The following is a 576,716-nucleotide window of genomic DNA, read 5'->3' as shown; positions in this document are numbered from 1 at the left end:
GGAGAAGGACCCTGCAACAAAATTGCTCCGACTCCCACTTATGACGTGTCAACCTCCACAATCAAAGGCTGAGACACATCAGGTCACACCAGAATGGGACCAGAAGTGAAACATTTTATTGCAGAAAAAGCATGTAATGCCTCTTCAGACCAGACTTAGAAATCCACACCTTTCTTGGTCATATTGGTCAAAGGCTTGACAACAGTAGAATAATTTAGGATACATTTTCTGTAGTAATTAGTAAACCCCAAAAACTGCATCAGCGCGTTCTGATTCTCAGGTCGATCCCAGTCCAATACTGCACGGACCTTTTTGCGATCCATACGAAAACATGAGGAAGTAAGCAGGTAACTCAGGAACTGCAGCTCCTGAACAGCAAACACACATTTTTCTAACTTAGCATATAACTTATTCTTCTGGAGGATCAGTAATACTTGTCTTAAATTATCCTGATGAGTTTCCATATCGGGCGAGTAAATTAGTATTTCATCGAGGTAAATGACAACAAACCTCCCCACTAAATGATGAAAAATGTCATTGATAAAGTGCTGAAAGATCTCCGGGGCATTAGTCAACCCAAGGGGCATGACCAAGTTCTCGAAGTGGCCCTCAGGGGTATTAAAGGCTGTCTTCCATTCTTCCCTTTCCCTGATTCTTACTAGATCATAAGACCCTCTTAAATCCAACTTGGAAAACACCTTGGCTCCGACAATCTGATTGAATAAATCCGGGATCACGGACAGTGATGCGATTCAGTTCCTGGAAGTCTAAACACGGTCTAAGGGTCCCATCCTTTTTTTTTTAACAAAAAGGAAGCCGGCAGCCACTGGTGACTTAGATGGTCTAATATTTCTGTTTGCCAAACTGTCAGTAATGTATTCTCGCATAGCTACTCTTTCGGGTTGGGAAAGATTATACAACCGAGACTTTGGCAATTTATCTCTGGGAACAAGGTTGACCGGACAATCATACCCTCGTAAGGGGGTAACTCCTGATCTCCACCCTCAGAGAATATGTCAGAAAAATCTGAAACAGGTGTAACACCTTAGGGGATATCACAAAAAGTGACGTGCCGAGACAGTTCTCTATACAGAAATCACTCCAATTACTGATCTGTCTTGCTTGCCAATCTATGGTAGGATTATGTCTAGCGGAGGAGCAGGCAAACCCTTCAGTACAAAATAAGAAATGGACTCAACATGGGAATCACCCACCCTCAAATGGATATCATGCACCATATGAGTCAGACACTTTTGCGAGAGAGGCGGAATAAATAGCAAACACAGATATTTCCTTGTTAAATGCGCTTGTTTTAAAACCATGACTTGAACGAACTGATAGTCCACAAGGTTAACCCCTGCCTCACTGTCAACAAATACTTCAACTTCAATATTTTCGGAGTCTAGCGCCACCATGGCAGGCAGGAGAAATTGGGTACTACCGGTAAAAGACAAAAATACCTTCTACGACCCCCCACCCACACTTCAAAGAGTAAGAGAACTAGAACCATTAGTTACAACCTCTTTTTATTTATTTTTCACCTTGAGATTTAATATAAGGACATACGTTAATAAAATGTCCTTCTTTACCACAGAAGAAACAAAGTCTTCTCTCAACCCTGAAGGTCCTATTACCAGGGCATGAAGAGACCTGTCCCAATTGCATAGACTCATCACCAGACACAAGCTCGAGTGTCTCTGTACCCCGCAGGGCAGAAGAGGCAGTTTTCCCATATGGTAGTGCATCCCGAGTGAGGGGAACCTTGCACCTCTATCTCAGGCGTCTATCAATCTGTACGGCCAGGGACATAGCCGCCTCCAAAGAATCAGGGCTTTCGTGGAATGCCAGGGCATCTTTTAGTCTCTCAGACAGCCCTTGACAGAATTGACTACAGAGTGCTGGGTCATTCCACTACGAATCAGTCGCCCATCTCCTAAATTCAGACCAATATGACTGCAGAACGTTCTCCCTGACTCAAACTTCGCAGCTTAGATTCGGCCAGAGAAACCCGACCTGAGTCATAAATAAGGCCTAGGGCTCTGAAAAATTCATCCACCGATCGGAGGGATTGGGAACCGATCAGTAGAGAAAAGGCCCAGGACTGAGCATCACCTTTCAGCAGAGAAATAATAATCCCCACTCTTTGATTTTCATCCCCAGAGAAGAGCGGACGCAGTTTAAAATAAAGTTTACAAGATTCTCTGAACTGAACAAAATTATAACTCCCCCCAGAAATCTGGGAGGGCGACTTTAGGTTCAAGGCTGACCTGGTTCCCACTGACAGAACCAGACGCCTGAGAATTCTGAAACTGTGCAACAGAATTACGGAAGTCAGCTACCTCCAAAGATAATCCCTGCATGCGATCCACCAGTACTTTAACAGTATACATATCTGCACAGAGCAAGGAAAATAATGACGGTAGGGGCGGTTGATAATGTCACGGCAAGTGGGGATAAGAGGAAAACCAAGTAATCAAACAACAACAGGTAAACAGACTAGGCCCCAAAGCTAGGGAGGAGGGAATGGTAACCTCCTAACGATACATGGACCTCTCCATAACTGACAGTATGAGCAAGTCCTGATGGTGAACGAACTCATACGCTAGAACCTAAGTCCTGCTGACACTGTAGCAAACCCTTAGAAAAAACTTAGGTAAAGGGGGATGAGACAGCCGGTACCTTCCACCATGAAGCGTCTCCCTGAGACCTAGCAGCAACACACGCACAAAGGAGAAGACAGGAGGACTTAGCTTGAGACGAGCCGGAAGTAGAGGATCAACAAACAACGCACTTGCTTGCAGATGCTTGCGATTTTCACGCAGCCCCATTCGTTTCTATGGGGCCTGCGTTCCGTGAAAAACGCAGAATATAGAACATGCTGCAATTTTCATGCAACGCACAAGTGATGCATGAAAATCACCACTCATCTGCACAGCCCCATTGAAGTGAATGGGTCCGAATTCAGTGCGGGTGCAATGTGTTCACATCACGCATTGAACCCGCACAGAAAACTCACCTGTGTGAAAGGGGCCTAAGGGGCAGATTGCTGTAAAGGTCACTGTTAAGGGGAGGGGCCCCTGTGGAGGTCACTGTCAAGGGGGTGGTGTGCTGTGAAACTCACTGTTAAGGGAAAATAATAAAATCTGCAGAACACCTAACCAAACCCGAACTTCAGTGAAGACGTTCAGGTCTGGATACCACATTCAGTTTTTTTATCACGCGCGTGCAAAATGCGCGATAAAAACTGAACAACGCAATCGCAGTCAAAACTGACTGAAATTGCGTGCACACTCGTGCGGGTTTCCCGCAATGCACACGCGACGCATCCGGAGCAAATCTGGGACGCCCATGTGAAAGAGGCCTTAACACTGACCTCCATAGCGGACCATCCCCTTAACTGTGACCTCCACAGCAGCCTTCCCCTAGGGTGGCCAGAGGTCCAGTTTTAAGCCGGATACCCTGTCCTCTGCCTGGCGCAGGGCCTGGACAAACACAAGGATGTTCTTTTGAACAGCTCACTCTCAGACCTCAGCAATGTGTTGTCTGAGTGTGAGCTGCAGGAAGAAAGTCACAGTCCCTCCCACCCCTACAGCTGACAGACTTCAATTTTTCAATCCCTGTCAGCTCAGGAGTGAGAGGGGGCCTTGCCTAACCAGATCGGTGCGTGGCTTAGCAGGACCTAGAAGTTGATTTTTAACTTCATTTTTTCAATCCCTGTTGGCTGAGGAGTGGGAGGGGGCGTGGCCTTTTGAATAGCTCACTCTAAGGCTACATGCAGACGACCGTATGTGTTTTGCGGTCCGCAAATTGCGGATCCGCAAAAAAAATCGGATGACATCTGTATGCCATCCGTTTCTTTTGGCGGATCCATTGTAACAATGCCTAAAACGGACAAGAATAGGACATATTTTTGCGGGGCTACGGAACTGACATATTGATGCGGACAGCACACGGTGTCCTGTACGCCATTTTTGAGGACCCATTGAAATGAATGGGTCTGCATCCTATCCACAAAAAAAAACCTGAACGGACATGTGTGCATGTAGCCTAAGACAGCAGCACTGTGCTGTCTGAGTGTGACCTTCCACACCTGCAGCTGACAGAAGTTCATTTGTACCTTTATTTTTTCAATCTCTGTCGGCAGAGGAGTGGGAGGGGGCATGGCCTAACCGGATCAGGAGCGTGGGTTAGTGGGACCTGGCGGCGGGGGTTTTAAGTTCGTCTTTTGTAGGTGGACACATTGTGGCAGGGGCGTGTCTGGGCTCCTTCCTGCAATAGTGACATCCCTCTGGGCACCTTACTGGCTCATTCGCTATTGGCCGTGGCTTTACTTCAATAGTGATTATCCTGGTGACAGATATCCTTTCTTTTCTTAGCTGTTTTTTTCTTGCCATAATACAAATTTTAACAGTCTATTCAGTAGGACTATCAGCTGTGTATCCACCTGACTTCTCCACAACGCAACTGATGGTCCCAACCCCATTTATAAGGCAAGAAATCCCACTTATTAAACCTGACAGGGCACACCTGTGAAGTGAAAACCATTTCAGGTGACTACCTCTTGAAGCTCATGAAGAGAATGCCAAGAGTGTGCAAAGCAGTAATCAATGCAAAAGGTGGCTACTTTGAAGAACCTAGAATATGACATATTTTCAGTTGTTTCATACTTTTTTGATAAGTATATAATTCCACATGTGTTAATTCATAGTTTTGATGCCTTCAGTGTGAATCTACAATTTTCATAGTCATGGAAATAAAGAAAACTCTTTGAATGAGAAGTTGTGTCCAAACTTTTGGTCTGTACTGTACATACACACATACACTCAGCTTTATTTATTAGATTATTGAGTGGACCTGTACCATCTTCAGATGCTATAGCCATTTCACTTGTCTGGTACTAGTGTGCACCATGTAGCCACATTACTCCATTATTGGGTACAGTACTTGTACAATCTCCAGAGGCTGTAGCCATTACACCTGTCTGGCCTTAGTCTGCACTACACAGCTGTATTCAGATGCTGTAGACATTGCATCTGTCTGGTTCTATTGTGCACAATGCAGAGGTGGAGTACTTGTACCATCTCCAGATGCTGTAGCCATTACACCTGTCTGGCTTTAGTCTGCACTACACAGCCGTATTACTTCCTTATTAGGTAGAGTCGGGTTCTAGTGTGCATCACGCAGTTATCGAGCGGAGAACCTATACCAGTTTCAGATGCCATGTCTCCACTCTCATTATAGTGCAGCCAGATTACTCCTATTCTCAGGTGGAGTATTTCTAGTATCTCCAAGTGCTGTGCCCTATTGGTATAATCTGTGGCCCATATGTCAATCATGTGGCCCCTTTTCATGCAGAGTGATGGTACCATCCCCAGAGGCTGTATTCATCACTCTGTTCTGGTTCTAGTATTCATCTGGCACCCATTACCGTTGTCCTCGGTGGTGTACTTGTACTATCTCAAGGTGATGTATCTGACAAACCATCCTGGTGGTAGTATGTAACTGGTAACCATATGTTCCCCCCTTCTTGGGCGGAGTACTGTTGCAATTGTTAGATCCAGTATATGGCTGGCCTTTTCAGATCTGACACCCGGTTCAGTACCTCCTGAACTAGGCCCTCAGAGTGCACAAAGTATTTTCATTGCCCCTGTACTAGGCACGATTTTTACTTATTGCTTGATGCACTATTTAACTAAACTTCTCAGTCCTGTTATGCACCAGACAACCACACTCCCTCCACCATGGGCAAGTTGCTGGTTATCATGCTAGGTTTGTTCTTTGTCAACCCTATAAAGTACTTCTGCATTCTACATAGGGTTGTTGCGGGTATCGAAATTCCGATACCCAAGCGATACTTTTGTCCCGGTATCGATGCGATACCGGGATTTCAATTTTTTTTTTTTAGATATTGGGCTGCGCTGCTGCACAGTCTAGTATCACAGAACATGAGCACGCTGCTGTCAGCACGCTCATGTTCACTCAGCAGCACAGGGAAGAAGGAAGCAGTCTCTCCCTCCCCCTTGTGCCGTGCTGCCAATAAATAGAGAGGGGCGGAGGAGTAGCAGGCGCACTGCGCCACCAATGATAGGAAGACCTTTCATGGGTCCGGACTTTGTTAAAGGGGTTGTCCAAGTTATATCAGGATAGGTCATCAATATCAGATCGGCTGGGGTCTGACACTATACCATTGTATACAAGTGTATAGAAGCGATCCGTACCATTGAAATGATTGAGATGGCTTGGGTGTCATTACACCTGCTTACCGCTGCAGATGCAATGACGAGCAGGTAAACAATGAAGAGGAGGCAGCCCTGGCACCGTGCGCACCTTCTCTTCAAACAGCTGATCGGCGGGGGTGCCGGGTGTCGGCTCGGACCCCAGCCGATCTGATATTGATGACCTATCCTGAGTATAGGTGATCAATAAATATAACTTAGACAACCAAAAAAAAAATCCACAGAATAAACTAAGATAAAAACATCCTGCACAATATGACATAAAAATGTGCGGATGTCCCTGGCCATATTATTAAAGAAAACCACAGAAATAAGATAATAATGCACTTAATAAAGTAGATGCAAGCACTATATATGGACAAAGTCCTCACTCTGATATGATAAGATCTGAGACACTTAGTCAATATATTTTGATCAAAACACATCTAAGCCCGCCTACCTAAGCCCGCCTACCTAAATTAGACAACCCCTTTAAGTAGCAGGCTACATAGAGCAGCGCCCAGGGATCTCCCTGCACTTACTATTATATCTGGGCGTCGCTCCGTTCGCCCGCTGTGCCCCTGTTACCGTCTCCTGCTCCGTATGCTAATTACTACTATCAGAGCAATGGGGAGGAGACATCAGCTTCTCTCCTGGGCGTTCCTTCTCCTTGGCTGTAGCGCTGTCCGAACAGTGGACGAACAGAGCGGCACCCAGAAATAATAGTAAGTGCAGGGAGATCACTGGGTGCCGCTCTATGTAGCCTGCTAACTTAACAAAGTCCGGACCCATGAAAGGTCGCCTTTAACTTTTAATACAGGAGGCAGGTGTCGGCAGCAGAATCACATAGCCATCACCCTGCCTCTGACAGGGAGCTGCGATCAGCGGCAGTTAACCCCTCAGGTGCTGCACCTGAGGGGTTAACTGCAGCTCATCTGCTGCCAGCACTCGACTCCTGTATTAAAGGTTAATTATCATTGTCGCCCTACTCAACCCCCCCAGTATTAAAATCATTGGTGGCAGTGGCCACAGAATCCCCTCCCTTTCTCATTGGTGGCAGTGGCCACAGGGTACCCTCCCCTTTTCATTGGTGGCAGTGGCAGCTTCTGATCGGAGACCCAGCATTGTAATCTTGGGGCTCCAATTGGTTACCATGGCAGCCAGAAGGCTACTGAAGCCCTGGCTGCCATGGTCAGCTCCCTGCTGCTGTGTGTACTATCACAGAGTTACATGGCCCAGTCCTGGCAGAGTACCTGGATCACCACTGGATGTTCTATCCTGCAGGGATACGAAGCATTGTGAACACCAGCCGCTATTGCAGTTTTTGGGTCATCGCTATTGCAGTTTTTCCGCTGCTCACTCTGGTATTGGACTTGGTCCTGTAGTTCTTCCATGGTCCCGGGCGTTCTTGGTACTCTTTTATGTTCTCTGATTAGTGTGCTACATGACAGAAGTGCCGTTCGTTAGGGCCTTGCCATTGTCTGCACCTGTCAGTTTCTCCCCCCTTTCTTGGGGGTTTCATTGTGCTCTGCTGGTAGCTGGTTTCTTCATGTCAGTGTAGTCTCTCCTGGCTTCCCCTGGCGAATTCTGCATCCTTTTCTGACATATGGATGTCTGGCGATTCTTTTACAGAATCCAGGGTGCTGTACTTGCCCCTTCTCTGGCAGTGTTATACAGTATGCTAGTTACTACACTTGGGATTGTTGGTTAACCATGACTGATGTTTTTTTCCCCTATGGTTGTCCTCATGTGGTGCAGTTCTGTGGACAATACTTGAGCCTCTGACTGGGTAATCCTGCTTGGAGTCCCTGCCCCAATGGTTCTTAGACTATTTAGCTACCCTGACGTTCACTGGCCGGTTCCCTCTGGGGAAGCTACTTATGGCATCTCTGACCGCACATGCTCTGTATGACAGCTGCTTCTTGAGGCCCGGTTTGGTTATTTTACCTCCTGGGTCCCCATAGGCTTGTTTCCCTCTTGAGATTCTAACCTCTCTTCCTGTCTCCCCAGGTTCAGGTTCTAGTACCTTCGGAGTTGTTGCTCCGGTTTGCAATTTGCATTCGTTTTGGCCACTTCTGGGATGGAGCTTTCCCTTGATTTGAGAACTGTTCCTCCTTAGGCATTTCCTCCTTTAGCTTGTCTCCAGGAAGTTTTTTTCTTGGTTCAGGACTGCTCCTGTCCTTTTCCCAGGAATTTTCTCTCCCGCCTGGTTCCCTCATAGTCTAATTTTACTTGTTGGGTCTGCCCTCTTATAGATCCTAGCCCTCCTGGAGCATCCTTCTATATGCAGAGCGCTGGGTCTTTACCAACAGACGCCTTCCGGTTGTGCTGCTCTCCTGTTTCTCCAGGGGGAGCCCTGGCTCTTCCAGATCCTTCCTCGAGTTCTTTAGTGTGCACTTTTTCAACTCTTGGTTCTTATGCAGGACATCTAGCACTGCTCCCTATTCTCTAGCTTCTTCTTTTTCCCTACCTTGGGTGGAGCTCGGTGTTTCCCCTTGTTCCTTTCTTGCATATGGCCTTTTTTCCCAGGCACTTGTCCTTGGGATCCTGGCAGTTTGCCATAATTTTTATTTTTGGGACTCTTCCTGGTCCTGGAGCCTCTCGGCTCACTTCCTTCGTTTTCTATCTACCATTTAATGCTATGGCCTCTCCTGGTCCTATTGGGTCACATGGTTCTCCTGCACCTGTGCGCCCAACTTTTTGCATGAGATTTCCTTCCCACCCTCGGAAACTGCTTTGGGACATCCCATGATGGACACAGCGTCCCCCAATGACATTAACAAGAAAATTAGATTTTTGTACTTACCGGAAAATCTGCTTCTTGTTCAATTCATTGGGGGACACAGATCCCCACCCTTTGTTTTCATTTCTCTTTCTGTTACCTGGCTGCTGCTCTTCTTTTTTCCTTCCCCGGTCCAGGAAATGTTGGTTTTTTGCTTTTGTTTCTCTCTCCCACTGCTATTGGTACAAACTGATTATCCTAGTGTCTGTGGAGAGGGTATAGCCCACCTGGGCGGAGCCAACCTTTTGAATATCTAGTGTCGCCTCCTAGTGGTAGCTCGGTGTATACCCATGGTGCTGTGTCCCCCAATGAATTGAACGAGAAATAAATTTTAACGGTAAGTACAAAAATCCAAATTTTTTTGCGGACCGTATACAGAACCATTCATTTCAATGGGTCCGCCAAAAAAACGGAAGTTAATCCGTGTGCATTCCATTTCCTTATTTCCGTTCCGCAAAAAATAGAACATGTCCTATTATTGTCAGCATTACGGACAAGTATAGGACTGTTCTATTAGGGGTCATCATCCGTATTTTTTGCGGTTCCGTTTTTTGCGGACCGCAAAATATATACGGTCGTGTGCATGAGGCCTAATGTAAGTAAATGTTTTTTTAAATGTTGTGCTTGAGGAACTGTAAAAGGAGAGGAGGAGGGGAATTATTAATGATGCAGGGCGCTCTGACTTATAAAAGGACACTGACATATTAGGCAGCACAAAGATTGCAATTTTATTGTGTGGGGCTACAGAGGGGCTGTTCCTGTTTTGGAGCATAAATGGGGTATTATTAATTGATTCTGCCCAAAACAGCAATAGCAGCAGTCTTTCTGATGCTACATGTTGCACTATGCAACATATCAGGATGAAGAGTTTGTGTAGGTTGGAAAAAGGTGGGTGTATGTTGGAAAAACTAAGGGGAAGATTTATCAAACTTAGTTGCCCATAACAACCAATCAGATTTCACCTTTCATTTTCCAAAGGAGCCGTCAAAATGAAAGGTAGAATTTAATTGGTAGTGATGGACGAACATCTGCCGGGGCGATCAAATGTTCGCCGCGGGTCCCATTCATTTTAATGGCAGACGAACCTGAAAAACCTTCAGCTCATATTTGCAGCCAATAAATAATTACTAGAAGTGCACAAATAGTCCCACAACATGGACAGTGACATACCAGATTTATTATTCGAATTTGCAATCTCCATTTATAATTTTTTTCAATGCGAAAAATCGGCAATATAATTTTCGCGTACGTGCATGCGCCAATGCACTATACAGTACCGAAATGCACTATAAAGAAAGTATATTGGTATATAACACCCCGCTTCAATCAATTTTTGGGGGGGACGACTGGTTTCCCCTTTCGTCCTCCGGCAGCACATCATGGGTTAATAGGTTGACATCTTCTTTCTAGTACCGCCCACCTAGCAAAAATACAAGTAATCAATTAATTAATTAAACTAATAGCCTGCCCTATAAGGGTCACCTCCCACAATGCCTCGGCGTGTTTTTTTATTGTCCTCTTCCTATAGGATGTAGCCCACCTAAGAAGACTATCGCTTGGCCGCATACCTTGACACGGTTTTAAGGCCTAGGAGTGGGAATAGCCATGTGTATTCCCTGGCTCCACTCCAGTCTGCTCCAGCGCCATCCCCGAAGTCCCTGGGTTCTTCGGTAGCGGGGCTTGGATCTCCGGTCACAGCGCGATCCTCTTACCGGAAGTTAAGTGCCGAACTTCCGGTTTCGCGCGTGGAACGCATCGTGACACGCAGGCGCGCCTCCTGCCCCATTTGAGCGCCAAATTCAGATTTTTAAGGTAATTAAGAGCGGATCTAGCTGGAGCTCGGTGCCCTTTGTACTAGGCAGCAGAGCTCCAGCATTTAGAGGTATTATTAAGGATCTCTTCTCTCTGTTAGGAGAGTCTCTTTTTCCCATGACTTTTTTCTCATTCTTCCTCGTGATTTATTGTACCTCCCTTAAATTTCAGATGTCCAGCACATCAAGCAGGGGGGAAAAGAGATCCCGGAAGAGCAGACATAGGATGTGTCAGGCCTGTGAGCAACCTCTCCCTGATGATTTCCTGCAGGATCTATGTGTCAGGTGTCACCGTGATACGCAAGATTCCTCGCCATCCAAAAAGAAACAGAAATCTTAGTCATCCGCTGTATTTCGTGTTTTCACCAGTTACCTGCGGATCATCCCTCCAATATTTGTGAGGATTGTACCCATCCGGATAATCCTTCAGATGTTGAGACAGAAAAAATTCAAATCTTTCCTCAAACAATATAAGAAGAAGGGGTCAAAGAAGCCGTGTTTATCCCCATCATCTTCTGAGGAGTCTCTTCGTTCGGAAGGCAAGGTTTCTTCAAGGAGTCAGATTCGCACTTCATAGAAGATAATTTATTGTTTAATAAAAAAGATGCAAATCGATTAATAAAAGAGGCCAGTAAGGAGAAATCTGGCACTCGTGAGGAAGATGATCTCTTTTACTTCCCTAAAAAGAAGGCTCCTGTGTTTCCCAGCCACCCGTTCCTAGACGCAATAATGCATAAAGAATGGGAGCAGCTGGTGTGAAGGATTAATCTAGGATCTAGATTCAAAAATATCTACAAGACTGATCCTGCAGAATCCACAAGTTGGGAGTCTCCCGCTAGAGTAGATTCAGCAGTAACCAGATTAACAAGAAAATCTTTCTTCCCTTCGGATGATTCAGCATTATTAAAGGACCCTATGGAGAAGAAGGCGGATGGTCTACTTAAGAGACTACACACGTACCTCGCTTCTATGAACAAAGCAGCTATGGCCACGGTACCTGTAGCCCGTGCTCTGAGGGTTTGGCTTAGCCAATTAGGCAGAGATATTGAAGATGGAGTTTCCAGGGAGGATTTACTCTGGCAACTACCGACTTTGAAGCTGGCGGCAAAATTTCTTTGCGACTTTCCAGTTGATTCCTTAAGGCTTATTGCTAAGAATATGGCACTCACTAGTTCCGTTAGAAGAGCTATATGGCTAAAACTCTGGTCTGGAGACCCTTCTTCAAAGAGTAACCTATGTTCCCTTCCTTTTGAGCCAGGCAAATTATTCGGCTCTCATCTCGATAAACTTCTTCAGGCCAATATGGAAGATAAGGCGTTAGATTTTCCACAGCCTAAACGCAGAGATAAAAGATTTTTTCGTCCCTACAAGGGTCAAGATTCCAGGAGATCTACCTTTAGAGGCCATCCCAATCGTGGAAGATCTGACCGTAGAACCTGGGTTCCTGTGGAGAAGTCTAGAAAGAAGACCGACGATAACAGATCTACCAAACCTGAATTCTGACGCCAGAGGTCAGAAAGTGGGAGGACGCCTGGCACTCTTCTACCCCAGATGGCAGCAGATTACTTCAGATTGCTGGGCACTAAATGTTGTTCACAAAGGCTATACTCTAGAATTCAACCATCTACCAAGAGACAGGTTTATTCTCAACGATGGAAGAGACCTAAAGATCATCCAGCTTTTAGAAGAATTCTTGAAAAAATGAGCTCTAGAACCAGTTCCGGTTCATCAAGAATATTCAGGCTTCTACTCCAGAGTTTTTCGTGTTCCCAAACCCGACGGAAAAAGCCGCTTAATTATGGATCTCCGCTATGTAAACCGCTGCATGAAAAAGATCCATTTTCAAGATGGAAACAATAAGGTCCATTACTGCAGTCCTCAGAAAGAATCAGTTTATGTCCTCCCTGGACTTAAAAGACGCATACCTCCACATTCCGATCCAGTTACAATCAAGAAAATACTTGAGAGTCGGCATCAGGATGGGGAAAAGAACGATGCATTTCCAATTCAAGGCCCTCCCGTTTGGCTTGTGTTCTGCCCCAAGGATCTTCACAAAGATTGCTGTTATTGTTGTTGTGGAGCTTCGTCTTCAGGGGATTCAAATCTTCCCCTATTTGGATGACTGGCGGTGCCTTGGGCGAATATCCACACCCGAGATCTTCAGCAGAATTTACTCCAATCCTGGCGGCGCAGCCGTTATCAATTGGGGGCGAAGGTGAAGTTATCTTCCTCCACGGTACAGAACCTCAAGTGGTGGCTTCACTCCAGCAATCTGGTCAAAGGGAAGAATTTCCAGTTTCTCTCCTCAGTAACCATCATGACGGATGCATCCGGCCAGGGCTAGGGAGCGCACCTCCAGAACAAGTGGGTGCAAGGCCGCTGGTCCCCCAGAGAAAGGAGGCAGTCTTCAAATTACAAAGAATTGAAAGCTGTTAGCACTTTACAAGTTCAAAACCGAGGGAAGTCAGTACTGATCTGTTCAGACAATCTTGTCACGTTATTCTATTTGAACAAACAAGGGGGCACGAGGAGCAGCCTCCTGCTGCAACTATGCAAGAAGATTTTCGAATGGGCAGAATCACATCTTTCGGAGTTAAAAGTTCTGCATATCAGAGGGTGCTCGAATACTCAAGCGGATCTTCTGAGCAGGAAGATAGTCAACCAAGCGGAATGGGAACTAAATCCTATCGTCTTCCAAAGCATTGTAGCCAAATAAGGATGTCCGTCCTGGGACCTGCGACAAACAAGAAGTTAAGCAAGTTCTGTTCTCTGAAGATCTCCGACAATCCTGCAGTGGTAGATGCCTTCTTAATGAGTTGGAAGAACCTCTCCGCCTACGTTTTTCCCCCAGTTCCTCTCATTCCAAAGACATTACGAAAAATAGTAGAGGAGAAGCCTCTATTTATAATAGTAATAACCCCCTTTTGGCCAAGGAGGTCATGGTTCCCGCTCCTCCTTCATCTGTCCAGAGGAGAATTCTTGAAGCTCTCTCCACGTCCGGATCGTCTTCTCCAGAACGGCCTATATCATCAGAGTCTAGACCGTCTACATCTTACGGCCTGGAAGTTGAAAGATCTGAATTAGAAGGAAAAGGTCTCTCACAGTCCGTCATTAATACCCTTCTTGCCTCTCGCAAAGACTCGACTAAGAGGAAATATGCTAAAATATGGAGAAAATTAGTTTCCTGGAGTTCTGATTCTGGCCATGAAGATCTTGATGTCTCTTCAGTTCTGCAATTTCTTCAAGATGGGTTTCAGAAAGGCCTCAAACCCAATACCTTGATAACCCATATGACTGCCATTAATTCCATGACAGAAAATAGATTCCTTCATCACCCTCTAATCCTCAGGTTCTTCAAGGCGGTAAGAAGATTACAACCAGTGCATAGGGATCCTACACCTATTTGGGATCTTTCCTAAGTTCTAAAGAGACTTACTTCAGCACCTTTCGAGCCTTTACAAGATGTAGACCTCAAATGGCTTTCTTATAAGGCTTTATTTCTCACGGCTCTCACTTCCGCAAAAAGGCTGAGAGAACTACAAGCCTTGTCATCCAGATTTCCCTATGTACGCTTTCTACCAGATGGAGTACTATTGTGTACAATTCCGAATTTTCTGCCTAAAGTGCCTTCTTCAGCTAATAAGAATAGAGAATCATTTCTTTCGGTATTTTTTCCTGATCCAGTTAACGAGCAACAGACCAGTCTGAATACTCTAGATGTTAAAAGAACATTACAAATCTACCTCCAAAGAACTAAAGACATCAGGAAAACCAAAAATCTTTTTGTTCTCTTCGCTGGTCCAAGAAAGGGACAACTGCCTTCTAAGGACTCTCTTGCGAGGTGGATAAAGTCAACAATTATGGAAGCCTATTCTCTTGAATCCGTTCCTCCACCCTTTCCAATCAAGGCCCATTCCACCAGAGCTGCAGCAACCTCCTGGGCAGAGATGGTGCAAGTTCCTATTGAAGATATTTGCAATGCCGCATCATGGTCCTCGTCTCTGATGTTTGCGAAGCATTATCGTCTGGACGACAATGCTAGGAGCTCAGCTTTTGGTACTGGGGTTTTGTCAGCAGCCTTGGATAAAAGTCCCTCCCTATGAGATCTATAAAAATCGTATGATGTGCTGCTGGAGGACGAAAGGGGAAAGGAAAAATTTGTACCTGGGATTTTACTTTCCTTGAGTCCGGAGGCAGCACAAGTATACCCTCCCTAATAAATTACTTCTTTGCATATATTTGTCTGAGTCTATTTCTTAAACACGCCGAGGCATTGTGGGAGGTGACCCTTATAGAGCAGGCTATTAGTTTAATTAATTAATTGATTACTTGTTTTTTGCTATGTGGGCGGTCCTAGAAAGAAGATGTCAACCTATTAACCCATGATGTGCTGCCTCCGGACTCAAGGAAATAAAAATCCCAGGTACGAATTTTTCCTATATCACACCAGTAGAAATTATTTGTTCCAATAATGCTTGTCCCTCTATATACCTGCAGTATCGCAGCAGAACCGCACACAACTGCCGCACAATACAAATGCACTATAATATACTTTCTAACATAGAAAGTATATTATAACATTGTACACGGAAGGCAATCCATTAGAACATACTGTACATAAAGATAAAACGTAACCTTTAATAATGTTACTATGAGGGTCCATTCACACGTCCGTAAGTGTTTTGCGGATCCGCAAAACACGGACACCGGCAATGTTCTGCAATTTGCGGACCGCACATCGCCGGCACTATAATAGAAAATGCCTAATCTTGTCTGCAATTGCATGTTCTAACATGTTCTATTTTTTTGCGGAAACGGAGGCATGGATGCGGAAGTGCGGATCCGCAAATGTGGATGCGGACAGAACATTCCGGCCCCATTCAAAATGAAAGGGTCTGCACCCGTTCCGCAAAATTGAAAATAAATTAAATTATTAAAGTTACGCAAAAAGCATAGATGTGGTAGTCAATAACAAGTGCTCAGAGGCACTAAATCAGGTGCTCGGCGGCACCAAATGAGAAACCATATGTCCTACCACAATCCGGGGGGTTCCAGTGCACATCCATGAATCCCGGAGAGAAAGCAAAAACCATCTATACCTGGGCTAGATGATGATGTGGTATTGAAGGACAGGGTGGGCAAAGAACTGTCCCTGATATTGCCCTACATGGGGGTGCTATTTTGGCCCTGATAGCCTAACCACAGACCACGCGCCCTGATAAGAGCGACCCCGTCCAGAACCTTACCCTATATAAAAATGGCCCTAGTAAGCCCCTAGCCCCTAGGCCCCTGACTTCCAGGTGATCACTATATAGATCTATGTGTTTTTGACTCATTATAAAAGTATATTATAAGTATATCGCACCCAGTGTCGGACTGAGGTACATAGGGCCCACCAGTAAAATTTATTTTGGGGGCCCACCATACGGATACATTCAAATATAATAAATAATTTAACAAGTTTTTTATATGAACATAGGCTGGTTGAGGTGCTGTACATTGAATATATGTATGTACTGCAGTAAATCTAATGTATTATGTTCAACTTGTGCAGGGGGTGGGAGACTAGGGGCCCACCTTGCCCAGGGGCCCACCGGGGGATTCACCTGTACCCCTGTGGACCAGTCCGAGCCTGATCGCACCCCTCTGTGTATCACACCTATCAATAGCACACCTATACCAGTCCTTAAAAGGACTTTTGGGACCCTATTAGCTAGCTTTGGTGTCCCTAACAGCCTGTCCCTGCTCCACACAGCAACCTCTCCCTACACTGGCAAAACACTGAATGTAAAATGGCGGCCAGATCAGGTTTATTTATAAGGCAGGGGGTATGTCTATGTGCTGAAACGTCTCAATTGGCTGTCCTGTACCACCTGATCAATGTGTCATGAGTCAAAGTTCTTCACAATGTAAAAGAATATGGCGGGCGCGAATATCTCCATATGTTCGCATGTTTGGTCGAATCGCAAACACGCAAATTCGCCGCGAAACAACCTTTGGGCGAACTGCAAGGCAATCTCTACTATTTGGTTTCTATGGGCAACTAAGCCAGTTCTACTTTACACCAGTTTGATAAATCTCCCCCTTAGTCAACCTATACGAACTCTGCATCTCCCCCTAAGAGCCTAATATGTGTTGCAAACTTAGCAGAGAAAAATTGTAGCTGGAAGAAGTCATCATGGCGGTCCAGGCTGCATGGAATAGACATGAAAAGTTAACTGTAAGTAATTGGATTCCATTATATTGTAATAACTTGCGCAGTTTGCAGCACACCACTGTATGGTCATTGTACAGTGAGAATAATGATCTTTGTGTTTTGGTTTTATTTAGTAATAGTATGGCGGCATACAACAGTCACTATGTAGTGGTAATAGTATTAGTCATAGAGTATTATTTTTACTTTGTATAGTGGCATCATTGGTAGTATTGCCCTTTGCATGGTGGGTTTCATTCAATAACAGCATGGAGGTATATAAAAATGATTTAAAATATTGGTCTTCCTTTTTATTCAGTAACCGTATGGTAACATTATTCAGTCACTATACAGGTCCTTCTAAAAAAATTAGCATATTGTGATAAAGTTCATTATTTTCTGTAATGTACTGATAAACATTAGACTTTCATATATTTTAGATTCATTACACACAACTGAAGTAGTTCAAGCCTTTTATTGTTTTAATATTGATGATTTTGGCATACAGCTCATGAAAACCCAAAATTCCTATTTAAAAAAATTAGCATATTTCATCTGACCAATACAAGAAAAGCGTTTTTAATACAAAAAAAGTCAACCTTCAAATAATTATGTTCAGTTATGCACTCAATACTTGGTCGGGAATCCTTATGCAGAAATGACTGCTTCAATGCGGCGTGGCATGGAGGCAATCAGCCTGTGGCACTGCTGAGGTGTTATGGAGGCCCAGGATGCTTCGATAGCGGCCTTAAGCTTATCCAGAGTGTTGGGTCTTGCGTCTCTCAACTTTCTCTTCCCAATATCCCACAGATTCTCTATGGGGTTCAGGTCAGGAGAGTTGGCAGGCCAATTGAGCACAGTAATACCATGGTCAGTAAACCATTTACCAGTGGTTTTGGCACTGTGAGCAGGTGCCAGGTCGTGCTGAAAAATGAAATCTTCATCTCCATAAAGCTTTTCAGCAGATGGAAGCATGAAGTGCTCCAAAATCTCCTGATAGCTAGCTGCATTGACCCTGCCCTTGATAAAACACAGTGGACCAACACCAGCAGCTGACATGGCACCCCAGACCATCACTGACTGTGGGTACTTGACACTGGACTTCAGGCATTTTGGCATTTCCCTCTCCCCAGTCTTCCTCCAGACTCTGGCACCTTGATTTCCGAATGACATGCAAAATTTGTTTTCACCCGAAAAAAGTGCTTTGGACCACTGAGCAACAGAAGCCCGGGTCAGGTGCTTCTGCCGCTGTTTCTGGTTCAAAAGTGGCTTGACCTGGGGAATGCGGCACCTGTAGCCCATTTCCTGCACACGCCTGTACACGGTGGCTCTGGATGTTTCTACTCCAGACTCAGCTGTTTGAAAAGTCCTTTGCTCTGCGCTGCATCCTTCTCACAGCTTACCAACGACAGAACCATACATTGTATAGCGACTGTGCTTGGTATTGCAGACCAGGCCTATTCCTTTTTATGGGACTGAGCTGCACCTAGGCCATGTGACTGATGAACATGACGTTAGTAGCCTAGGAAGAGATCACATCACTCCCCGAAGTGCCATCGCTTTTTTAAACAGAAGGTCAATAGGTGTTTCTGGGAGTCAGACTCCTAATGATGGCCTAATGTAAAAATCTGAGCAAACCCTTTATTCACTGTATGGTAATAACTGGTTGTGCTAATTTGATAATAATATATGTATATAAATTTTTTTTTTGGTGAGTGGGGGACATATACGTTGAGGCTTGTGTCCCCTTTTGAGACTCTAGCAATACCATTGAAAAAAGTTCTGCAGCTCTTTTGAATCAACTGAATGTGTTGCTAGTGTTAATACAATATTTCAGCTCTTGGGGCCCTACTTTCATTTTGCCAAGGGCCACAATTAGAATAAAACATCCCTGCAGGAGGCGCAATAATACAGTGGCTGTGCTTGGTATCACAGCTCAGCCCCATTCACTTCAATGGGACTGAGCTGTGCCTAGACTATGAGACTGATGAACGTGACATCATATGGCCTAGGCAAAGCTGGAGAAGGCCACGGTGCTACTCAGTGTTGCTGCTCTCTCAAACAGCTGATCGACTGGGCTCCTGGATGTAGGACCAGAGGATAGGTCATCAGTAAAAAATTCTCGGAATACCCCGTTAAAGGTATATAGATATTTATTTTGCTAGCTGTGGATTGGACCCATTCTGTGTCAATGCTGGGTCCTTATTTTACTAGTGGCTCCAGGCAGCCTGAATGCTTGGTGCACCATTGCTCCCTGTAACCTTCAGACAAAGTGAGATCATGGAAGTAGTAAGTTAAAAAGTCAGCACTAGACTGGCACAACTTGTTTTACATAGCTATGCCAATCCTCATGCACCCAAAACAGCTCACTGAGGCATGAACTCCTCAAGACCTCCAAAGACCACATCCTTTAATCCTTTCAGCCCCGGGCAATTTTCCATTTTTGGGTTTTTGTGTTCCACATCCTGCCTTCCCGGAGCCATAACTATTTAATTTTTCTGTTCACGTAGCCGTCCGACATAGGGCTTGTGCTTTCTAATGGCACCATTTACTATGGCATACAATGTAGTGGGAAGCTGAAAAAAAAAAGTTCTGCCACAGTTTTATGGGTTTTGTTTTTACGGCTTCCCTATGCTAGATCAGTACAATTACTGCAATACTACTTTATATAGTTTTTCTTGTGTGTTAATACTGAAAAAATACTAAAACTTTGAAAAAATATATTTATACTTTGCATTGACATGTTCTGACTTTTTTTTATAGCTACAGAGATGTGTGAGTGCAAATTTTTTGTGGGGGTTATCTTTACTTTTTATTGATACCATTTTGGTGAGGGTTTGAATTTTTTATAACTTTTTATGAAATTTTTTGGGGGAGGTGAAGTGATGAAAAACTGGAGATTTTTTTTATCCATTACAGTGTTCACCGTACAAGATAAATACATTTATATTTTAATACTTCAGGCGTTTTGTGATGCCTATGATGATTATTCTTTTATTTTTTATTATGGGGGTGATTGAATTTTTTTTTTAAACTTATATTAAGTGCCCTTATGAAACTTTAATATGCAATCTTTAAATCACTTTTGCCTTAGGCCTCATGCACACGACCGTTGTGTGCATCCGTGGCCGTTTTCCGTTTTTTTTCACGGACCCATTGACTTTCAATGGGTCCGTGAAAAAATCGGAAAATGCACCGTTTGGCAGCCGCATCCGTGATCCGTGTTTCCTGGCCGTGAAAAAAATAAGACCTGTCCTATTTTTTTCACGCCCAACGGTTCACGGACCCATTCAAGTCAATGGGTCCGTGAAAAATCACGGCTGCACACAAGATTGTCATCCGTGTCCGTGATCCGTGTCCGTGATCCGTGTCCGTTTTTTCCTATCATTTCAATGGCAAACTTGACTTAGATTTTTTTTTCATTTGTCATGTCCGTGGCTCCTCCAAAAAACAAGGAAGACCCACGGACGAAAAAACGGTCACGGATCACGGACCTACGGACCCCGTTTTTGCGGACCTTAAAAAAAACGGTCGTGTGCATGAGGCCTTACACTGCTGTGATTTAGTACAGTAGTGTGTGGGAAATTCTGTATATTTCTATGAGCGCTGCCATCTGCAGGGCTTAATAGGAACTACTGCCAGGGTGGATTTGATTTAAATCAAAATGATTTAAATCACGATTTAAATCACTAGTCAGTAAGGCTTGATTTAAATCATAGGTTTTTACATAAAGATTCATATTTGGACAATTTTTCTATTGTACTTAGGAAGGAGAAAAATAATCATTACCTTAATAATAACAATTTAAATAGGATTTATTCAACTGAAACAATAACATTACAGCATGTTATTTGCTTAAACATCCATGTTTGTTGCAGTGTTTGCATTTTGCATGCATGCCTGCCTTACCGATAGGTAAAGGAACTTCATTAAAATATTGCCAAACTGGGTCTCTTTTACGGCCTGCTGCCATTATAGTTTTTTTCCTCCAAGGAAAGAATGTAATAAAGCTCAGGTCATACACACAAAAAGATCCAAAGTCTGTCTGTGGCTGTGCAGTACTGTGCTCAGAAAGTTTCACTTTCATTTTGTAGTACTCCTTGTCTGCTTGCCTTTTCCTCCTTACACTTAGTTTCACTTTCTTCTTGTGCAGATCTATTCCACTCCAAACAATCAGAAAAATATTGTTTATATTCTATTCACTGAACTTTAAACTTAACACTGAAGGGGTTGATTCTGTATTTATAGGTTTGTAGAAGTTAGGATTAAGATCTTTTTCTCAACTCTTTTCACGTTATAAATTCAGTTTTGAGAACTCCAAAATTAAACCAAGCATCTGTGATAATATCTTGTAGGCAGAGAAACTGCCCAATAATCTTACAAAAACCTCTGGAACAGCATGACATTGTGAATGGATTAATGGAATTTAACAAAAAATTAAACATATACAGCCTTATTCTACATAATTAAAAAAGTAATCTTTATTTCATAATGAAATAACCTTTGGATGGTAATATATTTTCCTCAAAAAGCATTTTATATAAAAAAATCAGATAAAAAAAAAAAATAATTGATTTTTGATCGATTGATTTTTGATCATTGATTTTTATCCACCCTGACTACTGCTCTATTAGCCTGGAACTCTTCAGAGAGATCCAGGCTATTAGAGAGAATAAACAGCTTCTCTGATCTCCACGCAGGGGAGGCATTTGGGTCGCAGGAGCACAATGCTTCTGGGGAAAGCCGCTTCAGATGCCATGTCACAATTGACCACAGCATCTTAGAGGTTTGATGTCTGTGATCAGCTTTATCGCCAATCACAGACATTAGCCCTGGGTGTCTGCTGTTTAAAACCGGTGAAGACACAACAGTCATGGTCCACGTTGGCACCAATTAGAAAGAAAGAGGTAGGTGGAGAGTCCTTAAAAATGATTTCAGGGACTTAGGTCACAAGCTTAGGGCAAGGACCTCAGAGGTAGTATTTTCTGAAATACTACCTGTACCTCGAGCCCCTCTAGAAAAGCAGCAAGATATTAAGGAGGTAATCAAGTGGCTCAAGAACTGGTGTAGGAAGGAGGGGTTGGAGTTCCTGGAGAACTGGGCCGATTTCTCTGTTGGCTACAGACTGCATCATAGGGATGGGCTGCATGTCAGTGGGGAAGGGGCAGCTGTTTTGGAAAAAAGATGGCTAGAAGGTTGGAAGCATGTTTAAACTAGGGACCGGGGAAAACTATTACATGATAGGAAGAGAAGATAGTGTAGATGTCTGTCTGCCTAAGCCCGTGGGCATATTTAACATGTGTGTCAGGAGTTTTCCCAGCATACACGCTAAATGTACAGCTCAAACTTGTGATCTTACACTACACTGTACATATTACAAACACACTTTGTTATACTACACTGTACACAGTAAACGCTATGAAATCCAGTTTACTATTATATTACACAGCAAAATACCCTTGCTACATTGTTGGTCACCTATAAAAGATATGGCAGCATTTTGCGTTTAGTTTTAAGATATATGTAACCATTGGATATATAAATCATGTTGAATTGCTGGAATATTTATATCCACCATGCCTCCCTTTGCCACTTTGCTGGCACTCTGCAAAAGGACTATAGTATGCCAATGGTAGCTGGAGGGTCATTCAGAAGTTTGCTATGGGGCTTAGCCTTTTCTAGATACCCCCCTGAATGGGCAGTGTATTAAACCCTTCCTGACAAACAATGTAAATGTACAGCGCATTGAGAAGCAAGTTCCTGATGCTCGTTGTAATAGTATGGCAAGCAGATCGGGTGGAACAGAGACTAAAAACTCCCATGCTGGTGGATTTACAGTGGGAGGGTGCCCTTTCTCTCAACCCATTGGCTCCCGGCAATGCAAGTGTAGTGTGCTGATCACTGTAAAGCAGTCTGAGGCCTTACAAAGGCCTCCAGACATGCCATGTACTGACACCTATGAGGTCCTATGCGGTGTAGTTTCCAAAATGGGGTAACTTTTTGAGGGTTTCTACTGTAAGGGTACGTTAGTCTCATCAAATATGACATGGAAGCCAAAAACTGTTCCTGCAAAATCTGTCCGTGATCCAAAGCTTGCCCTGCTGCTCATAGAATTCTGGAGAGATAGTTGATCCAGGGAGTTATTCTGATTGCCTGATTGGAGTCGGGAAGGAATTTGTTTCCCCTAAATTGAGGAAATTTGGTTTCTACCTCATAGGTTTTTTTTTTTTTTGCCTTCCCTGTGGATCACCTTGCAAGATAACTGGCTGAAATGGATGGGCAGATGTCTTTTTTTCAGCCTTGCAAACTGTGTTACTATGTTAATAATGAAAAGAACTTCAGCGGTTATGATGCAAAAAGGTGGGTCTTTTATTGAAGTGCTGCCTTAATATACAGTGACATTTCGGCGGTATATGGCCTTTATCAAACTGTGCTAAAAAGTAGTAAGAAACAGTGTGTCAATATACAAGCAACTCATGATTAAACCAGTTTATCAGGAATACAAGAAAATGCACTACACACAGGTCCCGTGCAGATTGTAGGATCCATTAAGGGACAACAAGATCCATACTGGGTATCTAGTATGGTCATATAAGGAAGATATTGTAGTCCAAAATCAATAATCATAAAGATTCTATACATGTCAGATATATACAATATATACAGTCCGGTGCATATGCTCACATGTATTGTGCTATCATTGGAATAAGGTACTCTATATAAGAAAATAAATTAAAATAAATCCAGGAGTAGCCATATCTGAATAAGGGGAAGTATCCATATCTGAAAAGGGAGACTGATAATTCTACATGCAAATAGAGAACAGGACTATAATAAGAGAATGCCAGCCAATCCACATAGATTAAGCTATTTGTAGTAATTACCTACTGCCACTTTGGGAGGATGAGAAAATATAGAAGATAGCTGTGCTCAATAGACAGGGATAGCGTGCAGTTGCACAGGTGAGTGGATGTGCCATGTGCAGAAAGAAAATGCGCCTATTGGAGATATTCAGGAGACTAACTTAGACTAACTTAGAGATTTTCCACTGTAGAAAAACTTCAGCTGTATTTCTGGTGGATACTCAGACACTGTGTTTCAAAACGGCAGAACTTCAGCTGTATTTCTGGTGGATACTCAGACACTGTGTTTCAAAACAGGTAAGGAATTTGTTAGACAGGTTATCACTATTGTCTGATTGCAAATGAGCATAGTAAGGTTTTAAATTTGTTGTTGGGGGAGGAGCTTTTGTGGGAGTATGTGTATATATAGCCACATAGTATTAGCTTGACTAATTATAGCTTGCTGCATTTTCAAGTGCTGCTTTTTATAAGTGCATTGGAGATATTCAGGAGGTAATCTGGAGGTGGATACAATCTAAAAAAGTAAGATTTGTTTGTTTAAAATCTTTCCCCTCTTTAAAATGACAGACCTGGTTCTGTGCAGGAATTGTTGTGCTTTTATTTCAGGTTCCACTCTTCAGAGGTTTGGATGCTGTCTAATCTGTAGACAGCTCTCCATAATGCAGCAGGAAAATGCATTTTTGAAATCTGTGATTTGTAAATTAACTGTTAAACAATCTCAGGCTGAGAATGTTGCAATGCCACTGCCACAGAGGCCCCCTAGAAATGGAAGATGGGTTACTGCAGGTTCTGGTAGACTGAGAGTTGTTGATAGAAGACATGTCCCACAGTCTGTGGATCTCCATAATTCATTTGCAGCACTTTCAGAGTGCAAGAGCAACATGGAGGATGGCTCAAGCACAGTGGGTGAGAAACAATCATCTCCCATGCCTAAAGTATGCAAGACTGCAGCCAAAGACAAAAAGGAGATGGTGAGGACTGATAGTAAGCAGCTGTTGGTGGGCGATTCCATCATAAGAGGTGTGAAGTTAGAGGAAAATGGTGTTGTGAGATGTTTCTCTGGTGCTACCGCTAGCAGGGATAGATGACGTATCCTTAATATTGTTAAGCAAGCAAAGCAGGAAAGGGAGGTGTATGTTATTGTCCATCTTGGTTTCATGAGGTTTCAAAGGTGAAGGAAGCTTTTCACACACTTGGAAATGATATACGAGAGGTTGCATCAACTGTTTCATTCTCTGCAGTTTTGCCTGTGCATAACCTTCAGCATGACAGGAAGATGCGCATTAAGGAATTCAATGTGTATAGCTTGGTGAATGGTGTCGTTGGAATGGAAAAGAACTGTACAAGAAAGATGGTTTGCATCTTTCTCTCAAGGGAACAAATGTCCTCAGTGAACAGTTCAAAGTATTTGCTAAGGAGAATTTAAACTAGGAAAGGGTGATAATCCAGCAGTCAGACTGCCCCCCGGAACAATGCCAGAAGATGCTAGTAGCACACAGGTTAAGAAATGACAAGCTCAGAGTCTTGTCTACAAATGCTCGCAGTTTAGGGAATAAGATCAATGAACTTGAGGCTATAATGGCATCTGAGAATATAGATTTAGTGGCTGTTACTGAGACGTGGTTCAATGGGAGTAATGACTGGGATATAACAATACCAGAGTTCTCTCTATATAAGAAAGACAGAGAAAGCAAGAAGGGGGAGGGGTGGCCTTGTATGTGAAAGATAGCATAAAATCTAATTTAATACAAGTTAGCGAGACCAATTTAGAGTCTGTTTGGCTTACCTTGCAGCTTGATAATCATAAGGTAACTCGTGTAGGTGTGATATATAGACCATCTAGCCAAGTCAAAGAATTAGATGATCTACTAGTTGAGGAAATAGCTAAAATGACATTGAAGGGGGAAGTTAACATTATGGGAGACTTTAATCTTCCTGATGTAAACTGGAAAACCAAAATAGCTAGTTTTGCCAGGAGTACAGATATTCTAAATTCCCTACTGGAATTATCTCTACAGCAAGTAGTGGAGGAGCCAACCCGGAAGGAGGCCATTTTAGATTTAGTATTCCTAAATGGGAATTTGGTATCTGATATTACTGTGGGGGAAAGCTTGGGATCTAGTGATCACCAGTCAGTGTGGTTTACTATAAGTACAGTGACTGATTCACACCACACAAAAACAAAAGTTTTAGATTTTAGAAAAACTGACTTTTCTAAAATTAGATTAGTGGTATACGAGTGCCTATCAGATTGGAACAGTTTCAATGGAGTCCAGGAGAAATGGGACTACTTAAAAGTGGCACTATTGAAGGCAACAGAAAATTGCATTGGACTTGTCAGTAAAAGCAAAAAAGGAAGAGACAACTGTGGTACTCAGCAGAAGTGGCCAAAATAATTTAACAAAAAGATAGCATTTAGTAATTATAAAAAAATAAATAAATGAGGATGACAGGCAAATTTAAAAGATTATGCAGAGAGAGGCCAAACAAGTTATAAGAGTTTATAAAGCGCAGGCAGAAGAGAAATTAGCTCAGTCAGTGAAAAAAGGAGATAAGACATTCTTCAGATATAATGAAAAAAGGAAACTAAAACAAGGAATTACTAAATTAAAAACAAAAGAAGGAAGGTATATGGAAGAAGATAAAGAACTAGCTGACTGCCTCAATAAATACTTCTGTTCAGTTTTTACAAAGGAAAATGAAGGAAAAGGACCTCAGTTAGGAAGGAAGATTAATGAATCTTTTGATGCATGTGTCTTTACAGAGGAAGAGGTTCTAAGTCAGCGGTCTAAAATTAATGCAAATAAGTCACAGGGGCCTGATGGGATATACACAAAGCTATTAAAAGAGCTCAGCGGTGAACTAGCAAAACCATTAACAGATTTATTTAACCAATCACTGGTAACAGGCGTCATCCCAGTAGATTGGAAATTAGAAAATGTTGTGCCCATTCACAAGAAAGGTAGTAGGGAGGAATTGGGCAACTATAGGCCAGTAAGCCTGACATCAATAGTGGGGAAATTAATGGAAACCATACTCAAGGAGAGGATTGTGGAACATCTAAAATCCCATGGATTGAAAGATGAAAAACAGCATGGGTTTACTTCAGGGAGATCATGTCAATCTTATTGATTTTTTGGATTGGGTGATTAAAATAATAGATGGCGGAGGTGCAGTAGACATCGCTTATCTAGACTTTAGTAAGGCTTTTGATACTGTCCCACATAGAAGGCTTATCAATAAATTGCAGTCTATAGGCTTGGACTCCCATATTGTTGAATGGATTAGGCAGTGGCTGAGGGACAGACAACAGAGGGTTGTAGTCAATAGGGTATATTCAGACCATGGTCTTGTTACCAGTGAAGTACCTCAGGGATCTGTTCTGGGACCCATATTGTTTAATATCTTTGTCAGTGAAATTGCAGAAGGCCTCGATAGTAAAGTGTGTCTTTTTGCTAATGACACAAAGATTTGTAACAGGGTTGATGTTCCTGGAGGGATACACCAAATGGAAAAGGATTTAGGAAAACTAGAGGAATGGTAAAAAATCTGGCAACTAAAATTTTATGTTGATAAGTGCAAGATAATGCCCCTGTGGCGTAAAAACCCAAGAGCAGAATAGAAAATCAGCGATACAGTCCTAACCTCAGTATCTGAGGAAAGGGATTTAGGGGTCATGATTTCAGAAGACTTAAAGGTAGGCAGACAATGTAATAGAGCAGCAGGAAATGCTAGCAGAATGCTTGGGTGTATAGGGAGAGGCATTACCAGTAGAAAGAGGGAGGTGCTCATGCCGCTCTACAGAGCACTAGTGAGACCTCATTTGGAGTATTGTGCGCAGTACTGGAGACTACTAGAAGAGCTACTAAACTAGTACATGGATTGCAGGATAAAACTTACCAGGAAAGATTAAAGGACCTTAACATGTATAGTTTGGAAGAAAGACAAGACGGAGGGGATATGATAGAAACTTTTAAATACATAAAGGGAATCAACAAGGTAAAAGAGGAGAGAATATTTAAAAGAAGAAAAACTGCCACAAGAGGACATAGTTTTAAATTAGAGGGGCAAAGGTTTAAAAGTAATTTCAGGAAGAATTACTTTACGGAGAGAGTAGTGGATGCATGGAATAGCCTTCCTGCAGAAGTGGTAGCTGCAAATACAGTGAAGGAGTTTAAGCATGCATGGGATAGGCATAAGGCCATCCTTCATATGAGATAGAGCCAAGGGCTATTCATAGTATTCAGTATATTGGGCAGACTAGGTGGGCTAAATGGTTCTTATCTGCCAACACATTCTATGTTTCTATGTTTCTATTTAAAAGAGCCGGGTGCGTCTAATAGGAGCGGATGCGCGTGCGCACTGCGATCCAGACCAGGAAGCATGCGTGTCAGCAGTGACGCTGTCACGGTCATATTGGTGTTTGACCGTGACATGGTTGCCATGCAGACTGGTTGTCGGTGGCAACGTGTTGTTGGCAGTTTGCATGTGCACTTCCCCTTTAAGGTTTGCCTTCCTGCTGTTTTGTGAGCAAGGGGTTAATCTTCTTGCTTGTAGGGATTAAGGGGTTTCCTGGGTGTGGCCGCATGCTTGATATATACCTGTGGCTTGCTGGCTGGGTGCAGTTGTAGTACAGCCTTGCTTGGTGTTGGAGCTTTGCTCCTTAGCTGGGTGTTTCTGCCCAGTCCTTGAGGGCCACCTTATCGGACATAAATTGTCCTCCCTTATGTACCCTCCATGTACCTTTACCCTCACTTGTTGTATGTGTGGTGTGGGTTTATGTTCTGGGTGTGTGAAGCATTTTGTTGGTTGTTACATGTCTGGGCTGTTGTTGGTGTTGGTCCCTGCATGTATGCTATACGTCACCCGGTATGTTGATACCTCCAGAAGGGGGCTGGTATCCCAGAGGGGTGAACTATAAGTCTGGATGCAGTGCTGCCTGGGGCTGCCGTGCACCTTTCTGTATGGGGCCAAGGCAGTATCAGGTGTGCTGGTTACCTGTGTGTGGTGTTGTTTCTACTATGTCCTATTTGGTGTGTAGGCACCTGTACTTTTGCACGGGTTCCAGTCGTGGTGGCTGTGGCAGGTAAATGTGTTTCTGGTGTTCTTACCTGCCGACTCTGTTCCTGTATTCAGTCGTCCACTTTTCCCTGCAGCTAGGCCAGTGGAGACTCTGGTTTTCTCTTGTCCCTGTCTCCTAACCTCAGGGATATTAAGGGTTCTGAGGTTTCCAGTGTATGGGCCCTCCTACCTTAAGAGTCAGCTCATACAATTAGGCAAACATGGTCAGATTTAGGGATGCTATAGGAGGTGACCAGCTCCCTTTTCTTGGTAGCCTGATCTAGCTGCTACCCCTATCCCTTTTACATTGTACAGTGGGGGGGGGGGGGGGGGGGTTCCCCCCACTCCCCACCGTGACAGACGCATGCATGATAGAGAGTGGAGCGCTCCAAGTCTCGTTTTCTTATCGGTGACTGCGCTCATGTCAGATCTCGCTGGTTGCGCATGCATGAGAGTCCTGGGAGCACGCCAAGCTTTATTATATAGTGGGTACACGTACAAATAGCTGTATTAGTGAGAGTGAAATAGAAATTAATTGTAATGGGCAGCTATATTAGTCAAGGGAGATATATACAAGAGGAGATATAAAAGCAAGAGCAGGTATAAAAGCAGAGATGAGATTAAAGAATAAATGAAGAGGAGATATAGTAGCAAAAATGAGCTTAACTAAGATTAAAGAATAAATAAGCAAAGAGGCAAGTGGGTGGATTGGAGAGGAACAAACAGATTAGGTCGCTAATTGGTCTATAGCAGGCATGTCCAAACTGCGGCCCTCCAGCTGTTGCAAAACTACAACTCCCAGCATGCCCTAATAGCTGTAATCTATCCAGGCATGCTGGGAGTTGTAGTTTTGGAACAGCTGGAGGGCCGCAGTTTGGACAAGCCTGATCTATAGTAAAAGGAAAACAAATATAACAGTCATTGACGGATGCAACTATACTAATGATCAAATCAAATCTAAAATTAAGAGGTACATAATGATATATGAATACGCTTAAGGATAATAGTGACATCAAGTGGACAGTGGCATGTTAAAACAAAAAGTAGAAAATGACATCCTATATGAGTGTCATGGTCTTACCTCCTTGCTGTTCCCTTCGTTTGACATTGTGCTGGCGGCCATCTTGGTTTCTGGGTTTTCTTGTAGCCTCCCACCCTGCGGCTCCTCCTTCCCACTGGGAGGAGCTGGATGCCTAGCTCATATATAGGAGGTCTGTGGCTTCAGTTCCTTGCTTGGTCCTCCTGTGTTCACATGCTTCCAAGACTGCTGCTGCTTCTGGTTCCTGATCCTGGCCTCGTCTGACTACCCCGTTGGTTCCTGATTCCGGCTTCGTCTGACTACCCCGTTGGTTCCTGTTCCTGGCTTCGTCTGACTACCCTTCTGGTTCCTGACCTCTGTCTCCGCAAGACCCTGCTTCGGTTTAGCCATCCGTTCGGACTTTGCTTACGGCTTGCTCTTCAATAAAACCTTCTTATTTTCCACTTATCTCTTGTTGTACGTCTGGTTCATGGTTCCATGACATTAGGACCAAGCCATGAATTCTGACGGTACAGGGCCACCCTCGCTACCTACGCTGGTTGCCAGACTTGATCAGCAGGATCACCTGTTGGGTCGGTTCGCTGTGGCGTTGCAAACCCTGCTTGAACGCACGGCTCATTTAGCTTCCGTTGCCGATGGGTCGGTTGTCGCTCCTGGGCCCGCTCCTACTGCCGCTCCGGTTGTTGCGCCAGAGTCTACCCTGACACCTGTTGCTGCGCCTGTGGTGTTTCAGGGTATGACCGGTTCTGCCCCCCTTCCACAGCGCTTTGGGGGAGAGCCAACTCAGTGCCGAGGTTTCCTTAACCAGGTGGGCATTTACTTCGAGTTGCTGCCACATGCCTTTCCTACTGAGAGATCAAGGGTGGGCTTCTTGATCTCGCTGCTCTCGGACAAGGCCTTGGCCTGGGCCAGCCCTTTATGGGAGAACAACAATCCGGTGGTTGCCGAGTTTTCCGGTTTTGTTGCTTCTCTTCGGAAGGTATTCGATGTGCCGGCTCGTGCTGCCTCTGCTGCGAAGCTCCTTATGTCCATCAGACAGGGTTCACGATCCGTAGCTGAATACGCCATTGAGTTTCGTACCCTGGCAGCAGAGGTGGGCTGGAATAATGAGGCTCTGGTCGCTGCTTTCTCTCATGGTCTCTCGGATGCCTTGAAGGATGAGGTTGCAGCTAAGGACCTACCAGTGGAGCTCGAGTCTCTTATTTCTTTCCTGATTTTGATTGACACCAGACTCAGGGAGAGACCTTCCTTTAAGGAGAGCCTGCGGAGGTCTCCTAACAGATTGGCGCCTACGTTTGCTGTCCCACCCGTGCCTCCCTCTCCTCCCACGCCTCCTGGGGATGACTTGTCTGGGGGTGAACCCATGCAGCGGGGGTTTGCTCGCCTGTCTGAGAGGGAGAGGGTACTCCGGAGACGCGAGGGCCGATGCATGTACTGTGGTCTCGGGGGGCATTTTCGGTTGGCATGTCCGAACCGTCCGGGAGAACGCTCGCACCTGAGGTCCTGTCGGGGGCAGATCTTGGGTGGAGTCTCCTCGTCCCCGGTTTCCCGTGTTGACAAACCACTGATCACGGTTGTCCTCTCCTGGGTCGGGGGCTCGGTGACGACCCAGGCGTTGGTGGACTCTGGTGCTGGTGGTTTGTTCATTGATAGAGTGTTCGTTGCCGCCAATTCCATTCCTCTGCAGCCTCGAGGTTCCCCACTGGCTCTTGAGGCGATAGACGGCAGACCCCTTCTGCCGCCACACGTGACTCATGAGACCCTTCCAGTGGGGATAGCCATTGGTGCCGTTCACAGAGAGTCGGTCTGTCTCCAGGTTATTTAGTCTCCACACTACTCGGTGGTCTTGGGGTACCCCTGGCTCCAGAAGCATAATCCGACTTTCGATTGGAGATCGGTCGAGATCCTCTCGTGGTCACCGCAGTGTGGGGCTAGTTGCATCCATGGGCCTGTCAAGTTGCTGTGTACTTCCTCGGACTCTCTGTTGCCTCCTGAATACGAAGAGTACCGGGATGTATTCGATAAGGTGCGCGCGGTTGCCCTACCTCCGCACCGCCCATACGATTGTGCCATAGAGTTACAATCCGGTGCCGTTCCTCCTCGTGGCAAAGTCTATCCACTGTCGGTAGCGGAGAATGAGGCCATGGAGGAGTACGTGAGGGAGGCGCTTTCACGCGGACACATTCGCAAATCCTCGTCCCCGGCAGGGGCTGGATTTTTCTTTGTGAAAAAGAAGGGCGGCGAGTTGAGGCCTTGCATCGATTACAGGGGTCTCAATCGCATCACGATTAAGAACGCTTACCCGATACCCTTGATTTCCGAGCTGTTCGATCGCCTCAAAGGGGCCACGGTCTTTACCAAACTCGACCTGAGGGCGGCATATAACCTGGTAAGGATCAAGGCGGGCGATGAGTGGAAGACCGCGTTTAACACCAGGACCAGTCATTATGAATCCTTGGTTATGCCCTTTGGGTTGTGCAATGCGCCCGCAGTCTTCCAGGAATTCATCAACGATGTTTTCCGTGACCTGTTGCAGCAGTGTGTGGTGGTCTATTTGGATGACATCTTGGTATATTCTGCATCCATGGAGGCCCACATTCTGGATGTCAGACGAGTGTTGCAACGCTTACGAGAGAACAAGCTGTTCGGTAAGCTTGAGAAATGCGAATTTCACCGATCCCAGGTAACCTTCTTAGGTTACATCATTTCCGCTGAGGGGTTCTCCATGGATCCTGAGAAGGTTTCGGCTGTCTTACAGTGGCCCCAGCCCAGTGGGCTTCGTGCCCTGCAGCGCTTTTTGGGCTTCGCCAATTATTATCGGAAGTTCATCAGGGACTTTTCCATGCTAGCCAAGCCTCTCACGGATCTGACCAGGAAGGGCAGTAATCCTCAGGTCTGGCCGCTCGAGGCCATCCGAGCTTTTGAGGCTCTAAAGTCCGCCTTTGTGTCGGCTCCGATTCTGTCGCATCCCAACCCTGGGTTGCCTTTTGTCCTCGAGGTGGACGCGTCTGAGACGGGAGTAGGCGCCCTCCTGTCTCAGCGTAGAACACCAGAGGGTCCTCTGCTTCCTTGTGGGTTTTACTCCCGGAAACTGTCTTCCGCGGAGTGCAACTATCAGATTGGTGACAGGGAGTTATTGGCCATCGTGCAGGCCCTTAAAGAATGGAGGCACTTGCTCGAGGGCTCGGTGGTTCCGGTTCTCATCCTGACGGACCACAAGAATCTGACCTACCTCTCTGAGGCCAAGAGATTGACACCACGTCAGGCCAGATGGGCTCTGTTCTTGTCACGTTTTAATTACGTTGTCTCCTACCTACCCGGCTCCAAGAACATCAGAGCGGATGCCTTATCACGGCAGTACTCCGAGCTGTCCGGGGAGGAGTCGATTCCGACTACGGTCATACCCCCGAATCAGATCCTGGCCGCTATTCGTACCAGCCTGACTTCTCCTCTGGGTGAGCAGATTTTGGCGGCTCAATCTGGTGCTCCCTCTGGGAGACCCAACGGCAGATGTTTTGTGCCTGAGGAGTTGCGCACTCGGTTGTTGCGAACCTACCATAACTCCAAGGCCGCGGGGCACCCTGGAAAGAATCAGCTGTCCTGGGCGGTTTCACGTCTGTTCTGGTGGCCTTCTCTACGTTCCGACATCGCCGCATATGTAGCGGCATGCTCCGTTTGTGCCCAGAGTAAGTCCCCTCGGCACCTTCCGTTGGGCCTTTTGCAACCCATAGCCACCGGGGAGCGTCCATGGTCACACCTGGGGATGGATTTCATTGTGGACCTCCCTGCATCCCGAGGCCATACGGTCATTCTCATGATTGTGGATCGGTTTTCCAAAATGTGCCACTGTGTTCCTCTCAAGAAGTTACCCTCTGCACAAGAGTTGGCCTCGATTTTTGCCAGGGAGGTCTTCCGGTTGCACGGTTTGCCCAAGGAGATTGTGTCGGATCGGGGGAGTCAGTTTGTGTCCAGGTTCTGGCGCGCCTTTTGCTCCCAGTTGGGGATTCATCTCTCTTTCTCCTCGGCCTACCACCCTCAGTCCAATGGGGCCGCAGAACGATCCAATCAGGCCTTGGAGCAATTCCTTCGTTGCTATGTCTCCGATCACCAAGACAATTGGGTTGACCTCCTGCCTTGGGCTGAGTTTGCCAGGAACACGGCGGTGAACTCTTCCTCTGGGACGTCTCCCTTCATGGCCAATTATGGGTTCCAACCTGCCGTGTTACCGGAGGTATTCTCTCCCCAGGATATTCCGGCTGTGGAGGATCACCTTTCCGTCCTACGTGCTTCTTGGGTACAGATCCAGAGGTCCCTTGAGGTCTCTGCGCAGCGCCAGAAACTCCAGGCTGATCGCAGACGAGCGCCCGCTCCTTCCTACCAGGTCGGAGACCGCGTATGGTTGTCCACCCGCAACCTCAACCTTCGAGTGCCCACTCCCAAGCTGGCGCCTCGCTTTGTTGGTCCCTTCCGAGTGCTTCGCAGGGTAAACCCGGTAGCCTATGCCCTTGCGCTTCCTCCTGGCATGCGGATCTCCAACGTGTTTCATGTCTCCCTGTTGAAGCCACTGGTGTGTAATCGTTTCACTTCCTCGATTCCTCGGCCTCGTCCGGTCCAAGTGGGCAATCGTGAGGAGTATGAGGTGAGCAATATCCTGGACTCACGCCTGGTCCGCGGCCGGGTGCAGTTTTTGGTCCATTGGCGTGGTTATGGTCCAGAGGAGCGTTCCTGGGTTCCCTCCGCAGATGTCCATGCTCCTGTCTTGCTCCGAGCCTTCCACGCACGCTTCCCTCAGAAACCGTTCGTTACTCCGCGGAGGAGGGGCCCTTGAGGGGGAGGTACTGTCATGGTCTTACCTCCTTGCTGTTCCCTTCGTTTGACATGTGCTGGCGGCCATCTTGGTTTCTGGGTTTTCTTGTAGCCTCCCACCCTGCGGCTCCTCCTTCCCACTGGGAGGAGCTGGATGCCTAGCTCATATATAGGAGGTCTGTGGCTTCAGTTCCTTGCTTGGTCCTCCTGTGTTCACATGCTTCCAAGACTGCTGCTGCTTCTGGTTCCTGATCCTGGCCTCGTCTGACTACCCCGTTGGTTCCTGATTCCGGCTTCGTCTGACTACCCCGTTGGTTCCTGTTCCTGGCTTCGTCTGACTACCCTTCTGGTTCCTGACCTCTGTCTCCGCAAGACCCTGCTTCGGTTTAGCCATCCGTTCGGACTTTGCTTACGGCTTGCTCTTCAATAAAACCTTCTTATTTTCCACTTATCTCTTGTTGTACGTCTGGTTCATGGTTCCATGACAATGAGACCTTGTATTTCATATTCCCTGTTTAATCCCTTAGGTTCCTAGCTATCCAGCTTGTGAATCCAAAATGCCTCTCTCCTTTTCAGTTGTGTGATGCGATTTCCTCCTCTTCTGTTTGGCATTACTTGTTCGATGGCCTGGTATTTCAGTTGCGCAAGATTGTGCCCTGCCGTGTTGAAGTGGTACGGGACCGGTAATAGCAGATTCTTTAATCTGATACTCGATTTATGCTGGCATACACGATCATGGATTTTTTGTGTGGTTTCACCAACATAAATTTTACCACAAGGGCACTTAAGTAGATAGACCACGAACGAAGAGTCACATGTGAAGTAACCTATATTAGGGAAGCTCTTCCCTGATTGTGGGTGATGAAAAAATGCAAACCCTTTTGGACATTAGAGCACTGTAAACAGTGTACACATGGGAAAGTACTGGTTTTCTGTGTAGCCAAGAATAACTGTTTGGGAATCTTGTGGGTTGATCCTATATCAGCTTTGACTAGGAGATCACATAAATTCTTAGGTTGTCGTGTGCAGGCCAATATGGGATTTTTGAATTAAATTATATCGGGATATGCTTTCTGTAGGGATAGAATGACTTCTGATATTATTCAGGATTTTTTTAACACTAGGATGGTCAGTGTGTACAAACGGAATGCGTGTAGATTGAGTAGTGGTTTGAGGAATTTTATATCTCTTTTGTTTTTTGAGAAGTTCAGGATACCCTCTATCAAGAAATCTTTGTTTCATTTCAGTTATCCTCAATTGTAGTGTTTGTTCTGATGTGACTATAAGTGTAAGGGTCCATTCACGTGTCCGTGTGTGTTTTGCGGATTCACAAAACACGGACATTGTCAGCACTTAATAGAAAATGCCTATTCTTGTCCGCAATTGCAGACAAGAATAGGACATGTTCTATTTTTTTCATAAAACGGAATTGTACGAAAAAGTGCGGGTCCACAATTTCGTATCCGGGCAGATGTGCTGCACCATAGAAATGAATGGGTCCGCAATTCCGTTCCACAAAATGTGGAACGAAATTGCGGACGTGTGAATGGACCCTAAGGCATGTGTATTGAGAATGTGGAAGGGATTTTTTGTATTTTGTGAGTGAAAGCTCGAATAATGGAGTAAGTTATTGCGATCAGTAGGTTTTCTGTAAAGGTCTGTGGAGAGGGTTCCTGTTGATTCTTTGGTGACCGTTGTATCCAGGAAATGGATTGCAGAAGTGGATTGTAAATTGTAGTTCAGAGTAGATAGTATTGAGAAAGGTATGGAATTCAAGCAAAGTATCTAATGGGCCACTCCATATGCAAAAGATGTCAATATAGCATTTCCACACCAGAGAGTGTTGAATTGTGTGTCAGGATAGATATAGGTTTCCTCAAAGTCAACCATATAACAATTTGCATATGGAGGCGCCACATTCGATCCCATCGCGGTCCCTTGTTGCTGTAAATAGAAGTAATCTTCGAATAGAAAGAAATTGTTGGTCAATACTAGCTCTAGTAAATCCATATAAAAGGCTACCACGATTGGTTTCATGTTAATGGAGAGAAGGCACTTGTGGACTGCAATAAGGCCTTTTTTGGTGCTGTATTGAAGTGTAGAGACTCGTTACGTCCCATGTGACCAGTAACGCATCGGGTTGAGGTGGGGGTAGGTTATGGATAATGTCCAGGAATGCAGAAGTGTCCAGTATAAAGGATCTTGTCTGTTTAGTGATTGGGGTCAAGATTTTCTCGAGGAGAATGGAAAGTGGGGATAGAATGGAGTTGGTGGATGCCACTATGGGGCGGCCTGGTGGGTTCTGTAAGTTTTTATGTATCTTGGGTAGTGTGTCAATACCCATGTTATGGGATTACTGTTAGAGAGAAAAGTTAATGTAGCATAGTCAATCACATTCTATGTATGGTAATGTTGAAGTGTCTTCGGTATTTTGTCTCTGATCTGTTTGTTTGGATCATACGTGAGTTTGCTGTATACTGTGTCATCATTGAGTTGATTATGTATTTCTGCCCTATACAAAAAATCTGTGATCGTGTATGCCAGCATAAATCGAGTATCAGATTGAAGAATGTCCTATTACCGGTCCCGTACCACTTCGACACAGCAGGGCACAATCAGGGCGCAACTGAAATACCAGGTCATCGAACAAGTAATGCCACACAGAAGAGGAGGAAATCACATCACACAACTGAAAAGGAGAGAGTCATTTTGGATTCACAAGCTGGATAGCTTGAAACCTAAGGGATTAAACAGGGAATATGAAATACAAGGTCTCATATAGGATGTCATTTTCTTCTTTTTATTTTAACATGCCACTGTGTCCACTTGATGTCACTATTATCCTTAAGTGTATTCATATATCATTATGTACCTCTTAATTTCAGATTTGATTTGATCAATGGTATAGTTGCATCCGTCAATGACAGATATATTTTCTCCCCTTTTACTATAGATCAATTAGCGGGATTTCCTGATGCCATCCACAGTATTCTTTTTATTATACATCTACTCATAATGTATTAGATGCGAACTAATCTGTTCGTTGCTCTCCTATCCACCCACTTGCCTATTTGGTTATTTATTCTTTAATCTCAGTTCTGCAAATTTTTGCTCCTACATCTCCTCTTCATCTATTCTTTAATCTCATCTCTGCATTTATACCTGCTGTTGCTTTTATATCTTCTCTTGTATATATCTCCCTTGACTATTATAGCTGCCCATTACAATTAATTTCTATTTCACTCTCACTAATACAGCTATTTGTACGTGTACCCACTATATAATAAAGCTTGGAGTGCTCCTGGGACTCTCACGCATGCGCACCAAGCGAGATCTGACATGAGCGCAGTCACCGATCTTAAAACAAGACTTGGAGCGCCCCCTTCTTTATCACACATGCGTCACTGCTGACACTCATGCTTCCTGGCCTGGATCGCAGTGCGCTTGCGCACCTGCTTCTTTTAGACGCGCCTGGCTCTTTTAACCCCTTAAGGACACAGCCTTTTTACACCTTAGGACCAGGCCATTTTTTGCAAATCTGACCAGAGTCACTTTAAGTGCTGATAACTTTAAAACGCTTTGACTTATCCAGGCCATTCTGAGATTGTTTTTTCGTCACATATTGTACTTCATGACACTGGTAAAATGAAGTCAAAAAAAGTATTTTTTTTGCACCAAAAAATACCTAATTTAACAAAATTTGGAAAAATTAGCAAATTTCAAAGTTCCAGTTTCTCTACTTCTGTAATACATAGTAATACCCCCAAAAATTGTGATGACTTTACATTCCCCATATGTCTACTTCATGTTTGAATTATTTTGGGAATGATATTTTATTTTTTGGGGATGTTATAAGGCTTAGAAGTTTAGAAGCAAATCTTGAAATTTTTCAGAAATTTACAAAAACTCAATTTTTAGGGACCAGTTCAGGTCTCAAGTCACTTTGCGAGGCTTACATAATAGAAACCACCCAAAAATGACCCCATCTAAGAAACTACACCCCTCAAGGTATTCAAAACTGATTTTGAATACGTTGTTAAACCTTTAGGTGTTGCACAAGAGTTATTGGCAAATGGGGAGGAAATTTGAGAATTTTATTTTTTTGTCTAATTTTTCATTTTAACCCATTTTTTCCACTAACAAAGCAAGGGTTAACAGCTAAACAAGACTGTATCTTTATTGCCCTGACTCTGCCGTTTACAGAAACACCCAATATGTGGCCGTAAACTACTGTACGGCCACACAGCGGGGCGTAGAGTGAAAGGTGCGCCGTTTGGTTTTTGGAGGGCTGATTTTTATGGACTGGTTTATTTACACCATGTCCCATTTGAAGCCCCCTGATGCACCCCTAGAGGAGAAACTCCCTAAAAGTGACCCCATCTAAGAAACTACACCCCTCAAGGTATTCAAAACTGATTTTACATACGTCGTTAACCCTTTAGGTGTTGCACAAGAGTTATTGGCAAATGGCGATGAAATTTGAGAATTTCATTTTTTTGCCTAATTTTCCATTTTAACCCATTTTTTCCACTAACAAAGCAAGGGTTAACAGCCAAACAAGACTGTATCTTTATTGCCCTGACTCTGCTGTTTACAGAAACACCCCATATGTGGTCGTAAACTACTGTACGGCCACACAGCGGGGCGTAGAGGGAAAGGTGCGCCGTTTGTTTTTTGGAGGGCTGATTTTTATGGACCGGTTTTTTGACACCAAGTCCCATTTGAAGCCCCCCTGATGCACCCCCAGATTATAAACTCCATAAAAGTGACCCCATCTAAGAAACTACACCCCTCAAGGTATTCAAAACTGATTTTACAAACTTTGTTAACCCTTTAGGTGTTGCACAAGATTTAATGGAAAATAGAGATACAATTTCAAAATTTCACTTTTTGGGCAGATTTTCCATATTTTTTTTTCCAGTTACAAAGCAAGGGTTAACAGCCAAACAAAACTCATTATTTATGGCCCTGATTCTGTAGTTTACAGAAACACCCCATATGTGGTCGTAAACCGCTGTACGGGCACACGGCAGGGCGCAGAAGGAAAGGAATGCCATACGGTTTTTGGAAGGCAGGTTTTGCTGGACCGTTTTTTTTTACACCATGTCCCATTTGAAGCCCCCCTGATGCACCCCTAGAGTAGAAACTCCAAAAAAGTGACCCCATTTTAGAAACTACGGGATAGGGTGGCAGTTTTGTTGGTACTAGTTTAGGGTACATATGATTTTTGGTTGCTCTATATTACACTTTTTGTGCGGCAAGGTAACAAGAAATAGCTTTTTTGGCAGCGTTTTTTTTTGTTATTTACAACATTCATCTGACAGGTTAGATCATGTGGTAATTTTATAGAGCAGGTTGTCACGGACGCGGCGATACCTAATATGTATACAATTTTTTTTATTTATGTACGTTTTACACAATGATTTCATTTTTAAAACAAAAAATTTTTTTTAGTGTCTCCATAGTCTAAGAGCCATCGTTTTTTCAGTTTTTGGGCGATTATCTTAAGTAGGGTCTCATTTTTAGCGGGATGAGATGACGGTTTGATTTGCACTATTTTGGGGTGCATATGACTTTTTGATCGGTTGCTATTACACTTTTTGTGACGTAAGATGACAAAAAATGGCTTTTTTACACCGTTTTTATTTTTATTTTTTTACGGTGGTCACCTGAGGGGTTAGGTCATGTGATATTTTTATAGAGCCGGTCGATACGGACGCGGCGATACCTAATATGTATACTTTTTTTTTTATTTATGTAAGTTTTACACAATGTTTTCATTTTTGAAACAAAAAAAATGATGTTTTAGTGTTTCCATAGTCTAAGAGCCATAGTTTTTTCAGTTTTTGGGCGATTATCTTAAGTAGGGTCTCATTTTTTGCGGGATGAGATGACGGTTTGATTGTTACAATTTTGGCGTACATGCGACTTTTTTTATCACTTTTATTACCTTTTTGGGGGAAGTAAGGTGGACAAAATTTCAATTTCATCATAGTTTTTTATTTTTTATTTTTATGGCGTTCACCGTTCGGGTAAAGTAACATGACCGTTTTATAGATCAGGTCGTTACGGACGCGGCGATACCAAACATGTGTAGGGAATTTTATTTTTTTAATTTTTAATCAGTGATAAATGTGTTTTTTGATTTTTACATTTTTTTCACTTTTTTTTTGACCCAGACCCACTTGGTTCTTGAAGATCCAGTGGGTCTGATGTCTGTAAAATACAGTACTGTACTCTATATAGGGCTCTGTACTGTATTTTACTTACACTGAACAGATCTATGCTTTCAGCACAGATCTGTTCAGCACCATGGACAGCAGGACGCCTGAGCAGGTGTCCTGTTGCCATGGGAACCTTCCCCGTCTGCTCAGAACTTCGCAGACGGGGAAGGGTGAGCACGGGGCTGCGGGGGGCTGTCTGGGGGCTCTCTCCCTCTCCATCGGGGGGCTGCAAAGGCACTGCAGCCCCCCGATCGGAGAGGGAGGGAGCTCCCTCTTACTGTTAACTTTTTCCATACAGCGGTCCGTACGGACCGCTGTATGGAAAGGGTTAAACGGCTGACATCACATCACCAATGTCAGCCGTTTATACCAGGGTGCCAGCAATGTGCTGGCACCCTGGTATACCCACTCTACACCAACGATTATTCAATGGGAGGCGGGCGGGGGATCGCGATCCCGCCTGCCGCACCGCCCACCTCCCGCACCGCCCCCACCGCCCGCAACACCCCCCCTGCACCTCCCACCGGGCTAAAATCATTCAGAGGTGCAGGGGGGGGTGATAAATATATATTTTCGCCACACTAAAGTTTCTGATCGCCGCGGTCAGGGACCGCAGCGATCAGAAACTGCAGAAAGCGCAACAAACCGCAGGTCTGAATTGACCTGCGGTTTGTTGCGATCGCGGACATGGGGGGGTCACGGGACCCCCCCGCGCATTTAGCCGAGGTGCCTGCTCAATGATTTGAGCAGGCACCTTGTTCCGATCACAGCTGGCCGCACGGCAGTGATCGGAACAACACATGACGTACCGGTACGTCATGTGTCCTTAAGGACTCGGGAAACATGCCGTACCGATACGTCATGTGTCCTTAAGGGGTTAAATAGGCGTCTTTTCTTTCTACATGTGGCGCATCCACCGACCCGTGGCGCATCCACCAACTGCATGCTACCCTGTCTATTGAGCGCAGCTATCTTCTATATTTTCTCATCCTCCCAAAGCAGCAGCAGGTACTACAAATAGCTTCATCTATGTGGATTGGCTGGCATTCTCTTATTATCGTCCTATTCTCTATTTGCATGTAGAATTATCAGTCTTCCCTTTCCGATATGGCTACTTCCCCTTTTTCAGATATGGATACTCCTGGATTATTATTTTTTTCTTTGTTATATATAGTACCTTATTCCTATAATAGTACAATACATTTGAGCATATGTACCGGACTGTATATATTGTATATATCTGACATGTTGTATAGAATCTTTATGATTATTGATTTTGGACTACAATATCTTCCTTATATGACCATATTAGATACCCCGTATGGATCTTGTTGTCCCTTAATGGATCCCAGAGTCTGGATGGGACCTGTGTGTACTGTATTTCCTTGTATTCCTGATAGACTGGTTTAATCATGAGTTGCTTGTATATTGGGAGGGAAGGGAAGGGATGCAAATGAGCTATTAACAAGCTCCGCCTCTAATGCCACTAGATGTAAGGTAGCTATCCTATAAGTCAATGTTCAGCTCCTAAAATAAGCCTTGAGACATGACTTGGATATTAAATAAGCCAGCACCTCATCTGCAGACAGCTGGTTTGGGGTGATTGCCGCTCATCAGTGCAGGGCAGAGAGTACTGGCTTAACTGGGTGAGAGGCCTGTGTCTGGGTAAGGGGGTAACTAACTCTCCTCACAGAGAGAGCACCTTAATCAGTGTGAGGAGAATTATAGGCCATACATGCTCCTCTAGAATTCTGAGAGGGAAGGGATGCAAATGAGCTCTTAACAAGTTCTGCCTCTAATGCCACCAGATGTAAGGCTGTAAGGCAGGACGCATTCATTTCTATGGGGCCACACAATGTGCTGTCCGGATCCGGAAATGCAGATCCGCACTTCCGGGTCCGCTATTCCGTTCCCGAAAAAAATAGAACATGTCCTATTCTTGTCCGCAATTGCGGACAAGATTATGCATTTTCTATTATAGTGCCAGCGATGTGCGGTCCTTAAAATGCGGAACGTGCATTGCCGGTGTCCGTGTTTTGTGGATCCGCAAAACACATACAGATGTGTGAATAGACCCTTAAGGCCGCACTTCAATAAAAGACTCACCTTTTTGCATCATAACCGCTGGAATTCTTTTCATTATTATATGTGGGGTGGGAACCCAACTCCAAGCATACACTGGCAGAGTGCCACAAAGTTTTATATCACAATATGTTACTATGTTATTAGTAATTAAGCATAATTAACTACCCCTATAAAAGAGTGCACATCCACTAGGCAGATATCTTTCTAGGACAGTGAAGAGGCTCACACATACAGAGGCTCCTGCTGCTGTGAAGGCCAGTATGTTTATTAAGTCTAGGAGTGTAACTGACATTATAGAGTTAGAAAAGTTTTCCACTGTTAAATGCATGCTATAGAGCTGGAAGTGTTTTCCAGTAGTAAAGGCATGAATGTGATTTGCTGGAAATGTTTTACAGTAGTAAATACACATGACATCGTTTACCCATGGTAAATACATGACATGATGTGCTGAAAGTGTTTTCCAGGGGTGAATACATGACATGGTGTGCTGGAAGTGTTTTTCTGAGTTTATTTTCCCCCCATCGGGTGTTTCAGGAGATGATTGAGCTGAGGTTTATCCTAGAGTGTTCCTGGAGAGTTTTCTTATATGCAGGCAGTGTTCCCTACAGAGTATCAATGTGTCTAGCAGGGCTAGGGTTGCCACTAAAAAATAACAGCCAAATTAAACCACACCCCAAAGTGGGTGTGGGGGCGTGGCTTTAGATGAGGTGTGGAATCGCTATGTCATAATGTGACTCCCAGTATTAATAGTGCCTCCATTAGTGCCCCCCAGAATGGATAATGCCCCCATTAGTGCCTCCCAGAATTGATAATGCCCTGTTAAAGGGGACTATTAATCACCAATATTTATGCAAATATTGATAATTAATATTCATAAATAGGCGCGAATCGTCTAGTGATGACTCCGCCTATTTATGCCTTTATCATAATATACAAATATAGATACCTCTGTTACCTATACACTACACTGAACTACACTACGTGCGACTTACTATCACTATACTAGGGCAGCGACTAGTAAAAACAACATACACTGTATTGTGAACAATAAGGAATATTTATTACACAATACAATTATACCAGTCTAGCAATACGCTATATCTATATATATTCATAGATCAATGGATATGAATATATATACATATAGACGTACACACCGCAGAACAGAAACAGTACTACAATAAACACAATACAAGCCTAACTACACTACACAGCACAATCCCAAATTCCACCCCACATACTATCTATACATTGCAATAATACATTCATACACACAAATATCAGTAACCCACCCGCCTGACTAATCACTGTCCCTACGGGGTACAAGGGGTTAAACACAATGGTGGCTCTGCAGGGGTTAATACCTGCAGGCCAAGGAACACAGGGTTCTGGGAAAGGCAGGGCAAGGGGTCACTCAGTTCAGGGCTTTGCAGGGAAAGGGTTAACTCCTGGTATGGCAGGGGTTATTAGAGGTTAATGCTCTGCAGAGACTTGCAGAGCAGGGGCATTGAAGGGGTTAATGCAGATGCTCTGCAGGACCAGGACAGGGTTGAAGGGGTTAACACATGGAATGCAGAGGTTAATGCTCTGCAGGGACAGGACAGGGTTACTCAGGCAGTGAAGGGGTTACAGGACAGGGTTGATGCCAAGCATGGGATCAGGGAAGGAGTTACTTGCAGGGGTGTTTGGGCAGGGCAGGGGGACAGGGCACTAAAGGGGTTAACGGACTTGCAGGGCAGACTGCAGGGGTGTCAGGGTAGAGCAGGGCATTGAAGGGGTTAACACAGGGTAGCAGGGGAACAGGGAATGATGGCATGGTAGAGGGGTTTATGCTGGGGACCGCAGCAGGGGAAGGAGACATGGATACTTAGCCAATCCATGACTCGGTCAGCGATGAGCACTGGCTGCTCCCTCTCTCTCTGTCTTCTCTGGGGCTGCCGAGGATCTGAGCTCGGGTGAGTGAGCTCCTTCCTTTTCAGTGTCTGCACTCCCTCTCTGTGGGGAAGGGGGTCTTCAGAGCGCAACACATCGCTGCCTGCGCTCTGCTTCTTGCAGGGGATGTCGGGCTGGATCCTGCTCCAGAGCACAGCGCTCTCCTTCGGGGGGGGGGGGGGGGGGTGCCGCCGAACTGTCCGAGCGCAGTGCTGCTGGGTATTTAAACCCTGCAGCGCTCGCACCCGTTTTACCGCCCTGCGCCAGCCCGCGCAGCTTCTGGGGACAGTTAACTGTATATATATACACTTATAGATGCTTGGGGCACATCTATAAGTATATATACATACATATATATATATATATATATATAACACAGGGGGTCTCAATGGGCAGCAATAAGCCCACCTATACATATATTATATACATAGAGATGTATGCTGACAAAGGGGCATACATACATCTCTATGTATACACCTACTACCTGGACGGGCCCATGCAAAAGGGCCAATATATATATGCATATATGTAAGGGCATATATACATATATATTTAAATCCAACACTCCCCTCAACATGCCCCCATTAGTGCCCCCCGATAATAATGCCTCTATTAGTGCCCCCCAGAATTAATTATGCCCCTATTAGTGCCCTCATTAATAATAATAATGACTCCTTAATGCCACCTAGAATGAATAATGCCGCTATTAGTGCCCCCTAGAATTAATAATGCCCCAAGAATTAATAATGCCCCTATTAGTGCTTCCCAGTAATAGTAATTCCCCTAGTAGTGCCCCTCCCTAATAATAATGCCCCGTCTATTCTATGTGCAAAAAAAACCTCACCTCTTCCATTTGCTTGCGGTGAACGCTCACTGCTGACTGGAAGCTCAGGACAGGACCTGCACTCCAGTGTGATGATGTCTCGTAGGTCCTGTCCTGCACATCCAGTCAGCAGTGAGTGCTCACAGTGGTGCGAGAAAATGGATGAGGGGGGGTGATGGAGGGGGAGTAAAAGGCTGTGCTAATGAGTGCTCCACAATGGAAGCACTCATTAGTAACATTCCTTATAGAAAAATACTGGCAATTATTATTGCCGGTAGAAAAGAATTACCGGCACCAGCAGGGGAACTTGGGGATGCTTGAAAAAGGCTTGTATTCGAGCCGAAACACGTGTCGCTTCAGCGCTGTGTCTCCTCTATGCTTGAATAAAGCAACATTATTCTGAACAAGGAGTGAAGTGCCGGTCTTTTCTTTGGATATAACAGGGGCACTGAGATGCCAGTGAGATACCGGATGGCAACCCTATACCAGTGAGACATGCTGGTTTGGTTGTTACAGACACAGAGTTATTACCTTCAGGCCTGCAGTCAGTGTCTCCATCTCAGGAGGCAACCATTTTGATATACAGCTCAATTTTGGTCTTGTGTGAAAGCCTGGAATGCCAGCTTTCAAACAAGACCAGTTCCATGCTTCTGCTACCATTCAGGAGATATCAGCAGCTAAAGCAGCCCACCCACCTTCCAATTCTGCCGAAGCTCAGCTCGGGCAGAACAGTTAAGTACCTTCCCACTGCCCAAGCTGAACTAGGGCAGGACAGTTAAGTGATTAAAGAAATTACCGCCAAGGCAAATAGGAATCAACCCTTTACAACGCCTCTTATGGTGGTTTTCTTTCAGACATTCTGTCTTCAGTCTTTACCACTTTCCCAGAAATTTTCAAGGGTCTACTCAAGAGTGTATGCAGTGCTGAAGCCTCAGGTGAGATGGAGGCTGATAGATGTGAGGTCTAAGGTCCCATCACCAAGTGCCAGTCAGGACCACTATGAGAGTTCCAGGGAGTCTGACCTCATCTATAGAGTTTGTACCATGGACATTAGCGTACATTTGCACATTGCAAATCATCATCTTTACAGGATAAAACCGGCATCTATTAACTCTGGTTCGTCTAACTCTGGAAGACCTGTCTTGTTATAGCTATGTCCAAAAGATATCACACGGAGCAGATTATTTCTGGCCAATCTGGTAACTCTGACAATGGATGCCTCAGCCACAGGTTGGGGAGCACACTTGCGCATTATTGGGATTCAGGGGATGTGGGCGCCACAAGAGAAGTATCTGTGGTCTAATATCAGAGAGCTGGGAGCGATATATCTACCTTTTCATTAGAGCATACTCAGGAACCAGTCAGTGGTAATGTGAACAGATAACATCTCCACCGTGTGCTACAGCAACAAACAGGATGGGACTCTCTCTGCCCCACAGAACAGTCAAACAAAGTATGACTTCAGAAGCAGAATGTTAAACAGTAGACAGCAATCACCATTTAAGGTGCTCTGAATGTTCAGGCAGCTCTGTTAAGCAGGTCACAATTGAAGCAGGGAGAGCAGGCTCTCAACAACTGCAATTTCAAACAGATTGTAAGCAGATGGAGTACCACCACTTAGATGTATGGCCGTATCTTCTGGTTCAAGCGTGCCTACAAAATCCAAGCCGGAGATGTTTCATTTTACAGCCTGGAATCTGATGGTTCAAGACTTCAGAAGGGCTTGTCAGATGTGGTGGAAACATTGCTGAAAGCATGCCGGCTACTAATAAAGCATATAGTAGAATTTGGGAGATTGTCAAGGTCGGTGTAATAAGAAACAGATGCTGAATCCTGATCTTTGTGAAGTCTTAGGCTGGGTTCACACGGGCGTGTCCGGATTAGGTCCGGATGCGTCCCTGTGTATTGCGGCAAAACCGCGCGATTAGGTACGCAATTGCAGTCAGTTTTGACTGCGATTGCGTTCCGATGTTCAGTTTTTATCGCGCAGGTGCAATGTGTTTTGCACGCGCGTGATAAAAAACCGACTGTGGTACCCAGACCCGAACTTCTTCACAGAAGTTCAGGTTTGGGTTCGGTGTTGTGTAGATGTTATTATTTTCCCTTATAACCTGGTTATATGGGAAAATAATAGTATTCTGAATACAGAATGCTTAGTAGGTGGTCAATTGAGGGTTAAAAAAAATAAAAAAATTCTTCTCCTCTTGATCGCGTAGTTCCCGGTCTCTTCTTTACTTTAATGATGAACTATTGGCTAAATGACCTCTGGTGATGTCAGATCACATGCTCCAATCACATGATCTCATAACCGTGGAGGCAGAGCTTGTTAAGAGCTCATTTGTATCCCTTCCCTCCCAGTATTCCAGAGGAGCATGTATGGCCTATAAGTCTCCTCACACTAAGTAAGGTGCTCTCTCCCTAAAGAGAGTTAGTTCCCCCCGGACACAGGCCTCTCACCCAGTTAAGCCAGTACTCTCTGCTCTGCACTGATGAGGGGCAATCACCCTGAAACAGCTGTCTGCAAATGAGGTGCTGGTTTATTTAATATCCAAGTCATGTTTTAAGGCTTATTTTAAGAGCTGAACATTAATTTATAAGATAGCTGCCTTACATCTGGTGGAATTAGAGGCCAAGCTTATTAAGAGCTCATTTGCATCCCTTCTCTTCCAGGGTTTGTATCTTGGAAAGTTTTATTTCTGGTGGTAATTACATCAGCCAAGAAGGTGTCCGAATTGCAAATGCTATCTGAAGGTGCATCAAGAAGACTTGATTTTAAGATTAATGCCTTATTTCCTACTAAAGGTCTCATCTAATGGCATTGGATCAAATCTGCAGCGCCGCTACATAGTTGTCTTCATGTGCCTTTACAAAACACTAAAAACTGGATGTATCTGCTGAATGCGATTCAGCCTTTGATAGATAAACCCTTATTAAGGCTGCATCTTCTACCCCCCTCTTTGTTTAAAATTGATTTTTATATCCCTTTGTGTGTGCTGCCTGAATGACCATAAAAAGAGTAAATTTGCTTACCGAAATATATCTTTCCTTGAGTCCAAAGGCAGCACACATATCCCTTCCTAAAAAATACATCTGCCTAGTGGGCATTGTGCATTGCTTTATAGAGGTAGTTAATTATGCTGATTTCCTAATGATTTGTGTTTTGTCCTGGATGGGAGGAGCAAGACATTAACCCTCTGTGTGTGCTGCCTTTGGACTCAAGGAAACATCCATTTCTGTAAGCAAATTTACTCTTTCTTCAATAATAACATAGTACATAAGGCCGAAAAAAGACATTTGTCTATCCAGTTCGGCCTGTCATCCTGCAAGTTGATCCAGAGGAAGGCAAAAATAAAAACTGGTAGGTAGAAGCCAATTTTCCCCACTTAAGGGGAATAAGAAATTCCTTCCCGACTCCAATCAGGCAATCAGAATAACTCCCTGGATCAACGACCCCTCTCTAGTAGCTATAGCCTGTAATATTATTACACTCCAGAAATACATCCAGGCCCCTCTTGAATTCCTTTATTGTACTCACCATCACCACCTCCTCAAGCAGCGAGTTCCATAGTCTCACTGCTGTTACTGTAATGAATCCTCTTTTATGTTTGTGTACAAACCTTCTTTCCTCCAGACGCAGAGGGTGTCCCCTCGTCACAGTCACAGTCCTGGGGATAAATAGATGATGGGAGAGATCTCTGTACTGCCCCCTGATATATTTATACATAGTAATTAGATCTCCCCTCAGTCGTCTTTTTTTTTAATGAATAACCCTAATGTTGATAATCTTTCAGGGTACTGTAGTTGCCCCATTCCAGGTATTACTTTAGTTGCCCCCCTCTGGACCCTCTCCAGCTCTGCTATGTCTGCCTTGTTCACAGGAGCCCAGAACTGTACACAGTACTCCATGTGTGGTCTGACTAATGATTTGTAAAGTGGTAGGACTATGTTCTCATCGCATCTATGCCCCTTTTGATGCATGTAGTCTTGAGCGATTCAAGCTTTGGATAATAGATTAGAAGTCAATTCATTCAAAACTTCTATTTAAATGCTGTCTCTGCACAGTATTAAATTGTGTGGGCTGTGGGTAGGCCGAACTGGATGGACAAATGTCTTTTTTCGGCCTTATGTACTATGTTACTAGCCACATTATTGAGGACAAAGAGGATGATATTATAAAATGGATGGCACACTTCTCTCAATCACAACAGGATGATATGGACGTCACTTCTGAGTCTGGAGCCATGGGTTACATCATTCCTCCTTCTCTTTCTATCCCCAGAGAAGCTTTCAGTTTCAGTTGCACCCTCTCTGTCTTTACTGCCCCCTCCTTGTGAGGTGGTTTCTTTTTTTTCCTAAGAAGAGGCCAAAAAAACTCCATGTGCTATGGAAGATACTCAAGATAGTCCCTGTTGATGAATTGTGTGAGAACCATCAGGGTTTGGACTGCTGTGAGGGGGGGTGGGGTACTCCATGCATAGCTGTGGTAGTGGTAGCGGTAGTGGTAGTGACAGTGGAAATCGGGCAGATACAAAGCAGGGGAATGGTAGGAGGGCCAACGGGCCCACGTTGACATATCGCAGTCTGATAAACTCGGGTGAAGGGTGAGCATGACAAAGATTGTTTGTTGGACAGGATCTCGGAGTTGGATAGAGGTGCTGAGGAGGAAGTAACATCAGTGGACGAGGGTGTGGCCACGGCAGCAGCAGCAATAAAGAGCATAGGCAATGAATGGCCAGAACCTCACAAAAACTGGGCCAGATTTGTTTCTACTATGGCCAGCAAAATCTGCAGGACTAAAATAAGCCATCGGCATTTAAACACAAACATAGGCACCACAACTTGCACATGATGTGGCATTACCAGTTCCTGAGGGAAAATAGAAATGGTGGCCAGCTAGCACACCAAGAGTGTCTTCCTTCTTCCCGTCCCATTTGTGGCAGCGAGATCGCATTCATGTGCAGTACAGTGTCCTTGTCATAGTCATCAGTTATTGCTTCTCCTGCTCAGATGAATATTACTTTGCTCCATCAACAGCCATTGATAATGAAATGTGTAATGAAGAAACAACTAATCTGCGAACCAATCTGCTAGTGCACAAGCTTAACTCCATCTGGCCAACCTGGCAATGCAGTCACTGCTGTACCACTTATTGGATTCTTCTGCCTTTAGGGAACTGATGGTGTTTTTTCAGCTTTGCTGGAAGATACCAAGCCTCCATTATTTCTCCAAATAAAGCCTTGTACTCTCTTTTCATTTCATGCTGTGCGGCAGGGTGCATTTCATGGTGGACACCTGGAGCAGCTGTTAGGGGCAGGGACAGTACATGTATTTTATGGCCCATTGGGTCAATGCCTTTCATAGCAGTGGTGAGGCAGCACCAAAGAAACAAGGCCAAGTACTTGACACCTCCATGTTTGTGTTGGTCTCATTCCCACACCAGGTGCTTATCCGCCTCTTTTAAGTCCTCCTCCATGGGCATCCTCCTGTCTCCAACAGAAGTAGGATGGACCATGACTCCCACTCCTCTTCCCCCCTATCATATGTGTAAAGTGAAATGTGGCCATGCCACGTTAGAGCTGATGGGCCTGAGTAGCAAGAGTAGCCACACAGCCGATCATTTACTAAAGTGCATCAAGCAGCCAAAATTCTGCTGGCCATTTACCTGCCAACTACAACTGGGCAAGGTGGCAGGAATAAAGTGGCAGAACTGCATTTGTGAGAAATAACACATGTTCCCTGTATGACGCACATGATAAATTTAGTCATGCAATGCTTTTTGAAAAATTACAGCAGCTTGCAGATGGTGCAGGCCATGTCCAGGAGACTATCTTTGCATTTTAGCCATTCTTATGTGACAAGGAACACCCTTATGCAACATTGGAAGTGTCTGCCAATGCACCACTTGATCCGCGAAGTTCCAACTCTCGCACACTGGAGACAATGGTAAGTCTCTGCTAATACAAGCAATAGAAGCCGCAGCAGCCAGTTCAGTATTATCAACATGATGGAGTAATTTTTTCATGTGCCACGCCAGGCTGATGAAAATCACCAAATGGAGATGTACCGCTTGAACACCTGGGTTCAGTCTTACTTGGAAAATGGACTTCTGAGCAGCCATATTCGAACAGCACCGCAACAGACCCAGTATGCTCTCTCTGTACTTACTTTTCCAGCCTCCAATGTCATCTCAGAGAGAGTTTTTTTTTAAATCAGTTCTGTTTTATTAACAAGAGATATAATTCCAGATACAGAAAAAAAGAAAGATCATTGTAGATAATGGGTTGTATTAAAAGGGGCATAGATGCCCGTGATGAGAACATAGTCCTACCACTTTACAAATCACTAGTCAGATCACACATGGAGTACTGTGTACAGTTCTGGGCTCCTGTGAACAAGGCAGATATAGCAGAGCTGGAGAGGGTTCAGAGGAGGGCAACTAAAGTAATAACTGGAATGAATGGACTATAGTACACTGAAAGATTATGAAAATTAGAGTTATTCACTTTAGAAAAAGACGACTGAGGGGATATCTAATAACTATGTATAAATATATTAGGGGTCAGTACAGAGATCTCTCCCATCATCTATTTATCCCCAGAACTGTGACTGTGACGAGGGGATATCCTCTGCGTCTGGAGGAAAGAAGGTTTCTACACAAACATAGAAGAGTATTCTTTACAGTAAGAGCAGTGAGACTATGGAACTTTCTGCCTGAGGTGGTAATGGTGAGTTCACTAAAAGAGCTCAAGAGGGGCCTGGATGTATTTCTGGAGTGTAATAATATTACAGGCTATAGCTACTAGAGATGGGTTGTTGATCCAGGGAGTTATTCTGATTGATTGGAGTCGGGAAGAATTTTTTTTCCCCTTAAGGGGGGAAAATTGGCTTCTAGCTCACAGGGTTTTTTGCCTTCCTCTGGATCAACTTGCAGGATAACAGACTGAACTGGATGGACAGATATCTTTTTTCAGCCTTATAAACTATGTTACTATGTTACCTGCTTTCCAGCGCTCGCTTCCTGATCCTTCTCCTTCAGGCCTGCAATGCTCCACTGGGCTCCCTCGCTGTAAATTGAGCTTTGCAGACCTTGAGTAGGGGAAATGGGGAGCCAGCGCCAGGAAGCAGGTGAGAAATTTTCTCTTTACAGGTCCAGCCAAATGAGGGAAAGTTGCTAACCCTCCCTCCCCTCCATTCTTGCACAATCTCTGTTCCATGTTGACTATTGCTGGCGTTACTATTCTGCTGCTATTACCCCTACACAACTTACCCTTTTTATATCCACACTGTACAGTCGCTGCTCTAAAATAAAAGGGAGAATTTTTGCAGGCTTGTTCAACTTCAGAACAAGCCACTGTTAGTTCTGGCAATTAACAGTTGCGTGTTTGCAAATATGGGCAGTCATTCTGCCCCTGTTAATTTGTAATTTTTGGACACTTTGCAGAACAAGAAACTATTTCTTATGACATTAATGTGTGTTGTTGGGGATATAAAGCAAATGCTTTGGATATAAAAATCAAATAATGGATCAAAACTAAATTTATTCAAATGATATTGATCCACGAGGTGGACATATAGACACCTCAAAAAATTGTTTGATCGAGAAACTACTTATTTCAATTATGGGAGATATATCAAACATTTGATTATGCACAGAAATTCAATCAAGAAAATGAAAGATACGAGCCCTTGCTCTGCGAACTATGATTAATCTCGGATTGTATTAGGAGTATTGCAATAAAGCTTATAAATTTATCAGCTTGATATCAAGCTAGGGAATATAAAGATTCCCAACAGAGAAATTTTCTCCAAATTCAATATTAGATCCTATATTCAGTTATATGCATTGTAACTGAACAGCGCCAATATTGATGTAGCACCTTAACACTATATCCACACAAAATGGGGATTTTTGGCTAGATATAAAGCAAATGAATTTATCAATATACTACACACGCATAAAAATCATACATTACGCGTGAATGTAGGTGATAGGCAGAGTCTAGTGGAAGTTAGCTCTCAAAAGTTTCTCTGATAAACAAGATGCTTCTCCAGGCTCTCTTTCTTCGTTCCTCTTCTTCTTTCTTTTTTTTTCTCTCCTTTTTTTTCCTTTTTGGTATGTGGTTTCTTAACCAAAAACTTATCAGATGAACACACCTTCCTAGTTTGTAACTCTCCAATCATTGTCGGATAGGCGTATAAATTGATAAGGAATGTGCTGTCATAACACTACCCAGAATTCACTCCTGATACTGGTGTAGTATTACCTACTCATACCTAGGTGGCACTGTTGTATAAGCTATAGGCATCATACCATTAAGGGTCAACACTACACATACCTGACATCTGGAAGCCTTATCTCAGAGCTGAGGGACAAACTTTGATACATGAACCAACTATAACATATACTGGGGGGAACATCTTGACACTTCTCACACTGTGGAATTTATGTTCAGATAAGAAATACAATGAAGCCTCTGCTACCACAGGTGGCGTATATCTTCTAACTGTCTAAATACATGATTGACTATTGGTTACAAAAACACAACTTCCTCTGAACAAAGTCTCATTCCCAGAAGTCTATACAAAAATTGTGATTATAAACTAACATTGCGCTTAAAGGCAATGAATATTCATTATAACTAGAATAAGTAGATATAACTGTTTACACTTCTGAAAAGGCATAACAGTGTATAAACAAGGGCAGGGATCTGCTCCAGTTAAAGGGGTATTCCAGTTAGTAGAAGTTATCCCCTTTGCACAGGATAGAAGATAACAGATCGTGGGTGTCCTACCTCTAGAACCCCCACCTATCACAAGAACAGGGGTAAGCCTCCCTGAAATTAACAGAGCGGCCAGTCGCACATGCAAATGCCGGAGATAGCCGAGTACAGCAATAGGACCCCCACTGATCTAATAGTTATTCCCTATCCTGTGTATAGGAGATAACTTCTACAAACCGGAATACCCCTTTAAGGCCTAATTTTTGGATGCTTGGTCCCAAAAAATCGCAGTATTTTCTCATAACCCTGTGTGTGTTTAAACACCTTCTGCCCCAATAAAGAATAATTTTTGGAAGGTTTCCAATATTAAAATGCATTACACTTGCAACGGCTCAGTGTGTTTTTGAACATGCTGTTTGTTAACGCAATCAACTATGTTTGTACCCATAATTATATATGTCAGTGTCACTATTTGCTATTGCTGTCAATGAATTAAAGAGCTTAAAGAGGGGAAGAGTGGCAGCGAAAATTCCTTTAAAAAAAATAAGATTTAAAAAAATCCAAGGAGACCCCACAGTGTCATATACCAATTTTTCAGGCTAACTGGAGCATATTTAATTTTGGCATATCTGACACAAAAGACATTTCCAGAAGTTTGCCCATCTCTGATCCAGACTCCAAAGTACCCCACTCCAGGGCACTACCCTACACAAGGAGTGGGTAGGTCAGAGGCTTAGCAACAAAAGCAAAGTAGTAGTGTCTCTTCTTAGCTCCATTTCTATTCCCTCATGAAAGTTCTAATTGGTGGCAGTGGTTCATGCAGAAGTGTTTCTTTAGCTCAGCAGCAGCAGGTAACTGTCCTTCGGACTCCAAAGCACCGTTATGTACTGCTTCAGCAGAGAGCTCACTGGAGATAATTTCCCTGCACTGACCACTCTACAGGTGAGTGGACTGTCATTCTGACTAAGCGGGGGGAGTTCAGAAACAGAGCGGGCACAAACCCACTCAGCTAATGGGACACTGTGACATTGTCACCCTGATGAGTAGCTACATTGAGACATGTGCATTATTCTGTCTACGCAGAGGCCCAAATAAACTTTCCAGTGTCAAATTCCTTTTTGATTTGGAACAGGCCACGTGCCCTCATCTACAACGACCTTTTGAAGTCTACAAGCAGAAGACAACAGCTGACAAGATGGAAGTTAAACAACCATGAGTTGTGGTTATCATCCATGGTATGCTATGTGCCCTACTGTGAATGCAGCATTTTAACAATTTATTTGCAGTTAAAGGTTTTTTTAAGGCTTTTAATTGTGTGGAAGGTTTGGATAGAGTTTAAATCCATTGTCTCAGGGCAACAACTACTACTTGCTCAGGGCTGCTCAAGTGAAGTTTGTTATCTACACCAAGAAGGTGGTGTGGAGGAAGAAGAGCAGTTCAGGATCTGGACACCGGATGCAGGAATAACACACATGCAAAAAGTCATATTGCAAAGAATAAATCATTAAATAATTATTCTGATGATTATATGATGTTCTTATCTCCACCCCAATATGCCATGCATTTAAATCCATTTCCATGTTATGGATGATGCACACCCTTGGCTGATCATGCATGCATAACTCCCCCCCCCTTCCCCTTCCCCTTCCCCTTCCCCTTCCCTTTCCCTTATAAATGGGATGACAATCTCCATTTTGATTTGGACCAGGCCACTTGTCCTTATCTGCAGCTGCCTTTGGATGCCCCATAAGAGGGGGCAAGATGGAAATTAAGTTACCACAAGCAATGCTGACATATTCCACTGTATACTATGTGTCCTGGGGTGCATGCAGCATTCACACAGTTACTTTTATGGTCAAGGCTTTTGCATTGTGGCTATATGGCTTCAAAATGTGGATAGGGTTGATGGATCTTGCCCACAACTCTTAGGCCAGCAACTACTACTTGCTCCTGCTGTGGTTGCTGTTCATTTCTAACATTACCTTTCCCCTCAGGTGCATCAATTATTGGGCTACTCGGGTGATGCCTGTTACCAAACAGGAGAGGGGAATGATGCACATCCAAAAAGTATTTATTTTATTTTTTTCATAACTTTTAGTTTCTTATCACCTCACCAATATGTCCTGCATTGAGATCCATTTCCATGCCACTTTCATATACCCTCTCTTTTCCTCTAAAGTGCATGATTATCTGACATGCACGACTGTATACTTGACCAACCAATTTTACTGTGTAATAACTGACAACCAGACTGGGTTCTTTATGATGTAATTTCCCTTGGCTTCATTGTGACCTGTGCAGTCTTCTATCTATGCAAACGCTAAGATGATCCTTGGAGTGACAGACAGTCTCCATTTTGATTTGGACCAGGCCACTTGCCCTCATGTACAGTTGCCTTTTTAAGCCTACAACAGGGAGACCACAGCTGACAAGATGAAAGTTAAGCAACCACAACTATGCAGACATCTTCCATCTTCTTAAAAAGATAACTATAGTACTGTACTTATCAACTCCCCAAAATTTCATGCATTAATATCCTTTTCCTTGATATGGATGATGCGTATCTTGGCTCACCGTGTGTACATACACCTCCCCTTCCCTCTAAATCAGGGAAGGGGAGGTGTATGTATGGTTGTATACTTGACTGAACAATTTTACTGTGGGATGGCTGTCCAGTAGACAAGACCCTTTACATTGACCTTGGTTGCTGTGTAGCACACTGTGTTCTGTCAAAGGCCTAAATGAACCTTACAGTGTCTGTCTCACTCACCTTTCTTCACAGGAGGTGAGAATTAAATCAGTTGTCATGATATAAATGATGCACAACCTTGGTTGATGGAATGTGCATAAATGGATGGGTTTTCTGCCTTGTATGGTTGTGTGTTTGACTGACTGACTGACTAAATTAATCGTTTATAGGCTGTCCAGCAAACAGCACCCTTTTTGACATCATCGCCCTTGCCTGCCAAGGAGTTTCATTGTGACACGTTCCATCTACGCAAACGCCCAATGAGCCTTACAGTGTCATTCTGTAATTCAAGGGAGAGAAAAGAATACAGCGATAAGAGCCGCACATCTAAAAAGTATCAAATTTATTTAGAACAACAGACACAACAAAGAATAGGTTAAAAACATTGTATACAATGGATCTGGGCCATGTGAACTAATCATATGCACATGCCCCCCTGACTCACCACAAAAGCATTAACATTCCCCCACAAGTACAAGTGAACAGAAGATTAAAGTGCATGTAATCCATCAACAATAAAAATAATGGCAAGCTATAATACTTATCATTTAGAATGACATAGTGGGGGTATACGTTCCATCTATGCAAACGCCCAATGAGCCTTACAGTGTCATTCTCCATTGTGATTTGGACCAGGCCACTTGCTTTTTTCTACAGCTGCCTTTTGAAGCCCACAAGGGGGAGACAACAGTTGACAAAATGGATATTAAGCACCCTCAAGCGATGCTGACATCTTTCACTGTATGCTATTGGTTCAGGTGTGGATACAGCTTCTACACTGTTTCTTTACAGTTAAAGGTTTTGCAAGTTGTGTACATGTTGCTACAAAATCCACGGAGGGTTCTAAAGTCCATAAATCTAGTCCGAAGGGCGCCACCTAACATTCACTGCCGCTGCTGTTCACTTGTCACATGACCACTGCATTAAAATTATTAGGCTGCTTAGGCAGTTTGATACCTAGAACAGGGAGGTAGTGTGTAGGAAGAGGGAAACCAGGTAAGGAACTCGAAAGTGGAAATGACACACTGAAAAAGAATATCAGTTACAGAGGATCAGTTTCAGAAAATCATCCAAGATAATGATAAGTTACAAACGGAGAATAGGGACATCAAAAATAAACTACTGGACATGGAAAATAGATCCAAGAAGAACTAATTTGAGATGTGTAGGTTTTCCGGGGGGAGTGGAGGGAGGGGATGTGTCTATATTCGTCCAGAAATGGTTTATAGTCCAATTCGGACAGGAGGTTTCAACATTAAAGGATTTTGTGGAGAGAGCGCACATAGTCCCCTTCAAACCGCCCCCTCCGGGTACAAGACCCAGAGCAATATTAGTCAGGTTGTTGTCAGCTAAGGATAGAGATGAAATTTTTCGTAGAGCCAGGAAGAAGGGAAAGTTAGATTTGCAATGGGACTACAGTTATGTTATTTCCAGACTATGCTAAGGAAACTATGCAAGAGAGAACTCGCTTTTTAGAGATTAAAAAAGAATTGCGTAGGAAGAATGTTAAATTACTCAATGATGTTCCCGGCCAGGTTACGTGTTCAATGGCTGGATATAGTCTGTTTTTTTTTATTTCCCGGAAGATAGCAAAGCATGGATTGAGGATAATTTGTCTAAATACATGGATGGTATTGGGGATGAGGGGGGCTAACACCATGGAAGAGAGTCAGGGGCTATTGCCCACTGGGTCAAAGTTTTTTTTTCTCTCTCTCCCTCCTTCTCTCCCCTTCCCTCTCCTCTCTCATATTCATGCTCTCTTGATTATTCTGCCCTATTTGACTATACATTAGATTGATATAATATGCAAATCGTTTCATGGAATGTTAGAGGATTAGGTACGGGGGTGAGACGAATTGCAATATTTAACATTATTAATAAAAATTCTCCTTGCTATTATTTGTCTTCAAGAGACCCACTTGACTAAAGATACTGTAACAGCCATGGATACAGCACGCATTCTACGCTTTATACTCATCCTATTCTAGGGGTGTAAGTATCTTGATACATAAGGCTATTAAAATCAAAATTAATGATGTAGTATTAGATAATGAAGGTAGATATTTGTTGCTTGATTGTCTATTAGAAAATAAACCCTGGATAATCGCTAACATTTATATTCCTCCCCCCTTCAAGACAGAAGTATTAATTAAGGTTTATGACTTTGCTATAAATAGAGGTAACAGAGCACTATTAGTAATATGGGACTATAATATGGTGATGGATGAAACTTTTGATAGATGTAGGATTGGCAATAAGAAATCGGGCACTATAAAATCTCCACAATATTACGGATGATTTCGAGTGCCTGGACATTTGGCGATCACAGAATCCCAGAAAAAGGATATTTTCTTGTTATTCTAAATCACATAAAGTTATGTCTAGAATTGATATGGCCCTCAGTAATAACTTAGGAGCACATTTCATTGATAAGATTAACTATACACATAAAGGGGTATCAGATCATTGCCCACTTTTGGTCTGTACTAAGGGAGACAGATTGGTAAGAGAAGGTCGGGTTAGAATTCAATTAGATAGCCTAATTACACAGGATAGGTATGAAAGGATTTGCACTGAAATATTGGAATATTTTGACAAAAACATGGGTACAGTGGATACGAGGATTGTATGGGATGCAGGGAAAGCGTATATGCGGGGAATTTTCTTGAAATACAACACAATGGTGAAGAAAATATCAGAAATGAGAATAGCTAATTTAGGACGGGTGGTCGGAGATAGTGAAAAGGAATATGTGGAGTATCCCACCGAAATAAATTTACAACGGTGTGTAGGGGATCGCCTCTTATTCGGGGGTCATTCTCACAATGATCTTCATCGACCACAGGGTTAGGGGCCAAACATTGCTTTTATTTTGCACCTCAGCAAAACCAAAACAAACAATACAAATAAAACCCCTGCCCGGCTGGGCTCTAACTACACATGAGGACTCCCTACCTCACTGAAAGCCCCGTTCACACACGGGAAGAACATGCAGCTTTTCCCAGCCTAACAATCCAGCACTTCCAGGCTGTAATAAAGTCCAGTACCTTTTGGGGGATTGTAGCCCAGAAGTCCTCCTGACTCTGGCCTAGTGACCGTCGATTCCAAGACCTCATGGAGTCCCCCAAAGTTCAGGCTAACACCTAGCCCCGTGGCCCCTCAGCCAGCCCACCTGTACAGAGCCTTCCCAGGCCTCTTCTGCACGCAGACTCTTCCTCCTCCTAACAGTCTGGACTGGGCTCTTATCCCAGGCTGATTGTTCCACCTGGTACGGCCTCTGACCTGCTGATTGACAGCGAAGAAATGTAAACTTCTGCCATATCTCTCCCCTAGCAGCCGTGAGGCCTGTCACTGCCTCACAGGTGGGAGGAAAACTTGACTAACTATAATAATGAATTATATCTGTTAGCAGAACATCAAAAACTAAACTATGTTAAAAAATACTATACTCAGGGACATATACCAGGGAAACTGTTGGCATCACTGATAAAAACACAGAGAAGTAACAATTATATTTTCCAACTGGAGAATGACAATGGACAGGTAGTCTCAGAACAAGAAGGAACTCGAAAGTGGAAATGACCAATATATACCAATTATGTTGCAAATATAATTCTGTTTTTGTTCGTATCACCTCCCCAGCATGTCATGCATTGAAATCAATTTCAATTATATGTGTGATACAAGCATATGGCTGACTGTTCGTGCATACACCTTCCCTCTGAATGGGATGTCATTTTTGAGATGTACCACTGTATTCTTGACTGACCAATTTTACTGTGTAATGGCTGTCCAGCAGACAGGACCCTTTATGAAATAATCGCACTTGGCTGATGAGTAGCCTCATTGTGACATGTGCAGTGTTCTCACTATGTAAAAGCCTATAAGGGGAATACAAGAAAGCCTTTTATTTTAGTCCAGTTTTTTGGAAATTGAGTACACGTTTATTCAAAATGTGGGGAGGGTCTAAGAATCCAGTCCACTGTTTCAGGGCACAACTACTGGTTGCTCCTGCTGCAGCTGCTGTTCATTTCTATCATTATCTATCATTATTATGGGCTGCTCAAGTGCAGCTTGTTACCTAGAGAGGTGGTGTGGAGGAAGAGAAAGAGCAGGTCAGAAACTGGACACAGTATCAGTAAGCCTCTATTTTGATTTGGACTAGGCTATTTGCTCTTGTCTACAGCTTCCTTTTCAAGCCTACAGGTGGGAAAATGGAAATCAAGCACCCACAAGTGATGTTGACGCCAAGAATATCAAACGGTGAATTATAATATGGTTAGTCTGGGTGGCAACTTGGGGATTACAGCTAATGAGAGCCCAAATATGCCCAAACTACCCAAAAATTATAATCTGTAAATTTAGATTTTTGCTTTGAATTGTGGCAAAAAATTGCTACAAAACAGCTTTTTGGAATGATCCCTGGCCCAAGGACTTGAAGCAACAGCGGCTACCAGACTGGTGTCTACAATGAGCTGCTCGACCTTCAGAAGGACATTAACATGTTCACATGACCTCTGCAGGTCCTTAAGCCACAGGGGAGAGCAGCAAAAAGTAGAATGTGAGCTGCAAACAATAAGCATAGAGGTTGGTATTAGTTTAAGGGGTCTGTATTAAGGGGATGTGAGGGTCTGAATTTATTTACAGATGTAGTCATTCTCATCTTGTGTCACGGAAGGTGTACAGAAAACTAGAAGACACAAAATGAAGATCCGACTGACTGGATCCAAAACTAAGGAACCAAAAGGTAAGCCCTGTAACAGCCCTAGCTTTCTCCCTTACTGCTCAGCCTATGCAAAAATCTCTATGGTAGATGATTGCATACCCTCGTTCCTCGACTGTATGACACCTGAGCACCCTATAATAGTGAGGGGACACGACCACCGGCTCCCTACACTTAATACGGAGGGAGTCAGGGTCACCTAGGATCCAGCAAACAGGAAAACACAAATGAATGAATAAACTTATCTGTAGAAGAATCAGTAGTAGCATCCAGCATGCACACACTCCAGGAAGTTGTATAAACCGCAAAGTGATGCAGTATGGGAGGGTATTTAAAGGGATGCAATCAGTGCAATTAGATGACAGCTGAGAGAGGGAAACGAGATGAGAAAACGAAAGCAAAACAAATGAACCTCAAGCAGGAGGTTCTGAAGAACATCTGTCAGAGCTTCTCAGATGTCTGGTTGTGACATCTTGGTTCGTAACATGTTAAGTAAAACAATGGCAAGGAACTGTTAACTGATTGTTTTCAAAGGTTTTTGTGATGTGTTATCACTCTGTGATGTGAAATTACACCCAAGTTTAGAACTGCTACATCTGTAGGTCTGCCATGGATCTGTATTTAGGGGTATTTTAAGGTGAATTCAAAAGGGTAATGAGAAACGAGGAATGCAATACCAAATGCAGTGAAAACAAAAGTGACTTTATTCAGGATAATATGCAAATTAAGCAAAAGAGTAAATAATATGCTCAAGTGATGACTAAATATTGATTATAATAATATAGCATGCATACAGAAGTAAGGAAATCACTTAAATGTGATCCTTAGATCAATGTGATCCTTAGATCAATTGTCCTGGCCCTAATTAAGAGCACATTACTGCAGGAGGTATAACAGGAGAGGACTATAACTTCCAGCATGTCTAAGCCATTATTATTTAATATCAGCGCACATTACAGGAGGATGTATAAGAGAATGGGACTACAACTCCCAGCATTTCCAAGCCGTTATTATGTAATATCAGAGTACATTATAAGAGGAGGTATTGCACCCGTGTGAAAGGGGCCTTATGGTTATATTATTACTACTAGGGTACTGTAGGGACACCTGGCACCCCTGTTGATCAGCTGTTTGAGGAGACTGCGTGCGCTGTACGCACGTGTCGTTTCCCTACTCTCTTCCTGCTCACCGCTCTATGTCTATGGAACAGCAGCAGTAAACAACACGTGCCATCTGCTCAAACAGCTGATTGGCGGGGTTGTCAGGTGTCGGACTGTGTTTTTAGCACATTATTACAAGATTTGGGGCCCCACTTTTGATTTTGCCAAGGGCCACATTTTGTCTAAAACCGGCCCTGTGTGTGTGTGTGTGGGAGTGAGCTTGCATATTGTCACTGTGCGGTTCACAGGCTGGCTGCACGCCTTTTGCGTACTGTCTGGTTGCTTATGGCTGAGTGCTGGCTGTGGTATGTAGTGTGAACCTGCCCATGTGTGTGTGTACCTCATTTGGCTGTATCATCTCTCTGTGGGTATGTCAGGTCGGTTGCTCTCTTGCGTACTGCCTGCGGTGTTCTGGGAATGCTGGTTGCTAGGGGCAACGTCCTGTATCACAGCTTGGTATGCTGTGGTTTCTGGTTACCCCTGACCTGATTTGGTACCTCCCTGTTTGGTTCTGATGGGGTTAACCTCCCCTGGTCGGTTTCTGGGTGGGTCCTTTCAAGTGCGCTCATTAGGCTGCTGTTTCTGCCTTTGAGAGTGGAGTGTTGAGGTCAGTCTGTTCTGTCTTGTCTGGTGGGTGTTTCACCCTTCTGCTCTGTGTAGTCTGTCTGTCTGCATTTGTCTTGTCCATCTACACCTCTGTGTGTTCCGCCTGGTTCTGTATTGTTGTCTTCTGGCCCTGTACCTTGCCTTGTACTGTCCTGTATCTGTATAGCCTAGCAGAGCTTATCTGCTTCTGATCTATGTTCCTTTTATTGTCTATCTGGCAGTCCTTACTGCTTCTGGTGTTCCGTTCATGTCATGTTCCGTTCGTGTTCCGTTCATGTCTGTCCATGTCCACCTTTGGAGGAGGGCTCATGTGTTATCCGGAGGGGGAATGCCCAATGCTCAATGCCCAATATGTCCAATGCCAATTCTCTGTCTCTGAGCAGCTCTTCCTGGGGTCGCCTTGCTTCTATTGCTTGGGGCGCAGGTACCTACTTCTGCCTCTGTTCCGTTCTTCCTGCCTGTCTGTGGACTCAATGTACTGTTGGTACCTTGTTTGGTATCTTCTTACCGCCTGATCCTGCTGCCACTGACTCAGGTTACGCTCGGGAATAGCCTCTGGCAATTACCTACGGCCCAAGCCTATCCTCACCATCTGAGGCTCTAGTGAAGAACAGGTAGCTGCTTAGTTACGCCCTTCCAGAGTATTGCTAGTCAGTGGCGCAGTGGGTTCACACCCTCTGATCCGTTTCAATACATTGAGGTCTTCTGTTATAGTCACTGTCACGTGTCTTGGTTCCTTTGTAATAAATTATGGGTTTGGTGGTCCTTGGCCTGTTTGCCTTGTCCTGCTCTTATGATGTCCCGGAGGTCCGCCTGGGGACATCCGGCACGTGACACATATTTGTTCTTTCAAAAAACCATTCATCCTCTCAATGAAGCCTGTTGGTGATAGGGAATGTGGTAGATCCAGTGCAGATCATGTTCTTTTTCCTATTTCCCATTCTCGGACTTTGTGTCCTGTGAAATAAGTGCCGCTGTCATATTGGATTTCCTGTGGTAGTCCATAACATATTTTTTGTTTTTTCAGTAGTTTCAGAGTGGTTTTCTGATTTGCCTGTTTGGTATGACAGGTGAGCAGTATGCCGGACTATGTGTCCACAGCCATGGCACAATAGCGGACATGACCTGCTCCAGCCAGAAGTGATTTAATAAAGTCAATTTGACACACCTGTCTACCATATTGTCCTCTATGTAAGGCCATCTGTAGCGCCATCATCTTTGTCGTTGCTCTTCAGTTAACTGATCCCAGGGAGGAGCTTCCAGATAAGGCTTCCCTTCCACCTGTAGTGGTGACTCTTCAGACTGTTGTGACTCAAAGTCCACTAACCCTAGTTGTTGGCTGACAGCTAAGGGTGTTTGTCCTGTGAGCCCTCCTCTCTCTGACAAATACCACTTCCACTGCTGCAGTGTCTGCTTCTGTGCCACAAGTACAAGCCGCACGGCAGATCTGAGCTAGCAGTGACTGGTTGAACCTACACCCCCTGAACTTCATGGTCGCTGTCATGGCACTTAACAGGTTGAACTTAGTGTTAGGTTCCCGTCTTACAGAGATCGCCTTGACGTGCAGCAGACGGGCTCAAATAATTTTGTACAAAATGATTTGCCAAGCATCTCTCATTTATAAGCATAGCATAAGCAATTTAATTCATTTTTGTACTTTGGTTTGCAGAGTGCTGTTGCATTGTATGTTATGTTCTGGTTGAAGTCCTGTAATAGCCTCTGTGTTTTGCAGGGCAGTGCAGGCTGCCAACAGCCAGAAAGCTATATTTCCTTTGTGCCAAAGAAAACTGCTTAAACCACAAACAAATCTGAACTTTCCTAGCTCCAGGTGTAGAAGCAAAGTCCCCATGACAAAGTCCCCATGAGATGGCATAATCCATCATGGACACATCTAAGATGAAAGGCTGGTTTTATTAGCCCCAGTCTGTTGTTGGCCTGGATGGCCTGTTTGGCACACTTTAATGCATCAACCTAGGCCTTCCTCCAGGAAAAGCGTGCCTTCTTTCTGGTGACATCATAGATTCGTCTCATGATCTCCAAAATCTGCAGTCCCATTATAATCTGAACCTCTTTTACATTGGTAGGCTCCTTCATGGTAGCAATGGTATTCAAAACTGGTTGTTTTTGTTTACGACCCACCCCCAGTTTTCCATCCAGTCCAACAGTACCTTCAAATTATTTTGCACAGTCTCTTGTGAGTCACCTGACAGCATGATGTCATCAATGTAGTGATACACCTTACAGGTTAAGGGTATTGGCATGTTTTTCATGTCTCTGGCTACCAGTCCATGGAAGATAGTTGGTGAATGCAAATATCCTTGTGGAAAAACTGTTGGTGCATACTATTGTCCTTTCCAGGTAAAGGCAAATTGATCCTAAGAGCGCTCATCGATTGGGTTTGAGAAAATGCATTTGCCAAGTTATCATGACATGCCATTTACCAGCAGTCTGAGCAAACGTCTCCATCAAAGAAACCATATCAGGAACTGCAGCATGCAGAGGTGGGGCTACTTTGTTTAACTCCCAATCTGTTTTTTGAACTGGAAAGACCAGCGAATTCCAGGGACTGATAGCGCATCTCAATACCCCAGCCTGTAAGAGAGCTTGTATTGTCTTAGTGATCTCCTGTTGTCCTCTTGGGATCCGATACTGCTATGTGTTCAGTGGGGTGGCTGGTGCTGGGATGTCCACTGGAGAATACTTGTCATCCTCCTCACAATGGGCTTGATGGGTGCAATACAAAGAGTACAGATGACAATACCAAATGTATAACGTCCACTGCCTGTGTCCAATGTGCCCCCTCAGGATGTCCATACCAAGAGTGTTCACAGGTAACTCTGAAATGAGCATGGCGGCCTGGAACACAGGACCTCTGCCGATACCCATCCAGCAGTTATCCTCATGTGCAGGGTTTCGAGTTCCCTCCAACCCTTCAATCATCACATAGCCGTGTGATTGATGTCCTGTACCTGTACCCCAAAACAATGATACCTCAGTCCTAGTGTCTAAGCAGTCACATGTTGTCGTCTTGTCAGATGTCTGCAGGACAAAGTCACTTTCACATATGGGCGTGGGTCCCTAGCTTTGGTAGCTTGAATGTGTACCACCTGTGATACACCCGGGGATGGGGACCCGCCTTCGCATCTTAAGGGTTGAGATAGACGCCATTTTTCCAGCATTTCTTGTGCTTCTGCATATGGGGAAGTCTGTGTGGCATGACAAGGGATGACGTGTGAAGGAGGAGGAGGAGTGGAAGGAGCTGCCCTAGTCAGGGCTTCACGTGGTGTACCTCCCTTTTGTGTTTGCTTCCCCTCTTTCTTCTCCCATCCCTCTACATCACTGGTTGCCACCTTCTTGGGTCTGGCTGTTTGTAATTGACCATTTTCCTTCATTTGCTTTCATTTAGACAACATTTCACTATAGCTGTTCCCATCTATCTCCTGTATAGGAATCCCACTGGCCAACAAATCACGGAACATCTGCTTCCATGCTATCTTTGTATGTTTATAAAGTATTCGCTCCAGTCTTAACTCCTGCCTTCTCTCTCTCTGTGCCACACTTCTGTGTTTTAGGCCTCTTTCACACTTGCGTTGTCCGGATCCGGCGTGTACTCCACTTGCCGGAGGTACACGCCGGTTCTGATTCAACAAGATCTGTAGGTGTGTCATATACTTGGGCAACTGAGTCCCTCACCAAATGTAACAGAGAGAAACTGGCTGTGGTGTCCCTATCCCTTCTCATTTTCAAACGTACCATAAGGTCTGCACAAAAGCTACCTTTACCTATCGTCATGCAGCTTGTCAAAACAATCGTATCCGCCCCATGATACCAGAAATGTAAAATCCACATAAGAATATTTTTGCATGGCTGTACCCTGTACCAAATTCTGTTTATTTCGCTGTCATGGAAGCTTCGGCATTAGATGTGCCCCCATCAGATGCAGATTGTGTCACTTCTGTCTTTGCTTTGGTGGTGACTATTGGTCTAGCAAGTAATTATGATGTTTCTCGCTAAGTGGCTTCTAATGTACCATCATCAGAACCCTCCCAGTCTTGTAAATTATCCCATTTTTCAGATGTAATCAATGTTCTGACATGGCAACATTTGTAGCAGGACCCTGTTTTCTCCTACATCTATTCTTATCCACATGTTATAAAACATATGCTTCAAAGTTCTGTAGACCAGTGGCATGCCTAGGGTGTTTGACACCCGGGGTGGGTCCTTTCTCTGCCCCCCCCCAATACTTAAAAAAAATTGTACCCCCTCACAGTAGTATTGCCCTCATTGTACAACCTTCAGAGTAGTTTTGTACAGATGTATGCCCCCTCACAGTAGTTATGCCCACATTGTGCCCTCTTACAGTAGTTATGCCCTCTCTGTGCCCCTTTCACAATTGTAATGCCCTTCACAGTAATAATCCCCATTGTACCCCCTTCACAGTAAAAATCCCCATTGTGCCCCCTTCACAGTAATAATGCCCATCGTGCCCCCTTCACAGTAATAATGCCCACTGTGCCCCCTCCACAGTAATAATGCCCACTGTGCCCCTTCACAGTATTAATGCCCATTGTGCCCCCTTCACATTAGTAATGCCCTCTGTGCCCCCAACTGTTCGAAGAGAGGGCAGCGCTCATGAGAGCTGCTTTGTCTGTTCTGTTCACCTGCTCACCATAGCATTTGTAGTGATGACAGGTAAACAGAGCAGAGAAAGCAGTGCTCATACAAAAAAAAGTGGACAACCCCTTTAAAGACATACTTGGAAAACATTACATACAGCGCTACAGAACATACAGGGTTATACAGTGCCACATACCTCTTACATCCAGTGACTTCTCTCCTCTGATGTAGATATTCTCTTTCCTCTTCTTCTCCTGTTAGACCAGACCACCATGGTGACTTCTTTCAGCCACACCTTGTCTCTGCAGAGTTTAACAAACAGACATCTTTTCAACACCCTATCCTGCCACCCCCAATACTGTGTCCACTGTGCTCCCCAATACTTTCCTGCAGAAGCAGTCCCCCTGAAAATACTGTTACCACGCAGATATTGCATCAGTACAAAAACACCCCTTTATAATGTGCGCTAGTAATAAAAAAAAACACCTTACTTTCAGATGAGACCCCCATATAAAACCCTAAATGAGATCCCCCAATCTCAGACCAAACCCCCTTTAGACCTCTATGTCAGACCTCATATAAGACCCCAGTTTTAAACCTCAGATCAGACCCCAATTAGACCTCCATGTAAGACCCAGACCCAATATCAGATAAGACCCCCATATGACCCCATTAGACCTCCAGACCCACATATCAGAACTCAGACCAGACCCCCATATCAGACCTCCAGACTCCCACTTGACCTCCAGACCCCCATTACACCTCCAGACCCCCATATCTGACTCCCATTAGACCTCTAGATCCTCCAGTCAGACCTCCAGACCCACATTAGACCTCCAGACTACCAGTAAGACCCCCATTAGACCTCTAGACCCCCAATCAGACCCCTCTGTCAGACCTCCAGATGCCCAGTCAGATCTCTCTGTCAGACCTCCAGACCCCCCAGTCAGACCTTCAGACCCCCATTAGACCTTTAGACCCCCCATTCAGACCTCAAGACCCCCCCAGTCAGACCTCCAGACCCCCAATCAGACCCCCATGAGATCTCTAGACCCTCATTAGACCTCCAGACCCCCAATCAGACTCCCAGTCAAACCTCCAGACCCCATTAGACCACTCCTGACCCCCCCAGTCAGGCCCCCGCCCCCTTGGCACACAACTGCTGTAGACTATCCTAAATCCTAATTTGATCTCAAACCATACATTATCACACTCAATCTGAATGCTTTGCAGTACTTGTAAGCAAACCCATCCAACACTGGCAGCAGCATGTTTCTGTCTGGCATCATACTTCGAAAGATCAAAGTGAGAAACAATGTCTTGGGGGATAGACAATTGCTGTTCCTCCACATATTTGTTGCATACCCTGGCTATGGGAGCCCATTTTCTGGAACTGAACACCCATGAAGGCAATGAACGGGAACTGCAACCAATGTTGCTACTGTCTCCCCTTTTTCTATTCTTTCCAAAGATTCTCTCTCTGGCAAGCATCATTGTATCATCGCGTTACCCTACTTCTGGTACCAAAATGTCTGAAAGTGAGTTCAAAAGGGTAATGAGAAACAAGGAATGCAATACCAAATGCATTGAAAACAAAAGTAACTAATATGCAAATTAAGCAAAAGAGTAAATAATGTGCTGAAGTGATTATTAAATATTAATTATAATAATTAAGAAAGCATAAAGAAGTAAGGAAGTCACTTAGCTTTGATCCTTAAAAGATTCCAATCTTGGGAGCTGTTTACTTGTGTGCCAAGCCCAAGAATTGTATCTGAAGTTCCTTGACGGTAGTGAACCCAGCAGACTTCTGAATCTAAATGCTTCTTGATGACGCACCTCAGAAAGCTTTATAACCCCCTTGTCTCCCTACACTTCTGTATTTGCAGAACTCACCCCTGCAAAACCTGGGACTCCTAAGGGTCCTGGTAAATAGGTGCAGAAGAACTGCGAATACTCTAAGTTTCAGCAGATGGTATGCGGCCTATCCCTACAAGGCTCATCTGATAACAAGTTTGAGTATTCAGTATCTGTTAGGTGCATTAGTTGGTCTCAAAGGGAGAGAAACACTCTTAAAGGGGTTCTCCGGGATTAACCTTTTTTTGCATTAAAAAAAATCAAAACTGTGGAGGAAAGATTAGTTACCAGATACTTACTTTCCAAAGTGCAGCCATTCCTGAGATCTGCCTCCCGGTTACGTCTTTTCTTTTCTTTGCTTCCGGAATAGTCCGTCTTCTTGTGTTCCGCTCCTCTCTTCCTGGCTTGAGCAGGAGACGTATCGTCACTAATGATGTCACCGCCTCCTGCAAGTGGAAGCGCCGTCCTCCGTCTTCTTCCCTAGCTTGTAAGCCCCGCCGTGTAAGCCCCGCCCTCGGGGCATGGCTATAGAGATTTCTGGAGAAGCTCTGGTAGTAGTGCTGCAGTGAGGTCTGATGCCTACAGTCCTGTGTGTGTATAAGCAGAAAGTGCCCATACACAAGCTTCCCCCCTCCCCCCCCCCCCCCAATCCAGATTGGGCATAGGGGAGTGCAAGGATGTAATTTGCCATAATAGCCCTTCTCTGTTGTCCCAGAAGTCCTGTCTGGGCCTATATTTATAGGGTCTGGTTTGGGCATCTGTATTTGGAGGCTCTGGGGTCGATTCTTCGGTCTGTATTTGTATAGAGGAAGTCTAGTCTGTGAATTGCTACAGTATGTCCACATGAGACATCAATTTTTTTCTGCAGATTTTCCACGTAATTCACTATTTACATTGCAAAAGGCTTAATCGTGGAAGTTTACAGCATAAATTGATATGATACATATTTAAAATCTACAGCACATGTCAATCAGATTTATTAAAATATCACCCACTTTAATACTTCTTTAAATGCTGAAGATTTCTTTGCCTAGAAAGTCCAGGAATCTATGTAAAATCTGAGATGTATTCACCCCTTGTGGACATACCCTAACAGTTTAGACGACTAGTGTCTGTATTTGTTTGGAGGGGTTGTATTTATTTCTAGGTATGTATTTATTTGGGTGTCTGAATTTATTTGTGTTGCTATAGTGGTTGGTGGCAGCTGCAGAAGAAAATTGCCGAAGATGTCTCAGCATAAAACTCTGCAGTTGTCAGGAGAAGTTATTATGATGGTCTGGGCCAGGTGGAGAAAGTAAGAGAAGGGGATAACTTACTGCATTTTTCGCCCCCTAAGATGCACCCCCCCCCCCCAAAAGTGGGGGAAAATGCCCCTGAGTCTTATGGGGCAAATGCTGCCATTTTACATCGCAGTCTGCGATGCTGCAGCATTGCAGACTGCGATGTATCAGGGGGAGGGAGGAGGGGCTGGTGTCATGCAAATGCAACGGGGCCGGTGCGGTCACTGTAGTCCGGCCCCGCTGCTCACTCACTGCTTTATTGACTAAACCTTTTATATTAATAACCTTAATTTAAGTTCCGATCCCCAGCCCCATCTGTACTACTTACTAAATGTCCTGTAGCAGGCAGAGCAGGGCGGGCAGCTGGCCATAACTCACTGATCTCACGTGCCTGCGCCGCCTACGCCCCGCCCTGCTCTACCTGCTACAGGACATTTAGTAAGTAGTACAGATAGGGCTGTGGATCGGAACTTAAATTAAGGTTATTATTATAAAAGATTTAGTCAATAAAGCAGTGAGTTAGCGGCAGGGCAGGAGTACAGTGACCGCATCGGCCCAACGCATTTGCATGACACTGGCCCATCCTCCCTTCCCCTCCCACAGGTTTAGCTCTGGTATATTAGGGCATCTGTGGATGCCACCATTATGGGGTGGGGGATATGTGGATGGCACTGTTATTGGGGGGGGGGGGGATCTGTGGGTGACACATATATAGCAGTGCCATCCACAGATCCACCCCATAACAGTGCCATCCACAGATCCCCCTCCATATCAGTGCCATCCACAGATCACCCCCCATAACTGTGCCATCCACAGATCCCCCATAACAGTGCCCCCCTCAGATACTCCATAACAGTGCCATCCACAGATCCCCCCATAACAGTGCCATCCACAGATCCCCCCATAACAGTGCCATCCACAGATCCCCCATAACAGTGCCATCCACAGATCCTCCATAACAGTGCCATCCACAGATCCCCCCATAACAGCGCCACCCACAGATCCCCCCCATAACAGTGTCATGCACAGACCACCATTAGTTCAAAACCCACCAAAAGCACACCTTTTGGTTAAATTTTTTTTTTCTTATTTTCCTCCTCAAAAACCTAGGTACATCTTATGGGCCGGTGTGTCTTATAGGGCGAAAAATGCGGTATAAAAAGGGATGCCCAGCCTGTGTAACTGCTTCACCCTTTGAGGAGCTGTTTTCTGAGATGTAACAATGTTTCCCGTGATGTTAGATTACAGTAAAGTATGAACAAGCATAATTGGATACCCACTTCTTTAGACATATTGTAAATTGTACTTTTGTGTTAACAAACTTGCAGTATATATTTGGTCAGTGATGAATATTATTTATGTAGTCCTTCCTAAACATTCCTATGTGCAATCACATAGACTGTCTGCAAAAATGTTCTATAAGGAAAGTAATACACTGCAATAACACCAGTCTATTTTTCCATTGTAAGTTGATTATATGCTTCATTATTTGAAGTCCAAGATACAAAATAACATAGTGCATTGTACCATACTATTAAGATCTTCATCTGTTCTGACTCTACTTAGGTGATGGAAATCCTGCCAACACATGGTAGCTTTATTTTTTTCCTGGCTGAAAGAGTAGCTTTCATTAAGAGACTATGTTGGCAGTGATCCATAGCAAGTTGGCATTTTAATTGAGGATAAATTTGTACAAAATGTTGTTTTACTATATTTGGGCTTATTATCCCTCAGTTTGCTGTAGCAGTATGCCAGTTCAAGAAGCACAACACTTAAGTAATTAGTTGTCTCCTGTGCTAAACATGATATACTGTCACAACAAATAAAAATATTGAATTACCGGTCACATTACTACTACTTCACATGTTGATTTTTAGAGGCCCTTTACAAGCAGTGTAGTTCTAAAGTCATGTTAGCATTTTGTAATATAGTGCAGCGTAAAACTGTACGTCAACTGCATAAAACATAGAAGTACTGCAGGGCAATATTGGATTTTTTGCTGCGATTGGCAGTCACAATGTCAGTCACAAAGAAGAACATATGTACAAACCGGATTCCAAAAAAGTTGGGACACTAAACAAATTGTGAATAAAAACTGAATGCAATGATGTGGAGATGGCAAATGTCAATATTTTATTTGTAATAGAACGTAGATGACAGATCAAACGTTTAATCCGAGTAAATGTATCATTTTAAAGGAAAAATACGTTGATTCAAATTTTTCCGGTGTCAACAAATCCCCAAAAAGTTGGGACAAGTAGCAATAAGAGGCTGGAAAAAGTAAATTTGAGAAGAGCTTCTCCGAGTGGCAGTGTCTCTTAGAAGCCAAGATGTGTAGAGGATCACCAATTCCCACAATGTTGCGCAGAAAGATAGTGGAGCAATATCAGAAAGGTGTTACCAAGCGAAAAATTGCAAAGACTTTGCATCTATCATCATCAACTGTGCATAACATCATCCGAAGATTCAGATTATCTGGAACACTCTCTGTGCGTAAGGGTCAAGGCCGTAAAACCATACTAGATGCCCGTGATCTCCGGGCCCTTAAACAACACTGCACCACAAACAGGAATGCTACTGTAAAGGAAATCACAGAATAGGCTCAGGAATACTTCCAGAAACCATTGTCAGTGAACACAATCCACCGTGCCATCCGCCGTTGCCAGCTGAAACTCTACAGTGCAAAGAAGAAGCCATTTCTAAGCAAGATCCACAAGCTCAGGCGTTTTCACTGGGCCAGGGATCATTTAAAATGGAGTGTGGCAAAATGGAAGACTGTTCTGTAGTCAGACGAGTCACGATTCAAAGTTCTTTTTGGAAATCTGGGACGCCATGTCATCCGGACCAAAGAGGACAAGGACAACCCAAGTTGTTATCAACGCTCAGTTCAGAAGCCTGCATCTCTGATGGTATGGGGTTGCATGAGTGCGTGTGGCATGGGCAGCTTGCATGTCTGGAAAGGCACCATCAATGCAGAAAAATATATTCAGGTTCTAGAACAACATATGCTCCCATCCAGACATCATCTCTTTCAGGGAAGACCCTGCATTTTTCAATAAGATAATGCCAGACCACATTCTGCATCAATCACATCATCATGGCTGCGTAGGAGAAGGATCCGGGTACTGAAATGGCCAGTCTGCAGTCCAGATCTTTCACCTATAGAGAACATTTGGCGCATCATAAAGAGGAAGGTGCAGCAAAGAAGGCCCAAGACGATTGAACAGTTAGAGGCCTGTATTAGACAAGAATGGGAGAGCATTCCTATTTTGAAACTTGAGAAACTGGTCTCCTCGGTCCCCAGACATCTGTTGAGTGTTGTAAGAAGAAGGGGAGATGCCACACAGTGGTGAAAATGGCCTTGTCCCAACTTTTTGGGGATTTGTTGACACCATGAAATTCTGATTCAACATATTTTTCCTTTAAAATGGTACATTTTCTCAGTTTAAACTTTTGTTCCGTGATTTATGTTCTATTCTGAATAAAATATTAGAAGTTGGCACCTCCACATCATTGCATTCAGTTTTTATTCGCAATTTGTATAGTGTCCCAACTTTTTTGGAATCCAGTTTGTAAAATCAAATACAGTGAGGAACAGAAGTATTTGAACACCCTGGAATTTTGCAAGTTTTCCCACTTAGAAATCATGGAGGGGTCTGAAATTCACATTGTAGGTGCATTCCCACTCTGAGAGACAGAATAAAAAAATAAAAAAATAAAAATCACGAAATCACATTGTATGATTTTTAAAGAATTTATCTTGCACTGCTGAACATAAGTATTTGAACACCTGAGAAACAGCAAGAATTCTGTCTCTTAAAGACCTGTCACTGTCCACCTCTAATCAACTCATTAATGTAACTTAGTAGCACCTGTCTGAGCTCTTTAAAGATACCTGTCCACCCCACAGTCAGTCAGATGCCAACTACTACTATGGGCGAGACCAAAGAGCTGTCAAAAGACACCAGAGACTAAATTGTGGACGTCCACAAGGCTGGAAAGGGGCTACGGGGCAATTGCCAAGCAGCTTGGTGAAAATAGATCAACTGTTGGAGCAATTGTTAGAAAATAGACTGTCAGTCTCCCTTGGACTGCGGCTCCATGCAAGATCTCACCTCGTGGGGTATCACTGATGATAAGAAAGGTAAGGAATCAGCCCAGAACTACAAGGGAGGAGCTGGTCAATAACATGAAGAGAGCTGGGACCACAGTTTCAAAGGTCACTGTCGGTAGAACACTACTCCATCATTGTTTCAAATCATGCATTGCACAGAAGGTTCATCTGCTCATGTCATCACATGTCCAGGCCTGTCTGAAGTTTGCCAGTGATCATCTGGATGATCCAGAGGAGTCATGGGAGAAAGTCATGTGGTCAGATGAGTCCAAAGTAGAACTTTTTGGTCTAAACTTCACTCATCGTGTTTGGAGGAAAAAGAAGGATGAGTTGCATCCCAAGAACACCATCCCTACTGTGAAGCATGGGGGTGGTAACATCATGCTTTTCTGCGAAGGGGACAGGACGACTGCACTGTATTAAGGAGAGAATGAATGGGGCCATTTATTGTGAGATTTTGAGCAACAACCTCGTTCCCTCAGTCAGAGCATTGAAGATGGGTCATGGCTGGGTCTTCCAACTTGACAACGACCCGAAGCACACAGCCAGGATAACCAAGGAGTGGCTCCGTTAGAAGCATATCAAGGTTCTGGAGTGGCCTAGCCAGTCTTCAGACCTAAATCCAATAGAACATCTTTGGAGGGAGCTGAAACTCTGTGTTGCTCAGCGACAGCACCAAAACCTGACAGATCTAAAGGAGATCTGTGTAGAGGAGTGGGCCAAAATCCCTGTGTGAAAACCTGGTCAAGAACTACAGGAAATGTTTGACCTCTGTAATTGCAAACAATGGCTTCTGTACCAAATACTTATGTTCAGCAGTGGGAATACACCTACAATGTGAATTTCAGACCCCTCCATGATTTCTAAGTGGGAGAACAAAATTGCAGCATGTTCAAATACTTCTGCTCCTGACTGCATCTTCTTTGACTTTTCAACCTGCTGCATGGCCACCTCATGGTTAAAAACTAGTTAAGTTTATGTAGAGCCCCATATAGACATCAAAATTTACATTCATTAAAAAGGCCTATCAAGTGGGTTGATCAACCCTCCAGGAAGTGCAGTCAGCCAGTAGCGCAGGGGCAACACGTGAGGTGCACGGTGGACCGATGAGCGGCCAAATTATAACACACAGTTCATCAGTTTACTCACGGTTAGCAGAAAGCCTCCCTGGACTGGCAGCACAGTGTTGAAGTGGACAGCACGAAATCCTCCGGGGCACGCTCTGTGTAGGGAAGCATCAGCCAAGATGGTGGTTGAGGTGCCCTTGATGTTAGGGGAGCTTAGGGTGCTTATTGCGGCTGAGTCCCTTGATGGTTTTTGTCGTGATGTCAGCACCATTAATGGTGGTACAACCATTAGTAGTAATAAGGAGGTAGACAATGGTGAAATGCAGCTCACAACTTTTACTTTTGATGTCTTTGGTTGCAGCAGTACAAAAATGCAGTCTCTTGATGATACAGAGTTGGTTCTGCAAATCCACTGTTTCTAGGCTTTTCACGGTCCGTCGCCATGTTGCGAATAAATCCAAATCCCTGCTGCTTGCAAAAATCCAGCACTCGGCCCAGTTTGCGTACTGGTACCGGGAAATCCTTTTCCGGTGCCTCCAGTAGTTTGCGGGTTAGTCCCTCATTATAGTGTTTGCAGGCATGATTGCGCGGAAGTCGAGCAGACTTTATCTCGGCAGACAATCTAGCCCAAAGCACGTTATGTTCCATAGTGGCCCATGCTATGGTAGGAACATCTTCAGTCTGACCGGACCTTTCGGTTACTTTTGGTGGCTGGGATCGCGGGTGCATGCTGACCTGCACTATCCTTTGCAGACTCAGGGCCGCGGTCTCCACTATGCTCCCTCCAGTGACGGTCCCACAACTCCTGCACACGAACCTGTAGTTCCGGAGTCATATCCGTGGGGGTCCAAGTCGGAGCGGTGACCGGGTTCTGTCCGGATTCTGTTTCAGGTGCAGAGCGCTCTTGTCTTTCTGCCATGCTGCTCCGGCACTTTGCTTATCTCTCTCTGCAGCAATCAGCGTCACTGCTTCTAATGTGCGCATGCACGCCACGCTCTTCCTGAGTACTAGGCCCGCCTCCCAGGTCTGTTTGAATGACAGGAGCGGCGCAACCATTATCCACCACACGAGGGGCGGTCTCAGCGAGTCAGACTTTTGGCACAATACCGGTCATTGGGTTTGGTGACACACAATACTGAAGCAGTCTTTTGAGTATCAAGATATTCATAGGGGACTGTATCCTCGTCATCCCGTCCTATAGACGGACACATTGATATTCCACACATAATTCCACCCATTTTGTCACTATGGTAGAACTCTTCATAGGGAACAGGAGGCGGTGCTGCTTTTGCATACAAGGCTGGCCTCTTTGAAACCACACAGTCAAGGTAGGATGGGCTTTGAACAGACAATTTTGCATAAATGGGCGGCACAATATTTTTCCACAGGGGGTGTCGCTAACTTGTCCACAGTGATGGCGCAGTATTTCTTTTTAAACAAGAGCTCCGGCGGCCATCTTAAGTGCATATGAACAGTCTATTCACTGACAGCAAGCAGTTATAGTGACACACAAATGTTGGATTTTCTCACTTTTAACACTGCGATTTTTATGCTGGGGACTAGTATAGCACCTCCATATACTTTTCAAGCAGTTTAAACAGTTCTGTAGCCCAAAACAGCGCACAATAAACAAAAGTCTCTCAATCAAATAAAGGGGCTTATTCACATGCGACAGTCTCTCAAATATGGCGCAGGGGTTAATATCAATTTCGTGACACCAAGAAAACGATATGCAGCCAGCCAGTAGCGCAGGGGCAACACGTGAGGTGCACGGTGGACCGATGAGGGGCCAAATTATAACACACAGTTCATCAGTTTACTCACGGTTAGCAGAAAGCCTCCCTGGGCTGGCAGCACAGTGTTGAAGTGGACAGCACGAAATCCTCCGGGGCACGCTCTGTGTAGGGAAGCATCAGCCAAGATGGTGGTTGAGGTGCCCTTGGTGTTAGGGGTGCTTATTGAGGCTGAGTCCCTTGATGGTTTTTGCAGTGACGCTAGTACCGTTAATGGTGGTACAACCATTAATAGTAATAATGAGGTAGACAGTGGTGAAATGCAGCTCACAACTTTTACTTTTGATGTCTTTGGTTGCAGCAGTACAAAAATGCAGTCTCTTGATGATACAGAGTTGGTTCTGCAAATCCACTGTTACTAGGCTTTTCGGGTTTTAGTTTGGAGCAGTGGGTTAGGTGTACCTTGTTCCTATTGATGTGCTGGATCCTATTCCTTGTCCTTTCCCTACAAGCTGAACATTTAGACAGGAAAACTCAACTGTCTCTCAGAAGTATGGTGTAGCTGCCAGAAGCTATAAATCCTCCACCCTGCAAAGGTGTCTGTGGCCCTCAATAATGGCTCTTATCACCGATGATTCCTAAGGAAAGCTTGTTTCTTTTGCAGGGAGGCAAACTTTTCTCCTACTGGTCAGGGATGCAAGTCTATAGTCCGGCCACAGAAGGAAAACGCTCTTCTGCGCCTCACATCTGAGTATCACCTCCTAGTGAAGTTGGCTCCGCTCACTAATCTGAGTCATGAAGTCTTCACTCTACATTTTCTCCCACTAATCTGATCTTACCTCCTCAGATCTGCTCTCTTCTGAACTACATTTTCTCATCTAAGAACCCCTTTTTACTAGGCCTGACCTAGGTATATATATAGGACCTAAGCTATATCCCCATCTAGTGGTGGGATGTATAAATTACACCTAATCTGCCTGGTAACAGGGATTTTACAGATACATACGTACAAAGTACCACAATACAACACAGTGCAATTGTCAAGGTAAAAAGTGCTTTTAAGCAGTGCCCACACACACGTAGTGGGACGCTGCAGAAGGCTGAGGCTTGAATGGACAGGCCTAACACAGACTGACCCTAAAGACCCTCCTTTCATACAGACTGCTGTCATTACCCTCATCTCACTTACATAAACTGCGCCCCCCATTGCCTTCTATCTTATACAGACTGATCCTTATATTCTTGTAAGCTTCGTTCTGTAGTAAGAAGCTGTTTCCTCCTTGAACTGAACATTGGATGCAGAGAGGGGATAGCAACTGACACACAGTTCTCTCTGATCGGACAGAAAGCTTCATCAGTACTCTACCCAATTATAAAAGTGTGAGCTCAGGGTGGTCTACATAGGAACCGATTTTCCCTTACTGGGAAAAGTTTTTGAGCTGTGTAGCTCAAGGTAACAGTGGTTAAGAGGAGCGCTGCCATGGGACACAGAGGAAATTACAGTTATAATGGAAGGATATCTCATATTCTTTTCTGCCTTGCTAAATTCATTAAGCTGTTTCACATGTTCCACACTTCTTGCCAAGTCTTTTTCCATCCTCTCAAAAACGTAATTCTTTGAAAAAGAAAGGAAAAAAATATAAATTTCTAATTTAAGCTTATATGATTTTATATGATTGTCTATTGACCTGTAGTAACAAGGTGCTGCGGTGGCATCCATGCTGTGTTTCTGTATTATAAAGGATATTGGTTACCATTATTGCTAGAACACATCACAAACTATGTGTGTACGGCGGAAGGATGGCGGAAGGAGAGGATTTAAATATGGCGCCCGGTCGTGAGCACAGTGAACATCATAGCCGCAGAGTCTCTGCTGTTTCAAATAGCAGAGGCCCAGGGATAATCCAGTAACACCGATCTCAGACATTAACCCAAATGTGACCATTACATCTAAATGCTGAGAAACCCGGAAGCACACACTTCCAGGCCAGGAACGGCTCCCACATGTGGCAATCAGGAGAGCTTTTCCTTTGCTTTGATGTGTTGGGTCTCTTCAAAGGCCTGTAGGTGTTAGGGCTCCATAGGATAACAGCAAATGGAGCTTACAATGGAGCTTAAATTGGGGGTGCTAAAAAAAAAAAGTTAAGTAAAAAAATAAATAAATACATATATAAAATAAAAATTTTAATCATCCCCTCTTCCCCAGAATTAAAATAAATAACCAATAAAAACTTAAACATCTCAAAATGACAGAACTATTAAAATATACAAATATTTATCCCATATGGCGAATGGCGTAACCGTAAAAAAATCTAAATGGCCAATTCGCCTTTTTTTATTGCTTTACTTACCCCCCAAAAATTGAATAAAATGGTATCAATACAGATTGTCCCACAAAACATGAGCCCCCACACAGCTCCATAGACGTAAGTATAAAAAATTCTAGGGTCAGAATACGGCGATGAAAAAAAAATTATTTCTTTTCAAAGTTTTTATTTTTTTCAGAATTAAATCGCAAGAAAAACTATATAAATGTTGTATCGTTCCAATCATTCTGACCCAGAGAATAAAGGCAACAGCTCAGTTTTACCATATGCCTTGGAGACAAAACTGTAATTTTTTCCCAATTCCACCCATTTGGAATTTTTTCCTAGCTTCCCACTACTTTGTAGGCAATATTAAGTGGTGACATTAGAAAGTGCAACTGGTCCTGCATAAGACAAGCCCTCATATGGCATTGTGAATGGAAAAATAATAAAGTTATAGCTCTGGAAAGGCAGGTAGGAAAAACAAAAATAAAAAATCCTCCGGGACTCAAGGAATTAAACATTGTGGGTTCTTTATGTTATTCTTTTCAAAGCATTTAATTTAATATGACAGTCTCTGGTGGAAATCACTAGATTACATGTTATGCAATAGGATAGAAATCATATTTGTAAATTGTTAGAAACATGCAACCATTTAAAGATCCTACGCAAATTATTATTTATTTTTTCAGTCATCATCTCTATTTACACTTTACATATGCCACCTGTTTGTTATGTCATCAGTCCTCTAGATTTTTGGCAACATTGTATTCACTGCATGGATCAGAGTCAAAAAAAGGCTGTGATATTTAGGCAGAGACCAGATTGATTTATCAACAATCTGTGTCTTGGTTTTCAAGCAATCACATTCTTACGTCTCTCACATAATCCTCATTTGATACTGGGGATTTCAGAGCCATTAAATGATCACTTTCGGAGAGTAACAAATCAAATGGAAAGAGATGCAAGGGAGAGAAGGATCATTCTGTGAGCAGCTAACCACAGAACTAGGTAAGACGAGTTGAGCGAGAGAATGAGTTTGCTATACAATGATGAGTGTTAATTTAAAATCTTATAGTACAGATGCAATATAGATGTTTTAGCATTGATTTTATGGATGATATTCCTGCTAAAGACTTGATAATTTAATGTATAGTAACTTATTAAGTACATGGCATAACATTTGTTTTCGACATTATGATACATTATTGTCTAGGTTTTGACAACCTTGACTAATATAAAATTAGTACATACTTTCCCCAATACAGTATATTCAGTCTTTTTGCCAGCTATGGGATATATATTATGTATATATATATATATATATATATATATATATATATACAGAGAGAGAGAGAGAATTCAAAAAGCCAGCAGCACTCCAGTAAAGTCAAAAAAATCTACGTGTTTTTTTTCCACCCAGTGTCAAATAGCAGCGATGTTTCAACTGCTTGTTGCGGTCTTTCTCAAGCTTCTTTTTCCATATATATATATATATATATATATATCACATTTATTTGCATAAATGTTATGTTTATTTCCTGGGGACTGGAGCTTCAGTTGAAAGAAAAACTAAGTGAACCCTTTGGAATTGCCCAAATTTATAAGTGAATTACTAATAAAATGTGATCAAATTATTAATTTAATGCCAGGACTGTAATCCAAAGCACAATTTTTTTTTTTTTTTACAATTATATACTTGATTTACTTGTGTGCTGTGGGTTATTGACTCTCTTAGCAGCTCTTTAATTTGATGTCATGTTTTTGATCCTGCCACCATGCTTCACAGTTGAATGAGGTTCTGGTGTTGGTGTGTAGTGTTCTCTTTCCTCCAAACAATGTTGTGCATCTGTCCATATAACATCTTCACATAAGTATTGTGGAGCATTCCAGTGATCTCAGGCAAACATGATATAAGCCACAATATATTTTGAACAGTATTTTTCTAATAATAAATAAATGAACAGGGGTTTTTGCAAGTTGTAAAGTCTTCTGAATGTGTTTTGCTATCACCCTTTGGTTCTTTCTCTTCCCTGAATTTTTTAATTTGTAGATAATTTGTTTACCCGGAATTGATGTACACCCAGATTTTTATCAATGCTTTTGTAGCCTTTTCCATTTTCATGCATCCCTAGAACACACCTTCTGAGGTGTGAGGTCTTCTGAAAAGTGCTTGCATCGAGGTATGCATAACACTAACCAATATTTCTTGAGAAGAACAGATTTGTCAGTAACCAGGCTTTGTGTGCCTTTAATGGGAAAATTACCTGTAAAAAAACACACTTTGAATCTTACCTTTTAAATTGAAAAACGTTATACCAATTAGCACTTGGAGAAGTCACAAACACAGAGGTTCACCCTCTTTTTCTCCCTGCACTTTAGATGTATATTTAATATGCTCAATAAAAGACATGAATTGCGATTTTGCTTGTGTGTTTTTTAGTTACATTGTATTTGTTTATAATGTGATTTAAATAGCAATGAACAGTAAAGCCAACTAAAAAGATCACTAAAATAAAATAAAAGCAGTATTTATTGAGGTGTTGATTAAAAGTCCATGTATAAAATACATTTCATGGTACTGACATTTATTCGTTTTAAACTACAATCAGTACATACAAATTAGAGGTACAGTGGTCATATAAATACCCACAAAATGCCTGTAATCCAGCCAATGAGGGGGAGGGGAATCAGTGTTTGAAAATTTTAGAGTCCTCTAGTATCCCTTCATTGATTTTTATTGATCGCCACCTATTTGCTGATGCTTTTTTCCCCACATATGGGCTGAATTTGAGACATTTTGTGATAATTTATATGACTGCACCTCTGATTTACAGAAGGGGCAGGGCCCTAAAACACATTTTCTATATGGACTTTTAATCATGACTTCAATGAAGACCATTTTTATTGAATCAAGCATAGGTTCTAGTGATCTTTTTAGCTGGTTTTACTGTTCATCTGTTTACTGGCTGGCCTCATCCAGTGACATGGATCATCTGGACCCTGCTACTGACCCCTGTCTTACATTTGGCAAGCCCTTGAGACTCTATTACTTCCCCAACAATAGTAGGTGAGAACCTAATTGTGGTTATTTTCACCTGATACTGTGCTTTGCATTATTTGCCATATAGTTAGATCACATTTTTATCACTAATCAATGCAGAAATCACTTACTTTTTCTTGCAACTGTAGTTTTTAAAGTGGTTTTCATATTGATCACTGTGAGAAATGGACAATCTTTCTCATAACTTTTATTACCTGTGTATGTTTTTATATCTATGTTGTGTGACTCTCTCTCTCTATGAATATATATATATATATATATATCTATATAATTTTTTTTTTTTTTTATTGTCATGCCATTCTGTAAGATTGTCTGGATGATGAAATTCAGTCTGGACCAGGAGCAGCTAATACACACTTACGTTTGATAGAATTCAAATTAGCATCCTCCTGGTAACAAAAGTAGAGGTGACAAGGTTTCCTGGATAGGACTCTAGAGCCTCATGGTAATTCCTGACATATGAGATGTATTGGCACCGGCGCACAGCAGACATCTAGGTGCCTTTCAGAAGATGAAGAAAATATATCATAAGCTATAACTTATCTCTGGTACAGCTTACCTACTAATTATTGTAACAATTGCATTCCATATAGTGTGGGCATTGTAGGTAGTCAGCCAGCATTCCTGTATAATGTGAAACTCTCATTCTGGGACCCCTACACCAGTCATATTTGGTATCAGAATGATCACCCTGATGAAATATGCATTATTAAAACATGTTAGGGCCCAAATACCCATTAGTGTGGACAGGAAGACATGTTTTATTAATATGTTATGCTTGCCAGCCGAAGGATAGGGGTGGAGTACGCACCCATATTGAAGGCCTTCCCAGAAGGCTGGGCCAAGGATGGGAGGGAGACTCCTCTCAGCTCCACCCTCTATTGAAGGGGAATAAAAATGTAGGATTTAGAGCCTCTGATCAACATTGGGTTGTGTTCCACATACTCCTGTCCCCAGAACCAGAACAGACTCTAATCACACAATTTGTTGAGTAGTAAGAACCTTTCTGTTTTTATCCTTTTATTTTTATAACTATTTTGTGCACATTTATGTATGTCTCTTATTTCTTTTAATTTTTATAACTAAGTACTGTACTGTGTAATGGTTTTGCCTTGCGCCATGAATGAGCCCAGTAACCTCCATTTTTAAGTGTATGAGTGCAGTTTGATTTACTGTCCAATTTGCTATAAGTGTGGCTAGTGCTACTTTGAGCCTGTTTGCGAGTGGGGTGCTATAGGGTTTTCTATGAGACCCTAATTAATTAGTGTATTAATTTAAATGTTATAGATGGTGATACCGTGTTAGGGTGTATAAAAGGCTGTGTCGGGGTGTGATCTAGATTCAATATGAGGCCTATGTGTAGGGACGTGAGAGATTGAGTGAAATATATTGACCCTTGGCAGGCGCACCCAGGTCACATAACTGGACCGTTCCCGTACTTGAGATAAATTGGTGGCAGCAATAAGATAGTCATTGGTTTTCTCTGACAGGTGTGTTAGTGTCTGGTTTAAGTAATTATTCTGGCCGCTAACAGTTGTTAGGGACCTTTTGAGGTAGACCAGCACACAAGGCAAAACACATTACTTAATTTTAGTTTTGTAGGCATATATGCAAAACAGTCCTCGCACAGCCTTGTTTTTCTTTCTCTATATTTGTATATATAGTTCTCAATGTGGAAACTAAAATTACACTGCAGCATGTTGTCTCCCAAAGTAAGATATTTGAAATTCCAAGCAAGGAACTGCTCTCTGATATGAGGATGTCGACCTGTCTGGGAAGGCTTGTTCCCCAGATGTCTCATAAGGAGATAAAATCCAAGATAGATTAAATTCAGGGAATCGCTACTGGAAACCCTTCAGTTATAAAGATGGTGGTGAGCTTTAACCGTTGGACTTGTAGTCCAAGTGCTTGGAGGCAGATCCCATTATTGGTAGTGAATAGGACTATGGATGATAATTTCCCCATTAAAACTGTGCGGTGATCTGCTGCCAGGGTTTCCTTTTAGCCACAGCATTCTTGCTGCTTGTTTCACGCAGCATTTCCTTAAGGGCCAGCACGCGTCACTTCCTTTGTTTTATGGGTTGGATCATATGACCTCGCCAACCAATCCTAGCCCTCCTGCACATATATAGGTGGCTCAGCACCCCTCCAAGATGCCTCAGTGTCAAGGTCCTTGTGTCCTGCTAAGGTTCCTGATATCCATTTGTGTTCCTGTGTTCCTAACTCATACTTTTATTCCTGGACTCTGCTACCACTTTGATCCCTGCCTGCTTGACTTGACTCTCCTGTTGCCGACCTGGATTGCCTGACCTGTACCTGTGCCGCCTACCCTGACCTATTGCCTGTCTGAATTCGCCTCTGCCTCATCCTTCGGTCCTGCACTGTTGCTCCTTGTAATGACTCAGCTTGCTGATGAGGCCTGTACCTCTGGTGCCTTTCTCAGGTACCTTCTGGTTCGCCTGGACCAGCTGCCTCGTGTGCCTATCTCACTCAAGAGGTAGTGACCTGGTGTTCCCTTCGGAAGAGTCTATCCCCACCATCAGGGGTACTGTAAATATTTAGGGGTTCACTTAGAAAACGCCCTTAGAGGAGGTAGGACAAGTGGCACAGTGGGACAGTGGGTTCACACCCGCTGGCTCGTGACAATGGCTCTGAGTAGTCTATATATGATCGACTTTTGCATGAGAAGTCAGCTGATCTCCACACATAATCCCTTGAGTAGGTCAAGGGGAGTACTGAGCTTGACATGCAGTTGGGTGGTCAAGCCACAGAGACCCGGTCATGGAGATGTGCTCCAGAACGGACTTGTAGTCAGTTCCCATGGCACATCGTAAAAGGAGTAGGTGTGAGAAATGGACAACCTTTCCCATAACTTTTTTTTATTTGTGTATGTTTTTATATCCTGTATATATCGTGTGACTATATATTTTCATGCCATTCTGTAAGATTATCTGGATGATACCGTTCAGCCTGGACTAGTAGCAGCTAATACACACTCACCTTTGATAGGATTCAAATTAGCATCCTCCTGCTAACAAAAGTAGCGGTAACAAGGTTTCTTGGACAGGACACTAGAGCCTCATGATTATGCCTGAAACATCAGATTTATTGGCACCACTGTATAGCAGACATCTAAGTGCCTTTCAGATGGACTACCAGAAGATGAAGAAAATATATCATAAACTATAACTCATCTTTGGTAAAGCTCACCTACTAATTATTGTAATAATTGCATTCCGTATAATGTGGGCATCGTGGGGAGTCGAAACATTCCCCCCTGGCAGCCAGCATTCCACTGTAATATGAAACTCTTATTCCTGGACCCCTACACCGGTCATATTTGTTATCAGAATGATCAATCTGATGAAATATGTGTTATTAAAACATGTCGGGCCCGAATATCAATTGGTGTGGACGGGAAAACACATTTTGTTAATATTTTATGCTTCCCAGCCGAGGGACAGGGGTGGAGCATGCACCCTTCCCAAGGTTGGGAGGGAGACTCCTCTCAGCTCCACCCTCTGCTAAAGAGGGATTAAAATGTGCAATTTGGAACCTATCATTGACACAATTTGCGGATCAGAAAAACATTGGGTTGTGGTCCACATACACCTGTCCCCGGAACCAGAATGGACACTGATCACACAATTTGTTGAGTAGTAAGAACCTTTCAGTTTTTATCCTTTTATTTTTATAACTACACTGCCTGTCCCCCAAAAAGTCACCACCTGGATTTAACTAAGCAAATAGTTATGGGCCTCCTATTGGATAATTACTGCATGGCTGATTATCTTTCAGCTGGCAACAAGTTATTTAACCTCAACTGGTGCAATGAGTTGCTTCTCATTTCTTAAACAACCATGTCGAACACATCTAGTGGTCGTGGAAAAGATGTTAGTCTGTTTGAGAAGTTAGTGTTAGTGAAAGTAAGACCATTTCCACACGCACAATGCGAAGGGAACTCAAGGGATTGGGACTGAACAGCTGTGTAGCCGTAAGAAAACCACTAATCAGTGAGGCAAACTAGAAAAAATGGCTTCAATTTGCCAGAGAGCATAATGATTGGACTCTGGAGCAATGGAAGAAGGTCTAGTAGTCTGATGAGTCAAGATATACCCTGTTCCAGAATGATGGGCGCATCAGGGTAAGAAGAGAGGCAGATGAAGTGATGCACCCATAATGCCTAGTGCCTACTGTACAAGCCTGTGGGGGCAGTGCTATTATCTGGGGTTGCTGCAGTTGGTCAGGTCTAGGTTCAGCAACAGTATGTGCTCCAAGTATGAGGTCAGCTAACTACCTGAACATACTGAATGACCAGGTTAGTACATTAGTACATTTAGTACATTAAAGCACATCTTTAATAGTTTTGCCTTGTGCCCTGAATGAGCCCAGTAACCTCCATTTTTAAGTGTATGAGTGTTGTTTGAATTACTGTGTATTTGTTATAAGTGTGGCCTGTGTTACTGTGAGCCGTTTCGCGAGCTGGGTGCTGTGGGGTTTTCTAAGAGCCACTAATTGGTGTATTAATTTAAATGTCATAGATAGTGGCATCGTGTTGGGGTGCACAAAAGACTGTGTCGGGGTGTGATCTAGGTTCAATTTGAGGCCTGTGTGTAGGGACATGAGAGATTGAGTGCATTAACTCCTTAAGGACACAGCCTTATTTCACCTTAAGGACCAGGCAATTTTTTGCAAATCTGAACAGTGTCACTTTAAGTGGTCATAACTTTAAAACGCTTTGACTTATCCAGGCCAAAATGTCCTCATCTCTGCTGCACTGACTGGGGTCCAGCCACCGGGCCTAGCCAAAAAGGAGCCTGGGTGTTGAGCAACAAACTGTTGGGCATACAGGTTTGTTTGCTCCACCATTAGATTTACAAAGTGGTCACTGAAAAAAAGACTAAAAAAGTAATATTCAGTTAAGCCCACTGTGGAAATCTGGATTCCTGGTTGGCCTACAAAATCAGGAATCACGGGCTCATAACGCTCTGGGGTACACCAGACAAGTTCACCGGCAGGGTGCTCCGGTGGATTTAACTGGTGGTCCGGAAAACTAGTACGAGCCCCAGAGCTGCTCGTACTAGGGTGGGCCACGGGGTCCCTAGCATGGCGGTCCCCTTGCTCTGCTGACTTGGGGGCTCATCGTCATCGCTAGATGATGAGGAGGACACGGATGACAACAGGAAAATGGGGTCATCCTCGTCCTCACTAGGACTCTCGGACTTGGAGGCAAGCTGGGTGTATGCCTCCTCGGCCGAGAACATCCAGCAGGCCATAGGGGAGTGTGTGTCTGCGTGTGTGTAAATCTTTATTCAGTGTGCGTGTGTGTGGGGGCACGGGTGTTCGCGAACTCACCCTAAACCTAACAGACAAAAAAAAAAGACTAACAAAAAAATAGGGCAAAAAATTTGAAAAATAAAAAAATTTAAAACGCTGATCAACCATCCGAAGTTGATAAGCGGTGGGGTGTTCAATGCGCTAACAGTGGCCGGACGCTAAGAGTCAGCGTACGCACACAAAAAAAACTGCCTGCTCCCCAAAAAAGTTGGGGGGGAGGGGGGTGCAAGCTGCAGCACCCCCGGGGGGAGGGTCTAGGGTCACACAGCTGTGCTGTGGACCCCAGACACCCAATTTAGGGTGATGCAATCACAATTTTTTATTTATTTTTTTAATTCCACTAACTTTCCCTTTATTTTCCCTGTGTAACGGATCACCTGGCACCCCGACTGAGTACCTCCGTTTACGGATGCGCCTAGCGTTTCCTGAGGCTTCCAAGCACTCTGGCAGACACCACAATCACCAAACCGAAGAAGCAGATAAATCCTCTTGATGCATATGAATGCTGTAGGCAGTTGAATAGGAAACCATACGAATAGGTTTTCACTCCTAGCCGTCAAACTGGGACAGCATACAATAAATCCTCCCCCCAAGAATGAGACGACACTTCACCTTGAGGTTTAAAACAGGAACTCCCTTTATTTTAACACAAGCATTGATTTATACATATCTTCCAACAAGGTACCACCCACAGGCTCTGCAAAACAGCCAATCATATGTATCTACAGTATTTAAACCTTCCCAGCAATTGTACACAAAATCCCCTTCCCTCTGTCTGTAACACAATAAACAAAACACAATGAGCATTGTCTGAGATGTAATTAACCAACACAATAAGCATTGTCTCAGACGCAATCCACAAAATACAATTACCAAACGTAATGGACTAACTTGAACCCTGGCATACACATATACAATTCAACCGAACACATATTAACATACATAGTATTTAAGACAGCCTGAATGCAATCGGCTACACAGTCTTAAAGGGGCATTGTTCCTAAAAGTCAGACATGTCCACGGATGGCCATTAAAGGGCCAGTAGCAGCAATATAAAATACCACATGCCCAAATATTGCATTCAAACGTACCAAATCACCAGGGGCCATAGTCAGCAGGTAGGAGGCGGCCAGCCAGGCCTCTCCAATGCCCAGTGGCGAGGCGGGTTCCGCCACATTTCTCCCCTTTCCCATTGAGACTATCCAGACTCCAGACCTCCAGGCGGTCTGGGGCTCTGATAGTCAGCCGGCCTTTCTCCAAGGGTGTAGTTGTCCCTATGGCCCCCTGCCACTTGTGCCCAGTTGTAGATCCATGACTTGGGGGGAAGGTAACCAGGGTGCCCTTTCCCCTGGTTGAACAAAGCTGTTGCTGGGGGGAAGGGGTAACAGGCTCCTCTCTCTGCGACACCCTCCCTTGTTGTAGGGGAAAACAGACAGCCTCTCCTTCCAATACATTGTCCTGTTGTTGTGGACCAGGACAGACTGTCCATATCTCCAGTGGTGCAGGTACAGAGACTACGGTCCCATCTGCACTGTTGTGGGGCTTACTGTCTCCCCTTGGTGTGCTAGGCAAACCGCTGGGGCTACTTGGGGAACAGCGGCCAGCGGTGTTCTGCACTGATGCCAGCAATTCTGCTGGGGCGAGGGGGGTACAAGCCAGCCCTGTAACAAGGGGGTCGGTGGAGCAGAGGCTAGCGGCTCTCTGCCCTGATGCCAGCTCTTCTGCTGGAGGGACTGGAGTACAGTCCTGCTGGGTAGTAAGGGGACAAGTAGGGCAGAGGCCAGCGGCGCTCTGCCCAGATGCCAGCTCTTCTGCTGGGAGGGGGCCAGAGGGGGCTAACGACTCCTCTACTGACCCCAGTACCTGGTTTGGAGTTGGCTGTGGAGGGGAGGGGTTGCTTACCTCCTCCTCCTGGTACTGCTGCTGGAGTTGGAGATCTGGGCCGGCTGCCCAGCATCTCTGTAGGGCCGGTAGAGAGATCTCGGTCCCATCTCCACCTGCCATCTGTGGGTCTTCCCAGGACCAGTCGATAAGGTCCCTCCTTTCTGGGGCTGGTTGGGGAGTAGGAGGTACCGAATGCAGGTCTCCTGATGACGGGCTTAGTTGTTGGGGAGGGGGAACGAAACTCAACGCTCCCAATGGTGTACAGTCCATAAGCCCCATCAGGTTAGAGACAGGCGGTGTCACTTGATCATATAAGTCCGCATAATTCTGTTTGATCTCCCACTGCTCTGGTGGTACTTGCAGGGTATAGGGTGACTGACTGGAGCTGACCAGGTGCTGGTAATCCTGCTCCAGTTCCCATTCCTGGACAGCCAGTTCAATCAGGTCTGGCCTTAGGTCTTCGGCCATAGGGTGATCCAGCACGGCCTCTCTATAGTCAAAAATGTCCCAAAGCCGTGACTCTGCCGCACTCCCAAATTCCGGTTCTGCAAAGGCCCCCCATAATAAGCCAGGGCCATTATAATCCATGCCCTCGGGTTTGTCAAATTTGGCCATTCCGGGAACCCGCTGAACCGCGTACCAACGTAGCGCTTGGTATGCATCATCGAGACCCAGTTCCCTCCATGCCAGTGAATTAAGTTGCCTCACCAATTCCTCCTGGGCCTGTTCTCCCAGCATAGGTATCCGTAGGGCCACTCTGGCTTGTAACCGCTGCTCCTTGCTGGGAAGACGCTCACCTCGCCAACGCTGGACACCTTCTAGGGTTTCTTCCCACATCTCTTGTCGGGCGCTCTCTCTGCAGTCCAACCTGGTTGCCTCTCCTATTGGCTTGACCAGTGGTGCCAAGAGGTTCTGTAACCTCCGGTTCCATTCCTTTTCTACCTCGAGCGTCGTCCAGGGACTCGCTGGTTCTATGCCGCTCCATAATAATTCCTGTGTCTCCAGGGTGTTGTTCCTCTCACACCAGGATGCCATCCCACTGCTTGCCACCAATGTAATGGATCACCTGGCACCCCGACTGAGTACCTCCGTTTACGGATGCGCCTAGCGTTTCCTGAGGCTTCCAAGCACTCTGGCAGACACCACAATCACCAAACCGAAGAAGCAGATAAATCCTCTTGATGCATATGAATGCTGTAGGCAGTTGAATAGGAAACCATACAAATAGGTTTTCACTCCTAGCAGTCAAACTGGGACAGCATACAATAAATCCTCCCCCCAAGAATGAGACGACACTTCACCTTGAGGTTTAAAACAGGAACTCCCTTTATTTTAACACAAGCATTGATTTATACATATCTTCCAACAAGGTACCACCCACAGGCTCTGCAAAACAGCCAATCATATGTATCTACAGTATTTAAACCTTCCCAGCAATTGTACACCAAATCCCCTTCCCTCTGTCTGTAACGCAATAAACAAAACACAATGAGCATTGTCTGAGATGTAATTAACCAACACAATAAGCATTGTCTCAGACGCAATCCACAAAATACAATTATCAAACGTAATGGACTAACTTGAACCCTGGCATACACATATACAATTCAACCGAACACATATAACATGCATAGTATTTAAGACAGCCTGAATGCAATCTGCTACACAGTCTTAAAGGGGCATTGCTCCTAAAAGTCAGACATGTCCACGGATGGCCATTAAAGGGCCAGTAGCAGCAATATAAAATACCACATGCCCAAATATTGCATTCAAACGTACCAAATCACCAGGGGCCATAGTCAGCAGGTAGGAGGCGGCCAGCCAGGCCTCTCCAATGCCCAGTGGCGAGGCGGGTTCCGCCACACCCTGCCTAACCCAACCTTTCCCTATGTACCTGATTGAACAGATGGGGGTGCTGGGGCACAGATCGGGTGCTGGGCACAGATGGGGTGATGCCTGGACAGATGGGCGTGCTGGCTGAGATCTGACACGTGCAGCGGCAGCGCTCCTCTCTCCTCTGCTCCCCGGACACAAAAGGAGGAGGAGAGGAGCGCTGCTATGATTTGAACCTCCCGCCGCACACCCACCTACTAATCAGAGCCGATCCTGAGAGGTGTTGTCACATCACCTCTCAGGCTCACAGGATGGTGATTGGTGGTGTAATATCACACCACCGATCACCATCCTGTTCCAGGTTATCGGGTCCTCGGAGACCCAAATAACCCAGAAACGCAGCAGGTTTGCTGTGATCGCCTACACGGGGGGGGGGGGGGGGGGTCACAGGACCCCCCTGGTGCATTGCATTACCAGGACGTCAGGGTGTATCTATACGTCCTGTGTCCTAAAGAGGTTAAATATATTGGCCCTTGGTAGTCACACCCAGGTCACGTGACTATTACCTATTCACCTTTCCTCAGGATAGATCGTCAATATGAAATCCGAAGCGGTTGTGGTGCTCCCTGAGCGCTTAGGCCTTTTCCTAGGCTATGGGACATCACTCTCAACCGTCATGTGGCCTAGGTGCAGATTAGTTCCATCCAAGCACAGCCTCTATCAAATGGATGGTGCTGTGCTTGGTAACCTGGGAGGAAGCCACCGAACTCATACTGATGACCTATGATAAACCTGGAAACCCCTTTAAGGAAATATTTGCACCCGCTATAACACATTTACATAGCTTCTTCAGTCATATTTTATGAGTCGCTTTTTCATTACAAGACATGATAGCATAAACCACTACTATCTAATTAAAATATACAGTATAGACATAAGCACAGTAATTTCTCTGACTGTTTCTATCCACTATATTACAGATAAAGGTCCCTCTTCTAATTATTTCTGAAATGCACTGGCCTAATGAAAGAAGTAATGTTTGCCAGCATTTTGAGTGGTAAGTCTTTCATTGTTATTTGTGTTGGAGGATATATGTGCTAAATATGAACAGTCTGTCTTCTATTAAGGTTTTGTGTGTATGTAGTGGCAACTATGTCAATATTCCTATGAAAAATTCACAAACTGTAATTCCAAAGCAATAAAATCATATACTATTATTCAAAAATGTAATAATTTGTAACAATATATGGAAAAGGAAATTACTAACTACGCAGATAGATGTCAGCTAGCATTCCTCAACTGCTTTAATGTGGTACTTGTATTTTTTCAGTAGAAAATTGAGGCTTAATTTTTCTTCAGAATATCTATATACCCATTAACATTTCTAACAAAGAACATACATTTGTTTATAGTCTTTAAAAAAAAATGTGTTTAGGAAAAACTAAACATAGTGGTTCAAATTTACTAATTCTGTCTAAAATGTAGACAGTGTGAACTTAGTCTAAAGATTCACTAAATCTATCACTGTGGCTTATGTTGGATGATACATTTAGTGCACATTTTCCTTTTTGGTTGGCTTCATTTGCACAAAAGTTTTGGTGACATTTTGCCTCTTGTTGTTGCATCTTATGCTTTCCCCCTTATTGTGAGGTGCATTAGATTATTAGATTATTTTTTGCTTCATAAATAGGTCTAAAACTTTACATTATGCGACAGAAATTCACTAAATTTTGGCACATTTTACACCAAATTCTAGGCACAATCACATTAATTGAATGGGAGGGTAAGCTGTAATTACCCTGCATCGCCACTACAATCTAGACAGCATGCAGGTAGCCACAGGGGAGGAAGCAGCGCTCACACAGAATCAGCTGTCTTTTCAAAACAGCTGATCAGCAAGGGTGTCGGGGTCAGACTGACCAATATGATATTGATGACCTATCCTGAGAATAGGTCATCAAACCCTCGAACTGCACAAACCCTTTAAACTGTAATACCTTCCATTCTAGGGTGGAATGCTATTTGGAGAAAAAGGGTTATCATGGCCTATCTGTTGTTTAAAGGGGTTCTCCGGGAATTAAGAAAATGAAACTGCTTAACCCCTTCCCGACTGCCATATGTCTATATACGTGCTATTTGCACATGCCCCATGCAGCTAGCACGTGTATAGATGTCAGGCAGCTCTTAAATCCAAGCGCTGTCACGGATAGCATACGGTGCAGTAATGCCAGAAAGGGACCAATCAGAGTGGTCCCTTGCCGGCAATCGATCCGATTGATTAGTCTGTGCAGATGAGAGCCTGAAATCAGGTAGTGTGTGTGCTCTGTGCCCCATCTGTGCCCCATCTGTGCCCCCCTGTGCGCCCTGCCTCCAACCCCCCCTGTGCGCCCTGCCTCCAACTCCCGCTCTCCCTGCTGGCATCTCCCCCCCCCCATCCATGTATCCTGCCCCTGATGCGGTCCCCCCATCCATGTATCCTGCCCCCCGAAGCGAAGAAAATCGCTAAAAAAAACAAAAACTATAGTTCTCAGAACATTGAGACACAAAAACATCATTCAAATAAGCTATTATTGTGTTAAAGTGAAAAAAAAAAAAGTATACATATTAGGTATCTCCGCATCCGTAACAACATGCTCGATAAAAGTATCACATGACCTAACCCCTCAGATGAACACCGCAAAAAAATAAAAATAAAAACAGTGCCAAAAAAGCCATTTTTGTCACCTTAAATCACAAAAAGTGCAGCACCAAGCGATCAAAAAGGCATATACCCTCCAAAATAGTACCAATCAAACCGTCAACTCATCCCACAAAAAAATTATACCCTACTTAAGACAATCATCCAAAAAATAAAAAAGCTATGGCTCTCAGACTATGGAGGCACTAAAAATCTTTTTTTTTTTGTTTCAAAAAGGCTATTATTGTGTAAAATTCAAATAAATAAGAAAAAGTATACATATTAGGTATTGCCAGGTCCATAATGATCTTCTCTATAAAACTGTTACATGACCTAACCCCTCAGATGAACGCTGTAAAAATAAATAAATAAAAACTGTTCCAAAACAACCAATTTTTGGGTCACCTTGACACATGATTGTAATAATGAATGATCAAAAAATCCTTGATCAAAATGATCAGAAAACTTTCTGCAAAAAAGGAGCCCTTGCACAAGAAAACATTCAGAAAACGGACAGACAAAAAGACAATTAATTTTTCAAAAATGCTTTATTATGTAAAACTGAAACAAACAAACAACCAAACAAAGTAGACATATTTTATATCATTGCATCCGTAACAACCTGCTCTATACAAATAGCGCATGATCTACCCTGTCAGAGGAATCTCTTTTTAAAAAAAACTGTGTACAGAGCTGAGGACATGGGTTGCTAGATGGCCGCTAGCACATCCGCAATACCCAGACCCCATAGCTCTGTGTGCTTTTATTGTGTAAAAAAAAAACGATTTTATACATATGTAAATTAACCTGAGAGGAGTCCTGTCCCTGACTCATATCACGTACAGGTCTTATCTCAGGTTAATTTGCATATGTATCAAATCGTTTTTTTTTTTAAACAAAAAAAGCACACAGAGTTATGGGGACTGGGTATTGCGGATGTGCTAGCGGCCATCTAGCAACCCATATCCTCAGCTCTCCACAAATTCCGGTGACAGGTTCCCTTTAAGTAGGGCATCCTTATCTGTGGTACCAGACGCAACCTGCGGAGGACCCCCAACAAATATCCAGGTCATGATTCATATTTTTTTTTAAAGTACATGCAACTAAAATTACATGTAACTAATTATGAAGTTTTACTGTTGAATTTCTAAACTTACTTCTGATATATAGTGGCCTACTTTCCATATCGTCAGGGAATGGGGTCAACGATGGAAGGATGGTGGCACTGCACTGCTTCCCCTGCTTGCTCTGACACTGTCATAGGGGCTACCTGCAACTGCCACTAGGGGACACTCACTACATACACATTTAAACAGCTCCCATTGAGTTTACTGCTACCTGTGTAAAAACAGTTAGCAGTTAGCTTCCTCAATTATCTAATTTATCAAGTTAGAATAACAGAACTCCCCTACACACATATACTATGAAATCTGCACACTAAGGCTTCATTCACACAGTCAGTGTTTGGTCAGTGATTTCCATCAGTGATTGTGAGCCAAAACCAGGAGTGGATCCTACACAGACATAAGGTAGAAGGGAAAGATCTGCACCGGTTCTGTGTTTTGGACCCGCACTTGGTTTTGGCTCAAAATCACTGATGGAAATCACTGACCAAACACTGACTGTGCGAATAAGGCCTAACAGTTTAATAAATGTGCAATACAATTGCCGAACTGAGTATTTTCTCATAACAGTGTAATTGGTCCCTATGTCGCCTAGTGTTTATAGGACATTCAAAACCATTTCACAGAGAAACAGAATTTTTCTTTAGGTGATGGAAGCCTGTTCTCTTTTCTCTATGCCATCAGTATAAGAATAATTCTCATATTGTAGGTATATTGTGGATTTTACAAAACAAAACCTTCTAGATGAGTATTTCTAGCTGTGGCGTATACACAAGAGCTCTGGCCATGAACCATTCATAAAGCCTCTCTCTTGAAATTTCAGTTCCGATGCTTTCAGAAAGCCTTTACCTCAGTGAAATGAAATGTATACTTTTTATTTTTTTCTATCCAATTTGTTCCCTTTGCATTTCTTCTTACGCTTTTGTATTTCAGTACATACACATTGTAAATGACCCCATTTGCTACAGCTGTTTCCATGGAGATGACAGTTCTAGAGGCCTCTGTCTTTCATATTACCTTTCATATATCAAAGTTTAAAACTTTTTTTCTATTCACTGTTCCAATGTCAACCACTCAAATTAATAGAACATGATATAGTTTTTAATACTCTACAGATAATGTTCTACAGTTTAGAAACGTAAATTTAATTACAGTATAAAGCAAGTACATTAAAGCTAAATAAATAGGCCATGGTGTTTGCAACGTTTTATGCTTGGAATGGCCTGTACTGGACTATGAGAAAACAAAACCATATTTAAGGCCTCTTTAACACGAATGTGTCCCCCCCCCCCCGTTGCCGTATTGCAGCCCATATACGGCGGGTCCGCAATACACAGGGCAATGGCCGTGTGCATTCCGCATCACAGATGCGGACCCTTTTCACTTGAAAGGGTCCACAAATCCAGAGACGGGGCGCGAAATGGAACGGAACTACGGAGTGCTTCTGTGGGGTTCCATTCTTCAGTTCCGCAAAAAGATAGAACTTGTTCTATATTTTTGCGGAATGGAGGGATCGCGGGACCAATTCAAGTGAATGTGGTCGCGATCCACATGCAGCTGGCCCATGGTCGGTGCCCATGCATTGCAGACCGCAATTTGCGATTGGCATCACGGCCACGGGGGACACACGTTCGTGTAAAAGAGGCCTAACTGAAGCCTCATGCACACAGTAGAGCTGTCTGTATGGAGGCACATAGTAGAGCTGTCTGTATGGAGGCACACAGTAGAGCTGGCTGTATGGAAGCACACAGTAGAGCTGCCTGTATGGAAGCACACAGTAGAGCTGGGTGTATGGAGGCACACAGTAGAGCTGCCTGTATGGAAGCACACAGTAGAGCTGGGTGTATGGAGGCACATAGTAGAGCTGTCTGTATGGAGGCACACAGTAGAGCTGTCTGTATGGAGGCACATAGTAGAGCTGTCTGTATGGAGGCACACAGTAGAGCTGGCTGTATGGAAGCACACAGTAGAGCTGCCTGTATGGAAGCACACAGTAGAGCTGGGTGTATGGAGGCACACAGTAGAGCTGGCTGTGTGGAGGCACACAGTAGTGCTGGCTGTGTGGAGGCACACAGTAGAGCTGGCTGTATGGAGGCCCACAGAGCCCCATGGCCTTGCACAATACTGTGTTATGTTGATATTCTTTGGAATGTGCCTGGGAAGAGTAGATCTTTAAGAGGATCTCTAAACATGGCACTTGCTTGCATGTGCAGCGGGGGTAGCCACAGGGTTTCTGCTATTTTAAATAGCAGATACCAGTGGCACATGATCAGTCCAGAAGCTGCGCACTTCCGCACCGGTAACAGAGTTCCCCGACTGAGATTGGGGAACCGGTTACATTGATCTAATAGCAGGCTTCAGAGCATATTGGACGAATATACCAATACAGGCCAATACAGGAACACAAATTAAGTGTTCGATAATGGCTATTAGGGATGAGCGAATCGACTTCCGATGAAATATCCGAAGTCGATTTGCATAAAACGTCTAATGTACAGTATTAGAATGTATTGTCTCCAGTCAGCCTAAGTTATTGCTTTGCGAAGTCTCGCGAGAGAGTTAAAGAGTTAAAAAAGTTTTTATAAATATAAAAAAATATAAAAAATATAAAAGTTCAAATGACACCCCTTTTCTTAAAATAAAAATACTTAACCAATAAAAAAATAAACATCATGGTCATCGCTGCGTCCGAAAATGCCCATACAATTAAAATATAATAATATTAATAGTATACAGCAAATGGCGTGACGGAAAAAAATAATTAAAACATACAATTTGCCATCTTTTTGTCATTTCGACTCCCCAATAATTTTTTTTATAAAAAGTGATCAAAAGTCACACACTTCAAATTGGTATCACTGAAATGTACAGATCGCACCGCAAAAAATTAGCCCTCACACAGCCCCATACACATAACTACAAAAAAAACTTAAAGGGGTCAGAATATGGTGATAAAATAAAATAAAAATTCTCAAAGGTAAAAATTTTTTGGGGGAGTATTAAAACGCAACATAGTGTACCGTGTAAAAAAAAAAAATTAATAAATAAAAATAAAAACCTTTGTCAGAATTGCATTTTTTCCACTTCTCATTACATGGTATGCAACCATAAATGGCACCATTAGAAAGTACAACTTGTCCCGCAAAAAATAAGCCCTCATAAGGCTATGTGAATGGAAAAATAAAAAAGTTAGGACTATGGGAAGGCGAGGAGTGAAAAACTAAAATGCAAAAATTGAAAATCTCAGGGTCCTCCAAAGCCTCATTCACAAATCAGTGTTCGGTCAGTGATTTACATCAGTGATTTTGAGCCAAAACTAGGTGCGGCTCTAAACACAGAACAGGTGCAGATCTTTCCCTTATACTTTATGTCTGTGGAGGCTCCAGTCCTGGTTTTGGCTCACAATCACTGATGGAAATCACTGACCAAACACTGACGTGTGAATGACACTTAAGAGTTAATACAGCATCCAATGGAACATTGTACAAACCATCTGTATTCCCCCATGTTTAATTGGAGGCATGCAGAGGTACAATTACATACATAGAGTGCTGCATTACAGTTTTAGGCCTCCTGAACACAAACTTGTCTTCAGTTTCCGTTCCGTTTTTTGCTTTCGGAATGGTTCCGTATACGGACCGTATGCGGAACCATTTATTTCAATGGATCTTCAAAATAATGGAAGGTACTCCATATGCCTTCCGTTTCCGTATTTCTGTTCCGTTCAAAACATGGAACATGTCCTATTATTGCCTAGAAATCCCGTTCCGTGGCTCTATTCAAGTAAATGGTTCCTAAAAAAAAAATGAATGCACCCGTATGTCTTTCATATTCGTTCTGTTTTTGCGGAACCATCTATTGAAAATGTTTTTCCCAGCCCAAATTTGTACTTACTGTTTAAACATTATTGTATGCTTCCGTTTCCGCTTGCGATACGCAAAAAACTGATCACAAACAGAAACCAAACGAAACGGAAGCGGAAACAAAAATTTTTTTAAAACAGGATGCATATGAACTGTTAGCCTCCTTATGCCAATTAAGGCGCTCTTCATAAGAAAAAATAGTACACTCCATCCCAAAAACAGTAAAAATACCACATGCCTGCATGAATCCTAGCGTCTGCAGGGTGCTGCTGTATTCTTGATTGCTTTTGCATTGAGGTCATGCAGATCTGCTCCTGTTTCCATAAGCTGCATACAACTAGACAGTGCCTGGGTGCTGTAGCTCCACAGCTAAAATCAGTTAGTTGCATCACAAAAAATCTCCACGTAGGGTGGACCTTATTCGTAAAACTCCAGGAGCAATAACATCACAAAATCCAGATCCAGAATTCTCACTCAATGTACTGATGGGAACCAGTAATTAATGCGAAGTCTGATACTTCAATCCATGGATGACAGTTCATAGGCTCAGTGTCAGACTGGGTTTCCTTGGAACCACCAGAGTAAATTATTCTCAAGGCCAACACCTTACATCATAAATAAAGCTTAATAGGTTTTGAATCAAAGAAATAGACTAAAGTGATTGGCTCTAAAGGTAGCCAAATGGGTTTTCTCTCTGGGACACATTATGGTACCAGAACCTGGGCCCACCAGTGGATTCTCTGGTACTCTGGTGGGCCAGTCTGACCCTGCATAGGCTTATAAATAGAATAGAGGATGCTGAAATACACAATTCATAAGTATTTATTATGAACTATTTATTGCTTCTGTGCAGCAGATTCTGCTGTCTAAAGGCTGTATTACACCAGTCGATTCTGCAGGTGGTTGTCAGGAAGGAAGTGTTCCTTCCCGGTAATAGTTTGCTCTCTAGCGGAGGAGACTGCTGTTATTACAATGCAGCAATCTCCTCCACAGCATGGGGAGGAGGGATCGTTATGCCATCACTCGTCTCCATGCTTTCTAGTTGCTTGCTGGCAGCAGATTGTGATTAGACAGCACGATCTGCCGCCAGCAAATCATCGTCTTTCAGCATGCCGAAAGATCATGATTGCCCGATGAACGAGCCATTGGGTAATCGGCGGCAGTATTGGACTGCCAGATGATCACTAACGAGTGTTACTACCAACACTTGTTAGCAATCTTCTGGCAGATAATCTTCCAATGTAATACAAGCTTAAGAAACAATCTGCTGCCCAGAAACAATGATCTCGATTACCTAATGTCACTCTGCTGAGGGTCTCACTGTGCCTGGATGGAGGATCCAGCTGCTGCCATGATCAGGCGAAAGATGAACTCTTCTTCAGCAGGGCAAGAGAAGAGAGGGGTGGAGCCAGCACTCCTGGGGCAGTCAGACAGCACTCAGGTCCTGCAGCGTTAGGGTGCACACAGCATCGCTAGATTTTACAGGGACAGCCTGCACGGCCCACTACGTGAGCAGTCCACTGGGTGATAGCAGCACTAATTTACCTTGAAAACAATAGGAATTTAGTGATGGGAATGTGGTAGTGCCCATTTAATGTGCCTGTGTTTATATCTTTTTCCTACATGTGCTGCAGGCCATAATTGGCACTAATTTGTGCTTCTGATTTCCAACACTGACACATCCAATGTTAGGTTATAACACTATTGTGGTTTGTTATACGGCATGCAGTGCTTCACTTTAGCCATGTTCTGCATCGCTACTGTGACAGCACTATATGGGATATCTACCCAGATCAACAATGCAATTCTTGATCTTCTATGTTTTATGGCTTGGTTTTCTTTATTTTCATGACTATGAAAATTGTAGATTCACACTGAAGGCATCAAAACTATGAATTAACACATGTGGAATTATATACATAACAAAAAAGTGTGAAACAACAGAAAATATGTCATTTTCTAGGTTCTTCAAAGTAGCCACCTTTTGCTTTGATTACTGCTTTGCACACTCTTGGCATTCTCTTGATGAGCTTCAAGAGGTAGTCACCTGAAATGGTTTTCACTTCACAGGTCTGCCCTGTCAGGTTTAATAAGTGGGATTTCTTGCCTTATAAATGGGGTTGGGACCATCAGTTGCGTTGTGGAGAAGTCAGGTGGATACACAGCTGATAGTCCTACTGAATAGACTGTTAGAATTTGTATTATGACAAGAAAAAAGCAGCTAAGTAAAGAAAAACGAGTGGCCTTCATTACTTTAAGAAATCAAGGTCAGTCAGTCCAAAAAATTGGGAAAACTTTGAAAGTGTCCCCAAGTGCAGTCACCAAAACCATCAAGCGCTACAAAAAGAAAATGGCTCACATGCGGTCCACCCCAGGAAAGGAAGACCAAGAGTCATCTCTGCTGTGGAGGATAAGTTCATCCGAGTCACCAGCCTCAGAAATCGCAGGTTAACAGCAGCTCAGATTAGAGACCAGGTCAATGCCACACAGAGTTCTAGCAGCACACAATCTCTAGAATAACTGTTAAGAGGAGACTGTGTGAATCAGGGCTAAATAACACAAGGAATGGACATTAGACCAGTGGAAATCTGTGCTTTGGTCTGATGAGTCCAAATTTGAGATCTTTGGTTCCAACCACCGTGTCTTTGTGCGATGCAGAAAAGGTGAACGGATGGACTCTGCATGCCTGATCCCCACCGTGAAGCATGGAGGAGGAGGTGTGATGGTGTGGGGGTGCTTTGCTGGTGACACTGTTGGGGATTTATTCAAAATGAAAGGCATACTGAACCAGCATGGCTACCACAGCATCTTGCCGCGGCATGCTATTCCATCCGGTTTGCATTTAGTTGGACTATCATTTATTTTTTCAATGGGACAATGACCCCAAACACAACCTCCAGGCTGTGTAAGGGCTATTTGACCATGAAGGAGAGTGATGGGTGCTGCGCCAGATGACCTGGCCTCCACAGTCACCGGACCTGAACCCAATCGAGATGGTTTGGGGTGAGCTGGACCGCAGAGTGAAGGCAAAAGGGCCAACAAGTGCTAAGCATCTCTGGGAACTCCTTCAAGACTGTTGGAAGACCATTTCAGGTGACTACCTCTTGAAGCTCATCAAGAGACATATTTTCAGTTGTTTCGCACTTATTCGTTATGTATATAATTCCACATGTGTTGATAATAGTTTTGATGCCTTCAGTGAGAATCTACAATTTTCATAGTCATGAAAATAAAGAAAACTCTTTAAATGAGAAGGTGTGTCCAAACTTTTGGTCTGTACTGTATATAATATATATATGTATATATGTATAAAAGATGCAGCACAGAGTGGAACATAATGCTCTTACAATTAGGGCTTCTAGCTTGGGTTAATTCTTTTCTGTAATAACGATTATTAAACCTTGCACATAATAATTTAGGTGTGTTCATAATGTATCGTACATTGACATATGTAGAAGAGAACAGCTGCTTCACTGTGAAATGTATAATAAATCTTCTCTCTGGGATTTGGCCTTTATACTACTAAAGCTCTTTTATATTATAATCCTCCTCACCATTCAGTTAATTCTATAAATACTAGTCCTAATGTAATCAAACCGTGCATACAATACATAAGATCAATATCCATTAAACACTGAAGAATTTTATGAAATAATTTGTAGAGATTGCACTTTAAAGTGTAACTGTTGTTTCAGTTTATTATTATTGTGTAGGAACCGGGAAGATAAACGTTTTTGTAATATACTTTATTGTAAAAAGTCTCCTTAGCAACACTCTAACTGAACATTGCTAAGGATAGCTTGTCTTCAACATCTACTGAGCACTGAAAAGAAGACTGGCTTCTCAGCATGCCTCTTATCTCACTATCCCAGCCCCTGGCTCCCTATAGGTGCCCTCGCTCCCTGTGACTTGTTACCAGAAGAGGGAGAATTGAACTGCCAGGATTTAGGGCTGACAGTAAGTGTTCTATATTCCTTTATACCCACTGTTAGAGCTTAGTACTGCCAGTCCCACTCTTCTCTCTCTTCCCTGTGCTCAGTAACTAACGGGGAAGAGAAGGGAGAACTACTGCCAGTACTTAGCTCTGACAGTAGGTACGTATACAGGTTCATAGTACACTTACAGTCAGTGGTAGAGTGGTAGATGCCTTACACCTACATGTCACTGTGCACATCATACATGTTTAATTATCTTGGTCAATTAATTATCTTCTAATGATCAATACTTTTTTTTCCTTTTCAGTATCACATTCCAAGGGCCATAGCTTTTCTTTATTTATTATTTTTTTGTTAAAATATCCATATAAAGGTTTCTTAGTTATAAAATGAGTTTTATTTTTTAATTGTACCATTTTCGGTTATGTATAATGTATTGTATAACTTTTTACACCAATTCTGCAATTTTTGGGGACTGTTTGTTGTAAAGGAGTTTAACATGTGGTATAAATAATATATATTGGGGGTCATTTATTAACCTGAAATAAGCCTATATTAGGCGTATATCAGGCGCAGATTGCTGCACAACAGTTAGTTGCACCGCAATCTGCAACTTTTCCCCGCTCAAACCAAGTCTAAAAAAGTGGGTGTGGCATGGGAGGGGAAGGGGACAGGCCGGCAGGCCCATCTCATTAATCATTTTCTACCCCTGGTTTAGACATATAAAATGGCCTAAATTTAAGCCAGCAAGGAAGCTGTTTTACATTTAGAAGTGGCGCTGGATGTGCTGAAGTTATGTAAAGGCCAGCACCTCTACATAACTTCAATGATCCACCGCCAGAGCAGGGGCTTTAATTAGACCGGCGTCTAAAATGCTGGTCTTAAATGACCACCATAGTTTTTATGGTTTACTATTTTTGCTCAACAAAATCTCTCTAAAAATAATGTGTTTGTCCTTCGCTACAGTGATTTTTATCCTTCCGACAACAGATCTGTATTTGCTTTATTTTTGGGATGTGTGGGAGTTTCCATCTACACAAGTTTTTGATCAATTTCTATTCCTCATTTTTAATGCAGGATGAACTAAAAACAGCAATTGTGGTATAGGTGGCTATGTTTTTTTTATGGTTTTCACTATAGTCATATTCTAGTTCAGGACATTATGGGTGCAGCAATACCAATTATGTAATTTTTTTATTCCTAATTTTCTTCTATAATAAAGCAATTTATAAGGGGAAACACATAGAAAGATAGCAGATCTAGGGGCCTTGGAAATTCATTGGCAACTAAACGGCATATGGAGCCACTGAGCAACATTCTGATTGGTGGTGGTCTCGCCTGTGGGATTCCACCGATCATAAAAACAAAAGGAGCAGGATCTCTTCAGAATTCCTCTTGCACAACATTAGCCCCAGTGCAAGAAACTGCAATACAGCTCCAGTCAAGTGAACTTGGGTATAGTTACCTAAACATCAGGCAAACTATGTGAGGAAACTGTGAAGGGCCTGCAGCACTTATTTATTTTATGCACTTATATAGCACTACTATATTCCGCAGAGCTTTACAGACATTAGCATCCAACTGTCCCCAATGGGGCTCACAATCTAAGGTCCCTATCAGTATGTCTTTGGAGTGTGGGATGATACCAGAGTACCCAGAGGAAACCCACGCAAACACGGGGAGGACATACAAACTCCATGCAGGTGTTGTCCTTGGTCGGATTCAAACCTAGGACCCCAGTGCTTCAAGGCACAAGTGCTAACCACTGAGCCACCGTGCTGCCCATAACATGAAAGGGTTGTGCCAAGTTTTATCATATAGTATCATAAAGTTATATCAAATCCACAGAATAGTGGATTGCTAACTGATCATTGGGGCAGCAGGTCGTGTATGCACCAAGCTACTCCATTTATCCGCTATACACCTCTTTTTTTTTTTTAGCAGCCCATTAATTTTGAAACTCAGTTGGGTTCTAGCTATCAGACCCCCACTAATGAGGAAGGGATGGTATATCTTAGCCATTAACACAGTAACAGCTTCATTGTGACCCATTTGATTCCACATACTGCGATAATGAGGCTTTCTACCTTTATGTCTGACCAATCCTTTTTCCTCAAACAGAGGCCTCTCTTGTAGGAAATACCACAATAGCTGCCTATCACAGTCAGAACTACTGAGCAATTCCCCTGCAATTATATATTACACAATGGCCACTGAAAACAGTGAGTTGTGGAATGCTTAATTTTATGTTATTTTCTGTTTCATAGATAAGTGTGTGTAGAGGAGAAATAAATGTGATATACAGCATCAGTTGGAGTCACAGAGGTTGCAGTTGTAACTGGGCCCCCTGCCACATCAGGCCTTTTGTTTGATGTGACCCATTACTTTCCTAACTTCATTCAACTGCCTATAGTCCTCTTGGGATGGGCCCCAATGATAACAGCACATTAATTTACTGCCTGGTGGCCCAGACTTGTGAGAATCTCACCCCTGTGTCACTGCATTGTCTAGCACCAACACAGAAGTCACCACCACTGTCCTGTTGGAGTTGACTTACTCCTGGTCTGTAGGCGACAACACCAGCTTGAAACAGGCTGACTGGACTTACACTCCATACCCACTAGGTGTTTTGCTCCAAATGGTCATCCTACATCAGGGCAACAGATATCATCCACATGTCATCCATGATCATTTCTGTTGTGGATTTTCACAGTGGATTTGACCCTTTTCAATGTAGCAGGGGTAACATCTATGGTTAATCTATCAATATCCACATGATACATGTAAGGATTTTCACAGTGGATTTGACCCTTTTCAGTGTAGCAGGGGTAAAATTAGAATCTGTAACAATATCCACATGATACGCCTAAGGATGTAGCTGCAACATGTGAGCCTGCCTTTAGGGACATTGCTGCAACCTCCGCCTTTACCAATTCGAGTGAGAGGGGACTGAATAAAAAATTTTGGCAAGGAGTCCAGCATGTTCTAGTTATGGCCCTCTGTGGACCATTGCATTGACATGTTGTTATTTATTTATTTTTATGCTATATGTTATTAGAGATGTCGCGAACATAACATTTTCCGTTTGCGAACGTGAATTTCCGCATATTTTCACGAACGGGCGAACCGGGCGAATCGCCATAGACTTCAATAGGCAGGTGAATTTTAAAACCCACAGGGACTCTTTCTGGCCAAAATAGTGAATGAAAAGTTGTTTCAAGGGGACTATCACCTGGACTGTGGCATGCCGGAGGGGGATCCATGGCAAAACTCCCATGGAAAATTACGTAGTTGACGCAGAGTCGGGTTTTAATCCATAAAGGGTATAAATCACCTAACATTCCTAAAATGTTTGGAATAACGTGCTTTAAAACATCAGGTATGATGGTGTATCGATCAGGTAGTGTAAGGGTTATGCCCGCTTCACAGTGACAGACCAAACTATGACAGACCAAAGTCCCCGTTTAAGGCACCGCAAACAGTCTATTTGCGCAACCACAAACTCCCCATTTGCACAAGGTTGGATAACAAGCTAGCCATGTCCCGTTTCTTGTCCTCACTGACGTCATTAAGGGTCTCTTCCTCCACCCATCCACATACAACACCAAGGGTCCCCGAAAGGTGACAACAAGCCCCCTGGGACGCCTGCTGTGGTTGGTCTTCCACCTCCTCAAAGCCACCTTCCTCCTCGTACTTTTCTTCTTCAGACTCCTCTCTCTGCGTTGCCGCAGGTCCAGCAATCGACGACAACAAGGCTGTTTCTGGTGGTGATGGTGACCACAACTCTTCCTCTTCATGCTCATCTACGACCTGATCCAGTACTCTTTGCAGGGCGCGCTCCAGAAAAAACGCATATTGGATGAGGTCGATGATGTTGCCTTGGGTTTGACTGACCAGGTTTGTCACCTCCGAAAAAAGCGCATGAGCCTACAGCCATTGTGCATGATCGTTCAGTAACGCGGCCAAAAAATACGCAGCTCCGCAGAGGCTGTCCTAGCACCCCGGTCATACAAATACTCGTTGGCGGCTTTTTCTTGTTGGAGCAGGCGGTCGAACATTAGGAGTGTTGAATTCCAACGTGTCGGGCTGTCGCAAATCAAGCGCCTCACTGGCATGTTGTTTCGCCTCTGAATATGTGAAAAGTGCGCCATGGCCGTGTAGGAACGCCTGAAATGGCCACACACCTTCCTGGCCTGCTTGAGGACGTCCTGTAAGCCTGGGTACTTATGCACAAAGCGTTGTACGATCAGATTCAACACATATGCCATGCACGGCACATGTGTCAACTTGCCCAAATTCAATGCCACCAACAAATTGCTTCTGTTGTCAAACACCACTTTGCCGATCTCCAGTTGGTGCGGAGTCATCCACTGATCCACCTGTGCGTTCAGGGCGGACAGGAGTTCTGGTCTGGTGTGACTCTCTGGTTTCAGGCAAGTCAACCCCAAGACGGTGTGACACTGTCGTATCCGGGATGTGGAATAGCGCCTGGGGAGCTGGGGGTGCAGTTTATGTGGAGCAAGACGCAGCAGCAGAAGAGGACTCAGCTGAGGAGGTTAGTGAAGAGGATGGAGTAGGAGGAGTAGAGGAGGTGGCAGCAGGCCTGCCTGCAAGTCATGGCGGTGTCACCAACTCCTCTGCAGAGCCACACATTCCGTGCTTGGCAGCCATCAGCAGGTTTACCCAATGCGCAGTGTACGTGATATACCTGCCCTGACCGTGCTTTGCAGACCAGGTATCAGTGGTCAGATGGACCCTTGCCCCAACACTGTGTGCCAGACATGCCACGACTTCCTTTTCCACAATAGAGTAAAGGTTGGGGATTGCCTTTTGTGAAAGAAAAATTCGGCCGGGTACCTTCCATTGCGGTGCCCCAATAGCTAAACAGTTTTTGAAGGCTCAGACTCCACCAGCTTGTATGGTAAAAGCTGGCGGGCTAAGAGTTCCGACAAGCCAGCTGTCAGACGCCGGGCAAGGGGGTGACTCTGTGACATTGGCTTCTTACGCTAAAACATTTCCTTGACAGACACCTGACTGTGGGCAGATGAGCAGGAACTGCTGAAGGTGAGAGGTGGAGTAGCAGATGGTTGAGAGAGATAGGACAGCAGTGGTTGACGTGGCTGAAGATGCTGGACCAGGAGGAGGATGGTGGCTTTGAGTTTGTGTGCTGCTTGTACTCGTCATCATGTGTTGATCCCATGGGCGTTTGTGATGTGAGATCATGTGCCTTCGCAAAGCAGTTGTACCTAGGTGGGTGTTGGACTTCCCACGACTCAGTTTCTTTTGGCACAGGTTGCAAATGGCATCGCTGTTATCAGAGGCAGACACACCAAAAAAATGCCACACTGCTGAGCTTTGCAATGACGGCATTCTGGTGGTGTCAACAGCATGCGTTGATTGGCGTGCTGTCTGGCTGACCCAGTGTGTCCGTCTGTGTGTGTGATGCTGCCTGACAGACATATCCCTGTTATCTACATCATCTGGCAATAATGGTTGCACATCACTCATTTCTTCCAACTGATGTGTAAATAACTCCTGTGACAGATCAAGTGAAGCAGCTGTGGTGCTAGTGTTGGTGGTGGCGGCAGGTGGGCAAATGGTAACTTAAGAGGTGCCCGAAGCTGAGCTGGAGGAGGATGGTGCGTCAAGGTTCCGAGCGGAAGCTGTAGAAGATTGGGTGTCCTGTGTTAGCCAGTCAACTATGTCCTCAGAACTTTTCGAGTTCAGGGTACGTGGCCTCTGAACACTGGGCATTATTCTAGGGCCAAAGGAAATCACAGCACCACGACCACGATGGCCCCTGCGGGGTGGCCTGCCTCTGCCTGTCATTATTTTTCCAATTAGTTGTACTATGCGTGCAAGCTACTGTGACACCAGATATGAGTGGTGCCACTGGGCACTGGCAGTAGCGGGCACATGCTGTGGGCCTGACACAGACGCTTGCAGGCAACTGCAATTATATTACAGTGAATATTTTTTTTATTTTTTTAATGCAAGCTACTGTGACACCAGATATGAGTGGTGCAACTGGGCACTGGCAGTAGTGGGCACAGTACACGCTGTGGGCCTGACACAGACGCTTGCAGGCAACTGCAATTATATTACAGTAAAAAAATTGTTTTATTTTTTTAAATGCAAGCTACTGTGACACCAGATATGAGTGGTGGCACTGGGCACTGGCAGTAGTGGGCACAGTACATGCTGTGGGCCTGACACACACGCTGGTAAGCAGCTGCAATTAGATTACAGAGAGAAAAAAAAAAAGCAGACTGATGTACTAGCCCTAAAAAGGGCTTTTTGGAGTGCTTGTCAGGACGCTGTCCTTACAGCAGATCAGATGAGTCTTTGAGGACTGGAGTGGACACAGAACACTGGCCTAGCTAATGATTTCCCTATTAAATCAGCAGCAGCTGCACTGTCCCTGCTCTCACTAACACTGCAGCTTCCGAATGAATCTAAGATGGATGCTGTCCTTGCTTTTTGATAGGAAGTGGGAGGGTCTGGGAGGGAGGGTATGCTGCTGATTGGCTGGAATGTGTCTGCTGACTGTGAGGTACAGGGTCAAAGTTTGCTTAATGATGGCATATAGGGGGCGGACCGAACATCGCATATGTTCGCCCGCTGCATCGAACGCAAACAATGTTTGCCGGGAACTGTTCGCCGGCGAATAGTTTGGGACATCTCTATATGTTATCATATCTGTACTACAATCCCACATTCCTTTCTTCGAACATCACATTTTTTATGCCTTCTTTTTCAGATATAGATGTCAATTCATATTAGTAATAATTCTAACTATTCATATTTATGATGTACTTTTCTTGTAGGTGCCACATAGAATTATGATAGGACATTATTTACAACAGCTGTATATGTTTTTCAAAAAGAACGTAAGACACATATTCCCATATTGTGAATGACAACCAGTAGAAATAAAATATGGTGTCTCCAAGCACACAACAGTAAATCTCTATACATCAAAAGGTAATTTAAATGAAACATAACTGCTTCAAGTCTTTTTGCTGTCTTTGGGAAAATGGCTCCTTTATATTGGATTTGGGAAAGCACAGGAGTTACCCATCTGTCTATCCAATGCTGTCCCTGCAGTCAGAAAATGACCTGGACTGAAAAAATTGGAATATCAGTTTTTCCTGCCGTCTCCACAAACTAAAAGTGTCAAAGCCTAGCAAGACTATATTAAACTTAGATGCTTTTTTATCTTGCACTTTATTGTACCATCAAAAATTATACTAGATAGAAAGATAATGATATGGTTAGCTTAGAATATAGAACATTATATAGGATTTCATGAATATAATAATATCCAATGAATTCAAACTACAAAGAGTTAGATGATCCCAGCACTGCCATTCTCGGGAACCACAAGATTCAATTTTGTTGCTGCTGGGTACTCAAATAACTGGGTAGACTGCCAGTACCCCCTATAATACACATATATAAATACCGTATTTTCATCCCCATAAGACGCACTTTTTCCCCTGATGAAGGAATCTGAGTATTCCGAAATGCATTGGTGAAAGTGTGGACTTAGGAGGCACCTGTAGAATGTGTGACGTCACACTGAATACCCATCTTCCTGGTTACAGTGTAACTTCTCCCTGCACGTGCATGCTACAGGCCGGAGCCGCACGTTGAGGTTAGAAGAAGCCAAAACTTTTGAATCGGTTCCTATATATCTTTTTGGAGGAGATCAATGAAAAAATGACTCAGCTACAAAGTGACCCTACAGCTTGAAAGGCAAGTGTATTTTAGTGTGCCTTATAATAATATTGTATTGCTTGATACTTAATTAGTCAGCTGGGTTCACGTTTTTGAAATATCCAATCATTCAGTTATCAGACTTGTAGAAGGTCTGCAGTGATGAACATACATCTAAACTTGTGCCCAATTCTCTATGCTGGTGTTTACATCTAAATATGCATCATGCATTAAATATTGTACAGCACCTTGTCACCCTTGAATCACCATGAAACTGCTGATATTCTACTACGTCACCAAAGGTTAGGTTAGGTCAGCTTTGCCAATTTTCTTTTTATTCAAATAACAGCAAAGTATTTCAAGAAGGTACAGATATCGCTTAACAAGAACAAATAATGTTAGAATCATCACATCTTCAGACAGGATGCAGGTTCACATAAACAATTGTTTGAAACTACTGATGATATGCAGTCATAATCAGGGGCGGACTGAGAACCCTCAGGGCCCCCAGGTAAAATAAATCAAGGGCCCCCTTACAGGCCCCACCCATGTTCTGCTGCAAGCCCCACCCTTGTACCGCCTCCATGCCACGCCTCCAGCCACACCCTACATAATCTTTAATAAGATTTCAAAGTTAAAGTGACACAAAAGGCACCCAGACCACTTCAGCTCATTGAAGTTGTCTGGGTACAGTGTCCCTTTTGCAAATCGAGCTGCAATGTTATAGAGAAACTGCATTGCTTACGTCCCAGCAATAAGTCAGCCTCTAGTGGCTGGCAGCCACCTGAGGGCTTCCTGGATTAAATAAATCACAGAAAAAATGCACCAAACGGATATGCCACGGACTATACTGGCTAGTCATAAATGCAGATATTAAAAGCTCAGACTTTTGCCAATATATTCCTGTCAGGAAAATATCAGAGCCCAACATGCACCACATCACGGTCACTCAGCATGGCAAGGGGTCCTACCACTAAGCTACCTATGGTGTGAACAAGGTCTGAAGGTGATGTAATCCAGCTCACAGCCAAGCTTCCACACAACTGCATAGCAGGACAACTAATGCAATGTGAACAAAGCAAGACTGTAAGCCACACCCATATCAGACCATGTGATGGAGGCTACCAGGTGCAAAAGAGAGTGTTTGAATGCCAGGTAAAGGCACATACACTACATATAAAACAAGACACAAACACAGAAATATAGTGGCAAATCTATAGTTGTCCTGCTATGCAGTTGTGTGGAAGCTTGGCTGTGAGCTGGATTACATCACCTTCAGACCTTGTTCACACCATAGGTAGCTTAGTGGTAGGACCCCTTGCCATGCTGAGTGACCGTGACGTGGTGCATGTTGGGCTCCGATATTTTCCTGACAGGAATATATTGGCAAAAGTCAGCTTTTAATATCTGCATTTATGACTAGCCAGCATAGTCAATGGCATATCCGTTTGGTGCATTTTTTCTGTGATTTATATGATTATATTTTCATCCGCACAATGCTCCGTTTTGTGTAGGATGCCCTTGTGGTGCATGTGGACCGCGCCGACATCCTCCACCGTATGCATTTTTTTGCTGGGGATAGTCGTTTGCTGTGGTCCACATGCGGTGGAGCTGCTCCCCCAATGAAAAACAAGCTACAGTGTTAGGGGTTGAGCAGCTCCCCCAGATTTGCCACTATATTTCTGTGTTTGCTTCCTGGATTAAAACAGACCTTTGGTCTGGTATCTGACGCTGGACGTCCTCACACCCTGCATGATGACCTCCAGGACGGCTATGAGCTGAGCGCTGCGATTGGCCAGCGCTACAGCATAGGAGAAAGAGACGCCGGCAGGTTCCCCTGGGTGGAGTCTAACTATGAACATACCGGAGGCTATAACCGGAGAACGGAGCGGCGCCCGGGGATAACAGTAAGTGCAGGGGGATCCCTGGGTGCCGCTCTACACGTCTGTATAGTCAGTTTAGATACTTTTTTCTGGTGAAAGGTCCTCTTTAAACTAATAACACATAAAGAATTAAATGTTATCATGTTTTTATTGAACACACCATGTAAACATTCACAGTGCAGGTGGAAAAAGTATGTGAACCCCTAGACTAATGACATCTCCAAGAGCTAATTGGAGCGAAGTGTCAGCCAACTGGAGTCCAATCAATGAGATGAGATTGGAGGTGTTGGTTATAGCTGCCCTGCTCTATAAAAAAAACACACAAACCAGTTCTGGGTTTGCTTTTTACAAGCAGCATTGCCCGATGCAAATTATTCCTCGCACAAAAGAGCTCTCAGAAGACCTACGAATAATTGTTTACTTGCATAAAGCTGGAAAGGGTTATAAAAGTATCTCCAAAAGCCTTGCTGTTCATCAGTCCACGATAAGACAAATTGTCTATAAATAGAGAAAGTTCAGCACTGCTGCTACTCTCTCTAGGAGTGGCCGTCCTGTAAAAATGACTGCAAGAGCACAGTGCAGACTGCTCAATGAGGTGAAAAGAATCCTAGAGTGTCAGCTAAAGACTTACAAAAGTCTCTGGCATATGTTAAGATCCCTGTTAGCGAATCTACAATACGTAAAACACTAAACAAGAATGGATTTCATGGGAGGATACCACAGAGGAATCCACTGCGGTCCAAAAAAAACATTCCTGCACGTTTACAGTTTGCACAAGAGCACCTGGATGTTCCACAGCAGTACTGGCAAAATATTCTGTGGACAGATGAAACCAAAGTTGAGTTGTTTGGAAGAAACACACGACACTATGTGTGGAGAAAAAGAGGCACAGCACACCAACATCAAAGCCTCATCCCAACTGTGAAGTATGGTGGTGGGGGCATCATGGTATGGGGCTGCTTTGCTGTGTCACGGACTGGACGGATTGCTATCATCTAAGGAAAAATGAATTCCCAAGTTTATCAAGACATTTTGCAGGAGCACTAAAGGCCATCTGTCTACCAGCGGAAGCTCAACAGAAGATGGGTGTTGCAACAGGACAATGACCCAAAGCATAGAAGTAAATCAACAACAGAATGGCTTAAACAGAAGAAAATACGCCTTCTGGAGTGGCCCAGTCAGAGTCCTGACCTCAACCTGATTGAGATGCTGTGGCATGACGTCAAGAAAGCGATTCACACCAGACATCCCAAGAATATTGCTGAACTGAAACAGTTCTGTAAAGAGGAATGGTCAAGAATTACTCCTGACCATTGTGCACGACTGATCTGCAACTACAGGAATCGTTTGGTTTAAGTTATTGCTGCCAAAGGAGGTTCAACCAGTTATTAAATCCAAGGGTTCACATACTTTTTGCATCTGCACTGTGAATGTTTACATGGTGTGTTCAATAAAAACATGGTAACATTTAATTCTGTGTGTGTTATTAGTTTAAGCAGACTGTGATTGTCTATTGTTGTGACTTAGTTGAAGATTAGATCACATTTTTATGACCAATTTGTGTAGAAATCCATATAATTCCAAAGGGTTCACATACTTTTTCTTGCAACTGTATATAGATCAGACATAAAAGATTAGTGTCCAAAGAGGCAGACCTTAGTCATGTAATTATGAAGGTTTCATCTTGATCATAAATTAGACATATTCATCTCTGGGAGGGACAAAAAGGGGTTGCATTGTCTACATAGTCTAGATTTTTTTATGTAATCTGTATTATCACATGAAATGTATTAATTTGGCCATAAATTTCACAAGTCATATAATTATTTTAGTTTTCCTCTACATTATGTCTAACAATAATGATGATTTTTTTTCTTGTAGTTGTTGTTTTCATCCAGCCACTTTATGCCATATGGGCCTGTTTCCGCTCCTGTCCATCAAGCTGTGTTTGTACTCAGGAACGAAACTGCTCGGTGTTATGTGATCGAATAGGACTCCTGGAGATCCCTAATGAATTTCCATGTGAAGCTTCCTTTATTAACCTTGATAAAAATAATATCAAATTTCTCTCCGAACGCGCTTTTGGGACTTTGCCTTCGTTAAAATGTCTCTCACTGAGCCACAATAACATATCTTTCATTACTCCTGGGGCATTCAAAGGTTTGCCCAATCTGATTGAGCTCAAAATGGCCCATAATGATTACATTCGATATCTGCACACTCAAACCTTTTCAGCTTTGAAGAAACTAATAAAATTGGATTTAGCGGATTGCAATTTGTTCAACATCCCTGACAGGCTATTTGTTGATCTTCCATTACTTCGTGAACTTATATTCTTTCAAAACAACTTTCGGAGGATTCCAGGAGCTATCCGAGGAATGCAGAGCTTAACTCACGTCTATCTGGAAAGCAACAGGATTGAGGCTGTGGCTTATAATTCCCTACAAGATATACCAAATCTAACCTATCTGAACCTTCAAGACAATAAAATAAATGTCATCCATGATAAGTCTTTTCAAGACTGCCAGAAAATGGAATATCTTTTTCTTAATGACAACTTACTAAATGAGCTACCAGATAACTGCTTTAAAGGGCTAAAGAAACTAAAGATGTTAAACTTGGGTGGGAACTATATACGAAATGTCTCACGTGTTTGGTTTCAAGATTTGATTGAGCTAGAAGTCCTTTATCTAGAACGCAATAAGATAGTCTACATTGAAGAAGAAGCATTTGAAAACCTCACCAGCTTAGTATCTTTGCATCTAAACAGCAACAACTTGACCACTTTACCATTTGAGGTCTTTAGACCAGTGTATTTTATAGGACGGCTATATCTTTTTAAGAATCCATGGGAGTGTGATTGTAGGATTGAATGGTTAAGAGAGTGGATGGAGAATTACAAGCTTGTTCGAGATATACTTTGTGCATCACCTTCCTCATTGGCAGGCATTGACCTCAGCAGTATTTTCTTTCAAAAGTCGCCTGAAGGATTCTGCCTGGACCCATCAGAACAAAATTTTACTTACTATATTCCCCTACCTACAGAACGGCTCCAGTCTACCATGGAATCAAAACTAAGCAGCCTCATCTCCAAACTACTTTTGCCTGGAAGTAGTCTTGAAGATCTTGGAAATGTGACAGAGAGTTTTGATAACAGCACATACAACACTGGCAAGGCCTTTACTGCTCCATTAGCACATAATGTAGTTCCCATGTTGTTTCTTGTCTCTTTGACAATGATTATATTTTAAGGTACCTTTACACGGGTCGATTATCTGGTCAATTACCAGAAAAAATGTTCATGCAACCTCTCAGTTCCAATAATTGGCCGTGTAAAAGTGCTACCAATCGCTTGATGAACATAGTCAGTCTTCATGTAAAAGCACTGCTAATATGGACACCTAAATAATAGTTTATGATCAGCAGATCGTCATGTGTAGAGTTCGAGCAAAGTTTACAAAAATTCAAATTCAGCTGCTTTGCCAAATTTCACAAAGAGAAATGTATTTGTAAGTAGTGGGTGCAATGATGAGGAATGGTGATTGCGCCACCCCCGTCATTGAACCCCTCAGATGCTGCGTTTCTCACTGATCGGAGAATCTGAGATAAAAAATTAGGGCTTTCAGGCGTTAATCAGTTAAATCAGGGGTTAATCAGTTATCCATTCAAGCTTGAAGAGGCCACTACGGCCATCTTATTTGAAGATCCCATGAGAAATCTCACGTGCGTGCATGCACGAGATTTTACACGGGATCTTCAATCAAGATGGCTGCGGCGGCATCTTCACACTCCAATGGATGAAGTCAGAATGAATTTTTTTCTTACCACTATTTCAGTAAAAATTGGCTTTGCCGCAAATTGAATTTTCCCTGAAATTTGGATGTAAGTTCACTTTGGATACTTCGATTCGCTCAACACTAGTTATGTGTGACAATCTGCTGCCCAGAAAATATTAATTTGTATGAGGATGAGTGATTACAGTGGAAGTGATTGCAGCATGTAAATGCAGCTCTCACCTTCTCATAAACAGGGAATTTTATTTTTATAGTTGTAACTTGTAAGATGAGTTCTAGCTTACTAAACGGATTGTGTTGCAAATTACAAAAACCTCAAATGCTGTGTGATTTAAATTATTATAAACTATTTTGTAAATAAACATAATTATTATATTTTCATTCCAAAAAACATACTGAATATCTGTAACACCAGAGCTACAAATATGAATTTGCAAAACTCATGGAGGAATGCTTTTTTCCTGATAAATGCCCTGTCTAAAGGTCCCGTGACCTTAAAAATCATTTATGGGCAGCAAAAACTATGATGTAACAACCAGGTAATTATTGTGTATGAACAGTTTCTTCCTGATAATTGCTTGCTATGTTTGTTTCTGCATTCATTATTTATAAAATGTATTCTGATTCTTATCTAAGTCACAAACCGTTGTATCATTCATGCCTTTTATTGAGCACATTAAGTAAACATCCACTGCGCAAGGAGAAAAGTCATCCCTTGACTTTAACTGGTTAAATATACAGTGGGTGGTTCAGGTCCCTAAAGCCTGTGCCGTAGTATGTTTGCTTTGTGGACTTTAGCCAGGGATCCTGGAGGGAAATTCACAGTTACCCAGCACTGAAATGTCACAGTAAAGGGATAGTTAACATAGTGTAGTTACAGCATAGGAAGCATACATACATTGATGTGATAGTATCGGCCTAATACACAGGGTAATGTAGGGATGCAGAGTTACAGTAGGGATGGATTGGCCATAGACCTCACAGGGAAGTTTCCAGTTGGAAATATGCCCAGGGGGCTGCCCAAGCCCTCTTCTCTGCTTTTGGCTAGATATATAATGAGCTCTCAGAGATAACTAAATCTGTAAGAATCAGGTACTCATGCAAGTGACTGCAAGGCTGCTGTGACCCTCATCTGACTTCCCAAGCCCCTTGCTTTTTATTTTAATCAGAGACAACTTGAGGAGGACATAAAATGGCATCTATTGATGGCCACCACATAGGGACAACTTTTGGGGCAATATATGGTACTGCACTGTCATATGTGAGATGGTATTTTGATAAAATAGTATTTTGCGCTATGGTATTACAGACCCCGCGTACTTATGTTGCCATTCCTTCTGTCAATTTGGATCCGCCAACAACATGGAGATACTTTTATTTATTTTTCCAGGGCCACTTTAGGTTCCCAGTTACAGCAAACAACTGCAGTGATGTAGTACACTAGAGGCAAAATGACGACAGTAAGGACAAAGTTTGTAATCATGGAGCTCCAAACTGAATCCACCCCATGGATCACAAGCCCTCTATTGTACCTCTACATGACATTCATATAATGTTTTTTGTGTCAGATTCCATAGAAATAAAAAATCTGATGGGGGTCAGCCAGTATCCTCTTCTCCCAGGGACTTCTTTATATTACTGCAGGCGCCTGTCACTATGTGAGAATGTGCTTACATATCTCGGAAGGCCCTAGTCCAAGGCAGGAGCCATTCAGCATGATGTTGACAAAGTATCTAGGGTAGAACAGTCTCAGGCACAGGTTACAACAGAACAAATGTGTTTGGTGTAGTTTTAGAGATTTGCGAAGACTTGCATATGGCTGTACAATGGAATCGAGTACCTTAAACCTGCATTGTATGTACAAAGGTAGTCTATCATAGAATCATTGCATTTCGGGGTATACAGCAGCACACAGAGGCTGTATGGCTCTCAGCCTTGAGGCTCAAGTACACAGTAGAGTCCTATGCAAAGGTCACACAAACAGCCTGAAAATCCATTACTAAGTTTAGAAATGTGCAGCATGTCTATAATGTGATGTAAATTTGGGGAATTCTATGCTGCATCAATCTGGATAATTTGAACACTTACCTTAATTTTCCTGTTTCAAATAATTTCAGAAAGTATTTCTTACCAGTAATTAACAGGTGTCCAATGGTCATTTACCTTGTTGAATCCATTTCACAGGCACTTTAGTTTACCACTTGTGATATGGACTATAGAGACCAACATGTCATATTGACATACAGGTTGAGCCACAAAAAACAGAACCCTGTTTCCCATGTGGTTTGTACTGGATAATGCTTATTGGGCATTATGCATCAAACCTGTTTTGTTGCCCCAAACAACCAGTCATAGCTAGGTTTTCACTTTAACAAAACAGGTAAAGAAATGACTGAAGCCCATCATATTATATTTTGTTACAACATAGCAGATTTCTTAAAGAACTCCTTTAAAAATGTGTATTCTCTGACCTGCTAGAAAGGTACCTGATATAATCTGTGATGAGTGTAATCTTCTTACTAGTGTCTGTAATTGTGAGCTATCCCCTCCTTCTGCTTCTTGGCTATGTCATGTCACCAACAATCAGACTTTCTAAATAACACAGCATCTTATGTGTGGACAGGACGTCAGTTTCTCTATGTATCCCTGCCAGTCTGGTGGCACTCTTTGGGTAGGGCAGTAGTGTTGTGTGTGTATCCAAGATGCCATATTTGATTCGACAAAGAATTGTAAATATGAAGGCCTATTTATGACAAGCTCATTGAAAGAAACATAGGACTGTTTTACTGACCAATTTACGATACAAGCAAAGCAGAATACATGGTTTGATGTAGAAATGGCATAACAGGATCTGTATCTAATGCCATACATATAGACTATCACATGTTCGGACACCCATCGTCATTGGAGACATCCAGTAAGGATCATGAGAAACCTTAGGAAACTCTCGAGAATGATCCCAGCAGGCGTATGTCAACAGAATAACATGTGCATCGGTCACTTTACCTGAAGCCGTACATTTATCAGTTGGGCAAAAGGTTGGAGATGAACAGAATTGTGTGGCATATTGTTATTAGTTTTGTGTCCAATGAAGCTGTCAGGACGGCACTCCACTCCTACTGCTGTCCTGCTATACGAAATGGGCACTGCATCACTCACCTGGGCCCAACTCTGTTTCCCAGACTCCCTGCTGGAGGCCACAGCCTGCACCTGTGTTCCATACTGTGTATACGCTTTATGGCTCTAAATGGGCCAGCACACTGTTTCACAAATTTTCTCCAGCCAATGGCTGGACACTTGGGATACTTAAGGCACCTGTCCCACAGTGAGAGGGGCCTGACCAGCAGGTAGTCTAGTTTGCTAGTTTCCAGTGAAGGTGTTCTGTTCTGTTTTTCTGTCCATGTGTCGACCTCTGCCTGTTTCTCATTTCAGACTTTCTGCTGCCTGACCTGTCCTGTGCCTGATTACTGTATTGACCCTCTGCTGCCTGCCCTGAAATCATACTTCTTTCACATGACATATCCATCTGAAGGGTTAGACTATGGACTCTGTTATCTAGCAGAAGTCATGCCTTATGATTAATTAGAGTCCTTTGGTGGCACCTCCGTTGATTATTGGTTCCAGGTTTTCTAGGGGTGTACAAGGTTAGTCCATAAAGTACAAAGGGACAACTACAGGTATATCTCAATAAATTAGAATATCATCAAAAAGTCATATATGCTATAGATTTATTACATACATAGTGATATATTATAACTGTTTATTTCATTTAAAAACCAATTAAAATGTATTTTTAATACTGAAATGTTGACCTACTGAAAAGTATGTACATATGCAATTTGCATTGTTGGGTCTAGTGTCTCTAATCTTCCTCTTGACAGTACCAGTTGATGAGTATGGCTTACAGCTAATGAAAACCCAGAAGTTAGTATCTTACAAAATTAGAATACTATGAAAAATGTCAATATTGTAGACTCATGGTGTTATACTGTAATAAACTAATCAACACAATAAGCCTGCAAAGGTTTCTTAAGACTTTAGATGGTCCCTCAGTCTGGTTCAGAAGGCTACACAATCATGGGGAAGACTGTTGACTTGACAATTGTCCAGAAGACAGTTCTGGCTCTTCACAGAATGCTAGATCCAACCCTATTGTGGTAGAGAAAGGTGCACAAGCAACAGGGATAACTGCAGCCTTTAAAGAATTGTCAAGAAAAGGCCAATCAAGAATTGGGGCGCCCGCACATTCCAGCACATGGGCTACAACTGTCACATTCCTTGTGCAAAGCCACTAATGACCCAGAGACAACATTAGAAGCATCTGAGCTAAGGAATAAAAAGGACTGGGCTGTTGCTCAGTGGTCAAAGTAAGTAAAGTTTTACATTTAATTTGGAAATCAAGGTCCCAAAGTTTGGAGGAAGAGTGGAGAGGCACACAATCCAAGTTTGAGTTTTTTAAATTGGTTTTATATAAAATTCTAATTTTCTGAGATACTGACTTTTGGGTTTTTATTACTGTATTATAAACATAAAAATAAAATGCTTGATAAGATCTGTATGTAATGAATGTATAGAATATAGGAATTTAACTTTTTCAATAGAATTACTGAAAAAAAACAACTTTTTGATGATATTGTCACCTGTGATTGAGATGCACCTGTGTATGTTGTACTAAAAAAGCTAAATGCAGCTAAGGGAGCTGCATGGGTACCATGCCCTAGTTTCTGAACATGATGAAAAGGGTCATTCTAGATGGATGTACGCATAATCAAAACCAGATTGTGCTTTAACCTCTTATAAGTAAAAAGTGCATCCATTTTACATTTTAGGGGCAAAATAACCAAGTGAACTAGCTCTGTTTCCTCAAGAATTCTGGACTGATTAAAAGCCAAACTGCTTTCTGTCAGCTCAGACAGCACAAAAAAAATCAACTGCTAAATGTGCAAGAGGCTTAGCTCTCTCTGCAACTGCTATGCCCTCCTCACTTTGGATGATAGGGCCAGGCAGGCGTTATCATGTTTATATTGCCTGGCCCGATCAATCATAGTGCTGAGGGTGGGGCAGTTGCAGAAAGAGCTAATCCTCTAGGAGTAATGGCAACGCCCCTGTTTATTAAGTGATGGCCTATCCACTGCAGCGATGCTTCCATTAACTTAAATGGTCAGCTCAGTGCTTTACAAAGTGGATAGAGCAGTCTGCTTCCGGCACAGATGCAATTGTAAACAGTTGATCGGCAGGGCTCAGGGTGCCTGAGAATAGGCCATCACTTAATAAAAGGTGTACAACCAATTTAGTTTGCTTTAGAATGATGCATTAAAATGAAAATGCAAAGCAAAGATCAGATTAATTAGATATTTTTTTTAGACTGGGCCATCATTTTAAGCCATTGATTACAATTAGTGTTGATCGAGCACCAAAGTGCTCGGGTGCTCTACAGAGCACCTAAGCACAATGGAAGTCAATGGGAGAAACCGAGCATTAAACCAGGCACCCCCTGCTCTGAAGAGGGGAGGGTGTCGGGTCACACTGAGGTCTATGCAGAAGATCACCATACAGTGAGGGAATACCCCAGTGTGAGTCCGGAGCTTAGGAGTCCCTGCTCTGACTCCATATATAGCTATGTCCATATATGGAGTCAGTGCTTGGGGACACCCAGTGTATTTAAATCTAATTTAGCCTCTATTTATGAAAAGTTTAAGCTGGGATTTGAACTCATAACCTTCCACATTAGAGGCTAGGACTTTAACCACTCAGCTATAAAGTTGAATGATAAACTATATCAGAAAAAACTCATAGTAGTTTATCAAGTAGTAAGTTTTCATATACAGCAGAAGTATCATTTCAGCAGAGGCTAACATGTAGCTGTATAGTGTAGTGGTTAAAGTTCTTGGCTCTAATGTAGAAGGTTGTGAGTTTGAATCCTGACTAAATGAAATGTATATATTCTATATTTATTTTAGTAATTGTATAAAATGTATGTACATAATGATTGTGTAATTAAAAAAAAAAAAAAATTGATAAAATCATACTTTTGAGCTATATGAATGCATAATATGTGGGAAACTACAACTGATGTTTTTAGCCATAGTATATTTACATATATTATAATATATAATATATTCTAAATATATAATAATATATGTAAATATATTATGGCTAAAAACATATATATATGTTTAAATTAAATTTAGCTTCTATTTCAGAAAAGTTTCTGCCGGGATTTGAACTCACAACCGTCTACATTAGAAGCCTAGAATCTTAAACACTACATGTTAATCTGCAGTGAAATATGAAATGATACTTCTGCTGTAGGAATAGTTTAACCACTCAGCTATAAAGCTGAATGATAAAGTCCTTGCCTCTTATGTAGAAGGTTGTGAGTTCAAACCCCGGCAGAAACTTTTCAGAAATAGAGACTAAATTAGATTCAAATACACTGACTCGAGCGTCGTGCTTGAGCACATGAGGTATTCGGCCAAACACTGCGATGTGCCGAGCTGGTGTTTAGCCAAGCATGCTCGCTCAACACAAATTACAATATGTTACAATGTATAATAAGACAAATCTGACCAATTTTGTCAACATTTGCTCATGATAGAAAAGAAGCAAGAGAAAAAAAATATGGACACACATGACTATTGTTATGCAACAGAAGGGCACATAGCCTAATCAAAGAGAGTTCTGTAATTTAATTTCAATGTGAGAACTTGCCATGCTCCATTTATTAAATGATATGGGCTCTGACATGATGTGCATTGCAGATCCTTCAACTTATTTTTACTGAACTACCTACAACTGCTTGCAACTAAAGAGCCTCATTGTCTGACAAAAAAAAAGAGGAATGTGTTAACGAGGTCTTTATAGTGTCAGGTCAGAATACAGCAGGCTATTAAATTGCTCTTATAAAGCCAGGTAATCTTTCAAATGTACATGATATCATATCAAAGATCACCTTATTTAATCGCCTCCAAGGTTCTTGTGCATCTATGACCTATTCTCTACTCAAATGACAGCAGCAAATGCCAGATGTTTAAAAAGTGCTTGGATGACCTGTTTAGTGCATTATGTTCAATGACTTTTGCTTTCCAGGCTATTTATGATGGTGGTAATCCTCTTAAATACTAAATTCATACTTGTATTATGGAGGGATGCTTTTCTAAAGCTCTTACTCTACAAATGGAATGAAGTAACCCTTGTGGTACTGGCAACAAATGAGCCTCACTGCATTGCAGTAAATTCTTGTAGTAGGAGGTTGACATTTTAGGATTGTTAAATAGCTATTCTAGACTAACATTGGCTCTTATGCCTTCTGCTTGGCTGCATGATTGGAAATTCTCTGTCACTGCTTCATTGACTAATGCACTTTTGTTTCTCGATATCTTATGGCAAAATGAGAAGAGAAAAATTGTAAAACATAGAAAATGTGAATTAGCATTATGAACAGCATTGTCTGAAATAAGAGATATTCTATTCATTGTTTCATTCAAAGCTTAAATCATGAGGCTAGGAGTCTTTCAAACCATACATTTAACACTGATGCTTGGCATTTCTTCCGCTCATAAAACCTCTTTGTACAGAAAATGAGGTCAGACACTTAATGGAACTCACTCCTCCACATCCTGTTAATGTAAATTTGAGGAAAAATCTATATGAATTTAAGCTAGCTTTTCCCACTATATCAATATATGGCATATCACTACTAGCCCAGTCCATCTCTCAGTGGTTGGTAGGATCCAACTGCTGGAACCCCCAACGATCCTAAGAAAGATGGGATAGAGCTGTGGCTCCTTCAGTGTTTCCCTGTAGAGTAATGCTCCTGGCTACCCTTTGGTCCCACTGTTCTCTTGATCAGAAGATGGTAGGCAGTCTTACAATCATGACCAATGGGGAGACAGGTGAATGGTTGGTAGGCGGTCTTACAATCATAACCAATGGGGAGACAGGTGATTGGTTGGAAGGTGGTCTTACAATCATGACCAATGGGGAGACAGGTGATTGGTTGGAAGGTGATCTTACAATCATGACCAATGGGGAGACAGGTGATTGGTTGGAAGGTGGTCTTACAATCATGACCAATGGGGAGACAGGTTATGGTATGAAGTGATTGGCTGGCGAAGATGTGAATGATTGCGCAAACTTATGTTCGCGCATTCGCACACTTATTTGCACCCTTTTCGTTGCCGCGCTTATCCTTGCAGATGAAGAAACCTTTGTTCGACGGTCCCCCATCCCTCCCGCTTCAGCCTGTGCCATGACACTGGTATCCTGCAGTAATACCAGGCCAGGGAACAAATCAGCTACAGGTCAGGACGACCAGACCATCATGCAAAAGTTTCTGCGCAAACTAATCTGCGCATCTCCATAGGATAGATGGCGACCATACGGTGAACAATAATTTTTCCACAACAGTTCCCCCCTTTTTCGCCATATGTTGTCATTTCAGCGGCTCCCTAACACTACAATCACTCAAACCAGACCTCTAAAGGGAATAAACATGTAAAGGGGAACATGCTACACTACAGATGAACTAACAAGAAGAACCTTGCCTAGCATTCTTGGGCCTCTTCGGTTGCTTGACCGCGGCGTCCGGCAAGAGTGGTGACAGTGAAAAGTCTCTAAAGTGTCTCTAATAAAGAAATGCCTTCAAAAGGAAGGATGATTCTCCAGGACGGTCCCTTAAAATGCGGTGGTTCTTCTTGGGTTGGTCCTCCTGGAGTAAGAATCCGGTTGCTCCGGGTGATGGTTCTCTGCGATCATAACTTGGTCCACTGAATGGCTCCTCGTGACTCGATTGATCAAGCAGCATGTCATTCTCACCACCACATAGAAAAGGAATAGAAAGCACAGCAGTAACAGGAAATACACTCCTATTTCCTTAAGCCACGATCCTATAGAAAACAACATATCACCGAAGCCCCCCACACCTTTAAAGAGGTTCCAACCTTCATCTGCAATCACACGTGCTTGCCCCTGTAACGCCTTAACTCTATCTAGATGGGCCTGAACCTTGTCACCACTATCTTCTACCCAGGTGCAGCAATCCTCCCCGATGAATTCACAGAAACGCCCCCCTTTTCAGCTATAAGATAGTTGAGACCCATCTTCTCCTGGAGGAGAGTTTTTAACTGTTTGGAGAAGACTTCTCTCATGGCTTTGACTGTCTTGTTAAACATCTCATCCACTATGGTAGAAAATTTGTTCAGCCGCTTCATAAGTTCTATACCCCATCTGGTCCATGCTGGAAACCATGCCCAAGTACGGTCCCCTACAGAGAACAGCTCCCTTCTAGTCCTCCTTCCCATACTCACCCTCCTCTGCACCATCAGATCCTTGTGACCATCAGCATTGTAGGAGGTGGGGACTAACCTGGATAAGGAGCATGACCCTCTAGCATTCGTGGGAATGACTCTGTAAGCAGTCTGCCCACACAAGAAGTAATAGAGCCCAGTTAGAGAGACACAAAGGTCATTAGGGTTCTGGTTATGGGAGTTAAGCAACAGCTGGATGGATAAAGGGATTATGGCACCGTCCTGAATGTCACACCCTCCCCCCTTATCAGATATAGTTGTGTCTGGTGGTTAGGTTGTTACAGTCAGGGATTCTATGGTCGATCTGGACAGTGATCCCAGATGGGCATTCGGTCCGACCCATGGACTTAGCTCCAAATCCAGAGCTGATATTAAAACAAATCTGGGGTCGCCCTAATTGACAGGATACTCACACGGGTCTACTAAGCCTACTACAAGTCTCAGGGCTGAAATCAAGACCATAAGTGACATTACCATCTAAGAATGTATGATTGAGCTCCATGGATAGGTGACGCTCCACAGATTTATCTAAAGGGTTGATTTTCCTCATGCCCAACCTGATGTCATAAAGGGTATGAACTGCCGCCATGGCCGGGAGGCTCTGACCCTGAGGTGGTTTGGAGCACACCCAGCAGTTGGATCTATTTGCCGTCTTTGCTAACTGCAAATGCATTCTGAATAACACATTTGGATGTGACTCCTCATATCATTTTCCAAAGTGCATTAGACAGAAAGAATAAAGAAATACGAGGTACCTGATCATTGCGCTTTGTGGTCCAGTACCTTTTTGCAATGGCTGGCGTGGATCCATCCGTCACGTTCCTTGACCTTGAGGGAGGTTGGTGTTGTAAGTAGAACCTGCTATGGCCCGGTATATCTCGCCTCCAGTCCCTGGCGCTGATGTTTTTTAACAACCACCCAATTGCCCCGTCAGCTGAGAATGTAAACTAAACAAATAAACAAAAGTGATACTCTTCATTCATTGACTTAGTTGAGCAGCTTCTTGCAATGACTGGTGTGGATCCAGTTGTCTCGTCCCTCGAACTTCAGAGAGGTTGGCGTCATCAGCAGCACCTGGAATGGCCCAAGATATCTTGGCTCTAGTCCTGTCCTCGCATGTTTCTTTAGCACGACCCAATCACTTGGTTGACTAGTATGAATACTGATTAATGAGTCTGGGAGAGACTACCGAACCCGGTGGTGGACATTGGGTGATAACCCATGGGGCTGCCTGGGGGCATCCCTGATGGAATAAATGGTTACAGCTGAACATTCAGGCCATGGATCGGCTGTGATTTTTACCTTCTTTGCAAAAATCTGACCCAAGTACCGTCAAAGAAAAGGCAGTCGTGATGGTTCTTAACGTAATTCCCTACTAGTTTAGAAAATTGATTGAAATTTGAGAGGTTAGAATGGTTAGTAAAAAGTTTGAAGATTGTTGTTTTCTGCACCACTTTCCCCCCTTCTCATCGTCCTTAAAACCAGGATGAAGAGAGGCTGCATTCAACATGGTGCATCATCTCAAGGTTAGATGGAGAGATGAGGGAGGGATGAGAGAGAAAGAGAGAGAGCGAGAGAGAGAGAGAGAGAGATAGAGAAAAGCGACCCTGTCAGTAGTGGAGGTGAAAATGACAGTTGGGGACTCACCTCGGGAACTGGTTGTGTTTCAGTAGGCCTGGGTTTAGTGCATCTGGTCTGTTTCAACAAAGTCATCCCAGATAGAGCCTCCTCTGCTTCCTGCATCGAATCCCTAACCTCAGTTTACCCCTCAGGATGACAAAAGGAAAAACTGAAAAAAAAACTTGATTACAACAATAAAAACCTAAAAATAAAAATGGGTTAGTAAATGAAAACCTGTAAAAAGTAGAGCAAAAAAAAAAATATAGAAAACTTCGGTTACAGGAAGTCTTGCTATATACATTGAGATTCAGTAAATAGTAAATTTTAACTTAGAAACCGAAACTCAAATAAAAAAATTAAAAAAAACTTTGGAACACATACAATTGTATATGACTGAATTAACACATCAATGTCTTGGAGGGTTCACCTGAAACCGTAAACACTGGTAGGAGAATTTCTAACCACCCAGTCATTGAAATGCTAATTTGCCCAGCCCCAAACCAGATAAATTTTACCAAAGAAACAGGATTTAACATTACAAGGTCCCAAAACTGGTTTCCAGGGAGTTGGATCCCTGAGTTGGTGGTGGAGATGGAGACAGAGCGGCTGAGGATGCTGGTAAGGCCTGAGTAGCCAGTAGGTTTAAGCCTGCCTGCAGCTCTGTCTCATCCCTGGTTTTATTGGACTCCGAAGTTTTTGTTGGACGGGAGTACATGACAGTGTTAGTTCGCACTGTCCGGGACTTTTTAATGCCCTGTTGCTGGAGCTCAATGGATTTGTGCAGCCACAGTTCTGCCTTCTGGAGGGAAGTATGGCTTTGGAGTCTAGTGTGGAATTCACGGACGAACTTTTCCCAAATCCAGACCTCAAAGGTCCCTTCTTTGGGGATGGTCCACTTTGAACCTACAGTCCATTGGTGCCAATCTTTGATGGGCTTAACAACTCCTCCACCATAGATGGATTTCATGTGCTGCTTGGCTGTCCTATACTCAGAAGTGGTACCGTTCTGTTCCCTAGATTTCCCTACACCCATGCTCGAGCCTTCTAAAAGTAGGTGCATCCACCTACAGTGTCCTGCGATACACGCCTGGACGGCTGCTACCCCCCTTCGTTCGCCTCTGAGTTGCACTAGGATTTCTGGCACCGACACACAGACACCGTTCACCCTAGTTAGACCTCAGGAAAAGGAGTAGCAGTGTGAGGAAAAGGGCTTTCGCCGACACACAGCGGCCCTCAGAGTCTCCTAATGAGATATACCAGCCTCGATTTGGCTCTGAATAGTGACCTGACCACAGGATAGGGATTCCAATTGACCTGGAGTGGAATTTGTGAACAGGAAACAAACAGTACTCCTGTGGAAAAAGGGGCGCACAGAGAACACACAGTACCTTCTGTGGGGACGAGGGGCGCACAGAAAACACACAGTACTCCCGTGGGGGAAGGATCAACAGAGAACACACAGTACCAGCTGTTGGAAAAGGGGGACATCACAGAGAACACACAGTACCTCTGTGGGGACGAGGGGCGCACAGGAAACAAAAGGGTTACTCACACAGCTATTGGTATGCCCGGGTGATATATACCACCTTGTCTCCTTAAAAAAAACTAATCAACTCACTTTCCTTTGCCAATATGATTCTATATAGTCAAGCTGAACAGCACACAAAGCCCTTTTTGCAGTGACTGATCAAAAACCTCTCGGTCAGCAGAAACCCTTGAATTCAGACAGTAGTTCCCACACAATATCACGAGACCCCCAGTAACTAAAGAAAGGTCTAACAACCAAATCTACAGAGAAGAGAAAGAGAAAAAGAGCGGGGAAAAAGAGAGGGGGAAAAAGAGAGAGAGAGAAAGAGAAAGGAAAAAAGAGAGAGAGAGAAAGAGAAAGGGAAAAAGAGAGAGAGGGAAATAGAGAGGGAAAGAGAGAGAGAGAGAATAGAGAGGGAAAAAGAGAGGTTAAAGAGTGAGAGAGAGAGAGAGAGATATGTTCTGGAACAGTTTTTAACAATACAACAGTTAGGGCACAACCAAACTAATCACAGACATAACAAACCCCCTGTTTTAAATACTAATGGCAATATCTGCCTGCTGTGGTGTTAAACTATAACCACTCAACCTTATACACAAAGCCCTTTGTTGGATCTCTCACCATAGATCCTTTGTCCCAGCAGGGCACTGAACAGCCCTTTACGGTTGAGAAACCCCCACAGAAGTTACGCTAATAAGCAACAAGTATCTGGGCAGCTATTATTGGAAAAACATCAATCACATACACCAAAAGGTTCTTTCAGTAGATTTGTTTCCTGATATCAGCAGATTGTGAATTGAAATCTGTGTACTCCAAAGAGCAAAACTTTCTCAAAAATGAGAGCAAGGAAAAGGATTTTCTTACCTTATGCCGGCCTTTCTTGCTTTTGGAAAATGAAGCTGTGTCTCCTTTAAGTTCTGCTGATAATGGGGGAAAAAATTATCTCCCTAACTGTGCTCGCCAACTGATATTGCTGTTTGCTCCTTTGTCTTGTTCTCACAACAGAAAACAACCGCAAGAAGTACAATCGGGAAATCCTTGGTGTAGTGTGCGTCGATGTGTGTGCAATTCCCCCAAGATAACGTCACAGAGAAGTTCTCAAGTAGGATCCAATAATGTTCCTGCTTCCAACAGCTAGGCGAGGTTTATTTATACCAGAAGATGAAAGGCAGTCTTACAATCATGACCAATGGGGAGACAGGTTATGGTATAAAGTGATTGGCTGGCGAAGATGTGAATTATCGCGCAAACTTATGTTCGCACACTTATTCGCGCCCTTTTCGTTGCCACGCTTATCCTCGCAGATGAAGAAAAATGGTATTACTTACCGGTAATTTGATTTACAGAGCCCATGACAGCACCACTGGAGAGAGGAGGATCTGCCCCACAGAGACAGAAAACCTGCAGAATAAAATGGGCAGACATTCTCCTCCCCTTCAGTGAGTTTTCCAAGTATTGGAGGAAGGCCGCCAACATATGTTAGACATGTAATTTAAACTTTTTATATATATAATATATATAATTATTATTATAATTTTTTTTGCAACACCCGTGCAGTATAGAAAGACCACCAGGGAGGGAAAACCAGGGTGCTGTCATGGGCTCTGTAAAATCAAATTACCGGTAAGTAATACAATTTTTTTTCCTATCGCCCATAACAGCACCACCGGAGACTTACTAGAGTAATCCATAAGGGTGGGAAGTAGAGATAAGAACCCCTTTACCAAAGGAAGAATCACCAGAAAAGCTCAAGTCCAGCCTGTAGTGCTTAAAAAAGGTGGAAGGTGGCTGCCCTACAAATTTTCTCGATTGGGACCAAGGACCTCTCTGCCCAGGAAGCAGCTACCGCCCTGGTCGAGTGGGCCCTCAGACCAACAGGAGGACATAACCCAGAGGAAAGGTAGGATAAGGAAATGGCAGAAACGACCCACCGTGAGATAGAACTTTTTGAGGCAGAAGAACCCTTGTTCCTCCCCTGAAACTGCAGGAAGAGTGAAGAAGATTTCCTCCAAGAAGAAGTAAAGGACAAATAGGCCAAAAGGGCTCTCTTGACAACTAGACAATGGAGATATTTTTCTTCCTCTGAGGAAGGATTTTGGAAAAGGGTAGGAAGAATAATCTCCTGAGAACTGTGAAATTTGGTGGCGACTTTTGGAAGAAAAGCTGGGTCAGGACGGATAATGACTTTGTCCTCTAAGATTAAAGTGTATGGAGGCTTGGATCTCACCAATCCTGCGGGTGGAAGTCAAAGCTATCAAAATGGCCAGCTTCAAAGTTAGATGCTCAATTGAGATGGAATTAATGGGTTCAAAGGTGGGCCCAGATAAAGCTTTCAACACCACTTCTAGACTCTAGGGGGGGGGGGGCTCTTGAAGCCGAAACTAGAGAAGAACTCTCAATAGAATTACTGTGGCCCGCTCTTCACTGATTTTCCATAAAACCCGGGGAATCAGAGGAAGAGGGGGAAATGCATAAGCCAGGTGGAATTTCCACTCCTGCGTCAGGGCATCTATCCCACAGGAGGATCCTGCTTTGCTCAGGGAATAGAAACTTGGCACCTTCTTGTTTGAATGGGTAGCAAATAAGTCGATCTCTGGGATGCCCCAAAGATCCACTATTTTCTGAAAAATGACAGGGTCTAGAGACCATTCCTCCGGAGACAGGGTATGGCGGCTCCGGAAATCCGCCTGTTTGTTTTCCACACCTCTGATGTGTACCGCCGAGATCGAGGTGCACACTCTCTCTGCCAGACTTCTTCCATGAGGGCTCTGCATCTTGCCCCTCCCTGTCTGTTCAAATAGGAGACTACAGTTCTGTTGTCTGAAAGAATCCTTAGGTCCCTTCCTTTTATCTCTGGGAGGGAGGCCCTCATTGCAAGGTCAACCGCCATCAACTCTTTTAGATTTGATGACTTTGCTCTCTGTAAGGGGTCCCAACGACCCTGGAAGGAAGTTCCCTGAATGTGGGCACCCCACCCCCAAGGACTTGCATCCGTGGTCAGGCAAACTAACCTGTCTGTCTTCCACGGGGCACCCTGGATAAGATTCTCCGTATCTAGCCACCAGACTAGACTAGACTGACATTGCTGCTCTTATTGAGGTAACTGGTCTTCTTGTCAGGTTTCTGATTTTGTTTTGAATGATATCCACCTTCTCCGTAGGTAAAAAACTTCTTTGGAGAGATGAGTCCAGTATCTGCCTTCTTGATGGATGGGGTCTTGACTTCTCTTTATTTACTATCCACCCTAATCTTTTAAAAATGGACCGGATTTCTGAAACTGCTGAATTGCAGGCTTTTTCTGTCTGACCCACAACCAAGAAGTCGTCTAGGTAAGGAATAAAGAGAATATCCTTTTCCCTTGTGTGGACCGCCATTTCCGCCACCAGCTTTGTGAACACCCTCGGGGCCATGGAAAGGCCAAAAGGGAGAGCCTGAAATTGAAAATGTTCCAGTTGACCTTTTAGATAGATTGCTACCCTTAGGAACTTCTGGTGTTCAAATGCAACGGGGACGTGGTAGTACGCGCCTTTTAGGTCGAGGACGGCCATGAAGCACTGAGGATATAGGAGGTTGATCGCTGATCGTATAGTTTCCATCTTGAATCTTTTGGGTTGAAGAAAGCGGTTTAACTTTTTTAGATTTATAATGGTTCTGAAAGAACTGTCCGGTTTTCTGACCAGAAAAAGTGGTGAGTAGAACCCCTTGCCTTCTTCTTCTTTTGTTACCGGGGTTAAAACCGATTTTTCTATTAATTTTAACACCTCTTACTCTATGACTAATTTTCCTAGAGCTGAAGATGGATCGACAGTTGGTAAGAATCTGGCAGGAGGGGACTGAAGGAATTCTAATTTTAAACCCTCGCCTATGGTATCTAAAATTCAATGGCTTAGGGAAATTTTTCTCCACTCTACTAAGAAGTCCTTCAGTCTGCCCCCTACCGGAGTTCTGGCGTCATTGCTGGTCTGGCTTTCTCTTATCCGAGGAGGACTGGTTAAAGAAAAAAATTCTGATTTTTCTCTGACCTTTGAAACGGTCTTCCCTGGCCTTCATATCCTGTTCCTGGTTGCCCCTAAACGGACGAAAGGGCCGACTGAATCTATTTTTATAAGAAAAAGATCCCTGGAAACCATGAAACTTCTTATTTTTGTCTTCCGCCTTGTCCAGAAGATCATCTAAGCTTGGACCAAAAAGGTATTCCCCCTCACTTGGGACTCCACAGAATTTTGATTTGGAAGCAATATCCCCACTCCAATTTTTTAACCATAGCGTTCTGTGCGCTGAGTTAGACAAAGCTGACGATCTGGCTGCCAACCTAACAGAGTCAACCGAGGCATCCGCCAGAAAGTCAGCTGCCTTCCTAATCGTAGGAAGGGAGGCCAAGATATGTTCCCGGGGGCACCTATTTTTTAACTGGGACTCTAGCTAGGCTAACCAGATAATAAGAGACTGGGCCGTGCAAGTGGAGGCTATGCTGGGCCTAAAGGAGGAGGTCGATGCCTCCTAAGCACCTTTAAGAAAGGCATCCGCCTTTTTATCCAGAGGGTCCTTTAATATCCCTGTATCCTCAAATGGTAGGGCCGTCTTTCTGGAGACCTTGGATATAGCCACATCAATTCTAGGCGCCTTATCCCAAGAGGCAGAATCTTCATCTTTAAAAGGATATTTGCGTTTAAGATTCTTTGATATAAATACCCTCTTATTGGGTTTTTTCCACTCTCCTTTTATTAAAGCTGACACATTCTTATGTACTGGAAAGGTACCATGTTGTCTGGATTCCAATCCCCCAAACATTATATCTTGAAATGAGCGGGGTTCCCGAGTTTCCTCTATGCCCATGGTCGAGAGGATGGCTTTAAGGAGCTTTTCAGTGTCTTCTACAGGAAAACAGGGTCCCCCCCATTTCTTCTTCCCCAGAAGTGGTCTGAGATGAAACATCAGAGGGCCCAAATACCGAAGAAGGGGCCTCCCCCTCGTCTGACGAAGGGGGTTCCCTGGAGTACTCTCTATGCTTAGGTCTGTTTTTTGGCAGCCTGGGATGCATTGACTTTTGAGCGAACTAATGCTTGTAGGCACTTGTAAAAAGAGGGAGATTCCTCAGCCACCGTCTTATCTATACAGGGCTGGCACATTTTCTTATCCCAGTCAGAAGATAACCCCACTCTGCATAGGGCACACTCCTTATTCTTCTTTTTGGAAACTACTTTTTTGGGCCTAACTGGAGCAGGAAGGACAGTAGGCTCCTCAGAAAGCTTGTCATCTTCCATACTTGCAGGATAGATGTTCAGCTCAGGTCAGAAGGGAGACGCCGGCCGATAAAACTTGCGCTCTACTCATAGGGCGCCTGGAGATGACGTCACCGCTGACATGAAGCCAGTCACGTGACCTCAGGAGCGCTCCACGGCCTGCTCATAGCCGGAGCCGCTCCTCTTCCTCCTCCTGGTGGCCGGCTTTTCTTCTTCCGGCGCAAACCACGATGCCACCCGCGTCTCCAGAGCTCCTGCACACTGACCTCCCCCTCTGGAGCTGAGCTGTGCCTCTGCCTGCCCTTAGCACACCACCGGATGCCGCCAAACTTACCAGGGCTCGCAGGTTAGTAGGGGAGAGCGACCAGAGGGAAGGATCCATGCAGGAAATCATCTCTGCTAATCCATTGTGTAAAAATAATGCAGAGCTCTTTAGCTACTTGCTGTGCAGCAGCAAATAAGTGTGATTATGGCTCCTTCCTATTGACCTTAAAGATGAATTAAGTGCTTCTATCCTGAAAAAACTGGGTTCAGATGTGAGGCTGGTTTAGCTATTTTTATGGCTGTGCTACATAACCCTGTTTAAAAGGCAGTAAAGCATCTCTGCTAATCCACTGTGTGAAAATAGTGTGAATGCAGTGCTTATTGCTCTTTAGCTACTTGCTGAGATGCAGCAAATAAGTATAATTATGGCTCCTGCTGTTTCATAGAAAAAGATGCAAAACATCCTGCACTGTATGATAACTGAATATGCGGATGTACATGTTAACATTTATAAAGAACAGATGTGTTTTGATCAAAATATATTGGCTGAGAGTCCCAGATTTTATCATATCAGCTTAGTCCTCATATAATGTTTGCATTTATTGTGCATTATTTTCCGTGATTTTTTTTCTCCTGCTGTTCCACTTCAATAGGACAGCTCCTTCCTGTTCACCTTAAAGGGCTTCTGTCACCCCACTAAACTCATTTTTTTTTTTGTGTACTTATAATCCCTATCCTGCGATATTGCCATACATTATGTTATAAATAATTTTCGTTCAGTAGATTTAGCAAAAAAATGTACTTTTAAGATATGCTAATTACCTGTCTACCAGCAAGTAGGGCGTCTACTTGCTGGTAGCAGCCACAGAAAACCGCTCCCTCCTTCTGTTGATTGACAGGGCCAAACGCGATCTTCTCCTCCAGCAGGCCCTGTCAGCATTTCAAAAATCGTGCACCTGTGTTGATTCGGCGCAGGCGCTCTGAGATAAGGAGGCTCGCCTCCTCAGCACTCTCTCAGTGCGCCTGCGCCGATGACGTCTTCTCTTTCGGTGATGTCATCGACGCAGGCGCACTGAGGGAGTGCTGAGGAGGCGAGCCTCCTTATCTCAGAGCACCTGCGCCGAATTAACACAGGCGCGTGATTTTTGAAATGCTGACAGGGCCGGCAGGAGGAGGAGATCGCAGCTGGCCCTGTCAATCAACAGAAGGAGGGGGCGGTTTTCTGCGGCTGCTACCAGCAAGTAGACGCCCTACTTGCTGGTAGACAGGTAATTAGCATATCTTAAAAGTACGTTTTTTGCTAAATCTACTGAACGAAAATTATTAATAACATAATGTATGGCAATATCGCAGGATAGGGATTATAAGTACACAAAAAAAAAATGAGTTTAGTGTGGTGACAGAAGCCCTTTAAAGATACATCATCAGTATAGCAGAGACAAACAACACCCTCAGCAACTTTATATCACAATTTTGGCTCACCTTCAGCTGAAAGCGAGACATAAAACTTACACTTTCAATGAAACATGCAAGCTAGTTCTCTTTTTTTGATTGAAAACACCTTTATTACAATCAATTGTCATACATACATACTGTGGTACTGTGACGCAGCACAGCACTCAATAAATTACAAACATTCGTCTTGGCATTGTTATATAAAGACACAGGCTAACCTACACTATACATCGCAATGCATGCTACACTATCATACCTATTCAATCACAATAAACCTTACAACAAAGCATACAGACAGTGATGTGGGAGGGTGTAGGGAGGGGGAAATCAAATGCCCGAAGCTTTATTGATAAGACAAAAACTCACGGGTCGAGAAGGGGGGGAAGGAGAGGGGTTCAGTCCTCTTCTTCGTCGACGTCCTCTGAGATTTTGCAATCCCGCAGCAGGCTGTGGATAAGTCTGCGGCAGTCGAGTACGGACATGTTCTCCCTCCTGAGCACGAGATGGTTCCTGGAGACCCAAATAGCGTCCTTAAAACAGTTCATGATGCCCCAGGCCTCCTGGATGGCCCCAACAGTATGAATCCCAGGAAATAGTCCATACAGCACTGAAGTGCATTGCAGGCTGTTCTTGGGCACAGAGTCTTTGAGTTCATGTTCCAGGGCGTCCAACAGGCACTGTGCAAAGGGGCACTCCCAAAACAGGTGATAAGATATTTCCTCCACGAAAGGGCACCTGGGGCAGTACCGGGTTTTGCACAGATTGCTGGCATGCATGAATGACCGGATTAAAAATCTGCCCTGGATGGCCATCCAAGATAAGTCCTTGTGCCCGTTGGTCAACCTGTTTGACGACACATTAGTCCAAACTGTTTCTGCGGTGTCGTCATGGACCCCTGGAATTGACTCCACCACATCCTTTGCTCGGATGAGTTTGTGGATAGTTTTTGGCTTCCACAAGTCGGGCTTGAGGCCCTCCAGCTGATGTTCCCTCACAAACCTGACGACTTACCCGTAGAACCAGGCAGCGTGCCAGTTGTAAGGGATGGATCTGTCCCACTTGTCTCAGCCCAGACCCCTCCAGAGGGGCAGGAGGAAAAAGCGAGACACAGCCTCGCCCGCAGAGCCGTTGGCAGTTCTCAGAGTCCGGCGAACACTGTCACAAACAAAGGGCAGGTCCGGTATGCCCTTTCTGCCCTTGCTGGGCTCTTTGTACATGATGGCTCGCTTCACTCTGTCCATCTTAGATCCCCAGATGAAGCGAAACACTGTCCTGGTGATGGCCCAGGAAACGGTGGCAAGAGGGGGCCATGCCTGTGCGGTGTATTGGAGCACAGGCAAAACTTCATTACACAGGACGAGTGCTTTCCCTTCAATCGTGAGGAGTCTGAGGCTCCACAGTCCGATTCTTTGATTCACCTTGGTCGCGCCTTCCTTCCAGAACCAGACTCCGAGGATTTTGATGAAGTCCGATTTGATGTTGAATGGAAAGGGGGCAGAAGAGGTCAGTTGCCAGTCCCTGAAGAGCATGGCTTCTGACTTGTCACAGTTGACTTTGGCCCCTGAAGCTTGTCCGAACTCCTCACAGGTCTGGACGAGTGCAGTCACCGAACGCCAGTCAGCACAGAAGATATTCACGTCGTCCATGTATAGCAAGCACTTGACCTGGTAATGTCCTGACCCTGGTGCGGTGATCCCTCTGATCTCCCCATTCTGCCGGATAGCCTCCGCGAAGAATTCTATAGCACAAACAAAAAGGAGAGGTGAGAGAGGGCAGCCTTGCCTGACCCCAGAGAGGACAGGGAAGGGGTCAGCCCCCCAACCGTTCACCAACACCGTGCTGCAAATGTCAAGGTACATTAGGTCAACAAAAGAACAGAACCTCCTGCCTAGACCTAGCCTGCGCAGTGCCTTGCCCATGAACTCATGAGAGACCCGGTCGAATGCCTTCTCCTGGTCCAGGCTGACCAGGGTGGCATGAACATGACGGTACTGGATGTAGTGCACCGTGTCTCTCATGAGAGCGACGCTGTCTGCGATCCTGCGGCCTGGAATTCCACAGGTCTTGTCCGGGTGGACGATTCTGCCGATGACGACCTTCAGCCTGTTGGCCAGTACCTTGGCGAGGATCTTGTAGTCCACATTCAGGAGAGAGATGGGACGCCAGTTTTTCAGGTCACATCTCTCCCCCTTCCGCTTATACAGGATCGTGATCATTCCTACCCTCCACCACCACCTCCTCATAGAGTTCCAGCAGGTCCGGACAGATCAGATCCCCCAGTGCTACATAGAGCTCCGCTGGGAGGACTTTAACATACCCCCACCAGTCACTAATACATTTAAACAAGCAATTGTCGTTCTGCCAGGCTATATAGGTGTCCCTAAGCTCCGCCAGGACATCTCCCCGACTCAACAGAGTGCAGTTCAGCTTCCAGGACCCACGGCCTAGGGGGCACTGGACCTAAATGGCCCTGCAAGCTAGTTCTCTTTCTAAAAGAACAAGAGACCCAAAATATCTTGAGAAACTTGTCATATTTGGTTGACTTGCCTTGTGTAGTACTCTTTGGGATGCTCTTTATCATTAAGGAGACTACAAAATAAGCATGATGCCAAGGGGCACTACTCTTAGTTTCTAGAAAGAGTTTATGCAAATCACATATATTAATTTGGCTGGCATGAGAAAAGATTAACATTCTTTTTTGTTTTGGAAGAAAAGCTAATTTAAATATCTTTCCCAGAAAGCCAAAGGTATGCAAATTAGCTTGTCTGACAAAAAAGAAAAGAGGAGATATCCAATTTAATCGCAGAAAAATTAAGAAATGGGATTTGTGATATACGATTTCTAGAAACCAAGCGTAAAGTCACCAGGTATACAATAATCATGCATTTTTTTTGTCTCCCTAATAAAAAAGAGCATCCCAAAGAGAACTCCACAAGTCACGTCTACCAAGCAAAACAAGTTTTCAGGTATTCTGGTTCTTTTGGAAAGAGAAATATCTTGTATGTTTCCTTAAGAGAATTATATGTTTTGTGGGCTGTCTCTTGTCTCACTTTTGGTTAAAGGGGTTCTGTCACCTCTTTTTATCCTATAGAGATGTGGACATGCACAGCTAGATTGCTGCTAGCATGTTTGCAATATACCTGTCCCATATCATTGAGTGTAAAAAATAATTTTATATATATGTAACTCAGCCTGGTAAGGAGCCCCAGGGGCTGTACTAACCGTTCAGGAGCCCAGCACAGCCTGTATCCAGGAATCTCCTCCTTGCTCACAAAGTCAGATCGCTGTAATCTCGCGGTGCGCGAACTCACGCATGCGCATTGCCATTATCGTGTTCCTTCCCTGTGCTGGCATCAGCTTCAGTGAAGGAACTGCACATGCGCGAGCTCAGAGCTCGCGCAGTACGAGATTATGGCCATCTGACTTTGTGAGCAAGGAGGAGATTCGTGGATACAGGCGGTGCTGGGCTCCTTCACAGGGGGGCGTTGCTGGGCTCCAGAACGGTTAGGGACATCGACTAGCCTAGAATACTGCACATGGCTACTTGTCATAGCAGGGGCATCACCTGGCCTAAAATACTGAGCATGCATACTTGGCATACTAGGTGCATCACCTAGTTTACAATACTGGACACACGTATTCCACATACCATGGGCTCTCCATAGTGAAGAAGACTTCCCCTAAGACAATGCATATATATGTTGTATGAATCGAGCAACAGCCGAGCAGGAATTGCTGAAGAGAAGATAAATACAATAGAGAAGAATAGAGAAGCAGTATGTATGCTGAACTGCCAGTCCATTCACAGAGAAAAAAGTGCTCTGTTAGCATGATCAGTGATGGTCCCAGTGGCCGGACCCACCAGACACAAAGGGGTTGTCCTGGGCGTTTAATATCACATCAGTGGGGGTCCGACACCCAACACCCTGACCGATCAGCTGTATGAAGAGGCAGTGCCTGCAGTGAGCACGTGCTGTCTGCCTTCTCTTCCTGCAGCAGAGGAAGAGAGAGAGAGGAGACAGCATGTGCATACAGCACATACTGTCTCCTCATCAGGGCCGTTTCTTGGACCAGGCAGGGCAGGTGGCTGCAAGGGAAGGCGCTGGCAGCAAGGAGGCTCCTTGGCTGGTGTAGTGGCAGGCTTTTCTCACCTCCCACCAGCATGTATAGACACCCTGCCTGTGTCACAACTTGCACGCTACAAGCATAGTCATCTGTATTGCCAGGACCTTGCCTGTGCTGTAGCAGGAGAGGGAGAGACATGTCTGCTGGGATTCAAACCCACAACCTTCTGTATTAGAGGCAAAGCACTTACAGCTATAAGAGCTACATAGCCACTGACTGAAAAAATATGAGACTTCTATTGTAGACTCTGTTATAGCTGTTATAACCAGTGTACATCTATACACATGACAGCTGCCCCAACACACCCAGCACTGCTATATCTCTATATGACAGCTGCCCCAGCACACTTAGCTCTGCTATATCTCTCTATATGATAGCTGCCCCAGCACACCTAGCTCTGCTACATCTAATACACATGACAGCTGCCCCAGCACACCCAGCTCCGCTACATCTATACACATGACAGCTGCCTGTGCAGTATCATACTGTGCCTGCACACTCGCCTCTGCTATATCTATATATCTCTAAGTATTACTATACAGTAGATAGATATATAGAGATATAGCAGAGCTGAGTGCACTGGGGCAGCTGTCATGTGCATAGATGTAGCAGAGCTGGTGTGCTGGGGAAGCTGTCATGTGTATAGATGTAGCAGAGCTGCAGAGCTGGGTGTGCTGGGCAGCTATCATATATAGAGATATAGCAGAGCTGAGTGCGCTGAGGAAGCTGTCGTGTATGGATGTACACTAGCTATCAAAGCTATTACAGAGTCTACAGTAGAAGTCTCATATTTTTTCAGTCAGTGGCTATGCAGCTCTTAAAGCTGTGTGGTTAAGTGCATTGCCTCTGATACAGAAGGTCGTGGGTTCGTGTTCCAGCAGAAACTTTTCTGAAATGCACAATTACTGACTCCATATATGGACATACAGGCCGGAAGAGGCTGCATCGCATCGCTGACATGGAGGTAAGTATAAGTGTGTTTTTTTTTTTTTTTTTGAATACCCGACTGTTACTGCCACATGGGGGGAGCGGGAGGCACCTGATGCTGGCACATGGGGGGTGGCACCTGATACTGCCACATGGGGAGGGGGGTTGGCACTATGATACTGGCACATTGAGGGGGCTACTGGCACATAATAGGAGGCTACTGGCACATATGCGGGCTATTGGCACATAAGGGGGGCTACTGGATCATGATAGGAGGCTACTGGCACATAAGGGGGGGCTACTGGCACATGATAGGGGGGTACTCTGGCTACTGGCACATGATGGTGGTGGGGCTCTTATTACTGGCACATGATTGGGGGCATCTATGGGGGCTCTTATTACTGGCACATGATTGGGGGCATCTATGGGGGCATATCTTACTGGCATATGATTATGGGGCATCTATGGGGGGCACATCTTACTGGCACATGATTGGGGGGCATCTATTGGGGCACAAATTACTGGCACATTATTGAGTGGCACTATAGGGGCATCTACTGAAGCTAAAAAGAAGGGGTATTTTATATGGGGGGCTCTGTATAGGGGCATTTTATACTGGGACAAATTATGGTGGGTACTATGGGGAAGGGGGAGAGGAGCACTATGGGGTCATCTATGGGGGCACTGAGAAGGGGTATTTTATATTGGCACATTATGGGAACATTAGCTCAACTGGGGGCATTACAAGGGGGTATGTTTTGCACATTATGAGGAGAATTATTTCTACTGGGGGGGCATTATGGTGGGCTTTATTACTCCCCCATGGTATGACCTCCTAGTAGCAGCACCAGCCTCTCCCTGCTCTGCTATCCCTTTGCCCTTTCTCCAAATATTTATTATGAAATCTTTCTCATTAGGATAAAACACAACAACAGCTCCACTGAGCCCCCCAGCCAAAGTGTTGAAGTGGCGTCCGGGATCCCCAAGGGCCAAGCCAAGTAATTGTAAGTTTTCATGTGGAGTATGTTTATGTTATACACATATAGCCTACACTGTGCCACACAATATACAGTATACCTCTATACTGTGCCACACAATATACAGTATACCTCTACACTGTGCCACACAATATACAGTATACATCTACACTGTGTAGGGGTTATACTGTTTATTGTACAGCATGGCACAGAGGTTATATTGTCAGGCATGGTGTAACCTCCATACATTTTATGTACAGTATACAGTAATCCGCCTTGCCATCTATGCTTTGAATCTGGTTTTATATGTTACTTGGTTTTTGTACATTTACTTGAGTATGCTAGTTGAGACCTGCTGTGATTGGGTTTTATTTAGTTATTAAATGCTAACATGAAAGTTTTTTGGTTTTGCACATTATTGATGATTGCATTTCATGACTACTCTTCTAAGGGTATTGCCTTCCTTTATACTGCAGTTCTCCCGTACCACTCTGTCTGTGACTTTTAGCAGTAATTTATGATTTTCTTTTGCTCTCAATAAATCTTGTGTTAAGCATAAAATATATATATATATCTATATATATATCTATATATATATATACATATATATATATATATATATATATATATATATTACAAACCGGATTCCGAAAAAGTTGGGACACTATACAAATCGTGAATAAAAACTGAATGCAATGATGTGGAGGTGCCAACTTCTTATATTTTATTCAGAATAGAACATAAATCACAGAACAAAAGTTTAAACTGAGAAAATGTACCATTTTAAGGGAAAAATATGTTGAATCAGAATTTCATGGTGTCAACAAATCCCCAAAAAGTTGGGACAAGGCCATTTTCCCCACTGTGTGGCATCTCCCCTTCTTCTTACAACACTCAACAGACGTCTGGGGACCGAGGAGACCAGTTTCTCAAGTTTAGAAATAGGAATGCTCTCCCATTCTTGTCTAATACAGGCCTCTAACTGTTCAATCGTCTTGGGCCTTCTTTGTTGCACCTTCCTCTTTATGATGCGCCAAATGTTCTCTATAGGTGAAAGATCTGGACTGCAGACTGGCCATTTCAGTACCCGGATCTTTCTCCTACGCAACCATGATGTTGTGATTGATGCAGAATGTGGTCTGGCATTATCTTGTTGAAAAATGCAGGGTCTTCCCTGAAAAAGATGACGTCTGGATGGGAGCATATTCAGGAGAACCTGAATATATTTTTCTGCATTGATGGTGCCTTTCCAGACATGCAAGCTGCCCATGCCACATGCATTTATGCAACCCCATACCATCAGAGATGCAGGCTTCTGAACTGAGCGTTGATAACAACTTGGGTTGTCCTTGTCCTCTTTGGTCCGGATGACATGGCGTCCCAGATTTCCAAAAAGAACTTTGAATCGTGACTCGTCTGACCACAGAACAGTCTTCCATTTTGCCACACTCCATTTTAATTGATCCCTGGCCCAGTGAAAACGCCTGAGCTTGTGGATCTTGCTTAGAAATGGCTTCTTCTTTGCACTGTAGAGTTTCAGCTGGCAACGGCGGATGGCACGGTGGATTGTGTTCACTGACAATGGTTTCTGGAAGTATTCCTGAGCCCATTCTGTGATTTCCTTTACAGTAGCATTCTTGTTTGTGGTGCAGTGTCGTTTAAGGGCCCGGAGATCACGGGCATCCAGTATGGTTTTACGGCCTTGACCCTTACGCACAGAGATTGTTCCAGATTCTCTGAATCTTCGGATGATGTTATGCACAGTTGATGATGATAGATGCAAAGTCTTTGCAATTTTTAGCTGGGTAACACCTTTCTGATATTGCTCCACTTTCTGCGCAACATTGTGGGAATTGGTGATCCTCTACCCATCTTGGCTTCTGAGATACACTGCCACTCTGAGAAGCTCTTTTTATACCCAATCATGTTGCCAATTGGTCTTCCAGCTCTTCGTTATGCTCAAATTTACTTTTTCCAGCCTCTTATTGCTACTTGTCCCAACTTTTTTGGGATTTGTTGACACCGTGAAATTTTGAATCAACGTATTTTTCCCTTAAAATGATACATTTACTCGGATTAAACGATTGATCTGTCATCTACGTTCTATTACAAAAAAAATATTGACATTTGCCATCTCCACATCATTGCATTCAGTTTTTATTCCCAACTTTTTTGGAATCCGGTTTGGATATATATGTATATATATATATATGTATGGCAGGCTGGGTTTCCCAGCCTGCATTTGTGGGAGGGGCGTAGGGTATTTAGCCGGCGCACGCCCTCCTCCCAGTGTCGGCATCGTGCGGCGTACCTCGTGTCACGGTGACGACATCCCGGTGCGACTTCCGGTTCCGGCCTTCCCCGTTTCGGCGAACAGCGGCGGCAGCAGCGAATTTCCTTCGTGGCGCAGCGTTTCTCTGGTAAGAGGTATTTGTTCCCCCTCGTTCCTGCCGCCCGGACAGCCGGCGTCAACATCACCGTTCCCCGCTCACCGCCGCCCACGCACAGCGACCCCTGCTGGCTCCCGCCTGTTCCCACGCACGGCTCAGAGCTCCGTCTGGCTTCATGCCTGTCACTGCGTGACCCCCGCATCGTCCTCGCTCAGGGCACTGCAGCTGGGCTCACAGGGGCCGCGGTCAGCAGCGGGGGGTGTGCTCAGGCGGCGGCATGCTGCGGAGACGGCCGCCGGGAAGCACAGGCTGTTCCTCCCAGCCCGAGGCTGCCGGCAGGGGGCGTGGCACGTCATACTGCACACGTTCAATGGAAGTATGCATCTCACATTTCATGCTGTGTCTCTTCGTTCGTTTCCATGCATATCTTGTCAGGCACAGCTCCCCTGACGTGCCAGGCGGCCCCCGGCTGAGTCAGTGGTCACAGGGTTATATGTCAGAAGGCTCGGCGTTTCACGCCGCTCTTAACCCCTGCCTCGCCTTTTCCCTCCCAGGGGACTGACTGCGCACTTGATGTCCGGGGTCGCCTGGCCGGGGGGGGGGGGGGCCCGGGCCCGGATGCATCCCCCTGAGCGACGCTCCTCAGCCTTCGCGGGGGTGCGCAGCCGGGCCTGGCTCCTGGGCCGCCTGTGTCCAGGGGAATTCAGGTGACACAGCCATACCGCCACTCATCCACCAAAAAAAAAAAAAAAAAAGCCCTGATACGCTCAGGTCCTGTTCTCATGTCCTGTCACCTGGTACGTCCAGGTTCGCTCCTCGTGTCCTGTCACCTGATACTTTCAGGTTCCTTTCCGTGTCCCGTCACCTGACCTAAGTCCTCTTCATGTCCTGTTACTCTTTTCGTCCTGTCACCAGGGCTCGTTCAGTCTCGTTCATGTCTGATCACCTGATACGTTCGTTTTTCATGTCTGGGTCACCTGATACATTCAGGTTCGTTTCACGTCTTGGTCACCTGATACGTTCAGGCTCATTTCCTTTCATGTCTTGGTCTGCTGTCACATTCACGTTCGTCTCGTTGTTTTATCACCCGTTAATTTTCAGGTTCATTTCCTCTCAGGTCCCCTGAGTTCAGGTTCTCTTCATGTTCTGTTACTCTCCTCGTCCTGTCACCTGATACGTTCAGGTTCGTTTCATGTCTTGTCACCTGATACGTTCAGGCTCGTTTCATGTCTTGTCACCTGATACGTTCAGGCTCGTTTCGTGTCTGGTCACCTGATGCGTTCAGGTTCGTTGCGTGTTTTTTCACCTGACACGTTCAGGTTCGTTTCGTCTCCGGTCACCTGATACGTTCAGGTTCTCTTCGTTTTCTGTCGCCTGATACGTTCAGGTTCTCTTCGTTTTCTGTCGCCTGATACGTTCAGGTTCTTTCTTCATCTCCAGTCACATGATACATTCAGGTTCACCTCGCGTCCTGTCACCTTGGCATTCAGGTTCTCCTCTTGTTACTCCCCACGTCCCGTCACCTGTCACGCTCAGGTTTTCGCTGTGTCCACCTTGCTTGTCAGGTCCTGTCTTGTCTCTTTCTCTTCACGCACAGGTCTTCAGGGCCGGTTGCCTGTCATTCCTACAGCACTAGGTCCTTCATCTACCTTGGTCCACTCACGTTCAACTCACTCCTCACTGTCCTCTCGCCTTTTTCTGATCTCACCCTCGGGTCCCGTTCGGCTCTCCATTGCTGTCATGCGCGGGTCATGTCGCCTCGCTGGCTGCCACTCTGGTAGAACTCCACTTTGGTATCCAGTCGAGGCCTCGTCACCAGAGGCGTCTCGGCTCGGTCTTGTTTTTCGGGACCCAACTCTTTCCACGTTCAGGCCTTTTCGTTCTTTCGTGTTTTTTCATCACCCACCTCCATTCTTTTCGCCATCACGGCTTCGTAGGGGCCATTCCCCGACCAATTTTCCAATACAGTCCATCACTCTCGCTCAATTCCTGACCTGCTCAGGTTGTCATTTCCTTCTTCCCTCATTCAGGTCTCGTTTTCATCCTGATCGTCATCCGCGTAAGTTCCGTTTTCAGAATGTTGTTGATGTACCTCTCCACGCAGGTACCTTTAAAATTTGTGTTGCATCACTTACGAATCTCAGGTCGAAAGGTGCAAATCTCACCCTCTTCGTGGACCTTCCCGGGCGTTTGCTCGCCCCCAGGTTCCCCTGTTTTCACCCCAAATTTCTCTTGGCTCCAGGTAAGAAAATGTTATTTTATGTTTTCCCCCCAAGGGGGTCCTTTGCATGAGTTCGTCATCTCAAGTTCGGATCCTCCCAACAGGGTCTGACTCAAACGGCGTGCCTCTCCTCGATCATCATGTCTCACGTATCGGACATCGAGGACTCGATGTCCATCCCAGAATCAGCGGTCTCCGAGGCTGCCAGCCGCGCGTCCTACAGGCATTGGACCATCCCCAAGCTGGTCACCGAGCTCAGGAGGAAAGGGATCCGCCACTCGGCATCAGCACGAAAGGCAGAATTATATCGCCTACTCTTTCCCGAGTCACCCAGGGCTCCCGAACCACCCGGAGCCTCCGAGGACCTGGTCTCCATGTCGACCATTCAGCTCTCCTTAACTCAACTCCACGCAACTATCAACAATCTAGCGTCTTCAATATCACACATCGACTCCAGACTCCAGGCCGTTGAGAACACCATTTCCACGCCTCCTCCTCCCGCAGAGCCCGAAGCTGTTCCGTCAACTTCCAACGCAAACATCCCAGGTACAAGCCTCGCTTCTCCTGACATCGCCCCCGCATTCTTCATACCGGAGAACATCAGGCGGGATATCCTGGCAGGAAAGAACATCAATTTGGCCGCCATCCTGATCTCCACCCATGACACGGTCGAAAACCGGACAATCGCCTGCGGTGATGTGTCGGTGGTGCTGAGGTCCAAGGACGTCCGCCTCAATAAAAAGCTGACCATCCCCGAATTCATGCTGACCTTCAGCCTGTACCGGGACATTGTGTGTTCCATTCATCCCCACCGCAGGGAGGAATTGGACACATACATGTACAAAGTCACCGAGCTAGGATACAAGTATGGCGGTTCCGCTTTTTATGAGTATCATCGGTCCTTCTCTGCAAAAGCAGCAGCAGCGTTCCTCCAGCACCAGCATGTCACTAATTGGGCGGTCTTGGACATGGAGATTTTTTGCAGGCATTTCGCCGGGCTAAAGTCCCCAGCCTGTGCCGGTTGCCAGTCAGTCCTCCATTCCTCTGATTGGTGCCCCCATGTCTCCAACCCACCCCCTGCCAGGCCTATGTTCAGCTCTGGAGCGCAGAAACCCAACCCTGCCACGGACAAGCTAGGTCGTCCCATCACCTTTTTAGGGAAGAATCAGATTTGCAACAACTTTAACCTAGGCTTCTGCAGTTTCGACAAGTGCAAAGCCTTGCACATCTGCTCCACCTGTTTTAGGGCCCATCCTCAGTCCTCCTGTTCCCAACGCACGGCCAAGCGCCCCTGACTAGGCGGGGTCGATATTGACCTGTTACTCTCCCTCCTCCAACACCATCATGACCCCAGTTTTGTCCTGTTCCTCAAACGGGGTTTTTCGGAGGGGTTTCATACAGGACTAGTCACCCTTCCGCAGACCACTCATGAGTGCCCCAACCTTCTCTCTTCTCTTGCGGATCCCGGGGCAGTGGACGAATTGCTGGAGACGGAGTTACAGAAGGGCTTCATGATCGGTCCATTTGCCGAATCCCCTTTCCCTGTGTATCGAGTCAGCCCCATAGGTTTGGTGACCAAAAAATCCTCCAATAAAAAAAGATTGATCTATGACCTGTCCGCTCCTCATGCATCCAGCACCCCCAGCCTCAATTCCCTGGTCCCGTCGGACGAATTCTCAATGCAGTACTCTTCACTAGACGAGGCCGTGGAACTCATTTTACAGGTTGGGGCAGGAGCTTGGTTGTCAAAAGCAGACATTTCCGATGCCTTCAAGTTGCTGCCTATCCTGCCTCACCTGTGGAAATTCTACGGCATCAAATGGAGGGCGAAATATTATTTTGCCACCCGCTTGACGTTCGGGTCAAAGAGCAGTCCCTGGCTCTTTGACCAGTTCGCCCAGGCACTTCATTGGGTCCTGGTCAATCACGTCCACTATCCAAGGGTCATCCATTATCTGGATGACTTCCTGCTCATCGAGCAGCCCGAGCATGCCCCGGACAGGCTGGACAGCCTCCTCAGACTGTTCAGTCACCTGAACGTTCCAGTGGCCTCTGCAAAGGTCGAGGGCCCCTCCAGGGTAATCACCTTTCTCGGCATCACCCTGGACACAGTCAGAATGGAGGCCAGCCTTCCTCTGGACAAATTAAGCAGGCTAAAGGACTCGGTGGCCAGGCTCGTGGGTACCCGCACGGTGTCAAAGTTGGAACTCCAGTCTTTATTGGGGTCCTTCAACTTTGCCGCCAGGATCATGCCTCAGGGCAGATCATTCACCGCCGGCCTACTCAGACTCCTCCCCACAGCCTCCGATCAGCATGCCCTCATCCACCTCGGACGCGATGCACTGGCAGATCTGGCCATGTGGTCCCTTTTCTTGTCCAGATGGAATGGCATCTCCCTTTTCGTTCCCCAGTGGGACGAGGCCTCCCCCTTGGTGTTCTCCGATGCTGCTGCTTCCCTCGGTTTCGGGGCCATCTTCGGGGACCAATGGTTTGCGGGTCCTTGGCCCACGCAGGTCTCTTCAGACCAGGAGGCTGCCAGATCCTCCCCCCTGCTCGAGGTCTACCCCATAGTCGCGGCCGCTCTCGTCTGGGGGCAGTCATGGAGTAACAGGCCAGTGTGCTTCATGACTGACAATCAGGCAGTCGTCGACATCCTCGCCAGGGGCAGGTCCAGCTCCCCAAAGGTCATGCGCCTGGTCCGTAAGCTCACCTGGCTGTCTCTCCAGAACAACTTCCATGTCATCTGCAGGCACATAGAGGGCAAGAAAAATACCGCAGCCGATGCTCTGTCCCGTTTAAACTTTAATTTGTTTTTTCAGGTCATGCCGGGAGCACAAAGAGTCGGGATCAACCCTCCAGGGTTCGAAGCCCTGATCATGGACTAGAGGAGTACATTTCCGCAGCCCACGGTCTCATCCGCAAGTCACTCTCGGCCAATTCTGCCCGCAACTATCTCACGGGGTGGAACACCTTCAGGCGGTTTGCACACCTTCACCCCAGGGGGGACAGGGACAGAGTCTCTTTCGTCCTGGCCTTCCTGGCGTACTGCCACAAGGAGCTCCATTTGTCCCACAACACCATCAGACTTTACCTAGCGGGCATCCAGCACCACCACATGATCAGTCACCCTAGTCATACCTCGTTCTTTTCCTCCCAGGCGGTCAAGGCAGTTTTGAGAGGCATTCAGAAGCTCTCTTCTCCTTCCACTCCCATCAGACAACCAGTTACAGGGGACTTATTCCAAAAAATTTCTACCGCCCTAGATGGCAGTCCCTTTGGCCCTTTCCGAAGTTTGATCCTCAAAGCTGCCCTCTACCTCAGCTTCTACGGGTTCCTCAGGCCTGGGGAATTCTGCTGCACCTCAGCCCAGAACCCGGGGCCAGCAATCAGCCAGCTCCGGCGTAGTTCAGACCACTTCACTTTCTCTCTACTTTCCTCCAAAACCTCCCAAGTCGGTCCACCGGTACAGATCGAGTATTTTTATTCATCCAATCCTTGGTGCCCAGTGTCGGTATTCAACCAGCTACTCGCCACTCTCCACGAGAGGACTCCCGACAGCCCCTTACTGCCTTTCCCCGTGCTTTCATTGACATCCGCGCAGTTCATCAGGCACATCCGTTCCATAGTTTCGGGTCTGGGGTTTCACGCTGCCTCCATCTCCGGACACTCTTTCCGAATAGGGGCCGCATCTGCAGCTTCCAAGCACGGCGTTCCCGCTCACGTCATACGAAAAATGGGACGGTGGCAATCTTCTTGTTTCTCCCGTTACATCCCACATCCACGGGTCGAGATTGCCAAAGCTTTTTCCAGTCTGGTTTTGTGAGTCCTTCAAACAATAAACTGCCTAAATCCATGTTTTGCCCCCTTTTTTGGCTTCCCGCGTTACATGGCTAAAGGCACACCACTAGCCAGTTCAGGTCCCACCACGTCCAGCTTCTCCTCCTTCGTTCCACACTCCCCCCGGAGCCTTGACCACAAGTATGGCAGGCTGGGTTTCCCAGCCTGCATTTGTGGGAGGGGCGTAGGGTATTTAGCCGGCGCACGCCCTCCTCCCAGTGTCGGCATCGTGCGGCGTCCCACCCTACCCTCCCTCTTTTCCAGTCTCACCTTCAGCTCAGACTCCCTGGGTTAGCCCCCTTTTTTGGCTTCCCGCGTTACATGGCTAAAGGCACACCACTAGCCAGTTCAGGTCCCACCACGTCCAGCTTCTCCTCCTTCGTTCCACACTCCCCCCGGAGCCTTGACCACAAATATATATATGGTGAGACGGTTGCAAGTACTCTTTTGATATGATTTCATCGAGCAGTTTTGATGGGGGGGGGGGGGGGTTTGACGCTCGCCCTCAGAGAAATTTTACCTAGAAACTGCACTGCTCCTCGTACAACTGATCAGCCGAGTGCCAGGTGTTAGACCCCCGCCAATCTGATATTGATGACTTATCCTGAGGATAGGTCATCAATATTAAAAGCTCAGACAACCCCTTTAAACCTCTTTTCTACTATAAGATATAGTTTATATATATATATATATATATATATAACTGACTTGACTGTACTTGACCTCTTTGGTTTTCCATTAGAAGTTACGAATAGTGCCCATGTAGAGCAGGGAGTGGTAGTGGCCCCGAACATAGGATGTGTCATAGTAACCTCCCACAGGCCGTTGCTCCCTAGGGATGGTGCAATGAATGGAAGGTGCGCCCTTTCTTCCCTCGGGGCACTCACTGTCACTAGGGCTCCTGCCTGATGGTTGTTTAGAGTGCCCTTGATGTTAGTGGTTGTGTGGGTGCCTGGCAGGAGGTGCAGTAGTGAAACCACCAGTGTGTGATGATATACAAATCAGTAAACTATGCCTTCTTTAACATAACAAGTGTCCTTCTTTACTTGAATGCAAAAGAGGAGTTGTAGTACATCTATAACATCCATAAACAGTCTGTGCACGTGGAAATTCTCCCCAGATGTCTGTGCAGGAGTTAGGCAACGTTGGAAGCAGTGGCCCTCTGGTTACATTATCTCTTACTAAAGTCTCTTTCACTAAAATCTCTGGCTGGTGACTGTATTCTACCAATAATGCCCACAATTACCACTGCGGCATACATGTTCAATGATATGACTGGCCAAGCAATTCCTGAGGTGTGTAGGGTGTCTTAACGGGTTACCTCTCCACGGTAGTAGGGTGTGGAAAGCTTCAAGCAGTTTATCTTGCTGACTGACTTTTTGTCTGGCCATGCTGATTCTCTGGTCTTGTCTACCTTTCTTGCTGTAGCAATAGCAGTGGCTTTCATAGAGATCTGTTAGTTTTTGGGTTCTTGAAGCTGGAGGCCTGAGAAGAGGCACACATAGTGTCTGCTCCCCACACTCTTCAAGCTATACCTACAACTGCCTAGAACTCTGTAGAGCTAGGGGTGTAGCTCATGCTCAGACATATTCAGTATACACTACATTGTACAGTACAGTAACAAACAATCTTGACAAAGGTATGGGTCCAGGGTCGAAACTTGGGCCCACCAGAGGATCCTTTGGTGGGCCCAAGCTCTGACAATAATGGACCCCTAATAAAACAGGGCCCTCAAGGTCCTATATATACAGAGGGTGAGCCCTCAGAATCATTTGTTATTTGTCAATACAAGACATACAGGAACTATGGATGGTATTGAAGGGATGCTGGTCTTTATTAGAGTGTAATAATATTATAGGCTATAGCTACTAGACATAGGTCGTTGATCCAGGGATTATTCTAATTGCCTGACTGGAGTAGGGAAGGATTTATTTTCCCCTAAAGTGGGGAGAATTGGGATTCTACCTCACAGTTTGTTTTTTTTTTTGCCTTCCTGTGGATCAATTTGCAGGATAACAGGCTGAACTGGATGGACAGATGTCTTTTTTCAGCCTTATAAACTATGTACAGTATGTACTATGTATGTATTTCTTCTTTTGGGCCCAAGGGACTTGACTACCGTACTGGATGGGGCTTAAAGGAAATGGGCAGTGGCGTGTTAAGGTGGGGCAGTCCTCACTGGGCAGGGGGTGCCAGAGCCCAGAAGCAATGGGAGTTCCATCAATACAGATGGAAGCGCTCATTGCTGGAGCACTAGGGAGCTGCGGTCCTGTCGGTCACTGACCGCTCAGCCCCCTGGGCTCCTTCTCTCTTTCAGGCTGGCGCACTGAATGATGAAGCAGAAAGCCTTCTGCTCCCTGCTCAACAAGTCAGCCTGCAGACACAGATCGTGCTGCTGGCCTGTGTGGGAGGAGCCTGCAGCCAGGAATGTGCCTGTGCTCTTCCCACACAGTGCTGCAGGGGAGGGCTGGATCTGAGCATCAGGACAAGGTGGGTAGTTACTATTTTTTTGTTTATTTGTTTTATTAACACAGGAAATTACTACTATAAAGGGGGCACAGACAGAATTAGTACTATAAATGGTTCACAGAGGGCATTACTACTGTAAAAGAGGCACTAAGGGCTTTATTACTGTGAAGGGGGCACAATAAGTATTTCTACTATGGAGGGGGCACAGAGGGCATTACTACTAAAAAGGGGGCACATAGGGCATTACCACTATTAAAGGGGCACAATGGGGGTGAGCCACAGAAAGAACCCCCCCCCCCCCCCCCCCGGGTGCCAATCACCCCAGGCACGCCACTGGAAATGGGCAATGCTAAGTGAGAAAAGGTTTGGATTAAAGGCAGCAACGTGCACCAACATTTTACTGCATAGGTAGACTAACCAATAGGTGGTGTGGATGTCTAGCCATCATAAAAGATTGAAAGGTTACAGTCTAATGTGTGATGTGTGCTATTACCTCTTCTGCTTTATGGATTCTAGGCATGAGGATGATCCCACTTTGTCATACATGCATCCAGATGCTCCACAGTGATTTGGTGTTGTCCTACAGATTTTCATTGCTATAAAAAAAAAACTGGATACATTTGGCACATTGATCCTTTGTGGTCAAAATTTACTGTGTAAAGAATAGGCAGGATTATTAAATTCTATTATTTCTCATTTACCAGCATATCTAAATAATAAATCTTACTTTAATACTTTTGCATTAGGTCAATCAAATTTTGCACACATTATTATGAATAGGAATATACATCTAGAAAATTGAAAATGAGCTCACTGAAAGCAGTCACTGAATCTTCAAAGTCATTACCACAAAGATTTACTTTAAAAATTGTCACTTGAGCAGCATGAGTTTGTTGTGGTTATACCACAGTGGTTTGCTTTGAGCTCCCATCATTGGGCTCACATCACAGTAGACAGCGAGTTCATTGAAACCTCCAGTAAGTGATCCCAAAGGAAGCCTATTAGCTGCAGTCCAGAAGCAGTGCTCATCACTTTAAAAGAGCAGAGCTTGTGAATTTTCTAAGAGAAAGATGAGAGCGCAGGTGAGAATTCGGTTATTGCAGCTCAGGATAGGGGACGATTTATAAAATGCATTTATAAATGCTTTGTTCAAACCTACAACACATTAAAGCACTGTCATTCAAATCCACTTAAAGGGCATTTACTACTTTACTTTTTGTTAATACAGAAAGAATGCACAAATAGTTCATTAAACACATACAGTGAATGGTGGCTTATTAATTTCAGGACATCAAGATTATAAATGAGCACCATCATCTTCAATATTGCGGCTCATAGTGAATTAACCACCTCAGCCCCCCTAGCTTAACCCCTTAAGGACACAGCCTTTTTACACCTTAGGACCAGGCCATTTTTTGCAAATCTGACCAGTGTCACTTTAAGTGCTGATAACTTTAAAACGCTTTGACTTATCCAGGCCGTTCTGACATTGTTTTTTTGTCACATATTGTACTTCATGACACTAGTAAAATTAAGTAAAAAAAAAATGTTTCAGTTTCTCTATTTCTGTAATACATAGTAATACCCCCAAAAATTGTGATGACTTTACATTCCCCATATGTCTACTTCATGTGTGAATTATTTTGGGAATGATATTTTATTTTTTGGGGATATTATAAGGCTTAGAAGTTTAGAAGCAAATCTTTTTCAGAAATTTACAAAAACTCAATTTTTAGGGACCAGTTCAGGTCTGAAGTCGCTTTACGAGGCTTACATAATAGAAACCACCCAAAAATGACCCCATCTAAGAAACTACACCCCTCAAGGTATTCAAAACTGATTTTACATACGTTGTTAACCCTTTAGGTGTTGCACAAGAGTTATTGGCAAATAGCGATGAAATTTGAGAATTTCATTTTTCTGTCTAATATTTCATTTTTACCAATTTTTTCCACTAACAAAGCAAGGATTAACAGCCAAACAAGACTGTATCTTTATTGCCCTGACTCTGCAGTTTACAGAAACACCCAATATGTGGCCGTAAACTACTGTACGGCCACACAGCGGGGCGTAGAGTGAAAGGTGCGCCGTATAGTTTTTGGAAGGTTGATTTTTATGGACCGGTTTATTTACACCATGTCCCATTTGAAGCCCCCTGATGCACCCCTGGAGTAGAAACTCCCTAAAAGTGACCCCATCTAAGAAACTACACCCCTCAAGGTATTCAAAACTGGTTTTACATACGTCGTTAACCCTTTAGGTGTTGCACAAGAGTTATTGGCAAATGGGGATGAAATTTGAAAATTTCTTTTTTTGCCTTATTTTCCATTTTAACCCATGTTTTCCACTAACAAATCAAGGGTTAACAGCCATACAAGACTGTATCTTTATTGCCCTGACTCTGCCGTTTACAGAAACACCCAATATGTGGCCGCAAACTACTGTATGGCCACACAGCGGGGAGTAGAGTGAAAGGTGCGCCGTATGGTTTTTGGAAGGCTGATTTTTATGGACTGGTTTATTTACACCATGTCCCATTTGAAGCCCCCTGATGCACCCCTGGAGTAGAAACTCCCTAAAAGTGACCCCATCTAAGAAACTACACCCCTTAAGGTATTCAAAACTGGTTTTACATATGTCCTTAACCCTTTAGGTGTTGCACAAGAGTTATTGGCAAATGGGGATGAAATTTGAAAATTTCATTTTTTTGCCTTATTTTCCATTTTAACCCATGTTTTCCACTAACAAAACAAGAGTTAACAGATAAACAAGACTGTATCTTTATTACCCTGACTCTGCTGTTTACAGAAACACCTAATATGTGACCGTACACTACTGTACGGCCACACAGCGGGGCGTAGAGTGAAAGGTGCGCCGTTTGGTTTTTGTAGGGATGATTTTTATGGACCGGTTTATTTACACCGTGTCCTGTTTCAACCCCCCTGATGCACCTCTGGAGTCGAAACTCCCTAAAAGTGACCCCATTTTGGAAACTAAGGGATAAGGTGGCATTTTTTTGGGGAGTATTTTTAGGGTAAATATCATTTTTGGTTGCTCTATATTACATTTTTGTGAGGCAAGGTTACCAAAAATTGAAATTCTGATATTTCATCTCCATTTGCCATTAACTGTTGAGGAACACCTAAAGGGTTAATAAAGTTTGTATAATCAGTTTTGAATACCTTGAGGGGTGTAGTTTCTTAGATGGGGTCACTTTTAGGGAGTTTTTACTCTAGAGGGGCATCAGGGGGGCTTCAAAAGGGATATGGTGTCAATAAAAAAGGCCATCAAAATTGGCCTTCCAGAAACCATGTCGGTCCTTTCCTTTTGCGGCCTCCCTTTTTACGGATACAGCAGTTTACAACCACAAATGTGGCGTTTCTGTAAACTGCAGTATCAGGGTAATAAATTGTAACTTTTGTTTGGTTGTTAACCCTTGTTTTGTTACCGGAAAAAACGGACTGAAATGGAAAAGTGCCAAAAATAGCGGTTTTGGCACAGTTTTTTTTTTTTTTTTTAACCGTGTTAATCTGGGTAGTTAGGTCATGGGATATTGTTATAGAGGAGATTCTTACGGACACGGCAATATCTAATAAGTCTACTTTTTTTTTACAATTATTTAGGTTTTTGACTATATTATCTTTTTTGATACAACATTTTTTTGGGTATCTCTAAAGTCTAAGTGTCATTTTTTATTTTCTTTTATCCAATTATCTTATGTGGGGGCTCATTTTTTGCAGGATGAGCGGACGGTTTTATTGGCACTATTTTGGGGGCTATATGACTTTTTGATCGCTTGCTATTAAACTTTTTGTTATGTAAGGTGACAAAAAAAAAAATTTTTGCACCTATTTTATTTTATTTTTTTGACTGTGTTAATCTGGGGGGTTGAGTCATGGGGTATTTTTATAGAGGAGATTCTTACGGACGCGGCGATACCTTATATGTCTACTTTTAATAAATTATTTTAGTTTTTTGGGGTGTCTCAAGTCTGAGAACCATTTTTTTTTTATCCGATGTCAGTGCTAAATTGGGATATAAATTTAGTACTCCATGGAAGTGTGATACTCCCTGAAGCAACCGTCAATGCAGAGGCCCGCATGATCGGGGCATGTGTCGCACTGAGTAGTCGTGTCCTTCCGTATCCCACACTCTGCACTTTTTTTGGGTTCGTCCCTTCTTTCCAGTATGGGGGACCACACCTGGAAAGTGTTGGCCAGGGACGATCCGGGCACCTACAGTTCCCGAGGTACTCCGGCCTGCTCTTTCCCGGTCCAAAAAGATCAGGGCCTTGAGGACTGCCTCATAGAACTGAAGGAATGTCCCTGTGCTGCCAGCGCTTCGGGATAGTACAAAAGAGTTGTACATGGCAACCTGTACCAAGTAGACCGCAACTTTTTTGTACCATGCCCGGGTTTTGCGCATGGCGTTATATGGCTTGAGGACTTGATCCAAGAGATCAACTCCTCCCATATACCGATTGTAGGCGATGATACAATCGGGCTTGAGGACCGTTGCCGCGGTACCTCGCACAGGGACAGGGGTGATGCCGTTACCATGAATTGTGGACAGCATAAGGACATCCCTCTTGTCCTTATACCTGACCAGCAACAGGTTTCCAGTGGTAAGGGCACGGGTCTCACCCCTGGGGATAGGTACCTGGAGGGGGTGGGCAGGGAGGCCGCGTTGATTTTTCCGCACGGTCCCACAAGCGGACGTGAATCTGGCGGCAAGGGACTGGAACAAGGGGATACTGGTATAAAAGTTATCCACGTACAAGTGGTAACCCTTATCCAGCAGTGGGTGCTTAAGGTCCCACACAAGTTTCCCGTTAACACCCTGAGTGGGGGGACATTCTGGGGGTTGAATCCGGGAATCTTGCCCCTCGTATACACGAAAATACACGTGTACCGTGAGGTACTCTCACAAATTTTGTATAGCTTCACGCCATACCTCGCCCGCTTGGAAGGCACATACTGGCGGAAAATGAGTCTCCCCTTTAACGCAATGAGAGACTCATCAACCACGACCTCCCTTCCAGGTACATAGGCCTCCATGAATTTGGCCCCAAAGTGATCGATGACCGGCCGTATTTTATACAGACGGTCATGGGCAGGATCACCTCGGGGTGGACATGCTGCATTATCGGAATAATGCAGACATTTCCGGATGGCCTCAAACCGGGAGCGTGTCATAACCGTACTGTAAAGTGGGGTCTGATATAGGACGTCCCCACTCCAGTACAGCCTGGCACTGGGTTTCTTGACCAGGCCCATATGCAGCACGAGGCCCCAAAATGTCCTCATTTCGGCTGCACTGACCGGCGTCCAGCCACCGGGCCTGGCCAAAAAGGGTGTTGAGTGGCGAACTGTTGGGCGTACAGATTCGTCTGCTCCACCATCAGATTTACCAGTGGGTCACTGAAAAAATGACAAAAAAAGTCATATTCAGTGTAGCCCACTGTGGAAATCTGGATTCCTGATTGGCCTACGAAATCAGGAATCACGGGCTCGTATCGCTCTGGGCTACACCAGACAAGTTCACCGGCAGGGTGCTCCGGTGGATTTAATTGGTGGGCCGGGAAACCAGTACGAACCCCAGAGCTGCTCATACTAGTGTGGGCCACAGGGTCCCTAACATGGCGGTCCCCTTGCTCCGTCTGGCGGCGTCTCCGCCGCCTTGGGGGCTCATCATCATCGCTAGATGATGAGGAGGATGCAGATGACAACAGGAATGTGGGGTCATCCTCATCCTCACTGGGACTCTCGGAGTCGGAGGCAAGCTGGGCGTATGCCTCTTCGGCCGAGAATGTCCGGCGGGCCATAGGGGAGTGTGTGTCTGCGTGTATATGTGCGTGTGTGTAACTCTTTATTTGGTGTGCGTGTGTGTGGGGGCACGGGTGTTCACGAACTCACCCTAACACTAACAGAAAAAAATAATAATAAACTAACTAAAAAAAGGGCAAAAAAGGTGGGTAAAAAAATTCAAAACCGCTGATCAACCGTCCGAAGTTGATCAGCGGTGGGGTGTGCGATGCGCTAACAGTGGCCGGACGCTAAGTGCCGGCCACAGTCAGCGTACACAAAAAAAAAAAAAAAAGCACCCCAAAAAAGGTGGGGGGGGGGGACAAGTGGCAGCACCCCTGGGGGGTCTAGGGTCACACAGCTGTGCTGTGGACCCCAGACACCCTAACTGGGGTGATGCAATAAATTTTCAAAAAAACTACCTTTCCCTTTTTTTTCCCTGCCTAACCCAAACTTTCCCTAGCTGTCCCTATGTACCTGATGGGGGGGTGCTGGTGGCAGAGATCGGGTCCTGGGGGCACAGATCGGGTGCAGGCAGCGGTGGCAGCAGACACGTGCAGGCAGCTCCTCTCTCCTCCGGCTCCGGAACACAAAAGGAGGAGGAGAGGGGCGCCTGCCTCTTTTGAATCTGCCGCCGTACCGCCCACAGACCAATCAGAAAGCGATCCTGAGTGGTGATGTCACCATCACCACTCAGGATCACTGGATGGTGATTGGTGGAGTGAAATCACACCACCATCACCATCCTGTTCCGGGTTATCGGGTCTTCAGAGACCCGAATAACCCAGAAACGCAGAAAACCGCAAGTCTGAATTGACCTGCGGTTTTCTGCGATCGCATACATGGGGGGGTCACCGGACCCCCCGACGCATTTGCCCCAAGTGCCTGCTCAATGATTTGAGCAGGCACGGGGTTCCGATCGCCGCCGGCCGTGCGGCGGTGATTGAAAATACACGGGGCGTACATGTACGCCCTGTGTCCTTAAGTACCAGGGCACAAGGGCGTACCTGTACGCCCTGTGTCCTTAAGGGGTTAAACACCCTTAATGACCAGACCACTTTTTACAATTCTGCACTACACTACTTTCACCGTTTATTGCTCGGTCATGCAACTTACCACCCAAATGAATTTTAACTCCTTTTCTCACTAATAGAGCTTTCATTTGGTGGTATTTCATTGCTGCTGACATTTATTTTTGTTTGTTTTTAATGGAAATTTACAAAATTTTTGCAAAAAAATGCAATTTTTCACTTTCAGTTGTAATCTTTTTTTAAAAAAAACGACATTCATATATACATTTTTCGCTAAATTTATTGTTCTACGTGTCTTTGATAAAACAAAAAATGTTTGGGTAAAAGTTATAGCGTTTACAAACTATGGTACAAAAATGTGAATTTCCGCTTTTTGAAGCAGCTCTGACTTTCTGAGCACCTGTCATGTTTCCTGAGGTTCTACAATGCCCAGACAGTAGAAAACCCCCACAAATGACCCCATTTTGGAAAGTAGACACACTAAGGTATTCGCTGATGGGCATAGTGAGTTCATAGAACTTTTTATTTTTTGTCACAAGTTAGCGGAAAATGATGAATTGTTTTTCTTTTTTTTTTTCCTTACAAAGTCTCATATTCCACTAACTTGTGACAAAAAATAAAAACTTCCATGAACTCACTATGCCCATCATGAAATACCTTGGGGTGTCTTCTTTCCAAAATGGGGTCACTTGTGGGGTAGTTATACTGCCCTGGCATTTTAGGGGCCCAGATGCGTGAGAAGTAGTTTGAAATCAAAATCTGTAAAAAATGCCCTGTGAAATTCGAAAGGTGCTCTTTGGAATGTGGACCCCTTTGCCCACCTAGGCTGCAAAAAAGCGTCACACATGTGGTATCGCCGTACTCAGGAGAAGTTGGGGAATGTGTTTTGGGGTGTCATTTTACATATACCCATGCTGGGTGAGAGAAATATCTCGGCAAAAGACAACTTTTCCCATTTTTTTATACAAAGTTGGCATTTGACCAAGATATTTATCTCACCCAGCATGGGTATATGTAAAATGACACCCCAAAACACATTCCTCAACTTCTCCTGAGTACGGCGATACCATATGTGTGACACTTTTTTGCAGCCTAGATGCGCAAAGGTGCCCAAATTCCTTTTAGGAGGGCATTTTTAGACATTTGGATCCCAGACTTCTTCTCACGCTTTAGGGCCCCTAAAAAGCCAGGGCAGTATAAATACCCCACATGTGACCCCATTTTGGCAAGAAGACACCCCAAGGTATTCAATGAGGGTCATGCCGAGTTCATAGAATAAAAGTTTTTTGGGCACAAGTTAGTGGAAATTGATTTTTATTTTTTTTCTCACAAAGTCTCCCTTTCCGCTAACTTGAGACAAAAATTTCAATCTTTCATGGACTCAATATGCCCCTCAACGAATACCTTGGGGTGTCTTCTTTCCAAAGTGGGGTCATTTGTGGGGTGTTTGTACTGCCCTGGCATTTGAGGGTCTCCGCAATCATTACATGTATGGCCAGCATTAGGAGTTTCTGCTATTCTCCTTATATTGAGCATACAGGTAATGAGATTTATTTTTTTCGTTCAGCCTCTGGGCTGAAAGAAAAGATGAACGGCACAGATTTCTTCATTCGCATCGATCAATGTGGATGAAAAAATCTCTGCCAACAAAAAAAAAGGAGGGGAAAGGCGTCTGCCAGGACATAGGAGCTCTGCCCAACATCCATACCCACTTAACTTGTATGCCCTGGCAAACCCGATTTCTTTATTCACATCAATCGATGTGGATGAATAAATCATTGCCGGGATTTATATATTTTTTTTATATATACAAAGTGTTTGCCAAAGCATATGAACACCGCCACCTCCTCAGCTCATATGCCTCGGCAAACGTATATTTTACCGCAGAGGAGAAATCTCGTCTTGCAGCGCCGCATACACCGACTTTTGTGTAATCTGACAGCAGCGCAATGCTTCTGTCAGAATGCACATCAGTGCTGCAGCTAGTCGATCAGTTGGTCCACCTGGAAGGTAAAAAAAAAAAAAAAAAGAAAAGAAAAAACCAGGCCGCAACGCAATAAATTTATTAACTTTATAATAACTTTTGAACAGAACATATAAACTTTAACTTTTTGAACATAACGTTAACTTTTTAGCTTACTGGTGATTTTTTTTTTTTTTTACCTTTATAGGACAAACCTTTTCTTTCCCCATAGGACAATGTGCAAAGCGCAAATCGCCCAAAGATGTGGCGAAGTACATTATGCACTTTGTCCAAGGTGAAAGGAGAGGTTTGCAGCAGCTCTGTGTGAATGGGCCCTAATAGCCCTGTGTGCCTGTCCTGTGAGATGCAATCCCTATGCTAAGTGTACCTGTGTGTGGTACTTCCAGAAACACTCCCCACAGCATAGGGCAGGGTGGTCAGGGCAGTCAGGACAGACATAGCGGGTGTCACGCCTTATTCCACTCTTGCTACAGACACAACATCTTTTTCGGGGTGACGGTTGGGTTGAAGTACCGGCAACGACACTGGGGAAATGCCGCTCATGTAGACGGCTAACTACACTGGTGGATGGGGCCACGGAACCTCCTAGATACAGGAGGTTCTCGATGATCTCTTCCTGAAATTTGAGGAAGGATCCTGTTCTCCCAGCCTTACTGTAGAGAACAAAACTATTATATGCAGCCAATTGAATTAAATATACAGACACCTTCTTATACCAGCGTCTGGTGCGTCGGGAAACAAAATACGGAGCCAACATCTAGTCATTGAAGTCCACCCCTCCCATGAGCAAATTATAGTCGTGGACACAGAGGGGCTTTTCAATGACACTGGTTGCTCGTTCAATTTGGATTGTCGTGTCTGCGTGAATGGAGGAGAGCATGTAAATGTCACGCTTGTCTCTCCATTTCACCGCGAGCAGTTCTTCATTACACAAGGCAGCCCTCTCCCCCCTTGCAAGATGGGTGGTAACGAGCCATTGGGGGAAGCCCGCGCGACTAGTTTGCGCGGTGCCACAGCAGCCAATCTGTTCTAGGAACAAATGCCTGAAGAGGGCCACACTTGTGTAGAAATTGTCCACATAAAGATGGTACCCCTTGCCAAATAAGGGTGACACCAAGTCCCAGACTGTCTTCCCACTGCTCCCCAGGTAGTCAGGGCAACCGACCGACTCCAGGGTCTGATCTTTACCCTCATAGATCCGAAATTTGTGGGTATAGCCTGTGGCCCTTTCACAGAGCTTATACAATTTGACCCCATACCGGGCGCGCTTGCTTGGGATGTATTGTTTGAAGCCAAGGCACCCGGTAAAATGTATAAGGGACTCGTCTACTCAGATGTTTTGCTCAGAGGTATACAAATCTGCAAATTTCTGGTTGAAGTGGTCTATGAGGGGCCAAATTTTGTGGAGCCGGTCAAAAGCTGGGTGGCCTCTGGGACGAGAGGTGCTATTGTCACTAAAGTGCAGGAAACGCAGGATGGCCTCAAATCGTGCCCTGGACATGGCAGCAGAGAACATGAACATGTGATGAATTGGGTTTGTGGACCAATATGACCGCAATTCATGCTTTTTGGTTAGACCCATGTTGAGGAGAAGGCCCAGAAGAATTTTTAATTTGGAAATTTGGAAAGGCTGGGCATAAAAGCTTCCCGGGTTGGCGGATATAAATTGAGTGGCATACCGGTTTGTTTCTGCCACAACTATGTCCAAGAGCTCCGCAGTCAAGAACAGCTCAAAAAATCCCAGGGCTGAACCGATCTGAGCTGTCTCAACCCAAACTCCAGACTGGGCGGTGAAAGGGGGAACCAATGGTGCGGCTGAAGTTGGGGACTGCCAATCAGGGTTTGCCAGCACCTCAGGGACTCTAGGGGGTCTACGGGCCTGTCTGTGCGGTGGCTGCGACGGGGTAACTATTGCACATGCCACCGTACCAGCTTCAACTGCCCTTCTGGTGCTCGCCACTTCACCATGTTGTACGGCAGTGCTGGTACTACCCTGTTTCCCCGAAAATAAGACAGTGTCTTATATTAATTTTTGCTCCCAAAGATTCGCTAGGTCTTATTTTCAGGGGATGTCTTATTTTTCCATGAAGAAAAATACGGTACACATTTATTGTTGAACGAAAAAAAAGGAAATCAGGGTGGGGAGGGGGATCACTTAAAATGACACAGGGGGAATCAAAATGGTACAGGAGAATCAGAGGGGGGGGGGATTACTATAGCATTTTAGTACCCCCTTCTGATCCTCCTGTGTCATTTTGATTCCCCCCTCTGATACCCCTGTGTCATTTTAAATGATCCCCCTCCCCACCCTGATACCCCTGTGTAATTTTGATTCCCTTATCTGATCACCCTGTGTCATTTTGATTTCCCCCCTCTGAACACCCTGTCATTTTAAATAATCCCCCTTCCCACCCTGATCACCCTGTGTCATTTTGATTCCCCCCTCTGATCACCCTGTGTCATTTTAATTACCGTTTTTAGTCTCCCTCCCTATCTTCACCAGACATCCCCCACCTTCCATCAGATATCCCCCCCCCACCTGTCACCCCGTCCCCTGTGTGTCCGTGCCAGCCAAGTTGTGAGACTCCATCAGGGCAGAGCGAGCAGCGGGCGGAAGAAGGCGGAAGCTTGTCCTGGCGGCGGCTGCGGCCAATCAGTGAGCTCCTTACATTCTGGGGTGGCTTGCTTTATAATCAGGGAGGCATTATGTCCGGCCGATGCTTTATAATCGGGGAGTCATTATGTTAGGCGGATGCTTTATAATCGGGGAGGCATTACGGTATGTTCGGCCGATGCTTTATAATCGGGGAGGCCTTATTTTCGGGGGGATGCCTTATATTACAGCGATAGGCAAAACTAGGGGTAGGTCTTATTTTCGGGGGATGTCTTATTTTCGGGGAAACACGGTAGGTCCAGGGAGGGCTGCGCTGCTGGTGTATGCCTCACCACGTAATCCAACAGCGCCAGCCCCACTCTGCTGCCCTTGAAGCGGATCCTGCGCAACCTGTGGTCTAGCAACACGGGGCCGGGTACGCCTGGTGGTATCAGGGACCTCAACCTCCTCGTCCGAACTTTGAGTCAGACTGCCACTGCTTTCTACAGGTTCATATTCTGACCCGCTAGATTCGTCAGATGAGGGTTCCCATTCCTCATCCGACTGGGTCAGAATCCTGTAGGCCTCTTCAGAAGAATACCCCTTGTTTGACATTTGGACTACTAAATTTAGGGGGTATTCCCTGAGACTACCCAAGAAAAAAAGCAAACCTGTCTTACAAATGGGAGGCTAGCGAAGTACCGGAGGCCGCTGCCATTGATAAAAAATATCAAAACTGATTTTTTTTTATCGCCGCAGCGCTTGGAAAGTGATTGTGCAGTGATCAAAAAAATATATATTTTTTGTCACTGAGGCGGGGCGGGCGTGGGTGAACGCACGTGTGGGCGACCGATCAGGCCTGATCGGGCAAACACTGCGTTTTAGGAGGAGGGCGAGCTAAGGTGACACTAATACTATTATAGATGTGACTGTGATCAGTTTTGATTACTTACAGATACTATATAAGTACAAATGCTGATTAGCGATACACTAATCAGGGAATCAGTGACTGCGGTGCGGTGGGCTGGGCGCTAACCGATTTCTAACTACCTAACCAAGGGGCCTAAACTATCCTAAAACCTATCAGTCAATACCAGAGAAAAAAAAAAGTGACAGTTTGCACTGATCACTTTTTTCCTTTCACTAGGTGATTGACAGGGGCGATCAAGGGGTTAATTGGGGTGATGGGGGTGATCTGGGGCTAAGTGTGCTGTTGGTGGCTACTCACTGTGAACTGTGCTCCTCTGCCTGGACCAACCAACGAAAAGGACCAGCAGAGGAGCACAGCAGCCATTTAACACATTATATTTATAAATATAATGTGTTAACTGGCTTCTGATTGTTTTTTTTAAAAATCATCAGCTTGCCAGCCACGATCATTGGCTGGCAAGCTGATGACGTGACCCCCCTCTAACTTTTGCCGGCCCGCGATGCGCATGCGCGGGCCGGCTGAGCACGTCATCTCGCGATCCTGCGTTAGGCGGTCTGGAGGCGGTTAAATGGATAAACACTACACATGAAAAGTAATAAGAACCCATACACATGATACGAAACCCATAAGAGTCTACAAAATCAGTAATTTAAAATAATTAGTTTATTAAGTTACAGAATTCACTGATCTGAAGGACTAGCTGTAATCAGATGATTTAGAGATGAGCGAAGTTTTGAAAAAATTCAGTTGATTTGCTGAACTTTGACTAATAATTCGATTTGATATGAATGAATTTGTCACAAATCGCGATAAATCAGGTATACGTAGGCCACTCTGTCTAATCGTATTCATCCCACTTGGTTGCCCAATCTCGGAGTGAAGGCTTGGAAATGAAACTGCACGGTGAGTGCAGGGAGTGTATATTGCTGTGTGTATTACGTTCTAGTGCACCTACATTCATAGTTAATCCATTCTGTAGGTACTGTGCTGTCAGTATTAGGTCTCTTTCACACAAATGATACGGATTAGGTCTGGATGCGTTCAGGGTGTGTTCAGGAAAACTCGGACCATTTTGCAAGCAAGTTCAGTCAGTTTTGTTCGCGATTGCGTTCAGTTTTTATCGCACAGGTGAAATGCGCATTGATGCGTTTTTCATGCGTGAGATAAAACTGAATGTTTACAAACAACATCTCTTAGCAACCATCAGTGAAAAACGCATTGCATCTGCACTTGCTTGCGGATGCGATGCGTTTTTCACGCAGCCTCATTCACTTCTAGGGGGCCAGCTTTGTGTGAAAGACGCAGAATATAGAATATGCTGCAATTTTCATACAACGCATATGTGATGCGTGAAAGACAACGCTTATGTACACAGATCCATTGAAATGAATGGGTCCGGATTCAGTGCGGGCGCAATGTGTTCGCATCACGCATTGCACCCACGCAGAAAACTCGCTTGTCTAAAAGGGGTCTTACAGGTGTAATTTATCGATGTCTACATCACTTTAGAGATTTATAGCTAATCTCTTCTGTTAAAAAGAAAAGCATACAGAACCCTTCAATAAATCATAATAAACTGTGCGCACCCCTTCAGAGCAATGGCTCCTTAGTGGAACAAAGTAAAGAAATGGAGGCAATGCCCCTAAAGTAGTGGAGAAAAAAAATATATTTAATGCATGTTATGGCAGTCCAAACACATGCTTTTTAATCTCTTCTGTTAGCTGTAGATTTACTGCGAGTCAGTATTACAGGTCACTGTTACCGTCAGGTATACTTTATAGCCGTGGACTTAACTGTGCAGTGCTCTAGGATTCAGTATTGGCCCCAGTGGGGAGGGTGACAGCAGCAGTGTCAGTAACAGTGACAATAGTGGCCCCATGACAGAGTGGGGAAAGGGGCAAAAAAATATTTAGGAATTTCAGATAGTCAGTGTTTAATCAGTAATTCTGAGCCTAAACCGGGAGTGGGTCCAAAACAGAGATAAAATGTAATATAAATATTTACATGTCTTCTGTGCTTTCCACCCACTCCTGCTTTTGACTTACAAATAATGATGCAAAATACTGACCGTGCAAAAGAGGCCATATGCTCAATTTGCATCCATTTTGGCCATTTGTGTCACAAATCAGTTTTTTAGCAAGGAAAATAAGTCCTGCATTTAGGACTCTAATGACCTCTTTCACATGGTCAGTATTTGATCCGTATTTGTAAGCCAAAAACAGGAGTGGGTCCAAAACAGAGATAACATGTAATGGAAATATTTGCATCTCATCTGTATCTTGAACCCACTCCTGATTTTGGCTTACAAATACTGACCATGTGAAAGAGGCCTTATGGATGCTCAAAATACAGGATCCCTTTTTTTTCCCCTGTTCTTCTGACAGATCAAAAGTATAGAAAAATAAATAGTGATGTCAACACAAACAGGGACAATAGTGGCCCCATAACAGAGTGGGGATGGGGCAGATCACAGTAGTAGCAGAACCCAAAAACAGCTGTGTAATAGCAATGCGCAGTGGTATGCATATCCCTTAAAAAAATTAACATGTACATATGAGTAGGCCAAGAAGCCCCATTGTAGGAATGGCAATAGAGGTAGCAGGTGGGTAGCAGCATCAGAATGGTGGCAGTAGCACGTAGCCAGAAGTAACGTCCCATTTTGCTGAATATTCTGGTGTGGCAGCACACTACAGTATGATCATTAGGGGTAGAATTATTTATTCTGTTGCATCAGGCACCAGCATCTGTAAATCTAGGTTGTCCATGCCTGACTCAGCTTTATGCAGAATAAATAAAAAATAAAACTGCAGCAGTCACCAAAAAAATGGAACATTTCGACCTCTCTGTCTTTGTCAAGCAAACAAATGTGTGTGTATACACGAATACATATACCATCCTAAATGGTCACATGAACATTATGCAAATTGACCACATGATCACCATGAAAATGGTCACATGCTCAATACGATCACATGACCAATGGAGGGAGGATCACATGACCAAGGGGGTTGGAGGTTAAGAAGAAAAAACTACACAGGAGACCATTAAATACGGACACTGAATCATCCGGGGAAACAAGTGAGAATCCATGTTTTCTGTTTCAGGAAAGGACCTTGAAAGACAGAGGCAAAGACAGAAACAGAGACCAACAAGAAGGGAAGGACATAGACACCATAGGAGAAGTAAACAACGAAATGAGGATCACACGTTCCAAGAAACCGCCATTGGACAACAGAGCTTTACAGACAACACTGGGATGCTCGGAGAAACAGATGCAATGGAAACAATGAAGATGGGAGCATCATTAGTGTTAAATATATCCTATTGTGAACTGACTAAACATGAGGTATTCTTAGAGAAGGGACTCTCCTTTTGCCCTATGATTGACTGGTTGAGATGTGAAATTGATTTACACCAGTTTTTTAGACGCATCAAGTTACGTGTATGTTACAAAGGTTCCAATACTCACTGACAGACAGGATGTAAAAACCTTCCTCACCATGATGAATACACAGACTGAGTCAGACATGAGGTCAGTTAGATTTAAGGATATGGGCCTACAGTTACGGAGTGACCTCCAGCCACCTATATTTAATGAGGCCATTAATACATATATGGATTTGTTAAAAAATTGCATACAGTGTATTAGGCATGATTCTAACAAGTGCATAATACAATCTAACATGAATGAAAAATAAAAGAGGGCTCTGAGGGGCCTACACTGACCAAAACTATAAATCCAACACTTTCGGTTTTGCTCATATTTTGCATGAGCTGAACTCAAAGATCTGAAACATTTTCCACATACACAAAAGACCCATTACTCTCAAATATTGTTCACAAATCTGTCTAAATCTGTGTTAGTGAGCACTTCTCCTTTGCCGAGATAATCCATCCCACCTCACAGGTGTGGCATATCAAGGTGCTGACTAGACAGCATGAATATTGCACAGGTGTGCCTTAGACTTCCCGCAATAAAAGACCACTCTGAAATGTGCAGTTTGATCACACAGCACAATGCAACAGATGTCGCAACATTTGAGGGAGTGTGCAATTAGCATGCTGACTGCAGGAATGTCTACTAGAGCTGTTGCCCGTGCAATGAATGTTCATTTCTCTACAATAAGCCATCTCCAAAAGCATTTAAGAGAATTTGGCAGTACATCCAACCGGCCTCACAACTGCAGACCACGTGCAACCACAGCAACCCAGGACCTCCACATCCAGCATGTTCCCCTCCATGATCATCTGAGACCAGAAACCCGGACAGCTACAGCAACAATCGGTTTGCATAACCAAAGAATTTCTGCACAAACTGTTAGAAACCGTCTTAGGAAAGCGCATCTGCAAGCTTGTCATCCTCATCGGGGTCTGGACCTGACTGCAGTTCATCGTCGCAACCGACTTGAGTGGGAAAACGCTCACATTGACATCTGGCATGTTGGAGAGGCATTCTTTTCACGGATGAGTCCCGGTTTTCACTGCTCAGGGCAGATGGCAGACAGCGTGTGTGGCGTCGTATTGGTGTGCAGTTTGCTGACGTCAACGTTGTGGATCGAGTGGCTCATTGTGGCGGTGGGGTTATGGTATGGGCAGGCATATGTTATGGATAATGAATACAGGTGCATTTTATACCATGAAATGATTCTGAGGCCCATTGTTATGCCATTCATTCACAACCATCACCTCATGTTGCAGCATAATAATGCACGGCCCATATTGCAAAGATCTGTACACAGTTCCTGGAAGCTGAAAACATCCCAGTTCTTGCATGGCCAGCATACTCACTGGATATGTCACCAATTGAGCTTGTTTAGGATCCTCTGGATCGGCGTATATGACAGCATGTTCCAATTCCTGCCAATATTCTGCAACTTCGCACAGCTATTGAAGAGGAGTGGACCAACATTCCACAGGCCACAATCAACAACCTGATCAACTCTATGCGACGGAGATGTGTTGCACTGTGTGAGGCAAATGGTGACCACACCAGATACTGACTGGTTTTCTGACCCCCTAGTAAGGCACATTTCAGAGTGGCCTTTTATTGTAGGCAGTCTAAGGCACACCTGTGCAATATTCATGCTGTCTAATCAGCACCTTGATATGCCACACCTGTGAGGTGGGATGGATTATCTCGGCAAAGGAGAAGTGCTCACTAATAGGGTTTACAGTTCGGGTTCGTACCGAACTTTAGGATTTTTAGGCCCCGGACCCGAACATTTTAGTAAAAGTTCGGGTTCAGTGCTTTCTTGGCGCTTTTTGAAAGGCTGCAGAGCAGCCAATCAACAAGCGTTTAACTCTGTGCCCTTAGAAGCCATCACAGCCATGCCTACTAATGGCATGACTGTGATTGGCCAGTGCAGCATGTGACCCAGCCTCTATATAAGCTTGAGTCACGTAGCGCTGCACGTAACTCTGCTGTTACTAGTGTAGGGAGAGGATGCTGCTGGTGATTTCAGGGAGAGGATGCTGCTGGTGATTTCAGGGAGAGAATAGGAGAGAATCTTTGTTCAGAACTGGAATCTAACTCAGCGATCTACATACATCTAGTTGTGTGGGTGCAGGGCACAATCTTTTTACCCTGTCCTGAGCCCAGTGACAGAAAAAAATAACTTGTATCCATCTGTTAGTTAGGTGGACGGCGGCCATTTTATGCAAGCTCAGTGCAAGCTTGAAATACTGCACTAATAATCTGGTTAAAAAAAAAAACACCCTTTTTTGGCAATATACAACGTCTCATGCATTTACAGGATTGGTCAGTGCGCAATTTAAGCTAGAAATACAGCCATCATTTTCTGGGTTTTTAAAAACACCCTTTTTTGGGCAAAATCCACTATTTTACAGATCTGCACGTGTGAATTTCAAGTTCAATATATACAATATATATTTTCATATTCTTTCATATTCTGTTACTAAAAAAGCACACTTTTTTGGCAATAAACAACATCTGGATTAGTCAGTGTGCAATTTGTCGAGTATTTATTTCATATAAGATATAAAATCATAAAAATTATTTTTATGAAATATGAAAAATGAAAAATTTAATTGGTTGACATACAAACGCCAGTTCTTTTATTGATGAGATCTAAAGTTAATTTGTGCAGCTAATGAAATAGGGTGCAATTAATTATATAAAATATAGGGATGGCGCTCTGACTTGTGAGCTTGTGTAACTAGCACATGATATACTAATCTGACTCCTCGTATGACTAGGGGAACCGTTAATTGGATGGATACTAGATACCTTTTCTGCTATAAATAGCCGATAGTGCATGGATCATAATTATGTCTTATGTACCCCCACAGTGACACCTGCAACTGTGGATACAGTTTTCTAATAGATTTAGATGATAGGTGGGAGGAGACATATCCGCTACCGATACTTTCTATATTATATGACACCTTTCATACTTAGAGTTAATCCCGATACACAGTGTTGCCTATGCCGCGGGTGGTCAGACATGGTGCTGTGCGCTGGGTGATTTGGGGTCACGGTGCATCCTCCAGCAGGGACTCTCATGCATATGTACATCACGTTTCCATGGAGATGCATGCGTTCCATAAGCCTTTGGAGCGCATGACATCTGACATGTTTAAAGAAACCAGTACAGATAAATCCATGTTTCTAAACAATAAGAAAAAGTATAATGTTCTCTATATATTCACTTTTAACACATTGAACTTGCCATGAACCCATCTTGGGTTTTTCCAGGTTCATGCTGATCACATGCTGTTAAAGGCAATGATCATCCATATTGAATATAGTATCATCAGATACATTGTACACTTATGAAAATGCACAAGAAATCCCCCTTCATTCCAAAAATGTTCCATAAAGTGGGAATGTATTTGGAATGTCAAAAGGGCTTTTCATAGGTCTTCTTCGATGCATAGGCTTGGCCTATAATGTTCCAACCAGAGCTTGGCTAAAGTTCTTCTGGAAAACCTTATCTAACGCATGACTTGGATGGTCAACAAACTCAACCATCCCATAGATCCTGCAAAACAGGATATAAGTTCGATAAAGGTTTGTTTTGATTCTCCATCTCCACATGAATGCTTAATAGGTTCTCCTTTTCAATTAACCAACTTTGAGTTCCAATGTCTTGATAGAGATGGAATCGGCAACTGTCACACCGGTAGTAATAACAGTGCCCACTACGCCAAAGATTATAGCGGCTACGATTGAAAAAAAATGAATCGCTTTGGTCTGTAGAAAACTGTTTTCTGGTTAGGGTTTTCCTTGCTTGTTCCAGGATCTGCGTAATCCGTTCTTGGAAATATACAATGTGCATCTGATACCAGTATTGGAGCTCCAGCGGCAGAATCTCAGACACGTTGAGTTGTTTTTCGACGAAGACGCGAGGATCCAGGCTGATGTAGATCTTCTGGGATAGAATCCTCTTGTTTGTCAATATGAACCCAGCGGTGTCCTGTAGCATGATTCCGGATGAAGGACCTGGCACAGCAATCGTCTCAGCATGGAACTCCTTCCTCAAGATTAGGACGATGTAGATAATGGCAATCATCTTTGATGACATATTACACCTATAAAATATTGTATGACACATATGAGTACATACATTTTTCAACTTTATCCTGCAAGAAAAGAGTTACTAATACCATATACCTCTGATTGGCATAAGTTATTTTCTTGGACAGAGTAAGTTCTGGTTTCAGAGGGGAGTTAGGAGACATTTTGTTACAGAGGAAACGTACATCAGGATGGGTTAGTATGAGTTAAAGATGTAGAATAACAGATAACACTTTTCCGTTCATACGATACCAATCCTTATTTCCGTCTTTAGCTGGAACCGTAAAGTCTCTTCAACTCTTTTCATCCAGCTTCTTCAGTCTCTCGAAGTCGTGCACTAGGATGACAAACACGTAGCTGATTAATGTGCACCCATTTTTTTTATAAACTCATCCCCCTTAGGGATTTTGATCTTGTAGACCACTGGAGATAATTTGTCAGTGATGACATAGGGACCTTTCCAGGAAGGTAGGAATTTTCTCTCCTTCACTTGATCCCAAGCAAAGTTATAGAGATATACCCGATCGGAAATTTGATACTCCTTCTTTGTAGTCTTCAGATCGTAGTATGTCTTAGCACTCACTGTGGCTTTCTCTATATTCTTCTGGGCAAACGCAAAAACATGCTGAAGGTGCTTGCATAAATTTTCCACATACTGATGCAATGTTGTAGCATTGATCAAGTTATGGTCTGTTGTCCTGTAAAGTAAATGCTGGGGTAACACCATCTTCCTTCCCGTGGTCATCTCGAAGGGAGAAAGCTTATTTGCTGTGCTTGGGGTGGCTCTGATGGCCATAAGCACCAAAGGCAACTTGACATCCCAGCAAGGATTTATACAAGGTAAAAAAAAAAATCACATTTTATTCAATATAAATCACATGATCATTACAGGTAATGCTCAAAAGGGAGAGACTGGGCCACAAAGGGCTATACCTCCTGACGAAGCCTACGTGGTGAAACACGTGTCGAGGTTTAAGCAGTGGGGGAATCGTGTCACCATTCCACAGCAGCAACATGGGTAGGTAACTTGGTAGCTGGATCAGGGTGGGACGAGAGGCTTGCAGTTCATTGTTATATGCCATCTTTATTAGTAGTATTGCACCGTCCATTGACACCTTACAGCATCCTATGGTCAGATGCTGTGAACATGAGTCAGGTAGTTGTTCAATACTAGGGATCAGCACTTGCACCCGCAACCACACCTTTGTTCACGGCCTCTGTTTAATTGTTGTTCCCTGCTGTTTATGGTCACATCATCCCCCATTGCGATTCTCCACATTGTATAGCCCTTTGTGGCCCAGTCTCCATGTCCTGTCCCTTTTGAGCATTTCCTGTAATGATCATGTGATTTATATTGAATAAAATGTGATATTTTTTTTTTACCTTGTATAAATCCTTGCTCTTTTTTTGTACAAGTTGCAGTACGTTGGGGAGTGAGGCTCTTTTTTTTGGGTTATTGTAGGCTCTAACTTGACATCCCAGTCCTTACCAGATTCATTGACAAACTTTTTCAGGATGTTCACAATGGATTGGTTGTAAAGTTCTACTCCACCACTAGAGGCTGGTCGATAAGCTATGTGTAGCTTCCTCTTTACCCCCAGGATTTCCCACATCTTTGTCATCACCTCACTGGTGAATTGACTTCCACGATTCGATTCGATGCGCTGGGGAAGACCAAATCTAGAAAATATGTGGTTAATGAGCAGAGATGCACATACGCTTGAACTGCATGTTTTGTACGGCACACATTCCACCCATTTGGTGAACAGACAAGTTACGGTTAACATATATTTGTTTCCTTTTTATGAGGTTGTTACTGGTCCAATGAAGTCAATTTGGATGTCTGACCATGGCATAAACATCCCCCTTTTCATCAGCGGTGCCCGATGAGTGGGTCCTTGTGGCTGGAATTGAGGGCAGATTAGACATCCCTGACAAAATGTTCGCACATCTTGTAACATATGTGGCCAGTAAGCGTATTCCCATAGTAATTCCTACCTTAGTTTCTCACCTCGATGACCAGCTGTTGGGGCATCATGTGCATGTTGCAGCATCAGACCTCGGTATGCTGCAGGTACTACCCATTGCGGGATACTGTTCTTCGAGGTTCTTATCAGCAATCCATCCTGTAATGAGAATTGGGACTTACCTTTCATCAAAATCCATAACTCCTCCTTACCCACACAGTCTTCCGTGGTTATGGGACAGTTGTGTGGATCCTCAATGTGCTTATAAAAGAGACCAATAATTGGATCCCCCTTTTGGCTCGCAATGAGATCCTCACTAGGGGAATCTTGGCTCCACTGCGCCACATTGGCTTCAGCTCCCTTTTGGGCCTGACTCCTTGTCATAGCATCCATTTGGATAGTTCCCACAAGGTCATCAATGTCAAAGACTTCTCCGTCAATGGCTGCTTGCTTGGCAAGGGAATCTGCTAGGTCATTCCCCTCTTTATCCATGCCTAGATATTTTGAATGACCTCTTGCCTTCTTTCAATAAATGGTAAGACTGTGGGCGGTAACCATCTCATTAAATTTTACAAAACATCTTACCATGCTTTACTGGCTTATTACTTCTCGCCATGTTGGATCTTTTCCATTTGGGAAAGTACTCCACAAAGCTGTTACGAATATAATCAGAATCTGTGATGATTACAAACTCCTTAACATCATATTCGATAGCCATTTGTATGGCTTTGTACACAGCAGTAAGTTCTGCAACCTGGCTGCTTTTGGAACCAATTTTGTATCCAACGGATACATCTAGGAATGTATTATTCCCACACGACTCCAATACCTGCAACCAATGTACGCTTGGATCCTTCATCGGCATGGAAGGAACAGCCGTCTACGTACACACACGGTAACGATTTGCAGTACTCCTCTTCATAAGATTTATATGGGGATGATGATTGTTCCTCCAGGAAATCATTTTCCGTTGACTCACCTTTACGTTCCATATTGGTACAGTCATGGAGTTCTGCTAATCCCTGAGCAACTGGGTTTTTATTATTTTGTTTGTACCTGATCTCCAATGGCCATCCCATTAAGGACATTGTCCAGGCGGTTATCCTGCTGTTTGACAAGTTTCCATCTCTTATACGATCACTCTGCAAGTATTGCAGCAGCTGGTGTGCGAGGATCCTTTTGCCTTGGATAAAACTCCTAAAATATTGTAAAGCCCACACAGTTGACAATAATGCTTTCTCACAATCATTGAATTTTACCTCAACCGGTGCCAAGGACTTGCTGGCATAGGCGATGATCTTGTTTCGGTTTTCCTGTTTTTGGAAAAGAACTGCACTTATGCTTTTATCAGTGAAACCTGTTTCCAAGAAGAAAGGTTTCCCCCTTCTGGATAATCAAGGCATGGAGCCTGGATAAGTTTGGCTTTGAGCTCGGTTACAGCTTGTTAATGACGCTCACTCCATTCCCATTTTACTCCTTTCTTTAGCAACTGCAAAAGAGGTTTTGTAATTTCGGCATAATTATCTATGAACTTACGTGAGTATTTCATCATGCCCAGGAATGATCTCAACTCCTTGAGATTTGTAGGAGATTTTGTCTTGGTCACTGCCTCCACCTTCCTATTCTGTGGGTTAATTCCATCCGCAGTGACCTCATGACCTAGGAAATTAACCTTGGTCCGGCACCATTGAGCCTTCTGCAAAGAAAGTTTTACACCTGCTTTCCTCGGCTGGGTTAGTACATGCCTCAACTCCTGAATATGTTCCTCAAAAGTTGTACTTTTGATCAGGATGTCATCCACATAGGATAAGGTACCTCGTTCAGCAGCATCAGGCATTGCCTTATGCATGAACATTGCAAACTCATGGCCCGCATTTATGTACCCAAAGGGCAGTCTGGTCCACGCATACTGTCGTTTGCCAAATGTAAAGGCCAGTTTGTACTTATCCCTTTCATCCACCTTAATCGTCCAATATCCTCGTGCACAGTCAAGGGCAGTGAAGATTTTGGATCCTTGTATTTGTGCCAAACATTGGTCAATATATGGCACGGGCCACCTGGACATATAAACGCGTTTGTTCAACTGTCTTAGGTCTGAACAGAGACGAAATTGACCGATTGACCGTTAGGTTTGAGGACTCCAAGTATGGGATGATTGAATGAACTGTGTACTGGGCGGATGATACCCCTCTTCTCAAAGTTCTTGACGATATCCGATAGTGACTCGTAAGCAGCCAGCGGAAGTCGGCATTGTTTGACAAAAACAGGGGGTGCATCGGGATCTGTCTGGATTCTTGTAACGTGTAGGTCTGTTTCCCTACAGTCATAAGAATCCTTGGCGAACATCTCCCGGAACTCTGTGAAGAGCTCCTTTAGCCGTTGACGTTTCGACTCGTCGGAGCATGCGTCAGCCATGGAGATTTGTTCTTTCACCCGCTCCTGAAATTCTGGAAAAATCTTAGGCTGACTTAACTCGTAAGCTTCTTCAAGCTCACTAGTTAAATCATTCTGGGTGTAGCGTACCTTATCCTTTCCTTGCTGGTATGATTCATACTCTTTTTCATCGATCTCATGGTCGAAAACCAATGATGACTCTTCGATGTGGCATGTGCCTTCTTCAGAGCTGAAAGGATTAACAGAATGGATGTTAAATAACCCCTCAGGGGTTGAGGAAAAATGTTGTTCCACTGTTTGTTCCTCTGTCAGGTATTCATCAGGAATTATTCCAATAACATAATTTTGGAATCCAAATGTGTAGTATTCCGAATCCATAGCTAAACCAATTACGGTGTCCTTTTGTAGGGATATGCTATGGGGAACCATGTTATGAATTACCATATGTAACTGATCCTGATGGATATTTATCAGGGGAGTAGGCTTTACCTTTAGGCCGAGTTGCTGTATTCTGTTGGATAAACAGATCAACGCGTCTTCGTTCTTCAGCTTCTGTCCCTTCTTTACTTTAATGGGGAGAAGAAATGGTTTGCATCCTTCAGGAATTTCAACTTCCTCAGCAACCATGATACTTACGGCATAGGGCATCTGTTGTCCCCATCGTAAGGCTTGTTCTAGATCCTGGAACCCCTCTGGGTTTCCCGGCAATCTGGACCATAAGGTGTCTTTCACCAGGTCAATCTGTACGGCAAATCGGTGCAGAAGGTCATTACCTATATACATTTGATACTGTGGTTCATTTATCAAAATGAAAATGTGCTCCTTAGTTTTACATTATGACTTTGGGAATCTCTATCCAGATCATGAACCCATTGGTCCTGTGGAGAGGAACTTTTAATCATTTTAGGATTGGTGACCTGTTTGAACCACTTCAACCCCCCTAGCTGAAACACCCTTAATGACCAGGCCACTTTTTGCACTTCTGCACTACACTACTTTCACCGTTTATTGCTCGGTCATGCAACTTACCACCCAAATGAATTTTACCTCCTTTTCTTCTCACTAATAGAGCTTTCATTTTGGTGGTATTTCATTGCTGCTGACATTTTAACTTTTTTTGTTATTAATCGAAATTTAACGATAATTTTGCAAAACAAACGACATCCATATATACATTTTTTGCTAAATTTATTGTTCTACATGTCTTTGATAAAAAAAAAATGTTTGGGTAAAAAAAAAAATGGTTTGGGTAAAAGTTATAGCGTTTACAAACTATGGTACAAAAATGTGAATTTCCACTTTTTGAAGCAACTCTGACTTTCTAAGCACCTGTCATGTTTCCTGAGGTTCTACAATGGCCAGACAGTACAAACACCCCACAAATGACCCCATTTCGGAAAGTAGACACCCTAAGGTATTCACTGATGGGCATAGTGAGTTCATAGAACTTTTTATTTTTTGTCACAAGTTAGCGGAAAATGATGATTTTTTTTTCTTACAAAGTCTCATATTCCGCTAACTTGTGACAAAAATAAAAACTTCCATGAACTCACTATGCCCATCACGAAATACCTTGGGGTGTCTTCTTTCCAAAATGGGGTCACTTGTGGGGTAGTTATACTGCCCTGGCATTTTAGGGGCCCAAATGCGTGCAAAGTAGTTTAAAATAAAAATCTGGAAAAAATTACCGGTGAAATCCGAAAGGTGCTCTTTGGAATGTGTGCCCCTTTGCCCACCTAGGCTGCAAAAAAAGTCACACATCTGATATCGCCATACTCAAGAGAAGTTGGGGAATGTGTTTTGGGGTGTCATTTTACATATACCCATGCTGGGTGAGAGAAATATCTTGGCAAAAGACAACTTTTTCCATTTTTTTTAATACAAAGTTGTCTTTTGCCAAGATATTTATCTCACCCAGCATGGGTATATGTAAAATGACACCCCAAAACACATTGCCCAACTTCTCCTGAGTACAGCGATACCAGATGTGTGACATTTTTTTGCAGCCTAGGCGGGCAAAGGGGCCCACATTCCAAAGAGCACCTTTAGGATTTCACCGGCCATTTTTTACAGATTTTTATTTCAAACTACTTCGCACACATTAGGGCCCCTAAATTGCCAGGGCAGTATAACTACCCCACAGGTGACCCCATTTTGGAAAGAAGACACCCCAAGGTATTCCGTGAGGGGCATGGCGAGTTCCTAGAATTTTTTATTTTTTGTCACAAGTTAGTGGAATATGAGACTTTGTAAGAAAAAAAAATAAAAAATCATCATTTTCTGCTAACTTCTAGGAACCCGCCATGCCCCTCACAGAATACCTTGGGGTGTCTTCTTTCCAAAATGGGGTCACTTGTGGGGTAGTTATACTGCCCTGGCATTCTAGGGGCCCTAATGTGTGGTAAGTAGTTTGAAATAAAAATGTGTAAAAAATGACCTGTGAAATCCTAAAGGTGCTCTTTGGAATGTGTGCCCCTTTGCCCACCTAGGCGGCAAAAAAGTGTCACGCATGTGGTATTGCCATACTCAGGAGAAGTTGGGGAATGTGTTTTGGGGTGTCATTTTACATATACCCATGCCGGGTGAGAGAAATATCTTGGCAAAAGACAACTTTTCCCATTTTTTTTATACAAAGTTGGCATTTGACCAAGATATTTATCTCACCCAGCATGGGTATATGTAAAATGACACCCCAAAACACATTCCCCAACTTCTCCTGAGTACGGCGATACCACATGTGTGACACTTTTTTGCAGCCTAGATGCGCAAAGCGGCCCAAATTCCTTTTAGGAGGGCATTTTTAGACATTTGGATCCCAGAATTCTTCTCACACTTTCGGGCCCCTAAAATGCCAGGGAAGTATAAATACCCCACATGTGACCCCATTTTGGAAAGAAGACACCCCAAGGTATTCAATGAGGGGCATTTTCTCACAAAGTCTCCCTTTCCGCTAACTTGGGACAAAAATGTCAATCTTTCATGGACTCAATATGCCCCTCACGGAATATCTTGGGGTGTCTTCTTTCCGAAATGGGGTCACATGTGGGGTATTTATACTGCCCTGGCATTTTAGGGGCCCTAAAGCGTGAGAAGAAGTCTGGAATATAAATGTCAAAAAAAATTGTGCATTTGGATTCCGTGAGGGGTATAGTGAGTTCATGTGAGATTTTATTTTTTGACACAAGTTAGTGGAATATGAGACTTTGTAAGAAAAAACAAAAAAAATAAAAAATTTCTGCTAACTTGGGCCAAAAAAATGTCTGAATGGAGCCTTACAGGGGGTGATCAATGACAGGGGGGTGATCAGGGAGTCTATATGGGGTGATCACCCCCCTGTCATTGATCACCCCCCTGTAAGGCTCCATTCAGACGTCCGTATGTGTTTTGCGGATCCGATCCATGTATTCGTAAAAATCATACGGACGTCTGAATGGAGCCTTACACGGAGGTGATCAATGACAGGGGGGTGATCAGGGAGTCTATATGGGGATCACCTCCTGTCATTGATCACCCCCCTGTAAGGCTCCATTCAGACATCCATATGTGTTTTGCGGATCCGATCCATGTATCCGTGGATCCGTAAAAATCATACGGACGTCTGAATGGAGCCTTACAGGGGGGTGATCAATGACAGGGGGGTGATCAGGGAGTCTATATGGGTGCTCACCCCCCTGTCATTGATCACCCCCCCTGTAAGGCTCCATTCAGACGTCCGTATGTGTTTTGCGGATCCGATCCATGTATCCGTAAAAATCATACGGACGTCTGAATGGAGCCTTACAGGGGTGTGATCAATGACTGGGGGGTGATCAATGACAGGGGGTGATCAGGGAGTCTATATGGGGTGATCAGGGGTTAATAAGTGACAGGGGGGGGTGTAGTGTAGTGGTGTTTGGTGCTACTTATTACTGAGCTGCCTGTGTCCTCTGGTGGTCGATCCAAGCAAAAGGGACCACCAGAGGACCAGGTATATTAGACGCGGTTATCAAAACAGCGTCTAATATACCTGTTAGGGGTTAAAAAAAATCGTATCTCCAGCCTGCCAGCCACCTCAGCATATGTTGGTCGCCTGTCCTTACTTAATTGGGTCAATGCCTCCTGTGTAATCATGGCATCACTTTCAGGTGGCTTGGAGTCTTAGATGGATCCTGCTTTAAGAGCATGTGATGATATGTCTAAATGCTTGAAAATATATGGGTGGACAGCACTCCTTGGTAATGATGTATCGGGTGCTCGTCTCCAGGAGGGGTGGTAAAAAGCCCCTAGTAGAACAACTTGTAGATATCCAGAAAAATAAAAAACGGAGACAGCACGTCCAAAAAGGTGCAAAAAGTGGAATTTATTCCGGATGCAACGTTTCGGCTGCGTGTTAGCTTGAAAAAGGCTAACACGCAGCCGAAATGTTGCATCCGGAATAAATTCCACTTTTTGCACCTTTTTGGACGTGCACCGTTTTGCAGCCGAGGCCGTGATCCGTGTATCCTGTCCATCAAAAAAATATGACCTGTCCTATTTTTTTGACGGACAACGGTTCACGGACCCATTCAAGTCAAGAATGGCATCCGTGTCCGTGATCCGTGTCCGTAGGTTGCTTTCATACAGACGGATCCGTCTTCGTGAAAACTCATATCCGACAGTATATTCTAACACAGAAGCGTTCCTATGGTGATGGGGACGCTTCTAGTTAGAATACACTACAAACTGTGTACAGACTGCCCCCTGCTGCCTGGCAGCACCCAATCTCAGCACTACAAACCTGAAGGGGTTAATTGTACTATCATATCCCCCTGTAAGAGCTCAGGGCTGCCAGGCAGCAGGGGGCAGACCCCCCCTCCCCAGTTTGAATATCATTGGTGGCCAGTGCGCCCCCCCCCCTCCCTCTATTGTAATAATAGCTTGGTGGCCAGTGTGCGCCCCCCATCGAGCCCCCCCTTCCTCTATTGTAATAAATCGTTGGTGGCACAGTGTGCACCCCCCATCGGCCCCCCTCCCTCTATAGCAGTAACAACATTGGTGGCCAGTGTGCGGCCTCCCATCTCCCCCACCCCCGATCATTGGTGGCAGCGGAGTTCCGATCGGAGTCCCAGTTTAATCGCTGGGGCTCCGATCGGTAACCATAGCAACAGGACGCTACTGCAGTCCTGGTTGCCATGGTTACTTAGCAATAGTACAATAGTATAAGATTCATAGTTACCTGCTTGCTGCTGCGATGTTCGTGTCCGGCCGGGAGCTCCACCTACTGGTAAGTGACAGGTCTGTGCGGCGCATTGCTAAAGAACTGTCACTTACCAGTAGGAGGAGCTCCCGGCCGGTCACAGACATCGCAGCAGCAAGCAGGTAAGTATGAATCTTCTACTATTGTACTATTGCTAAGTAACCATGGCAACCAGGGCTGCAGTAGCTTCCTGGTTGCCATGGTTACCGATCGGAGCCCCAGCGATTAAACTGGGACTCCGATCGGAACTACGCTGCCACCAATGATCGGGGGGGGGGGGGGAGATGGGAGGCCGCACACTGCCACCAATGTTGTTACTGCTATAGAGGGAGGGGGGGGTCGATGGGGGGCGCACACTGTGCCACCAACGATTTATTACAATAGAGGGAGGAAGGGGGAGGGCGATGGGGGGCGCACACTGTGCCACCAACGATTTATTACAATAGAGGGAGGAAGGGGGGCCCGATGGGGGGCGCACACTGTGCCACCAACGATTTATTACAATAGAGGGAGGGAGGGGGGGCGATGGGGGTCGCACACTGTGCCACCAACGATTTATTACAATAGAGGGAGGGAGGGGGGGCCGCACTGGCCACCAATGATATTCAAACTGGGGAGGGGGGGTCTGCCCCCTGCTGCCTGGCAGCCCTGATCTCTTACAGGGGGATATGATAGTACAATTAACCCCTTCAGGTGCGGCACCTGAGGAGTTAATTGTGCTGATCACGGCCCCCTGTAAGAGATCGGGTGCTGCCAGGCAGCAGGGGGCAGTCATGTACACAGTTTTTCAGTATATTCTAACCTGAAGTGTCCCCATCACCATGGGAACGCATCTGTGTTAGAATATACTGTCGGATCTGAGTTTCACGATGTAGCTCATATCCGACAGTATATTCTAACATAGAGGCGTTCCCATGGTGATGGGGACGCTTCAAGTTATATTCGGGTGCCCGCCTGGCCGTGCAGAGGCAAGCGGATCCGTCCAGACTTACAATGTAAGTCAATGGGGACGGATCCGTTTGAAGATGACACACTATGGCTCAATTTTCAAACTGATCCGTCCCCCATTGACTTTCAATGTAAAGTCTGGACGGATCCGTCTGAGACTACTTTCACACTTAGAAATGTTTTAACAATATAATGCAGACGGATCCGCTCTGAACGGAGCCACCGTCTGCATTATATGAACGCAAGTGTGAAAGTAAAGGGACTCCTGACTTTACATTGAAAGTCAATGGGGACGGATCCGTTTGCAATTGCACCATATTGTGTCAATGTCAAACTGATCCGTCCCCATTGACTTGCATTGTAATTCAGGATGGATCCGTTTGGCTCCGCACGGCCAGGCGGACACCAAAACGACTTTTTTTTCATGTCCGTGGATCCTCCAAAAATCAAGGAAGACCCACGGACGAAAAAACGGTCACGGATCACGGACCAACGGAACCCGTTTTTGCGGACCGTGAAAAAATACTGTCGTGTGCATGAGGCCTTAATCACAGTATGGCTTGATTTGCCCATCTGCTGAATTTTGGAATATCGGAGGGGCAACTCCTCTAAGTCACTTTTTGCCTATTGGTATGCATCATGGCTATGATCAAGGTTATATTTTAAGTCCTTGATCGTGTCCTCTGCGGACTTTAGTTCTGCTTCTATCTGGGCTATATGGGTTTTCGTTCCCATTATGGACTCATATCTCTTTTGTGAAAGAGTACTAACTGCCAATAATGCATATAAAACAGGTGGCAATGCACATAAGAGGTGTTGGTCTCTCTTGGTATTATCATTTGCCAAATATATATATGTCAGGTATCTATCAACTGTGCCCCCTAGCATCCATACATCACAACGTTCTTCAAAGGCTCTTGTCTGCATCTCATTCATTTCCTTGTCCACTTTAAACCGGGAATAAAGATATTTGACAATCTTCTGGATTATCTGTTCCGGGTACGATAGACTATCTGCTATAGCATGGCCATTACCCGAGTCACTGCCTATTGCACTCATGATTGTAATCAATAATCAATAACAACAACAATTTGACTTGCCAATAAGGATTAAGGAATATTTTCACTAATTGCACAAATTGGTTATATAAATATCTCAATCGATCTCAGCAGTGCCTCCAAAATATGTTGAGTATTTATTTCATATAAGATATGAAATCATAAAAAAATTATGATTTCATATTTTTATGAAATATGAAACATTTAATTGGCGGACATATAAACCCCAGTTCTTTTATTGATGAGATCTAAAGTTAATTTGTGCAGCTAATGAAACAGGGTGCAATTAATTATATAAAAAATTATTTATTACAAATAAATACAGTAAAAATGGCATACAAATTGACTTCAAGGACAATAACAAAATTGAAGATAAAAAAGGATAAACACGGATTAATACAGGAAGAATAACTGATCCACTGTGTCCTTATGACCAATCAAAGAGATATATATATATATTAATATCTTATACCCCGCTCGGCAATCAGACTATGGAAATATAATTTCCCAGAGTTTTTACTCTACTCAGACAATGTCTAATCTCCCATTAGCAATATGCATCTTTGCTGAGAGGATAACTAGCATTAGGGAGGTGTCTAACACTATATGTTCCCACAGTATGGGAACTCTTGACTATATGCCGAGAGGAATATCTTATTAATACCACAATCAGTAAGTATAAATATACATTACCGGGTCAAGGATGAATAGAGTTTCGGATGTGATAAGTTCTCAAAAACTTCTCCAGTATACAAAAATTAATCCAAGTTTCTTTGTGATAAATCCTTCTTATGGGCAATTTTCTCTGTGCCAATGTGTTTGTAGCAAGATTTTCTTGTGTTGTAGTTGTATTTTAGTTGTTGAAGTAAGTTGTTAGTTGGAGTTTTGTCTAGCCTCTTACATGCATACTTTATACCCCATGTTATCTAAGAACTCATCCCCTTCTAGATTAGGGATTTCCAGTTAGATAAGGTGGGTGTGACGTATGTTAATCATGGGGATGAAGTCATTTAATTGCCATTCCTTAGAAACTTCTGCCCATCTACCACTTGATGGCACTGTTGTATCATATAACAATTTTAAATATTTTAAGAATTAACACATATACAGTACAGACCAAAAGTTTGGACACACCTTCTCATTCAAAGAGTTTTCTTTATTTCCATGACTATGAAAATTGTAGATTCACACTGAAGGCATCAAAACTATGAATTTACACATGTGGAATTATATACATAACAAAAAAGTGTGAAACAACTGAAAATATGTCATATTCTAGGTTCTTCAAAGTTTCCAACTTTTGCTTTGATTACTGCTTTGCACACTCTTGGCATTCTCTTGATGAGCTTCAAGAGGTAGTCACCTGAAATCGTCTTCCAACAGTCTTGAAGGAGTTCCCAGAGATGCTTAGTACTTGTTGGCCCTTTTGCTTTCACTCTGCGGTCCAGCTCACCCCAAACCATCTCGATTGGGTTCAGGTCCGGTGACTGTGGAGGCCAGGTCATCTGGCGCAGCACCCCATCACTCTCCTTCATGGTCAAATAGCCCTTACACAGCCTGGAGGTGTGTTTGGGGTCATTGTCCTGTTGAAAACCTCCTCCTCCATGCTTCACGGTGGGAACCAGGCATGTAGAGTCCATCCGTTCACCTTTTCTGCATCGCACAAAGACACGGTGGTTGGAACCAAAGATTTAAAATTTGGACTCATCAGACCAAAGCACAGATTTCCACTGGTCTAATGTCCATTCCTTGTGTTCTTTAGCCCAAACAAGTCTCTTCTGCTTGTTACCTGTCCTTAGCAGTGGTTTCCTAGCAGATATTCTACCATGAAGGCCTGATTCACACAGTCTCCTCTTAACAGTTGTTCTAGAGATGTGTCTGCTGCTAGAACTCTGTGTGGCATTGACCTGATCTCTAATCTGAGCTGCTGTTAACCTGCAATTTCTGAGGCTGGTGACTCGTATGAACTTATCCTCCGCAGAAGAGGTGACTCTTGGTCTTCCTTTCCTGGGGCGGTCCGCATGTGAGCCAGTTTCTTTGTAGCGCTTGATGGTTTTTGTGACTGCACTTGGGGACACTTTCAAAGTTTTCCCAATTTTTCAGACTGACTAACCTTCATTTCTTAAAGTAATGATGGCCACTCGTTTTTCTTTACTTAGCTGCTTTTTTCTTGCCATAATACAAATTGTAACAGTCTATTCAGTAGGACTATCAGCTGTGTATCCACCTGACTTCTCCACAACGCAACTGATGGTCCCAACCCCATTTTTAAGGCAAGAAATCCCACTTATTAAACCTGACAGGGCACACCTGTGAAGTGAAAACCATTTCAGGTGACTACCTCTTGAAGCTCATCAAGAGAATGCCAAGAGTGTGCAAAGCAGCAATCAAAGCAAAAGGTGGCTACTTTGAAGAACCTAGAATATGACATATTTTCTGTTGTTTCACACTTTTTTGTTATGTATATAATTCCACATGTGTTAATTCATAGTTTTGATGCCTTCAGTGTGAATCTACAATTTTCATAGTCATGAAAATAAGAATATCCTCTTAGTAGAAAACCAGCTTATATGCTTCTACAGAATATACTCTCATTGATACATATGTGGCATAATATATATGAATCATTAACAATTCACACCAGATGTGTTTTATGGATATCTTTACTTATCAGATCATGGCTCAGCCATGTAACACCCATTGTTCCTCAGACAGACATGTTTAGAGAAACCAGTACAGACAAATCCATATTTCTAAACAATAATAAAAAGCATAATGTTCTCTATATATTCACTTTTTACACATTGAACTTGCCATGAACCCATCTTGTTTTTTTTTTTTCAGGTTCATGCTGATCACTTGCTGTTAAAGGCAATGATCATCCATATTGAATATAGTATCATCAGATACATTGTACACTTATGAAAATGCACAACAAATTTAAGCTAGAAATAGAGCCATCATTTTCTGGGTTTTTAAAAACACCCTTTTTTTTGCCAAAATCCACTATTTTACAGCCCTTGCTGCATCTGTCAGTGTTTCATATTCTGATACAAAAAAAACTGTATTTTGGCAACATAGAACATCTGGATTAGTCAGTGTGCAATTTAACCCCTTAAGGACTCAGCCCTATTTCACCTTAAGGACTTGGCCATTTTGTGCAAATCTGACCAGTGTCACTTTAAGTGCTCATAACTCTAAAACGCTTAGACTTATCCAGGCCATTCTGAGATTGTTTTTTCGTCACATATTGTACTTCATGACACTGGTAAAATGAAGTCCAAAAATTTTTTTTTTTGCATAAAAAAAATACCTAATTTACAAAAAATGTGGAAACATTTGCAAATTTCAAAGTTTCAGTTTCTCTACTTCTGTAATACATAGTAATACCCCCAAAAATTGTGATGACTTTACATTCCCCATATGTCTACTTCAGGTTTGAATTATTTTGGGAATGATATTTTATTTTTTGGGGATGTTACAAGGTTTAGAACTTTAGAAGCAAATATTAAAATTTTTCAGAAATTTACAAAAAAACAATTTTTAGGGACCACTACAGCTCTGAAGTCACTTTGCGAGGCTTACATAATAGAAACCACCCAAAAATGACCCCATTCTATAAACTACACCCCTCAAGGTATTCAAAACTGATTTTACAAACTTTGTTAACCCTTCAGGTGTTGCACAAGAGTTATTGGCAAATGGGGATGAAATTTAAGATTTTCATTTTTTTTGCCTAATTTTCCATTTTAACCCATTTTTTCCACTAACAAAGCAAGGGTTAACAGCCAAACAAGACTGTATCTTTATTGCCCTGACTCTGCCGTTTACAGAAACACCCCATATGTGGCCGTAAACTACTGTACGGCTACACAGCGGGGCGTAGAGTGAAAGGAGCGCCGTTTGGTTTTTGGAAGCCAGATTTTGCTGGACTGGTTTTTTGACACCATGTCCCATTTGAAGCCCCCTGATGCACCCCTAGAGTAGAAACTCCCTAAAAGTGACCCCATCTAAGAAACTACACCCCTGAAGGTATTCAAAACTGATTTTACAAACTTTGTTAACCCTTTAGGTGTTGCACAAGATTTAATGGAAAATAGAGATACAATTTCAAAATTTCACTTTTTTGGCAGATTTTCCATTTTAATATCTTTTTTCAAGTAGCAAAGCAAGTGTTAACAGCCAAACAAAACTCATTATTTATGGCCCTCATTCTGTAGTTTACAGAAACACCCCATATGTGGTCGTAAACAGCTGTACGGGCACACGGCAGGGCGCAGAAGGAAAGGAATGCCATACGGTTTTTGGAAGGCAGATTTTGCTGGACTGGTTTTTTTGACACCATGTCCCATTTGAAGCCCCCCCGATGCACCCCTAGAGTAGAAACTCCAAAAAAGTGACCCCATTTTAGAAACTACATATGGGTACATATGATTTTTGGTTGCTCTATATTATACTTGTTGTGCGGCAAGATAACAAGAAATTGCTTTTTTGGCACCGTTTTTTGTTTTTGTTATTTACAACATTCATCTGAAAGGTTAGATCATGTGGTAATTTTATAGAGCAGGTTGTCACGGACGCGGCGATACCTAATATGTATACTTTTTATTTTATTTATGTAAGTTTTACACAATAATTTCATTTTTAAAACAAAAAAAGTTTTAGTGTCTCTATAGTCTAAGAGCCATAGTTTTTTCAGTTTTTGGGCGATTATCTTATGTAGGGTCTCATTTTTTGCAGGATGAGATGGCTGTTTTATTGGCACTATTTTGGGGTGCATATGACTTTTTGATTGCTTGCTATTGCACTTTTTGTAAAATAAGATGACAAAAAATTGCTTTTTTAAACTGTTTTTATTTTTATTTTTTTACGGTGGTCACCTGAGGGGTTAACTCATGTGATATTTTTATAGAGCCGGTCGATACGGGCACGGCGATACCTAATATGTATACTTTTTTTATTTATGTAAGTTTTACACAATGATTTCATTTTTGAAACAAAAAAAATCATGTTTTAGTGTTTCCATAGTCTAAGAGCCATAGTTTTTTCAGTTTTTGGGCGATTATCTTGGGTAGGGTCTCATTTTTTGCGGGATGAGATGACGGTTTGATTACCACTATTTTGGCGTACATGCGACTTTTTTGATCACTTTTATTACCTTTTTTGGGAAGTAAGGTGGGCAAAATTTCAATTTTCTTAGTTTTTATTTTTATGGCGTTCACTGTGCGGAGAAAGTAACATGACCGTTTTATAGATCAGGTCATTACGGATGCGGCGATACCAAACATGTGTAGGGAATTTTATTTTTTTCATTTTTAGTGATAAATGTGTTTTTTGATTTTCACATTTTTTTTCACTTTTTCTTACTTTTTTTTTTTACCCAGACCTACTTGGTTCTTGAAGATCCAGTGGGTCTGATGTCTGTATAATACAGTACAGAACCTATACAGGGTTCTGTACTGTATTTTACTTACACTGAACAGATCTATGCTTTTAGCATAGATCTGTTCAGCACCATGGACAGCAGGACGCCTGAGCAGGCGTCCCGTTGCCATGGGAACCTTCCCCGTCTGCCACAACTTCGCAGACAGGGAAGGGTGAGTACGGGCTTCAGGGGGCTCTCTCCCTCTCCCATCGGGGGGCTGCAAAGGCACAGCAGCCCCCCGATGGGAGAGGGAGGGAGCCGCATCTTACTTTCTTACTTTCCATACAGCGGTCCGTACGGACACCCTGGTATACCCACTAGAAGCCAACGATTATTAGGCGGGAGGTGGGCGGGGGATCGCGATCCCGCCTCCCGCAACACCCCCCCTGCACCTCCCACCATCCTAAAATCATGCAGGGGGGGTGAGAACTATATATTTGTGCCACACTAAAGTTTCGCCGATCAGAAACAGCAGAAATCGCAACAAACCGCAGGTCTGAATTGACCTTCGGTTTGCTGCGATCGCCGATACGGGGGGGTCATATGACCCCCCCAGGCATTGTGACAGGATGCCGGCTGAATGATTTCAGCCGGCATCCTGTGCGGATTAACCCCTGGGGCGCCACAATCTCAATTTAAACTCATGACGTACCGGTACGTCATGGGTCCTTAAGGACTCGGAATCCATGCCGTACCGGTACGCCATGGGTCCCTAAGGGGTTAAGCTAGAAATACAGCCATAATTTTCTGGGTTCTTAAAAACACAACATTTTTTTCCTCCAAAATACCCAATTTTACAGTCCTTGCTGCATCTGTCAGTGTAAAATTCAAGGGTTATATACTGCTGTCATATTCTGTTATTAAACTGACACCCATTTTGGGCACAAATCTTTAATTGCGGCCTAGTCTGGATAATGGCGTGTGAGATACAGCCTTTACATACTGTGGTTCTATTCAGTTATTTGAAATACAGCCATTTTGGGCACAAATCTTTAATCGCGGCCTAGTGTGGATCAGTGCGTGTGAGATACAGCCTTTACATACTGTGATTCTATTCAGTTATTTGAAATACAGCCATTTTGGGCACAAATCTTTAATCGCGGCCTAGTGTGGATCAGTGCATGTGAGATACAGCCTTTACATACTGTGGTTCTATTCAGTTATTTGAAATACAGCCATTTTGGGCACAAATCTTTAATTGCGGCCTAGTCTTGATCAGGGTGTGTGAGATACACCCTTTATATACTGTGGTTATATTCTTCTATTAATAAAACACCCTTTTTTGGGCAAAATACAAACTTTTTCTGGCCTTGCAGCATCAGTATGTGTGAAATTCAAGGGTTATATACTGCTGCCATATTCAGTTATTAAACAAACACCCGTTTTTGGCAATAAAGTTCATTTTGTAGCCTTTGCTGCATATGTCATTGTGAGATACAGGCTTTACATAGTGTGGTTCTATTCTGTTATTAAACTGACACCCATTTTGGGCACAAATCTTTAATTGCGACCTAGTCTGGATCAGGGTGTGTGAGATACACCCTTTACATACTGTGGTTCTATTTTGCTATTAATTAAACACCCATTTAGGGCAAGATCCTAAATTTTAGAAATATGAGGAGAGTGTCAAATAAGGGACATGGCCCAGGTCGTGGTGCTGCTGGTGGAGCTCCTGTTGCAGGTAGTGAAACCCCTTCCTCAGGTGCGAGTAGGCGACAGAACCTGCAGCTGTATTTGGTCGGGCCTTATGCGGCTCTACGAATAGTGAGGCCTGAACAAGTACAGATGATAGTAGATTGGGTTGCTGACAATGCCTCCAGTTTCTTCACATTGTCTCCCACCCAGTCTCCTGCTGGAAATCAGAGTTGGCACCTGCAGCCGATGTCCATCAGTCTTTCACCTCACCCCCTTGCAAATGAGCCAAGCAGTCTGAGCCCCAAGTCATGCAGCAGTCGCTTCTACTTTTTGATGACTCTGTTAGCAGGGTTTCCCAGGGCCATCCACCTAGCCCTGCCCCAGAAGTGGAAGAGATTGAGTGCATCAATGCCCAACCACTTATGTTTCAAGATGAGTACATGGGAGGACCATAGCAGCATGTCTTGGATGATGACGAAACACAGGTGCAAACTGCTGGGGCTTTCTAAAGTGTGCAGACCGACATGGAGGGCAGGGGGTGAAGACTGGGTGGAAGATGATGTGGAGGATGATGAGGTCCTCGACCCCACATGGAATAAAGGTCATGCGAGTGACCTATGTAGTTCGGAGGAAGAGGCGGTGGTCGCACAGAGCCACCAGCACTCCAGAAGAGGGAGCAGGGTTCAAAAGCGGAGCGGTCGTCCTCTAGACAGTATGCCCACCGCAGCAAGGGACCGAGCACACCAAAGCCAGCTCCAAGGAGTTCCCTGGCGTGGCAGTTCTTCAGACAGACAATGTGCTGATGACAAGACACAAGTGGTTTGCACGCTGTGCAATCAGAGCCTGAAGCAAGGCATAAACGTTCTCAACCTGAGCACAACCTGCATGACCAGGCATTTAAGTGCTAAGCACGAGCTGCAGTGGAGTAGACACCTCAATGCGTTACATCCACAATCCAGCCTGCATTCCGGCAGAATTGTCTTGCATCCAAGACAGTTTCTAGGTTTTAATGTATCTGTTCACCAGTGATCTTAGTCTATACACGATGAGTGATTTTTGTGTCAGCGCAATGAACAATAGGCAGTTTCAATCTCCTAACCTAGCCAGTGAAGTAACTGGTGTTTAGTGAAGTGTCAGTAGCAATTGTGTTAACCAGTAGAGAGAGTGCACATCCCTGCTGATCAAACACCAATACATGAGATATTGAACACAGGGAACATATTTTTTTTTTATTCCTTTCTTTGCTCACAATTTAGTTTTTAATAGACACAATTAAAAGTTATTGTTTATTGATATGCAATTATTTTAATCAGGGTAAAGTTTGGTATTAAATGGAACCTGTCACCCGGATTTTGGGTATAGAGCTGAGGACATAGGTTGCTATTTGGCCACTAGCACATCCGCAATATCCAGTCCCCATAGCTCTTGGTGCTTTTATGGTGTAAAAAAAACGATTTGATACATATGCAAATTAACATAAAAGAGTCATATCTTACTTGTGACCAGAGAAGTCATATTTTCCAGCTCTGACTCATCTCAGGTTAATTTGCATATGTATCAAATCGGTTTTTATACACAATAAAAGCACACAGAGTTATGGGGACTGGGTATTGCGGATGTGCTAGCGGCCATCTAGCAACCCATGTACACAGCTCTATACCCAAAATCCCGGTGACAGGTTCCCTTTAAGCCTGTTAGACTAATTTACATATCCAGTTCAACAAAATGCACATGGTGACTACACTCAACCGGCACTGCCCTGCAGTCTCCCTATGCTCTCCCTAGTGTCTAAAAACCCTCCCTTCAATCTCCTTACACTCTCCCTTCAATATTCTACAATTAAAAGCTTTCTGCAACACTGTCCCTAGCGCATGTAACGTCACTCCATTACAGGGGAGATATTACATGGGATGGCTATCTGCTGATTGGCTAGCTGCACAGCATTATGGGTCATATCACACTCCCGGAAAGGCAGCTTTGTGGCAAATCGATTTTTTTCTAAACTTCAGATTGAATTCCTCTTTGAATACTTCGATTCGCTCAACACTAATCAAATTCATGACCATGGGCAATGCTATTGCTTATATCAGTGCACTTATAGACCTTGTTCACACAGATTTTTTTTGCTGGTGGAATTTGTCATGAATTCCGTGCCAAAAACATGCAGACAGCCTTGTTGAGTTTGCCAAACATTGTTTTCATATGGCCACAGTTTATAGCTATGACCTTGCCAATAAGGAAACGGCTTCAGTCTAGCTCCACTCAGTTTAAACCGCAAAGGGAGCCATGACATTTACATTGAAAACAAAGGCAGAGGGGTTTCTACCATGTGAATGGGGCCAAGGACTACAACATAATCAAATATCTTTAACAGAGCTAAGGATGAGGAGCAATGTGTGTAACCAAATCATAACACTGACTAATTCTGCAGGTATACATTTTTTTTTTTGACACATAGAAAATGTACTAAAGCATGGATCAGCAACCTCCAGCCCTCCATAAACTATAAGGCCTCTTTCACACAGGCGTCAGTTTTTTTGCCCGGATAAGAGGAGGGTGCATTGCGGGAAAATGCGCGATTGCAAAACATTGTAATGCGTTTTGCACTCGCGTGAGAAAAATCGTGCATGTTTGGTACCCAAACCTCTTGATGTTCTGAAGATTGCTATTATTTTCCCTTATAACCATGTTATAAGGGAAAATAATACATTCTGAATACAGAATGCATAGTATAATAGTGCTGGAGGGGTTAAAAAAAAAAAAAAAAAAAAAAAGTTAACTCACCTTCTCCTCTTGATCGCGTAGTTCCCGGTCTCTTTACTTCTTGAATGAGCTGTGGGCTAAATGACCTGTGGTGATGTCAGATCACATGCTCCAATCACATGGTCCATCACCGTGGTGATGGAGCATGTGATCTGACGTCACCACAGGTCCTTTGGCCCACAAACTGTATTCAGAATGCTATTATTTTCCCTTATAACCATGTTATAAGGGAAAATAATACAGTGAATAGACTGTCACCTAGCAACCATGCGTGAAAATCGCACCGCATCCGCACTTGCTTGCTTCTATGGGGCCTGCGTCGCGTGAAAATCGCACAATATAGAGCATGCTGCGATTTTCACTCAACACACAAGTGATGCGTGAAAATCACCGCTAATGTGCACAGCCCCATAGAAATGAATGGGTCAGGATTCAGTGCGGGTGCAATACGTTCACCGCACGCATCGCACCCGCACGGAAAACTCGCCCGTGTGAAAGGGGCCTTACTCCTAGAATCCTCCTTTCACTTCTGTTGGAGTTACAAGAACAACCAAGCAAGTCTGCATGCTGGGATTGTAGATTTGCAATAGTTGGAGTGCCGAAGGTTGCTGATCCCAGTACAAAAGCAAAACATAAAAAAACTGATTTGGGAAACCTATATAAAATGTCCAAATATGTTAATTTTGTATACCGATAAACACTGCACGAAAAAAAACCTATATATAATGACTGATATCCTGTTCTGTTATATATGTATGCAGCGAGGCTGGAAGAGAGACTGGTGATGGTAGTACTCATGGTGGCGGTCATCACTCTGGCACTACCTGGGCCATGCAGTAAAGGTAGGGGTGCACCTTTTCTTTTCCCCTAGCCACACCTTGGTTTGGTTTGAGTCCACTGCCTAGTGGCGGTTGGGGGTGCCCTTGGTGTTGGTGAGATGTATGGCAGGTAGGGCTCCCTTGTTGTACAAGGCAGTACAATAAAGTTGGAGTGCAGCTGGTTGTGACAAACCGAACCTCGCAGCCCCGCCTGACGTGACTACTAAGTTGGGATCACGCGGTATGGTCTTTTCACGTGACATATAGCACTGCCTGGGAATATTTAAGGTCTGCCTGGCATAGTTGTACACAGACACCCCCTGTCTACACGATCACAGGGCGTGAGACAGGGTGGCCCACGCGACCTCCGGCGTGGCACATCACTCACTTATAACCCGGACAGGTTTAGAAAGTCCTTTCATTTCCCCAATAAAACAGAGCCCTCTAAGCCCAGTAGACTGCTGTTGCAAACCACAGCACATAGACTAGACATCTTGTGATACAATTTCACTGTTGCTTTGAAAAGCTGGTCATCTCATGACACACATATCAGGAAATGTCTAGTGTAGAGGTAAGGAAGGACATGTGTGTAGTTTTTAACTTAAGTCAAACGTGTCTACTAGCATCCTGCTGGACCAACTCCTGGTCTCCTGTCTGCAGTTAGGCCAGGGCTCCAATGCATTTAAATGTGTAGGATTATCACATTTGCTTGTTAAACTACATTGCGATATGCATCCTTGGGATACTGCCATATAGGTTGCATTTTCCACAGCAGAATTGCTTTGGATTTCATGCTATACATTGCAAAGGGTGAAATCCATCATGAAAATCTGAAGCATAAATGAACATGCTGAGGATTTAAATTCCACACTGCAGGCAGGCCAATTTAAACTTTGTATTATTTTTTTGTGGTTGAGATTTCTTAAAATTTCATCCACATTGCTAGTATTTACCCATTTACTGTATCACTAACTATATTTACTATATCACTAACAGCAAAGAACCCCGTCCACCCTTGCCTTCATCTTCCAGCAGAGGATGAAACAGTCACTGGGCTCGGCGCATGCCCAGTGAAACATTTGAGGCAGATTCCCTCAGTTGAACTGGAAGAGTGGAGGTGCAGGCATCCGCCTCAAATGTCTCACTGGGCATGTGCCGAGCCCAGTGACCGTCTCATCTTCTGCTGGAAGAGCGCGGCGAGATCTGTCAGTGACACTGAAGGCAAAGGTGGGCGGGGTTCTCTGCTGTTAGTGATATAGTGTGGGAGGGACAACAGCGCTGCTGGGGGCATAGAGTATGATCCGAGGAGAGGCGCGCTTGGGCTCTACTGGAGGGCGGGCCTGGGCACTCAATGGGGGTGTTCCTGGGGACCTTTGAACAAAAATAACACCCCTCTGGGCACCTTATTGGCTCATTTGCATAATGAATACAGTGGATTTTATTCGAGATAGAAACCAAGCAGCAAGGAAAGAAAAGCACAGGAGATAGTAAATGCTACAAGACAATAGTTTTAGTTTAATGGTGATGATTCTGGTGACAGGTTCCCTTTAAAGTAAGCTAAAATTGGACTAGACAGTATAAGGACTAATGCACACAAACATATCTGCAGACCCATTCACTACACAGACCCAATCCAGACAAGTGTAGGAGTGTTTTTTTTTTTTTCTTTGCAGACCACAAAACAGATCTGCTTTATGAGCTGCTACCCACCCACAGAAAGTAAGGAAACAAAAGTGTTGCAGTTGAGTAAAGAATGACAAAATTGTTGAGACTTACACTGGAGAGCAGCGGTTTTGCCTTGATATTATTGAAACAATATGTGCATTTTTCAAGATTTCTTCTTTGTGGGATAACCCCTCAAAATTGACGCTTTATTATTACAACTATGGTTTACACTAGGACTATAAACCACTCTCCCGTTGTATTAGAATGTAGTCCTGTAGTACAAATTAAAGGGAGGCCATTTTTTTTTCTGCTTACAATGATAAATTAGACTAATATTTTGTCATTGATTTGACAGATTTACATTGGAAGATTATTCGGCAATTAATAGCAGTATTGTAAAGTATCATTATATACATACATCTCTACATACATATTTAGAAACTTAGGTGCTATATAAAATGATTACTTATATATATGCCCAAGCCTTGAATAAAATGATACAATTCTGTAATTCTGCTTTATAGTTCCTGTTATTTCTAGCTAGGATTCTTAATTACTTGTAGAAATGTTTCATGAGGGTGATGCTAATTACCTTGGGGCACGATTTCACAGATGGTTGGCAGGAGAAAAAAAATAAATAAAAAAGTCCTCAAATTGAATTTCAAACACGGAATAATTTAATTAGCTTTAACTTTTAGCTTTTCAGCAAAGGTATATTTTTTGCTAAAAAAATATAGGTGTGTATAAAACTACAACGATGCTTCAAACTGGTACCCCCTTTTCAGCCTAACAATCCATTATCTATATACAATGCAATTGGAAAGCCTTCCGACAGTTTCACATTTTGTTATTTGCAGTCTTGTGCTAAAATAAAAAAATACAAGTTTTCCCAGTCATTCTGCACTCAATACCCATTATAAATAAGTGGAAACAATTGTAGAACGTATTACAAATTTATTAAAAAAGGAAAAAAAATTTGCATGGACATAAGTATTCAGAACCTTGAAATTTAGGTCTGGGGCCTCCCGTCTCTCGATCTTTAAAATTTTTCTATACTTTACGTACTATTAAACTAGCAGATGTCAAAGATCACGATAAAAGATGTAGCATCTAGTGATAAAAATTTTGCTCATTATGTGCACTGATAAAAGTTTGTACATTTGCTTTTAAATCATTCATTACATGTAAAGATGGGGGACCGGAAAAGAGCATGTAAATTTCAAAGACACACCTATTGCCACCCCCAAAGCCATGTATTATTAGATTGTTAGCGACTAGACAACTCCATATTATATGAACGGATCTATTAACGAGGATTGATAATTTTTTAGTAAGCTAAAAGATCACAAGGGATGAGAAACAAGCGATTTATCGCTCATCTTTCAAACGTTCATACTTATTATATAACACAATTCTGATCCACTTTCGCTCACATGTACAAGAATCTGTACAATATTTTCTCCATGTAATAGGGCGTTTTGAATGGAGTCCACCTTTAGCAAAATCAGTTAATTGCACATGAATGGAAAGACACACCAATTTCTCACGGCTGACAACCAAGCCATGAGGAGGAAAGAACAGAAATAGGATGGAGGTGTGGAGGCGGGTACTAAAAAAAATTGTTGTACTGAAAGATCATAAGAACACAGTGGCCTTCATAAGTCTTAAATACAAGAAGTTTGAAACAACCAGATCTCTTCCTAGAGTTGGCAGGCCACCCAAACTCAGTAATTGGGGAAGTAGGGCCTAAGTAAGAAAGATGACCAAGAACCCGATAGTCACTCTGGCTGAGCTCTAAAGATCCTGTGTGCAGATGGGATAAACTTGAAAGTCAACCATTACTGCAGCTTATTTCAAATTAGCAATCCAAAGTGGGGTTTGGAACCGAGGTACCAAACCCAACTTCGCATTAAAGATGTAGAACTGAATACCGAATTACATGACTTTGGGTAAAATGAATTTTGCCTTAACAGTGGCAATACATTTTAATTCAGGTATCCATACAGCATTAAAACGATGTTTTAGAATGAATTGACTTTGGATCTATGATCCAAAGCTTGATTTGCTCACTAATACTTACGTCAATGCAATTTTAAAAATTTTCTTTCTAATAAAATGGCACTTCAAACATTCTATTTTTACTTTGTTATTACAGTATTGAGTGCAGAACCATGGGCAAAAACTTGTTTTTAATTTTAGCACACGGCTGAAACTTCCAAATGCAGTGTGTGTGTATATACACACTTTGCCCCCCCAAAAATGTACACATATTGGATTGCTGCAAAACTCAGCATGCAGTTATTTCTCAGGCAGATATATAAATGATTACACGTGTGGTCTGAGCTACTTTGGGGTAGTGTTGGTGAGAGATGCTGACTGCTAGACATGACTATATGAAAACATTTGCCCAGTTAACAGACTTTGAGAGAGGGCGCATCACAGGATTGAGAGAACCAGGATGGTCATTTCGACAAATTGGCCATTTAGGCTGTTCTGACCTAGCCGTTAGGAAGTGTTATGAGCAGTGGTTAAGTGAAGGCATGTACATACAGCTAACAGGCTGGCCCAGGCAGTCCACTAGTAGAAAGTATAGTTTGATCGAATGACAAGCTCGAGCAACATGCATAGTTTTGTTGTCCACCCTCCAGACACAAGTATAACCTTCATTACACATCAGTCTCTGCTTGGACCATATAGTATGTCATGGCAGCCATTAGGTGTCCCGTCATTGACAGCCACTCTTTCCTTCATTTGCAGTGGTGTCGTGAACAAGAAATCTGGACTACTAGGGAATAGAATAGTCTTCAGCAATTAATCCAGGTTCTGTTTGGGATCCGACAACAGTCGGGTACAAGCATGAAGGCTGTTTCGTGGTTTACTGCATACTGTTTTATTGCAGAGTTCCATATATAAACATATACAAAAAGAACACAAAACAGTGGCCTAAGGATGACAAAATGTTATCATGCAACTATGTAGGAGTTTTGGCGTTCAGAAAAATACTAATCTAAAAAGCTATATTAAAAGGAATCTAATGGGAATTTTGAACTAAACTACTGCCAGTACCAAGGGCTGGGCAGAGCAGTATTATGAATATCGAATTTTATTCTGGCAGATTCAGCCAAGTAGGTGGTGCTTCCCTATTAACTGCTCTCTCAACTGAGCTTCTTTACAACAACTTCCCCTCTGAGTGACAGTTGTAGTGGCTTCCTGGTTGAGTGCTACAGCTGTCACTTGGTGCAGACGAGAAGAGTTTTAAGCATCTCAATTCAAAAATAACTTCACAGTGAAGTCCCACCATGGGCACTTCAGAATACAGAATTTGGCAGAATAAAACTTCAGTCACAATACTCCTGATGAGAAAAGTTCCACAATATGCATTTTTCTACTGCTCTCCACAGGCCCTACCCCATCTACAGAGAATGGGGCTTAATTAATGTAAATGTCCACCCTTGAACACATCTTTTTTAACTGCACTGAAGAGTGGCCAAATCTCATCCATTTGAGGATATATTTTGCATGCAATTAAGAAACATAGTTCAGTTTACATTATTTTTACAAGCAAACATTTTTGTTATTAGTTCTTGTGCATGGCTAGTGGATTGCACTACAAACACAACAAATGAGGCTTATTTGACCTATTTTAGGTACATTGATTGCTTACACACTGGCTTTGAGGCTTATTTGGGTAAATTTACCAATCTTGGTTAATATTTACACATTCTAAGCTTAGACTTAATGGTCTAAGGCCTGTTTCACACCTGCTTTATTGTTTTTCCGGTATTGAGATGTGACACAATCACAAAACCAGAAAAAAACTGTTCCGTTTAGTTCTAATGCACCCTGAATGGAAAGAGATCTGTTCAGGATGTCTTCCATTCCGTTTTGCGACCGCACATGCTTCATGCTGTGGCTTTGTGTCTGATCAAAAATGGAAAAAAGGGATCAGTCACTAAACAATGTAAGTCAATGGTGACGGATCAGGTTTTTTTAAAGAGCCTAAAAATACAGATCCGTCACACATTGACTTTCAATGTATTTAGTGAGACTGAACATTTTGACCATCATTAGAATTAAATCTCAGTTTAGTGTCTGTTGTATTTCGAAGTGAGGTTTTCCCATCTTAGACATTTATGGCATATCCATGGGATACGTTATCGATGCCAGATATCTTGCTCAGCAGTTTTCAGAACAGATGTGTGCAGTGCTCCTAATATACTTATCAGGCAGTATTTATGGTTGCTGTATTCTGGTAGAGGTGTTCTTTGGACTGGAGGGTATTATATGAGTGCAGTAAAAGGTTGAATATTATATAAGGTGCACACAACTAGTCTTCAGTGAGTATACATGCAGTAAAGAAATGAAACAATTTCCCTAATTTATCAAAATCCTTCAGCAGAAAAAGCAGCCTTTGTGACCATTACGATCAAAAGTAGCAGTCTGGGGCCATTAAGGAAAAATGAGGTGGTGCCTAGAACAATCCATTGACAAAAGGAATGACACAAAAAACTGTGTACAGAAGAAATAAACACAGGGATAACATGTTGCAAAGATCTTTCACCTGGCTTTAATTCTGATTAGTCGATCTTACAAAGTGACAGAATCTGCTTTCTTAGGACTTATGAGCTAATGTACAGTTGAAACCTAGATATCAGATTATTCTTTTCTTCACAGCATATTCTATTCAAATGTACATATTTTTTCACAAAGACAATAGATGGTATTTGCCAATGTATTAATCCCATCCGGCCAAAGACTTTACCTCTAGGGGAGTGTGGCACCTTGAAAAGAAGCACTGTATTTAAATTTTTTTTACAGTGAAATTCATTACACCTCATTTATTAGCAGTGATTTAGCCCTTTGCCGGGAGCGGATTACTGCAACGACAACAAATTCCCAACATTCACCATAAAGGATGTACTCAATAGCAATTCTAAAAGAAATTACCAAGATGATCGATAAATTGCACATTAAATCATTTACAGGTTTGAATTTTTTGTAATGTGATAATAGGCACTGAAAAAAATCATTTTCTTGGCAAGATATTAAACAGATCTTGTGATTAGGAAGCCTAAGAAAGCAACTGACATTTTTTAAGCAAGAAACCTACTTTGCAACATGTAGTAATTCAGTTTTTCTAGCACCAGTAATTTCCCCATCCAACTATTTTAATAAGGATGAGAGGTTGTTCTCTTAAAAACTACAACTGATATGAAAAATAAATTATACTCCAGATTTTTTTTATTTATGTAAAAAGACATTTCACAAATTCATTGTGAATGTACAGAAATTTAAGAAGTCACTTAAAAATGAAAGATAGTGTCCTGGATATACTGAATTGTGATTTGGTGGTGTAAAATATTTATGGGTAGGTTGTTATATTTGAATGTTAACAAATCAAGTGGCTTTATACTGAACACGATTTTCATATATTCTGGATTTAAAATAAATAAAAAATTAATTCTTGAGGAGGCAGTCCTTTGCTTTAATTTGTAGTTAAATGGAAGATAATAAAGATCAATATATACAGTACATTAGCTTTAAAATTGTGAGAGGAGTCGGAAATAAAAAATAGCACAGGACAAAATAAATTGGATTTTATTTATACTCTCATGGTGAATCGCCTTTTCTCTCACTATTTACCGTTATCGGCCAACCTTGAGCAGAAAGATTATCATGGACGTTTACAGGTGTAAAAGACTACAAACAAAGAAATCAAAAAAGTCAAAGTATTCCATATTGGTGGATTTAACAAAACGTGTTGGATAAAGACACTACATTTTTGGTTTACAGTTATACAATTTTGAAATTTGAGTGCTTCTCTCCTTTGCACCAACATGCTCAAATAAGAGGTAACGTCAAGGTTCTAAAATCTACAGAAAGATTGCTTTATCCACAACAGGAGGATTAAGACTTGTTTTGACAAAATTAAAGAGTACTTTTTGGAAAAAAACCCGACTGAAAAATAAGGAAATATTAGAAAGTGTTAAAACCAATATCTCACAAATTCAGGAGACTTGGATTGCTTCTATCCAGGAATGCTTTATCTATGAGAGTGATGATGACTTGTGTTAGATGTCATATGAATACTTTCTTGTACATTTTTGAGTTATGAATTTCATCTTGTGACTTTAATGTACTGTACATTTTGTGCTTTTGGAATTAAAACTGTGCCAATTGAAACAAGAAGTAACAAGATTGGGAAAAATGTAACCCCATCATCAACTTCCCGAATAGCACATGTAATGTGCAACCAGTAAGACAAATTATCTGCACAATCATCCACTGTGCCACAAGAATTATAAAATTTCTCAGATGCAATAAATGAATGACCCAAAAACATTGAACACATAATAGGAAATATATTTAAAAATAAAATATTGGTCAAGCTAAACTTTGATTCCACTCTGCTAAAGAATTTACAGGGCATTATTTTTCTTTTTAGATAATATGGAATATTGGTTTGAAATCGGTCCCCAAAACCATCTGTTACATAAATCATGTTTTGTGCATTTTGAACAATTACAATGCATAAAAAAACAATTTATTTCCTTAAACACCAATACTTGTCTTGACAACATGAATTTGAAATGGAAAAAGCAAAAAGAAAAAAAAGAAAATCAGTTGTTACCTTCCCCTGTTTACAACAAATTAAATTGAGACAAAATTACAAACACATTACACTACATGATTAATAGTAAAAATCATGTTTTCTTTTTATAAAGTTGCCCAAAATGCAAGGGATGTGCATAGGTTTACAACTTGGTTATAATAATTGTAATTACGGTAGTTCCCTCGGGTACGAATTCCCATGAACGGAATGTATGTTTCTGTAAGTTACAGATTTGTTCAACACAGATACACCAACAGTATAAACGCTTGCGACTGTCCACATGCATTAAGACCCACTTTCTATATGGTTTATAGTTTTCTTCAAAGAGACAGTATCAAATAAACTATTTTATGCAGTAAATACTTAAGAAAAATATCAAAGGAAAAAGGCCATTAAATGTGGTAACCCTCTTCCAATAGATGAAGGCTATGTGTGTAAATAAATTAAATAGTGCCTTTATTATTGAATGGATGACATAAGACTAAAAAGAATGTAGTGTTCCACCCCTGCTATGGTAACCAAATTCCCCTATTATTAAAATAGATTATAGAAAGCAGCATATCACTTGTGCAGTTTTCAGAGGCCTTTAAAACAAAAAGCTATGGTTTCCAAAAATATAACATTCAAAAGGACTGAATAATGCATATACTTTAAAAAGGTATATTTTAATACAATCTAGGGGAAATAAAAGGTTAAAAAACAGATACTGTCTCTTTAAATTTGCACTGAACGTTTGCTTTGTTTTCCTTCCCACCTATTAGGACATGACAATAATTATAAATTTAGATCACACTACATTTAGGTAGTCTCTGTGGGGCCAAGACCAGTTGACAGAATGCCAACAGAGAGGATTCTCCAAGTACTGCACAAGGTGATTTTGAAGTCATAAAACACCGACAGTTCCCTTGAAAATGGTCTAATAGACCCAGGATACAGGAACCCATTGTGGTGCTGTGCACACAAGCTCAATGGCTTCCTCCAGATGTCTAATAGTTTCATCAATCTCATTGTTGATAATTGTTAGATCGAAGTAGTGTGCATATGTTCTCTGTAGAAGTTCTGACTCCTTTTGCAGTCGTTGAAGGGATTCATCCTGAAAAGTAGGTTGAAAAAAAGCAAACAAAACATCAAACACAATATACAAACTTATTTAAATGACTTCAAATCACAATAACTGAAGAGGAATCCAGAGATTGAGAGTCTAAATTAATCCATACTAATTTAGCTATCATTATGATCTAAAACGAGCATTTATAATTATCTGCTACAGACAGGATCATCAAGAAACATCTCAAGACAGGTTACAAACTATAGGACACGAAAAGCGTGGGTATGTTTATAAAGTCGGCACAGCTAGACACTATATACAGCACATGGAGTTACACAAACATCTCAGTTTCACATAAAAGGTAATGGTCACATTTGTAGCAACAGAGAATAATATAAAACACAATCTCCCCGAGTACTTGTAAAAGAAGCCTGATAAAATATACATCCTCCTTTTTACCTTTGACGAAAATCACATTTAAAATACAAGCATGAAAAAAAAAAAGCCATTTTGTTGCCATAGCCATATGAGGACTTGTTTTTTTGTATTTTTATTTTGACATTACTTTCTGCTACATATACATATATTTTTCACTCCATAAGATTTTTTTTCCTCCAAACGTGGGGGGAAATGGCAGTGCGTCTTATGAAGCGAATACTAATGAGCGCTTCCATTATGGAAGCGCTCATTAATACACAGTAGAACTGGGGAGCTGTAAATATAGCGCTCTGGGTGCTGGCTTTACCCACCTCTTCCTCATTATTTGCCAGCACTGCGTGGTGTCCTGACTGTGTTCTGCATCAGGACATCGACCACTATGACCTGAAGCTAAAGGACATCAGGTCACAGTACAGCGCTGCAGAAAGAGTGCACTGGAAGTCCCAAATCATGGCACCGTCCCGAGCAAGAGAGGCAAGTTCTTTTATTTATTTTATGCCTGATTGATCTGAGGCCTGAAGAGGATAGGGAGTCTGATCTGAGGCCTGAAGAGGATAGGGAGTCTGATCTGAGGCCTGAAGAGGATAGGGAGTCTGATCTGAGGCCTGAAGAGGATAGGGAGTCTGATCTGAGGCCTGAAGAGGATAGGGAGTCTGATCTGAGGCCTGAAGAGGATAGGGAGTCTGATCTGAGGCCTGAAGAGGATAGGGAGTCTGATCTGAGGCCTGAAGAGGATAGGGAGTCTGATCTGAGGCCTGAAGAGGATAGGGAGTCTGATCTGAGGCCTGAAGAGGATAGGGAGTCTGATCTGAGGCCTGAAGAGGATAGGGAGTCTGATCTGAGGCCTGAAGAGGATAGGGAGTCTGATCTGAGGCCTGAAGAGGATAGGGAGTCTGATCTGAGGCCTGAAGAGGATAGGGAGTCTGATCTGAGGCCTGAAGAGGATAGGGAGTCTGATCTGAGGCCTGAAGAGGATAGGGAGTCTGATCTGAGGCCTGAAGAGGATAGGGAGTCTGATCTGAGGATGATAGGAAGTCTAATCTGAGGCCTGAAGAAGATAGGGAGTCTGATCTGAGGCCTGAAGAGGATTGGGGGGTTTGATAAGAAATAGGGGTCTGATCTGAGGTCTAATGAGGAATGGGGTCCGATTTGTGGATTTCCCTCCTCTAACTCCTAGGTGTGTCTTATGGTCATTTACACAGTAATTTATTGACAAATTTTAATTTTATATATTTTGGCGAGGGGATGGAAAAAAAAAAATCTACCATTCTTATAATAACAATTTGACTTTTTTCTATGGGCGATTATGATTGTGGTGGTACAAAATATCATTTATTTTTACTGAACAAATTGGAAAAACAAAGATGCGAAAGACAAGGGGGAAATTAAAATTTTTATTTTTGCCCCACAAGAGTACTTGAAGTTGCTTGTATCATGGTTTGTAATAACACTAGCAAGCAATTTTTAACGTATTGCCACTTCCATATCCTTATTGACAGGCCCAGGATTTCAGGATAATTTGACAAGAGGAAGCAAGACTGCTCTTTATCACATGGGTCCAGATTCTGCAGCCATGACATTCAATACATGAAGGTCACTGCATTTATACTACTGCAACAGGTCCTATATCTGGGGGGCTTCCATTCCCTATCTGACCACCCATTGTTCACATAACCGCTGAGCCAATTCTTAGCTTCAGCAGTCACCTCTGCATGAACAGCACATGACTGCTGAGAAAGGTGACTAGGTGAGTGGTCACGTGAACAGCAGATGGGACATCACTTTCAGTCTGATGGAGATTGGAGACCCTGGGCCAGACCAGCAGAGTTGGAATGAAGGGATCTTTAGAAAGTGATTCAACCTATTTTTGTTTTACAACCCTGTCTACTCGCTTGATAATGTTAAAGGGAATCTGTCACCTCATTATCACTAATATAACGAACAGCATTGCCTCACAGAAGATTGCAAATGCATTCCAAACACAATTGCAATGCAATCTGAAAGCACCATGTTATAGAGCAGGAGAAGCTGAGCAGATTGTTATAATAGCAATATGGATAATAATACATTAGTAAGTGGCTTGTATTAACGTTCTCTAAATATTAAATGCTATTTGCTGAAGTGACAAAAACCCATTTAAGTTGGATTTAAACGGGCCGACTGAGTGGCCGATTGCTATTGCAATCTCTCGTCCTCATACAGAATTAATGTTTCTGAGCAGCAGATCACTGTTTAGACAGCACGATCTGCTGCCCAGAAGATATGATCTGTGCTCCCTGCGTCAGCAGCAGGATCACCCGACGAACGAACTCCGTCATCGGGTGATTGGCGGAACATTCACATGGCCAGATTGTCGGGAACAACCGAGCGGTCATTCCCGGTAATCTGCCCGATACTTGGGACGTGTAAATGGACCTTTATACACACAATGCTATTAATTATTCACCTCCCTCCTGTACTGATGCAGTTTACAGGAGTTGGACAAAGCAAAGATATAAAAGTATAAGTTACAGGTTTTACTGAATCTATTACTACAAAAATATATCCTTCTGCTCAGCTCCTCCTGCTCTACAACATGCCTCTTTCAGATTGCATTGTATTATGTGGTGACCAGTCATCAAGGAGGGAGGACTGCGTTAGCTACTCATATCTTGGGATCGTAGCAACTAGATATGGGTCTGGTCTTTTCTTAACCTCTTACGGACACAAATTTCCTGGTGACCCGATGACCTGGAATAGGACGGTGATCGGCCTCCCTACCCACCCCCTCCAGGTACCTATCCCCAGGGGTGAGACCCTTGCCCTTACCAGTTGAAACCTGTTGTTGGTCAGATATAAGGACAAGAGGGATGTCCTTGTACTGTCCACAATTCACGGTAACGGCATCACCCCTGTCCGAGTTACCGCAGCAACGGTCCTCAAGCCCAATTGTATTGTTGACTACAATCGGTATATGGGAGGAGTTGATCTCTCTGATCAAGTCCTCAAGCCAAATAACGCCATGCGCAAAACCCGGGCATGGTACAAAAAAGTTGCGGTCTACTTGGTACAGGTTGCCTTGTACAACTCTTTTGTGCTGTCCCAGAGCGCTGGCAACACAGGGAAATTCCTCCAGTTCTATGAGGTAGTCCTCAAGGTCCTGATCTTTTCTGATTGAGAAGGAGCAGGCCGGAGTACCTTGGGAACTGCAGGCGCCTGGATTGTCCCTGGCCAACACTTTCCAGGTGTGGTCTCCCATACTGGAAAGAAGGGACAGTCCTCCAAAAAGTGCAGAGTGTGTTACAGGAGGGGGATACGGAAGGACACCACCACACAGTGTGACACGTGCCCCGATCATCCGGCCCTCTGCATTGACTGTTGCTTCAGGGAGTACCACACTTCCATGGAGTACTACATTTATAATCCTCCTCCCCAATTTTAATTCCATATAGCCACTGACAATCGAAAAAAACTATGGTTCTCAGAATTATATTTTGTAAAACTAAAATAAATAAAAAAGCAGACATATTCGGTATTGCCGCGTCCGTAAGAATCTGCTCTATAAAAATACCCCATGACCTTACCCCTCAGATAAACATGGTGAAAAAAATATAATAAAAATTGTGCAAAAAAAAAGGGTATTTTTTTGTCACCTTACTTCACAAAAAGTATAATAGCAAGCGATCAAAAAGTCATATGCCCCCCAAAATAGTGCCAATAAAACCATCCTCTCATCCTGCAAAAAATTAGCCCCTACCTAAGACAATCGGCTAAAAAAAACAAAAAAAAAACAACGTTGACATATTAGGTATCGCTGCGTCTGTAAGAATCTGCTCTATAAAATACCCCATGATCTAACCCTTCAGATGAACACGGTGAAAAAAATAAAATCAGCTATTTTTTGGCAAATTTTCAATTTTAATCCATTTTTTCAGTTTACAGAAACACCCCATATGTAATTGTTAACTGCTGTATGACTAAACGGCAGGGCGCAGAAGGAACACCATATGGTTTCTGGAAGGCAGATTTTGATGGCCTTTTTTATGGCACCGTGTCCCATTTTAAGAACCCCTGATGCACCCCTAGAGTAGAAACTCCATGAAAGTGACCCCATCTAAGAAACTACACCCCTCAAGGTACCAAAAACTGATTTTACAAACTTTATTAACCCTTTAGGTGTTCCTCAACAGTTTATGGCAAATGGAGATGAAATTTCAGAATTTCTATTTTTGGTAACCTTGCCTCACAAAAATGTAATATAGAGCAACTAAAAATCATAAGTACCCTAAAAATACTCCCAACAAAACTGCCACCTTATCCCGTAGTTTCCAAAATGGGGTTACTTTTATGGAGTTTCTACTCTAGGGGTGCAAATAAACCAGTCCAGCAAAATCTGCCTTCCAAAAACCACATGGCGCTCCTTTCTCTCTATGTCCTGCCGTGTGCCCGTACAGTAGTTTACTACCACATATGGGGTGTTTCTGCAAACTACAGAATCAGGGCAATAAATAGAGTTTTGTTTGGCTGTTAACCCTTACTTTGCTACTGGAAAAAATGGATAAAAATTGAAAATTTGCCAACCCCCCCCAAAAAACTACGAAATTCCTAAATTTTAGCTCCATTTGCCATTAACTGTTGTGGAACGCCCAAAGGGTTAACGTTTGTAAAATCAGTTTTGAATACCTTGAGGGGTGTAGTGTGTAGAATGGGGTGGTTTCTATTATGTAAGCCTCACAAAGTGACTTCAGACCTGAACTGCTCCTTAAAAAGTGGGTTTTTGAAAATTTCAGAAAAATGTCAAGATTTGCTTCTAAACTTCTAAGCCTTGTAACATCCCCAAAAAATAAAATGGCATTCCCAAAATGATCTAAACATGAAGTAGACATATGGGGAATGTAAAGTAATAATTTTTGGAGGTATTACTATGTATTATAGAAGTAGAGAAATTGAAAAACAAATCTTAGAATGGCCTGGATAAGTAAAAGCATTTTAAAAGTTATTCATACAAAGTGACACTGGTCAGATTAGCAAAAAATGGCCTGGTCCTTAAGGTGAAAATGTTAGGAACCCGGCTAACTAGAGATCGCCTTGACGTGCGGCAGACGAGCTTATATAATTTTGTACAAAATGATTTGCCAAGCATCTCTAACTTATTAGTATAGCATTTCCAATTGTGACGCAATTTTGTACTTTATTTGGTTTGCAGTGAGCTGTTGCATTGTATGTCTTGTTTAACAGTCTTGTTCTCAGCCATAGCAACGTGCTCCTGCGCTTTGGGATGTGCTGACTGACCCCCTTTTTCCTTTTAAGGTGAAAATGAGCCCAGTCCATAAGGGGTTAAAGGGGAAACTCCAAGTTTTCAAACAATACTAGAATCACAGCATTATATCCACAATGAATGAAATCTGTGAAACATGATTTCACTTTCAGCTGCATTAACTGCCATCCTGATTTCTAACACCTATATCTTGTGATGAAATTGACATAATGCTGTGGTTCTTGTATTGCTACCAATCCCAAGATATGAGCAGCTATTTCAACCCCCCCCTTCTTTAGACTGGTTTGCTTTGGGCACTTGAAACACCAAAGCCCGCAGAAGAAAAGCACTTTTTCTAGACATGGAATGAAGACACAAAGTACACACCTTTTTGCCCATAGCAACTAAAGCTAGTTTTCCTTTACTTAAGTTGTTTAAACCCCCCCCCCCTTAAGTTTTTAGCCAAAAAACAAAACACTTAGATGGCCAAAAGAATGTTGACACCTGACAACCCAACTATAAGATCTTCTTATACATACCATTCTAAAACCAATTATGTTAATGGAGTTGTCACACTTCAGCAAATAGCATTTATTATGTAGAAGATGTTAATATACGCCACTTCCTGATCTATTGTTATTATCCGTTCATTTCCATGGTTACACACCACCCTGCAATCCAGCAGCGATGGTAGTGCTTGCACACTTTAGGAAAAAGCACTAGCCTACGTGCGGATCCCACGGTTCCGGCTAACAGAGGCCAGTGCTTTTTCCTAGATTGTGCAAGCACAATGGACAGTAATACATTAGTAAGTGACTTGTTTTAACTTCATCTACATAATAAATGCTATTTGCTGAAGTGAGACAACCCCTTTGATGTGGAGTTGGGTCCCCTTTTGCTGCTGTAAGAGACTCTACTCTTCTGAGAAGGTTTTCAACTAGATTTTGGATTGTGTCTATGGGATTTTGTAGCCAGACAAAACAGCATCTGTGAAGTCAGGCATTGATGAGAATGTCTGGCTCACTTTCAGTGTTCCAATTCATCCTAAAAGGTACACAATGGGGTCTATTAGGACTTTGCGCACAGGGATACTGTTGCCACCAAGTTGGAAACATAAGTTTGTCTAAAATGACTTTGTATTCTGTAGCATTAGCATACCCTTTGACTTGAAACAATGGACCTAATCCATACCCTCCTCTTCCAAATTTTACGGCAATAACTATGCATTCAGGTAGGTAGCGTTCTCTGGGCATCCACCAAACCTGACCTGTCAAACTGATAGTGAAACTTCATCCTTCATTTCACGCCAGAGGTCAGTGGTGACATGCTTTACACCCCTCCAGCTAATGCTTACATTTCACAAGTTGACCTTAGACTTGTGCGCAGCTGCTTGACCATGGACACACTTTTAATGAAGCTACTCTGATGCACAGTTACAGCAATTAAAGTTCACCAGGCCGATGTAGCAGATCAGAAATATCACATATGGACTAGCAGATAAGGTGGCAGCCAATGATTTTCTTTAAAGATCACATGAACATGTGCTTGATTTTATGTATCAGTCTCTAAAGGGTGTGCCTGAAAAACCTAAACTCAATAGTTAGGGTCCATTCACACATCGCGTGTGTTTTGCGGATCCGCAAAACACGGAAACCGGCAATGTGCGTTCCGCATTTTGAGGACCGCACATCGCCGGCACTAATAGAATATGCCTATTCTTGTCCGCTATTGCGGACAAGAATAGGACATGTTCTATTCTTTTTTTCAGGATCGGAATTGCGGCCCCGGAAGTGCAGGTCCGCAATTCCAGATCCGGACCGCACATCGTGCGGCCCCATAGAAATGAATGGGTCCGCAATTCCGTTCCACAAAATGCGAAACGGAATTGCGGATGTGTGAATAGAGCCTTAGGAGGGTGTCCACATACTTTTGGCCATCTAATATAGCTGTATACAGCATATATGCTTCATTGAACATTGTGGATCCTAATCCATGCTGAACTAGTGTTACTTTTATTTAGTTTAAAAAAGACTAAAGAAGAAAAGCCTGTGTTTAGATGTATTTACTTGGAACCATGTCTTGAATAACAGAACAAACAGCAAAAACCAAACAGGAAATGAATGCAGAAACCAGCGACAGGTCCTCTTTCATTACACACTGAAATAAAAAGACCTATCATTCCTTTTCTCTCTCCTCCATGTTTCATTCTATTCTTTACTGATTGACCTAGCAAAGTCTAACCCAACCACATCTACTCTCTAAATGGGGGCATCTCTAAATCACAATACATGTCAACTATTTTTTTTTTCTCAAATGGCGAAATAAGCTAAACGTTAAAAGCAATATACATGTTAAAGAAGCATCTATCAAAATCTACACAGCTAGCAGTGAGGTTTGGCAGTTTGAGGTCCTCTCTGATACTTACAGGTAATTTTCTGCACCATCTTGGAAGCTTAGCAAAATTTGCAAGTGTGTAATTGAAAGGAAAAGACAAGTTTATGACAAAAAAAATAAAAATAAATAAGAAAATAAAATAGAAAACAGAGCAGACAACGTGAGGAAAAAGATATCTATAATCTAACCATTAAAGAGAACTTGTCACCAGGAAAATGCAATGTAGTCTACAGGGAGCACGGTATAGAGCAGAAGCTGAGCAGATTGATATATCGTTTTGTGGGAAAAGTTTTAGTATAATCTGTATTTCCTGCCGGCCCGCACTGCGCTGCACTAGATCCTGACAAACACACATCGTCAGGATGTAGTGCACGGTGCATGTAAGCACGCACTATGACCTGATGCTGTGTGACGTCAGGAGGACAGTGCAGTGCGCAAAGAAGAAGATAGAACATCTCTGGAGTGTCAGCAGCACCCCTAAAGGAGAGTTAAGTATTTTATTTCACTGGCGCAGGGGACTTATGGCTAGGGGAGATGATGGCACTGGGGGTGGGGTGAGACCAGATGATGGCACTGGAGGCAGTGGGGAGGCGCAGCTGATGGCACTAGCGGGGTGCAGCTATTGGTATTGGGGAAAGCTGATAGCACTGGGGGGCAGTTGATGGTACTAGGGGTGGGGGCCTGATGGCATGGGGGTCTGATAACGGCATGCAGGGAGGGCTGATTAGTTTTTATAAAGGAAAACATTCTTTTAATTAGTGTACTCTTATTAGAGTACCCGTTTAATTGTTGGATTAATCAGTAGAATACTTGAGTACAAAAATAAAATCGACAGCTGCAACCCTAATCAAATACAAATTTTTGCGTGAAGTTCGCCAAAATAAAATAGCATATGTTTGTCAGCAATTCCTCATTATACAAGTTTTAGTTGCTCACCAATTATTATAAAAAGAATTCACAGACAACTCCACAGAAGCTGCTGAAATGTTATTGGCCTACTTTCTAATATTTTGATCAATTTGGGATATTTTTATTTTATTTTTTAACATTACTTACCAAAATGAGTAATTTCACTACATTAGTTTAACAAATTTCACTGTACCTGAAGTATTCATATTTAGAGAGACCAAAGATCACATCCACTCATGTGAGACTGAATCCTGGAATGTAGCAAGTTTTGCTTCCACATTTGAATCCCATTGCTTCCCAAAGTGTTCAGAGTAGTATTATTCACTATTTGATGTACCAGGACACTGATCAATCTGTTTAATGACTGCATGCTATAAAGTGCCAGCTATCGTTACAGAGAGGACATGTATCCAAGTTCAGCCAGCAAAAAGGGATACATAAAATATAGGTAATGGCAGCAAGAAGGGGTTAAAGGAACACATGGAAACCGCACAAAAATAAATCAGCACTTCCACCGTTTATCTTTTTCTGTGCGTTGTTCTTATTTTCTCAAATAAAACGGAGAAATATATAAAGAAATCCTCTATCTGGAGATAAGCCATGACCCTCCTCTTCCTCACTATCCTATGGAAATCAGCCATGACCTTCCTCCTGTAAGGTAACTGGCCAGAGAAGACAAGTTCCAGCTCACTGGCATCAGGTAAGAGTTGATATGCTGCCCAGAGTCCACTTTGATCCATGGAGTCACCAAATACTGAAAACGATAATTCAGCAGATAAGAAACTCAACTGCTTTATTTAGCAGCTACTATAAAAAATCTGCTAAAACCACAACATCTTACGCGTTTTGAGAGAAGAAACCTCTCAGTCATAACACGTGCTGTGTTATCCCTCTCGAAAAGTGTAAGCAATTATGTTTTTTACAGATATGCTTGGTGGGTTTTAATGGTTGCTAATTAAAGGCGTTGAGTTTCTTATCTGCTGGATTATCGTTTTTAGTACCAGGAGGGTTCCTGTCTGCCCTGCCTGTATTAGTGGAAAAAAATAAAGTGACACTGAACTTTTATAAAACTTTTGATATGTCAAAGCGACCTTTGATTTAAAAAAATTATGTTTAGTGACACTTTAAAGGGGCATTTGGAACATAAAAAAAACAAAAACAAAAAAAAAACGATTAAAAGATTAGTTACTCTTTAGAGTAGTACTCCCACGAACATTTTTATTCTCTGACCTGTTATAAAGGTGTATGTTGTGAACTGTAGTGAAGGCAATCTTACCAATGACTATTTGGGAGTTATAGTCTCCCTTCTGATCCTCATCTGTGTCATGTGACCAGCACTCTGCCTGTCCTGTGTCACTTGGAGATCAAGAAAATTTAGACTAGCACATTCATAGTCACAGGTGCATATCCATCAAGCAAACATGGTTAATAAAAATAAATAAATAAAATTGCTGCACAACATTTCACATACAAACAATAGAGCTGAAAAATGGAGATCATTCTAAATTAAAGTATAATACCACTTTAATTTATAATGATCCCCATTTCTCAGCTCTAGTGTGTATGTGAAATGTTGTGCAGCCATTTCCTTTTATTTTTATCAACCATGTTTGCTTGATGGATATGCACCAGTGACTATGAATATGAATGTGCTAGTCTAAATTTCTCTCTAGTATATATTGAGGGTAGCGCCTCTTAGACTGAGCAACACCCATCTGCCTGGGGCTTCTGAGCAGAGTATAAATGTAGCTGGTGTCTACACTGCCCTGAATATTGTAGGCTTAGGCAAGTCCAAGAGAGGCGGTATATTAGTGTTAGGTACCCATCTGCGGAAGCCACCTCGACGCCTGGTAGATGGGCCCGACACACGTTTGATCAAAAATGTGTGCAAAGAGATTCTATTTTTTCATTTATAGTAGGTATAATACCACTTTAACGTAGAATGATCCCCATTTCTCAGCTCTATTGTTTGTATGTGAAATGTTGTGCAGCCATTTTTTTTTTTATCAACCATTACTGGGATATCAGTCAGTTACTTCTCCATTCATTTCTATAAAAATGACACGAAGGATCCCATAGGAATACATAAAGAAAGTCTTCCTGTCCATGCAAAAGATGCTGTGTTATTTGGAAATTCCACAGCTGAGGATCAGAAGGGAGGTTATAGCTCCCAAAAAGTCACTGGTAAGAAGATGACCCTCATTACAGTTTATATCATGTACCTTTCTTACAGGTAAGAGAATCAAAATTTTTTGTGGGAGTGCTACTGTAAGTCAAACTCCTCAGTCAGTCCGCGGTGGGAAAATGGAACATATCTGCAGTCTTCTCAGAATTTCTACCAGACTGCTTCAGGAACATGCAGAACATCCTGCACACTGACCGTGTAGACAAATCTCCTGTGTATTTATTGTATGGTTTCTGTGTTGTTTACACACTTAAAAAAAAAAAAACAATCACAATAGGTCAATCACAAACCAAACTAAAGACTCTGTTCACATGCTGTTTTAAGCTTTAGGTTTGGAGTAAATGGCAGGAGAATCTCACAATGTATACAATCGTAGGCCCAGCCTTAAGTAACTGCATCCCATGTAGTTCTTTACAAAAAAAGATACTCTCGGCAGATACCATGTCATTTAAAGCCTATAGATTTATTCCATATAAATGTCAGGATCAATCCTAAATTGTACCAGGAAATTTTTACAAACAACCACTCCTAGAACAGGATTACTGCAGTTAAGCAACCATAGTAAGTAACTTACCTCTGTGATGCTTGGGGTAATAGTAGGTGCAGCAATGAAGACCACAAAAGGAGCAAATTCTGCTGTTCTCAGGACTTTTAGAGCCTACAAATATGAAGGAGACCTTAGTATTTACAGAATAAAATGTACAGTAGTTGCAATATCAAGATTCGTGGGAACATGTACGAATGGTTTTCTGCGCAAATTATGGTGCGTGTCATATTTGTGCAGTAAATTGTGACTTTTTGAGCTTCTCTGCACTTTTCTGAAGTGCTGAGTAGAGGGGGCAGGGTGGGCTTCACGCTGCCAGACACATTTACTACAACTTTCATTAAAAAGTGGAAGTTATAGCTGAAGTCTAGACTTCAGGGCAGAGATGCGCCTAATTTATTAAGAGGCATCTGCTGCTTAATAAATTAGATGCAGGGACATCAAGACTGGCGTAGGAGTATGGCAGTCTTGATCAATCTCCCCCACTGTCTCAGTTAACTAATCAAGGGAAAGGAACTGCCATTTGAAACGTAAAGAGATTATCCTGCTTAGAAAACAAAACTTTTCAAACACCAAGTTGGGAAATGCTGGATTAAAAATTACTTTGGAGGACCCGGCATATCTATGCATAGCACAGACAGTCACATTCTCTACGTGGCATTGTGGAAAAATTCAACACTTGCTGCCAGGACCCCACATGGATTACAGAAAACGTATCTAGTGTAGATGGGGATAAAATACTGCTGCATGCTGCTGTATTTTGTCTGTAAACCATGCCGGAAACACGATGGAACCCATTATAGTCCACAGTATCTGTGAAGCACCAGCGGTGTCCAGGATATGCTGGAATTGGCAATTCTGGTTTTCTGTCCCTATACTGGAACAGAATAACATAATTTTGTCTAATTCTCCTATACATAAATTCAAATGGCCTAAAACGTTAGCAATCGAAAAGATGATCAATGCTGTGAACTTTGGTACTTTTTCATCAGACCTGGCACATGTGTTTCTCTATAGATTTAGTGTAATTACCTGAGGTTCTACATCAAGTATTGCAATAAGTCCCTGTTCATGGATCTTTCGTATTGTTTCCAGTTTTGTCCCATACATAGCATCCTCATGGCTGCCATATTCCAGATATTCATTGTTTGAGATATCTTGCATCATTTGGTCGTGGGATACAAAGAAGTAATTTTTTCCATTTTCTTCATCTTTCTTTGGAGGTCTGGTTGTGTCTAAAATATGGAGCATAAAAGATTGTCAGGAACATTCCCTAATCTGTGAAGACACCAGTATCAATTCTGTAGAGTTCTGAACTGAACTTACGTGGGATAGGGTAAGCAAATCTGTCAGGATGTTTAGTTATTAGTGTGTTCTTTATGTGTCGTCTGCCAACACCATGTGCACCTATGAAATAAGAATAATATGTATGCATATGTGCACAGTTTGCATCATAAAGGACATACATAAGCACACAGTAAACAGTTACCTAGGAGGACTAGTGTTTTCCTTTTGAAAGCTGGTAGTTTCACCACCTCTTCATAAGTAACCAGATCTAGTTGGTCAAAGACTAAGGGAAAAAAATAAGGAAACTGCAAATTAATCTCTTGTCAACATTAAGAGGATGCCAGTAAAGACATTTAAAGGGATCAGTGCAATATTTCTCCAATTCTCCATGACAGATCTGATGGAATTTAATGTGGTACCTTTTTTTTCATGCAAGAAATATAACACATGGCAGTCGGAGCCGGAAACCTGTCAGTACAACAATTGCCGCTGCTATATTTACATTGTTCACTTGTTTTTGTCTATAGCACCTATGGCCATACAAATGTATACTATTACTACTGCAGACTATTGATTAATCTCCTTTGCACAATTTTCTATTTTTTTTTAGCATGTTGTGCAGACCACATTGGCCAATTGGCCTTGGTCTCTCACCATGGGGTTTCTACTATAAGCAGCTACATTCGCCACTAAAAGCTGCAGGATGAGTATTGCAATGTAGATATGTCTAGTACAATATTACTTTGAGGAACAGCAGCATAAATAGAGGTGACAAGCAGGACCAGTGCCCTCCTTTAACCTTTTATTAGCTTTGGGAAATAGGATAAAAACGATTTTTAATTTTTTTTCTTTTTAACTAAACCACATTTCATGGAGTTCTAAATAAAGCAGTTCAGATATTTTGAGAGAAACTTCATACAACGGTGCACCTTTTTTCAGATCTGAATTTCTTAGATTTGTGAATGCAGTTAGCAATTAAGCAGAGGAGGTGTTCATTCTGGTTGACGTGGCTACATCCAAAGACACGCATAACGCCTGAATATTTGCCTTGAACCACGATAGTGCTTGTACTATGTTTTACAAACGCAATAAAGGATATCAGGATAGAAGGATATAAAGTACAGCGAAACCTCTCCAGAACACCAGCCATGATCTACAACAGATTTCTATGTGAAATATTCTCAATGACCTTGACTACATAGCCTATGTATATAGACCCTCTTATTTTTTATCGCAATTTGGCTTCTCTAACATGGTAGTAAGTGACAAGGTTGGACTTCAGCAGAAATTATTACTTAAAGGGGTTGCTCAACGTTTTTTATACAATTCTCAAGGGAGTAGACAGGCATACAAAAAAAAGTTTCTCCACACTTTTTTATTTATAAAATCCTGGTCCTGTGTAACAAAGATAATTTGGTCTGTGCTTACCTGTCTGTTGCGCCGCCATCCCCGCATATACAGTATATGTAGCTGAACAGGAAGGTTCAGGAACACATCCCATCAGGTCCAAAATGGAATTGCCCCAAATCCAGTCTGAATAGCAGCACTGGCAGGGTAAGTACTGATGAAATGATCTTTCCTACACAGGGCAGAAGATGCCAGGACTTTAGGTTAAGCCCAGAAGACTTCTTTAACTCGCCTGCTAAAGGTTCTTCAGTTCCAGCACGTGGTCCTGGTGCTCCTGGTCCCAACTGGACCAGAAGTAATGACATCACATCCCATCATCCACATGACTGCTCAGCCAATCACTGGCCTTAGCAGTCATGTTCTGTTCATGCACAGGCAACTGCTTAGACCAGTGACTGGCTAAGCAGTCATGTAAACTACGGATATGATGCCATCACAGGTCTGAAAGGGACCAAACTGGTTCTGCTGCATTTTCTCTTTCTTTTATAAGCCTGCCTGCCTCCCTAAAGGGTTTAAAAACTGTCAGACAGCCCCTAAAAGCGCCATCTAGTTCTTGGGGCAAAAAAAGTGCTGCAAATATTATAAAATAACCACTTATAAAATCACTCAACTCATCAATACCCTGCCAAGCAGCAATGCCAATAAAATGGCACGTGACCAAAAAGTCCCCCAACTGTATGTAATAATCCCTCACATAGGAGAGAGACGACCTGCTCTTCCAAGACATGGAAGGACAGGAGTCTCAACTGGCCTAGTTGCAGAGAAAAGCCAAGCAATGGAACGGCAGGTAAGTATCCAGTGGTGGGGATAACCACTAAACCAAGAACCAGGAAGGCATGGTAACTTACCTGCCGCAGCTGCTGGACGGCACAACAGAAGACCACACCAAGGTAAACTGGAACCCATACAAACTTACTGCAATCCAAACACCAAACGGATGCAGTACGTTCTGACACACAGGAACCAGTATTCCAGCAACAGCTCACAGACTTGACTTTTAGTTCACCCCTCCGGGAAACCAAGAAGCCCCCTTTGGAGGACACAACAGACAAACAGGGGAACATCTAGCATCCATGCTGGACATAAAACACCAACTGACCAGACACGGAACAACTAGACATACAACAACCCCAGAACATATACCCACACCAAACATAACAGGTAAGGTAGGGAAAATGGAGGAGACATAAGTAAGACATCGCTAGAGACATCAATGTCTCACTAGGTGGCCCTAAAGGACTGGGCAGATGGAACACCCTGGACTGCAGCAGAGCTCCTGCACAAATGACAGCTGAAATACAACTGACCCCAGCCAGGGAGCCACAGGAGATAAAACCCTAGTGACCACACCCAGCCAGGAAGTCAACCCCTCAAGCACCAGACAGTGGAGGAAGCAGGAGGGGAAAAAAGCACATACAAGCCGACAACTTGTTGCCCTGGCAACCGGCATGCACAGCAACGTGTCACTCGCACAACACAGAGGACGTGACACTCCCACTCCTCAAACCCCCCCAAACTGAAAAAGTGGGAACTAAATGGAACACCCAAAACAAAGGGGGGGGGGGGGGCATGCAGCATGCATCACCAACCAGCAAACACCAGAACCAGTACAACAAGGAAGGCAGTCAGCCACCACAACATAAGCGACTAAACCACAGAGACATGGACGATGGAAGACACAAACACAAGTGATGGTTCACACCTACTGCAACAATTGTCACAGAAAACCGCACTGTTAACAGCATCTCACCTTTAACCCTCCCTCTGGAGGATAAGCATGCACGCCAGAAAACGGAAGGCAACATGCTGAGCCCTCTTCCGAAGGCATGCACAGAGTGGCCTTAGTGGGACGTACTGTCACGGTGTGGAGTAGGGAAAACTCCCCACCGTACGATAATGGGTATGTGGGGAAGCAGCTAGGCCAGGATGCCGGGATCAGGTCACCTCCTAAAGCGTCCCTAATCCTCGCCCTAACTCCTCACTGTATGAGCGGACCTGGATGATAAGGGCGGCTCATACCCAGGATACCTAGGAACCTGAGCACATAGGAGCAGGGGAGAGACTACCTGTTCTTCCAAGACCCAGAAGAAGAAGAGTCTCAACCGGCCTAGTAGCAAGAAGAGGAAGCCAAGTGGAACGGCAGGTAAGTATCCAGTGGCGGGGATAACCACTGAACCAAGAAAGGCATGGTAACTTACCTGCCGCAGCTGCTGGACAGCACAACAGAAGACCACACCAAGGTAAACTGGAACCCATACAAACTCACTGCAATCCAAACACCAAACGGATGCAGTACGTACTGACACACGAACCAGCACTCCAGCAACAGCTCACAGACTTGAAATTTGGTTCACCCCTCCGGGAAACCATGAGACCTATTTCAGGAGGACACAACAGACAACCAGGGGAACATCTAGCATCCATGCCGGACAGAATACAGCAAACACGGAGCAACAACCCCAGAACATATACCCTCACCAAACATAACAGGTAAGGTAGGGAAAATGGAGGAGACATAAGAAAGACCACGATGTCCCACTAGGTGGCCCTAAGGGACTGGGCAGATGAAACACCCTGGACTGCAGCAGAGCTCCAGCGCAAACAACAGCTGAAGTACAACTGACCTCAGCCAGGGAGCCACAGGAGATAAAACCCTAGTGACCACACCCAGCCAGGAAGTTAACCCCTCAAGCACCACAGAGAGGAGGAACCAGGAGAAGGGGACAAAAGCACATACAAGCAGACATCAATGCGTTGCCGCTGGCAACAGTCATGCATGGCAACGTGTCACTCGCACAACACCGAGGCTGTGACACTGTATGCAGCAGTTATGTGCCAAAATGCTGACAGCTTGGAAACAGACTGGGGGAATCGCCAAAGCATCTGTTCTTGATCGCTGGGGAATTGAGGAGGTGAGTATTTATTTTTTTGCCATTTTTAGCATTTGCAGCATTATTTCCACTAAGAATCAGGAAACACTTAAAAAGATTTATAATAAAAAGCCTGTTTTTGGTCATAACCAGGGCAACCAGAATGAAAGCATCAACTGTTCACATTGCTAGCAACATTGAGGAGGACTTACAGAATGGATTAAAGTTCTGTATTTTTTCATTAAATAGCTAAACAGCTTTATTTGAAAAAAAATAAAAAATAAAAAACTTTAAATAACTAACGTATAAAACAAGCTCAATTGTTTACATGCTTTTAAATTGTGTGTAAAGTTTCAACTTTTCACATGCAATGATTCTTGCAAAAAAATTAAAAAGTCATGCTATTTACAGGATGTTTATTTGTAGAACAGTGAATTCTTCAGATGTATTTCAGCAAAGTTTTAAAAGCTGTTTTTCACAATAGTGACATTCAATAAAATATTTATTTGAAGAGGATATGGACTTTTTTTCTAGAGAAAACACTGTTCTACAATAAAAAAATACTACATATGGTGCATAACAAAACAGACTACACAGGAAAAGTGAAGATAAAACTATTAACTTTTCAATAATATATTTCACTCAGCTGCTTAATGTAAGTCGCAAAATGTAATGTTACATAAATTAGGTATATCGGATGGGTGACTACTAAGCAATTGCAACAAAGGATGCATCGGTCATATTAACAAAAAGTTATGTTCCTTTTAGGTTAGTGATGTTGCTAAAGTGAAGCACCACCTTGAAGACACTCTGAGTATAACTTTTTGCACTATTTCTATTGCAGGGCCTTATTGTGAGGTTCAAAGAGCGAAGTGAATTTGCTTTCCTCTGTGTTCCTGTAAAGGGAACAGATTGGTGAAGCTGCGCTGCATGAAACGCGGGCAATATAAAAATGCGGCCAGGCTCCCTCATGACGGTGTTGTTTTGCTCTGAAATGCAGCGGTGTTTCAGAGAAAACCTAGTTTAAAAACATGCTGAAAAAGGGGTAAGTCAATATGCAGCTTCTCCGCATCCTGCTGGTCTCTCTCTATACTCATATACGAAGGGCAAGTCATGTCAATGAAGCCGAGCAGGGCAGAGAGAAGCCAAACAACGTACCTACGTGCACATTTCCAGCTCATTTTAAATTTTTCTTTGAAACACTTTTCTTTGAAAGACCACAGGATTTCAGGGTAAGGGCTCATGCAGACAGCCGTTCCATGCATTGGGGACCAAAAATTGCAGATGGATCCAGACCTATTCAACTTGAATACGTCCGTGGTCTGTCCGCACAGCAAAAAAGTTCTGCATGCACTACTTTTTTGCGGTGCAGAGGCACGCACAGAAGCCCCATGGAAGCACTCCATGGTGCTTCCGTTCCTCTGTTCCGCACTGACCTTCCAGATGGCTTGAATGGGTCCGCATCTGTGATGCAGGATGCATACAGCCAGTGCCCGCATATTGCGGACCAACTGTTTGCGGGCCGCAATACGGGCACGGCTGTGTGCATAAGCCCTAAAAATAGCTTTATCATGAGGGAGCCTGGTGAGATTTCACATTGTCCTTGGTTCAGGCAGCTTGGACCTGATGATCAGTACTTTTTAATGCTTCAGATCAATGGGTTGCACCCATTAGCAATAAGGAATTGGAAAATATCTCGAGCAATATCTAAAATACACACAGGGGTAGATTTATCAAAAGTGGTGTAAAGGAATACTGGCTTCGTTTCTACCAATCAGCTTCCACCTTTCATGTTCAGATCTCCTTTGGAAAATAGATGGAATCTGAAAGGTTACTATGGGCAACTAAGGCTAGTTTCACACTGCTGTCTAAAAACCACTGCAGTTGGTTTTTCTTTACACCAGTTTTGATAAATTTCTCCCAGAGAGCGGTTATTATTCAACATAAATAGGAAGGAGTCCAATAACGAATAAGAACTATATTGTTCGAAACGCGTCAACGAGAGAGGGTGAGGGGGTGAAGATGTTCACTGGATGTATTTTTAAAGGATTATAAATAAAGACCAAAGCGACTGCTGTCTAATCACGATCTGCTGCCGGCAAACAACGAGTCAGTATGGGGAAGAGAGGTGGCATTAGCGATCATTTCTCCCCATACTGTGGAGGAGATCACTAAAGCTAAATAGCAGTGGTCTCCTCCAATAACAAGCAGGCGATTGGCGGGAAGGAACTCTTCCCTCCAGATAAATATTTTGTAATGTAATCCAGCCCTAAGACATATGTACAGATTTTGTGGTGGATTTGTCCATAGTGAAAAATTAGACCATGTGTGAATCCATGCGGAATTTTTTTTTTTATTATTATTTTTTTTAAACGGCTCTGTATCATGGAAAGACTATCGCAACACTGAGCGGTACAGCTCTGGTAGGACCCATACACAAGTCTTCTTGGTTATCACGATGTTGCCTCTGCAAATGTACTGCTCATTTTGCACATCTCTCCACACATAGTGTAAGATTGGGCAGGAGAGCAGAGGTGCAGCAATATTTTACAAGGAACCTGTGACACTGAATAAGGTATTTCATCTGCCAGCAGCAGGCTATAGAGCAGGAGAAGCTGGTCAGATAGGGAAAACAGTCAGCATAACTTGTACCATTAACTGTGACCGACAGGACCAAAACATCATCACCATGCCTGGCCTTGTCAAAGTGCAGAGGGTGCGACAGGTGCAGAGAGAGCTGAGCCTCTAGGAGTAACGGTAAACGCCCCTGTTGCTCCTAGAGGCTCATGTATATATAATAAAATATCAGCAATATAGGCACATATGAACATGGGACCAACACAGGTGCCTTCAGCTACCAAGCGCACATTTAACACGTCAGCCAGTTTCATAGGTACAAATCTGCTGATAGATGCCCTTCAAAACTCTGCTCCTTCTATGCTTAGGAGTCCGGTGGGCTTTTCTACTTGGTGATTGACAGCTATTGATAGTTCTATGGAATCTTTCCCCATAAGATCATGTATTAACCTGTTCAGTTTCTCCTACGCAAGAACACGCCATCCATAGATTGCACTTCATTTCCAGGGTGTCAGGCTTTCTTTGAAGGGTGGCCTGGCTTATGGAAACACATGAGCGTGTTTGCAATGTTTCGTAACTACCACTGTAGTGAACAGCAGCTAAGCAAACACATTACCTGGTTCCGTATTTCCTGGATTTACAGAAGCAGAGGAGCTTGTTCTACACTGTTAGCGTAGCTCAAATTAATTGCAAACATACATGGACAGCTAGCTTGCTGTTTCCATAAGAGAGGCCACCTTGGGCGGGCACTCTGTCCCATCTTGTTGTGGAAACTGTGAGATAGGACAACCCCTTTAAGTTGAATTATGCACAAAGAATGCAAGGCTATGTTCACATGGGTTGAATTTGCCTTAGGCAAAACCTCTGTGGAGAATTTGTGGCAGAATCCAAGGCTGAAACTCTGATTTCTGATGTGTAAATCAATGAAGGCAATTTGTATTTTTTTTTTTATGTGAATGCCGCTGCCATAATGAACAGTCTGTGGATTTTTCCAGAGCCTGGGACTGGGGTATAAAATACACCTTTCACTTGCATTACTGGAAGGAATGTCAGTGTATTCTGCCAGGATGTACGCATGGAATCTGCCTAAATCCTGAAGTGAGAAAATGACCTAGGGGCTGACCAAGATCAGACCTAATTTTTCCTTTAAAGGGGTTGTCCACTTTATTTATATTGATCACCTAGCCTCAGGATTGGTCATCAATATCAGATCGGAGGTGGTCCAACACCCCTGCTGATCAGCTGTTTGAAGAGAAGGCCACATTTCTGCTAGTGGTGCCTTCGCCTCATTGTTTACCTGCTTACCATCGCAACCGCAGTGGTGAGCAGGTGTAGTTACACCTAAGCCATCCCATTCACTTCAATGGGACAGCTCCATCCCATACACTTGAATAGGAAGGAGCCGTCCCATAGAGGTGAATGGGGTGGCTTAATTGTAATTACACTTGCTCACTGCTGCAGCGGTGAGCAAGTAAACAGTGAAGAGAAGGAAGCGCTCATAGGAGAGCAGCCTTCTCTTCAAACAGCTGATGAGTGGGGGTGCCGGGAGTTGGACCCCTGCCGATCAGATATTGATGACCTCTATCTTTAAACATGTTTTACTGTAGACATCCAAAAAATTTTAATAAAAAGACGATTGTAAAATGTTCACCGAGATGGTCACTGAGGGTACAAGTCCTGTTACAGGTAGTGATGCTTATCCATATGTACTACTATTTGCTCTATGTGTGGGACCCCACTTGGGATAACTGGCGTTAATATGAGCATTTAAGCTTTTTGCAATGCCATGTTAACCCCGACCAGAATCTTGATGTTGGATTGTAACTGTATTTTGTGTGTTTTAGGTCTTGCTGGCCAGACTGCATACAATGAATATATAAACTGACTGGCTTGTGCACTTATTTTTTTATCGCACACATCTACAGTCTGTGATTAAAACGAATGCTGCCTTAAGACACACTTTCTGTGCACTACTGCAGTTTTCAAGCACCATTGTCTTTAATGAAACTCATCCTTGGTTTTACTACTTCTAATGGCGGTTAATGCCTTTGTGCTTTCCATGGGCTTGCTTCATACTATAATTACATTGCACAGTTAGCAGTGCATGAAATATAGGACATGCTGTGACTGGAAAGACTAAGCAGGGTTTGGTTCTAATTACAACATGTACAATTTGTTTGAAATGCCATGAATATGCATTTGCAATACTATTAAATGAGCTGCTATAGCAATGTCATTAAAGGGGTATTCCAGTTACAGTAAATAAAGCTCATTTACTAGGTAGAATTTCAAAATTGTGTGGTCACTTGAAATACTCAGTTCCTAAAAGGGACAGCGGGATCCGTTTCCAACACACAGTGGAGATGTGCATCTGGCCATAGTTCACTTTATTATACGAGTTCCCAAGAGCTGCTAGGCTCAAAACTCGCAGCTTTGATATGCCATGACCGTACAATTGGTTGCCTGATCACAGTGCCACTTAAGATTTTACCATCCATGTCTGGCTTTTCTTGGCTGGTTAGATATATAGTATGGCTTGACTTTGTGCCTCCCTAAAAACAGCAGTTAGGAACCAATAGTAAAGTATAAATCAAAATAACACTGCAGCCCCCTGCAGCGAATGTTGGGATTCCTATATGTCAGAATCCTACTAGGGATGAGCGAACTTGTGTTTTCAAGTTCGGTGTACAGGTTTGAGTTGTCTAAGAATTACAACGGACCATAACAGAATTCTATGACGGCCTGTAAGAGGCATTCCGTCATAACAGAAGTGTATGCTGGCCCCAGACTTCTATTATTAAGAAATGCAATACAGAATGCCTCTTATAGGCTTCCGTGGTGCATGCGTCATAGAATTCTGTTATAGTCCGTGGTAGGGGAGTCCATAACGGGATTCTTGGATAACCTGAAAGCCGAACTTAAAAAACACAAGTTCGCTCAACACTAAATCCTACCAATCACACATCAGCCTCAAATCCGTAATATAGGAATACCCCTTTTAAAACTCTACACACCGCGTTGGACACTTTTTGGCACATGCAGAGACACAAGGCAAGAGTGTCTGGGGAAACGTGGGGGTAGTGCTTCCTCTTGAATACAGCCGAATCATGTGCCTTTTGGGCTAATTGTAGAGCAGATCCCTCCCTGTAATATGCTGCCCTTAAAGTAGGGCAGTATAGTAAGGAGACTGATCAGTTTTAAATGTTAGTGGCAATCTAAAAAAGTGTATTCCATTGACATTTGCTGTAAGCTGTCGAATGACATTTGCTGTGCAATTGAAGGAAACCTACTTTTTTCATTGATTGGCCATTTCAGATAAAGGAAATCAGTCTATCCTTCAAAAGGACTAAGTCCAGTAAAATATCTGCCTTCACAATCGTGAAATTTATCTCACATACAGCATCTGCAATTCATGATGTGAATACAGTACAATAGGAACTCAATGCATCATAAATCACTATGAAGCAGTGAGCTTGGTTCAGAAGAACTGCCGTCAATCCAGGAGATTGTGGCTGACCACTCAGGTGTGCATACCACCTTATTGTCCGTACTAGGTGGAAACTAGCTGCTATGAAGTATCCCTACATATTATTCATTTAAATTCCTGCTCATTCTGAGCTTTGAAGTCAAGGAGGAGATCCTATCAGTGATTGACATCTCTGTATACACATTCATAGAGGGATGCTCCTTGACTTCAAAGCTCAAAATGAGCAGGAATTTATCAGTTTTGCTGAATCTTTCCCCACAAAAATGACATATTAATCTGCTCAGCTCCTTCTGCTCTATAACATGTTGATGGCAAACTGCACTACATTTTCATGGTGACAGGTACACTTGAAAAAATTACAGAAGAATGACAAATGCTTACCATCAAATATACTCTAGTATTCCTTTGCTAGTATACTAAATTATCCATATATTTGATAATAGAGAATCCATGGAGTGTAATGTTAAAGTCATATCCTTAGTCACTTTGCCGAATATCTTTTTATTCCTTCGACTAAAGTGGTTATCTGGGAAATAATATTGGTCCCCTATCCACAGGATAAGTCATCAATATCAAACAGGTGGGAGTCAGAGTGCTGGCACCCCTACCGATCAACTGTTTTGGGAAGCTGCGGTGAATGGGGTAAAAGGGGTTATCCAGGAATGAATATTGATGACCTATCCGTAGGATAGGTCAATAACTTTGGCTCATCGGAGCAAATACATTCTAATACTGTATGGAGCGTTTGCTCCGTACAGTATTGAAACAAAGTTTTATGCAAATCGACTTTGGATGTTTCAGCCAAGGTCGATTCGCTCATCCCTATTGATTACCTATCCTGCGGATAGGTTATCAATATTCATTCCTGGATAACCCCTTTAGGAATACCTCACTTCCGGCATGAAGTCTAATGAAAAATCGTGTCACAGTGTATTACTCTATGTACAATTCACTGGAATAACTATTAGTCTAAGGAGTTTCTTTACAGGACTACAAGTTTAATTGGGTTGTCCAGCATGTTAATATTTATAACCTGTCCTCAGTATAGCTCATCAATATCTGATCGGTGGGTACTACTAACTCACAGCACCCCAGTTGAAAAGCTATTTGAAGAGGCTGTGGCACTCCAGTGAGCGCCGCAGCCTCTTCCCAGGCCAGTGATGTCACAGAGCCTACTTGCAGCTCAAGTGAATGAGCCGGAGCTGCAATATACACTATACAATGTATGGTGCACAGTATGGTATGTGAGGAGGCCACAGCGCTCACTGGAGCATTTCAATTGGCTTGCTGGGCGTAGGAACCCAACAGATACGATATTGATGACATACCCAAGGATAGGCCTTAATATCAAAAATCCCAGACAACCCCTTTAACATATGATGCCTGAAGGCATGACAAACTGCATTAAAGAGCTAATTGATAATGATGACCTATCCTCAGCATAGTCCAAAGAAAGAAGATGGAGGCAGCATGACCGGTAAAACATCCCTTTATTAGGGGAACCGCCAAGTGAACAGCGTGCAGGGGTTGTGACGTTTCGGCTGCTTCACAGCCTTTATCAAACACAAAATGCCATTAACAAGTGCCTGTTTAAATATCTTAAAACACACCCACTCATAAGAGAGTGGCCAATGATAGTGTGACTAAGGTGCTGAGGTCATCACAGATGCGTCCTCAGGTGCTCCTACTACATGTGTCAAACAATCATACATATTAGATCCTTATCGCCCACATACCTGACAGGCACACATGTGCCTCGGCGTTCACAAGCGCCAGGCGCGCATGACAGGAAAGAGAGGGTCACGTCACTGCCTGTTTCCTTAGGATCAGCTGCTCGCAGTGCGGCTCCGCCCACCCGATCTCACGTCATCCTATCTCCCCCGTCGTGCGCGCCGTTGTCAGGGACGCCTCCGGGCTGGTCCGCCCCTACCCCACAAGACGGGTGCGATAACTCCACCCCACCGCATCCGCAGTATTCACGATCCAAACCTAGATCGGATTAGGCTGCAATGCTGTTCTGCATTCCCTTCACAGCTTACGGCAACGATGGGGGACGTCCACAAAGGAGGCGGTGTCATCACGTCATCAGCCGAAACCCGGCCCTGATGACATCACAGTCCCGCCTCTCCAGTGTCCGATCCACCCCGCATTGCCGAAGCTGCAACCTCGGTCTAGCCCCATCCTTTGCTGCGGTGCGTGAAGGGAGAAATCCACACTCATCTAGGGGTCACGGATTGGACCCAAGCCTTAGTTCTATGGCATGCCGTACTCCATGTGGGCTAGGAAAAAGTGAGAAACGTGCCTTAATAAAAAACAAACTACAGTTAAAAACATTACACAGAGAACCAGTTCAAAGGTCACTCAGGCTCATTACACATTCGTTATCGGAAAATCTATGTTCATCCCATAAGGTTGGAGGGCTCTCATTTCAAAAATCCACCTAAGTTCTTTCTTCTGTAGAATCCGATCCTTGTCCCCCCCACGTCTCAGAGGGCCAACCGAATCAATGATTCTGAATCGGAGTTGGTTGACCGAGTGCCCACGCTCCAGGAAATGTTTTGCCACCGGCTTGTCAATCTGGGCCCTACGGATGTTACTCTTGTGGGAATTGATGCGTTCCCTGGCTTCCATAGTGGTCTCCCCAATGTAGATGAGGCCACATGGGCACGTGATCATGTATATCACGTCCCGTGACCTGCATGTGAAAAAGTTTTTGATCTTATAAGGCTTGCCGCTATAGGGATGGGCAAAGGTATCACCCTTCAGCATATTGCCACAGTTACAACACCCAAGGCAGGGAAAACATCCCAACTTCCTTGGTGCCAGATACCTTTGCCCATCCCCATGCGGCTCCCCAACCTCGGTCTTCACCAATCTGTCACGCAGGTTGGTCCCTCTCTTGTATGCCATCATGGGGAAACCCACAAATTCCTCTACCATGGGCAAACCTTTTTGTAAAATGTGCCATTCTTTGCGTATAATACGCGCTATATCACCACTTTTGGATCCATATGTCGAGACAAACGGAATCCGTTTAGAATCCCTCTCCTTCTTCTTTCCCTGGAACGTGGACTCCCGGTCAACCTCCCCCACTTTTTGTGAGATCTTCTCTACCAACCGTCGTGGGTACCCCCTCTCAAGGAATTTCTTCCCCATCTCCTCCACCCTTATCCCAAATTGCTCTTCCCCCGATACCACCCGTCTCACCCTCAACATCTGACTCCACGGTAACGACTCAACCATCCGTCGTGGATGACTGCTCCTAAAATCTAACAAATTATTCCTATCTGTAGGTTTGTGGAAAATGTCAGTCTCGATACCCCCATCCCTGACATATACCATCACATCGAGAAATTGCAAAGATACTGTGGACATTGTCATGGTGAACCCGAGCCCGGGCACCATACCATTGAGATACCCAAAAAAGTGCTCTAATTCACCTTGAGAGCCTCCCCACACCACGAAAATGTCGTCGATGTAGCGCCACCAGCACCGGGCTTTCCCGAACAGAGCCGCTTGGTAAATGAGTCTGTCCTCCACCTCCGCCATAAACATGTTGGCATACGTGGGCGCCACGTTCGAACCCATGGCCACTCCGCGCAATTGTTGATAATAGGTGCTCCCGAAACGGAAGTAGTTCCGCCTCAGGACCACCTCTAGGAGATGGAGGACAAAGTCACGGCCGCCCAGGGAGAGCCCGGTGCTGGCCAGGGCCACATCGACGACATTCAACCCGTAAGTGTGCTCTATGGAGGTATATAGAGAGACTACATCGAAACTGACAAGGATGGGATCGGCAGGTAAACTCAGTTCTCTGAGTTTCAACAAAAAATGACTCGTATCCCTGATATAGGAAGGGGCGCTGGTGGCATGGATTCGCAAAACCCTGTCAAGGAATATGGCTATATTGCTAAAAATCGAATCCCTGCCCGACACAATCGGCCGACCAGGGGGGTCGACCAAGCTTTTATGTATCTTGGGAAGTACATAGAACAGGGGAGTGACCGGGTGTGTGACCAGGAGAAAGTCCCTGACATCCTTATCGATGATACCCTCCACCAGGGCTTCACCGATAATTGTTTCTAAGTCACGTTTGATGTCCCATTTGGGATCATTCTGAAGCTCAATATATACCTCCCGGTCACCCAGCTGTCTATGTACCTCCCGTTCGTAGCTTGTTGTGTCCATCACCACCACCGCCCCTCCCTTATCAGCAGATTTAATCGTCAGGGATTTGTCACCTGTCAGTTGTCTAAGTGCCTCTTTCTCCCCCCTTGTCAGGTTCGATGTAGCCCTCCTCTCCTTATGTTCTCTCAATGTCTCAATCTGTTTAGAAACAATATCAATATATGCCTCCACAACGTGGTGGAAGCCAGGGAACGCATCAATTCCCACAAGAGTAACATCCGTAGGGCCCAGATTGACAAGCCGGTGGCAAAACATTTCCTGGAGCGTGGGCACTCGGTCAACCAACTCCGATTCAGAATCATTGATTCGGTTGGCCCTCTGAGACGTGGGGGGGACAAGGATCGGATTCTACAGAAGAAAGAACTTAGGTGGATTTTTGAAATGAGAGCCCTCCAACCTTATGGGATGAACATAGATTTTCCGATAACGAATGTGTAATGAGCCTGAGTGACCTTTGAACTGGTTCTCTGTGTAATGTTTTTAACTGTAGTTTGTTTTTTATTAAGGCACGTTTCTCACTTTTTCCTAGCCCACATGGAGTACGGCATGCCATAGAACTAAGGCTTGGGTCCAATCCGTGACCCCTAGATGAGTGTGGATTTCTCCCTTCACGCACCGCAGCAAAGGATGGGGCTAGACCGAGGTTGCAGCTTCGGCAATGCGGGGTGGATCGGACACTGGAGAGGCGGGACTGTGATGTCATCAGGGCCGGGTTTCGGCTGATGACGTGATGACACCGCCTCCTTTGTGGACGTCCCCCATCGTTGCCGTAAGCTGTGAAGGGAATGCAGAACAGCATTGCAGCCTAATCCGATCTAGGTTTGGATCGTGAATACTGCGGATGCGGTGGGGTGGAGTTATCGCACCCGTCTTGTGGGGTAGGGGCGGACCAGCCCGGAGGCGTCCCTGACAACGGCGCGCACGACGGGGGAGATAGGATGACGTGAGATCGGGTGGGCGGAGCCGCACTGCGAGCAGCTGATCCTAAGGAAACAGGCAGTGACGTGACCCTCTCTTTCCTGTCATGCGCGCCTGGCGCTTGTGAACGCCGAGGCACATGTGTGCCTGTCAGGTATGTGGGCGATAAGGATCTAATATGTATGATTGTTTGACACATGTAGTAGGAGCACCTGAGGACGCATCTGTGATGACCTCAGCACCTTAGTCACACTATCATTGGCCACTCTCTTATGAGTGGGTGTGTTTTAAGATATTTAAACAGGCACTTGTTAATGGCATTTTGTGTTTGATAAAGGCTGTGAAGCAGCCGAAACGTCACAACCCCTGCACGCTGTTCACTTGGCGGTTCCCCTAATAAAGGGATGTTTTACCGGTCATGCTGCCTCCATCTTCTTTCTTTGGACTGTTCATGAAGGAGCCCTGATGAATCTTGGACTCCAGGTAGGCTGCTGCATACCGGATGACCTCAAGCTCTGGTGAGTGCGATTCCAATACTAATTTTTCTGTTACTATCCTCAGCATAGGTTATCATTATCAGATCAGAGGAAGTCCAAGTCCCGACGCCCCCACCTATCAGCTGTTCTAGGTAGCTGCCGTACTCACAGGAGCTCTAGTGAAAGCAAGCCAGCTCGCAGCAGCTCATCAAGCACAGTGCTGTACATAGTATAGTGGCTGTGCTTGGTATAACATCTCAGCCCCATTCACTTCAACGGGGCTGTGGTGAAATTAGGCCATGTGACTGATGTATGGTGATGTCACATGTCCTAGGAAGATGCTGCGGTGCTCACAGAGCGCCCAGCCTCTACCAGATGATCAGTGGGGATGCCGGGAGTCATGGCCCAGCCATTCGAATATTTATGACCTAGCCTGAGGATAGGTCATCAACATAATTTACCGGAGAACCCTTTTTATATATTTTATTAACTTACTTTTTTATATAGGGGGCAGAAAGAAAAAAATAACTTATCTAGCTCATAAAATGGCAACACAAAACACTTAAACAAGAAATATGAAAATGGTAACATATGCTTAGCAGCAAATTATGATGCTAAAGAAACATACACAAGATAATGGTGTAAATAGGCAGCACTGAAAGTAAAACATTCAGGCAATTTTTATTTTTTTTGTTCTATGTTTAAAACTGAGGAATAAAATTATTGAAAGTCAAACATTAAAATGAAAAATAAAAAAGCAGGCATCATCACTTGACAGGTTACTTACATGCACAGAGGCCATTGGGGGAAAGACAGCATGAAAAATGCACAGGGGTCAGATATGGATTGCAATATATTAATGAAACAGTTTCTAATATGCACAAAATAAAAATATAGACGCAAAGCATATAACACACAAACACACAACACTTTGTTCATTTCACATTACACATTTAAAATCTTATCTAAAATATGCAATAATTCTGCAAACTTTGTTTTACTTGTTACAGTTTAAATTTTTACCTAAAGAGCAAAGTCATTGCTCTGGTTGGAAACAAACATTTTTGACTCTGACTCTTCAGGAGAAATATTTATGGCATTTTGACAGGATAAGCATTAAAGGTTTGATTGGTGGTGGGTATGACACGGAGGACCTTATTGTATATCCTCTCAATATGCCATCTGTATTTATGGTTGAAAACCAACCTCTCAGTGGAAGGACATGAAATGGCAGCATAAATGTCCGCTACACTTCAACTCTGTGCTCTGGATGCACAGTTCCATCTACTATCCTGAACTCACAGCAGGTTTTCAAGTGGAGTCAGGCTTTAAATATGAGGACTAGAATTCAGCTTTGTCCTCAAATAATATTTAAAATGAGGATAATTAAATAGATACTATAAGCCAGTGTCTAGCACTGCTGGCTAAGGAATAACCAATCTCAATATTAATGTTGCTGTTCTGGGCCATATACATAAAATAATCATTTTTGACAAGACTGGAAAAACATTTGAGACAAGAAAATATTTGAAGTATTCCTAAAACAGCATAAACATAATTGTGTACATGTAATATTAAAGGGATTTTCAGGGACCGTACAAAACTGTGTGTGGGGGGGAGGCCAGGAACACTATGATATTAAAAATAAACTTACCTACTCAGTCCTGCATTCCAGTGCCACCAATCCAGGGCTACTGGTAGTATATGCATCTGGCACTGCAGGGAAGACTAGCCCAACTACTCCATGTAACCGCTGCCGAGGTTAAAGAAGCACTCCCACCATTTTTTTTGTTCTCTGACCAGTTAGACAGGTGCATGATGTAAACTGTAGTGAAGGTAATATTCTTACCAGTGACTGTATTTGTGAGTTATAACCTCCCTTCTCATGCTCAGCTGTGTCATGTGACTAGGGCTGCAGCTAACGATTATTTGCCGATTAATTTCTACGATTAATCGATTAAATCGGGAAAAACAACAAAATTACAAAACAGAGAGGTTTATATGATCTTACTTGAAAAATTATGTTCAAAGGCCATATTAAAACAAATTGTGGACGACACTATTATGGGGGATCTGTGGACGACACTATTATGGGGGATCTGTGGACGACACTTATGGGGGATCTGTGGACGACACTTATGGGGGATCTGTGGACGACACTTATGGGGGATCTGTGGACGACACTTATGGGGGATCTGTGGACGACACTTATGGGGGATCTGTGGACGACACTTATGGGGGATCTGTGGACGACACTTATGGGGGATCTGTGGACGACACTTATGGGGGATCTGTGGACGACACTTATGGGGGATCTGTGGACGACACTTATGGGGGATCTGTGGACGACACTTATGGGGGATCTGTGGACGACACTTATGGGGGATCTGTGGACGACACTTATGGGGGATCTGTGGACGACACTTATGGGGGATCTGTGGACGACACTTATGGGGGATCTGTGGACGACACTTATGGGGGATCTGTGGACGACACTTATGGGGGATCTGTGGACGACACTTATGGGGGATCTGTGGACGACACTTATGGGGGATCTGTGGACGACACTTATGGGGGATCTGTGGACGACACTTAGGCCTTGGGGATCTGTGGACGACACTTATGGGGGATCTGTGGACGACACTTATGGGGGATCTGTGGACGACACTTATGGGGGATCTGTGGACGACACTTATGGGGGATCTGTGGACGACACTTATGGGGGATCTGTGGACGACACTTATGGGGGATCTGTGGACGACACTTATGGGGGATCTGTGGACGACACTTATGGGGATCTGTGGACGACACTTATGGGGGATCTGTGGACGACACTTATGGGGGATCTGTGGACGACACTTATGGGGGATCTGTGGACGACACTTATGGGGGATCTGTGGACGACACTTATGGGGGATCTGTGGACGACACTTATGGGGGATCTGTGGACGACACTTATGGGGGATCTGTGGACGACACTTATGGGGGATCTGTGGGACGACACTTATGGGGGATCTGTGGACGACACTTATGGGGGATCTGGGAGACACTATGGGGATCTGTGGACGACACTTATGGGGGATCTGTGGACGACACTTATGGGGGGATCTGTGGACGACACTTATGGGGGATCTGTGGACGACACTTATGGGGGATCTGTGGACGACACTTATGGGGGATCTGTGGACGACACTTATGGGGGATCTGTGGACGACACTTATGGGGGATCTGTGGACGACACTTATGGGGGATCTGTGGACGACACTTATGGGGGATCTGTGGACGACACTTATGGGGGATCTGTGGACGACACTTATGGGGGATCTGTGGACGACACTTATGGGGGATCTGTGGACGACACTTATGGGGGATCTGTGGACGACACTTATGGGGGATCTGTGGACGACACTTATGGGGGATCTGTGGACGACACTTATGGGGGATCTGTGGACGACACTTATGGGGGATCTGTGGACGACACTTATGGGGGATCTGTGGACGACACTTATGGGGGATCTGTGGACGACACTTATGGGGGATCTGTGGACGACACTTATGGGGGATCTGTGGACGACACTTATGGGGGATCTGTGGACGACACTTATGGGGGATCTGTGGACGACACTATATGGGGGATCTGTGGACGACACTTATGGGGGATCTGTGGACGACACTTATGGGGATCTGTGGACGACACTATATGGGGGATCTGTGGACGACACTATTATGGGGGATCTGTGGACGACACTATATGGGGGATCTGTGGACGACACTATTATGGGGGATCTGTGGACGACACTATTATGGGGGATCTGTGGACGACACTATTATGGGGGATCTGTGGACGACACTATTATGGGGGATCTGTGGACGACACTATTATGGGGGATCTGTGGACGACACTATTATGGGGGATCTGTGGACGACACTATTATGGGGGATCTGTGGACGACACTATTATGGGGATCTGTGGACGACACTATTATGGGGGATCTGTGGACGACACTATTATGGGGGATCTGTGGACGACACTATTATGGGGGATCTGTGGACGACACTATTATGGGGGATCTGTGGACGACACTATTATGGGGGATCTGTGGACGACACTATTATGGGGGATCTGTGGACGACACTATTATGGGGGATCTGTGGACGACACTATTATGGGGGATCTGTGGACGACACTATTATGGGGGATCTGTGGACGACACTATTATGGGGGATCTGTGGACGACACTATTATGGGGGATCTGTGGACGACACTATTATGGGGGATCTGTGGACGACACTATTATGGGGGATCTGTGGACGACACTATTATGGGGGATCTGTGGACGACACTATTATGGGGGATCTGTGGACGACACTATTATGGGGGATCTGTGGACGACACTATTATGGGGGATCTGTGGACGACACTATTATGGGGGATCTGTGGACGACACTATTATGGGGGATCTGTGGACGACACTTATGGGGGATCTGTGGACGACACTTATGGGGGATCTGTGGACGACACTTATGGGGGATCTGTGGACGACACTTATGGGGGATCTGTGGACGACACTTATGGGGGATCTGTGGACGACACTTATGGGGGATCTGTGGACGACACTTATGGGGGATCTGTGGACGACACTATTATGGGGGATCTGTGGACGACACTATTATGGGGAATCTGTGGACGGCGCAGTTATGGAGAGGGGGATCTGTGGACGGCGCAGTTATGGAGAGGGGGATCTGTGGACGGCGTAGTTATGGAGAGGGGGATCTGTGGGTGGCGCTGTTATGGAGAGGGGGATATGTGCACTGTTATGGGCATAACAGTGCACAGATCCCCCTTCCCATAGCAGTGCCATACACAGACCCCCCCTCCTCCCCATATCAGTGCTATACACAGACCCCCCTCCCCATAGCAGTGCCATAGACAGATCCTCCCCCCTCCCCATAGCAGTGCTATACACAGACCCCCCTTCCCATAGCAGTGCCATAGACAGATCCCCCCTCCCCCCTAACAGCCCCGGCCCCGATGCTTGCATCTTTATTTTACCTTTTTACAATGACGCTCCCGCTCCTGTAACAGCCAGGCAGAGCGGACGGCGGCGTAACGTCACTCAATCACGTGACGCGCCTGCTCCGCCCACTTCATGAATGAAGGACCGCCCGCCCGAATAGCAACGAATCGGCGATTATTCAATAACTGGATTCGTCGACAACGAATCCAGTTATCGAATATAATCGATTACATCGATTAATCGTTGCAGCCCTACATGTGACCAACACTCTGCCTCTCCCACGTACACAGCATCTTATGGGTAGGAAGAAAGCCAGTTTCTCTATGTATTCCTATGGGAAACTCAATGTCTGTCTCATAGGAATGAAAAGAGAAGTAACGGACTTCCTGTCCTGTGTCAGTTGGAGATCAAAGTGCTGGTCACATGACACAGCTGAGGCTTAGAAAGATGGCGACAGCTCAAAACAGTCACTGGTAAGAAGACTACCGTCATTACAGTTTACATCATATACCTTTCAAACAGGTCAGAGAACAAAAGTTTCTTTAACCTTGGCAGCAGTTACATGGAGTAGTTGGACAGGGAATAAAAGTTTTTTTTATGGGAGTGCTTTTTAAAAGTGAGGTAGTTTGGTGACCACTTTGACCACTGAAGCCGCTGGAATAAACAGGCACATCACTGCAGTGCCATAAGCAGAGACCCCCCAACTTTCCCTGGGTGACAGTGTCATAATGAAGAGGAATGTTTTTTTTAAATAACATTCCTGTCTACCACACCATATTTGGAGTCCCAGAAAAGCCCTTTAAAGGAAACCTGTCACCATGAACATGCAATGCATGGTGTAGGCAGTTATAGAGCAGGAGTAGCTGAGCAGGTTGATATACAGTTTTGTGGGAAAAGATACAGTATTAGGCTACTTTCACATCTGTGTTGTTAATTCCAGTTTTGAGATCTGGCAGAGGATCTCATTGGAATTAAAGGATCCGTGCCATTTAATAAATCCGGATACATCAGTTTCAGCCAAATCCAGTTGTATTAAATCAAAACTGAACAAACCAGATCCAGTATGAAAATTATTGTAAGTCAAAAAGCGCCGTATCCGTTTTTTTCGCATATGGCTCCATTGACTTACATGCCATATCCAGTTTGTTCTGTTTTGCAGCACCAAAACGGAACAGATGCATACTTATGCGTCCTGATCGGTTTTGTCCCCATTGACAATGAATGGGGACAAAACTGAACCGTTTAATTCTGGTTTTGAGATCCTCCTGAGAGTCGCCTCCTTGACTTCAAAGCCCAGAATGAGCAGCAATTTAAAGGGGTTGTCCCAGTTATTTTTATTGATGGCCTATCCCCAGGATCAACTGGTTGAAGAGAAGGCAAGAGCCATGACAGTGCTGCTTTCTTTTCATTGTTTACCTGCTCACTGTCGCAACAGCGGTAATTACACCTAAACTGTCCCATTCATTTTAATGGTATGGCTCATTCCTATACACTCAAAAATACTCAGACAACCCCTTTAAAGAGGACCTTTCACGGGATCATAGGTTACAAACTAGTATGCTTACTAGACAGAGCGGCCCCTACAGATGCCAGCCCTTTTTCTTCTGTCTAAAACACCCCTCTGTTACGGCGCTACGGCCTCCGCTGTTTTTGGCGTCTGATATGTTAATTTAGAGTATCAGTACAGGGAGGAGGAGACAGACAGGTTTCTCAATGGTTGTCTCCTCCCTGGCGCTGTGACGCTCTCCGTTGTGATTGGACGGCGCTACAGCCAGGGTGAAGGAGACTCCCATTGAGAAACCCGGCTGTCTCCTCCTCCCTGTACCGATACACTAAATTAACATATCAGATGCCAAAAAGCGGGCTGTTTTAGAAAAAAAAAAAAACACCTGCATTAGGTGCGGATCCGTCGGGTATCTGCACAGACGGATCCGCACCTATAATGCAAAAGCTTGTATCCATTCAGAACGGATCCGTTTGCATATCAGGAACAAAAAATAAAATAAAAAAATGATATATATATTTTTTGGTTCATGATAATGCAAACGGATCCGTTTTGACTTACACTGAAAGTCAATGGGAGGTGGATCCGTTTTCAACTGCACCATATTGTGTCAGTGAAAATGGATCTGTCCCCCATTGACTTGCATTGTAAGTCAGGACGGATCCGTTTGGCTCCGCATCGTCAGGCGGACATCAAAACGCTGCAAGCAGCGTTTTGGTGTCCGCCTTTAGAGCGGAATGGAGGCTGAACGGAGGCAAACTGATGCATTCTGAACAGATCCTTATCCATTCAGAATGCATTGGGGCTAAACTGATCCGTTTTGGACCGCTTATAAGAGCCTCGAAACGGAACTGACGAGCGGACCCAGAAACGCCAGTGTGAAAGTAGCCTTATACCGAATCTTTTCCCATAAAACAATATTAATCTGCACAGCTCTCTGTAACATGTTGACTGCATCTCAAACACCATGTTAAACGTCACAGCCTGTGGGGGTCCAACCCTCTCCATTGCAGTGACCAGTACTGCACCCTCTCCATACCTGTGGCTGTGTCTGGTAGGACAGGTCTGCTTCATTCACTTGCCAATGCCTGAGATATTGTAACAGTCACAGATGCATGGATGTCAGAAGCATTATATTAGTAGGCTAGTTTCTCAACTCCGGCCCTCGGGACCCACCTACCGGTCAGGATTTGAGAATATCCCACAGGATGAATACCTGTGGTAAGTCCTGATGCATGGACACTAATTATATCACCTGCTCAATACTAAGGAAATCCTAAAAACATGACTGGTAGGTGGGCCCCGAGGATCGGACATGAAAAACCCTGGGCTAAGGGATCATATTTATCATCTGTTCTGTAATCTAAGACTAGAATACCTGGCTACTTGGTGTAACAATAACTATGAGAGATTCAAACCCTTTAAAGAGAAAAAAGGTGAAACAGAAAACAACTGCTGAATGTGGACACCAGCCTAAAACCTGAGTATTCTCATTTCAGACATTAGGATATGCCAAACATAGAAAAATCGTGGCAAAGTCTTCATATATGGCACCTCCACCAGCCACCAATCCACAGACTAATATTCAATAGTGCTTAATCGATCCTTTATTTAAAACATGAAACTAATAGTATTCCTTATAGCGAAGTAAAAAACCTTAATACATCACATTCTGTCTTTTCATATCCAGACTGCAGCTTCTTTGTGCATTCCAGTCCATATGCACTCAGTCAGCTTCCTATTGAGCAACTTTGACAAGTCCCGGAGCAACATCCTGCACACAGCTTTGATTAAGGGTCGATGAAAAACTACTGAGTATTAGTTTGTGGAACACACGTGTGGATATACGATATCGCTAGGTTATGCGATCAATGTCAGGTGCGCTAGGGTCTCGATGGTGTGACCTGCACCTATCTCCAAAATAGGCACCTTGAAGTGAAGGAGACCATATTGTGCATGCAGCTGCCACACTCTAAATGCCCGCTATGGGAGTTTAAAAAAAAAATATATAGCATAGCGCTGGCTTGTTTTTTTTTTCCAGCAGTCCAATACTGGAAGACTGAAGAAATGGCTGTGCATGCGCCCTTCATTCATCACTAGGGTACTTTCGAATATAGCTGACCCAGTGCTTGGTTGTTTTTTTGGATCTTTCATAGTGGTGAAAGGAGGGAGACCGTGCTTCATTTTGGGAAGAGGGTGGTACCGTTTAAGAGAAAGGTTGAGGTTCCACCTCTGGGGACACTCCAATCTGACACTAATGGCATAGCCTAGCGACATGCTGTCAATGTCTGAAATGGGCCCCATATGAGCACAGCATGATCTGGCAACACACGCCTGAATTCAAATGCTAGATTCATTTACTTTTTTTGCCCAAATACTTTCTTGAAACAAATGGTGAGCAGCCATTGGGAACCAGATGCTGGAGTCTGGTCAAGGCAGTGACAACACGTATTCATAGCTCCTCACCACACTGACTGGTAGCTTTATACCTATACTCAGAAAAGAATAAAGCTGTCAATCATTTGCTGCAGGGCATGGGTAGCAGCAGCTCAAATCCGAAGACTCCAGCACTCAGCTCTTGTTGCATATGAGACAGAAAAAAAAAAGGGTCCCTATGTTTGAATCAGGGTCTCTGTCACCAATTCAAGATGCTCTCAGATACAGCAGCATAAACCAGGTGACAGAGTCCCTTTAACATGGTCAGCATTCAGTTTATTTGCAAGAATCAGTGCACTTCCAAAATTAAACTGCTATGTGAAGCAGTAATGATGGATATAGATTTTCTCTCCACCCCTACTTAATGGGAAAATTCTTCCCATCAAAGTGCTTAAAAGGGGTTGTCCAGGTTCAGAGCTGAACCCAGACATATCCCCATTTTCACCCAGGCAGCCCCCCTGACTAAAGCATTAGAGCAGTCAATACTCCGATGCTCTCCTTTGCCCTGCCCTGAATCGGGCAGGGCAAAGGCATTTTCTGGAGTTCCGGTGAGGAACCGGGACCCCAATAGGGCTGCCAGGTGGAGGCTTCTGCCCAGCAGTGAGCCTGGTGACGTCACCGGCACTGATGGGCGGGCTTTAGCATAAATCATAATCAGTAGCTGTAATAAATTCATGTCAAGCAGCAGCTGTGACGTGAATTTACCAGTAGGGAATCCTTCGCCTCATTCACACGTCAGTGATTGTGAGCAAAAACCAGGCATGGCTCTAAACACAGGACAGATCTTTCCTTTATACCTTATGTCAGTGGAGGCTCCAATCTTGGTTTTGGCTCACAGTCATTGACCAAAATATGGATGTGTGAATGAGGCATTATTCTGTTAAACAGGGAAAGATAGCAGGAGAAACGTGCAAGACCAGATCAACTAGGAAAGTCACTGCTTGTGCTCAGAGTCTATTAAAAGGCCGACATTCCCAACGAATCACATCTGAAATACTTTGCACTGACATTCCATACCTGCATTGTGCTTTGCCAGATATTTGTCTTTATACTGCTTCTTTTTTTTGCCAAACCAAGTACAGCTGGCTTGCTGTTCTTGTTTCGTCTTTTCCATTGCAATGCATGCAACACGCCTAAAATATGGCAACATAAAAACATACATGTTAATAGACCTAAACATAAGCGTGTGTATATGTATATATGTGGGGGGGCACTGCAAAGTAAGGGTACTTTCACACATGCGGCAGGACGGATCTGACAGGCTGTTCACCATGTCGGATCCGTCCTGCGGCTATTTTGCCGCGCCCGTGGACCGCCGCTCCGTCCCCATTGACTATAATGGGGACGGGGGCGGAGCTCCGGCACAGCACGGGGGTGCACAGAGAAAGCCCACCGGACTAAAATTACTGCATGTCAGGCTTTTTAGTCCGGCGGCTTTCTCCGTGCACCGCCGTGCTGCGCCAGAGCTCCGCCCCGTCCCCATTATAGTCAATGGGGATGGAGCGGCGGTCCGCCGGCACGGCGAAATAGCCGCAGGACGGATCCCACATGGTGAACAGCCTGTCGGATCCATCCTGCCGCAAGTGTGAAAGTAGCCTAAGAAAACATAATGCAAAGTGAATGAACAAAAGAGAAATCAATTCAAACAAGTATTTGGTGTGACAACCCTTTGCTTTCAAAACAGTATTTTTTCTATGTACACATACACACAGTTTTTGAAGTCACTAGACAGGGAGGTTGTTCCAAATATCCCAGAGAACTAGCCACAGATCAATAATGAGTGTCTGCAGGCAACAGTAAGGCATGGTGGAAGTTCTATGCAAGTTTGGAGCTGCAATTTTAAATTAAGTTGGGGACTTGGTCAGGATTAATGGTTTCCTCAATGCAGAGAAATACAGCCAGAAACGTATCTATCATACAATACCATCATAGAGGAATCTGGCTCCAAATTTATTGTGCAGCAGGACAACCACCCCAAAAATACAGCCAAATGCCATTAAGAACTACACTGCCTGTCCCAAAAAAAAAAAAAAAAACTTTTGTTGGACCGCCTTTAGCTTTGATTACAGCACGCATTCGCTGTGGCATTGTTTTGATAAGCTTCTGCAATGTCACAAGACTTATTTCCATCCAGTGTTGCATTCATTTTTCACCTAGCTCTTATTGATGATGGTAGAGTCTGACTGCTGCACAAAGCCTTCTCCAGAACATACCAAAGATTCTCATTGGGGTTACGGTCTGAACACTGTGGTGCCAATCCATGTGTGAAAATGATGTCTTGTGCTCCCTGAACCACTCTTTCACAATTTGAGCCCAATGAATCCTGGCATTGTCATCTTGGAATATGCCCGTGCCATCACTTCATCTGCCTCTCTTCTTACCCTGATGCGCCCATCACTCTGGAACAGGGTAAATCTCGACTCATCAGACCACATGACCTCCTTCCATTGCTCCAGAATCCAATCTTTATGCTCCCTAGCAAATTGAAGCCAATAGGAGGCTCATACCTATTTGCTTAGTTAAATCCAGGTTGTGACTTTTTTGTTTGGGACAGGCAATGTATGTTCACTGTAGAGTCCTGGAAGAGATGATATGGCCCCTACAGAGCCCTAATTTCAACATCATTAAGTCCATCTGGGATTACATGAAGAGACAGAGAGATCTGAGCAAGCCTAAGATCTCTGGTGAATTCTCTAAGATGTTTGGAACAACCTCCCTGCAAAGTTCCTTCAAAAACTGTGTGCACATCTGCCTAGAAGAAATCATGTTGTTTTGAAGGCAAAGGGTGGTCACATCAAATATTGATTTGATTTACATTTCTCTCTTGTTCATTCACTTGCTTAAATTTAGTTAATTGATAAAAATGAACACAATTTTTTAAGTCACTCTTATTTTAAAGTATTTTTTCCACACCTGCCAAATTGTTTTCTTACATATTACTGTATATATACACACACTCCTCAATATTGAAACTGCAACACCAAGAAGGACAAGCCGTAACGTTATGCAAATCGAGGAAATAGCAGGAAATATTTTTAAGCACCTAGCTGTAATCTGTGGCAAGTGGGAGCAGCATAAAAAACTGATTGAAAGCAAAGTTTTTTTAGTTGGAAGAAACCTAAAAAAATCTGATCAAGTTGGGTGGGATGATGTCAGTATTGTTCAACATCATGTGTCCTGGTGGTCGGGAAAACAATGACAACCTGGAAGGACAGCAAGAAGAGCACAGGCTTGAACCACTGCATGGACAGATCGCCTGATTAAATGAATGCCACATAGTCACATTCCAAGTCTAGGGTGGCAAACAGTGTCTACACAAACCAGCAGAAAGTGCTTGCACAGCACTGGGCTACCAGCCAGATGTCCAGCTACAGGTGTTCCATTGACCTCACACCACTGCTCTCAAAGGCTATAATAGTGTACAGTAAGATGGAGGCTGGAATGGAGGTCTTTGCTCTTCAGAGATGAGTCAGCGGATGCAATGACAGACATAGATTGGTCTGGAAACCATTATGAGGCCTTCACAACGGAATGCCACACTGGTCCCTAGTCCTGGCCCTACTCTCTCAGAATTATGGTGTGGGGCAGCATAAGATACAATAGCCACACCCTTTTAGTCTTCATTTCAGGTACACTAACAGCTAAGTATTACAATGATTTGGTTGTGAAACCAGGGGTACAAACATTTCTCCAAAGGGTCCCAGGATCCATTTTTCAACAGGACCTCAGACCACATGTCGCTCGTGCTATTGTGAGCAGCCTGCGTGGCCTAAACATGGTAGCATGGCCTGCAGCTTCTCCAGAGTGGTCTTCTATCAAGCTCATCTGGAACATCATTGGTCAGGAATTGCAAAGGGAGCTGCCAGCAGCTGATCTTGATGATATGCGTGCCCAAGTGCATTCACCGAGGCAGAACATTCCTTAGACAGCCATTAATAACCTAATTGATAGGATGTAAAGCCATTTAAGTTCATGGTTTTCTGTTGTGCTCAAAATAGTTAATGACTAAATTAAAATGCTTTCAATATTTTCTTCAAATTTTTTCTATTATTTGCATAATCATATCTATTGATCCTATGATTTTTATAATTCCATGACATTTCCTTCATGATACTGCAAATTCATTGTTGACAAGCGTGTACATATAATACTCCCTTTTATTTCTGTAATGCCACAGTATTCCTTTTTCATGTTCTCAATAATAAGATTTCTAATTAAATCACAATGTGAATGCATTGTGACATGTCCAAATAGTCATCTCACCTGGCCCTGTCAATCAAATGGGGGGAGGAGGAAAAGTCTTTCAAAGCAGAGCAGAGAAGCAAGGGCACACTGAGGTTAGGACCAACCCTCACTTCACTCATTTTAAAACATGACTTTGTGCTGAATGCTGTAAGTGGGCGAAAGGTAGGCAGGGAGACAGGGAGGGCAGCTGGGGCAACCCTAGCTGGCTTTATGCCTGGTTTGAGATTGATGATCCTGGTAAAAGATGCCCTTTAAAGAAGCTAGCCCATAAATACTTTACTCAGATCATCCAAAACTTTTAAAATCCTATCAAATGTTCCTGTGTGTAGATATTGTTACCTACGGTACTTATGGAGACGTCTAGTGTCTTGATTCCCATCTCAGACCATCCAACTAATGTGTTGAATTCTGATGAGTAAAAGCTACAGTACCTTCTAGTGCACAGATTCCTAAGGGCAAGGCCTGCCACATAGCAGGAATCCCTCTGCCACCCACCAACAAGAGGAACTGAGGTCCGACTGTACATGTGTGATCATTGACACCAGACACATTATGTGGACATTCTGAGAAGAAATCTACAGAGCACCAGGAGGAGCCATAGCAAGTATATAACTGCATTATCTAGACATTGGGGCATTTTTTTTTCCTTTGTAAAGATTTTAAATGAAAACGTATGTGTGTAGTAACCCTTTTAATGTAGTAAATTACTGGTCAAACCCAACCCCAGACAGGGACAAATGTGAGTGATTAACAGCTCTGAAATATTTTGGTGCTATATAAATGGATAAAGTAATAAACACACAGTAATGGCCAAGAAATCTATAAAATATGACCAATATAGTATAATGAGTCAAAGATTGCAGATGCTTGGATGTAATTTTTTCATCAATAGATATTGCCTCCATAAAAATAATGTAAAAACCTCTGGCATCAGATGAACAATGAGTGATTTAAAAAAATATGTGTGTGTTAATGTCCTATATCAAAGTCATTGTTCGGTGCTGTAGATGCAGACAGAATATTTATGTAACCGTTTATATTGTAGTCGTTTCAACTAAATTGTGTTAAACAGCGCAAAATAATGATCAAAACATTTGTCCACAAGCTGCTAGCTCACAATCTATGTACTTTATATGTAAATTGCACGAATGCTATTAACTCGCTGCTTTCAAAGGACAACAGTATATTTTGTGCCTTAAAATTAGTTTTACCGTTTCCCAGGAGATGTAGGAAATCGAGCAGTTAGATCATAAAAATAAATCCACCCCAACAAGTGAACTGCATTGTAAACACAGTAATAAAACTTGGCTGTATTTCAATTAAGAATAATTTTCATTGAAAAGAGCAAATTAAAAACAGGTATCTGAATGGATGCAATAAATATGAAGGCATAAAGGTCTCACAACAGGCAGAATTAACTAAACTGTGGGGCACATACAGGCTGTGTGTTTCTACATAGCATGCCCTTGTGGATATCCATCTGGTTGTAAATGCAAATTCCCCCCCCCCCCCCACCACCACTTGAAGGAAAACTGTCTCTAGTGCCACCTATGGGTAGCTACCCTGTAAGTCAATGTCAGTTACTGTAAAGAGGTTGTCCACTTTCAGGAAGAAACCAAACACATGGGATCCCCCTGTAAAAAAGGAACTGGGTGTTACTTATCTAACAGATTCGATGTTGCCACTCCCATTCTCCTGGCGGGTTCTGTTTATCTGGCTGCAGTGGCGAGGTCACACTAACAATATGTGACCACTGCAGTTAATCACAATGTCAGCAGTGTACTGAAGAAGCCAGTGACTGGCTACAGCAGTCACATGTTGTTGACTTGACATAATCACTGCAATCAGATAAAGAGAGCCTGGCAGGAAGAACCAGAACCATTTACCTGCAGAGACCTTGTTCACAGTATGGCGACGAGGGATTGCTATCGTTTCTGGGCAACACAATCTGCTGGCCAGAAATGATGATTGGCGGTGCCTGCATTAACATCCGGCTCATCCGAAGAACAAGCGTTTTGCTTGTTCATTGGGTGATCAGTGGCACATTTAGATGGCCTGATTATCGGGAATGAGCGTTCGCAGGAACGGTCGTTCCCAATCATCTGGACAATTATTAGTTAGTCTAAATCCACCTCTAGTCTTCTGTACAGTATACACACTGGATAATTACACAATCTAATACTTACCATTCCTGTAGCTCAGGAGACGGTATGAGACCAGCAGTACCATTCTTTGCATTTTCCAGTTTGCCTTGCCACCAGTTGTGATCATCTTTACTAATAATCTGAATAATGTCCCCAACTCTAAATCTGATGCCAGCTTCTTTACAAGGTATTAGGTCATCCTTTGCTGGATCATATTCGAATTGTGCTCTTACATATATCTAGAAAATAATAAATGTATATTTTATAGCTAGAGAAATCCACATTTGGGTATTTGTTAGATCAAACAGAAACACAGGCTATAAACTGATAAATGAAGAGTCCAGAAATGGTTGCTAGCTCATACAAGGAGGAAGAATTTGCAGTGCGAAGCATGCAAAGAGAATGGACATATGCCTCATAGATTAACAAACACACCTTGAACTCTAACAAAAGAAACTAATGCCCTTCAACAAGTTCCTCAAAGAAAATATCTTAACATTCTGCTTATATCCCCAAAGTGGTTTTCTAGTACTGATTTTTTAGGACTGTACTGATGGTTTATCTGTAGGACAGGCCATCAATTTCAGTTTTTTGGAGGTCCAGTTCCAAGCACCCTTACCGATGAGCTGATTAAAGGAGCCACCACACTCTTATACTAGAGCTCAGTCAAGAGGGAACGAACAGCGATACCAGGTATGGCGATTGGAAATTATATAGTAAGAAGTGAAGAGGACACAGCACTTGCTGGAGCTGTGACCATTTCAAGCAGCTAAGCGGTGGAGGTGCTGCAAGTTGGACCCCGGGACCTGACACTAATAGGGAATATACGACATTCACTGTGACCCATATTTTTAAATTTACAACAGAGAATAGATGGGTTCTACCCATGGACATTACCGCATATAGTCCTGGCTATTTACCATTGCTCCATGAATGAAAGCATGGGGAAACAAACATGCATATGCTAATCTGAACAAGAACTTCCTTTGTGAGAATTTCCCAGTACTCTCTCCTCACATTCTAGGGCTGTGGTCCTATGCCCCATGGATCATTTATATCGATCATCCAAGGTTCAATCACAATGTGTTGACTTCAATATTTTCTTTTTTATTAATACTCCCTCTTTCTGACAATATGTATAGTGAGATTAATGATCGATGAGATTTAACACAAACAATTATGATGGCAAAAGGAACATGGATTTATGAGGAGACCAACAAATGACACACACAAAATCTATTCACCTGTCGTCCTTTTGATTGAGTAGTTGATGGTATGTCCTGCAGAACAAAGCCAACCCAGAAGAAGACATTTGCATCTTATTAACAGTTTTCTCTCTTTATCAGAAATCATCAACATTTTCAATGTAAGGGTACTTTCACACTAGCGTTATTCTTTCCGGCACTGAGTTCCGTCCTAGGGGCTCAATACGGGAAAAGAACTGATCAGTTTTATCCTAATGCATTCTGAATGGAGAGCAATCCGATTTATAATGCACCAGGACATCTTCAGTTCAGTCTTTTTGCCTTTTCAGGACGGAGATAATAGCGCAGCATGCTCCGTTTTTAGCTCCGTCCAAAATTCCGGAACATTTTTTCCCATTGACATGCATTAATGCCCCGAGTGTTCCTGCAAAAACGGATCCGGCATTGCGGTCTGCGCATGCTCAGACGGCAAAAAATTTGAAAGACATTAATGCCGCATCCGTTTTTCTGGATTCAATGCATTTGTCATACGGATCAGGATCCTTATCCCTCTGACAAATGCTATCAGTTTGTATGCGTTTCGACGGATCTGGCAAGCAGTTCCGGCAACGGAACTGCCTGACTGAATCCGCTGCCGCGAGTGTGAAAGTACCCTAAGGCCACATGCACATGACAGTATTTTACGGTTTGCAAAGAGCGTATCCGAAAAATACGGATATTGGCTTAGTCAATATCAATATCAATTGGTCCAAGTGTAATTATTAAAAATATGGTTATGCATATATAATAAAACAAAGTTCAAGATGTTTAGCTGAAGCTTAAGGAAGCAGAAAGTTTTAAGCATAGGAATGATGCTTAGCAAAATAAAATAAAAATATCAGCATCTTCAACACAAATGCATTGGTAAAATAATAGCAAATGTGATGCTTTGTGTAGACAGATCTGACCAATAGTTAATGCAAAGAACTGTGGAATATAGATCGAAAATTATATTTTAAAAGGGGTTGCTTTTAAAAAACACAACCTCTGTCCATGTGACCTATTAGGGGTTATGGACGCCATAGAGCTGGGGCCCCAATCCTGACACGCTTGTGCCATTCTTGCATCACAAAGACGACTGTTCATCTTCATGGTCCCCATGTAATGTTACAATCTCCTCTATAGCAGCCACTGCAGGGGAACTTTCTGGTGGCAGCTTCCACGTGAAAGCAGCTGTCTGCTGAAGAGCCAGGAGTGAGGCTGCATTGTGAAAGTGCTTGGCTTTGATGAGACAGCCCCTTTAAGACCCCATAAGTTTACGCTGGGTTATCACAGTGAAATGTGTACTGTGTATAAACACCTTTTTAAATCTCCAGGTATCTAGGCAAGGTAAATTTCTAACATCCAGGTTTGCGTTAAGATAATATATAAGTTATGTTAGACATAGGGGGGGGTGTATCAAAACTGGTGTAGCTGCCCACGGCAACCAATAGGATTACACCTTTCATTTTTCAGAGCTCCTTGATAAAATGAAAGGTGGAATCCGATTGGTTGCTATGGGCAGCTAATCCAGTTTTCCTTTATACCAGTTTTGAAGAATCTCCCAAAGTGTGTTGTAAAAAGTGATCTCGTTATCACCTCAATTCAGAGGCGTAAATAATAATAATAAAAAAATATATATCTAATCATTATTTATTTCTTTTATGTGAATTTATCATGGCAGAGGTTTCTTCCCTACCCTGGCATAGAACAAATGAAAAGCCAATATGCAAATTTCCAGTTAAGCTAGAACAAATGTGATTACACTAAATATGGGATTTTGCTTAAAAAGCTGTGTCTGCAGAAGCAGCTTTCACTGCGTCGTATAGCAAGCAATTTGTGTTCAAGATGTTCCAGAGAAAGGTCTGAAGAGCTGTGTGCACCTAATGCACATTAAAAGATTTCAGCTTTAATTAACCCCACTAGCACTGGAGAGCATAATAGGCCAGGCTCATGTTATGCAGAATATTTGCAGGTAACACAGCAGCAGAGGACACACCAATTCCGTAACTCAGATAGCGGAAACTACATTCTGGGTCCAGACCAAGTTCCAGTTTTTATAAAAAATGATTTACATTTTTGGCCTGTGTTCTACAAATTACGAAGTCATCTAGTTTGTGGGGATTGGCAAATAGCCAAATATACTAGAAAGTTGCTAGAGAATTGAAATGCTGTGTTGTAGTTGTCTATGTGTAGTTGGGGTTGCCTTAAATGAAAACAAAGAATCCTTAAATACAAGACAGAAATAAAACATTCAAAAGTATCCTGCCAAGACTTACCAAAAATTAAATAAATAAATAAAATAAAAAAAAGGGGGGGGGGGGGGGCAACGTCTCCAACAAAATCCAACACAGACGTTAATACAGAATTTGTGGAGGACAACATTCCTTGTAACCCTGTTTGTGTGTGCATATGTAATTGCTGATCTTACCGAAATAGAATTGTTAATGCTGCTATGACCATTAGCGGGGGACTGTCTGGATGTAGAGGGGGAATCTCTCTGAAATAAGACACAAGTTTTGTTAACACATTTCACTGCTGTGAAAGAGCAGTTACCACTGTATAAAAAAAGATGAATTCTTCTACACCAGTTCTATGTTAAAAAAACAAAAACAAAAAACAGCTCTAACTGCAATTCACTGATTCTCCACCAGGAGGAGCCCACAGTCCAGACAGTACAACCACATGCCTCATTTTATTTGCTGGGATACTGTTCATCAATTGTAAAGGCATGCTTCTTCTCAAGGGAATAATAGAAAGCTGTATAAAATTGCTTTAAAATGTCCGTTACCTTGAAAACAGAACTCGCGTAATTAGAATTTCTGTTCACACAAGCTCTTCTAAAGAAATAATACTAGTGGATGTATGTAAACCATAAATGCACGGTTTTATGTGCTAAAAGATATTCAAAAAGGCAGAGTGCAAGTGATCTAACAGAGTTGTATTTACAGAGGACCTATAGTTGGCACATTTTTGATGCAGCATATGAAGGCTTTGCAAAAACAGCAAACTTCTTAGGCCTAATTCACATGTCAGTGTTTTGCATCAGCGATTGCGAGTCAGAAGCAAAGGCGGGTCAAAAACAGAACCTGTGCAAATCTCTCCACCATACCATCTCAGCTTAGGCTCTGTTCCTGGTTTTGGCTAACAATCATCAATACAAATCACTGGCCAGACAAGGACGTGAGAATAAGGGTCCATTCACAAGTCTGGATCCGCAATACACTCGGCCGGCACCCCATAGAACTGCCTATTGCGGACAAGAATAGGACATGTTCTATTTTTTTCCGGAACTGCGGACCGGAAGATCGGGGCCGCACTCCGGAAATGCGGAGAGCACATAGCGTGCTCTCCGCATCCATTCCTGCCCCATTGAGAATGAATGGGTCCACACCCATTCCGGATATTGCGGAATGGATGCGGAGACATTCCACGGACGTGTGAATGGACCACAAGGCCTCTGTATTCCACATGCACTGATATGCTGAAACCAGGATTACCAGAGCATTAACTCTCAATGCTTCGTAAAAACCACGGAGAGAACATGGATGTTGGCCTGTGTTCCGTCAGTGGTTTCCAATGACCCAAAGACTTCAACAGGAGTGTTTGATCTGCATTAAAGTAGCGCACGTCTCTGTTGTATTCCCCCTCACCTAGTCAGTGGAAAAACAATCTATACGCGTGCTGTCTGTGGAGAATACGAACAGCATGTCTGTGATTTACCAACATGAGAAATAAGTCTCAGGTCTAATACAGCGAGTTACAGTAAATGCAGGATTTATTTTTTAAGAGTGGTTAGGACATTACCTGTTGGCATCAAAACAGGTTATGAAATGATATATTCTGTAATTATGTATACACAGCGACATATAGTTTGCATTTATTTGTAAATGTGGGTGCATGGTTCACTAATAAGATTATCTCTTCTCCCACTTTCCGGGTGGACAATTCAGATCGCTCATTGTGAGTTTGGGGGGAAAAAAATGCTTTAAAAAGAGCACATCCACCTTCCAAATGGATGAAGAATGAAGTAAAGAGTCTTCATTGAAAAACCTCCCATCATTTTGCGTCTACGGATTCTGTGCAGATGTGTGTATTCATGTAAAAAGAGAACCAACCCTGTCTGATCCTGTAGTAAAACCCAATTTCATCTCTCACTTCTTGCTGATTGGAATAGCAAAAAGTAGGAGACAGAAGGAAGGCAGTATCCAACACAGCACCCTGGTAAAGTTTTAAACCCCTTGAACTTTTCAACATCAACCCACAAACTTAAATGTATGATATTGGTATTTTATGCGATAGACCAACACAAAGTGCCAAGCGTGTGTGAAGTGAAAATGTTTAATAAATAAAATCTGAAAAGTGTTGCATCTGTATTCAGCCCCCTGTACTCTGATGCCCCTTATAAAACCCAGTGCCTTCAGAAGTCATCTGATTAGTAAATAGAGTCCACCTGTGTGTAATTTATTCTCAGTCTACTTTCACACTTGCGGCAGAGTGATCGAGCAAGCAGTTCCGTCGCCGGCAAAACATATGCCAACTGATGGCATTTGTAAGACTGATCGGTCAGAAACATGCATTGAAATGTCGGATCAGTCTTTCCGGTGTCATCCGGCATTTATTTTTTTCAGTCTGCGGGGACGGAACTGGCATTCAGAATGCCGGATCAGTCATTCAGGCAAGTGTTCAGTTTTTTGCTGGAGATAAAACCGTAGCATGCTGCGGTTTTATCTTTTGCCTGATCAGTCAAAAAGACTGAACTGAAGACATCCTGAACGGATTGCTCTCCATTCAGAATGTATGGGGATAAAACTGATCAGTTATTTTCCGGTATAGAGCCCCTAGGACGGAACTCTATGCCGGAAAAGAAAAATGCAAGTGTGAAAGGAGCATTAGTATCACTACAGCTGTTTTGTGAAGGCCTCAATGGTTCGTTAGAGAACATTAGTGATCAAACAGCATCATGAAAACCAAGGAACACACCAGACAGGTCAGAGATAAAGTTGTGAAGTGTAAAAGCATGGTTGGTTTACACAAAAAACAAACAAAAAAACAAAACAAAAAGAATATAATTATATATATATATATATATATATATATATATATATATATACACACACACACACACACACACACACACACACACATACACACACACATACACACACACATACACACACACACTCAAGCTCTGAACATCTCACAGAGCACTGTTCACTCCATCATCCGAAAATGGAATGAGTATGGCCCAACCTACCAAGACATGGCTGTCCACCTAAATTGACAGCCCAGGCAAGGAGAGCAGCCAATAGGCCTATGATCATTCTGGAGGAGCTGCAGAGATCCACAGCTCAGGTGGGAGAATATGTCCACAGGACAACTATTAGTTGTGTGCTCCACCAATCTGGTCCTTATGGAATGGCAAGAGGAAAGCCATTTTTGAAAGCAAGCCATAAGTCGTCCAATTTGCAGTTTGCCACAAGCCATGTAGGGGACATAGTAAACAAAGTAAAAAGGTGCTCTGGTCAGATGAGACCGAAATTAAACTTTTTGGCCTAAATGCAAAACGCTATGTGTGGCAGAAAACTAACACTGCATACCCCCCTGAAGACACGATCCCTACCGTGAAAAATGGTGGTGGCCGCATCAGGCTGTTGGGATGCTTTTTTTCACCAGGTACAGGGAAACTGTTTAGAGTTGATGGGAAGATTGATGGAGCTAAATACGGGGGAATCCCAGAGGATAACCTGTTAGAAGCTGCAAAAGACTTGAGAATAAGGTGGACCCTAAACATACAGCCAGAGCTACAATGGAATGGTTTAGATCAAAGCACATTCATGTGTTTGACTGGGCCATTCTAAGTCCAGAACTATATCCCATTGAGAATCTGTGGCAAGACTTGAAAATTGCTGTTCACAGATGCTCTCCATCCAATCCAATTGAATTTGAGCTAATTTGCAAAGAAGACTGGGCACAAATTTCAGCCTGTAGATGTGCAAAGCTGGTAGAAACATACCCCAAAAGACTTGCAGCGAAAGACGGTCCTACAAAGTACTGACTCAGAGGAGGCGAATTCAAATTCACGCCACACACTCCAGATTTGTATTTATTAAAATTACGAAAACCATGCATCATTTCCCACATACAGTTTCTATTTTGTGTTGGTCTATCACATAAAATCCCAATAAAAATACATTTAGGTTTGTGGGTGTAACTTGAAAACATGAAGGGATATTAACACTTTTATAAGGCAAATACAGGATCAGACAACAACAGATTGGTTTGTAGTGTTTACTACAGAGACACATCTGTATATGTAGGAAAAACTGCACACTCCTACATTTCTAATTCATCAGAACCCTCCCCCCCCCAATGTGATTATACTACCATTCCAGCTTCAGATGGTCTAAAAAGGTTAATAGATCAAAAACCTTTACATCCACTTGCCTGCCTGTTGGGGTTTTTCTTTCTCCTCAAATATTTGGAATTCGAAACTTACAAGTGTGTTAGTTTATCTACCTGTATTACAAGGTTGGGAACCTACCACCAGCATCTCCATCTGGCATCCGGGTTGCAGTGATTTATTATTCTACAGTGTACGGAATCTCGAAGCACAAACCTATAGAATATTATTAAGGAAGACTATTTTCAAAGCAGCTTAGGCTCCTTTCACACTAGCGTTCGCTGGTCCGCTCGTGAGCTCCGTTTGAAGGAGCTCACGAGCGGACCCGAACGCAGCCGTCCAGCCCTGATGCAGTCTGAATGGAGCGGATCCGCTCAGACTGCATCAGTCTGGCGGCGTTCAGCCTCCGCTCCGCTCGCCTCCGCACGGACAGGCGGACAGCTGAACGCTGCTTGCAGCGTTCGGGGGTCCGCCTGGCCGTGCGGAGGCGTGCGGATCCGTCCAGACTTACAATGTAAGTCAATGGGGACGGATCCGTTTGAAGATGCCACAATATGGCTCAATCTTCAAGCGGATCCGTCCCCCATTGACTTTACATTGAAAGTCTGGACGGATCCGTCCGAGGCTATTTTCACACTTAGCTTTTTTTAGCTAATATAATGCAGACGGATCCGTTCTGAACGCCTCCGTCTGCATTATTACGATCGGATCCGTTCAGAACGGATCCGATCGAACGCTAGTGTGAAAGTAGCCTAAATTTTAACTTTTAGATATAAGGAAGTAATAGAAAATATATTGTGAAGGTGGATATACAAGTGTTTTTTATATCTTAACCATTTATGGCGTATCCACAGAATATACCATAAAAGTCAGACAGACGCCAGTCCTACCACTAGAACCAGCACTTAAACATAGAAAGGGGGTCCCATGGACACAGAGTACTGGGGTGGCCATGCATGCATGGCTCTCTCCATACATTTCTGTAAGAGTTCTGGAAACAAATGAACTAGCATGTTGAATGGTGGGACCCAGATTTATCAGACATTTATGGAAAACCCATTTCACATATACTGGCCATAAAATTGTCAATCTCCATGGACAAGACGACTGAAATGACTACCTTCGATTGTGTCAAGTTAAAACTTTGAACTAGGATTTAATGGTAGACAATAAAAAGTTTGCTTCTCTGCTAGGGGATAATTCACAAATAGTTGCTTGAAAGGGACACTGTCACCTGGATTTCACTTACTGAGCTATTAACATCACTACATCAGTCTCCACGATTTACATTACAATATACTAGTAATTAATATGTTAATTACTTCAATAAAGAGCCCAAGGGGCTGTCCCTCCGGCCGTTGGAGCTCAGTCGCGCCCATTACTTCGGAGCCCAGCACCACCCCACTGCTAATTTATTCAATGCTCATCGCCGGCGTAATGTTTGTGCAGCGCCCGTAATCCCTGGATAAACATGTCAGCGCCCGCACTTGTCCTGGCATCGGCATCACAGTACTCATTGCATATGCACCAGCTTCGCTCGACCCGGAAAGGAAGAGCGGAGTGGCGCGACTTGCCGAGCGAATAAATTAGCAGTGGGGCGGTGCTGGGCTCCGAAGTAATGGGTGTGGCTGGGCTCCTTATTGAGGTAATTAGCATATTAATAAAAGCGATTTTATAGACAAATTACAAGACACAGGGCAGTAATACTAGTATATTGCAATGTAAATCGTGGAGACTGATGTGGTGATGTTAATAGCTCAGTAAGTGAAATCCAGGTGACAGTGTCCCTTTGAAAGCTATGTACAGCTATGTACACCTTTTTAATTTATTATTGCATTGTACTTATTTTTACCTAAAATCATTTTTTCAATTGGTCTTCATTAAAAATATGAAATCCTTTTTTGTGTACATAGCTGAGATGCTGTAATAGCAGCAGCCTGTGGATTTTCTGTCTTTTCCGTCATTTGGGGAGCTAACTGCTCCTTATATCTGACGTTATAAACATTCTTTATAGCTCAGTTCTCATCTTACTGATAAGAATGTGGCTTAAATAAGTATTTATGCGCTCTTAGTAGCTTAGAGATGAGGTGTATTACATGACAGGTGAAAAGTGAAATTACCAGTCACACAGCTAGAAAAAAAACGTAACCCTTTGTGGCAGAACGGCTCAATATTATTAATAAAGGCCAATTGATATGATTTTTAGCCAAAAATTTGTAAACTGAAATCCTAAACAAAAATTACCTCCAAAACCAAATGGATGGAGTAACATCCCAAAGAGTTATGATGTAAAATATACATCCCACAATGTTTCTAAAATATATGTCCCATAATGTTTCTATTTGTACTATATACTATAGATTTTTACGCTATGTCACAAATACGCAGACGTTGGATGGCATCTAATTTCTACACCAAGTCATGATCAGTTAGACTGAATTAATAATTGTAATATAGCGTTTGAGAAGAGATATTCAATACTGCAACCTTTTTCCATGGAAAATCAAATCTATGTTCAGCAATAGCATTATAAGGCATAAAAGACACGGTTCTGTTCCGTTATCTTTGTTGTAAAATTGGTGTGCATGGTCTATGAGCACAGGCAGAGACAGCTTCCCAAAAAGCAGATAACAGTCAGCCATCAGCAGGTGGTTAGCACCAGGAGAACAGAAGAGAATTTACGGTTATACATCATGGGATTACCTCACAGGAAGAAGACTGAGTTCGGTAACTTGGAACAATCTTGAATGTGATACTGCCCCTCATTTCTCTCTGGAAGGAAATATATATTATATGTGGATTTACAGATGCAGCAATCGTTAACATTACACATAACATATTAAAAGCACTGTGCAGTGAACACATTAAGGGGGAAAATTTGCTTATATGCGCCAGAAAACTGACACTAAGAAGTTGCAAACTATGGCACACACAGTTGCTGAGCAACATTTTGCGACTTTTGGGAGGTTTGTTACTCACTGCTTACCACATTTAAAGGGTTTCTACCACTTGCATATCACATATTTGGTGTTCACACACTAGCGATCCGCTAGTGTCTGATGTAGCTTACAAGCTAATTATTACATTAATCCGTTCGGCCGATACCTCAAAAAAAGCACTTATATATTTATGCAAATGAGCCTCTAGGTGCTATGCAGGCGTTTTTCCAGCACCTAGAGGCTCCGTCTACCTTGCAGTTTGCCGCCCAGCGCCTCGCTCCAGCACGCCCATCTCTTACTGTATTCGATCCTCCCCCTGCTTCAGCCTTCAGAAATCCCGCGCCTGCGCCGTTCGTCGCGGCATTCGGAGGCATTCGGCGCAGGCGCAGTCAATGTCTGAGCACGGAGCGGTCAGACATTGACTGCGCCTGCGCCGATGACGTCATCGGCGCAGGCGCAGTGGAAATGTCTGAGCACGGAGCGGTCAGACATTGACTGCACCTGCGCCGAATGCCGCGACGAACGGCGCAGGCGCGGGATTTCTGAAGGCTGAAGCAGGGGGAGGATCGAATACAGTAAGAGATGGGCGTGCTGGAGCGAGGCGCTGGGCGGCAAACTGCAAGGTAGACGGAGCCTCTAGGTGCTGGAAAAACGCCTGCATAGCACCTAGAGGCTCATTTGCATAAAGATATAAGTGCTTTTTTTGAGGTATCGGCCGAACGGATTAATGTAATAATTAGCTTGTAAGCTACATCAGACACTAGCGGATCGCTAGTGTCTGAACACCAAATATGTGATATGCAAGTGGTAGAAACCCTTTAAAAGTGGTGAGTGGCCAGAGTACGCTGCCCGTCACATTGATTATAGTTTAAGCCAGGGAACTGGCATAGATTATAGTGGAGATCTACTTCAGCTCCTTGCCGGTGTTTATCTCTGCTTTGGCGCACGGACCTACACAGATGTAACAACTATTAAGAGGCATCTGATGCCACTGGACAGAGACTAAGACTAGCGTGTAAAACTCGATAACCTGACACTTACCCCCTTACCTACCCCCTAACAAAGGCACACCGAAACGCGCGTCAGGGTAACGCCATCCTGGTTTGGGTACACTGAACTCTTGGGTAAGTCTCTTCTTATCAGGTTCTTTGGTATTTTTACATTGCTGTCCTTGGTTTGTGGGCAGCACATTGCCTGATACGGTGATTTTGTAGTAGTACTGTTGTGAATATTTTGCAGGTTCCTGTTGTTTATGTGCATATTGATGTAACATATGAGACTTACCCCTATTTAATATGTTTGACAACAAGCTTATACACCATAATAAAAATATGTAGCCTGTGTCCCACTAAGATGGTGTTTTTCTCTGCCACCTTCTTTTTAAAAAGTGACAACGTCTTTTATATATGCATTTTTGTGACTTCAATAAAATATTTTTGTACTGGTACTTTGTGAGCTCTAATTTTTGAAGGTCTTGTGTTTTGGTTTAGGAGCTGGTACTCTTACTTTCTTATAGTTGGCCCTCTCATTTTTGCCACAATATGTATGTACTAACTTTAGTTTTGGCATGTTGGCCACTTTTGATTTTGCCACTGAACAGAGACTAAGACTAGCGTGTAAAACTCTGGTCTTGATAACTTGACACTTAGGAGAACATTTAGAAACTGCATCTGTACAATATGACAAACAAGCAAAACCACCACTGACGTAGATATACCAAAAGCAACCACAGACTGGAACCTACTCAAACAAATCACCGTAAAGAGGATCCAATCTTCTCTGCATCTTCAGCTGTCATTGGCTCTATTTTTCCAGCGTTCGAAGTGCTTTCTGTGGATCCAGACTCCACATGCTGAGCAGAGCCAATGACAGCTGAAGGTGCAGAGCACTACAAGAAGTCCTGCTGCCAATTTGTCTGCAAATGTTTAGGTCCTCTTTTAATGCCAAAAATGATTTATACTGAGGCAGCACATCCCAGGTATGAGGAAATCATGGGAGAAAAAAAAATTCAATGAAGCAAAAAGTTGCACATTGTGCTGTAAAATGCAGCAAGTGTAATAATTTGACTTCTGGCAGGCTAACTGTAATGGAAGATCTTTTCAGCAAACCTGTTTTATCCGATGTCAGAGACATCTGCTTGCATGACTCCCTCTGCACTAGAAGAAACAGCACCTCAGAGGGCCTTTTGCATGAGACCTAAAGACTAGCAACAGGCAATCAACTGCTTCCACTACTAGGTACACATGCAAGTGTCTCTCAATGCTTGTCCCCAAGAAATAACACGAAGAGGAAGGGGAACTGTCTGGTGTCCCCAAAGACATCACATTAAATATAAAGAGTATACTTGTATACACAAGAATTGTTGAATATGCCATTGCTGTCTTCTATTCAGCAAACGTATCATAAGAATTATTCTTTATATAGGGAAAACCCAAGTTTAATAATATCTTCAAATATGCCAGATTTCACACAGTGACATTTCCTGTTTTTTCGCTTTGCTGTGAAAAGCAGATACCAGTTAGCCATCGCCCCCAATTTCACCCCAATACACATGTACGCGTCATCGAGCAAAGACGTGTTCTCATTAGGGACAAGGGAGTAAGGATCGGACATGCTGAAATCCAATATTTCTTCCCCGACATCTGCTGTTGAGGAGGAGTCAGGAGGCCCCAATACACAGTAATTGCAATAGGATTTAGCTGGAGAAAGAAAAAGTGCGTCTCCAATATGTCCCCCCCCCCCCCCCCCCCCCCCAAACTTCAAGAAAGCTACAACAAATAATTCACTACATGCACTTAATTTTACTTATATAAAAATGTAAAAACCACTAACCAGCATCTTTTGAAGTTGTTCCACCGTCTGGTTTGCTACGCTAATTCCATTTATTTCCCGTATTTCGTCGCCTACATGGAGGGTACCTGGAAAAAAAATAAAAATAAAGAAAAAAACAGACAAATGATCCTAGTTCAAAGGCATTTCACTATCACCAGATTCACCACATAAGAGATACAGTATAGTAAAGCAAACTAATTCCTAAACCAATAAAGGTACAGTGCAGGACATGCTAGAGGACAAAATGCAAGGTTCCTTAGGCCCCTTTCACATGAGTGTGACGGATTAGGTCCGGATGCGTTCAGTGAAAATCACACCATTTTGCAAGCAAGTTCAGACAGTTTTGTCTGCAATTGCATTCAGTTTTTTCCACGCGAGTGCAATGTGTTTTTCACGCGCAGTATAAAAAACAAACATCGCCTAGCAACCATCAGTGAAAAACGCATTGCATCCGCACTTGCTTGCAGATACGATGCGTTTTTCACTGAAGCCCCATTCACTTCTATTGGGCCAAGGCTGTGTGAAAAATGCTGAATATAGAACATGCCGCGTTTTTCACGCAACCCAGAACTGAAAAAAAAAAAAAGCTCCAGAGTCACCGGACCTGAACCCAATCAAGATGGTTTGGGGAGAGCTGGACCGCAGAGTGAAGGCAAAAGGGCCAACAAGTGCTAAGCATCTCTGGGAACTCCTTCAAGACTGTTGGAAGACCATTTCAGGTGACTACCTCTTGAAGCTCATCAAGAGAATGCCAAGAGTGTGCAAAGCAGTAATCAAAGCAAAAGGTGGCTACTTTGAAGAACCTAGAATATGACATTTTCAGTTTCACACTTTTTTGTTATGTATATAATTACACATGTGTTAATTCATAGTTTTGATGCCTTCAGTGTGAATCTACAATTTTCATAGTCATGAAAATAAAGAAAACTCTTTGAATGAGAAGGTGTGTCCAAACTTTTGGTCTGTAATGTGTGTGTGTATATGTGTATATATGTGTGTATATATATATATATATATATATATATATATATATATATATATATATATATACACATATACATACATACATACATACATACACACACATACATATATATATATATATATACACACACACACAAATTTGTTAGGTCCACAGTTGGACGACACATTGCAATCAACAGAATTTGCTCCATTAATCTATACAGAAATCACTATATGACACCTATTTGCCTGAACTGTAATATTCAAGTAATGAGCCTGAATGCCTAGTATAAGCTCAGGCTCATTACTATGCATGAACGACTTCCACAATCTCTGCTGGGGGACCCATTTCTTACCCAGAAGCACACGCTTCTGGGTTTTAGCCCTCGCAGACACAATGGTCACATTTACCATGGCATCTGAGGTGTTAAATGTCCACAGTCAGCAATACCACCGACTGCAGATATTAGTCGCTGGTGTCTGCTGTATGAAACATCCGCAAGACAATTCACATGTAACACTCACATGTGTGCACCGTGAAAGAGCTGGAAGCTGCAAAACTTAAGCAGCTTTTTACAAAACCTCCCCCTGTATGTGAGCAGGGATACTAGACTGTACCAGAGCATTACAGAAAGTACAACCCAGCTTTGCCAGGTGCCTGAATGTCAACTCTGTCTATACAGCCAGAAGAGATTTCTCAATGTTGGAGAGACCTGAATTACAAGGCTTGTGGAGCTGTAGACACTCTCCATATAATGTTAGTCTTACACTGTGCAAGTAACACAGCTTTCTGAGGACATTGAAAGGCAAATCTGCCGAGTTAAGGCATTATTTGGGAGTATATAGAATGATTTATTTAGGTAGACTTATTTAGCAGTCTCTGCTACAGGTCCATATAATTTATTTTACTTACGTATATAGTGCTAACATTCTGCAGTACTTTACAGGCATCATCATTGTTACCCAGCTTCCCTGGGACCCCAAATGACTGTCTAGCTAAGCTATAGCATGGAGGATTTGTCACTGGGATCCTTACTCCGCTTTTCCAGGCTCCTGGCAAGCAAACCCAGCCAGGTATTCAACAAAATCGGGGATTCACTAATTCATAAACAGGCTGATCTGGCATTCTGTAGTCTGGGAAAGCTGGGTAAAAATCTCTGCACCTTGGTGATGGGGGCATAATGGTTATATAAAATGTACACAATGCTGCCCTGATACACTGTGTGATTCTATCATATGGTATCTGGTTAACAAAATCTGATGTCACCATTGCAGCTGACAGTTGTCACCCAGCTTTTCCAGGGCCCTGAAGGGCAATTTGGTCTAGCTATATAAAGGGTATTTATACCTATGAAACTAGCTGACCTTTTGCTTGTGTGCTTGGCAGCTGCAGGCATCTGGGTGTCCCATATTTGCTAATATTGCTGCGAAAAAATTGTGTTTTAAAAGGGGCTGTCCATATTTTACTATTGATAACCTATCCTCAGCGGGGGGATCGACTTACGGAATCCCTGCCGATCAGCTGAAGAGAAGGCAGCTGCAGTGGTGAGCAGGTGCAGTTACCGGTTTACTTTATTAAACCCCTTTAATATATGTAAATAAGCCTCTAGGAGCAACAGGGGTGTTGCCATTACACCTAGAGCCTTTGCTCTCTCTGCAACGGTTATGCACTCTCCACTTTGATTAATAGGACCAGGAAGTTAAAAAGTCTTCACATCTGGCCCTGTCAATCAAAGTGGAGAGGGTGTATCAGTTGTAGAGAGAGCAGAGCCTCTAGGATAGTGATGGCTAACCTTGGCACTCCAGCTGTGGTGAAACTACGACTCCCAGCATGCTCCATTTATTTCTACAGAGTTCTGAGAGCAGCCAAGCAAGGGGGGGCATCTTGGGAGTTGTAGTTTTACCACAGCTGGAGTGCCAAGGTTAGCCATCACCGCTCTAGGAGCAACAGGGGCGTTGGCATTACACCTAGAGGCTCATTTGAATATATTAAAACATAAATTTTTCTCAGCAATGCTGCACATATGAACATGGGACCAACACAGATGTCTTCAGCTGCCAAGGGCACATGCAACATGTCAGCCAGCTTCATAGGTACAAATCTGCTGACAGGTTCCCTTTAAAGGGTTTCTGTCATGAGAAATAGCGTTATGTAGCTGACTGACATTAGCGATTAGCTTTATAACTCGCTGCCGGCCGCCGTTCTCTTAAAATAAAGACTTTTAAAATACGCTAATGCGCCTCTAGGTGCTATTAGGGCGTTGCTGCAGCACCTAGAGGCTCAGTCTATGCACCCTTTGGCACGCCCAGGTCCAGTTGATTGACTTTCGAGTTCTCGTCATGCTTCCGTAAATCCCGCGCCTGCGCCGTCGTTTAGCATTAGGCGCAATGAGTGAAGGACACGCTTCTGCTGCAGCAGGTGCGCTTCCTTCACTCACTGCGCCGAATACTAAATGGGACGGCACAGGATTTACGGGACACTGAGGAGAACTCGAAAGTCAATCAACTGGACCTGGGCGTGGCAAAGGGTGCGTAGACCGAGCCTCTAGGTGCTGAAGCAACGCCCTAATAGCACCTAGAGGCTCATTAGCATATTTTAAAAGTCTTTATTTTAAGAGAACAGCGGCAGGCAGGGAGTTATAAAGCATATTGTTATGTACTGCTGATATTAGCACATCGCTAAGGTCAGTCAGCTACATAACGGTATTTCTCAAGATAGGTCATCAGCATAAAAATCTCAGAAAACCCCTTTCATTTACTCTTTCAAGTAGGGTACAAAACAAGAGAACATATGAAAGACGAGGGGCCACTACAAACGAGAACAATCCGAGATTTAAAAAAGCCAAGTTTACCTATGTGTTTCCAGAAAAAGGTTTTCTGACCTAGAAAATGTCACTAATATTTTCCACCAACCGCAGGTGACATTAAAATAAATTGCATTTTACACAACGGGAAAGCAGCAGTCACACAGCCAAATATGGTGGTGAAAAGGTCATATGTAGTGTTGAGCGAGCATGCTTGGCCAAATACCTGTTCGGCTCGAGCATCGCTATGCTCGGCAGATCCAAATACTTTAGGTGCTCGAGTACAATTTAATACAATGGAAGAACCTCAGGCACCCCCTGCTTGGAAGAGAAAAGGGTGTCTGGTTCATAAAAAACGGTTAGAAATTGATGGAAACCCCATCAAAATGGTTTGGAAACAGCATTAAGAGGATAGCATGATGCGTCTTAGACTCCTATTATGTACAACATACAATAGACAACCACACAAAGGCTATATGCAAGCCATCCATCTATCCATGAGATAGATAACAGCCAGCATACCTTACAATGGCAGAATTGTGCACTATGAGATATTCCAAACCAGCTCTCATCTGACTGAGAACCAGTAAACCTCAAAGTTATTTTGCATCTGTTGGATGGCTTGGGTGGACCTGCACACCTAGATCAATATCATTAGGGTGACAAAAAGTTTTCTGATTGTCCCAACATAATATTCAATAACCTTTCTATACAGTTTTGTCATGTAAAAACGAATTTGCATAAAAATGGGCATATGGGAAAGAAATGCAAATGAGCAGAATCTGCCTTGTTTTTCAGCTATCATAGGACTATGAAAACCAATAGATGGTGCTATTGAGTTATGAACAGCACCATCTATTGGTTTCACAGTCTTATGACAAAAGTAGACTAATAGTTTTGTAAGAAGACTATGAAACTATGGAGCTGTTAACTCATTAGCGCCATCTATTGGTTTCATAGTCTTCTGACAAGAATATTAGACTGAGTCTTATGACAAGCTCATTAGTGTAGCCTTTTGCATAGAAAATTCGCAATAAAAATTAGCGATTAGAATATTCTGAAACTGGGAAACTTTGAAAATCTGAAACTGGGAAAGCTGGGTAATAACTAAGTGATCAAATCTGACAATGGAAAAGTTGGGTAATAACTCAGTGTAGATCGCAAATTTTCGAAGTGGCAAATTTTTATTGCGAATTTTCCATGCAAAAGGCTACACTAATAAGCTTGTCATAAGACTCAGTCTAATATTCTTGTCAGAAGACTATAAAACCAATAGCTGTCGCTATTGAGTTATGAACAGCGCCATATATTTGTTTCATAGTCTTCAGACAAAACTATTAGTCTATTGTCATAAGACTGTGAAAACAGCGCTGTTCATAACTCAATATCACCATCTATTGGTTTTCATAGTCTTATGATAGCTGAAAAACAAGGCAGATTCTGCTCATTTGCATGTTTTTCCCATATGCCCATTTTTATGCAAATGATTTTTACATGACAAAACTGTATAGAAAGGTTATGGAATATTATGTTAGGACAATCAGAAAACTTTTTATCGTCCTAATGATATTGATCTAGGTGTGCAGGTCCACCCAAACCATCCAACAGATGCAAAACAACTGTGAAGGTTTACTGGTTCTCAGATGAGAGCTGGTTTGGAATATCTCATAGTGCACAAGGCTGCCATTGTAAGGTATGCTGGCTGTTATCTATCTCATGGATAGATGAATAGCTTGCACATACCTGGCTTTTGGTACATAATAGGAGTCGAAGATGCATCCAGCTATCCTCTTAATGCCGTTTCCAAACCATTTTTATGGGGTTTCTATCAATTTCTAACCTTTTTTTATGAGCCAGACACCCTCTTCTCTTCCGAGCAGGGGGTGCCTGGGGTTCTCCCATTGACTTCCACTGTAGAACATACGAGCATACTGATGTGTTGAGCAAGCACCAAAGTGCTCGGGTGCTCTAGCTGAACACTAGAGATGTGTAATCGCTTGTTTACGGCGCGATGATTCAGCGTTTTAAACTGTGCCTTTTTTAGTACATACCGCTCATCTGTCGAGTCAGCAGCATGTTTACAAGGGGCAATGATTAAGTTCCTGATGATTAGGCCTGTGTAAAAAGCCACTAACAAGTACTCAATACACATACATAACAGTCAAAATAGCAGCTTTCAAAACATATGAAACAGCAAGCAAACGTTTTTTCCTGCTCTGTTTGCGCTAAGACATGAGAAGCTGTCAGCAGTTCTGATGCAACTAATTGAGCACCAGAGGTATGGCTGATTCAGATGCCTTCTTCCAGCATTCTCTTCAAAACTCATAACAGTACAGTAAAATAAATTCTTGCATGAATCGGCAAGCTAACCGTGAACCGCACAGCAGCAATTACATGATCGAGCCTGGAAGTTAGTTACTGTACCTTGCCTGTGAATCATTCCTCCATGCATAATTCTGGCAACAATGCAGTGGTTCAGCTCATTCATCTTTAGAGTTATACCCTATAGAAAACACATTTTTTTAGGATTCACAGAAACCATAGCAAAGAATGTTTATAAGGGTTCGCCAGGATTTACAAATTGATGACCTATCATTAAGACTCCTAGCACCCCCAGGTTAGCCCCATTGACTTGAATGGGGCTGAGCTGTGCCTAGGCCATTTGACTGATGAACGTGATGTCACACGGACTAGGGAGAGACTAAACTCTTCATACAGCTGATCGGCAGGGGTCCTGGGAATTGGACCCCCGCCAATCTCATATCAAGGATAGGTCATCAATATGTAAATCCCAGAGAACCTCTTTAAGCCACAGGAAATGGAAAGGGAGAATTGAAACAATTCATTTTGTTTTTATCACAAAGCATATGGACAGACACTAATACTTTGCAAGTACTAAAAGATGACCTGTCACCAATTCCAACACATTTTAGTAAATAACTTGCATATTCCCCTTAAAATAATAATTCTGGAACACATTTTCTTAGATCTCTGAATTGTGCTGTTCCTTTGTTATTCCTCCCAGAAACTTGTGAATAAACTGCCAACTCTGTGTTACCATTCAGTTTGTTAGGGCTGCTTTACACTGGCAGACCGTCTGCCAGATGCCAGTTAAAGGGGTTTTCCAGGCTTTCAGGTCATCAGTATCAGATTGGCGGGGGTCTGACACCCAGCACACTCGCCGATCACCTGTATGAAGAAAAGGCACGCACTATGTGTGTGTACCATCTCCTGTCTCTCTTCCTGCTTACTGATGCTATATTGACAGCTAGCAGGAAGAGACACAGGAGACCGCACTTGCGCATGGCTTTATGCCTTCTCTTCATACAGCTCATCAGCAGGGGTGCCGGACCTCCGACGATCTGATATTGACTACCTAACCTGAACATCGGTCTTCAATATTAAAAGCCTGGAAAACCCCTTTAACGAGCATTTGTAGTACAGCTAGTTAGCGACCATCTGGCAATCTAATACTGCCGCCAATTACCCGATGGACGAGCAAATGCTCATTCATCGGGCAATCATTATCTTTAAGCATGCCTAAAGATCACAATTTGCCGGCGGCAGAATGTGCCGTCTAATCACAATCTGCTGCCAGCAAACAACTATAGAGCAATGCTGTGGAGGAGATAGCTGCATGTAACAGCAGTGGTTTCCTCCACCAGTGATCAGGCAATTGCCGGGAAAGCATGCTTCCTTCCTGACAATCGCCTGTAGGATCGCTGAATGAAATACAGACATTAGTTATGTATTTAGCAGGAGATGTGGATTTCGCAACATCTTACCATTGGCTCATCTGTATTCTTCTGGAACTGTACTAATCGGACCCGTGTAACGTTTTCCATGTCCATATCCCCGTTCACGCTTTCTGGAGAATCTCCATTTAAATAGGGAGATGTTGGAGGTGGTGTAACTCTTAATGCTTCGTCACTGTAAACTTCATGGGCTACCACATCATGAGTTTGTAGTAAGGCCTGAAAAAGAAGTGGACAAACATTTTCTTCAATGTCACTTGTATGTCCGTGCATAAGTTTAAAGATGACATTGTTTTATTACATATATTGTTAAGAGTTATCATCACTACTGATTCCAGGGTGCTGTATATACAGCATTTAATACAGACACAAACATGAATGAACTTGAGTGACAGACTGGTACAGAGGGAACGAAGATGCTGCCCTATGCGTGCGTTCCTTTTTTCTTGTGGACCCGTAGAAATGAATCAGACAGATTGTGCATGAGGCCCAAAGCAGGACAACCCATTTAAAAAGGGGCGCTGTAGCATTAAGAGTCTTCTAAAAATGCATGGGGGTGAATGTATATTAGAGACGTGTATTTGGGGTAATTTTCTTGGTCTTTCTATCAGTTCTGTACAGGTTCATGTTTGCTCTATAATTGTGCAGAGTGAGGCTGACTCTTGGTGGCTGCAGCTGGGGAGCCATGCTGTGTGCGCCCCTCATACACCCTTCTCACCAAGTTTCACACTAGCGTTGGGACAGTCCGACAGGCTGTTTCGGCCGGGGAACAGCCTGCTGGATCCGAACTAACGCTTGCACAGGTGTGCTGCCGGAAGTCTGGCCCGGCCCATTAACTATAACGGGGACAGGTAGAAGATGCAGCCGCAGCATGGCAAACATAGCGAGAGGCGGCCAGACAAATACCCCCACACAAATTAGATGGTCTGCCTAATATACACTGCCTGTCCCCATAAAAAAAAAAAAAAGTCGCCACCTGGATTTAACTAAGCAAATAGGCATATTGGATAATTACTGCATGGGCGATTATCTTTCAGCTGACAATAAGTTATTTAACCCCAACTGGTGCAATGAGTTGCTTCTCATTTCTTAAACAAACAATCGAAGGACACATCACGTGGTCGTGGAAAAGATGTTAGTCTGTTTGAGAAGGGTCAAATCATTGGCATGCATCAAGCAGAGAAAACATCTAAGGAGATTGCAGAAACTACTAAAATTGGGTTAAGAACTGTCCAGCGCATTATTAAAAACTGGAAGGATAGTGGGGATCCATCGTATTCTAGGAAAAAAATGTGTCGGGGAAAAAAAATCCTGAATGATCATGATTGGCGATCACTTAAATGTTTGGTGAAATCAAATTGAAGAAAAACAGTAGAACTCAGGGCTATGTTTAATAGTGAAATTAAGAGCATTTCCACACGCACAATGCGAAGGGAACTCAAGGGATTGGGACTAAACAGCTGTGTAGCCGTAAGAAAACCACTAATCAGTGAGGCAAACCAGAAAAAAGGCTTCAATTTGCTAGGGAGCCTAAAGATTGGACTCTGGAGCAATGGAAGAAGGTCATGTGGTCTGATGAGTCGAGATTTACCCTGTTCCAGAGTGATGGGCGCATCAGGGTAAGAAGAGAGGCAGATGAAGTGATGCCCCCATCATGCCTAGTGCCTACTGTACAAGCCTGTGGGGCCAGTGCTATGATCTGGGGTTGCTACAGTTGGTCAGGTCTAGGTTCAGCAACAGTGTGTGCGCCAAGAATGAGGTAATCTGACTACCTGAACATACTGAAGGACCAGGTTATTCCATCAATGGATTTTTTTCTTCCCTGATGGCATGGGTTCATCGGGCTCAAATTGTGAAAGAGTGGTTCAGGGAGCATGAGACATCATTTTCACACATGGATTGGCCAACACAGTGTCCAGACCTTAACCCCATTGAGAATCTTTTTTTTTGGACAGGCAGTGTATGTAGACTGTGCATGTTTCTGCTGCATAACTCTGCATACCTGATTTTCTGTGTGTAGCCATGCTGAGTTGTCTCATCTGACTGTGGTCACATTTACCATAGGGATCCTCTTAGGAGTCTGGATCACGCTGCCAGATGAAAACTGTTGTAAGGGGTATTTTAGGGTGGAACAACAGTACTGTCAGACTCCTTTTTTGGAAAATATGAAACTTAAAGAGGACGTCTCAATTTAACAAATATTATTTATCATGTAGAGAAAGTAAATACCAGGCACTTACTAATGTGTTGTAATTGTCCATATTGCCTCCATCACATTATACACTGCTCGTTTCTATGGTTACAACAACCTTGCAATTCATCACCGGTGGCTGTGCTTGCATATTATAGGAAAAAGCACCAGCCTATGGGTGCTCCCACAGTCCTGGCCACCAGAGGGAGCAGCACATTTTACTATAGTGTGCAAGCACGGCCACTGCTGATGGACTGCAGGATGGTGGTAACGATGGAAACAAGCAGTGTATAATGTGATTTATTACGGTGAATAGGACTTTTACACACTCCATTCTGCGCTATGCCTCGTGCATAGCTCAGTATGGAGAAAGCCATGGCAGGCCTGGATCACTTAGGCAGCGTCCAGGATGACATGGCAACCGATCAGAACCCTGCGATTTCACTGCGTGAGCTCCAATTGGAAGGAAGATGGAGCCGTATCACTTCACAGGTGCTGCGATCAGCCTTGATCGCTGCACCTGAGGGGTTAAATGGCAGGGGCGGCACGATTGCCGCTTTCTGTCATTGCGGCCGGATGCTGGCTGTATCATACAGCCTTGCAAATAAAGATTTGTTTCTACACTGCTTGGTTTTGCTGCAGATAGGGTTCCCACCCCAATAATACTTTGTAATAAATCACAGCAAGATCTTGTTTCCATCATGCGGCCATAGACTGCGTGTAAAAGTTTTCGGCAAAAATGCCTTCGTCTTTTATATATATATATATATATATATATATATATATATATATATATATATATATATATATATATATATATATATATATATAAAGAAAATCCGCAGCACTCCTTGCTGGATCTTAATACAGTAGAAGGCCATCTCCGTCTACTGTATTAAGATCCAGCAAGGAGTGCTGCGGATTTTCTTCATTGTTTCCTGTCCTGAGTCGAGGGGCACCCTGCGTTACTATTGAAGGGAGTGCTGCCAGATTTTCTTCATACATACATTATATATATATATATATATATATATATAATGTATGTACATACACACATACATACACACACACATATACACATATATACATATCGTTTTGTATATAAATCCAAAAGGTTGATTTACAAATATCTAAATATAATAGACTATGGACCTCTGCATCCAGATCTTTAAAGAGATACGCGGACAGGGCCACAATCTGTAGTCATGGAGCCTTCTAGAAAATAATACTGACAGTGATATATGTACATATTCAGCTAGAAAAGGGCATCAATTGAAATATATGGCATTACAGGTATACTTGTTACAATCTGTCATATCCGTTCACTACGGGTCCACTTGTATGTTGGAGATTGGTTAAGGAAAAAGAAGGGAGACATAGGTGAGGTGAATATAACCTTATTCTGATAAGATCCGAAGATTAGGAAAAGCTACAGGTATTCTCAATGGGTATGTGCTGCTGCCCCAAACATCAAAAAAAATCACAATAGGTATAGGCCACTCTCATTCTCCCATGGTTAGAACTTACCGTAGTGAACGGATATGACAGATTGTAACAAGTATACCTGTAATGCAATATATTTCAATTGATGCCCTTTTCTAGCTAAATATGTACATATATCACTGTCAGCAGAGGTCCATCGTCTATTATATTTAGATATTTGTAAATTGACCTTTTGGATTTATATACAAAACGATATATATATATATATATATATATATATTTATTAGGGCTGCACGATATGGGAATTTTGTGCGATTGTGATTAGGGCCCTAAAAATTGCGATAAAGGTATGCAATGCAATATTTTAAGGGAATTGTGCTAGAGGTCTATTTGCTTGGATGTTCAAGGCAAAAGCACACACAAATTACTGATAATGCAGAAATGTAGTTATGCTTAACTCAAGAACTGAAATGCACAGTGTTTTTCTAAATAAAACATCTTTTACAAAATTAAATAACATATTTGCATTACTGCAAATATTGCAAAACTTGCCATTTTCTTAATAGCACTGCACAGAACAGATAAAATAAATAAAAGAACATTTGTTCATTAAAATAACGACTTTCCTCCAGCCCCTCCTCTGTCCCCATACTGTAACTGATGTATCGCTAGCCGCGCTGTGCAGCATAGCGGCCGGCGATACATCCGTGTCAATCACTGAAAAACCACGTAAAAAGCCAACCATCGCTTTATAAGGCGCACTGCCATTTTATCTTAGGGGATTTTAAGGGGAGTTTATCTTATAAAGCGAAAAATATGGTGATATAATCGCATCATTTTTGGGTTGGCCAATTGGCGATTAACTGCGTATGGCACGGGCTCACGGCAGAGGCTCGCTCCATACATCCCCTAGCACGCAATGATGTACCTGTACATCAAAATACATGAAGGGGTTAAGATTGTGAGCTCCATTCCATCCACCATTCGCAATAGGTGATATTACAGCTTATCTACTCCATCCATGTACAGTCACCTCTGTACATCACAAAGCATGTCTAAAAAAAAGTCCCATACAAAGCAATGAACATCTCCCATCTAATGTACCAGTGGTCAATGTGGCTATTGTAAAGTATATGTCTAAATGCTGTTAACCAGTAAAAAAAACTACCAAGGAGGCAGAGCTATGCGACCAGTGGAGGAGAGCCACCACAGAACTGCTTCTTCTGCTCCTGACAGATTCACTGCATTTTCAGCAGCGCAATTAAATTTATAGATATTAAAGGGTTGTCCGGTTTCCGATATCGATGTCCTGTACTCAGAATACGTAGTCAAAATCAGTTTGGTGGGGTCCTACTCCTGGCACTTCTGACAGCGCTGATGCCTTCTCAAACAGCTGATCGGCGGGGGTGCATGGAGTCGGACCCCCTCCGATATTGATGAATTAGGCCTCATTCACACATACGTGGATTTTCACGGAGCACGGTCCGTAAAAAACCGAGTGCACAGCGTCATTGGCTGCTATGACGCTGTGCGCTTCGTGCCACTGCTGCTGTACAGTAATACACTCGTATGATCTATACAAGTGTATTAATGCACAGCGGCGGCATCACGAAGAGCACAGGGTCATAGCAGCCTTATACTGAGGATAGGTCTCCAATATCGGAAACCAGGCAACCGTTTTAATGGTAACCATACATTCCAATGCACCGAGTAACCCCTAGTGGTGGGTACAGGTTGGCAGTGTCATTATATACTGTGTTGACGGTGGGAGATTTATCAAATGTATTTATACCAGTTTTTGGAAGCTGGACCTCCTCCTCCATTTTTTATATTTATACCAGTTGTCTGGTGTAAATACATTGAGACATATGGAGTTCATAATGAGCACCTTTTTTAGGAAGCACATGTTCCACTTCTGATGAAGTCCGATAAAGATTCTGAGTTTAGTTTATCCTCTATTTTAAATGTATCTTTAAAAAAAATTGTAAATGTGTCAGAAATCTGAGGAGTCATGCTTTGAATTCCACTTTGCCTGGGAACAATTGATGCTCAAACAATGGAAAATTAGGTGTGGGGAGGGATACAAAGTTTTGCTATGGGGTCTTACAGATCTTTGTACACCTCTGGTGTTAACAGCAGCTCAGGCAAAGTGGCTGCCCCATAATCATGTACAGAAAATAGAATAGAAAAAATAAAATAAAAATCTACAATCAGAAAATTTTAACAGATTCAAAAAGGGAATAGGTTTTTTTTTTTTGTAAAGAAAATTATAGGTGATGCGTTTCCTTAAGGCCTCATGCACACGACCGTTGTGTGCATCCGTGGCCGTTGTGCCGTTTTCCGTTTTTTTTCACGGACCCATTGACTTTCAATGGGTCCGTGGAAAAATCGGAAAATGCACCGTTTGGCAGCCACATCCGTGAGCCGTGTTTCCTGGCCGTGAAAAAAATATGACCTGTCCTATTTTTTTCACGGCCAACGGTTCACGGACCCATTCAAGTCAATGGGTCCGTGAAAGAACACGGATGCACACAAGATTGGCATCCGTGTCCGTGATCCGTGGCCGTAGGTTAGTTTCATACAGACGGATCCGAAGATCCGTCTGCATAAAAGCTTTTTCAGAGCTGAGTTTTCACTTCGTGAAAACTCAGATCCGACAGTATATTCTAACACAGAGGCGTTCCCATGGTGATGGGACGCTTCTAGTTAGAATACACTACAAACTGTGTACAAGACTGCCCCCTGCTGCCTGGCAGCACCCGATCTCTTACAGGGGGATATGATAGTACAATTAACCCCATCATATCCCCCTGTAAGAGATCAGGGCTGCCAGGCAGCAGGGGGCAGACCCCCCCCCCCTCCCCAGTTTGAATATCATTGTGCGGCCCCCCCCTCCCCTGTTGTTAACTGTTGGTGGCACAGTGTGCGCACCCCCCTCCCTCCCTCCCTCTATTGTTTTAATACATTGGGGCCAGTGTGCGCGCGCCCCCCAACCCCCCCTCCCTCCCTCTATTGTTTTAATACATTGGGGCCAGTGTGCGCACCCCCCCCAACCCCCCCTCCCTCCCTCTATTGTTTTAATACATTGGGGCCAGTGTGCGCACCCCCCCCAACCCCCCCCCCCCTCCCTCCCTCTATTGTAATCATCATCGGTGGCAGCGGAGTAGAAGATTTTCATACTTACCTGGCTGCTGGCTGCTGCGATGTCTGCGTCCGGCCGGGAGCTCCTCCTACTGGTAAGTGACAGGTCTGTGCGGCGCATTGCTGTCACTTACCAGTAGGAGGAGCTCCCGGCCGGACGCAGACATCGCAGCAGCCAGCAGCCAGGTAAGTATGAAAATCTTCTACTCCGCTGCCACCGATGATGATTACAATGGGGGGAGGGAGGGGGGTGGGGGGGTGCGCACACTGGCCCCAATGTATTAAAACAATAGAGGGAGGGAGGGGGGGTTGGGGGGGCGCGCGCACACTGGCCCCAATGTATTAAAACAATAGAGGGAGGGAGGGGGGTTGGGGGGGCGCGCGCACACTGGCCCCAATGTATTAAAACAAGAGAGGGAGGGAGGGGGGGTTGGGGGGCGCGCGCACACTGGCCCCAATGTATTAAAACAATAGAGGGAGGGAGGGGGGTGCGCACACTGGCCACCAACGAGTTAACAACAGGGGAGGGGGGGCCCACTGGCCACCAATGAGTTAAAAACAGGGGGGGGGGTCTGCCCCCTGCTGCCTGGCAGCACCTGCCAGGCAGCAGGGGGCAGTCATGTACACAGTTTTTTTGTATATTCTAACCTGAAGCGTCTCCATCACCATGGGAACGCCTCTGTGTTAGAATATACTGTCGGAAATGAGTTTCACGATGTAGCTCATATCCGACAGTATATTCTAACATAGAGGCGTTCCCATGGTGATGGGGACGCTACAAGTTAAAATATACCATCGGATTGGAGAAAACTCCAATCCGATGGTATAACAGAACTCCAGACTTTACATTGAAAGTCAATGGGGACGGATCCGTTTGAAATGGCACCATATTGTGTCAACATCAAACGGATCCGTCCCCATTGACTTGCATTGTAATTCAGGACGGATCCGTTTGGCTCCGCAAGGCCAGGCGGACACCAAAATGACTTTTTTTTCATGTCCGTGGATCCTCCAAAAATCAAGGAAGACCCACGGACGGAAAAACGGTCACGGATCACGGACCAACGGAACCCCGTTTTGCGGACCGTGAAAAAAAACGTCCGTGTGCATGAGGCCTTAGAATGCAAACTACTTACCGTAATCATTATTTAAGATGTAGAAAAAGAAAAATATATAGCTGAGCAAAATCTAATACACACCTCATACACAACCTGTAGTAATAGAACTATAGTGTAATAAATGTCATCACAGATTGCAAATGGAATATTGTACAAACAATGGACAAGGCTCACCATGATAAAAAAAAGCAGACAATAATATGCTGAATCAGATAATACATAGTAAGAGTGTTGAGAGGAGAATCTAGTACTTCAGACACGGAAGGAACAATCTGCTCATAAGACATAATTGGCAAATACTTCACTGTTGTTTCCCTTATAATCAATACCACTATGAATAATGGATGACTACTAAAGCCAATTAGAGGGCTGAGCTCAATGGACAAACGTTCTCCCACCTTGACCCAAGAGCCTTTCTGTCTTAGAAAAATAAAGTATATGGAAGATGTTACATAGGATCCCATTAAAATAAACTATGAGCAGATGCTGATGAAATCAAGAACTCCATTCTAAAACTAATTCTGTCTATATACTTCCCATGTTACCAATATACCTTGAAATATAAAACTTGAGTATTGTAATGTTCTAGTGAGGAACTAAAACCATCCTATTTGAATAGAGAAAAAAAAAATCAGCAAGAACATACAAAGATCTTTCGGAAAAAAACAAAATAAGAAAGTTAGCTGGCAAAATAGGGGCAGGGGTTGAAAAAAAGAGATAAGATCATGAACTTTTGGCCTAGCATTGGCCCACTTCCCTCCGCAACTGATAGTTCCTGTTACAGCAGGATGAGCAGTGATGATTGGAGTACAAGGTTCCTAGTCTTTTCTTCTGGAGAAGATACACAGGTTCTTTTTACCCAAAGACCAACAGCCACATCCTGTTCTTCAAATTTAGCTGCACTGTACAGCCTGCCCTAGCTCTGTGGCTCCGAGAGAACAGCCGCTAACAGTAGTAGTAGCTCTCCCAGTGCTAGGACAGAGAGGAGGCTGTATAGTACAGTAGACGATAAGGGAACTGGTGTATGAGCAGAAAAGCTGACATCCTCTGCCCGGCAGAAGCTTCTGTACTGCACACAAAAGGAGATGTGTCGGTGATACTAACATTGTATGTGCAGGCTAAATATGTATACATATATGCACACATACTATAATACACAGCACAATAACACATCTTGGTAAATCAGTTACATTTAACACCTAAATAAATAAAAGGGGTAAAAGGAATTCACACTGCCCTAGGTGTGATTACAAAGGAAGGAGAGAGAGAGAGAGAGAGAGAGAGAGAGAGAGAGAGAATAATCGAACAGCCCTATCCTATTTTTGGGGGAGACAAGGTGACTTAAAAAAAAAAGGCGAATCGCACAATTTTTCTTTTACGCCGTTCACCACAAAGGATTTTTTAAAATATTTTAATGGTTTGGACTTTTCAGATGTGCCGATATGTAATATTTTATTTATTGTTTATATATTTTCTCTGTAAAATTGGGAAGGGGGGTGATTTATATTATTTTTATTTATTTTTTACATTTTATTTAATAACTATTTCCCCCTTAGGGGCTAGAACCTGGGATCTTTTAATCCCTTGTCCTATTCACCCTAATAGAGGGTGAATACGATCTCACACTCTCCCTGATGCCCTGTGCATAGTACACACAGCAGCAGGGAGCTGACCAAGGCAGCCAGGACTTCAGTAGTGTCCTGGCTGCCATGGTAACCGATCGGAGCCCCAGACTTACACTGCTGGGGCTCCGATCAGAAGCAGCCACTGCACCACCAATGAAGAGGAAGTGAGGGGGCAGGGGGAGGGCGAACTGCGCCACCAATTATTATTAACGTTTAATATACAACTACAGCTGGCGGCAGAAACACATTGCCGGCACCCTGCCTCTGACAGGGCACTGCGACCTGCGGCAGTTAACCCCTCAAATACCGCGGGGATTCTCTGATACTGGGCTGTGCAGTAGCACAGCCTAGTATCGATAAAAGGCAAATCCCGGTATCCTGTCGATACCGGGCTAAAAGTATCAATTGGGTATCCAAAGTTCGATACCCGAAACAACCATATTTTGGTCATGTCCCATATTGAAGCAGAAATGGCAATTGGCCTCAAAAAGAAAATTAAGAAATGTATTTTGGGTACAGATAAGGGTCTAGAAGAAAGCCACCTCTAATAGTAGGCTTCTTTCATGGCCCGAGTAAACATTTGGAAAAATTTTTTAATCAGGATTACCCATGTCACAGAAGTGGTTAAAAGTGAAGTGGATATACATGCAAAGGAGAAAAGTGACAGTATCCTGGGAGATATGGTCTGTGTAGTTAGAGATAATAGGGAGACTTATGTAAGTGATTAGAAGACTGCATTTTGTATTCTTTGGTTGGGGTTTAATGCATTCAATTAAAAGTATAATGCTCAACCTGTGGCCCTCCAGCTGTTGCAAAACTACAACTCCCAGCATGACCTGACAGCCTACAGCTTTCAGTCTACAGTAGGGTATGATGGGAGTTGTAGTTTTACAACAGCTGGAGGGCCACAGGTTGGGCATCTCTGCTGCTTTAGGGCATTACATATGATGCTTTATTTTGGGGGGGGGGGGAATTATATACATACATACATACATATATATATATATATATATACACACACATACATACACAGACACACACATATATACAGTACAGACCAAAAGTTTGGACACACCTTCTCATTCAAAGAGTTTTCTTTATTTCTTAACAACTGAAAATATCTCATATTCTAGGTTCTTCAAAGTAGCCACCTTTTGCTTTGATTACTGCTTTGCACACTCTTGGCATTCTCTTGATGAGCTTCAAGAGGTAGTCACCTGAAATGGTCTTCCAACAGTCTTGAAGGAGTTCCCAGAGATGCTTAGCACTTGTTGGCCCTTTTGCCTTCACTCTGCGGTCCAGCTCACCCCAAACCATCTCAATTGGGTTCAGGTCCGGTGACTGTGGAGGCCAGGTCATCTGGCGCAGCACCCCATCACTCTCCTTCATGGTCAAATAGCCCTTACACAGCCTGGAGGTGTGTTTGGGGTCATTGTCCTGTTGAAAAATAAATGATGGTCCAACTAAACGCAAACCGGATGGAATAGCATGCCACTGCAAGATGCTGTGGTAGCCATGCTGGTTCAGTATGCCTTCAATTTTGAATAAATCCCCAACAGTGTCACCAGCAAAGTACCCCCACACCATCACACCTCCTCCTCCATGCTTCATGGTGGGAACCAGGCATGTAGAGTCCATCCGTAAACCTTTTCTGCGTCGCACAAAGACAAGGTGGTTGGAACAAAAGATCTCAAATTTGGACTCATCAGACCAAAGCACAGATTTCCACTGGTCTAATGTCCATTCCTTGTGTTCTTTAGCCCAAACAAGTCTCTTCTGCTTGTTGCCTGTCCTTAGCAGTGGTTTCCTAGCAGATATTCTACCATGAAGACCTGATTCACACAGTCTCCTCTTATCAGTTGTTCTAGAGATGTGTCTGCTGCTAGAACTCTGTGTGGCATTGACCTGGTCTCTAATCTGAGCTGCTGTTAACCTGCGATTTCTGAGGTTGGTGACTCGGATGAACTTATCCTCCGCAGCAGAGGTGACTCTTGGTCTTCCTTTCCTGGGGCGGTCTGCATGTGAGCCAGTTTCTTTGCAGCGCTTGATTGTTTTTGGGACTGCACTTAGGGACACTTTCAAAGTTTTCCCAATTTTTCGGACTGACTGACCTTCATTTCTTAAAGTAATGATGGCCACTCGTTTTTCTTTACTTAGCTGCTTTTTTCTTCCCATAATACAAATTCTAACAGTCTATTCAGTAGGACTATCAGCTGTGTATCGACCTGACTTCTCCACAACGCAACAGATGGTCCCAACCCCATTTATAAGGCAATAAATCCCACTTATTAAACCTGACAGGGCACACCTGTGAAGTGAAAACCATTTCAGGTTACTACCTCTTGAAGCTCAACAAGAGAATGCCAAGAGTGTGCAAAGCAGTAATCAAAGCAAAAGGTGGCTACTTTGAAGAACCTAGAATATGACATTTTCAGTTGTTTCACACTTTTTTGTTATGTATATAATTCCACATGTGTTAATTCATAGTTTTGATGCCTTCCGTGTGAATCTACAATTTTCATAGTCATGAAAATAAAGAAAACTCTTTGAATGAGGTGTGTGTGTGTGTGTGTGTATGTATATATATATATATATATATATATATATATATATATATATATATATATATATATATATATATATATATATATATATTACACACACACACACATATATATATATACACACACACACACACACAGGAGTGGGGAGGAATTCATTTGGACGATTTAGTATTCTGTAGACTATTACACTGCCACATGGTGGTAGCCCAGCTTTACTAGGACCGCAAATCTGCCTAGCTATGGCACTATTTAGGAGTGGGGAGGGGGATTTATCCTGGTAGATTTAGTATTCTGCAGTAAATATAGAAACATAGAATGTGTCGGCAGATAAGAGCCATTTGGCCCATCTAGTCTGCCAATATACTGAATACTATGAATAGCCCTTGGCCCTATCTTATATGAAGGATGGCCTTATGCCTATCCCATGCATGCTTAAAAGGGAATCTGTCACCTATTATGACCATATAAAACCGTTACCATGTGCAATAAAGTACCTTCATTCCAGCATGTGTCTTTCTTTTATTCAACTTTTCATTTAGATGGAAAAGCGATTTTTCTGATATGCCAATTAAGCCTTAAGGTGCCCAGAGGGGTGTTATTACTCTCCTCTAGTGCCCAATAACGCCCCCCTGCAGTGCCCAGCCCGCCTTTCTTCCAAGTCCAGCACGCTTCCTAAGAAATAAATGTACTCCCACATCCTTGCCGAACGGCACCACCCCTCCACTACGTCATTCAATTTATTCACTGCACCATCCTTGCTCCCTTCTCTCTTGGCCTCCGAAATCCCGCACAGGCGCAGTATCGCTGAGTGCCTGCGCCTGTACGATACTCCTGCTCCTGAGGGCAACAGCGTTCCGATTAAGTCACTGGGCTCGGCGCATGCCCAGTGACACTATTAAGGCTGTTGCCCTCTGGAGCATCTTACAGGCGCAGAGGAGGAAGCAAGGACGATGCAGTGAATAAATTAAATGACGTAGTGGAGGGGGCGGCGCCGTTCGGCAAGTATGTGGGAGTACATTTATTTCTTAGGAGGCGTGCTGGGCTTGGAAGAAAGGCGGGCTGGGCACTGCAGGGGGGGGTGGGGGGGGGGAGTTACTGGGCACTAGAGCAGAGTAATAACGCCCCTCTGAGCACCATGAGACTTAATTTGCATATCAGAAAAATCGCTTTTTCATCTGAATGAAAAGTTGAATAAAAAAGAGAACACATGCAGGAATGAAGGTACTTTATTGCACATTGCTATGTTAACGGTTTTATATGGTCAAAATAGGTGACAGATTCCCTTTAAACTCCTTCACTATCTGCAGCTACCACTTCTGCAGGAAGGCTGTTCCATGCATCCGCTACTCTCTCAGTAAAGTAATACTTCCTGATATTACTTTTAAACCTTTGCCCCCCTAATTTAAAACTATGTCCTCTTGTAGCAGTTTTTCTTCTTTTAAATATTCTCTCCTCTTTTACCTTTTTGATTCCCTTTATGTATTCAAAAGTTTCTATCATATCCCCTCTGTCTTGTCTTTCTTCCAAGCTATACATGTTAAGGTCCTTTCATCTTTCCTGGTAAGTTTTATCCTGCAATCCATGTACTAGTTTAGTAGCTCTTCTCTGAACTCTCTCCAAAGTATCAATATCCTTCTGGAGATATGGTCTCCAGTACTGCGCACAATACTCCAAATGAGGTCTCACTAGTGCTCTGTAGAGCGGTATGAGCACCTCCCTCTTTCTACTGGTAATGCCTCTCCCTATACACCCAAGCATTCTGCTAGCAATTCCTGCTGCTCTATGACATGGTCTGCCTACCTTTAAGTCGTCTTAAAATAATGACCCCTAAATCCCTTTCCTCAGATACTGAGGTTAGGACTGTTCCGCTAATTTTATATTCTGCTCTTGGGTTTTTACACCCCAGGTGCATTATCTTGCACTTATCAACATTACATTTTAGTTCCCCATTGGGGTAACTCAGCTTTCCCTGGACCCTGAAAGGCAAATCTGCCTAGCTATGGCACTATATGGGACTGAGGTGGATGATTTATTAAGGTAGACTTATAGTAGTTATCAGTACTTATCCAACTTTCCTGGGACCCTGAATGACACACCTGTCTAGCTAGGCTACAGTAAAGAGGATTTGTCACATTCTTACTCAGCTTTTCCAGGCACTTGGCTAGCAAATCCAGCTAGGTATTTTACAATATGGGGGATTTACCAATTCATGAATGTACTGAACTGACATTCTGCAGTCTGGGAAAGTTTGGTCGCAATCTTTGTGGTGCAGTGATGGGGGCATATTGGTTATATAAAATTCACAAAATGCTGTCTTGATAAATTGTGTGAATCTATCATGTAGTATCAGAGGAACATAATCTGTTCTCACCAATGCAGGTGTACAGTGCTGTCCCCCAGCATTTCCAGGGCCCTGAACGGTAAGTTGGTCTAGCTATCTGAAGGGATTTATCACCACATAACTAGACAAGTTTGCATTCAGCAGTCTGGGAAGGCTAGGTAACAACCTCTGCAGATGAATAATGGAGGCCACGCATAGTACATACATTCTGTATTCAGTTACACTATATCCATACATTTATCAGGACAACCGTGAGTATATTATGTTCTCTGTCTGTAATGGTCCTTTACACTGAGAGAACTTTTACATCTTGTAAAGCTTGCAGGAGCAACAAGATTCCTCTAATCCAGTATTACATTTGCATGGAAAAGTATTAAAAAAATAAATAAAAATCTCATCAATAACCATTAACGGCTTCCTTAATACAGGAATGGACTTCCTTTACAAGCAAAACCACAGTTTAGTGGGATTTGTTTCCTTAATCAATTGTCATTAGAGCAGAGGGTTTCCAGTTAATAGCCATTTACCTGATATTATAGGAAAGGTTTACTGCAGTAAAACCTGCTACATATTCAGTACTCCTGCTGTAAATGTGCATTTACCACATAAAATCACGATTAAACCCAAGTCATGATGAGTAACTAATCATGATGCTTTACAAGATGTTAACAATTGGAATGAAAATTCCTAATGATCCTGCAAGCAGCGCTGATCGGCTCCAGAACACCTCCTCCTCATCATCCATTCTTGAGTGGTGAGGTAATATGCACTTAACAGTGTTTGTTTCCTAAAGGATGCAGAATCAATAGAAACTATTGTTTGTAGGGACGTTTAGATCCAGCCTGGCACAGGCACCAGACATTTTCCCTTGTGGTTTTCCTCAAAAAGAAAATGTTCTAACAATTCCTCTATCTGAGATCTGGCTCAGACAATATCCCTGTGCTTGCAAATTGTTATTCTAACCCCATGATTTAAGCATATAAAACCAGCAGCAGCAAGCATCAAATGGGAACCACATAGTGAAAAATGAGGCTCAGGACGTTAAAAGATTACAAGCAGATGTTCGATTCGTATGAATCCCGCTAAACGAGGCTCAAAGAGATAGTAGACATGAAGGTTAGTCTATATATTGTTACTCCTTCTCACAATGGCCTGCTGGCAAGACTTGCCTCTAACAAAAGGTCTATAGGCATGAGCTACATGGTATTTGGCAGGACATACCAAAAGCAAGCCATAATAGACCTTATATGAAAAAGGCATGAGTCCTTTCAAGGCCTGGACTGACATTTATTCTCTACCCAAAGAACAGAAGATAAGTTTCTGATTGGTGAGGGTTCAACGGCTGGGACCCTCACAAATCAAGTTGGAGGTCTATCCCCTATGAATGCAGCGTCTGGTTGCGCATGTTCAATGCCATTCTCATCATTCTCTATGGGACTTCTGGAGATAGCTGAGCACTGTACTCTGCTATCCTTCGGGGTCCAATAGGGAACCACTAGTGCTGTAAAGGACATGCGCAGATACTTATCTCTTACCCTATGTGTACAAGATAATGTTCTATCTTGGCACAACCTTCTAAACATAAACTGAACGCTCCAGGGATTTTTTTTCTCCTAAACCGAGGTAGCACAATAGTCAATGTAGAGCACTAGACCAATTGTAACCTTCTTGCATAAGCTCTGTTGGGATGAATTAATGTTGGGTGTGACGGCAGAACCCTATTATTTACATCATAGTACATGGTACTTGGACATTTATTACAACAGGATAAAAACTGTCTTGCTTACCATGAAATGAGGTTGTGTCAGAATACGCTTCAGCTCTTTCGCATCATTATTCTCAGAGTAACAAGATATTTCTTCCAAAACCTACAAATGATAGCAAAGTAAGTGTTAGAAGAGTTACTCACAGCAAAGAAGGTATTTGTATATCTCATGTAAATGAGGTCCACCCAGCATCAAAATCCCCGAGACTTCCATGGCTCATGGCTCCAAACATCTGCATTGCTTATACTAGGGATCGACAGATATTGATTTTTTAGGGCAGATACCGATAATTTGTGAACTTTCAGGCCGATAATTTATCCCGATATTCTGGCAATTTTCATTTTTGAAAAAAAAAAAAAAAAAATTCCTACACAAATCTGCTGAAAATTAATGTTTATTGTTAATGTGTATATATTTTTTTTAAATCTTTCTTTTTCATTTATACTTAATATTTTGGTGTTTTATTTTTATAACATTTTTTTTTTTTTTTTTTTTTACTAACTTTTAGCCCCCTTAGGGACTAGAACCCTTGTCCTATTCACCCTGATAGAGATCTATCAGGGTGAATAGGAGCTCACACTGTCCCTGCTGCTCTGTGCACTGAGCAGCATGGAGCTTACCATGACAGCCAGGGCTTCAATAGCGTCCTGGCTGCCATGGTAACCGATCGGAGCCCCAGCATTACACTGCTGGGGCTCCGATCGGAGGAGCAGGGGAGAGGGGATCTCGTGGAGGGGCGCACTGCGCCACCAATGTTTTTAATACTGGGGTGGGGGGCGCACTGCGCCACCAATGCTTAATACTGGAGGGGCTTGGGGGGGCGCACTGCGCCACCAATGCTTAATACTGACGGGGCTTGGGGGGGGGGGCGCGCACTGCGCCACCAATGTCTAATACTGGGGTTGGGGGGGACCTGCACCACCAATGTCTAATACTTGGCTAGGGGGGGCGCACTGCGCCACCAATGAAGCTTAATCTCTCATTTATTCATATACAGGAGGCGAGAGCTGCAGAATCGCATAGCCGGCTCCCGACCTCTATGAGCATGAGCTACGATCCGAGGCACCTGAGGGATTAACTACCGCAGATCGCAGCTAATGCTCATAGAGGTCGGGAGCTGGCTATGTGATTCTGCAGCCAGCTCCGGCCTCCTGTATATTAATAAATGAGAGATTAAGCTTCATTGGTGGCGCAGTTGCCACAGCCCCTCCCCTTCTCTTCTCCTCCCTCCTCTCATTGGCGGCAGCAGCAGCACAGGGGGAGGAGACACTGCTTCCTTCTCCCCTGTGCTGCTAAGGGGAACACAGAGCGCTGACAGCAGCGCGATCTGTGTTCCCCATACGCTATCGGAATATCGTCAAAATAGATGCAGATACCGATAGCGTTCAAAATCCTCAATATCGGCAAATCCGATAATCGGTCGATCCCTAGCTTATACCCATACTCATCTACATCATGAATGAGGAATGCCTGATAATTTAGGGCCTAGATGTTAATTAGAATGGCTGGTTGCAAATGCATCCAATAAAAGATCAGTTGGCTACTAAAGGGGTCAATTATTAAGACCAGCGTTTTATATGCTGGTCTTAATAAGGTCCTGCCGAAGTTATGTTGAGGTGCCGGCCTCTGCATAACTTCTATGAATCCACCACCGCTGCTAAATCTATTGCCAGCTCCCTTGCTGCCGTAGATTTAGACCATCTTCTATGCCTAAAACATGCGTAGAAAATCATGAATGAGATGGGCCTGCTGGCCCATTCCCGACCCCACCTTTTTTTTTAGACCTTGTGTCAGCGGGGAAAAGTCAGAGTGTGGCGGTAATAAGCTTTGAGACACAATCTTCGCCAGAAATACGCATAATGTAAGCTATTTCTGGTTAGTGAATGACTCCCTAAATCTTTAGACTTAGGGTGGGTTCACATAGGTTTTTAGTGGGGGGTTTTATGCACTTTTGTGGTTTATGTTGCTTTTTTTCTATTGCAGTTTTTGTTAATTAGGTGGTGTTCTTTCAATCTCTGGGATTTTTTTTTCTTTTTAAACGCTGCATGTCAAAGCTTTTTTCTGGATGTTTAACTTTCCTTTAAGCTTTTTTTAAAATGTTTTTTCTTCTATAAAAATCTTCACAAACTTGTTTAGAATAACAGAAATTACATAAAAACAGCATGTGAAGAAAAAAACAAACGTTTCTATGGACTTTTTTTAGCGGTAAAAAATGCCAGACCAAATTTGTTTGTTATAGGAGCCAAAACGGTCCATATGATTTATTTTTATTGGCCAGGAGTGCCAAAGGATAGGCATAGAACATTCAGGATTTAGCCTGCAGATGCCACTACAGAGAAATTAGGAGACTGCAGTCAGTAATAGCAAGAAATTAGGAGACTGCAGTCAGTAATAGCCAAATTTGCAGCAATATATAACCATATACTATAAGTCACTAAGCTCTCTATAGTAGTGACTGCATGTAGCCAGAATGTAGAACAATGATCTCCAACCTGTGGCTCTCCAGCTGTTGCAAAACTAAAATTCCCATCATACACAGGCTGTCATGGCATGATAGCAGTTGAAGTTCTGGAAAGGTACAAGTCGGGGAACACTAATTTACAATTAAACTTCCAAAAAACTCTGCTGCCAATTAGACAGTTATGTCTAGTGTAACTGCTGCAGCCGGTAAGTTCAGAGTCTAGTTTAAACGCTGCAGTTAGTCCATCCACATTCCTATGTAAATGCTGCAGCTAGTCAATCCAGAGTTTAGCTTAAATGCTGCAGTCAGTTCATCCACATTCCTGTGCACAGGCTGCAGCCAGTCAGTTTAAATGCTGCACACAGTCAGTCCACATTATAGTGTAAATGGTGAAGCTGGTTAGTTCAGAGTCTAGTTTACATGCAGCAGTCAGTTCGTACATATTCTTGTGTACATTATGCAAACAGTCTACAGTCTTGAATAAATGCTGCTGTCAATCAGTCCACAGTCTAGTGTTAATGCTGCAGTCAGTCTATAGTCTAGCAAAAAATAAAAATAAAATATGGTGCCTCGTCAAACACAAATTCAGCAAGAAGAAAATCAGAATTTATAATTTGGGATTCCGCCACGTTCTGACTTTCACAAATCCCTGCAAACTTGCAACTGCTATAGTCTATAACACTGTACATATGATGACAAACTGCATTCTAATAGTACAAAATATATTACCAGTCAGGCATGACCCAAATACACAGTTAATGGTAATTAGATTAACTTCAACAATTTCTCCATCTTGTCAGCTAATTAAGCAGAGAGAATGTGTAAAAACGATCCGAGATGAAAATCCTCCATAAGTATAGCAAATATCTATTGAGGAATAAATAAGCGCTCGCAGATTTGTTGCCAAGCAAATAGAAGTCAAATTACAGCTAAATAATAGAGCTATTCATTATGGATGATTTCTTCTGCAAGAAACACTCCAAGCAAGTGACTAAAGTGTCAGATAGCGGTTATTGCATTCATAATTACATCTTCCTTCATATGGTCAGTTCTCAGCATTTACAATGCAGTCTAAATAGACCTGAATCGTGATTTCATTACATCACTAAAATGAGATCAAAAGCATAAATAGTGAAGTGGAAGAGGAAAAAAAAAAAAAAGAAAAGCCAATTACCTCTTTGGCTCGCTGTACAGCATCACTCGGAGGATTCCTGATTTGTGGCGAAGACTTTGTATTGATTTTGTCATAAAGCTAAAATCAAATGACAAAAATAATGAAATCAAGCAAGGTCCTTTTACCAAACATGATACAATTGCATAAAAGTCCAGATTTTTAATAATTCAGAAGTTGCCGTAGGTCCTTTCTTCTTTTGCTTCTATTTGGTCTGCAGCACACGGAAACACTGGGAATAATATACAAGTCCTTTCTAATGTAGTACACTTCTAGAAAGTTTCCTGCTGTAATAGCTGTCTCGAGGAAGTGATGAAAATCCCTAATTAAGCTCTGGCAAGCTGGCTTTTTCCTGCAAGGAATGTGAAGACGTAAGATTAGGCTACAACTGCTTTCCCCATTACCATTTATGAACTAGAAGACTGCTGAATATATTTCTTCTAGGGGATGGCACAGTCCTAGAAGCTGCATCAACTATCAGTATTAAAATATTCATAACCATACAAGTCTGTATATACATAAATTCAACGGCAGTCACAGTTTAGTGAAAAACTGTACATAAACATTACTAATACCATATACAGTAACATTTCTGATAACCAAATTACTATGATTGACAAAATGGCAACACAAGTGCTCCACATTACTGAAGTTATAGATTAACAAAAAAGTACATACACAGAAAAAAAAGGGAAAAAGCTAATTAAATTAGTAAAAAAAAACAAAAAAAAACAACAAACTGTTCTCTGTATAAAACATCACTTTCAACAACGGCTTACAGGTCATCTAAACATACAGAAAATATCTACTGAAAGCAATAAAATTATTGTCAATCTTGTAGCAGAACTGGTGCTAACTTGTGAGGTAGCAGTTACACAGAAAACACATGTTCAGAAGAAAAAATGGCCAGTAAATAACATTTTAAGGCCAAGTGCACATTTTACTTACAGCACAACATCTTCAAACATTACATGAAGTTAAGTTTGACCGGTAGCAGCCAACAGATCATATATCACATCACAGGACATTTATATTTAGCCCTGAGAGAACCTTGGTACATACAGTCATGTGAAAAAATTAGGACACCCTTTGAAAGCATGTGGTTTTTTGTAACATTTTTAATAAAAGGTTATTTCATCTCAGTTTCAACAATACAGAGAGATTAAAGTAATCCAACTAAACAAAGAAAACTGAAGAAAAGTCTTTTCAAGATCTTCTGTAAATGTCATTCTACAAAAATGCCTATTCTAACTGAGGAAAAAGATAGGACACCCTTGCCCCTAATAGCGAGTGTTACCTCCTTTGGCTGAAATAACTGCAGTAGGACGGTTCTTGTAGCCATCTACCAGTCTTCGACATCGGTCTGAGGAAATTTTACCCCACTCCTCAATGCAGAACTTTTTCAGCTGTGAGATGTTTGAGGGGTTTCTTGCACGTACAGCCCTTTTCAAGTCACCCCACAGCATCTCAATGGGATTCAAATCTGGACTTTGACTTGGCCATTCCAGGACTCTCCATTTCTTCTTTTTCAGCCAATCTTTGGTTGATTTACTAGTATGTTTTGGGTCATTGTCATGTTGCATGGTCCAGTTCCGCTTCAGCTTTAATTTTCTAACTGATGGTCTCACATGTTCTTCAAGCACCTTCTGATACACAGTAGAATTCATCGTGGATTCTATGATGGTGAGCTGACCAGGTCCTGCTGCAGCAAAGCAGCCCCAAACCATGACACTTCCACCTCCATGCTTCACAGTTGGTATGAGGTTCTTTTCTTGGAATGCTGTGTTTGGTTTACGCCAAACATGTCCTCTGCTGTTGTGTCCAAATAATTCAATTTTGGACTCATCTGTCCAAAGAACATTATTCCAGAAGTCCTGGTCTTTGTCAACTTTATCTCTGGCAAATGTCAGTCTGGCCTCGATGTTTCTCTTGGAAAGCAAAGGTTTCCTCCTTGCACACCTCCCATGCAAGTTAAACTTGTACAGTCTCTTTCTGATTGTAGAGGCATGTACTTCTACATCAACAGTAGCCAGAGCCTGCTGTAGTTCTCGAGATGACACTTTAGGGTTTTTGGAGACCTCTTTTAGCATCTTGCGGTCTGCTCTTGGGGTGAACTTGCTGGGGCGACCAGTCCTGGGCATGTTGGCAGTTGTTTTGAAAGCCCTCCACTTGTAGACTATCTTCCGGACAGTGGAATGGCTGATTTCAAAATCTTTTGAGATCTTTTTAAATCCCTTCCCAGACTCATAGGCTGCTACAATCTTTTTTCTGAAGTCCTCTGACAGCTCTTTTGCTCTCACCATGGTGCTCACTCTCACTTCAACAGTCAGGAGCACACCAAACTAAATGTCTGAGGTTTAAATAGGGCAAGCCTCATTCAACATGCAGAGTAACGATCTACTAATTATGTGCACCTGGTGTGATATACCTGTGTGAGATCTGAGCCAATTTAAGAGGGAATACATGTGAGGGTGTCCTATCTTTTTCCTCAGTTAGAATAGGCATTTTTGTAGAATGACATTTACAGAAGATCTTGAAAAGACTTTTCTTCAGTTTTCTTTGTTTAGTTGGATTACTTTAATCTCTCTGTATTGTTGAAACGGAGATGAAATAACCTTTTATTAAAAATGTTACAAAAAACCACATGCTTTCAAAGGGTGTCCTAATTTTTTCACATGACTGTAGGCCAAATTAACTAGAGCCAAGAACGTCATAAAAAAAAAAATAACATGAACCTGTCTTTGTTCAGCTTTCTCCTTCTATAAGCACATTTCCAAAAAGGTATAAGGTGGATTTTCTGGGCACCACTGCAAACTCTGTAAAAGGACCACACATTTATAATATCTATTTTGTGGAAAAGGGGCACAGAAAACTCAGATCCGACAGTATATTCTAACACAGAGGCGTTCCCATGGTGATGGGGACGCTTCAAGTTAGAATATACTAAGAACTGTGTACATGACTGCCCCCCTGCTGCCTGGCAGCACCCGATCTCTTACAGGAGGCTGTGATCCGCACAATTAACCCCTCAGGTGCTGCACCTGAGGGGTTAATTGTGCAGCTCATAGCCCCCTGTAAGAGATCAGGTGCTGCCAGGCAGCAGGGGGCCAGCCCCCCCCCCCCCCCCAGTTTTAAATTCATTGGTGGCCAGTGCGCCCCCCTCCCCAGTATTAAATTCATTGGTGGCCAGTGGCCGCACTGGCCACCAATGAATTTAATACTGGGGAGGGAGGGGGGCCACACTGGCCACCAATGAATTTAATACTGGGGAGGGAGGGAGGGGGGGGGGCCTGCTGCCTGGCAGCACTCGATCAGGGGGCTGAAATCCGCACAATTAACCCCTCAGGTGCGGCACCTGAGGGGTTAATTGTGCGGATCACAGCCCCCTGTAAGAGATTGGGTGCTGCCAGGCAGCAGGGGGTAGTCATGTACACAGTTCTCAGTATATTCTAACTTCAAGCGTCCCCATCACTATTGGAACGCCCCTGTTAGAATATACTGTTGGATCTGAGTTTTCACGATCTAACTCAAATCCGATGGTATATTCTAACAGAGGCGTTCCCATGGTGATGGGGACGCTTCAAGTTAAAATATACCAATCGGATTGGAGAAAACTCTGATCAGATGGTATATTAATAGGGACTCCTGACTTTACATTGAAAGTCAATGGGGGACGGATCTGTTTGCAATTGCACCATATTGTGTCAATGTCAAACGGATCCGTCCCCATTGACTTGAATTGTAAGTCTGGACGGATCCGTTCGGCTCCGCACGGCCAGGCGGACACAAAAACGCTGCAAGCTGCGTTCGGGTGTCCGCCTGCTGAGCGGAACGGAGGCCAAACAGAGCCATACTGATGCATTCTGAGCGGATCCGCATCCACTCAGAATGCATTGGGGCTGTACGGATCTGTTCAAGGCCGCTTGTGAGAGCCTTCAAACGGAACCCCGAACGCAAGTGTGAATGTAGCCTTAGACAGTCGGCTGGTCTTAATGCATTCAGCAAATAATATGCATCGCCAGCTTAAATGGGCTGTCTGGGACCAGAATACTGACCGCCTGTGATGGCCACAGGATAGGTGGCGGTCTGAAGGGGCAGCAGTGCTGGAATGGTGGGACTGTGGACAGATGATTTTTTATTTATTATTATTATTTTTTTAAAGGTGCACAACTTTGACTACTGTGGTTGTTGACTAGTAAGATGCACAACCCCTTCAAGTTGTCCGGCCTAGTAGCCGACAGAGCAATAGGGGTTGCTTTTGCTGAACCCAAGCCCCATTAATTTCTGTGGCCAGTTTCTCCTCGACACAGCCAGGCAGTTGGAAAGCGGCCAGGCAGGGGTTATCCACAGAAAGGAGTGGAGCTTGAGTGTAACAACAATAATGGTGATGCCCACACTGCACCAAAGGCCTAATTTGCGTGTTAGTCTGGTGAACCACAGCTATGTGCCTCTATGGAAACAGGGAGATCACTGGCGACAGATTCCTTTTAAAAACTGATAAACTGTATCTAAACCCTGACAAAGCATCAACCCACAACCACTGCTCACTCCATAAACTGATGTACATGGCGGAAATGGTCAATAAATGTGTCCAATAGCAGATCAGACAATTTTGGATAAAACACATCAGAAAGACAGCACAAATATGGGGATAAATGTGGGCCTCATACACAGTTTATATACTCTGCAATTTTTAAACTCCCTGAATAGACATCTGTTAAGCAGTAGTTTACTAGCGCAACTTCTTCAAAATGAATGGAGCCATTTTTCGGAGTTAGAATTATTCTGAATCTCCAGACGCCACAATACAAAAGCAAATGACTTTAATCTGTTTTATGAGTCGTGCAATAGTAAGTGCTAAAGCACAGATTCTTGCTGTACTGCCGCTGTGTAATGACCGTGGGCCGTAATAATTCCCATTTAATGTTTTCCTCTTCCACAAAGGAAAGCTGTAAATTTCCTGCTTGCGAGTGACAAAGTCCTCTCCTGGCTGTTATCTATTTAATGTGGAAGCAGGTGGAGCTCAGTCAACAGTGAACAGGATTAATAAGCAAAGTAATGGTTTCGATTTCCTAAGTAAATAATGCGCAGTATAACCATGCTTGATGAAAAGATGAACTTTAGTCCATTACCTATCACCAAAAGCTAAGTAAATGCAATGCCTACAACAGTACTCCCTATTTCTGGTATTGTGCACAGTAGATTTAAAGGAACACAATAGGTTTATAAAAAACTAAAATATATACCCCAACAATGCCTGCCTTATTTTCTCATATAAAAGACACTCTCTCTGTGTCCTAGGAGATCAGCCTTGCCCTTCACTGTCCCCCCCCCCCCCCCCCCCCCCATATTGTCTTGGATATGGCTATTAGATAACTGGCTGGGGCAAAAGCCTTCCCCTATGCCTTGTCTGCAGTAGGACAAAAAACAGATTAAGCTTACCTTACTGATCCCCTGCTGCTGCCCCAAACGCTTCCACTATATGCGGGAAATGACTTGGACTGGGGCAGTGCTATGGCCCATGACTGGCTGGGTTACAAGGCCAAGCAATTTCCAGCATGTTGAGTTAGAGGAAGTGCATGGAAGCAGGGGGCCAGTAAGGAGAGTACTCGTACGGTTTGGTACGTTTTCAATCCCATTTATGTTTAAAATTATCACAATAGAATACCCCTTTAGCCGCTTTTGTCATTCTGCAGGAATTTCTGCATGCTGTGCTGAAACAGACTTGCAAAAATCTTCCAGACAACAAACAGTGAGGGCGATAATATTTTCTGTTCACTTTTCATGTTCATTTAAAAACGCCTTTGAATCAGTAAAATTTGCGATAACAAGTCTCTGAAAAGTAATTTACATTCATTCTAAATACAAAAAACTATATCCTCTTAAGGCTAGGTCTACACGACGACATTTGTCGCGCGACATTTTGTTGCACTAATGTCGCGCGACAATTTTTATAATGGCAGTCTATGGTGTCGCACTGCAACATGCGACTGCGACGCGACAGTCGCAGAAAAATCCATCTTGAATGGATTTTCTGCGACTGTCGCGTCGCAGCATGTCGCATGTTGCAGTGCGACACCATAGACTGCCATTATAAAAATTGTCGCGCGACATTAGTGCAACAAAATGTCGCGCGACAAATGTCGTCGTGTAGACCTAGCCTAATACTCCGATATGCTGTGTATCTCCTCCTCCCCCTCCTTGCTGCTATCCATTAATTCAGAGATTAGATTCAGGAGGTCCGTACACACATTAGATTGTCAGACAAACCTGCTATGGTCGCTAGTTTCAGCAGACAATAATTTAACAAGTATAGTAGAATTAAGGCTAGAGATCATTCCTGAAAGCTGGGCAATAGGCACCCAATTTAATGGGTCCGCATCCGAGCCGCCGTTTTGGCGGCTCAGATGTGAACCTATTCACTTCAACGGGGCAGCAAAAGATGCAGACAGCACTCCGTGTGCTATCCGCATCCGTTGCTCAGTTCCGTGGCCCGGCAAAAAAAATAGAACATGTCCTATTCTTGTCCATTTTGCGGACAAGAAAAGGCATTTCTACAATGGGCCGCCTGTTCCGTTACGCAAATTGCGGAAGGCACGCGGACAGCTTCCGTTTTTTGCGGATCTGCGGACCGCAAAAACGCAACGGTCGTGTGCATAAGGGCTGAAAGGAAAGAATCACCTATATACCGTATATATTTTTCCAATTAAAAAGGAGACAAAGTAAGAGCTCATTCACACGACTGTATGGTTGCCATGCCCGTGCTGCGGACTGCCAATAGCGGTGTGACCTCCGATGTTAATACATTGAGAATTCTGTGCTGCGGACCCATTGACTTGAATGGGTCCGCAATCCGCAAAATATGGCAAAAGATAGAACATGCCTTATCTTTTGCGGTGCGGAGGCACGGACCTGAAAAACCACAGAAACGCTTCTGAGTGTTTGTGGGCTTCCAACCCATGACTGCACTGCGCAAAAGATAGACTATGTCCTATCTTTTGCCATATCTTGTGGATCACAGACCCATTCAAGTGGTCTGCGATATTGGCACCATGGCCATACGGTCGTGTGAATGAGCCCAAGGCTGAGTTCACAACTGCCTTGACTTGTGTTCCTTCAGAAAAAAAAAAAAAAAAAAAAAAAGGATCCATTTAATTTGTTTAAATAATGGATATAAACAGAACACCTTCCAATATTAAAAAAAAAATATAAAAAAACACCCACAAAGCCGAACACTGCTTACATCATTTTTGGCAGAAATCAAAGTAAAACACACGCAGGACTTTTTCACCCATGAAAAATAAATGAAGTCTGATGGAACGGAAAAAAAACGAATGCTTAAAATGACCCATTGTAACAAATAAGGATCAGGCTTTTTTTCAGTTTTTCTGTTTCTGTGATGGAGCAGAACAACAGAAAAATCAATGCAGATGTGATCTCAGCCTTAATTTGCTTTTATTTTCTGATCTTTTCCCACAAAAAATATATATTGATCTGCTCTATAACAAGCAGCCTGGAGAAAACACTGCATTTCACAATGAGAGGTCCTTTTTAACCACTTGCCCACCACCATATGACTATACAAGTCGGCGGTAGGGTCTTTAAAGATGGCGCCTGGATCTCCTGGGGCCTGAACGACTTCCCCGTGCAGAGATCAGGGAAGCTGTTCTTTCTCTGTAATCTCCTCGGTGTCTCTGAATAATCTGAGATTAATACAGCTGTAGTTCTTATGGAGGCCTGCAGATGGGAGGGATCAGTAAGAACATAGCAAATCTCCTATACACTGCAAAGATAATTTATTGAAGTGTATAAGAGAAGCGATCTGAAGAGCGCATATTTAAAGGATTTCAGTCATCAGAAAAATCGTTATATAGCTGGCTGACATTAGCAATGTGCTAATGTGAGCAGAACATAACTGTATGACATATCTCCCTGCCGCCGTTCGCGCTAAATAATGACTTTTATAATATGCAAATAAGCCTCTAGGTGCTAGTGGGGCGTTGCTTCAGCACCTAGAGGCTCGGTCTACGCACCCTTTGGCACGCCCAGGTCCAGTTGATTGACTTTTGAGTTCTCTTCATACTTTCTTAAATCCTGCGCCGTCATTTACTATTAGGCGCAGTGGGTGAAGGACACGCTCCTGCTGCCGGCTTCCTTCCTTCGGCAGCAGGTGCGCTTCCTTCACTCACTGCGCCGAATACTAAATGGGACGGCACAGGATTTACGGGACACCGAGGAGAACTCGAAAGTCAATCAACTTGACCTGGGCATGCCAAGGGGTGCGTAGACCGAGCCTCTAGGTGCTGAAGGAACGTCATAATAGCACCTAGAGGCTCATTAGCATATTTTTAAAGTCTTTATTTAAGAGAACAGCAGCAGGCAGGGAGTTATAAAGCATACTGTTATGTACTGCTGATATTAGCACATCGCTAAGGTCAGTCAGCTACATAACGGTATTTCTCAAGATAGGTCATCAGCATAAAAATCTCAGAAAACCCCTTTCATTTACTCTTTCAAGTAGGCTACAAAACAAGAGAACATACAAAAGGGGCCACTACAAACAAGATCAATCAGAGGTTTAAAATAGCCAAGTTTACCCATGTGTTGTTTCCAGAAAAAGTTTTATATAAATATCAAAATGGTCGAGTCACCATTTTTTCAGCATTTCCCCGCCCAAAAACAAACAAACAAGTGATAAAAAAGTCATACACACTCCAAAATGGTATCAAAAACTACAGATCGCCCCACAAAAAATAAGGTATCACATACACACAAAAAAAAAACTATATAAATGTGGTATTGCTGTATTGGTACTGACCTGACCTGGAGAAGGAAGGAAACAGGTCAGTTTTCCCACATAGGGAATGCACAGTTCAACCCAATTTTGAATTTTTTTTCCAGCGCCCCACTAAATTGTATGCAATATTAAATGGCACCATTAGAAAGTACAGCTTATCCCACATAGAACTAGCCCTCATAGGTGAACAGAAAAATTAAAAAAGGCTCTGGAAAGGCAGGAAGTGAAACACAAAAATGCTAAATTGCCCGTTAATGAAGCGGTTAAAGAGGACCCAAGCATGAGCCTCTTAAAGCATTGCGCAGTTGCCTCGTCACACAAGATAGATAGATATGGGGAACCATAAGAATCAGGAAAACCAGTTACAAATAAGTGAATCATTTGAGAAGGCAAATGAAATACATTGATGAAAATACATCTAAAATGAACGATGCAGCACATTTTGCTTCACAACACTGTATACAGTAGTACACATTCTCAAATTTCACTTCTCTTTATCTGTCAGACTGCAATGTTCCAATATCCTGAAATATTCAGTACTTTTTGTTTTATTTCCTTCTTCTGTACTCTGTCTCATTTACTAAGGTCTATAAGGGTGCATTCACATGCTGCAAAAAATGCAGACTGAAATCCACATGTATTTATTTGGGTCACTGGGATTTTAGTTTGGTTTTTGGTGCAGATTTTAATTAAATTTAAATTATGACTTCCTATTGAAATCTATGAAGTAATTGGGCTTCACAAAATCCCCAACATGTTTTTCAAAGCTGAACAAATTTAAACTCCACAGGAATGCGCTGGGAACTATTATGTTCGGTTTTTCTGCAAATGCATTCCGCCATGTGTTTAGACACCCTAAGACTATATTGAGATATAAACATTCAAGCGTTCAGTCAACATGATGAACCCTAGTAAAACTAGGCAAACTGCCTGGTAGGGCTGATCATGCCAAGTGAAACACCACCTCTGTTGCGGAAATCAGAGGTGTCATTTTAGAGAAATGTGTGCTTTTAATTTTATGTTAAAAGGTTTGCGCGGGATCCTCCAAAATGTCATTTAATTGTGTAGACCTCATCTAGTCATCGCCACATCATAATAGTGCGCTTGTCAACTTTCCCTGAGCCTTCACTTCGGTCTCCATGCTCCCGCTGATTGTTTACAACCCAAACTTCCAGGATGTGGGTGTACATGAGCAGCTGCAGCAACACTTCCCATATTGCTGTGTGCTGCAAGATCAGCCAGAAATATAAATGCCCACTACACCATTCCCTGGGCTGAAAACTCCGCTCATTAAACCCTCCATCATCCACATCCTGTCTCCTAATGAGTGCGGTCGCACAGCTTCGATATGACAAGGAGTGGACTCCACCTACCCTGCTAGTGAATTGAGAATGTTGACCAGCCCATTCCAACATCACATGGGTCTTACATCATGATCATTCAGGCAGGGATTCTAACATGGGGGATCATTGGAGGCCTGGTCTTGATGTCCAGATAACCCCTTTAACAAGGTGCTCAGAGGACCGAAGGGCTGGCCTAGCCCTTGGAGCACTGCTTCACTTCCTCCTCTGCCTTGTAGCCACTCCCCCTATACCACTAATTGACTGGGCCAACCATCTTCACTATTATGATGCCTGGACCTGAATTCTCACATATATGCCAATGAGACTACAATTGGCACACGTGCAATTCGGATATCAAAGCGGTAACCTGCATACGCGCCGACTGTACTTTCCTCAGAGTGCAGACGTACCAATTCCTCCTTGCACATTTCCCAATTTTTACCTTAAAGTCATGAGTTTTCACAGTTAGTAATTCCTCCAGACTAAATGCCATCTGGCATTGTCCTGTTTATCCCAAAAAATCTTCCTGTACCTTTTATATACATTTTCCTGTATCTTTTAAATACATTTCACTCTGAAATTTTTATAGGAACTCAAACAAGTTCAACTTTATAATGCATATTTTATATCCACGAACAAGGACCCAGAACACGAGACATGCAAAAACTTTTGAGCTTGAAAATCTGTTCCACAGATCTGAATGTGGTTTTTCATGCAGAAAGTGTGTGGATTTTTACACAATTCACCCATATGTTTGGGTGTGATGCTTATAGTCCACAGCACAAATAATTTGATTAATATACAAAATATATATATATATATATATATATATATATATATATATATACACACACACACACATATACATATACATACATACATACATACACACAGTTGTATTTGAGAAGTGGCCTGAGAAGCTTGTTAGAAAAAGTAGGATCACAACATTCCCATGTCACATTAGGTCAAGTACTTTCCACAGGTGGTTAAGAACAATTGTGAAAATGAAATTTGTTTCCCCATTTACAAAAACAGGCCCTTTTCAAGGCTGTGCAAAAGGGCTGAAACACTGCACTCACATGGGTGAAGAAATGCTCCATTCAACCCAACCGTACACAAACACTATAATATATATACACGAGTGGACATCTGTTGCCGCTTCAAGTGGTGCCTGTCCGAAACCATGCCAAGGAGGAGCATGGTCATGGCTTCAAAATGCAGGCCCATTTACTGCAGCTCTAGCTCACATTGAAAACAATAGGAGGCAGACACCACCCAGCCGCCACAGGAATTTTGGCACGGTGTCCGGCACCAAAATTCCAATGGCAAATTCCACCATGAGAATGGGCCCCATCAGTATATTTTTGGAGCATGGCAGGAAGCCACAGTACCTGAAGGAAACCCACGCTTTATGCAAATATTGCCTCTGGTCAGATTCTTTACAGTAACTCCAAACTCTGGCAAGGAAACAGATCTAACCACTGAGCCACTCCACTGCCCCAACAAGCCATATGTTCTTCTGTATTAGTTGCACTGACCATTATCAGAGATCAGACGCAATATATAATAGGAATCTACCTCCCTTTTCATCGCCCATGCGGCTGTTCGCCTACATACCTTATGCAGCAGTTCTGACTATAAGGCATGCCTAGTGTTAGGAGAGACTCGCATCATAGAATGGCATGAATACAGATTACAAGAGACTAAGCCACCGTTGACCAATGATCTCCATGTTACATGGGTTGCAATGCGGACTTGGCTGTAAGTTTTACAGTGTGGGAAATCCAGATTTTTTCTTTTTTAATAACCCCAAAACCACACTAAGAAAAATGAATTAAATTCATTGTCACATTGCACAATTTGTAGGACTTAAAGGGGTTGTCCCACTTTGCTATTTCAATCTTACCAGCAGTAGATGTCCTGATCACTCAACTACAGGAGCCGAACCAGGAAGTTAAGGCCGGCCACGCCTCCTCATGACTCACCCTGAGAGCTCAGTCCTTGCGTGCTCGTTCATGTGGATGAGTCATCCACATGGAGCCGACAATGTATGAGAGGTCCCGCCCCCCCCCAGTATAATAAACATTGAGCGCGGCCCCCCCCCAGTATAATATACATTGAGTGCGGCCACCCCCCCCCCCCCCCCCCAGTATAATATACATTGGTGGCACAGTGGGAAGTGCCAATGAGGGTTAAAAACAAAAAAAAAAAAAAAAAAAAAATTAACTTACCTCCACCAATTGATCGCGCAGCTGTCGGTCTCCTGTTCTTGCTTCAGTACCTGTGGTGACGTCACTGAGCTAATCACATGGTCCATTACCATGGTGATGGATCATATGATGTACCATGTGATGACCACAGTGATGTCACCAAAGGTCCTTTCACAGGTCCTAAAGAAAGAACAGGAGACCGGCAGCTGCGCGATCAATTGGTGGAGGTGAGTTAATTTTTATTTTATTTTTTTAACCTTCATTGGCACTTCCCACTGCGCCACCAATGTTTATTATACTGGGGGGGCCGCACTCAATGTATATTATACTGGGGGGGTGGTGGCCGCACACTCAATGTATATTATACTGGGGGGGGGGGGGGGTGGCCGCACTCAATGTATATTATACTGGGGGGGGGCGCGCACTGCGCCACCAATGTTAATACAAATGCAGGAGGTGGGTGCCGGAGTGAAATAGCCGGCACCCGACCTCTATGATAGGGGGCTGCGATCAGCGGCAGTTAACCCCTAAGGTCCCGCTCCCTGTCAGAGGTCGGGTGCCGGCTATTTGATTCCGGCACCCGCCTCCTGTATTTGCGCATGCGCGGACGTGCGCGTACTCGTAGGAATGGAGAGGCGGCCCGAGTACTTGTTCAGCTGTTGTGCGCAGGCGCGGCACAGCGATGCGGCCGGACGAAAGAGACCGTATCCATGGGATACCGAAATCAACAAAGGGATCGCATAACAGGATTTTTTGTAAGAAAGGTAGCTTTTTGATTATGACATAGATAGGAAGATATGTTCTAATATGGTCCTAAATACATTAGATAAAACCTATTTAATGAAGTGGGACAACCCCTTTAAGTAAAGACCCATAAGATAAAACCAGCGATCATATGCTTCCGATCACTCAGAAATACGATAAATAAACTTAATGCCGTGGGTGTAATCAGGCCTCAGGAAGTGGGAACCATTCCTTGTTTGCCAAGCATGTGACATGTCTACAGCAAGCGATCTGTAACTTAAAATTAGTTTTGTAAGGCTACTTTCACACTTGCAGCAGAGGAATCCGGCAGACAGTTCCGTCGCCGAAACTGGCTGCCGAATCTGGCAAAATGTTTGCCAAATTGCATTTTAAGACTGATCCGTCTTACAAATGCATTGCAATAACGTATCCGTCTGTCTGTTTTTACTCGTGTTTCCTTGTTGCCCCGTACATTGTAATGTCTCCTTGATGCCCCCATGCAGTAATATCTTCTTAGTTGCCCACCAAGAACGGGGTCACCGTTCCCCCCAAATCTGATGGAGCAGCTGTGCCCCCTGCTGCTCTATTCATTCTCTATGGGAGTGCTGGAGATAGCAGCGATCAGCCATCTTCACCGCTCCCACAGAAAATGGGACATCCTAGCGGAAAAACCCCGATAAGTGGGTTGTTCAGAGTGTGCCCATTATAGGTGCACATTGGCATCATAAAGATGCCTTTCAGTCAAATAAAACATTGGGGGTCATTTACTAAAGACTGGCACTTACTATATGGGTCTTAGTCCCTACACATTACAGTCATTTTACCGCAGCCCCCAGAGCGCAGTGACTGTGCTCAGCCCCCGGCCTGTCTGTCGAGTGCAGCGACTGTTATCCAGCGCCGGTCTCTGTGCAGCAGCCCCCAGAGTGCAGAGACTGTTTCCAGCGCCGGTCTGCTGGGGGTTTAGAGCCACTAGATGTAATTTCTTTGTGACCTAAAGGACTTCTATCCCGTGTCTAGGGTTGTCACAATACTAACATTTTTATTCAATTTCAGTCCCATAAAAAAAAGTAATGGAATACTCAATACCACGCAAAGGAAAAATTAAATGCCCAAAAAATGCGCAATCCGCAATTTACGGAACGTGTGGCCCATAATAGAACAGTCCTATCTTATTTTTTTAGGGGAGGAGACAAAAATATATAAAAAATTGAGAATCGTGTGTAATTAAAAAAAAATTATATATTTCTGTTACAGCGTTCGCCACATAGCAGATATTTTACAATACAATATATTTTTTTTATTGTTTATATATTATATGTATATTGGGAAAGGGGGTGATTTAAAATGTCAAAAAAAAATTATTACTTTAATTCATAACTATTAGCCCCCTTAAGGGGCTAGAACCTGGGATCTTTTCATCCCTTGTCCTATTCACCCTAATAATTTACCCTTTGTGCACATGGCAGCAGGGAGATTTCCATGGTGGCCAGGGCTTCAGTAGCGTCCTGGCTGCCATGGTAACCGATTGGAGCCCTGAGATTTTACTGCTGGGGCTAAAATCAGAAGCTGCCACTGCACCTCTAATGAAGAGGAGAGGGGACCCTGTGGCCACTGCCACCAATGAATGTAATTAACCTAATAATACAAATAGACTGCGGGTGCCAGCCATATCACACAGCCGGCACTCAATGACAGGGATCCCGCCGAACCGTGACAATTAGCCCCTCAGGTGCCGCTTTTGAAGGGTAAATTACCTCGGTTCGTGGGATCTCCGCTTCCTGTCATTGAGACCGGGTATGCGATACGGCCGGCATCCACAGTCTATATTTGAATTGATGGTAATTATCATTGGTGACGCAGAGGCCACAGCCCCTCCCCTCCTCTTCCTCACTATTACCTTCCCAGTGGTGGCGCAGCGGCAGCTGGATCTCAGTGGGGAGGGACTCCCTCCTTCTCCACTGTGCCGGCTGTAATGTGCGCCGGAAGTTTTAGAGGCATTCAGCACTGTGACATGCGACTGCCATTACGTCACTAATATACAGCGGTAATTAAGAAATGGCGATATCGCCACATCGCAGTTTCTTAATACCACAATATATCGTTAATACCGGTTGATTGCCCAACCCTAGGTTTGAACCTACCCCTACACACTCAAATAGCCTACCACTGCTCTTAAAAGTACGTCAATATTCTGCAGGTTGTATTCTGCGCGTGTAGCTTTCAAGCAGCTATAGGAACTCAAGGACACTGGGAGGATATGAATTTCTCAAGCTTCACATGTGTAAACTAGGTAGACATTAATTATGTAACTCACAATACAAAAAGCAAAGTCAATTAAACCACAGCATAAATTAGCCTAATAAAATAGTTCTAGCCATGATGTCTGAAATACTCAAAGATGTGGATGACAAAACACTCAACAGCTAAAGTCTTTACAAGCATCTGTCATAACATAAGATGTCTAACCAGTGAAGTTGAGAAGGAGATGGTCAAAGATGACCACTTGGATCAAACTGGACAAAACCCAAGAGAATAAACTGGTGATACATTTTAATGAATGCATTTAGACTGAATGGTAGACAAACAGTATAGGATCATAATTATGGGACCATGATGCTAGAAAAGTTAATGTGAAGAGTTATAATTTGTGAAACTGTCTATAATGGTGCAGAGCATTAACCATACAGAGAAAGGGCAGCCACTCACCAGTATAAGCGCTTGAAGCATATCCTAGTGAGACTCCACATTGAGATCCTCCAACCCATCTGCTGCATACTGAACAGACCACAAATGCTTTACAATTAAAGCGAGACTTAAGTAGAAGCAGACAAACCTTGTATCCCAGACTGCAAAGCAAAAGGAGGCAGCAAAAGGAGATATTGTTCTGCTGCTCAAGGGAAATCTAACTAGTAAAATGGTTGACATCTGTATTCAGAAAACGTTTCCTGGAATGTGACCAATATGCTTGAGTGTACAAAATACTGATTTCTCTCGCATGCCTAACTTCAGCTAGTGACAAAAATGATAGGAGCCCATCAGAGACTACTATGAAGTGACTATAATTATTATATATACAGTACAGACCAAAAGTTTGGACACCTTCTCATTCAAAGAGTTTTCTTTATTTTCATGACTATGAACATTGTAGATTCAAACTGAAGGCATCAAAACTATGAATTAACACATGTGGAATTATATACATAACAAAAAAGTGTTAAACAACTGAAAATATGTCATTCTAGGTTCTTCAAAGTAGCCACCTTTTGCTTTGATTACTGCTTTGCACACTCTTGGCATTCTCTTGATGAGCTTCAGGAGGTAGTCACCCTTAAAATGGTTTTCACTTCACAGGTGTGCCCTGGCAGGTTTAATAAGTGGGATTTCTTGCCTTATAAATGGGGTTGGGACCATCAGTTGCGTTGTGGAGAAGTCAGGTGGATACACAGCTGATAGTCCTACTGAATAGACTGTTAGAATTTGTATTATGGCAAGAAAAAAGCAGCTAAGTAAAGAAAAACGAGTGGCCATCATTACTTTAAGAAATGAAGGTCAGTCAGTCCGAAAAATTGGGAAAACTTTGAAAGTGTCCCCAAGTGCAGTCACAAAAACCATCAAGCGCTACAAAGAAACTGGCTCACATGCGGACCACCCCAGAAAAGGAAGACCAAGAGTCACCTCTGCTGCGGAGGATAAGTTCATCCGAGTCACCAGTCTCAGAAATCACAGGTTAACAGCAGCTCAGATTAGAGACCAGGTCAATGCCACACAGAGTTCTAGCAGCAGACACATCTCTAGAACAACTGTTAAGAGGAGACTGTGTGAATCAGGCCTTCATGGTAGAATATCTGCTAGGAAACCACTGCTAAGGACAGGCAACAAGCAGAAGAGACTTGTTTGGGCTAAAGAACACAAGGAATGGACATTAGACCAGTGGAAATCTGTGCTTTGGTTTGATAAGTCCAAATTTGAGATCTTTAGTTCCAACCACTGTGTCTTTGTGCGACGCAGAAAAGGTGAACGGACGGACTCTACATGCCTGGTTCCCACCGTGAAGCATGGAGGAGGAGGTGTGATGGTGCTTTGCTGGTGACACTGTTGGGGATTTATTCAAAATTGAAGGCATACTGAACCAGCATGGCTACCACAGCATCTTGCAGCGGCATGCTATTTTCTTCCGGTTTGCGTTTAGTTGGACCATCATTTATTTTTCAACAGGACAATGACCCCAAACATACCTCCAGGCTGTGTAAGGGCTATTTGACCATGAAGGAGAGTGATGGGGTGCTGCGCCAGATGACCTAGCCTCCACAGTCACCGGACCTGAACCCAATCGAGATGGTTTGGGGTGAGCTGGACCGCAGAGTGAAAGCAGTAATCAAAGCAAAAGGTGGCTACTTTGAAGAACCTAGAATATGACATTTTCAGTTGTTTCACACTTTTGTTATGTATATAATTCCACATGTGTTAATTCATATATATACACACAGTTGTGGCCAAAAGTTTAGAGAATGACACAAATATTAGTTTTTGCAAAGTTTGCTGCTAAACTGCTTTTAGATCTTTGTTTCAGTTGTTTCTGTGATGTAGTTAAATATAATTACATGCACTTCATACGTTTCAAAGGCTTTTATCGACAATTACATGACATTTATGCAAAGAGTCAGTATTTGCAGTGTTCGCCCTTCTATTTCAGGACCTCTGCAATTCGACTGGGCATGCTCTCAATCTACTTCTGGGCCAATTCCTGACTGATAGCAACTAGAGATGAGCGAACTTCTGTTTTAAGTTCGGCGTCTAAAGTTCGGGGGCGGGTTACCGGAGAATCCCGATCTGGAACCGGATATGGATTCCGACTTCCGTTGTGGTCCGTGGTAGCGGAATCAATAATGGCCGATTATTGATTCCGCTACCACGGACCACAACGGAAGTCGGAATCCATATCCGGTTCCAGATCGGGATTCTCCGCTAACCCGCCCCCGAACTTTAGACGCCGAACTTAAAACAGAAGTTCGCTCATCTCTAATAGCAACCCATTCTTTCATAATCACTTCTTGGAGTTTGTTAGAATTAGTAGGTTTTTGTTTGTCCACCCGCCTCTTGAGGATTGACCACAAGTTCTCAATAGGATTAAGATCTGGGGGAGTTTCCAGGCCATGGACCCAAAATGTCAACGTTTTGGTCCCCGAGCCACTTAGTTCTCACTTTTGCCTCCATCGTGCTGGAAAATGCATTGTTATTCACCAAACTGTTGTTGGAAGAAGTTGCTGTTGGAGGGTACCATTCTTTATTCATGGCTGTGTTTTGGGGTAAAATTGTGTGAGTGAGCCCACTCCCTTGGATGAGAAGTAACCCCACACATAAATGGTCTCAGGCTGCTTTACTGTTGGCATGACACAGGACTGATGGTAGCGCTCACCTTTTCTTCTCCAGACAAGCCATTTTCCTGATGCCCCAAACAATCGGAAAGAGGCTTCATCGGAGAATATGACTTTGCCCCAGTTCTCAGCAGTCCATTCACCATATTTTTTTCAGAAGATCAATCTGTCCCCGATATTTTTTGGGGAGAGAAGTGGCTTCTTTGCTGCCCTTCTTGACACCAGGTAATCTTCCAAAAGTCTTCGCCTCACTGTGCGTGCAGATGCACTCACACCTGCCTGCTGCCATTCCTGAGCAAGCTCTGCACTGGTGGCACTCCCACAGCTGAATCCTCTTTAGAAGACGATCCTGGCGCTTGCTGGACTTTCTTGGATGCCCTGAAGCCTTCTTAACAAGAATTGAACCTCTTTCCTTGAAGTTCTTGATGATCCTATAAATTGTTGATTGAGGTGCAATCTTAGTAGCCACAATATCCTTGCCTTTGAAGCCATTTTTATGCAACACAATGATGTCTGCACGCGTTTCTTTGCAGGTCACAATGGTTAACAATGGAAGAACAATGATTTCAAACATCACCCTCCTATTAACAGGTCAAGTCTGCCATTTTAACCCAATCAGCCTGACATAATGATCTCCAGCCTTGTGCTCGTCAACATTCTCACCTGAGTTAACAAGACTATTACTGAAATGATCTCAGCAGGTCCTTTAACCACCTCGGCTCCCCTAGCTTAAACACCCTTAGTGACCAGATCACTTTTTAAAATTCTGCACTACACTACTTTCACGGTTTATTGCTCGGTCATACAACTTGCCACCCAAATGAATTTTACCTCCTTTTCTTCTCACTAATAGAGCTTTCATTTGGTGAGATTTCATTGCTGCTGACATTTTAACTTTTTTTGGTAATAATCGAAATTTACCGAATTTTTTGCAAAAAAATTACATTTTTCACTTTCAGTTGTAAAATTTTTCAAAATAAAACTACATTTCTAAATAATTTTTTTTCTAAATTTATTGTTCTACATGTCTTTGATAAAAAAAATGCAAAAAGTGTATATTTATTGGTTTGCGCAAAAGTTATAGCGTTTACAAACTATGGTACAAAAATGTGAATTTCCGCATTTTGAAGCAGCTCTGATTTTCTGAGCACCTGTCATGTTTCCTGAGGTTCTACAATGCCCAGACAGTAGAAACACCCCACACACAAATGACCCCATTTCGGAAAGTAGACACCCTAAGGTATTCGCTGATGGGCATAGTGAGTTCATAGAAGTTTTTATTTTGTCACAAGTTAGTGGAAAATGATGATTTTTTTTTTCTTATAAAGTCTCATATTCCACTAACTTGTGACAAAAAATGGGAAAAAAGAAACTGATTACAATACTCGCCAGGAAAAAATGGGAAAATGAACTTCAATCTTTTACGGAAGAGAAATGGAAAGATGCTCTTAGAAGTTATTCTGGGGTCTCTGATAGGGGTTCACATAAGATCTCACAGTTTTTTGTAGTTCATAGGCTGCATCGATCCCCATGGATGTTGAAAAGAATGGGTGCGAGAGCCTCAGACAAGTGTTTCAAAATGTGGGGGAGAGAGCGAAGACTTAATACATTGTTTCTGGAGATATCCAAGACTGTTCAGATATTGGACAGAAATAGCAGAGACAGTATATTTAATCTTGGAGGTCCAAATATCTAAAGATCCAGTAACTTGTATATTAGGGGCAACTGAACATCTGAAGTTATATAAAAATACACAAACTGTTCTGAGCAAAGTATTCCAAGCTAGACTCCTTATACTTAAGAAATGGGTAAAGGTAGACCCTCCGACAGCGGGACAGAGGAGAAAAGCAGTTGATAATCTGATTAAAGAAGAACGGGTGATGGAGGGCCATAGTAAAAAAGCAAAAAATGTTGATGAAGTATGGAAAAAATGGTTACTTTAGGGCTGGATAATTGACTTTTTTTTTCTACGTTCTCTAAATGCCCTGTGAAATCCTAAAGGTGCTCACCTAGGCTGCAAAAAAGTGCCACACATGTGGCATCGCTGTACTCAGGAGAAGTTGGGTAATGTGTTTTGGGGTGTCTTTTTACATATACCCATGCTGGGTGAGAGAAATATCTCTGTCAAATGACAACTTTGTATAAAAAAAATGGGAAAAGTTGTCTTTTAGAGAAATATTTCTCACCCAGCATGGGTATATGTGAAAAGACACCCCAAAACATATTGCCCTACTTCTCCTGAGTACGGCGATACCACATGTGTGACACTTTTTTGCAGCCTAGGTGGGCAAAGGGGCCCAAATACTAAAGAGCACCTTTAGGATTTCACAGGGTATTTTTTACACATTTGGATTTCAAACTACTTCTCACGCATTAGGGCCCCAAAAATGCCAGGGCATTATAAATACCCCACAAGGGACCCAATTTTGGAAAGACGACACTCCAAGGTATTCCGTGAGGGGCATGGCGAGTTCTGAGCTGAGCTGTCTCAACCCTAACTCCAGACTGGGCGGTGAAAGGGGGAACTACTGGTGTGGCTGAAGTTGGGGGCTGCCAATTAGTGTTTGCCAGCCCCTCAGGCACTCTAGGGGCTCTACGGGCCTGTCTGTGCGGTGGCTGCGATGGGGGAACTAATGCATGTGCCACCTTCAACTGCCCTTCTGGTGCTCGCCAGTTCACCATGTTCTACAGCAGTGCTGGTACTAGGTCCAGGATGGGCTGCACTGCTGGTGTATGCCTCACCACGTAATCCGACAGCGCCAGCCCCACTCTGCTGCCCTTGAAGCGGATCCTGCGCAACCTGTGGTCCAGCAACACAGGGCCGGGTACGCCTGGTGGTATCAGGGACCTCAACCTCATCATCCGAACTTTGGGTAAGACTGCCACTGCTTTCTACAGGTTCGTATTCTGACCCGCTGGATTCGTCAGATGAGGGTTCCCATTCCTCATCCGACTGGGTCAGAAGCCTGTAGGCCTCTTCAGAAGAACACCCCTTACTTGCCATTTGGTCAACTAAATTTAGGGGGTACTCCCTGAGACTACCCAAGAAAAAAAAGCAAGCCTGTCTTACAAATGGGAGGCTAGCGAAGTACCGGAGGCCGCTGCAATTGCTAAAAAATATCCAAACTTTTTATCGCCGCAGCGCTTGTAAAGTGATTGTGCAGTGATAAAAAAAAAAAAAATTTTGTTACTGCGGCGGGGCGGGCGTGGGTGAACGCACGTGTGGGTGACCTATCAGGCCTGATCGGGCAAACACTGCGTTTTGGGTGGAGGGCGAACTAAGGTGACACTAATACTATTATAGATCTGACTGATCAGTTCTGATCACTTACAGATACTATAAAAGTACCAATGCTAATTAGCGATACGCTAATCAGTGACTGCGGTGCGGTGGGCTGGGCGCTAACCGACGCCAACTACCTAACAAAGGGGCCTAAACTAACCTAAAACCTAACCGTCAATACTAGTGAAAAAAAAAAAAGTGACAGTGTACACTGATCACTTTTTTCCCTTTCACTAGTGAATGATAGGGGTGATCAAGGGATAAATGTGTTGTGTCTTGTGTACTTACAGTGATCTGTGCTCCTCTGCTGGGAGCAACCGACGAAAAGGACCAGCAGAGGAGCACAGAAGCCATTTAACACATTATATTTATAAATATAATGTGTTAGGGCTCTTTCACACCTGCGTTATTGTCTTCCGGCATAGAGTTCCATCGTCGGGGCTCTATGCCGGAAGAATCCTGATCAGGATTATCCTAATGCATTCTGAATGGAGTGAAATCCGTTCAGGATGCATCAGGATGTCTTCAGTTCCGGAACGGAACGTTTTTTTGCTCCGGCCCAAAAAACTGAAGACTTGCCGCAAGGCCGGATCCGGAATGAATGCCCATTGAAAGGCATTGATCCGGATCCGGCCTTAAGCTAAACGTCGTTTTGGCGCATTGCCGGATACAACGTTTAGCTTTTTTACAGTGGTTACCATGGCTGCCGGGACGCTAAAGTTCTGGCAGCCATGGTAAAGTGTAGCGGGGAGCAGCATACTTACCATCCGTGCGGCTCCCGGGGCGCTCCAGAGTGACGTCAGGGCGCCCCAGGCGCATGGATGACGTGATCGCATGGCACGCCATCCATGCGCATGGGGCGCTCTGACGTCATTCTGGAGCGCCCCGGGAGCCGCACGGATGGTAAGTATACCGCTCACCGCTCCTACTATGGCAACCAGGACTTTAATAGCGTCCTGGGTGCCATAGTAACACTGAAACGACGGATCCGTCTTGAAATGCTTTCAGTACACTTGTGTTTTTCCGGATCCGGCGTGTAATTCCGGCAAGTGGAGTAAACGCCGGATCCGGACAACGCAAGTGTGAAAGAGGCCTTAACTGGCTTGTGATTCGATTTTTTGAAAATCACCAGCCTGCCAGCGATGATCATTGGCTGGCAGGCTGGTGACGAACTCCTCCTTTAACTTTTGCCGGCCCGCAATGCGCATGCGCGGGCCGGCTATGCGCGTCATCTCTCGACGCACCGAAGCGCGAAGGAGGAATGAATCGACCGCCTCCGGAACGCAATCCTGCGTTAGGCGGTCCAGAGGCGGTTAATGACAGCAATGAAATGCAGTGAAAAGTTTTTGGGGGGATTAGGTTCATTTTTATGGCAAAGAAGGACTATGCAATTCATCTGATCATTCTTCATAACATTCTGGAGCATATACAAATTGCTAATATAAAAACTTAAGCAGCAACTTTTCCAATATTTATGTAATTCTCAAAACTTTTGGCCACGACGGCCTCCTACACGTGCAATGCTGGTGGCTTGCACTGTCTATAAGTTTGGATTTGACCTACATTCTGTGGTAGTCTCTCCAAAACAATAAAAAATTACTATCTAATCACTCCTGCCCTTTCAGAAGATTGTTTTAATTGCATTGGGATTTTTTATTTTTATTCCTTCTTAAAATCTTTACAGTGACTCTAAACTGAATATTCTATGTAATCCTTTTGTGACCAACAGATGATTATATTATTTGTGGTTTCATTTCTTACCCTATGGTATAACCAAAGAAAAGTATCACTTAAAGTATAACTGTCATATTTTTGTGGAGTATTGGATTGTGGTGATTAATATCTCCTTGGTGGCCCTATGTCAACTTTTCACTGTGTACTCAGTTACCCCTTAATTCCACAGTTTTGTTCCCTGTACTGTCTACTTTTACCTGTGCTTAAAATCAGGTTGCTATGCAGGGTCTGTCTATGTGTTGAAGGACGGAAGACGCAGAAGCACGCAGTGTGCAAGGTCAGATTACAGACAGCCAGGGACTGTAAGTAAATGATTAAAGCCAGGTCCTCCCCAGCAGCTGTGATAACAGTGCCTGGGCTGTGTGCACTTCTCCCTGTGCCTGCGCTTGGCAGACGCTCACTCAGCAGACTGGGACAATGCAGAGTTGAAGCAGCGCAGACCAGGGAAGGGAGATCTGCCGTCTGCTCAGTGTATAAATGAAAGCAACATGTGGTAAGATGACCCCTGTGTGCTGCAGATTAACCCTTGGGGGGGGGGGGGGGGAGAGAGCTCTGGTTACTGACACTTTTGGGGGCTATTGTTACTGGCTAGTGCATGTGAGGAGCTCAGTGCATTGTGGGTAGTAAGGGCAGCCGGGATTAGCCTCAGGGTGAGGGCAGTGGCGGCCATCTTAACTGAATAGTGAAATTTCAGTTTTATGCAGACTGGTTGCTAAGGGCTGAATCTTATTAAATATGGGGTAAGTCAGTCCAATAGTAACTGATTCTGGAATATCATGTTATTAGTAACTACAGATATGAAAATTAAAATTAGGGTCTAAATGTGATAGTTATCCTTTAAGGAAACGACTGATATAAACCAAACTTTGAGGATATATATATGGAAATATAAGCCTACTACAATCATCATCTGCATTGCATAAATTTGTGATATACTTGATCAATCACGGTTTTAAATCATATCATATAACAAGACCATTTTCTTCTTTTTCTGTCTGTTGACAATTATGACATATGTATTATGGTAAATTTGGATGAGTTGATTATGGTCCAAATATTTTTACTGCTACAATTATGATTTTTATATAAGGAAGGTATACACAAGAATTTATCGTTATAATGATGGTCTGTTAGTATTCATAACTATAATTTTTAATCTATGGGATTTATCATATTCTTGTTACATTAAGTATAAGGTCCGTTATATATATTTTTTATATTTTTCTTTTTTGTATTTTTTAGCATTTTTATATAACTTTTATATCCTTTATATTTGTTATTACATAAATATTTTTGTTATCATTTATTTTGTTTCAATAAATAGGATGTTATTATGCATATTAGCTAGATTTGTTTCCATGTGACAATAGTTTGTTTACTGCCCTCCTAAAACTAATCATTGTGTCCATACATTATACTTATTCGGCAGAGGGTGTGCCGTGGAGTGAGAACCTTAACCATTTTCTGTCCAGTTGGGTAGAGCCACGGTACGTTCATTTTATCTTCTAGACTTCACCACTGCAGCAGAATAAACAAAAACCAGTGGGGACCACCAAAGCAGCACCAGAGTGTTAAGGGACCGGTGACATTTTTTTTTATAGTATAATTCATGCTGTTATCCAAATTTTTTACATGCTCGGAAAGCCCCTTCAAAATAGGTACACTTTATGCCATTTTGGGACAGTACCTTTGGTTTTCTGAATTTAAGAACACAGCACTTAAAGTGACAATGTCACTTTAATCTTGTCTACAAATGCAGTGTTTACCAGTAACAACTTGAAGGGGTTAAAAAACTAGCCAACTAGTCACGGGACATTCGCTTTGAACGGGGGACACATTTTCTTGGTTTTAATGTTGGTGATGTAGTCCCAATGTATAAAATGTCCTATTGGTCCCCTGAGTACTCTAACACCCCTACCCTAATATTTCTGGGGCCCTATATGCAAATTGTTTGTGTTTTGAAGTTGGGGGCAACCAAACCTCTTCTCTCTGAGATGGTGTCTTCTCCACTGCGCTGTCATTGCGGAGTCAGAGTGGCCCTGTCCAGCATGATCTCACAAGGCCAAAGACTTCAGCAATGTGAGGTTACTGTACATCGCAATAAGTGAACGTGGTCGTGCTGATACTTCCAATTTGCCACGACCACCATCACTTGCAAAAAATCCAGCCAGTTTGGATTTCTTATTCCTTTCGGTTCTCAACACGACTACACTGACTAGTTGCGATGCTGCAGCACTAAACTGCGAACTATTTGTGTTTTATATTCTCAGCCTTAAAAGGGGACATCCCATTAAAAACATTCTACAGTTTTCAAACCAGCACCTGGATCTAAATTATTTTGTAATCGCAGGTAATTAAAAATTTAGCATAGTCAGAGTTATTAAATAAAATGTATCTGTATAGCGCCACCTGCTGTTGGCTCCCCCCCCCCCTTATTTCTTTGTCCGGCTCACTGAGATGGCCACACATGTGCACTTTCATCTGATAGGGAGAGCTGAGACACGCCCCCTGAGCTGCAGCAGAAAAGACACTCCTCTTGAGCCGTCAGCTTGATATAAATCTAGCAGAGCAATGAATGGGGAGATCTCTGGATCCATGTGAGGTACAGGGCTTGTTCTAGCTTTGTTAGAAAGACGCTGCCCTGTACTATATGATCTCCGATTTTCACTTTTTACATTAGTCATGGGATAACCACTTACAATTTTCATTGATCTGATAAATTTGGGGGCACAGTAGGGGAATCAAGCCCCCCAGTTGCTTTTCATGCTCCCCTTATTCTGCAGTCTTCCTACCATAGAACAGCCTGGATCTGCAGATGGACTGAATGATTTCAGGGAACTTCTTTCTCTCTGCATTTACGAAAACAAAGGTAATACCTTTTTATAATCGCGCAGGGCAAGGTTTCTTTTAAGCAAATCTGGTTGCATACCGGGTCTCTGCTAGGTGGAGGCTTCCGCCTAGCAGTGTTCCCGATGACGTCTAGGGCAGCACTAACGCCCGCCCATTAGTGCCGGTGACGTCACTGGGAACACCGCTATGCGGAAGCCGCCAACAGCAGTGTAAGTTTGTAAACAAAAAAAGCTCTTGCCCTGCTCTGAGAGCATGAAATGCCTGATGCTCATCTCAGAGGGGCTGACTGGGTGAAGAAGGGGATATGTTCGGGTTCAGCTCTGAACTTTGACAACCCCTTTAAGAAGTTAAATCTATGCTTCAACTGCGAAAAATAAATGTTACACAGAACTAATTGTAGCAAGTATAACACTTCCTGTCAGTACTCAGAGATTTGAGATTTCTACATAAATGAAGACACAAAACCCAGAAACTTACATCTAGAAGTGTGTGCAAGTGCTGATCCTGGAAAACACTGTGCAGAAAATCGAGGTCTTTCTCACTGCAGTCGGTAAGTGCATGGATCTCCTCCAGACTATCCAGTACTTGAGACACGGCTCCTAAATGCAAACAAGAGGGGGACAAAAGCTATGAGGTATATTTCCATAGCAAAATGGCCTGTGGACAATAAAGGCACTTGACTAAAACTGTGATTAATGAGAGACACTACCTAAAAAACCAATGACATCCAGAGACATTTGTGGAGAAGGATGAAGCAAAAAAATAAAAATATGAACTGGCGAACAAAAGTCAAGATGATTTCTAAGAGATGAAACTATGAAAACATTACAAATTCATTAATGTAACTCTTAATAAGAGGACAAGGATAGGAATGTGACTAAAAACAGTACAATAGCCATAAAAGTCTGCCTGGCATAAAGTCATGTTATACAGTGAACGGCAGGAACTTTAGGATCTAGTGGGTGAAAGAACGGCATCAAAATAGTCACTAGCACATTTATGGATGGAAGGTATGTAGAAAATGATAAAGCATATCCCCAGGGCCAGCAAACTCTCTAATACAGTGTGAGAGTATGCATAAAGCATCCAAACTCTGCAAACCAATACAAAAAAATAAAAATAAAGAGAAACTGGGCATTTTAGGAATGTGTATACCCTATGTGAAGACAAACTCAATGCCCTGAATGTACTCAAATACCTGAAGATCGGTATATGCAATACGTGTAATGGAAATACTGTGACTACATTCCAACCCTAAAAAAACTGACCGACCTTGTCCTGCTCATGCAACTGATGCGTTTGTTACCGCTCGCATTAATGTACGCAGTTGACAGTAAGCAGTGTCACAAAACTTGTGGTGAATCTATTCTTAGGACTTTGTGTTGTGCCATTCCTTTATTATTCCTGTAAGAAGTTATAAATTAATTACTAGAAGTTTGCAGTGACAGTCCAGATGGGTGCTGCACAGACTGACACTATCCAATCAGTGCTCAGCAACTGGTATCGCCCATATGGTCCTTGCAAAATGCTAGCAACCCATTCATAACTTCTAACAGAAATAATAAAAGGAATGGCACAACACAAAGTCATACGAAAAGATGCGGTTATTACATGGGAGATGCAAGTAGTTACTAAAACATATGTCAGGCGAGGTAACGGGTTTCCTATAAGATTATAAGAAACCAAATCAACTGCTTGTGGTAAGAGTGGGAATTTCAGCCTACGGGCACATGCAGCACAGGCGCCGGCTGTGTGGCATCCGTGATGTGGTGCACAAACGTCCTGTACCCGCTGTTTGCGGGCCGCAATACGGGCACGGACGGGCAACAAGGAAGATCTGAACTGAAAGAATGTATTACAATGTTATAAGCCTTCATTACACAATGAGGGAGCTTGATGTAACATTAGAAAATTCGTAGAACTGGCATCTTTCACATGTAAGAAGTTCTGGGGAATCATGACGGCAGGAAGGAAGGTGAAGTGAGAAGTGTGTGGCCTTTAGTGTTGACAAAGCTACTGCATGCTTCTCATGATCTCAGGGGCAGAGACTTTGGTCAAGTCCTTGGCATTTAAACACTTATATGGACATTAATTTTGATCTACAGCAATGCCGATCAGGTGAAGCAGGTCCCAGAACCGCCATCATAAGGAAATGGGATGCCATACTGATCGCTACTGTACACCTATATTCTGTTTTGTATACAAACTATTGTTATTTCAATATAATCCACAAAATGTGCAGGTTTCCCACAAAAGGTACATGTGAGAGTACTTTCACACTTGTGGCAGTGTGATCCGGCGGGCAGTTCCGTCGTCGGAATTGCCCGCTGGATCCGCCGATTTGGATGTGACAAAGCATTTGTGAGACGGATCCGGAGTCTTACAAATGCATTGCAAGAAGGGATCTGTCTCTCCGCTTGTCATGTATTTTTTTTCTTCACATTTTTACACACATACGCATGCCGGAAGGACGGATCCGGCATGCCAGTATTTTGAATGCCGGATCCGACACCAATACATTCCTATAGGGAAAAATGCCGGATACGGCATTCGGGCAAGTTTTTTCGCCGGAGATAAAACCGTAGCATGCTGCGGTTTTATCTTTTGTCTGATCAGTCAAAACGACCGAATTGAAGACATCCTGATGCATCCTGAACGGATTGCTCTCTATTCAGAATGCATGGGGTTATGCCTGATCAGTTCTTTTCCGGTATAGAGCCCCTAGGACGGAACTAAATGCCGGAAAAGAAAAACGCTAGTGTGAAAGTACCCTTAGGTGAAATACATGCACATATTCTATAGGAGCATGCAAAAAGCGTGAGGACAAGGCGTAATGCAGTCAAAAGGAATACCTACTTTCAGCAGCTAGAAGTCCTAGTAGTGCAGCATTAAGGCGGACAAAAGTAGGATTTTTAGAAAAAGCACGTTAGTTGCAAGCACGAACCAAGCAAATTACTGTACGTACACAAAAATAAACAGTAGAACTAGCGCACATACTGTATATAACCTGTATAGAATACAATAAAAAAGACTCCGTTTCGTATAAGACCAGAGAGCTGCTGATGCAGAAGTAACGCTATAAATCACTGCTCAGACGCAGACGGATAGTTTAAGAGGATAACATCATTTCTTCTCATGACTCAATGAATGCAAACACATACCCCGTGCTAACACAATACAGCGAGTGCAGCACAATGGACTTACCAGACTGGAAAATTCCCAGGAAAATATTACTGCATGTATGTAACAATATAAGAAGAGACTAATGGCACTCCTGTCAACGCATAGGCACAAATGAGGCATTAACCAAACTAATTGCTACTTTCATTTGGATGTGACTATCAACCATATCATTTAGTAAGCAGGCTGAATTACCAATGTGTTGAAAATGCAAAACTGAATTTAGGGAACTATTAGAGCCGATTCACACAGGGATTTTGACGCCAAAATCCACAGCGTATACAGCGGCAGAAACCAGGCCACGGACCCGCTCGGATGGAACTAAGCCGAGGGTGGACAGTTGCGGCAGCTTCGAGAGGCAGATGTCCTCAGTTTTAAAAAAAAAACTAGATGCAAACAAAGTTTCTCTAAAAACTGATTCTGGGTCTAAAAGTAAAGACGTGATGTGAAAGCGGCCTAAGGCTTATTTCATGGGGGCAATATGGAAGGAGTCGGGGATTTTGTGATTGCGTTCAGTTTTAGTTTTTTCTGTATGTTTTTTCTATATATTAAGAATAATACTCAATGCATTGCATCTGGATGCCTTCTGCCCCATTCAATTCTATGGGGTCAGGGCTGTGTGATAATTACACAATATAGAACACGCAGTGATGATCAGTGATAAGCAATGCTCATGTGCACAGACCCACTGAAACAAATGCGATGCCTTCACAACACACATCGCACCTGGACTGAAAATTGTCTTGTGTTAAAGGGTCAAGATTATATATATTTTTTAAAAACATTATACAGTTTAGAAGAGTCAGGTGAGTAGTTTGCTAAATAGTTTAAACCGACAGTTATTACAAGCGTGGCACCTAGAGATGAGAAAATTCGACTCAGCTGCTTCCCCGAATATCACAAAGAAATTCGCCTTGTGACGAATTACTTAGTCACGAAGTGCGTTTCTTTGTATGTAGCGGGCTCAATGAGGCACGCAGCCCCCCCCCCCCCCGGTCATTTAACCCCACAAATCCCAGGCAGCACGGTGGCTCAGTGGTTAGCACTGGTGCCTTGCAGCGCTGGGGTCCTAGGTTCGAATCCGACCAAGGACATCTGCATGTTGTTTGTTCTCCCCGTGTTTGTGTGGGTTTCCTCCGGGTGCTTCGGTTTCCTCTCGCACTCCAAAGACATACTGATAGGGACCTTAGATTGTAAGCCCCATTAGGGACAGTTGGTTGCTAATGGTGATGCTAATGTCTGTAAAGCGCTGCAGAATATAGTAGCACTATATAAGTGCATAAAATAAATAATGCCACGTTCATTGCTGATCACAGCAACAATGAGGGCTTTCAGGGGTTAATCCGGCAAAAAAAAAAAAATAAAAATACTCACTTTATCCATTTGATCATGTAGAGGCCCAAGTGGCCATCTTGACTGAAGACATCGCGTCGTGATGTGATGACGGCAGCCGTCCTTTGTGCGCAAAAACTTTGTTTGTTTTTACTGGCATTTCAGGGAAAATGGATTTGTTAAAACTAAAAACGAGGAAATTCTGCTTCGGAGCAAACTGAATTTTTTGGGAAATTTGATTTAAAGTCCACTTCAGATACTTTGATTCGCTCAACACTACTGGCAACACTTAAATCCAGCACACCCAGTACATTTGGAAAACCTTCAGACCCTTTTACATTTTTGTTATGTTGCGGCCCTAAAAAGGTTCAAATTTCCAGTCATCATTCTGCACTCGATACCCCATAAGTGAAAACAAAATGTCAATTGTTGCCCAGTGTAAATCGACCTTAAAGCCTCATGCAGACGTCCATGGAACACGGTCCGTGAGATACCAGACTGGCATAGCAAGAGCGCACGGCGTCATAGCAACCAATAATGCCGTGCGCTCCTGCAATGCCAGTCCGGTCTCTCACGGACCGTGTTCCACAGACGTCTGCATGAGGCTTAAGACTTTAGACAGAGGCAAGTCTTTCCAAATCATGTCCAATCAACCGAATTTACTACAGGTGGACTCCAATCAAGGTGGAGAAACATCTCAAAGATAGTGAAGAGAAATAGGAAGCCCCCAGACCTACATTTCAAGTGTCATAGCAAAGAGTCTGAATACTTATGCTCATGAAAAATGTTAGTTTTTCGATTAATAAATTTGTAAACATTTCTAAAATTCTGTTTTTGCTTTCTCATTATGGGGCATTACGTGGAAATGGATGATGAAAACTAGAATTTTTTTTTTATTTTAGCACAAGGCCGCAACATAACAAAATGTGAAAAAAAGTTAAAGGGTCTGAAGAATTTCTGAATGTCCTGTACATAAATGAAATAAATGACTTATTAAACATGATATGGCCTGTTCATGAAAAAAGTTTTTGTGCTTCAGGCAGCCTGCACTGAAAATTAGAAACTGCTGCAGATGGCTTAAATAGAAAAAAAAAAAAAAAAACACAGTAAACAGGACTGCCTTGTGGCTTTGAAGTGTGTATAATGCAGACGTAGATTAGGGAACGATTATAAAATACATATATATATATATATATATATATATATATATATATATATATATATATATATATATATATATATGCACACACACACACACACACAGTACAGACCAAAAGTTTTGACACACCTTCTCAGAGTTTTCTTTATTTTCATGACTATGAAAATTGTAGATTCACATTGAAGGCATCAAAACTATGAATTAACACTTGTGGAATTATATACATAAAAAAGTGTGAAACAACTGAAAATATGTCATATTCTAGGTTCTTCAAAGTAGCCACCTTTTGCTTTGATTACTGCTTTGCACACTCTTGGCATTCTCTTGATGAGCTTCAAGAGGTAGTCACCTGAAATGGTCTTCCAACAGTCTTGAATGAGTTCCCAGAGATGCTTAACACTTGTTGGCCCTTTTGCCTTCACTCTGCGGTCCAGCTGACCCCAAACCATCTTGATTGGGTTCAGGTCCAGTGACTGTGGAGGCCAGGTCATCTGGCGCAGCACCCCATCACTCTCCTTCATGGTCAAATAGTCCTTACACAGCCTGGAGGTGTGTTTGGGGTCATTGTCCTGTTGAAAAATAAATGATGGTCCAACTAAACGCAAACCGGATGGAATAGCATGCCGCTGCAAGATGCTGTGGTAGCCATACTGGTTCAATGCCTTCAATTTTGAATAAATCCACAACAGTGTCACCAGCAAAGCACCCCCACACCATCACACCTCCTCCACCATGCTTCACGGTGGGAACCAGGCATGTAGAGTCCATCCGTTCACCTTTTCTGCGTTGCACAAAGACACAGTGGTTGGAACTAAAGATCTCAAATTTGGACTCATCAGACCAAAGCACAGATTTCCACAATGTCCATTCCTTGTGTTCTTTAGCCCAAACAAGTCTCTTCTGCTTGTTGCCTGTTCTTAGCAGTGGTTTCCTAGCAGGTATTCTACCATGAAGGCCTGATTCACACAGTCTCCTCTTAACAGTTGTTCTAGAGATGTGTCTGCTGCTAGAACTCTGTGTGGCATTGACCTGGTCGCTAATCTGAGCTGCTGTTAACCTGCGATTTCTGAGGCTGGTGACTCGGATGAACTTATCCTCCGCAGCAGAGGTGACTCTTGGTCTTCCTTTCCTGGGGCGGTCCGCATGTGAGCCAGTTTCTTTGTAGCGCTTGATGGTTTTTACGACTGCACTTGGGGACACTTTCAAAGTTTTCCCAATTTTTCGGACTGGCTGACCTTCATTTCTTAAAGTAATGATGGCCACTCGTTTTTCTTTACTTAGCTGCTTTTTTCTTGCCATAATACAAATTCTAACAGTCTATTCAGTAGGACTATCAGCTGTGTATCCACCTGACTTCTCCACAACGCAACTGATGGTCCCAACCCCATTTAAAAGGCAAGAAATCCCACTTATTAAACCTGACAGGGCACACCTGTGAAGTGAAAACCATTTTAAGGGTGACTACCTCTTGAAGCTCATCAAGAGAATGCCAAGAGTGTGCAAAGCAGTAATCAAAGCAAAAGGTGGCTACTTTGAAGAACCTAGATAATGACATATTTTCAGTTGTTTAACACTTTTTTGTTATGTATATAATTCCACATGTGTTAATTCATAGTTTTGATGCCTTCAGTTTGAATCTACAATTTTCATAGTCATGAAAATAAAGAAAACTCTTTGAATAAGAAGGTGTGTCCAAACTTATGGTCTGTATGTATATATATATATATATATATATATATATATATATATATATATACATATATATACATATATATATATATATATATTACACACACACACACACAGTTGTGTTCAAAATAATAGCAGTGTGTTTAAAAAAGTGGCTAAAGCTCAAAATCCTTCTAATAGCTTCTATTTCCATACACAAAAAATGCATTGGGAACACTACACATTCTATTCAAAAGCAAAACGTGAAGAAAAATATATTAAAGGGGTTGTCCGGGATCAAATGTTTTTTAAAAAAACACGTTTACTCACAATGTACGTGAGTACAATCTACTCTAAGTAAAGGCCTCCATACATTTTCAGCTATTTCTGCCACTTCTATGTGGCTCCAAAGGTCCCCCACTCATTGTTTATATATCTGTTTATATTTACCTGACTTCCGGCTGCATTGCCCTGTGGGTCAATATTCACCTCAATTCATTCTGAAGCTCACCGGACTGGAGGGGCGGGGCCGAGCGGGTTAAGGGGCGGGCTTAGCGGGATGTCAGTCTGCCGCTGTAACTCCGCCCCCTCATCAATATTCACCTCGATTAATTTGCTGCCAGTGACGTCACCGGGCTCCCTGAGCAGTGGAAGAGGAAGCTTTGCTTGCCTGCAAGGGACCCGGTACGTTACTGAGGAGAAGAAAACAGTAACTTCCGGCCATGAATTTCAAAGATGAAAACGGGGCTGCAGAAATCTGTGCCAAAGGTACTACCTGCTTGTATGTAATGTGTATGCCACACTTGTACTATTAGAGTAATGTCCCCAATCCCGGACAAGCCCTTTAAATTTGTGTTGTTCCTTTAAAATAATTGAAGAAAAGTCAGTATTAGACTATTAAAAAAAAATTGCAGTGTTTGTATTCTTCTCAAACGCAAACATTCACTATATAAACTGAAAAATTAAGATTTTGCTTTCCTTTGAATCATTCAACTAATATTTAGCTGTATAACCACTGTTTCTTAGAACTGCTGTACATCTGTGTTGCATGGAGTCAACCAACTTCTGTCCCCTGTGAACAGGTATTCCAGACCAGGAAGATTGGACTACATTCCACAGTTCTTCTCCATTTCTTGGTTTTGCCTCAGAAACTGCATTTTGGATGTCACCCACAAATTTTCTATTGGATTAAGATCCGGGGATTGGGCTGGCCACTCCACAACGTCAATCTTGTTGGTCTGAAACCAAGATGTTGCACGTTTACTGGTGTGTTTGGGGTTGTTGTCTTGTTGGAACACCCATTTCAAGGGCATTTCCTCTTCAGCATTAGGCAGCATGACCTCTTCAAGTATTCTGATGTATTCAAACTGATCCATGATCCCTGGTATGCTATAAATAGGCCCAACACCATAGTATGAGAAACATCTCCATATCATGATGCTTGCGCCACCATGCTTCACTGTCTTCACGGTGTACTGTGGCTTGAATTTAGTGTTTGGGGGTCATCTGACAAACTGTCTCCGGCCACTAGACCCAAAAAGAACAATCTTACTTTCATCAGTCCACAAAATGTCTCTTTAGGCCAGTCAATGTGCTCTTGGGCAAATTGTAACCTCTTCAGCACGTCTTTTTCAACAGTGGGACTTTGCGTGGGCTTCTTGCAGATAGCTTGGCTTCTAATTGTAACAGTACTCACAGCTAACTTTAGACCTTCTTTGATCTTCCTGGAGATGATTGTTGGCCGAGTCCTTGCCATTTTGGCTATTCTTCTATCCATTTGAATGCAATTTTTCGCTTTCTTCCACGTCTTTCAGGTTTTAGTTGCCATTTTAGAGCATTTGCGATCATTTTAGCTGAGCAGCCTATCAATTTGTGCACTTTTTTATATGTTTTCCCCTCTCCAATCAACTTTTTAATCAAGGTACGCTGTACTTCTGAACAATGTCTGGAAGGACCCATTTTCCTCAGAATTTCAGAGAGAAATGCACTCTAACCAGCATATACAACATTTGCTGCCTTCCTTCCTTAAATAATGTTAAGTTTTACCCCTTTGTCCCCTAGGGGATCAGTATATATTTTCAACAATATATGATCAGCAGGGGGCCGACTCCCAGCATTCCCGTCGATTAGCTGATTGAGACTCCGGTGAACTCACAGATTACTAAGCACAGCGCCGTCCATTGTATAGCGGCTGTGCTTGGTATTGCAGCTCAGTCCCATTCACCACGTGACGTCACTGGACTCCAAGAAGCGCTGCAGCCTTTTCAAGCTGCCGATTGGCAGCAGTGCCGGGAATGAAACCTCTGATAATGATGTTCTAACCTGAGGCTAGGTCATCAATATTACAATCTTGGACGATCCCTTTAACATTTTACGCTACATGGGTGAATTACCATGACTTTATAGCTTATCCCTGAGTTGCAAAGCTGTGTGTGACAGCTTCCCATATCTTTTTATGGGAAAGGCTCTGTTCACATCATATTGTCACACCATTGGTGTATAAGCTGAGAAAAAGGGAGTGAGTATAGCTTTTTTTTTTTTTTAAGCCAGTTTAAGGCTTGTCTAAGATTTTGAACTATCTAGGACAGCTCTTTAAACTTCTAAAGACAGTTAAAACCATATTTTTCGGACCATAAGACACACTGGACTATAAGGCGCACCTTGGATTTAGAGGAAAGAAAAAAAAAAGAAAAAAAAACAAAAAACATCAGCAGCCCTCAGACCAGGAATCCCCCCCCACCCCAGATCAGACATTACTCTGGACGGTGCTGCCACTCTGCAGATCTAGGATTCACTGTTCCTGGGGCTTCTTCTGGTCCACGCTGCACTGTGACCTGATATCGCACAGCATCAGGTCATAGTGCGCGCCTACGTCCTGATTCTGTACGCAGTCAGGACACACTGCAAAGCGGGGCCGAGAAGACCAGAGTACAGCCGGCGCAGTGCTTCCCTCATTGCACCCCCTGCATATTAATGCGGTCATTAGCATTCGGACTAAAATACATTTTTCTGTTGCTTCTTTGGGGGGGGGGGGGGGGGGAAATGGTGGTGGTGGGAATAGCGTCTTCTAGTCCAAAACGGTAGTCGAATGTATTCTGCTCTCAAAAATCTATTTAGGGAGTGTGGTAGTAAACACTGGGGATATTGTGTAATTAAAACAGACCGTAAAAGTTAAGACAAAATGATTAGACGTCTGCCATTCAAGACCATATGGTTTTCAATTACATTCAATTGTAAAAACTTTGTAAAACCTGGGAAACATCCTGAAAATAATAATTTAGGTAAACAGCTAGGTTTCTAAAATCTGCACCAATACAGAGTTTGTTGGACCAGTAAAAGTAATAAAGAATGAACCCTAACAAATAAATTGAAAGCTGGAGGTTACCATTTGGGGAGCATGTCCCTACAAACTTGGACACTGTCTAACCAGTTATTGCAGTGTGTGTATGGACATACCCCTTTCAAATTAATGCATGGTACATGGTTCTTAAAAGGAATCTGTCACCTCCAGCGAGCCCCACTAAAGAGCATATGTCAGCATGATCTACCCTATTAAATCAGGCATACAGCCTTGTAGAGTTGATTATGCTTAAAGAATGCCATTACTGGCGCACTAAGGGGCTGGCCAGAAGCCCCGGAGCACAAGTATATTAAATTGAAGAGCTGACAAGTCCTCTTTCAATGCTACTGAAATATAAGGTTGCCCAAAATTAAGAACTGTTAAAGCAACTGAAGGTAGGGGAGTTCAGTCCATGTGACTGAGCTCACATGGGCATTAAAGCCCTTCTATAGCCGTATACATGAGTTAGATCCTTTCAAGTACTATAAATTGTTGTTTCATTAAATATTTCAGGTTTACAATGCTCATGCAAGTAGAATACTCAATGTCTCCTAATATGAACCAAATTGCTGGATTTCTCAAAACTAACCCATTATAGAGGCCACGGGTATTATCAGCAGATCGGAAAAACGGTGTGGTTCCTATCTCTTTCTAACACCAGGAAACCATAATTGCACAGGCAGAAATTGCAGAAGGTGCTATTTTAACACTGTATACAGAAATACAGAACATAAACCACAGTATATTTCATCGGAAACTGTTATACCACCGAACACCAAATACATATCTTATCTTGATATCTGAAACCCAAGACATTGCACATGGAAAAGATATAAACTAGAAGTTCATCCATCCATTCTTCTAAATCATATTAGGACACATTGAACCGGCACAGGGAGCGACCTCCAACAGCTCTGGAGGATCAATGATTAAACAATGACTTTAATAGGCAATAAACAGTATAATACCTTAGTTCAAGCATTAAAAGGATTTATTTTTTTATACTGATGACCCATCCTTAGGATAGGTCATCAGTATCTGATCGGTTGCAGACCCAGGACCCCCGGCATTCAGCTGTTTGAGAAGTCATTGGCGCTACTGTGGTAGTCACGGCCTTCTCGCAGCTTACCAAGCACAGTGTCGTACATTGTATAGAGCAGGGTTTCTCAACTCGGGACCCACCTACCAGTCATGTTTTCAGGATTTCCTTAAAGTATAACTGTCTTTTTTTCTTTTCTTTTTTTTTGGGGGGGGGGGGGGGGGGGTATGCTAATGACTTCACTACCAGCAAGTAGGGCGTCTACTCCTTTAAAAAAAAACGTGACGTCATCGGCACAGGCGCACTGAGGGAGCGTCCTTCTCTCAGAGCGCCTGCGCCGAATGAGGGGGAGGCGTGGGATTTGAATTGCAGACAGGGCCAGCCGGAGGATGAGAGCGCTCCCTGGCCCTGTCAATCAGCAGGAGGAGGGGGCGTTTTTTTTAAAGGAGGATGCGGCGGCTACCAGCAAGTAGACGCCCTACTTGCTGGTAGTGAAGTAATTTGCATATTTTAAAAGATCGATTTTAGTGAAACCAAGCCACAGGACAAGGTAAGAGCCCTATATAGGGAATAGTCGTCCAATAAGGTTTTTAATATGCCCAAAAATGAAAAATTTGTTTTGGGGGGTGACAGAAGCCCTTTAAAATAGGGTTGCTAGGCATGGTCCGTCTATCTGTTGAAGGACGGAGCATGCTGTGTGCTGGCTCACATTACTGACAGCCAGGGATTGCAAATAAATGATTAAAGCCAGGTCCTCCCCAGCAGCTGATAACAGTGCCTGGGCTGTGTGCACTTCTCCCTGTCCCTGCGCTTGGCAGACGCTCCCTCACTCAGCAGACTGGGACAATGCAGAGTTGAATCAGCGCACAACAGGGAAGGGAGATCTGCCATCTGCTCAGTGTATAAATGAAAGCAACATGTGGTAAGAGGACCCCTTTGTGCTGCAGGAGATTAACCCTTTAGGGGGGAGGGCTCTGGTTACTGATACTTTTGGGGGGGCTATTGTTACTGGCTAGTGAGGGCAGGCGGGATTAGCCTTAGGGTGAGGGCAGTGGCGACCATCTTAACTGAATAGTGAAATTGCAGTTTTATGCAGACTGGTTGCTAATGGCTGAATCTTATTAAATATGGAGAAAGTCAGTCTAATAGTAACTGATTCTGGAATATCATGTTATTAGTAACTACATATATGAAAATTGAAATTAGGGTCTAAATGTGACAGTTAACCTTTAATATTGAGCAGGTGATCTAATTATCCATTCATCAGGGCTTACCACAGGCATTCATTCAGTGGGATATTTTCAAATCCTGACCGGTAGGTGGGTCCCCAGGACCAGGGCTGAGAAACCCTGATATAGAGAATGTGATTGGTATTGCACTCAGCCCCAATCACTTTAATGAGGATGAGCTGCCGAGGCCACGTGACAGATGAACGTGTTGTCACTTGGCCTAGGAAAAACTGAGAGAAGTGCCAATGCCTTCTTAAACAGCTAATCTGCTGGAGGTCCTGGGTGTCTGACCCCTACTGATCAAATACTGAAGACCTATCCTGAGGATAGGTCTTCAGTATAAAAATCTTGGAAAAACCCTTCAAAAGGTAGTCACGCGATATCTTTCATTTCTGCGTTGAGAATTCTGTCCTGTAGTCCAAGACTGCCGTGTAGACCCAGCCTAAAAGTCTTGTCCACTGGACTTTTCTTTCTGGCACATACATGACGGAATAGAGGTCTCTTTTTCCCCCTTTTTCAGATTGCTCTGAAGAAGGGAAAGCTCAATGCAGATGTGAAACAGTCCATAAATTTCAACTCACTCCCCTGATTTCGACAGGATAGACTGGGGATGTCCCAAACGCTCCCTGATGGATTTGAATTTCAAATGCTTGATCCTTGGGTTCTCCCTGTTGAAAACACATGGACTCCTGGGTTTAGAAGTAATAGCTGCCAGTCAAATGAGTGTTCAGCCAACTGCTATCTAATGTGTACGGCCAGCCTTAGGCCCTTTTCACACGGGCGTTCCGGATTGGGGCCTGATGCATTCAGGGTGCGTTCAGTGAAACTCGCACTATTTTGCAAGCAAGTTCAGTCAGTTTTATCTGCGATTGCGTTCAGTTGTTCAGTTTTTTCCGCGCGGGTGCGAGGGTGTTTTGATGCGTTTTTCACGCGTGTGATAAAAAACTGAAGGTTTACAAACATCATCTCTTAGCAACCATGAGTGAAAAATGCATCGCACCCGCACTTGCTTGCGGATTGCAATGCGTTTTTCACGCAGCCCCATTCACTCAGGGCTGCGTGAAAAACGCAGAATATAAAACATGCTGCGATTTTCACGCAACGCAGAACTGATGCGTGAAAAACAACGCTCATGTACACAGACCCATTTGAAATGAATGGGTCAGGATTCAGTGCGGGTGCTATGCGTTCACGTCACGCATTGCACCCGTGCGGAAAACTCGCTCGTGTGAAAGGGACCTTACAATGTGGTTCCTCCTTGACAACAGCTGCTGAATGCGAGGGATCTTCCCAAAACCCAAGATAAGGTAAGGTCTGGTATATAAGCAGTGTGAACACAGATGAACACTATACACCAGACTCAAATCTAATGCGTCCAATACGTCCTCGTTACACAATTACATGTGTCTTTCTTTGCTGCTCTGATTACTAGATAGCACCGCAACAGTCAGAATCAAGGTTTAGTGACACACAGTCACATTATTTACTAGAAGTGTTGTGTTAATTCTGTAGTGCTGTGTACAGTGCAATTAAAATTTAAATCACCATTTTATAAAAATATGTTTAACATAAAAACATGATTTAAACAATAGGTGATCTTCTTTCCGATATGGTTCCCCTAATGAAGCCTACATTTTCATCTGTCCTCTGTCATTGGAGAGACATAGTGGAGGAGTCTCCGCACACTGCACGTACTCTTATCTAACAGCAGCAAGTGATAACTATTGTCCCTTAGTTTTAAAATTCCTCTCACTCACACTGCAGAGTTTCTAGTGCATATTATTGATGCTTCTTTGAGCCGACAGGTAGAATCCTATCACAAGCAGGAAGCAGCGGAGACAGGCAGAATGCATCACACAGGACAGAAGACTCAGCATACAGTACAACCTGGACCCACGCTGATCAGCTGTCTGAGACGGCACTGGCACTTCTGTGAGAACAGTGGCCTATTCCGTGCTTACCAAGCACAGCGCAGTACATTGTATATCAGCTGTGCTTGGTGTAGCAGCTCAGCCCCATTGAAGTGAATAGGGTTGAGTAGCCAAGAGTTGCCAAGAGGAATCTGTTCAGCAAAAAGAAAAATTATAAAACAGTTTTAAACAATTAGTAGATGCAGAATAGTGTTTTATACTAGAAGTATGCCTATACAGGCATATATATTGCCACCAAAGCAGTTAAACCACTGGGAGAAAATATACCTGATGAAGTTGGGTCTTCAGAGAAGTCAAGTAATTCTTCAGGAGGATCCCCATAAAATGAATTGAATTTGTGGCTAGACACAGCTGCTAAAACCGCTCCCTACAAAAAAACACATTACTTACAGATCAATGCGTATCAATCAGTACATATAGCAGCAATATACTGAGAACAAGTCGACTTGTTAAAACTATATGCAAAAGAATAAGAGGCAGGCAGGCAGACAGAGGGGGCGAGAGAGGCAGGCAGGCAGACAGAGGGGGCGAGAGAGGCAGGCAGGCAGACAGAGGGGGCGAGAGAGGCAGGCAGGCAGACAGAGGGGGCGAGAGAGGCAGGCAGGCAGACAGAGGGGGCGAGAGAGGCAGGCAGGCAGACAGAGGGGGCGAGAGAGGCAGGCAGGCAGACAGAGGGGGCGAGAGAGGCAGGCAGGCAGACGGCGACAGTTTTAACTAATTTAACTATAGTTTTAACTAATTATAAAGTGCAATGAGTAGGTAAACACGCAACTGGATGTTCCGTTATTTAATGCAGACAAACTTCTGGGTAAAGTTACAGAAGTGATTACTTGCACTTCATGAGCGGAAACCATTGGTAAAAAAAAATAAGACCACATGAGGGTACATTAAAACCACTGACAGAACACAAAAAATTACACTGCGTGTATGCACTAAATAATGTTCCGTATGTAAAGTTACTTCCACTGCAAGTCGTGATTTATTGCAAAACCAAAAGAGCTGACAACTGCTTTCTTAATTTAGACCTCATAAGCTTCTCCTATCTAATATGACATTTAAAACACCAAAAAGCAGCAAGCCAATTCAAACACTAATGTAGAATAGGTGCATAAAATGTGAACTTTTGCAGTTTGTCTGTGCATGGCAAATTGTCTTGGGCTGCATAGATGATATCAAACACGTGCATCTGTGATACTGATCACTAGTAAAAGCCTGAATACTGAATTCACATGGGTACACACTTAAACATTCACATCTCTACACATTTTGTTAGGGATCACTCTAAAGTGGTTGTAGTAATGTAAAGAAATGTTACATGGACACAACATACACAGAGGTAGAGAGTCTTTAGCTTAGCCCTAATAAGTTCTACTAAAAACTGGAAATTGCTACTTCTGTAAGTATTCCACTCTTGTCAAACAGTACAAAGATATTACATGAGCAATGAACATACAAATTGGCTTCTACCTGCAAACTGAAAATCTCATGAACTTCAGAGAAGCCGCAGAAAGGCCTGTGATGAAGCTAGAGAGATTACCAGCCAAGGGTAGAATTAAAGAGCACCAGTCAACCACAACAAGGGGTCTGAACACAACTGGCCTGCATGGGAATGTGGCTAAAAAGGCAACGCGGATGAACCACATCAAAGCTTGTCTGAGGTTTGCCGGGAAACACCAATGTAATCCTGCTAAACGTGGGATAAGGTTTTGTGGGCAGGAGACCACAAATGAGCTTTCTCGTCCAAACTCAAAACTCTGTATCAGAAACCTAACCCTGTTTATCCCTCGGGAACCAATCATGAATCTGTAGCATTATTCGATAACTGCAGCCCACCCAACAAACCTAGGGGAAACAGGTAAAAAAAGGTGCAAAGCAGATAGTTACACAACATATGCAAAGATGTTCTAGTAGCAAAAGGTAGTACAGTCTTAAGGAAATTATTATTTTAATTTGGTTTAGGAAATTAAGTTATCCAAACAATGTGTGTAATTCTAATAAAAACTTAAATACGACACTCAATATTGGGTTTGCAAGGACGGTTATTAAAGTGTTTCCCAACTCCTAACTGATGACCTGTCCTCTGCAGAGATCATCAGTATTTGATTGGTGGGGGTTCAACAGCCGGGAACTCCTGCAAGAGCTGTGGTTCTCTCACAGGTGTAAGCTGCGAGAAGGCCACGGCGCTTACAGACGCCCCGAGGTGCTTTGTCAAACAGTTGATCGGCGGGAATCCCAGTGTCGGTGTCCAGAGGATGAGTCATCAGTTAAAAAAAGTGTCAGAAAAAAAAATTAATATCTGGTGCGACACTGAACACATTTTCCCTCAATGCAAGCTTTCAATTGCAAAATGTATTGATATCATTTATAATCTTACCTTTAATTTCCTTCTTGCATTAAATTTCCTTAGTTGTTCTACAGTTTCTGGCAAGTGGATCTTGTATGCATAGCGATCTCTCTCCTGTAACAGAGGAAAGATGCATTAAACTACTAAGTAAGGGTTCCTTCACACTAGCGTTTTTTGCGGATTCATCTTGGATCTGCAAAAACGCTTCCATTTCAATAATACAACCGCTATGCAACCATCATGAACGGATCCGGTTGTATTAGGTCTTCTATAGCCAAGACTGATCCGTCATGAACACCATTGAAAGTCCATGGGGGAACGGATCAGTTTTCTATTGTGTCGGATAAATCTCGCTCCGCACATCGCGGACAGAAAAACGCTGCTTGCAGCATTATTCTGTCCGCGATGGGAGCGCAACCAAACGGAACAGAATGCATTTTGGTGCATTCCGTTTAGTTTTGTCCCCATTGACAATGAATGGGGACAAAACAAGTGTTTTCTTCTATGACGGATCTCAATAGCGGAATTGAAAACGCTAATGTGAATGTAGCCTTGTAAAACAATAGGCAAAAATATATCGGGGGTCATTTATGAAAGACCAGTGTTTTACGCCAGAGAATAAATTGCATTCCGTATGCCTAGACCGAAATCTACTCCAGCTTCTGGTGCAGGAGATTGCAATTGACTTCCATTATGTTTACATGTTTGTTGAGCTTACGTGCTTTAGGCTAGGTCTACACGACGACAATAAGTCGCGCGACACATAGGGCACAACTACACTGCAACGTGTCACACTGCGACAGGCTGCGACTGTCGCGGAAAAATCCATCTTGAATGTTTTTGTCGCAGTCCCAGCATGTCGCAGTGCGTCACCATACATTACCATTATACAAATTGTTGTGCGATAAAATGTTGCGCGACAAATGTCGTGTATCATCCCTTTTTCCATACACATATAGGCTTGGTTTAGCCGAACTTGCAAGTGTTGTCGAATAGGTAGAGCAGGCATCCTCAAACTGCGGCCCTCCAGCTGTTGTAAAACTACAACTCCCACAATGCCCTGCTGTAGGCTGATACCTGTAGGCTCTTAGGGCATGCTGGGAGTTGTAGTTTTGTAACAGCTGGAGGGCCGCAGTTTGAGGATGCCTGAGGTAGAGTGACAAAGGGCATTAGCCGATATCTGCCGTCAGGTCCATTCAGGACAAATCCGCACACATGACATGGCAGGTTTGGCTGACATTAATATACTGTGTATGGTCAACTTAAATGTTGATATTCCCTGTGGCCCAGGCCTTATCTGGCTGAAAAAATCTACAATTTAAAAAGCATAATTCACTTTTGGAAGTGATTTTAATGTTATATTAAATGAAAGACACAGCGATTAATATTTTATTTTGGCAAGGAATTTGACCACTGATCAAGAACCAGTAGAAAAAGACTGGGTTTCGTGCTGCAGCATATCTTCATTAGGTATGCTCTAAAGAAGCACTCCAGCGAGAAAAAAAAATGTCCATCTATATAGTGCAGGCTATTAATGAATAATTCATTGTAGAATAATGGAGAGGATCTTCTGTGTGCACGTTAGTGCTATTTCTGGGTTTCCTGCCGTCTTGTTTCCATCCCCCCCCCCCCCCGATATGTTTGCTATAGCCTCATCACAGTCCTATCCAAGTACAGCAAAGGATCCATCAGTGACGGGAGAGCAAACCCCGCTGCCCAAAGTGAAAAGGTTCAGAATGTAAGGATGTCACTGAACTGGAAAGAAATGACACTGCTACAAGTATGGGAAAGGAAGCGCTTGCACGTATAGTTCTGCCAAACCTCCAGGCATGTGTAAACGACTACACAAATGGCCCGAAGCTGGAAAACCGCTTTCAGGCACTCACCGTTCACAGCTATAACTGTGAGAACACCGCGTAAACATTCAGCAGACGGCAAAATGCAAGAAAATGGTTTTTTGTTTTTTTTTCCCATTAAAGAGGAAAAACTAAAAGTGTAACCTTTAAAGGGCACCTGTCAGCAGATTTGTACCTATAGCTGACCTGTTACATGTGCGCTGGGTAGCTGTAGACATCTGTATTGGCCCCATTGTCATATGTGCCATCATGTTGTATCTATTTGTCCTTTTTTTTTCTTAACCCTTTCACCCCCGGAGGTTGCCTTCCTAGAGCCATAACTTTTTTATTGGTCTGTTCACATAGCCATATGAGGGCTTGTTTTTTGCAGGGCAATTTGTAGTTTCCAAACGCCACCATTTAATATTGCATAGGATGTACTGGGAAGCGGGAAAAAATACCAAATGGGGTGAAATTGCAAAAAAAAAAAAAAAAAAAAAGCAATTCCACCACACTGTTAATTTTTTATTTTTATTTAAGACGTTCGATAAAACTGAATGCGGCGATACCTTATATGTATCGTTTTTCTTGCGTTTTGGGATAGTGACAAAAAAAAAATTATTAATGGGGGGGGGAATTTTATCACCATATTTTGACCCCTATAACTTTTTGGAAATTATGTGTATAGAGCTGTATGGGGGCTCATTTTTTGCAGGGCGATCTAAACTTTTTATTGATGCCATTCTGGGGTGTGTATGACCTTTTGATCGAATCGGCCATTTGGACACTTTTTCCAGTTTTGCCGTTTATTTTTATACTATGGGTGTTTTCGCACATCGCAGCACCCATGATGTGTATTTAAAAAAAATGTTTGTTCTTTTATTTTTATTTTGGGAAAAGGGGGTGATTTAATTATTTTTAGTCCGATCAGCATTACTGCCGGTTGCGGACATGAGCCGCGGGCATCTGCTATAAGAAGCAGCACTCAGGAGCTGGCGCCATCTTTAACCACCTCGTTCGATGGCAGGCTGGAGATGCGATTTTTTTTAACCCCTAACAGGTATATTAGACGCTGTTTTGATAACAGCGTCTAATATACCTGCTACCTGGTCCTCTGGTGGTCCCTTTTGTTTGGATCGACAACCAGAAGACACAGGTAGCTGTGTAAAGTAGCACCAACCACCACTACACTACACCCCCCCTGTCACTTATTAACCCCTTATGAACCCATGATCACCCCATATAGACTCCCTGATCACCCCCCTGTCATTGATCACCCCCCCCCCCCCCCGGTCAGGCTCTATTCAGATGTCCGTATGATTTTTACGGATCCACGGATCGGATCCGCAAAACACATACGGATGTCTGAATGGAGCCTTACAGGGGGGTGATCACCCATATAGATTCCCTGATAACCCCCTGTCATTGATCACCCCCCTGTCGTTGATCACCCCCCTGTAAGGCTCCATTCAGACGTCCGTATGATTTTTACGGATCCACGGATACATGGATCGGATCCGCAAAACACATAGGGGCGTCTGAATGGAACCTTACAGGGGGGTGATCAATGAAAGGGGGGTGATCACCCATATAGATTTCCTGATCACCCCCCTGTCATTGATCACCCCCTGTAAGGCTCCATTTAGACATTTTTTTGGGCACAAGTTAGCGGAAATAGATATTTTATTTTTATTTTATTTTTCTTACAAAGTCTCATATTCCACTAACTTGTGTCAAAAAATAAAAACTCACATGAACTCACCATACCCCTCACGAAACCCAAATGCGTAACATTTTTAGACATTTATATTCCAGACTTCTTCTCACTCTTTAGGGCCCCTAAAATGCCAGGGCAGTATAAATACCCCACATATGACCCCATTTCAGAAAGAAGACACCCCAAGGTATTCCGTGAGGGGCATATTGAGTCCATGAAAGATTGACATTTTTGTCCCAAGTTAGCGGAAAGGGAGACTTTGTGAGAAAATGCAAAAAAAATAAAAAAAAAATTTCCGCTAACTTGTGCCAAAAAATAAAATTTTCTATGAACTCGCCATACCCCTCATTGAATACCTTGGGGTTTCTTCTTTCCAAAATGGGATCACATGTGGGGTATTTATACTGCCCTGGCCTTTTAGGGGCCTGAAAGAAGAAGTCTGGGATCCAAATGTCTAAAAATGCCCTCCTAAAAGGAATTTGGGCCGCTTTGCGCATCTAGGCTGCAAAAAAGTGTCACATGTGGTATCGCCGTACTCAGGAGAAGTTGGGCAATGTGTTTTGGGGTGTCATCTTACATATACCTATGCTGGGTGAGATAAATATCTTGGTCAAATGTCAACTTTGTATAAAAAAAAAAAAAAAAGGGGAAAAGTTGTCTTTTGCCAAGATATTTCTCTCACCCGGCATGGGTATATGTAAAATGACACCCCAAAACACATTCCCCAACTTCTCCTGAGTACGGCGATACCAGATGTGTGACACTTTTTTGCAGCCTAGGTGGGCAAAGGGGCACACATTCCAAAGAGCACCTTTCGGATTTCACCGGCCATTTTTTTACAGATTTTGATTTTAAACTACTTCGCACACATTAGGGCCCCTAAATTGCCAGGGCAGTATAACTACCCCACAAGTGACACCATTTTGGAAAGAAGACACCCCAAGGTATTCCGTGAGGGGCATGGCGAGTTCCTAGAATTTTTTATTTATTGTCACAAGTTAGTGGAATATGAGACTTTGTAAGAAAAAAAAAAATCATTTTCCGCTGACTTGTGACAAAAAATAAAAAGTTCTATGAACTCACTATGCCCATCAGCGAATACCTTAGGGTGTCTACTTTCCGAAATGGGGTCATTTGTGCGGTGTTTGTACTGTCTGGGCATTGTAGAACCTCAGGAAACATGACAGGTGCTCAGAAAGTCAGAGCTGCTTCAAAAAGCAGAAATTCACATTTTTGTACCATAGTTTGTAAACGCTATAACTTTTACCCAAACCAATTTTTTTTTGCCCAAACATTTTTTTTTTTATCAAAGACATGTAGAACAATAAATTTAGCGAAAAATTTATATATGGATGTCGGTTTTTTTGCAAAATTTTACAACTGAAAGTGAAAAATGTCACTTTTTTGCAAAAAAATCGTTACATTTCGATTAATAACAAAAAAAAGGAAAAATGTCAGCAGCAATGAAATACCACCAAATGAAAGCTCTATTAGTGAGAAGAAAAGGAGGTAAAATTCATTTGGGTGGTAAGTTGCATGACCGAGCAATAAACGGTGAAAGTAGTGTAGTGCAGAAGTATAAAAAGTGGCCTGGTCATTAAGGGTGTTTCAGCTTAGGGGGGTTGAAGTGGTTAAAGACCCGGCCAGCACTGTACTATTACGCGCTGAGGGTGAGGGGGTTAATTGTGATTAATAAATATTGTTTATTATACTAGGAAATAATTTTCACCCATTTTTTGTTTGGTAGAGAAAATGATGTTTTAATATATGCAAATGATCCTCTAGGAGCAACGCAGGCATTACTGTTACACCTAGAGGCTCTGCTCTCTCTGCAACAGTTGTGCCCTCATCCAAGTTTGATTGACAGGGCCAGGCAGTGAAAGTCATCACACCTGTTCATGTCAATCAAAAGTGGAGACAGCGTGGCAGTTGTAGAGAGAGCAGAGGCTCTAGGTGTAATGACAACACCCCCTAGAGCTTCATTTGCATATAATAAAACATTTTTCTCAGCAATGCAGGCACATATGAACATGGGACCAACACAGATGTCTTCAGCTGCCAAGTGCACATGTAACAGGTTAGCCAGTGTCATAGGTACAAATCTGCTGACAGATGTCTTGATGGTGCAATCCAGTTGCAAGAGGAACCTAGACAACTCATGGGATCGAACTGTAAAAAACAGATTATCACTTCTGTGAGAGATACTGCGCCGCTGGTTCTAGCAGCGGGGCGTGTTGTTGTCATGAAGTCACGGCTGCCGTTAGAACTCGAGCAAGGTGAAATCTGTCAGTTAAAGGGGTTCTCCGAGATTTTATTACTAGATAGGTCAACAGTGTCTGATCAGTGAGCGTCAGACACCAGAGACCCCCACCGATCAGCTGTCTGAGAAGGCACTGGCGATCCTGTGAGAGCTGAGGCCTTCTCTCTGCTTTTCCTAGGCTGAGTGATGACAGGTGAAGTGGCCCTAGGAGTAGTTCAGCCCCATTCAAGTGAATAGGGCTGAGTGCGATACCAATCACAGCCACTATACAATGTACGGCGCTGAGCTTTGTGCTTGGTGCTTGGTGAGCACAAAGAAAGCAGCAGTGCTCACAGGAGTGCCAGGGCCTTCTCAAAACAGCTGATTGGCAGGAGTACCGAGTGTCGGACCCCCACAATCAGATAGTTAAAGGGAACCAGTCATCAAAAAAAATCGCTTATTAAGCTGTTAATAGTACCTTATAGTGCTGCATAGTAGTGTCCTAATGCACTTTTTTTTAGCCTCCTTGAGAAATCTGTTTTATTCAGCCGCTGCCCAGTGCTTCAAGTCAGGTTTGAAGTCAAGGGGGCAGCGGCCTAGGTGTCTCCAATCCTGCTCTCCCTGCCTCCCGCCGCCTTTATTGACACGCCGGATCTCAGTGCCGGGACCGCGCTCCTAGCCCGCATGCGCAGTAAAGGGCTGCTGTAGCGCGATCCCGGCTCCGGCTCGTACACTCAGCCGGCTTCAGTTTCGCTACTGCGCATGCGCCCGGAATCTTCTGTAACTGCGCTAGTATGCAAGGCTGGCGGGCGCATGCGCAGTAGCGAAACTGAAGCCGGCTGAGTGTATGAGCCGGGATAGCGCTACAGCAGCCCTTTACTGCGCATGCGGGCTGGGAGCGCGGTCCCGGCACAGAGATCCGGCGTGTCAATAAAGGCGGCAGGATTGGAGGCGCCTAGGCCGCTGCCCCCTTGACTTCAAACCTGACAGCGGCTGAATAAAACATTGATTTCTCAAGGAGGCCAAATGCGGCTAAAACGAAGAAAAAGTGCATTAGGACACTACTATGCAGCACTATAAGGTACTATTAACAGCTTAATAAGCGATTTTTTGGTGACAGGTTCCCTTAAAAAAATCTCGGAAAACCCTTTTAAGAAACCTACTCTTCATTACTGATCCCCTGAGTTGTCCAGTTTTCTCTTGAAACCAGAGAACTTCTTTAAGTTATATTTTTTATAATGTAGGCCCCCTTTATTTTTGTTCAAATGCGAAGACATGCAAAAGTGAGTCATGAGTCATGCAAAAAATAAGATATAGATAAGAGAAACATGAAAAGTACAATGGTAAATTGCCCGTTCTACTGTACTGCAGGTTTATATGTAAATACTTGCTTTTGTGAAGGCAACATAACCGTGGCAAAAGAAATGCATGAATCAAACAATATATCTTCTGTGATCACTGAATAGGGCGGATTATTACTAGTGGGGGAACTATAACTGCTTAGCACAATTATTTTTGTAAAGTACTTGTATTTTCAGGTTGATCATCTCTATGACATTTTCTTCCACTGCAGTATTTGGTTCTGCTGAGGCGGTATTTTATGGTGTGCTTGCCTATCTCAGTCAATATGCACCTGTCTACTACAGGGCCACTTTAAAGGGGTTTCCCATGTTTTATTTCATTTTATTTACATCCCATTCCAACCCAGCAGGGCCTGTGAAATTTACTTACCTGCTCCTCACAGCTCTGTTTGGGCTGTGCGTCACGGGCTGTCTACTCTGCACTTCTGGTCCCCGCATGTAAACTTCCTACATGGATGGGATCACATTCCAGTGGCTGGCCTCAGCGGTGACCTGTCACTACTGGGTCATATGTCGCTTGGTGACATGTCACTGCTGAGACCAGTCATTGGCTGCAGCTGTGTAGGTGCCACTGTGCATACAAGGGGCTAACATGCAGGGAACAGAAGTGCAGTGAAGATAACCTGGGACTCATAGTGCAGAGGGTATACTTCACTTTAAGAAGATTTTTTTTTAAATTCAGACAGTCCCTTTAAGTTCTCATTCCACCTCTGCCCATAACAACCACTCATAGTGCAGCTTTAGTTTCTTATAATGCTTGTGAAAAGTGAAAACTGCTGTGTGATTGAGTAACAAAGACAGTTCTCATAAGTCTGCTCAATTGCTTCTCAGCATCTTACCTTTAGCCAGGGGTGATTGAGAGCCTCATAGACTGTTATTCTTTCAGCGGGGTCCAACATAAGCATGCGGCGCACCAAGTCTTTAGCACTTTCAGATATATGGCTCCATTGTCGAGGATTCATCTACAATAAAAAAAATATAAGTAAAAAAAAAAAACTATGTAAATCAGTACCTACCCAATTAACAACTTAAACAATCAAAATGTTGCAATCTAAAAATAAGGGTAACGCACACGAATAGGTCCATTCCAGTATTGTGACCCACAAACAGCAGGTACAGGGAACAGCCGTGTGCTCACTGTATCAGGGATGCCGGACCCATCCGCTCAAATGGGTCCGCAATCAGATCAGACGCACTACGGAGTGCTTCCATGGGCTGTGTGTGCCTCCGCACTGCAAAAAAGTAGTGCATGCACTACATTTTGCAGTGCCGACCGTCGGATGCAGATCACGGACCCCACGGTGGGAACATGGTCAGTGCCCGTGCATCGCACACCACAACTTGTGGTCTGCAGCAAAGGCATGGCCAGAACACGGTCGTGTGCATGAGGTCTAACAAATATTTTTAATCTGATATCAGCAATTTTATAAGAAGCATTTGTTGGTTGTCACAGAGTCATCTTTGAAAGGACTGAACTACGAAGGCCACCTCTAGTTGAAAATGCTACGATTCAACTGATTTGGAGCATATTTTTAGGGAGTTTTATGTTAGCAAATGTTAATCATCTAATTACACTTTTCTTTCCCAACAGAATAAACTATATCTTATGAAACATTTTAGAGGAGGACACTAAATTAGATTTAGGCTAATAGAGTTAGTAAAATTCAGTGTTTATTGCACAAGAATAAGGACTCCCATCTGTTTCCTCAGTATAAGAAGCATCCTGCTAAGCTTAACAGAAACAAAAAAATATAAATAAATCACTGCACTACCAATGACGTAGGTCCGATGACGACTGACCAGCCCGTGTCTATTTCTAGAAGATTTCACTGATACGGTGTCTTTGTTCAGAATCTATAGCACAAAATAACCTAAACATATTATATTTTAACAATATTATTGATCTGAAATTCAATCAAAATCATTTTCTGTAAACTTGGGTTTAAAAGGGAGTCTGTCACCAGGATATTTACAACTGGCACAAAGCTTTGTAGGGCTAGCTGAGCTGAATGTAATGATGCCTTTCATTAAGGAATCTGTTCTGGACAAAAAATATATTTCTAATCTGTATGCAAAAGACCAGTAAAGTGCATTGATGGTGGGGTGCAAGCCACTCTGTGCACATAACTATATGTAAAAAAGTCAAATCACTCCCCTTTCCCGAAAATGAAAATACAAACAATGAAAAAAAATATATAAAACACACACATCATGGGCATCTCCAGATAACAAGGGCACCCGTACTATTAAGATATAAAAATATTAATCCCACACATTTTTTGGTTGATTCACCACCCACAAAAATTAGATAAAAAGGTGTTAAAAAAAAAAAGTCAAACACACCCCAAAATAGTATCAATGAGAAGTATAGATTGCTCCGCAAAAAACGACATCACACAGCTTTATACACACAACTACTATAAAGTTATCAGAATATGGTGATGAAAATACGTTTTTCAAGGTTATTTTTTATCCCCCAGTATTACGCAAGAAAAACTATTCAAGGCAAAAAAACAGCCCTCATACGGCTATGGGAATGGAAAAATAAAAAGTTATGGCCCAGAAAGGCAGGGAGTGAAAAACGAAAATGCAAGAACGAAAAAACTCTAGGGCTCAAAGGGGTTAAAGATCCACACACAGTTTTTTTTTTTTAAAGGGCTTCTGTCACCCCACTAAAGTCATTTAGTGGGGTGACAGAAGCCCTTTAAGCTTGCATGTCAAATACATATTAAACTTCCTTTACTTCCGTCCTTTACTAATAAAGTTACATTTCTAGATGCTTAGTTTATACAGAAATTCACATCTTCATTTTCAGTTACTGCATCATGTGACTTATGGCGGATTTACACTGCATGATGTAACAGCCGATTGACTGGAATGAAACGTTCCTTCTCGACAGTCGGCTGCTCATTTAGTGAAGGAGACTTTTGCATTTACATGCAGAGATCTCCTTCACAGTGATCCCTCTTCCCCATACAGCTGTACTGTTTCTAGGCAGCAGATTACTGTTTAGAACGCACCATCTGCTGCCCAGAAACGATGATTGGAGTGCCTGTACGAACGGCAGGATCACCCAGCGGACAAGCATTTACCTCGGTCATCGGGTGATAGATGGCACATTTAGACAGGCACATTGTTGGGACAGTGCAGGGTCAGTGCATACAGGTATTTGGGGTGAGCCTGTACCCCATATAACTATATACACCAACCCCAAACCCTGTGTAGGGACAGATATAGCGGCTGTGCAGCCTCCTGACGCTGAATGCCAAGTCCATGTAAGGGCACATTGTACTGACATTTTAGAAGTGGTCAGTGCGCGACTACTCCCATGATGTCACTAACATACCACGTTAAGGCTACTTTCACACTGGCATTTTAGTTTCCGTTTGTGAGATCCGTTTCAGGGCTTGCCATAATGCATTCTGAATGGATAAGGATCTGTTCAGAACGCATCAGTTTGCCTCCATTGAGCTCTGGAGGCGGACACCAAAATGTTGCTTGCAACGTTTTGGTGTCCACCTGACTATGGAGGCAAACAGATCCATCCTGACACACAATGTAAGTCAAAGGGGACGGATCCGTTTTCACTGACACAATCTGGCACAATAGAAAACGGATCCGTCCTCCACTGACTTTCAATGGTGTTCAAGACAGATCAGTTTTGGCTATGTTAAAGGTAATACAAACAGATCCATTCTGAATGGATGCATGCAGTTGTATTATCGGTGCGGATCCGTATGTGCAGATTCATGACTGATCCACACCAAATGAGAGTGTGAAAGTAGCCTTATTAGGAAACGGTGATATCGCCGTTTCTTAACGCGGTATATTGTGAGTTCCGTAATCTGCCCAACAATAAGGCCATGTAACTCTACCTTTAGATAGGACTAACCATTCTGTCCTTATACTTGTGTTTTCCTCAGGAAGCCAGGTTCTGCTTTTCCTGTGCAGATGGAAACTACTAGCAGAGACTGAAGGAAGACTGTCATCTGCTATATCCCCCCCCCCCTTCACTCCTTGCACTACAGCCCCCAGCTCCTCCTAGAATGCTTAGAATCACTAAACTGCAAGGAACTTTAGACATCACATGGTCACGTGACCAGAAAAATATAACAACCAGCAAATGCATAGATTGTGTAAGAAAAATTAAACATAATAATTTAATCAAATAAGTGTTTTGATAAGAATACAGACTGCTAGGAGGGTCAGTGGGTGGAAACGCCCACCCTCATTTACACTCTGCCCCTTAGGACAGCAGTATGCTGGAACTTTGCAGGCAAGACTGCAGCAACATGGGAAGGAATTTTAACAGAGCAGCAGCCATTTTTAATGAATATGGTAGAGAGAAAAGGCAGACCAGCAAAGGAAAACCAAAAACTAGGCTTGTAGCAGGGAATTAATAGTAGGAACTGTTTGACATACTTCTTGACATATCTTTAGGTTTAGAGAAAAAGAATGATGAGAGTGCTTCTTTAATGGTGAATAGACTCCATTTAAAGATTTATTCATACAGTCAGTGTTTGGTCAGTGATTTCCATCAGTGATTGTGAGCCAAACCAGGACTAGAGCTACACAGACATAAGGTATAAGGGAAAGATCTGCACCTGTTCTGTTTAGAGCCGCACCTGGTTTTGGCTCAAAATCACTGACCAAACACTGACGTGCGAATAAAGCATAAGGCTCACGCACATGACTGCATTTGTCATCTGTGTGCTATGGGTTCTTTTTTGGTGGATAGCACACTGACCAGTTCAGTTTTTTTACGTATCTGTGCTCCATAAACTATTCATCTCCTTTTCTTGTCTATACTGCAGATGAGAATAGCCCTTTCTATTTATGGGTGATAAATACAGAATGCACACAAATCATTTTGGGGGGGACCAAAATATGACATGGCCATATGCATGAGCCTTAACTGGTCGCTATATAAAGGGAGCACAAGCTAGTATGAGGATCACTAAATGTATTTTATTGGCCTATAAAACTCTAATCTAGCAGCGCTGACAATCATATGATGCAGGGTTACTCAATGCCAATGAAGAATACCACTTCCCTATATGCATATGTTAATGCAATAAAGTAACTTCTAATAAACAAGTTTATTTCTGCAGACAATTTCCACTCCCTTTATTGGGGCCTTGTTGGTGGCAGGCACATGAAATTCTCTTAGCACCATTCGGAAGAATGGAACAGTTGCAAAAATATCTGCAATAAATGCGCTGTATGATTATTGTGTGGCAAGTCCACAGTGTTGTGCTATACCAGCAAAGTGGTTGATATTTGAAGAATATGCGAAATCTGCAGAAAAAGTGGGGTGGCGCTCTTAGGCTAGTTTCACACTTGCGGCAGGACGGATCCGGCAGGTTGGTCTCCGTGTCGGATCCGTCTTTCCGCTGTTTCGCCGGACCGCCGCTCCGTCCCCATTGACTATAATAGGGATGGGGCGGCACTCCAACGCAGTACAGCAGTTCGCGGTCAGAGACCGCCGGACTAAAAAGTCGGACATGCAGGACTTTTAGTCCGGCGGCCTTTCGCTGTGCACTGCCGTACTGCGCCGGAGCGCTGCCCCCATCCCCATTATAGTCAATGGGGACGGAGTGGCGGAAGGACGGATCCGACAGGGAGACCAGCCTGCCGGATCCGTCCTGCCGAAAGTGTGAAACTAGCCTTAGTAAATCACCCCAACTACGTCCAAGTGTACAGACATCCCTGTAGAAACAGGGCAACTTACCTTGTATTTTCCTTTGATAATGCCCTCAAACAATCGCTCCTTTGTGCCATAAAAAGGCAAACAGCCACTTAACAGGATAAAAAGTATTACGCCACATCCCCAGACATCTACAGGTTTCCCATAAGGCTCCCTCTTCACCACCTCTGGAGCCATAAAGTGCGGTGTTCCTACTCGACCTATTGGAAGCAAATTTTTATTAATTAGTTAAAATACATCAGGAACGTGAAAGTTACAGAAACCATAACACAGGTTAAATGCACTGTACAGAAAACTGAAATGACAGAACTAGAATTTGGCCTCACGTACATTATGTGAGTCTTAGACTACAGTGCACGGACCTGTACTGAACAGCGTACTGAGGTCAGCACAGGATTCCCTACAGAACCACTAAAACAAAGCTTCATCTCTCTCATCTGGACTTCTACAATCACCACTAGTGGACCCACTGTGTGCGGCTGTGCCCTATGAAAGCTCGGTGATGGGAACGGTTTCTCGAAGTGAAGATGCTGCAGCTATTAGATGCCAGATCACACAGGCTAGGTGGAAGAGGAACACGGCCTGGGCTACATGGACTTTGGGGGTCATTTGCTAAGCACGTCATAACACTTTTTTTCTTTTTCTTAAAAAAAAACGAATCTTTCGGCAGTGCAAACGGGAAACAAAGGCCTCCATAAAAAGTAAGTCTTTGTAAATGACCCCCTTTGTGTAGTGTAACTGATTTTTACACTTGAATGATAGCCACAGTCCACAAGACTGGATGCAACTCAATAGACTCCTTTGGACTGCAGCTGTGGCTCAATTGTTATAACCACAATAAAGCAACAAGTCTCACTGTAGCTCAAGCCCACAAATCTGTAACCTCTTGCATCCTCAGTTGTCAGGTAGGTGGTCTCCACCGCTCAGTCTGAATGGCTGGTGCTCCATGAAGTCTCACTTACATGCACTATGTGGTGTGCTGGAGCTGTTCAACACAAGATTTTAGCAAAACGGCTAGGTCAATATAACAACATAACCCAGCATTTTGCTAAGGGGATATGTCACTATTTCACTTGGACTTTGGATGGGGCAGCATAACAATGATGACTGATCCCCTTTAAGGACGTTGATAAAATCGAAAGTAGCACCAAACCACTATTCATGTAACCATATTTTAAAGGAGCACTCCCACAAAAATCTTTATTCTTTGACACATTTGAAGGGTACATGATGTCAATTGTAGTGTAAGTAATCTTACCAGTGGCTACGAGTTATAACCTTCCTTCTGGTCACATGACACAGCTGGGGATCAAAAGGGAGGTTATAACTCAACCACTGGTAAGATTACTTACACTACAATTGACATCATGTACCCTTTCAAACGGGTCAAAGAATAAAGATTTTTGTGGGAGTGCTTCTTTAAAATATTATTACATGAATAGTGAAGAAGCACTACCACAAAACTCTTTATTCTTTGACACGTTTGAAGGGTACATGATATCAATTGTAGAGTAAGTAATCTTACCAGTGACCATGAGTTATAACCTCCCTTCTGATCCCCAGCTGTGTCATGTGACCAACACTTTGCCTCTCCAACTGACACAGGACAGGAAGTCAGCTACTTCTGTATTCATTCCTGTGAGGCTCCCATAGGAATACATAGAGAAATTGGCTACCTGCCCACACATAACATTATGTTTCAGTTGGAGAGGCAGAGTGTTGGTCACATAAGCTGAGGATCAGAACGGAGAGGATAACTTACAGTCTCTGGTAAGAAGATTACCTTCGCTACAGTCTACATCATGTACCTTTCTAACAGGTCCGAGAATAAAAACTTTTGTCCTTTAATAAAAGCTGCATTCTATGATGAACATAGCTGCCTGCAAAATATATTACGTCTGTATGCAGCACAGTCTACTTACTGTATAACACAAAAGGAGGAGAAAAATGGATAAAAAAAATAAAAACAACTAGTACAGACAATCAGCTTGTGCAGCAAAAGGAATTACATGGTCCATGAGATCTACATTACACGGAGATGAGGCAACACAAAACTGTACGCCCGCTTCCAATGATACGGTAGTAAGCAGTTTAGGATACTGTGACCCATGTCAGAAAATACATTCATTTTTGTGGCAAATATTAGAGCTGTATGGAAAAGTACGGCAAATGTGTAAAACTTTGTTCTGACAGATGGGTTTCAGCATTTACTTTAGTTGCTCTCAATTACCAAAGATAGGCAAGGCAGAATCTCCATGTTCCAGGTTCGCTGATGCAGTTCTAAAGCCAATGTCAGGAACGGATCATAAAGCGACACATAAAAGAAAGATCTATGAACTAAATCTGCAGCAGCTCTGGTGAAATAAGAGCTGCACTATAATTGGTAATTTGGTATGGACAAAAAAAAAAGTGTTTTTATTTTAGACTAGTTTCATATACCAGTCTTTTTCTTTTTGAATCCATAACCCCAGCAGCTCCTGTGAAATGAATGGAGCGGCCAGTCACACATGCTCGCAGCCACTCCATTCATTTCTATGGGAGTTCCAGAGATAGTAAAGCGTTGTTTGCGTCTATCCGGAAATCCCATAAAAATGGATGGAGCGGCTGCACGCGTGTGTGATGACCGGCCGCTCTATTCTTTTCAGGGGAGCTGCGGGGGGTATGGAGCCCCCGTTCTCATGATCGGTAGGATCCCCACCGATCTAATGCTGTGGATGGGGGATAACTTAACATCCAGAATACCCCTTTAAATTGCTTTAAATGGCAAACACAGGCGCAGCCTAAGCAATGGACCACGCCATGTGCAGGCACCCTAACACGTCATCTACCGAGAAGTAGGTTTTCAAAATGTATTACAAAGGTGCTGCCATGCGTTCAGCTTTTTTGATGCAGTTTTTGAAGCCAAAAATCAGGGGTGGATCATAAAAAGGAGAAAGAGAGAGTATAAGGGCAAATACTGCTCGTTTTTAACTCACTCTTGCTTTTGGCTTCAAAAACTGAATCATAAGGGTCATAGTCGTGTCACATTTGCGATGTGACAGTGCTGCAATCTATTACTGCGTGGCCATACAAGATGCGGTTTAGTTGGTCTGCGTTGTTAATGGTCGCGCAGCACCCAGGACACAAGCGTGCCATGAGGCCAGACATGCACCCTGCAATCTATTCATTCCCTGCCGGAGATAGTTAGGTACAGCACTCTGTAATTTAAGGCAGTCCCCTAGAGAATGAATGGAGCGGCTGGGTGATAGGACCCCTGTTCTTGGGATTGATGGGGGCCCCAGCTGTAGGATCTCTGCTGATCAGTTAGCTCACCTCTATCCTGGATAACTTTCAAAGATGGCACACTTCCGTTTAATATGCTGCAGTATGTTACAATTATAACACCATACTACTAGTAGCTAAAACTGCACAAAAATGGCTACTAGGACTGCAGGAAAAAAAAAAAAAAAAGTGTATTCACAAGCAGATTGGTATGTAGTATGGAGATTTGCTGGCTGCTGTGTATATGTGCAAATATAACTGGGTCATCAATTTCAGATTTGTGGTCTGACTCTCAGCTGTATGAAGGGGCTGTGGCACTAGGGCAAGAGCTGTGTCCTCTTCAATGTTTACCTGCAAGCCGTCCACACTGCAGTGGCCGTACACTGTAATTCCAGCTTTTCATCCCATTCGAGTGAATGCGAGAGGAAGCTGGAGTAACCCTGCACTATCACTACAATGTGGACGGCTTCCAGGTAAACACTGAAGAGGACACAGCTCTTGCACCATTATAGGTCATCAATATTAAAATCCCAGAAAACCTCTAATATAAAGACTATGTAATACTAAACATCAATGTTTAAAGCTACATGCACACGACCGTTGTATGATTTGCGGTGCTCAAATCGTGGATCCGCAAAACACGGATGGCGTCAGTGTGCGTTCTGCAATTTGCGTAACGGCACAGACAGCCTTTAATATAACTGCCTATTCTTGTCCGCAAAGCGCGGACAAGAATAGGACAGGTCATATATTTTATTTGGCGGACCATGGAAAGGAGCAACGCCATGTGCTGTCGGCATCTTTTGCGGCCCCATTGAAGTGAATAGGCCCGCATCAGGGCCGCCAAAACAACGGCTCGGATGCTGGACCAAAAGAGGCATGAGGCCTAAGAGAGAAAAATAACTTACCTCCAGCTACTAAGCCAGACTCGCCCAATTGTATTGCAACTCCAAAACCACCCAGCTTGACAGGGGCAGAATTTTCTTTTGAAGCGAGGAGTACACAGTGTGGCTAAACAAAAAAAAAAATAATTAAGACGAGTGAGCACATTGCAGGTGAGGAACTTAATTTTTTAGGTTTGTCAGATAATTGCACAAAGGTTCCCTCTTCATAAAGATAATCCACATAAGAAAAATGCATTAGGACTAGGGTTGCACAGGGGATAGAAATATCAATACTTCAATGCCATGTTCGGTTCGATACCGACACTCACCTCACATTTATACTACGTGACCCCCATCATCAACTGCCTCCTCACATAATGGGCAACTTGGCATTAATTGTGTATTTAATTTTTTTACATAGTGTTTGTTTGGTTTTAATATCCAAGTCAAGTCCAAGTTCTGGTATCGTGACAACCCTAATTAGGACAGAACACTACACAGCTATGGCTGCCCTAACACGTCATTTGTTCCCTAGGTTTTCGCAGCAGTTTGGATGAAACTAAGTCTTTTTAAATGAAAGTACTAAAATGTTACTGGCTTGTAGGGATCAAGCGATTATCAGGAAGTGCTTTATTTCAGTAGTTTGACATTTTCAGGTGTGATGCCAGTAGATGCTCGACCACATAGTGCTTTAAGGGTATGTTCACAAGGCAGGCTTGCGGCAAAAATTAAAGAATGAAAGAATCCATTTCATACATTTGAACACTGGTTTTGTTTAATTTTCTTGATCATGTGAGATTTTTCCACACCTTGAATGGAGTCCACATGGGGTAAATTCAGTTGATTGGAAATGATTTGCAAAGACACATCCCTGTCTATATACAGTCCCACAGCAGACTATGCATATTGGAGCAAAATGAAGCCATGAGGCGAGGGAATCTGGAAAATGGTACATACAAAAAACACATTCTGCTGCACTGAAGGTTCCCAAGAGCACAGTGGCCTTCATAATTCAGGCTGAGCTCCAAAGATCCTGTGTGCAGATGGGACAAATGTCCAGAAGGTAAACCATCACTGCAGAACTCCACCTACTTGGGCTTTATGGCAGAAGGGCCAGAAATAATCCACTCCTCAGTAAAAGACAGCATGAAAGTTTTTTTTTTTTTTCTAAAAGACCCCAAAGGACCCTCAGACTGAGAAACAAGTATCTCTGGCCTGATAAAACAAATAACTTTTTGGCATCAATTCTAAGTGTAATGTCTGTCAGAAACTAAGCAGTGCCCAATACCACCCATAGAGTGAAGCATGGTGGTGGCAGCATCATGCTGTGGGAGTGCTCTTCAGTGGCTGGGACAGGGAGACTTAAAGGTTGAGGGAAAGCTGAATGGAGCAAAATATAGAGATAGGCCTAATACGTACGACTGTTGTGTGTTTTGCGGTCTGCAAATTGCAGATCCGCAAAACACGGATGGCGTCCATGTGCGTTACGCAATTTGCGGAACGTCACGGACAGCCATTAATATAACTGCATAATAGGACAGGTTATTTTTTTTTTTTTTTGTGGACCACGGAACAGAGCAACAGATGCAGACAGCACACGGAGTGCTGTCCGCATCTTGAATGTGTCCGCATCCAAACAGCAAAAACGGTGGCTCTAATGCGGACAAAACAATGGTCGTGTGCATGAGACCATACTCTTAAAGTGGTTGTCTGAGTTATGTTTTTTGTTCTTTGTATGTTTCTAACTAGGCAAATGTAAGGACTTTACAATTCACTTTATCTCCAGTTGCTGTTTTCTCAGATTTCATTGAGGATCACATGACCTGTGATGTCCGTCTCTCTACCTGCTCTGATGATGTTTTGTGCACTAGCCTGAGAGCCTGCACTGGCTGAGCTGCTGCTCTCTGTTCTCCCCCTGGATTCTTCAGTAGCACAGACTCGGGGCTGAAGGCTTTACTGAGTAGCTGAAGGCAGTGGAGGAAAATGCTGGGCACAGAAGCTGACAGACTAGAGGAGTTCTGCAGAGCATTGCACAAGAACGGTGGGAAGATCCTGTGTGTATCAGCAGTGTCATTGTACAGCTGGTACTTGTAGTTCTACACATATAACATGCTGCTGAGTATCCTAGCAGGCAGACATGTCACTCAGGGCAGCACTTGTATTCACTCCACTTTGCAGAGTAGGGGGAGGGGCAGAGATTGTTGTTATTGCAGGAAAACAAAGGGCCAGAAGAGAACCAGGGAAATTAGAAAATATTTTTTATGCCTAAAACTTGCTTAGCTTAGTTATATATTGCTGCCCATCAGATTTACAGTGCTGTATATATTTATTTTCACAATTCGGACAATCCCTTTAATGAAAACCTGCTCCAGAGTGCTCTGGACCTCAGACTGAGCTGAAGGTTTACTATCCAACAAGACTTCACGCTAAGCACACAGCCAAGACAACAAAATGCGTGTGATGCTCTGTAAATATCCTTCAGGGGCCCAGCCAGAGCCCTGACTTGAACCTAATCAAACATCTCTGAAAAGACCCGAAAACTGCTGTCCACTGATCGTCCCTATCTAACCTGACAGAGGCTGCGAAGATCTGCAGAGGAGAACGACAGGAAATCCCCTAGCTCCAAAGGGGCTTCAACTAAGCACTGAGTAAAGGGTATGAATATTTTAGTTTTTTTCTTTCCAATAAAATAGCAAATAGGTTTTCACTTTCTCATTATGGGGTATTGAGTGCAGAATGAAGGGGAAACATTTGAACCTTTTTTATTTATTTATTTATTTTAGCACAAGGCCACAACATAACAAAATGTGGGAAAAAAGGGAAGGGGTCTGAAGACTTTCAAAATTCACTGTCTGCCAGAAACTGGTATAAAATTAGTGCCCAAATCTAAACCAGTTTACAGCTTGTGTATCTATTCTCTGGTGTACGGACCGACAGAAGATGTGTCAGATGGATAAAGGCATTCACTTCCTTGGTACATTTCACTCCGGCACATATTGGGTACAACCTGGCGTATAAAATACTATTCAAAGAACCCCTCAGACGGCACGTCTACCATTCAGCCAAGTTTGATGCGTTTTTAACCACCACCTATAGGATGGTTTACTTTGCAACTACATTTTATTTTGGGGCATTTTAAGCCGTGCCTCCATTCATGAGACTAGCATACAACCCTAACCTGGCTATTACCTAATGCAATAGTCGTTGGATGGGTCACTTGCATGCTTTTCACAGACAGACATTCATAAATATGTATAGGGGAAGAGGCAGTGTAACAGAGTGCCCTACATTGATACCGACATTCGCAGCTGCTGTATTACCAGAAGGAAATAAACGACTGAGCTCTCATAAAACAAAGACGCTCACAAAAAAACAAGGAACTCTTCATTTTGCAATCTTTCCAACCACTTCTGCATATGTATTTCCCACTTAGAAATAGGTGACAGAGCATTCACTTGACTCAGTATTTGCTGCAGATGAATGTACAAGCCTATTGAGAAAAGACATTAAAATGTGAACTACATTACATGAAACTAAAATTAATCTACTGCCTTCGGCTTCTTATAATCTAATCGTTTAAGTGCAGATTTGATATACACCGATCTATCAGAACTTCTGCACAACTGAACACTGGCTGAAAATCTGTGCATCACATAGGAATCCCATTAGGAAGTGAACGGGTACGGCCACACGCTCAGGTTTTTTAAAGCAGTCAAAATCAAGAGTGGAGCATAAAAAGGAGAAAGTATTAAAGTGGTAATCTGCCTAAGAGCTCATTTACACGACCCTATGTCTTTTTCAGTGCTTTGTGGGCAGTTTTTCCAGGGTTTTTTTTCCAGTAGTGTTTCCGGTTCCTTTCTTCCATAAGGCACATACAGTATACAGTAATTACATAGAAAAAATTGCACTGGACATAAAATTTTCAATAGATGGTTCCACAAAAACAGAGCGGATACGCAAGACAAACAGAGTACATTCCGTATGTGTTCTGTTTTTTGTGCAGACCCATTGAATTGAATCGGGCCAAGGAACGTGATTTGCAGGCAATAGGACATGTTCTATCTTTCAACGGAACGGAAAAACGGAAATGGAATGCATACGGAGTACATTCATTATTTTTTGTGGAACCATTGAAATGAATGGTTCCGTATACGGAACGCAAAAAACGTGGGTGTGAACGAGCCTTTAGGCTACATGCACACGAACGTGGTTTGGTTCTGCATTGGAGTGCGCTCGGGTGCGGACCCATTCACTTCAATGGGGCAGCAAAAGGTGCGGACAGCACTCTGTGTGCAGTCAGCATCCGTTGCTCCATTAAGTAGCCCCGCAAAAAATAAAAAAATAGAACAGGTCCTATTCTCCGTTTTGCAGACAAGGATAGGGATTGTTACAATAGATCCGGGGAGGAAGAAAAAAAAAAAAAAAAACAGCAGTCTTTTTTTTTTTTTTTTTTGCAAATCCAAAATTTGCGGACCGCAAAACACATACGGTTGTGTGCATCTAGCCTTATGAGCAGACAATTCCTGGATGCCTCGCCTGTCCCCCTGAACACAAAAGAACCACTCACCTGTCTTTCAGCTGCCTGCGGTTCCTCCAGGGGTTGCTGGCTTCAAGGCTGTACAGCCCCCTTAAGGACTGATACTACTACTCATTTGAATCAGCTGTTGGTTTTGGCTTTAAAAACTGCTTACATAAAATCTAAACCTGTGGCCATCCCCTAGGGGGATAATCACACTTTACAGTGGAAAAAAAAAACGCCCATTAAGGCCATTGATTTCAATAGGGTCTGTCTGGCCATCAAAAGGGCGCTGGCCATGTGAATAGCGCTATGGTTCTGAAAACGGTCATGTCATGGCGGTTAAAAAAACGAACAAACTGCAATCACACAGCTGTTTTCCACCTTTGTGTGAATGTACCCTTAAAAGGACCTTTACACCTTTTTATTACGGATGATCTATCCCGGATGTTGGACCCCCGCTGATCAGCTGTTGGAGAAAGCAAAGGCGCTCACATTAGCGCTGTAGCCTTCTTGGCGTTTACAGGAGGTCCAGTAACATCACTGGCCTGAGCTAGCTCTAACTTCACTGGGCCTGCGGCAAACGGTGAGAAAACCATACATAGTCCCCAAACAATACATTCTGGAACGGTTTAAAGCACTTTTTTTTTTTTTACAATTATGCTTTTAGCCTATTTCACACAAGCACATTCAATGCAAGAAATACACTCTGTGTGTCAGAGGAATTTTGTGTCCTGAATGCTGCTCCTATGACATGGACTCAGGGCATTATAATGCTGTGTGTTCCTGCCTGACCTCAACTCTAACCCTGGGTTCACACCTGAGCGTTCCTCAAACGCGCGTTTTACGCGCGTTTTTATGCGCGTTTTTTGTAATAGTAAACGCGCGTTTGACGCGCGTTTGTGTCATTGACTGCAGTGTCCTATGGCCACAAACGCGCGTCAAAACGCCCCAAAGAAGCTCAAGTACTTGTTTGAGCGTCGGGCGTTTTACAGCGCGTTCGTACGCGCTGTAAAACGCCCAGGTGTGAACCCTTCCCATAGGGAAGCATTGGTTTTCATGTCTTAAGCGTTTTACAGCGCGTTTGAACGCGCTGTAAAACGCTCAGGTGTGAACCCAGGGTAATGGTTTACTGACTGCATTGAGTCCAGATCACTACAGCTGAAGTCAGGCAGGAACACACAGCATTATAAATGATTATAATTCTGTTGGTCCATGTCAAAAGGAGCAGCATTCAGGACAGGCAAAACCTCTGACAAACGGAGCTTATTTCTTGCACGGAATATACTTGGGTGCAGTTGCCAGAAAGACATCCATACCAAATCACAGGTCTGCACCCCATCAATAGAAGCAGAGACCAGCCCACTGATCACGCCAAAAGTCATTTGGTCATTTCAGCATATGCTGCTGTTGCCCACAGTACAACTATGAAAGACAAGTCTTTCAATAAGGGCTCGTTCACACGACCGTATGGCTTTTTCAGTGTTTTGCGGGCCGTTTTTAACAGATCCGTTTTATTGTTTCAGTAGTGTTTCCGGTTCCATACAGTTTTTCCGTATGGCATATACAGTATACAGTAATTACATAGAAAAAATTGGGCTGGGCATAACATTTTCAAAAACGGATACGGAGTATATTCCGTATGTGCTCCCTTTTTTTTTTGCGGACCCATTAACTTGAATGGAACGCGAGTTGCGGGCAATAATAGGACATGTTATTTCAACGGAACGGAAAAACAGAATGCATGCAGAGTACATTCCTTTTTATTTTTTTTGCGGAACCATTGAAATAAATACGTATACGGAACTCAAAAACAGTAGCAGAGGAGTAGACACCTCACTATGTCCTTGCCCCAGCAGAACACAAACCATTCTTTCATAAGGCGCCCACTAAAACTTACACGTGAAACCACAGGGAAATTTATTTGCCAAGGCATCCTAGACCACCAAAAGAGAACCTTTTTTTTTTGTTGTTTTCAAGGAGTTTTAGGGTACTTTCACACTAGTGTTATTTTTTTCCGGCACTGAGTTCCGTCCTAGGGGCTCAATTCCAGAAAAGAACTGATCAGTTTTATCCTAATGCATTCTGAATGGAGAGCAATCTGCCCCCTGGCCCGCTATTCGTCTGCATGGGATCCCCGCGTCACAGTGTGTATTAAAGTCCTCTGAGTGTGGCTTCTGTGTGCTCACCACACATGGATATTTTCTAAAAGGATTCACAAATTACCTTCTCATCTCTTTTAGTGCTCATCAATAAACGTTTTAGTGCCTCTATTTATTAATCCGTGATTAGCTTTATTTCAGAGACGTTATACCCTTATTAATATAGTCCGTGAATTGCAATCTGTTCAGAAAGCATCAGGATGTCTACAGTTCAGTCTTTTTGCCTTTTCAGGACGGAGATAATACTGCAGCATGCTGCGGTTTTATCTCTGTCCAAAATTCCGGAACACTTTCCGGAATGCTGGATCCGGCATTTTTTTCCCATTGAAATGCATCAATTCCGAGTCCGAATCAGTTTTTTTTGCGGCCTGCACATGCTCAGACCACAAAAAATGCGAAAAAAAAAATAATAAATGCCAGATCCGTTTTTCCGGATGACATCAGAGACACTGATCCGGCATTTCAATGCATTTGTCAGACGGATCAGGACTCATGCCATCAGTTTGCATACATTTTGACAGATCTGGCAGGCAGTTCCGTCGCCGGAACTGCCTGCCGGAATCCTCTGCCGCAAGTGTGAAAGTACCCTTACACTCAGGCCTAGTTCACACAAACTTTTTTTTGCGAGTGTACAGGATGTTTTTTTGTGTTCCGTATACGGAACCATTCATTTCAATGGTTCAAAAAAAAATAAAAAATTGGGCCGCAAATCACGTTCCGTGGCTCCATTAACCACTTCAGACCCGCTAGCTGAAACCCCCTTCATGACCAGACCACTTTTTACACTTCGGCACTACACTCCTTTCACCGTTTATCGCTCGGTCATGCAACTTACCACCCAAATGAATTTTACCTCCTTTTCTTCTCACTAATGGAGCTTTCATTTGGTGGTATTTTTTTGCTGCTGACATTTTTACTTTTTTTGTTATTAATCAAAATGTAACGATTTTTTTGCAAAAAAATGACATTTTTCACTTTCAGCTGTAAAATTTTGCAAAAAAAACGACATCCATATATAAATTTTTCGCCAAATTTATTGTTCTACATGTCTTTGATTAAAAAAAAAAATGTTTGGGCAAAAAAAAAAATGGTTTGGGTAAAAGTTATAGCATTTACAAACTATGGTACAAAAATGTGAATTTCCGCTTTTTGAAACAGCTCTGACTTTCTGAGCACCTGTCATGATTCCTGAGGTTCTACAATGCCCAAACAGTAGAAAACCCCCACAAATGACCCCATTTCGGAAAGTAGACACCCTAAGGTATTCGCTGATGGGCATAGTGAGTTCATAGAACTTTTTATTTTTTGTCACAAGTTAGCGGAAAATGATGATGATTTTTTTTTTTCTTACAAAGTCTCATATTCCACTAACTTGCAACAAAAAATAAAAAATTCTAGGAACTCGCCATGCCCCTCACGGAATACCTTGGGGTGTCTTCTTTCCAAAATGGGGTCACTTGTGGGGTAGTTATACTGCCCTGGCAATTTAGGGGCCCAAATGTGTGAGAAGAACTTTGCAATCAAAATGTGTAAAAAATGACCGGTGAAATCCAAAAGGTGCACTTTGGAATATGTGCCCCTTTGCCCACCTTGGCAGCAAAAAAGTGTGACACATCTGGTATCGCCGTACTCAGGAGAAGGAATGTGTTTTGGGGTGTCATTTTACATATACCCATGCTGGATGAGAGAAATATCTTGGCAAAAGACAACTTTTCCCATTTTTTTATACAAAGTTGGCATTTGACCAAGATATTTTTCTCACCCAGCATGGGTATATGTAAAATGACACCCCAAAACACATTCCCCAACTTCTCCTGAGTACGGCGATACCAGATATGTGAAACTTTTTTTTGCTGCCAAGGTGGGCAAAGGGGCACATATTCCAAAGTGCACCTTTTGGATTTCACCGGTCATTTTTTACACATTTTGATTGCAAAGTTCTTCTCACACATTTGGGCCCCTAAATTGCCAGGGCAGTATAACTATGCCACAAGTGACCCCATTTTGGAAAGAAGACAACCCCAAGGTATTCCGTGAGGGGCATGGCGAGTTCCTAGAATCTTTTATTTTTTGTCGCAAGTTAGTGGAATATGAGACTTTGTAAGGAAAAAAGAAAAAAAAAAGAAAAATCATAATTTTCCGCTAACTTGTGACAAAAAATAAAAAATTCTAGGAACTCGCCATGCCCCTCACCGAATACCTTGGGGTTTCTTCTTTCAAAAATGGGGTCACTTGTGGCGTAGTTATACTGCCCTGGCAATTTAGGGGCCCAAATGTGTAAGAAGTACCTTGCAATCAAAATCTGTAAAAAATGGCCTGTGAAATCCGAAAGGTGCACTTTGGAATATGTGCCCCTTTGCCCACCTTGGCAGCAAAAAAGTGTGACACATCTGGTATCGCCGTACTCAGGAGAAGTTGGGGAATGTGTTTTGGGGTGTCATTTTACATATACCCATGCTGGATGAGAGAAATATCTTGGCAAAAGACAACTTTTCCCATTTTTTTATACAAAGTTGGCATTTGACCAAGATATTTTTCTCACCCAGCATGGGTATATGTAAAATGACACCCCAAAACACATTGCCCAACTTCTCCTGAGTACGGCGATACCAGATGTGTGACACTTTTTTGCAGCCTAGATGCGCAAAGGGGCCCAAATTCCTTTTAGGAATTTTTTGACATTTGGATCCCAGACTTCTTCTCACACTTTCGGGCCCCTAAAAAGCCAGGGCAGTATAAATACCCCACATGTGACCCCACTTTGGAAAGAAGACACCCCAAGGTATCCAATGAGGGGCCTGGCGAGTTCCTAGAAATTTTTTATTTTTTGCATAAGTTAGCGGAAATTGATTTTTGATCAATGACAGGGGGGTGATCAATGACAGGGGGGTGATCACCCATATAGACTCCCGGATCACCCCCCTGTTATTGATCACCCCCCTGGTAAGGCTCCATTCAGACGTCCGTATAATTTTTACGGATCCATGGATCGGATCCGCAAAACACATGCGGACGTCTGAATGGAGCCTTACAGGGGGGTTATCAATGACAGGGGTGATCAGGGTGATCACCCCCCTGTCACTGATCACCCCCCCTGTAAGGCTCCATTCAGACGTCCGCATGATTTTTACGGATCCATGGATCGGATCCACAAAACACATGCGGACGTCTGAATGGAGCCTTACAGGGGGGTGATCAATGACAGGGGGTGATCAGGGAGTGTATATGGGTGATCACCCGCCTATCATTGATCACCCCCTGTAAGGCTCCATTCAGACGTCCGCATGTGTTTTGCGGATCCGATCCATGTATCCGTAAAAATCATGCGGACGTCTGAATGGAGCCTTACAGGGGGGTGATCAATGACAGGGGGGTGATCAATGACAGGGGGTGATAAGGGAGTGTATATGGGTGATCACCCGCCTGTCATTGATCACCCCCCTGTAAGGCTCCATTCAGACGTCCGTATGCTTTTTGCGGATCCGATCCATGTATCCGTGGATCCGTAAAAATCATACGGACGTCTGAACGGAGCCTGACAGGGGGGTGATCAATGACAGGGCGGTGATCAATGACAGGGGGGTGATCAGGGAGTTTATATGGGGTGATCAGGGGTTTATAAGGGGTTAATAAGTGACCGGGGGGGGGGGGGGTGTAGTGTAGTGTGGTGTTTGGTGCGACTGTACTGAGCTACCCGAGTCCTCAGGTGGTCGATCCTAACAAAAGGGACCACCAGAGGACCAGGTAGGAGGTATATTAGACGCTGTTATGAAAACAGCATCTAATATACCTGTTAGGGGTTAAAAAATTCGGATCTCCAGGCTGCCAGCGAGCGATCGCCGCTGGCAGGCTGGAGATCCACTCGCTTACCTTCCGTTCCTGTGTGCGCGCGTTCACAGGAAATCTCGGCTCTCGCGGGAGGACGCGTATATGCGTCCACCCAGAAGAGCAGGGCCGCCGGCAGGACGCAATCCTGCGTACGGCGGTCCTGAGGTGGTTAAAGTCAATGGGTCCGCAAAAAAAAACAGAGCACATACGGAAATGCAGCCGTATGTCTTCCGTATCTGTTCCGTTTTTGCTGAACCATCTATTGAAAATGTTATGCCCAGCCCAATTTTTTCTATGTAATTACTGTATACTGTATATGCCATACGGAAAAACGGAACAGAAACGGAAACACAACGGAACTCAAAAACAGAACGGATCCGTGAAAAACGGACCGCAAAAAACTATTAAAAGCCATACGTTCGTGTGAACTAGGCCTCAGTCTGTAAACTTGCATGCTCATATCGTCCAAGTATGCATAATTTCTCGATGGGGATATGGAGACAAGCAGCTGCTCCTTAGGCTACTTTCACACTGACGTTTTGGCTTTCCGTTTCTGAGATCCGTTCAGGGCTCTCACAAGCGGTCCAAAACGGATCAGTTTTGTCCTAATGCATTCTGAATGGATAAGGATCCGCTCAGAATGCATCAGTTTGCCTCCGTTCCGCCTCCATTCCACTTTGGAGGTGGACACCAAAATGCTGCTTCAGGTTTCCATTTTGTAGCCTATGTGTGCACTATTTAGTGAGTGACACTGATTTTCTTTCTGTGCAGAAATTGACCTGCCATGCGGATTTCGAAATCTGCAGCGCAGAAATTATGTTTGTGTTTTGCTGCGGATTTCGTTCTTTTCCAATTAAGGGTGAGATCTGCTGCAAATCATGTGGATTTTCTGAACCCATTGACCTGCACCCACATAAAGATGTGCTTGTGAGTGCAGCAGATGCCATAGCCTCTGGGTTTCTGCCGTTTTACACAGCAGACTCAAGGGGCTAATGTTTGCGATCGGCAATAACGCCAATCAAAGACATTTTACCCTTCAGAGACCATGGTCAATTGGGGAAGCCACTCTTTGTAATAGCTTGGGTCTCTCTAAAAGGAACCCAGGCTATTACAGCTGTAGTTTTGATGGTGGCCTGCAGGTGGCAGGTCTCCATAGGAAAATACTGAATCTTCCATACACTGGAATGCTAATTCTTTGCAGTGTATGGGAGAAGCGATCTGAAGATCACACATATAAGTCTCCTAAGGGGATGTTAAAAGCTAAAAAAATAAAATAAAATCACCCCCCCTTCCTTTGCATATTAAAAAATAAAATAAAAAATATGATCATTTGCATCTGCACAGACGGATCCGCACCAATAATGCAAAGGCTTGTATCCGTTAATAAACTGATCCGTTTGCATTATTCATAAAAAAAAAGTCTAAGGCCCCTTGCAGACAAGTGTGTCCGGTTGCGTTGCGGCAAACCCGCAATGTGTTTTGCACGCGAGTGATAAAAAACTGAATGTGGTACCTAGACCCGAACTTCTTCACAGAAGTTCAGGTTTGGGTTCAAGGTTGTGTAGATTGTATTATTTCCCCTTATAACATGGTTATAAGGGAAAATAATAGCATTCTGAATACAATAGCACTGGAGGGGTTAAAGAAAATAAGACATTATTTAACTCACCTTAATCCACTTGCTTGCGCAGCCGGCATCTCCTCCTTTGAGGAATAGGACCTTTGATGACGTCATCCCGCACAGCAAAGAAGAAGACAGAAGAGAAGCCGGGCTGCGCGATCAAGTGGATTAAGGTGAGTTATATTATTATCATAATTTTTTTTAACCCCTCCAGCCCTATTGTACTAATCATTCTGTATTAAAGAATGCTATTATTTTCCCTCATAACCATGTTATAAGGGAAAATAATAATGATCGGGTCCCCATCCCGATCGTCTCCTAGCAACCGTGTGTGAAAAATCGCACCGCATCCGCACTTGCTTGCGATTTTCACACAGCCCCATTCACTTCTATGGGGCCTGCGTTGCATGAAAAACACAAATATAGAACATGCTGCGATTTTAACGCAACGCACAAGTGATGTGTGAAAATCACTGCTCGTGTGCACAGCCTCATATAAATGAATGGGTCCGGATTCAGTGCGGGTGCAATGCGTTCACTGTCATGCATTGCAACGCGAGGAAAACTTGCTTGTGTGAAAGGGACCCAAGTCAAAATGGATCAGTCTTGACTTATATTGAAAGTCAATGGGGGACGGATCAGTTTTCAATTGCACCATATTGTGTCAATGAAAAACGGATCTGTCCCCATTGACTTACATTGTAAGTCTAGACGGATCCGTTTGGCTGCGCATAGTGAGACGGTCCCCAAAATGCTGCAAGCCGCGTTTTAGTGACAGCCTAAAAAACGCATCGGAGGCCAAACGCAGCCAAATTTATGCATTCTGAACGGATCCTTATCCATTCAGAATGCATTGGGGCTGAACTAATTCGTTTTGGGCCGCTTGCGAGAGCCCTGAAACGGATCTCACAAGCGGACCCAGAAACGCCAGTGTGAAAGCAGCCTAAAACACCCGTACTATTAAAATATAAATATATTTATCCCATACTGTGGGAGCCCAGAAAAATTTTTTTAAATGGTCAATTTCGTTCTTTTTCATCACTTCACTGGCCCCCAAAAAATAATAAAATATAAAATCATACACATTCCAATATCAATAAAAAGTACAGATTGCTCCACAAAAATTAGCTCACACAGCTTCGTAGACATAACTATAAAAATGTTGTGTGTCAGAATATGCTGATACAAAGAAAAAATACTTGTAAACTTTTTTTTTTCAGTATTACAAACAAGAAAAACAATACATGTGGTATCGCTGTATTTGCAGTGACCCACTGCATAAAGGAGCTATAAAAATTAAACCCCTAAAAATATGGTGGAATTGTGTTTTTTCAATTCCACTCCATTTGGAATTTTTTCCAGCTTCCCATTACATTGTATGTAAAATTAAATGGTGCCATTAGAAAGTACAACTTGCCTCACAAAACACAAGCCCTTATACGGCTATGTGAACTGGGAGTTATAGCTTCTGGGAGGCAGGGAGTGAAAAACGAAAACAAAAATGGAAAAATCGCTCAGGGTTAAAGAGAAGCTGACACCAGCATGATATAGAGCAGGTGGAGCTGAGCAGACCGTTGTGGGAAAAGATTCGGCAAATCTTATACATTTATGGTGGGAGGGACACTTCAATGCAAGCTGTATAAATTAATATGCATACGTATTCCTTTTGCCATTACGTAACAGTACAGACATTTCCTCAGACAGAGATTCGACTTGCGCAGCATTTTTAAGACAGCAAGGAAGCAGGTGCCACAATATGATCTGAGAAGACACTAGTCCATCGAAAGAAAATACATTGCTGCAGGGTTCTGGCTCTTCAAGCACCAAAAAAGGTTAGTAAACCAAGAATGATCCAATAACGTCTGGAGACTGCACTGTAGGGTGATGGGGGATGTGCCAAGGTAATAGCCATTATAAAATATTCATAAGTATAATAAGCAACTGGAGACTTTTTCATGGGGAAGTTATGTAAATATACAGTATATGCATTTATTCGTCACTGCAGACATTTTGGGGAACCATTTAGATTTTGTGCAAAGGCAAGAGAATGTCCTGAATAGGAAACGTTTGCATTCGCAAAAATATATATATATTTTTTTATGACATTATGCTTTTTTTTTTTTTCAATGAAAAAAATTATAACACTAAAAATGTGCATGCCTTCTAGTTTGGGGGTATCTTATAAAGACTGCCATTGTTCTGTGCTCTTCTCCGGTCACCGTTATAAGCAGCCAATGCTGACAAAAGCGGAGTTGAAGGGGTATTACTAAAGCAAGCTCTCCCCCCCATCCACTGCTGTGACACCCATCCACCCACGAGAACGGGGTCCTGTTTTCCCAATGTGAATGGAGTGGCGGTTGAGAATGTGCACAGATCCTCCCCTCCACCAGTATGGGACTGACAGAAATAGCTGAGCGCTGTACTCCACTACGTTCAACAGTCCTACAGACTTTGAATGGAGCGGTGGTACACCTGCTTGACACAGGTCGACCCCCTTCTTGAAATTGGTGGGGGTCCCAGCAGTCTGACTTGCATTGATCTAACATTTATACCCTATCCAATGGACAGGGGATACATTGTTACCAGAATACTTGTCATACTATCCCGGACTCCTAAAAGAGAGGTTATATCTCCCAGTTACTACTTTATAAAATTATACTGCCCCCTCCTGGGTTCCTGCTGCCCTCTTCACTCCCAGGTGCTGATGTAGACAATGTCCTGAAGATGGCACCAGCATCACAACATTGTCTCAGGCAGAGTCTTGAAGGATTGAGAAGAGGTCTTCTATCAAGAGACTCATCGGAGGAGGCTTGCATTAGTTTAGGCGGCCTGAATTCAGTTTCTGATGTGATTTATAAAAAAAAAAAAAAAAAAAAAAAAAAAAAAAGTATAATTTGGGGGGAAAAAGCCTCGGATCAACAAAAGAAAAACAGCGTTTTAATCAGGTGAACCACAGCAATGTGCCTATATAAACAGTAAAAGGATAGAACTTCAACATCTTTACTCTGGACCAAGCTGGATATAGAGAAATATACCTAGTACACGCCCTTGAGTTTTTAAGTGGTAACACATACTAATACATGATACAAATGTTTAGTTCATCAGTTCTGAGCGTTGTGTATGCACTTGTAGATTCACACAATAGTGATCAATAATTGTGGTCGTCGGACTTTGTGGAGCCTCTTTGTGACCCAAAATGACCATAACCACCTCTGATACCACAACAGGTTTTAGAGGCACTTCAATGCTGTACAACAGCTGCAAAGTTAGATGGCCGACTTTATGCACTAACTGCATCGCACAAATAGTGCAAGCCATTATCCAGAACGAATTTTACAATTTACTTGGTGCATCAAGTCTATGCGCCCTCAAGATCTCTGCTTGCCGTTATTCAGTTGACATGTCCATGTTTGATTTCCATGTGATGGAGACACACAGTTTGTCACAAGACAGAGCTCCGATATGTACAGTGAGCAGTCATCGACAGGAAACCATGAAGGTTCCTTCTGAAACAACTGCAAGAGATCCAGAATCTGTGATAAAACAATATGGAAAGTATTTTGGAAAGTTTCGTAGCTTTCCCTATAATTTGCTAAAACCACATTTTCCCCATCTGTAGTGGTTACCCCATCTTGCAGTTTCCATGGCGAGATGGGGCTAAACACTTGACCTTGGTGGCAGGGCTTACGGAACTAGCCGGGCAGGCCAGTGCTCCACTGTTTCCATTGTAGTGAATTAGAGCCACAGAAACAGAGAAGCTAGGCCTCTCCCGTAATTCTGGGTGATGAGTAATGTTTTGCTACTCTGTTCGTGTTACTCCCATTAACCACAATGGGAGTGCTGGCCCACTTGCCTAGTTCTGTAAGCCCAACCACCTAGGACAGGACTTATTCCCATCTCACAATGGAAGCGGGGACAAACCCTTTTACTTTTTATTGTACTTTATTATAAAATGTTCTGAACAAAACAAAAAAAGTAAAATTTTTCTTGCCTCTACAGGAGCACAAAATGGATATCACTAGAAATTCTTACAGCACATGGACTATACCTTTAAAAGAAACAATGGACAATGTTACCGCACACACTGAAAACGCCACGGGGGGCAGTTCCCCCATCTGCACTATGGATGAAGCAACGCTTAAATACTTCTTTGCATTTTTCTACTCTGTTATTTTTATTATTGGACTGATGGGCAACGGTTTGGCACTGTATGTGTTTTTATGCATACATAGTAAGAGAAACTCTGTGCAAGTGTATCTCCTAAACGCCGCCATTGCGGACCTTCTCCTGATTGTCTGCCTTCCTTTTCGGATAATGTACCACCTCTCAGAAGAGTGGAAAATGGGCATCGTTTTCTGCAAGGTCATTGGCAACCTATTTTACATGAACATGTACATCAGCATTGTGCTCTTGGGCCTCATCAGTATGGATCGTTACGTTAAAGTGAAAAAATCTCAGCGGCGGCATGGTGTCTCGAAAAGGAAATGCAGCATCCAGATCTGCTGCTGCCTATGGGTGGCTGCAGTTTTGTCAGGGATGTTCCTCATCGCTACGCAATCTATTAAAGAACAATCAGCTCCCAATATGTGTTTCCACTATACGCATCGGAAAGACCAAATCTGGCAAGCAGCGTTTAATTACTTTGTGGTCCTCATCTTCTGGATCGTTTTTGTGTTCATGATATTATCCTACGTAAAAATAGGAAAAACCCTTCAAAGGATCTCCAGGGAGCGTGCCTACATACCAAATGCTGGGAAGTACAATACTACAGCGTACAAGTCCTTCGTCGTGCTCTTCATCTTCACCATCTGCTTTGTGCCTTATCACACGTTCAGAATTATTTACATCGTGACCCAACTGAATACGCTCTCCTGTTACTGGGTGGATAAAGTTCACAAGATAAATGAAATCACTCTGATGTTGTCTGCCCTGAACAGCTGTCTGGACCCCATTATGTACTTTCTACTGTCCAACAGCGTCCGGAGGACAGTGACCCGACTCATCTGCAGAACCAGCCGAGATAGCAGTAGAAGTGAAAGCAACACATCAGATCTTCACCCAGGACACACTCTACCTGACAGTATGAACAATGTGTATTCCCAGACTCCTACACCACTCAATAATAGAAGGATCAGAATTATTGTAAGTGAAGACTTGTAGAATAGCACTAGCAGTAAAGAGGAGCTGTCCCCTCTCCTGACATATCTTATTACCTACCTGCATCCCCCATGCAATAACCGTTCTGGAGCATCGATTTTTCGGACTCTGTGTTGTATTCCTTTATTATTCCATCAAGAGGTTATGAATAAATTACTAGCGGTTTGCAGTGAAGGTCCATCAGTGTGTTATCAGTTGCACAGTGACTTCTTATTCACACGTCCGTGAACCACAGAATTCCATGTTCACCATGGACAGCAAAGTTTTTATTCACAGTGATTATCCACTGACCATGGGACAGTTGAAAAACCATGGAGGCATGCTCTACTCTGGTCCATAATGTGACCAAATGCCCACTAAACTCTATGGGTCCGTGAAAACCACTGGCACAACAGTTATGGCATTAGTGTTCTGTCAGAGGTTTTTCACGGACCATTGGTGGGAGATGCCCTGGAAATGGAAGTTTCAACCTAGCAGTGTACATGGAATATGGATGATACAAGAATGTAAAAAAAAATGGACACACTGACAAACACGGATTCTTCACGGATGAACCACTGACCATCTTGTCACAGATGTCATCACAGACGTGTTGTAAGGCCTAGCATTGGCAGCACTGATTGCATAGTGGCAGACTGGAGGGACATAGCCCCAACTGGTAACACCTAGATGGACCTTTGTGAACTGCTAACAATTCATTCATAAATTCTAGAAGGAATGATAAAGGATTGGAAGATCATGGTCTCAACAATAGATGCTCCAATTTATATTAGATGAGAAATGCAAGTTGACATGTCAGGAGAGGTGACAGGTCTTTTTTAGCTGCAGGGGAGGAAAAAAAAAAATCTAATTTATTAATTAGTTAACACACTAAAGTAGCCCTTATACACATGCTAACCATCAAGAGGTTGGGGGCTGCTAGACACCTTTGATGCCACCTTCAAATGAAGTCCATCAACGCTGTTGACCCTCCAGAAAGGTGACAATGAAACTAGTTTAGACACACCCATCTTGTAGCTTTCTTTCACTCATGAACTGTATTAGCTGCCAAATGTCTGCAGGGTGCTACTAATCCGGCTTTTTCACCAGGAAGCCATCCAAAAGTGATGGTCCCAGCTTTCCTCTGTGTCATAGGACATGCTTTTCAAAGAGAGGGGCCGAGCAGTCACTCGAGAGCCGAGGCTTGGAAGAGTTTACCGACAAAAGTGCAGGGCACTTCAGCGGACAAGAAACACCCAGTGGACACTTGCCAGCTAATTATTATATGGCATGTGAGTTCATAAAACCTATTTTTCTGGTTTAGGCCGGCATTGTGAACATCAACATCTAAACGTTTAATCGTTCCTAGCAGTGGCAGCAGTTTCTGGACACTGATCCCCGCTTCCCTTTCATAGAGTAGCACTGAAACTAAACTAATTCAGGTTTCCAATGTTTTTTGGGGTACTGTGTCTCCTTATGGAAAGCGCCTTAGTTGACATGGAGACTTATGGGCTCCTGGAATTCTGGGAAGAAAGGGATGCAAAAGAAGCTCTGCCTCTGCATTAGCCACCAGATGCATATGACAGTGGACTTCTCCTGACAGACCCGATACCAGTCCGGTAGGATCTACATTCCGTGTTTAAACTGAAAAGTTTAGAAACTTATAATAAAATTAAGCTACATAATTGTACAGATTTTGTCTTTTTCTCTGCATGTTTCGTCCTTTCAAAGCTTAGAGCGTTGGCTACAGATATTATCAACTATCCTCAGGATAGGTTGTTAATATCAAACTGGTGGGAGTCCTACTTATGGCACCCGCCCAATCAGCTGTATGAAGAGTGCTGCACCCCGTCTCTCTTGTATTGGTGATTAGATTCTTTCCTAATCACTTCAATAGGACAAACATTACACTGCTGAGATGAACCTGGACATACTCACATTTTCACCCAGGCAGCCTCCCTAATATGAGCATTGCATGCTATGATGCTCTCCTCTGCCCTGTGCTGAATCGTGCAGGCCAAAGGCTTTTTATGAAGATTCGGTGACGTACCAGGCTCTGCACAGGGGCTGCCAGGGTGAAAATGTGGGTATGTCCGGGTTCAGCTCTGAACCTGAACAACCCTTTTAAAAACAGATGTGGGCCTGCACACACTAGTTTTTGTTTTTAAGCAAAAAAATTAAAATAAAAAACATACAAGGCAGATATTTACTTGATAGTACTTTTACAAGTCTTTTCAGTGGTTGGTTTTATTGAAACATGCATTCCTTTCTGCCATTTGAAGTCCGTTAGAAACACTTATAGGAAAAACAACACAGGCACAAACGCCAAAAATGCAAAAAACACAATGTACACTTTTCAACAGAACTTCCATAGACTGTTAGGCCTCATGCACATGACTGTTGTGTGTTTGCGGATCCGCAAAACACGGATGACGTCCGTGTGCGTTCCGCAATTTGCGTAACGGCGCGGACAGCCATTAATATAACTGCCTATTCTTGTCTGCAAAATGGACAAGAATAGGACAGGTTATTTTTTTTTTTTTTTTTGCGGACCACGGAACGGAGCAACGGATGTGGAAAGTACATGGAGTGCTGTCGGCATATTTTGCGGCCCCATTGAAGTGAATGGGTCTGCATCCAAGCCACAAATACTGCGGTGTGCATGAGGCCTAAGACTTCAGTTTTTCACAAAAAATAAAGCTCTGAAAAACTATGGAAAACTGTGCAAATTTTGTTTTCTCTTAAAAAAAAACTAAATAAAAGAATTATTTAATAATTCTTTAATAAAAGAATAATTTAAAGAAAATTGTACATGCTCCATGAGTTGATTTTTAGTTATAAAATTTACAGTAGATGAACGCGAGAAAAAAAGAGCAGGGATCACTACACTCAGCAGGAACAGTACTTGAACTTTGTAATACATTCCCCATGTGTACAGTCCTCAGCATGAGAGGGGAGACGTGCGCAGCGCACACAGCAGAGCTCACACTTCCCACCACAAAGAACCCAAACACTAAGCAATCATGGAGAGACATCTATATAAAAATTTTAAAAAAAGCCACACGGAAGGAAAACGACCCAAAACATGCCCTCTGATCAGAACATTTATGGCATATCTATAGGATGTGATGTCAGGTGCGGGTCCCGATAGGTGTGGAAATGGAGAGGAAGCTGGAAGTGCACAGCTCTCTTTATTACTATAGGATTTATGAACTAGCCGACAGCATGCAAGGACTCCTCCTCGTTGCTGACTGGTGCATGATTGCACCCCAATCTGGAAACCAGATCGTATCCCAGAGGTACCCACACGTATAAAAAATTGATGAAATATCCGAGGTACGGTAAATCTAAGATTATATATATATTATCTTATAAAACATGAATTTGAAAACAGACTGGTACAGAGAGGGAGGGGGGGGGGGGGGCGGGGGGCCACATCGGCTTACAATCTACAATTTTGCTCCTTCTATATCCAGTGGGGGATCTTACTTAGTGTCATGCAGTGATAGCTGTCAGATTGTACATAGAGAGGTAAATGTCAATCTTCTGGACCAAGCATAGAAAGGAGGAGATATACCGATTCTTCTCTCACAACACTATATACCAATTTACTAAGCTCCTTCATATCGTGCTACATGTGGAATAAAATGCATTTCAGTGTTTCAAGTTCACTTTAAAAGGGTCTTCCTATATTTTACTACTGATGACCTATCCTCAGGATAGATCATCAGTATCTGATCGGTGGTGGTCCGACACCCGGGACCCCCCCCCCCCCCTAATCAGCTGGTTGAGAAGGCACCAGCGCTTCTGTGAGCACCCTTATTAACCTAATCAGTCTCCTGTTAGACCCTTTCATATTTGGCTTAGAAAGAAGGGCATATCAGGGAATGGCCACACATGCAGAGTTTTTGATGCAGATTTTCAAGTCTAAATCAGGTGTCAATCATAAAAAGGAAAGAAAGAATTAGGCTAGGGTTAAACAGTGACAAGTGTTGCGCAACATTTATTGTAGTGATAGTCTATAGTCTCGCACTGCGACGCGACAGTCGCAAAAAATACATCCAAGTATGACTGTCGTGTCACCGCATAGACTATCGTTAAAAGCAAGGTCGCGCTTATGCTTATGGATTACTGCTAATTTGGTAATTTGCATGTGGCACTGTGTGTGGTGACACTTGAGGCACTTTCAGATGAGCATGTCCAGTGTGGTAAACACGGTCTATGTGGGAGCACGATTTCCCGTTATGGTCCTTTCACAGGACCACAATACATTCTAATGATTAATAATGCCGTGTGTCTCTGACCTTGCATCTACTGAATTATACTGACTGCATTATGTATGAAAGGAGCAGTGTCCATAACGGGAAATCATGCTCCCACAATGAGAGCGTTTTCCGCACTGGACACGCTCATCTGAAAGCACCTTTGGCTACTTTCAAACTCCGGCAGGGATCAGCAAAAACGTTTCCGTTACTGATAATACAACCATCTGCATCTGTTATGAACGGATCCGGTTGTATTATCTTTAACATAGCAAGGATGGATTAGTCATGAACTCAATTGAAAGTCAATGGGGGACGGACCCATTTTCTATAGTGTCCAAGAAAATTGATCTGTCCCCATTGACTTACATTGTGGGCCATGCCGGATCAGTTTTGCTCCTATTCCATGACGGAAAGAAAACCTCAGCTTGCTGCCGTTTGCTCTCCGGTATGGGAACACAACCAAATGGAACGGAATGCATTTGGGAGCAGTGCGTTCTGCTTAGTCCGTCTTGTCCCCATTGACAAAAGGATCTCAATATCGGAAAATGTAAACGAGTGTGTGAAAGTGCATTAATTAACAGTTTATCAAATAGCTTATTTTACAGAATAAAATTTTGTGAGATCCTCCACTAGAAATGTGTAGCAGGAAACAAAGTTAATTAGTTTTAAGGCATCATGGAAATTATTTGGCTTTTTATTGGCAGCATTTCTCAGAAAATGACATACAGAACACTGTACAAGTTCCCTTTGTATTGCGTCTGTAATTTATCCAGGTAGACTAGACCTCTATCATGCTTATTCCTGTGCCCACATTGCTGGAGGTTTGATAAAACACTTTTTGGGTAGGACTACACCTAGACTACGCTGGAACCATTTTATTGCTAGAGAAAAATGGTTAGGAAAAAACTGCTAAATTTAAAAGATTTCCAAGAACTTTTCCTCTAGAAGCTTCCTTTTTCCTCCATACCTCTGGATAAATCATCAGCTTCTGATCAGCAGGGGTCTGACACCCGGGACCCCCACCGATCAGCTGTTTGAGAAGGCAGCGTGCTCCAGCAGCGCTGCTGCCTTCTCACTGTTTATCGCTGGACCAATGACATCACGACTAGTATCAACTAGCGTGGGCGGGGCTAAGCTCCATTCAAGTTAACAGAGCTTAGTCCCGCCCATGCTAGTTGATACTAGTCGTGATGTCACTGGTCCAGCGGTAAACAGTGAGAAGGCCGCGTCGCTGCTGGAGCGCCACTGCCTTCTCAAACAGCTGATCGGTGAGGGTCGGGTGTCAGACCCCCGTCGATCAGAAGCTGATGATCTATCCAGAGGATAGATAACGGTAATCAGTTAAAACAAAGTGCAGAACCCCTTTAAAGGAAATGTGTCACCAAAAATGTTATGTGCCAGTTAAAACCTTTTTTTTTATTTATTTTTTATCTGTTTTTATTTCCTGATTATTTTTATTTTATTCTACTTCCTAAACATGGTTATGGGGCGGTCATCTTGCCTGAGATGTTCTTAACAGCATTTAAAAAACATTAAAGCGAACCTGTCAGCGGGATTTTGTGTATAGAGCTAAGGACATGGGCTGCTAGATGGCCGCTAGCACATCCCCAATACCCAGTCCCCATAGCTCTGTGTGCTTTTATTGTGTAAAAAAAAAACCACGATTTGATACATATGCAAATTAACCTGTCCCTGACTCATCGCACATACAGGACTCATCTCAGGTTAATTTGCATATGTATTTTACACAATAAAAGCACACAGAGCTATGGGGACTGGGTATTGCGGATGTGCTAGTGGCCATCTAGCAACCCATGTCCTCAGCTCTATACACAAAATCCTGGTGACAGGTTCCCTTTAAGAAGAAAATCGCTTTATGGCAGCCCCATGGGCCACAGACACAATGGTCAGGAGGGGACCTCATTGACTTCTATAGGAGAGCTTTCTAGGCATGCTCTGTGACCTGTGCAGAGGTCATCGTAGAAGAAAAGAATAGATGCACTTTGACAATCACCCATTGTGATAGGAGGATCCTAATGGCAAGCACTCATTAGTATAGGAGGACCGGGAAGAGGCTAATGCAGCGCCTGCAGGCTCTGTACTCACCGCTTCATGGTCCTCAGCCGCTCACTGTGCTGCGACTTCGCAAAGCATAAGGATGCTATTTAACTTATAAAAAAATAAAAATAAATGTAAATTTAACCAGGTCATTTTCTGATGACACGTTCCTTTTAAGTCATTCTAGGAGTGGTTTACAGGGGTAGTATAGCAAATGCCCACAGCAGCTTCTTCTTCTTCAGTTCCTGTCAAGTGAAGCATCACTGTCGGTAAGTCAATACACCACAGCTATATCTATATTTTTTTATCTTTGCACTGGAAATATTAGCAAGCGTCACCGTAAACAGAGTTTAAGGTCACACCACTAATCACACCATTATATGATTAGCAAGTAACCAAAGCAAAAAACACCCAACATTTGTAATGTACACACATATATATTGAGGATAGATTTAAGCTACACTAAAATGGATAAGAGATTTACTTGCATGCAATCAGCATGAATGAACTGAATTAGGATTACTTAAAGATTTATTTTTTTTCTCTAGTCAACGGTTTATTTTATTTCCATCATCACTACAGAATAGAAAAAGAATTTCGACATTAAGAAATTACATTTTTAAAATATCCAATACAAACAAATTTTTTCTTCCCCCCCCCTTTTTCTATACACACATAATTGCAAATATCTTCGTTCCCCAGGAGAGATGCATAGCAACCCAAAAAAACTTAAAGATTTCGTAGATCCCTTGCTGCCGTTACAGCATGTACTTAATAATGCATCTCCGCTATCTACTTTTCGTATGGCTGGCTGGGACCAGCTGCATTATTACCATTGACTTGCTTCGTGACAAGAGCTCATCCCAGTTTTAGAAACATTTTATTAGGGTGCCAGATCTATCCACGTTTTTTTCTGGCTTATTTTTTGCCCCGTTATTGAATGTACATTACATAAAAAGCTATTCCTGTGGACTGCGACTGTTGTCAGCTGCAAAGCCAGTTGTGGCACTCCTATGTCTGACAGCAAGCAGCGATCACTGCTATGGAAAGAAATTAACGCATTCATCATATCAATCAAAAGGTTGTACAACTATTACTCACATCATGTATAAGCTTTATATTCCTATATATTACATACCCTATAGCAGGAATGGCCAACCTGCGGCTCTCCAGCTGTTGCAAAACTACAGCTCCCAACATGCCCAGACTGCCTACAGCTATCAACAGGGCATGGTAGGAGTTGTAGTTTTACAACAGCTGGAGAGCCGCAGGTTGATCACCCCTGCCCTATAGGGTATGTACCCAGGTCTTGTAATCTGGCTGAAATCTGCACCAAATCGAGCAGATTTTGCTGTTGATTTCACCATGGAATCGCAGTGGATCTGCAACACATTTTACCCTCAGCATTGTAAAGGGTAAAACCAAAGATTCTCCAGTGTGTAGATGAGATTTTTTTTTTAAATCCCCTCTACTTTTCTGAAACAGTCCAGCAGTGTGGAGTTGACATGCATAACTCTGCAGCATTCACATCACATGGGAATACACCCAATGAGTGACCTCTAAAACACATTTGGTGTTATTCTTGCTGTCAAAATGCGTAAACACTTGACTGAACCCATGCGGAACGTACAAGTTGATGAGGCCTGTTTTCGGTTTTGTGGCTTCCATTATAACCGCATGCACTGATCACATGGTCCTGCGTACAAGGCGGTCACATTTTGCAGTTTTTACAACCACTGTCTTCTTTGTGTTTGTAGGGTGTGTACAGAAGTCATGAGTAATAAGACCGACTGTCTCCGCTTCACTGCGATCACTTCCACTGGTCTTCCTGTGGTTTACGCACTGATGTTCTTACCAAGCTTAACTGGAAACATCATCGCTCTCGTGATATTCAAAAGACTCAGTCGAAAGACATCGACACACATCTACCTTATTACCCTTGCAGCCTCTAACATTGTTTTATCAACTGGCCAGCCCTTTCAAGTAATGTACTACAGCCAAGCCTGGTCCTGGCCATACGACTCCGCGCTATGCTCCATTGTCTATGAAGGAGTGAGCATACTTACACACTGCAGTATGTGTGTGAGCATCACCATTTTCTGCTGGATTGCGGTCAGTCGTTACGCTACACTAACAAGGCATAAAGAGCGCGGGCAGGTGAAACCAGCAACCACATATGAAAAAATAATTTTGGGACAAATTCTTAAAGCCTTCAGGAACCCCAAATTTGCCTTTTACCTGTGTGTTGGTGTCTGGTTTAGTTTTGCAAGCTTAAATATGGTTTGTTTTCTGGTAAACCTGGAACGTGCGCCAGATAAAGGTTGTTTCGATAAAGAAGCAGAGATTGTTGAGCAAATATACAAGATAACCTCAGTCATAGAGTCGGCTTGCTTTTTTACATTCTTCCTAGTGGTCCTGTTGTTTTACTACTTTTTCATAAAGCACATACAACAGCTCCAAGTCGACAGCTGCATTGGAGAAAAGCATCTCGTTTACAGGAAGGTAAAGCACCACCTCATCATCATTGTGGCTTTGCTGCTGCTCTGCTTCACGCCTTATCACCTCTCCAAGTTTCTCCTGGTGGGATTCAACCACTCGCAGGGATGTCAGCGGCTAAGCGCACTGATAGAAATTAAAAACTGCTGCCTGTGTCTTGCGGAGTTTAGAAGCTGTACAGACCCCATTGTCTACTTTTGCTTAGACGAAACCTTTAAGAAGAACTTTCTCCTTTTTTGGAGAAAACGTTCAACAGGAACAGGTCAGTCCGGCGAGGCAAACCATCAATCCACTGTGCAAACACCAACGTCATCTGGGAGGATTATATAGAGCACAGTGACAAATGAAGATGGCTCCTAATGACTCGAGAACGAGGCCTACAAAATAAAATGACTGCAACAATTTGGAACATTCTTGTGGCAAAAGTGTCCGGTTGCTCTTTGTGCAGCATCAGTAACTTGCTAATAAGCCCTCTGCAATCATAAAAGGATACCAGAGCCCAAAAGCAGCCAACCGACGCAACAGCACAGACATTATAAGTCCTTATGAATATGAACACATGAAAAATTAAACACTTGCCATGGGCAGGAGATCAGAGGCTCCGAAAACTGACTACAATAATCTTCTGCTTCTTGAATAGAAGGACATTTGGGGAGGGAACATGACAGCTGGAAATAGGTAAAGACCTCACAAATTCAATTATTACATGGAGCCTAACAGAGAACTAGGACACTAGTGAACGACTGAACACAAAAATCATCTGATGCCTTGGGGCTGTAAATATGTTCATATAGTGTGAAAGTAACACCTTATCACACTGGTGGGTTGTTGTTTTTAGAAAATGCGGAGGTTGACCACTTTGTACTAAACCAAAAGCCCACACTTCCTTTTTGAGAAAAAATAAATAAAATAAAAACCTTCTTAAGAAATGTTTTGTAAGAATTCTGAGCACTCAGTGGACAGAAACTTCTACGGCCAGGACTAAACACAGATCTTTTGCAGGGACAGCTACAGTCCTAGCCTTGTGGCTCATGCACACAGACATACTATGGATATAATAGGGCTTCCATTAAGGCCTCATGCACACGACCGTTGTTCTGGTCCACATCCTAGCCGCAGTTTTTGCGGCTCGGATGCGGACCAATTCACTTCAATGGGGCCGCAAAAGATGCGGACTGCACTCCGTGTGCTGTCCGCATCAGTTGCTCCGTTACGTGGCCCCGCAAAACAAAAAATATAACATGTCCTATTCTTGTCCATTTTGCGGACAAGAATAGGCATTTCTACAATAGGCCGCCTGTTCCGTTGCACAAATTGCGGAAGGCATCCGGCTTCCGTGATTTGCTGACTGCAAAAAAAGAACGGTCCTGTGCATGAGGGTTAAGTTGCATGAATCATCTGCTGTATATCAGTGGGCCTGGGATTTCATATGAAGGTTGTTCATCAGGTCTCAGAATGAAACAAGTGCTCCATGGGACTCCGGACGTACAGAGGTGATCCCCTTAGAACAGGGGTGGCTCTTGAGCCACATGCCGCTCTTTGCTTCTTCAAGTGAGGCTCTAGCTGTGAAGCCAGGAAGCACTCTTAACCCCATGCTCAGATCCATTTTCCTGATCAGGCACTGTTACTACTTTGCAGCTCCAGCTCACTCTCCACTAGGTCCTGATGCACACAGTGTAAGGACGTAGTACGCGGAGAGCGCAATGTCAGGTCATAGTGCGTGTCATCAGGTCACAGTGGAGAGCATGTCAGACCTGCAGAGTAGCAGGTGCTCGACCAAGCAGGAGCCCAGTGCCTGATCAGGAGAGGGAAGAGATTTTTTTTTAATTATAGAACTGAGAATGTGGGTCTGATCTGAGCATTGGGGGTGGGCTGTCCTGATCTGGAAAATGGAGGGTCTGATCTGAGCATGGGGGGGGGGTCCAGATCTGATCAATGGCGGTCTGATCTGAGCAGGAGGTTTCAGATTTGAGAATGGGGGGCAGATCTGAGCATGGCGGTCTTGTTTGAGCATGGGTTGGTCAGATCTGAGAAGGGGAGATTTGAGCATATGGGGGGGGGGGGGTCTGAGCATGTGGGGGAGATCTGAGCACTGAGGGTCTGACACTAGGAGTCTGATTTAAGCATTGGGGGTCTGATTTTGGGGGTTTGATTTGGAAGTCTGATTAGGTTTGGTGATCTTATTGTAGGTCAGATAAGGATTGGAGATCTGATTTAGGAGTCTGATCTGAGGAGTCTGATCTGAAAAATATTATTTTTATTTTTTTCTCTGCTAATGAATAAGAAAAAATATTTTTTTAGCAGACCCCAGATCAGATGAAAAATATATTTTTTTTATCTTATTTTTCTGATGGTAACTGTGTATGTAAGGTTGGCCACCCCTGCCTTAGAAGCACCATTGTAGAATATCTTCATACATACCAAAGCCTGTATGACAATTCTAAAAGACCCATACAGGTTCCACGAACCTCTCTGCTGCGCGTTTGAACTGTTCGCCAAAATTCATTCCTTACAAAATATATATTTTTACCTTTCCATACACAATATAGCACTATTTAACTTTTGTATTTTTCAGTATAAAGGTAGTATTTTAATGGTTTCTAAGGTCTTATGGAGCCGGCTGTGTTCTTGCTCCACCTCTCTGTCGTACAAACCGATGTAATATGCCAGCAGCCCTAAATTCTAGCGATACAACAGCAAGCGGGACTTTTGGATATCACAGTAGTGTTAGTCAGGATATATAGCAGACAAGTGAGCTTATTAATTGGCACTGGAAAAAACACCACATACTGTGCTGGTGCGCTCTCTCTCTCTCAATCTGAGTGGATGATGGGAGGACGCTGGGTCCAAGTGTTTGCATCCCTTGAGCTCTAGAATATAATGAATACTGCAAATCTGTCTCTGTATATAGTTGTGTGATGACTTTGTAAAGTTACCTTTAGCTGCATTTTGAGAACAACCTGTAGGTGTATATAATTTGTAATATACACTTTATACAGTAAGTAAAATAAATTTAAAAAAAAAAAATCCTGGAACTGGTTTCATTTTTTTTTTTTTAAAAGAACGAAAGACAAAAATACTCGCCGACCACCATCAAAAGGTTGAATTGTACAGTATATGTTAAAAGGGGCTTTGCCACAAGTTTTACAGTTTCAATAACAATACGTTTTAGACAATATCCGAAATGGGAACAAAGCTTAAATAAAGAAACTTTAAATTAATCTGAATGTCAAACCAAGCCATTCAGAAAAGCCAGCAATCCTCTGAGAGGTTTCTTGGGACTGCCAGAGGAAAGGATTCTGCAGGGCCACCCTCCATCTATACAGATCATGTGCATGGTTTATTCAGGGGCTATCACTGCACATGCAGGACATACCAATATAAACCAAGATTGCAAATCAAGCCACAAGAAGCAGAGGTAAGTGACTGACTTCCAAGCTAGTTACCAATGGGGGTTATCTCCTGCTGTACATTTGGGGCCTATAATAGCCTCCAATCTTGGCTCTAGAGGAGGTTCCTCTAATGTGCCTTATTACCTCAGTCATATTTCTAGTCCATTCGTAATTCATACCAGCTGGTGGTATGTCGACAGATGACCTTCATGTGATACGGCAGTGACAATTGGAGCTCTGAACAACAAGATCTGAGCCATTATCCCACAAATCATTTCTAGGTTAGAGCTGCAGACAAAACTTCGGGTTGCTTACAGCCGATACTTATTTCCTTCCAGTAACTTACACTACAGCTGTGACAATTTTTAGTTTTTTATCTTAGCAAAACGACAGTTATTCACTGTGGGCTCTCCCTTGTCCAGCCCTCTAAGAAAAATTTACAAGCAGATCAATTCTAGAGATGGGCAAATTGGTTTGAAAGAACTGATTCGTCTCATGCAGAGTTGTGCTGCGCCTGCGCCTGTGATGAAGTGTCTCCAAAGATGAGGATGCTTTCCCCACCCTACTTAACTGAGAGGGCCAGACATCTTGGCAGAGGCACAGGAGAAGCAGGGCAGTGGCACAGGCCCGAGATGCCCGACTTACAATCAAGCAGCGGGGGGGGGGACCTCCGCTTTGGTGCAGAACCCTGATTGACGAGACAAATCGATTCACTCATCTCTAGTCGATGCAATCAGGTGAGCTCACATATTTTTGTAAGTTGCGCTGAAACTGATTAATCCGTCATAACTGCAGCTCCAGCCTTTGGAGTCTAAATTGAAAGTCCAAAAGAAAATATACATTTTTGGTTACAGAACAAATATAGCAAATATTAATTCTCTTACCTTTACATCTCTGTGAATGATATTATTGTCATGACAGTAGCGCAGGGCTTCTAGAATCTGTCGCATGTAGTGACTGTAAAGAGAAAAGAAATACTGTCTGATCTTCCCATATAATGCATACACAATCTAATATATAAAGCTGAGTGTATGTGTTCGTATGTATGTCACATTTACAATCATGAAATTTGGCACACCGGTACGTTCCTGATATATTCCCCAAAAATGCATTAGCCAATAGAAGATTGGTCACATGACCCTTATAAGCTAATAGAAGCTCTCGGGTCCTCCAGCCTCCACATACACCGTTTTACTCCAGGTTTCCATAACAACCCAGCCATTTATCTTCACTGCTGTAGGAGAACTTTAAAGGAAATCTGTCACCAGGATAATCGCTATTGAAGTAAAGTAAGTAGTACCTTATTTCTAGATGTGCCTTTGTTCCAGCAATAGAGGTTTCTATCCTCTGAAAATCCAGTTTATTTGGTATGCAAATGAGCCAGTAAGGTGCCCAGAGGGGCGTCACTCTTGCAGGAAGGAGCCCAGGCATGCCCCCTGCAACAATGTGTCCACCCTCTAAAAACTTAAAACCCGGCCCCCAGGTCCTGCTAATCCACGCCCCTTATCTGATTAGGCCACACCAGCTCCCACTCCTGGGCCGACGGGGATTGAAAAAAATGAAGGTAAAAATCAACTTCTGTCAGCTCCAGGGGTGGGAGGGAGGGTGACTTTCGCCCTGCAGCTTACACTCAGACAGAACAGTGCTGTTGTCTTAGAGTAAGCTGTTCAAAAGGATATGCCCCCGATCCAGTAAAGGCCACTGTTAAGGGGGTGGGCCCCTGTGGAGGTAGCTGTCAAGGGGGTGGTATGCTGTGAAAGTCACTGTTAAAGGGGAAGGCTACAGTAAAAGGTCAAAGTTAAGGGGGTGGGCTGCTGTGTAGGTCACAGTTTTGGGGGCGGGGTGCTGAAGAAGTCACTGTTACAGTGGATAGTGTTCATATCTTTTGACGACACATACAAACATAAAATGAAATGGATTAAATAAACCCAAGCGAAGCCGGGTCCTTCAGCTAGTATAGAATTAAAGGGGTATTTTCACAAAAACTTCCTTGCAGTTACCAAGACCACTGCTTGTGAGAAGCAGTCATGTAATGGACAGAGTGGCATCTGTGTCAATCACATGACCAGGACAGGTTTTAGCCACTAGACGTGAACAGTAAAAGTTCCTGCCGAATAACAGAAAGCAGAGATCCTGAAAACCATGAGGAATTAATACAGAATGCATATTGGAAAAGTTTATATCTTTTTATTACAAAAAGTTTAACTCGTGTGTGCAGACAATGGAACACACCTTTAAATTGTTAAAGTATGGATAAGCTTTGAAATAAAAAGGGCAAGACGTGTACATTTATATGAAGAGTGCACCTTCTTGAACAAGACATCTATTTTTTCACCCACATTAGGAAAGGTGGACACGTGGTAAGTCTTGTATAAAGGGAATCCGTTTTGTTCATGTTGTCCTAACCATGGGCAGAATGATTTAAGCCAGACATGAGCCGGAGAGGATACTTCTCCTCAAGCTTGGCCCTTTTAAGACTAGGAGGTCTCCAAAACACCCAGGGATTTAAGTTATACAATGTTTTTTTTATTTTTATCAGGGCTCCTTTTAAGAGTCCAATATGCACATGCTGCCCTACCATAAGACCACTTTCACACAGTCTGTATACAGTCAGTATTTTGCATCAGTAAAACCAGGTATGGAACCTACAAAAGTATACGTATGGAAAACATGTGCCTCTTCTGTGTTTTGGACCCACTTCTGGGTTTGGCTTACACAGACGGATACAGAATACTGACCAAATACTGAAAGTGGCCTAAAACTGGACTGCCTCCGCTTTTTTTTTTTTTTTTTAAACTGTCTGATATCAGATTGGCCAACATTACTTAAAAGTAAGTTATGGCTCAAACACCAAGACTATATATTTTAATAAATTCTGTGAATTGTCATGAATAGCTTAGGCCTATAATACGCAGCACACAAGAAAAGGTACCGTTACTAAGCAAGATGACAGTGAAATACAATGTCCTCTACCTAGGTAACAGTGATTGCAAGAATACATTTAAATACAATTGGTAAATTTATAAAGCTTACAGTAAGTGATATTTGGGCCAAAACTGCCAATCCATATAAAAAAATTTAAAATTCTAAAAACACCATAGCCTAATTAAATGTTAATAATTAACCAACGATTTGAATTCCACTTTCCTTTGTCTCTTTTGCGGCCCCAAACGATCCTCAAAAATTTGCCTCTGACAAGCATGAAACGCTAAGCGTTAAAAATGATGCATCTGTCTCATTTTTTTACAGTACAGAAAACTGACATTTTAAACAGGGGCATGTAGACTTTTTATATCCACTGTTTAATAGTGTATGTGTATAGGCCCATCAAGAAAGTGCAAAGTAACCTTCATAAACGTCCACTCCAGGTGCTGCTGGAAAAAAACATATTAAACTTCTAATACTTGAGAAGATACATCTAAAGAAGTGTGAAGGCGCTGAACAGAGAATAGATAATGAAAGCAACAACCCAGCAACTATTGGCAATCCCACCCAAACACTTATGTTACACTTGGGAAATGCGGGTCACACAAGCACCCAAAATAAATAACAGCTAGGGGATCTAGAGGGTGTAGAAAAGGAACACAGACGACCAAGCAAACCATCGAGGAGGTCTTCACTGCTGGCCTCATCTTCTACAATAATCCATCTCTTGTAAGTTGTTACTGAAGAGCGGAAGACAACCACCGTACAACGTAGGAAAGGTCCCGATTTGTGCACAGATGGCTAGCTGGCGTATCAATGTGTTCATATTCAAGTAAGCACACTGATGTGGGCGATTAGAAATTCAATATTTTCTAGGGTTAGCAGACGCTTACCACATCTCGCTGTCAATAACTACACATTAACCGAGGAAACCATTGAAAACCTGACTGAAAAAAAAAACAAAATAAAAACAGTAGTTGCACGGAGAACCCAGCAGACCGGGCACCTGGCATGTTTAAGGGCGCCTTCACATACTGGGGATTGTGTTGCAGAATTTTCCGCAGCTTAAAAATCTGCTCCATTCATATGAATGGTGCGGCATGCACATGGATTTCTGCAAGCCCCATTCAAGTGAGTGGTACTGATTTTCAGTCATTGAAAACTCTGCAACAAAAGCTGCAACATGTGAAAGCACCCCTAAAAGTTTAGATACAGCCAGGAGCCAAGTGCATGGCAAGGACCACAGCATGGGAGGCAGAAGGATATATCACAGGAAGCCAAACTCCATGTAGCCTCAGCTCTAATTTTTCAGATCAGCTGTTGTGGACAGTTCTTCAAGTTCAAGACTGGAAACTTACTATTTTAAGAGTTCATTTGCATGCGAAAAATGCATGTGGATTGAGAACTGTATTTAAGAAGGGGGGGGGGGGGGGGGAAAGCACACTTTCATATTGAATAGCTGTGATGTTCTGCAATAGTTCCTGGCAACAGACTGTTTTCTAATATCTTACTTTTTGAGCTTCCTATTCTGTTTCATAAAAAAATAATGCATGTCCCCATCTTTAACACACCCTCAGAATTACAGAAAAAAAATGGAAGTATAAATAAAAGGATTTAAGGGGCTTCTGTCACCAGAATCATTGTAGTGCTGGTCAGTGACATGTGCGCAGGTCTCCAGAAGCTAGCAATCATGGTCCCACCCCCCCATCTGTGGCTTTAGTTCTGAGAAAACTAAACTTTTAATATATGCAAATGAGCCTCTAAGTGCAATGGGGCATTACCGTTACTCCTAGGCAATTCAAATGGATAAAGATGGAGGCAGCACACTCAAAATTGATGAAAAAGAAGTGTTCCTAATCCATATGCGGCAGTCCAATCATACAGTTGCAAGAAAAAGTATGTGAACCCTTTGGAATTATATGGATTTCTGAAAAAATTGGTCATAAAATGTGATCTGATCTTCATCTAAGTCACAACAATAGACAATCACAGTCTGCTTAAACTAATAACACACAAAGAAGGAAATGTTACCATGTTTATATTGAACACACCATGTAAACATTCACAGTGCAGGTGGAAAAAGTATGTGAACCCTTGGATTTAATAACTGGTTGAACCTCCTTTGGCAGCAATAACTTCAACCAAACGTTTCCTGTAGTTGCAGATCAGATGTGCACAACGATCAGGAGCAATTCTTCACCATTCCTCTTTACAGAACTGTTTCAGTTCAGCAATATTCTTGGGATGTCTGGTATGAATCGCTTTCTTGAGGTCATGCCACAGCATCTCAATCGGGTTGAAGTCAGGACTCTGACTGGGCCACTCCAGAAGGTGTATTTTCTTCTGTTTAAGCCATTCTGTTGTTGATTTACTTCTATGCTTTGGGTCATTGTCCTGTTGCAACACCCATCTTCTGTTGAGCTTCAGCTGGTGGACAGATGGCCTTGAGTTCTCCTGCAAAAGGTCTTCGATGATAGCAATCCGTCCAGGCCCTGACGCAGCAAAGCAGCCCCAAACCATGATGCCCCCAAACCACCATACTTTACAGCTGGGATGAGGTTTTGAGGTTGGTGTTCTGTGCCTCTTTTTCTCCACACAGTGTTGTGTGTTTCTTTCAAACAACTCAACTTTGGTTTCATCTGTCCACAGAATATTTTGCCAGTACTGCTGTGGAACATCCAGGTGCTCTTGTGCAAACTGTAAACGTGCAGCAGTTTTTTTTGGACAGCAGTGGCTTCCTCTGTGGTATCCTCCCATGAAATCCATTCTTGTTTAGTGTTTTACGTATCGTAGATTCACTAACAGGGATGTTAGCATATGCTAGAGACTTTTGTAAGTCTTTAGCTGACACTCTAGGATTTTTCTTCACCTCATTGAGCAGTCTGCACTGTGCTCTTGCAGTCATCTTTACAGGACGGCCACTCCTAGGGAGAGTAGAAGCAGTGCTGAGCTTTTTCCATTTATAGACAATTTGTCTTACCGTGGACTAATGAACAGCAAGGCTTTTGGGGAAACTTTTATAACTCTTTCCAGCTTTATGCATGTCAACAATTCTTAATCGTAGGTCTTCTGAGAGCTCTTTTGTGCAAGGCATCATTCACATCAGGCAATGCTTCTTGCGAAAAGCAAACCCAGAACTGGTGTGTGTTTTTTATAGGGCAGGGCAGCTGTAACCAACACCTCCAATCTCATCTCATTGATTGGACTCCAGTTGGCCGACACCTCACTCCAATTAGCACTTGGAGAGGTCATTAGTCTAGGGGTTTACGTACTTTTTCCACCTGCACTGTGAATGTTTACATGGTGTGTTCAATAAAAACATGGTACATTTAACATTTAATTCTTTGTGTGTTATTATAGTTTAAGCAGACTGTGATTGTCTATTGTTGTGACTTAGATGAAGATCAGATCACATTTTATGACCAATTTGTGCAGAAATCCATATCATTCCAAAGGGTTCACATACTTTTTCTTGCAACTGTATGTAACTTTTCAGCTAAACCTAAGCCTCTCATGTATGCTTGAGAAAGGCTTACGTTTAGCCGAAACGTCGCATATAATTGGACTGCCGCATATGGATTAGGAACACTTCTTTTTCATCAATTTGTGGGTGCTGCCTCCATCTTTTTCCATTTGAATTCTGAAGGAGAATTGGACATTGCCCTAAGTAGGGGGCGTGCACCCTCATAAGACTTGAAGTTGGGGTGTTGTATCTTTTTTTTTTTTTTTTTCATTATTTCTAGAGGCTCAGTTTTCTGAGCTGCTGCCCCCCTGCGTTTTATTGACAGTGACAGGCAGCGTGAATGTCATCACGCCTGGCCCTCACTCCTAGTCTTCAGCGCTTGGCGCTGTACAGAGATTAACTACCGGCGACCGCTAGCTTCTGCAGTCCTGTGCACATGTCACAGCTCAGCCCATTTCACTACAAGGACTCTGGTGACAGAAGCCCCGCTTACAATAAGAATTTTCATTTAGTCCCTGATAACCTGTGATGTAAAGGCGCTCAGACATGGGAGTAAAGTTATCCATACCAACTGATTTCGGCTAACTAGATGACCCATGTCTCATCTCACAGATGTCGGGGTGAAAGAAGGCATGTTGAATTTCCACATCAACCCAATCCTTTGTTCTGAAGGAAGACACCCTACCCCGCTTTCATCATTGAGAACACCGGCATGCTCAGATAAAGCAAGCAGGCATGTATGGGGGAGCCGGGAGAATAGATGTCCGTCGCCAAACGAGTCTTGACCCAACAGCTATTGAAGGTGTATGGGCAACTTTAGGATTAAAACATTGCTTTGCCCACATGTACCATATGGGAAGGTATATGAAGGCAAAGATACCTGCCCCCTTTGTTCTACTGCAAGAGTTAAGTGCCACCATGTGAAATGTGCAAAAGGGCATCAAACACTTTTTGCATATGTAAAAGTTACATACCTGGCAACTGCTTCACTGTACACAAAACCAGCATCGGCTCTTTTTACAATTTCAAAGCACAGGTCGGCTCCATCCATGCTGTAAAAAGAAGAAAACTATGTCAGAGGCTGAACAAACCTGCTCTAAATATCTCATTTACTACTCATAAACTATCTGCATGACCTGATTGAGAGTAACTAACGCAGAGCCCCATTACAGCGTCTTCCTATTGTTATTCATTTCACTTTTACAGCAATTCGTCTCAGCTAAATACACAGATATCATTTGAGCTGACGGCACTTTTGCTGGAGCAATCAAATCCACTTATGAAGCATGGAATGAATAATAATAATAATAATAAAAAAAAAAAATACAAAATAAAAACAAGTAAAAATAAAAAAATACAAAAAAATTATATATATATATATATATATATTTTAATGAAACAAAATGGCAAAGCATATCCGCTAGGGGTGCTGAAGTCTGCATACAAATGGAACGGCTCAAAGGTATTCAGCTCAGTGAGAAAATAGTCAGCCATTGAAGTCATCGAAAATGTATTTTTGCATTAGGCTACTTTCACACTGGCATTTTGGTTTCCGTTTGCGAGTTCCGTTCAGGGCTCTAACAAGCGGTCCAAAACGGATCAGTTTTGCCCTAATGCATTCTGAATGGATAAGGATCTACTCAAAATGCATCAGTTTGGCTCCGTTCCGCCTCCATTCCGCTTTAGAGGAGGACAACAAAACACTTCTTGCAGACGAAACTGAGCCAAACAGATCAGTCCCCCATTGACTTTCAATGGTGTTCAAGACGGAACTGTTTTGGCCATGTTAAAGATAATACAAACTGACCCATTCTGAACGGATGCAGACTGTTGTATTATGTGAACAGATCCGTCTGTGCAGATCCTCGACTATTGGAAGTTCATACAATATGCCATAGGCTGCAATTATTCTCCCTAATGTGGAGTTTTTGCACAGATCCAACAGATTTGCAGTTACAGTAAGAATCAATAGTTGATGAGGTCATGCCACCTATCATGACAAGTCTGCTTTAGTCAATTATATTATTCCACATGAATGGACAATTCTGGAGGACTTATTCTTATGTCTCTATATTGTGCAGTTCCTCTTTTATTCCTAAGAGTTTATAAATAAATTGCCAAGTAGGTGTTACCCCCTTGGGGGTCTCTGCATATTCCGCTCTCTGCAACTGCGCGCCCTTTCCACTTTGATTGCCAGGAGCAGTCAGTGAAAACGTTAGCCCTGTCAAAGTGCAGCAATTGAAGAGAGCGGAGCCTCTAGGTGTAATGACAACGCCCCCGTTGCACCTAGAGGCTCATTTACATTTATAAAAATGCCTCTCAATAATGGGAGCACATATGAACATGGGACCAACACAGACGCCTTCAGCTGCCAAGCGCACAGTTTCATAGGTAAAAAGTTGTGAAAAAGGTTTTTTTGTGCATTCAAAAGTTCTGAATATTGGCACGACTGAATGACAATTTCTGCAGTTAATACTTTCTCCTAGGAAGAGGATATGCAAATTAGCTCCGCTTCTAATGCCACCAGATGTACTTTCTCCAATTCACTTGAGTCCTTGCTCAATATGAAATATGGAGTGCCGAGAGCTAATACATTACATACTTCATATGGTTAAGTGTTTTTTGATACTGTACTCCAATCACCAGATTTCAAAAATGTGAAAAGGCAAATTAGGTAAAAACCTTAACGGGCTGTCCACGTTGCTGGATTGAAGTATTAAGTCTGCCACCTTTTGGCCAAAGGTGAAACTGCTGCTTATACGATTAACAATTACAACACTGGGCACAAACTTGTAAGGGAAACAGTTTTTCCAACCACAATCTTGCAATTCACCTGCCATTAGGATACTACGCCCCAATGGTGTAGCTCTGCACTAATCTCATGTCTCAGCCTGGGCAAATGAGAAGCTACAGGTGCTGTGTGCATTAGGAACATGGGTTATCCCATAACTAATGTAAAAAAATAAATAAAAAAAATCATAGTACATGACAATCTCTAACAAAGCTAGAACCAGCCATGTCCCTTACATGGATCCAGAGATCTCCCCATTCATTGCTCTGCTAGATGTATATCAAGCTTGCTCAAGGGGAGTGTCTTTTCTGCTGCAGCTCAGGAGGTGTGTCTCAGTTCTCCCCATCACAGCTCAGGAGGCGTGTCTCAGTTCTCCCCATCACAGCTCAGGAGGCGTGTCTCAGTTCTCCCCATCACAGCTCAGGAGGCGTGTCTCAGTTCTCCCCATCACAGCTCAGGAGGCGTGTCTCAGTTCTCCCCATCACAGCTCAGGAGGCGTGTCTCAGTTCTCCCCATCACAGCTCAGGAGGCGTGTCTCAGTTCTCCCCATCACAGCTCAGGAGGCGTGTCTCAGTTCTCCCTATCACAGCTCAGGAGGCATGTCTCAGTTCTCCCCATCACAGCTCAGGAGGCGTGTCTCAGTTCTCCCCATCGCAGCTCAGGAGGCGTGTCTCAGTTCTCCCCATCGCAGCTCAGGAGGCGTGTCTCAGTTCTCCCCATCGCAGCTCAGGAGGCGTGTCTCAGTTCTCCCCATCGCAGCTCAGGAGGCGTGTCTCAGTTCTCCCCATCGCAGCTCAGGAGGCGTGTCTCAGTTCTCCCCATCGCAGCTCAGGAGGCGTGTCTCAGTTCTCCCCATCACAGCTCAGGAGGCGTGTCTCAGTTCTCCCCATCACAGCTCAGGAGGCGTGTCTCAGTTCTCCCCATCACAGCTCAGGAGGCGTGTCTCAGTTCTCCCCATCACAGCTCAGGAGGCGTGTCTCAGTTCTCCCCATCACAGCTCAGGAGGCGTGTCTCAGTTCTCCCCATCACAGCTCAGGAGGCGTGTCTCAGTTCTCCCCATCACAGCTCAGGAGGCATGTCTCAGTTCTCCCCATCACAGCTCAGAAGGCAGTTGAAGGATGAAACTGAGCATGTGCGGCCTTCTCAGCGAGCAGGTCAAATAAATCAGAAAAAAAAAAAAAAGCAGGTGGCGCTATACAGATACATTTTATTGAAAAACTCAGTGGCTATGCTAAATCTTTAATTCCACGCCATTATAAAAGTATTCAGATCCAGGTGCTGGTTTGAAAACTGAAGAATATTTTTCATGGGACAACCCATTTAATAGCAAGTTGCACTGCAAGGAGCGATAATGCTCTTGCTACAAAACGGCAGTCATGGCTGAAGAAATGTAGACTGTTTCTACATTATCAAATGACAGCTACAAACCCATAAAGGTACCTGCACATGGTGTGTTTTATGCGCCAATTTGCAGCGCTGATTTTTGTTAGACCAACAGCAGCATAATAAAATACTGGCTAAATAGATAAGATACGAAAAATCTCATGAACACGGTGTAAAATTTTTCCATGTGTAATTTGGCCTGTGGTGCAGATTTTGAAATCGGTAGCGTGCCAATTCTTTGTGAGGTTTTCATTGCAGGTTTCATTCTTTACAGAGCAATGGGTGAAATCAGGAACCAAATCTGCACCAAAATCTGTATGCAACAGGTGGATTTTGCAGCAGATACACAGTAAAATCTCCAGGAAAAGCATTACAATGTGCATGTAAGCCATAGTGTTACAGCTACATGTGTACATGCTGTGGATACTTCAGCGCGGAATTGCATGCAGAAAATCCACAGCATTTACAATACAAAGTGGATGACATTTCACAAATCTCATCCAAACACTGTGGGGAAAAGCAACAGCAAAAAACTGACTTGGTCAGTGGGTTTTCAGACCACAGCATGTCAATTTATGCTGTAGCTTTTACCTGCAGCTTTCAACCTTTGAAATTCAAATGTTTGAGAGCAGAAAATCCACTGATTCTAGCAGCTTTGCAGAAGCAGATCTCAGGCTGATTTCTAGCAATGGGCTTGCCGCGTGTTGCATCAGTGCTGAAGATTTGCATGTGAATCTGCAGCATTTACAATAGCATCAAAGTGGATAAGATTTTCCCAAATTTCACCCACACACTGGACATTCACCGCAAGAAAATCCACATGCAACTTGACATGTAGAGCAGGCTTCAAAAAATGCAATGTCAGTTTATGTTGCAGATTTCTGCCGCAGATTTCAGTCCTCAATGCAAAGGGTGAAATCTGCAGTAAACTTGCTGAAAAAGAGGTTCCATTTTCTGCATCAGTCTCTGCTAATGGAGGAGCCCAGCAAGAAAAGCGAAAAGAGCATAACCTCTGCCTATATACACAGCAACCTCAAAAGTAAAAGCCTCGACATATCATTAATTCACCGCTGCATATGTTGAAGACGAGAAAGAAGAAGAAAAAAAAAAAAAAAGTTTGACAAACTTACAATTCGAAGACCATATAGAGCATTCCATCGGAGCTGTACGTCTCCAAGAGCTCCACAATGTGTGGATGTTTCAGCATGTGACATATGCTGGCTTCTCTCTTCAAATCTGCAAAAGAAAGACAACGTCACAATCGGATAGACCTTGGACCGCATGTATTCTGCCTTTTAGACCTCATTTAGCTGCATAAAAAAAAAAAATGCTCACTTTGGGTACTTCTTCAGACTCCCAGCAACACCTTTCAACATTCAGAACTTGACTACCATTCTGTGTTGAACTGTACATTATGCAAATATGATACTATAATAAGTATTTCTACATTTGTAATTTTATTCCTTTGCACACGAAAATTGGGATTTTTTTATGGCATCGGCAGAATTCCATTTCCACGAACTCAAATGAAATGTAATTGAATGTGGATTCCTTAATACCTTAACATCTTCTCCACATGATAAGGACATCGGAGATCACAGCAGGAAAGACGACAATAATGTAAATGGAAGAAAGGCCCCCCAGATCTATTAGCACATCAGACTCATTTTACTTGGGGAGTAGTGCAAAACGTCTCCAAATATTCACAGCAATGTTGCTTAAGTAACATAGTAACAGTTTATAAGGCCGAAAAAAAAGACATCAGTTCATTCAGTCCGGCCTGTTAACCTGCAAGTTGACCCAGAGGAAGGGTTTAAAAAAAAAAAAAAAAAAAAGGTAGAGGTGTGTGAGGTAGAAGACAATTTTCCCCACTTTAGGGGAATAAAAAATTCCTTCCCGACTCCAATCAGAATAACTCCCTGGATCAACGATCTCTCTCTGGTAGCTATAGCCTGTAATATTATTACACTCCAGAAATACATCCAGGCCCCTCTTGAATTCCTTTATTGTACTCCCCATCACCACCTCCTCAGGCAGAGAGTTCCATAGTCTCACTGCTCTTACTGTAAAGAATCCTCTTCTATGTTTGTGTACAAACCTTTCCTCTAGGCTGTCCCCTCGTCGCAGTTACAGTCCTGGGGATAAATAGATGATGGGATAGATCTCTGTACTGACCCCTGTCAGCAGCTGCCCAACACTGGCTTCTACAGCTTAGTTTGCTGTTCACTAAAATTCCTAGGTCCTTTTCTATGCCAGTGTTAGGCTACATGCACACGACTGTTGTGCGTTTTGCTGTCCACAAAACACGGATGGCGTACGCGCGCGTTCCGCAATTTGTGGAACGGCACAGACACCCTTTAATATAACTGCTTATTCTTGTCTGCAAAGCGCGGAAAAGAATAGGACAGGTTATATTTTTTTGGCGGGGCCATGGAACGGAGCAACGGATGCGGACCGCACACAGAGTGCTGTCCGCATCTTTTGCAGCCCCATTGACGTGAATGGGGCCGCATCCAAGCTGCCAAAACTGCGGCTCGGATGCGGACCAAAACAACGGCCGTGCGCATGAGGCCTTACCCATCGTTTTACCATTTAGTATGTATGAGTGACAGATTTTTTTATTTTATTTAAATCAGATTTTGCTTTATTTAAGGCTACTTTCACACTAGCGATCGGGGCTCCGCTTGTGAGTTCCGTTTGAAGGCTCTCAAGCGGCCCCGAACGCATCCGTCCAGCCCTAATGCATTCTGAGTGGATGCGGATCCGCTCAGAATGCATCAGTCTGGCACCGTTTGGCCTCTGCTCCGCTCAGCAGGCGGACACCTGAACGCTGCTTGCAGCGTTCGGGTGTCCGCCTGGCCGCGTGGAGGCAAACGGATCCGTCCAGACTTACAATGTAAGTCAATGGGGACGGATCCGTTTGAATTTGACACTATATGGCTCAATTTTCAAACGGCTCCGTCCCCCATTGACTTTCAATGTAAAGTCTGGACGGATCCGTCTGAAGCTACTTTCACACTCAGAATTTTTTCTACAATATAATGCAGACGGATCCCATCGTCTGCATTATATGAGCAAATCCGTCTGGGCGGATCCGCTCTGAACGCAAGTGTGAAAGTAGCCTAAATCAGATTTATTTTTTTATTTAAATCAGATTTTTTAAATTTAAATCAGATTTTTTATATAAAATGCTTTTTGAGGAAAATATATTACCATCCAAAGGTTATTTCATTATGAAATAAAGATTACTTTTTTAATTATGTAGAATAAGGCTGTATATGTTTAATTTTTTGTCAAATTCCATTAATCCATTCACAATGTCATGATCTTCCAGAGGTTTTTGTAAGATTACTGGGTAGTTTCTCTGATGATATCACAGATGCTTGGTTTAATTTTGGAGTTCTCAAAACTGAATTTATAATATGAAAAGAGTTGAGAAAGATCTTAATCCTAACTTCTACAAACCTATAAATACAGAATCAACCCCTTCAGTGCTAAGTTTAAAGTTCCGTGAATAGAATATAAACAATATTTTTCTGATTGCTTGGAGTGGAATAGATCTGCACAAGAAGAAAGTGAAACTAAGTGTAAGGAGGAAAAGGCAAGCAGACAAGGAGTACTACAAAATGAAAGTGAAACTTTCTGAGCACAGTACTGCACAGCCACAGACAGACAAGTCTTTGGATCTTTTTGTGTGTATGACCTGAGGTTTATTACATTCTTTCCTTGGAGGAAAAAAACTATAATGGCAGCAGGCCGTAAAAGAGACCCAGTTTGGCAATATTTTAATGAAGTTCCTTTACCTATCGGTAAAGCAGGCATGCATGCAAAATGCAAACACTGCAACAAATATGGACGTTTAAGCAAATAACATGCTGTAATGTTATTGTTTCAGTTGAATAAATCCTATTTAAATTATTATTAAAGGGGTTGTCCAGGTTCAGAGCTGAACCTGGACATCCCTCCATTTTCACCCCGGCAGCCCCCCTGACATGAGCATCGGAGCAGTTCATGCTCCGATGCTCTCCTTTGCCCTGCGCTAAATCGCGCAGGGCAAAGGCATTTTTCTGAGTTCCGGTGACATGCCGGGCTCTCTATGGGGCTGACAGGCAGCCCGGTGACGTCACCGGCACTGATGGGCGGGATTTGGCTCTGCCCTAGCCAGTAAAACGGCTAGGGCAGAGCTAAAGCCCGCCCCTCAGAGCCGGTGACGTCACCGAACACACTGCTGGGCGGAAGTTACCGCCCGGCAGTGTGTTATTGAAAACACAAGAGCCTGTGCCCTGCGCGATCTAGCGCAGGGCACGGGAGCGCATCGGAGCATGAGATGCTCCGATGCCAGGCTCAGGAGGGCTGCCGGGGTGAAAATAAGGGTATGTCCGGGTTCAGCTCTGAACCCGGACAACCCCTTTAAGGTAATGATTTTTCTCCTTCCTAAGTACAACAGAAAAATTGTCCAAATATGAATCTTTATGTAAAAAAACTGATTTAAATCAAGCCTTACTGACTAGTGATTTAAATCAAATCCACCCTGACGAGTGACTTTCATTATTCCTTCCCATGTGCATAACCTTACATTAGTCAGTGTTAAACCTCATCTGCCACTTATCTGCCCAAGCCTCCAATCTATCCAGATCCCTCTGTAACAGTATACTGTTCTCTTCTGTTTTAATTACACTGACCAAAAATATAAATGCAACACTTTCGGTTTTGCTCCCATTTTGCATGAGCTGAACTCAAAGATCTGAAACATTTTCTACATACACAAAAGACCCATTACTCGCAAATATTGTTCACAAATCTGTCTAAATCTGTGTTAGTGAGCACTTCTCCTTTGCCAAGATAATCCATCCCACCTCCCAGGTGTGGCTTATCAAGGTACTGATTAGACAGCATGAATATTGCACAGGTGTGCCTTAGACTGCCCACAATAATAGGACACTCTGAAATGTGCACAGTTTTGCCAGTCAGTATCTGGTGCTTAAACATGCTTAATGGGGGACATGTCCAGCGAGTATGCAGGCCATGCAAGAACTGGGATGTTTTCAGCTTCCAGGAATTGTGTACAGATATGGGGCCATGCATTATGCTCCAACATGAGGTGATTGTCGTGGATGAATGGCACAACAATGGGCCTCAGGATCTCTTCAAAATGCCATCAATAAAATGCACCTGTGTTTGTTGTCCATAACATACGCCTGCCCATACCATAAACGCCACCACGGGCCACTCGATCCACAACATTGACGTCAGCAAACCGCTCACCCACACGACGCGACACACGCCGGCTGCCATCTGCTTTAAACAGTGAAAACCGGGACTCATCCGTAAAAAGAATGCCTTTCCAACATGCCAGATGCCAATGTGAGCATTTGCCCTCTCAAGTCTGTTACGGCGACGAACTGCAGTCAGGCCCAGACACCGATGAGGACGACAAGCATGCAGATGAGCTTCCCAGAGACGGTTTCTGACAGTTTGTGCAGAAATTCTTTGGTTATGCAAACTGATTGTTGCTGCAGCTTTCCAGGTGTCTGGTCTCAGACAATCATGGAAGTGAAGATGCTGGATGTGGAGGTCCTGGGCTGGTGTGGTTACACATGGTCTGCGGTTGCGAGGCCGTTTGGATGTACTGCCAAATTCTCTGAAACGCCTTTGGAGACGGTTTATGGTAGAGAAATGAGTATTACACTCACCGGTAATCCGGTTTCCTGGAAGTCTCCATGACACCACATGCTGAGATTGACTCCCTCCTGATTGGACAGGAAAAACACAGAGGTTAAAACCCCCACCCCCTCCTCACATCACCAGTGTATTTTAACGAAGAACCCCAGGATGAAAGGATAATAGCTAATAGCAGAACAAAGGGTGGGATGTATGTGGTGTCATGGAGACTTCCAGGAAACCGGATTACCGGTGAGTGTAATACTCATTTCCCCAGTCGTCTCCATGACACCACATGCTGAGATAATATCAAAGATATCATTAGGGGGGGGGGGACTGCCGACAGGACCTTACGTCCGAATCTTAGGTCATCATTAGCGGCTAAGTCTAGCCTGTAGTGCTTAGTGAAAGTATGAGCTCTCTTCCAGGTTGCTGCCCTGCAAATCTGTTGTAAGGAGGCTGAAGCTTTTTCCGCCCAGGAGGCGGCCATGCCTCTCGTAGAATGTGCCTTTAGTGAAGCGGGGACATCTTTTCCCTGAGCTTTGTATGCTTCCGAGATGGCCATCTTAATCCATCTAGAGATGGAACTTTTCGCCGCTTTCCTCCCCTTGTTGGGACCTGAAAATTGGACAAACAGATTTTTGTCTATTCTCCAAAGACTGGTAGCTTCCAGGTACTTTAATACCGCTCTCCGGACGTCTAATGTGTGGTAAGTAGATTCCTGATCGTTTTTCGGATCGTTACAGAATGAAGGGAGAACAATGTCCTGAGACCTATGAAAGGTCGAGACTACCTTGGGGAGGAAAGTTGGATCTAATTTGAAAATTAATCTGTCCTCAAATATTGTAAGGAATGGTTCTTGGATGGACAAGGCCTGCAGCTCACAGACCCTTCTGGCTGAGGTTATTGCCACCAAAAATATAGTTTTAATTGTAAGCCATCTGATGTGAATAGAGTCCAGAGGTTCAAATGGATTGGAGGTTAGACCCCCTAGTACCGTATTAAGGTTCCATGGTGGCACCATGTTTTTAATCGTAGGTCTGATCCTATCTGCTGCTTTAAGGAATCTGGATATCCAGGGATGTTCTGTTAGCTTGGTATTATATAGTGCCCCTAAGGCCGATACCTGGACCCTAAGGGTATTAGGGGATAGCCCTAAATCTAGCCCTTCTTGAAGAAAATCCAGGATTAGTGAGATGTTGGCTCTGAACTGGTTGAAGGAGGTTCCAGACCAATCCGCGAATTTCTTCCATATTTTTTGGTACTTATCGTTGGTAGTCTGCTTCCTGCTAAGGAGTAAGGTGTTCACTACTTTTTTTGATAAACCGAAGTTTAATAAGTTGGATTCTTCAGAATCCAGGCTGATAATTTTAGTATTTCCAGGTCTGGGTGAGTGATGGGCCCCTGACTTAGAAGGTCCGGCCTCCGAGGTAGAAGGAAAGGAGCTTCCACGCTGAGGGCTTTCAAGAGGGAGAACCAACTTCTTTTGGGCCAGAAGGGGGTTATCAGTATTAGTGTACAACTCTCCTTCAGGAACTTCTGTAATACTTTGGGAATAAGCGGAAATGGGGGGAATGCGTAGACTAGGTTTGTTGTCCAGCTCTGATTGAAGGCGTCTACTGCCCCCGGATGATCCCTGGGGTTGAGGGAGAAGAACCGGTTTAGCTGATGATTTCTCCTGGATGCAAACAGGTCTATCGTCGGCCTGCCCCATTTCTTTGTGATTAAGTGAAAGACTTCTGGGGCTAACATCCATTCCCCAGGGTCTAGTCTGTGCTGGCTTAGGTAATCGGCCTGAATGTTTAATACTCCCTTTAGATGAACCGCTGAAAGAGATTGAATGTTGCTTTCTGCCCAGGAAAAGATTTTGTTCGCCAGGTTCTGTAACAGGTGATGCCTTGTGCCTCCCTGGTGTTGGATGAAGGCCACGGCTGTAGCGTTGTCCGAGTAGACTAGGACGTGACGTCCTTTTGCCAGCTGACTCGTATGTTTCAGTGCTTCCCACACTGCCTTCAGCTCCTTGAAATTTGAGGATTGCTGACTTACGTAACTCCCCCATGTTCCCTGGTAGGAGTTCCCCTGGACGATCGCTCCCCAACCGTGGAGACTGGCATCTGTTGTGATGACTAGAGGGAGATCTTGTGCCCAGAAAATCCCGTTTTCTAGGTTGGATCTGCTGAGCCACCAAGTTAGCGATTTTTTGGTCTTTGTATCTAAGAATATTCTCCTCTCTAGGGTTAATTGTGATCTGTTCCATTTGTCTAAGATGAATTTCTGGAGTGGTCTTAGATGGAACTGTGCCCAGGCTACTGCCGGAATGCAAGCAGACAGACTCCCTAATACCTTCATGGCCTGTCTTATCGAACAGAATTTCTCCTTCTTGAACTTCCTCAAGGCTGACTGAAGCTTTATCATCTTTTGAGGTGGCAGAAAAGATCTTTGGGAGACTGTGTCTAAGGTTATGCCCAGAAAATCTTTCCGTTTGGATGGGATTAAATCCGATTTTTCCCAATTGATGATCCAACCTAGGTTTTGTAGATGCCCCAGGACTAACCCGAGATGGTTTTTCATGGTCTCTATGTTGTCTGCCACTACCAGTAGGTCGTCCAGATAGGGGATCACACAAACTGCCTTTTCTCTCAAGGTTGTCAAGGCTTCCGCCATTATTTTGGTAAAAACCCTCGGGGCAGAAGAGATCCCGAAGGGGAGACACCTGAACTGGAAATGTTGAATGTTTCCCTCCAATTTTACTGCGAACCTTAGAAACTCCCTTGATGACCTGTGAATTGGAACATGATAATAAGCGTCACTTAAATCTATTGTGGCCATCACCGCGTCCTTCTTCAAGAGCTTCACTGCCGACTTCAGGGTCTCCATTTTGAATCTTTGATATCTTACATATTTGTTTAGATGTTTCAGATTTATAATTACCCTGGATTTCCCGTTTGGTTTTTTTATAATGAAGAGGCGGGAATAAAATCCCAGCCCTGTCTGATTTTTTGGAACTGGCTCTATGGCGTCCAAGGTTAATAGGTTTTTTATATCTTTTTTTAAGGTCACAGTTTGAGATGGGGGAAGGGTAGTGACTACGTATTTCTGTGGGGGGAGAGAAAGAAGATCTATCTGATAACCCTCCTGTATAATACTTAAGATCCACCTGCTGTTTGTTACGTGCTCCCAAGATTTTTGAAAGGAGCTGAGTCTTCCCCCCACAGGTATAGCGTCATTGTTTGCTATTGGATGAGGAGGCCTCTGCCCGGTTTGGGTTGAAGAGGAAACTTCTCCCTCTGCCTCCCTTCGCATAACTCCACCTCCCAGTCTTCCCTTTATCTTTTTTATTTTCGGGTTGAAAAAAATCGGTCACGAAAGGGCTGTCTCTTTTGTTTGTATCTTTCCTCAGGAAACCCCCTTTTTTTATTCGTTGCGTTGTCTAGGATTTTGTCCAAATCTTCACCGAAGACGTACTGACCGTGGAAGGGGAGTGCGATCAATTTATTTTTAGATGTGATGTCTCCTGACCACGCTTTGAGCCATAATGCCCTTCTCGCAGTATTTGAGAGAACCGCTGTACGGGCAGATAGTTTCACCGATTCGGCTGCTGCGTCTGCTAGGAACGAGGTTGCCATCTTTAGTAGAGGCAAGCTCTCTGGAATTTGATCTCGTGGCGTTTTGTTAACCAGATGTATCTCTAGCTGGTCTAGCCAGAGGTTCAGTGTTCTGGCCACACATGTAGAGGCGACGCCTGGTTTGAGAAGGGCCGCCGTAGTCTCCCAGGTCTTTCGCAAGAGACTCTCCGTTTTCCTGTCTAGAGGATCTTTCAACTATGCTGAGTCCTCAAACGGCAGGGCCGTATGTTTTGCTACCTTGGCCACAGGCGCGTCCACTTTTGGAATAGTTTCCCAATCTGTACAATCCTCTTGGCTAAAGGGGTAGCGTCTCTTAATTCCCCTTGGGATAAAGGATCCTTTATCCGGTTTTTCCCATTCTGATCGAATTAGTTTTTGTACACTATCAGGGACCGGAAAAACCGCCTTCTTTCTTTCCCCTAGACCCCCAAATATTTCTTGTTGGGTAGACTTAGGGGCTTTAGGCATCTCCATCTGAATGGTGGCCCTGATGGCTCTGATAAGTTCCTCAATATCTTCAGGATTGAACAAGAAGCGCTTATATTCGCTCTCTTCGTCTGAAGATCCTGGGTGCTTTTGCACCGATTCGGAGTCCGAGACCGCCAGTCCCTCAGAGTCGGAATCCAGGATGAGTGATTTAACACTATGGGAATCCTGAGTGGGAGCAACTTTGGGGGGAGTGGGTTCTCTGGCAGCTAAGGCTAGCTGGACCTCCTCTTTTACCACTTTTCTAATGTCTTCAATTAAACCAGAAGACTCAGCCTTGATGACACTAGCTGTACATTCTTTACACAGGGCTTTGGATCCTGTGTTAGGTAATCTCTTGCCGCAAATACCACATTTTTTTGTTTTTTTGGCTGCCGAAGTGGAATCCTTTTCTCCCTGAAAATGTTAAGGGAGGAAAGGATGAGCAAACTGAACCCACCATACAAATCATATGCCTGAGAGCATGTTACTCACTGTCCCAGGGTTTGATGCAGGCTCTGTTCCAGAGCCCGGCGCGAGGGGGGTGCTCATCTTGACTCCCGACCGCAAAAAAATGCTCCTAGTATGAGCCACGCTTAAGCAGGGCGCCATTACCCAGGTCCTGTGCGTTTTTATGGTGTTCCCTCGCTTCAGGACCTGTGGCGCATGTGGATGACGTCAGCGCGTTCTTGCTCCGCCCCCTAGCGTCTGACGTCACCCGCCTGCCAGCCGGAAGGGACGCATCTCAGCGCCGATCCGCCGCGTCTTCCTTCCCTCTGCATGAAGCCCTCCTGGACCGCCGCAGAGGGAATCTTCGCAGGGGCACTACTTGTGTGCCCGAGCCCAGGCCTGACCGAACAGAGGAGGGAGAGCTGCACTGCAGATCCGACCTCGGCCTGTGGATGAAACGATACTCCAGGTGAGCCCAACGAGCTCCGTGCACCTCTCCTGCTTCCTTATCCTGATGGGATAGGAAAAACACTGGTGATGTGAGGAGGGGGTGGGGGTTTTAACCTCTCTGTGTTTTTCCTGTCCAATCAGGAGGGAGTCAATCTCAGCATGTGGTGTCATGGAGACGACTGGGGAAAGGAACATTCTTTGCACGGGAAACAGTTCTGGTAGACATTCCTGCAGTCATCATGCCAATTGCACGATCCCTCAAACATTGCGACATCTGTGGCATTGTGCTGTGTGATCAAACTGCACATTTCAGAGTGGTCTTTTATTGTGGGAAGTCTAAGACACACCTGTGCAATATTCATGCTGTCTAATCAGCACCTTGATATGCCCCATCTGTGAGGTGGGATGGATTATCTCGGCAAAAGAAGTGCTCACTAACACAGTTTAGACAGATTTGAGAACAATATTTGAGAGTAATGGGTCTTTTGTGTATGTAGAAAATGTTCCAGATCTTTGAGTTCAGCTCATGCAAAATGAGAGCAAAACCGAAAGTGTTGTGTTTCTAGTTTTGGTCAGTGTACTTTACACAGTTTAGTGTCATCTGCAAAAATGTATATTTTACTGTGAAAGCCTTCTACAAGATCATTAATAAATCTATTGAAAAGGATAGGGCCCAGTACTGACCCCTGAGGTACTCCACTAGTGACAGTGACCCAATCTGAGTGTGTACCATTAATAACTACCCTCTGTGTTCTATTACTGAGCCAGTTACTTACCCACACACAGACATTTTCTCCCAGTCCAAGCATTTTGATTTTATATACTAACATTTTAGGTGGTACAGTGTCAAATGCTTTGGAGAAGTCCAGATATACGACATCCACTGATTCGCCGCTGTCAAGTCTAGAACTTAACTCCTCATAGAAACTGATTAAATTAGTTTGTCATGACCGAGCCCTAATTAAACCAAGCTGATATGGCGTTATTTGCTTATTTTTATTGAGGTACTCCAAGATAGCATCTCTTAGAAAACCTTCAAACAGTTTACCCACGACAGATGTAAAACATCAGCCTATAGTTTTTGGGCTCTGTTTTTGGACCCTTTTTGAATATTGGCACCAGATTTGATATGCGCCAATCCTGTGGAACACTCCCTATCAGTATAGAGTCCTTAAATATCAGAAATAAAGGTCTGGATATGACATTACTTAATTCTCTTAGGTTACGGGGGTGTATGCCATCTGGTCCTGACGATTTGTCTATTTTAATCTTTTTAAGACACCGCTGTACGTCTTCCTGGGTTAGACAGGGCACTTTTAATGGGGATTTTACTTTTACATTCTGCATTTCAACTGACGGTTTATTTTCCTCAGGAAACGCCGAGCCATCACGCCTCTGCAAGCCCCACGGCGCACAGCGTGCCGCATAAAACGGGAGCCGCAGGTAACAGGGCAGCCTAGGGGGAAAAGGACGAACCACAGGCTTCCCCTTAAAGACAGGAAACCATACTGAGGGCAGAGAGGACTCTGCCTTTTTGTGCCACAGGTTTCCTGTCTTTGGGGGCGGATGCATCCTCTCTAGCGGTGCTGTCGTGGGTGAGGGGTAAAAGGTATATTTTTTTCGCTAAGGTACCTTTTATAACAGGATACCTATGTTGTTTCCACTAGCTTTCAAAGGGTTGTCCTACCATTACATGTGATTTACATGCCAATAAGTGGGAATCTGTCAGCAGTTTTGAGCATGCAAAACTGCTTACAGTGTTAGGTATAGGTCAGGGAGAACAGGACAAATCTACCTTTTGTGGAGCTTTCATTATCAAGAGTAGTGTATATATGCACTTTCATTTTTGCCAGATTTCTGCTCCTACAAGTGCCCAGGATATGGAGCTTCACCATGAAGTGCTCTGAACATTCGGATGCTTCACAGATCCTCTCCTCGGAGTGACAGCTGTAGTATCTAACCAGAAGACCAATACAGCTGTCACTCATCAGAGGGTGGAACCGTGAAGCCCAATGAAAAGCTCTGTCTTTAAATGCCATGTACACCTTTGGAGGCAATTTTTTTTACGATTGCATGTTACTCATTTTTGGCTAAAAATCCTTTTTTCAATTGGCCTTTAGGCAAATATTTAGCTGTTCTGCCACAAAGTATTAACAGTATTTCTAGCTGTGTGACTGGTACTTTCACTTTGTGCCGGTCATCTAATAAACTTGATCTCTAAATTACAAAGGGTACTTTCACACTAGCGTTATTCTTTTCCCAGCATTTAGTTCCATCCTAGGGGCTCAATACCGGAAAAGAACGGATCAGTTTTATCCTAATGCATTCTGAATGGAGAGCAATCCATTCAGGATGCATCAGGATGTCTTCAGTTCAGTCTTTTTGACTTTTCAGGACGGAGATAATACCGCAGCATGTTGCGGTTTTATCTCTGTCCAAATTTCTAGAACACTTGCCGGAATGCCCATTTCTTCCTATTGACATGCATTAATGCCGGATCCGGCCCCGAGTGTTCCGGCAAAACGAATCCAGCACTGAGGTCTGCGCATGCTCAGACCGCAACCGCATAAAAAATAAAATAAAAATATCTGAAAAATAAATAAATTCCGGATCCATTTTTCCGGATGACACTGGAGAGACGGATCCGGTATGTCAATGCATTTGTCATACGGATCAGGATTAGTCTGACAAATGGCACCAGATTTGTTATGCGCCAATCCTGTGGCAAACTCCCTGTCAGTATAGAGTCCTTAAATATCAGAAATAAGGGTCTGGATATGACATTACTTAATTCTCTTAGGTTACGGGGGTGTATGCCATCTGGTCCTGGCGATTTGTCTATTTTAATCTTTTTAAGACGCCACTATACGTCTTCCTGGGTCAGACAGGGCACTTTTAATGCCCTTTGGCAATTAATCTCTCCGTCTCTAGTTTGGCTGCTTTCATTAGTTTTTTTTTTTTTTTACATATTCTATTTTTTTTCCTAAGTTTTTTCAGTGCCTCCTCGCTACCCTCCCATTTCAGTGATTTAAGTGCTTTCTTTTTGTCATTTATTGCTTTCCTTAGAGTTTTTTTATCCACATTTTTTCTTGTTACTTAACCTTTTATTTCCATAAGGCAGGGGTGGCCAACCTTAGAGACACAAAGATGTGCAATGGACTGGACAGTCAATGGAACACATACTAAATGGGGATTACGCAAGAAAAGAGAAAAATACAATATAGTGCAGTGATAAGAATCTAACTTACTGTAGTACCCTCCTAAATTCCCTGAATCTGAAGTCACGTAATCTAAAGTCAAACACTTAATAGAAACACTCACTTGAAATCAAACATGTGAATGCTTACAAACGCGTGTTGTTTGTCTGCTTGTATAGGTGCAGCTCTAAAACCAGACTGCTTTTTTTTCCTCTGGATTCACTGCTTCTCGCCCTTATAAATCTCATTCTTATTACAGTGACAGTGATGGCTCTGCACATATAGGAGATAGATCAGAGGATCCTGCTGAGGAGAAAGTGCTCCACAGTCACTCTGTTCCAAACAAAGTGGCAGCCTGTAGCAGTCACACATCGCTCAGGCACATAAAGCTGGATTTAAGTAGGTTTTTGCATTGTTATTCTCTATACAAGCACCGACTACAGGATGTCTGTTACCTAATGTTCTTGCGCATTGTTTGCATTTTGCCTGCAGGTACTTATGACCCGAGACTGACAATCTGCTCACTACAGCAACTGTAAGTAATGTGGCTGAGAGGTAGCACAAAATGCATCCAAAACCTTCCATAGGTATTATATAATACAGGAATAGGAAAATGTATAGACGATGGATAGTTTTTTTCGTCTAACCGGTTTTTATCTTTTTATTCCGTTTCTGTATAGGATTATAGGGACAGTCATCTTGCAATGGTCATTGTGCATGGGGAGGTGTTTGGCTGTAATCACTTATTGCCATTGGTGGATGCTGTGTTATCTGTATCCAGCTGTAAGAGAATTGTTATCCTGTCTGTGATGATTATGAACTCTAATGTGAACTCTACAAAATCAGCACCTGGACATTCACAGCGATTGGTAAAGCTGTGTTCACACTTTGATTATTTCCATCAGTTATTGTGAGCCAAAACCAGGCGCTGGTCAAAAACACAGAACAGGAGCAGATCTTTCCATTATACCTTATCTATGAGTAGGCTTTACTACTGGTTTTGGCTCACAAAAATTGGTGGAAATAACTGATCAAATAACTGAAGTGTGAACTCACCCTAGGTCATGCAAAACTATACTGTAAATGCAGAGCCCATGCCATCGGCAGCAGGTGTCAGCAGTAACCGTTTTTTATTATTATTATTTTTATTGAATCTAATAAAATACAAAAAACAATAATAATACATTTAACAATTTACATAATAAAAACATCAAGCATCAGATAGATACTCCGCTGAAAAAACGAATGCAAGAATTTGGGTGGTGGGACATATCGAGGATTCAGAATCCAGAAGTAAAACAGCACTCATGTTATAGTAAGAGAAACGATTCTTTGTCAATAGACTTGATATTTGGTAATCAGTTAACAAAAAAAAAAAAAAATTTAGGTCTTGTATGAACCGAGATGCATCTCAGATCACTCCCAAGTACTGGTAAAGGTGGGTTTGAAAGTTGAGAATTTGAAAGGGAAGCGTAAAAATTACATGATAAATCCCATATGGCTCAATTTAATAGGTAAAGAAGATCAGATATTAAAGTGTTTCTACCACTAGATTTTGAGATTTTTAGCTGACTGACACTGGCGATCTGCTAGTGTCTGCACTACCCAACAGTGCTCTTGTATCAGCTTTGTCTGCTGCCGTTAAGCTTAAAAACATACCTTTATTGATATGCTAATGAGCCTCTAGGTGCTATGGGGGCGTCTTTTCAGCACCTAGTGGCTCCGTCTACTCACCATTTCTGCCGCTCACCGCGTCTCTCCAGCCCGCCCCGCTCCTCTTGATTGACAGCCAACCTCGCTCCATCTCGAATTCCAGCACCTGCGCTTCTGTATTCGGTGCAGGCACAGTGACTGTCGGACCGCTCCCTGCGCCGGCATCTTCAGTGCGGTCCGTCACTGCGCCAAATACAGAAGGGCTCGGCGCAGGTGCTGGAATTCGAGATGAGTAAGAGCTGACATTAACGCTTTTACCGAGATTAATGCAAAAATGAGGTACAAGCTGATCCTTTTTAGAATGGTGGCAAAAGGACCCATGTTCCTATCAAATAAGGACAATATTTGTAAAGTTAGAGGGAATTGGATGAGCTACTCTTTAAAATGACAGAGTGCCTATATATATATTTATTAGACATGTAAGTGATAAAACAAGTATTTTATACACTGATCTCTGAACTTTAGCTCATTAAGGACTTGGCTTATTTTGGCAGTCCACCGATAATTTAGAGATCAGAGCTGGGAGAGAGGGAGGATGCAAGGGAAGAGAAGAGCGGGCAGAGGCTGGGGCAGGGATATGCAAAAGAGGCAGAGCAGCCTCGGCTCCAACGAAGTGAACACTGCCCCCTGGGCACTTGCGAGCCCTCATTTACATACGAATAAGTCTGTTTTTTGCCTCGGGTGAACTTCACAAGAAAACAACAAAAGGTACCATTTCAATCATCTACAGTTATGCTACAGTGCTATGTAAGCGGTCTATAATGTCAAAATGTGATGACAGACTCACAGACATCATTTGTAATGTTAGTGACATTTGACTCTGGGTGAACGCATGGCTGCTGGCGGTAACTAGAGATTAGCGAATTTCAGGTTATGATTTGTTTACTGGTAAAAGGTGAATTGCGTTATGGATTTCGTTACCATGGACCAGAACGCAATTCTATGACGGAATGCCTTTAGAGGCAGTTATTCATTCCATCATAACAGAAGTCTATAGGCTGCAAAACAGATCCGTCCCATTTCCATTATGCAGGAGAGGACTCCCGAGCATAACGGAAATAGGACGGATCCGTTTAGCAGCCCATAGACTTCTATTATAACGGAATGCCTCTAAAATGCATTCCGTCATAGAATTGCATTATGGTCCGTGGTAACTAAATCCATAACACAATTCAGCTTTTCACCAGTAAACGAAGCGTGAACGAATTTCAAAATATGAAATTCACTCATCTCTAGTGGTAACACACTCTTTAACCCCTTCAGGACACAGCCTTTTTTTACCTTCCAGATCTATTTTTCCCAATCTTTCTTTGGAATGTTTTTACTTATCCAAACAATTTTGAAAATGTTCTCATAACACATTGTACTTTATATGTTAAAGGTGAATTTGAGTCGATATGTTTTACCTTTATTTTAAAAAAATCCCAAAATTAAACCAAAAATGTGGAAAAATTAACCATTTTCTAAATTTGAATTTCTGTGCTGAATGGAGACACCTCAAATTGGTTATTATTTAATATTCCCCATGTGTCTACTTTATGTTTGCATCATTTCATGAAAGTCTTTTTTAGGATGTTAGGATTTGATTTTTAGAAGCAAATGTTCACATATTTAAGGAAATTTCCAAAATCCACTTTAAGGACCAATTGAGTTTTGAAGTAACCTTGTGGGGCTTACGTAGTAAAAACCACCCATAAATGATCTAATTTTATAACTACACCACTCAAGTTATTTAAAATAGATTTTTACAAATGTCGTTAACCCTTTATAAGTTTCACAAGATTTAAAGGAAAATGGAGGCGAAATCTCAAAGTTTCACTTTTTTGTGCAGATTTTACATGTAAGGCAGAAAGGACTAACAGCCACAATCCTCAATATTTAATTATCCTGATTCTGCAGTTTACAGAAACACCCCATGTGTGGTCGTACTCTGCTCTATGGGCACACGGCAGGGCTCAGAAGAAAAGGAGTGCCATATGGTTTTTGGAGAGTTTTTTTTTTTCCTGGAATGGTTTTTGGGCTCCATGTTACATTTGAATCCACACTAAGCTACGCCCACAGTAGAATCCCCCAAAAAGTGACCCCATTTTGGGTCCCGGTCACCGCAACCCGATGAGGAGGGAGCCCCTCCCTCCGCAAACCCTGTACAGGCCACGGTAAGCGCCGACTGTGGCATACAAAGGGTTAAAGTGCTGGCATCAGTGTATTCACTGATGCCGACGCATACAGCAGGGGCACGGCTGTCAGTAACAGCCAGACCCCTGCCGCAGCTCCTGCACCAGCCCAATCATCGCGCCGTACCTGTATGACAGCTGTCAGGAAGTCACTTCCAGATGCGCCATACGTGTATGACGGATGTCGGAAAAGGGTTAAAGGATACCTGTCAGCAGATTTGTACCTGACAAATGTACGGCATGTACGGTTGGCAGCAAAAGGCATCTGTGTTGGTCCAATGTTCCTATGTGCCCATATTACTGAGAAAAATTTGGTTTTAATATATGCAAATGAGCCTCAAGGAGCAATGGGGGTGTTGCAGTAACAACTAGAGGCTCTGCTCTCTGCAACAGCAGTGCCCTCTCCACTTTGTGCCAGTTCGTGAAATCTTAATCATGCCTGGCCTTCTCAAAGTACACAGGGCACGGAAGCTGCAGAAAAAGCGGAGCCTCTAGATGTAAACGGCAATGCTCCCGTTGCTCCCAGACGCTCACTTGAATCTATTAAAATATCAGTTTTCTCAGCAATGTGGACACATGAACATGGGACCAACACAGATGTCTTCAGCTGCCAAGCGCACATGTAACAGGTCAGCCAGTTTCATATGTACAGATCTGCTGACAGATGCCCTTTAAAATTCAGTCATTACCTTTTTTAACTACTCCAAAAATGTTTTCTTTTTTAACTTTTCAGAATTGGCATGCCATTAGTCTGATTGGAAGTGGTCTGACCATAACTTAGCTGGGGCCCCCATCAATTATTCAGATGTCTCCCAAAACTGACAACAGCAAAATCCACCAACTATTAAGAAACACTGAAAATGTATTATTAGCTCTACGGCAGAGGTCAGAAACCTTCACAACTCCAGCTGTTTTAAAACTACAACCCCGAACATGCATACTAAGGGTACTTTCACACTTGCGGCAGTGTAATCCAGCAAGCAATTCCATCGTCTGAACTGCCTTACGGATCTGCCGATCTGGATGTGACTGAAAGCATTTGTGAGACTGATCCGGATACAGATCTGTCTCACAAATGCATTGCAAGAACAGATCAGTCTCTCAGCTTGTCATGCGGATAGACGGATCCATCTTGTATTTTTTTTTCACAGTTTTCAGGTGTTTCTTAATACCAGATTCAGTACTAATACATGTCAATGTAAATTAATGCCGGATCCCGCATTCCGGCAACTGATTTTTTATCTTTTGCCTGATCAGTCAAAAAGACTGAACTGAAGACATCCTGATGCTTCCTGAACGGATTGCTCTCCATTCAGAATATATGGGGATAAGGGTCCATTTACACGGCCACAATTTGTTCCGCATTTTGCGGAACGGAATTGTGGACCCATTCATTTCTATGGGGCTGCACAGATCCGGAATTGCGGATCTGCAATTCCGATCCCCCCCCCCAAAAATAGAATATGTCCTATTCTTGTCTGCAATTGCGGACAAGAATAGGCATTTTCTATTAAGTGTCGGTGATGTGCGGTCCACAAAATGTTGTTCTCAGAACTCCAATAATAGCGAATGGAGCATGCTGGGTGTTGTGGTTTCATACTTGAGTGGCGAAGGTCGCTGGCCCCTGCTCTATGTCTCAAGATCCTATGAAAAATTGCCCTGTGTAATGGTTGGCAAGTCTGGTCAGAATTAGAAGCATCTGACGACATTGAGTAATCTGAGATCTGGAGAGAGAGTTCTTAACATTAACAACAACGTAAAAGCGGCATTCTATGTCACTACTTGAATTAGCGTAGAAGAGTGGCGCGCTTACGGGTTTAATTATTCTCACAACTATTTCAAGGGTCTATTGGCATGCCTGCCTAGAAAGATTACAGAGCACGGTTCTGACATTAGCTCCTCTGGGCTGCACGCTGGGACCAAGCCTAAATTCTTCCATTACCTACCCATGGGAATGGATACAAAGAAGAGAAATTATTACCAAGCCATGTCTAATATCCTCTACAAGGCTGCTTCTTCAGTTTTAATACTTTAATGCAATTACTGACAACACGAGACTGTGACACTGTTAACATAGTTCAGTTCAGGTGTCTGAAAACTTCCTGCATTCATTATAATAGAGATACATAGCATGTGCCACAGCTGCATAGGGACCCAGAGGAAAAAAGCATAAAAACCATGGGGGAATGCAACTTTTAGAGGTTCTCACCACTTTTTAAAAAGTGGTGAGAAATGTGGCGGGGCTTAGCATGACCCACCAGATTTACTATAAATTACACAAGAAACTGGCATAACTTGTAGCTCCTGTCCGTGCCATCCGGTTTTTGATCAGATCTGTTTTAACCTGTAAACTATCCGATTATAGACGTTGCGTCCTCCCCACCAGCCAATCACATAGCCTCTACAACTGGCAGCTATGTAACCATTAGCCCAATCTCTTAGATATTTTGGGAAACTGATATTAACTCCATCACTGCCCCAGATATTAGCATAACCCTTTTACTAATGTAGGATGCCCAGTGTTTGACTCATTACTCACGTAAATACTGAACAGGAAAACTTCCAAAAATGTTAGCATTTGCTTTTTCCACCCACTGTTATAGTTTGGCCAGCTTACATGATCCTACTTTCCTGCCAACATCTGACGCCAGCAGGATGTCGGGACACCCCCATACTCATACTATGCCAATATGAATCTAATGTATACTGAAAGCTTTATGGGGGCATTTCTGCAATCCTGGCACTGCTGTCCAAACCATCGCCCTGGGCCTGTGGTAGCTCTTCAAAGCTCTATATGCCTCACATGTATAGGAGCACTCAAAATAAATGGAATTTGCATTTATACAAACTGCTGGTGCCATATAAAGTAGATGGGTATCGACTGACCCGCTGATTTTGACAGGAGTGGTCGACCATTTTATGTGTATGGTGAATTTCCAGCTGACAAGGGAGATAAGAATCTGGTGGCCGGTTCTTTGCTCTCCCATTCATTACATGGGCACACTCTGCCAAGAAGAGAATACCTATGTATAGGAGCGTCGGGAGAGAGATAGATGTTGGCAGAATAAGCGTTTGGCTGACAGCCATCTAATGTGTATGGCCAGCTTCTCACACGTAATGTATGGCATGGTTATCTGCTCTGCCACTCAGATAATCCCCTCTGCTCCACCATTCAATAGTAGCTTACCAGTTATTTTAATTTTATGGTCCACTCCAAAAATTGGAATCATTAGGAACATGAAAAAAAAACTTACCTTCTGTGCTTAATCCTGGACTTGATGTAAACTTTGCGACATCGACAATTTTCACAGCAAACTGCTGTCCAGTTTCTCTGTTGATACATCTTCGGACAACGCTGAATGGGCCCCTAAAGAGAGAAATCAATGGTTAACAGGGAAATGTACACGGCTCCTGCACACACCATTACATAGCGACCTTAGGCTATGTTCACATGTGATGGCAACATGTTTAGCATATGCACAGGTAAAACTTACAGCACTACAATGTGACCCTTAGCAAAGACCAAGCTGTGCAGTGTATATTATACACAAATTTGGGGGGGGGGGGGGGGGGTGGAGACACCAAAAAAAAAAAAAAAACGCACACCCCAAGAAGTTGTTGGAATCTAAAGAACCATTGTATGTGTGAATATAAAATATATGGCTGTGCCACGATCCAACCACAGTGGAGGGCGTCACAGTCAGGGAGAAAAAAAAAAGCTCACCTTCTCCCTGGCTGTGACTGGATCATGGCACAGCCAGGGAGAGGCCCATTGAGAAACCCTGGCATCTCCTCCTCCCTGTACCAATGCATTAAAATACTAGGCGGGAAAACAGCAGGGGGGCACAGCGTAGGAGCGATATTATATATATATATATATATATCTCTCTATCTATATCTATATATCTATATATACATACATACACATACATACACACACACACACAGGTCCTTCTAAAAAAAATTAGCATATTGTGATAAAGTTCATTATTTTCTGCAATGTACTGATAAACATTAGACTTTCATATATTTTAGATTCATTACACACAACTGAAGTAGTTCAAGCCTTTTATTGTTTTAATATTGATGATTTTGGCATACAGCTCATGAAAACCCAAAATTCCTATCTCAAAAAATGTCATCCGACCAATAAAAGAAAAGTGTTTTTAATACAAAAAAAGTCAACCTTCAAATAATTATGTTCAGTTATGCACTCAATACTTGGTCGGGAATCCTTTTGCAGAAATGACTGCTTCAATGCGGCGTGGCATGGAGGCAATCAGCCTGTGGCACTGCTGAGGTGTTATGGAGGCCCAGGATGCTTCGATAGCGGCCTTAAGCTCATCCAGAGTGTTGGGTCTTGCGTCTCTCAACTTTCTCTTCCCAATATCCCACAGATTCTCTATGGGGTTCAGGTCAGCAGAGTTGGCAGGCCAATTGAGCACAGTAATACCATGGTCAGTAAACCATTTACCAGTGGCTTTGGCACTGTGAGCAGGTGCCAGGTCGTGCTGAAAAATGACATCTTCATCTCCATAAAGCTTTTCAGCAGATGGAAGCATGAAGTGCTCCAAAATCTCCTGATAGCTAGCTGCATTGACCCTGCCCTTGATAAAACACAGTGGACCAACACCAGCAGCTGACATGGCACCCCAGACCATCACTGACTGTGGGTACTTGACACTGGACTTCAGGCATTTTGGCATTTCCCTCTCCCCAGTCTTCCTCCAGACTCTGGCACCTTGATTTCCGAATGACATGCAAAATTTGCTTTCATCCGAAAAAAGTACTTTGGACCACTGAGCGACAGTCCAGTGCTGCTTCTCTGTAGCCCAGGTCAGGCGCTTCTGACGCTGTTTCTGGTTCAAAAGTGGCTTGACCTGGGGAATGCGGCACCTGTAGCCCATTTCCTGCACACGCCTGTACACGGTGGCTCTGGATGTTTCTACTCCAGACTCAGTCCACTGCTTCCGCAGGTCCCCCAAGGTCTGGAATCGCTCCATCTCCACAATCTTCCTCAGGGTCCGGTCACCTCTTCTCGTTGTGCAGTGTTTTCTGCCACACTTTTTCCTTCCCACAGACTTCCCACTGAGGTGCCTTGATACAGCACTCTGGGAACAGCCTATTCGTTCAGAAATGTCTGTGTCTTACCCTCTTGCTTGCGGGTGTCAATGATGGCCTTCTGGACAGCAGTCAGGTCGGCAGTCTTACCCATGATTGCGGTTTTGAGTAATGAACCAGGCTGGGAGTTTTTAAAAGCCTCAGGAATCTTTTGCAGGTGTTTAGAGTTAATTAGTTGATTCAGATGATAAGGTTAATAGCTCGTTTAGAGAACCTTTTCATGATATGCTAATTTTTTTCGATAGGAATTTTGGGTTTTCATGAGCTGTATGCCAAAATCATCAATATTAAAACATTAAAAGGCTTGAACTACTTCAGTTGTGTGTAATGAATCTAAAATATATGAAAGTCTAATGTTTATCAGTACATTACAGAAAATAATGAACTTTATCACAATATGCTAATTTTTTTAGAAGAGACCTGTATATAAAAAAAAAAAAAAAAAAAAAAAAAAACAACAGGCAGGGTGGCAGCTTCAGCCAGGGGTACCCAGCAAACAAAAGGTATTTAATTAAACTTAATAAAAAAATGAAAAAAAAAATTATGAAAAGGTCCTCTAAGACTGGCATCTAAAATGTTGGTCTTAATAAATGACTCCATTAGCTTGTAAGCTCCACTGGAGACAGCAAGAAAGGATTAAGTCTATAACTAGGAATATGTCAGCACTATATACATTGAGTAAAATAATAAGTACGACCAAAAGGAGATGTACGCCAATGTATGGCCACTAATTAGGTGTCAACATGGCCCAAGAGAAACATCGTTCATGCAAATAACGGCATTTTAATCATTTGCACTAAAGATGATTTTTGTGAAATTTAACAAAACCCCAAGGAGCATGTCTGTCTAGGTTTAGTCGCCGCTCCCGGAACACTGAGGTCTCCCAATGTAGCATATTCAAATATGACAGTTGGCGGGATAGAAGTTGAAGGCCCACCATCACCTTATTTCCAGACATACAGAACCTGCTACCACATGATTTCTGTGTAGCCCCACATTTTTTTATTCTTTTTTTTAAACATTTTCAAGATTATTGACCATCACGTCCAAAAAAAGTTAAGAATTCAACAGAAGCAAAACAAGACTAATCTTATCAAACCTAAAGCTTAAACCTGAATTCTATAAAAAGTATAAAATAACAATATCAGTTCTATTAGCGACGCTTCCCTTTCTGTAAACTTTACATCTGTATTTTAGTATCAGCTCTGAAGGCAATCCCTCCCGTTCACTAAACTTTACCCATTTATTTTAGTGAGCTGATTCAATGTTCTACCATTCATCTTTTACCAGAATTGATAGCTTCCTGTGCGCTAGCATTTGAAGAGCAAGAGAAGGAAACCGCATTCCCCTCCACTGCTTCCCTTCCCCAATCATTAAAGAGGTTCTCCAGGCTAGGTCATCAATTTTAGATCAGTAGGTGTCCGTCACCTGGCACCACCACCATTCAACTGTTTCAGGCTGTAGCAGGGCCGGATATTATACAATGCATGCAGTGCAAGCAGAACGCTCCGAACACTGTGTAGTTTCTGCCGGTGTACTGCAGCCCAGCTCCTATTCACTTGAATGGAAGCAGAGCATTAATACTCCCGCACGAACACTACACCGGGTACAAAGTTATCTGCTTCCAGCTCCATATAGTTTCCGGCTCAAGCAGCAGCCTGAAACAGCTGATCATTGTGGTGCCAGACTATAACGAATCTCATATTAATGACCTATCCTGAGGATAGGTCACAACTATTCAAGTGCTGGAAAACCCCTCTAAATTAATGTAGATCTTGATTGTATTTGTGAAAGGGAAAGTATAGGCGTTGCTGCAGTATGCTAACAGGAATAGAGTTCTGCTTATCCAGTCATGCACCGAACACAGCCACTGATTTCTAGACCGTGCTCTCCTGCTTATAAATGGAGCAGCCAAGGTAAACGAAAATAGAGCTCCACTGAGTTCACACTTCAGTTATTTGGTTAAAACCAGAAGGTCACACACAGGAAAAATAAAAAATAGGGTCCATTCACATTGTGCAGCCCTCACACTAACTGATGGAAATAACTGACTAATCTTGGCCTACACACACTTATGCCTGTTTTTTAAATAAGATTTAAAAATGATTGTTTTATGATTGCATTGTACAGTCATGGCCAAAAGTTTTGAGAATTACATAAATATTGGAAATTGGAAAAGTTGCTGCTTAAAGTTTTTATAATAGCAATTTGCATATACTCCAGAATGTTATGAAGAATGATCAGATGAATTGCATAGTCCTTCTTTGCCATGAAAATTAACATAATCCCCCAAAAAACTTTCCACTGCATTTCATTGCAGTCATTAAAAGACCTACTTAGATCATTTCAGTAATCGTCTTGTTAACTCAGGTGAGAATGTTGACGAGCACAAGGCTGGAGATCATTATGTCAGGGTGATTGGGTTAAAATGGCAGACTTGACCTGTTAAAAGGAGGGTGATGCTTGAAATCATTGTTCTTCCATTGTTAACCATGGTGACCTGCAAAGAAACGCTTGCAGCCATCATTGAGTTGCATAAAAATGGCTTTACAGGCAAGGATATTGCGGCTACTAAGATTGCACCTCAATCAACAATTTATAGGATCATCAAGAACTTCAAGGAAAGAGGTTCAATTCTTGTTAAGAAGGCTTCAGGGCGTCCAAGAAAGTCCAGCAAGCGCCAGGATCGTCTCCTAAAGAGGATTCAGCTGCGGGATCAGAGTGCCACCAGTGCAGAGCTTGCTCAGGAATGGCAGCAGGCAGGTGTGAGGCGAAAACTTTTGGAAGATGGCCTGGTGTCAAGAAGGGCAGCAAAGAGGCCACTTCTCTCCAAAAAAAAACAACATCAGGGACAGATTGATCTTCTGCAGAAAATATGGTGAATGGACTGCTGAGGAGGACTGGGGCAAAGTCATATTCTCCGATGAAGCCTCTTTCCGATTGTTTGGGGCATCAGGAAAAAGGCTTGTCTGGAGAAGAAAAGGTGAGCGCTACTATCAGTCCTGTGTCATGCCAACAGTAAAGTATCCTGAGACCATTCATGTGTGGGGTTGCTTCTCTTTCAAGGGAGTGGGCTCACTAACAATTTTGTCCCAAAAAACAGCCATGAATAAAGAATGGTACCAAAACACCCTCCGACAGCAACTTCTTCAAACAATCAAACAACAGTTTGGTGAAGAACAATGCATTTTCCAGCACGATGGAGCACCGTGCCATAAGGCAATAGTGATCACTAAGTGGCTCAGGGACTAAAAAATTTACATTTTGGGTCCATGGCCTGGAAACTCCCCAGATCTTAATCCCATTGAGAACTCGTGGTCAATCCTCAAGAGGTGGGTGGACAAACAAAAACCCACTGATTCTGACAAACTCCAAGAAGTGATTATGAAAGAATGGGTTGCTATCAGTCAGGAATTGGCCCAGAAGTTGATTGAGAGCATGCCCAGTCGAATTGCAGAGGTCCTGAAAAAGAAGGCTATCACAGAAGTCAACTACCTAAAATTTAACTTTTAATCAAAAATCAGCTAAAAGATACACATATATGATCCCTCACTTGGGGATTGATAGACAAACAGAAGACATACACAGAAAAAATAGAGCCATGTTAAGGACCAGTTCAAGGAGGGCCAATCTCGTGATATGGTGGGGCCAGACACACATAGGTCACTAAATGTATCCCTGTGATATTCTCAGCCCGGAGATGATCCCCGATGGTGGGAACACTCCATCCCCGTGCCTAACCTAATTGTCCTTGGAAAGCCCTAATCTCAGAGAAAGACCCATATGGATGTCCGGGTCCTGAGATATCCGCTATACAAACAAGTAATGTCCTATCGGACAATCCAGAAAGATATCTGGATGAAAAAACAGAGTCACAACTTATACAGATGCCTACAAAGTGGCGCTCTGAAACAGGGTCTCGACGCGTTTCCCCTCAACTATATGGTTCATCAGGAGACCAGTAACATTATGATAGGTTATGATAAACACACAATGTATAGAAAATAAGTTGCCTTGTAGATCAAAAGGCAACTGGTTTTTCAAAACAGTGACCGCATCAGGACTTAATCCATATAAATGGTCAGACCAACCAAAATAAAGAAAAACCAAAATAACTGGGGCACCTCCATGCAGCACCGCACTGTCTGAATTAAAACAGAACAACTAACATCGCATAGAAGGACCATTGATCATGATAAGGTACTTATCCATTCTAGTCGATCTTCAGCAGGCAGTGAACAGCAGCATGGGGTGCTCCAGGGGGCAAAAAAGATATGGCTCCCTAGAGCCATATCTTTTTTGCCCATGCTGCTGTTCACTGCCTGCTGAAGATCGACTAGAATGGATAAGTACCTTATCATTATCAATGGTCCTTCTATGCGATGTTAGTTGTTCTGTTTTAATTCAGACAGTGCGGTGCCGCATGGAGGTGCCCCAGTTATTTTGGTTTTTCTTTATTTTGGTTGGTCTGACCATTTATATTGGATAAGTCCTGGTGCGGTCACTGTTTTGAAAAACCAGTTGCCTTTTGATCTACAAGGCAACTTATTTTCTATACATTGTGTGTTTATCATAACCTATCATAATGTTACTGGTCTCCTGATGAACCATATAGTTGAGGGGAAACGCGTCGAGACCCTGTTTCAGAGCGCCACTTTGTAGGCATCTGTCTAAGTTGTGACTCTTTTTTCATCCAGATATCTTTCTGGATTGTCCGATAGGACATTACTTGTTTGTATAGCGGATATCTCAGGACCCGGACATCCATATGGGTCTTTCTCTGAGATTAGGGCTTTCCAAGGACAATTAGGTTAGGCACGGGGATGGAGTGTTCCCACCATCAGGGATCATCTCCGGGCTGAGAATAACACAGGGACATCACAGGGATACATTTAGTGACCCATGTGTGTCTGGCCCCACCATATCACGAGATTGGCCCTCCTTGACCTGGTCCTTAACATGGCTCTATTTTTTCTGTGTATGTCTTCTGTTTGTCTATCAATCCCCAAGTGAGGGATCATATATGTGTATCTTTTAGCTGATTTTTGATTAAAAGTTAAATTTTAGGTAGTTGACTTCTGTGATAGTGTTCGTAATTACAACTACCAATTCAGTATTTACATAGGTTTAAAACCCCCCTGAAAAAGAAGGACCAACACTGCAAATACTGACTCTTTGCATAAATGTCATGCAATTGTCAATAAAAGCCTTTGAAACGTATGAAGTGTGTGTAATTATATTTTAGTACATCACAGAAACAACTGAAACAAAGATCTAAAAGCAGTTTAGCAGCAAACTTTGTGAAAGCTAATATTTCTGTCATTCTCAAAGCTTTTGGCCACGACTGTACTTATTTTGAACTAAAAAACTTTTTTTTTACTTTGTCTTTATTACAAATATGCAGTCCTTTTTTCTGTACAGGGCTGAGATGCTCTACTAGAGTGATCTAAATTTTCTCTCTGCTCTATTAGCCAGCTAAGGCTACTTTCACACTTGCGCTAGGTGCGGATCCGCCTGGTATCTGCACAGATGGATCCGCACCTATACATGCAAAGATGGTATCCGTTCAGTGCGGATCTGTCTGCATAACAGATTTTTCAGATCTCAGTTTTCAGAATCGTGAAAACTTAGATCCGACAGTACATTCTAACACAGAGGTGTTCCCATGGTGATGGAGACGCTTCAAGTTAGAATATACTAAGAACTGTGTACATAACTGCCCCCTGCTTCCTGGCACCACCCGATCTCTTACAGGGGGCTGTGATCCACACAATTAACCCCTCAGGTGCCGCACCTGAGGGTTTAATTGTGCGGATCTCAGCCCCCTGATCGGGTGCTGCCAGACAGCAGGGGCCAGACCCCCCTCCTTCCCCAGTATTAAAAGCATTGGTGGCCAGTGCAGCCCCCCCTCCCTCCCCAGTATTAAAAGCATTGGTGGCCAGTGCAGCGCCCCCTCCCTCCCCAGTATTAAGCATTGGTGGCCAGTGCGGCCCCCCCTCCCCTTAAACTGGGACTCCGATCGGAAATGCCGCTCCGCTGCCACCAATGATTGGGGAGGGGGGGTTGGGGGTCTGGCCCCTGCCGATCAGGGGGCTGAGATCCGCACAATTAACTCCTCAGGTGTGGCACCTGAGGGGTTAATTGTCGGATCACAGCCCCCTGTAAGAGATCGGATGGTGCCAGGCGGTAGGGGGCAGTTATGTACACAGTTCTTAGTATATTGTAACTTGAAGCGTCCCCATCACTATGGAAACGCTTCTGTGTTAGATTTTAAAAACTCAGATCCGACAGTATATTCTAACTCAAATCCGATGGTATATTCTAACAGAGGAGTTCCCATGGTGATGGGGGACGCTTCAAGTCAAAATATACCATCGGATTGGAGAAAACTCTGATCCGATGGTATATTAATAGGGACTCCTGACTTTACATTGAAAGTCAATGGGGGACGGATCCGTTTACAATTGCACCAATATTGTGTCAATGTAAACTGATCAGTCCCCATTGATTTACATTGTAAGTCAGGACAGATCCGTATGGCTCCGCACCGCCAGGCGGACACCAAAACGCTGCAAGCAGCGCTTTGGTGTACGCCTCCAGAGCGGAATGGAGGCGGAACGGAGCCAAACTGATGCATTCTGAATGGAATGCAGAATGCTTTGGGGCTAAACTGATCCATTTGGGGCCGCTTGTGAGAGCCTTGAAACAGATCTCACAGGCGGACCCTGAAACGCAAGTGTGAAAGTAGCCTAATCTGAAGGGCTCCTTATCTCTACTCACTGTAGCTCAGTTCTTAGCTTACTGATAAGAATGTGGCTTGAATAAGTCTTTATGACCTCTTAGTAAATTAGAGATAAGGGTTATTATATGTAAAGACAAAATACTATTCACACAGCTAAGATCAACTGAAAAAAATATTTTTTGCCCAAAATGAGTAAGGCTACTTTCACACTAGCATTCGGCTGTCCGCTAGTGAGCTCCGTTTGAAGGGGCTCACAAGCGGACCCGAACGCTTCCGTCCAGCACTAATGCATTCTGAGTGGACGCGGATCCGCTCAGAATGCATCAGTCTGGCACCGCTTGTCCTCCGCTCCGCTCAGCAGGCGGACACTTGAACGCTGCTTGCAGCGTTCGGGTGTCCGCCTGGCCGTGCGGATCCGTCCAGACTTACAATGTAAGTCAATGGGGACGGATCCGTTTGAAGATGACACACTATGGCTCAATCTTCAAATGGATCCGTCCCCCATTGACTTTACATTGAAAGTCTGGACGGATCTGTCTGAGGCTATTTTCACACTTAGAAATATTTTAACAATATAATGCAGACGGATCCGTACTGAACGGAGCCACCGTCTGCATTATATGAGCGGATCCGTCTGAGACGGATCAGCTCTGAACGCAAGTATGAAAGTAGCCTTAAATGCAATAATAAAAAATATTTTCCTCTGAAAGTGTACATAGCCTTTAAAGAGGTATTCTCATCTCAAACATTGATGGCAGAATACTAGGAAATGCCATCACTGTCAGATAGGAACAGGGCCCAAAGGTGGGATGGCACTGGCATCTGAAGTGAACAAAGAGAAGCTGTGCAAGGATAGCCACCTCTCCATTCACTGCTATGGGACTGACGAATATAGCAAAGCCAAGAACTGCGTCAACCAATGAGAGAGGAGCTTATAATGTTGTTTAAAAAATAAAAATAAATATCGAGAATGATCTAGAAGATAGAGTCTTATAGACTGGTGGTATCATTAACACTATTTCCTGCCATTATATGACTTATCTGGCAGCTAGATCCTTAGTTTGCAGTTCTTCTAGATCTGGTGGGAGGAATATCTCCCTCCTAACTTTCTCATTTAGATGCAGCCCCAGGATCATGGAGTACTTGACAGAAAATAACTGATCTGTAATAATGTAAAGAAAGCACTTTGACTGGGATACACACAAAATTTAGCAGCAGCTTTGTTTCTGCTGGAGTCCTGTTTCACTCACACCCTTTAAATAGGCTTTGAGACATGACCTGGATATTAAATAAGCCAGCACCTCATCTGCAGACAGCTGTTTTGGGGTGATTGCCCCCATCAGTGCAGAGCAGAGAGTACTGGCTTAACTGGGTGAGAGGCCTTAGGCTCCATTCACACGTCCGCAATTTTCCTTACGGTCCGTTTTTTTGCAGATCCGTGTTTCCGTAAAAACCTTCCATTTTTTACAAAAGTGCATCCACATCCGTTCCGTGTTTCCGCAGAAATAAAAAAGGAAGGAGGAATACATGCTGCTAGGGTAATGCGGATGATAAGCGGATAACATTTGGTGTCTTTCCGCATGTCATCTGCTTTTTTTCGGACCCATTGGAGTACAATGGGTCTGCAGACCGCAATGGGTCTGCGGACCAGAAGTAGGACATGCTTAATTTTTTTTTGCGGAACCGCATCATGGAAGTGCTGATGCAGACAGCAATTACTCCCCCATTGAAATGAATGGATCCGCAAAATTGCGGAACAGATGCGGAAGGAAAATTGCGGACGTGTGAATGGAGCCTTACATCTAGTGGCATTAGAAGTAGAGCTTACCAAGAACTCATTTGCATCCCTTTCTTCCTAGAATTCCAGAGAAGCATATATGGCCTATAAGTGTCCTCACCGCGATTAAGGTGCTCTCCCCAAGGAGAGATAGTACCCCCAAAAACTCAGATCTTTTTCACTCATCCCCCTCCGCTCTACATAGCCTTGTATGGGATGGTGTAATCAGATCCTTCAGTGAGAAAACAGCAATCCTTGTCTCACCAAGACAGATTACTCATAAATTTCAGAGACAAAAGCAGGAATTTATCATTCCCCCTTGCTGCTGGTTATCCCAGCAATGCAAAAAAATTAGAGCAATAAAGCACTCCTGCACTCCAGTGCATTTGCAGGGAAAACTTACTAGTTTTAAATTAGCTAGTTCCCATGTCCATCCCGAGTGTAAAAGAATGGAGGCCACTCATGGATGCAACCATTCACATGACCATGTTGCAAACACTGCGCATATTAAATCAGACATCAGATGATTTAATAATACATGTAAGGGTGCTGCCACAAGTCACAACTGTGCTTTGTTTTGTGCGTGGCAAAAAATGCTTGGAGTTTTTGCAACATACCAGTGTTTATAATGCATTTTATTGGGGGGTTGGGGGGTTCAGTCTAGCAAACAACACACACACACACACACACACAAAGGGGATAGACTGGTAGATTGTTTGGAACGAGTATTCGTAGGAACGTTTGTCCCCATAATATGCCCGACAATCAGGCAGTGTAAACCCACCATTACATTAGCGCTAAGTAAGCGGTGTGAGGGTTAACTCTCCTTGTAGAAGCAGGCCTAAGGCCCTATTACACCCACGGATTATCTGACAGATTTTCTGACCAATCAGTGGTCGTTTACACACACAGATCTTTTGTTATACACACCAACTATAGGTCTGATCGGACAGAAATTTGTCAGATCTGTTGGTGTAATACAGGTATAAAGGTGGATTTACATGGCCGGAATGTCTGGCAGATTATTGGGAATGCTCGTTCCCGACAATCTGCCCGTCTAAATGTGCCGCCAATCACCCGATGAACGAGTGCTCATCGATTGGGTGATTTTGTCATTCGCGCAGGCACTCCAATCAACGCTACTGGGCAGCAGATTGTGCCGTCTGCTGTGCAGAAACAATGATTCTGTATGTCTGATAATGATCCCTCGTCCTCATACTGTGGAGATGATCGCTGCATGTAAATACAGCGGTCTCCGTCACTGAGCGAGCAGCCGACTGTCGGGAAGGGATCGGTTGTTACAACGTGCAGTGTAAAGAATCAACACAAATCGTTAGTTTTCTCTTTGAAGTGCCCCCCAGGCAGTGCTTTTATTCGCCTTGTTGTAAATACGGCCATGAGCAGGGCCACTACATTTGAGCTGTGCTTTCTACTCCATTCAAAGTGCTAGTTCCAGAAGCTGCAGGGAACAATCTACCTATCCTGAGGCCCAGAAACCCCCTTTAGGCTAGGTCTACACAATGACATTTGTCGCGCGACATTTTTTATAATGGCAGTCTATGGTGTTGCACTACAACATGCGACATGCTGCGACTGCGATGCAACAGTCGCAGAAAAATCCATCTCGAATTACCATAGACTGCCATTATAAAAATTGTTGCGCGACAAATGTCGTTGTGTAGACCTAGCCTTAATGAGTATAGGGACTCTCAACTCTCCCCTGACAGCTTATGTTAGACAAGATAAGAATTGGGCATGTTGGATTTCATCTGTCTGATCCCCTTTTTCTCCAGGAGATAAGCCACTGAAAGGGGTGTCTGGCAGTGGCTTTCTCCCCTCTTCTCCATTAACTGCAGTCACTTGGCCGAGCATGCATATACAATCAGTTCCATAAATATTGGGACATCGACACAATTCTAACATTTTTGGCTCTATACACCACCACAATAAATTTGAAATGAAACGAACAAGATGTGCTTTAAAGGGGTTGTCCGGGTTCAGAGCTGAACCCGGACATACCCTTATTTTCACCCCGGCAGCCCTCCTGAGCCTGGCATCAGAGCATCTCATGCTCCGATGCGCAGGGCACAGGCTCTTGTGTTTACAATAACACACTGCCGGGCGGTAACTTCCGCCCAGCAGTGTGTTCGGTGACGTCACCGGCTCTGAGGGGCGGGCTTTAGCTCTGCCCTAGCCGTTTTACTGGCTAGGGCAGAGCCAAATCCCGCCCATCAGTGCCGGTGACGTCACCGGGCTGCCTGTCAGCCCCATAGAGAGCCCGGTATGTCACCGGAACTCAGAAAAATGCCTTTGCCCTGCGCGATTTAGCGCAGGGCAAAGGAGAGCATCGGAGCATGAACTGCTCCGATGCTCATGTCAGGGGTGCTGCCGGGGTGAAAATGGAGGGATGTCCAGGTTCAGCTCTGAACCTGGACAACCCCTTTAACTGCAGACTGTCGGCTTTAATTTTAGGGTATTTACATTTAAATCAGGTGAACGGGTAGGAATTAAAAAAATTTGCATATGTGCCTCCCACTTGTTAAGGGAACAAAAGTAATTGGACAATTGGCTTATCAGCTGTTCCATGGCCAGGTGTGTGTTATTCCTTCATTACCCCAATTACAATAAGCAGATAAAAGGTCCAGAGTTCAAAACAAGTGTGCTATTTGCATTTGGAATCTGTTGCTGTCAACTCTCCAGATGAGATCCAAAGAATCAGTGAAGCAAGCCATCATTAGGCTGAAAAAACACAACAAACCCATCAGAGATGGCAAAAACATTAGGCGTGACCAAAACAACTATTTGGAACATTCTTAAAAAGAAGGAACGCACCGGTAAGCTCAGCAACACCAAAAGACCCGGAAGACCACAGAAAACAACTGTGGTGGATGACCGAAGAATTCTTTCCCTGGTGAAGAAAACACCCTTCACAACAGTTGGCCAGATCAAGAACACTCTCCAGGAGATAGGTGTATGTGTGTCAAAGTCAACAATCAAGAGAAGACTTCACCAGAGTGAATACAGAGGGTTCACCACAAGATGTAAACCATTGGTGAGCCTCAAAAACAGGAAGGCCAGATTAGAGTTTGCCAATCTAAAAAAGCCTTCACAGTTCTGGAACAACATAATATGGACAGATGAGACCAAGATCAACTTGTACCAGAGTGATGGGAAGAGAAGAGTATGGAGAAGGAAAGGAACTGCTCATGATCCTAAGCATACCACCTCATCAGTGAAGCATGGTGGTGGTAGTGTCATGGCGTGGGCATGTATGGCTGCCAATGGAACTGGTTCTCTTGTATTTATTGATGATGTGACTGCTGACAAAAGCAGCAGGATGAATTCGGAAGTGTTTTGGGCAATATTATCTGCTCATATTCAGCCAAATGCTTCAGAACTCATTGGGCAGCGCTTCACAGTGCAGATGGACAATGACCCAAAACATACTGCAAAAGCAACCAAAGAGTTTTTTAAGAGAAAGAAGTGGAATGTTATGCAATGGCCAAGTCAATCACCTGACCTAAATCCGATTGAGCATGCATTTCACTTGCTGAAGACAAAACTGAAGGGAAAATGCCCCAAGAACAAGCAGGAACTGAAGACAGTTGCAGTAGAGGCCTGGCAGAGCATCACCAGGGATGAAACCCAGCAACTGGTGATGTCTATGCGTTCCAAACTTCAGGCTGTAATTGACTGCAAAGGATTTGTAACCAAGTATTAAAAAGTGAAAGTTTGATTTATAAATATTATTATGTCCCATTATTTTACACCCTCAACAAGTGGGAGGCACATATGTAAACTGTTGTAATTCCTACACCGTTCACCTGATTTGGATGTAAATACCCTCAAATTAAAGCTGACCGTCTGCAGTTAAAGCACATCTTGTTTGTTTCATTTCAAATCCATTGTGGTGGTGTATAGAGGCAAAAATGTTAGAATGGTGTCGATGTCCCAATATTTATGACCTGACTGTATATGCCAGGATTGGAAGAAATAGTGGTGGGCTAAAAGAGTTCTGTCAGCTATCTTATATATATATGGCCAGCTTGTATGAACAGTTACTGACCATTTAAAGCTACTTTCACACTAGCGCTTTTTGCGGATCTGTCATGGATCTGCAAAAACGCTTTGTTACCATAATACAACCACATCTGTCATGAACGGATCCGGTTGTATTATGTCTTCTATAGCCATGACGGATCGGTCTTGAAAACCATTGAAAGTCAATGGGGGACGGATACGTTTTTTTTATTGTGTCACAGAAAACAAATCCGTCCCCATTGACTTACATCAGGGCTTGACAAATTTCCTTGGAATCTAGGAGCCAGCTAAAAAAGTTAGGAGCCCCCCCCCCCCAGTATTAAAATCATTGATGGCATTGGCCATTCACTTGAATTCGAGCTGAGCTGCAGAACTCTAGTACAGCCACTACACAGCGGCTCAGGCAGTCTGCTTGATGCTCCATACCCTGCACAGTTCCATGCACTGGTGGCCGCCTGAAACAGCTAATCAGTGGAGGTGCCCAGTTTGAGACCAACATTGACCTGATATTGATGACCTATCCTGAAGGAAATTGGCCAACCCCTTTAAGGTCTAAGCCATGTTAGTCTACGTGTATATGATACGAACTAATAATAGGTAAAAGCCATCCACACACACAGCACACCTAGCCTTGTGTCACCACGTGGATTATTAGTCAGTGTCTGCTGTGTGAAGGCAAATAGTCTTTACAACCCGAAGCAAATAGATAAAACAGCAGACTTCATTATAACAAAGAGCAGGTGCCACCACCATTTACCTATTCGTAAGTGACATTATTATTATTTTCAATGACTTCTTGCATTACTGACTGTTTTGTCTGTGCAAGTAATAAACCAAATCGCTGCAGTCACTGTTCCTTTTTTATTTCATTATAATGACTTCATCAGAGGGAGCAGAGGGTAGAGAAAAACCTTTAGGCCCCTTGTAGACGAGCGTGTCCGGATGCATTCAGTGAAAGATATTTCGCAATCAAGTCAATTCTGTTTTGTGTGCGTTCAGTTTTTATCGCACAGGTCCAATGCGATTTAATGCGTTTTGCACGCGCGTGAAAAAACTGAATGTTTACAAACATCTCTTAGCAACTATCTGTGAAAAACGCATTGCATCAGCATTTGCCTGCAGATGCAATTTTCACGCAGCTCCATTCACTTCTATGGGGCCAGCGTTGCGTGAAAAATCGCAGAATATTGAACATGCAATTTTCACGCAATGCACGAGTGATGCGTGAAAACCAACGCACATTTACACAGCCCCATTGAAATGAATGGGTCCGGATTCCATTAGGGCGCAATGCATTCGCATCACGCATTGCACCGGCGCCGAATATTCGCTTGTGTGAAAGGGGCCTTAAAGAGTAACTAAACTTTTACACTAACTTTTAATATGTTGTTCCCAACCCCCTAAAAAATCATTTTCTAATATACTTTATTACATTTCTATTTTTACTGTACTTTTTCATCCCTCATTCACTGGTGCGCTAAAACTCCATTCTCCCTACACCGCTGAGCTGTCAGCGGTGTACGGAGGACTCATTTTATGAATGGGGCCACAGCAGCGCAGGGAGTACGGGCAGGAGCGCACATTGCTGTTCTCGCCTGTGCTCCCTGGACAATTACTAACTGTACCCATGTACTATGCCAGGATTAGCTGAGCAGAGCGGGCTCCTGCCTGCTCCAGTCAACTAAGAGAGCTGACATGCAGTTCTCTTAGCTGAGCGAAGCAGGCAGGAGCCCGCTCTGCTCAGCTAATCCTGGCATAGAACATGGGTACAGGGCTTTTGAGACTTTTTGAGGTCATTTGTGCAATTAGTTTTTCAACTTGTGGCATTTTTTTAACCGCTCAAGTTTTGCAAAAGCGGGTGGGAAAGTGGGTGCGGTTAGCTATGTTAATGAGTTTAATTTCAGATTTAGGGTCCACTGAGACGTCCGTAGCAAATTGCGGACCACAAAATACACCGCACATGGCCGGCACTATATAGAGGATGCCTATTCTTGCCCACAGGTGCAGACAAGAATAGGACATGCTCTATTTTTTTTCCGGAGCCGCGGACCGATAATGCAGATGAGGACAGCACACTGTGTGCTGTCCGCATCTTTTCCGGCCCCACTGAAAATGAATGGGTTCGCACCCATACATACGGACATGTGAATGGACCCTAAATCACTGGGATTTTTGTCCCAAAGTCACTCCAATAGGGAGGGTGGCGTAGAAATCTGGAGTAGCATTTCTAGACAAAAGTAAAGTTTAAAGATGCCTTAGATCTAACAAGCCATGTTGCTACGTTTGATACATTCGGTGAACTTAGCCTTAGGCCTCTTTTTCACACGAGCGTGTCCGGATAAAGTCTGGATGCATCCCGATGAATACAGAATGCATAGTACAATAGGGCTGGAGGGGTTACATTTTTATTTATTTTTTTTAACTCTCCTTAATCCACTTGTTCGCGCAGCCGGCATCTCTTCTGTCTTCTTTAGTGAGGAATAGGACCTTTGATGACGTCACTAGGCTCATCACATGGTCCGTCACATGATCTTTTACCATGGTGATGGATCATGTGACGGACCATGTGATGAGCCTAGTGACGTCATCAAAGGTCCTATTCCTCACAAAAGAAGACAGAAGAGATGCCGGCTGGGCGAACAAGTGGATTAAGGAGAGTTAAAAAATAAAATAAAAATGTAACCCCTCCAGCCCTATTGTACTATACATTCTGTATTCAGAATGCTATTTTCCCTTATAACCATGTTATAAGGGAAAATAATAAAGATTGGGTCTACATCCCGATAGTCTCCTAGCAACCGTGCGTGAAAATCGCACCGCATCCGCACTTGCTTGAGGATGCTTGCGATTTTCACGCAGCCCCGTTCACTTTTATGGGACCTGCGTTGCGTGAAAAACGCACAAAATAGAGCATGCTGCGATTTTCTCGCAACGCACGAGTGATGCGTGAAAATCACCGCTCATGTGCACAGCCCCATAGAAATGAATGGGTCCAGATTCAGTGCGGGTGCAATGCGTTCAACTCATTGCACCCGCGCGGAAAACTCGCCCGTGTGAAAGGGGCCTTGAAGGGGTTTTCTAAGATTTTACAACTGATTACCTATCCTCTGGTCCGACACCCGGGACCCCCGCCGATCAGCTATTTGAGAAGGCACCAGCACTCGCAGTTACCGCCGCTGCCTTCTCTCAGGTTTTCCTAGGCCAGTGAGGACATGTTCATTGGTCACATGGCCTAACCCCTGGGTGCAGCTCAGACTCATTGAAGAGAATGGGGCTGAGCGGCCATATCAGAGGCTAGATCATCATTATTTAAGGCCTGGAAAACCCTTCAACCTGTCAACATGAAAATGCAGTGCAAACTACAGACAGATGTTATAGAGCACATCTCAGGAGTCACGTGGCAGTCCTACGGAGTCATGGAGATAGTCCAATGAGTGAACCCCCACTGATCAGCTAGTAATGGCCTAGTAAAAGCTGGACAACCCCTTCAAGGCCCTTGATTCACTTATGATTTAGCATTGGCAAGAATGTTGGCATCCTCTCATCGCAAGCCTCTCCATAAATCAGCAGGAAGATTTGTCTTTCCTTCTGGTAATGTTTCTCCATGATGAAGCTGTAGAGGGTCAATAACTATGATTGTAATGGTAGAGAAAGATGGGAAAGGCTTGGAGCAATGGTTTACAGACAGAAGCGTGACCAGTATAGGATTTTTTCCCTCATCTGCTTTAGCTGCTTTTAATAAATGTGAAATTATAGGACGAGCTGTTAAACTCATTGTAGTGTGTCCGATTTATACTGAACGCATATTTAAGAAGGTTGTTGTAATAGCCATTCAACACAGGAAAAACAGATGGCTTTTTAAAAAGTAATGTAAAATGCATCACAATAAAGCATCAGTCTAACAGATATTGCTTTCCAATTAGTGTAAAATATAGCTTTCCGTGTATGCGCGGGCAGCATTTATGCCAGTCTGTTGGGTGGTTTGATTCTAACCTACCATGTAGCTTGTCTGGTCAATTAATATAGCTAATAACACGCCATCATAACCCACACATAATAGGCTCTGTGCACACAGCCACAATACAAGCTTTGTGAAAGGCTTTCCTGATGCCACAAATCCAGTTTATGGCACCAAATATACTACATTGGCCCAGAGCCGTATTAGAGTCATGTGCATTGAGCCTAAGGCTGGGTATATGGAGAGCACCAAGGAACTAGGCAAGATGATCACTCAAAGAAAAAGGATCATAAAGTAGCTGCAGAAATGCTGAAATCAGTGGTTAGGTTCACATATGTGGTAAACTAACCATATCCGGCATAACCAGATAATGCTGTGCACCACCCAAAACAGCCACTATGGGATCCAATGGATTTCAGCTAGAATTTATGCCGGAAGGCCACCCAATCCCAATATAGTCAATAAGGATCCAGCTATGCGCTGCATAATCCAGCTACCAATACTGTAAACTACATTGGTCTGCTCTCTGCAGACTACAGGATTAGATTTCTGCATATGTAAACCTACTCTAAAGCTGCTGTCCAGAACTTACAGCGTTAAAAACAGGGAAAAGCTTCTTTTTTTTTTTTTCAGGAGTGTGAGAGATGGGTATTATATATATATTGAACATTCTATAGTATACATTTTTGTGCAGTACACATTTTTGTCAACTAGATGGCCACCAACCAGATGTACGAGCCACGTGTGCATTAAGGTCAGTAGGGGAGGGGGGGGGGATTAGGTTGCAGTTTTCAAATCTACCCATGAACTCAGGAGTGGTTCCAACAACTTCAACTCTATCAGGTTAAGAAACACCCCTTTTGTGATGCCATGTCTGCTATTTAAGTCAATGTAACTTGAATAAAGGTTCTCTTCTACCATGGCTTTGGGGGGGGGGGGGGGGGTGAGAAGATGCTTTCATGAAACCAACTGTGTGTCTGGTCTCATTATGAAAGCAGTATGGTGTACACATACTTAGGGTCCATTCACACGACCGCAATTTCGTTCCACAAAATTGCGAACCCATTCATTTCTATGGGGCAGCACAATGTGCTGCCCGGATACGGAATTGCGGATCCGCACTTCCGGCTCCGCAATTCCGTTCCCGAAAAAAAATAGAACATGTCCTATTCTTGTCCGCAATAATATAAGGTACTTATCCTATATAATGCCTTTCGCTCTAATGTTGTACAGTTATATAGCTCCTTTTGGTCTTAAAGGGATTCTGTCACCAGTTTTAACCATATTTTTATCTGGAGGGGGTTATGTTCAGGGAGCTTTACCGATTCCTAATGTGGTCTTATAAATGTAATCTGTAGGGTCATTTTGCCTAAAAAACGCTATTACTAACCTGTCATTCATAAAAATAAGGTGCCCAAGGGGATGTAAATGGATCCAAGCTGCCGCCCGCCGCCGTTCATGCCCAGCGCCGCCTTTCCTGACCTCAGCGCCGCCTCATAATCCTGTGTGACGCCTCCGGCTCTCCCTCCCTCCCCCCTCCTTCTGCTCTAACATCTCGCGCATGCGCACAGGCCTCTGCCTGATGCGCCCGTGCGGACTTCTCCGTTCGGCTTCATGGAGCGAAGTGCGCATGCGCCGGCACTTCGCTCAACCTCCCGATGACCTGCACCCTCGCTCCATGAAGCCGAACTGAGAAATCCGCACAGGCGCATCAGGCAGAGGCCTGTGCACACGCGCGAGATGTTAGAGCAGAGGGAGGGAGAGCCGGAGGCATCACACAGGATTATGAGGCGGCGCTGAGGTCAAGAAAGGCGGCGCTGGGCACAAACGGCAGCAGGTGCGGGCGGCAGCTTGGATCCATTTACATCCCCTTGGGCACCTTATTTTTATGAATGACAGGTTAGTAATAGCGTTTTTTTTAGGCAAAATGACCCTACAGATTACATTTATAAGACCACATTAGGAATCAGTAAAGCTCCCTGAACATAACCATATTTTTATCTGGAGGGGGTTAAAACTGGTGACAGAATCCCTTTAAGGGAATTGATGAACAGGAAATAAGTGATGAAATTTTGAAAAATGCTGAGTGGAGACTAACCCGTGAAATTCTATTGACATATGCAGAACAGATTGAAAGCAGCACTTGGTTCCATCTTGGGAAAACATTGCAAAAACCTAAAGACTAAAGCCGAATGCACGCGGCCGTGAGCGGTCCGTGGTCCCCCGGCCTGGATTCCTGCTTAGAGCAGGAGCGCACGTTGTCATTGGCTGCTATGACGCTGTGCGCTTCATGTCGTCACTGCACTACAGTAATACACTCTTATAGATCATACTGTAGTGCAGCGACGGCATGAAGCGCACGCCGTCATAGTAGCCAATGACGCTGTGCGCTCCTGCTCTCATCAGGAATCCAGGCCGGGTTACCACGGACCGCTCACGGCCGTGTGCATTCGGCTTTAGTCTTTAGGTTTTTGCAATGTTTTCCCAAGACAGAACCAAGTGCTGCTTTCAATCTGTTCTGCATATGTCAATAGAATTTCACGGGTTAGTCTCCACTCAGCATTTTTCAAAATTACATCACTTATTTCCTGTTCATCAATTCCCTTAAGACCAAAAGGAGCTATATAACTGCACAACATTAGAGCGAAAGGCATTATATAGGATAAGTACCTTATATTATCCACAATGGATATATCCAGCTTGGACTATGGAATATCCGCACTTTCATGCCAGAAATGCTGCAAATCCCATTACACTGAATGGGATCCAGGGGGCCAATACATTTTTTTTTTTGTCAAATCGGGATTTTAAACAGGAATGTGCGATACCCATCTCTGATGTCACTTCCTCTGTAGATCTCAAAACACCAATTCAAAAAAAAAAAAAAAAAAAAACAATGGCTGTCTATATCACAAAAATGAGTGAAAAACGCCAGAGCAGGTTGTCAAAAAACATAATGCAAGTAAAGAACACCACTAGACAATCACAATTTATATACACCGCTATATAAAAAATTCAAAAAAGCCTTAAAAAGGACTTGTCCGAGATTATTAAAGGGGTTTTCAAAATGGATATTGACGACGCATCCTCAGGATAGGTCATATATATCAAATAGTCAAAACACCCAGCCCCCAACGTTTATCTGTTTGAAGAAGCCATAGTGGTTAGCGGATGTGCTTTTATCGCAGTTTAGCCCCATTAACTTAAATGGGACAGACCTGTTTCTAGGCCACATGCCCAACGAATGTGACATTATTGGTCTAGGTAAAGGTTGCAGCCCTGCTACTGTTCAAACAGCTGATTGGCAGGGTGCTGAGAGTCGGACCCCCACCAATCTGATTTGATTACCTAATCCTGAGGATAGTATCAGTATCAAAATCTCAGACAACTCGTTTAAACAAAAAAAACAAAATATACTTTGCCCTTACTCAAGCGTCATTTTCAGCGGTGACATGCCGGGATATGGCTGGTGACCACTGAAGCACTGTCCTCAGGAGTCTAGAGTAGAGTAATGTGCAAGGATGCAGCAGCTGACTGCTGCAGCCAATCACTGTCCACAGCTCTAGACCGTATCCAAGGCATGTCATCACTAGGCTTTGTAAACAGTGGCTGGAGTATTAGGAGTGACAGAGAGCAGCGCTGGAGTAAGGGTTGAGTACCTGATGTTTTCTAATTTTAAGCCACTGCAGGGGTTCTCAAAGCCAACTCCTTTAAAGGGGTGGTCTCCTTCAGTAAATAGCATTTATTACGTAGAGAAAGTTAATAAGAGGCAGTTACTAATGTATTGTGATCCATATTGCTTCCTTTGTTAGTTGGATTCATTTTTCCATCACAGTATACACTGCTTATATCCAGTGCTTGCACACTATAGAAAAAAAAAACACTAGCCTAAGTGAGCTCCCATAGTCCTGGTCACCAGAGAGGCTAGCACTTATTCTGACAGTGTGCTAACACGACCACCAATGCTGGATTGCAGGGTGGTTGTAACGCCTGGATACAAGACACGTATAATGCGATGGAAAAATGAATCAAGCCAGCAATATGCACAATCACAAAACATTACTTTGTCTACATTGTCCTAAACAGCTTAAAGGGGTTATCCGACCAGTCAAATGCCCCACCATATGCCCGGGCCCCTCACACACAATGTACTTACCTTGCTCCCTGGCACCAGTGTCGCTTCTGAAGCCTGTAAAGACGCCACTGCATCGCCCAGATGCAAACATCTGGCGTCGGGGGGGTTGCAGCCAATAGCAGGCTGTGACAAAGACAAGCCTCCCTAGCGTCACGGGAAGGGAGCAGTCACGGCCTGCTATTGGCTTACCCCCCCTCCTTCCCAACGGTGGATGTTTTCATCCGCATGACTGAGAGACGCCGCAGTGGCTTTAGAAGCAATGCGGGTGCTGGGGAGTTAGGCAGGTACATTGTGTGTGAGGAGCCTGGACATTTGGGGTGGGACTTCAGGGATCGGATAACCACTTTAAAGGGGTATTATCATCTTAATGATCAATGTTAAATCTGTTAATGATTCAACTGTGATCATTTTTCTAAATATATTTCATTAAACAAATCCCCACCCCTTAGAAAAAAATAAACCTATACTTACCTGACTGTTGTCTTCCGTCTTCCCCTGGGTACGGCCACCGCTCTTCTCAGGAATTGCGGTGGCCGCGCGTGCGCAGACGACTTATTTTCTTCTCCCGGCCGGCCGTGCGCTGTACTGAACGCGCACGCCGAGTACGCGCATGCGCCCTGGTGACTTCTTCCTGGCAAATACTATACTGGCCAGAAAGAAGTCACCAGGGCGCCTGCGCGGATTCAGCGTGCGCGTTCAGTACAGCACGCGGCCCGGCCGGGAGAAGACATCAATCAAGATGGAGCCCGCCCCCTGCCGAGTGCCGAAACCAGGAAGTGGACGGCCCATCGGGAGCAGGTAAGTATAAAACTGCGTGTTGAGAAAACCCCTTTAAAGGCATTTCCGCCATCCATTTAACATATACTTTAGGGGAAAAAAGGGATACAAAAGCGAGGCACACAACCCTTTTCCATTATGCAGAATCCAGTAAAAAAAAATGGAATACAATGGAACTTTAACATAGCCAAAACAGATCAGTCTTGAACACCATTAAAAGTCAATGGGGGACGGATCAGTTTTCTATTGTGCCATATTGTGTCAGTGAAAACGGATCCGTCCTCATTGACTTACATTGTGTGCCAGGACGGATCCGTGTCTGCCTCCAAAGCAAAATGGAGGCCGAATGGAGCCAAACTGATGAATTCTGAGCAGATCCATTACCATTCAGAATGCATTAGGGCAAAACTGATCCGTTTTGGACCGCTTGTGAGAGCCCTGAAACGGATCTCAAATGGGAAGCCAAAACCCCAGTGTGAAAGTAGCCTAACAAACGTTTTTGTATCACAGGACAGTACACGACAGGAATGAAAGCAAGGAAGCAACAAAACCCCTCCGTTTCTACAGCTGGACTGCAGAGTCCCCTAGTGGACTATTGGAATAACAAAGCCCAGTATCAGGGTTCATGCACATGACTATTATTCTTCAGTGTGCCATCAGTTTTTAAAAAGGAAAAAATACACTGACCCATACAAATCAGTAGGGCTATTTACACATCTGTAAGCCCGATCCTAAAATCTCACTGCAGATCCCATACATGTCTGTTTTGGCACAAAGAAGTCATCAGTTTTTCAAGGATTTGTTTTCTGCAGACCAAAAATTGGAGGCCTTAGGTTTAAGAATGTAAGGACATGGTAAGTAAATAAATCGAGCCATATGGACAATCACAATACATTAGTGCCTTGTATTGACTGTCTACATAATAAAACGCCCCTTGCTGAAGTGACACAACCCCTTTAAATGGGACTCTAATTAAAGGGGTTTCCCAGGACTTCAATATTGATGGTCTATCCATAGAACAGGTCATTAATATCCGACTGGTAGGGGTCCAACTCCAGGCGCCCCGGCTGATCAATTGTTTGAAGGGCTTGCGGTGCTCTGGTAAGCACTGCAGGTGCATTACAACATACAAAGCACAGCACCGTACATGTATAGCAACTGTGCTTGGAATTGCAGCCCAGCCCCATTCACTGCGCCTAGGCCATGTGACTGATGAACGTGACATCACTGGCCTAGGAAGAGGTCGCAGCCCCATTAAAGAGCATATCGTCAGTGGTGCTGGGAGTCAGACCGCCAACAATCAGATATTGATGACCTACCATCAATATTGAACTCCTGGAAAACCTTTTACATGAAAAAAAACGAAATTTAAAAGAATTTGCTTCACTGCCTCTTTCTTCCCCATTCCAGTCAATGTGGTTGTGTTTTAACACCTAACAGTAAGTTTGCAAGCCATATGGTCTCCGAAAAACAGGCGATGCTGTTTTTCCATTGTCTTATAAAAGTGGGGTTTTAAAAAGGAGTACCCAGGAATATCACACACATAGGATAAAAATACTAATGGAGGGGACATACTCAGCATTATTTCACAATCAAGGGAAACAATAGAGTATAAATATAAAAGTTACCATTCCTATAGGAGCTTACACACTAAAGTATAAAAGCTTTGCAGTGCCAGCTGGTGCGTGTGGTAAAATAACTACACCAGCCGACAGATGCACGACTGTACTTTTGGCTGGTTCCACTACAAATATTTACAATTCCGCACATTCAAAGCAGAATCTAAAACGCCAAGACTGGCCACAACTGAGCGACGGCACCATAAACTGCTCATTATTACATCAACAGTACTGAAAAAAAAAAAAAGCCTTCCAGCTATGCCGTTAGGATCCATGGCCATATTAAAACAGATCAGTCATCAGACTACATAAGAACAGCATAGCATTGGGACAGGTCTGCTAGCCAAACTGCTCCATTTTTCTGGTTGGACAATGAAAGTGGCCAAACAATACGCAGGGGGGAATTTATCAACTGATGTGTGCCATAAATGTGGCTTCAAAATAGTGATTTTTTTTGCACATATTTAGCTGTCAGACACTAGCGATCCGCTAGTGTCTGCTCTGCCCAACCATCCTAATATAATTGCTTTTGGGGCAGCCGTTTTGCTAAAAAAAGAACTTTTATGAATATGCTAATGAGCCTCTAGGTGCTATGGGGGCGTCATTAGCGCCTAGAGGCTCCGTCTACCTTCAGAAACTGCCGCCGCCCAGCGCGTCCCTCCAGCCCGCCCATCTCCTCCTGAAAGCGATCCTCCTTGTGAGCGTATGTATTCTGCGCATGCGCAGTGAATGTCTGACCGCTTCTTGCTCAGACCTCTCCACTGCGCCTGTGCAATGACACCATAGTGCTCCGAGGAACAGACGCAGTGGAGATGTCTGAGCAGGGAAGCTGTCAGACATTCACTGCGCATGCGCCGAATACAGGCGCTCACAAGGAGGATCGCATTCAGGAGGAGATGGGCGGGCTGGAGGGACGCGCTGGGCGGCGGCAGTTTCTGAAGGTAGACGGAGCCTCTAGGTGCTAATGACGCCCCCATAGCACCTAGAGGCTCATTAGCATATTCATAAAAGTTATTTTTTTTTTAGCAAAACGGCTGCCCCAAAAGCAATTATATTAGGATGGTTGGGCAGAGCAGACACTAGCGGATCGCTAGTGTCTGACAGCTAAATATGTGCAGCGAAGTGATAGAAACCCTTTAACCCCGTAAAGGGGTTGTCTCAGCTCGTCACTTTTGCTCTTCAGTCCAGGACTTTCGGCACTCTAGGGCAGGGTTTCTTAACTCCGGGCCTCAGGACCCACCTACCAGTCATGTTTTCAGGATTTCCTTAGTATTCAGCAGGTGATAATTAGTTTCAGTGCATCAGGTATTTACCACAGGTATTCATTCTGTGGGATATTCTCAAATCATGACCGGTAGGTGGGCCCTGAGGACTGGAGTTGAGGAACACTGCTCTAGGGGGACGGTGCCTGCAAGTGTGACTGGCAACTCAGGCAAGCGGCGCTGGGATGCAGTAATCACCACCCCCTGTCTGTGTGTGCGAACTCCCGAGGCTACTAATGACTTAATAGCAGCATCAGTCTGCTTGGCAGAACAATAGCAGCCTCGGCACAGGTGGCTTCACTTGCTTGCAGCCTTTGTTTATTCTCCTGAACTGCAACCATGTTACTGCCATTGCAGGAGCAGCTCACAGTAGGTGAGGTGGACGGGACGGGAGAAAGTTACTGTGCGTGAGCAGCTATGCGAGGTCTCTCCTGCAATCCAGGCCACCACAGAGGCCAGCGCTTTACAACTAAGGCCCCTTTCACACGAGCGAGTTTTCCGCGCGGGTGCAATGCGTGACGTGAACGCATAGCACCCGCACTGAATCCTGACCCATTCATTTCAATGGGTCTGTGTACATGAGCGTTGTTTTTCACGCATCAGTTCTGCGTTGCGTGAAAATCGCAGCATGTTCTATATTCTGAGTTTTTCACGCAGCCCTGGCCCCATAGATGTGAATGGGGCTGCGTGAAAAACGCATTACATCCGCAAGCAAGTGCGATGCGTTTTTCACTGATGGTTGCTAGGAGATGTGGTTTGTAAACCTTCAGTTTTTTAGCACGCGCGTGAAAAACGCATCAAAACGCATTGCAACCACGCGGAAAAAACTGAACAACTGAACGCAATCGCAGACAAAACTGACTGAACTTGCTTGCAAAATAGTGCGAGTTTAACTGAACGCACCCTGAACCCATCCGGACCTAATCTGTCACGCTCATGTGAAAGAGGCCTAAGGCTACTTTCACACTGCCGTTTCTGGGTCCGCCTGTGAAAGCCATTTCAAGGATCTCACAAGCGGCCCCAAACGGATCAGTTTAGTCCCAATGCATTCTGAATGGATGCAGATCCATTCAAATGCATCAGTTTGGCTCCGTTCCGCCTCCATTCCGCTCTGGAGGCGGACACCAAACGGATCCGTCCTGGGTTACAATGGAAGACAATAGGGGACGGATCAGTTTACATTGACACAATATTGGTGCAATTGTAAACAAATCCGTCCCCCATTGACTTTCAATGTAAAGTCAAGATGGATCCGTCTGTATACACTTAGGCCTCTTTTACACAGGCGTTGCGGGAAAAGGTGCAGGTGCGTTGCGGGAACATGCACGATTTATCCTCGCAAGTGCAAAATATTGTAATGCATTTTGCATGCGCGTGAGAAAAATCGGCATGTTTGGTGCCCAAACTCTAACTTCTTCACAGAAGTTCAGGCTTGGGATCGGTGTTCTGTAGATTATAAGGGAAAATAATAGCATTCTGAATACAAAATGCATAATACAATAGCGCTGGAGGGGTAAAAATGTTTTACAATTATTTAACTCACCTTAATCCACTTGCTCGTGCAGCCCGGCTTTTCTTCAGTCTTCTTCTTTGCTGTGTGCAGGAAAAGGACCTGTGGTGACGTCACTCCGGTCATCACATGATCTTTTACCATGGTGATGCATTTTGTATTCAGAATGCTATTATTTTCACTTATAACCATGTGCTTGCTTGCAGATGCTTGCGATTTTCACGCAACCCCATTCATTTCTATAGGGCCTGCGTTACGTGAAGAACGCACAAAGAGGAGCATGCTGCGATTTTCACGCAACGCACAAGTGATGCGTGAAAATCACGGCTCTTGTGCACAGCTCTGGATTCAGTGCGGGTGCAATGCTTTCAACTCAAGCATTGCACCCGCGCGGAATACTCGCCCGTGTGAAAGGGGCCTTAGACTTAGAATTTTTCTTAACTATGTGTATGCAGACTGATCTGTACTGAACGGATCCATCTTTTGCATTTATAGGTGCGGCTCCGTCTGTGCAGATACCAGACGGATCCGCACCTAACGCATATTTGAAAGTAGCCCAAGTAAGCAGACATGGCCAAAGCTGCAATCTAGCAGCCATAACCCCTCACAACAAGCAGTCTATAAAGGACTACAAAATGCCACTTTGTCAGGAGAGGGGGAAATATTATATAAAGAAGCATATTAAGTTATTATAGGGTTCTCTTTAACATATATAATTTAATGTTCCAAGTGAGACAACCCCTTTAGGAAGCACTCTTACAGAGTAATATTCTCTGGCTTGTTAGAAAGGTCCATGATGTAAACTGTTTTCCTGTCCACACAAAATGTCAGAGGGTCATTTAATTTACCATGTCTGTTATAGGAAAACGGGAAAAGAATTCTGTGGGGGTTAAACTGAAAAAAAAAAAACCACAATTCTGCAAAGGTTTTTGGGGTTTTGACATCACATCTTTATTCTGCGGCTCAACACGAATACAGCGACAGCAAACTTGTACTGTTTTACTACTCTAAAAAATATAAAAACCTTTAAACTATCAACATTTTCTTAGTTTTTTTGACATACCTAATATGTTTAATATACCGTATTTTCTGGCGTATAAGACAACCCCCAACTTTTCCAGTTAAAATATAGGGTTTGGGCTATACTCGCTGTATAAGACTTGACTAACCCACCAACGCTATTTACTTTGGCATCAAGGTCTGCAGGTAATTGTTGTGCAATATTTTTCTTTGGCAGTCTATGGTGTCACACTGCAACATGCAGCGACTGAAAGTCGCTGAAAAAACCATCTCGAATGGATTTTCTGCGACTGTCACGTCGCAGCATGTTGCAGTTCAAGTTAATGGGTCTGCATCCATGATGCGGAATGCAATACTGCTACGGGAGCACTAAGGCCGTGTGAATAAGCCCTAATAGAGATTCTATTTGGGTGAATGAGATTTTGACACACTCCCTGCTGAGCTGTGCCTTCCGAAGGTAGACCTGGGAGCCGCATCCCTCTGCCTTACCTCACAGATGCACGATGTGGCATCTGAGGGTTTAAATGACGGGGTTCAGCATCATCACTGTTGCCCATCATTGTGGCCGGGTGTCTGCTGTATCATACAGCCAGCACCGGTTGCGTATATATTATATTTTTAAACCTTTTTTTTTTTAAATTCATTTTAGGCTACATGCACACGACAGATGTTTTTTGCGGTCCGCAAATAGCGGATCCGTGTTCCTGTTTTTTTTACATCCACATCCGTTCCGTTTGTCCGCAAATTTTGTATGTTGTGTTTCAGTGTGTCTTCCGGTTTTTTTGTTTTTTTTTTTTGCGGTACACAAAAAAAATAAAAATATGAAGGCTGTAATTTTTATAATTTAATATATACAGGTTTCCCAGCAACCAGCCGCAAAAAAAAAAAAAAAATAAAAAAAAAAAGGATGCAGACCCATTGACTTCAATGGGTCCGTAAAACGTTTATTGCGGACAAGAATAGGACATGCAATACTATTTTGCGGATGGGAAACACAGACAGCGGAAAATAAATGGTTGACTACACCGCAATTGTAACACACACACATACATATATTACGGCAGACAATACAATTGGCTCTGCATACGCCAGGATCCTTCCGGATCTCTCCACGGCCATCGCTGCATCTCCAGTATGCAGTTCACAACATCCGTCGACGGGGGTGTAGCCAACAGCAGGACGCACAGCTCACCTGCTCCCCTGTGATGTTGCAGCCTGCAATTGACGGATGTTGTAAAGTGCAAGCCGGGGAAATGCAATGACTGATGTGTAGGGATCCAGAAGGGGACCAGGTAAGTAAGCTCTGCATGAGGGGCCCGGATGTTGTGGATGGGTTTTCTAGGTACGGATAACCCCTTTAAAATTGAGTTTTGTTTTTGTTTTGCAAAATCACCCAGCCAAAACTGCTGGATTAAAGAAACATAGAAACCGCAGAAGTGCACCATAGGTATATTATTTTCCATCCCCCATTACAAACTGTAATCCTAATTAAAATTTTTAAATCCCTAAACCTAATATGTGCCAACTAATGCCGCTTTCAGGCAGGCATAATGCAGATGCTTTATTGCTCCAGTATTATTGACACCTCATTAGAGCTGGCGTTACAGCAACATCTCTGGTTCTGATGAACCACAGGAGGTTCAGGTGTTGTGTCCATAATACTGGAGCAATAAAGCATCTGCATTATGCCTGTCTGAAAATGATTGTTTATAGTGACAGATCTACTGAGCCTGTCTGCTTTGCACTACCCATTTGTACATTCCCAGGCCGGTCTATAACTTTGGCGTATCCCGCACTGGTCTTGCTGGCTTACATTTAGACCATTTTCTACACCTAAAACAGGCATAGAAAATGAGGAATTAGACAGGCCTACCGGCCCATCACGCCCACTTTTTATTTAGACCTGGCATGAGGAAAGACACCGATTGCGTTGCAAATAACCTTTGCACCACAATCTGCGCCAGAAGTACGCCTAACATAGGTGTATTTCTTGATAGTAAATGACCCCCTATATCTCAATACGTTCAGCCATTATAAGGATACTTTCACACTAGCGGCAGCCTTCTCCAGCAGGCTGTTCCGGCAGGTGAACAGCCTGCCAGATCAGTGCTGCCACTAGTGCACGCGTGCCGTCGGAGGTCCGCTCATGTCAGTTTTATTCCGGCTGCCTCTTGGCATGTTTGCTGTGCTGCCGCAGGAACTCTGGCCCACCTCTATTATAGTCCATGGAGCTGGAGCAGACCTCCGGCAGCATGCGTGCACTAGCGGCAGCACGGATCCGGCAGGCTGTTCACCCGCTGGAACAGCCTGCCGCTAGTGTGAAAGTAGCCTTCGTTCCCTAAATACAACACCACAGCACAGATGGTAACAGCAGGACTACTTCTTCCATCTACTGCTTTTAATTATATATTTCCAGAGTGGGTACTTACAATTACACTCGCTTCTGATGAGACAATGGGCAGTATAATGAAGAGGAAGCAGCACACACACAGGGTGCTGCCTTCTCTTTTAACAGCTGATCTGCGGAGCTCCTGGGTGTCAGACCCCTACTGATCAGATATTGATTACCTATCCTGAGGATAGGTCATCAATATAAAAGCTCAGCACAAACCCTTTAACTTTGAAACAATCTGCTTCAGTTTTGTATCTAGTCCTTTTGTTATTTTTATCACCCATCTATAGTTCATTTTGTATGCTTACAAAATGTACCTTGCCATATTGTCAATTTTCCTTCTGAAATACGATTTCAGAAAGGTCCATTTGGGGCTTAAAATGATATGCATCTTTTGGAATTGTTTTGAATAAATCACAGGGACCTTGGCACCTAACAGTGTTCCACAGTTCTCTTTCTAACAATACTCTAGCAGGGTCTTTTTGAACCCTTTAATTATCTATGCGATTGCCAATCTGACCCAAATTCAGCGCATACTTTCATGTGTATACAGGAGACCATAATGAGTTTTGGAGTACCGCACTCCTGTATGTTACACTGGTGCTTGCAAGGACTTCTTCAGTCTCGTTATAATAATAAGGAAGTTGCAGCACACAGTTTTTCTTGATGCTTTTAAATTTTAATTTCACATTTTTTTACATTTTTTTAAACATGCTTAAAGTTCCGGTGCAATATTCACAGCAGTAAAGGTAGAAGATGTACGACCAAACGTTTCGGCCTATCACGGCCTTCTTCAGTGGTCTAAATCTATAAAGATAATTCATATTTATATCAGTCATATGGTATATGCATTGGTACCTTCATTACATGAGGAAAAAAATGTTTTCATGTATATATATATATATATATATATCTATGTACACATTTACAATTTGAACGTAAGGAAAAATAATTTACAAAAGATGTACTTATAAAAACAATAGACAGCTCATTGTCCCTTGTGAGTAAACCTGATAATCATCCATTATCAGCCATTATCATTAAACTCTATGCAGCTCAGTATGCTACTGTTGGCTAGTGGATTCTTGGACGTGGTGCGTCACTGTATCTTGATTGTATGCACAGTGATGTCGCCCGATGTGGGACACATTCACACTACTATGTAAATATTATACTTAGTCTTATGGACTATGTGTACATCACTATTAAGGCATATATAGATATATTTCGTGTGTTGTGTTCGTCATTGTGCCGCCTCACTGATGCATACAATCTATGGATAAGGCTCGTCCTCAAGTTGAAACGGTCGGCGGCCGTCCCCCCATTCCCTTGGACAGGTATAAAGGCATCTTCCATGTGGCCAAAAATAAGTTCTATCTGGAACATGCAGGCAAGCAAAATTCTGTAAAGTAACAAATGATTGATCTATGATAATTACCTTCAATGCTGTGTCTTCAGGGAAAGAGCGCCGGGTGTATAATGTGGGAGCCGATTTGGCGCCTTTTATGTTCGCGGGGGATGCGCGTCGCTGCGCTCTAAGCTGTACGGCATATCCGGTCATGTGGTGACGTTGGGGAGTGCGTGCGTTCCATTTGCGTGTCAAGCACGCAAACTGGCCGTTCGCTGGGTTGCCGTGCGCATGCGCGAGCAGGACCGGAACTGTCCTGCGTTCCACCTGCGTGTCACTCGTGCAGTTCTTTGGTGATCAGGGGGAGGGAAGTTTTATGCGACGTGACATTTATACAACACCGTGCGCTGGGGCTGCAATGAGCCACCTTATGTATACAGTTAACAGAGCCATATATTTAAATGTAGAGCCTAGATGAAATTCATAGCAAGGACGAAAAAAGGGATGCACTTGAGTTTACAGTAAAGTACCATACCAGAATAAATCTGTTACATATAATATATGTTAATAGAGCATATTTATATAGAATTTAATTTTATGAGAGAGAACTTTAGTTCTATAATGAATCTATAATGTCCCTAGTGTGATGGGAATTAGGTGGGATGGATGGATAACAGGAAAGAGGGATAGGAAAGGTCTAAGGAGGGGGAGGAAGGGGGGAGGAAATAGGAAGGGAAAAAGGAGAAATGGGATAGGAAAAAAGGAAGGGGGGGGGGAAAGGGGGGGGGGGAAAGGGAAGGGGAGGGTGGAGGGAAGAAAAGGGAGGGAATTGTGTTATCTCACCCTCGCAGGTCGTGATATCAACGGGTCTGTAGGGAGAAATAAAAATTTTTTTGTTAACAACACATAGAGATTGCTCAATACATTAAACATTAATGGAAAAATCACATTCTCGATTTAAACCATGTGGTGTGAGAGTCCCGAGTGTGTGGATCCAATACGCTTCTCTTTGTTTTAAATGTAGAATTCGGTTTCCTCCGCGTCTTGGAGAATCGACCTGTTCCAATATTTGGAACCGTAATTGTGATGCCTGGTGATTTTTCTCTTTGAAATGGTATGGGACAGGTAGCAAGGTGTGTCCGAGTCTAATTGTGGACTTATGTTTACTTACGCGATCGCGCACATGTTGGGTTGTCTCGCCCACATACGCTAGTCCGCATGGGCATTTCAGTATATAAACTACAAAGCTTGAGTCACACGTAAAAAATCCTTTAATAGGGTATTGTCGTCCGGTTCTTGGGTGGGTCACGTATTCGCCTCTAGTGACGCTCGAGCATTGAGCGCAGTGTAAACATGGAAATGTACCTTGTCGTTGACTCCTCAGAAAAGTTTGTTTTGGCAGTCTAGTAAGGCTACCTATGTCGGCCTTAACCAGTTTGTCTTTGACATTATGGGGTCTCTTGTAGCATGTGATTGGAGGTTCGCTGAATTCCGGAATGTTGGGATATGCTTTTATGAGTAATGGCCAATGTTTTCTTAATGCTTGATGAATTTTAGGTATCAAGGGGTGGTATGTTGTAACACAGGCTAGTCTTTTGGGTTCTTTGTGCCGTGGTATAACTCTTTCGCTAATGTTATTTAATGTCGAATTAAGGAGTGTTCGGGGGTAACCTCTTGTCTGGAATTTCTCTGTCATCTCCATCAGTCTGGTTTCCCTCACTTCAGTGTCCGTGACAATGCGGTTGACTCTTATGAACTGGGATTTGGGCAGAGAATTTTTGGTGGCCCTCGGGTGGCAACTGTTATAGTGGAGAAGACTATTACGGTCGGTGGGTTTATTGTATAGATCCAGTGTTATATTGCCTGTGGGGTCAAGTTCAACTATTGTGTCTAGGAAACTTATTTTCTCTTTACTTGACTGTATGGTGAATCCTAGTTCTGGATAAATGGAATTGAGGTCCTGCACGAATTTGTCAATAGTGTTTGTGGGGCCCCCCCATATGCAAAAAATGTCGTCGATGAATCGTAACCACGTGATTGAAAATTGATTAAACAAGGGATGAGTATATACATGATCCTCCTCAAAGGCTATCATGTACGCATTTGCATATGGCGGGGCCACATTTGACCCCATAGCGGTACCTTTTTTCTGGCCGTAATATGTGTCCCCCAACATAAAGTAATTTTTGGTCAGTATAGTTGTTAGTAATTCTATACAGAATTTCTGTTGTGTTGTTTCCAGATTTGAGTGGTTATGTAGTAGTCTGGCGGTAGCTTGAATCCCCTTTTCGTGTTCAATAGATGTGTACAAACTGTTCACATCTATAGGGTGATTAGTATGCAACCAGGTGGTTTATCTATCTGTTGCAATTTGGAGATAAAGTCTGTTGTATCGAGAAGAAATGATCTGGACGTTTTAATCAGGGGCGTTAGGATCTTTTCTAGGTAAATAGCCAATGGTGAAAATATGGAATCTGTGGAAGCGACAATAGGGCGGCCTGGGGGATCTTGTAAATTTTTGTGGATTTTGGGTAAAGTGTAAAATACGGGTATGATGGGATCTTGTTTGCTGAGAAATGTTACGGTTTTGGAGTCAATTATCCCTAGATTATTATATCTTGTTAGAATATTGGAGATAGACTCCTGAATTTGTGGTGTCGGGTTCTGTCTTAAGATTTCATATGTTGTTTCGTCCTCTAGTTGTCTCCTTATTTCACGCATGTATTTAATCTTGTCCATCACCACAAGGGCACCACCTTTATCGGCTGGTTTAATTATGATGTCGCTCTGTGTTTGTAGTGAATCTAGGGCCATTTTTTCTTCTGCTGTTAAATTGTTGGTATGTTTATAGTGACCTTGTTTGTGGTCTTTAATGATTTCCTGTATTGATTTTTGGGCAAAGGAAATATATGTTTCTATCGGGTGTTTGTTGCGGGGTGGCATGAATGAGCTTTTATTTCTAAGGCCCAATGTTTCCAGGGATAAAGCCCCTGGTGATTCCGAAGTATTAGATGGTCCGGGTTCCGCCTCGCTAAAGTGTGCCTTCAATCTTAAGGTTCGGTAGAACCTCTGGAGTTCCTGTTCCAGGGTAAATGTGCTCAGGCTCGGTGTTGGGCAAAAGGATAGTCCCTTTTGGAGTATGTGAGTCTGTGCGGGGGATAGATTGGTAGAGGAGATATTTACAACTAAGTTGTTCTCCTTACCTGCGATCTGGTCTGTACTTGACTTCCTTGACTGTCTCCTGCCGCCTCTCCTGGTGCGCCTGGTCCTGGTCCCCGTCCTCTCCGTCGGTTGCCTAAAAAACGAGCTGGGTGTTTGTAGTTTCCTGATCGGTCACTGTCGGACGATGAACCGGAGTGCTGTTGATATCTGTTATTCCACGGATTGTATTGGGGATTCTTTTTCCACCGATATACGTTATCAAGGCGATAATCCTCTGCGTCGCGCACGAATTTCTGTCGCTTGTTCAATTCTGTATGTTTCTTGTATTCACTCAGTTGTTTGTCGATCTTGTCTTTGGCTTTTTTCCATTCTTCCTCTGGTGCTGTTGTGGTTAGAGTTGTCTCTGTAATCTCGATCTTTTTAGATAAATCTTCTTTAGAATCTAAAAAGATCGAGATTACAGAGACAACTCTAACCACAACAGCACCAGAGGAAGAATGGAAAAAAGCCAAAGACAAGATCGACAAACAACTGAGTGAATACAAGAAACATACAGAATTGAACAAGCGACAGAAATTCGTGCGCGACGCAGAGGATTATCGCCTTGATAACGTATATCGGTGGAAAAAGAATCCCCAATACAATCCGTGGAATAACAGATATCAACAGCACTCCGGTTCATCGTCCGACAGTGAACGATCAGGAAACTACAAACACCCAGCTCGTTTTTTAGGCAACCGACGGAGAGGACGGGGACCAGGCGCACCAGGAGAGGCGGCAGGAGACAGTCAAGGAAGTCAAGTACAGACCAGATCGCAGGTAAGGAGAACAACTTAGTTGTAAATATCTCCTCTACCAATCTATCCCCCGCACAGACTCACATACTCCAAAAGGGACTATCCTTTTGCCCAACACCGAGCCTGAGCACATTTACCCTGGAACAGGAACTCCAGAGGTTCTACCGAACCTTAAGATTGAAGGCACACTTTAGCGAGGCGGAACCCGGACCATCTAATACTTCGGAATCACCAGGGGCTTTATCCCTGGAAACATTGGGCCTTAGAAATAAAAGCTCATTCATGCCACCCCGCAACAAACACCCGATAGAAACATATATTTCCTTTGCCCAAAAATCAATACAGGAAATCATTAAAGACCACAAACAAGGTCACTATAAACATACCAACAATTTAACAGCAGAAGAAAAAATGGCCCTAGATTCACTACAAACACAGAGCGACATCATAATTAAACCAGCCGATAAAGGTGGTGCCCTTGTGGTGATGGACAAGATTAAATACATGCGTGAAATAAGGAGACAACTAGAGGACGAAACAACATATGAAATCTTAAGACAGAACCCGACACCACAAATTCAGGAGTCTATCTCCAATATTCTAACAAGATATAATAATCTAGGGATAATTGACTCCAAAACCGTAACATTTCTCAGCAAACAAGATCCCATCATACCCGTATTTTACACTTTACCCAAAATCCACAAAAATTTACAAGATCCCCCAGGCCGCCCTATTGTCGCTTCCACAGATTCCATATTTTCACCATTGGCTATTTACCTAGAAAAGATCCTAACGCCCCTGATTAAAACGTCCAGATCATTTCTTCTCGATACAACAGACTTTATCTCCAAATTGCAACAGATAGATAAACCACCTGGTTGCATACTAATCACCCTATAGATGTGAACAGTTTGTACACATCTATTGAACACGAAAAGGGGATTCAAGCTACCGCCAGACTACTACATAACCACTCAAATCTGGAAACAACACAACAGAAATTCTGTATAGAATTACTAACAACTATACTGACCAAAAATTACTTTGTTGGGGGACACATATTACGGCCAGAAAAAAGGTACCGCTATGGGGTCAAATGTGGCCCCGCCATATGCAAATGCGTACATGATAGCCTTTGAGGAGGATCATGTATATACTCATCCCTTGTTTAATCAATTTTCAATCACGTGGTTACGATTCATCGACGACATTTTTTGCATATGGGGGGGCCCCACAAACACTATTGACAAATTCGTGCAGGACCTCAATTCCATTTATCCAGAACTAGGATTCACCATACAGTCAAGTAAAGAGAAAATAAGTTTCCTAGACACAATAGTTGAACTTGACCCCACAGGCAATATAACACTGGATCTATACAATAAACCCACCGACCGTAATAGTCTTCTCCACTATAACAGTTGCCACCCGAGGGCCACCAAAAATTCTCTGCCCAAATCCCAGTTCATAAGAGTCAACCGCATTGTCACGGACACTGAAGTGAGGGAAACCAGACTGATGGAGATGACAGAGAAATTCCAGACAAGAGGTTACCCCCGAACACTCCTTAATTCGACATTAAATAACATTAGCGAAAGAGTTATACCACGGCACAAAGAACCCAAAAGACTAGCCTGTGTTACAACATACCACCCCTTGATACCTAAAATTCATCAAGCATTAAGAAAACATTGGCCATTACTCATAAAAGCATATCCCAACATTCCGGAATTCAGCGAACCTCCAATCACATGCTACAAGAGACCCCATAATGTCAAAGACAAACTGGTTAAGGCCGACATAGGTAGCCTTACTAGACTGCCAAAACAAACTTTTCTGAGGAGTCAACGACAAGGTACATTTCCATGTTTACACTGCGCTCAATGCTCGAGCGTCACTAGAGGCGAATACGTGACCCACCCAAGAACCGGACGACAATACCCTATTAAAGGATTTTTTACGTGTGACTCAAGCTTTGTAGTTTATATACTGAAATGCCCATGCGGACTAGCGTATGTGGGCGAGACAACCCAACATGTGCGCGATCGCGTAAGTAAACATAAGTCCACAATTAGACTCGGACACACCTTGCTACCTGTCCCATACCATTTCAAAGAGAAAAATCACCAGGCATCACAATTACGGTTCCAAATATTGGAACAGGTCGATTCTCCAAGACGCGGAGGAAACCGAATTCTACATTTAAAACAAAGAGAAGCGTATTGGATCCACACACTCGGGACTCTCACACCACATGGTTTAAATCGAGAATGTGATTTTTCCATTAATGTTTAATGTATTGAGCAATCTCTATGTGTTGTTAACAAAAAAATTTTTATTTCTCCCTACAGACCCGTTGATATCACGACCTGCGAGGGTGAGATAACACAATTCCCTCCCTTTTCTTCCCTCCACCCTCCCCTTCCCTTTCCCCCCCCCCCCTTTCCCCCCCCCCTTCCTTTTTTCCTATCCCATTTCTCCTTTTTCCCTTCCTATTTCCTCCCCCCTTCCTCCCCCTCCTTAGACCTTTCCTATCCCTCTTTCCTGTTATCCATCCATCCCACCTAATTCCCATCACACTAGGGACATTATAGATTCATTATAGAACTAAAGTTCTCTCTCATAAAATTAAATTCTATATAAATATGCTCTATTAACATATATTATATGTAACAGATTTATTCTGGTATGGTACTTTACTGTAAACTCAAGTGCATCCCTTTTTTCGTCCTTGCTATGAATTTCATCTAGGCTCTACATTTAAATATATGGCTCTGTTAACTGTATACATAAGGTGGCTCATTGCAGCCCCAGCGCACGGTGTTGTATAAATGTCACGTCGCATAAAACTTCCCTCCCCCTGATCACCAAAGAACTGCACGAGTGACACGCAGGTGGAACGCAGGACAGTTCCGGTCCTGCTCGCGCATGCGCACGGCAACCCAGCGAACGGCCAGTTTGCGTGCTTGACACGCAAATGGAACGCACGCACTCCCCAACGTCACCACATGACCGGATATGCCGTACAGCTTAGAGCGCAGCGACGCGCATCCCCCGCGAACATAAAAGGCGCCAAATCGGCTCCCACATTATACACCCGGCGCTCTTTCCCTGAAGACACAGCATTGAAGGTAATTATCATAGATCAATCATTTGTTACTTTACAGAATTTTGCTTGCCTGCATGTTCCAGATAGAACTTATTTTTGGCCACATGGAAGATGCCTTTATACCTGTCCAAGGGAATGGGGGGACGGCCGCCGACCGTTTCAACTTGAGGACGAGCCTTATCCATAGATTGTATGCATCAGTGAGGCGGCACAATGACGAACACAACACACGAAATATATCTATATATGCCTTAATAGTGATGTACACATAGTCCATAAGACTAAGTATAATATTTACATAGTAGTGTGAATGTGTCCCACATCGGGCGACATCACTGTGCATACAATCAAGATACAGTGACGCACCACGTCCAAGAATCCACTAGCCAACAGTAGCATACTGAGCTGCATAGAGTTTAATGATAATGGCTGATAATGGATGATTATCAGGTTTACTCACAAGGGACAATGAGCTGTCTATTGTTTTTATAAGTACATCTTTTGTAAATTATTTTTCCTTACGTTCAAATTGTAAATGTGTACATAGATATATATATATATACATACATGAAAACATTTTTTTCCTCATGTAATGAAGGTACCAATGCATATACCATATGACTGATATAAATATGAATTATCTTTATAGATTTAGACCACTGAAGAAGGCCGTGATAGGCCGAAACGTTTGGTCGTACATCTTCTACCTTTACTGCTGTGAATATTGCACCGGAACTTTAAGCATGTTTAAAAAAATGTAAAAAAATGTGAAATTAAAATTTAAAAGCATCAAGAAAAACTGTGTGCTGCAACTTCCTTATTATTATACAGGAGACCAGACTCTACTGTGAGGCAGACTATCTGTAAATTATAGGATTACATGATCGCCTATCAAATCCCTCTTGGCAGTTCTCAGACACCTCCACCCACATTGTTTCTCTGTAGGTCCCTGGATGAGAGTACTGCTGATGTCCGACTTATCAAAGAACAGGAGTGCACAGATATAGTAGGTGTCCAATACAACGATTAGCTGCAGATCTAAAACTTCCCTGTCTAAACTACTGATTTGTACTGTGTGGAGAATCTCAAGTGCTTCACACTGCTCTCCCCTTCCTCCTGCTTATAACAGCTGACAGAGATAACCCTATCACAAGCAGGATGTATGGGAGACAGGCTGAAGCTGCATCACATAGTATTACGTAGTCTACACAGAGACAATGCAATGTGAGTTATGGTGCCTTCACATGTAGCAAATCCCCACATCATAAATAGTTCCCCATGTATTCCATTTGGAGTTTAAACTTGGCTACAAAATTCATGTGTCTGTGTTCCACTGCAGAAGACATGGTGTCTTGTGGATATCATTAAGCCAACTAATTCATACATTTGAATGGAAAATAATCCACAATGAAATCCACATGAATCTAAAAATATGCAAATGCAGATTTAATAGTGAATTTTTCTGTCACATGAGGGCACTGATAGAGGACAGGAGATCTCCCAACCCCACAAACGGCAGAAATCATACTTATACAGGGAATGCAATCAGTGATAACACCTTCCTTGTGTACAACTGAAGTCAGAAAAAGCAGAGATATGAATGTATAAATTACAAGTTAAGGAATTTTTCCTTTTCCCACAAAACTATATATCAATCTGCTCAGCTCCTCCTGCTGTATAACACACTACATGCAGACTACAGTGAAAGCGATAAAAGGGTTATCCGTCACACCCCCCCCCCCCCCCCCCCCCCCCAATATGCCTGGGCTCCTTGCTGCATCTCCCCAAAACATTTGGCTTGGTGGGGGAGTGCTTTGTCGCCTCAAGGGGGCTCGTCCAGCTATTGGCCGAACAGTGCCCCAACCCCCGGATGTTTTGATATGAGTGACGGCTGTGCAGGGATCTGGAGTGACACTGGTGCTGGGGAGCAGGTAAATATAACCCACACAAGGGGCAGTTCGGTGAGCAGCCAATATCAGGTTGCGACGGGGACAAGCCCCCTTGAGGCTGGTCACCGTCGTGGCCTGCTATTGGCTGCAATGAAACACCCCCCCCCCCCCCCAGATGGTTTGTTCCAACCAACACAGAGATACAGCAGCGTTTGCGCAGGGAGCAGGGAAGTATAATCCATAAAAGGGGCTCAGGCATTGAGGTGGATATTAGAGTTGTTGCGATACCAATTTTTTGATTCGGTTTCGATACCATGAAAAAGTATTGCGATACTCGATACCATTCGATACCACGCGAAAAAAATAAACAAAAAAAGCCACGTGCATTCCTCATTTTTAAAAATGGCGAATCGCGCAGTTTTTATTAGATTTTTTCTGTTCCGGCATTCACCACCTAGATTTTTTAAATATATTTTAATAGTTTGGACTTTTCTGACGTGGCGATGTAATATGTTTATTATTTATATATTTTATATGTGAAATTGGGAAAAGGGGGTGATTTATACTTCATATTTTAGTGTTTTTTGTTTGTTTTTTTTACACTTTTTATTTAATAACTATTTCCCCCTTAGGGTCTAGAACCTGGGATCTTTCATCCCTTTTCCTATTCAGCCTGATAGATCTCTATCAGGGTGAATAGGACTTCACACTGTCCCTGCTGCTCTGTGCCTTGTGCACACAGCATCAGGGATGTTACCATGGCAACCAGGGCTTCTGTAGCGTCCTGGCTGCCATGGTAACCGATCGGAGCCCCAGGCTTACACAGCTGGGGCTCCGATCAGAAGCTGCCACTGCACCACCAATGGCTAAAAACCACAAACATGGCTGAGAATCTGGTGGATATGCTGTGGACCCCCTTTTACTGAAGCGCTGCGGATTTTCCATTTGGATTTGCATACAAAAATATGCAGCTGATTATAGTAGGAGAAAGTGAGTAAGATTTATGCAAAGCCATCTGCATACATTTTTAAATCCACAGCCTGTCCATTTCTGACAGGATTGTTGCAGATTTTTCTCCATTAGAAGGGGTGGCACGTCACTAGGATATACGACCAATGTCCTCTGGAACGGGACCCCCAAAGAGAACTAGAGCGCACTGCGCGGCGTGCTCTCCGCTCTCTTCTGTGGGAGATCCAAGAACAGCAGAGTGCTCCAAGCATGCCCATCTCCTCCGTTCACCTCTATAGGACTGCCGGAAATATTTTCGGAACTTCCACAGAAGTGAATCGAGGGTGGCTGCACCTGTCCGCTTCGCTTTCGTTCATTTTGTGAGCCCCGTTTTAGAAGTAGGTGGCATATCCTCAGCAATCCTAAAATGTTTCACATTTTGCTGAATTACCCATGCAGCCACAGCAAAAGTCCTAAATAAATAAAAATAGCTATACTGCCCTCCCTTCATCCCATGCCAGTCTCTGTACAACCTGTTTTCCTGAGAGGACATTGCAGACAGCCTGGTTATACAAAGACTGGCACAGGACCTGGTACAGTATGTCAGGTAGTGACAGAGGAGGGGTATACTGCTTCATGTTCACCAGGAGCTGGAGCCGAAACCCAAAAGCAAATCTGCTCAATTTCCGCTGCTTTGGGCGCACTCAAGGGTAAGTCTGCTGTGAATCTTACTGCATTTCTGCAGCGAAACCCATGGAAACCGGCAGCAAAACCCACCGCTGATTTTACCATTTGCGCTGCAAAGTGTGAAATTCACAGCAGGGGGAGAGGGGCGGAGGAGGGGCGGCAATGAGAAGAGAGGGGCGGCAATGAGAAGAGAGGGGCGGAGGAGGGGCGGGCGCACTGCGCCACCAATGATAGGATTATTTCCACACAGAGCGGCGCCCAGCGATGTCCCAGCACTCACCATTAGTCCTGGGCCCTGCTCCGTTCGCCTGCAGTGCTCCATTACTGTCTCCTCTCCTGCTCCACATGCTGCTGATTACTATCGGAGCGATGGGAGGAGACATCAGATTCACTAGTGGGCGTTCCTTCTCCCTGGCTGTAGCGCTGTCCAATCGCAGCGCAGGGAGAAGGAACGCCCACTAGTGAAGCTGATGTCTCCTCCCATCGCTCCGATAGTAATCAGCAGCATGTGGAGCAGGAGAGGAGACAGTAATGGAGCACTGCAGGCGAACGGAGCAGGGCCCAGGACTAATGGTGAGTGCTGGGACATCGCTGGGCGCCGCTCTGTGTGGAAATAATCCTATCATTGGTGGCGCAGTGCGCCCGCCCCTCCTCCGCCCCTCTCTTCTCATTGCCGCCCCTCTCTTCTCATTGCTGCCCCTCCTCCGCCCCTCTCTTCTCATTGCCGCCCCTCCTCCGCCCCTCGCTTCTCATTGGTGGCAGCGGCAGCAGCACAGGGGGAGGGAGGACAGCTTCCTTCTCCCCGTGCTGCTGAGAGAGAACATGAGCGCGCCGATAGCAGCGCGCTCATGTTCAGAGATACTAGACTGCGCAGAAGCGCAGCCCAGTATCGAAAAACGGAAATCCCGGTATCGTATCGATACCGGGACAAAAGTATCGATTGGGTATCGAAATTTCGATACCCGCAACAACCCTAGTGGATATTTTAGATGTCGGATAACCCCTTTAAATTAGAATGATTTTTTTCAAAAAGAAAAAGAAATTCAAAACTTTTGTTCATGTTCTCTTCACATGCACACTGAAAATTAACAATCACTAATTCTTCTACAATAAAACATTTGTGCACAGGTACTCTAAATCACCCTTATAAATCTGTTACAATAGGATGGAAGACATGAGAATCTTTGTTCTTTGCCTATCATCGTTGGCATAACAGGCACCTTTGACAAGAAAAAAATACAACTGGCCAGCACCTCTCCGTGTAGTACTCAAATCTATGCTCTCCAATCTCTTTTCAGTTATCTGCTACAGCCTGGACCACACTGGAGCTTGGGTGAGTTTGTAATCACTGTTCAACCCATTTCACTGCCCTATCACCAGGCATACTGCTATCAATCCTTTCAGTGCCCTGAATGAGCAGGAATTCTTATATTTACCTGTGCACTGCTCTAGTCCACCAAGGATACTGTAACTAAGGCTACTTTCACACTCGCATTTTGGGTGGATCCATCATAGATCTGCAAAAACAGATCCATTATAATAATACAACCGCTATGCATCTGTCATGAACGGATCAGTTTGTATTATCTGTAACATAGCCAAGACGGATCCGGCATCAACTCCGTTGAAAGTCAATGGGACCAGTCTGCAAATCCTTGCCACACTTGCTTTCTTTTCTTCGCTCCTTCATTTCTAAAAATGTACCTATGGGATCTCTTCTACGACCACTAACGTGGTTTGAAAGCTTACTAGTGGACCACTCTAGACACCCCAAATTAATTTCCCAATTATATAAAAAGCTTAATACGCCTGTAAATACAATTAAACCTGCCTTTATAGGGCATTGGGAGAAAGATTTGGGTGTGATATTTTCTCAGGATGAGGAGATCTCACGATTGTTACTACTACCCCATAGGACATCCAGATGTGTCCGTACTCAGGAAAACAGCTATAAAGTCTTAACTAGATGGTACAGATCTCCTGATATCACATGTAGATATAGCTTGACTGGGTCGGACGCATGTTGGAGATGTAAGGAGCATAGAGGCTCCTTCTACCATATCTGGTGGTCATGCCCACTTATACAGAGATGGTGGGCGGAGATCTTTAGCTTGGCCAATAAAATTTGCAATCTGGTAATCCCAGTTTCTCCCCAGTTGGCACTTTTGGGTTCCAGCCCTCCCTCCGCTAAGGAGACACCCACTCGACTCTTTTACTGTATGCTAAGTGCAGCACACATCCTTATTCCAAAATTCTGGTTAAAATCAGAGGTCCCTTCCATTTCTCAATGGAAAGATAAAATGGACCAGATCTATAGATTTGAGGAGATCTCTGCCTGGGAAGATCGAAGGTTTGCCTTCTATAAAGCTACCTGGAAGGCATGGATCAGGTTTAGAAACTTTGCCTAGACACACCTGATAGATAGCACTACCCATGAAAATCTTCATGTACAAAAGATAGAGCAATATCAACTCTTTGCTGGGATACTTGTTTTTGTATTGGTATATAACTGACTGATAGAGAAGTACTTAACGCAAGATTCACTGTCTCTCTGTATCCACTCAATGCAATGTAAAACATTGTATACAACCTGTCACTAAAATTGTTCACATTATAAAATGTACTTCATTTGTATGTACTACATTTCTCAATAAAAAAGAAAAAAAAGTCAATGGGAGACAGATTTGTTTTCTATTGTGCCAGAGAAAACTGATCCGTCCCATTGATTTACATTGTATGCTAGAGAAAACGGATCCGTCCCCATTGACTTACATTGTGTGACGGGATCAGTTTGGCTCAGTTTCGTCAAGCGGACAGCAAAACACTGCAGACAGCATTTTGGCGTCTGCCTCCAGAGCGGAATGGAGACGGAACGGAGGCAAACTTATGCATTCTGAGCGGATCCTTTTCCATTCAGAATGCATTAGGGCAAAACTGATCTGCTTTGGACCGCTTGTGAGAGCACTGAATGGATCTCACAAACGGGAAGCCAAAACGCTAGTGTGAAAGTAGCCCAACTCCTTCTATGCCATATACTACCAGGCAGTATTAGACATTATCTCTTTAACTGCCGAAGACCACCAGAGATATTAAAATTAACCATATGACAGAAAGACTACCAGGGATACTGCAATTAACCCCTTTCACTGCCATTGACCAGCATGAATATTGATATTCTATCAGTGCGATAGATCACCAGGGATGCGGACACTAACACCCTTAGGCCTCTTGCACACAAACATTTATTTTTCCACGTTTTTTGCATTCCATATACGGAACCACTCATTTCAATGGATCGGCAAAAAAAAAAAAGGAAGGTACTCTGTATGCCTTCCGTTTCCGTATTTCCGTTCAAAGATAGAACATGTCCTATTATTGTCCGCATAACGGACAAGGATAGTACTGTTCTATCAGGAGCCATCTGTTCCGTTCCGCAAAAAAAGAAAAAGAAAAAGCCATACGGTCGTGTGCTAGAGGCCTTAGGTTAATGTCAAACCGTTTTTTTTGTGCAATTTAAAAGTAACAGGTGCTAAAACATGCTATATTGGCAAAAACAATAAGCAAGTCAGATATTTGTTGAAGCTTCTTTTGGCCTAAAATGTGCACAAGACAAAAATGTATGCGGTAGCACACACTGCTACAGGCATGATTCAGACACTGGCCAGTTTCAGATGAGCGACTTGCCCACGGGAAACACACTCCGAGTGAGAGCGCGATTTTGCTTCATGGACTCTGCCCTTGTAATCGGACCTCACAGCATTATAATGATTTATAATGCTGTGTATTCCTGTCAGAATGTAGATCTACTGTAACTGAACTGTACTGACAGCATTATGTCAGCACAAATTTATTACAAATGATGTCGGGTGGAACACACAGCATTATAATAACATGAGGTCCCACTACAAGAGAAAAGTCCAGTTTCCAACAGACAAGTCTAAAACAATAAATTACGTCACTGTCCTAGACCACCAAGAAGTAGACAAACTTCAATGAGCTAGACCTGGATATTGCTTATTACTAACTGCCTGGATGCTAAGCGGCCCTGTTTTATAACAGATTGTTATGGTTAATATTTTTAGGCGATTCTGCATTGCCCTGCTTACAGGTAACAGTGCCCAGGTCCCTTACTAATCTGTTCATTAGCTACAAAAGTCTTGTGGGTGCACTTCATTCCCTACATAAACTAATACAGTACAGTCTGTGATCTAACCTCCCTGACTTAAAAGGGATTTTGTGTATAGAGCTGAGGACATGGGTTGCTAGATGGCCACTAGCACATCCGCAATACCCAGTCCCCATAGCTCTGTGTGCTTTTATTGTGTAAAAAAAAAAAAAAAAAGATTTGATCCATATGCAAATTAACCTGAGATGAGTCCTGTCCCTGAGACGAGTCACATACAGAACTAGGGCTGCAGCTAACGATTATTTGAATAATCGATTAGTTGCCGATTAATTTCTACGATTAATCGATTAATCGGGAAAAACGACAAAATTACAAAACAGAGGTTTATATGATCTTACTTGAAAAATTATGTTCAAAGGCCATATTAAAACAAATTGTGGACGACACTTATGGGGGATCTGTGGACGACACTTATGGGGGATCTGTGGACGACACTTATGGGGGATCTGTGGACGACACTTATGGGGGATCTGTGGGACGACACTTATGGGGGATCTGTGGACGACACTTATGGGGGATCTGTGGACGACACTTATGGGGGATCTGTGGACGACACTTATGGGGGGATCTGTGGACGACACTTATGGGGGATCTGTGGACGACACTTATGGGGGATCTGTGGACGACACTTATGGGGGATCTGTGGACGACACTTATGGGGGATCTGTGGACGACACTTATGGGGGATCTGTGGACGACACTTATGGGGGATCTGTGGACGACACTTATGGGGGATCTGTGGACGACACTTATGGGGGATCTGTGGACGACACTTATGGGGGGATCTGTGGACGACACTTATGGGGGATCTGTGGACGACACTTATGGGGGATCTGTGGACGACACTTATGGGGGGATCTGTGGACGACACTTATGGGGGGATCTGTGGACGACACTTATGGGGGGGATCTGTGGACGACACTTATGGGGGGATCTGTGGACGACACTTATGGGGGGGATCTGTGGACGACACTTATGGGGGGGATCTGTGGACGACACTTATGGGGGGGATCTGTGGACGACACTTATGGGGGATCTGTGGACGACACTTATGGGGGGATCTGTGGACGACACTTATGGGGGATCTGTGGACGACACTTATGGGGGGGATCTGTGGACGACACTATATGGGGGGATCTGTGGACGACACTATGGGGGATCTGTGGACGACACTTATGGGGGGATCTGTGGACGACACTTTATGGGGGTGATCTGTGGACGACACTTATGGGGGATCTGTGGACGACACTTATGGGGGATCTGTGGACGACACTATGGGGGATCTGTGGACGACACTTATGGGGGGGATCTGTGGACGACACTTATGGGGGGATCTGTGGACGACACTTATGGGGGATCTGTGGACGACACTTATGGGGGGATCTGTGGACGACACTTATGGGGGATCTGTGGACGACACTTAGTGGGATCTGTGGACGACACTTATTGGGATCTGTGGACGACACTTAATGGGGGATCTGTGGACGACACTTATGGGGGATCTGTGGACGACACTTATGGGGGATCTGTGGACGACACTTATGGGGGATCTGTGGACGACCTTATGGGGGGATCTGTGGACGACACTTTATGGGGGATCTGTGGACGACACTATTATGGGGGATCTGTGGACGACACTTATGGGGGATCTGTGGACGACACTTATGGGGATCTGTGGACGACACTTTATGGGTGGATCTGTGGACGGACACTTATGGGGGGGATCTGGGGACGACACTTATGGGGGGGATCTGTGGACGACACTTATGGGGGGATCTGTGGACGACACTCTATGGGGGGGATCTGTGGACGACACTTATGGGGGGGATCTGTGGACGACACTTATGGGGGATCTGTGGACGACACTTATGGGGGATCTGTGGACGACACTTATGGGGGATCTGTGGACGACACTTATGGGGGATCTGTGGACGACACTTATGGGGGATCTGTGGACGACACTTATGGGGGGATCTGTGGACGACACTTATGGGGGATCTGTGGACGACACTTTATGGGGGGATCTGGTTGGACGGCACGTTTATGGGGGATCTGTGGACGACACTATTATGGGGGATCTGTGGACGGCGTTTATGGGGGATCTGTGGACGGCGTTTATGGGGGATCTGTGGACGGCGTTTATGGGGGATCTGTGGACGGCGTTTATGGGGGATCTGTGGACGGCGTTTATGGGGGATCTGTGGACGGCGTTTATGGGGGATCTGTGGACGGCGTTTATGGGGGATCTGTGGACGACACTTATGGGGGATCTGTGGACGACACTATTATGGGGGATCTGTGGACGGCGTAGTTATGGAGAGGGGGATATGTGCACTGTTATGGGCATAACAGTGCACAGATCCCTTTCCTCATAACAGTGCACAGACCCCCCTTCCCATAGCAGTGCCATACACAGACCCCCCCTCCTCCCCATAGCAGTGCTATACACAGATCCTCCCCCCTCCCCATAGCAGTGCTATACACAGACCCCCCTTCCCCCTAACAGCCCCGGCGCTTGCATCTTTATTTTACCTTTTTACAATGACGCTCCCGCTCCTGTAACAGCCAGGCAGAGCGGACGGCGGCGTAACGTCACTCAATCACGTGACGCGCCTGCTCCGCCCACTTCATGAATGAAGGAGGCGGAGCAGGCGCGTCACGTGATTGAGTGACGTTACGCCGCCGTCCGCTCTGCCTGGCTGTTACAGGAGCGGGAGCGTCATTGTAAAAAGGTAAAATAAAGATGCAGCGCCCGCCCGCCCGCCCGAATAGCAACGAATCGGCGATTATTCGATAACTGGATTCGTCGACAACGAATCCAGTTATCGAATATAATCGATTACATCGATTAATCGTTGCAGCCCTATACAGAACTCATCTCAGGTTAATTTGCATATGTATCAAAATGTTTTTTTTTTTTTTTTTAACACAATAAAAGCACACAGAGCTATGGGGACTGGGTATTGTGGATGTGCTAGCAGCCATCTAGCAACCCATGTCCTCAGCTCTATACACAAAATCCCGGTGACAGGTTCCCTTTAAGGTGGTTCTCATCAGAGGACATCAGGGCTCATGTGCAAATAACCTATTAGTAAGTGGCTTTCCCACATTTCTATTAAAAGTTATGACAAAGCAGCCAACCCCAAGTCTCTCTAATTTTAAAATGTCTGAAGCTAGCCTTGCACATTAGATAAAGGTTGCAGCTGCCTGACAAAATAGGGTCAAGATCTCCTGGAAGAAAGAAGGCGCGGCCACAGTACATTTCAACTTCTCTTTGTTTCTCGGGAGAGCCTGGTGTCTAGTTGTTGGTTATGCCCTTCTCCCTACTAAATAAACATGCATGCTTCATTACTTATAGCATACATGGGTATGACTGGGTCAGGGGAGAAAGCCGATTCCAATAGGAAAACCGTTATGTCGAGCATTATCCAATAAAATCAATACTAATTCGTAGGGTAACCTTGTGTTAGCGAAAAAAAGGGGCCAGATAAAAAGTCAGATAACTGCAGGGGCAGGATACAACGAGTGTTTGTAGTCTGCTACCATGAAAACCTATAGATCTGAAGACACAAAACATATTTAAATCAAAACTATTTGCAGAGTTGCTTCTAGGCCGCTTTTATGTGGCATGCACCGGAGAAATAAACTTTCTATCTCTTCTCTACTTTACTGTCAAAGCACAACCTTCAAGATGTGAACAGGCCCAGAGCAGGGGAAGATAAAACAATAGACTTTTGTTTGCTCTCAGGGAGAGTCTTCCAAAGTTTTGTTTGGCTATGGGGTGGGGGGGATACCTGCAATTAATATCAAAGGCACACTGGCAACTTGGATCCTAGGATATATCAACCTTGGGTCATGGACAAAATATTTATATATACATATATACACACATAGCATTGTTGAGTGTTTTTATGCCCATTTATTCTTCAAAAATGCTGCAGCTAGATGTCTACAGTGAAATCTAAAACACATTAAATACAAAGCTCTCTGGTTTGTGGCCTTTATTTTAAACATGCAGCGCACTGTAGGAATGATGTTTTACTGGCAGCTTTCTAACAGACTTCTCTGAAGGACTTAAAAAATTGGCAGGAAATAAAAACAACATGTATAAAAAAAATGCTACTCAATAACTCCATGAAAAAGGTCTGAAAAGCATTAAATATAGCAAAAAGCATGTGGGTGAAGGAGGCCTTATGATAAAGCAGGAACTGTACTGTGTGAAATGGCCACTGTAGTGGATTTATTGGCCACTGTACAATTCTTCTGCATGAACATGGCTCAAGAGAACGGTCAGTCGTACAGGAGCTCAATATTGAACCACTCAGTTCCAACATCTGCCATCTATATAGTGAAACTCAATTTAAACTCAATTTAAAAAGGGGTTCCCACAATTTCACCCAGGCAGCCCCCTGTATATGATCATCGGAGCATTTCTTGCTCCGATGCTCTCATTTGCCCTGCGCTGAATTGTGAAGGTCAAAGGCATTTTATGGAGTTCCAGTTTTCGAAGGACTGCTAGGTGGAAGCTTCCGCCCAGTGATGGCATCGGCACTAACGGACAGGCTTTAGCGCTCCCCTAGCCTGTAAAGCTGACATCACCGGCAACACTGCTACAACACAAAAAAAGCCCTTGACCTGCGCGATCCATCACTGGGGAAGGGAGAGCATCAGAGCAGGAAATACTCCGATGCTCATATCAGGGAGGCTGCATCAGTGAAAATAGGTATATATCTGGGTTCAGCTCTGAACCCGGACAACCCCTTTAACCAATAAGTGTTCACTTCAGTACAAAGCTGCATTTTCAGATCAGGGTTTTTGGCGTGCCTGTGCACCAAAGCAAGGACTTACATGGAGCTGTTTTTTTTCTGCTTCCCATTCTGTTCAATGGAAGATTCAGCGCAGATTCCACCTCAAGACAGTGCATGCTGCTTCTTTTTTCCACATGGAAAAAAAAAAAGTAACGCACCTAGGTTTTAGAGGAGGACAATAAGAAATAAATATTTTTCATTACACCTCAGGTCAGACCACCAATCAGACCTCAGCTGACAGCCCCAATCAGAACCCCAATGTTAGTAAGACCCCAAAAAGACCTCAAATCAGATCCCCAATCAGACCCCAATGTAAATGACCCCCCAATCAGACCTCTGATATATATATATATATGGAAAAAAAATAAAAAATAAAAAAAATGGACGCCGCTGCTCCTCTCCTACATTGCAATCCTCTTCCTCCTGCTGTCGGATATGCTGTGAACTGGCGCGCACATATGCTAAGTGCTGCTTCCTATTGAAATCAATGAGGGGCTGTTTTGAGGCAGAAATGCTCCAAAAATCAGCACCAAAAAACTCAGTGTGAACTAGCCATATGGGGAACACAGCACTGTAAAACTGCAGTCTGCATGAGTCCTGCAGAACATTGTTCATATCCATGTATGCCAATGAGGGAGGAAAGCGGCTGTGAATCTGAGCCCAAAGTTTAAGAAGTCTGTTTTAGGGATTAGGCCAGGGCTACACAGCGACACTGGTCACCCGATAGCTGATGCAGCCAGGTTCACCGAGTAGCGGTGAAAGGAATCGCTGCAGCAGTTGCAAAAAATCCAGCTATGTTGGATTTTTTTACAACTGCCACGGCGATCCTATTAATTTCTATAGGATCACCACTATTCAGCCGTCAGGGGAGCAGTGTCACAGTGTAGCCATAGCCTAAAAGATCTTGTCCAAGATAACTAAAGGAAACCCACTGAAAATGGTGTCTGAGCCAAGGGTATTTTCCCACTTGCGGCAGAGTAATCCGGCAGGCAGTTCCATCACAGGAACTGACTGCCGGATCCGTCAAAAAGCATGAAAAAACTGATTGCATTTGTCATACGGATTAGGATCCTGATCCGTATGACAAATGCATTGAAATACCGGATCAGTCTCTCCGAAAAAACGGATTTGGCATTTATTTTTTTTCCACTTTTTTTGCGGTCTGAGCATGTACAGACCACAATGCCGGGATCCGTTTTGCCGGAACACTCAGGGCCGGATCCGGCATTAATGCATGTCAATGGGAAATTTGGACTGAGATAAAACCGCAGTATGCTGCGGTATTATCGCCATCCTGAAAAGTAAAAAAAGACTGAACTTAAGACATCCTGAACGGATTGCTCTCCATTCAGAACGCATTAAGATAAAACTCATCAGTTCTTTTCCAGTATTGAGCCTTTAGGACGGAACTCAATGACGGAAAAGAATAACGCTAGTGTGAAAGTACCCTAAAGGCAGCATGTTCTAGAGCAAGAGGAGCCGTGCAGGTTGATATACAGGTATATGGAAAAAGATTCAGTATAACCTGAATTTTATTCCTTTACATTCCTGCTCATTCTGGGCTTTGAAGTCAAGGAGCTGGTCCTATCAGTGATTTCTGTACCAAATCAGGAATCGCATTGTGCAGATAAAAATACAATCTGCAGATGCCAATGCCCCTCCAGTCCACAAATCAATACGAAATGTAGCTTACATTTACATGCAGAATATTTGCGGCAGAAATTTCTACAACCTCAGTCCCATTCGTCTGAATAGGGTTGCTCTGGCAGCAACCCATGCATTTCTGCAGGTTCTCTATCTCTTTCTTGACAATGCAAAGAGTTAAGACTTATCCCCCAGATAACTGTCTCCATACACAGCTGGTCTCTTTAAAGGCTATGTACACCTTTGGGGCATTTTTGTTTATGATTCCATTGTCCTCATTTTGAGCCAAAAATCAATTTTCTAAATTGGTCTTTATTACGAATATGGAGCCCTTTTTTCTGTACAGGACTGAGATGCTCTATTAGCAGGATCTGAATTTTCGCTCTACTCTGTCAGCCAGCTAATCTGAGGAGCTGGCCCTGGGTTCGTTCTCTGCTGGCCCTGTTCGAATTCAAAATATCGCGCCTGCGCCGTACCTTTCTTTAATCGGTGCAGGCGCACTGAGAGGCGGCCTCTCTCCCGGCCGCTCCATCCTCAATGCGCCTGCGCCGATGACGTCACATCTACACCCGGCGCAGGCGCATTGAGGATGGAGCGGCCGGGAGAGAGGCCGCCTCTCAGTGCGCCTGCACCGATTAAAGAAAGGTACGGCGCAGGCACGATATTTTGAATTCGAACAGGGCCAGCAGAGAACGAACCCGTTCCCTGGCCCTGTCAATCAAACAGCGGAGGGGGCGTCATGATGAGAGGAGGATGCGGCTGCTACCAGCAAGTAGCCGCCCTACTTGCTGGTAGCAAGGTAATTTACATATGATAAAACTTGATTTTTAACAATATCTACTGAACGAAAATTAATATTTAGCATATGTACAGGGAGCTTGCAGTGTAGGGATTAATATTAACGAAAAAAAAAAAAAAAAAGGGGTTTAGTGGGCTGACAGAAGCCCTTTAAAGAGGACCTTTCATAGGTCCAAACATTGTGAAGTATCATGACATATACAGCGGCGCCCAGGGATCTCACTGCACTTACTATTATCCCTGGGCGCCGCTCCGTTCTCCAGTTATGTCCTCCGGTATGTTCGGGGACTTGGTTATAGTAAGCAGAGTCTGCCCTTGTTCTGCTGGGCGTCTCCTTCTCCTAGGCTGTAGCGCTGGCCAATCGCAGCTCAGAGCTCACAGCCTGGGAGGTTTTTTTCTCCCAGCTGTGAGCAATTGTTTTTTATATTTTAATAGTATGGGCGTTTTCGGTCGCGGTGATACCCATGATGTTTACATTTATTGTTATTTAGGCAATGTATTTTTTAATTATATGGAAAGGGGGGCGATTTTTTTTTTGTGATTCTTTAGAAGCTAAATTATAGCCCGATTTTTAATTTTGTTCTATCAGAGATTTTTAAAATGGGATTTACACTGAAAATTGCTAATTTCTTATCCTGGCTTGCCACCTGGTGGCCAAAATAAGAATTGCAGCATGAACACCATCAGCCTCATCAGCGAGGCTCGTAGTGTTCAGCGCAACTAACGATGCCTCCATTGGCCGCACGGGGCATCGGCATCTAAAGCCTTTAATTACCACAATCGGATATAATTGCCGATCTCGGTAATAAGCGGCAGGTCTATGCCGTTTTAAACAGCAGAGACCTGCCGGCCATGGCACCCACTGCATGTACAAGTGGGCGCCATGTTTACACATCTCTCCAGCGCCGTACACGAAAGGTTTAGGGAGAGCCAATACCTCCCATAAGCAGCATCAAACGCATCTCAGCCAGCCAGAATCGTACTCTGTACTGATGAGAGGCAAGTAACCCATAGCAGCTTCAATGCCTTTTGGCTAAGATTAAGTACAGTGTCTGCTCTCATCAGGTCCTGGTGGTCAAGAGACGCAGCTAGGATGTACAGTCGTGGCCAAAAGTTTTGAGAATTACATAAATATTGGAAATTGGAAAAGTTGTTGCTTAAGTTTTTATAATAGCAATTTGCATATACTCCAGAATGTTATGAATAATGATCAGATGAATTGCATAGTCCTCCTTTGCCATGAAAATTAACTTAATCCCCAAAAAAACCTTTCCACAGCATTTCATTGCTGTCATTAAAGGACCTGCTGAGATCATTTCAGTAATCGTCTTGTTAACTCAGGTGAGAATGTTGACGAGCACAAGGCTGGAGATTATTATGTCAGGCTGTTTGGGTTAAAATAGCAGACTTGACCTGTTAAAAAGGAGGGTGATGCTTGAAATCATTGTTCTTCCATTGTTAACCATGACCTGCAAATAAACGCGTGCAGCCATCATTGCGTTGCATAAACATGGCTTCACAGGCAAGGATATTGTGGCTACTAAGATTGCACCTCAATCAACAATTTATAGGATCATCAAGAACTTTAAGGAAAGAGGTTCAATTCTTGTTAAGAAGGCTTCAGGGCGTCCAAGAAAGTCCAGCAAGCGCCAGGGTCGTCTCCTAAAGAGGATTCAGCTGTGGGATCGGAGTGCCAACAGTGCAGAGCTTGCTCAGGAATGGCAGCAGGCAGGTGTGAGCGCATCTCCACGCACAGTGAGGCAAAGACTTTTAGAAGATGGCCTGGTGTCATGAAAGGCAGCAAAGAAGCCACTTCTCTCCCAAAAAAACCATCAAGGACAGATTGATCTTCTGTAGAAAATATAGTGAATGGACTGCTGAGGACTGGGGCAAAGTCATATTCTCCTATGAAGCCTCTTTCCGATTGTTTGGGGCATCAGGAAAAAGGCTTGTCCGGAGAAGAAAAGGTGAGCGCTACCATCAGTCCTGTGTCATGCCGACAGTAAAGCATCCTGAGACCATTCATGTGTGGGGTTGCTTCTCATCCAAGGGAGTGGGCTCACTCACAATTTTGCCCCAAAACACAGCCATGAATAAAGAATGGTACCAAAACACCCTCCAACAGCAACTTCTTCCAACAATTCAACAACAGTTTGGTGAAGAACAATGCATTTTCCAGCACGATGGAGCACCGTGCCATAAGGCAAAAGTGATAACCAAGTGGCTCGGGGACCAAAACGTTGACGTTTTGGGTCCATGGCATGGAAACTCCCCAGATCTTAATCCCATTGAGAACTTGTGGTTAATCCTCAAGAGGCGGGTGGACAAACAAAAACCCACTAATTTTGACAAACTCCAAGAAGTGATTATGAAAGAATGGGTTGCTATCAGTCAGGAATTGACCCAGAAGTTGATTGAGAGCATGCCCAGTCGAATTGCAGAGGTCCTGAAAAAGAAGGGCTAACACTGCAAATACTGACTCTTTGCATAAATGTCATGCAATTGTCGATAAAAGCCTTTGAAAACGTATGAAGTGTGTGTAATTATATTTCACTACATCACAGAAACAACTGAAACAAAGATCTAAAAGCAGTTTAGCAGCAAACTTTGTGAAAACTAATATTTGTGTCATTCTCAAAACTTTTGGCCACTACTGTAGAACAGAGAACCACACGGTTGTCCATAGGGTGTACACCTTTGGCGATTAGAGCCATCTGGTAGGTGACCAAGGGCTGCCGGATTGAAGTTATGGGCTGAAATGTGCTTCAAAGCCCGAGGTGCAGAAGTGCCGCAGGAGTGGTAATCTTTGGCCAGATTTCTGGTCTGGTATAAGAGGAGGAATTTTTATAATTCAAGCAGAATGTCTGAGCCGTAAATGGCACACATTCATTCATGTTTCACTGTGTGTTCACTTAACACTTTGTGTGTTCACTAGGACTTGTCAGGGTTATGGCACCCTTATGGGTAGTCCTTCCTGTAGGTCTAGAGGGGGGTTTGGCCATATTGGTTCCTCACCACTATGCAAACTCTTTGGCCTCCCCCTGGAGGGAGAGGCAAGACCTCAACCTAAGTTCTTGGCCATGGAGCATGCTTTTTCTACTATTATGTGGTATATAGGTGCTGTCAAAGATTTTTATGGCAGTTTTTTTGAGCCAAAGCCAGAAGTGGATCCAGGAGAAAGAAGAAGTCTTTTTTTTTTTTTGCAGTTTTACATCATGTTGGGCACATTAGCTCTCCCCAGCTCTAGCGGTTCCATGATATTCAGCCTCTAGAGTAGCTGTAATGGTAAGCCATGTTTGGAGCTGTAGAAGAGACATTTCTTCAACTTTGTGGTACTGCAACAAATGTGTTACCATCTACTTTCATTTCTTTTTTGGATAATTTTTAGTACTGCTGAACGGACCATACAAGTGTTCAGCCCTGATACAATAGTGGTTTTAAGAGGTTGGAAGACTCTTTAGAGGAGTTACCAATTGTGATCCTGATCTTTAATAATTAACACCCTCCCATAAGGTCTACTGACTGATGCTACAATTAGCCATACACATTAGATTTATGTCTGTTGAACTCCTGCCAAACCTCTAATCTGTATGGCTCCAAACTCTCTCGGGTGATGTTGGAGATAAGGATCTTCCATGTTGGAAGATTCATGCCTGAGCAGATACATATGTATGGGAGTATCGGGAGAGACCATCATTGGCTGACAGTTCTCATATGTGGCCAGATTTAAAGGAAATCTGTCAGCAGATTTGTACTTATGAACTGGCTGACCTGTTGCATGTGAGTTTGGCAGTTGAAGGCATCTGTGTTGTTCCCATGTTCATATGTGCCCGCATTGCTGATGTTTTATTATATATAAATTAGCCTCTAGGAGCAACAGGGGGTGAAATAACGGATCTGTCTCATCCGGAATAACGGATCCGGTATTTAAAGATCAAAAGCAAAAATAGCTCCTCCTATGTCCCGAGGCATGTGCAGACTGGAAAACCGGATCTGGTGATGCAGAAATTTCCGGAACACTTGGTCCTGGATCCAGCATTAATACATCTCTATGGAAATGAATGCTGGATCCGGCATGTGCGGTATTGTTCCGTACAAGGGAACGGAAGACATCCTGATGCATACTGAACGGATTGCTTTCTATTTAGAATGCATTAGGAGAAAACAATTTTTTTCCGGTATTGAGACCCTTTTCCGGTATTAAAATCCGGTAAAGAATAACGCTAGTGTGAAAGTACTCTTACAGAGAGAGCTGAGCCTCTAGGTGTAAGGGCAACGCTCCTATTCTTATAGTTACATAGTTAAAGGGTTTCTACCACCAGATTTTGACCTATTTAGCTGCTGACACCAGCACATCGCTAGTGTCAGCAAGTACCTAACCATGTTCTTTTATCAACTTTGTCTGCTGCCGTTAACCTTAAAAAGTACTTTTATTGCTATGCAAATGAGCCTCTAGGGCAGGGATGCTCAACCTGTGGCCCTCCAGCTGTTGTAAAACTACAACTCCCACCATGCCCTTCTGTAGGATGATAGCTGTAGGCTGCCATGGAATGATGGGAGTTGTAGTTTTGCAACAGCTGGAGGGCCGCAGGTTGAGCATGCCTGCTCACGGCGCAGGAATTGGTACAAAATACTTAGACGTTTCACGTCAATCAACAGGAGCGGGGCGGGCCGGAGAGACTCGATGGGCGGCAGAAATGGTTAGTGGAAGGATCCTCTAGGTGCTGAAAAGACGCCCACATAGCACCTAGAGGCTCATTTGCATAGCAATAAAAGTACTTTTTAAGGTTAACAGCAGCAGACAAAGTTGATAAAAGAACACGGTTAGGTACTGACTGACACTAGCAATTTGCTAGTGTAAGCAGCTAAATAGGTCAAAATCTGGTGGTAGAAGCCCTTTAATACGGTTGAAAAAAGACTTAAGTCCATCAATTACAACCAAGGGATAGGTGGGGATGCAAAACCCAGAAAGGAAGTGAGACTCAGATAACATGACTATCTGTTGTTCCATTCCTCTATTATTCCTGCTAAGAATTGCCAGCATTCTGCAGTAAAGCTACTGCTGGGTGTTACGATTAGCGGGTGTCTGACTCTGTCCAATCAGTGCTACTAGTGCCAGTGCATGTACAGTCGTGGCCAAAAGTTTTGAGAATGACACAAATATTAGTTTTCACAAAGTTTGCTGCTAAACTGCTTTTAGATCTTTGTTTCAGTTGTTTCTGTGATGTAGTGAAATATAATTACACGCACTTCATACGTTTCAAAGGATTTTATCGACAATTACATGACATTTATGCAAAGAGTCAGTATTTGCAGTGTTGGCCCTTCTATTTCAGGACCTCTGCAATTCGACTGGGCATGCTCTCAATCAACTTCTGGGCCAATTCCTGACTGATAGCAACCCATTCTTTCATAATCACTTCTTGGAGTTTGTCAGAATTAGTGAGTTTTTGTTTGTCCACCCGCCTCTTGAGGATTAACCACAAGTTCTCAATGGGATTAAGATCTGGGGAGTTTCCATGCCATGGACCCAAAACGTCAATGTTTTGGTCCCCAAGCCACTTGGTTATCACTCAGGCTGTTCTGACAGGTGAACAGCCTGTCGGATCCATGCTGCCGCTAGTGCACACGTGCTCCGGACAACTGCTCCAGGTCGGAGATCGGGCGGCAGAACGGCAAACATGCCAAGAGGCGGCCGGAATAAAACTACGACAGGATACAGCAGCAAATAAAAATGGTAACTCACACTCATGTATTCTAGCAAACGTTCTTTGATCCTGAAGCTTTGGAGCCTACTTCTCTGGGATTATTTTATTACGGAGCACCTGCACTACAGCGGAGCATAGCCTGTAACAAATTAAAATTGCAAACTGCATTCCAAGTTTTAACATGTAATTGGATATTTATAGAGAGAAGGTGAACTTTAGACCTGAAAACTCCCATGATCAAGCCGTATCGGCATGCCCGCATTTCCTGTCTGTCAGAGATGCTTAGATCTCTTGCCCAAAAGTGATCTAATCTGAGGAAAATACTTGATAGGGCCTTTATATAAGTGGTCAGACGTGTGATGACAGACCCATACAATTTTGTCCACATTTGTGCCAATCCAAGACCAAACTTCCATTGAGGTCAAGGCAAGTTCCAGTTTTCCAGAATAGCCACACAACAATGCATGGTCATCTAGGCAACAGAATGGCTAGCCTTCTGGTCTGAGGCTCCCCGGGTCCATCTCAAAACTCTGGCGGCAGACATGGCCAATCGAAACTGAAATTACTCTTTACAAATTAGGTTAAATAAGGATTTTCTCAATTTAAAAAATAAATAAAAAAACAAGCATCTCTCTTCCCTCCTATAAAAAAGGATTCATGTTTAACCTATGACTCACTGCTGCGGACAACCACCTAACTAGACGTGAAAATATCACAAAAGTCTGGTATTTCTTACACAGCCACTTTATATAAGAAATCTGCTGCTCATAGACAGAGGCCATATGAGGTCACCCCCATGCAGTCACAGGACCACATAATCCATGGTCTCTACTATATCATGGATTGTCACACGACTGCGTGAATATGAAACCACATGGACAACACGGCACTATAGCTATACCGTTTATACCTGGCTGACTTTAGACATTTACGCCAGATTAAAAGAAACTAGACACAATGAAAATGCAGTGATTGACAGCTAGTTCTGTATGCACAGTCATAGAAGGGAAGGCTGTCAGTCACCAATAGGACCTTCTCCTTCACTTCAAAGCTCAAAATGAGGGATTTTAAATCAATGAAATAGAAATTATGCTGATTTCCTACAAAACTATATATTAATCTGCCAGCTCCTGCTGCTCTGTAACATGCTGACTGACGATTTTACAGCATTTCCATGGTGACAGGTTCCCTTTAAGGCGGCATGCATGCAAGGTTTAACACTGAAAAAAATTTAAGGTTATGCACATGGGAAGGAATAATGCAAGTCACCCGTACATACTAAATGGTAAAAACACTGGGTAAGGCTACTTTCACACTTGCGTTTGGTGCAGATCCGTTCTGTATCTGCACAGACGGATCCGCACCAATAATGCAAACAATGTATCAGTTCATAACGGATCCGTTTGCATTATTCTTTAAAAAAAAGTCTAAGTCAAAACGGATCAATCTTACATTGAAAGTCAATGGGGGACGGATCACTTTTCAATAGGGGTGCACCGAAATGAAAATTCTGGTCCGAAACCGAAAATTCAGGATACCCCTTGACCGAAACCGAAACTGCCTTTTTGCCCAAATACTTTTAAAAGACCCACCTCATAACAGTGCCATCCACAGACCCCCACCCACCCCATAACAGTGCCATCCACAGACCCCCACCCACCCCATAACAGTGCCATCCACAGACCCCCCACCTCATAACAGTGCCATCCACAGACCCCCACCCACCCCATAACAGTGCCATCCACAGACACCCACCCCATAACAGTGCCATCCACAGACCCCCCCACCTCATAACAGTGCCATCCACAGACCCCCACCCACCCCATAACAGTGCCATCCACAGACCCCCACCCCATAACAGTGCCATCCACAGCCCCCCACCCCATAACAGTGCCATCCACAGCCCCCCCCCCCCATTGTACAATTAATAGAAAATAGCGGGGAGGGACTGGGAGGAGGAGCTGGGGGCCGGTGCGTTCACTGTTCTCCGGCCCCCAGCTCCAGTAGTTATAAAATGTTGTACAATTAATAAGCATTCTATTCACGAGGCCCCCCTCTGCAGTATTACATTCAATACAGCCACTTCCTACTCACAGGGCTGTGCTGGCCGGCCGGGCAGAGGAGCGGCAGCGTCACGACTGACGTCATGTGCCCGGCCTACTTTCTGAATGAAGGAGGCGGCGCAGGCATGTGACGTCAGTCGTGACGCTGCCGCTCGTCTGCCCGGCCGGCCAGCGCAGCCCTGTGAGTAGGAAGTGGCTGTATTGAATGTAATACTGCAGAGGGGGGCCTCGTGAATAGAATGCTTATTAATTGTACAACATTTTATAACTACTGGAGCTGGGGGCCGGAGCACAGTGAACGCACCGGCCCCCAGCTCCTCCTCCCAGTTCCTCCCCGCTATTTCCGGCCGATATGTAAAAATATCGGCAGAAACAGATTAGGTGCATTTTCGGCCGCCGAAATTTCGGTGCACCCCTAGTTTTCAATTACACCATATTGGGTCAGTGAAAACGGATCCATCCTCATTGACTTACATTGTAAGTCAGGACGGATCCGTTTGGCTCCGCATCATCAAACGGACCACAAAACGCTGCAAGCGTCCGCCTGAAAGGCGCAGTGGAGACCAAACGCAGCAAAATGTACGTTTTGGGCCGCTTGTGAGAGCCCTGAAAAAGATCTCACAAGCAAACTAAGCAGTAAAAACCAGTGTCAGGCAGCTGCTGCCAAGGCCAATAATTTTGATGGGTTGCATCAAAAGGGGCATAGATGCCCGTGATAAGAACATAGTCCTACCACTTTACAAATCATTAGTCAGACCACACATGGAGTACTGTGTACAGTTCTGGGCACCTGTGAACAAGGCAGACATAGAGCTGAAGAGGGTCCAGAGGAGGGCAACTAAAGTAATAACTATTATGGGGGAACTACAATACCCAGAAAGATTATCAAACTATGTATAAATATATCAGGGGTCAGTACAGAGATCTCTCCCATCATCTGTCTATTTCCAGGACTGCGACTGTGAAGAGGGGACACCCTCTGCGTCTGAAGGAAAGAAGGTTTGTACACAAACATAGAAGAAGATTCTTTACGGTAAGAGCAGTGAGACTATGGAACTCTCTGCCTGAAGAGGTGGTGATGGTGAGTTCACTAAAAGAGTTCAAGAGGGGCCTGGATGTATTTCTGGAGTGTAATAATATTACAGGCTATAGCTACTAGAGAGGGGTCGTTGATCCAGGGAGTTATTCTGATTGCCTGATTTTTTTTTCGCCCTAAAATGAGTAAAATTGACTTCTACCTCACAGGGGTTTAGTGTCTCCCTCTGGATCAACTTGCAGGATAACAGGCTGAACTGGATGGACAGATGTCTTTTCAGCCTTGGGCTACTTTAACACTCGCGTTTGGTGCGGATCAGTCATGGATCTGCAAAAACACTTCCGTTCAGATAATACAACTGTCTGCATCCGTTCAGAACTGATCCGTTTGTATTATCTTTAACATGGCCATGACGGATCAGTCTTTAACACCACTGAAAGTCAATGGGGGACGTATCCGTTTTCTATTGTGCCACATTGTGTCAGTGAAAACGGACCCGTCCCTATTGACTTACAGTGCCTTCGCATCATCAGGCAGACACCAAAACGCCGCAGGCAGTATTTTGGTGTCCGCTTCCAGAGCAGAATGCAGACAGAATGGAGGCAAACTGATGCTTTCTGAGCGGATCCTTTTCCATTCAGAATGCATTAGGACAAAACTGATCCGATTTGGACCGCTTGTGAGAGCCCTGAACGGATCTCACAAATGGAAATCAAAAAGCCAGTGTGAAAGTACAAACTATGTTATACGACCACGTGCATCTCTCGGACCAACGGTGGCTCCTCACATGAGCTCACTGAAACATAATTCAAAGATGACCTTGCATCTGTTTTACTTATAGAAGCGAAATACCTGTACTTGATGCTGCCAACCAGTATTATTTTTTTTATAAATTTTTTACATCGCTCCTGCACCCCACTGAGCCCTCCTGAAGTTTTTTGCGCTCCGTGGGCGAATACTGAGCATCGGAACGGGGAGGAGGAGACGCCAGGGTTTCTCAATGGGCGTCTCCTTCTTCCTGGCTGTGCCACGATACAATCACAGTCGAGAACGTCACAGCCAGGGAGAAAAAAATAAATAAAAAAACTTGCAACGCTCTCAGCTGTAACTGGATCGCGGCACAGCCAGGGAGAAGAAGACGCCCATTGAGAAACCCTGGCGTCTTCTCCTCCCTGTTCCGATGCTCAGTATTTGCATACTGAGCACGAAAACGTCAAGAGGGCGGAGGAGCTATGTTAATAAAAGGTGGCAGCATCAGCAGTACCCCGCAAGTACAGGTATTTAGCTCCTATAAGTAAAACAGATGAAAGGTCCTCTAAGATGCAGCGAGTTCCTATCTGACCACGGGTCTATTGTACTGTACTCATATGAGGATAATGTGGGTACAATACAAGAGACCCACAGTCAGAGGAACTCACTGCATCATAAGTCCGCCGTATTTCTTGGATTTCACATGGTCGTGTACATGCGGCATAACACAGAGGGTTTCAAAGGCATTATTATAGTTATAATTCAGATGTACAAAGTCTGTGAATGGCACAACTTCTGTCCATATACTACAATATGAAGCATTCAGACCGAATGTACCTAATGGCATATTCCAGGCAATTAACAGCTCATTTAAAGGGGTTGTGCCATGAAGGCCAGTCACCCCGCCATGTCTGAACGCTGAGGAGGGGGCACCCAGACCTAGAGCAGAGATGGTTTTGATGCGTCCTGCTGTTTTTGTCAGCCCCACAGACAATGAATAGAGGGGCAAGAGACAAGTGGTCACCGCTGTATTCACACTCCTCCTCACTGTGGTCTTGTGGTGAGCAGGAACGGGTGGCGGGAAGACACCCAGCAATCAGACATTTATCACCTACCATGTCAATAGGGTGAAAAGTACAGCAGCCCCTTCAAACTGCTGATTGGGGGGGGGGGTTAACAAGACTTGGACTCAAACCGATAAAAAAATTGATGGCCTATACCAAGTTGTAAAGGATATGGCCTCATACAAACAGATGGGTCACTGTGCTACCCGTAAAATAACGCGGCTGGCACACAGGAAAAATACGGTCACGTCGCCCCAATACGTGTATGGATTTGTATCCCATTCACCCACACAACGGCCGTGGAAAGCACGCGTACATAAAGGAAAGAACTGCGGAGAAGTCCTTGCAATGCACTACACGGGCAACTTGCAGGAGCTCCGCGCGGACAGGGGCAGGATTCCAGAGTCACCAGCAAGGACTTGCAGGTAGTGACAGATTCCCTTTAAAGAGGTTGTCCAGGTTTACAAGATGCCTTAGGCTACATGCACACGACCATTGTGTGTTTTGCGGTCCGCAAAACACGGATGGCGTCCGTGTGCATACCGCTATTACGGAACGGCATGGGCAGCCATTAATATTACGGCCTATTCTTGTCTGCAAACCGGACAAGAATAGGACAGGTTGTATTTTTTTTGCGGACCACGGAACGGAGCAATGTATGCGGACAGCACACGGAGCGCTGTCCGCATCTTTTGCGGCTCCATTGAAGTGAATGGGTCCGCATCCAAGCCGCAAAATCTGCGGCTCGGATGCAGACCAAAATGGTCGTGTGCATGAGGCCTTCTTCTTAGGACAGGCCATGAATATCTGATCAGTGGGAGTCTGACTCTTGCCACCCTGCCAATAAGCAGTTTGAAGGGTGTCCAGGGCTCGGGCAAGTGCCGCACCCTCTTCATTGTGGACACTGGGTCTTACAATGGCTCATACTGCCCACGCTGTACTTAGTATTGCAGCGCTGTACCATTCACATGGATCTCCACTGCTCCAATATCGACGGCTATCAATATGGAAAACCTGGACAAAACCCTTTGATCTTGCTGGCACAATCGCTGTGTCTGCATGATAATCAGAATTCATTATGGGAATGATGCTAGCAAGGCAGGAAAGCCAAAGGCATGAAGCTACTCGGAACAGAAGAACACTGAGCCTTAAAGGGGTTGTCTAGGATGTTTTTTTTTTATTTATTTTTTTTTATACGGTAGTACCTCCTCCCCACTGTGAAGGGAAGCATGCTTACCTGGCTCCCTGCTGCTCAATTCTAGCTCTGTCGGTCCCTAGCTCTCTTCACTATGCTTTGGTCCCCATCATGGACGAGGTCACTGCATCCAATGACTGGCCTCAGCGGTAAGTGGCACATCCGCCAATCCCCCGCCCCCCGGTCCCAGAGGTTCACTTGCGTAGTGAAGATAGCCAGGGAAAGACTGAGCCTGCTACCTGTACAGGTCTAGAGGGAAAGGGGTGGCATTTAAAAAAAAATATATATATAAAAAAAATATAAAAAAAAAAAAGCCAATCCTAGACAACTCAAAAACAGAAAGAGATCCAGCAATTAATATAAAAAAAATAAAAACCCTCTTCATTCCAAAATTCGCATAAAAAAAAAAAAAAAAAAAACGCATAGCTTCATGACCTCTGATGCATTAAATCCCTTTAAACTCAACTGTGTGTAAAATACAATTTCAGACTGAAAGAATAAGACCAGAAAGCTCTTCAATGGTACAACCCACCGGAAGCCAAAAAAACAAGAAAAAAATAATATCTGCCCAGTGGATCCCTACTTGATGTCACACAACGCCAACACTGGGAAGGCTCAGATGCATCTATAGACTAAGGAAACAGACCAACTGCAGACTTTTCTTGCTCCTTTAAGAATCCCTACTGTCTTCCAAGGAAGACTGTAATAACTGCAGTCAGGCACTGATAACTCCCCGGATAGCAGGATCTCTACATTATATATTAGTCGCATTAAAGACGCTTCTTCAGCGCTACCTCCAAGGACGAGAGCCTGACCAGACCATCTCACCCCAGACCATCCAGGACCACGTCCACACACTGGAAGGAGTGGGCGGTATTAATGACTTAAGAAATCAGGCACAGCAACTCCCACCGCCTCCTTCTAATAACTTGAAAATGAATCGCTTTTCAAGAATTACTCTGCCACCATGATGCAGAGGACACAGGTGATCTCCATCCACACCAGGCCACTGTGCGTCTGTCAAACGTCAGGACCCTTGAAGGAGGAAAGCCATCTTAAGGGAGAGACCCAACTCTTGCCCAGCTGATGACAGGCTCCCATTTGTCAGGGGGCTGGCATGGAAAATGTAGCTTCGTCCCGCCTCACACCAAAGCCATATGGTGACATCCAGCTAATGCACAATCATCACTGGTGTGAACAGGGTGGAGAACGCACAGGTAATCCAGCACCGCAGCCTGCAGCGGTAGGTGGGCACTGGGCACTGTGCAGGTATGCAGACATATTATAGAGGCACAACTTACTTCCCAATCACCTCACACAGCTCATACACATCTTCAAACAGCACGTCGTCGTCGGCCATGGTCCTGAGGGGGGGATTTCAATGAAACCACCAAAGAACAGGTCCAGCCGGGGAGGTCCTAGGTCCCAAGCAGAGGATGGCCGCACAAATCCTGTCACAATGACACCGAGGCAGGAACGAAGGTGACACCCGGCGCTCCCCTTTCATCAATGGACCGCGGCAGGCGGCCGCTCTACATCCCAGGGCCGCCGCTCAGCCAGCTCTCCGCCATCCCTAGGAAACCGAGCGCCTCCCGGCGCCGAGACACACACTGGACAGAGACCGCGCCTCGAGTTACCGCCGTCCACGAGCAGCGCGCCCCCGTTTTTTTTTTTTTTAAATGGCGGTGTCCGTTCCAGAGGTAACCGTGCCCCACATTTCAAACCTGAGGCGGGAGCGCGCCTTGCTTCTTTCCCTCAGCTGATACTAGGAGGAGGCAGAGCCGTGCGCGTCCACGCGACGGCTCCTTTCGTAGATGACGTCGGGGAGCGAGCACGCCTTCTCCGCCTCTCCTTAGCCTTCCAATGGGGCACGGCTCTGCCGCGCGCTCCCGGGGCAGCCGAAGGTGAGCGTGGAGCGCGGGCATGCGACCTCGTGCACGGCGGTGGGATGTGATAGGAAGGGAAGGATGCGCGGAAACGCGTCCGCCGGTTATCAGTGGGGCTCGAGGAGAGATGCCTTCACTTTTCACACGGAGTGTTTCCTCGGCGGCTGATTTTCCGCTGGCTTCATAGTCCGGCAGTGCTTGCCTGGTGTAAGACGCACGTTCTCCAATAGGGAGCCAGCGGGAGCCGCTTGTGTGCTGGGGACGAGCCAATGGCTCCCATTAGCAGGAGAGTGGCAGCCCTGTGCTCCTATGGCGTGAGCTGAGAGGGCACGGGTTTATTACATGGGAAATGTGGGATTTCTGGATGCTGGCTGCCATTGCCGACAGTGACTGGAAGGATGTACTAGTGAGGCGCCTCATGCTGTGGTAAAACGGCCAAGTTCACTTACTGCCTCCTATAATTATCAGTCAGGAATTGGTCTTAAAGGGGACCGGTCACGTTGAGCCCAGTGTCTGAGCTGCAGAGAGCAGGAGGTGCTTAGCAGATTGATATATAGTTTTGTGGGAAAAGATTCAGCATAGCCTGTAGTTAATTTATTTTAAAAAACGTTTTCCTCTGGATATGTCATCAGTCTCTGATCATTGGGGGTCCAACACCCAGGACCCCCGACGATCAGCTGTTTGAGCAGGCACCAGCGCTCCTCTGAGCACCACCCCCTTCTCAAAGCTCACCAAGCACAGTGCCGTACATTGTATAGCGCCTGTGCTCGGTATCGCACTCTGCCCCTTTCACTTATATGGGGCTGTGCTGCTTTTAGGCCACGTGAACGCTGAATGTGATGTCACTGCGGCTTCTTGAACAGCCGGTTAGCAGGAGTCCTGGGTGTCAGACTTCCACCAGAGACCTATACTGAGGATAAGGCATCAGTATTAAAATGCTGGAAAACACCTTTAAATTCCTGCTCAGAGGTCGCATTACATTTTTTCCAAAAGAGTAAAAATACTCCTTACCATTTTTCAGCAGTATTTTTAGCCAAAGAGGAGTATAAAATTAGCAGTAATCCAAATACATAATACGTAGGCTTGCACTTCTTCAAATCTGTGTTGGATAGTGTTGAGCGAACTTGTGTTTTAAGTTCGGCGTCTAAAGTTCGGGTTATCGAAGAATCACGTTATGGATTCACGGACCATAACGGAATCTAGAATCCATAACGCGATTCTTCGATAACCCGAACCTGAACTTTAGACGCCGAACTTAAAAGACAAGTTCGCTCAACACAAGTGTTGGAGGCTCCGTTAGGGTCCTCTGTCACAGGTTCTGTCAAAAAGACCAGCCCAAATAAAACTTCCCATTTGGGATTTTTTTTGTCTGGTAAAAAGACAGGATCCCGAACAGAAACTGAGATGGACACCATCATAGTCAGTGAAGTCTGTTCAGCTCTGTTCCTGTCGGTTATGTGCCCGATACAGCACTTTTGTGATTTTCATTGTTCTGCTCATCTAACCGAGAAGAACGACAGAAATAAATATGCAGCGACCGGGACTGCAGGGGCAATGTGTGAGTGTGGTGGCTTGATGGGTGTAGTAGTTGGTATTTACATTTCTGCAGCTCCCTGGGCAGGCATGCAGTGATGAGAAGGATAGCGCTGGATTCCTTCTGGGCACACTGTTGAGTGATCTCCTTCCAGATGTTGGTTGAGGTGCCCTTGGTGGTGCAGGGAAGGCAGGTTCCCTGTGGTTTGTGGCGTCAGCACCCTTGGGTGCAAATGAGGTGAGGAAATAAAGTGGAGTTCGTTTGAATAAATAACTGGAACATTTACTGGTAATCAACTGCCTTGAGGTAGATGTAAAGGATCATTGACATGGAAGAGGTAGTGGTATTGTAATCCATACAAAACAGCACAGTTAGCTGTGGCTGAAATCCTAGTAACAGGCTCTTGGTGAGGTATAGATTCCGATCACACAAAGGCTATTATAACTTCTGATAGAAGTGTGAATAGTGGCTGCTCCTATAGAACAAATGAATACAGGGTTCTCACCTCTCGGTCCACCCAAACTGACAGAGGGCTAAAATGAAGATAAGGAGATGAGGGGCACTCCAAATCTAGGAAAATGTAGACAGCACTAAGGCGAGTGGGACAGATATTTAATAAAATATGGATAAAACCAATACAATAAAAAAAAAAAAATATATAAATGAAAATCATATCATGCAATAAAACCATACAGTATCCCAGATCGACATCTGACTAAAATGAAGACCGAGTGATGAGAGTCCCGGTGCAACCTCTATATCTTTTCTAAAGATAGTAGTACTGCGTATGTCACAATGCCATGTGCATAGTCGAGCAATGAGCTCCATTGTGTCTGTATAATAGAACTGACAATTCCTGCCTCTTTCCAGCAGCGCTAAATGCGCAAATGGCCCAACACAACTGTAGCAAACGTTGGTCTGTCTCTATGTCCCAGCAGGACCCCCACAATGCAAAGACAGTGGCAGGTGATACTTTACCACTCTTCGTCACATGCCGGATAGTCCGCTCGCCTCTCGTGCCACTTTACCCAACTCGGCGTGCCACGTAGTATTGAGTCTCCGCGTGACTCCTCAGCTTTTCAGAGGTACAATGTCGAGCACTCTCTGTAATCCTGGATCTCGTGTTCCAGCGCATCCAGTAGGAAGGCAGTCAATGGTAAATCCTGTATACGAGTCTCTTACTCCATAAAGGTGCAATCGATAAAAAAGTAGATTGATCCTGTATACGAATCCTTGAATTAAAATCAAGCTCACACGGACACCCACCCCACCGAAAAGACACGGTTTGACACAGAGGAATTTCAGGAGGAAATCGAAAAAGGAGTTCTGGTTACCCTTCCAAATGCAGAATATACAGACGTGGACAAAATTGTTGGTACCCTTTGGTCAATGAAAGAAAAAGTCACAATGGTCACAGAAATAACTTTAATCTGACAAAAGTAATAATAAATTAAAATTCTATAAATGTTAACCAATGAAAGTCAGACATTGTTTTTCAACCATGCTTCAACAGAATTATGTAAAAAAATAAACTCATGAAACAGGCATGGACAAAAATGATGGTACCCCTAGAAAACACAGAACATAATGTGACCAAAGGGACATGTTAATTCAAGGTGTGTCCACTAATTAGCATCACAGGTGTCTACAACCTTGTAATCAGCCATTGGGCCTATATATATGGCTCCAGGTAATCACTGTGTTGTTTGGTGATATGGTGTGTACCACACTCGACATGGACCAGAGGAAGCAAAGGAAAGAGCTGTCTCAAGAGATCAGAAAGAAAATTATAGACAAGCATGTTAAAGGTAAAGGCTATAAGACCATCTCCAAGCAACTAGATGTTCCTGTGAGTACAGTTGCACATATTATTCATAAGTTTAAGATCCATGGGACTGTAGCCAACCTCCCTGGACGTGGCCGCAGGAGGAAAATTGATGACAAATCTAAGAGACGGATAATCCGAATGGTAACAAAAGAGCCTAGAAAGACTTCTAAAGAGATTCAAGGTGAACTTCATGCTCAAGGAACATCAGTGTCAGATCGCACCATCCGTCGTTGTTTGAGCCAAAGTGGACTACATGGGAGACGACCAAGGAGGACACCATTGTTGAAAACGAATCATAAAAAAGCAAGACTGGAATATGCCAAACTACATGTTGACAAGCCACAAAGCTTCTGGGAGAATGTCCTGTGGACAGATGAGACAAAAATCGAAGTTTTTGCCAAGGCACATCAGCTGTATGTTCACAGACGAAAAAATGAAGCATATCAAGAAAAGAACACTGTCCCTACTGTGAAACATGGAGGAGGCTCTGTTATGTTCTGGGGCTGCTTTGCTGCGTCTGGCACAGGGTGTCTTGAATCTGTGCAGGGTACAATGAAATCTCAAGACTATCAAGGAATTCTAGAGAGAAATGTACTAGCCAGTGTCAGAAAGCTTGGTCTCAGTCGCAGGTCATGGGTCTTGCAACAGGACAATGACCCAAAACACACCGCTAAAAACACCCAAGAATGGCTAAGAGGAAAAAATTGGACTATTCTAAAGTGGCCTTCTATGAGCCCTGACCTCAATCCTATTGAGCATCTTTGGAAGGAGCTGAAACATGCAGTCTGGAAAAGGCACCCTTCAAACCGGACACAACTGGAGCAGTTTGCTCATGAGGAGTGGGCCAAAATACCTGCTGAGAGGTGCAGATGTCTCATTGACAGTTACAGGAAGCGTTTGATTGCAGTGATTGCCTCAAAAGGTTGCGCAACAAAATATTAAGTTAGGGGTACCATCATTTTTGTCCATGCCTGTTTCATGAGTTTATTTTTTTACATAATTCTGTTGAAGCATGGTTGAAAAACAATGTCTGACTTTCATTGGTTAACATTTATAGAATTTTAATTTATTATTACTTTTGTCAGATTAAAGTTATTTCTGTGACCATTGTGACTTTTTCTTTCATTGACCAAAGGGTACCAACAATTTTGTCCACGTCTGTATTGCCAATGTATCTGTACCATGTTATGGTATGTGTTTGGAATAGAGTATTTAGGTAAATCCAATAATTCTCGAATTTGGCCATGAAGGCGTTAGCATAAGGTGGCATTACATTCGTGCCCATCACAGTCCCCTTTCTTTGAATATAAAAATTGTCCTCAAACATTAAGAAGTTATGTTGTAGTACAAATTGTATCAGTTGTATGCAAAAGGTTTGGGCTGATGGGGATAATTCAGAAGTAGTAAAGTTGTGGTGGCCTGTATCCCTCTCTCGTGTGAGATGGAGGTATACAGGCCGTTGACGTCAAGTGTCGCAAGCATCCTGTCGGGGGGTATATTTTGTAGGCTTGAGATAATGGATAAGAAGGGTGAAGTGTCTTGGAGGAAGGATATTATACTTACTCATGATGTACCATATCCATTTCAAATTCACAGGATTCTTCATTGTCCATATTACCTGGTCCTAAGATGTTCTTCTACCTACTACCCCGGGATATCCTAATGTATATGATTGTATTAACTGTTGTATGCAGGAAAAATGCTCTTCTCTATATATGATTACGTTATCGTTTTCGCTATGGCTTCATGTAACATTCTATATTATCATCTATTGTCAATACATCCGAAATGTCTTTTAAACAAAATCTCCTTATGACTTGTACTTTTGTTTATATCTATACCAGGCCGTGAACAAGGTGAGCAAGAAGTTCATGTAACAGAACTCGGAGTGCCGTCGTTTAGTCTGAATTTACAGTGAAGTACAAGCTGTATTTGGAGCCACATTCCCCTATGGACAGCGTGGATGGATTATTCTAAATTATGAATAAGCCGGGAAGGCAAGATATCTGTATAATAGCCATGTGAAGCAGTTTATTATTGTATACTCCACACCTGGAATATAGTCAGCCAGAAGTGATAATAATGAAGATAAGGAGATGAGGGGCACTCCAAATCTAGGAAAATGTAGACAGCACTAAGGTGAGTGGGACAGATATTTAATAAAATACGGATAAAACCAATACAATAAAAATCAAAATATAAATGAAAATCATATCATGCAATAAAACCATACAGTATCCCAGGGCTCGACAAATCCCAGGTCGCCATGGCGACCAGGAATTTAGTCCTGGCGCTTGGGTATTTGTCAGCACGTTTTCAAAGGTGCCCGGGCGATGGGTGCGGAGCGCTGTTCTGTCCGGAGGCAGCACCGTGTGAAACAGCTCCGTCACAGCACACAATAGCAGGGAGGGGAGGGACTCGGGAGGAGCGTAATCTGATCCTAGAGTGGAAGCTGCTTCTGCCAGCCCCTCCCCTCCTGCCCACCAACCAATCAGAGCTGAGGCAAGGCAAGCACTAGCAGCTCTGAGTCTGAGTCACTGACACAAGTACAGGGAGTCTAAGAAAGAATCAAAGGAGTCTCAGGTTTGAAAAATCTAAAGATCCGACTTAGTTAGAGACTCATTCGATTCTTTGAGTTAAAAGAACCGTCAGTCGCACTCTAGAACAGTTTACACTGATGCTGATGCTTTTGTTGCAGCAGTGATAAGAATAAGGGACAGGAGCAGAGAGATAAGAGAAGTGACAGGAAAGTGTTTAGATTACAGTTTGAATTAACCCTTTAGGATCAAATTGGCTTCTCAAGGAGATATATATGTTAAAGGGATCCCTTCTTCTGTCTCATTCAGTAGCTATATAACTAAGGGTACTTTCACACTTGCGGCAGGACGGATCCAGCCGGCTGTTCACCCTGTCGGATCCGTCCTTCCGCTGTTTCGCCGGACCACTGCTCCGTCCCCATTGACTATAATGGGGGCGGAGCTCCGGCGCAGCACGGCAGTGCATGGCGAAAGGCCGCCGGACTAAAAGTACTGCATGTCCAACTTTTTAGTCCGGTGGCCTCTCACCGCGAACTGCCGTGCTGCGCCGGAGCTCCACCCCCGCCCCCATTATAGTCAATAGGGGACGGAGCGGCGGTATATGTAACATGGTATACAGCATTATTGGGGGGCTCTATGAAAAAGTGGGGGGGGGGGGGGCACCTACTGGGGGCTTAATCACGCGGCTCCGCCTGGCTCCTAACTTTTTAGCTGGCTCCTAGATTCCAAGGAAATTTGTCAAGCCCTGCAGTATCCCAGATCGACATCTGACTGAAATGAAGACCGAGTGATGAGAGTCCCGGTGCAACCTCTATATCTTTTCTAGAGATAGTAGTACTGCGTATGTCACAATCCCATGTGCATAGTCGAGCAATGAGCTCCGGTGTGTCTGGATAATAGAACTGACAATTCCTGCCTCTTTCCGGCAGCGCTAAATGCGCACTATCCATTGGCCCAACACAACTGTAGCAAACGTTGGTCTGTCTCTATGTCCCAGCAGGACCCCCACAATGCAAAGACAGTGGCAGGTGATACTTTACCACTCTTTGTCACAAGCCAGACAGTCCACTCGCCTCTAGTGCCACTTTACCCAACGCGGCGTCCCACGTGGTATGGAGTCTCCACGTGACGTCTCACATGACTCCTCGGCTTTTCAGAGGTACGGTGTCGAGTGCTCTCTAATCCTGGATCTCGTGCTCCAGCGCATCCAGTAGGAAGGCAGTCAATGGTAAATCCTGTATATGAGTCTCTTATGCCATAAAGGTGCAATCAATGACAAAGTAGATTAATCCTGTATACGACTCAAAGTGGAGCAAAATCACGTTTTTCTGGAACCCTGTATACATTTCAGTACTCAGATCAGACATATCGAAGTGCCATCACAATTCAGTAATAGATTGCTACCATTACTCTGCCCAAATCTATATACAGCTACAAGGCTTCAAAAATATGCTGTCAGGCATTACTCCTACATATTGGTATAGACACATAATCTAGACTACCATATGTAAATATGCAACCAAATATGGTAAAATATACAAAAAACGCAGCTGCGTCGTTGATGCGTTTTCACTGTGTTTTTGATGCGTTTTCTATAGCAAACACCCAAATAGCCCCTGGGGGGTTCAGGTATCTTGCCTCGAAGGCAGCAGAATGTTGGTTGTGGTCAACCGTCATATAATCAAATGTAGATATCCGATAGATGGGGGAGGAGAACCAGGCAGGGAGGAAGGATCAGAGTGCTGATAAACAGCCAGACTCTGATTCTACATCACCACCTTCTCTCTACCTGTCGATGTTGGGAGTGATAGGGTAGAGTCATCCTCATTACTTCCTCCTGTTGAGATGTACATCTAGGGATGAATAAATCTTCCCTATTCATACCTCTCACTTTCCCCAAGGCTTTCTTTATAGTCTGTGCAGGATATTCTCTATCTATAAATTGCTGACTAAGGGTCCTGCCCTCTTCCTGGAATTGTCGCTGATCCGTACAATTACGTTTAAGCAGCCTGAATTGGCTGACCGGTATGTTCAATAGCCATCTCTGCAAATGACAACTCGAGAAACGTATAAAGCTATTTCTAGCTACCTCCTTGACGTGTGTGCTACATTTGTTCCTGCATCCCTCTATTTGAATATTGATATCCAGGAATTCCACTTTCTTATCATTGATGTTGGAGGTAAACACCAGATTTTTCTGATTGTTGTTAATCTCTATCAGGAATTCATCAAGGGTTTCCCTGGTGTCCTCCCATATGAACAGGATGTCGTCTATGTACCGGCGCCATAACACCAGACCCGCCCCCAGCCTCGACCGTATGGTCTCCGATTCCCACTGTGCCAGAAATAAATTGGCATAACTGGGGGAGAATCTGGTGCCCATGGCAGTGCAGGTAGGTTGTACGTAGAAGTCCCGCTCATATGAGAAGTAATTGTGCGAAAGAATATAATCCACTCCTTACAAAAGGAACGAAAGTTGTTCATTCGTCAGTGTGTTACTAGTCTGGAGTTGTTTCTTTAGGGCCTCTAGACCCAATGTATGTTCAATCACCGTGTAAAGCAAACTCACATCTAGTGTACCCAACAACTACGCCTCTTTCCACTCCAGCGATTCCAAATTTTTTATAATATCCGTCGTATCCTTGATATAAGAAGCAGTATTCTTGACCAATGATTGTAACTACTGGTCAATATACTGGGATAGATTCGAAGAAATCGAATCTATCCCCGATACTATAGGTCTCCCTGGAGGGGAATTGAGGTCTTTATGGACCTTTGGAAGGCAGTAAAATACAGGAATTCGTTTCTGAGTCTCAATGATGAACTTAGCTTTATGACTAAGTAGGAACCCTGCATTCACCCCCTTCTCACACAATAGTATCAATTTCTTATGGTACTCCTCCTTGGGGGTCACCCCTAAGTTTCTGGTAGGTCGTCTCGTCTTTAAGCTGTCTTAAACATTCCGCCCTATAAGCTTCTGTGTCTAAAATAACTGCTGCTCCTCCCTTATCTGCTGGCCTTATTGTAATTTCCTTTGTCTCTTGTATTTCCCGAATCGCCTCTATTTCCTTTTTAGTTAAATTTGTAGTCCTGGTGTGGCTTTTCAGCAGTCTCAACTCTTTCTCTACATTCATCTTGAATGCCACCATTTCATTGCTCATTTCTTGTCTAGGATATTTCTTAGACCGTAACTTTAAATCAGTATGGGCATACCTTTCTGAGATTGAGTTCTCAGTCCTTACTGTAGTAATGGGATTTTTTTAGAAAATATTTCTTTAAACAGAGTCTCCTCACAAACTTTTCAATACCAATATATGTGGAGAATTTGTCCAAAGGTCTAGTGGGAGAAAATGTCAAACCTTTGTTAAGGAGAACTAAATGTGCATCAGTGAGTGTTTTTTGACTAATATTGATTTATGTTTGACGTGTCCTTTGTTGGTTGTAATACTCCCTTCTTTTTGGAATGTCTTCCTCTTCCGTATCTTTCTTCGTTGAGGTGTGTCTGATGTGCCCTGAAGTGCATGTTCACCTGTGGATTGCGTTGATGTGAATAATGTGTCTGGTTGTGCTCGTGCCTCCGTACAGGAGTCCACATTTGGTTTTCCAGATAATCTGGATGTCGGTATCTTAAATTGTAGTTGTGTTTCTGATTGAAATTCCTCTGTGTCAAACCATGTCTTCTCGGTGGGGTGGGTGTCCGCGTGAGCTAGATTTTAATTCAAGGATTCGTATACAGGATTCATCTACTTTTTTATCGATTGCACCTTTATGGAGTAAGAGACTCGTATACAGGATTTACCATTGACTGCCTTCCTACAGGATGCGCTGAAGCACGAGATCCAGGATTACAGAGAGCGCTCGACACCGTACTTCTGAAAAGCCGAGGAGTCACGTGAGACGTCACGTGGAGACTCCATACCACGTGGGACGCCGCGTTGGGTAAAGTGGCACTAGAGGCGAGCGGACTGTCCGGCTTGTGACGAAGAGTGGTAAAGTATCACCTGCCACTGTCTTTGCATTGTGGGGGTCCTGCTGGGACATAGAGACAGACCAACGTTTGCTACAGTTGTGTTGGGCCATTGGATAGTGCGCATTTAGCGCTGCCGGAAAGAGGCAGGAATTGTCAGTTCTATTATCCAGACACACCGGAGCTCATTGCTCGACTATGCACATGAGATTGTGACATACGCAGTACTACTATCTCTAGAAAGGATATAGAGGTTGCACCGGGACTCTCATCACTCGGTCTTCATTTCAGTCAGATGTCGATCTGAGATACTGTATGGTTTTATTGCATGATATGATTTTCATTTTTATTTAGATTTTTATTGTATTGGTTTTATCCATAATTTATTAAATATCTGTCCCACTCACCTTAGTGCTGTATACATTTTCCTAGATTTGGAGTGCCCCTCATCTCCTTATCTTCATTATTATCACTTCTGGCTGACTATATTCCAGGTGTGGAGTATACAATAATAAACTGCTTCACATGGCCATTATACAGATATCTTGCCTTCCCGGCTTATTCATAATTTTGAATAATCCAACCACGCTGTCCATAGGGGAATGTGGCTCCAAATACAGCTTGTACTTCACTGTAAATTCTGAATAAACGACGGCACTCCGAGTTCTGTTACATGAACTTCTTGTTTTATTTTAATATAATTTTTAATCCATCCTGAGGAAGTAATTTTAAGTCACTGGCCAACGTTTCAGTCTAACCTAGACCTTGTTCACGGCCTGGTATAGATATAAACAAAAGTACAAATCATAAGGAGATTTTTTTAAAAAGACATTTCGGATGTATTGACAATAGATGATAATATAGAATGTTACATGATGCCATAGCGAAAACGGTAACGTAATCATATATAGAGAAGAGCATTTTTGTTGCATACAACAGTTAATACAATCATATACATTAGGATATCCCGGGGTAGTAGGTAGAAGAACATCTTAGGACCAGGTAATATGGACAATGAAGAATCCTGTGAAGTAAGTATATGAGTAAGTATAATATCCTTCCTCCTAGACACTTCAAACTTCTTATCCATTATCTCAAGTCTACAAAATATACCCCCCGACAGGATGCTTGTGACACTTGACGTCAACGGCCTGTATACTTCCATCTCACACGAGAGAGGGATACAGGCCACCACAACTTTACTACTTCTGAATTATCCCCATCAGCCCAAACCTTTTGCATACAACTGATACAATTTGTACTACAACATAACTTCTTAATGTTTGAGGACGATTTTTATATTCAAAGAAAGGGGACCGCGATGGGCACGAATGTAATGCCACCTTATGCTAACGCCTTAATGGCCAAATTCGAGAATGATTGGATTTACCCAAATACTCTATTCCAAACACATGCCATAACATGGTACAGATATATTGACAATATATTCTGCATTTGGAAGGGTAACCAGAACTCCTTTTTCGATTTCCTCCTTCATATAAATGAATTAGACCAGGACCTACAATTCACTTCTCATACAGATTTACACTCTATAAGCTTCTAGGACACAATAGTCATCAAAACACCACATGGTACCCTGACTACCGATCTACATAGAAAACCTACCAATCGCAACTCTCTCCTCCATTTCAGCAGCTGCCATCCACATACAACAAAAAATCGTTACCCGTTCACAATTTCAAAGAATTTCTAGATAGTTTAAGACCCCAGTCTCCGTAACCAAGGTTTAGAAGAAATATCACAACAATTCAAAAGAGGGGCTACCCAACTTCCCTACTCAAATAAGAGCAATTCCCTCCTCCTAGTATATCACCTGCCACCAACACCCCCCTCCTCGTCTCTCATTGATACTTACCACCCAATTATACCAAAAATTCAATCTATAATACAAAAACATTGGCCTATCCTTAAACAATCATATCCAAACATAGCAGAATTCCAAAACTCCATTAGAATGTGCTACAAAAGACCTCAAAACCTCAAGGATAAATTAGTACAGGCGGACATTGGCCCTCTTAAACCTACCCTAAAACAAGCAATATTGGCACCTAAAAAATGGGGACTTATCCATGTCTCAATTGTGCACAGTGTACTAATGTTATCAAAGGCAACAGAATTACCCATCCTCATTCAGGCAAAATTTACCACTCTAAGGACCCTTTCACACGAGCGAGTTTTCCGCATGGGTGCAACGCGTGATGTGAACGCATAGCACCCGCACTGAATCCTGACCCATTTATTTCAATGGGTCTGTGTACATGAGCGTTGTTTTTCACGCATCACTTCTGCGTTGCGTGAAAATTGCAGCCTTTTCATATATTCTGCATTTTTCACGCAGCCCTGGCTCTATAGAAGTAAATGGGGCTGTGTGAAAAACGCATCGTATCCGCAAGCAAGTGCGGATGCAATGCGTTTTTCACTGATGGTTGCTAAGAGATGTTTCTAAACCTTCAGTTTTTTTATCAATCGCATGAAAAACGCATCAAAACGCATTGCACCCACACGGAAAAAACTGAACACAATCGCAGACAAAACTGACTGAACTTCCTTGCAAAGTGGTGCGAGTTTTCCTGAACACATCCGGACCTAATCCTTCATGCTCGTGTAAAAGAGGCCTAAAGGCATTTACACATGCACCCCCTCCTACGTGGTTTACCTAATCAGATGTCCATGCGGCCTCGCATACGTGGGTGAGTGAAACCACCCAATGCGTGCTAGACAGCATTTCCAAACATAAATCCGATATTCGTTTCCAAAATATAGACTAACCAATCCCACAGCATTTCATTTCTGCCAAACACCAAATCAGGCAACTCAAATTCGAAATTCTGGAACAAGTAGCTCCTGCAAGATGAGGAGGCAACAGGACCGCACCCTTGAAACAACAGGATGAATACTGGATATTTGAACTCAATACCCTCGCTCCACGAGGACTAAAAAGAGTTTAGATTTTTGCATTCTATGACTCTCCCTGTTCTGTGCACTATATGTAGTGCACTATACGACTAGTCATGCAATCTGTGATACAAAAATTATATTACTTGTTACTAACCTTTTTGCCCTTATCTCACTACAGACGAAGTGATCCCACTCAGCCAGGTAGTATATATCCAAGTAGTAGTAACAATAAAAGATGATATACAGACGTGGACAAAATTGTTGGTACCCTTTGGTCAATGAAAGAAAAAGTCACAATGGTCACAGAAATAACTTTAATCTGACAAAAGTAATAATAAATTAAAATTCTATAAATGTTAACCAATGAAAGTCAGACATTGTTTTTCAACCATGCTTCAACAGAATTATGTAAAAAAATAAACTCATGAAACAGGCATGGACAAAAATGATGGTACCCCTAGAAAACACAGAACATAATGTGACCAAAGGGACATGTTAATTCAAGGTGTGTCCACTAATTAGCATCACAGGTGTCTACAACCTTGTAATCAGCCATTGGGCCTATATATATGGCTCCAGGTAATCACTGTGTTGTTTGGTGATATGGTGTGTACCACACTCGACATGGACCAGAGGAAGCAAAGGAAAGAGCTGTCTCAAGAGATCAGAAAGAAAATTATAGACAAGCATGTTAAAGGTAAAGGCTATAAGACCATCTCCAAGCAACTAGATGTTCCTGTGAGTACAGTTGCACATATTATTCATAAGTTTAAGATCCATGGGACTGTAGCCAACCTCCCTGGACGTGGCCGCAGGAGGAAAATTGATGACAAATCTAAGAGACGGATAATCCGAATGGTAACAAAAGAGCCTAGAAAGACTTCTAAAGAGATTCAAGGTGAACTTCATGCTCAAGGAACATCAGTGTCAGATCGCACCATCCGTCGTTGTTTGAGCCAAAGTGGACTACATGGGAGACGACCAAGGAGGACACCATTGTTGAAAACGAATCATAAAAAAGCAAGACTGGAATATGCCAAACTACATGTTGACAAGCCACAAAGCTTCTGGGAGAATGTCCTGTGGACAGATGAGACAAAATCGAAGTTTTTGCCAAGGCACATCAGCTGTATGTTCACAGACGAAAAAATGAAGCATATCAAGAAAAGAACACTGTCCCTACTGTGAAACATGGAGGAGGCTCTGTTATGTTCTGGGGCTGCTTTGCTGCGTCTGGCACAGGGTGTCTTGAATCTGTGCAGGGTACAATGAAATCTCAAGACTATCAAGGAATTCTAGAGAGAAATGTACTAGCCAGTGTCAGAAAGCTTGGTCTCAGTCGCAGGTCATGGGTCTTGCAACAGGACAATGACCCAAAACACACCGCTAAAAACACCCAAGAATGGCTAAGAGGAAAAAATTGGACTATTCTAAAGTGGCCTTCTATGAGCCCTGACCTCAATCCTATTGAGCATCTTTGGAAGGAGCTGAAACATGCAGTCTGGAAAAGGCACCCTTCAAACCGGACACAACTGGAGCAGTTTGCTCATGAGGAGTGGGCCAAAATACCTGCTGAGAGGTGCAGATGTCTCATTGACAGTTACAGGAAGCGTTTGATTGCAGTGATTGCCTCAAAAGGTTGCGCAACAAAATATTAAGTTAGGGGTACCATCATTTTTGTCCATGCCTGTTTCATGAGTTTATTTTTTTACATAATTCTGTTGAAGCATGGTTGAAAAACAATGTCTGACTTTCATTGGTTAACATTTATAGAATTTTAATTTATTATTACTTTTGTCAGATTAAAGTTATTTCTGTGACCATTGTGACTTTTTCTTTCATTGACCAAAGGGTACCAACAATTTTGTCCACGTCTGTACATAGTACATTATAGATACTCAATATACCCACAAGACCAATCATATACTAATACCTACTAACCCTTTTATTACCTGGGCTATACCATTTCATTTATTTATAAGATTGTGCATGTTTACTCATTCATAAGATTGAGCATGTTAATTTATAACATTGTACATATCTATTTTTTCATTATTATTTTATAAATTTTTAATTGTTTTCATTTTCTATTTTCTTTTTCTTATTAATTTCTTATTCATTTTCACAATTTGCTTAATTGTCTACTATACCTCTCATTTTTAAACACCACAATTCATGCTTCCCATGCCTACATATATTTACATATCTATACATTCTAGCTGTCTCTCTTTATAATATGAAGTCCACCCCCTTAGTATCATAGCACTTAGCCACTCCCCTATGAATTAGAAGCAATGTACACCTCTTCGCTAACCTAACACAAGTGAGAGCGTGCCAGTTCCCTGAGTGCGCTCCAGTATACTTATGCGCATGCGCCCGCCAGCGTTGACGTCAGACGTCCCGCGGCGTGCGCCAAAACGCTGCCTTTATTAAATCCAAGTAGGACAATGGCGTTCACACGCCATCCTGCATACTACTTCCTACTATGTCCAAGGTATGTACCCACTGACCACCAATGTACCTACAAACAACAATTTCCTTTATCAGCGCTACTTACTTTGTTTATATTAGCGCTCCATACCTATTATATTGCTTTCCTGATGTCTGATATTTAACTGCTAGTGTTGATCACGAATATTCTAGTCACAAATTTTAATCACGAATATTGGTACTTCGAGAATTCGCGAATATCTAGAATCGCAAATATTCCAGATTTTTGATTCATCAGTACCCATGATCCCTCATTGCTTCTTGTACAAAAAAAAAGAGCAAGGATTTTTTCAAGGTAAAAAATCTCATTTTATTCAATATAAATCACATGATCATTACAGGTATTGCTCAAATGGGACAGGACATGGAGACTGAGCCACAAGGGGCTATACAATGTGGAGAATCACAATGGGGGATAATGTGACCATACCCAGCAGAGAACAACAATATACCAGAGGCCGTGAGCAAAAGTGTAGTTGCGGGTGCGAATGCTGATCCCCTAGTATAAAACAACTACTGACTATTGCTCACAACCTCTGTCCGGGGATGCTGTGAGGTGTCAATGGACGGTGCAGTACTACTAATAAAGATGGCATATAACAATGAACTGCAAACCTCTCGTCCCACCCTGATCCAGCTACCAAGTTACCTACCCATGTTGCTGCTGTAGAATGGTAACACGACTCCCCCACTGCTTCAACCTCGACACGTGTTTCGCCACGTAGGCTTCGTCAGGAGGTATAAACACACTAAGACAAACGGGCATATAAAGGCTAAAGAGGAGGGATTAATTATCACTCACCATGATCATCTGTACTGGGGGTGTGTTCCGGCGCGAACCGCCCATGTTGCAAGACTGCCTCCTTCAGCGCTCCCTGGTCATCAAAATGCGACCTGATTCCAGCACTTCCGGGTGGCAGTCATACAGAGCATGCTCCAGCCGCATCATCCCCCAATCACATGATCGCTCACTGGTCACATGGTCCTGCATCATGGACATGTGACCATCTCCTAGGTCCTTGAGCTATAGCTAAAAAGTACTCCCAGGTCCTGAATACAACTATAGTAAATAACTACCAGTCATTGAGCTAAAGCTAGCTATCCATAACTCAGCATACCTCTCGATTATCTTCATTTCAGCTCATAGGTAAATTCATGAAATACAAATATAATCTCAATTTCATAGTAAAATATATCTTTAAATTACCATGATTAAATTGTAGGGAGAAGGAAAGGGGAGGGAGGGTGACCATCCACTCATCCATTCATACAGGGAAGGCAAAAATCGAAATCACTAAATGGATACATAATCTTTACATTTAGCCAAAACCTACGTGCAAGAGAATAAAGTGCATGTGTGCTCAAATAGCTTATATGATCACAATGACATTTGATGTCAATAATTATTACCAAAATATAAAAATTGTATTACATAGTGAGCGGATCCAACCCCCAATAGCTGGCTGCAGGGCGACTGATCCCAGGAAAATTGGGAATCAGCCGCGCTGCAACCACCAGTGGTGGGTCAGATCTGTCCCAACTCAAAGTGATTGAGGTACATGTCCAAATGAGGATGGAACAGACCCACCCATAAGGTGGCCCAGTCCCCCATCAGGTGGACAATATGCCTTGTGATTCCCCAAACAGGTGCTGAATACAATGCTGCTGGTGCACCCACCTCCCAGTGGGCACAGCAGAGAAGCCAATCCACGAACCAGAGTTGACCTGTCCGCCGTGCGCAGTGGGGGGTGGGTTATACCACAGCCGCATGAAAAATAACAAATGTATGGGTCAGCTGTCCACCTAAGGGCGGACTGAACCACCCATACTTACGGGACGTACGTCCTGTGAAAACATCAAAAGTGTATACAATACATGATCTATGTTGGTCATCAATGTGACAAAAAATTATTAAATAAAAATATATAACATATGAACATGATAGTGCCAAGAAAATGTACAGGTTGCTTCTTCTCTGATGATGAGTGACAGTCCCATGAAGAGTGTTCAAAAAGGAAAGGTCCAATATGAAGATACCCCATATCTCCCTCTCAAATTACGTCATGCAATTGACAGGTTTTCTTATGGTTCGTGGTTATCTACCATCCAATCTTACTCCATCTTAAATCTAAACAAAAAATCACAATTAGACACATACATATAAACAAACTTATTTGCCCATAGTAAAATTCACGTCTTACAAAAAGGACTTGAAGCTATTATATTCATTTAACCCACTTGGAACCACTGTATTGAGCACAGTAATCCATTTAGTTTCTTTTTGTAGTAACGCCTTCTTTGCGTCACCACCTCGCACCCCCAACCTAACTCTGTCAATACCTCTTACCCTCAGGACACTCGGGTCACTATCATGGTACTTGAGGAAATGCCGTGGAACAGATTGTAATTCGTCCACGTCCTGGTCTTTACATTGTGAGACTGTGCGGATTTTGCTGGCATGTTCCAATATCCGAGTTTTCAAAGCTCTTGTTGTCATGCCGATATAAATCAATCGGCACGGACAAGTTAGCCAATATACGACTCTCTCAGTGGTGCAGGTTATATAGTGAACGATCTTAAATTCTGCGTCCCCAGAGGCGTCATAGAAAGTGGTGGAACGTTCCATGTACATACATGCGGCACATTTCCCACAAGCTTTCGAACCCCATGGAGGACCTTTGCCCCCAAGGATTCCCCTGGGAATGTCTGCTACATAATGGCTCCTTGTCAGCATATCCTTCAGGGTTCTAGACCTTCTCCAAGTGATTTGGGGGTAATTGGGTAGGGATGACCGCAGATCCCTGTCAGTCATCAACACTGACCAATGTCTTTTCATTATTTCCTGCATTCTACGCCATTCACTGATAAAGGGAGTGATGAATCTAACTGGGCCATCTTTAGGTTTATCAAATGGCTTTTTTCTACAGAGTAAGGCCTCCCTCGTCTTGGTTTTGGCCATCTCATAGCACTTTGTCACCACCCCTATCTGGTATCCCCTGTCTAGGAAGCGTTTTGTGAGGTCTGAAGATTGTTGTTCAAACCTCTCCTCCTTGGAGCATATACGCCTCATCCTCATAAATTGGCCTTTCGGTATGGCCTGTATTACCTTGGGGTAGTGTGATGAAGTGGCATGCAACAATGCATTCACCGAAGTGGGTTTTCTATGCACATCTGTCGCTACCATCCCCCCATTCTCCTTTTTAATGATAATATAAAGGAAGTCCACCTCAACTGGGCTGTACTTCCAAGTGAGCCTGATATTAAACTCATTAACATTGAGGGCAGCCAGGAAGTCATCCAACCGCGACGTGGAGCCCTGCCAGATGAAAAACACATCGTCGATATACCTCGACCAGAGCTGGGCCGCATCAAAACCCAAAACGAACAAGTGGAAAATGGTATAAAAATATATAAATTTATTGATAAAATACAAAGGATGGAGCTACTACAGGATTGCAAGAATACGGAGAAGCACAGGGTCACAGACACCACAATACACCTAAGTGTCTATGAATATCGACACATTGACAGGTACAAAGATCAAGTACTAATATGCGTTCAAAGATGACCCAAATGGCCAAATGTGGAAGCTCTACACAATACCTGTAAACAAGTTATACAAGTAACCCTGTTAATTGCAGGGGAAAAACACAGTGAATCTGCACATGGTATTGAAACCATGAAAAAACAGACCATGGGAGTAAGAATACTCTAATAGGGATCACAATGTAAACAATAAATACCATGGATACATGGAGAGACTCACTATGGATACGTGCAGAGGTCCCCAGCAGAAGTATAAACAGGGAGATACCGGCTTAGAACGTACCTGAAGACATGGTGGTGAATGGGCGTGAGGGCCCTGGGCGCACAACCTCGACGCGCGTTTCGCCCTACGGCTTCGTCAGGAGGTATTAAATGATGTGTGGACAGGGTATATATAGAGAGAAGTGGGTGGGTGAAGGGAAATTACCTCTATATGGTGCACCTGTGGTCCACATGTCTGGGCGCGGAAGGCTCCATGATGCTCGACGCCATCTCTCGGCGCATCCACGTCATCGCGCGAGCGCGAAGATATGACGTAATGGAGCGCGTCCAGATGGCGCCGAGCAGCGCATGCGCAGTCCGCGGCCCTGTGGAACGCAGGTGACCCGCACCCGGTAGTGCGTGGGTAAGGAGACAGGAAATGTTACAGTCACGTCACTGACTGCAACAGGGTGCCAGAGAGGACACTGGACGCATCCATACCGAGTCTCACACAACTACAACTGAGCCTGAAAACGACAATTAGCATCATATGCACGTGCTAAATAATCAACCAATATAGTGCATAAAGTCAGCCGTGTGTGAGTGGGGGCGGGGCAGAGCACATCCATAAACAAATGGTTGCTCTAGCCCGTCCCCACTGACCACAGCCGAGACGAAGAGAGTGCACAACGGACCATATAATTATGGACCAAATATCATCTACCCTAAAGTGACGTGTGAAACAAAAAGAAATAAATTACATGATGTGTTGTACATTGTATAAAAATACACACATATATATGTAAAAAGTGTAAAGGATATGAACAATATAAACAATGATTTGACAATAAAAAATTCATACATATTTTTTATGGTTGTAATCAGATGTCGATTGTGTATTCAGAATCTATGATCCAGACAACGTAGTTAAATACGCCTACCCGTAAGTGGATAATCATGATTATTATATTTAAAATTAAAAGGCCACCAGAGCATGAATAGATCCATGCATTAATAAATACAAAATCTATATATATTTCCTGATTCGATATCGACTACACAGTCAACATCTATAATCCAAGCAGCATGATTCAAAAAACATGATTCAAAAATCATAATTGTAATTAAATAATCATGATGCATATAATGAAAATTAAGAAAACCACAAAAAAATATATATAAAGCTAGAATATAATATTTCATAGACAACAAACAGTGACCACCAGTGAAAAAATGAATGTGATTATATGGTGAAAAAATGAATTACATATGCTGAGGCAGTGATATATCAAATCACCTGCCCCTGCGGTTAGTGAGAGTCAAGGTTTGGGTGGGGGACAGAAAAGTCGGCAACGCGGGCGGCAAAAAGGCCGCCGGCGGGGTCGACCGAAAAGTCACCCATCCAACAGGGGCCCAGACCTCTACAGTGAAAAGGAGGGGAGGGCCAGAAGCGACCCAGCTGTGAAAAAGGAACGATCCAGGCCAGGCTGGGACTCGAAGATATCCACATAATCAGAAGGCAATATAAGACCTGCTAACAGGATGAAAACCATGTTGTAACCCTGAATGTTAGGGCAATAGGATGGCTATGCTGAGGAATAATGTCCTGCATGTGTCCGATGATACAGTATCCGGCATTATCCCGCATGACGATCGCATTCTCCCATGGTTGATGACGACCTCCCTTGCCACCGAACCCCACAAGGAAACTGGATATATGAAATCTCAAAAAGAAGGGAAACAAACATATAATATTATAGTCATGAAGACATATATTGACATCCAAAGATATATACCCTGTGATTAAAATTCGCGCGCTATTCATAGGAAGGAAGAAAAGCTACTAAACTCGTTGAGGCCATGGGGTGTGACGGTATCTAGGGTGACAATCCACTTGGTTTCTCTACGCAGCAATGCCACTTTAATGTTGCCGCCTCTGGATCCCAAGTGGATTCTGTCGATGCCCCTAACTGTTAGTCCCCCTGGGTCGGATCTGTGGAATTTGTGAAAATGTCTTGGGACTGCTTGTAGCGAGTCCCAGTCCTTTTCAAGTGTGCCTGCCGCTGCCCGAATCCTGCGAATGTGTTCCAGGACTCGAACCTTGAGTGCTCTTTTGGTCATACCAATATAAAACAAATTACAGGGGCAGGTGATCTGATATATCACTGCCTCAGTATTGCAATTTATATGGTGTACGATGGTGTAATTCTTTAGACCAGAAGAGTCGCAGAAGGCAGTAGACCGGATCATGTACTGACAAGCAGTACAGGATCCGCAGGAGAAAGAGCCCCAATTCGGGCCCCTACTCCCAAAGATACCGCCGGTAGGTTTGGGCACATAGTGACTCTTGGTAAGAATGTCGCGTAAATTGCGCGACCTTCTCCAAGTAATCTGGGGGTACGCCGGAAGGCTTACAGCCAGATCGCCATCAGTTTGCAGGACGTGCAGTTCGCACTCCTATGGTCGAGGTATATAGACGATGTATTCTTCTTATGGCATGATACCATTCCTGCCCTGGAAGACTTCCTGGCCCGTCTTAATACAAATACCCGCAATATTAAACTTACCTGGAAATATAGCCTTACAAACGTCGAATTTCTAGACATTATGATTATCAAAGGTCCTGATGGATATCTGTCTACCGATCTATTCAGGAAATCCACAGCTGTCAATGCCCTTCTCCACGCCTCCTCTGCTCACCATCCAAACACGATACAGGCAATTCCTACAGGGCAATTCCTGAGAACTCGCAGGATTTGCTCCAGCGAAGAGCACTTCGACCAGCAGGCCTCGGCCCTGACACAACGATTTCTCGAAAGAGGATACCAGTTCAACACTATCCAGCGGGGTTATGAGAGAGCCAAAAAAACATCTAGAGACTCTCTGTTGGTGAGTAGGTCGAAACCAAAAATCAAAAAAGATACTAGTGTGAGATTCATCACCCCCTTTAACAGCAAGTGGAAGTTTATACGATACATCCTTCGCAAGCACTGGCCAGTCCTGCAAACTGATGGCGATCTGGCTGTAAGCCTTCCGGCGTACCCCCAGATTACTTGGAGAAGGTCGCGCAATTTACGCGACATTCTTACCAAGAGTCACTATGTGCCCAAACCTACCGGCGGTATCTTTGGGAGTAGGGGCCCGAATTAGGGCTCTTTCTCCTGCGGATCCTGTACTGCTTGTCAGTACATGATCCGGTCTACTGCCTTCTGCGACTCTTCTGGTCTAAAGAATTACACCATCGTACACCATATAAATTGCAATACTGAGGCAGTGATATATCAGATCACCTGCCCCTGTAATTTGTTTTATATTGGTATGACCAAAAGAGCACTCAAGGTTCGAGTCCTGGAACACATTCGCAGGATTCGGGCAGCGGCAGGCACACTTGAAAAGGACTGGGACTCGCTACAAGCAGTCCCAAGACATTTTCACAAATTCCACAGATCCGACCCAGGGTAACTAACAGTTAGGGGCATCGACAGAATCCACTTGGGATCCAGAGGCGGCAACATTAAAGTGGCATTGCTGCGTAGAGAAACCAAGTGGATTGTCACCCTAGATACCGTCACACCCCATGGCCTCAACGAGTTTAGTAGCTTTTCTTCCTTCCTATGAATAGCGCGCAAATTTTAATCACAGGGTATATATCTTTGGATGTCAATATATGTCTTCATGACTATAATATTATATGTTTGTTTCCCTTCTTTTTGAGATTTCATATATCCAGTTTCCTTGTGGGGTTCGGTGGCAAGGGAGGTCGTCATCAACCATGGGAGAATGCGATCGTCATGCGGGATAATGCCGGATACTGTATCATCGGACACATGCAGGACATTATTCCTCAGCATAGCCATCCTATTGCCCTAACATTCAGGGTTACAACATGGTTTTCATCCTGTTAGCAGGTCTTATATTGCCTTCTGATTATGTGGATATCTTCGAGTCCCAGCCTGGCCTGGATCGTTCCTTTTTCACAGCTGGGTCGCTTCTGGCCCTCCCCTCCTTTTCACTGTAGAGGTCTGGGCCCCTGTTGGATGGGTGACTTTTCGGTCGACCCCGCCGGCGGCCTTTTTGCCGCCCGCGTTGCCGACTTTTCTGTCCCCCACCCTAACCTTGACTCTCACTAACCGCTGGGGCAGGTGATTTGATATATCACTGCCTCAGCATATGTAATTCATTTTTTCACCATATAATCACATTCATTTTTTCACTGGTGGTCACTGTTTGTTGTCTATGAAATATTATATTCTAGCTTTATATATATTTTTTTGTGGTTTTCTTAATTTTCATTATATGCATCATGATTATTTAATTACAATTATGATTTTTGAATCATGTTTTTTGAATCATGCTGCTTGGATTATAGATGTTGACTGTGTATTCGATATCGAATCAGGAAATATATATAGATTTTGTATTTATTAATGCATGGATCTATTCATGCTCTGGTGGCCTTTTAATTTTAAATATAATAATCATGATTATCCACTTACGGGTAGGCGTATTTAACTACGTTGTCTGGATCATAGATTCTGAATACACAATCGACATCTGATTACAACCATAAAAAATAAAAAATATGTATGAATTTTTTATTGTCAAATCATTGTTTATATTGTTCATATCCTTTACACTTTTTACATATATATGTGTGTATTTTTATACAATGTACAACACATCATGTAATTTATTTCTTTTTGTTTCACACGTCACTTTAGGGTAGATGATATTTGGTCCATAATTATATGGTCCGTTGTGCACTCTCTTCGTCTCGGCTGTGGTCAGTGGGGACGGGCTAGAGCAACCATTTGTTTATGGATGTGCTCTGCCCCTCCCCCACTCACACACGGCTGACTTTATGCACTATATTGGTTGATTATTTAGCACGTGCATATGATGCTAATTGTCGTTTTCAGGCTCAGTTGTAGTTGTGTGAGACTCGGTATGGATGCGTCCAGTGTCCTCTCTGGCACCCTGTTGCAGTCAGTGACGTGACTGTAACATTTCCTGTCTCCTTACCTACGCACTACCGGGTGCGGGTCACCTGCGTTCCACAGGGCCGCGGACTGCGCATGCGCTGCTCGGCGCCATCTGGACGCGCTCCATTACGTCATATCTTCGCGCTCGCGCGATGACGTGGATGCGCCAAGAGATGGCGTCGAGCATCATGGAGCCTTCCGCGCCCAGACATGTGGACCACAGGTGCACCATATAGAGGTAATTTCCCTTCACCCACCCACTTCTCTCTATATATACCCTGTCCACACATCATTTAATACCTCCTGACGAAGCCGTAGGGCGAAACGCGCGTCGAGGTTGTGCGCCCAGGGCCCTCACGCCCATTCACCACCATGTCTTCAGGTACGTTCTAAGCCGGTATCTCCCTGTTTATACTTCTGCTGGGGACCTCTGCACGTATCCATAGTGAGTCTCTCCATGTATCCATGGTATTTATTGTTTACATTGTGATCCCTATTAGAGTATTCTTACTCCCATGGTCTGTTTTTTCATGGTTTCAATACCATGTGCAGATTCACTGTGTTTTTCCCCTGCAATTAACAGGGTTACTTGTATAACTTGTTTACAGGTATTGTGTAGAGCTTCCACATTTGGCCATTTGGGTCATCTTTGAACGCATATTAGTACTTGATCTTTGTACCTGTCAATGTGTCATTATTCATAGACACTTAGGTGTATTGTGGTGTCTGTGACCCTGTGCTTCTCCGTATTCTTGCAATCCTGTAGTAGCTCCATCCTTTGTATTTTATCAATAAATTTATATCTTTTTATACCATTTTCCACTTGTTCGTTTTGGTTTACCTCGGATGTTATACAAGTGGTAATTGTAGCTGTCTAGTTGACAGGTGGCCTTCTGTAGGTTAATCGCATCAAAACCCACCCTCATTGCTTCTTGCTTCTGTGCCAATGAGAAGCCTGCAATATCTTTGACTTTAGGAGTAGCGTTGATCTAAAATTTCCAACTCTTCCCTCCTGACAGCACCACAGGAGGTTGTTCCCCTTCAACCTTCTTGGGACAGGAATCAGAGAGGTTAAAAGGTCCCTCCCACCTCCACCCACCAGTGTTGTCCTTCCAGAGAGGTTTCCTGCTCTAGGGTTGAAGAGATTCTACAAGAACTTTTAGGGCCTAAGGCTGGGTTTAGGATCGGGGGTGACCGGCCTCTCCTTCCAGGTCTCAAATAGCCTTGCTAACACCTCTTTGGGAAGAGGTCCCTTAGCAGCCCGGAACCCACCTGGAGTCAGAGCCAATAGGTGGGTTCTCTGACGGCCTGGGTCGATCAGTGGGTTCATCCTCATCCTTCCTTCCCTATAAGTGGCCGTGCCAGTACCTTCTAAGCTGGAGGTCCCCTGACTTGCTCCTAACCCCCATGAAGTGAGTAATGCACCTGGTGGTTACCTCACTATGGACAACTATGGGGTTATGGTGCTCAGATCTGCTGTTCCTTAATGGAGTTCAGCAGGATCACGCCTCAGTGTGCCTGAAACAGCAGCTGGGATAGCACCTTGTCTTCTTACCAACGCAAAGTATTGGCAGAGGCTGCATGACAATATTAGTGCTTGCTTTGGCAGCACATACTCCAAGATTGGTAAGTAATCAATGCAAACTAATTGTTAGGTAAGTAAACCATGCATGGGTTTAACCAGCTGGATTGCCTCAACAGTTCTAATTACTTTAATTAAGAATCTGTGTGTGGATCTAAATGGTCTCTGTGCATGCTCAGATGATAGCAGCATCACCTAATGAGATCTAAAGGTGGAGTTAAAAGTTTCTGGCTGCACTTAAATGACAAGGTTGCAGACTTTAATCTTTTAGGCGAGCAACCTGACTTAGTTGGTGCCGCCTCATGGCTTCTTTGCGCGGCCCGTTGCCGCTTGCCTCAGTGCGCGGCCTGCTGCCACTTCTCATTTGCCTCTGGGCATGGCCTGTGGCCACTTGTCTCTGTGGATGGCCTGCTGCCACTTCTCATTTGCCTCTAGGCATGGCCTGTGGCCACTGGCCTCCGTGCATGGCCTACGGCCACTTGCCTCCGTGCAGGGCCTGCAGCCACTTGCCATCTACCTCCGCAAAGGGCCTGCGGCCACTTGCCATCTGCCTCCGCGAAAGGCCTGCATCCACTTGTCTCTGTGCAGGGCCTGCAGCCATCTGCCTCCGCGCAGGGCCTGCTGTCACTTGCTCCTCCGTGCAGGGCCTGCTGTCACTCACTGCCTTCGCGCTAGGCCTGCTGTCACTTGTAGCCTCCGTGCAGGGCCTACAGCCACTTGCTGACACTTGCTGTCTCCGTACAGGACCGGCTGACACTTGCCTCCTACTGGTGTTTTGACACATAAAATATAAAATTAACAAGGTAGGAGGCAGGAAGTTAAGTTAAAGCTAAAGGGGTCCTATGGTGAAGACCTCAGAAAGGACCCAGTGTGACTGGAGTAGCCTACAGTGTCTATTCACGATCTACAGTTTTGTGCAATGCTGTATGGGAGCCACAATGTGGACAACATTAACGGAAATTGTATGTATTTGCAAAGGGTATAGTATACTCTACACCTGGAGATAGTATGGGTCAGACTGAAGTAGGAGATCCTACCCAGATCTGTTACAATGGGAGGTAGCTCCATCCTGGCTGGGATTTCTTATTGTATGGATTACAGCTATCCCTTCTATGGCAATAAATTGGTATCTACCTCAGAACAATACATTTTCTGTAAACGTCAACTCATACCCAACTAAACTGTTCTCTATGCTATTCTATCTATTTGTACCTGGGGTGCTGGCATCGTGAACATTAGGGACCCTGCCTTCATTGCACGTAATGCCATAACCTCAGGGGTATATCTGTCGCCTCTGGTAGGAGACTCCCCTCGCTGCACGCTGTCCCAGGGAGCTACAAAACGGCAATAGAGACATTCTTCTGTCCTCATTCTCATTTACAGCCATGCTCGCACATATAAGCTGGGGCTATGAATGCTGCACAGGTCCTGTAACCTGTTGCCACTCCTCAGTCCCTGTGTCTCCTGGCTAGTGCAAAGTAAAGATCTTGTGAAACCCTTAAGACTGCCTCTGACCTTGAACTTATGCGGGTAGGTGGTTTCTCGACTGGCCTGGTTTTGTCGAGCAGAGGGGCGCAGCAGAAGCGTGCTTGGCCCATAACCCAGAGGTTGATAGATTAAAACCATCCTATGCTATCCTGGTACGGGATCCCAAGCTTGCCTTACACCGGTATGAAGTTATTGGTGCAGTTTGGTTACCTCATCATTGATGTCCATGCTGCCGTGTGCCTATTCAGTCAGCTTGGGTCAGTTTTCTTACATATACCTTGTAGACTTTCCAGAATTGAATTTAACGATTAAACTCTCGGGAATGAACTGCATTGTGGGTCTACAGTAAATTTTTACTTGGTGCAGTCGTTATAGATGATACAATATCTTATCTGGGTTTTAAAGCGAGTAGCTTTACACAGTGAAACCTACCATATAGGTTACAAGTAAAGGGCTTCCTTTTTATGGCCGATGTCTAATACATTTTTTATTAGAGGAAGAAAATCAACTTAAGTCTATAAACAGAGGTAAGACTGTTGATCAAGGAGGCAGATAGAGACATTTTAGTGTTATGACTGGATTCACAAATTCTGTCTTTTCGGGCAGAATCAAAGAAGTTTCGGTCTCAGGTTTATTCCTGATTCTATGAAACCGTATCCCAGATTCCCTCATGACAGCACCCGTACATTCCCTCACTTATTAACTACTATGTAAATATTGCATATAAGATTTTCAGATGAATTTATTAAATCGGTTGCATCCATCCTGGTGTAGTAATCTGGAAAAACACTGGTGGGTGGAGGTGGGAGGGACCTTTTAACCTCTCTGATTCCTGTCCCAAGAAGGTCAAAGGGGAACATCCTCCTGTGGTGCTGTCAGGAGGGAATCTCTGGAAAGTGAATTACCGGTAAGTCTAATTCCTATTTTTCGTATCGCGAATATTTCAATTGCCGAAATTTGCAATCAAGAAAATAATGACTGGACTTCTCGAATTCGCGAATATATGACGAATATTCACCAAAATATTCGTGAAATATCGCAAATTTTGAATATTGCCCCTGCCGCTCATCACTTTTAACTACTTCCTTTGTGTTCCCAATATCTTTCTCTACACCTAACCTTCCTTCCTAATGCATCCATCTTAATCAAGATAAAAGCGCCTACACAGACACATCACCCATTGTCACAAAGGCACAACTGCTGTTCTCATAGAAAGTTACTGGATATATGTGTATATATATCCTATATTTCTCACTTGAGGACAACCCTTGGTCTGCACACAACTTAAAGGGGTAGCTAAATGTTAGCAGGTACAGTAGGTCCAGCCCTAGCTTTGGTCGCCCACGCCTTCAGTCTGGCTGAGGCTTCTGACTTCTTGGGTCTGATGCTGGAGGTAGCTTTCTTTGGCTGAGAACTAAACTTGTGCTGACCTGACTGCACTGCCCTTAACTACTTCACTTCATAACTTCATCTGGCTTTCTTTTCTCTTACACTTCCTGTTCTATACATATCTTTAGTATTAGCGCCACCTAGTGCTGATTGATGTGAAGTGGTGGTTTACCAGCCTGTTGTAGGAATTACAGCAATATACATACACAGCATAAAATTACCACTGCTGAGTGGGACACTGCAAATAGTGGTGGTGTGAACGTGCCCGCCCGTTAGCTTCTCCAACATGTAAATAACATTGCTCCCGTCCTTCCAGGATATGATTAATAAGCCCCTGGGAGGGGTCTGGAGTGAATGCCCAACAGGTTATTATAGCCAAGTGATAATGTACAGGGAAGATCCACTATATTGGACTGTATGTTTGGATTAGGTTTCTTTTGAATGATCTAATTGGTATGAAAAATGTAAATAGTTCCTATAAAAACTAGAAGATTGTTGTTGCTATTTTTAACCATAATATTTAATGTGCCTGTGGTGCAACTTCAAAGGATAAGTAAGTAAAAAAGGAGAATCGGATTGCGGATTCTTGCGATTTTCACGCAACCCCATTCATTTCTATGGGGCCTGCGTTACGTGAAGAATATAGAATATGCTGCGATTTTCAGGCAACGCATAAGTGATGCGTGAAAATCACTGCTCATGTGAACAGCCCCATAGAAATTAATGGGTCAGGATTCAGTGCGGGTGTAATGCGTTCAACTCACGCATCGCACCCGCGCGGAATACTCGCCCGTGTGAAAGGGGCCTTAGTCTTTGCTGAAGTATGTTTATAAAAAAAGAGGACATTTCTGGACATCTAGTAACATAGTATATAAGGCTGAGGAATGACATTTGTACATCCAGTTTGGCCTGTTATCCTGCAAGTTGATCCAGAGGATGGCAAAAAACTGTGATGTAGAAGCCAATTTTCCCCACTAAAGGGAGGAAAAAATCCCCTCCCGACTCCAATCAGGCAATCAGAATTACTCCCTGGATCAACGACCCCTCTCTAGCAGCTATAGCCTGTAATATCATTTACACTCCAGAAATACATCCAGGCTCCTCTTGAACTGCTGTTACTGTAAAGAATCCTTTTCTGTGTTTGTGTACAAACCTTCTTTCCTCCAGACGCAGAAGATGTCCCCTCGTCACAGTCCTGGGGATAAATAGATGATGGGAGAGATCTCTGTACTGTACCCTGATATATTTATTCATAGTAATTAGATCTCCCCTCAGTCGTCTGAATATTGTTATTTCTTACCAACAGTTTATAGGGGTTCTATGGGATTTACATATTGGTGATCTATTACTTTCCCCCCTTTACAAGGAGGGAAACGTGCATGCCCTACGGGCCGGAAGAGCGGAATCACAGACAAGCGCAGGTCGCAGCCTGCAACAAAAGTCATGGGCACAGAACTCCAGCGGCCGGTCCCACTGCTGGAGGGCAGAGAAGGCCTAGCGGGTCTGGGCTGCCAGATAACATGGGCAGCAGCAGCAAGATAATTAAAATGGTGCCCCTGCCCACACAGAGGAGCAGGATGGTGATGAGTATGGGCCGCCGTCGTAACACGTAGGTAATGCACGTCCAAAGCTCTAAAATATACACCGGATTAGAACTTTTAAGCATATTTAAAAACACTGGGGGACATTTATGAAGCCGCCGGCCAGCTTCCTAGCTGGCTTACATGCATTGCCCAGAAATACGTCTATATTAAGCGCATTTCTGGCACAGATTGCGGCTGTTAAGGTTAGTTGTGTTGCAATCTACAACTTTTCCCCGCTCACGCCAAGTATAAAGTGGGCATGGCGGGAAGGGTACTGCGCCTGTTTTAGGAGTAGAAAATGGTCTAAATGTAAGCCAGCTAGGAAGCTGGCTTACATTTAAACTGGTGCTGGATGCACCGTAGTTACAGTCAGGTCCATAAATATTGGGACATCGACACAATTCTAACATTTTTGGCTCTATACACCACCACAAAACAAATCCATCAAAGTGATAGCAAAAACATTAGGCGTGGCCAAAACAACTGCTTGGAACATGCTTAAGAAGAAGGAATGCACCGGTGAGCTCAGCAACACCGGAAGACCACGGAAAACAACTGTGGTGGATGACCGAAGAATTCTTTCCCTGGTGAAGAAAACACCCTTCACAACAGTTGGCTAGATCAAAAACACTCTCCAGGAGGTAGGTGTATGTGTGTCAAAGTCAACACTCAAGAGAAGACTTCAGAGTGAATACAAAGGGTTCACCACAAGATGTAAACCATTGGTGAGCCTCAAAAACAGGAAGGCCAGATTAGAGTTTGCCAAACGACATCTAAAAAAGCCTTTACAGTTCTGGAACAACATCCTATGGATAGATTAGACCAAGATCAACTTGTACCAGAGTGATGGGAAGAGAAGAGTATGGCGAAGGAAAGGAACTGCTCATGATCCTAAGCATACCACCTTATCAGTGAAGCATGGTGGTGGTAGTGTCATGGTGTGGGCATGTATGGCTGCCAATGGAACTGGTTCTCTTGTGACTGCTGACAAAAGCAGCAGGATGAATACTGAAGTGTTTTGGGCAACATTATCTGCTCATATTCAGCCAAATGCTTCAGAACTCATTGGACGGCGCTTCACAGTGCAGATGGACAATGACCCAAAGCATACTGCAAAAGCAACCAAAGAGTTGAAAGGGAAAGAAGTAAAATGTTATGCAATGGCCAAGTCAATCACCTGACCTGAATCCTATTGAGCATGCATTTCACTTGCTGAAGGAAAAATGCCCCAAGAACAAGCAGGAACTGAAGACAGTTGCAGTAGAGGCCTGGCAGAGCATCACCAGGGATGAAACCCAGCGTCTGGTGATGTCTATGCGTTCCAGACTTCAGGCTGTAATTGACTGCAAAGGATTTGCAACCAAGTATTAAAAAGTGAAAGTTTGATGTATGATTATTATGTCCCATTACTTTTGGTCCTTTAACAAGTGGGAGGCACATATGCAAACTGTTGTAATTCCTACACGTTCACCTGATTTGGATGTAAATACCCTCAAATTAAAGCTGACAGTCTGCAGTTAAAGCACATCTCGTTCATTTCATTTCAAATCCATTGTGGTGGTGTATAAAGCCAAAAGTGTTAGAATTGTGTTGATGTCCCAATAATTATGGACCTGGCTGTATGTAGAGGCCGGCGCTTCTTCATAACTTCGGCGTATCCACCGCCAGTTGTAGGGGTTATTAAGACAGTTCTTTTGTCCACTATCTGTCACGGGGCGCCAAAGGCGCACTTGGTCTACCATCAGCCGCTGACCTGCTACTTAGCTTCGGGAGCGAGGATCTGTGTTTGGCCTCATTCCCAGGGCGGCTTTGCTAGCTGGGAGGCTCCCTGCTCCTAGGTCTGCCTTGAGCACCGAGCTGATCACTCGATGCTCGACTTGTCTGTCTGTCGGTCATGTGACGCTGGCCACATCACATGATTCTTATTCCCCACTATAAATACAGGCAGCTTGCTGGCCACAGGTTGCCTGTTAACTGTTAGATTCCTGGTGTTTGTTGGATACTTGTATACTCACCTGATCCTATTCCCTGACGATCCTTTGCCTGCTCCTCCTGTACTGCACATTCCTCCTGGTATTTTGACCTCGGCTTCTACCTGACTATTCTTTGCGGACTCCTTTGGTACTTCTCGACTCTCCTGGTATTTATGACCCCGGCTTCTCCTGACCATTCTTTGCTTATCCCTCCGTACTGCGTTGTCTTCTTGGTTTTGAACCGGTCCGTTCACTATCCGTTATTTGTCTTGTCTGTCCTTCCCGCACGTATCCTAAGTTAGGGACTGGCGTCCAATTGTCCCCTGTCATCAGGACTTGTAAGGCAAGTAGGCAGGGCCAGGGGTGAGGGTGGAGCGCAGTGGTCACTATCCTCCCCCCTGTGTGTGTGTGTGTGTTCGTGACCGTTACAGATTAACAGGCCCAAAACCCACTGTATAATGAATCCTCTGGTGACCCTGACTGACCATGTCTCTAATCTGACGCAGATGGTACAGGAGCTAGGGGAGAAACTCCGTTCTTTTGAGGTAGGACAAGGTTCCTCCACTCCTCAGACCTCCAGTCCGCATTTTGAGCCCCAGATTAAGCTCACAGAACACTTTTCTAGAGACCGGAAAAAGTTTCTCTCTTTTAAGGAGAGTTGCAGACTTTACTTTCGTTTGCGCCTTGTGTCCTCTGGCCACGAGAGTCAACGCGTGGGCATTATCATTTCCCGACTACAGGGTGATCCCCAGGACTGGGCGTTCTCTTTACCTGCTGGCGCCAGTTGTTTAACTTCTGTGGAGGGGTTCTTTCAGGCCCTGGGTACCCTCTATGATGAACCAGACAGGGCTCTGGTAGCCGAGACAGCTCTAATGGCACTGGTTCAGGACAATCTACCTGCAGAGGATTATTGCACCCAATTCAGAAGGTGGTGTGTCCCCTCAGGATGGAACGAACCAGCCCTAAAGAGTCAGGTCAGGTCTGTCTGATAATTTAAAGGATCTTCTGGTCAGTTATCAACTTCCAGAGACCTTAGAGGAGATGATGACCCTTGTTGTCCGATTTGACCGACGGGTTAGAGAGAGACGACAGGAACAACTGTTCTCTTCCCAGATGGTGGTCCAGCCAGAGGCCTATCCCAGAGACAATGCTGAGGTCTTCACGGAGGAACCCATGCATGTTGGCATGACCCAAGGGAATCTTCGCCGCAGACGTGGAGAGTGCTTTTACTGTGGAGATCCTGACCATTGGATCAACCAGTGTCCTAAGACAAGGCAACCTAAAGACCAGGTACACCCTGATTTTTCTAAATGTAAGCTTTTGGTACCTATTACGAGTTCTCTGGGTAGATAAATGGCCGGGTAAGGCCTTTATTGATTCTGGCTCAGTGGCCAGCTTTATTGACTCTGAGTACGCTGTAAGATTGGGTATTCCTATGTTTGCTTTACCTACTCCTATCCATGTCATGGCTATTGATGCTACTCCTCTTATTGGTGGTACGGTGAGCTCTAGTACCTCTGAGATTTCTCTAACCGTTGGTGTGTGCCACTCAGAGAGATGTTCCCTTTTAGTCCTGGAGAACCTACCGGTTGAGGTGGTACTAGGGTTGCCTTGGCTCTGACTACATAACCCCACTAAAGATTTGTCCAAGGGGGAGTTGGTGAGATGGGGGCCTAAGTGTGACTCGTGCTTGTCCGTGGTACAGGCTGGGGTCTCAGTAAAGTCTGATACTTTACCCACTGTTGTTAGGGAATCTTCTGATGTATTCTCATGACCAACCCCGGAGGTTCTACCCCCCATAGACCTTATGATTGTACTATAGAACTACAGGGAGTACAGAATTATTAGGCAAGTTGTATTTTTGAGGATTAATTTTATTATTGAACAACAACCATGTTCTCAATGAACCCAAAAAACTCATTAATATCAAAGCTGAATATTTTTGGAAGTAGTTTTTAGTTTGTTTTTAGTTTTAGCTATTTTAGGGGGATATCTGTGTGTGCAGGTGACTATTACTGTACATAATTATTAGGCAACTTAACAAAAAACAAATATATACCCATTTCAATTATTTATTTTTACCAGTGAAACTAATATAACATCTCAACATTCACAAATATACATTTCTGACATTCAAAAACAAAACAAAAACAAATCAGTGACCAATATAGCCACCTTTCTTTGCAAGGACACTCAAAAGCCTGCCATCCATGGATTCTGTCAGTGTTTTGATCTGTTCACCATCAACATTGCGTGCAGCAGCAACCACAGCCTCCCAGACACTGTTCAGAGAGGTGTACTGTTTTCCCTCCTTGTAAATCTCACATTTGATGATGGACCACAGGTTCTCAATGGGGTTCAGATCAGGTGAACAAGGAGGCCATGTCATTAGATTTTCTTCTTTTATACCCTTTCTTGCCAGCCACGTTGTGGAGTACTTGGACGCGTGTGATGGAGCACTGTCCTGCATGAAAATCATGTTTTTCTTACCTTGCAGACTTCTTCCTGTACCACTGCTTGAAGAAGGTGTCTTCCAGAAACTGGCAGTAGGACTGGGAGTTGAGCTTGACTCCATCCTCAACCCAAAAAGGCCCCACAAGCTCATCTTTGATGATACCAGCCCAAACCAGTACTCCACCTCCACCTTGCTGGCGTCTGAGTCGGACTGGAGCTCTCTGCCCTTTACCAATCCAGCCATCTGGCCCATCAAGACTCACTCTCATTTCATCAGTCCATAAAACCTTAGAAAAATCAGTCTTGAGATATTTCTTGGCCCAGTCTTGACGTTTCAGCTTGTGTGTCTTGTTCAGTGGTGGTCGTCTTTTAGCCTTTCTTACCTTGGCCATGTCTCTGAGTATTGCACACCTTGTGCTTTTGGGCACTCCAGTGATGTTGCAGCTCTGAAATATGGCCAAACTGGTGGCAAGTGGCATCTTGGCAGCTGCACGCTTGACTTTTCTCAGTTCATGGGCAGTTATTTTGCGCCTTGGTTTTTCCACACGCTTCTTGCGACCCTGTTGACTATTTTGAATGAAACGCTTGATTGTTCGATGATCACGCTTCAGAAGCTTTGCAATTTTAAGAGTGCTGCATCCCTCTGCAAGATATCTCACTATTTTTGACTTTTCTGAGCCTGTCAAGTCCTTCTTTTGACCCATTTTGCCAAAGGAAAGGAAGTTGCCTAATAATTATGCACACCTGATATAGGGTGTTGATGTCATTAGACCACACCCCTTCTCATTACAGAGATGCACATCACCTAATATGCTTAATTGGTAGTAGGCTTTCGAGCCTATACAGCTTGGAGTAAGACAACATGCATAAAGAGGATGATGTGGTCAAAATACTAATTTGCCTAATAATTCTGCACGTAGTGTATTAGAGGGGGCCAAGTTTCCAAAGGGGTGAATTTATAATTTTTCTCAGCCCGAACGCAAGGCCATGGAAGATTATATTAAGGAGATCCTTGGTAAAGGGCATATTAGACCTTCTGTCTCTGCTATGGGGGCGGGGTTTTTCTTCGTTAAGAAAAAAGATGGTGGTCTTAGGCCATGTATCGATTACCGGAGATTAAATAAAATCACTGTCCAGAATAGATACTCCCTCCCATTGATTCCGGATTTATTTAACCAGGTTCTAGGGGCAACCTGGTTTTCCAAGATTGACCTGAAAGGGGCATACAATCTAATCCTAATCAAGAAGGGAGACGAATGGAAGACGGCGTTCAATACTCCGGCAGGACACTTTGAATATCAGGTGATGCCTTTTGGACTTAGCAATGCCCCAGCTGTGTTCCAAAACATTATGAATGACATTCTGAAAGAGTTCTTAGGTAAATTTGTTATTGTCTATCTTGACGACATTTTGATATTCTCTCCTGACTTCGAATCCCATGTGTCTCATGTTAAACAAGTATTAGAGGTGTTGAGGGAGAATTAGCTATCCGCTATGCAAGAGAAATATGTCTCTGGTGTACAGGAGATTCTGTTTCTAGGGTATGTTCTGACTCCTCACACCTTCAAGATGGATCCTGGTAAGGTACTAGCAATTAAGGAATGGGTAAGACCTTCATCCTTAAAGGCCTTACAACGGTTCTTAGGTTTCGCCAATTACTATCGTAAATTTATTATGAATTCCTCTGTAATTGCTAAACCGTTGACCGACCTTACTATGAAAGGGGCGGATTTGGAGAATTGGTCTACTGAGGCCATTTCTTCATTTGAAAAATTAAAAGAGGCATTCAGTAGCGTTCTCATTCTGATCCAGCCTGATCAGGAGAGACTTTTTATTGTGGAGGTGGATGCGTCCGAGGACGGCAGAGGAGCAGTTCTCTCACAAGGTCCTGCTAGCCTCACTAACCAGAGACCATGTGCCTTCTTCTCCAGGAAATTCTCTCCCACAGAGAGAAACTACGACATAGGGAATAGGGAGCTGCTGGCCATTAAATGGGCATTTGAGGAGTGTAGGCATTTTCTGGAGGGGCAAGGCATTGTGTAACTGTCACTGACCATAAAAACCTTATGTTCCTCGAGTCTGCTAAGAGGTTGAATCCCCATCAAGCCAGATGGGCTCTGTTTTTTACTCGTTTTGATTTTTCAATTACATTCAGGCCGGGAAGTAAAAATGTGAAGGCGGACGCATTATCGCGGTGCTTCCATGCTTTTCAACCTAATGAGGTACCGCCTGAATCCATCTCACCAGCAAAAATCTGCACCGGAACAACATCTGGCACCGGTATCCACCCCAACAGATAAGTTGTTTGTTCCCATACAATTTCGTCCCAGCTGTTGGGTGAGTATCACGATTCTGCCTTTTGTGGACATCCGGGTGTTGAGGGCACTAAGGATCTGGTTTCTAGATCTTATTGGTGGCCCACTCTAACTAGGGATGTCAAGTTCTATGTGTCAGTCTGTGAGGTTTGTGCCAGGTCCAGGACACCTAGGACTCGCCCTGCTGGTAACCTACGACCCCTACCCATTCCCAGTAGACCTTGGTCCCATAACTAGATGGACTTTATAACTAACCTACCGCCGGCGGAGGGTAAGACTGTGGTTTGAGTAGTGGTCGATAGGTTTAGCAAGATGGTCCATTTCCTTCCCCTGTCTAAACTCCCGAATGCCAAAAGCCTGGCTTCTATTTTTGTGAAAGAAATTATTCTATTGCATGGTATCCCGGAAAATATTGTTTCTGACAGGGGTGTGCAGTTTGTGTCGAAATTCTGGAGGGCCTTCTGTCAAAAATGTCAAATTTCATTGTCTTTTTCCTCCGCCTATCACCCTGAGAGTAATGGGCAGACTGAACGCTTAAATCAGTTTGTGGAACAATTCTTGTGGTTGTATGTTGCTGATGATCAGCAATTATGGGTTAATTTTCTTCCATTGGCTGAATTTGCTTTGAATAACCGTGTCAATTCTTCTGCTCGGGTTTCACCTTTCTTTTGTAACCATGGTTTCCATCCCCGTTTTCATTCTGGGTCATCCGTCTCCTCTTCTAACCCTGAGGCAGATAGGCTCTCCTCTGAACTGTGCACAGTTTGGGCCCGGGTTCAATCGAACCTAGAAAAGGCTCAAAGTTCTCAGAAACTCAAGGCCGATAGGAGACATTCAAGGGGTGTGAATTTTCAGGTTGGGGATAACGTATGGTTATCCTCCAAGGTAGATTCTAAAAAATTAGCTCCTCGTTTTATTGGACCATATAAGATCATAAAGGTGATTAACCCGGTATCGTTTAGGTTGGAGCTGCCCGAGTCATTCCACATTCATAATGTGTTCCATAAATCTCTACTTAAAAGATATGTTGAACTGGTAGTGCCATCAAAAGCCTCGCCTCTGCCAGTTCTTGTTAATGATGCTGTCGAGTATGTGGTGTCTAAAAATGTGGATGTCAGGAAGGTGCGTAATTCCTTGCAATACCTGATTCACTGGAAGGGGTATGGACCTTAAGAGAGATCTTTGATACCTGCCAGGGAGGTTCATGCTCCTAGACTTGTTCGAAAATGTCATTTAGAACACTCTGAAAGGCCATCAAGTGAAGTCTTGGGTCCGGTGGGCCCTCGTAAAAGGGGGGGTACTGTCACGGGGCACCAAGGGCGCACTTGGTCTCCCATCAGCCGCAGACCTGCTACTTAGCTTCGGGAGCAAGGATCTGTGTTTGGCCTCGTTCCCAGGGCGGCTTTGCTAGCTGGGAGGCTCCCATCTCCTAGGTCTGCCTTGAGCGCCGAGCTGATCACTCGGTGCTCGACTTGTCTTTCTGTCGGTCATGTGACGCTAATATATAGCCTCGTTTATCTTGTTCAACTGCTACCACATTCTTAGTTTATCTGTCACCAAGTTCCAGCATCACAGCCTGGGGCTCTTACACTACAGTGCTGAGTCAGACTTGCTGCCAGGCCATGCCCCTCTGGTGATGTGCCAAATAGGCCACGCCCCTTGATGAGGTGACACTTAGGCCACATCCCTTACCCTGCCCACTTAAACCACGCCCCCTGCGGTGCACCACTTAAGCCACACCTCCGGTGATTTCACATAAGCCACGCCCCCATCTGATGCTGGGCAGGGGAGATTAGTAGTTATTTGTATCGCCCATGTATGCTTGTTTCTAGTCCAATGGGGTGCTGGGTCCCTGGACCTATCAGGTTCTGATCCAGGGACTCAGTGCTCTATTTAAACCACCTGCTGGCAGTACTCCCTTGAAAGTTATAGATTTTTCCTTGCTGTGCTCCTGGTGCTATTTTGATTTGACTTCGGCTTGACTTGGACCTCTTTCTGCTCTGCAATTTTGTATCCTGTTTCCCATCCGGTTTTGACCCTTGGCTTGGCTATTTGTGACCACCCTCCTCTCTGTGATTCACTACTGTATTGACGTCCCATATTTCACCTATTTCTATATCACTCTTCTGTGTGTTTGTCTGTTTCTGGTTTCCAGTTGTGTGAACAAGTCCCTGCAGTTCTTACCGTAGTTGCTTGGTTTGACTCCCTGCACTTACCAGCATTAGAACGGCAAGTAGGCAGGGACAGCGGGTTGCGTGCAAGTTAGGGCTCACCGTGTATATGTGTTTCCCCACCTACTGTGCTGACATAATCTGTTATTTTATACATAGACTAACCGTGCATCAGACTCATTATTAAAGGGTGGAATAGTATATCACTGTGTGCATCTTGTTCAACTGCTGACACTTTCTTAGTTAATCTGTTATTTTACACATAGACTCACTGTGCGCCAGACTCCGTATTAAAGAACGGTCTAATATATTGCCGTGTTTATCTTGTTTAGCTGCTGCCACATTCTTAGTTATTTTACATATAGACTTACTTTGCGTTACACTCAGTATTAAAGGGTTGTCTAATATATTGCCTTATGCAACATGTTCAACTGCTGCCACATTCTTAGTAAATCTGTTATTGTACACATAGACTTACTGCATGTCACATTCAGTATTAAAGGGGTTGTCCGGGTTCCCTCCATTTTCACCCCGGCAGCCCCCCTGACATGAGTATCGAAGCAGTTCATGCTCTGATGCTCTCCTTTGCCCTGCACTAAATTGCACAGGGCAAAGGCATTTTTGGGAGATCCAGTGATGTACCGGGGCTCTCCATGGGGCTGCCAGGAACCCCAGTAACGTCACTGGCACTGATAGGCGGGATTTAGCTCTGCTCTAGCCAGTAAAACGGCTAGGGCAGAGCCAAAGCCCGCCCCTCAGAGCTGGTGACATCACCGAACACACTGCCGGGCAGAAGTTTCCGCCCGGCAGTGTGTTATTGAAAACAAAAGAGCCCGTGCCCTGCGCGATGAGATGCTCCGATACTAGCCTCAGGGGGGCTGTCTGGGTGAAAATAAGGGTATGTCCGGGTTCAGCTCTGAACCCGGACAACCCCTTTTAAAGGAAGGTCTAATATATCGCCTTATGCATCTTCTTCAACTGCTGCCACATTCTTAGTTAATCTGTTATTGTACACATAGACGTACTGTGTGTCACATTCAGTATTAAAGGAAGGTCTAATATATCGCCGAGTACATCTTGTTCAACTGCTGCCACATTCTTAGTTATTCTGTTATTTTACACATAGACTTACTGTGTTCAACTGGATTGACACAGCCTTGTATAGAAACAAGGGTGTACCTCCTAAATATATTATTCAACAAAAGAGAACTGGTACCATAAAATACCCAATAAAATAAATCTTTATTTAACATAAAAAATATAAATTATATGGACAAAAATACATATACATAGAGACCACACAGGGTGTTTGCACAGAGCAGTCCACAGTGGATGCTATATTCTCAAATGAAAGGTCTTATAGTGGTTTACATTTACCGTGTGAGACACTGCACATAATACATCATTGAATCTGCATGCAATATATAAGCTTTTTTCCAATCTTCAATGCAGTTATCTCTCACCTTAAATGTAAATAGCAGCTGAATGCAGGGTATCAATACTATCTATGTTAGGAGGATGGTGCCATATATAGTCCACAACATGTTGCATACAATCTATTATCTGAGCACCAAAACTATTTTAAAATCCTCTCTTACCCCAATATCCAGCGACTCAAATGCGGACTGTCAAGGTGACTTCTCACCCTCCGTCATGCGCCTCCTGCCCCGCCTGCCTGCTTCATTCATAAAGTGGAAGGAGCAGACAGACGGGGCAGGAGGCGCATGACGGACATTTTGCAAGCACTAACTTGAGCGGCGCGATATGGCTGCGCGGCCGCCCACCCGCCAGCCCGCCCCAAAGAGCCGCATTCAAGGATCAAAAGAGCCGCTTGTGGCTCGCGAGCCGCACTTTGCCGACCGCTGTTGTAGACCAAAAACCTTACACACATTTCTTTCCTGTAATGAAAGAGTTCACAACAGTGCTGATTTATGGAGTTGTAACTATGGTCAAGGACAATATATGTCATTCATAGCCCACTCAGAAAATGTGATTCCGGACCAGGCGCACGAGCAACTTGGCCAGGTGGTGGCAATGCCGCCTCTGCGTTGTAATTCTGGGATTTCTGCGCCCGATCTCGGGAACTGTTTCCTTGTATTTTGTTCTTACTATGGTTCTTAATGTGAACGCTTTTGAAATCTTGTAATTTCTGTAATGTACCCATGTCATTTACCTGTGTCATTTACTTGAAAAATTACAATAAACATTTAATGTCACGCAGTTCTGCACCTGGTCAGCTTTGGTGAACAGAGCCAACCTGGGGAGGAAGTGCTTGGCATCATGAATAAAGAATCAAACACTGGCTTACGCTATAGCCAACAGCTCATTGCAGAAGGCAGGAAATCTTTTAAAAGAAAGCTAACCGATTAAGGACTCAATCTCCAAATGATACAAAGCTGCAGCAAAGAGCTGACCCACACTAATGGTTCATCTGTTAGACAGTTGCATAGCTGCTGACCCAAACAAGCTAATAGACAGGAAAGTTAAAACAACAGGAAAATTCCTACTGATCATAACATATGGCTGCTCTGACAAATGGACCTTGGAGTGTGGTGAGCTAGCGGTAGCCTGGAGGCGAACAGGGGTCTATCATGTAGGAGTTGGGTCTACTAGTATTCTGTGTGGGGCATAGCATAAGTGGTAATAGTTAGACTGTATCATCAGCCAAAGTGATTATATCTGTAGAGTCCGTTGGGGCTATAGGAATAGTCAGCTTGTGTTGATAATGTGCTCAAACCTAGGAAAGACTGTAGTTAGGTCTAGTTGGGAGGGTTAAGATTGATCCTTGTTTCTGTGCACCAGAATGATGTAGACATAGAAATAGATATGATGTATTGGGAAGATTTGGGAGTCAGGGGTGCACCCACCCTTTCTGCTGCCTGAGGCGAAAATTAAAACAGTAGATAATTGGAGAAAAGAAGAAATTAGCACATCCACTGCTAATGCTATGATCTCATCCCTGCATTTCTGCAGGAGACAGCACTAAATAGCGCATGTGTACCACCTCTATGCTACATGCTAAATGAGGCATTAGTGTACATTTTGATCAAAAGGCATAAGCCCACTCACCATGCCAAGGTTGCCTCTATGAGTGGGTCCTAACCTAACATTGCCGCGGCCCTGCCCGGCAACCACCGACGCTGCAGCACCATCCCGGCCGGCGGCGGGTCCAAGCAGCACCCCTGCTGCCTGACTGTGCCAAACCTAGCTCTGGGCCCCACCAACCAGCTGGAAAAACAGCACAGTGGCCCCCGTGCAGCACCGCACCATGTGAACAGTTGTCAAAGCTCACCTGCTCTGAAGCTCACAGGAACTCCAACTGAGAGCATGATAGGCTAATTTAACCCCTACTGCAGAATACTAGGTTAATTAAAATCACCTGGCATATGGAAATCACCAGGGGTGCTGCTTGGCTGCTGGGCCCCGCCACCGGTCGGGATTGTGCCGCAGCGTCGGTGGTCGCCGGGCATTGCCGCGGCAATGTTAAGTTAGGACCCACTCATAGAGTCAACCTTGGCGTGGTGAGTGGGCTTATGCCTTTTGATCAAAATGTACACTAATGCCTCATTTAGCATGTAGCATAGAGGTGGTACACATGCGCTATTTAGTGCTGTCTCCTGCAGAAATGCAGGGATGAGATCATAGCATTAGCAGTGGATGTGCGATTCATTTCTTCTTTTCTCCCTTTATCTATTGTATAGAGATTCTGTCCCTGGATCTGCACTCCTTCCACTAGCCAGGTGATTTTAATTAGCCTAGTATTCTGCAGTAGGGGTTAAATTAGCCTATCATGCTCTCAGTTGGAGTTCCTGTGAGCTTCAGAGGAGGTGAGCTTTGACAACTGTTCACATGGTGCGGTGCTGCACGGGGGCCACTGTGCTGTTTTTCTGGCTGGTTGGTGGGGCCCAGAGCTAGGTTTGGCACGGTCAGGCAGCAGGGGCGTGGCGTGGTGAGTGGACTTATGCCTTTTGATCAAAATGTACACAAATGTCTCATTTAGCATGTAGCATAGAGGTGGTACACATGCGCTATTCAGTGCTGTCTCCTGCAGGAATGCAGGGATGAGATCATAGCATTAGCAGTGGATGTGCGATTCATTTCTTCTTTTCTCCCATTATCTATTGAAAATTAAAACAGTGCCACCCCATGCCAAATTCTCAACCAAACCCCTTTGTTATGCTAATACAAAAAATGCCCTTCTGTGTGCCAGTACAAAATATAGCCGCCAGCTATGCGCAGAAAACGGGGCTCCATATTTTTAAGGCCTCATGCACACAACCGTTCTTTGTTTCAGTGTTCGAACAGTTTTTTTTGCGGATAGGATGCGGACCCATTCATTTCAATGGGGCCGCAAAAAACAACGTGTGCTGTCTGCATCAGTATGTCCGTTCCGTTGCTCTGCAAAAAAAATTGTGTATGTCCTATTTTTTTCTAGTTTGAGGACAAGGATAGGCATTATTACAATGGATCCACAAAAAAAAATGAATCTGCAAATAAAAAACGGATGCCATATGGAACGTCATCCGTTTAGTTTTTTTTGCGGATCTGCAATTTGCGGACCGCAAAACACATACGGTCGTGTGCATGTAGCCTAATAAACACCAATTGAAAAAATGTTTTTAGCTCAAAATATGTACAATGCAATAATAAATAAAAATGACCTCCTAAGGTTTACCATATGTCTGGTGATGAAACAGATGATTTCTTATACACATGACTCCTGATACATTTTCTCAATGAGTTAGAATAACTGAATGATGCTTCCAAAAGGAAAATTATTTAGGTTGCATGTACATTTGAATATTTATTTGTACGACTGCCAAAACTAAGCAAGCCAAATTACATTAAACCATGAACACGTCTTCAGATTTTTTGTGTGAAATAAAATGTCATCTGCATAATGTTGTTATGATTTCAAGGACACAGTCAAAAGTTGTAAGATGTTACTATTTCACGGTACTAGACTATCACACTGTAATAGTACTTTTAGAAAATACGCTTTTGTTACTTTTAACACCACACAGTTTGTAATGATTTGATTAGATATAATTACTATAGATTAATTGCCAAATATAGGGTTGTAATTATACAGTCATGTGAAAAAATTAGGACACCCTTTGAAAGCATGTGGTTTTTTGTAACATTTTTAATAAAAGGTTATTTCATCTCCGTTTCAACAATACAGAGAGATTAAAGTAATCCAACTAAACAAAGAAAACTGAAGAAAAGTCTTTTCAAGATCTTCTGTAAATGTCATTCTACAAAAATGCCTATTCTAACTGAGGAAAAAGATAGGACACCCTCACATGTATTCCCTCTTAAATTGGCTCAGATCTCACACAGGTATATCACACCAGGTGCACATAATTAGTAGATCGTTACTCTGCATGTTGAATGAGGCTTGCCCTATTTAAACCTCAGACATTTAGTTTGGTGTGCTCCTGACTGTTGAAGTGAGAGTGAGCACCATGGTGAGAGCAAAAGAGCTGTCAGAGGACTTCAGAAAAAAGATTGTAGCAGCCTATGAGTCTGGGAAGGGATTTAAAAAGATCTCAAAAGATTTTGAAATCAGCCATTCCACTGTCCGGAAGATAGTCTACAAGTGGAGGGCTTTCAAAACAACTGCCAACATGCCCAGGACTGGTCGCCCCAGCAAGTTCACCCCAAGAGCAGACCGCAAGATGCTAAAAGAGGTCTCCAAAAACCCTAAAGTGTCATCTCGAGAACTACAGCAGGCTCTGGCTACTGTTGATGTAGAAGTACATGCCTCTACAATCAGAAAGAGACTGTACAAGTTTAACTTGCATGGGAGGTGTGCAAGGAGGAAACCTTTGCTTTCCAAGAGAAACATCGAGGCCAGACTGACATTTGCCAGAGATAAAGTTGACAAAGACCAGGACTTCTGGAATAATGTTCTTTGGACAGATGAGTCCAAAATTGAATTATTTGGACACAACAGCAGAGGACATGTTTGGCGTAAACCAAACACAGCATTCCAAGAAAAGAACCTCATACCAACTGTGAAGCATGGAGGTGGAAGTGTCATGGTTTGGGGCTGCTTTGCTGCAGCAGGACCTGGTCAGCTCACCATCATAGAATCCACGATGAATTCTACTGTGTATCAGAAGGTGCTTGAAGAACATGTGAGACCATCAGTTAGAAAATTAAAGCTGAAGCGGAACTGGACCATGCAACATGACAATGACCCAAAACATACTAGTAAATCAACCAAAGATTGGCTGAAAAAGAAGAAATGGAGAGTCCTGGAATGGCCAAGTCAAAGTCCAGATTTGAATCCCATTGAGATGCTGTGGGGTGACTTGAAAAGGGCTGTACGTGCAAGAAACCCCTCAAACATCTCACAGCTGAAAAAGTTCTGCATTGAGGAGTGGGGTAAAATTTCCTCAGACCGATGTCGAAGACTGGTAGATGGCTACAAGAACCGTCTCACTGCAGTTATTTCAGCCAAAGGAGGTAACACTCGCTATTAGGGGCAAGGGTGTCCTATCTTTTTCCTCAGTTAGAATAGGCATTTTTGTAGAATGACATTTACAGAAGATCTTGAAAAGACTTTTCTTCAGTTTTCTTTGTTTAGTTGGATTACTTTAATCTCTCTGTATTGTTGAAACGGAGATGAAATAACCTTTTATTAAAAATGTTACAAAAAACCACATGCTTTCAAAGGGTGTCCTAATTTTTTCACATGACTGTACATGTAAATGAATCCTCTAATGATGCATTAAAAACATATTGTACATTGGTGGAGGCAGTACACTAGTCATCTATGCAGGGACAGACTGGGAACTTAAAAGTGGAAAAAAAACTTAAGTTGTACCATGTTGTAGGGCCGTCCCAGCGGAACTATATACCACAGTCCAGCACAATATATTGCCCCAAAGCGGTCCCTTTTGTGGTAGCCATTAGAAGATGCCATTTTCTGTCCTACACTTCCAGTTGTCTCTGTTATGTCTCTCTAAGATATGGAGCAGGGGGCTTAGGAGGTGAGATGCTGACCACAGCAGTTGAACTCAGGAGGGCATGTGTGGTCGCTGGTCAGGTAAGGCTACTTTCACACTGGTGTTTTCAGATAATACAATCGGAATGGATCTGTTCGGAATGGATCAGTTTGTATTATCTTTAACATAGCCAAGACGGATCCATCTTGAACACCATTGAAAGTCAATGGAGGACGGATCCATTTTCTATTGTGTCAGTGAAAACTTATCCGTCCCCGTTGACTTACATTGTGTGCTAGGACGGATCAGTTTGGCTCAGTTTCATCAGAAGGACACCAAAACACTGCAGGCAACATTTTGGTGTCCGTCTCCAAAGCGGAATGGAGACGGAAGAGAGAGAAACTGATGCATTCTGAGCCATGGGCGTAGGGATCACCATAGCAGCCATAGCAATGGCTATGGGGCCCAACACCACTGGGGGCCCGGGCCATGGCTAAGGATTAATTATTATTTTTTTAAATTCATGTGGCGTAGCTACAGGGGTCGCAGGCCCCTCCAGGACAGACAGAGAAAGCGCTATCTGCAGGCTGTGGGCGGTGCGATAGGGCGCGGCCGGAGGCAGAGAGGCATACCTGCAATGAGGAGATGGAGTGGTGAGTGGTCTTGCTCCCAGTCTGGGCGGCTGTCCAACTGGCCGGAAGTGTAGGAGGCGGAGCGTACAGCGAAGCTGCGTGCTGCTGGAGTGTGGGCGCGCAGACGTTCAAGTGGCTGTGAGGTGAGGGCTGGCTGACTCTGGGACTGGTAAAACTTACTCTGGAGTCCTGGACCATTATATCTGGGGAGGAGGGGGGAGCAGCACCCTGGTGGTCTGGACCAGTACATTTAAGGAGAAGGGGGGAGCAGGACCCTGGAGGTCTGGTCTGGACCATTATATATGGGGGAAAAAGGACACTGGAGGTCTGGACCATTATATCTGGGGAGGAAGGGGGAGCAGGACCCTGGAGGTTTGGACCATTATATTTAAGGAGAAGAGGGGAGCAGGATCCTGGCGGTCTGGACCATTATATTGGGGGGAGCAGGACCCTGGAGCTCTGGACCATTATATAGGGAGGAGGGGGAGCAGGATCCTGGAGGTCTGGACCATTATATTTAAGGGGGGGGGATCAGGACCCTGGAGGTCTGGACCATTATATTTAAGAAGGGGGGAGCAGGACCCTGGAGGTCTGGACCATTATATTTAAAGAGAAGGAGGGAGCAGGATCCTGGAGGTCTGGACCATTATTTAGGGGGGGAGCAGGACCCTGGAGGTCTGGACCGTTATATTTAGGGAGGAGGGGGAAGCAGGACCCTGGAGGTCTGGACCATTATATATTTGGAGTAGGTGGAAGCAGGATCCTGGGGGTCTAGATCATTATATACAGGGAGTAGGGGGAAGCAGGATCCTGTAGGTCTGGACCATTATATGGGGAGTAGGGGGAAGCATGAACCTGGAGGTCTGGACCATTATATAGGCAGGAGGGGGGAGTAGGACACTTGATGTCTGGACCATTATATATGGGGACTGGCGGTGGAAGATTTAGGGTGGGAGGTCTAGGAGGGGTGTGGGGATGTTGGGGTGGGAGGTCCTGAAAGGGTGTTTGGGTGGGAAGGGGTTGGGGTCTGAGAAGTGGGTGGGGGTCTGAGAGGTATGTGGGGGTGGGAGATCCGGGAGAGGGGGGCCCATAAAAAAATGTTGCTATGGGGCCCAGTCATTTCTAGCTATGCCCCTGTTCTGAGCGGATCCTTTTCCATTCAGAATGTAAATGCCTCCATAGTGCTCCTCTCCCCCCTTCCTCCTAGTGCCCCCATAATGTACCAGTATAAAATGCCCCATATATAGTGCCCCAGTAGATGCCCTCAGTGTCCCCAATAATTTGCAAGTATAAAATACCCCTTCTTAGTGCCCCCCGTAGATGACCCCATAGTATTCCTCACCCCTCTTCCCCATACTACCCACCATAATGTGTCCCAGTATAAAATGCTACTGTACAGAGCCCCCCCCATATAAAATACCCCTTCTTTGTGGTCTCAGTAGATGCCCCTATAGTACCCACCAATAATGTGCCAGTAAGAAGTACCCCCAAACATGTGCCATTAAAAAGTTCCCCCATAGATGCCCCCCAATCATGTGCCAGTAATAAGAGGCCCCCAATCATGTGCCAGTAATAAGAGCCCCCATCATGTGCCAGTAATAAGAGCCCCCTCATTATGTGCCACTAATAAGCACCCCCATCATGTGCCAGTAATACGAGTCCCCCCATCATGTGCCAGTAGTAACAGCCCCCCATCATGTGCCAGTAATAACAGCCCCCCATCATGTGCCAGTAATAACAGCCCCCATCATGTGCCAGTAATAAAAGCCCCCCATTATGTGCCAGTAATAAGCATACCCCCATCATGTGCCAGCAATAAGCATACCCCCATCATGTGCCAGTAATAAGCATACCCCCATCATGTGCCAGTAATAAGCATACCCCCATCATGTGCCAGTAATAAGCATCCCCCCATCATGTGCTAGTAATAAGAGCCCCCCCCCCCATGTGCTAGTAACAAGAGAACCCCCAATGTGCTAGTAACAAGAGCCCTCCCAAATTCTGGCAGATGTAGGGAGGTGGTCGTCCTTGCCGCTGTCCCTGGGGGGGAGATGTCAGCTTTTAAAAATGATGAGTGTGGCCCAACTCCTGTACCCTATACAAACAATCCCCATCCTACTTAAGCACAAAGACATAGAAGCCCTGGAAAGGGCATTCAGGTCATTTCTCTGGAGAGGGAAAAAAAATTGAATTTTGCTGGCGAAATTACAGCTACCAAAAATTTTAGGGGGACTAAACTTTCCGGACATAAGAGCGTATAACCTGGCTAGTCTCCTAAGGCATAGCCTAGATTGGATATTTGGAACACACTTTCACACTAATACCAAGTTGGAGGAGCAACTGGTGGCGCCTTGGTCACTGACAGCCCTGTTGCACACTAAATATGGAGCCATGCCCCCGGAGGTTAAAGGTAGTCTCTTGATAAAAGATACTGTGGCAAGCTGGAAGGGAATCCGTAAGCTGTTTTCATTGCCTTTCAATCTGTCTAAACACATGAGCATTTGGGGTCACCCAGAATTTCCAGCAGGGAACGAAGCTAAGCACTTTCATAAATGGAAGGAGCTGGGGATTGGTAAGGTAAGAGATCTCTGGGATACACAGGCAGGAAGATACCTCAAGTATGAAGAACTCATTATGAGATTCCCTGCACTAAGTAACCAGCACCCGTTAGCATTTTCACAAATCATTTCTTAACTAAGAGAGTAATGAACCTAACCAGAGAAATGGGGCTGAAAGACTTTGACTCTCAAAATGGAGAAAAGAATTCCCATCAATAGACATACAGCAAATTATTCTGAGGGGATGGGAGACAATTAGAAAGGTGACACCAAATGAGGGATGGAGAGAGACATACTTTAGGATGATGCACAGAGCTATTTATGGCTTTCATTTTGCCCCTCGGGCGCCTCTAATGGACAGAATCATAAAATGTCCAAAATGCCACGAAATCGGTACAGACCTATACCATGGCATATGGTCCTGTCCGGAAACGGAAAAGTTTTGGAAGAAGGTCATCCTCCAACTTAAAAACCAATTGAAAGTGGAAATCCCACTTGTTCCGGAACTTTTGATATTCCAGGTGGCTCCCGAGGGACAAAAGATGACCCCGTTGGTGCACTTATTGCTATTAGCAGCTAAGAGGTGCCTATTCAGGGAATGGCTTCAGTCTAAAACTCCATCAATGGATGAAGTTTTTCTGCATACTAAGTCGTGCTTTCTGCTTGAAAGAACGGATGCAGAACAATTCAAAGGGAAGTGGGTCAATGCTTTCTTTAGCAGATGGGAACCATTCATAAGAGTAGCCCTAAGTAATGCTGAGGTGTTGGAAACTATGCAACCATTCACAGGTTCAGAGTGGTATCTGAAAAGAAGACTAACGAACACCCTAGGGACGTTACAGGTAGATTGAAGAGAAGAGGGTAACCTAGAATCTAACACATTAGAGAAGGTGTTGAAATATATAGTAGACCTGAAAATGAAAGGGGGGAGGGTCAGTTGGGGTCTGTTAAACTAAAGTTGTGGGTTAAGACCATATGGAAAATAAAAATGGATAGTCATGAAACTGAAAAGAGGTTTTGGCGCAATTATGTGTAGCATGAGGACATCTGACAATTGTATTGTAAAGGATATAAAGTATGTGTACCATTCAATGATCACATGCGACTTCAAGCTGTGTAACAAATGTAATGCGAATATGGTATAACATGTATAATGCTGCATTAATGTTGCTGTAACCAACAGTATGATATGCTATCATAATGCTGTGATTGGATATGACTTATCTATTTCAATAAAAATGATATTTGAAAAAAAAAGAGCCCCCCCAATGTGCCAGTAACAAGAGCCCCACCCCAATGTGCCAGTAACAAGAGCCCCACCCCAATGTGCCAGTAACAAGAGCCCCTCCCCAATGTGCCAGTAACAAGAGCCCCTCCCCAATGTGCCAGTAACAAGAGCCCCTCCCCAATGTGCCAGTAACAAGAGCCCCTCCCCAATGTGCCAGTAACAAGAGCCCCTCCCCAATGTGCCAGTAACAAGAGCCCCTCCCCATGTGCCAGTAACAAGAGCCCCTCCCCATGTGCCAGTAAAACTATTGTACATATAAAAAAAAAACACTTATACTTACCTCCTTGGCATCGATGCGATGCAGGCCTCTTACGACCTGTGTGCCACACTGTACGGCTCAGGCGGCGCGATGACGTCATCGCGCCGCCTGCGCCGGCCTCTGATAGGCTGCAGGCACTAGGCTGGCAGCCTATCAGAGGAACAGGGAAGGGAGATGCCTCTCCCTCCCCTGCCGCAGCACAGCCATTTGTATCGCTGTCCTGAGGACGGCGATACAGATGACTATGGAGATGAGCGCTTCCACAATGGAAGCGCTCATCTCCCTGTGCCCCGCTGCCCCCCACTTCTGAACACTGGATCCGCCAGTGGTTCAGCATTCTTGTCATATCCCTTGTGGTCTAGAGTGGTTAAGCAATTAATACTTAATAACTCTGGTGGTCCAAGGTGAAGGAGCGGAATATAAACACATTACACGTGATGGTTATGTGTTAATATTTAATGAAAAATATAAATCCAAATAATCTTTTGGCACTCCTGAATAAAATCTCAATCATTTATTGCCAAAACATTAAAAAGGGCATACGTACATGCAACAGATCAAAAAGATGCTTATGCGTTTTGGATAAAACATATCATTTTTCCACATAGCATATGAGGAAAGATGATGTTTCATCTGAAACGCAAAACCGTCTTTTTTGAGCTGTTGCAAGTACATATGCACTTTTTTAATGTTCTGAGAATAAAGAATTGAGATTTTATTTAAGAGTGCTAGAGGATCACTTGGTTTATATTTCGCATTTGGACTGAGCTGCGACAGCCATCCTTATTTTTTCTCTAGAGCACCGCGGAATGTGAACTTGTGGAAATAATTCCTGTGGTGAGCATTTTCACTCAATATTTGTGGTATCTGTTTCGAAGTTAATATTTAATATTCACAGAGTGGTTCACATTTATTTAAATAATATATATTATTTTGCATATTTTGCGGTTATTGGTGGTCTTGGCCGGGAAACTCTATCGGTAATTTTATTTAGGTCTGGGCTCCAAAATTCCCATATTGTAACATGATAACATTCTGTCTTCCTGCAATTGAAAGGAAATGCCTCTTTCTCCTTCTAGCAGCTCATTTCCCTGTACATAGACTATGGTCAACTATAATCTTTTCCTTCAAGGAATAGTAATTCTCCTCTCTTTAGAAGGGGAGGGAAGAGAAAAAAAAGCATTTTTCTCTGATATGTTATAGTTTCTTAAATTCACCTGTACCAATGATTTATGCAAAGTATATTGAAATTACAGTGTGTTTGTGTGTAAAAAAATGGAATGCAAACTTCTCACTAAGGGTTCATACACATGAGCGTGTGTGCCCTGTGCCCATATTGTGGACTATAAACAGCGGGTTCGCAATATACGGGCACCAGCCATGTGCACTCTGTATCCCGGATGCAGACCTATTGAATTGAATGGGTTCGCAATCCTCAAGATACGGAGCGGAGGCACAGATTGGAAGTTCACGAAAGCACTATGAAGCGCGCATGATGGGGGGGCTGTCATTACTGGCACATGATGGGGGGCTGTTATTACTGGCACATGATGGGGGGGCTGTTATTACTGGCACATGATGGGGGGGCTGTTATTACTGGCACATGATGGGGGGCTGTTATTACTGGCACATGATGGGGGGGCTGTTATTACTGGCACATGATGGGGGGCTGTTATTACTGGCACATGATGGGGGGCTGTTATTACTGGCACATGATGGGGGGCTGTTATTACTGGCACATGATGGGGGGGCTGTTGGTACTGGCACATGATGGGGGGGCTGTTATTACTGGCACATGATGGGGGGGCTGTTATTACTGGCACATTATTGGGGGCACTATAGGGGCATCTACTGAGGCCACAAAGAAGGGGCATTTTATATAGGGGGCTCTGTACAGTAGAATTTTCTACTGGGACACATTATGGTGGGTACTATGAGGCAAGGGGGGGGGAGTACCATGGGGTCATCTACGGGGGCACTAAGAAGGGGTATTTTATACTTGCAAATTACGGGGGACACTGAGGGCATCTACTGGGGCATTTTATACTGGTACATTATGGGGGGCACTAGGAGGAAGGGGGAGTGGGGCACTATGGAGGCATTACTGGGGGCACTATATGGGGGGATTTTATACTGGCACATTATGGGGCACTATGGGGACATTAGCTCAACTGGGGGCATTACAAGGGGGTATTTTTTGCACTGTCACATTATAAGGAGAATTATTTCTACTGGGGGGGCATTATGGTGGGCTTTATTACTCCCCCATGGTATGACCCCCTAGTAGCAGCACCAGCCTCTCCCTGCTCTGCTTTCCCTATGCCCTTTCTCCAAATCCTTATTATGAAATCTTTCTCATTAGGATAAAACATAACATCAGCTCCGCCGAGTCCCCCAGCCAAGTGTTGAAGTGGCGTCCGAGATCTATAAGGGCCAAGCCAAGTAATTGTAAGTTTTCATGTGAAATATGTTTGTTATACACATATAGCCTACACTGTGCCAAACAATATACAGTATACCGCTCACTGTGTAGTCTGTTCTATAAGCACCATTGTTTTATGGCGGCGGACAGAAAATAATCTGGAAGTGCCCCTCCCGAGACCAGGCTCTGGATCCGCCACTGTGTGCGCCCCCCCCCTTCCTCCCTCTATTGTTTTAATACATTGGTGGAGTGTGCGCCCCCCTTCCTCCCCCCTTCCTCCCTCTATTCTTTTAATACATTGGTGGCAGTGTACGGCCTCCCCTCTCCCCCCCCCCCCCCCCCAGATCATTGGTGGCAGCGGAATTCCGATCGGAGTCCCAGTTTAATTGCTGGGGCTCCGATCGGTAACCATGGCAACGAGGACGCTACTGCTGTCCTGGTTGCCATGGTTACTTAGCCTTAGCAATAGTAGAAGCATCATACTTACCTGCTGGCTGCTGCGATGTCTGCGTCCGGCCGGGAGCTCCTCCTACTGGTAAGTGTCAGCAATGCGCCGCACAGACCTGTCACTTACCAGTAGGAGGAGCTCCCGGCCGGACACAGAGATTGCAGCAGCCAGGTAAGTATGATGCTTCTACTCCGCTGCCACCAATGATCGAGGGGGGAGAGGGGAGGCCGCACACTGCCACCAATGTATTAAAACAATAGAGGGAGGAAGGGGAGGGGCGGGGGGGCGCACACTGCCACCAATGTTAATACAATAGAGGGAGGGGGGGCGCACACTGCCACCAATGTTAATGCAATAGAGGGAGGGGGGGGCGCACACTGCCACCAATGCTATTATTACAATAGAGGGGGGGCGGGGGGGCCGCACTGGCCACCAATGATATTCAAACTGGGGAGGGGGGGTCTGCCCCCTGCTGTCTGGCAGCCCCTGATCTCTTACAGGGGGATATGATACGCACAATTAACCCCTTCAGGTGCAGCACCTGAGGGGTTCATTGTGCTGATCACGGCCCCCTGTAAGAGATCGGGTGCTGCCAGGCAGCAGGGGGCAGTCATGTACACAGTTTGTAGTATATTCTAACTAGAAGCGTCCCCATCACCATGGGAACGCCTCTGTGTTAGAATATACTGTCGGATATGAGTTTTCACGATGTAACTCATATCCGACAGTATATTCTAATATAGAGGTGTTCCCATGGTGATGGGGACGCTTCAAGTTAAAATATACCATCGGATTGGAGAAAACTCCGATCTGATGGTATAAAAGGGACTCCTAACTTTACATTGAAAGTCAATGGGGACGGATCCGTTTGCAATTGCACCATATTGTGTCAACGTCAAACGGATCCGTCCCCATTGACTTGCATTATAATTCAGGATGGATCCGTTTGGCTCCGCACGACCAGGCGGACACCAAAACCAAAACTTTTTTTTCATGTCCGTGGATCCTCCAAAAATCAAGGAAGACCCACGGACTAAAAAATGGTCACGGACCAACGGAACCCCGTTTTGCGGACAGTGAAAAAATACTGTCATGTGCATGAGGCCTAACATGGTGGTGGTAATATGATCATATGGGGACACTTGAATTCCTCACAATTATTTTTCTAAATATTAGAAACGTATATGCTGGTCATCAGCTGATTACAGTAGGTGTGGCTGGAACCTCTACTGTTTATTTTTTGTTAAAGGGTTAGCTGTAGGTGACCTTACATTTCAGCAGGGGACATGCGGTAGTGCATTCACCAAGAGCTGGTGACCATGTAATGAATGGCTGCCCTTTGCAGTGGCTTTTGACTGTGGCTGATAGAGATGGTTGCTTAAAAGGTTACTCAGTCCTAGAATTCCTTATGAACAGGGCTTGTCCTAATATAACAACCTCTTCAATGTAGTAATGTAGGATCACTTTTTTTACCTGTCAGGAACAGTTTGAATCACTTTGTAATGGAAATAAAGGCCAGTGGTGTACCTACCATGGAGGCAAGGTAGGCAACTGCTATTGGGCCCATGTAGGCAACTGCTATTGGGCCCATTGCTAGCTGTAGAATAACAACTGGAGGGGTGAGACAGGACTGAGATTTCTCTCATACAACTGCTCGGCAGCTGTCCTCACTCTGTATGTCAATCTCCCAGCAGCTACCATAGTCATCAGATAAGAGCTTCCCTTTTCCTGAAGAATTGATAGGTAGAAAGTTTGCTAGCTGATAGGCTTTCCATAATTTGGCAAAAGGAAAGCTCTGGATGGGCACAGGAAATGGAGAGGATTGCTCTCTGGCTACACAGGCCTGTGTGAAGAGGGGAAGGATTATTGTCAGTGAATTAAGACCATACCAGTAGGGGGAGGTAGGACTTTGTTCACACCTCCAGCATGATGAAGCTTGAAAAGTCCCCTGCCGATCTCTGGGCTGGTGAGTGGGTGGTGCATCTTCATGTGTTTGATGGAGGGAAGACATGGTTTTTGGTGCCCTGTGCTGGGAGAGGATTGTGATGTGTGATGCTGGTAGGGGAGAAATGAGAGGATCTTGTGTGCTGGAGTGGCTATCCAGGATTTGTGTAAGATGGTGAAGTGGGGTTTGTCTGTGGGGGAGGAGTCTGGATTCTGTGTACTGTGGGAGAGAAGGATTGTGGATCAGTTTTTTTTAGTGGAGGTGGTGTTTGCATGGTTTTAGTGTAAGCTCACTGTGTGTCATGGAGTAATCATACCTTTGTCCAATCTGTACTCGAACCTCCCAGGAATTCACTTTTCATGGTATATGTAAAAAAAAAAGCCCCACTACCTGTAAAACCCTTTTTGAAGTGCAGTTCTGCAAAAAAAAAAAACTTGGAGAAAATGCCGAAGTACCTTCCATATAGGCCACACGTAAGTGTTTTAGTAAGTGATATCTGTGAATTATTGTGAGCCAAAACCAGGAGTGGAGGCTATAGATAGAAAAAGTATAAGAGAAGCATATGCACTAGAGTTGAGCAAAGGTCTTGAAATTCATTTCAGGTCAGATTTTTCAAATTTTTGAAAAAGCTCAATTGGGGTATAAATCAATTCTATCCAAATAAATCATGCTCCAAATGCCCTAAACGTTGGTGTAGAACACTCTCTGGTCCCTTTAAACTTGAGAGAGGGCCTAGTATGTTACTCTGGGTTTCTTTGAAATATATGCATACTCTTTCTCCTTATGAAGAGCATCTAGTATTTTGTAGTACATGTGCAGAGTATTGTAGGCCAGGCAAGGCCCCTCTGGGTTTCTGGGAAAGATATTGAAATGAACTCTCATAAGCCAGTTTGATGCCACCAGATGTAAGATGTGCAAATTTTGATATATTTTCCCCAGAAACCCAGAAGAGCATTGACTAGCTTATGATACTCTGTATGCATACTCAGTTCTCTCCATGAGCAGAAATAGTACCCCAACCAAGGCATCTCAGGCATCCCAGCAGAAAGAGTTGGGTTCCTACTATGATACTTTCAGTTTCCTTTTCTCTTTGAAAGGAAACTAGCTTGCATGTCTCTTTTTTCTGAGAAGCATTATGTGGGGATCCAAGCACAGAAATAAGCAAAAAATAAAATAAAATCCTGTTAGGAAAAAGCACTGATTGAAGAGTTTGAGTCTACCCCTAAAAACGTAGTGGTTAAAAAAGGGGGGAAATTGATCTATGAAGCACAAAGAGGTATGTATTAATATACATACTGGAGATGTGCATATTAATTTGTAATTCATCCTGAATTTTCCATGAAGTTTGGATTCTAACAAACCAAAATATTTCACAATTAACTTCAGGCAAATCAAGAGAGAGATCCACACACAAACAACACATGTACAATACAGCTTTCTTTATGAAAAGATAAAAAAAGCTTGGTGTTGCAGAAGTACATCATAACTTTCACTGCTTACCCAAGCTTCCTAGCACATATAGAATATTAGTTTTTCCAAGACAAAAGACATTTATCAGAGCAAAGCAGACATAATTGTTTTTCTAGTTCAGAGGTCTTGGAGGACCTCTTTGTGGGTACTGTTTTTAGTTTGGAGACCACTTAGCATATGTGATGGCTATTATAGGCTAGGTAATTCTCCTGTTAGATAGATAGATAGATAGATAGAGATATATATATATATATATATATATATATATGCAAATTAGTAAGGGTCCATTCACAGGTCCGCAAATTCGTTCCGCATTTTGCGGAACGGAATTGCGGACCCATTCATTTCTATGGGACAGCACGATGTGCTGCCTGGATCCCGAATTGCGGATCCGCACTTCCGGGTCCGCAATTCCGTTCCCGAAAAAAAAAAGAGCATGTCCTATTCTTGTCCGTGGATCCGCAAAACACACACAGACATGTGAATAGACCCTAAGTCTAACATAATGAACGTGCTCACTATTATTTGCTTTACAAGATGCATGGCCATTTTCCCCCACTTTTGGGGGGGGGGGGGGGGAGTGCATCTTATAAAGTGAAAGCTACATTAATTCTTTTTTATGCCAGCTGATGTTAGATATGCTAATTTGCATATATTTTTTTCTCAGAAAGCAAAAGGAGTGTTATCTAGCCAATAGTCATCACGTATGTGAACTGGTCTTTGTATTAGAAATAGTACCCACCCAGGGGCCCCCTCATAGTCTCTAAATTATAAAAAAATATTTTTATTTGCTTTCCTCTGCTCTGCTAAAGGACTTTTGTCCTTAAAGTGCAAGCTTAGGATGTTAGACTGGTCTGTTTAAAAGGCTGACTAATGACTGCAAAAATGATGTTGTAGTTGTGAAACACAGCTGAATAGCATATGTTTTTCATGTACATATCTCTCTTGAGAGGAATTGCAAAACACTTAGGTTTGTTAGAATGATCATCCATAATTTCAGAAATGATCCTGCATTTCTCGTTTGGATTCTAATGAACCTACATTTTCTGGGATTTGTTTAGGGCAAACTCTCTCTCTCTCTTTTTCCTTTATTCTGTCACACCCAGGCCAGCAGAGCTCGGTTTGTCACAAACGCCAACTTTCTACCTAGCTGATAATACCTAATGGACTCTAGTGCCCATCTAACTTCCAGATACTCTCTTTCTATTCTTTTATGAGCAATGATGATGCACTCTCGAACTCTTTGATCTTGCTCTCTTTGTCTCTTTTTTTCATCAGAAGATTGCATCTATATTTATTCTTTACTCTCAGCGTTTCCATCTTGGCTTCTGGAATTTCTTTCAGAAGATATTTTTTTCCAAACAGGCTCTCCCATTAACTTCTATGGCTCTTGCACATGTTCAGGCCCTTTCTTGGACGGCTGCAGCTCTTGACTGAACTGTTCGCACAGTTGTTTCCAGCCATGTTCGTGTCCAGACACTTTATCCTTTGCTTTGTGGAGCTCCTTCAGCAGAGCATGCTTGCCCCTGCTCGCTTCTTTAAAATGCATCTGATTCACTTCTTTCTTTCCGTAAAGAACGTTTAAGCCTTGACCGATGCTCGTACACCACTGTGCATCGAGGAGCCGCGTGTGGACATCCTGGTGGGCCCTTCTAAGTAACTCACTCTCCTCCCGCAGTTGGGTCAGTTGCCGATTGCGCAGCTCTACGCTCTTGCCGTGTTCTAGCTTCAGATTGCTGTGCTCCACCTGTAAGTCGGACAGCTGCTTCTTCATTTCTTCATTCCGATTTTTGGGAATCTTGTGTTGTGAACTTAGAACCCCATAGCGATTCATAGAATCCTGCTTCTCTTTGTTCAGGGCCTCCTGGGCCTCTAGTTTATAGACTAAATAATCTTCTTTTGTCTTCTTGTGTTCACTCTTTTCTTTCTCTTCGGCAGTGGTTTCCACAGAGTCCTCTGCTTCTTCAGTGGCTTTTTCCACTTCGACAGACTCTCCTTCAGCCTCCTCTTTGGGCTCTGCAGCATCTGTAGAGTTCTCTCACTCCACCTCATCAGCCTTAGTTTCTTCAGCCTTTGTCTCTTTGGAGTCTCCATTCTCTTTGATAGCCTTCTCATCCTTCTTGGATATGGCATCATATACCTGCACTCTTAATTCCTCCTTTTCTTTCTCATCGAGGTTGGAGGCACTGGGGATAATGGGGTCCTTATCAGACTCTTCATCTTCCTCTTCTGGCATTCCCTCCAGTGGGTCACCCAGGACATTGTTCTCCATTCGTGCGAGCTCCAGGAGAGCCATCCCATAAAAGTAGATAGCATCTGTATATTGATCGTCCATCTCACTGTACTTCCTGGAAAGCATTGATGGCGGGGGGGATGTCTTTCATGACCAATTCTTGGTTACTTATTGCCATAAGTCTCCTGGCCTCCGCATCCACATCAGCCCTTTAAACTTGTTTAGCAGAAATTTCTTCCATCGTCTCTGCCTCGGTCGGCACCGCAGCGCCACCATCTTCAGACCAATTCTCAACAGGTCCTGGCTTGGTCTTCTTGGCCTCTTTCAGAGGACTGTCCTCCTCAGGTTTCCCATTTACCTTCTTCCGTAATAGATGAGAGATGTCTGATACACCATCGGTTCCCCATACCATGCAGTCCCCGCTCTTCTCTGCTACAGCAGCAGATGTAGAAATACCATAGTTCTTTTTTGGAAACCCTGAGGGAGTTCCACCCAGGGTCTTTTTAAGCACTTTGTCTGTGTCTACTACAGTTTTCTGTGCTTCTTTAGGGCCTTTAATCTTCTCCTCGATATCGGGCAGTAGACCCTTCAGTTCATTCATCTCTTTCTGGGTCTCCTCCTTTAAGGTCTTGTTCACACGACCGTGGTTTTAGTCTGCATCCGAGCCACATTTTTTGCGGCTCGGGTGTGGACCCATTCACTTTAATGGGGCTGCAAAAGATGCGGACAGCACTCCGTGTGCTGTCCGCATCCGTTGCTTTGATCCTTGGCCCCGCAAAAATTATGAGACATGTCCTATTCTTGTGGTTTTGCGGACAAGAATAGGCATTTCTATAATGGGCCTCCTGTTCCGTTCTGCAAATTGCGGAAGGCACATGGGTGGCAACCGTGTTTTGCGGATCCGCAATTTGCCGACCGCAAAACACAGCACAGTCGTGTGAACAAGCCCTAAGGCTACATGCACATGACAGTGAAAAAAAAGTCCATTAAAAACAGACAAACTGTTAGTTTTTCATGTCAGTTAAAAACGGACATGAAAAATGAATGAATTTGATTGGCATTTATTTCTACTCTCACCCTTCTTAAAACACCCACAGGATAGTAGGCCCCCATCTAAAATAATGTCCCCCATAGTGTAGGATTTTATTTTTTGTTATTGTCCCCAACTTTAATTATGTCCCCCATGTAGGCCCTCTGGTAAAATAATGTCCCCCATAGTGTATGATTTATTTATTTATTTTACCGCCCCAGCTTTAATAATGCCCCCGATGTAAGCCCCCATTTTAAATAATGTCCCCCATGGTTTAAATAATGCCCCCATAATGGCCAACCGCTGTTCTTTTTTGTTGTTGAAAAAAAACAAAACTCACCTTATCCACTTGCTCGCGCTGCAGCAGTCTCTTCTCTCTTCACTGAACAGGACTTGCCGAAAGACCCTGTGATGTGCTCGATGACGTCAATGAGCGCTACCACGTTGTTACGTCACCACGCATATTGCAGATCCTTCGGCAGGTCCTGCTCAATGAAGGGAGAAGAGACTGCCGCAGCGCAAGCAAGTGGATGAGTTGAGGGTTTTTTAACCCCTAAATGGCCATATAGATAAAGTGTACCCATTTTTAATGGCCGTTAGAAAGGTGCACGTCAATCAGCCTTTAAAAACGGTCCCATTTATTTCAATGGGTCCGTTTGGCCGTGGAAACGGCCAAAAATAAGACATGTCCTATTTTTGGACAGACGCTATTCACTGGCCATAGACTTTCATTGGTGCTAAAAATGACCATGTGACGGCCGTTACTTAGACGCTCCGCTCCATAGCTGCCAAAACAATGGAAAGTCTTTGCCTAGTATGACTTCCACCCTCAGGCTCTCAAATTTCAAGAGCTTCCACTGTACAGAGCCATAATCCATTACAAAGGACAGAGACACAGTGGTATCTGTCTCTGGCCCCCTCTTTAGGAAGTTCAGAACGTCGGGCATGACCTGAGACACTTGTTGGCAGGAATCTAGAATGAACCCCAGCTCGGCTCCCCCAATCACCAACTCGCAGGATCTCTCAAATGTTTTGCTGGTAGCCCGTATCCTCCACCAATTGTAAGGGATCGCTCTCTCTCAGGGGGTTGCAATCACAGACGTCTCGTTAGACAGCGGATTTAAAGTCTAAATGATCAATTATTTTGGAGCCAGCACAAACATAACAGAATGAAATAAACTCCTGCCTGTCTGGGCTCTAGCTAATACAAAGTTCTTTTCCCTGACTCACCTCTAAGCACAGCTTATACACAGGGTCTAAAGGTCCAAGCCTTAGCAGATCTGCTCCCCGAACACAAGTCCAGACAGGGAATAGATCTGGCTACACACAGCCATGTGGACCCTCAGACCTCCTGGCTGAGACCACCCAGAGCCTCTGTAGGCCTCTGTTTACAAGTCCTCTCTTCACAGACTGACACACAGAGGGTTACTTTTATCCCTTCTTGATTACAGCAGGCCTCACCTGCTATCACCTATGGCAAAAGACAACACACGTACTGGAACTGGCAGATCCCACTACCAAACCTATCCACCAGTCCAAATAAAATCCAGCCCAGAACAAAATGTAGACAAAACTGTCTCAGCAAACTGTTTTGCTGAAACCCATTCAACTTTCTGGATTTTATTTATCTCACCCAGTTGAGGTATCTGGCTGGGATATACACGCCTTCCAGCATTGTACACCTTACCACAGTGTATGCACATATGTTTTTCGAACCTGACCATTAGGTGTCCCCACAGGTTTAGGCAACAGGAAAATAGAAAATAAATATTTTCTACTAATTAAAGATTTCCTGGTAGTTTAATGAAATGGAGGGTTCAACATCATTAACTTTAATAGTCTGGAGGGGGGTAAGAGTTTACTGTTAGCTCCTGTTAATCTTATTGTGTGTGTTGACCATTGAAACAAACAGCAGTGGTGCATGTGGTCACATGATAGGAGAATCAACATCAGAAGTTACATTGTACAGTACATAAAGTATCCACTAGTCCTTTTCTTCCTGCTGGTATGACTCCTCCTACTGGTGACATCATCAAATGTTCTTTAGCGACACTGAAAGCTTTCTTGTATTTTCCTGCTGTCTGAAGGCCTTCACAGCATGGGGAAGGAGGTGTTTCTCACAGTCCTCTACATACCCTGAATGATCTTTCAGACTCCTCTTATGCCTGCACTGATCACAAAGACCAGTGTTGGGCAGGGAGAGAAAGCAGTGTATGTACTGTCTCATTGATCTGGCATAGTGCTGTATGAGTGCTCTGCTGGGTCATTAAAGAAGCTCTCTGGGAGAGATAAATATGAAAATACTGAAAAAAAAAAACATGCTTTGATAAATAAACTCTTAATTGTCTCTAAATGGTTTATCCAAGTTTATACTGCCCCCCCCCCCACCCATATGCCCAGGCCCCTCATCGAGGTTGTACTTACCTCGCTCCCCGGCGCCCGTGTCACTTCTCATACCGGCACAGAGGCCTCTGCATCTCCCTGTCGTGCGGATGGAAACATCTGGCATCTGGGGGAAGGCAGCCAATAGCAGGCCTCGACGGGAATGAGCCTCCCTAGCGTCACCAGCTGTTCTAGGGAGGCTCGTTTCCAACGAGTCCAAATTGATGGAAGACAGGGCCAGCAATACCATATTGTGGCACATTATACCATCCCAACAAAGCCAAATACCACAGTCCATCACAAAATACTGTCGCCAGCAGCACAAAATACATCCCAAAATACTTCCACTGGCCGGCCGTGAGGAGGGCTCAGGCAGCCCTCTAGGCATCAACCCACCGGGAAATTTCCCTGTAAGGTCAATAGCCAATCCGCTGTGACTCTCCAGAGTTGCATTACCACCTTTTGTGCCCTTCTACTATCTCCTACGATTGATTCTGTGTCATCCCGTGTATTTATTGCCAGGTCCTGCATAATGTGAATCTGTATTTCTGATTTTGTAACTGTTAAAGTGCTTGGTTCGCCAGCAGATGGTAGCAGTATTGGCAGAACTAGTTTGCCCGGAATGGAACCTTCTATCCATTCTAGCCCTCTCTAGAGGAATTCAGCTAATTAGAGGTAGTCTGGTCTCCCCCCTGTAAGGGGAACGGTGTGCAAGCCAGCAGAGCACTCCTTCAGCTCTTCTGGGCATAGAGGCCCAAGCTGCAAGCTTTAGAAGCCAGGAGGAGAAGTTCCCTGGATAAAGTTAAAGACAGACCAGACTACAGAAAGTAAAGTTCAGCAGAAAGGAAAAGTTTCTATTTAATCCGGTTAGCACAGTGGAGCCGAAGAGGTTCAGATGTAGCAGAGCCGAATGCATTTGCCTGCCAAAACTTATGCCAAAGCTTGCTGGTGACCAAGATAAAGTTGGAAGATTGTTCTCTGATGCAAGTTTATTCAAGTAAAGCTGTTTTCAATGTTAATACAAAGTCTGGACTTAATCATTTCTACAAATCCCTCAAATATTTCCCCTGTTTGCACTGCTTCAGACGACAACACCTGGGATTACAGTGTATCCAGGTAGGAGCACCGTAACATCTGCACAGCCACAACACCTAAGGGGACATTATAGGCTACCCTTACACCACTCTGGCATTTGTACATCTGGGTACCACCTATCACCAACACCATCTACTTAAGTGGACTTCGTTCCTGTTGCTGAAATGCAACTGGCGTCACAACAAAACTCTTTCACTTTAAGGGACCCCTGGTAGTACCCCGTACGTTGCATCAACGTGGCATCTATGAACAGGATTATGTTTGTGCCTCTGTACTGCAAGAACTACAGAGGATCTACTTTAGTGTCTGTAAAACCCCCTACAAGAGACTTTATTGCATTTAATCACTGCTGGAGAGTGTGAATCTGCAGCAATTGCAGCACTGTGGCAAAACAGGGGTTAATCAGACATCTTGGATTTAGGACCTCGTGTAGTGAAAGGAAGGCATCCACCCAGCAGAGGGAAAGGAACCAATAAGCCCGCCTCCACAGAGGAACAATTTTTACAGCAGGAGGAACTAAAGTGCTTAGTACAAGTTCACAGGAGAACAAAGAGGAAGTGAAGCGGTGGCCATCTTGGAAAAGGGAAAATACTGTTATTTTTGCCCTGGATCATGAGAAGCAATGTCCAGAGGTCTGAGTGAGTACTTCTGGGGAAAATAACCTTAAGTCTCATATTCCACTAACTTGTGACAAAAAATAAAATTTTACATTAACTAACCATACCCCTCATGGAATAACTTGGGGTGTCTTCTTTCCAAAATGTGGTCACATGTGGGGTATTTATACTGCCCTGGCATTTTAGGGGCCCTAAAGCGTGAGAAGTAGTTTGGAATCAAAATGTGTAAAAATGCCCTGTGAAATCCTGAAAGTACTCATTGGAATTTGGGCCCCTTTGCGCATCTTGGCTGCAAAAAAGTGTCACACATGTGGTATCGCCGTACTCAGGAGAAGTAGGGCAATGTGTTTTGGGGTATCTTTTTACATATACCCATGCTGGATGAGAGAAATATCTCTCTAAAAGACCACTTTTACAATTTTTTATACAAATTTGTCATTTGACAGAGATATTTCTCTCACCCAGCTTGGGTATATGTAAAAATACACCCCAAAACACATTGCCCTACTTCTCCTGAGTACGGCGATACCACGTGTGACACTTTTTTGCAGCCAAGATACGCAAAGGGACCCAAATTCCAATAAGTATCTTTTAGGAGGGCATTTTTAGGCATTTGGATTCTCACGCTTTAGGGCCCCAGCAGTATAAATACCCCACATGTGACCACATTTTGGAAAGAAGACACCCCAAGGTATTCCGTGAGGGGCATGGCGAGTTCATAGAAGTTTTTTTTTTTTTTGGGCACAAGTTAGCGGAAATTGATTTTTTTTTTGTTTTTTTCTCACAGTCTCCCTTTCCGCTAACTTGTAACAAAAATTTCAATCTTTCATGGACTCAATATGCCCCTCAGCGGATACCTTGGGGTGTCTACTTTCCGAAATGGGGTCATTTGTGGGGTGTGTTTACTGTTCTGGCATTTTGGGCGGGGCTAAATTGTGAGCAACCCTGTAAAGCCTAAAGGTACTCATTGGACTTTCGGCCCCTTTACACGCCTAGGCTGCAAAAAAGTGTCAAACATGTAGTATCGCTGTACTCAGGAGAAGTAGGGCAATGTGTATCTTCACATATACCCACACTGAGTGAGAGAAATATCTCTGTCAAATGACAACTTTGTATAAAAAAAATGGTAAAAGTTGTCTTTTAGAGAGATATTTCTCTCACCAGCATGGGTATATGTAAAAAGACACCCCAAAACACATTGCGCTACTTCTCCTGAGTACGGCGATACTACATGTGTGACACTTTTTTGCAGCCTAGGTGCGCAAAGGCACCCAAATTCCAATGAGTATCTTTTAGGAGGGCATTTTTAGGCATTTCGATTCCAGACTTCTTCTCACGCTTTAGGGCCCCTAAAATGCCAGGGCAGTATAAATACCGCACAAGTGACCCCATTTTGGAAATAAGACACCCCAAGGTATTCCGTGAGGGGCATGGCGAGTTTCTAGAATATTTTCTTTTTTGGCACAAGTTAGCGGAAAATGATTTTGTAAGAGAAAAAAAAAAAACATTTGCTGCTAACTTGTGCCAAAAATAAAATATTCTAGGAACTCGCCATACCCCTCAGGGAATACCTTGGGGTGTCTTCTTTCCAAAATGGGGCCACTTATGGGGTATTTATACTGCCCTGGCATTTTAGGGGCCCTAAAGCGTGAGAAGAAGTCTGGAATATAAATGTCTAAAAATGTTTACGCATTTGGATTCCGTGAGGGGTATGGTGAGTTCATGTGAGATTTTATTTTTTGATACAAGTTAGTGGAATATGAGACTTTGTAAGAAAAAAAAAAATAAATTCCGCTAATTTGTGCCAAAAAAATAAAATCTTCTATGAACTCGCCATGCCCCTCAAAAGTGATATTTATAGCGCCACAGCGATTTTACTGTGTTTTTGCAGTGATCACAAAAAAAAATATTCTGTCACTGCGGTGGGGCGGACTGAACGTAAGTGTTCGGGCGAACACTGCGTTTTTTGTAGAGCCTATAGAACATGTACTATTTTTGTCCGCAATTGCGGACAAGAAAAGGCATTTTCTATATAGTTCTGGCAATGTGCGGATCTGCAAAATGCGGAAAGCACATTGCCGGTGTCCGTGTTTTGCATATTCGCGGTGTCCGTGTTTTGCGGATCCACAAAACACATATGGACGTCTGAATGGAGCTTTACAGGGGGGGTGATCAATGACAGGGGGGTGCTCAGGGGTTAATAAGTGACAGGGGGGTGTAGTGTGGTGCTTGGTGCTTCTTATAACAGAGCTGCCTGTGTCCTCTGGTGGTTGATCCAAGCAAAAACAGCGTCTGATATACCTTTCAAGGGTTAAAAAAAAATCGCATCTACAGCCTGCCAGCAAATGATCGCCGCTGGCAGGCTGTAGATGCACTTGTTTACCTCCGGATCCTGTGAATGTGCGCTCCTGTGTGCGCGCGTTCACAGGAATTCTCGCCTCTCGTGAGATGATGCGCCGGAGCGTCTGAGAGGAATAACAGGGCCGCCGCCAGGACGCAATTCTACGTGCGGCGGTCCTGAGGCGGTTAAGGTGCAGCAATATGATCCTATATGCATTTTGTATGTACAAAACTCTGTCACTTTAAGGGACCCTTGGTAGTACCCCGTACATTGCACATCCTAATGACACTGCAGGGCAGCCTGTATGAGAATACAGAGCCCTATGTAAACTCCGGTCTCTGCCTGTATTAGTACTGTGAAGCACAAAATTATGTGCAGATCACTGAGATAAGGGCTCAGCTGTGTCTGTGTGCTTTCGAGTTTATCTCACCTCCTATTCACAAGCTGAAGAATAGGAATAGGGATCAGATGCCCTGCTGTGGAGGAGGAGCATATTAGAAAACACTTCAGCTTGTGATCACCGGGTGGGTTGAACTTCTTTCCAAATCACGGGGACACAGGTGAGAAGTTATCTCAGCTGTCATCTACACATAATATAAAGCTTCACAGTGCCGATACCGGCAGGGACCAAAGTTTACATAGGGCTCTGTATACTTACACTGGCCTCAAGCAGTTTCATTAGGAGGACATATTCCATGCTCCTAAATCTGAAAGCGGCCATTTTAACACTTCACTGATTGTCACTCTAGACAAAATAAGCCATTATAAACAATTAAAGGCATTTAAGAGTTTATTTATAATAATGTGTTTGTCAATATTTTTCTTTTTTTTTCTTTCCTGGAGAGCCCCTTTATGGAAGCAGTAGCGAGGGGAAGGGGGGTTCTTGCAATGCTCCATCACCCTGACTGCGGAGTAAACGATGCAGGCACTTTTAAGCAAGATTTTTTTTCTCCTAAAAAGAGTCTTATAGTCAGGCGCGTACATACAGGGGTCGCAGCGGTCGCAGTTGCCTGTGGACCCCTGGCCCCTGCAGTGTAGTGCTGTACCCAAGAAGGCAGCTGGGGCCCGCAGATTTTAAAAGTTTTAATAGGATATGGCCGGTCGGGCCCCGGCCTCTGTGCCTGGCCGGTGGTGCAGCACTGCGCACTCGCAGTAAGTAACTTACGTGGTGGCCCCTCCTCCATCCAGGGCTGCTGCCAGTGCCTCGCTCCAGACCCGTGACACTCGCATCAGGTCTCGCGGGATCACGCTGCTTGACGGGATGACGCGGCCGACGCACCCTTAGAAGACTGGATTATGAACAAGACGGCGGGAGCAGAGCAGGTTCAGAGTAGGTAAGTTTTTTTTTTTTTTTTTATAACACAGGGAGCATCTGGCCCAGTGGGAATCGCAGCAAATCCTTCATAGGGGCCCTATATACAGAGGGGGCAAAAAATAAATAAATAAATATATATATATATATATATATATATACATATACACACAGGGCCCCTGTATATATATCCATGTTGCCCCCTTTGTATATATTCCATTTGTCCCCTGTGTATATATTCAACTTTTTGCCTCCGCTGTATATATATTCCATTTTGCCCCCTGTAACTGAGAGGGACACATATCTGGCCATAACTACTACTGTGAGGGGGCACATATCTGGACATTACTGTGAGGGGGCACATATCTGGACATTACTGTGAGGGGGCACATATTTGGACATTACTGTGAGGGGGCACATATCTGCACATAACAACTGTGAGGGGGCACATATCTGCACATAACAACTGTGAGGGGGCACATATCTGGACATAACTACTGTGAGGGGGCACATATCTGGACATAACTACTGTGAGGGGGCACATATCTGGACATAACTACTGTGAGGGGGCACATATCTGGACATAACTACTGTAAGCGGGACACATATCTGGACATAACTACTGTGAGGGGGACACATATCTGGACATAACTACTGTGAGGAGGCACATATCTGGCCATAACTACTGTGAGGAGGCACATATCTGGACATAACTACTGTAAGCGGGACACATCTGGCCATAACTACTGTGAGGGGGACACATATCTGGACATAACTACTGTAAGCGGGACACATCTGGCCATAACTACTGTGAGGGGGACACATATCTGGCCATAACTACTGTGAGGAGGCACATATCTGGCCATAACTACTGTAAGAAGGCACATATCTGGACATAACTACTGTAAGCGGGACACATCTGGCCATAACTACTGTGAGGGGGACACATATCTGGACATAACTACTGTGAGGGGGACACATATCTGGACATAACTACTGTGAGGGGGACACATATCTGGCCATAACTACTGTGAGGAGGCACATATCTGGACATAACTACTGTAAGCGGGACACATCTGGCCATAGCTACTGTGAGGGGGACACATATCTGGACATAACTACTGTGAGGAGGCACATATCTGGACATAACTACTGTAAGCGGGACACATCTGGCCATAACTACTGTGAGGGGGACACATATCTGGACATAACTACTGTGAGGGGGACACATATCTGGCCATAATTACTGTAAGGAGGCACATATCTGGACATAACTACTGTAAGCGGGACACATCTGGCCATAACTACTGTGAGGGGGACACATATCTGGACATAACTACTGTGAGGGGGACACATATCTGGCCATAACTACTGTGAGGAGGCACATATCTGGCCATAACTACAGTAAGGAGGCACATATCTGGACATAACTACTGTAAGCGGGACACATCTGGCCATAACTACTGTGAGGGACCACAAGGAGGACATAACTATTTTGAAGGGACCACAAGGTGGGCTTAATTACTGTGAGGGTCCACAAGGTGGGCATTAGTACTGTGTAGTAGCACTTAGGGGAAATGTATGCTATACATTGGCATGGCTCAGTGTTACAGCCCAGCACAGCGCCCCCTGCTGGTGATTTGACAGAGGCAGTCACCATCCCTTCCTTATGTGATTATTCTTTTTTCTGTATCACCACAGGGACCTTGTTCTGGATCCAGCGGACTACACGCCGACGCCAGCGACACCCTGGATGAGGTAGGACCAGATTTTATTAGTTAGGACTGGGTGAGTGTAGCCATGCATTGGGCTTAGGGTTCTTTTACATGAGCAAATCCCGTGCGGGTAATCTGCTGCTTGAAAGAGAGCCATGCCCCGTCCCGGACAGCCGAGACACGGAGCATTAACATGATTGATAATGCTCTTTGCCTCTCTGTGATCTATTTGCTACAAAATCACAGTGACAACTTTATCTCACCGTGATTTTGTAGTAAAAAGGTCACAGAGAGGCACGGAGCATTATTAATCCCAATCCAGGCGGCCCAAGTAAATTTTTGCAGCAGGTTGGGGGGGCGACAGGGAGGGGGCCCCATGGATCAGTTTCGCACCGGGGCCCCATGGATTCTGTGTACGCCACTGCTTATAGTCCAAAAATACTGTGTGTATATATAGTGCTCTTGTTTATCTTCCAATAACTCTTGTCTTCTTCCTTTAAAAGCCAACAAATCTTAACAAAGGAAGTGACCTTCATGCATAAAACAAATTTGTATTCTGATTAACACAGTTCTTATTCTTGACATGCCACTGGGCCAAACAGTTTCCTTGCTATTTTAAAGCAAGTGGGACACAAGTACATTGGTAAGGCAGGAGACTTGTAATAGGACTCAAGTTTCAAATTAATCTAATGATCCTGTTCCTACTTTACAAAGGTGTTATCAACAAACGATACCCGTCTGTGAAAGCAGTAGGAAAGTCATACGCTTGTCAAATCTAATGCAATAAGGAAATTCAGATCCAATAATTTTATAATGCTACATCAATGCTACACCTACATTATGAATTATCAAATTATGACATTGAATACAATGGGATCGCTATGCTCAAGTTACTATTTCTGTATGTTCGATGTGTTAATTAATGCTTTAATCGCTAATGCTTCATCACCCATAACAAAAAAGTGCAATAGGGGCAAAAGTTTGTCAAAAGAAAGATTCTAAACAAGAAAGTAGTTCTCTAGAATCCAGAAGATTGAAAAACATTAAGGCTAGATTCACACGTTTTGCAGCATTTTATCAAGGCATTTATTAAGACTTTTGAAACACTTATTTTAAATTTTGCAAAAAAATTAAAATGCCACCACAAATCCTTGTAAAAGATGCTATGGATGACACTTGAAATTCTGTGGCATTATTTTACAAGAGTTTAGCAAAATAGCTCTTCTCCAAGAAAGAAAACTGTCTATTTAGTAACAATTTTGAGTAGCTTTCAATGGCTGATTTTGTAAGAAGTCTTACAAAATGACTAAGGTTGCCTTTACACCTGGCAGATTTTGTTGCAGAAAATATTTGCGATTGAAAGTTCCATTCATCATAATAAAATGGTTTTAGATCGGCGGGGGGTGTTGGTTTGCCGGATTGTAAGCTATATTATTATTCTGCGGTATACGTCAGGCTTCTGGATATGTTGCGATCGGAATCTAGCAAATTGTGGGTCCATATAGCACGCAGCTCCTCTTCACACGCGCTCGCAGTCCTTCCTTGGCTATTTGGCAAGCCTAGCTTTAAAGCCCCCCCACTGTCTTTCACGACCAGTCACACGCTCACGACGATTGCGTCCATTAATCGTCGTACACTCCTCATTGACACAACTGGCCCTCTGACGCCGATCACCGATAACCCGGCTTTCCGCCCAGGACACTCCACTGGGCCCTTCCTTACTGGTACCAAACTGCGTCCCCGTCGGTTCTGTGATGTCCTCACAACCTCAGGACTGAAGCACTTAAGCCAATTGATAGAGCCTTCTCATATACACCCCAGGCATAACTTTGAGTATTTACAACTCCAACATTTTTACTCTTCCATACGTCCCACCCACACCTTGAGCAGGAGCCTTACAGTGTTTGAACAGATGTGCCTAGCTCCCTCTGCAGTCCTCCGGGGCATTTCTACCACTTATAACTTGCTTACTCTCCAGACTTCTGACCAACTCCCTTCCTTCTGCCACGCCTGGAATCGTGACCTAGGGAATGGCCTCACCTCTTCTCAATGGAAGCGGGCTTTCCTTCTCTCTCATAAAGCTGTAATTTCCACTAAGGCGCAGGAAACGAATTATAAAGTTCTCTCCAGGTGGTACAGAGTGCCGTCTTTGCTTCACAAATGGTTTCCATCTGTTTCAGATCGCTGCTGGAGGTGTCACACCGATGAAGGCACTTTGTTGCACATTTGGTGGCACTGTACCGTCCTGCGACCTTATTGGAACTTTGTGCATCGCATTGTACGAGAAGTAACGGGAATTCCCATCCCCAACACTCCTGAAGCACTTCTGTCGTTTATTTTTGATTTGACTATTCCTGCCTTTAAGGTCTCGCTCCTTAAGTATATGTTACAGGCTGCAAAAACGGTCATCCCTCGCCACTGGAAATCACCTACACCTCCCGCCCAGGAGGAGTGGTTTGAGGAAATTGCTCTACACCAGCGGATCTTATCTGCGTCTCCCCCCTGGACACCTCTCGATTTGTTCACACCTGGGGCCCTTGGGAAACTTTCCGGGGGTCAGATGAGTTTCGTAATGCCCGTCTGTGACGTACAGGTCTTTAACCCTGCCCTTCCCCACCTCCCGCTTCCCCTGCTTCTTCCTTCCTTGTGCTTGGTCTTTCGTTATGTGTCCCCCCTTTTGTTGTGTGTATGTCTTACTAGGGTTAGACCCCTATAGCCTTCTCTGTCCCACATAATCCATTTACTTCTTTTACTCATGTAGTGGCGCGTGTTTGTAGTGCCCTTTCATGTGGGAAGATATACCTTACTTCCTTTTACTTCTGGAGGCTGCTCTGTGCTGCTCATGGCATTGTAAGACATTGTAATATGCTGTCCTTTGTATACCACATCTACTTATTTGAAAATCTCAATAAAAACCTTGAATGAGAAAATGGTTTTAGTGGGAAACACTAGAGCTATACAGTTCTGTGAACTTTGCAGTGGACTGATCTTGTCACTGCAGTGCTGCTCCCGTTAACTTCAGTGCTTAAAGAGGACCTTTCACTTGTATAAACTATGTGAACTGAGTATGCTGCCATATAGAGCGGCGCCCGGGGATCTCACTGCACTTACTATTATCCTTGGGCGCTGCTCCGTTCTCCCGTTATATGCTCCAGTACCTTTGCTTCTTAAGTTATAGTAGGCGGGTCTTCCCTTGTCCTGTGGGCGTCTCCTTCTCCTAGGCTGCAGTGCTGGCCAATCGCAGCGCCCAGCTCACAGCCTGGGAGTTTTTTTTTCTCCCAGGCTGTGAGCTGTACGCTGCGATTGGCCAGCGCTGCAGCCTAGGAGAAGGAGACGCCCACAGGACAAGGGAAGACCCGCCTACTATAACTTAAGGAGCAAAGGTACCGGAGCCTATAACGGGAGAACGGAGCGGCGCCCGGGGATAATAGTAAGTGCAGTGAGATCCCCGGGCGCCGCTCTATATGGCAGCATACTCAGTTCACATAGTTTATACAAGTGAAAGGTCCTCTTTAAGCTCCCTCTACTATACAATAAAGAGAACTGTGTATTTCCAGGGTGGATTTTAAAGCCTAGCCCTTTGCTCTGACAATACACCTTAAAACACACTGCACATGTGTTAGTTTTCTGGACTTCCAGGTCCTTTGCAGTCACAGATGAAAGCTTTGTGCAGGCCCTGAATATCCAGGAAACTAGCGGATGCAAAATGATTTCCAGGGAGGTGGAGCAAGATTATATACATGACCCTCCATCAGTGCCCATTTTCAGGACAGATGCGGCATCTTATCTGGGCAGAAGACTTGGCTTACAAAGAGTATGTGGCTTTTTCACAGTAAACAGCTCAGACCTTCAATAAGGATATATTGCCGAGTAGTAAAACCTGTACACAAAGTGGCCAACCTCTTTAATTAGGCATCTTTCACATGACCGTATGGCTTTTTCACTATTTTGAGATCTGTTTTTCACTGATCCGTTGTTCCGTTTTTTGTTTCCATTTCCGTTCCATATGTCCGCAGAAAACCTATCTGTATGGTTTTCATATACAATCCGTTTTTTTGTGGATCAAAAATGTTAAAAAAAATAATATATAATTTGACATCATCATTTTGGACACATACCCTTTTTCACTCCCACTATTTAACTTGGTCATGTGATAGTTGTGACTCCATTTTATGCAGCTTGTTGTAGCATTGGGAGCGTACCTCAAATCCTGTGTTTGGCAGGGGTTGGTTTCTGGCTACAATTTTCTGTTACATCATGGCTGAGTAGGGAATGGTTCTCTTGTGCTGGCTGATTTCTCAGGAACGCAAACATCAGCCGACTATGGAGAACGTGGAACTGAGGAGGAGGCATTGAGTTCACCTAATTCTCTGTCAGCGGTACATGGATCTGCGACAGCATCCTGAGAAATTTCATGGGTATTGTCATATGTCTGTGAACCGCTTTGACTTGTTGTTAGCGTCTCTGTGCCCTGGCATCACACGCCAGGACACAAATATGAGGCGCTGCATTTCTCCTGAGGAGCGGCTCATCGTCACGTTGAGGTATGTATATTTATCATTATTTATATATTCATGTGATAGTGTAGATGCAATGTGATAATGTGCATATAAAGAGAAATGTAAAATGTGGGGTGTTACAGTATATGTGTGTTGCATTACAGTTTTTTTTTTTGCGTATTACAGATTTTTGGCAACTGGGAATTCATTTCCATCTCTACATTATGAGTTCCTGCTGGGAGTCTCAACGATTTCTCGGATAGTTAGTCAAACCCGTGATTTGATTTGGCAGCGACTACGGGAAGTGGTGATGCCAGAGCCCAAGGCTGAGGATTGGATCCGAATTGTTGAGGGTTTTCATGTCAATGCACATTTTCCAAACTGTATTGGGGCACTGAATGGAAAACATATGCGTGCTGATGGCCTTGGCTGACAGTACTTACAAGTTTATAATTGTGGATATTGGGGGGCCTATGGGAGCACCGCAGATGGGCGCATTTTCAGTTCTTCTAGAATGTGTGAGAGACTTCAAGCCAACCAGCTTGCCCTCCCAGAGTCCAGAATGCTGCCAGGTTCTGCGGGACCACCGACTCTATTTGTTATTGTGGCTGATTAAGGGTTTGCTTTGACACCACATGTCATGCGGCCCTTCCCCAGATGCAACCTGGATGACAGCAGATGTGTACTTAACTATTGACTGAGTAGAGCCCGTCGGTATGTTGAATGTGCGTTTGGAATACTCTCACACAAGTGGAGAGTATTATTGTCATCCATACAGATGTCGCCAGACAATGCCACCCTGGTTATTAAGGCATGTGTAATCCTGCATAACTTTGTCAGGATTCTTGATGCTCCGTCAGAAGTTGGTAAATTTGCACCTGGTACTTCTTCTTCATCTGGAGGGTTGGACCAGACCCTTCATGGATGACCTGGAACTGCAGGGCTTGCAGTTCGGGCCCTCTAGGAGCAATATTTTAAAAGTTCTGAGGGTGCATTTCCGTGGCAGATGGACGTAGTTCGTGGCAGATGGACGTAGTTCATGGCAGACTATGAAGTGTGTGGACTCTGGTCATCTTAGTATTTGTTGTTTTCTAGTAAGTTTTATATATTTTTCTTTTTTGGCGGAGTTATATGTACAAAGTATAGGGACTCGCAAGACAAAGAGGACCCTTGACATGGGCTTGTGGGCTGGGATTAAAATGTAGCCCCACATAAAATAAACATCTATGTTGTCAATCATGTTCAATGTTAACATGTTAGTGATGATATAAATATATATTTTTGGGGACTACAATAACCCTCTAATACCTCTTAAAATAAGTAATTTTGTAATAGCTATGTAGAGTTTGCAGATGTGCCATAATAGTTTGTGAAATAGTAACACATCTTTTCTTTCTTTACGCAGGCAGATGATTTAACACCGCTGTCCAAGGTCCTCCAATTTGAGTTGATGGCAGCACTTTTTTATACAAGAATTAGCTATCAATCCATGAGGCATATGTATGTTGGTATTACAGAAGGAATGATCACCCTGCAGCCCTCCAGCGGTTGCAAAACTTCATTGTCCAGCATGGCTGCACATCCTACAGTTATATTTTGCCGGTATTATTAGTTTTGATAAAGCTGGAGGGCATCAGGTTGAGCATAGTTGTCAGAAAATATATGCACAGTCCTAGTTGTATGTATGTTTATAATCAAATAAAGATTTTGTACAATATTTGGACTGTATGCATGTGATCAAATACATCAAAAGTATAACATTTGTGATTATAGTGAAAGATTTAATAAAAGTCGAGGCATTGAATTTGGCTTAATCTTTTATATGATGAATAAAAATTAACAATAACAAATATGGCTTGATATTCAGCCTATATACAGACAAATGTAAAAAAAAGGTCCAAAAGTTCCCGGGTAAAAGGACATTGCCCTTGTGGATGAGGGTCAGCCACATGACTTGGGGTGGGTAGGTCCCTGTAGGTACCGGCAAAATTTGGTGGGGCATAAATGCTGGCTCCTGAGAAAAAAGGGGCTGCGAAGCCGAGCTGGGCCTAGAATGTTGATGGACCATGCTGGGCCCAGGTTGTGGTTGTGTGCTTAACTTGAATGCTCTATTTTTCAGGTTATCCACACAACACACCACCTCATGTGGATCTAATTGTGTTTTCAAAATTGTCACCACTGATGTCATGACAAAGGGAGCTCTTTGATAAGATGAGCAAGGCCACTAAGCATTCGCTCCTCATTCCCTTCTGTATGTCTCTGCCTCAAATACTCAAGCACCTGAGTCTGAACCTGGGCTTGAGTATATGAGGCAAAATCGGGGTTCTGAGGTGCCACCCTTCTCCGGCGTGGCTGTCTCCTTGTGGGCTGGGGACTTGATTATCTTGGTACAGAAGGTCCCTCCAGAGCAGAGGACTCCTCCCTCTCTTGATGGGGCAGCTGCTGGACAGGTTCCACCTCTTGATCCCCAGGAAGAGGGGAGTCCTGGCCAGACGCAGCATGTTCAGATTCACTGCTGGTGGTGGCAGTTCCCCTCTGTGGCTCCAGGCTGTTAACAGTGCTGTTGAATGAGAGAGAATGTTATACAAACAATGAAGTGTATAATAATAAAACACACATTCCAAAGACATACTGATAGGGACCTTAGATTGTGAGCCCCATTGGGGACAATTGGATGCTAATTTGTGTAAAGCGCTGTGGAATATAGTAGCGCTATATAAGTGCATACAATAATAAATAAATTCCCAGCAGTCTCAGCCACTGACAGCAACCGCTTAATGTCTAGTGGAATATAAAGACATTACATAATTTGGACATGTCTTGGTCCACGGTTTCCAAAGGCCATATGCTGCTTTGCAGAGGCCAAGGTCTGTTTCTGTACTGCTAGTGATGTACTGGCTTTGTCAACAATATGGTAGACAGTGACTTCCTCATAGCAATGTTGACGACCTGCCAAAGGGACCTACACACATGGATGCTCCTTAGCGCTCTCCTCACCTGTTTTGAATGTCAGCCATTTGTACAGTTCATGTCAGTATTAACAATGCTAGATGCCAATCTTCTTCTAGCATGGTGTGGACAAGGGCAGTATATTACCTACAGATACCAAAGTGTACCAGGCATGTGCAAACCAGGTAAAGTTTCAGCATAGCCTTAATACATTACTTTCTGTGATGTTCTAAATCCTACTAAATAAAAGTCAGAAGCAAAGTTTTATTTTTCTTGTAGAGTATAAATTACAAACATACAAAAACATTGTATACTCACATCTAGCACTGGTCTCAAGAAGTGGAGTTGGCGGGTGTATACATAGGGCCTCTTCCGATGCCCACCCTCGCCACTATGTCCTATTGCCTGCATGCGTTCCCGCCGGTATTGATCTCGGCAGGACTGCCAGCGGGTCATCACACATTGGACTGTAGAAATATGACATAACAACCTTTCAATCGGATTATATAAATACACAATTATAACTGCACGTGGGGAAAAAAAACAACACTACACTATTATCAATTAATTTGATTATAAAGGGCTTTTCTCCAAAGTCGGTAGCTAGCATTTATTATGTAGGGGACATGAATGAAAGATTATTTATAATATATGTTATTTAAAGGGGACCTGTCACCAGTTTTATGGTGTCCTAACTAAGGGCAACATAAATAAGTGACTGATTCACTTAGCAAAATGCTGGGTCACTTTCTTTAATTGATCCAGTCAATCTGCCAACATCTTGTATTGAAAAGCTTCAGCTGATAATAATGAGTCATGAATATTCATGAGCTCCTGACTCTCCCCGCCCACCTGCTGCTGAATGACAGTTATTTTCCATATGAATCAGCAGGGGAGTGGCTATAGCTTTTAATTAAATATACGCTGGACTCAATTACATCACGCCGGACTCGAATCAGCTCATTAGCATGCGGCATGAGGCATCTTTGTGTGTGTATTATGAGGTAATCATCTGTCACACCAGTAAGTGAATACATCTAAGGCACTTTTTAGTAGTTAATGATTGTATATGATTAGATTATAATCAAATATCCACATGACAGATTCCCTTTAAATACATGTCTTCATAATGTAGTTACTGACATTTTGAAATTACGTCATACAGTTCTTGTCTCCATGGTTAATAAAACCATAAAATCCATCTGCAGTAACCATGCTTGCACAGTACTGGTAAATTAGCTGATTTATCCAAGCTATAGTGTTCCCAGCCAAGTGATAGGGTGGCACGTTTTGACAATACTATCCAAGCATGTGCGCTACTGCTGGATAGCAGGGTTGTTGTAACCACAGAAAAACGTGACAGGGAGAAAATGTTTATCCAAAGTTTTTAGTTTACATCCAGGGACACACAATATGCAGATCTACTGAGTTTAGAAACTACAACTCAAAGCATGTCCAGGCATAATAAAGCGACCAGCCTACAGCAGGCCTATGCGGTAGTGAAATCCTGGCGCAGGCGTGCGTGATTACATAATCACGCGCCTGTGCCGGGACGCAGCACCACCTCATCCCGCCTTCCTCTGCGAGCAAGCGCCTGGCCCTGGACATAGGTGAGTATTTAGATTTTCTTTTTTTTTCTATATGTTTTTTTTCATGTGCGTACTTTGGGGGACATGTGCGGGGTGGGGGACAAACAGTAGGACATATTAAGAGACTTCGAGCACATGGGGGGGAGAATGTGGGGGCTGTGGGTCCAAATTATTATGGGAGGGAATACTATGTGTGGACAAATTACTGTGTGGGGACAAATTATGGGAGGGATTACTATGTGGGGGCAAATTACTATATGGGGCAGTGTGGGGGCAAATTACTATGTGGGGGAAGTGTGAGGGAAATTGCTATGTGGGGACAGTGTGGGGTAATTGCTATGTGGGGACAGTGTGGGGTAATTGCTATGTGGGGACAGTGTGGGGTAATTTCTATGTGGGGACAGTGTGGGGAAATTGCTATGTGGAAGGAAATTGCTATGTGGTGGCAAATTACTATGTGGGCGAAACTATTGTGTGGGGGCAGTGTGGGGAAAAGTATTGTGTGGGGAAATTGCTATGTGGGGGCAGTGTGGTGGAAATTACTATGTGGGGGCAGTGTGGTGGAAATTACTATGTGGGGGCAGTGTGGTGGAAATTACTATGTGGGGGCAGTGTGGTGGAAATTACTATGTGGGGCGGTGTGGTGGAAATTACTATGTGGGGGCAGTGTGGTGTAAATTACTATGTGGGGGCAGTGTAGTGGAAATTACTATGTAGGGGCAGTGTGGGGCAAATTACTATGTAGGGGAAATTACTGTGTGGGGGGGCAAACTACTATATGGGGGCAGTTTGGGGGAAATTACTGTGTGGGGGCAAATTACTATGGGGGATTACTATATGAGGCAGTGTGGTGGAACTTACTATATGGGGGTGTTGCTATTGGGGAGGCACTGTAGGGGCAATTCTATTATTTTGGGGGACACTATACAGGGATTATTGCCTGGAGCACAATAGAGGGTGGTATTATTACTCGGGGCACTTTAGGGGACATTATAGCTGCTGTGGACACTATAGGAACATTTGGGGTAATTTATCAAACTGGTGTAAAGCAGAACTGGCTTAGTTGCCCATAGCAGCCAATCAGATTCCACCTTTCATATTTGACAGCTCTTTTGGAAATCCAGTTCTACTTTACACCAGTTTGATAAATGACTCTAATTATGTCTATTAGGGTCACAATTTTTTCAGCAGTATAGTACCTTGGACATTGGGGAGCAAAACGGGCACAGTATTGGGAGTGGCAGCAGGATGACACTGTGGGGACACCAGGATTAGGAGGTTGATGGAAAAATTTAGAAATCTAATGTGTCTGTGTTACAAACTGTAGAGACGAGATGTGGCTGAAAGAATTTGCCATAGTGGTCTGGGTCAAATGGAGGAGAAGAGTAAAGAGAAGGTCTACATGACAGGAGATGTCACTGGATGTAAGAGGTATGTGGTGCTGTATTCGCCTCCATGTCTTTTTTATTATAATTATATGTATTTTAAATTTGGCGACCACATTTTTCAGTTTAGGACCCAATTTGGGGTATTTTTTTTTAGTCTAAAGATGTCATATGGCCTAGGAAGAAACTGTGACGCTCATAAAGTACTGCAGCCTCTTCATACAAAAATAAACTAAACTAAAATGGAGGGAGGGGTCCAAGTTGGGTAGACAGCCCCGGGCCTATCATGCACCTAAGGCTACTTTCACACACCTGCGCTAGGTGCGGATCCGTCTGGTATCTGCACAGACGGATCCGCACCTATAAGTTAGAATATACTAAGAACTCTGTACATAACTGCCCCCTGCTGCCTGGCAGCACCCGATCTCTTACAGGGGGCTGTGCCGCACCTGAGGGGTTAATTGTGCTGATCTCAGCCCCCTGATCAGGTGCTGCCAGGCAGCAGGGGCCAGAGCCCCCCTCCCTCCCCAGTATTAAAAGCATTGGTGGCCAGTGTGGCCCCCCCTCCCTCCCCAGTATTAAAATCATTGGTGGCAGTGGCCACAGGCTAACAACCCCCCCCCCCCCCATCATTGGTGGCAGCGGAGCGGCATTTCCGATCGGAGTCCCAGTTTAATCGCTGGGGCTCCGATCGGTTACCATAGCAGCCAGGACACTACTGCAGTCCTGGCTGCCATGGTTACTGCCATGGTTACTTAGCTTATACTTAGATGCGCCGTCTGTGGCCGGCCGGCGCTCCTCCTACTGGTAAGTGACAGGTCTGTGCGATGCTCCGCACAGACCTGTCACTTACCAGTAGGAGGAGCGCCGGCGGAACGGAGCCAAACTGATGCATTCTGAATGGATCCGCATCCATTCAGAATGCATTGGGGCTAAACTGATCCGTTTGGGGCCGCGTGTGAGAGCCTTGAAACGGATCTCACAGGCGGACCCTGAAACGCCAGTGTGAAAGTAACCTAATCCGCCCCTGCAGACTACGGTGGTCAAGGCTGCGGTCATGAATCCCTTAGTGACCACTAATAAGCCTTTAAACCATACCTAGAAAAAGGTTGTTTTATTTAAAAAGCTAGATTGACTCAATCATTACATGTACTTTTTATGGTGCATTAAAATATATCTCTTGTCCAGAAAAAAATATTATTAACACCGCATACAAGTACGTTGCTGAAAACATATTTTAAATAATACACATTATTATAAAGGAATACACATACGCATGGGTTTGCTTACCTAATTTGTGGCGTTTGGCGGAATTGGCCTTCTCCCACTCTCGGGCCAGCATCTCCTGTGTCATCCCAGCCACGCTCCTTAAATATTCTGTCATGGTAGCTATCCAAGCATGTGTCCCATAGCTGGGGACGATCTTGGATCAATGAGATTCGTTTCTCCACATCCATGTTTAAGGTTTGCAGCCAAGCCAGACAGGTTGCAGCCGGTTTCAGCACCAGCACATGTGCTCAGCCAAAGTTTGCAAACAAGAAATACAGGGCCACGGTAGGCTGGGCCTAGCATTTCTAAATGACGGATCCGCAAAAAACTGATGACATACGTATGCGATCCGTATGCATTCCGTTTTTTTGCGGATCCATTGACTTGAATGGAGCCACTGAACGTGATTTGCGGGCAAAGATAGGACATGTTCTATATTTGAACAGAACGGAAAAACGGAAATACGGGAACGGAATGCATATGGAGTACATTCAGTTTTTTTTACGGACCCATTGAAATGAATGGTTTCATATATGGACAGTATACGGAACGCAAAAAAACGTCCCGCAAAACGGAAACAAAAAACGTTCGCGTGAAAGAGGCCTTAGGAGCATGGTTTCTCACAAATAAAGAAATAACCCTACTTTAAACTTAACTCCTTCCGCCGTACAAGTCAGAACTTTAAATACGGTGCCCGCTGCACTTGTGCACTGCATTGGTATATTGTAAATGAGTGTTCAGTAATGGCTATATAGCCATCACAAAATTCAATGGACAATCTAATGATTGCCAGTTAGTCACCTAGGGTGACAAAAAAAAAGAAAATAAAGTTTTTAAAAATATAAAAAAAAATATATAAAAAGCTCAAATCACCCACCTTTCCCCAAAATCAAAATAAAAGTACATAACCAATGAAAAAATACACATCATTGGCATCGCCACCTGTACCATTAAAATATAACAATATTAATCCCATACGTTAAATGGAGAAAACATTTTGCCAATTCGCTATTTTTTGTCACTTTAAAATCCCCCAAAAATCTTATATAAAGTGATCAAAAAGTCACATATGCCTCAAAATGGGATCACTAAAAAGTACAGATCACCCCGCAAAAAATTAGCCCTCACACAACTTCGTACACATAACTACAAACATGTTCTAGGTGTCAGAATATGGTGATAAACAAATTTTTTTTTCAAAGTTTTTTTTTTTTGTATTATAATGCAAGAAAAACTATATAAGTGTGGTATCCATGTAATGGTACTAACCTAAAAAATGAAGGTACTAGGTCAATTTTACTGCATATTGAATGGTGCAAAAAAACCATAAAACTGCGTCTTAATCGCGTTTGTTTTCAAATTCCACCCCATTTGGATTTTTTTTCCCCTGCTACCCACTACATTGTATGCAATCATAAATGGTGCCATTAGAAAGTAGGACTTGTCCTGCTAAAATTAACCCTCATAAGGCTATGTGAACGGAAAAGTTATGAAGAAGGTGGGGAGTGAAAAACGAAAAGACAAAAATAAAAAATCGCAGGGTCCTCTAAGGGTTAAAGAGGATTTTCAGTGCCTCTCTCTTCCACTAAATCGGACATTGGGCATGGAGAAACACTGCTCCATGCCAGTCAGGACAGTTGTTGAGGCAACCATCTGATGTTTAGCAATCATTGTTAATCAGAAACATTTCAGATGGTTTTCTTAAATGTGGTTCTCTTAGTCTTGAATGTGGCTCTCAGGGTATGAAAGGTTGGTGACCACTAGCTTATACCATAAACGGTAATAATTTAGTATTGCAGTCCATGGAATTTCTGCTAGGAGTTGTACCATTAATATAAATATATCCCACCCAAAAGATGTCTCCGTTTTTTCCAAATACCACCATTTATCAACTGCTTTATTGTAAAGTTGTTAGCCTACCATTGCACCATGGGGCAACTCTGTTTTGATATTAAGTTGCTATAGGAAGGAGGGTAAAAAGAAACCCTACAAATTAGGTAAATTTGGAAGGAAAAAAATATACAAGGAGGAATGGGAGCTAGGAGGAAAATATACTTTAGAGTGAAAGGTAGTTTATGGTGCAACCAATTTAACCCTTTCGCAGGAGCGATGGGTAAACATGGCACCCACTCACACGTGCAGCGGGCGCCATGGCTGGCGGGTCTTCACTGTTTCAAACAGCAGAGAACAGTGGCTAATGACTGCGACCGGCAATAATGCCTATCACGGTAAATAAAGCCTTTAGATGGCACCTAAAAGCTAAAAAAAACTAAAGCGCAATCTTCTTTTCATCATCCTCTGTGGCCAATGAGGATGCCAATAATTGTTTTCAATACACTGGGTCTCTGAGGCAGCAGGTGGCAGGCCTCCTGACGAAGCCTACGTGGCGAAACACGTGTCGAGGTTGAAGCAGTGGGGGAGTCGTGTTACCATTCTACAGCAGCAACATGGGTAGGTAACTTGGTAGCTGGATCAGGGTGGGACGAGAGGTTTGCAGTTCATTGTTATATGCCATCTTTATTAGTAGTACTGCACTGTCCATTGACACCTCACAGCATCCCCGGACAGAGGTTGTGAGTTATAGTCAGTAGTTGTTTTATACTAGGGGATCAGCATTCGCACCCGCAACTACACTTTTGCTCACGGCCTCTGGTATATTGTTGTTCTCTGCTGGGTATGGTCACATTATCCCCCATTGTGATTCTCCACATTGTATAGCCCCTTGTGGCTCAGTCTCCATGTCCTGTCCCATTTGAGCAATACCTGTAATGATCATGTGATTTATATTGAATAAAATGAGATTCTTTACCTTGGAAAAATCCTTGCTCTTTTTTTTGTACAAGCAGGTGGCAGGCCAACATAAGCTATGAGCAATTCTAGTACCATTATGGATCTATATGAAACATAAGGGTAGAGAATAAAAAAAATGGTGGGTCTTGTAGCCTCAAACACGAGCTATAAAACCATGAAAAAAAAATTAAAAATGTAAAAAAATATATATTTAAAAAATCTAAAAATGTTAAAAATCACCCCCCTTTCCAAACAAACATAAATAATGCAATTTTTTCATCGCTTCTCTTACCCAAAAAAGTAATAGAATGTGATAAAAAAGCTACACACACTCCAAAATAGTATCAATAAAAACTACAGATCGTCCCGCAAAAAATGAGTCCCCACACAGTAGATATAACTATAACAAAGTTATGGGGGTCAGAATTTGGTGATGTAAAATAAAAAAATGTTTTTCAAAGTTTGTGAATGGCAGACTTGGGAACCTTCACAAGGCCCCAGGCTGCCATAGCAACTGATCAGAACCACTCAATTTTAAATATAGAGGGTCCGATTGTAGGACAGAGGGAAACCTCCCCCTCTGTCTTAGGGCTCATGGACACGGCCGTTGCCCGGCTATTCCATGCATCGGGGACCGCAATCTGCAGTCCCCAATGCACAGGCAGCATCCATGCAGTTTCCGCAGATGGATGCACACCCATTCAATTTGAAAAAGTTCGTTATCAGTCCGCGCTGCAATAAATAGAACATGTTATATTTTCTGGGGGTGTGGAGGCATGGAGAGAAATCCAACGAAAGCACTACGGGGTCTGTTCCGCACCACATCTTTCGGATTGCGGACCCATTCAAGCGAATGGGTCCGTATCCGTGATGAGGTGCAAAAACGGCAGGGGCTGTTCGTGTGCATAAGCCCTTATGCCCAGATGCCATGTTTGCTATTGACTGCAGCATATGAGGGGTGAAATGATGTGATTGGAGTTATCTCTGTATTACACAGCAAACACCTACTGTGTGTGGAGCAGGCTCATTGCGTGAGTCTTCTCCATATTTCCACTGAATGCAAACAATACAAATGTGCACAATTTTGCTTTAAGGGGTTAAGTGCTAAAGAGTTGGCATTTGGGCATCCTAGTAAAAAGCAAAAGACATAGCAGCTACAGGTTAATATATGATTTGTGAATCAAAGCTGCAGATTAAAATGACCTTGCTGTATAGCTAGTAATATATTAACCGGTGACCCCTTGTGAAACGGAATGATTACTTTTGGTGCATTTATGTGCGAGTTCTTCATTTTGTCTGCATTTTAATCAGATGACTTTGTGCATAATCACTAAGTACATCTGTGACGCGATTGGAAAGCTGAAGTTTACTGTGGCTACATTGAACTGGCCTTTGGTGAAGACAGCAAAGGGCATGAATGAGTTTATAATTAGTGATTACTGAAAATGCCATTTGTGCCCCGGCTGGGGGAACTGAAGCTTGAACTTGTTAACAGCATTAACAGCTTGACCTAAAAAGAATTCAAGACACTATTAACAATGAACCTATGGCTGGTGATATCTTACCCAGCTGAAAACAGACCCACTGCAGAAGTGTGTTTACATAAAGTTATTCTTTACCTAAATGGACCATTAATTTTATTAATAACATACAGTATGTCCTCAGTGGTTATGTTACCGCTGTATGTACATACTGTATGTCTGTTACAGGTATAGCTGTCTTTTGCCCTTAGAATCACTTGCACCGTTCTTGGCATAGATTCAGCAGGTACTTTGTTCCTTCGAAATTCTAATCCATGTTGACATCATGGAATTGCTCAAAATTTTTAGCTGAACCAAACCATCCTTGCACACTACGGTATGTACGGTGTCTGCTATTACCCAAAACCTTAGTTCATAGGATTTAGATGCAGTAACTGGGTAAATCACTAGTAGACAAACCCATGGTTCATGGAATGGCTTTTCTGAGGATAATTTACACCATTACATTTCCCTATGCATGCATACAGGCCAGATTCACACATGCTGCTGTAGACCTTCAAAATCAAGGCTTGTACTGCAAACTTAGAGATACCATCTGCAGATCACCATTATAATACAGAACTTGAGTTATTGTTACCTGTCAGATTACACCTGGCTGAATCAGTCCTCTTATTAATACTGAGTCAATTTAGCCTAAACATCTGGTACTCATTAGATTTTTCCTTGTATATGTCAAAACAATGTCCATAAAAATAATTAGTGTTGAGCGAATCGAAGCACCCAAAGTTTAGAAAAAATTTGATTAACAACGAATCTGAATTTCCTCGGCAACAAGATATGGCCCATAATGCCATGCAGCCAGCCAATCAGCAGATCCCTTGTGATGTCACAACCCTTTACAAACCTAATTCCACGCGGTCTCCGCCATTTCACTGTTATCTGAGCATAGGGAGAGACATAACAAGTGCTGGGGACAGTGTTCACGAAGCCTTTAATTGTGGAATATTGGATAGGGAGACTGCAGGGACAATACAGGGGAAATGTAGGGAGATCATAGGAAGAGTTTGTACACACTGTAGGGTGAGCATAGGGATGCTGCAGGGACAGTGCAGGCTCTGTAATCTGAAGCTGAAGGGATCCATAGGAAACAGCCCACTTTGCATCAATCCCTGTGTAGAGCACAGAGCTATCTAATCGAACAGTGTCCACCTTGTTTGATAGATAAGCAATTCCATTAGGCCTTGATTCTCAAATTGTGGTGAATAAGCTGTGTAATTTAACTGTTATTGGGATGCCCACCTTGTTTCATAGATAAGCATTTCTATTATGGCCAGACCGGCCACTGTCATCCAGCAGTCGTGTTTTGACGACCAATTCCGCTGTCCTGGAATGGTTGACTCGGTTTTCAACATCATCTCAACTGACATCAGACTCCCACAGCCAGGAGTCAGTGGGTTCCTCTGACACCACACTTAGCTGGCATGGCCCAGGAACAAGCTCTGTGCCCTCACCTATACTGAACCTGCCTCTTTCCTTTGCTGCTCCTTCTGCAAGGCAAGTGATGTATGCCGCTTTTCAGCAAGGAAGATATGATTGAGGACAGTCAGTAGCTACTGCCCAGCCCAGATTTGGAGGAGAGGTCCGCTGCTTCCTCCTGTAGGCGTGCGAATAACGATGATCACAGTCGCGTGGGAGCAGGTGTTGCGAGTGGTCAGGGAGTTGACCATGAGACTGGTGATGGTGACGTAGTGACAACAGTAGTGGATGATGATGTAGCTGATTGCACGTTGGAACCGGGTGAAGAGGGGGTTTCATCATCATCAGGGGGTGAGCGTGGCAGCTTGCTTCTGAAACAGTAGCAGGATGGCATCCTTTGGCTGAGCCAGCAGGGTGGCAGTAGTGTGAGATATGGAGCCCAACATCCCAAGGGTAGACCGTCTGCTACTCAGGAGTCTACTAGTCCAGAAACAACTATCAGTGCATAGCTTCATAGAGACAGCGGCAGGCAGTCATTGCGAAATGGTGGGGGTAAAATGCCATACTCATCAGTGTAGGAATTTTTCATCAAGTTGCTGAGACGTCAATGTGGCTGTATGTAGGATCTGTGGGCAAAAAGCATCACCATAAAGTGGCCTGGGAAAACTGCGGCGCTAATGTAGTGGTACAGCCTAACACATCTTCCAGCAGCCGCATTCCTTCTCCAGCAGTCAAGGCTACACCACCTTACCAGTAGGAAGCTGTGCTTCCTTCCTACAGCTGGTCCCGAAATCAATCAGCAGGCACCCTGGGACAATGTGCGGGGGGGTGGGGGTGGGCCAGTGACCCCCCCCCCCTTATCTTCGATCGCGGCAAACCGCAGGTCAATTCAGACCTGCGGTTTTCTGCGTTTCCGGGTTATTCGGGTCTCTGGTGACCCGATAACCCGGAATAGGATGGTGATCGGTGGTGTGATAATACACCACCAATCACCATCCTGAGATCCTGAGACGTGATGGTGACATCACCTCTCAGGATCGCTTCTGATTGGCTGCACGGGCGGGCGGGAGGTTTAACTTGATGCAGCTCTCCTCTCCTCCTCATTTCTGTGTCCGGAAGCGAGGAGAGAGGAGCCTGCATCAGATCTGTGCCCAGCAACTCCCAATCTATGCCCAGCACCCCCTTCTGGCCCTCCACAGTGCCATCTGACACCAACAGGTACTTACGGAAAGGTTATGGACAGGTTAGGTTAGGCAGGGATATTAAGGGACAGTTTAGGGGGAAAAAAATAAAAGTTGTATTGTTGCATCACCCTAATTGGGTGTCTGGGGTCCACAGCACAGCTGTGTGACCCTAGACCCCCCAGGGGTGCTGCAGCTTGTCCCCCTGCCCACCCCCCCCCCACAAATTTTTTGGGGAGCAAGCAGTTTTTTTTTCTGCGTACGCTGACTGTGGCCGGCACTCTTAGCGTCCGGCCACTGTTAGCTCATCGCACAACCCACCGCTAATCAGCTTCGGACGGCTGATCAGCGAGTTTGAATCCTTTTTTTTTTTACATTTTTTGAGCTTTTTTTTTATTTAGTTTTTTTTTCTGTTAGTTTAAGGGATAAGTACGTGAACACCCGTGCCCCCACACACACGCACACTAAATAAAGATTTCCACACACACAACACACACACTCCCCTATGGCCCGCCGGATGTTCTCGGCCGAGGAGGCATACACCCACACCCGGGCTCCTTTTTGGCTAGGGCCGGTGGCTTGACTCCGGTCAGTGCAGCCGAGATGAGGACGTTTTGGGGCCTCGTGCTGCACATGGGCCTAGTCAAAAAACCCAGTGTCAGGCATTACTGGATTAGGGACGTCCTCTACCAGACCCCTACAGTACGGCCATGACACGTACCCGGTCTGAGGCCATTCGGAAATGCCTGCATTATGCAAATAATGCAGCATGCCCCCCTCAAGGTGATCCTGCCTATCACCCCCTGTACAAAATCAGGCCGATCATCAATCACTTTGGGGCCAAATTTTTGGAGGCCTATGTACCTGGAAGGGAGGTCGCGGTTGATGAGTCTCTCATTGCTTTCAAGGGGAGACTGATTTTTCCGCCAGTATGTTCCCTCTAAGTGGGCGAGGTATGGTGTGAAGCTGTACAAACTTTGTGAGAGTACCTCAGGGTACACTTACAAGTTTTGTGTGTACGAGGGGCGAGATTCCCGTATTCAACCCCCAGAATGTCCTCCCACTCTGGGTGTTAGCGGGAAACTTGTGTGGGACCTTATGCACTCACTGCTAGATAAGGGTTACCACCTTTACGTGGATAACTTTTTTACTAGTATCCCCTTGTTCCAGTCCCTCGCCGCCAGATCCACGTCCGCTTGTGGGACCATGCGTAAAAATCAACACGGCCTCCCTACCCAGCCCCTCCAGGTACCTATCCCCAGGGGTGAGACCCATGCCCTTACCAGTGGAAATCTGTTGCTGGTCAGATAGAGGGATGTCCTTGTACTGTCCACAATTCACAGTAACGGGATCACCCCTGTCCCTGTGCGAGGTACCACGGCAACGGTCCTCAAGCCCGATTATATTGTCGACTACAGTCGGTATATGGGAGTAGTTGATCTCTCTGATCAAGCCCTCAAACCATATAATGCCATGTGCAAAACCCGGGCAAGGTACAAAAAAGTTGCGGTCTACTTGGTACAGGTTGCCTTGTACAACTCTTTTGTGCTGTCCCGGAGCTCTGGCAACACTTGGAAATTCCTACAATTCTATGAAGCAGTCCTCAAGGCCCTGATCGTTTCTGACCGGGAAAGAGCAGGCCGGAGTACCTTGGGAACTGGAGGCGCCCGGATCGTCCCTGGCCAACACTGTCCAGGTGTGGTCCCCCATACTGGAAAGAAGAGACGGACCCAAAAAAGGTGCAGAGTGTGTCACAGGAGGGGGATACAAAAAGGACACCAGCACTCAGTGTGACACATGCCCCGATCATCCGGGCCTCTGCATTATCGGTTGCTTCAGGGAGTACCGCACTTCCATGGAGTACTAAATTTATAATCCCCTTCCCCAATTTTAATTCCATTTAGCCACTGACAATCAAAAAAAAAAAAAACTATGGTTCTCAGACTTGAGACACTAAAACAAAACAATTTTTTTTTCAAAAATATTATTTTGTAAAACTAAAATAAAATAAAAAAGTTGACATATTAGGTATCGCCGCATCTGTAACCATGACCTAACCCCTCAGATGAACACGGTCAAAAAATAAAAATAAAAACTGTGCAAAAAAAAGGTTTTTTTTGTCACCTTACATCACAAAAAGTGTAGTAGCAAGTAATCAAAAAGTCATATGCCCTCCAAAATAGTGCCAATAAAACCATCCTCTCATCCCGCAAAAAATTTGCCCCTACGTAAGATAATCGTCTCGAAACTAAAAAAAACTGACTCAGGCTATGGAGATACTTAAATGTTTTTTGTTTTGTTTATAAAAGAATAATATAGTGTAAAACCTAAATAAATTTTAAAAAAAGTAGACATATTAGGTATCGCCGTATCTGTAAGATTCTGCTCTATAAAAAATACCCCATGACCTAACCCTTCAGATGAACACGGTCAAAAAAATAAAATAAAAACTGTGCCAAAACAGCTATTTTTTGGCACATTTTCAATTTTTCCAGTAACAAAGCAAGGGTTAACAGCCAAACATTTATTACCCTGATTCTGCAGTTTAGAGAAACACCCCAGATGTGGTCGTAAACTGCCCACCCTGATGCACCCCTAGAGTAGAAACGCCATAAAAGTGACCCCATTTTGGAAACTACAGGATAAGGTGGCAGTTTTGTTGGGACTATTTTTCGGGTAATTTATGATTTTTGGTTGCTCTATATTACATTTTTGTGAGGCAAGGTTACCAAAAATAGAAATTCAGAAATGTCATCTCCATTTGCCATAAACTGTTGAGGAACACCTAAAGGGTTAACAAAGTTTGTAAAATCAGTTTTGAATACCGTAAGGTGTGTAGTTTCTTAGATAGGGTCAGTATTATGGAGTTTCTACTCTAGGGGTGCATCAGGGGGGGCTTTAAATGGGACATGGTGTAAATAAACCAGTCCAGCAAAATGTGCCTTCTAAAACCACACCAAGCACCTTTCCCTCTACGCCCTACCTTGTGCCCGTACAGTAGTTTACGGCCACATATGGGGTGTTTATGCAAAGAATCAGGGCAATAAATTTTGAGTTTTGTTTGGCTGTTAACCTTTGCTTTGTTAGTGGAAAAAATGAATTAAAATGGAAAATTTGCAAAAAAAATTAAATTCAGAAATTTCATCTCCATTTGCCAATAACTCTTGTGGAACACCTAAAGGGTTAAAAAAGTTTGTCAAATCAGTTTTGAATACCTTGAGGGGTTTAGTTTCTTAGATGGGGTCACTTTTATGGATGTCTACTCTATGGGTGCAACAGGGGGGCTTCAAATGGGACATGGTGTAAATAAACCAGTCCAGCAAAATCTGCCTTCCAAAAACCACACGGCGTACCTTTCCCTCTACACCCTGCCGTGTGCCCGTACAGTAGTTTATGGCCACATATGGGGTGTTTCTGCAAACTACACAATCAGGGCAATAAATATAGAGTTTTGTTTGGCTGTTACCCTTGCTTTGTTACTGGAAAAAATTGATTGAAATGGAAAATTTGCCCAAAAAATTGAAATTCTGAAATGTTATCTCCATTTGCCATTAACTCTTGTGGAACACTTAAAGGGTTAACGATGTTTGTAAGATCAGCTTTGAATACCTTGAGGGGTGTAGTTTCTAGATTGGGTGGTTTCTATTATTTAAGCCTCAGAAAGTGACTTCAGACCTGAACTGGTCCTTAAAAAGTGGGTTTTTGAAAATGAATGAAAAATTTCAAGATTTGCTTCTAAACTTCTAAGCCTTGTAACGTCCCCCCCCCAAAAAAAATTTTTACTCCATTTTACCAGTGTCATGAAGTACAACATGTAACGAAAAAACTATCTCAGAATGGCCTGGATAAGTAAAAGCGTTTTAAAGTTATTCACACATAAAGTGACACTGGTCAGATTTGCAACCAACGGCCTGGTCCTTAAGGTGAAATATGGCCTGTGTCCTTAAGGGGTTAATACAGAATGCTTACTAAAATGTTTCTTGAGGTGTTAAAAAAATAATAATTTTTACTCGCCTCATGCACTCAGTCATAGTCTTCTTTCTTCAGGACCTGAAAAAGGACCTTTGATGAGCTTTCTATCTTCATTCAGCAGGACCTGCACTGACATCACCATGCTCACTAGGTGGTGAGCACGATTACATCATCAAAGGTCCTTTTGCAGGTCCTGGAAGATGAAGAAAGAAGACAATGACGGCTGCGCGAACAAGAGGATGAGATGAGTTAATTTTATTTATTTTTTTAACCCCTCAAGCAACATTTTAGAAAGCATTTTGTATTAAGAATGCTATTATTTTCCCTTATAACTACGTTATAAGGGAAAATAATAAAATGAATAGAACACCTAACCCAAACCCGAACTTCAGTGAAGAAGTCCGGGTTCGGGTCTGGGTACCACATTCAGTTTTTTCTCACTTGCGTGCAAAACGCATTGCACGCGCGTGGAAAAAAACTGAACATCGGAACGCAATCGCAGTCAAAACTGACTGCAATTGCGTGCCTGCTCATGCGGTTTTCCCGCAATGCACACGCGACGCATCTGGAGCAAATCTGGGACGCCCGTGTGAAAGAGGCCTATGGGGCTTGGGATTCGGCAATGCAAAAACCTTTTATTTATTTTTTTTAAAGGGGTTTTATTGTGCAAAAGTCTAGTAAAACATAAAAAAATACATGTTTTTGGTATTGCTGTAATCATACTGACCCAGAGAATAAAGTTATCATGTTATTTATGCCACACAGTAAATACTGCAAAATTTATAATGTAAAAAGGCAATAGCAGTATTGCTGTTTTTTTCCATTCCTCCCCAGAAATAATTAATCAATCTTAATGTGTACCAGGGCCGGTGCCAGCACCTGGCAAACCTGGGCAAGTACTGGTGCCCACTGCTTCTGGGGGGACCCACTCGTTTCTGCACGGTCCCTTTAAACATTTTTACAAACTGTTGTTGGCGCTGCGCAACGCTGCCGTCGTCATAAAAGATCTCCAGGCCTGCAGAGTGTGGAGCATCAGTGTGCGTGTGCACGTTTGCGAGTGCACTGGTCGAAGTGGCAGGCTCTTCAACAGAGGAAGCCGGCGGGAGCTGGAAGAAGGAGGGCTCCCAGGATGGCTGACGGCTGTAGTAAGGAGAGCATGGTGCACTGCGCAAGGACCTATGGAAACATGACAGGGCCGCTGGAGAGCTAAGGAGCCCGGCCTGTCAGTCTTCAAGTAAGTGATTCCCCCCTCCCCCAATCATGGTTCTGTTCAGTCTTACAGTTCTCTGCTCCCCCTCCTCCTGTCTCCCCACTAGTGACCCTGCTCCCCCCTCCTCCTGTCACCCCTCCAGTAACCCTGCTCCCCCTCCTACTGTCAGCCCACTTGTGACTCTGCTCCCCCTCCTCCTGTCACCCCACTAGTAACCCTGCTCCCCCTCCTCCTGTCTCACTCTACTAGTGACCCTGCTCCCCCCTCGTCCTGTCACCCCACTAGTGACCCTGCTCCCCCTCACTACTGTTACTGTTTTACATAGGACTGCAGGCAACACACAATATTAGCACTAATGTTATATGTGCTGTTACATAGGACTGCAGGGGACATCTACTATATTATCTGTACTCAGAGAGTTATCACTGTGTAAGGGGGCCCACTGAGACTTTATCGCCCAAGGGCCCACATGAACCTGGAGCCGGCCCTGATGTGTACCCCAAAATTTTACCATTAAAAATTAAAACTTTTCAAGGAAGCCCTTCTACAGCTACATCAATGGAAAAATTAAAAAGTTATAGCTCTTTAGAAAATGAAAAAAAATTGGTCACTAAGGTACAACATGCATAGTAGGGAAGGGGTTTAACGCCCTCACGCATTATGACGTACCTGTACGTCATAATATCTGAGGGGATGTATGGAGCGGGCCTCTGCAGCAGGCCTGCTTCATACGCCCACACTGACAGGGAGCGGCGATCGCACTGCCCCCATCATTAAACCCCTCAAGTGCTACGATCAACGCTTCTGAATATAAAAAAGTTTGGTACCACCGCATTTGTATTGAGCTACAGAATAATTTTTAGCGCACAGTGAAAGCTGTGATGTCAAAACCCCAAAACCCTTGGTGGAATTCTGTTTTGTTTTGCTTTCAGTTTTGCCACACAAATTTTTTTTTTTTTTTACCATTTTAAAATACAAAACATGATAAATTAAATGGTGGCATAAAAAAATGAATTGTGTAACATAGTAACATAGTTTATAAGGCTGAAAAAAAGACATTTGTCCATCCAGTTCGGCCTGTCATCCTGCAAGTTGATCCAGAGGAAGGCAAAAAAAAATCTCTGAGGTAACAGACAATTTTCCTCACTTTTGGGGGAAAAAATTCTTCCCCGACTCCAATCAGGCAATCAGAATAACTCCCTGGATCAACAACAACTCTCTAGTAGCTATAGCCTGTAATATTATTATATGAACTCTTTTAGTGAATTCACCATCACCACCTCCTCAGGCAGAGAGTTCCATAGTCTCACTGCTCTTACCGTAAAGAATCCTCTTCTATGTTTGTGTAGAAACCTTCTTTCCTCCAGACGCAGAGGATGTCCCCTTGTCACAGCCACAGTCCTGCAAAAAATAAGCCCTGATATAGCTATGTGAACGGAAAAATGAAAAAGTTATGGTTATTGGAACATGGAGAGGAAAACTCCAAAATGCAAAAACGCAAATAGGCCTTGACATTGAGGAATTAATACCCAATATAGGCATGCAAGAGCACCATATATAGTATACACCTATCTAACTTTGGTTGGCTGAATGGTAAACACGTAACAATTTGGGATTTGTTATACTGTATTGTGATATTTTTATGAGTGATAAGTCTTTTGTTTCTCCTATTGGGTAATGCTAGACACTTTAGTCAGTGATAGCAGTTTTTGGGGTTACTTTTAAGAATATAAACTATTTAATGTTAAATACGTATCACTGTTGTTGTAGTTGCAAATTCTATATTCTGGTATTCTATATGTGCACAGGTAATGTAATTTATATTAATGGTGGTACAAGATTTAAACTATTTAATTAGATGTAATTTTTGATATTGTAACAGTGTCTTTGTTGTAATTGAGGGCTTGGATTTGGATTGCTGTGAGAGTGGGAAGTTTAAATATACAGGTCCTTCTAAAAAAATTAGCATATTGTGATAAAGTTCATTATTTTCTGTAATGTACTGATAAACATTAGACTTTCATATATTTTAGATTCATTACACACAACTGAAGTAGTTCAAGCCTTTTATTGTTTTAATATTGATGATTTTGGCATACAGCTCAAAAAATTAGCATATCATGAAAAGGTTCTCTAAACGAGCTATTAACCTAATCATCTGAATCAACTAATTAACTCTAAACACCTGCAAAAGATTCCTGAGGCTTTTAAAAAACTCCCAGCCTGGTTCATTACTCAAAACCGCAATCATGGGTAAGACTGCTGTCCAGAAGGCCATCATTGACACCCTCAAGCAAGAGGGTAAGACACAGAAAGAAATTTCTGAACGAATAGGCTGTTCCCAGAGTGCGAGAAGAGGTTACCGGACCCTGAGGAAGATTGTGGAGAAGGACCGATTCCACACCTTGGGGGACCTGCGGAAGCAGTGGACTGAGTCTAGAATAGAAACATCCAGAGCTACCGTGTACAGGCGTGTGCAGGAAATGGGCTACAGGTGCCGCGTTCCCCAGGTCAAGCCACTTTTGAACCAGAAACAGCGACAGAAGCGCCTGACCTGGGCTACAGAGAAGCAGCACTGGACTGTTGCTCAGTGGTCCAAAGTACTTTTTTCGGATGAAAGCAAATTTTGCATGTCATTCGGAAATCAAGGTGCCAGAGTCTGGAGGAAAACTGGGGAGAGGGAAATGCCAAAATGCCTGAAGTCCAGTGTCAAGTACCCACAGTCAGTAATGGTCTTGGGTGCCATGTTAGCTGCTGGTGTTGGTCCACTGTGTTTTATCAAGGGCATGGTCAATGCAGCTAGCTATCAGGA

At 43.6% G+C, this 576,716-nt stretch overlaps 4 protein-coding genes across 7 annotated transcripts; 3 read left to right on the top strand and 1 right to left on the bottom strand.

Annotated features, from left to right (window-relative positions):
• Positions 1-115,944: 115,944 nt before the first annotated feature.
• Positions 115,945-117,333, top strand: NYX (nyctalopin). Its single transcript, XM_044285740.1, has one exon. The coding sequence runs from the start codon at positions 115,945-115,947 to the stop codon at positions 117,331-117,333; it is 1,389 nt and encodes a 462-aa protein (XP_044141675.1).
• Positions 117,334-200,874: 83,541 nt separating this feature from the next.
• On the bottom strand, positions 200,875-480,620 carry CASK (calcium/calmodulin dependent serine protein kinase). 4 transcript variants are annotated; one of them, XM_044283603.1, is made up of 26 exons: positions 479,857-480,620; positions 412,261-412,373; positions 392,401-392,506; positions 388,071-388,148; positions 381,593-381,665; positions 351,259-351,361; positions 347,114-347,289; positions 342,222-342,344; positions 334,261-334,344; positions 332,154-332,253; positions 317,486-317,607; positions 290,676-290,753; positions 287,062-287,142; positions 270,882-271,070; positions 269,521-269,599; positions 263,330-263,415; positions 260,262-260,330; positions 253,587-253,655; positions 251,177-251,212; positions 249,975-250,171; positions 244,561-244,676; positions 218,865-218,945; positions 218,702-218,782; positions 218,408-218,610; positions 217,406-217,489; positions 200,875-205,714 (listed from the first exon to the last, which is right to left on the bottom strand). In XM_044283603.1, exons 1-26 carry the CDS (start codon positions 479,913-479,915, stop codon positions 205,538-205,540), a joined length of 2,763 nt encoding a protein of 920 aa, XP_044139538.1. In that variant the 5' UTR covers positions 479,916-480,620; the 3' UTR covers positions 200,875-205,537. The 4 variants fall into 4 exon arrangements, with proteins under 4 accessions (XP_044139538.1, XP_044139539.1, XP_044139540.1 ...); XM_044283604.1 differs by lacking the exon at positions 251,177-251,212; XM_044283605.1 differs by lacking the exon at positions 253,587-253,655.
• Positions 365,036-370,191, top strand: GPR34 (G protein-coupled receptor 34). Its single transcript, XM_044283607.1, has 2 exons — positions 365,036-365,193; positions 367,361-370,191. Exon 2 carries the CDS (start codon positions 367,370-367,372, stop codon positions 368,519-368,521), a length of 1,152 nt encoding a protein of 383 aa, XP_044139542.1. The 5' UTR covers positions 365,036-365,193; positions 367,361-367,369; the 3' UTR covers positions 368,522-370,191.
• Positions 374,682-378,455, top strand: GPR82 (G protein-coupled receptor 82). The gene is made up of 2 exons (XM_044283609.1): positions 374,682-375,089; positions 376,578-378,455. Exon 2 carries the CDS (start codon positions 376,594-376,596, stop codon positions 377,644-377,646), a length of 1,053 nt encoding a protein of 350 aa, XP_044139544.1. The 5' UTR covers positions 374,682-375,089; positions 376,578-376,593; the 3' UTR covers positions 377,647-378,455.
• Positions 480,621-576,716: the final 96,096 nt, after the last annotated feature.

This window comes from Bufo gargarizans, chromosome 3, assembly GCF_014858855.1.
Source record: "Bufo gargarizans isolate SCDJY-AF-19 chromosome 3, ASM1485885v1, whole genome shotgun sequence".
Classification (NCBI taxonomy): domain Eukaryota; kingdom Metazoa; phylum Chordata; class Amphibia; order Anura; family Bufonidae; genus Bufo; species Bufo gargarizans.
The sequence above is the reverse complement of the archived record's forward strand: the minus strand, read 5'-3'. Positions and strand labels throughout refer to the sequence as shown.

What these genes read in the sequence shown, in the direction of transcription:
- NYX (XM_044285740.1), top strand. Translation starts at nt 115,945, where the DNA reads ATGATTTTTTTTCTTGTAGTTGTTGTTTTCATCCAGCCACTTTATGCC.
- GPR34 (XM_044283607.1), top strand. Translation starts at nt 367,370, where the DNA reads ATGGATATCACTAGAAATTCTTACAGCACATGGACTATACCTTTAAAA.
- GPR82 (XM_044283609.1), top strand. Translation starts at nt 376,594, where the DNA reads ATGAGTAATAAGACCGACTGTCTCCGCTTCACTGCGATCACTTCCACT.
- CASK (XM_044283603.1), bottom strand. Translation starts at nt 479,915, where the DNA reads ATGGCCGACGACGACGTGCTGTTTGAAGATGTGTATGAGCTGTGTGAG. An exon ending in ACTTGCACACACTTCTAGAT is followed by an intron (nt 290,754 to 317,485) that starts GTAAGTTTCTGG and finishes ATTTGATTTTAG; the next exon opens with CTTTATGACAAAATCAATAC. An exon ending in GCATTAACAATTCTATTTCG is followed by an intron (nt 251,213 to 253,586) that starts GTAAGATCAGCA and finishes TTTGTTCTGCAG; the next exon opens with GACATACCATCAACTACTCA.